The sequence below is a fragment of the Peromyscus californicus genome, unplaced genomic scaffold (assembly GCF_007827085.1).
Source record: "Peromyscus californicus insignis strain IS unplaced genomic scaffold, ASM782708v3 Scaffold_3__1_contigs__length_106647218, whole genome shotgun sequence".
NCBI classification, from domain to species: domain Eukaryota; kingdom Metazoa; phylum Chordata; class Mammalia; order Rodentia; family Cricetidae; genus Peromyscus; species Peromyscus californicus.
The window spans coordinates 71,034,391-71,607,750 of NW_026294551.1; the positions used below are offsets into that span (position 1 = coordinate 71,034,391).

The window sequence follows — 573,360 nt, forward strand, 5'->3', positions numbered from 1 at the left end:
CCCTTTTTAATCTTTACTTTTCCTTTCCCTTTGGAGACAGGGGTTTGCTCTGTAGCCTATAACTGTCCTGGACGTCTTATATAACCCAGACTAGCCTTAAACTCAAGACCTTCCTGCGTTCGACTCCTCTGCAACTGGAGTCAGAGACCTGTGTCACTATGCCGGACCAGAATCCAGCTCTTGATCTCCAAGAGGCAAAGACACAGCCACCAGAGGACGAGAGACCCAGGGATTAACCCGAGGGCCTGGGATGTCTTGAGCATCTTCAGTGCAGAGGCCCATGGGAGCCCTAAAGGGAAAAAGGACCCTGCAGACCTGCAAAGGTGGGAGGCTTTGGGGATTAGGAAAGATCATCAATGGTCTTAAAAACACACAGACCTCTCCAACACCGTAGAGATGCCAACCAACAAGCTGAAATGCTACCCCGGTGTTCCAGGAGCTTGAAAACCATGCTGGACCTTTGTGCAACGGCTGCGTCCTCTGGTGGAAAGCACGTGTTAGTCACAACAATGTGCATGGGTCCTATTTACACTCAGAAAAGGCACAGATGAAAGGTCCACTGGAGTCAGTGAGGTGGTCCAGCCTGTAAAGATGCTTGCTCCCTGTGCCTGGTGATTGGAATTCAACCCTAGAGACCCAAAAGGTAGGAAGAGAAAGAACCAGCTCCACAGAGTTGTCCTCTGACCTCTGAGTGTGTCATAGTACACACACACACACACACACACACACACACACACACAATAATAATAATAATAATAATAATAATAATAATAATAACAACAACAATGAGTTCAATTCCTAGAACCCAGATGGTGGAAGGAAAGAACCGACTTCTGCAGTTTGTGCACAGGTCTCCACGTTCGAACACTAGCACCTGGCTCACATTAAATAAATAAACAAACAAATAAGTAAATAAATGTAATAACAATTTTAAACAAAAAACAAGGAAGCAAACTAACAAACAAAAGCCACAGGAGCCACGGAGATGGCTCAGTGGATGGAAGTGCTTACCACGCACTCTCGGTGACCTGAGTTTAAATCCTCGGAACGCATGTAAAAAAGATAGGGTGGCACACATCTTTAAACCCAGCACTCAGGAGGCAGAGGCAGGCGGATCTCTGTGAGTTCGAGGCCAGCCTGGTCTACAGAGTAAATTCCAGGACAGCCAGAGCTACATAGAGAAACCCTGCTTTGAACACCACTTCCCCCGCCCCCCACCTCGCAAAAAACCCTCCAAGGCTAGCCACCCTGGAGTACAGTACAAAACCAGAAATGGCAGATTCTGCCTCAAAAATAAAGTGGAATGAGAAAACCAACCAACGAAAAATTGTCCTATGGCCTCATAGCATGGCAGCCCTCCTGATAAAAACACTGAAAGAATAGTGATCTAGGGTGGTATGCTGGTGGTGTGTTTCATGACAACTTGACACAAGCTAGATTTATCTGCAAGGAGGGAGCCTCAATTGAGAAAATGCCTCCATAAGATCCTACTATAATTAATTAGTGATTGACAGGGGAGGGCCCAGCCCACTGTGGGTGGGGCCATCCCTGGGCTGGAGCTCTTAGAGTTTTATCACAAATCAGGCTGAACAAGCCATAAAGAGCAAGCCAGTAAGCAGCCTCCTTCCATGGCCTCTGCATCAGCTCCGTCTCGAGGATCCTGCCCTGCTTAGTTCCTATCCTGACTTCCTTCAACGATGAACTATGATATGGAAATGTGAGCCAAATAAACCTTTTTTCTCTCCAACTTGCTTCGGTCATGGTGTTTAATAGAGGCCCTGACTAGGACTGGTGGAAATCTGGTAGAGTTGCTACAGTGCTTGCCCAAGCATGAAGTCCTGAGTTCACTCCCAGCACCATATACATGTGGTAGAGATTTGTAACTCCAGTATTCAGAAAAGTGGGAGCTGAAGGTCATTCTTGGGTACCTAGAAAGGAGAGAGAGAGAGGGAGAGAGAGAGAGAGAGAGAGAGAGAGAGAGAGAGAGAGAGAGAGAGAGAGAGAAAAAGAATAAAGATCTTAAGGAGGAGTGATGGTTCACACCTACCATCGCAGCCTTTGGGAGGCTGAAGTAGGAGGGATTTATAGTAAGTTACAAGGCAGTGTGGGTTAGATAGGAGCATACTGTCCACACCAAACAGACAGACAGACTGACAAATAGCTAATGATGCTTTTTGCCTTATGAGACATTCAGGAGGCCTGGGAAGCCCAAACCAGTGTCCATATGGTGTCTCTCTTGAAGTTACAGGCACACCTCCTTTTTGTTTTTGTTTTTGTTTTTCAAGTTAGGGTTTCTCTGTGTAGCCTTGGCTATTCTGGAACTCCCTCTGTAGACTAGGCTGGCCTTGAACTCACAGAGCTCTGTCTGCCTCTGCCTCCCAAGTGTTGGGATCAAAGGCGTGCACTACCACCACTTGGCACCCCCTTCTTTTTTTCTTTTTTTTTTTCTTCTGGAGCTGAGGACCGAACCCAGGGCCTTGCGCTTGCTAGGCAAACACTCTACCACTGAGCTAAATCCCCAACCCTAGCACCCCCTTCTTATAATGCTTCTTGACTTTCAGCTCTAGGCTCATGTCTGTGGACCCCTCACTGCATCCCCGAAACCATGTAAGGGATACCTGCAGTTTCTGGATAATTCCGGGCCCAGAGAACACACAGGAATTACTTGGATTTGCTCCACAAGCCCCTGGTAGATTGGGGATCCTGGCACAGGCCTGGGCCTATCCAGTATTAGGGTGACCAGTGCACATGGCAAACACCCCAGGCTTACCTTGGAGCTTCTGACCTAGACCATTTCTTCTGGTGAGTGAATTCCAAGCCCATTTATTAGGAATTCAGTATGGGATTTGGCCTGTGGGAAACAGTGGTAACAGGCCCTCTGTGGTACTGATTTCTCTCTTTCTTTTTTCTTTTTTTGGTTTTTTCAAGACAGGGTTTCTCTGTGTAGTTTTGGTGCCTGTCCTGGCTCTTGCTCTGTAGACCAGGCTGGCCTCGAACTCACAGAAATCCACCTGCCTCTGCCTTGAGAGTGCTGGGATTAAAGGCATGCACCACTACCACCAGGCACAGTCAGTGCTTTTAACCAGCCCTCATATTTTAAAAAACGTGTGTGTGTGTGTGTGTGTGTGTGTGTGTGTGTGTGTGTGTGTGTGTGTGTGTATAGGCCAGAGGACAATCTCAGAGGTCATTCCCAGGAGCTGTTAACCTCCAGACAGGATATCTCATGGATCTGGAGCTCACCAATTAAACTACGATGGCTGACGAGGAATCCTCAGCTTATGTGGTGCTGCGGACTAAAGCCAGAGCTTGAGCCATGCTTGGCAAGCACTCTACCAACCCAGCTACATCCCAGGCCTCATCCTTCTTTATGAAGGAAAAAATGACTCCCTATCACTTCCTGCTCCATTTCTAGGCAGCTGCCTTGCGCCACTGTATCATTGCTGATGTGTGGCCATACAATCCCCCTTTACACACACACCCTCACACACACATACCCTTACACACACACCCTTACATACACATCCCTTCTTACACACCCTGACACACACACACATTCCCCCTTAACACACACATCCCCCCTTACACACCGAAAGAGACTACCTAGCGTCCAGAGAGTTTCTAGGAACAGACCACAGTTTGCCTCAGGGACTGTGTGTCCAGCTCTGGCCCGAGAGAAGTTTGCCCATGGGGAACGGTCCTACCCGGAGCCTGCAACCACTCTGCAGGCGGCTCCTGGCAAGTCCCAACAGGTTGGCAAGTGGGCTGGCAGGCAGGAAGAGGGCTGCCCTCTGCTTGCTCCAGAGTCTCTCCCTGCTCTAATTTACTCAATCCGTCTGGGGCTCCTTTGAGCCATTTTCTGGAAATGCCGCATTTCAAGGATCTCCCTGTTAGGAAAGGTCAGAGAGTTCATGAGGGCCTTTCATGTTAAAGGAACTTGAAAGGAAAGGAGAGGAAATGTGTATTTTCAGCCTTAGCTATGATTAAGTGGGCTCAGGCCATGAGAACAGTCAGATGATTTACATGGCATTACATGAAGAGCCAATTAGCCTAACAACTTCCGAAAAATATCTAGCTCACAAGCACCCATTTATTAGAGCCCTGGAATGTGCCAGGCTTTGTGCGGAACTCTTTACTAGGAGACAGTGATTCACCCAGCCTCACACTAGCATGAAGGAGAGGCAGGCCTAGATCAACACCCAGGTCCCCCGGGGTAGAAACTCCAGGGGGGTCCTTTGACTCCTGCCTCTGAGGCCCATCAAATTCACCTGGTTCATTTACATAACGATGAAGTCTGTTTGGTTCTTACCACTTGTGGCTTGGCCACAGAAAATTTGGATCTCCCCCACAGCTAGACTGGTCCTCCAACTCTCTGGGAACTTCCACGGGAGTAGCCACCAAAGGGCTTGGCCGCTGAGACACATTTTGAGAGAAGATCCCCTTACCCCTTTGAGACAGGGTCCTATGTAGTGGGTCCAGGATGACCATGAACTTCTGACCTCCCTACATATGTCTACTGAGTTCTAGAATTGTAAGCATGAGCCACCACCCTCAGTCTATGTGGGATCAAACCCAGTGCTTCCCCCATGCTAGGCAAGCATTCTACCAACAAAGCCACACCCCTAGCCTCTAGTCCTCTCCATAGCCTTTCCATGAAATAAGAATCATCCTCAAAATCAGGATCTTCTATTAGCCATTCCTGGTTCCTCAGCATTTTGTTTGCCAATGCTACACAACCAATAAGAAGTTCCTTCCCAGCACTCCGATGGCAGAGGCAGGCAGATCTCTGTGAGTTGGAGGCCAGCCTGGTCTCCAAAAGATGTTCTAGGACAGCCAGAGCTACCCAGAGAAACCCTGTCTTGAGAAACCCTTTCTCTGAGACCTGACTGGGATCTAAGTGTGGCAGTCAGTTAGGTTCTGGACTCTGACCACCAGGAGCTGGAAGCTCAGCTCAGCACCCTCATTTGGAAGCTGTGACACCTTGGGTGACTCACACAACCTCTCTGAGCTTGAGTTTCCTCATTAGTAAAATGGGGACAATTGTCCCTGTGTTGCAGGGTTCAGTAATGATTAAATGAGATGATATGTGTGCAGCTAGCTCCTAAGGATGCTGGCAAACTGTAATCACTGGTATATGAAGCCATCTGTCAGGTGATAGTCAAGGAATTCGCTCTGTCTGGGCAAGGGGCTCCTGCGGGGGATACCTGCCCATCTATTTATTTATTTGTTTGTTTGTTTGTTCATTCGTTCATTCATTCATTTTCTTCAGACAGCACTTCACTGTGTAGCCCAGGCTGGGTTAGCTCTCCGGGTTAGCTCTCCAAACCCTGGGACTTTCCACACCCTGATGAATTCCACCACCCCCACCTCACCCACCCCCCCAGCCATCCTGACTGCTCCAGGTCCTCGGATCCCACTGTGCCTGTTCTCCTGCCCACCATCTTGTCTGAGTGCACAGTAGCGGCTCCTCAGCAAGCCTCTAGACTGAGCTCAGATGTGGATGTGAGCTCAGCCCTTCTACCCCAGGCCTCCCCCTCCTCAAGCTCCTGGTCTCCCTCACTCCTCCTAGTCACTGCTCATCAGGATGGGGTGAGGCTGGGAGCCAGGATCCCTCAGGGCAGTGGTTCCCAGGCTTGGGGGATTTCACAGCTCTATAAGTCGTCCAAAGACACTTGAGGGTGAGAGGGCGAAGAAATCAGGAAAAAGTATATTTTCTTTTGCCAAATAAGGGCATATAAAAAATTCCCTTTTCACCACCATTTCAGGACAGGCTATTGCACCAATAAAGTGGAAGCGCCTTGCTTGCTCTTTGATAAAAGGGCAATACCAAGCTAGGGGAAAAAAAAAATTATCGGGGGGGGGCGGGGATCACACGACCCCGTCCCTGACTTTTCTTCGTGGATAGAGAGAAATTTGACCCCCCAATGGCCTGTGTCAGTTGGGACATCATGGTCTGCCAACCAGCACGGAAGTGACTTTGCCAGAACTGGAGTCTCCCATAAACACAGGAGGATCCACAGTGCCTGGGTTTAAGATAATCTCAATTCCTGTGCAACTTTCTCAGAGAGGAGCTCACCCCAAAACCATCGCCGACAGCCTCGAAGCTGAGGTCGGGGAGGCCTCGCCGCCGTTCCTCTCCTGTAGCTTTCCACTGGAGCCCCTGCCCTCCCTCAATCTAGAGAGGATAGGGTCAAAATCAGCTGCAAGCTGGCACCTGCGGGAAGACTCGAGAGGCGCCAAGGGCGGGGTCTGCACCGCATCTCTATTGCCAAGCTGAGCACTAATGGCCAAGTCCCCCAGCTCTGGGGAAGGGGGAAATGGGCAACCCGGGCGGGAGCTGGAGGACCCAGAAGCCCCGCTGGCAGGGCGCTGATAGGATCTGAGCGCCGAGAAGCAAGGCTCTGTCTCTTTGATCCTTGGCCAGGCAGGCTGGGCCTGGACCGGGAGGGGCGGTGCGGCTGTCTTCCGGCCGGTTTGCGCCGCTGCCAGGGGTCCTGTGGGGCCCGGAGCCGGAGAGGCGGCTAGTGTCCTCCTCCACAAATTGCCCTCTGTTCCAACTGCTCTAGCAAGAGGTGGAAGGGTCCACACGGACTCCCAAACCGAGACGTGCTTGGGGCGGAGGTGTGTGCGCCTTCAGTTTACTGCATCGCTTTCCGAAGGGCCTAGTGTCTTGCAGAAGCAGTGGCCGGCCAAGGCCACCCGTGTCCTGGAGGTCCGCGTGGATACGGCCCTGGGTGCCAAGGAGATGCCACTGAAGACGCGGCCCTAACTAGCCTTAGGGTCAATGGGCTCCGGGATGCAACTTCTCGGATTGAGTTGCTGCCTGAAGAGCCCAAGACCGAATCGCGTGGCCCACGTGGCCGCCGGAAATCTTAGTTCCTGAGCAGCAGGTTCTAGGCTTCGAACTTAAGTTGGGAAAGTCTTGGCGGGCTGGTGAGTGCCTGGAGAACTCGCGTGCGTGGCCACGGTCCTTCCTCGTCCTCTGCGTCTCGGAGCCGCCACTTGTCATATATTTTCAGTGTTTGAGTTGCGCGTGCAACAGGCGCTCAATAAGCGTGAGGCGCGAATGCTTGTGCCTATGTTGGTGGGAGGTCTGGAATAAGGTCCCTGGTCGGAGCAGTGAAAGAGGCAGGGATGTGTGTGTGTGTGTGTGTGTGCGCGTGCGTGCGTGTGTGTGTGTGTGTGTGTGTGTGTGTGTGTGTGTGTGTGTGTGTGTCTGGGTCCAACCTGCAGCAGCCTGGACCCCTAGGAAGCCTCCAGATCAAGCACAGGACGCTGTTCACACCAGGGTTCCAAGCCACCTACATATCCCATGGGTCTTAAAAAAAAAAGTATTCTCCGCAGCTGGAGGAGAAACTCGGGCGCAAGTTGTGACTATCTTGTAGGTAAGGAAGCGGAGTCCTACAGTTACGCGATGGATTTCAGGCTGGGAATAGCTCGAGGAGAGCGAGCCCTTTAAGTCTATGCCCAGTAGGCCTGTCCGGGTCTCTCCAGGGAGAGGAGGGGCGGGGCCTGGCGCGCTAGCCCCTCCCACCTGGGCCCCGCCCCGGCGCCCGTCCCGCCCCCGGCTCTCTGCCCGCGGCGCCTTTGATGTTCCGACCCGCCAGCTCCCGAAGCCGCTGTGCCCCGCGCCCACTGGCCGCTCAGGCGGAGTCAGCGCGCGCTCCGCCCGCCGCGCTCCGGGCTCGGAGCTCCGCACCCTGGGCTCGCCGCCTCCCGGGCCGCCTCCGCGCCCCGCACCCGGCGCCCCGGCGGGCGCAGCGCACCATGCCGCAGCTGGACTCGGGCGGGGGCGGTGCGGGTGCAGGCGACGACCTCGGCGCGCCCGACGAGCTGCTGGCCTTCCAAGACGAAGGCGAGGAACAGGACGACAAGAGCCGCGACAGCGCCGCGGGCCCCGAGCGGGACCTGGCCGAGCTCAAGTCCTCACTGGTGAATGAGTCCGAGGGCGCGGCCGCGAGCGCCGGGGTCCCGGGTTCCGGAGTCCGGGTGCATGGAGAGGCCGAGGGAGCGCCCGAGGTGAGCCCGGCCCGCTCCTCCCCGGAGGGCCTCGTCCCGGGTTGGGATCGTGCGGACCCGCCCCCCCCCCCCCGCGCCCGCCGCCCTCGTGGGTTCCATCCCGGGATCCCCTTGTGTCTCCTCCGCCCCTCACGACCCGTCTCCTTCGCTCTGCAGGCCCTCGGACGAGAGCACACTTCGCAGAGACTTTTCCCGGACAAACTTCCCGAGTCCCTAGAGGACGGTGAGTTCTGCGCGGCTCGGCAAGGCGCTAGAACCCGGGGTGGGGGAGTGGGGGGCGGGTTTCCCGGGCGCCGCTGAGCTAGAGTCACTTCCGGTGCCCTGACCTTTATAGGAGTAAACAGACCCCCGCCATCTCCGCCTCCCCTCCAGCCCAGGTGACTGACTAATCCTTTGCCTTGGGGAGCAAGCCTTGGCTAAGGTTCCCAGGCGGAGGGCGGGGTGAGGAGTCAAGTCCCGGCCGCTAAGTGGAGGCCTGGACTCTGGGTCTTTCCCCCAAAACTTGGCATTGCGGATATTCTCACCCGTTCGCCGGTCAAGTCACGAACCTGAAGGGGACCCCTTGGCAGTTTTTTTGTGTTTCTCTTGATCAGACAGCTTTCAGCCCTTAGGAGCAGCTGGCTGGGCTGGTGTCTGACCCAGCTGTGGTTTTTCCAGGCCTGAAGGCCCCGGAGTGTGCCAGCGGCATGTACAAAGAGACCGTCTACTCTGCCTTCAATCTGCTCATGCACTATCCACCGGCCTCGGGAGCAGGGCAGCACCCCCAGTCTCAACCCCCGCTGGTAAGTGACCCCAGAAGTCAGGCACTGTAATGGACTGGCTACCTCCTTGCCTATGCAGATGAAGCTTGGACAAAAAGGGACTTCTGCCCGGATGAGAATTCCTAGATGCGCTTTTCCAGTTCACACTCAGTGGAGTCTGACCCAAAAGGAGAACTCTGACGTGCTTGCTCTCCGCTCTTTCTCCCCTGTGGTGGGCCTGTCTTTCTTCCCAGCTTGCTCAAGCAGGTGCCTGTGTTGGACCATGCTGGGGTTGGGGGTCGGGGTCTTCTGAAACCTGTTTGGAGTTGATATGCTTCCCTATCGTGATGTGCGTGCTTTGAATAAGAGCTTTGCGGTTAGCCTTCTCCAGAGAAGCAAGGTTAGCTTTCTCCAGGGAAGCAAGGGAGCTCGGGTGAGAAGAATGGGTCGACCTAATCTTTTCCGTTTCCTAGCTGTGCCTCAGGAGTTACCTTCACCGGTCCACTGTCCTTACTGGCCATACATAGGCCCTTGCTAGGGACCCTTGCCACACGGTGTGGGTTTTGAGCAGCCTGGCCTGGCCTCACACACACCAGGAAGAGTTTGCTAAAAGTGCTACAACTCACGAGTGTTGGTTAGGGGTCAGGCTTTGTGACGTGGTCGTGCTCATCGTGAGCCAGACCTTTGGCCCTTTGCTGCAGGTAAAGTGTGGCGAGCTGGTTCTGAGCTGGGTAGCAGCAAAACGCTGTTTTTGAAAAGTGCTGGTTTTCCGGACTGTCCTCAGTTGGGGATTAGGGTGTATGGAAAGCATGGAGGTCTGTTGGGTATAGCCACAAGCCCAGTGCAGGTTCCCCAGGCTAGAGGCTCTGATGGCTAGTCGCAGGGTCCATGGAGAAGACAGAATAACTACAAGAAGGGTCGTTCTAAAAAGCAGCTCCCTAGTGAGGCTGGTGGGAGGCGAGAAGATGGATGCAGGCTATTCTCCAGAAACAAGCTTTGCCTAAGGTTCCCTGCTAGGAGGGTGAGGTGGGGAGTCTGGGCCACTTAGCAGAGGAGAACCTGGTACCCTCTAGAGATGGACTCCCGTTCTTCACCTGTAAGCTGTGCGTGCCGGCTGTGCGGTCTGTCCGCCTGCCTTTCTGCTCTGGGGTGGCTTGGTGTCTGAAGTGCTTCTCTTGTATACGAAGAGGTGGCTGGCTCCGGACACTGTCACTTGCTCCAGAGACTTGTGCCTTGTACAAGCAATGCTTAACAAAGACAACCTTTTAAAATCCCCTAGTGGGTGTAAAGCCATTGAGCTGGGGGCCAGCTGGCATAACCTACCAGTTTGAAATCACTGGCAAGCATTATTTGGGCTGGGCCTAGGCTCACTGTGGTAACCATGAGTAGACAAAAGGCAGAGCCCCCCAGGATCTGCCTGGCAGGGCGGTCTTTCAGGACTGCACAGCAACACAGGGAGAGGGCAGTGTGATTTGGGGGTTCACTCATAGATTGAGCCAGAGACAGGAGATGCCTAGAGCTGCCAGTGGTGGGTGGGAGGGCTATTCAGCCTGCGGGTAAGGGTGATGGGACTGGGGAGGACCGTGAGCAGGGGAACGGTGGTGGGTCCCCACAGTCAGGACCAGTAGCACTCACCTAGCTTAGGGCTATGCGGACTTTTGTTTTGGAGTCCTTCTCGAGGTGCAGCAGATGGACAGCTGTGTGTCACTGTCCCCTGCCTGCCTTGTCAGCCACTGTCTTCTGGTAACACAGGAGGTGGAGGACAGGCTGTGGTACTGATTTTCTTGACCATGGCAAAAGCTCCTGAGCAGGGCTAGAAAGACAGAGGCAGGGGCTTGTATTGGAGGGGTGCTGGGTTAGGGGGATAGATGTACATGAGTGTAGAGAGACTGTCTTTTAGTGTGTGTGTGTGTGTGTGTGTGTGTGTGATGCATATGAGGGCATGCACACTCTGAGGATAACTCTGTGAAGTCTGTTCTCTCCATTCTGACATGGGTTCTGAGGATCTAACTCAGATCATCAGGGTTACACAGGGTTTTTAGCTGCTAAGCCATCTTCCTGGCTCGAGAGAGTCTCTTAAGCAAATCTGACAGAACACAGAGCAAATATAAGTTTAAAAAAAGTAAGAGTAGCTTGCAACCTGTGAAGTGTGGGTGTTTCAAGTAGAGTTTGGGTTTACAAAGCAAAGTTGGTCACCCCATGTTTTGGGAGCACATTGGTCACCTGACTTCAAGGCTCACTTGTGTGGTGCTGGGAAAGACGCCCTCATTCTCCTAACAGGTAAGGAGTGCCTTGCAAGGGCCCTGGGGCAGGGAGTCATTTGCCAAAGCTGATTCTTTCCCACACCCCTCTGTAGGAATACAGACAGTAAGCCACTCATGCCCTGCCGACTGGCCTTGGACACAGGCCTCCTCTCTCTTTACCCGGCCTTTCCTGAGGGCATACAGGAGATCAGTGGTTATGCTGAGATGCTGAAGACCAATGGGTAGACCTCCCTAGATATTAGGGAAAGCCTGCTCCAGGGAGCTTCTCTGCCCACGTGGCTACCACATTGGAGACATCTAAACAGGCCAGCTTGAGCCTTGCCCAGAGCAGTGAGCCAAATTCTGAGTCACAGCCAACTGCCGTGGAACACAGACTCTCACCTCTTGCCCAAGTAGCTTTTTTGGTGTTTTGGCGTCTTTTACACCTTCTCCAGGAATGGGAAATTGATCAAAGTTGACTCCTTCATCAGTGTTGGTGAGGCATCTCCTGTTGGCTTGTAGACAGTGGTCTGGACCAATAGCCGGGGATTGTGTGGGTTTTTGTTTCTACACACGCATGCATGCTGCTGCGTGTGTGTCGGCTCAGAGAACTTGGGGGAGCTGTTTTTCTCCTTCATGTGTGTCCCAGGGATCAAACTCAGGCTCTGGTGCCGGGCTGGGCAGCAGGCCTCCGCCTCTGTTTTGTCTTGTTTCCTCTGATTTCAGACTCAGAACAGGGTTGGGGTAGGGAGAGTGGGGAGTGAGCTGATGCACTAGGCTGGGCTCTGGGGGTGGGTGCTGGGCTGAGTAAGGTGTCATTCCTTAGGGAACCTCAGGCAAAGGGCTTTGCATGATGGTGCTATCCTGAACAGGACAGAGGCAGCATGAATCTTTGGCCCCTTCTGTGGGCTCTCTTGGTTGTTTTTTGTTGTTGTTTCGTTTTGTTTTTTGTTTTTCGAGACAGGGTTTCTCTGTGTAACTTTGGAGCCTGTCCTGGATCTCGCTCTGTAGACCAGGCTGGCCTCGAACTCACAGAGATCCACCTGGCTCTGCCTCCCTAGTGCTGGGATTAAAGGCGTGCGCCACCACCGCCCGGCTTTTATGGGCTCTTGTTGGAGCCTATGAGCTGGAATCACAAATAATTGAAATGGTTGAGAATAAGGGGGCTGATCGCTAGTGGCTGTGGGGTTCCTTTTGGGGTGACGAAGATGTCAGAATGGGCTTGTGGTGACTGGTGCACAGCCTTCCATAGCTACTAAAAGCCACAGAATTGGACGCTTTAAAGTGGTGCGTTTTATGGTACGTGACTTATGTCTCAAATTTTTTTTTTGTTTTGTTTTTTAAAGCTGAGGCTTTTGTCCATGGCAGAGGTCACATTCCGTGTTCCTAGTCCCCGCAGGTCTCTGGTACTTGTATAGGTGCTCATCTGGTGGGCCTAACTGCCCTTCCCGTTTGGAGGCTGAAGGGGGAGACAGGACGCATCCTTGGGCCCCTGGACTCCCTCTGTGCTCCTGAGTTGAGGTCCAGGCTGAAAGCCGTGCAGTGAACCCTTGGTGGAGCAGGACTCCTGGGAGCCCAGGAAGGAGGTACCGTTGCCTTGTGTGCTCCCGTCGGAGCTAGGTGAGGAGAAGTCCCTACCATCCAGCCGCCCCACAGAGAGGGTTTCCTGCAAGCCTTAGCGGTAGTACCAGTCTAGGTCACAGTGAAGCTTGTTGGGGGAGTTAGGTGGAGTGTGGCATCAGGGTGCCACATGACCATAAGCAGGGTTGGCCCCAGGAATGCCCAGCTCTGACTGTGAGGGACTCCAGTGAGCAGTATTGTAAGCCACTGGGTGTTCAACAGAAGAGGACAAGGAAGGGCCCAGCATGCACTGGGGCCTCCCTCCAGAAAGCTATGTGGATCAGGGATGTGTCTCCAGAGACATCTCAGACCCCCCTATTCTGGACTTTGTCATGCCACCCGCCCAATGCCCACCCTGTTGCTGTCTTCTGGATGGCAGCAGATGCCTCCTCCAGGGTCCCCTTGCCTTGCTCTCCGTCCCTGACCCATACCTTAACCAACAGTCACATACTAGTGAAAGGGTGCCTTAGGGACCTGGGTCAGATCTCGTCTCTTGCCTCATTGGACCACTTAGGACTTCCACTGCTCATGGAGGAAGTCTAAACTGCCTACCACAGCTTGAGTGCTGAGGCTCCCCATCTTCCCCCTCCCCCACAGCAGCTGGCTCCATGTCCTTGTGGGGCCCACACCTAGAGGGTCCCCCGCCCACTCCCCCCGCCCCCCGTGCCTGCCTCCGACTTTCGCACTCATGCCCTCATCTTGCTGTCTCTTCCTCAGCTCTTCGTGTGGGCACCACCTCTTTCCTTGTTCGGCATTACTTCAGGAACCTCTGACCAGTCATGCTCAGGGCCTTGGCTACCTGGCAGCTCGTTAGACCAAGGCAGTGGGCGCTGTTCTCTAGGGCACTTGCTGTGTCCTTCTGTTAATGTCTCCTGGCTTCCCTTCTGGACAGTGGACTAGGAAGCACCCTTCTAGAAGTAGAGTGAGGGTGTGCAACTTTGCCAGAGAGGGGCCAGGGCACTTGGGGGCAGCCATTGGCCATGGTTGATCGTGGCTCTCCTGGGCCCAGGAGTGGCTCATCGGCCTTCACATGGCTTCCCATCTAGAGGGCTGTGCTTCCTCTTTGGGCCAGAGAGTTCTGGTTGTCTGAACCCTGAAGGTATAGGGCTCAGGCTGCCAGGCTCCTACCTGGCACCTGCCCCGCCTCAGGGGGTTCTTGGGTGGGATGCAGTATTCCTGAAAGCCCCTCTCCCTCCCCCACCAAGGTTTAGTCCATACAAAGCTGTCGTTGAGAATGTGAGGGAATCAGGTTTTGTAAGGAAAGGGGAGAAGAGATCTCCGTCTTTGGCTGCTGAACCACTGGCAGGCTTTTTCCTGGCCCTGCACACACAGGCTCCTGGTTTGTGGAGCTCTGTGGAGGTGTCGCCCCCAGGCGCCGCCCATGCATCTGCTTACAGTTCTTTACCTCAGCGTCCATTTGGATGATGCTCCCAGAGCACACATCCAGAGTCATTCTGGGACCAGGAAACAGTGCAGCCCCAGGTCATTCACTGTAGGTTTTGAGTCTGCGATTGTCCCCAGCGGGTACAAAGCCTGAGTGCCCCTGGGCTGAAGTGACATTTTGTCTTTGTTGCTTTGCACTCAGTGGGTGGGCAGTGGGACTTGAAGTTCCCAGGAACTGCATTTCTTTGAAGCCTGGGAGGGCTGTGAAGGATTGGGGTAGCATTTGGGCTATTTGCTGCCTCTCCTCTGTCCCTAAGCTGGAAATTTCTGAGGGTGCCTTGCATCTTACTGCTGTTATCGGGGGCAGGAAGCCTGCCATGCAAACTCCCACTTAGAGCTGGGCTATCCTGCCCTGGGCAGGGATAGCTACAACTCAGGGCTGCTTCTGACTCCTCTGGGAGGGCAGGAGGAGCTAGCTCACCAGGGCAGAGAGACTGTATCCTCAGGCTCAGAGGCCAACACAAAGCCCTGATGGGGTGGTTGCCAGGACCAGTAGGACCCAGTTTTCTGCTCCATCTCTGCCTGGATCTGTGGTTGTATCTGAGCCGTGGGTTGGGGTGCAGTTACAGGAGGGTGCGGTGGAGGGTGTACTCTATAGAGACCACAGAGCTCCCCTGTCCCTGAAAGCAGCAAGAGTGAGTTGAACTGTTAAGCATTCTGGGGGTGCCAGTTTAAAGTCCTATAACTGCTGGGGTTAGATTAGGTTGCCGAGGAGGGCGGGGAGCCACAGTCCCTTTGAGCCTCCTCAGGTCTGCTGTGGTCCCAGAACCATAGAGTCACACCCCCTCACACCTTGTGACTGGGGTTTCCTGCCACTGTGTACAAACAAGGCTCCGTTGGAGGAAACAGGTGTTTTATCAGGTCACAGGAACATCACCATCCCCCAACTGTACAGTCCTCAGATTCCTGAGCAACACCCTCCTGCAGGTGGGGACAGGGAAGCCAGATGGGAAGGAGTTTAGCACAAAGAGGAAAACCATTTAGTCTGGAAGGTCCATCCTCTGCTACTGGTGGGTATGGCACTCCCCAGCTGGATGGCCCTGGGAAAGTTACCTGCCACCCTCTGAAAGCAAGGATGTGAGGGCTCTGTTCTCTTTGGGGAATGAGACATGACATGTGAAGTCCACATTGAGTGGGCCATGGCAGCTTGTGGCCTCCTATCCTTCAGGCTGGGCTGGGGTCCCCCAAGCAGCCAGCATCTCCTAATAGTAGTGCCTGTTAGAGCCTTGGGTCCACACTCTAGTGTTGAGCCACGTGGATGGGAAGTTACCACTGCCCACAGAGCTCAGTCCTTGGCGAGACAAAGAGCTGCTGCCCCAGAGCCCCAGCTCAGCTGAGGTTCTGCTTTGCTGAATAGAAGGCACAGGAGTGGAGGAGGCTGCAGGGGCAGCTGTGGAGGCAGCTGTGGAGGCTTCCGGAGAGAAGCCTCTGCAGCGGAGAGTGGGAGGGCGCCCTGGGTGGGGCACAGCAGAGCAGAGGAGAGAGGCCTAGATGGGCTTGTTTCCATCACCTGGACAGACCCAACCCCAGGGTCCTTGAGGAGTGTGAGGTGAGGCTGGGGAAGGCTGCCAGTAAGGATCTTGCTTGTGACCCTGGGGCCCAGGCCTCACTGGTTCCAGAGCCTGGGGAGTGGGGGTGGGCACATGCCGTGGGTTGGCAGCCTCGGCAGGGCAGGGCGGTGCCCACCACAGATGGTTTGGGTTGGACATGGAGGCGGAGGGCCGTGGCAGGCAGAGCTGGCAGCTGGGGCAGGGTGGACACTGGGAGTGGCGGGGTGATTGGAGGAATGTGAGCAGACCACAGGAGGGGTGAGCTCTGGGCTAGGGAGACCCAAGGATGCTGGCCAGTGTAAGGCTCGAGAGTCTCCCAGATGGGCGCTCTTGTCGTTCAGCCCATTGGTGATCCAGTCAAGGTGGAGGAGGGCCTCTAATCAGGAATTCATCTAGCAAGGCTCTGAGGTCCCGGACTTGAGGAGGTTCCTAGAACCCAGAACAGTCTCTGCTGCCTCCTTTAGGCAGTTTGTAGCCTCCCATCACACACAGACTCTAGTGGTGCACGCCTTTAATCCCAGCGCTTGGGGGGCAGAGGCAGGTGGACTGATGTGAGTGCAGGGCCAGCCTGGGCTACATAGCGAGTTCCAGGACAGCTGGAACAACAATAACAACAACAACAACAAAACCAAAATGAAAACCAAAAACCCACAACAGCAAACCGCGTAAAAACTAACACACAAAAAAAGCAGACTTTAAAAAGATGTAGCCGGGCTGGAGCTGGAGCTCAGTTGGTAGAGTGCCTGCCTAGCATGCACAAAGCCCTGGGGTTAATCCCAGAGTTCAAGGCCAGCCTGGGCTACATGAGACCCTGTCTGAAGAAAAACAAAGGAGCATGGCTTCAGTCGGTGGCCTCAGACTGGAAAGCTCTTTTCAGCCTGGGTGGGCTCATCATCCACTTTCCTGGGTTTTTGTTTGTTTGTTTTTGGTGGTACTGGGGGTTTAAACAAAACCTCTCCACCACTGAGCTATATTCCCAGGTACCCCTCTTCTCTCCCACCCACTTGGTGTAGCCCTGGTTAACTTGGAACTGGCTGTGTATGTAGCCCGGGCTGACATGGAATTTGTAAAGATCCTCCTTTCCTCTACTCCCGAGTACTGGACTCAGTAGTTAGGAGCCGCCATACCGCCATACCGGTCCGTGCTCTGTGAGATAAGGTCTCACTGCGTCTCCTCAGCTGGCCGTGCATCCGCTCCGGGACACTTGCAGCTCTTGGGCTGCTCCTGTTTCAGCCTCCTAGGTCATTGAGGTTACAGGCTCGGGTCACCAAAACTCAGTAGGGTTTGCTCTCGTCAGAGATTTTGTACCCATCTGCTGCTGCGGGTCCTTTTGGTACACGGGGCTTCTTTTGGTGAAGGCCCTCGGGATGGAGGATCTGTCTGTCACTTGCTGGGGACCTTTGCCTCAGCAGAGCTGGGAAGGGTGTGAGTTTGGTTTTCTCCTGCCAGGAGGCTGCTCTCGTGGCCTGTCCCACCCATGGAGACTGCCTCCCTGGACTGCACCCAGATTCTGCCGTAGAGCCAGAGCCAAGCGGGTGACACAGCCTTCCCTCGAGGCCCCGACTCTACAGCCAGAACTCCCTGGAGATCAGAGGAAGTAGACACGCTGTCAAATAAATACGCTTCCTTCACAACCCCTCATCCCCCATTAAAACAGCCACCTCCCTCTCCAAGGCCAGGGGAGCTGTCTGGGCCCCACACTGTCTGCTTCCAGATGACGTGTGTATAGCAGAGACTCCAGGCCCGGGTGGGCAGGTCTGGGCCCCAGGGAATAATGGGTGTGGGCTCAGGATGTGCATGGTTAGTGCTACCCAAACCCCATTAAGTCTGAGCAGGCCTGGGGTCAGTGGTGGTGGAGCACTCCCTTCAGGCTGGTTTTCCTGTGAGGGCAGGGGGTTGTGGTGGCCTGTTGTCTTCTCTGGGACTCAGTGTCCCCAGTTGGGTCGGAATTCTGGCCCCAGCAGGATTCTTGAGGTTCAGATAGGTATAAACTGGAAAGGCCTGATGAGGTGGGCCTCAGGTGGGATTTGAAGGCTATTGCAAGACCAGCCTCACCACTAGGTAGTAGGAGCCATGGGAAGGGACGGACAGGGGATGGGAACCCAGAACGGAGACGCTGAGTAACTCTGACTTGTCTCTGGTGTCAGGGGCCCAGCCTCCTGGCCTGCTGGGCCGCCATCTGAAACGCATTACTGATGCTTTGTAAACTCCCATCATTCAGCCACATGAAAGCCTCAGACCTAAAAATAGCTGCTCCCAGAGGACGCCCCGCACTGGTGGGGCTCAGCTGACCTCTGCACACCAACCCTCCTCCATGCCACCTCCCTTGCCCAAGAGCCCCGAATGGCAGGGCTGCACATACCCACCCACCCAGTTGTGGGCAGCCACTGCCTGAGGCTGCTCTATGTAGACATGTCTCTTACTCGGCTGGCCAAGGCTTCAGGCCCGAGGCCTTACCTGGGGCGGACTGTCTGGAACAGGAGAAAGGCCGCTGGAGGGTGTGTTGTGGACCCTTCCCTAGGCTTGTCCTTTCCTGGAATCCTGTGGGAGGCTCCATGTGCAGCAAGTGGAACCATCAAGGGCACCAAGGCCCATCCCAACATTGACCTGTCAAGTGTGGGACAGGAGGGTCACTGGCTGAGGTGCTGGGAAGGGAAGGCTGGGCCTGTCTGATGATGGGTGGCGTGGAAAAGCAGCGGCAGGAGGCCTCCCAGCTGCTGGCACTGACTCCTTGCCCTGCTTTCTGTGGGCTCCCTCTCCCTATGGTCTCTGACCAACTGCAAACCACTCTTTTCTCTAAAAATAAACACGCTTATGGAATTGGGGGAAGCTTTGTAGCTATCAAAGGAAATAATAGGGTGTTTAAGAAAATTACATTGCGTTTTAAATAACCAGCATGAAAGTCATTAAGTTTGAAGTTTCACTCAGATCAGATGGCTCTGTGGCCGCCTGGTGGCCAGGCAGGCAGAGGGTGGGTGGGCCTCTGATGCTTAGAGGCAGCCTGTGGGGAGCAGTGGGGTCTTTGCCAGGCATGGCTGGACACTTGGGGTGTGCCGGTTGTGGCAGCCACCCCAGAGCGTGATGGTGGGCTTTGAAGCAGTGCGCGGCCCCAGGAGCTGCCCTGCTGTGGTGGGTAGCCCTGTGGGTGGGGGTGTAGGGAACAAATGAAACAGGGAGGTCCAAGGCCAAGAGGTCGGTTGCTATGTCAAGTGAAACACGCGGAGATGCTAGCTTTGATCAGCAACGGCTGGAAAGGATAGAGGGTCCAGGCTGCATCTGTTCCTTTTAATACTAGATTCTCAGTGCCCACTCAGGGACTGGCACTTGGCACTCACTAGGTGCTCAGAGAACAGTTAAACATTTCAAGCCGGGCGGAAGGCAGAGCCAGGTGGATCTCTGTGAGTTCAAGGCCAGCCTGGTCTACAGAGCGAGATCTAGGACAGACTCCAAAGCTACACAGAGAAACCCTGTCTCAAAAATCCAAAAAGAAAAAAGAAAAACAAGACAAAGCAAAAAACATTTCATGTATCATGATATATCTTCCTTTATGCCAGAACTAAAACAATATAGGTTCCAAGTACTGCCTGGCACACTGGAAGCCCTCCCTAGGTTCAGTCTCTAGCACTGCATAAACTGGGTATAGTGGTCGACCCCTATGATCCTAGGATCAGACAGACCTTCAGGGTCATCCTCAACTATGTATCGCAGTCAAGGCCAAGGCTACACAAGGCCCTGTTTGGTTTGGTTTATTTAGCGGGGGGCTCATTTGGTAGCGTGGTTGTTGTATAAGCAGAAAGACCTGAGTTTTAGCTCCCCAGCACCCATGAAAAGTTGGGTGGTAGTGTATATTTGCAACCCCAGTACCAGGGTGCAGGCATAACTGACCCTGGAGCTTTCTAGCCAGCCAGCCTAGCTGGTGAGCTCTGGATTTCGTGAGAGAGACCCTGTCTCAGAAAATAGAAAACGAGGAGGAAATCTTTGACCTCTGGCTGCCATATACACACACTTATACACATGTTCTACATGTGCACAAACACAGATACGTAAACACACACACAGTGAGTGTGTTATTGCCATCATCTGGGCTCATGGAAGTACTTGGTGGTCAGGATGTGGATGTGGCCCTTACCATGCTGTCCATACTTGTTGCTGCTTGTCTCCATCTGTTCTAGAATATGAGAGGTGGGAACAGTGCAGGTGTGGAGCTCCATGTTTTCCTCTGGCCCCAAGAAGAGACTTGGGCTCCCCCTGCCCTTCCTAGCTAGCTCTGGGCCTGGGCCTGGGCCGGGCTGGCCTGTCCTTGGACACCTGGCAAGGTCAGTCCTCCCAGAGTGAAGAGGTCTGCATTTCTTGGTTGGGAGACAAGGCTCCAGGACTTTCCCTTCTCCAAGAAAATGTCACACAAAACAGTTTGTAAATGACCTGTAAGGTTGAGCCAGCTTTGGTGTGTGGCAGACGATGGTTAGAAATCATCCGTTGTGGAATTTTCCTTACCAGCTAGTCCTCACTTAGCCCACAGCCTGTTGCTAGGCTTCCTGGGACAAAGTAACCCCTTCTGGGATGTCTAGGGTCAGACTGAAGAGTTTCCTAGGCCCCGAGTCCTTGGAACTACCTGGGCTAAGGAGTTGAGGGTACCCCAAAGGCCTGGGTATGACACCTGTGGACATGCTTCTTGGGAGCCAGAACCTTCTGCCAGCCTCATGGGGGCATTTTGAGGACAGCGTTTTTGAACTGTCCCTGTGGTCACTGCAGGCCAGAGAGGAGCTCAGAAACCTGGTCTGGTGACCAGGCAGTGGTTCAAAGGACATTGAGGGCCGGCAGTCCCAATTTGGCATGGAGCTGGCTTTCCTGAAAAGCCTTTATCTAGGGACAGGGCTTGCTTTTGTCTTTTCTTTTTCCTTTTGATCTTAAGTACAAAAAGGATATTAGCAAATGCAATTAAGAACTCACCTAGGCCTCAGTACAGTCCCCTAGCTCATGGACATTTTATAGGTCAGAAAGTGTGGACACCAAGAGTGCAAATGTTGGAGGAGGGATTTGAGCCCAGCTCCTCCACAATGCCCTGTTGCTCTGTAGGCAGCATGCACGGCACAGGCAGCTGGGTGCTTTTGGCTCTCCTGTGCATCTGCCTCCTTGCCCATGGGAGGTTGGTGTTCCCTGCCCTGCATAGGAACACACTGTTCCTACAGGCATGTAGCAGTGTCTTTATAGTGTGATTTTACATGAGCCCCAACTCCGCTTCCTTAGGGGCTTCATCTCAGGGCCCTGTGTCGATTGGACTAGCCCCGCCCTATCCCAGCTTACACTGGGTGTAGAGGTTGTGGAGAGCACTCTAGGGCAGGGAGCCTTTAACAGCTTCTTTCTGTACGTTGTCTCGTGACCTTGTGGATGCCTGGCTGGACTGGGTCTGTACAGAGCTCCTGGGCCTTAACCCAGAGTCGCGTGGAGGGTCAGTCTAGAATGAGCATCCTGATGTGGCCTCCAAGCAAAACTGTCTTCTTGAGGCAGTCTAGGCAGTCCAGGTGACTTGGAGGGCCCTGTGCTGTCCTTCATGGATTGAATTGGGGCAAAATGCAGGCTGTCAGCATGAGGTCTCTTAAGTTTCTTCTCTTCCACACCCTTCCCCTCAGCTTCACCTTTCAGGGCTTGTCTGGGATCTCTCAGGCCAGCCTGAGCTACAGAGTTGAGACCCTTTCTTAAAACCAACCAACCCTGATTTCTTTGGCAGAGAACCGCCAGCGTAAGTACTGCCCATGAGGTCTGGCGGGGTGGTCGAGCAGCTGACCAAGAACACAGAGGGCTGGCCTCAGATCCAGACTGGTCACTGCTTGCTGTGAGACTGGAGTGGCCCCTCATCTGTAGACTCTTCATGCACAGCACAGTGGCTGTGGGAAACTGGTCGGAGTCTGGCACAAGGTGGGACTCTGTGGACTGCTGGGCGCTGAGGAGCCCATTACTGGACTGGCAGGGACCACCAGCTCTAAGTCTGCCCTTCTTTGCTATTCTTGGCCGTCCATCTCTAGAAGCCTCCAGCTGGGCCCCCAGGGGCACAAAGCTTCTAGCTTGCTTCTGTGCCTCCCTCTCCCTATTGCTAAGGCCAGACAGGGTTGAGGCCACGTCCACGGGAGGCCTGACGTTGGATACTTAGGAGGAGCAGGGTGACTACCTGCACTTGGAGCATGGCCAGCCCTCGGCTGCTTGCAGAATCCCCAGACAGGGTGTTCGTGGTGTTAACTAGCAGCTGAGCTGCAGCAGTGCCCGGAAGCTTCTATTTTCCTCTAAAAACATCCTGTCCTGAGGGGCGTTTACCTCAAAGAGGAGGAAGGAAAACACAAGCAGACAAATGAATAGAAACCACGAGAGGCCATGGGCAAGGCCACTCAGCTTGTGGGGTTCAGCTCACTCTAGGCTGGGCTGGGTGGAGAAGCCTGTGGTTTGCCAAGGCTGCGTGCAGGGACTCTGGTCCTCACCTCCAGTGAGGCAGGTCCCGTTATCTGATGTCAGGGCCAGGAGGTTAGTGGACTAGCCACATGCACTTGGCAGGGCTCTGCAACCATGGCAACAGCCTTGTTGCTGGCAGGTGGATCTAAGGCCTCCTGGACTAGGGTGGGGCCCAGCCATCTCCAGGCCCTTTCAGCCCTGCTCCCCCAAGGCCGTGGCCCTGGTTCTGTGGTAGACATCTGGCATAGGACACTGGTGAGAGCTTCTAGGTTGCTGTTCCCTGGAGAGCACGGTGTGGTGGGTAGTAGGAGCTGTGGCCAGAGCTGGGGACGAAAGGACCAAGGGCTCTTCTAGTCTCTTCCTCTCAGCAGCCAGTCTTGAGCGTGTCTGCAGAAGAGGGCCTGGGTAAACTGCATCCTGGGAAGCTCATTCTCATGGGCCCAGGCACTAGGGAGTACCCTGGTTCAGCTCCTAAGTGCCCTTGGTGCTGGACAGTGGTACTGTTGTGCTCCACATGGGGAACTGGTCACCTGTCTGTCTGAAGACAAGTGAGAATTGGAGGGGACTTTTTCAGTGGCCACCACTGGATTGTTTAGGGGAGCTAAGCTGAGGATGAAGCCAGCCTGCACAGTGTTCCCCAAGACAGAGGCTTGGGTGTCTGTGCCTGGGTGTACCTTTGCTAATTAATTCGAGCAAAGATACCCTATGAACTCGTGGCAGGTCTAACTGTGACTTTCTGGTCATTCTTATTCTGAGTCCCTCAGGGGGATAGAGGTGTGGAAAGCAAGGGGGCTCGGATGCCAGACGGACTATCCCCTGACCCTCAAGTGGCCCCAGTTCCCTCCCGTATGCTGCTGTAGCCCTACATCCAGTCCCAGGCTTCCCCCATGCTCCAAGGCTTCTCTTTGAACGTGGGCTTATCTGCACCCGCTACTAGAGAACCAGCCTGGATGCCAGCTTTAGTTCAATGACAGAAATTAAAGGCATAATCCCAGAACACAGGGATGAGAGAAGACAGGTAAGGAGCCACGTGTGGAGGGCTGGAGAGGCCGCCAGAGGAAGTTTCTTTTCTATGAGACGGGGAAAGAGCACTCCAGTCTTCTGTGGCTGGTGCTGAGTGAGAAAAGGAAAGTTCAGAGGGGTGTGACTATCTGGCATCCTTGGTGACCCCAAGAATCCTTGAAGGGGCCCAGCAGGCTGTGTGCTGTGGATGACATCCTCTCCGCAGAGCCCCACTCCATGCCTGGCTGAGATGAGCCGCCTCCTCTGTGTATACTACTCAGTTCCACTGCAGTGCTCGGCAAACACAGTGGGCCACCGTGGCAGTAGCCCACCTTTGCGCTGCCGTCTGCCCTGGAGCACAGAGCCTAAAGAGTGAGTGGATCTGCCTCTCCTCTAGATGTTCCCTAGAGGCCACTCTCCAGCTCTGCACGATGAGCGGGAGGCAGCCTCTTGCCCCAGGGACTTGAAGTTGCAGTTACAATGACAAGTGTGGGTGGGATGTGCAGAAATTTGGGGCACCAGGAATTCACCAGGCCTTTGTTCTAAGTCTTCAGGGAATGACTGGAGTGCAAAGCCCAGAGAGCCGGAGATAACTAGTTCTCTAGGATGCTCAGGTAGTTGCTTGCCAAGCTGGCAGACCCCTAGCCAGGTTAGAGGTGACCTAGGTCGTGGAGGAGCCAGTGTGGCAAGGAGCAGAGGAAGTATGAAGTCTCCTAGGAGTGGGAAGAGGCATTGATAGAGAGAGCTGGGTGTCTAGGTAGCACAGGGGCAGGCCAGTGGTGGGCAGGGAGATATGGCTAGGGCCTCGGGTGTGTACGGCCTTCACTGTCAGGTAGGCTTTGGACGACTGTTTAGAGTCAGGAGCATGGACTCATCAAAGTGTAAGCTGGTCCAGCCGAAGGGAAAGACGGATAGAGCCTCCTCTGCACTCCAGCCTCCTGCTCTAGCGATACGAATCCCAGGTCTTTGCACTGTAGCAGTTGGCAGCAGAGCTCTAGCTGTGACCTTATGCTTTGGTCTCCTTACCTGCCAGTGGTGACAGTCACTGTGCCTGCAAATGGTAGGTCTGTTCAAGGAGGGGTGTCTGCCCAGAACTGTGCCTGTCCCGAGGCCAGCACCAGGTCATTAGCAGATGCTGTTCTCAGCCTCAGACATTCTTTGGTCTGGCACATGCTAGGAGCTCAGGAACACATCCTGATACTTGTTCAAGCTCATGGGTCCTGGCTGTTCAGGGAGGCTTCTTTTGGCTCAGACCCTGCCACAGGGCTTTCTTGAGAGGACCTGTTCTTCCACCCCCATTGAGCTTGAGGCCAGAGGAAATGGCAACTTTCTTCGCTGGGAAAGTGTTGTGAGGCTTAAGCACTTGGGGGTTTTTAGAGTCAACCGTCAGAGGCGAGGGAGTTTCTCTGCTGGCGGTGACAGGGGCTCTCGGTGAGCTCACAGCCCTGTGAACAGACCGCTGCGGTCTGCAGGGAAAATGCCGACTGTGTTTATTTTTTACTTGAACCTACAGGAAGTGGCGGGCCAGGGGCAGCCTAGCTAGGCCCAAGCTCAACTCTTGAGCAGAGAGCTCAGGGGTCCCCCATCTCTACCTTGTGCTGCCTTGCCCTAAGGAAGTAGCCAGGCTAGGGCACTGGAGTTGGGACTTCGCAGAAGATGCCTTTGGACCGTAGCTGAGGGTGGGTGTGGGAGCATCTTTGAACAGCAAGAACATGCCAGTAGCAGGGAGGGAAGGGCCACCTCTGTTGGGAGGGAGCTGGTCATCTGGTGGGTAGCAGGCTAGATAACTCCTGGCAGGAATAGCAGGGTAGCTGTGGGCACCCCTGGGGCCCGAGTCTTGGACCTGTCCTGGAGTGCCACAGGCTGGTGGGAGGAGCTGCCCACACTCAGGCCAAGGCAAGGAGTTGGGATGTGGGGAAAAGAACCAAGTGCAGTTGAGTCTCTGACCCATGCTTGCATGTTTATGTCCCATTATGCTCTGACACTCACTGTGTCCTTTCCTAAGGAGATGAGGGACTATGCTGTTGAGGTGCTCAGTGTCTGGTGGGGACAGTCAACCCAACCTGCCTGCTTCTCTTGGAGGCTAGGGACAGTCACCCTCAAGCAGAAGAAGGAGGTGGATCTCAAGTCCCTGGACTTCCCAGGCACACGCCAAGCCCTAGGTGACCCCACCCTGTTGGGGTGTCTGGCGCTGAGACAGCCCTGTGCTGAAGCCCTGGAGTGGGACGTTCTCCCGGCTGAAGGGGGTAGGGAACTTTGTGCCAGACAATACCCCCTGGCTAGCACCATGAAGCATGGAAGGGGCTGAGGAGTTGGAGGTAGAGGCAGACTGCACAAGCATGGGAAGGACTGGCCAGGCCCACAGTGCCTTCCCTGGAGCCCTGGCCTCGAGGGCCTCTGGCGGCTGCTGGGTTCTTTGCCCCCAACCTGCCCACCCAGTGCTTCTGTGGTTTGGCTGCAGACTTCTAATTAATGAGGCTTTCCCCAAATACCAGGAAACACTAGTAGACAGGACAGGCCCACCATTCCCAGGACTCCCAACCCTAACCACACACACACACACACACACACACACACACAGTACCATTCCCAGGACTCCCAACCCTAACCACACACACACACACACACACACACACACACACACACACACACACACACACAGTAGGAGTTACAGGCCAAGCTGGATCTCTGAGGTTTCTTAGGCCCAGTCAGAGCTGCACTGCACCCTGGGGCTCAGGAAGCAAATCTAGGCCTTAGGCAGTGAATCAGTGTGGTGCCTTATGCCAGAGTCTAATACTCACGAAGGAGTCGAGTTACCATCGAGTTACCACGAGGCTGCTGGCTGGCTGGCACTGTCTTGCAATCTATGAGGATAAAAAAGGGCCTTAAAGATTATCAGGAGGCTTCCTATTGTAAAGGGTCTCAGCAAGATTTCTTTCTTTATGACTGATGAGGTGGGCAGGACTGATTGTCATTCCTGTTTAGGAGCGGAGAGGTCCAGATCAGGGTCCTGGAGTGACAGGATCAGGAAATGGTTAGCAAGCCTAGAGCTTCCAAACTTCCTTCACATCATGGTGTACCTCAAAACTTAACCCTGGGTAAGAGTGTTGTGGGGTTCCTTGGCACTGTAAGCAGGCATAGTGAACTGTTAGGGAGCTGGGGGTGACCACAGAGTTGTCACCAGGTAAGGAGATAGTCAGGTAGAGTGACATGCTCTGTGTGCTGGAGCCTGGCTAAGGGGCAGAGAGGATCACTGGTCCAGGTGAGAAAGTGATGGCTTAGACTGGTTGGGAAGGAGGCAGGAAGTGGTTAGGGTCTAGATTTTGAAGGTAGAACATTAGAATCTGCTGAGAAATTGGACACAGGGGTCAGTGTCAAGAATGACAAGGTTGTCTGTTCTGAGTAGTCCTCAGTTAATGGAAGAAGGATGGAGCTTCTAGTAACCCAGTTAGTCCATAGCATACAGGCAGAGTCAAAGGTTCTTTTTTGAGGGCTGAGGATGTAGCTCAGTAACAGAGTACTTGCATAAGTATGGAGTTTGGGACATTTTAGGACTAGAGTTGAGGTACTTACAAACGTATACACTGCCTAACATGTGTCCACACATCTCAGAGCTACCCCGGTTCACTCCTCACCTCCCTTAATGGACACAATATGTGCTCTGGCTGTGGCTGGCTGGAAACTATGCAGACCAGGCTGGTCCTGAACTCATCCACTTGCCTCTGCCTCCTGAGTTCTGGGATTATAAGGGAGCACCAACATACTTCGCTTCAGACGTCAACTCTTGTTTGTCTAAGACAGAGGGAAGCCTGGGTAGCCCAAGACTTGGGAAAGGTGTATATTACAAGCTAAAGGCAGGATGCAGAGAACAAACGAACGATGGCAGACCAGGACTTCGGTAGAGATCTACCGGAGCTGTGCCCAGTTAGAGGCCTCGTGCCCAGCTTTCCCTCTGGGTTCACCCTAGAGCTGCAGTGCCAAGTATCAAGCAAGGGACCTGTGCTAGGCCTCATTCACTTCCAGGAGAAGACACACAAGATCTGAGGGCTGTTCTGCCGAAATGCCCACAGCGGCCTTTACCTGCTTTTCCCAGGCGTTCTATCCATTGTCTTGCTCCAAGATGTCTCGTTTCTTCCTTTGGTGCCATAGTGAGTAGTCACTCCTATGTGCTTTCAGCCAGGAACATCCCCACAGACAGGTTTGTCTGGGTGGGAGCTGAGCCTCAGTTGTAGATGCCCCCAAGACTCTGCCCTGCAAGAGTTCTGAAGACCCAAGGCCTGGCAGCGACTCCCTGTGGCTGGGCCTGTGCTCTCTCGGCCTGCTGAGTCATCTCTTGACACAACTATTTGACTGTGAAAAGAGTCCTGCAGCTGAGGAAACACAAGAGCTGTGTGTGAACAGGCTGTCCCTTGGGGGAGCCAGCTACCACCTGACCTCACCAAAGTTAGGGGCTAAAGGAGGTCCCTGCCCTGTGCCAACACACGCAGTTAGAACTGAGGTGGGACAGTCTGGACACTGCAGGAGGAAAAGGCTGCAGACAGCCATTGGGGGTCTCTGGGACCAGGAGGCCAAGAAGGACTTCCTGAGAGGAGAAAGGCTTGAGTGTCCCAGAAGAGGCTTACTAGGAGGTGGGACGGCACAGGCAGTCCTGCAGGGTTGGGACGCAGGAAAGCTGTCACAAGGACGCAAGGTGTGTAGAATGCCCTCTTCCCATAAGCTTGTGATTTTGACTGCTGGGCTGACCACAGCTCAATCCCCTCTGCCCTCTGTCACAGAACACCCCATGTTTACCAGCCTCCTGGTTGTTTTTCAGCATAACAAGGCTGGCCAGCCTCCACATGGTGTCCCCCAACTTTCTCCACTCTACGAACATTTCAGCAGTCCACACCCGACCCCTGCACCTTCGGACATCAGCCAGAAGCAAGGTATGGGATGGGGATGGGAGAAGGCCATTGAGGTAGGAACTTGTGGCCCAAGTTCCTTCTGAGGCCGCATAGGCTGGCCAACATTTTATAACCGTAGAAGCTGGGATTTTGCAAACCCAGGGCCCAAAGAAAATGTCAGAAAGGAACCAGGTGTGGTGGTACATACCATACCTATAATGCAACTAGTTTGGAAGGCACAGGCAGGGGGATTGAAAGTTTGAGGCCAGCCTGGGCTACACAGTGAGTTCCGGACAAGCCTGGGCTACAAAAACAAGATCCTGCCTCAGGGGGGCATTTAAAGAACAAAACCAAACAGAAACGGACTGAGAGTCTGAGAGCACTGTGCACAGAGTATGGGGAGGTGGACCAGATCAGAACGAGGCTTCTGACCCCCATGCCAGGGCGAGAGTGGCATCTGTGCAGTGCCGCAGCTGTGAACTCAGGGCCTTTCTCCAACCCCGGTGAGAAAATGGAAAGTGGTGGTTGTGACGGCTGACTCACCTCAGCCTCGGCCAAAGTCATTCTGAAATCCACCACTGTCAGCTGTGGGAAACCTGCTGACTCAACCTGGGCTGGGTGGAGCCCTGGCTCTTCAGGTCAGGTTCCTTTAGACTAGGGGGCTGCCTTCTACCCAAAGAGCCAGGCCAGTGTCCTAAGCAAGACAGAGCAGCAGTGCCCCAGGAATTGGTGAGGTCTGACCTCATTCCTGAGTGACTCCAAGCTTTGCCTCTGTCCAGCCAGTGTTCTCAGGCAGGTCCCTCAGCACCTCTCTCTGTCCCTGGTCCCTTTTGCTCTGTCAGAAGGCCGTTGTTATTACCCTAGGACAGTTCTAAACAAATCAGCTGATACGTGGACCCCTGGCAAAAGGAAGCGGGATCTTAGAGGCCCCTGTAGGAGGCTCCAAGGTATAGTAACTGCTGAATGTCCCAACCTCCCAGGTGAGGGTGGCCTACTCACTTGGCCCCTTTCCACTACAGGAGTTCACAGGCCGCTGCAGACCCCTGATCTCTCTGGATTTTACTCTCTGACCTCAGGCAGCATGGGACAGCTCCCCCACACTGTGAGCTGGTAAGTGTGGGCCCAGAGAAAAAGGGGCACTGAGTCTGCCCTCCCATGCTTCTCCTTTACCCACCTTGTTGAGACCCGAGCTGCCAGCTCTGTAGCCGGCAGCTTTAGCCTACCCTGGCTCTGAGCTAGCAATTCTTGTGACTGTGAGCATCCTGCAGGTAGCTTGACGTACTTCCTCTATGGAGGTAGGAAAGCTGGCTGCTGGTCTCAGCCCTCCCCAGCTAAATTCTCCAGAAGGTGAGAAAGAAAAGTTGAACATGTGCAAGGAGGCACATAAACCCCCACCAGGAGAAGCTTACTGCCTCTGAGCAGCCTGGTAAGCAGACAGGTAGTTTCCTGGTGGCCTCAGTGTCTGCTGCTGGCCTGACCCTTGTTTGGCAGAGCAATATGAGGAACATTTAGGTCTTCCTGGTCTCTGATGTTTATTTGAGCCACACTCCTGACCAGCCTACTGGGAGGGTCTGTTAAGGCTGGACCAGGCCTGACTGTGGACCAGAGTCTGTTCTCAGCTGGAATTGGATCTCAGTAGGCCACTTGGCCGACCTTTTACTCATTAACCAGTGTGACCTGAACAGGTCTCTAACCAGTAGCAGGAAAGGCTGTCTCCCCAAGAAGGCAGTGAAGGCCAGACCTTCAACCTGGGCCTACCGGTCCTGTTCCACTGGCCCATTATCCATGATCAGCACACTCCTCCATTTCCAGATTGTTTTGGACAGAGTTCCATTCTACCCTGTGATTACCCCCAGGACCAAGGTGGGGCTCAGTGCTCAGCCTGATGGTGCCAGGCCAATGTTCTGAACAGGCTCCTAATAAGTCCCTTAGGCCTGAAGCTCCAAAGACCAGGAAATCTGAGCCTTAAGAGGATATTTATCAACTGAACCTCCAGAGAAGGGTATAGGCCCAGAGAAGGGAAGCTCTGTGTTCTTAGCTGCTGCCGGGTGAGCCATGGGTCATTTTCATCCTCTGCACTGAGTCATCCGTGTGCTGGGAAGGGATCTGAGTGCCAGAGAAACACCGGTGGAGCTAACGACCTTAGGCCCCTGCCCTTTCAGAACAAAGTCTGTCTAGTGGACAGCTAGGCAAGAAGCCAACAGTTACGGGCCACTGGTAACACTGTCTTGACTTTTGGGAGGGACTAAAGGAGCCCAGAGAGACACCTCATTCACCTTGGGACCCCTGGGCTTTTGAGTGGAAGCAGGGCTGAAGAGACGGCTAAGCAGTTAAGAGCATTAGCTATTCTTTCAGAGGACCCAGTTTGGTTCCTAGCACCCATATGGTAGATCCAGGAAATCCAATCCCATCTTCGGACCTCCTAGAGCACCAGGCATGCATATGGTGCACAGACATACTTGCAGGCAAAACACTCATACACATTAAAAAAATAAAGAGTTGAAGCAGGCAGATTGGGACAGAAGAGCAGTCCAGACAGTATCAGTAGAGGGGCTATAGATACCAGTTTCTGGGAGAAGGCTGCCATTTCTAACCTTTAAACATCGGTGAAAGCCGGCAGGTATATGCAGCACTATATGAGTCCCACCACACAAGGTACAGAAGTCCTTCCCCATGTCTGGCTAGCAGTCAGCCGGCTAACAGCTGTCTCTCCCAACCACAGGCCCAGCCCTCCTCTCTACCCCCTGTCCCCTTCCTGCGGATATAGACAGCACTTCCCTGCCCCCACTGCAGCCCCTGGCGCCCCCTATCCCAGGTGAGTCCCCTATCCCTGCAGCCAGGCTCCTGCTTCCTGTTGCCCAGGCTTCAGTGCCCACACAGGGCTATGTTCAGGCCAGTGCTTACCCTGTGTTAGTTGTTTGTCTGTCTGTCTGTCACCTTGGAGTCCCATGCTGCTCTGTTCCTGAAGATAACATTAGAAGTAGGAGTCTCAGCCCAAGCCACCCTGGACAGAGCACCCCATGCAGCCAGGACAGCAGTGCAGATGTGGTTAACAGCAGCTCTGTTGCTCAGCCCTGCTGGGGCATCCTCTGAGCTCTGCCCAAGCCAGGGACTACAGTAGCCTCTGGACTCCAGAGCCTGCCTGCTCGGGGTTCTTACACCTGGCAAGCAGCACAGGGCAGAGGAGTCTCCACACAACGGCAGGAAAGAGGTGTGTGAGGGAGTGGGTGTACATAATGCCCCCTTTCATTTAGCTCATTCTAGTGACACACCTAGTGCCAGGCATGCCGTGGGCAAGGCGTTCAGCAGCCCATGGTAGGAGGTAAAGATACAGCACCAACAGCTGAATGGGCCAGCTGGGCTGAAGACAAGCCCCAAGAAGACCCCAACCAAGCATGAGGTCAGGGAGGCTTATGGGAAGGTAATTCCTCAGCAAAGTGGACGGAGAAGCTGGAGCTGGCTGGGGGATGGGGCAATGGTGACAGGAAAGCAGGAAGATGGGATGAGAGATGCAGTGTGGGTGCTTGTAGGGTTTTAAAGGCCCCAAGCAGGAGCTTGAGTTTTATTCTGTTATGTATCAGAGAAACTTGAGCTGGAGTGGGCTAGCAAGCGTTCTTTTTAAGTCAGTCTCTTGTGTGGAGAGGAGTCTGGAGGAGCGAAGTGGGAGAGCATGTGGATAGGGGCAGGATTGAAAACCACCTGAATAGCACACACGTGGGTCTTCTGCAGTGTCCGTGCATACATATCTGTGTACCGTGTCCAGGCCAGTGGATATAAGGTATCTATCTGTCTGTCAATTGTGTCCTCTGTGCAGGGACCGCTCGCTGTATGTGTTCAAAGGCTACCCAAATCTCTGGTTTAGTGTTACCTTTCCTCCTACCTCCAGGTTCACCCACCCGTCCTTGATGCTGGGATCCGGTGTACCTGGACACCCAGCAGCCATCCCTCACCCAGCCATTGTACCCTCCTCAGGGAAGCAGGAGCTGCAGCCATATGACCGAAGCCTGTGAGTTAAAACACAGGCTGGGAGGAGGGAACAAGGTGTGAGCCAGGCAGGTGAGCCGAGTGGTTTGGTCAGCCAGGATATACATGCCTCCTACCAGGTTCAAGGTCCTCTTCCTGGCATCTTAAAGGACTGCCTGGAGGGCCCTGCCAAGCTGTCCTGTGGCTCTGGTACTGACCATTGCTGTGCTTTGTAATCTTCAAAAGCATGAGTAGGTGGAGAGCACTGGCCACTCTTCCAGAGGACTCAAATTCAATTCCCAGCAACCACATGACAGCTCACAACTGTCTGCAACTCCAGTTCCACCTTCACATTGACATACATGCAGGCAAGGCACATGAAATGAATGAATGAATGAATGAATGGATAATAAATAAATAAATGAGGGAGGGAGGAAGGAAGGAAGGGGATGAGTCTCTCTCTGCTTTCCCACTTGGCTCTGGTATTCTTGAAAGGAACAGTTACTTCATTCCCTGCTCATTAATGTGGGGCAGTTAGAAAATTCTGCTTACAAACCACTACACAAAGAGTGGTGGAGCCAGGCAGGGGTCGCGCACTCCTTTAATCCCAGCATGCAGGAGGCAGAGGCAGACGGATCTCTGGGTTCGATGCCAGCCTGGTCTACAGAGTGAATTCCAGGATGGTCAGGGCTACACAGAGACCCTGTCTCAAAAAAAAAAAAAAAAAGGGTGGGGGAGGGAGGAATGGTGGCATTAGGTAATGATCACTGCGGGGCAGGGGCGGGGGTGCTTTCCAAGTAATGTAATCTGCTTGTGCACCCTAGGAAAACACAGGCAGAACCCAAGGCAGAAAAGGAGGCTAAGAAGCCAACCATCAAAAAACCCCTCAATGCCTTCATGCTTTACATGAAGGAGATGAGAGCCAAGGTCATTGCAGAGTGTACCCTCAAGGAAAGTGCTGCCATCAACCAGATCCTGGGTCGCAGGGTAAGGCCATGGGCAAGTGGGCTGGCAGGGATTGCCCCCAAACCTTTTCACCCTGGTACAGCTTCCTAACTCCCTGATGCATCCCATCTACCCCGCTTCCCTGTTGCAGTGGCACGCACTATCTCGAGAAGAGCAGGCCAAGTACTATGAACTGGCCCGCAAGGAAAGGCAGCTGCACATGCAGCTGTACCCAGGCTGGTCAGCGCGGGATAACTACGTGAGTGGCCATTGATACACCACAGGGAAGGGCGCGGGAACCTTTGAGATACCATACCCAAGACAACCCCCTCAACATGGGAAGGGCAATTTTTGTCTTGACAGTACAGGCAAGGTAACACATAGAGAGCCCAAGACCTCCCCTGACTGTTTCAGAAGAGGAAAGCTTAAGTAACTTTCCTTAAAACGGCAGTTCTCCACTCCAGAATACATTCACTTGTGGGACTGTTGCCTGGTATTTGGTTTGGCATGAGAGAGGGGGAATGAAGAAGGGGTCTACAAATCCCTCCCTGTACTCAAGGGGACATCAGATTGACAAAGGGAGAGACTCCTAAATATATCCTATCTACAGTAGCCTTCTAAGTACTACAGCCAAGAAAGAGGAGCCCCAAAGTAGGTGAGGCCTACTGACCTAGAATCTCAAAGGCAGAGACTGCAGATATCCCAGTGTCTGCCTCCTAGAACCAACCTTCTCTCTTATTCGTGCAGGGAAAGAAGAAGAGACGGTCAAGGGAAAAGCATCAAGAATCGACCACAGGTGAGGCCTTGCTTCAGTAGTAATAGAAGTTCCTCTCTTCATGCTCCCATTTCAAGAGCAGCCCTCCTCTGGGCCAAAGGGTGGGGTGGAACACTCGGCCCGGAACCTTTAGGGCCTGAGTCCCCTGGAAACAATCTGCATTTCTGGAGTCTGATTCCATGCACTAAGAGTTGAACTGTATTCTAGGGACAGACCAGCAGCAGTCAGCTCTCTAGTGACCCCCGTGCTACCTTTGCCAGCCCTGCTCCCAGCTAGGTTCCCCAGAGAAGTTAATGAACTGGTTATATGGTTCCATGTCTAAAGCAAAAATGTCGGCCAGGACCCAATAGTAGTCACACAGCCTACTGACAGGTGCCTGGTGATTTCTCCGTCACTAGTTCCCATTTCTCCTGGCAGTGTACAGTGCTACAGAGCACCCATCCTGCTGCATGTCTCCTTCTTGTCCCCAGCTTTGACTTAGATGAAAATCCATGACATTCTCAGCTGTGTTGCCCCAAACAGGAAAGCTGAAGCCTAGGACTGGGACAGGACAGGAAAAAGTCTCATAGCCCTTTCTCTCAGGATAGGAGCAGGTCCTTCTTTCCAGCTCTTAAGTGTAGAACATGAGGTATAGTTATGCTGTACCTTTAGTCTTTTTAGGAATGTGGGCCAGAAAGAGATGGGGCATTGACAGGAATGAGGAGAAACCACATTAAAACTTGCAGTAGTTAGGGGAAGGGAACAGTCAGCCCAGGAAGAAAATGCAGAAGCCCTAAAAGATCCCTGTGCAGTTCTAGAACCCCCACACCAGGATGATCAGCCAAGGGAGGGTAGCATGAGGACTTTCTCCACACTCCATCATTCTTCCCACTGACTCTTGCCCAACTGGGTGACTGCCTTTTCTCATACCTTGCTCTGGGTCCTAAGGCTTCCCCTGGGGCCCGCTATGCCATGGAGAAGTCCATTCTGCCTGTGGGGGCTATGGGGTGTCTGTAACTGGCTAACACTGATGTTACCTCTTCTTTCTGGGCCCTGTTCTGCCCTGCTGCCTGCCTGCTCGCCCTCTGCCCTGTTCTGCCCCTCTGGCATGGCTGTGAGCAGACCCTGGCTCGCCTAAGAAATGTCGTGCTCGCTTTGGCCTCAACCAGCAGACGGATTGGTGTGGTCCGTGCAGGTGGGTTGTCCCCACCGTCATTCTCCCTGTGCTTCAAGCTGCTTCCCTTATTGCACATGTTCCGCCGGGTCTGCAGCCTCTCTTTTGGTCCCTCAGTCCCCTAGTGAGCCCTGTAGAAAAGGGAACCCATGCCTCCTAAAAATCTGTGTGAACACTGAGTACAGATTGTGGAGATGACTAGATGGGACAAGTAGAGAGGGAAAGACAGTGTTTTAGAAGGAAAGAAAGGCATACACAAGTGGGTGGGCTTTGGTACCAGCCAGATTTACCAGGTCCTCAGGAAACAAATCTGTCACACTTAGATGGCCTGAGCCCCTACTCCTAGCCTCAGAGTGATTAAGGTCCACAAACTCCCCTTTTTCCTTAAAATTAAATTCCTGCTTAAGAAAGGCAAAATGATGGTATCAGAGACTTCTAGAAATAGTCTGATCACCAGGAAGCTGTGTGTGACTTGCCATCTTGTTACCTGTTAACACCAAAAAGGTTACAGAGGCTGGAGGAGAGAAGCATTCAAGAGAAAAGAGGAAAGAATTGTGTGTGGTGTGCTCACAATAGGAAATGGAGATTCCATCCCTAGAAGAGGTCTTATCCCATCCATTTGTGCTGCTCAAGACAAAGGTGTACACCTGTCACCCCAGCATTCAGAGGGCTGAGGCAGGCCAGGCAGCACTGTATTAGGAGACCCTGTCCAAAACAAGGATGCCCAGAGGGCTGGAGTTATTAGTAGGCAACAGTCACCATGCACTTCTTCCACTAGCCTGGTTGTGAGAACCAAGATTATCACAAGCATCATGGTCCGTTGACCTAATGCCGATCTAATCCCTGCAAGTATACATGGAGCAGTAGCTCAAGGATCCAGACCTAAGAGATAGTTCCCCTGGAAAACAGAAGGAAGCTACCCACAAAAGGTTCCTCTTGCCATCTTGTGGCTGTTCTGTGTAATTACACCCATCCTAGGTCTGGGCCAAGTGGTGGGGCTGAAGGAATGGGCAGTTTCCAGTCCACAGACAGGACAAAGTGGTTAGCCAGGCCAGTTCAAGGACAGCCATTTTCTGGTTGTGGTGTGTGACTGTGGATTCACCCTCTGTTTACAGATAACTCTCTTCACTATTCCTAGGAGGAAAAAGAAATGCATTCGGTACTTACCCGGAGAAGGCCGCTGCCCCAGCCCCGTTCCTTCCGATGACAGTGCTCTAGGCTGTCCCCGGTCCCCAGCTCCCCAGGACTCACCCTCGTATCTTCTGCTGCCCCACTTCCCCACAGAACTGCTTGCTAGCCCGGTGGAGCCAGCACCAACATTCTCAGGTCGCTCTGCAACTCTCACTCTTCCTGCCCCTGAGTCCCCAAAGACCCTCCACAGCACCCTCCAGAATACACAAGTACAGCAACAGGAACCTCAGAGACAGGCAGCCTAGCATGCACAGGACACCTGGCTTGCTCCAGGGGCCCACCCCTAACTCAAGAGGAGGCAACAAGACCAGATCACTCGGAACCAGCTAGGGGTCCTCTCTAAGGTGCTGAAGATTTCAAAGCCGCTTAACTACTCCCTGAACTGGAGGCCATCAATTCAATGGGTAGGGATAAGATCTGTGGAGCTGTCTCACAAAGGGCATCCCAGTGCCTGTGGCAGCCACACCTCTTCTTTTTATCATGTCTTGCTAGCTGGATGCCCCTACTGGTTTTGTTTTTTTTTTTCTTTTTCCTTTTGCTGCAGGTCAGATGAGCTGGACTGACTGAGTCCAGCTGCCTTCTTCTCTCCAGATGCTTCTCTTGCCCTCTGCCATACTTTCCCCATGCCAGTACTTCTTGGACCAAGAATACCTGGTTTACCACACAAGATGACTTCGTGGTTGGTCACCAGCCACAAAAGTCTAAATAATAACGCTTCTCTCTTAAGGAGCTAAGAAGTTCTGTTTACAAGTAACAGCTGCTGTTCCTAAGCTGGGCCAGAGGAAGCTTCTTATGTGTTCTCAGGAGCTTGCTCCTCCTCAGGAGGAGGAAATGGGATAGGTGAAGTTTAAGAATTTTCACCCTAGGCACCAACCCTCCCCACTGGTGGACAGTACTCAGCTTTAATTAGAATGACTGGGACGTCTTTCCTGAGAAACTCACCAGCCCTAGAAACTAGTCAATAAATTGAAGTTGGCCTAAACACAGTGTGCACCCTTCCCAGTTCCATTTCCAGCTCATCTATGTCAGCTGAATCACAGCTCGTGGGCAGCTGTGAAAGGGCAAATCCCAAATCCCCCAACAGCCAGAGCCCATCTCGGCATTTAGAACTGGCCAGCCAGCTTCACTTTATGGGGCTGCAGGAAGAGATCTGTTACAACCAAAGCAAGGAGTCCATAAGACCTCTTGTGGTGGACATGGTTCTTTGCCACATTCTAGAAATCCTTTTTGAGCCAAACTTAACCTTGAGCCTTGAAAAACAAGTTTTGGTTTTTTTTTAAACTGTTTTGTTTTGTTTTTCATTAACTGTATATAGCTTGAATCCAAAGAAAAGGGGTTATTCATGTATTCTACACACCTTAAAAAAAAAGCCTTTAGTTCCTACTTTTAGCCACTTGTTTCTCAATCCAAAGATCATGTTTCTAGTGTAGTGTTACAAGTGCTGAAAAGACTGGCAGAGTGTGGTGGTGCACACCTATAATCCCAGTATTTGGGAGGTAAAGGCAGGTGGATCTCTCTTGAGTTCCAGGACAGCCAGGGTTGTATAGAGACCTTGTCTCAAAAAGGAGGGGGGAAAAAAAACTGACGTAGTATCCAAAATATTTTTGTATTAATGCATTATCATAGAAAAACTTTTTTAAATGAGAATAAAGATACTTTTTACTGGGTTTGTTTTTCAAAGACTGAGTAGTAAGCTATTTGAATTAACAGTGCCTACCTAATGTTCCTTTCCTTCTTAGCTGTCACAAAACGTGGAGTGTATTCCCTAGTGTGTACAAAGATCCCAAGACTGCCAAGCTGCAAAATCCAAAAATTACTCTCAGCATCTCCTTCAGGGGCCTGGTCCTGACCACTCTCAGCATCTCCTCCAGGGGCCTGGTCCTAACCACGTCTGAGCTCACTTTCCAAGCTCTACTCTTACTCCTTGACACTCAAGCAAGGCAGGCCAGCCCACTCCCCAGCACCCTTGTGCACCAATGAGTTGGCAGTTGCCATCCCAGCCACTGGACAGTCCAACCTGAAATGTATTCAGGATCTGCTTTCCTCTAAGGGCAGAAAGAAAAGAGAATCCATGCTTATTTCAAGAAAAATAAGCAATTCAGTCTTCAAATTTGATATCACAAAAGCCCTACACAGACTTTTTTTTTTCTTCTTCAAGAATTTATTTAGATGGTTGTGAGCTGCCATGTGGTTGCTGGGAATTGAACTCAGGACCTCTGGAAGAGTAACCAGTGCTCTTAACTGCTGAGCCATCTCCCTAGCTCCCTACACAAAGACTTAACAATACTCTATTCTTACAAGGACTGCCTGTTAAGGCACTTTCTCCCAGTTTCATATAAGACCTGTGAAGTCTGAATGATAACTACTTTTTTACATGCAGGTCCCACCATGGGAAAGTATACTGTGCTGCTAACTTCTTTGGATCTACATTCCAAAGTTTTTATGTAGACCACTGGAACTTGCAATCCTGGACTTTTTCCTCTTTTTGGGAAGATGCTAAAGATCACACCTGTCTCATTTTAAAGAATTGTGCTGTGGCTGTGGACCTAGTTTTTTTTTAAAAAAAAAACAAAAACAAAAAACTACATTCTTACCAGGTGCAAGTCGGGTTCATCTTTTTTTTTTTTTTTTTCTTTCTATCTGGTGTGTCTTTTAGAGTACACTGGGTACATGAACAATACACTCTTTGTAGGGTGCAGGGCTGGTGTGTGTGGTGGGGAGGACACATTGGCAACTTTGTTAGGATCAGAATAACTCTTTAGAAAACAGATTCCAAAAACAAAATGTGAATCCTCCCAAATCACAACACAACACTACAGTCCTAAGACCTGAGGATGTTTTAAAGAACTTGAGAATGCAAACCTAATTCAACTTCAAATATACCAATCTCTTCACACAGCCAGCCAAGAACCAACCCAACTTGCAGAGACGTTAGAAAACAGGATATCCCCAGTCTTTCTGATCCATGACAGCTGGCATACTTAAGACTTGCCTGCAGTACATTCTTAGTGCTCTCCTCTGCTGCAGCTGCTTCCTATCCTAGGCTGAATGGATACATTGAGAGTGGAGTCCAGCCCACTGTCAGGGCCTGCAAGTGTCTCCCAGTTTGAAGGCAGTAGTTTCCTCTTTTCCAAGCTCAGTGACTGGACTCTTGTGAGCTACACCTATATCAAAATTCCCTTTTGGCTCTGAAGTCCTCCTCCCTATCTCTGTCCAGGAAACGAGCAGTGATAGGAAGGCCTAGCCTAAATAAAAGAAATGGGATGGCTCTTTACCTTGTTCTTTCCTGTTATCTGTTCCTAGGAAAAGATAGAAAGGGCAAGAATTGCAAAGCTATATCAAATCCTACTTGCCAGGCCAATGTGTCAAGAATCTAAGATGCCAAATTAATTACATAAAGCTGAGCGGGCTATTCTCTGTAGTTAGGAAGGCTATGTTAAGTTTTGAGTCTCTTCAGAGCTTTCCTAAAGTTCCCCAGGGATTCTGGTCCTGTAATCCCAGTACTTGGGAGGTAAACACAGAAGAAAACGATGATACACGCTGAGTTGGAAGCTAGCCTTGGCTACATGAGGGAGGTGCAGACAAGATGAGGGGAAGCTCTCCAGACTTTCGGAATTTAACAAGTTTGTAATACCAGCGAGTAAAGAATGTTGCCAAGAGTGATTTGAGCTTGATTTGGTCAGAAGTGATTCTCCCGAGTTGTTGTCCGACCTTCATATGAGCTCCTTAATGTCCGTGTTTGCACACACACACAGTTGTTATAGGTAACATAAACTAAAGGCTGACAGACCAACAACTGTCACGGAGTTTGCAGCATTAAAGAGCACTCACTATAGGTGGCAGCTGTGTACTTTGTATGGGTACAGACATAATCTGACATTCTTCAGTCCTAGCTGGCAATCACCAATCTGCCAAACACCTTCCTCTTTGGTGACAAAAGGCAGTTTCCTAATTAAGCCTGAAGGTTGATCAAGAACCTTGATGTTCTTGGTTCTGGGGATGTAGTTCTGTTGGTAGAGTGCTTGTCTGACATTTACAAAACCCTGGGTTCAAATACCAAGGCTATGAGCAGTTTCCCCTCATTGTCATTCTGTGCCTAACTCATCTGCTTCATGGTGTTTCTCACTTCTGATCCTGAATGCATGAACAGTGCTGCGAAATTAAGGTAAGCCTTGCCATCAGTGGCCTCCAAATCCTGGATCACCTATCATTAAAAAAAAAAAAAAAAAGGATGGAAAGGCTAAAATCATAGCAGATACTGTATTTCAACTTGTTCAGTGTCATACAGAGCAGTGGAGGCAAGACTCCAGCCTCAAGTACCACTTCAAGCTAATGTTCAAAAAAAAAAAAAAAAAGTGGGGGGGGGGGAAGTGGGGCAGTTGTGGCACACGCCTTTAATCTCAGCACTCAGGAAGCAGAGGCAGGAAGACCTTTTTGAGTTCAGCAGGGTCTATCTACAGAGCAAGTTCCAGGACAGCCAGGGCTACCCAGAAAACAACAAAAACAGAGTAGGGACCATGTTGAGACTATTGAGCTCCTTGGGAGATGGAAGTTTGATACAAGCCAATATAACAATATATAGTGAGACTCATATCTAAGACGGGCAGCAAGAAAGACTAGGTTATAGCTTTCAAGGTCAAGGAAAAAAAAAAACTCTCATCCTCTGCCCATCTTTGGAATAGACAGTGGTGTCCCTGTTCGTGCCATTCTCACAATTCCTGAGCTTACTAATTCACAAAGTAACAATGACACCAGGTGATGTAAAGCCCTCACCCCCATTCCAGCCACTGGAGATGCTGGGGTAAGAGTGCTATGTCTGTGAGTTGAGATCAGCCTGGGCCACACAGCAAGACCTGGCACTTGCGCCTCCTCGTCTCAAAAAAGGATCATAGGCTCTTTTTCCTAGAAGTTGACACTTGCTTTATAAACATGGTATACATATCAGCAATCCTAGAGCTTTAGCGAAGACTTGGGTTTTTCCTGACACAAACAGGGTTGCTGGGTAAATGTGTTTATTATAGTAGTAACTGGCAAGTGAAACACTCCGGCTAACACTAAACTGTTGTTACCTTCCTTCCTCACTGAACCAACACAGTGGGGAAAACGGTATTTCTTGAGAATAACCACAGGGGACAATGGTCTTTCTAAAAGAACTCCAGATAATAAATATACCTTTTGGCCTGTTTCATTTTCACATATATTTTTAAGTATGTGTGTGTGCATGTTTTTGTGTCATGCATGCGAGTGGCAGAGTACCTGCAGGGGTTGGTTCTCTCCTTCCATCTTAGGAGTTCCTGGGATCAAACTCAGGTCATCAGGCTTGTCAGCAAGTGCTTTTATCTACTCAGACACCTCATAGACACTATATTTTAATTTTTTTATTTTTGGTTTTTTGAGGCAGGGTTTCTGTGTAATAGTCCTTGCTGTCCTGGAACTCACTTTGTAGACCAGACTGGCCTCAAACTCAGAGATCCGCCTGCCTCTGCCTTTTATCACCATGGCCCAGCTATATTTTTACATTTTAATAAAGGTTTCAATTACACTCAAGACAGAACCAGTCTGAAACAAGATGACATATGTTACAGTTTTCTCTCTCTGTGCAGAAAATAAATGAGAATGTAGCTCAGATGCAGAACACTTAGCATGTACAAGGTCCTAGGTTCAATCCTCAGTATTACAAAAAAAAGTAAACCTTTCTACCATAAAGGGGAAGCTAGAAATAGTGGCTGAACAGGTCTATGTCTTAGGAACTAAGTAATGCTTAAGAAGGTGGGAGAGGGGGAGTAGGCCAACAAGATGGCTCAGTAAGTAAAGGTGCCTGCTACCTAGTCTGACACCCCGAGCTTGATCCCTGGGCTACACAGGTGGCAAGTGAGAACTGACTCCCACACGTCACCAATACAAGTGTGCCACGGTGTGTACACCAAGCGTGCATGTACACACACAAACTAAAAATTAAAATGTAATTGAAGTATTTTAATGTAAAAAGGAAAAAAGGACTATGCATTGGCTTCAAGTAACCACATAAATGTTAATAGCCTCTAGTGAGAGCAAATTGCCTAAGAATCTCTTCAATTAAAAAATAACCAAACTTAATTCATCTGTTAAGTGAAGAGACACAGTTACATCCACAAAAGCAACTGTTTACTACCTATTGTATTACTTTTTATTGAAAAGCATCTTGCACTTAGGATGGCTGTTTTCTGAGTTTTGCCATACACTTTAATGTTAAAGATTAAATTACTTTTTACATGCAAGTAGTGTCTTTCCCCACATGGGAACAATGATGATAAAAAGATGACATACCACATGAAGTAAGTGTCTTTTTTAATTGAAAAGCTAACAAACTGTCTAGTTACAGCCTCCCTCCAAACCAAACTAGGTAGTAAACTGAACATATTCAAAGGTGAGAAGATTAAAAATTAAAGGAGAAAAAAAAAGACAAAACAAGTCCTCAGATCCAATTGAGAGAGCCCGCTGCATACAAGCTTACCAGCAGCAGGAGGCTGGAAGACACCCTAACCTAACCACCTGACTCGCAACATTAACTTCAAGTTGCCTTGTTCCAGTTTCGGACTCATGAACAAAGATCATGTTTTGTTAATTCTAGTTCAGAATACTTCTCTTAAGTTGTTTTATTTACAATGCCAACTTTGAAAGGCTCACTGAAGTTAAATGGACAATGGATTAGGCAGAAATCATTTTACAGAAAGAGGGAAAGCCCAAAATGCCACTTTCCACAGAGAACCCAAAGTTCAGTTTTATTCAGAGTAATGGGAAAAAAAAAAAAAAAAGAAACTTCTGCTCATAGAAGAAACTCAGCCATAGGTCAGATCTGTACTGGAACTACACATGCAGTGAGGACAAGGCTGCGTTTTTCTACTGTTCTCTAATATTAACAATTATAAACAGAGCAGTGCAACTAGCATTTGGAACAACCCTTCTAGTGTTACAGTGTCAGGCACAGCACTTCACTTCTCTTCACACCACTGGTTCTCTTTGCGTACCTAGAAGAGACAGACAAGGAAGTACCTTGAGTGGTCTTTTCTGAGATGGCTAAGCACCACCTATACTATACCATCAGTAGCCTCTGTGATGTGAGAAGGGCAGATGGAAAGCTGGGAAAATACCAGGTTAAGTAAGAGTAGACTTGGGCTCCCATTATAAATCATCAAACAGCAAATACAACTGGGAGCTCTAGTCCCACTTCCTAAGCTGGCAAGCAAACTAAACTCATCCATTCTTGTATTATCAGGCTCCACTTTCTAAAGCCAGCTATTTATGGCCTATACAAATGTCCCAGGTAAAAATCTACAATCTGGTAATGAAGAACCCCCTTAGTTCAAAATCCATTTTTCTTTTTCTTTTCTTTTCTTTTTTTTTAAAGATTTATTTATTATGTATACAGCATGTATGACAGCAGTCCAGAAGAGGGCACCAGATCTCATTACAGATGGTTGTGAGCCACCATGTGGTTGCTGGGAATTGAACTCAGGACCTCTGGAAGAGCAGTCAGTGTTTTTAAGCTCTGAGCCATCTCTCCAGCCCATTTTTTTTTTTTTTTCAAAATCCATTTTTCTTATGCTTATAAAATAATAGTATCAGGCTGGGGGACTGGAGAGAGGGCTCAGTGGTTAAGAGCACTGACTGCTCTTCCAGAGATCCTTAGTTTAATTCCCAGCACCCACATGGTGGCTTACAACCATCTGTAATAGGATCAGATTCCTTTCTTCTGGTGTGCATGAAGACAGAGTACTCACATACATTAAATACATGAATAAATAAATCTTAAAAAAAGAAGTATCAGGCTAGACATGACTCAGAGGTTAAGAATGCTGTTAATTCCTACCCCACAACCACCTGTAACTCCAACTCCAGGGAATCCAATGCTCTCTTCTGGCCACTATCCTCACATACATGAATAAAAATTAAAAACTCTTCAAGAACAGTATCATCTAAGTACTTAGATTCAGAGACAGACCAGAATGTGAGACTCAGAGGTGCACATTACCCCTCTGTATCAAGACTTGTTCTTATTGGGTTTTCTTTGTTTTCTCAGACAGGGTTTCTCTGTATAGCCCTGGATGTCCTGGAACTTAACTCACAGTCTGCCTCAGCCTCCTAAGTGCTGGGATCAAATGCATTTGCCACCACACCCGGTTGGTATCAAGGCATTTTACAAGGCATCCTAGGTAAGTTCACTAATAAGCTGTAGCCCTAGCCCAAGAATTCATGACAGGCATCTCCTCCCCCCTCTCCGCACCCCCCACCCCACAAGACAGGGTTTCTCCATGTAGTTTTGGTGCCTGTCCTGGATCTCACTCTGTAGACCAGGCTGGCCTTGAACTCACAGAGATCTGCCTGACTCTGCTGGGACTAAAGGTGACCACTGATGCCGGTATAGGCATCCATTCTTGTTACTGGGTTCCAGTTTCTTTTTAAAAAGTAATCAAAAATAGGCTGTGTTCTACCTACCTGGGCCTCTTCCTCTTCAGTAAAGTCGTTTTTGATATTGAAGGTTTTACGAATCTCCTCAGGAGTTTTCCCCTTAATCATATTGGCCACAGTCTTGCATGTGACATCGAGCAAACCTTTAATGTCCAAGTAGTTTGCAGCCTGTAAATGACAGCTGGTTTTTAGTCATGTGTACTGAATGTTTGAGTGATAAACAATCTACATCAAATTGAGCTTAAAATGATACCCCTTTTAATGAACTCTATGAAATTCTCTTCCCTTTAATACTAATTACTTTCAATTTAACTTCACTTTTCACTAACTTTTCTCTTATATACTACTTTACCTTTATCCTAGATTTTCATTGTTTTATCTCAATTCAGTTACGAATACTAATTTAAAATTTTTCTTTGGGTTTTTTTTTTTTTTTTTTGGTTTTTCAAGACAGGGTTTCTCTGTGCACCTTTTCCTGGAACTCACTTGGTAGCCCAGGCTGGCCTCGAACTCACAGAGATCCGCCTGCCTCTGCCTCCCGAGTGCTGGGATTAAAGGCGTGCGCCACCACCGCCCGGCTTTCTTTGGTTTTTAATAACTAGAAAATTATTCAATTTTCAAATAGTTGCAAATTTTTTCCAGATTTTATTTTGAGACAAAGTCTCACTATGTAGCCCTGAATGTCCTAATACTTGTTATGTAGAAGACCAGGCTGGCCTCAAACTCAGAGCTCAACCTGCTTCTGCTGCCTATATTCTGGGATTAAAGGTGTACACTACCACACCCAGCTTTAGACATTTTTTATGCTTCTATCATTGAGGTCAAAGAACATACTTTGTATAACTTGAATACTTTTAAATCTGAGACTTTTATGGCTGAGAACTTGGTCTATCTTGATAAGAATTTATATGGCTGTTATTAAATGTAACATCCTATATGCCAAATAAGACAAGCTGTTCAGTAGTGTTCCTGAACTGTTTTTCTGTCCACTTGTGATAATCACTGAGACCCAATATTGGAATTGGTATGACCGCACCACTGTGTATTGACCTTTGTATTTCACTACTTTTTTCACTTTCTGAAGTTCTGCTTCTAGGTAGGTATTTATAACTTTATTAATCAGTCAATCCCCTTATCATTATGAAACAGCCCTCTTCAGCTCAAAACTATAACCATTCCAACTTTCTATTTGTGTTAGCATACTCTTTTCCACCTTTAATTCTAATTGTGCCTCTTAAAGTAAGTTTCACACAGACAGCAAAAGAGACTTTTACTTTATCTAACCTGACATTTCTACCTCTCAAAAGTTCTTGGACCATTTACATTTAATGTAATTTCTAATGTATAGCACTGCCTGAGTCCAGGGAATATCCATAGTTGAGGATCAATGCACCTAGCAAATTCAATCTTTTAAGTGGTAAAGGCTCTGCAACAGAATGACCTTATACATTCACATACCAGAATAAGTTCAAAAAGTGTTCCTTGGTCAACTTTCAGGAATTCTTGGTCCCAAACAGGAATATCATCTGTCCGCTTTTCTTTGTTCTCATCATCTTCAGGAGGAGGGGGGTCATCCTTGTGATGGGTGCACCACTGAATGACCTACAACAACAAATTCTTCTGGCATTCTGTTACAAGACTTTCAGTTTAATGCTGGGGGCATCAATTCTACACTGGGATAAGAACTAGCCAAAAGTTGAGCTAACAAGAAGTTAGAGTCAATTTTTAAAAATAAAGTTTATTTACTGCACACCCACAGGAAGGTTGGACAACTGGGCAGGAGTTGGGTCGTTCCTCCCACCACATGGATTCATGGATCAAATCAGATCATCAAGCTTGGCGGTTAAGAGGCATCACCCACTAAGCTATCTTGCTGGCCTAAACTTGCTAGTTGCTGCTGATTACCTTGTATTCCTGATCCTCCTGCTACCACCCCACACTCCCAAGGCTAGGATTACAGGCACATCCTCTAACAGCCAAGCTCAAAAGACAAAATACAGCTTGAATAATCTTTTTAACTTCCAAGGATGAAACATCTTATTAGATGTAACCAAATCATTCATAGCAATACACTTGACTCTGTTAAAAACAAACAAAAAACTGGAAAAGGAACCAGCAGTTGGAAGAATAAAGCAGGGGGAGTCTGAGTCCAGGCCAGCCTGAGAGATACAGCAAGATCTGTCTCAAAAACACAAAACAATAAACTTCCCAGAAACCAAGCCACTGGACAGATGACTCAAGAGATTGAAAGCATTTGCTGCTCTTATAGGAGACCTGGGTTCAGTCCCCAGCACCCAATGGGCAGCTTACAACTGCCTGTATTTTCTGTCGCCCAGCCTCTGCAGACACTGAATGCAGACGGTATACTTACAAAACACTTGTACACACATATATAATAATAAAAAAAAATCAGAGGGGCTGGAGAGAGAGCTCAGTAGTTAAGAACACCTTGCTGCTACTCCAGGACATGGGTTCAATTCCCAGCACTCACATGATAGCCCACAACCATCTGTAACTCCAATTCCAAGAGATCTGATGCCCTCTTCTGGCCTCTTCAGGCACCAGGCACACACATACAGGAAGGCAAGACATCTATATTCATATATATTAAAGACAAAATGTAGGGCTGGGCTGGGGGGATAGTTCAGTCAGTAAGATTGCTTGCTGAACAAGCATAAGGACCTGATTTTGAATCCCCAGCATCAACATAAAAAAGTTGAGACAGCATGCACTTGTACCCCTAGTGCTTGTGGTGTGTGGGGTTGGGTGGGGAGCTTGTTGGTTACCAGTCTAGCTCTAGATTCAGGAAACAGAGAAAGTAATATATCAGGACACCTGATGTCCTCCTCAGGCTCCAGGGAGACATCCAAAACACATGTGTGCACATACTACATACAAACAAAACCAAATTACTCATTTACACAAAGAAACAATGGAAAGACTAAAAGCTAAGTTCATTAAAGGTATGGTGGCACATGCCTGCAATTCTAGCACCCACAAGGCAGCAGTAGGAGTGCTTTCTAGTTCAAGGCCAGTCTGAGGTATCAAACAAGAGCCCATCTTTAAAAAAACAAACCAAGCCTGGCAGTGGTGTCAGAAGCCTTTAATCCCAGTACTCAAGAAGCAGAGGCACGCAGATCTCTGAGTTTGAGGCTAGCCTGGTCTACAAAGCAAATTCCAGGACACGCAGGGCTACACACACAGAGAAACCCAGTCTCAAAAACAACAATAAAACAAAACAAACGCAAACCAAAGAAATAAAACAACAAAATCTACCCCCCAAAAAGATCTTACCTGGGCTGAGGGTGTAGCTCAGTATCAGAACATACATTATGTTTGAGACCCTAAATTCAATCCCCAACGGAAAAATAAGAAAAACAAGAATGAAATAATAACTTACCTTTTTTAGAATTGCTGCATTAACATTTGGTAAAGGAACAGGATCATCATCTCCCTCATCATCCATTCCTAAATCTAAGAAAACCAGGAGAGAGAAGCCATTATTTCTCAACTCTGTAACAACATGCTTAGGGTTTCTACTGTAATAAAACAATAAAAGCAAGTTGGAGAGAAAAGAATTTATTTCATCTTATACTTTTAGGCTCAAGACAGGAACTGAAGCAGAAGTCGGTGCTTACCAGCTTACTCCTCTGCCTTGCTCAGCCAGCTTTCTCCCCCACCTCCCTTTTTTTGTTTTTTTTTCAAGACATGGTTTCCCTGTGTGTAACAGCCCAGAGTGTCCTGGAACTCACTCTATAGATCAGACTGGCCTCCAACTCACAGAGATCCACCTTCTGAGTGCTGGCTCAGTCAGCTTTCATATACAACTTAGAACCACCTTTCTGGAGGTGAGACAAATTCCCAACGGGCTGGGCCCTCCTACATCAATCACTAATCAAGAAACTGACCTCCCCGCCATAGGTCAATCTGGTGGGAGCATTTTCTCAATTGAGGTTCCTTTTTGACTCTAGCTTGTGTCAAGCTGACATAAAACTATCTAGTGTGGATGGGCAAGGGGGCACATACCTGTCGGTGATTCAATGAAGTATGGATAACTAAGAAACAATCTGGAAAAGCTGAATCCTATTCTCTCTTTTTTTAAATGAGTCAAATTTGTTTATTTCTTATATTTGAAGTACTCTTTGGGGATATCCTTAGCCTGAGATTCTTAGCCATAGTCCTTAGCCACTACACAACTGCAATCAACAACTTTACAGGGTTTCCCCTCTCCATCAATTTACACAACAGTCTGTAACTACAGTTCGAGGAGAATCTGATGTTCTCTCCTGGCCTCCGTAGGGACTGCATGCACAGAGTGTACATAAATACACGCAGGCAAAACACTTATACATAAAAAAACATATATCCTAGAAGTCAAACAAGAAGTAAAAGGTCAACCCTCAGATACTGCAAATCTAGATGAGAACCAAAACAGACACTGCACTTGAGCACGAGGCACTCACTAAGGTCCTTTACAAGAAGTTGAAGTTTCAGCAGAGTGGTAAAGAGTTGATCATCTCCTCTTTCCTAGTAACTCCAATACTTATCCTAGACCCCTTCCCACCTTAGAGTAAACAAAGATAAAAACAAAACAAAAAGCAAAGCCTCATGTTTCATATATAAGCTCCACCCTACTCCCCTACCCCCCAAAAAAGTACTGTTAAGAGAATCTATACTGTAAAATTTTTCTTTGGGTAACAGATATTGATATTGTAAGAAAACATTTAAAAATACTACTGTTGTTTAAATACAAAGCTATTTGGAAGAAGCTTAAGTAATAAAAGGTCCTGATAGCTACAAAGAATTGCTTCTCTAGTATTTAGATGAGCAGTGGTGTTTTTTTTCTTTAGGACCATATATGAAAGTAGCAAAATACATTCCTTTAAGCTATTTAGTTCAGGGACTTCTAGAAGATGGACACCTGTATCTGATACCACATTTTAGACTTGAACAAATAAGCCAATCCACATGTATACATATCAAGATTTTTTACTTCGGATTACCCTGAGTTTAAGAGTTTCATTTTGTTTTAAAGTCACACGAAACTACCCAGAAACAATGTAGATACAAAACAAAACCATTAAGAAAGAAGCCAAATTCAAGAACTCCAGACTTCAAGAGGCTAGAATCCTAAAAGCTACAGGTACTTCAGATGAAACTATGCAGCTTTGAGCCCACAAAGGATACAGAGGGAAAGACTCCTTTAACTACTGCTATGTAACAGTCTACTTACTTCTGAGATCAAAGCTGGTCTGTACATGTTTCTAGATAACTAATACTCTTAAATTGGCAAATGCTTCTTTGAATCACCACAAGACAGATCAACACATCAAACAACCGCTAAGATGGAAGTAAGTACTTCCATTGCCAAAACAAGTATTCAGGGAGCAAATTTGCTGTCGGTTATTTACTTACCTTTACAGAGACACTTGGATCACTTTCTCTTTATTGTGACCATTCCATACTCCTTCATTTAACAGGTACTTGATAAACCATGACTAGGGGTTTACAGGCTTGTAATAGAAGGGATCTACAGTGTTCGTTACCAAAATATAGGACTTCAGGTGCCACATGACACGTATTAATTACCAAAGAGAGGTTGTCCACAGCTTTTATTTTAAAAAGTCATTCACAAAAACGACATATCCCCTACAATAAGCACTACAAGTCCTCTACCTCAGGTGAAGCACTTGTCTAATTATGCACAAGCCTTGGGTTTAGTCCCTAGTGCTGCAAGGGGGAGAAAAAGCCCCCTACCTCTATTAGTTATGCAATCCAGCAAGCACTCCAGCCACCTAGAAATGTTCCCTCTTCCCTTGAAGGAATCTCCAACACAATTCAAGTTCAAAGTCATTTTCATCTCTAGTCCTCTCAAATTCATTTACATTTTTACCAATTACATTATTACACTCCTATACCATCTAGACAGCTACTAAAAACTGTATGTAGGCTGGGTGGTGGTAGCTCATGTCTTTAATTAATCTCAGCCCTTGGGAGACAGAGGCAGGCAGATCTCTGAGTTCGAGGCCTGGTCTACAAAGCAAGTTCCAGGATAGCCAGAGCTGTTACACAGAGAAACTTTGTCTCAAAAACCAAAAACAACAAAAAACTGCATTTATTTATTTTATGTGGATGGGTGTTTGTCTGAATATGTCTCTGCACCACCTGCACATCTGGTGCCTGTGGAGGGCGGAAAGGGTGCTGGATGACCTGGAATAACAGTTACAGGTAGCTATGAGCTGCTGTGTGGGTGCTGGGACTTGAATATGGGTCCTCTGGAGAAGCATCCAGCGCTCTTAACCACTGAAGCATCTCTCTAGCCCCCTCAATTCTTTCTTTTTTTAAATTATTTTATTTTTAGTTATGTGGGGGTGGGGAGGTTGTGCTTGTGTAAGTGCTGTGCCTACACAGGCCAGAAAAGGGGGTCAGATCCCTGGAACTGGAATTACAGGCAGCTATAAGCTGTCTGATGTGGATGCTGAAAACCAAACTCTGGCCTTTTGCAGGAGCAGCAAGTACTCTCAGCCACTGAGAAGTCTCTCCAGCCTCTCAATTCTCCTTTTTTGAGAGGACAGGTCTCATGTAGGTCAGGCTGGCCTTAAACTTTCTATGTAGCAGAAGCTGACTTTGATCTTCTGTATGCTGTAATTACTGGAATGCACGACCACAACTAGCTTAATTTTCCTTACTAATCCGTTTTACCTCAGTGTAACTTCCCCAAATCACGGGATATAAAATGTAATACATCACTAGTACCACACACTGTAGTCTTTCTAAAACATGGAATACCACCAGTCAAGATGCTCCTGCAGCATCACGTGGCATACAGCTTTACTAACACACTAAGTGTACTGAGTGACAGTTTGTTCTGTGTGGTATCTGGCACCCTTTCGAATTTGTAAAGCAAATTAGAGCAAAGATCATGTTTCACCTTTTTAGCAGCTTATAGCTAGTGTTTATATATAACTCCCACACCCATTCCAAGGTCTTGCCTCAACCTCCAAAGTGCTAACATTATAGACATGGGCCACTACACCTAGATTTCTCTGTTTCCTTCAACTATTTAAAAGCTTCTGACCTTTCCTATACAAAATCCCAGGACTTATAAGTAATGGAGAATATTCTTACTAAGTTATTTCTCCCATCAATTTTAAATACTGTTGTGTAGGTTTTATACACACACACACACACACACACACACACACACACACACACACACACACTCTTATTACTATTAACTAGTAAGCTTTCAAAGTTTCAGGACCCATTGTCTTTCCCACCTTTGTTCAATCGCACAAATGTATTGCAGCGGTTTCATCAGGATGACAAGTAGACAAAAAAGCAAGCTTGTTTGAAAAATAAAGACACCTTAGGTAAAAAGTGCTTGCCATGCAAGCCTGACTACCTGATTCAATGATCCCAGAATTCACAACAGAGGGAGAGAACCAGCTCCCCAAAGTTGTCCTGTTGTGTCCATACACACACAACACAGAGATACAAAATAAAACTTGCAGGGGCTGGGGAGATAGCTCAGTGGTTATGAGCACTTATTACTTTTGCAGAGGACCTGGGTTTGCTTGGTTTCCAGCTCCCACATCTAGCAGCTCCAGTTCCAGGGGATCCCATGTCCCCTTCTGACCTCTGCATGAACATAGTACACCACATATGCAGGCAAAACAGTCATACACAGAAAATAAAAATAATTTTTAAAAAATTAAATAGATTCTTCAGGTGTAGACTTTTTAAAAAGCCTTCAACAGAATCCAATCCACAAAATAGCAGTTCTATTTAGCTGCCATACAGCAACATAACCCCTTTCCAAGTGCTTTGATTTTTATCATTAGGAAAAAAAACAAAGATTTTTGTAAATCAAATTTATTTGAAACAGAAATGGACTATTGTAGCCAGACATGGTAGTTTGTGCCTTTAATCCTAGCACTCAGAAGTCAGAGGCCAAGTGATCTAAGTTCGAGGCCAGCCTGGTCTATAGAGCTAGTTCCAGGACTACACAGAGAAGCCTGTCTCAAAAAACTAATTAAAAAAACAAAAAACCCAAGAAGAAGAAATAAAGAAAAGAAAAAAGGAACAGACCATTGTCTCATACTTAAAGTCACATTAGGACCAGCAAGATGGTTGAGTGAGTAGAAGTACTTGCTATTCAAGAAGAGCTGAGTTTGAGCCTCACAATCACTTAAGAAGCTGAATGTCGAGGCTTGTATATGTAATCTCAGCACTCTTTGTGGTAAGGACGTGTATTGCAGTGGCACAAAGGGTGTGGGAGGTAGGGTTTAGTGGTCAAGAGAATGACTGCTCTTACAGCAGACCCAGCTCAGTTCCTGGCACCACACTGGGCAGCTCACAAGCACCGTTAACTCCAGCTCCAGCAGAATCCAATGCCTCTGGCCTTCACAGGTACTTGCAAGCATGTGCATAATCTAAACGCACACAAAATTAACAATAAAACCTTAAAAAACAGCAACATAGCCAGGTATAATAGTGCACACCTTTAATTCCAGCACATGGGAGGCAGAGACAGGTAGATATCCCTGAATTTGAGGCCAACCTGGAGAGATTTCCAGGACAGTCAGGGCTATATACACAGACCCTGTCTTAAGACAAAAAGCAAAAACACAACAAACCCCAACAAGGTGGAGCAGGGGAGGTGAAAGAAGAAAACTGACTCCTGGAATACATTATCTGGCATAACATGGCATGCCTGCACACACAATAAAATTTTGCTTGTTTGTGAGACAGGATCTCACTATGTCGCCTTAGCTGACCTGAAACTCAAGAGATTCCCCCTCCCCCGCTTCTACTAAGTGCTTGAATTAAAGGTATAAGCCACCATGCCTAACAAATCTTAAAAACAAAAACAAAAAAACCCCAACACTTTAATAGTTTATGGTTTTCTCTCTCTCTGTCTTGTTTTCTTTTTTTTCTTTTTTTTTTTTTTAAGATTTATTTATTTATTATGTATACAGCATGTATGACTGCAAGCCAGAAGAGGGCATCAGATCTCATTACAGATGGTTGTGAGCCACCATGTGGTTGCTGGGAATTGAACTCAGGACCTCTGGAAGAGCAGTCAGTGCTCTTAACCTCTGAGCCATCTCTCCAGCCCCCAATAGTTTATGGTTTTATTCATACAATGCAGGAAGGAAACTACCCTTTCGCTCTCAAGCTTGTAACAGACTGGCTCAAGTGAACCTAATACTTGCAGGTTACATGCCACCACCCTAAGTTACACGCCCCCCCTTTTCACACCAAGGTTTCATAAAAGTTACCTTCCAGCATGGTCTTGATGGTCACAGATTGTTTGGCAATTTCTACATCAACTTCAAATATCTCTCCATCAGAACTCTGCAACTTTATCGAAGGCATCTAAAAAGGATACATTGAATAAGAAATGTGAGAGCTATTAATTCCACAAGATATTTCATTAACTAGTCTATCAGGAAGCTGTAACTTAAGAGTTACTATACAGTTCTAAGTTCTTCACAAATCAGCCTATAATTGTTTGTATAAAAACAAAATTCTCAACTACAGCTCCTTTAAACATCAGCCTTAAAGGTCCACTTAAAGGCAGTACTGAATTTACAACTGGTATTAAGAGCTATCTGTATTTGACATTTACTTCAGAATGTGTGTGGGTGTGCATGTACCTCAGCACACATGCGGAGGTCAGAGAACAACTGGCAGGAGGCAGTTCTCTCTTTCCACTATGTGGGTTCCAGGGATCAGGCTTAAGTCATCAGGCTTGGCAGCTGAGCAAACCCTCAAAAATTTTAAGATATATGCTTTTTATGCTCTTTTATGCTCCCACAGAGTAATAACTACTCAATATGAAAAATTAACTGCCACAATTAACTACCTACAAACCTGAGTGAAGTCAATCCAAAATAAACAAGGCTATCAAACAAAAGCAAATTTCTTAACAGTGAAATCTACCAGTGAAAAACAAGTAAACTACTCCAAAGAGCAGACTAGGATATGCTCACTTATAAACAAATGCAAGAGTACACACAAGAAAGAGAAGACATATAAGCAGATGTCAATACAATCCCTAAAGCCCACAAGGAGCTTAAATTTAGAAGAGTCCTTTTTAATTTTTCATTACCTACTAGTCAGGTGTCCAAGTTTGAGATACTCTGGCTAATGCCCTACAATAAAAAAAAGTCTGCTTCAAAGTACTACCCACCCCCACCCACCCCCCGTTTTTCGAGACAGGGTTTCTCTGTATAGCTCTGCGCCTTTCCTGGAACTCACTTGGTAGCCCAGGCTGGCCTCGAACTCACAGAGATCCGCCTGGCTCTGCCTCCCAAGTGCTGGGATTAAAGGTGTGCGCCACCACCACCCGGCTCAAAATACATTTTAAGCCTGGCATGCCTTTAATTTCTAACTCGGTAGGCAGAGGCAGATAGATCTCTGTAAATCCAAAGCCAGCCCCGGTCTAAATAGTGAGTTCCAGGACAGCCAGGGTTACATAGAAAGACCTTGTCTCAAAAAAGCAAAACAAAACAGGAAAACAACAAAATGCATTTAAGTCATGGTGGCACATGCCTATAAATCCAGTACTTGAGAGGCAGGAATTCAGACCCCAAGTAAATAGCCAAGTTCAAGTTCACCCTAGGCAACATGAGAACCTGTCTCCAAAACAAAACAAAAATAAAGAAATTTATATTTAAATTTATTAAAAATAAGTGGCGGGCAGTGGCAGTGTTTGCCTTTAATCCCAGCACTCAGGAGGCAGAGACAGGCAAGATCTCTGCAAGTTCAAAGCCAGCCTGGTCTACAGAGTGAGTTCCAGGATAGCCAGGAATACATAGAGAAACCAGTCCTGTAATGCCCAATTTTTGGAAGGTTGAGGACAGGAGCATCATAAATTCAAGGAGTGCCCAGGTTACATAATGAGTTCAAGCCAGCCTGGGAGAACTCAGTGAGTGCCTGCTTCAAAATAAAATACCAAAGAGCTCAGTAGTATAATGATTGCCTAACACTGTCCTCTCCCACTGCCCAAAAGGTGAGCCAATGCATAAGCACACATCATAATCCCAGCATTTAGGCATGCAGAAGGATCACGAGTTCAAGGCCATCTTCTTGACACATAGGAAAGCAGTATGAGGCTAGCCTGGGTTTTGTGAGACCCTGTCTCAAAAACTAAACTCAACAGCCAAAAACTCCAAAAACCTCATCAACTCAGATAAAATGAGTCATTAAGAAAAATATAATTTCATATATAAAAAAATTGCCGGGCGGTGGTGGCGCACGCCTTTAATCCCAGCACTCAGGAGGCAGAGCCAGGCGGATCTCTGTGAGTTCGAGGCCAGCCTGGGCTACCAAGTGAGTTCCAGGACAGGCGCAAAGCTACACAGAGAAACCCTGTCTCGAAAAACCAAAAAAAAAAAAAGAAAAAGAAAAAAAAAATTAAGCAAACTAAAATTCCTAACATGACTTAAATTTGAGGGAAAGCCAAACCAAACCAATCTAAAACTAAAAGCTCTAACTAAGCCCGCAATTTATTATCATCTTCAGAGTTCTCCCTCATTCCTCCAAAAGAGGATTAATTCAAGACCTCTTTAAGACTCACATGCAACTCTTTTTGTTTTGTTTTGTTTTTTTTGGTTGTTTTTTGTTTTTTGAGATGGGGTTCCTCTGTGTAGCCCTGGCTGCCCTGGAACTTGCTCTGTAGCCAGGGCTAGTCTTGAACTCAGAGATCCGCCTGTCTCTGCCTCTAGTGCAGAGACTAAAGGCAACTCTTAAGGTCTGATTCTGAGGTAGACACAACCCTTCAATGTCACCATGTACTAACTTAAGGTACCTCTGAAGCTTTCTGATCTGGGTTGTACTAAGAAATTATATGAATTTTCACAAAAGTATAGGATTTGGCATTTAAAATAATTATTGCACCCATTTTAGGGTCAAACACTTTAAGACTCAACACTTCTCTTAAAATACTCATTCAGCTTTCCTCAGACACTTGTCCCCATCCCTCAAGCAAACAAGCTGGGAGGTGGGGTGAGGGGCAGAATCGCGTTTTACAATCTCCACTGAAATACCGAGCTCTCACTCATCCACGGTTTGAGAAAATCAGATTTCGCTTTTCAACTCACAAACATGTCTGCTTCTCCAAGTTACTCAGTGCTTGCCAATAATGCAGAACAGAGAAGCCCAGAGCAGCAGACCCTATGATAAGGCAACAATAAAGTTAACAATAAAGGGAGGCTAGTTTTTAATAGCAAAACATTGTTCCTTTCATAGTCCCCAGTACTGTAATGAACACTCCGGAACAAGTCTAACTACATAGTTGATAAAATTACTTTAAAAGTAACACCATTCCACATTTCCTTGAAACAATCCACAATAAATAAAGATGTGCTTAGTCATAGTCAAATTCAGGTATTAGGTTGCTTGTACGGGAGCCAGGATCTTATTAAATGACAGGGAGGTAATCGGTTAATCTGTAATTCAATGCACTCTGTAATCCTAGACTTAACTTTCGGTGTTGTGTTGGAATTAAGTACAAAATTTTTAAGTAATAATGCATGAGACTTCGATTTGACATGCTTTCAAAAAAAAAACAAAACAAAAACCCTTCTTCAGTTCTCCGAGCTCCCGGACTTGGAAATTAAACACCTTAGAGAATTCTAGGACACCAGACTTTTAAAAACAAACCTGTTTTAGGTGACTGGAAATTCTGACACTTGTTATTAGACTGCAGGATGGAAGGGACTGCATTGTTCTATGCCACAGACACATTCTACAGTGACATTCTGAAGAGAAACTGCAAGTCCCCAAACCTGCGGACTCCATTAAAAGTGAACCAAAGGGCAGGTGTTACATACACTATCCCTTAAGAAACCCAGGCACCTCAAGTTTCAGAGTCAAGGGCTCCTAAAAGTCACACACCTCAGACGACAGGGTCTGCTATTCCAGTAGTTAAGTTCAGAGACTGCAGGACACGACACAACGCCAAGAAAGATCGAGTCTGTACCTACAGTTTCGATGGTAGAACAGGCAAGACCAATGGGGATCTAGTGGCGCCAATACAGGAGAAAGAGAGGGAGCCAAAGATCGAGCCGTCTAACAACGACCGCCACCACCTGAGCGGCCAGGAACCCCCCACTCCAAGCCTGGAGCGCGGGGCGGCAAGCCTGTCGCTGAGGCAGGCCCGGGCCGAAGCCTGGGCCTTGCAGCCGCGTTCGGGCCCGACTGACGCCGCCCTCAGAGGAGCAGGCTCCTCCACAGGGCTCGGCTCACACTCCTCGGGCGAGCGCCGGGAGGACGCGCGGCCCTAGGAGGCCTGATTCCGCCGCCTCGCGCCTCCCGCGGTCGGCAACGGGCCCCACGGCGCCTCAGGCTACGCCAGGCCGAGGCGCCGCCGCCTCGTGCAGGCCACAGCCACCTCGGGGCTCCAACCCCACCCGCCCTGCAGGGGCCACGTCCCGGTCCGGCTCGCGGGCGGTTACTCACGGTGCTCGGTCTCAAGACCGCGGGCCCGAGGCAGACGGGCGGCGTTCAGAGAAGAAGAGAAACACCGAGGACAAGGCCACTACAGCAACGCCGCGCGGCGTCGGCTTTTATAGGAGCGGGAAGCGGGCGCCGAGGACCCCGGGCTCGTGACGTCACACTGCCGGCCGGGCTGGCCGTTGAGATCGCCTGACGGCAGGCGGACAGCGGCTTGGCAGACCCTGAGCGCCGAAGAGGTCTCCGGGAGAGACGCTGAGGAGTATCGGGTGGAGGGGCGGCTAGGCAGGAGAGGGGCTTCCACCTTCCTCCGCCGCCCTCAAGAGCGCCATGCTCTCCTTCTAGGCGGACGCCGGCACCGGCTGGGGTACCCACGCGACCCGAAGGGTCTTTCAGGCAGGGACTGTCTTAAACTGCATTGAAAGCCCCCGGTCCTGAAAAGCCTGGCAACAACAAACCGCAGAACCGGTTGTGGGGGGGGTGTGTTTCACTTAAAGGATTCACCTTACCCTGACCTTCGTCACTCCCCTAATAACCCAAAGAAGGGAGGTTGTGTTTGCCGACCAGGGATTCGGGACTTGAACCTTACTCCACTGATGCTGAATTTTTAAAAAAATCTTACGGCTTGTTGAGACAAGGGGTCACTTCAAGCCTAAGAACTCAGGATACTCCTGATTTAGTACACCCTGTTGGTTTGATTTTAAAAGCTTTATATTCGTTGTTTTTTTGTTTTGGTTTTTTTGGGTTTTGTTGTTTGTTTGTTTTGAGACAGGGTCTCGTGTAGCACAGGGTGGCCACAAATTCTCTGTGTAGACCAGATTGGTCTAAAAACACGTGATCTTCTACCTCCTGCTCTGGGATTACAAGCCTGATAACTCATTCTGTTTTGTTTTGAGACCGGTTTCACTATATAGACCAGACTGGCTTGGAACTCACTATTTAGACAAGGCTGGATGTGAACTTGAATCTGCCTGACTCCTGAGTGCCGGCGCTGGGATTAGAGGCATGCACTACCTTGTTGGATATTTTTAACCTTTATTTCCTATCTTCGACCTCTGAAGAGGCTTCCAGACCTCAGATAGCCATTGTTGCCGTGAAGCTCCAAGCCTAGAAAGAGAAAACATCGACACAGCAGTGAGGATAGATACATTTTTTGGGTAACCATGGCCTCCCTCGGCCCCTGTAGGTGAGGCCAGTGCTGGGACTCCAGTAGTGAACCAGGACAGTCAAGCCCAACCTGAACAGAATGTACTGTGTGGACAGCTCACAAAAGGCTGTGATAAGGTCGCTAGGCTGAAACAGCTTTGAAGTAAAGGGAAAGGCCTGAGAGCACCCATCTGGCCTCACCCCAGTCAGGAGTGCAATTGCCTGCCCTGCCCTGCCCTGCCCTCCTGTGTCTAGGGAGCATCACTGTCCCCACCAAGGCGCCCAGCTCATCTAGCCAACGAGCACGTGATGGTATTCCAGACACCACAAAGACAAAAGACACTTCCACACAGGGCCTCCTGAAGAAACCAGAAACTACAGTTTCTCCAGGACAGGACCGGGCAGAGAGGCCAAGCAATGGCTTGAATTACCAGGTCTTTGTCTGCGGGCTGTGGTATCCAGTGTCTGCCAGGTGCCACTGCTGATGACAGAAGATGAAAGGCCCACAGTTCTCAGGCTTTTCCTCTGCAGCCCTGCCTGCCCTTCACAGCTCCTGCTTCGGGCCTCCTAGGCAAGGCACACTGGAAAGCCTTTCCTCCATGCAGTGGGCATCTTAAACAGTACTAGGCAGTGCTGGGTCATACAGCTAGCCTAAGAAGCCAGCACAGGGCTTGGCACAAAATAGGTATATGTTTTTCTGAATGTATGAGAGCCTCTGATATTAGAATTACCAAGAGATGCTTGGAGGAGAAAATGGAGATCTTGGTGCTGGGGCAAAGCTTACCATGCCCAGGCCCTGGGTTTAATCCTTGCCACATCTAGACTATTTAAGATACAAATTATGTCACAAAAGATGCACAAGAAGTTGTTTGCCTAAAAGAAATGGAACTAAGCAGCTGGGGCAAAAGTTGGGTGACTTTTATACTTTTTTCTGCTATTTGCCTATGGATTCACAGGAATGTATCACATACTAATTTTCCCCCTCCAATGAATTAGACACAGCACTTCAGCTCATCCACCACAGTCTATTGAAAGTCTATTCTCTGGGTCTAGAGATGTGATTCAACGGGTGATGTGTTTGCCCAGCATGCACAAAGCCCTGGGTTTGATTCCCAACACCCTCATAAACTGTCATCCCAGCACTGGGGCAGAGACAGGAGAACCAGAAGTTCAAGGTCATCCTCTGCACTTACTGAGTTCAACGGTAGCCTGGTCTACATAATTTTGGGTCAGCCAGGGCTATATAGCAAGAACCTGAATTTTTTTTAAAAATGTTTTTAAGTGAATAAGACAATAGTTGGCCTACTGTAAGGAAAAGCAGCTGAGTCCATTTTCAGTGTAATTAATCTAACCTAGGAGCAGGTTTTCTGCCTTTTAAACTACCCAAAGTGCTTCATAAGCTTAGGATAAGAGGATAAACTTCTGTAGTAGGGCCTCAGTGAGAATGCATTGCCAGTAAGAAGCCATTGTATTTATCAGAAAAGATTGGATCAGTGCCACACTTTTGGAATCAACCCTACCTTCCCTGGAAACCTCCGCTCGAGAGCCAGATGTCTGCAGGATTGCAGGGTATAGGCTCGAAAGATGCCTCTTCCCCCAGTTTATTAGTACATCAGAAAGAACTGGCTCCACGGAGTCTGCATGTGTGTGTGTGTTCCAAAGATAGCCCTGAGGAGGCTGAGGTGTCATCCTTCATTCTCCCCATATACGAGTAATCAAAACTCCTTGTTTGGCCAGGCCTGATGATACACACATGGAACCCTAGCACTCAGGAAGAGAGGCAGGAGAATCAGCAGTTTGGGGCCAAATCTGGATTACATAATGAGTTGTAGAGCAACCTGAGTACACTCAAAGACCCTGCCTTGAAAATAACAAACCTTTTTGCTAGAGAGGAAGGAAACAAAGCCGGAGAGGAGGTACTTTCTCAGCAGCAACTGAAAAGCAGAGCCATGGCTCCAATGACAGCCCAGAGCACAGCCCCACCCCTCAAGTGCAAGGGACAAGTTCTAGCACACACCTGTTTCTCTGGGATACAACCTCCAGGCAAAATGAGAGCCTGGGGGTAGGGCAGGGCACTTGGGAAATGTAGTTGTTTTTGACACATTGTTTCTGGAGACGATCTGTCTTAGTGAGAGACTCTCCCCTGCTGTCAAGGGTCCACAGAAAGATTCCTGTGAGGACCAGCCTTCTCAGTGGGTTTTAAAAGGGATTTGGGGTCTGGAGAGATGCCAGCACTTAAGAGTACTTGCTGCTGTGTCAAGCGGTCGTGGCGCACGCCTTTAATCCCAGCACTCGGGAGTCAGAGGCAGGTGGATCTCTGTGAGTTCCAGGATAGCCAGAACGGTTACACAGAGAGAAACCCTGTCTCCATAAACCACAACACACACACGAGCACTTGGTGCTCTTGCAGTGGTCGAGTTTAGTTCCCAGCACCTGAGTGGCTCACAACTGCCTGTAACTCCAGCTTCAGGGGATTTGGTGGCCTCTCTGGCCTCTGCAGGTGGTACTATACTTACATCTATGGAGGCAAACACTCTGTGCTGGCTAGTTTTATGTCAGCTTGACACAAGCTAGAGTTATCAGAGAAGAGAGAGCCTCACTTGAAAAAATGCTTCCATGAGCTCCAGCTGTAAGGCATTTTTTAAATTAGCGATCAATGGGGAAGGGCCCAGCCCATTGTGGGCAGTGCCACCCCTTGGCTGGTGGTCCTGGGTTCTGTAAGAAAGTCAGCAATGAAGAGCAAGCCAGTAAGCAGCACCCTTCCATGGCCTCTGCATCAGCTCCTGCCTCAAGGTTCCTGCCCTCACTGCTTTTGATGATGAACTACTATACTATACAAGACTGAGAGCCAAATAAACCTTTTCCCTCCCAACTTACTTTTGGTCATGGTATTTCGTCACAACAGTAGTAAGCCTAACTAAGACACACACACATACACACACACAATTTAAAACAAAACAACCACCACAACAAAATCACACCAGGACTTTGGGGTTAGGACTGGCCCAACTGGTAGAGTGCTCGTCAACAGACACAAAGCCCTGGAACTCAGTCTCCAGCACTATACAAACTAGAAACAGTGGTGCGCATCTTTGATCCCAGCACTTGAGAGGTAAAGACAGAAATTCAAGGTTACTCTCAGCAAGCTGGAGGCTACCCTGAGATGCATGAGACCCTGTCTCAATCAGCCAACCAACCAATAAATCAATCAAAACTACTTTGCAGCTCAGAACTCAGTTTATGTTCCCTTTCTTAGGCTTCCACCCAAAAGGCAGACGATATGTAGATGCTTGGTGTGTTCTAGGCCAGAGGCTAGCACCTCAGCTAAGCAGTGGTTGGGTACCAATGTCCTCAGAGATAAAAACATTCCTTCTTGGAGGGACACTCCTGATGACCCACGATATTCTAAAAGAAGTGGTTCTCAACCTTCCTAATGCTGTGACCCCCAACCATAAAATTATCTTCATTACTACTTCATAACTGTAATCTTGCTACTGTCATAACAATTGTAATATAAATGTCTGACATGCAGGATAGTCTTAGGTGACCCCTGTGAAAGGGTCATTCAACCCCCAGGTTGAGAACTGGTCTAGAGGCTGGCCGTCTACGTGATTCGAGATCCTGTCCAGTTGTCATTAACCAGCACACTCTGGGTTCAATCTCCCGTACTGTGGGGTAGCAGCAGTAAAATAAGAGCAGTGCCATTTCTACATCCCCAAGTCCGAGCAGTCCCAAGTTCATACAATCACAGGTGCACAGGAATCACAAAGGCCGGTTGCTGCATACTTGCTTCAAACTTCTCATGTGATGTGGGATAGTGTTTCCCCTGCGTGTCAATCTTATCTATAAGTCAGACCTTCATAACAATAACATGTCATGGTTTTTGTGAAATTATGTCACTGGAATGGCTAAACTTAAAAGAATGACAGTATTAGTGTTGGCAAGGACATGGAACAGCTGACACTCTCGAAAACACTGTTGGTGGAAGTACAAATTGGTGGGCCCCACTAATTGGCAGTATCTACTAAAGATGAACATAAATGAATCCAGTGGTTAGGCAACTCCAGTTCTGAATATATATGCAGTAGAAATAAGTGCTCGTATTCACCACAGGTTATGTTTAATATTCCTAACAACTGTATCAGGGGCCAATTGCTTAGGATGATTCTGCTTAAGGACAGACACTTTCTGTGGAGAACTAATTCATTCTGCAAGAACAGCATTAACCCTGTTCAAGGGTAGTGCCCCAGGTACCTCACATTAGGTACTTTAAGGACTAAGGAGTCACTAAAAGCTTCTGCCTCCTCCGTATCACCACATTGAGGACCGAGCTTCCAGGATGGGATCCTCAGTGGTTATGATCAGACCACACCTGAGCCATGACAGCAGCTTTATTTATGAATCAAAAATTAGAAATAACAAATCCATCTGTTGTACAAATAGCCTGTAGGATATTCATGCCATAGAATTTTAAACTGAAAGAGAAACCGATAGGACATAGATGAACCTCAATGTTAAATGAAAGCGCTGGGTGCAAGGTGACTAACTTACTGTGTGAATCCATTTCAACAAAGACCACAAAGGACAGTGGGGGAAGCCAAGGATGGCACTGAGCAGGTGATAGGTGTTGAGGGAGGTCTCTGGGACATCAGGTTCTTTCTGTCTTGATCCAGATGGTGGTTTCATGTGTGGATACAGGAAAAAGTTATTGGACATAAGTCAAAAGCAGAGAACGTGTGGGTTGGTGAGATGGCTCAGTGCCACCAAGTCTGTCAGCCCAAGTTCAAACCCAGGTACCACATGTTGTAAGGAGAGAGCTGACCCCCAAATGCTGTCCTCTGAACTCCACAAGCATACATGGCATGCACACACACCATGAACACAAAAGAAAATTTAAAAATTTTTTTTTTTGGTTTTTCGAGACAGGGTTTCTCTGTGTAGCTTTGCGCCTTTTCCTGGAACTCGCTTTGGAGACCAGGCTGGCCTCGAACTCACAGAGATCCGCCTGGCTCTGCCTCCCGAGTGCTGGGATTAAAGGCGTGCGCCACCACCGCGCGGCTAAAATTTAAAAATTTTAATGTTTTAGGGCCAGCAAGATGGCTTAGCAGCCTTCTGACCTTCACATGTATGCCATGACAGATAGGGATACGCACGCACGCGCACACACACACACACACACACACACACACACACACACACACACAGAGCATAAAATTTTTGTTTTTGGTTTTTTTTTTTTTTTTTTTTTTGTTTTTTTGGTTTTTTCGAGACAGGGTTTCTCTGTGTAGCTTTGCACCTTTCCTGGAACTCACTTGGTAGTCCAGGCTGGCCTCGAACTCACAGAGATCCGCCTGGCTCTGCCTCCCGAGTGCTGGGATTAAAGGCGTGCGCCACCACCGCCCGGCTGTTTTTGGTTTTTTAAGACAAGGTTTCCCTGTGTAGCTTTGGAGCTTGTCCTGGAATTCACTCTGTAGACCAAGTTGGCCTCGAACTCACAGAGATCTACTTGCCTCTGCCTCCCGAGTGCTGGGATTAAAGGCATGTGCCACCACCGCTGGTGTAAAATTTTTATAAAATAAGTGCTAAAAATTTTAATCTATGTATTTGTTTTATATTTATTTATGTGTGTGTACCTGCAGGTATGCATGTGTACCATATGTATGCAGGTGCTCCCAGAGGCCAGAGGAGGGTGCTGGATCCTTTGGAACCAGAGTTGCAGGTGGTTGTGGTCATAGTCGTGAGCTGCCTTATATGGTTGCTGGGAACCAAACCTGTATCCTCTGGAATAGCACAAGTAGTCTTAGCAGTTGAACATGATTCTAGGCCCTAAAAGATTATTTAGGACATGCCAATGTGATAATACATGCTGTGCTCTTGAATTGGTGTCAGTGTTCATTCCTGAGGGACTTAGGCGCTTCTGTGTCCTCTCATTCATGAATGGCTGCCCAGTCATTTTCTGCCAAAGCTGGAGGAGCAACGAGAGGTGTACAAAGCTTCGGAAAGGTCCATCAGATAGCTTTCATGCAGCTATTTGGGCCACCCAATGCAGTGCCTCCTGATGGATGACATACATAACCTCAGGATTCTGCTTTGGAAGCTCAAAGCAGGAGTGGTGTCTACCCCTACGTAACAGAGGAGAAAGTTGGCTGACACCATTTGTACTCCATGCCACCAAAGGCTCAGGTTGGCTCAGGAGGTCTTGTCAAAGCAGGCCTCCCTACGATGCAGGAACTGAGAAGTGCATTGTTGAAACTACTGTGCCAGTGAGCTCAACTCTATAACACTAGGAGAGTTTGCAAAGCTGCCTCTGACTGCATAAGCTGTGCCAGAATGCACATCAGAAAAGTAAGGAGACATGTTGCAGAATAGTTATTTAACTGTGCAAAAAAGTGTTGCATTTGTTTAACTATGTAGAGATGTGCTGCATTTGTTTAATTATGTAAAGATGTGTTTCTGTTCTACCTTGACTGCCTAAGGCACCTGATTGCTCTAATAAAAAGCTGAACAGCCAAGAGCAAGGGAGGAGGTATAAGTGGGACTTCTGGCAAGGAGAGTAGATAGGAGGAGGAATTTAGGCTCAGGGAAGGAAGAAAAAGAGACACCAGGAGCCAGACAGACATGGAGGAAGCAGGGAAGTAGGACAAAAGAATGAAAGAAAGGTTAAAAAAAAAAAAGTCCTGAGGCAAAATGTAGATGAATGGAAAAGATTAAATTAAGTTAAAAGAGCTAGTGGGACAAGCCTAACCTAAGCTAAGGCCAAGCATTCATAATTAATAAGTCTCCATGTCTTTATTGAGATCTGGTTGGTGACCCAAAGAAAATTCCAACTACAAATGGCACCTGCTATGGGCCACAGGAATATATCATAAGAACTCAGCTGATTATGGCAAAGCCACTACCTGAAGGGCAAGGAATTCCTTCAGAGGAAGCCAAATCTCAAGGAGTATTTGGTGCTATTTGGCATGTTATAAATCAGCTGTCTTCTGTTATGAATATCATGTGTCCCTTCATAGCTTTTCCAATTGATTTTTCCCTAAGAATTGCTAACAGTGTGGACTGATCACTCTTTGGACATATACATTCAAGGTATTTGGAAAACAGCTTCAGGAAAGGCTTCCTTCCCTCAGGCCCATCTGTTTCTCCCCATTCAGCACTAAAATCATATATCTCCCTTAGCCACATTCAAGAACTAACAGAAATAACAGTCCAGACCACTACATGCTAGTCCCCTGAATTAAGGTAAATTCCACAAGGAGACACCACCTAGGCCAGGTGGACCTGAAGTAATAGCTTCGCACAATTTAACTCAGATCCTCCTTTCTTAACATTATAGACTCCTAACTTATTACCTAACCACTTCTAGGAATGTAGACTGAGCACATAAATTCCCTTTTTGCTATACTAACCAATCATTAGCTCTCAATTGACTTCCTCCTTTACCACTCCATTTCAGGTCATAAAAGAAAGCCTGACAGTCACTGCCTGAGAAAAATTCTTACTTGCCTTTATGACCCTGCAGGAATTCAGGCCTGAGGGGGAGGATTGCTATGGCTTGGTTTGATAACTGCAAATCGGGGAGACAGGAGAGGAGGAATAAACCAATGGAATAAGAACTCGTTGTGCTGAGATTCTTTTTCCCCAAAATAGTTCTTGCCATTTGTAGTTTCTCTCCTGAGCCCTCGGGAAGTGTATTATTAAGACTGGCCCTTTAATAATATACAAGAGGCACCCAACATGGAGACCAAATTTCCACATAGGACCTGGGAAAGCTGGAAAAAACAAACAAACAAAAGAATGGATGCAGCTCCTTTAAGAGGCACTGCTGTGCAGCAGAGCACTTGAGCAGCCAACATGCTAAGTAGAAACAGAAAGCTAAGTAAAAATTCCTGCTACAATGCAGGCACCATCTTCCTAGAGCTGGGGCAGTTAAATGCAGCTTTCAATTAAACACAGTTCTCAGGCAGGCTGATGGGCTTAAGGCTCACTTCTCACATACTTGAGGAGGGAGTCTGGTGCCAACCACCAGAGCCGCATGGCAGAGGGCCTAGCTGCCACTTAGCAGTTTAAAGTTTGGCTGAGAATGCTACAGGTGCATAGTAAAACAGGTTCAGACTGAAAAAAAATTTTAAACAGGTTACAGTGTGTGTAGGTGGTTAAGAAAGAAAAGAAAATAGGTATAGACAGTCATAGGAAAATAAATAGTTTAAAAATTATTAATAATAATTAATAAATAGTTTTAAAAATAATTAGTAAAGTTTTTAAAGAAAGAGTAAAGTAATATAAAAAAGTAAGTCATGTAAAGATGGGAAATACACAGGGAGACTGGATCCTGTATGGTGCTTTGTTGACTTTGAATTTTTTGAATGCCGATGAGCAAATGATAGCTGCTGAGAAACATGGGATTATAAAAGGAATTGCTGAATTAAACTAGCCTAGATACTTTAGGGATTTCTTAACTTTAAAATGGAATTCAGAAAATGTATTGTGTTTGGAGAGAGGTTATGCTTTTGTTTCCACAGGAAATGAAAGGCTGTGGATTCCTTCAAAATTAATAGAGACCAGACTTGATTGGGGGAGAACCAATGAAAATCTTGGCCACAGATATAAAGAAATAAACCTAGAAAAACTACAAGACAGGTGACATATATGCTGATCCCTTGGCATGGGAACAGCTCTAAAACTGGATGAGACATGATAAATCTTGTTGGTTACAGAGTCCTCATGACTTATTACATGCCATCCTTTCATATGTCATGGATAGAGGTTTGATTACACAATCCCAACAAACATAAAGTTGACAGATGTCTTTTACCTGCTCAAACATAAAACAAAAAAAAATCAAATTTGTTTGGTTTGCATACAATACACAGTTCATACTTGTGTTAATGCAGATATGTATGTTATCTTTGAAAGTTTGTGTGTTTTTAGAGCAAAGTGACTAGATTCCAATGAAAATGGATGACCTAGGTGATTCAGCCTTTCAGAGTGTTTCTGTTGCAGCTTCCTCAGAGTTCTGTGTTCAGAACAACTTCAAGGCTGCTAGCTGAGACGTTCCAGCCTCACAGATTATTCTAGACAGGACTTCAGATAAGCCTTGCACTTTCCCATTGCACAGAGACTGGACAACAAATGCTATAGCTGGTTTTCTTAGGACTTGAACATTATCTCAATTTTCTCAGGGTCCCCTGGGGATGCTGTTGCCCCCAGACAACAGGAAGCAGTCTAGCGAATACAATGCCCATATTCCCAAGAATGTGGGAATGAGTGGTTTTTGGTCATTTGGTGGGTTATGTTGGGGAATATAGGAATATAGGATAAAAAGCAACTATTAATCTCAAATATTTTACATTGGTATGGGTTTTTGTATATTGATACAAATTTAAGGTTATTTTTGTTATAGTGTATACATGTTCTATTTTTGTTTAAGGTATTGTACCTATACAGTTCATTTAAAAATGTAATATAAAGTTCTAGTACTTGAAAGCTATTATTACAAACTGTTTAGGATAATTAAGAAATACAGGTTAGTAGTTAGTCATCTATAATAATCAAACTTGTAGTCATGTTAGGTATGTTTTCAAGATCAAACAGAGATATAGATAGATAGGTGATCTTCAAATGCTTCAGAGACCTATAGAATATGGCTTTAAAATGTTTAATGACCTAAAGCTTTTCACGACAGTGAGACATGTCTGCTCCTGGCAGCACCAATCTACTTCATAAAAGGATGATGGGCATCAAAGAACCTCCATATGGAGTTCACTTCATTGTGGCAAAATTAGCCATTTGGGAAGAAACTACCTTTGCCTTGACTGTTAATAGTATACTGTACAAACTGGACAAGCAGGACACAAAGGAAAAAGACTGCCAAACTTTACCAAGACAAAGTGAGACAGTCCTTCAAAACTCCTACTTCACAGAAAAGTCTGTCAGATATTCTAGGCCTGTAGGCTGAAGATGGATGCCCCAATGGTGCAGAGGAACCTTGCGTGACTGTCCAGGCAGTCAGCTGTTTCTATCATTTCTGTAGTTTTGGAAGTTGCTTGCTATGCACTTCCTGTTTACTCAGGTAATATATCCTTCCCGGGTCTCTGATGGAGTTGAAGACAAGATAGTTATAATTACAGTTTTCCTTGTTACCAAATTCAGAAAAGAAACTTACATAAGGGGCTGGAGAGATGGCTCAGAGGTTAAGAGCACTGACTGCTCTTCTAGAGGTCCTGAGTTCAATTCCCAGCAACCACATGGCGGCTCACAACCATCTGTAATGAGATCTGGTGCCCTCTTCTGGCCTGCAGGGATACATGCAGGCAGAACACTGTATATACAATAAATAAATCTTAAAAAAAAAAAAAAAGAAACTTACATAAAAAGATGTAAAGTTTATAAGGTTGGGAAACATAAAAGCTTAAATTTTTTTATCTAAGAAAATATTTTGAGGTCTAAAAAGATAATTTTGGGTTAGTAATATAAGGTAGGAAAGAAAGTAAATTAAATACACAAGCCAGGCAGTGGCACTTGGGAGGCAGAAGCAGGCAGATCTCTGTGAGTTGGAGGCCAGCCTGATCTACAGAGAGAGATCCAGGACAGGCACCAAAACTATACAGAGAAATCTTGTCTTGAAAAAAAAACAAAAACAAAAACAAAACAAACAAACAAAATTAGGTATACAACTTTGGACTCACCAAGATAGGAGAGATAATGGAGTATTTTCTCTGAATTTACCAAATGCAAATGGACTGGATATTGTAAATGTAATTCTTACTTGATAATTTTTCTTATTGTATATAGTCTTACTATGTTAAGGCTAAAACCTTTCTTTTTATTTAGACAAAAAGGGGGAAATGTTGTGGAATATTGGTTTAACTATGCAAGGATGTGTTGCATTTTTTTAATTATGTAAAGATGTGTTGCTATTTTACCTTGCCCACCTAAGGCACCTGATTGGTCTAATAAGAAGCTGAATGGCCAATAGTGAGAGAGGAGGGATAGGCAGAACTTCTGGGCAGGGGGAGTAAGTAGGAGGAAGAATTTAGGCTGGAGGAAGAAAGAAAAGGAGACACCAGGGAGATGCCAGTGGCCAGCCAGTCAGACATGGAGGAAGCAAGAAGCTAGGACATACAGAATGAAAGAAAGGTAAAAAAAGCTCGGAGGCAAAATGTAGATGAATAGAAACAGGTTAAATTAAGTTAAAAGAGTTAGTGGGTCAAGCCTAAGCTGAGGCTGAGCTTTCATAATTAACAATAAGTCTCCATGTCTTTATTTGGGATCTGGTTGGTGGCCCAAAGAAAATTCCAACTACAGAGACAGGCAAGCCAGTAAGCAGCATTCCTCCATGGTGTCTGCTTTAGTTCCTGCCTCTAATTCCCCCTCTGACTTCTCTTCATGATGATAAAATAAACCCAGAGACCAACTATAAGCAACCTGGCGCCATAAGGCCTCAGAACATGGAGGACAGCTAAAGCTCTGCCCCAGGACCCTTGCCCAGTGCAGGCAAAGATCAACCTTGAGCCACAGGCACCAGGCAGTCAGGCACCAGTATGGTGAGAGAGAATATGGTGGGGAAACAGAAGAAAGTGGGAGGCAGAAAGGTTCACATGTCAAGGAGAAAGGCATATCTGAAGTCAAGAGCACTGAGGGACCGGTTGACATGGGTGCCTGCTTGCCATCGGGGCCATGGTGATGTCTGGGCCTGGGTCATGTCAGGGTCTGTGGCCTTGGTGCAGCTCTGGCAGTCTGTGTTGATGTCCATGGCTCCTCTTACCACTGAGGGCCTTGCAGATGCCTGGAGGCTGGGCCACCACCTATGACCATGTCCAGGACCAAGGGATGTGCCCCAACAGGGACCATGCCATTCAAAGAGGCCTGTGTTGCCACCTAGGTCCATGGTGACATCCTGGCCAGACTGCTGTCTTGGTTTGTGGCCCTGCTGCAGCCGGGCTCTGTGTTGATGCCACAGAGGACTGGAGAGAAGTTTGTGGTCTGGGCTGACACCTGGGGTCATGTTGGTGTTTGAGGGTTATGCAGTCGTCAGGGCCATATAGATCTGGGTGGCCTGTGCTCCTACTTGCGGCCATGGTGATATCCGGACCCAAACTGCAGCTGAGGACTATGTCTGGGTCCATGGCTCTACCACAGCCAGTGTCTGCATTGATGTCTGTGGCTACTGTTACATTAAAGGCCGAGCAAATGCCTGGGGGCGGGGCTGCCACCTTGGGACATATTGGTGCTTGAGTGCCACATGGCCACTGGGGCCATGCCAATCTGGGGGACCTGCAATGCCAGCTAGGACCATGATGACATGTGGGTCCAGGCTGTTACCAGGGACCATGTCTGAGTCCATGGTCCTACTGCAGCCTGGGTCTGTGTTGATGATGTCCCTGGCCCATGTTGTCACCAAAGGCCACATGGATCTGGGCTGCCACCTGTGGCAGGGTTGGTATCTGAGGGATGTGTTGTTGACAGGGCCATATAGACCTGAGTGACACATGTTGCCAACTGGGGCCAGGACATTTTATGGGTCAAGCTGCATCTGGGGCCACGGCAGGACCCAGCCATACCCAGGGTCTGTGTTGATGTCCAAGGCTCCTGTTCCCATTGAGGGCTGTGCGGATGCCTGGGATCTGGGTTGCCACCTGTGACCATGTAGGTGTTCAAGGGCCACACAGCCACTGGGTTCATCCCAATCTGAGTGACCTGCATTGCCAACCAGGGCCATGGTAACATCCTGGCCAGGCTACTGACAAGGACCATGTCTGGGTCTGTGGCACAACAGCAGTTGGGGTCTGTGTTGATATCCTGGTCCATGTTGCCACCAAGAGCCATGCATATGAGTGGGGTCTGAGCCATCACCTAGGGCCATGCTGCTGCCTGGGACCATAATGTGGTCTGGGCCAAGGGCCGTATCTGTGGCGTCTGTTCCCACCAAAGACAGAGAGGATAGGGCTGCACAGAGTCGGCCCCACCCCCCACTGGCCCTCCCCCCACTGCCCCATCCCCATTAACTGCAGCACTCAGGAGAGCGGGTCCTCTACCTTGCTTGCCTGAGCAGCACAGTGGAGCCGACCCTGTTGGTCGGGGTGCAGGTGAGCCGGCCCTGAAGGCGTGAGAGTGGGTGAGCTGACCCTGCCCCTCACTGGCTGCAGCATTCAGGAAAGTGGGCCTGCACCTCACCTGGGCAGCACGATAGAGCTCACCTTGTTGATGGGGGTGCAGGAGATCTGGTCCCACCCTTTATCTGCCATACGGTGGAGCGGGTAAGGGAGAGATGCCCTCCTCCATCCCCTGACCCTCGCCACCTGTGGCGGGTGGGCGAGCTGGTCCTGCCCCTCACCGGTTGCAGCACTTGGGAGAATGGGTCCTGCACCTTGCCCAGACAAGCCAGAGCTGACCCTGTTGGTGGGGATCAACAGGTGAGCCGGCCCTGAGGGTGTGAGAGGAGAGCTGACCCCGCCCCCTACATCTGCCATGTAGTGGCATGGGTGAGGGAAAGATGCCCCCCCCACCACCACCACCTGAGGGAGGCAGGAGAGCCGGCGTCAGAGTACGAGAGTGCACAGGAGTGGGAGAGTGGGCCGTTCACCTTGCCTGGGCAAAACAGTGGAGCTGGCCCTGGTGGTGTGGGTCAGAGCAGGAGAACCGGCCCACTCCTTACCGCCTGCTGCAGTGGGTGAGCTAGCCAGGGCAAAGCTGGAGAACTTTCCCTGCTGGTGATGATGAGGGAGAGCTGGCAGGCTGGCCAGGTCAGCTACCATCCAGGCCCAGAACCAGGCCTAAGAGTCGGCCCACCCCAACAGCCACCTCATCTATGAACTGCAGGAACATGTGAAGGGGCTGGACCTGAGTATCTAAAGCTGCCGAATCTCCATGACACACGGCAACAACAGGATATCCAAGAGGTGTCCCAGTCTCAAGGGTGCAGCAGAAGCCAGAGGCCTCGAACCAGACCAATGACTCATTGCAATGAACTTACAAATGGGTTTACTGTGCGACTCACTGGGCCACACTACGGCTTCCATGCCGAGACTCGTGTGTGTGTGTGTGTGTGTGTGTGTGTGTGTGTGTGTGTGTGTGTGTTAGTTTGGTTGTTCTGTTTTTCTTTTGAATTTTGTTTTTTTTGCAGGGGAGGCTGCAAGGGCAGAGAGTGGATATGAAGGAACGGGGAGTTGGATGGGATCAGGGTGCATGATGTGAAACCCACACAAAAAAAATCAATTAAAAAAAAGTGAGGAGACAGGCTTTGAACCTGGGTGTGGCTGTCTCACCACGGTCAGGGCTTCTCAGAAGAGAGTGGCCTTTACTCTGCTCCACCCTGCCCCAGAGTGGAGAATCTGTCAGGACAGACGATGGATACCCCGCAAGTGCTCGCTCACAGTAGGCAGAGACAGGGACTGTAGCTGAGCAGCCTTATCCTAGCTAATGCCCCAGGACCACCAGCACTCACTGGTCTGCCCAGCAGAGGGTGCCAGAGGGCTACTTGGCTGTCCCAGAATAGCTCCCTGCACCCCATCTAGATCTCAGGAGAGTCCTGTCCAGAGTCTGATCAGCAGGGGCCGAGTAACCAGTGCGGTGTGGTTCCGTCCTCCATGCTGGACCAATGTCCCTCTGGGAAACAAGTTCACATTAGGTGGGGCAGCAGGGGCAGATGGGCTCCCGCCCCCCCCCAAGACAGGGCTTTTCTGTGTAGTTTTGGAGTCTGTCCTGGATCCCATCTGTAGACTAGGCTGGCCTTGAACCTGTGAGTTCAGATCTGCCTAGCTCTGCCTCTGCTGGGATTAAAGGCATGCGCCACCACTGCCCAGCTGCAGGTGGGCTTTTTGAGGAGGCTTGAGCTAGGGTGGGTGAATGATGAGGAGAAAGATGGCTTGTAAGTCCTGCTATTGGTCTACTGTGGAGAGGGAGAGAGGCAGATGTCAAGGGTAGCTGTGTGAAGGGCGAAGGAAATGCCAAGAGTTTGGGGAGGAGGTAAAGAACTCATTTTCTATTTATTTATTTATTTAAGAAGGTCCGAAGACAACTTGTGAGAATCCATCCTTGCTTTCCACGCTATGGATTCAGGGGCTTAAACTCAAGTTATCAGGCTTGGCAGCAAGCACCTTTACCCAGTGAACCAGCTGACAGGTCCCAGGAACTCATTTTGAGATGCTGGCCAGATGAGGCACAACAAGTGGGTAGTTGGTGATGTAGCTCGGGAGCTCAGGGGAGAAGCTGGTCTGAGGCTACAACCTGGGATGCTTCAACCATCTCTTGGAGAGAGTAGAGGAAGAGCCTGGGGTAGGAGCAGTGATGGTCCAGTGGTTAAGAATACTTACTGGCTGTTATTCCAGAGGACCCGAGATTTGATTTCCTGCACCCACCTGGTGACTCACAATTGTCAGCAACTCCAGTTCCAGGGAATCTGATGCCTTTTTCTGGCCTCCCTGGGCAACGTGCACACATGCACACATACACAGATCTACATCGTAGATAAACACGAATTAAAAAGTAAAAATAAATTCACAGGTGATGCTGGCTCAGGCCTTTAATCCCACACTCAGGAGGCAGAGGCATGAGGAGCTCTGAGTTCAAGGCCAGTCTGGTGTACAGATCGAGTTCCAGGACAGCCAGGGCCACACAGAGAAACCCTGTCTCGGAAAATACAAAAACAAAAACAACAAAAAAGGTAAAGAATCTAAAAGAACAAACAGATGACAACAAGGTGGTACGAAATTTGCTTTTCACAGAGCTGGGGATGGCACCAAGCCTCGCATGCACTAGGCAGGCACTTGGCCACCAAGCTACAGCCCCAGCCCACAAGAAGTTCCTTTAAGTTTTGCTTAGAGGAGCACAGAAAGGGACAGGTGTTTAAGGAGTTTGTTTCCAGGAACAGAGAGAGCCCTGTTTGCACACTGGTAGGATGGTCCAATGCAGGTCAAGGTTAGAGGTACAGCTGCTGGAGACTGGTAGCTCTGATGGAAGGATGGAGAAAGGCATTTGAGACTGTGCTTTGCAATATTAATCAGTGACAAGTGGACAGAATGGCCTCAAAGTGAAGAGTACACACTGCTCTTATAGAGGGCCAGCACTTAAATGGGGCAACTCACAACAGTCAGTAACTCCAGTTCCAGGGAATCTGATGCCCTCTTCTAGATTCCTCAGGCACCTGCACCTCATGTGCAGTATGTACATGTATTGTGTGTGTATGCACACACAAATTTCCATTAAGATAGGGGCTGGAGAGATGGGTCAGTGGTTATGAGCACTTGCTGCCCTTGCAGAGGACGAGACCGGTTTCCAGAACTCTCAGCAGGTGTCTCCAGGGAATCCAAAACTCCCTAGCAGCAGGCCCTTCAATGTACCGAACTGTGTGGAGACACCTCAACTGAAGCACGCCACACAGAATGTCTGGTACACGGAAAGCTCAGAGCTCCGCAGTCTTCACTCTCGGCTGCCATTTCAGGACGAAACATGCAGGACCACCGCTCTTCTGGCTATTCTGCATTCAATCCTCTTCGGGGATTCTTCCTCCGGCACGGAGTACTGATGTGAGCTGGTTCATTATACCAGCTGCGCCTTCAGGATCTGCAGCGTCAAAGTGATGTATTGGTAGAAGCCGCAAATCCCTTAGGCTGCACTTCTGAAGCAGTGAATGGTGCAGGGCCATCTGCTACTCAGGCTGAAGACAGAAATGTTCCAGTTTCTAGGTAGCTTAAGCAAATAATCTCATTTTGAAAAACCCACATACCCCCAGCCCTATTTTTAAAGTGCTGGCTCCTGATTTCTAGCCTAGTACTCCAAGTACCTCCTACCCCCAGGATCTGAGATGAACTTGGAAACTCAAAAGACCTACAAGACAACCCTTAAGATTCTATTTTAAGGAAACCTATGAGAGGGGCTGGAGAGATAGCTCTTGCTCCCAAGTTCATTTCCCAGAACCCATGCCTGGGGCTCACAACTACCTGTAACCCTAGCTCCCAGGGGACCCAACGCCCTCTTCTAGCCTCTATGGATACTGGCTTTCAGGAATACGACATTCCCCTCAAAAAATAAATAAGTAAAATAAAATAAAATAAGATAAAAGGAAAAGAAAGGCCTCTTGTGGTGGTGCATGCCTTTAATTCCAGCAATTGGGAGGCAAAAGCAGATCTCTGTGAGTCAAGGCCAGCCTGTACTGCATATCAATTTCCAGGCCAGCCAAGGCTACACATTGAGACCAACACTGTTGTATCACACACACACACACACACACACACACACACACACACACACACACACACACACACACACACACATCTGTATGTCAATATATGTGAGAGGCCAGTTGTAGTGGTGTGCATCATAATCTCAGTTTGTTGGAGGTAGAGGCAGGATTGGGAATTCAAAGACTATCTATCTCTGCCACATGGTGAGTCTGAGGACAGCTGGGGAGACCATCTTTTTAAAAAAAAACACAGATGGGGCTTCCAAGCAACCTTCCAGGTTCTGACAGCTCAGAGCTGAGACTGAGAACAGCTACTTCTCGAGGCTGGTGATGGAGAGGCACACATTCATGACTGTGCACGAGAAGAGACCCAGAGACTCTAGCTGTCTTAGGAAGGGTGAGAAAAGCGCATCAGCTGAGCCCACAGAGCCCCAGGAAAGAGGGAGACAGTGGGGAGAAGGGAGCAGACACAGGTGTGGCCAGCCTCAGCAGTCTTCAGCCTGGCTACGCTGGGAGCTGTGAAGTGGAGACAGCTGTTCTGTGTCAAAGTATGGTGTGGTGATGAGGATGGTGAGGTCCATTCAAGCTTGTTGCAAAGGGGTAGAACAGCCACCCCGTACTCCATGCAGTGTCATAGAAAACGACAGGGGTGGGGCTGCAGAGATGGCTTGGTACTTAAAGAGTGCTTGCTGCTCTTGCAGAGGACCTGAATGAGGCTCCCAGCACCCACATGGCTGCTCACCATCCACTTTTTAATTCCAGCTTTTGCAGAAACAACACCCACTTCTGGCCTCTGTGGTCACAGCACTCCTGTGAACAAACCTATGTACCCACACAAACAGGTAATTTAAAACCCACCTACAGTTGTGGGTGGTGGAAAGGTACTCTGGCACCCGGGGTCCTTTACGCCCCTCTTCCACTTTGTATCTCTGAAGGCACCTGAGAGTCACCTGACTCCCACCGAGGGACCTTCAGTTCTGAAACCGGGACACTATGAAGTATTCCAGGCAGCCCTGGTCCCACCACTTTGCACAGATCAAATGATGACAGTAATGGGGTGAATACCCCCCAGCCTTTACTCCTGCCAGCAGCCAGAAAACAAGGAAGGATTGTCAGGACAAGATTAGCGGAAGTGAGGTCATCCTTGCTTGTCCACCACAGTAGGGGCAGTGTGTGACACACACAGAATACCAGGAGGTGGTGCATGTGTTTATAAAGTTTATTGAGTACAGTGTAGGAGGGTTGTGGGCTGGACTGCAACTGGAGTACCAGCTGCAGCAGAGGGCCTAGACAGCGTTTTCTGAGAATTACATACTTGAGTACAACACATTGTGATCTACCCCTTCCTGCCTGGCTGTTTCAGCTCTCACTCTATTCTTTTCCCTTTGAATATTCCAACTTTTGACCATCTTATTCCCACCCCCATCATTCCTGTTGTGGTTGGTGGTATCGTGGTGGCTGTTCTTCACTTCACCTGCCTGCTTTTGTCCTCATCGGCATCCAAACACTTCTGGTATGCTAGGCAGCAGCTCTGCCATTAGCTGAATTCTCAGACCTCACCTTGCTCTACACAGCACCCACCCAGTATGGACAGATCATGCCTCAATAGGCGGTTCTGGGGTGTTCTGGGGGGCTGTGAAAGACCTGGCAGGCAGAGTGAGTCACAGGGGCAGGCCTTCGAGGCGTCTACCTTCTCTGCTTCCTGTCTGCTGCCATGGATACAGCAGCCCTAACCACTGTCCTTTCCCACCATGACAGACTATCCCTGAGACTAGATCAGAATAGCTCTCTCCTAGGTATTTGTTCAGTTATGCACTACTCCACTCCAATGTCAAGTATTTTATTTTAAAGACTAGGGGACATAAAACCCCAAGCCAATGACTCAATCCAAGTGGGAACAGCTAGGAAGTAGGAAGGGGCTCAAGGCTGGACATCCACCCTACAGCAAGAGCAGGGAGAAACAAACAGTAAGACAGGATACCACCTATCTGTGCAGACCACTGGGCAGGCTGCCTGCACATCCCTCCACACCATATATTGTTCACAAGATCAGGAGGAATCTCAGGAGTAAGCCGGCAGACATCACTGTCTTAACCTAGCTGCCTGATCTACCAAGGCACCAACCTGGGAACAGAGAAGCACCACTACAGTATACAATGTGTCAGAATACACATCACCCGAGCAGTGAAGGGGAACCTAGGCACAAAATAAAGTTCTACTCCAGATATTTAGCTAGAGGAAATTCAGGAAAAGGAATTTTCAAGAGAGTCTATCAAAAAAGACTTATTAAGCCGGGCGGTGGTGGAGCACGCCTTTAATCCCAGCACTCGGGAGGCAGAGCCAGGCGGATCTCTGTGAGTTCGAGGCCAGCCTGGGCTACCAAATGAGTTCCAGGACAGGCGCAAAGCTACACAGAGAAACCCTGTCTCGAATAAAACCAAAAAAAAAAAAAAAAAAAAAAAAAAGACTTATTAAAAACAAAAGATTGAAGCACTTGAGAGGCAGTTAGGAAAATGAATACAGAGGCCAACCTGGGCTATACTGAGACTATGTCTCAAAAATAAAGCAGAATTAAACAGAGAGGAAGCTGAATATACTAGATTAGGTAGAGTCAGACTTCGAGGCTTGAAGGTAAGGTTGGTGAGAAAGCCTACAGACATTAAGAAAAGAGAGGACGATGAAGAGCTCATGCTAGATCACACACACACAACCAAAAAAAAAAAAAAAACAAACAAAAAAACCCCAAAAACAACAACAAAAACCCTACGCTAGGCAGTGGTGGTGCATGCCTTTAATTGCAGCATTCAGGAGGCACAGCCAGGCTGATCTCTGTGAGTTCAAGGCCAGCCTGGGCTACAGAGATCCAAGACTCTGTAGCACCAAAGCACCAAAACTACATAGAGAAACCCTTGGATCTACAGAGATCCAAGACTCTGTAGCATCCAAGGCACCAAAACTATGTAGAGAAACCCTGTCTCAAAAAACAAACAAACAAACAAAAAAACCCAAAACCAAACCAAACCAACGTCAGGCAGTGCACATGCCTTTAATTGCAGCACTCGGGAGGCAGAGACAGGAAGGTCTCTGTTCCAGTTCAAGGCCAGCCTGTCTACAGATGAGTTCCAGGACAGCTAGGGCCACACAGAGAGACCATGTCTTGAAAAAACGAGAAACCAAACCAAAGCAAAACCCTACACAGGACTGACACAAAAGATGCCAAGAAACATACCAAAGACAGAACTCATGAACCAGGGTAGAAAACCCTCTCCTGGGGAGATGCAGACGCCCATGTGTAGGAGGCATTTAGAACTTCATACACCTGCAGGAAAGACCCTCCCCATCCACTACACTTAATGAAGGCTGACAAATCTGAACAGATCTCAACACTCTGCATTTCAAGCTGTCAAAAAAATAACAGGCAACCTAGATCACTACAGCCAGCAGGTATCCTTCAGCCAACTGAGAAACAGACTAAGATAAATGCGTTGGAATTTGACAACCAAAGCAACAGTGCCTAAGACAAAGGAATCCTCCGCACAGAAGCAGCAGCCCACAACAAGCCTGCAGCCCAGACAGACAAGCACATGAGAACTAGATGAAACTGGACTATTTCACAAACAGCACGATACGGGTTAGTACAGACCTTCCCACTAGAACCCCAACAGCAACAGTCCAATGAGAAGACAGAGTGGCTGGGGCTGTATAGTTCAGCAGAACAACATTATCTAGTCCTGTGAGACCTTGGGTTGAATCTTCAGTACCAAAACCCAAAATAAATCAGACTGGATGAATGGATGAAAAACAAAAGTAGCCCAGCAGTGATGGAGCACTCAAGTGGCACAGGTAAGTGGATCTGAGTTTGAGGCCAGCCTGATCTACAGAGTTCCCGCACAGAAAAACTGTCTCAACAAAATCCCCCCCCCCCCAAAAAAAAAAAACAAGCCGGGTGGTGGTGGCGCACGCCTTTAATCCCAGCACTCGGGAGGCAGAGCCAGGCGGATCTCTGTGAGTTCGAGGCCAGCCTGGACTACCAAGTGAGTTCCAGGAAAGGTGCAAAGCTACACAGAGAAACCCTGTCTCGAAAAACCAAAAAACAAAAAAAACAAAAAAAAAAAAAACAAAAACAAAAAGAAAAAGGAGGACCCAGGTTCAAGTCCCATCACCCATATATTGGCTTCAACCATCTGTAACTCCATTTTCAGGAAACCCCATACCCTCTTCTGGCCTTCACAAGCACTAGACAGGCATGTGATGCACAGACATCTATGCAGGAAAAACACCTATACACATAAAATGAAAATAAAAATCTCATAGGTGGTTCTCATCTCTTAAAAAGGATAAAGGTGCTTGCCCCAATGGCCTAACAAACCAATTCCTCAGGAGACTCTCCAAGTTGTCTTCTTAACTCCACATGCATACGCATACACGTACAAGAACGTGGACACACATACATATAAATACGAAGATAAATAAATGTAAAAAAGGATCCCAGGATCATCAACACAAAATGAACTCAACAGTGTTTTTGTAGGCTTTATGTATGGCTCATTTTGTTCTGTTGGGTTATTTTCTGTCTTATTGGTGTTTTATTTTGGTTTCTGATTTTGTGGATTTTTTAAAGAGAGAGGGCATGGTGTTGGGCAGATAGGGAGATGGGAAAGATATGGGAGGGGTTGAGGGAGGGGAAAAGTGTACTCAGAGCACACTGTATGAAAAAAATTTTTTTTCAAGGAAAAGATTCTAAGTAACTGGAATCCAGAAACGAGTTAAAATAGCTAAACTCAGTCTAACAAAGCAGACTTAAAGGCATAATTAGAAAAAATAAAGATCATCATCATATATTGGTAAGGGGAACAATACATCAAGATATGTAACAAACAAACAATAAAACACAACAATCCACCCACCCCAACCCCCATCCCCTGAAAAAACAAAACTTCTCTGCTTAGTGTGGTCGTTCAGCCTTTAATCCCAGCATTCAGGAGCCAGAGGTGTGCAGGTCTCTCTAAGTTCAAGGCCAGCCTGGTCTACATAATGAGTTCCAGGACAGCCAGGACTAAACAGACACTATCTAGGGACTGGAGAGATGGCTGCTATGTATCAGCGGTTAAGAGCACTGACTGCTCTTCCAGAGGTTCTGAGTTCAATTCCCAGCACCCACACGGTGGCCCACAACCATCTATAATAAGATCTGATGCCCTCTTCTGGTGTGCAGGTATACATGCAAAGCACTCATACATAAAATATAAATAAAATAAAACAAAAACAAACAAACAAAAAAACAGACACTATCTAAAGAAAGAAATAAATGAGGAGCTGGCAAGATGTCTCTGGCGGTAAAAGCACCGGCGGCCAAGCCTATCACCCCAAGTTTGATGCCAGGTCCTGCCACTTGTCCTTTGACCTCCACATACACCCCATGGCAAGTGTCCTCCAAGCTGTACTATAAATAGGTAAATAATCACATGTAGTACAAACCTTAAAAGGGATGGGGCTGGAGAGATGGCTCAGTGGTTAATGGTACTTACTGAGGTGCTTTTGCTGAGGACCCCGGTTCAGTTCCCAGGAAATCCCATGTTTCTTTTTAGCCTCTGTGGGCACCAGGCATGCATGTGGTGCATTCACACACATAATGGCAGAATATGCATACACAAAAGTACTGACCATAAAGTGAGACACACTGGTGGGTAACTTCTTCAAACTATCCCATAACATACTGAGACTTGCCTCCAAAGTTATTCTATGAAGGATTATGCTGGTTCCAAACTCACCAAAGGACACAACCAAAAAAAAAGAAACCAATATCCTCAAAACACTCGCAGACTGAATTCAATATTAAAAAGGTAATTCACTACCAAGCTGGTTTAATCCCAGGAATACAAAGATGCCTCATTTTTTTTTTTTAAATCAGTAAATATAATACAGAAATCAAAGACCTGTAATTCTAGGACTTGGGAGCCCAAGGCAAGAAGGTTAGGTCAGGCTCAAGGCCATCTGCAGCTACATACCAAGTGTGAGAACTCCAGCTACATACAACCCTGTCTCAAAAGAGAAAAAACAAAAAAAGACCAAGAGCCTGGCACGGTAAGGCACACCTTTAATCATCCCAGCATTTGGCAGGCAGAGGCAGGTGTCTACATTTCAGGACAGCCTAATTTACACAGTGAATTCCAGGTCAGGCCAGGTCAGCAGGATTGCAGTGAGACCAGCTAAATAAATAAATTAACAAATAATAAATAAATGTGTTTTTTCCAATTTGCAGAGCATATGGTCCTATACTTCAAAAGACCCTGAAGACTAAGAACTTTTAGAACTAATAAATTCAGCCAAGCAAGATTTACAAAACCAACATTTAAAAACCAGTAGCCCGGAACCAGCAAGACCTTTCTATAAGTAAGCCTGAGGTCCACCCTAGATCCACATAAAACTGGAAGCCGAGAATGGACTTCATCAAGTTGTCCTCTGACCAACACATGTGCATGGGGTGCCTATACCTGAAAATATATCTTGCATGCTAGTGATAAAATCTTTTTACTAAAAAATGAGTTTTTCATATACTAATATAACCTATATGAATCAGGAAAATAATCTCATTCACAAGTCTCAAAAAAAAATCTATCCACAAACCTAACCAAGGAGAAAGACCCTACAACATAAACCATATAACACTGAACAAACAAAACACTGCATTCCTGGGTCAGCAGAATACTGTTAAAATGGCCCTATTAGGCCTGGTGTAGAGGCCCACGTCTTTAATCCCAATACTTGAGGAAGCAGAGGCAGGTGGATCTGAGTCCCAGGTCAGCCAGGGTTAAATAATAAGACCTTGTCTCAAAATAAAAACAAACAAAAACAACAAAAGTCGTATTACCGAAAACAATATACACAATCAAGATATAGAATGGAAACGAGAATGGAGAGCAAATCAAAGTACACCACACACATATGAAAATGTCACAATGAAATAGTATCTTTACAGTTCTAACACAGAAAGACAGACTGACAAGAGGCATGGTCATCACTAGTCATGTCCAAAAACATTTACAACCTTGACAAAGGTTGTTTTTTATTTTAGTTTTTAATCAAGACAGGGTTTGTCTTTGTAACAGTCCTGGCTGTCCTGGATCTCGCTTTGTAGACCAGGTTGGCCTCAAACTCAAGAGATTTGCCTGCCTCTGCCTCCGAGTGCTGGGATTAAAGGCGTGCGCCACCATGCTCAGCTGACAAAGGTTATTTTTAACATAGGCACAACTGTGGAAAAAAAAAAAAAACAACAAACCAAAATATTAAAGTTTATAAAGTCAACCATGAGAGTAAGAGGTTACTAAAAAAAAAAAAAAGTTTAGATCAAGAGAACAGAATCCACTTCAAAACCAAGCCTATTGTTAAATTATTGGCTGTTTCTAGGAACACATTAGGAAAGCCAGTTACCCCAAAAGACACCACCATCACCATAAAAATCCAGGTGTAGTTGGGAAACAAGCAATGGTTCTTTATTTTTAAGACAGGTTCATGCTAGACATGGTAATACACATCTTTACTTCCAGCAGTTGGGAAGCAGAAGCCAATGGATCAAGGCCACTCTGGTCTACATTGGGCTTCAGGGTAGCTAGAGCTACACAGTAAGACTGTTTCACTATGTAGCCCTGAATTCAGAGATCCACAGACCTGCCTCTGCCTCTGCCTCCAAAGTGAGATCACCATGGTGATATCACCATGCCAGGCTAAGCAGAGGTTCTTAACCCTACATGTACTTATGCCCAGGCTCTCCTCCAAATCATTTAAAATCTCTACGAACATCAAGATTGAAACCCACAGAAATAACTATTGTTTTCAATGAAGCTAGGTCATTCTGAAAAAGAACAGAATACAGACATTACACTTTCATTCAAAACACGCCCACTAAAACCAAGTATTTAACATGTAGCCAGGAGGGAAGAAGAGATGGCTCAGAGGTGAAGAGTACTTGCTGTTCCCCCAGGTCAAATTTGGTTTTCAGCACCCATACCAGCAGCTCACAACTCTGAAGCCCCAGAGGATCTAATGTTGTCTTCTGGCATCTGTGGGCACCACACACATAAATAAATCAACATAAATAAATTAATCAGCCAAGAGAAGGGAAAGCCTTTTGCATGGGTAAGGAAGAAAGGTAAAATGTCTTCCAATGGCCACTGATGGTTGAACCGTATCAAGAGGCTCTGATGTCCCAGTACACAGGGCAGGCAGCAACCACAACACTATACTATACATTCATTCAAAAAGCTATAAGGATCATAACGATAAATGCTTGAGGCATACTTAGTTTGACTTAAACATTACAGTGTAAAAAAGTCTCAAAATATTACCTGGTGCCCTTTTAATGACATTGTTTTTATGTATGTTTTAAAATAAAAACATAATGCGTATTTTCTTAAAATATTCAAACCCAACAATGAGCTTTATAAATTCATTCAGTCTCAAACTTTTTATTAAAAAATGTATTTATCTTAAAAATTATGCATGTGTATGTATGTGATATGAATGATGTCCATGGTGACCAGAGGCACTGGATCCCCTAAACTGGAGTTATGGGCAACTGTGACGCTTCAGATGTGGGTGTGGGTCCTCTTCAAAAGCAGTACCAGCTCTTAACCATAGATCCATCTCTAGCCCACAATTTTTTTTTTAAACATCTGTGTATGTGGGTATATACATCACTGTTGTTTGTGCACGGAGGTCAGAGGACAACTTGCAGGAGCTGGTTCTTTTCTTCCACTATGGGGTCCCACAGACTGAAGTTTCAGTCTTCAAGTTTGGTGGTAAGAGCGTGCCTTTACTGTCTCACCAGCTCCGGGAAACTTCTGTTTGGAGTTCTCATATTCTTAAGCACAGACATCCATCATCTGCCTCCAAAAGGCTGGGGTCAGACGTGTGCCATCCATCACACATGACTTTTAGAGATGGAACCCAGGGCACAGTACATGCTAGACAATTGCAACGAGCTATAGCTGTAGCCATTAACACTTCTGAAAAAGAGATTCATTTTTATTTTATGAATACAAGTGTTTTGTCTGCAGGTATGTACACCATGTGTGTGCCTGATGCTGTGGAGGTCGGAAGAGGAATCAAGAGTTCCTGACACTAAAGCTACAGGCGGTTGAGAACTAACTGATTAACTGCTAAGCACCTCTCCAAACTCCTCTGTAACACTCAGTTGACAATTCTCTGCTCCTAATCAAGAAGCTAAAAAAAATTATGGCAATCTCAGTATGGTACCCATTAAGAAATTCTTACTTTAGTGATTCCCATCGACTCTAATTAGATTCTTAGAAGAATTTACGAAGCTCACACATTTTACTAATTTTACAATCAGGTTAGAGTATTATTAACATCTTCAAGTTTAGATGGGAAGCCTAGGAATTTGCTCCAACTTGGGGAATGATTTGAAAATCAACCAATCTTTGCCATAAGCCCCATTCTGAGACTCTGTATGTAGACAACCCATGTCAACTACAGGACACTGACTCCATTAGAGCCTACTCTGTCATTATCTGGATCCTCAAAGCAGCTGATGGGTGTCCAGGTCACTTGAGTATTGGATCAGAAATGCTGCTGTACATTAAGTTGGGCATGGCGGCATGTGGAGGCAGGATGAGTTCCAGGACAGCTTGGCCGACACAAGTTCCAAGTCACTTATGACCACACAGTAAGACCCTGGCCCCCTGCCCTCCCCACACTCTTTTTTAAGAGAAAGTGCTGTACATAGACACCATTTGTTTGGCCAAGAAGAAAAGAAGTAGCAAAAATAACAGGCTGGAGAATTGTGTTTCTTCTCACTGAGAAAAGAAAATACCTAGAAAAACCTTTTGATTTGGACAATGAACTCATAAACCAGTTTGTTTTTATACAGGGCAATGTTGTAACTTCACTGTTAGTTCCAAATTCAACACAGTACAAAACAAGGAAACATTTATTTACTACACTCACACAGTAATGATTAAGCATCCTGATGTTTGCCCAGGTAGCTTAAAACAGCAAATCTTCAGTCCCCACAGAAGAAGTGTCTTCATTTTTAAGCCAAGTCAAAGAAGAAGGGAAAACCCATCACTCGCTGAGCATGGCACTTGGGTACCACTCTCGGATCTGGGACAAGACACGAACCCAAACATCATCGGTCTCTACTCGGCTTCACTGATTTACCACTTAAGGAACTTAACACAGGCTCAGGTTCTAACAGCTTATCTGAGACAAATTTAACTCTAAGATCACATGACTTGACAAGAAATGTACAAATGTTAAGAACTTACCATTCTGTCAATCATTTTAAAGAGTCATGAAATATACATAGCAATATATTTATAATCAGAAACTACACTAAGTAGACACATCATTAGTTTGTTAAGTTCTATCTGAAAACATGCCATTTGAAGTAAAATCCTAAAGACAAACTCTCCAGTTCTAGGGTTTAACAATCATCCTACCGAAGCAGCAGCCTCCTTTCACAAGCGCAGGCCAGCAACAAGACAAACTGCAATACGTCAGACAAACAAGTCCCCAAGTTCTTCTGAAGAACGCCAACGAGTTGCCAGAGGGGTTACACAGTGGCCTTGATCTTTATTTTCCTTGACCTGGAATTCTACAGATTCCACAATGGATCAACTGATTGACCTTGTTTCATGAACAGCACCAGTCGTGCCCCCTGATACAATTCAAACCTGACTCTCTCAGTTCTCAAGTTTATTATGAAAACACTGCGGTGACTTGGGCAGTGACACCATCTTACAGGAGGAAACAGTTCTGTTCAAAACAACTCACCAGGTTTTCTGACAGTAACAAAGAACAACGTGGGGCTGAGATTGGAGAAGGGGATAAACTGAGTGCAGACAAATCATACAGTTAAATTAAATGGTATCCCTGAAAAGAAACAAAACAAGAGGGGAGGCCTTGGTACTTATTTAGAAATGTTCATTAAGCTCCAATGATTGTTTGCTATCCTCATCTAGTCATGCCGAGTAAGCTACAGCTAAGTGGAAGGCGACTGGACTCCCAGGTGTTAATGTTTACATCCTATTTCTGCAGTCTCTCGAGAAAGCAAAAATAACTACAAATAGCGCTAGGCCAGAAACTGGATTCTTGACCAACAATGTCGCGTCAGCATGCAATGAACTGGTTCATTCTAAAGTGGTCACGGCTGTTGATGACAAGAGGCTTTGTATTTTTATATGGCACATCTTTTTGGTCCGTGTGAAAACAAGTTTTTTGAATGTTAACTATTTTCTGACACTTTGGAGTTACTGTTGCTCTTCCCATTTCCATTAGGTCAATATACGGTTCATGGCAATACTGTACAAGTTTAAATTTTCATTACAGGAAGTAGTCTGGGGTACGACGAGTGACATGTGGCTCGCCTCTACGAGGCGCTGGATCAAACTGCAAGCTGAAAAACAAAATAAGATTTACTGTTTCTCTTCTAAGAATACACTCATGTATTTATCAAAATTAAGACCTTCAATTTTTCAAATGTTATGGTTTATTTCCTATCCAATTCCAGCATATTTTAACAGACTAGAACCCAACTTTAGAGCCAGGTATACTGGGGAACAGCTGTAACATCAGCACTTGGGAAGCCGAGGCAAGAGGATCACACTTCTAGACCAGCTTGGGCTATAAATACAAAAAATGAAGCCACCTTTAATTCCAGCACTTGGGAGGCAGAGGTCAGTGAATTGAATTCTGGCTAGCCAAAGCTACACAGCACTTCAAGTTGGTTTATTTTTAGGGTTAGGGCGCTGATCATGCATAGTTTTAACTGTCAACCTGGTACAAGAGAGTCATCACCTGGGGACAGTTTTAATTGAGGACTTGTCTAATTCAGGCTGGCCTGTGGAAGATTGTCTTCATAACTGATGTAGGGACACCAAGCTCATTGGGGCCAATACCATTCCTTAGACAGAGGGCCCCGAGCTGTTTAAGAATGAAGAAAGCTGCTGGGCGGTGGTGGCGCACGCCTTTAATCCCAGCACTCGGGAGGCAGAGCCAGGCGGATCTCTATGAGTTCGAGGCCAGCCTGGGCTACCAAGTGAGTTCCAGGAAAAGGCGCAAAGCTACACAGAGAAACCCTGTCTCGAAAAAACCAAAAGAATGAAGAAAGCTGGGCTGGAGAGATGGCTTAGAGGTTAAGAGCACTGACTGCTCTTCCAAAGGTCCTGAGTTCAATTCCCAGCAACCACATGGTGGCTTACAACCACTTGTAATGAGATCTGGATACATGCAGGCAGAATACTGTATACATAATAAATAAATAAATCTTAAAAAAAAGAATGAAGAAAGCTGACTGAGCATAGGCAAGGACCCACACATTTATCTCTACTTTTTTTGTTTTGTTTGAGTCAGGGTTTCTGGATATAGCCCTGGCTGCCCTGGACTCTATGTAGACCAGGTTGGCCTCAAATTCCCAGAGATCCTCCCACCTCTGGTGGAATTAAAGGCATGTGTCACTACACCCAGCTCTGCTCTTGCCTGTGGTTCTTGATTCAACTTCCCCTCAATGATGGACTATAACTTGGAACTATAGGCTAAACAACTGTTCCCCTTAATCTCATGTTGCTTTTGGTCAGTGTATTTTATCACAGTAACAGAAAAAGTAGTCAAGGATGTCCCTAACCTCTTAATCCTCCTGCCTCAGTCTCATGAGTACTAAGATTAGACCTGTGTTCTTCACAGACTTGGAAAGAACAATACTCAACTTCATATGGAAAAACAAAAAACCCAGGATAGTTAAAAGAATCCTGTACAATAAAGCAACCTCTGGAGGCATCACCATCCCTGACTTCAAGCTCTACTATAGAGTTACAGTAAAAACAGCGTGGTACTGGCACAAAAACCGACACATGGACCAATGGAATCGAATTGAAGACCCTGACATTGATCCACACAAATAAGAACACCTGATTTTTTTTTTTTTTTTTTTTTTTGGTTTTTCGAGACAGGGTTTCTCTGTGTAGCTTTGCGCCTTTCCTGGAACTCACTTGGTAGCCCAGGCTGGCCTCGAACTCACAGAGATCCACCTGGCTCTGCCTCCCGAGTGCTGGGATTAAAGGCGTGCGCCACCACCGCCCGGCAGAACACCTGATTTTTGACCAAGAAGCCTAAACTATACAATGGAAAAGAGAAAGTATCTTCAACAAATGGTGCTGGCACAACTGGATGTCAACATGTAAGAGATTGCAAATAGTGTGTGTCACCATGCACAAACTCAAGTCCAAATGGATCAAAGACCTCAACATAAATCCAGTTACACTGAACCTGATAGAAGAGAAAGTAGGAAGTATTCTTGAAGGCATTAGCACAGGAGATTACTTCCTAAATATAACACTAGTAGCACAGACACTGAGAGCAACAATTAATAAATGGGACCTCTTGAAAGCGAGAAGCTTTTGTAGGGCAAAAGACATGGTCAGTAAGACAAAAAGACAGCCTACAGAATAGGAAAAGATTTTCACCAACCCCATATCTGACAGAGGACTGATCTCCAAAGTATATAAAGAACTCAAGAAACTAGACATCAAAATACTAAATAATCCAATTAAAAAATGGGCTATAGAGCTAAAAAATACTAAACAATCCAATTAAAAAATGGGCTATAGAGCTAAACAAATTTTCCAAAAGAAGAATCTCAAATGGCTGAAAGGCATTTAAGGAAATGCTCAACATCATTAGTCATCAGAGAAATACAAATCAAAGCGACTCCGAGATACCACCTTACACCTGTCAGAATGGCTATGATCAAAAACACTAATGACAGTCAATGTTGGAGAAGATGCAGAGCAAAGGCAACACTCCTCCACTGTTGGTGGGAGTGTAAACTTGTACAACCACTGTGGAAATCAGTATGGTGGTTTCTCAGAAAACTGGGAATCGGATCTACCTCATGACCCAGCCATGTCACTCTTGGGCATATACCCAAGGAATGCTCAATCATACCACAAAGATACATGTTCAACTATGTTCATAGCAGCATTATTCGTAATAGCCAGAACCTGGAAACAACCTAGATGCCTGTCAACTGAAGAATGGATTAAGAAAATGTGGTACATATACACAATGGAGTACTACTCAGTGGAGAAAAACAATGACATCATGAAATTTGCAGTCAAATGGATGGAACTAGAAAATATTATCCTGAGTGAGGTAACCCAGACTCAGAAGGACAAACATGGTATGTACTCACTCACAAGTGGATACCAGATATAAAGCAAAGGACAACCAGACTACAACCCACAGATCCAGGGAGGCTACCTAGCAGGGGGGACCCTAGGATGACTATGGCTTAAAATAAGTTTTGGTTTTGCCCAATCACCGGGCAAGTTTTAGTGAAACATTTTACTATTAAGGTAAGAATTTGTACTGTATCAAGAAAATGCTGGCCATACTTTCAGGAGGGGAGGCAAAAATCTTTTTAGATTATGGATTAGCCTATAGAAAAATGTCTGCCATAAATCAAACAGTGAAGAGGAAGATGACTAGAAAGCTCACTTACACAACTTAAGTAAAACATAGCGCTCTGAGTGATTAGAGCTGTGAACCTGTGTTGTAACTGTACTTCAAGAACAATCAACTTCAGTCCTAGAGGCTACATTTTTATATAATGGAGCCCCTTCAGTACAATCAGAACTACACAATCACACCCTGTTCTAAATAATAACAAGAAATTGAAGACCTAGTAATTCACTCTGGGCTCCAAATAAGAGAAGCTGTTATTATTCCTGATACATGTAGGTCCATTCCCATGAAAACTTAAAAAGTCACCCTGTAATCTGGTTTACCAAGAGCTGGAGAACATGCAGCTTTAGTTCAGGGTAGATACTTACAAAGAATACTTAAGAGTGTCATCAAGTTCCATGATTGCAGCTTGGTTACCACAGCGATAGCAATAGTTTGGAGCACTGAAAATTGTTACTACATTCCGGTCATGGCACCAGTTATATCCCTGTAAAAGAAGCAGGAAAAAAGTTACTTGCCTACCTACACAGGTAAGTATGACTCTACTAAGATAGAAAAATGACAGTTGCTCTCCAAGAAGGTCAATTCTTTGTATTTCATACAACCTATAAAATGTACATGAATATATTCGTCATTGCTAAAATGAAATTTTTTTTAAAGCATTTAAAACAAGTCAAATATGGTGGCATACACTTTTTTTTTTTCCCCACCCTGGAGACAGGGTTTCTTTGTGTAGCTTTGGAGCCTGTCCTGGAACTCACTCTGTAGCCCAGGCTGGCCTCGAACTCACAGAGATCCGCCTGGCTCTGCCTCCCAAGTGCTGGGATTAAAGGCGTGCGCCACCACCGCCCGGCGGTAGCATACACTTTTAATCCCAGGAGGCAGAGGCAGATGGATCTCTGAATTCGAGGCCAGCCTTATCTACATTGAGAGTACCAGGACAGCCAGAGATATGTAGTAGAGAGACTATATTTCAAGAAACCAAATAAATTAATTAAACAAACAAACAAATCCAACTTAAATATTATCTATCCCCAATTAATAAACTGCTTCTTATATAGTAGGTTTCTATAAATCTGTCTTTTACTTACATGACCTTAAACATGATTTTAAAATGAACTTTTTTTTCTGAGACAGGGTGTCACTGTGTATCCCAGGCTGGTTTGGATCACAAGGCAATCCTGCTTCAGCCTAATAGGGTTGCAAGAGTGTGCCGCCATACTAGGCCGAGGATCAGTCCTGACAACACCTTACAGAAAAAATTGTGGTCGCCCATGTTTCAAGGTAAGAATCCACTAGAGGAGATTTCTTTCAAATCACCTACAGTACAGGTATCCAAAGGACTACATAAATGCTATGATGTTCCCTCCCTTTCCTAAACACAGACACACTAAACATGTGTAAACAAACAACTACACTCTATTATACCCTTCTCTATCTCTACATCTTAACCCTTCCACCATTAAATCCCAAGTCCCTCCAAGTCATTAGGAATCTGAAGATACATTAAACATATATGCATCACTACCACCACCAACTTGACTTTCATTTGATGCGCATCTACTGCAAAGGGTTAAACTCGAGGGGCAGACTCAGGAATAAAGGAATGTCTCACTATGTCAAACTCCTTTCCTTCAGTTATTACTGAAAAGTTAATCTGGCAGGTTTCAAAGAAAAGAACATACATACCTCCATCACCAGCTGGTGAGCTCTGGACACCAATGTGAGGCCATTGGCATGATTAAATGTCTCAGAAATATCTTGGCCAAAGGTATAACCAGCTCCTCGAGGAGATATCCCCCAGCCACCACGGTCATCTGGATCTGACCACAGCAAGTCACACATTGGACCCTAAAATGCAGGTAAAGGTTACAAACTGACTTTTACCAAAGTGGAAAATCTTGATTTAATAATTGACCAGAAGCAGAACTCTACAAAATCATTTTTGGGGCAGTATCTGCTGAACAAAGTTAAGGTCGCTCCGAAATGAGAAGCGATGCTAACTAACAAGGCACAGTGCACATCAATAGGAGCATTCCGTCAGTAACTTATCCCACCTGCCTGTGCAGCCAAGCTTCACTAGCAGACAGTATGGGCTAATGGGGACGACCAGAAAGCTTCGAAACTTCTGAGCAATAGTAAGAGGGCTCACATGTCATTTCATTTCGAAACTGTGAGTGAACATACAATGAATTAAGCCACAGCTAACAAGTTCCCCTTTTCCAGAGAGTGTCTAGGGGGATTTATCAGAGAGAAGTCCTACCTCATGAGGAACTTCTTGGAGGCGGTCAAGTGCTCGGATGTGATCCAGTGTGTCTATGGATGGCGACAGACCACCATGTAGACAGAAGATCTAAAGAGATGGATTACAAATGGTAACTACACCTAAGAGAACTAAAGTATTTGGGGGACACTTTAGGCAGGAGCCTCCACCATTTGGCCACTGTTCTGGCCTACTCCCAACCACTGAGTACCCACTCTTCTTCCCTGAGGCCCCTCAAGAAAGTGCTTCTCTAACCTTACCCACAGCCCCACAACAGACTGGCAATTATCTTCATACTCAGAATTTTCTTCCAAGTTAGTGTGTACACATCTACCAAGACTAGCACAGCCTCTTATCTCTCTCAGACTACTCAACAAACAGTCCCAAAGCTGAATGAGTTACATTTTCCATGATCCCATTCTGTACAGGTCAGCACCTGATATATAGAAAAAAACTTAAAACACCTATCAATATTTACCAAAAAGTATCCCAAAGGGATGTGAGCTATAAGGGTGGAAAGCCAGCGGCTCCTAAATACTAAGAAAGCAGATTATTGGCAAAAGGAAAACCAGCAGTGAGTTTTAAGGTGCACATACCTGCCCATCCACCAAGGCAGTGAGAGGAAGATAGTCAAAAAGGTCTGTGAAGTATTTCCAAACGTTTGCATTTCCGTATTTTCTTAAACACTCATCGTAGAAACCATAAACTTGTGTGATCTGTCTGCTCTCATGATTCCCTCGGAGTATGGTGATACGCTCACGGTAACGAACCTAAAGCAAAATGGACAACAGACAGCTAGATCTTTCCAAAAAAACAACCAGCAGTTCATACAATTTTCTATAGGGAAACCCAGAGTTCCAACTTTGAAGGAAAAAACAAACACACATTTCTACACTTCAATGAACTGAAATCATAGATTATAAATTTTTTTGTTTTCCCGAGACACGGTTTTTGTGTAGCTCTGGCTGTCCTGGAACTCGCTCAGGCTAGCCTAGAGCTCAGAGATCCACCTGCCTTTACCTCCCAAATTCGGGGATTAGAAGTGTGCACTACCACATTTGGCGATTATAAACATCTTAAAAATAAAATGTTTATCAATATCACCTCAATTAAAATCAAACTCCCTGTACCATCTTGTGTGAAATAAAATCATACAGTTTTTTCTATCACTTTTACTAAATTTATAGTTAAGTGACAATCCTCCTCCTCCTCCTCAGTTTTAGCACCTTGGATTACTTACAAAGCTCCCTCATACTTATCTGCAATCCCTCCCGCTACTCCCACTATCCCAGCTCCTGACAACCACCGATTTACTTTCCTCTCTTGAGAATGGCTTTTTTAGACATTTAATATTAGTGAAAAATTACACAACATAGCCTCTCGTGCTACAGACTCCTTGGAGCACTATCGTGAAGTCACCATGCTGGAGCGTAGATGAGGGTGCACACCTTTCACAGGTGTACACTAGCTCCCAGGATAGCCACATGCCATGGCTTCTGTATTTGCTCCATTAGTTACTGAGCTCATTTGCTCACATGCTTCCATTCCTCTTCAACATGTTCCTAGAGTGCAGCTATTGGGCTACAAGATTGGTTTAGATGCAACTTTATTAAAATTCTTCAAAGTGGTCAGACGTTTCCCATTCTTGAGAGGAATGGATGAGGATTCTAATTTCCTGGCATACTCATCTATGGTATTGACTATAACCACTGTATTAGGAAAAGACATGAAGCCGTTGGTATCTGTGACTTTAATTTCCTAATGACTAACGATGTTAACTAACCACATTCTTACTAACCATCTATCTTCTAGGATGAAATAACTATTTAATCTATCTAAGGTTAGGCATAGTGGTCCATGCAGAAGGATGAAGAGTTTGAGGCTTGTTCAAGTTACAGTATGATCCTGTCTCAAGCAATCTGTCTTAGCTGAGTGGTGGTGGCACATATCTGTAATCCCAGCCTTCAGGAGGCAGAGGCAGGCAAAGCTCTATGAGTTCGAGGCCAGCCTGGTCTATAAAGCAAGTTCCAGGAGAGCCAGAGCTGTTACACAGAGAAACCCTATCTCAAAAAACCAAAACATCATAAATAATTAAAAAAAATCTATCTTGACATGGCTTCATATGTGTATAATCCCAACACTAAGAAGACTGCAACCAACTGGAGGACAGCCTTGGCTAGATACCCTGTAGAAAAAAACAACAAAACAAAAAACTCAAACAAGCCCCTCCAAACAACAAAAACCCTACCTTATTACTAAGAGGCTTTAAAAAAAAAGGTATGTGCAGGCGAGTGAGATGGCTGAGGGTAAAGGTGCCTGCTATGGAGCCTAATTTGGAAATTACATTTCATTTATGTTAAGTGCATGTGTATGTGTCATTTCATTCTGCCCACGTGGGTTCCAGGGATCAAATTCAGGACATCAGGTTTAGTGGCAACTGCCTTTACTCAGCCACCTCACTGGCCTAAGATAGCCTACGTCACAAGACAAGCTATGGCTACATTTCATCTGTTAGCTACCAGTTTGCTCTCTAGGACCCACAGGGTGGAAGGAGAACTGACTTCTATACATGCTTGATGGCATACATGTATGTACCTCCCCTGCCCCCCCAGTTACACAAAACCACAGGTAACTGTAAAAATGTTTTAAATCTGAAGTGGTGAACCTGTGCTGGCATGCCAGAGGCTGAATTCAACCAGAAGCACCAAGAAAAGAACAATTTAAACGAATGCCGTGTTCTTTGCAGTATCTTAGAACCGCTTCTCCTGTCTCCATTTCCTGAATGCTAGAATTACATGCGTATTTTATCATGCACCTAGAATGTGCTGGGGGTCAAGTGTAGGGCTTCCTGCATGCTAATCAAGCACTCTAGAAACTTGGCTGCATCCCCAGCCCTGGATTATCGTTCTATGAACACAGCTGAGAAATCTGAGCCTAATCAAGTGTGCAGATATTTTTTCCTTCTTAAATTTACAGCCTTTGCTATTAATTTAGGCCAACAATCTGTTTGATGCATTTGTTCAGACACCATTTGAGAAAGGGCCACCTTCCCCACAGTGTTCATTTGCTAAGGGCTGCCATGAGTTTCAGAGTGGGTCCACACACTACAGAGGTGCCTTTCCTCAAGGTGTCAGCAGAGCTGGGGTCTTCTAAAGGCTTCTCTTGATTTACAGGCAGCTGTTTTCTCAATGTGGTCTCTCATCTTCTTCCCTATGTTCATGTGCACCTGGAGGCCAGAGGATACCTTGAGTGTCATCCTCAGAAATGGCCATCTACCTCCTTGGAGACAGCATCTCATTGACCTAGAGCTCACCAGGCTAGGCTAGCTGGCCAGTGAGTCTCAGAGACTCTCTCAGCTCTACTTCCTCAGGGCTAGGACTATGGGTGCATGCCTCCACGCTTGGCATTTTAAAAAATGGGTTCTGGGAATTGAACTCAGGTCTTCCAATTTCCCTAGGCCCCGAATCTCTTTTATAGAGGAACTAACTCATACTAGAACAAGACCCACTCACATGACCTCATTTTATTTAACTATCCATGTAAAGGGCTAGCAGCAAGCACAGCCACACTCTGAGGTACAGGAAATTAGGATTTGGGCCTATGACATTTAGGTGGACACAATGCAGTTTAGCCCTTGGTACATAAAATTTTTTGTTGCTGTTTTGAGACAGGGTCTCACCATGGAGCCTTGGCTGGTGGGAGCTTTGTGTTAGATGAGGCTACCCTCGAACTCAAGAGATCAGTTTGCCTCTGCCTCTGGAGTACTGGGATCAGAGCAGTGCCAAGCAGGCCCACTGGCACATGGATTCTTATAGGCAGCCCACTCCTTCTTCCACGGGAACCTGGGCCACCAGCTTCTTGCAGAATATCCGGAGTCACTGCACCCAGTGCCGACCATCTCCTCTAAAGCCTCCACTCAGTATTCTAAGCAGTGCAGATGCTAATCACCAGTCAGCTCTGACTGACACTCTCCCCACTTCTCTAATGTTAGAAAAATCAGTGACAGACAATTTCTTGTTCAGAATATTCTGTAATAACAAGAGAGTCTGTTGCCTAGGGAGAGCAGTAAAGTTCCCCCTCCAAAGTCAGAGGCAGCACTCCACTCTAACATCAATGCCACCGTGTTTCAGTGGTGACTCTTCATCTCTACATTTCAGAGCTACAAATGACAAGTCAGGAGTCTAAAATTTCCTTCTTTTATGATTTTTGTAAAAGAAAAGGTCTTATGGGTTAAGCCAGGCTGGCCTCACCAGAGTCGGGATTACAGACTTCAGTTCGCATGTTTAATTGTTATTACTCCACGGGAATAAACTATTGTTTAGATATTTGCTCACTCTTGTACATTTAGATCAAATTCCTTTTCTATTATTAAAAACAACAAAATCTTCACTTTATAATCTGATCTTTTTCTCTCAATTCTTCCTGTGAAATTTTCATAAGACTGTCAAATGATGTAAATAATCCAACACAGATGTTCAAACGCTCCTAATACCTAATGCAGTTATATTATTTCCATAGCCAATGTTCTGAACTAAACTTCTACTTGATCAGTTTGCCAATCACAGCACTTGGAAGACAGAGGCAGACTATGAACTCTTTGGGTTTGAGGTATACAGATTTTGATCTCAATACAGGTATTGAGATCCTGTTTCAAAAAAAACACACCAAACCTGAGGTATCCCATGACACTATGTTCTGAACCATCTTCTGGCTCCAAATGCCAGACATGATGATTAACTTTGACATTTGCATGATTATTTGCATTCCTAAATGTGCAAGTTTTTTCTAAAATTTAACATTCAGATGAAGATAACAAATCATCATAGGAAAAGAACATTCCAGAGGGCTCTCACCCAGTTCAAAAGGCCCAAACAAAAAGTAAAATTACCTTAAGAGCTACAAGCAGTGTAACTGTTTCAACTGAGTAATATCCTCTGTCCACATAGTCTCCCATAAACAAGTAATTTGTGTCTGGTGATTTACCACCAATTCTAAAGAGTTCCATGAGGTCATGAAATTGCCCATGCACATCTCCACACACAGTGACTGGACATCGAACCTCTTGCACATTGGATTCTTTCGTCAGGATTTCTTTAGCCTACAGATAAAGAAAGAAAAAAAAAAGCAATACATTCAGCATTAAATGGTGCCAAAAAGATGCTTTTGATCATATTAATGCAAAGGGCAGACCTGATAAATATGAAACCACAGACATTTTCAACCCAAAATAAACATTAACATTTTTAATTTTAAAATTTACATTTTGTGCCGGTTGGTGGAGGTACACGCCTTTTATCCCAGCACTCAGGAGGCAAGTCAGGACTGTTAAACAGAAAGAAACCCTATCTTGAGACCTGCCCCCCCAATCCCCACCCCCCGGAAATCTTACATTTTATGTATTTTGTGTGCAAGTTCTCATTCCACCCATGTGTGTTCTAGTGATCAAATCCAGGTCCTCAGGTTTACTGGCAAGAGACTTAGTTACCTTACTAGCCCACTGGCTATATTTATAAGACAAGATATGGTTACAGTCTATTCATTGGCTACTTTATGGGGGATGTCTAGAGAGCATGTACCAAGATGACATTCAATCACTACTCTAGTTTGTAAAGGTGATCAAATTTCCACCTCACTAGAATACTGAAGACATCAGTGACACCCACACAAAATCAATGAAAATCAGGATGTGGACTGGAGAGATGATTCAGTTGTTAAGAGCATTGGCTGCTCGTACAGAGGATTCAGGTTCAATTCCCAGCACCTACATGGTAGCTCACACCCATTTGCAACTCCAGTTCCAGGTAATCCAACACCTCTTCTGGCCTCTGAGGGCACTGTACAGAAGTGGTACAGACATACATGTAGGCAAATAAATAAATTTGAAAGAAAAAGAGTGCTTAATGTTGCCTCCTCAGGCTTTGAAGCTTCTTGGTCTTGACTTTTTGGAGGTTAAGACATTTAAATTTTTCTCTCATTTTGTTCTATTTCTTCATAACAATATAAAGTTCTTGTTTTATAATTAGAATATTTAATACAGCATACATACTTTCTAGGCTGCTTTTAGAAACCATTATTCAGCCAGACCTCTACATATACTAAAAAAGCACACTGGAAAATATGATCTCCTAAACCACCTGAATGACTCTGCCCTGTGCCAACCACCAGACACTGGTGTACAAAACAGGCCATTTCCATGGCAAAGGAGAAGGGAGGAAAGAGAACAGATGGACTGAATAAAGCAGACTACCCTAAGTATTACAAAGGAAAGGGAGACCACTTCAAATCATACACAACCAATTACCCATACTGAAATTTTGCTACCCTGCAATCCCAGCCCTCAGGGCCAAAGGCAGAAGGCTTGCCACAAGTTCAAGGCCAGCCTGGGAACACCCCCCCCCCAATAGAGAACAATGCTGCTAACGAGCCAACGGGTGACAACCGACATCACCACAGTTTAAGGCCACACATCTGAAACACAGCTCTCTGTTTCTTCCCCAAAGTCCTAATCTGTGAAAATAGAATCCAAGTCAGTAACATTTAAAGCTAAGTCCCTGCCCACACCTACCAATGCAGTCCTAACAAGTACAACCACGTTAAAAAAAAAAAAAAATCACAATTTTCTATTCTCCAAAGACTTTTTCCAGACACCTACCAAGTTTAGAATATTTTCAGGCCGGGCGGTGGTGGCGCAGGCCTTTAATCCCAGCACTCGGGAGGCAGAGGCAGGTGGATCTCTGTGAGTTTGAGGCCAGCCTGGTCTACAGAGCGAGATCCAGGAAAGGCGCAAAGCTACACAGAGAAACCCTGTCTCGAGAAAAAAAAAATATATTTTCAGTAGATATTTCCCAGAAATACTGGGATTAAAGGTCTATGCCAGGCGGGATATACTCTTATATTAAATATAAATAAAAATAAAACCAACCAAACAAACCTACACACATAAAAGTAAACATCCCCATAAACCATAATCCTGCATGTCTTAGGTGAAATAATCATTAGTGGCATTCTGTTGTGTTCTTTCAAACTTTAAATATTTCACAATATTGCCCACAGAAATGAACAGCTTTCATTTGCATTTTAAAACTACATTCTCCAGCACCTACTTTTCTAACAATGCCTCTCTTGGTTCTTAATGCAAAGACACAGACCTGATTCCTAACTACAGTCAAAGGTGGTGGACACATGAGAACACAGCAATGTGTCTCCTAGGATTTGCTCCTCTACACCCAGTAATACATTCCATTATTCCCAGGAGCAGATACTACACATGAACTTACTCATATTGTCCAGTAAATTGCATATTTCAATATTGGCACTATCAAAATGAAAATGAAAAGTATGAAGTGAAAATTTTTAACTTCTAAATCTGGGGACATTAGGCCAGCAAGATGGCTCAGTAGATAAAGGTGCTTGCCACCAACACCAACTATCTGAGTTTGATCTCTGGACTCCACATGATGGAAGGAAAAAACAATTCCAACAAGTTGTCCTGACTTCCACCTACATACCCAAACCCAATACATTTACATTTTTTTTTTTTTTTTTTTTTTTTTTTTTTTTTTTTTTTTTTTTTGGTTTTTCAAGATAGGGTTTCTCTGTGTAGCTTTGCGCCTTTCCTGGTACTCGCTTTGGAGACCAGGCTGGCCTCGAACTCACAGAGATCCGCCTGCCTCTGCCTCCCGAGTGCTGGGATTAAAGGCGTGCGCCACCACCGCCCGGCCCCGGCAATTTTTTTAATAAGCAAACCTGACAAAGCTAATCTGCTTTCTCTTTCTGCCCTACTGACCAAATTTCACAAAACAGTAATGATTTAATATGGGAAAAAGTTTTATGTATCAGATGCAATATTAAAAATGTTTTAACAGGGGCTGTAGGGCTGGCTCAGCAGGAAAGGCACTTTGCTACCAAGCCTGATGGTGAGTTCCATATCTGCACCTCATATGGTGGAAGGAGAATCTTGTCCTCTGACCAGTACACACACACACACACACACACACACACACACACACACACACACACACACACACACACACGGGCAAAATGTTTTCATAATATAAGGCTTTTTGAAAAAGGATTTTTATTTGTGTATTATTATGTGTTTGTATGCCATATAGTATGGGTATCCAGAGAAGCCAGAAGAGGGCATCAAATCTCCTGGAATTGGAGGTATAGGTGGCTGTGAGCCACTAGACATAGATGCTGGGAGCCAAATCAGGTCCTTTGGAAGAGCACCAAGTGCTCTTAATCGGTGAGCCATCTCTCAGTCCCAGTTACATACAAACAACAAAAATGCAAACTTACAAAGAACTGGTTTCTTTTATGTATTTTTTTTATTTTTGTCTCAAGTTTATCAACACTAAGAGAATGACTACAGAAAAGTAAATTCTTTGAAATGCCAAGATAATAAAGACTACAGATATGTGTTGAAGATTATTGTGCAACCAGGAAAACTGGGAGAGACATGTAAGAAGGCCAGCCTGGAGAGTCGACATGCCCTTCTAATTTTTACTGTTATTTATTCATTCATTCATTTAATGTATGAGTGCTCGTCTACATGTACCCCTTTATGCCAGGAGAGGGCATCAGATTCCACTAGAGATGGTTGTAAGCCACCATGTTGTTGCTGGGGATTTAACTCAGGACCTCTGGAGGAGCAGCCAGTGCTCTTAACTGCTGAGCCATCTCTCCAGCTCCTTGTTATTTATTTTTAAGTCAAGGTCTTGTTATGTATGAATACCAGGCTGGCCTCCAACTCAAGAGACCCTTCTGCCTTTGCCCAGTGCTGGGATTAAAAGCAAGCACTACCATGCCCAGCCTCTATGGCCTTTAATGGCACCCTCCAGAGACATAGGCCTTCATCAATCTGTTTTCAAAGGGGGACTACTACCACTCTTTAATATGGTAGAGCTTTCCAAAGTAATTTGATTCATGTTAGAACATTGGAGTGTTTAAAATAATCATTTTCAGGCTGGCATTTTTACTCTTGTAGGCAAAGCAAAAGAAAATATTTAAAAAGTTATTATATTTATTTAGTGAAGCAGAGGGAAGCCACACCTGTGAGCCATGGTTTCTCTTCCCATCACGTGGGGCCTGGGGAATCAAGCTCAGGCAGGCAGACTTGACAGTTGACATCTTTCCCTCTGAGCCATCTTGCGGATCCACTTTTTGCTTCCACCAAAGCATTTTCCCAAGGCTGGGTGTGGTGGTGCAGAACTTTAATCCCAGCTCTGGGGAAGGGGAGTCAGATGCCAGAGCTATATAATAGAGACCTTGTCTCCAAAACCAAAAACACACAGCCAGCCTTCAAATTTCTCAGCTGACGAAACACAAAAAATTAAAGTCTTGCTGGCTGTGGCGACACATGTCTTTAATCCCAGCACTTGGGAGGCAGGGGAGATGGATCTGAGTTCGAGGCCGGCCTGGTCTACAGAGTTCCAGGACTACACAGAGAAACCCTGTCTCAAAAAACAAAAACAAAACAAATAAAAGAATTAGTTATAGGGCTGAAGAGATGGCTCAGAGGTTAAGAGCACTGGCTCCTCTTCCAGAGGACCTGGGTTCAACTCCCAGCACCCACGTGGCAGTTCACAACTGTCTATAATCTCTGTTCCAGGGGATTCGACACCCGCACACAGACATATATGTAGGTAAACATCAAAGTACATAAAATACAAATAAATTATTTTTAAAAAAGAATTAGTTATAGCATAGATTGGAACAATCAAATCTGATAGAAACGTCCTAAAATAAGGTTAAAACTAGAAACAGGCTATTTATTAAACAAGACCTTATGGTCAGGAAATGTGGAAGTTAAAATGCAATCCAAACAACGTAGAAATTCTGGAAAGGATGTCATCTTTGGGGGTCTTTATCTTGCTACCAACAACATTCTTTCAGAATGTTTGGACTCAGGTATCTCACAACTTCACTGTCAGCCTGCTTGCTCTAAGTGACCTAGAGACTAGACCTTCTTTCTTTTGGTTTTTCGAGACAAGGTTTCACTAGGCTGTCCTGGAACTCAGAGATCCACCTGCCTCTGCCTCCTTAGTGCTGGGATAAAAGGTGTGTGTCATCACGCTTAAATAAGATGAAATGAAAGTAGGCTTATGTAAATTAAACTTTGTAACTCATCCATGGCAGAATTGTTCAAGGAAGATAATTATAGGAAAAAAATCAAGCCAGGCAGTGGTGGCACACACCTTTAATCCTAGCACTCAGGAGGGAGAGGCAGGTGGGAAGGAAGGGAGGGAGGAAGAAAAAAAAAATCCAAATCACTTATCATTTCCTTGAGGGGTAAACAGTGGTTCTCAACCATCTTCCTAATGCTGAGATCCTTTAACACAATTTCTCATGTTGTGACCCCTCCAACCACAAAAATCATTTCATTGCTACTTTGTAACCATAATTTTGCTACTGTTAATCAACTGTAATATAAATATCTGATGAGACCCCCCCCAAAGGCGTTGACTCACAGGTTGAGAACCATTGACTAGAAGATCCCAACTGTGTCAAAATCCTTGTATGCACTTACGTATCAAGCTATTTATCAAACGACACAGAAATCACACAAGTTATTCCTGCCACCTCTAAAGCCAATCCATGGCTTTGAAAACTAAAAAGGCAGTGCTGAGACATCCATGACCATGCCTGTCATTCACCTTCCCCTACCTTCCAGCAGTCCAAGAAACCACAGTTCAGCCAGGCAGATCTCTGTGAGTTTGAGGCCAGCCTGGTCTACAAAGCGAAACCACAGTTCAGCCAGGCAGATCTCTGTGAGTTTGAGGCCAGCCTGGTCTACAAAGCGAGATCCAAGACAGGCACCAAAACTACACAGAAAAACCCTGTCTTGAGGAAAAAAAAAAAAAGAAGCCACAGTTCTATAGGCAGTCAAACACTGTCAGAATACTCCCACAGAAGAAGTAAGCTTGTCCAGTAGACCATCATCAAGCTCTCCTTAACCAAGAATCAGCCAAGACAGAAGACAACACACTTGTACTAACTGTGGATGTCAAGGCCCAAATAAACAAGCACCAGATCCAAAAGACTCCCAAGGAAGCAAACCCCACATAGCCTCCTGACCATGATATGATACTCAGGTGTTTATACTGGGATCATCTCAGTTGGCTAAGTTTAAACAGACATTGTTCTTCCCACCATTAAAAAAGAAAGAAAGAGGGCAGTGGTGGCACACGCCTGGTCTACAGAGCAAGATCCAGGAAAGGCGCAAAGCTACACAGAGAAACTGTCTCAAACAAAACAAAACAAAACAAAACAACCAAAACAAACAAACAAACAAAAAACAAAACAAAACAAAACACTTGTTGGGGGTTGGGGATTTAGCTCAGTGGTAGAGTGCTTGCCTAGCAAGCGCAAGGCCCTGGGTTTGGTCCTCAGCTCCAGAAAAAAAAAAAAAAAGAAAGAAAAAGAAGACAGAAGCTCTATATGGTTGCAAATGCCTGGCATTTTGGAAACAGAGGCAGGAGGATGGGGAGTTAAAGGCTGTCCTTGGCTACTAATTTACTTAAACCCATGAGACATTGTTCCAAAAAGTTCAAGTCCTGGACAACATACTAAGATGGTTTCAAGCCAGGCCTTTAATCCTAGCAGTTGGGAGGAAGAGGCAGGTGGATCTGAATTCCAGGACAGCCAGGACTACACACAGAAACGCTGTCTCAAAAAACAAAAAGCAAAACAAGACGCAAGCAAGCAAGCAAGCAAACAAACAAACAAAAAACCTGTCTCAGAAACAAAAAAACCAACCATTGAATCACATAGCAGGAATCATGATACTTCAGTGTGCCAAAACAAAACAAACCCCTTGTTTCCAATACTGGCTCAGTCATCTAATGCTCATTGTTTGTTCTATTTAAATAAATCATGATGAAAGTAGAAACCTTCTTTCCTTCTAAGTCAAGGGTTCTGCCCCATCCCTTGACTTTGTTTTTGGAGACAGGAACCCCCTGACTCAAACACAGGGCTTCCCTAACAGTGCATGCAGACCTTCACTTCATTATATGATCCAGGCTGGCCTATAACTTAGCCTCACATAGCTCAGATGCCCCTCCTCCTTTTCTTAAGACTAAGTATTTATATAACCCTGAGGTGGGGAGAGCCTCTAACTTAAAGACCCTTAAAGCCTACCATGTTAGAATTAGAGATACATTTTTTTAAAGTTTTTGTTTTGTTTTTTACAATTAAAAAAATTTTATGTGCATTTTCTGTTTTTTGCCTTCATGCACATCTGGAACTGGAGTTATAGACAGTTATAGTTGCCATGTGGATGTCAGGAATTGAACCTAGGTCCTCTGGAACAGCAGCCAGTGCTCTTAACTGCTGAGCCATCATCTCTCCAGCTCCTAGAGGCACTTTCTTAAAGGTGGATATTTATAGTGTTTTTCTTTAAAACAATAATATACTCCTGGGAGGGTGTGGGGGAAACATGCCTGTAAATCCAGCACTCAGGAGGCCAACACAGCAAGATCCTGAACTGTAGGACAGTCTGGGCCATACAGTGAGACCACCTTCTAATGCCCCCATACAATAAATAAAAATAAAAAAATTAAAAGGTGCTCCAAGCAATTCCTATAATAGACCAAAAGTAGACTCTTAAGGGCTTTACTAAGGAAAATGTGATGCAGCTCACTGGATATTAATGATGTTTTACTACAGAAATAATTCTGTGTTTCACAAATTCTGCCCTGAGTAGTCTCTAGAAGGAGACACTAGCCATCAATCATTTTATGTTGGTTTTCATTTTTCTTTTTTTGGTTTTTCGAGGCAGGGTTTCTCTGTGTAGCCTTGGCTGTCCTGTTACTTGCTCTGTAGACCAGGCTGGCCTCAAAGGCATGCACCACCATTTTGCCCTGCTAAAACTTTGCTATTAATTAGAGAAGGGGGCAAAAAAAATCAAACTAAATCTGAGCAGAGATATGCCATCTAGACAAAGTTCAGCAGTGAAGGCCTAATAAGGACTGGCCAACTGAATCCAAAGCAGAAGCACAGACCTCAACAGCACAACCAACTCTGCAGGGTCTGTGGACTCAACTCCACAACTGTGCAGGTGAACGATGGATGGGGCAGTCTAGAACTGAAGTCTGAAGCCTTCTGCTCTGTCCCAACACAAGTGTTAGAATTATCATCTGTGAGATAAACAGTAACCTGGAAAAAAAAAAGTACTTAAATGTCATCTATACTAAAATTGACTGAAACAGGAGGGAGAGGGAATGGAGGAGCAACCAACCAGCTGGTCATGCAGTTACAAATTACCCAGGACTCAGAAACATGCCCTCTCTGTGTTCATCCGTTCCAATACACAACCCCAATTTATAAATATGTAAAAGCACTGTACTGTGAAGAAATGAAGCAGTTAATCGCAGGCTGTTCAAGTCACCTCTCATTCCCAAACTGGCAGCTAGAGAGTCTCCCCCCCCCAACTTCTTATTAAGCCTACCCTACTCCTATGAAGAAAGCAAGCTATTTAAAATACTGACACCACCAACAAAATATTTCCCCTCCTAAAGCCAGTCCAACTCAGTTACAACTCAGGAATGAGAGAGCTTTTCCAAAGATGAAAAAAAATTTTTTTATTTTTAAAGAAAAAAAAAAAAGGAAATAAAAGAAATAGTCACAGTAGGAGCAAAGTGCTGTCCCTTTAGTGCCCTTAGAAGACTCAACTCAAAATTCATGTTTATTTTCTACACACTAAAAAGGATACTTCATAGCTAACTATGACAACAACTTACAATGAAAAAGGGAAAATGCTGGTTACCACAGACTGAACACAGAAATGAATCTGTCCCATTCATTCCTACAGGGTGGCAACAAATAAAGCCTCTTTCTGTGACTGGGCTTTGTCATGACAGGCAGGTGCTGGATGGCTGAACTACATCCCTAGCTTGCTCTTCATTTATTTTCAGACAGGCTCTCAAAACTAAGTGGTTGCTTTTGAACATGAAATCCTCCTGCCTCAACCTCTGAATAGCTGAGACTCTCTGCACTACCAGGTCTGGTTTCCAGGCTCATCATTCTTGATACTACATGAGATTCATCTTTATAGGCAGTATTTGAAGACAGAATTCTGGGCCCCTGGCAGGGGACAGGGGGGACAGAGGAATCCAGATGTGAGCATAACCGTGGTCTCTCAATTCAGTTATAAAACCCAAGCTGCAGCACATCCTATGCTGCTAACGCATGGAGCAAACCCTCACAGGTGTGTGTGGGATTCGGAGATGAAAAGAACTTCATTTTGAGTGCCAATTGCAACAGAGGCCATCTTACAATTTAGTCTCTCCTCATGAGATTTATATTATGCGACAAAAAATGGCCTACAGTTTTCATCTTACCAATCTTATTTATTTATTCATTCATTCATTTATTCGGGACAGGGTTTCTCTGTGTAGCTTCAGAGCCTTTCCTGGAACTTACTCTGTAGCCCAGGCTGGCCTCGAACTCACAGAGATCCGCCTGCCTCTGCCTCCCCAAGTGCTGGGGTTAAAGGCGTGCACCACCACCGCCCAGCTTCATTTTACCAATCTTATTTGAGGGACAAATGAAGTTAGCCAAATGCAAATGGAATAATTACTGTTTCCAAGAGAGGTGGGACAACACTATCTGATGAATGGAGCTTTGCAGCAAAGGGAACACAATGCTCAGTTCACAGAATCACTGAGCCCACAATTCAGGCTGGCCCAATCTACATACACCTTCACTATTAACACGTCAACAAGGGCCTGGAAGCAAGATGGGAAAACTGGGATTAGAAGTCATGATCCACACAACTTTTCTCCAGCCTCCCTCACCAGCCTCTTTACCTTTCTGAGCCTTGGCTTTATAACTACAACTAACAGCGACCACACCAAAGTATAATGAAAACATTCTAACATGCCTCTCCCACCTGTTCGTTCTTAATACTTTAACTAGTGCTATGGAGACAGCCAAACAGCCTTTTAAATTAAACCCAGAAATATATTACTTCATCTAAGACTTTAATCTTGGGGACTAGAGATGGCTCAGCGGTTTAGAGCACTTGTTGCTCTTGCAAAGGACCTGGGTTTGAGTCCCAGAACCCACTTAATGGCTTACAACTAGCCATAATTCTGACCTCCAGGAGCACCAGGTATGCACATGGTGCACATACATATACACAGGCAAAACACCCAACATAAATCTTAAAGAAAAAGGAAAGACTGCAATATTGGTTAAAAAATTCAGCCTATCGCCGGGCAGTGGTGGCGCACGCCTTTAATCCCAGCACTCGGGAGGCAGAGCCAGGCGGATCTCTGTGAGTTCGAGGCCAGCCTGGACTACCAAGTGAGTTCCAGGAAAAGGCGCAAAGCTACACAGAGAAACCCTGTCTCGAAAAAACCAAATTCAGCCTATCAAATAAATTAGGAAAGAAGCAGTTTCCTTTTCCCATACGCATGTAGCAAATGTTAAACTAAATGACACCATAACAACTATTTCATTTATAATGTTTGCAAAGAAATGGATAACTGCATGACTAGATCAAGAACTCCTTTGGGGGAAAAAACTAAGAACATTTATTCTTTATGTATTTGGAAGGCCTGAAAGTACAAAGCCAAACTGGCATCCAACTCAAGATACATATAATAAAAGACCATTTTATTGTATTAGTCCAAAAGCAAACTGATACTTTATTTATTTGAGTCAGGATGATCTCTCAAACATAGCTCTGAGTTGGGTGGTGGTGGTGCAAGCCTTTAATCTCAGCACTTGAGGCAGAGGAGGCAGATCTCTGTGAGTTCAAGGCCAGCCTGGTCTACAGAGTGAGATCCAGGACAGGCACCAAAACTACACAGAGATACCATGTGTTGTGTGTGTGTGTGTGTGTGCGTGTGTGTGTATGGACCAGAAAAACATAGTTCTGGCTATTCTCAAACTCAAGAGATCCACTTGCCTGTTTCCTAGTGCTGGGACTAAAGGTGTGGGCCACTACGGGCTTATTATTTTCGAGGCAGGGTCTCACTATATATATAGTCTTGGCTGACTTCAAAGTCACCTGCCTCTGCCTCTTGGCCATCCTTTGGCATTGGCTTCCAGAGGGGATTACAGGCATGCATGACCACATTCAGCAAGGTGATAGTATTTACTTTTTTCAATCTGTTGATGGAACTGTGTCTAAGATGAAACTGCACATGCTCACCCCAAACATAGCAAGGTATGGACTTGTACACACAGTAAGCTTAGCTTGGGTAGGAACCGGAAGCCCATCTTTCTTTTTAATGAGTCAGCAACACAAAAACCATGCTCACCACCGTTATGATACATATTTGTAGCAGCAACACTGCTATTGTGGACAAGGTACCAGAACAGTTTTCAAGCTGTTCAATCAGAGTGAGCACTAGGGTTTACTTCTTCCTTTACACAAGGGAGGACTATCATCCCTTCTTATAATGAGAGCATCAGTAGTTATTTTTGATGGGCAGTAGTTCTTTAACAAGCACTATTAGACTGATGGAAAATTTAGCTTATTATTTTCACATTTTCCAGGAAAGCTGTACACGGTGGCACATGTATCTGTAATATATGCCTACAATTCCAACACTTGGGAGAATGAAGCAGGAAGATGGTGAGTCTGAGGTTGGCCTTAGGCACACAAACACAGCTGTCTCAAAATAAAATAAGACAATAAACGAACAAATAATATTTAGAGGGCAAATACACCAAAAACAAACATAGTTTTTACCTAAAGACAGAATTGGAAATAAAACATTATCTGTTCTGTCTTACTAGGACTTGTACAAGGTATACCAAGGCCTGCATCTCCCAGCCTAAAACATCTTAATATTGTTTAAAAGGTGTACACAGTTACTAAAGTTGTAATACAATTAAGAACCAAAGAGGTTAGTTAACAACATTCATCAAAAGAATCTATTTCAAGGAAACTTTAAAATAAATTCATTAACTATTATTTTCATTTACTTTTAAAGGTAACCCCACCCCCCACCCCAGTAATTCTGGCTGGCCTCTGCTGGGATTAAAGGCACGCACCAATCAAGTTTTTTTTTTGTTGCTGTTTTTTCGTTTGTCAAGACAGGGTTTCTCTGCATAACAGCCCTGGTAACAGCCCTGGCTGTCGTGGAACTCCCAGAGATCCCTCCTGAGGTGCCGGGATTAAAGGCCTGTGCCACCACCACCAGGCTCAAGAATTATTTGTTGGGGGAGTTCCTGCAGAGCTGCAGCTGGTTTGATTCTGAAGCATTAGCACCTAGCTTTAATCTGCCTTTTGTGATTGCTACCTTCTGTCTCCGGGTATGCTGTGAGATGGTCTGTATGTCAAATGTGTTGCTGATTGGTCAATGAATAAATCACTGATTGGCAGTGGCCAGGCAGGAAGTATAGGCGGGACTAACAGAGAAGAGAATTGAGAGAACAGGAAGCTGGGTGGGGGAGACACTGCCAGCCGCCATCAGGACAAGGAAGATGTAAAGTACCGGTAAGCCACAAGCCACGTGGCAAGGTATAGATTAATAGAAATGGATCAATTTAAGCTGTAAGAACAGTTAGCAAGAAGCCTGCCACGGCCATACAGTTTGAAACCAATATAAGTGTCTGCGTTTACTTGATCGGGTCTGAGTGGCTGTGGGACTGGCAGGTGAGAGAGATTTGTCCTGACTGTGGGCCAGGCAGGAAAACTCTAGCAACACGGGTACCTCCTTCTATGTGTCTTGTCCAAGAGTTTTCTAAAGGTGCAAAGCCTATGCAAACTTGGTTGAGGAACAACCCGGAAAACGCAGGCATTCCTTAACTGAGAATCTGCATTTGGCATTGTCCCTTTGGGGAGCTTAGATAAGAGGTATTGGGATACAGAAATTAACTCGCTAAAGGTGTAAATTGGAGAATAAAAAAGCCCTTTGCTAAGACTGAAGAGTCAGTCTGGAGAGACTGATCCCCCGGCAGCTGGAAAAGGCTGTGTGCTCTGGGTCTTCTTTCCACAAACTTGCGTGAACCTACATTTATACAACAACAACAGCTATTATTATTATTATTTTTGGTCTTTTCGAGACAGGGTTTCTGTGTAGCCTTTGCTGTCCTTGAACTTGTTCTGTAGACCCTCTCCCAAGTGCTGGGATTACAGGGACACACCACCACGCCTGGTTTGGAGAGAGGTTGGTTGGGTCCCAGTCCCAGTCCATCACAGCAGTGAAGTCACAGTGGCAGGAGCCTGAGGAAGGTCTCAAACCATAATCAGAAACACAGAGCAATGAATGCATGCTCACACTTTTAAAATTACATTTATTTGTGTGTACAGGTCAGAGGACATCTTGAAGAGTAAGTTGTTTCTACCACGTAGGTCCTAAGGGGTCAAACTCAGGTCATTGAGGACCTCAACCATAGAGAGCCTCCTCTATGCTTACACAATTGAGGACCCCCCCCCCTGCAATCTAGGGAATGGTGCCACCTGTAGTGGGTGTGTCTTCCCATCTCAACATAAAAAAAGGCACTCTTAAAACATGCTCACAGGTCAACCTAATTTAGACAATTCCTGAAACTCCCTTTCCTGGTGACTCTAGAGCAGCAGTTCTCAACTTGTGGGTCATGACTCTTCCACAGGGATTATACACATATCAGACATCCTGCATATCAGACATGTACATTATGATTTATAACACCAGCAAACAGTTATGAAGTAGCAACAAAAATAATCTTATGGTTGGGGTCACCACAACATGAGGAACTGCATTTAAGGGTTGTAGCATTAGGAAGGTTGAGAACCAATGATTGGAACAGGTCATGTTGACAATACCATTCTAGTCTTCCCAACTAGATTAAATGTTTCTTGAGAGGGCTGGAGAGATGGCTCAGAGGTTAGGAGCACTGGCTGCTCTTCCAAAGGCCGGGAGTCCAATTCCCAGCAACCACATGGTGGCTCAACTATCTATAATGAGATCTGGTGCCCTCTTCTGGCCTGCAGACATACATGCAGGGAGAACACTATACATAATAAATCTTTTTAAAAAATTTCTTGAGAACTTATTCTTCACTGTCTTCTGATTCCCTTCATAACAGCATGCCATCTTGGATACTCAGAAACACAAGTGCTAGTTTAGGACACAATCCTATCAGATTAGAGGTGACCTCAGAACACAGTTTAACTATTCTATAGTAAATGGTCATCTGAAAACCAGTTACAGTCAGTTAGGAAACGAAAAGTAGTGATGTCTCGTCTAACAGCCCAATGAGTGGTCTTACTCTTTCCATACAGATGACCAGCCATCTAGCTGACTAAAAATGTTCACAGTCAGCACCTAGAAACTAAGGCCTGGCAATATATATTAAGTTTGTTTTGTTTTTTGAGTATAGTAAGTAGTTCTTAAAAAGCTTATTCCTCCTAGCCAGGCAGTGGTGGTGCCTGCCTTTAATCCCAACACTGGGAGGCAGAGGCAGGCTGATCTCCATGAGTTCAAGACCAGCCTGGTCTCAAGTTCAGATAGGTAGGGCTACACAAATAAACCCTGTCTCAAAAAACAAACAAACAAAACTTACTTTTAAATTTTAAAAACAGCAACCTCATTTGATGTGAGATCAAAATACTGGAGATTCAAGTGGGGTGTGGTGTAGCACACAAATGTAATCCCAGCACTTGGGAAGATGAGATGTAGGGACTGCCACAAGTTCAAAGGTACCCTGCTACAGAACCAGTACCAGGGCAGCCAAGGATACCTGGAAGGGCAGGAAACCTTGTTGAGATAAATAAATGCACACTCCAATTGTTTTCAGCAGTTTCTGAAAAACTGTGTCGTCAGAAAATATTCATCAAACACAAAAACCTCCTTTTTACACTAAACCACAAAGGAGTGAGCATACAGTGCTCCGAAAATTCTTCCCAACAAATTACTAACATAATCCTTAATTTTGCACTAAAATTAATTTTTGTTTGTTTGTTTTGTTCAGGTTTCTTTTTTGTTTGTTTGTTTTGTTTTTCAAGACAGGGTTTCTCTGTGTAGTTTTGGTGCCTGTCCTGATTCTCACTCTGTAGACCAGGCTGGCCTTCAACTCACAGAGACCCGCCTGCCTCTGCCTCCTGAGTGCTGGGATCAAAGGCGTTGCGCCACCACAGTTCGGCAAAATTAATTATTAAAATTAACTGTGAAAAGCGAATCCAAAATGGAGTGGAGATGAACACTCTATATTAGAAAATTGCATTAATAACACTTCAAAAAATACAACACAACCAAAAGCTTAACCTGTTCTCCCAATTCTTGGGGAAAACCAATGGAACGAGATAATCTGAGATACAAATCGTAGTTATCACTTTGCTGAGTAGACCCAGCACCATGTCTGAAATACAGAAAGAGGTCAACTCGGGTGATTACTAACACTACTTGTAGCCACAAAAATACAGAGGCAACTCGGGTGATTACTAACACTACTTGTAGCCCCAAAAATACAATCAAGAAACTTTTTCAACCAAGAAAGGACACAAAATTTGACTCTCTTCCAGTTTGTGTTGCTCATTCTAAACATAAATGGCACCATGCCAAAGTACGTTACACAGAGAAGGATTTCACACTACCCAATTTGAGTCAGCATATACATCATAAATTAAAATGACACTGGATTTCCAATCCCAAAGCTCTTCGTGTAGTATGACTCACCAAATCCTCCATTTCTTCCAACTAAGAAAACTTTATACTCCTCCCTTGAAACCCACTATGACCTTCGTAGAAATTGGGTTAGTGACTTTTTTCAGAATCGTTAAACGCATTTTAAACGGGGCTCCGAGGAAGACAGCTTATGAAAGCCAACACGAACGCGATGTGACCTTTCCACAGGCGCTGGGGTCTGGCCTAAAAGCCCGCCTGTGGGGGACCCTGTGCGCAGCGCCGGCTCCAAGAAGCAAGCCCGGGTGCAAGCGCAATGCCTTTTCTCCACAACGCTGCAGCTCCGGGTCCCGTTCTTGGGCCCAAAGCAGAGCCAGTCCCCGGCCGGACCACGCAGGGTCCCGGCCGCCCTGCTCCCCAGCGTCGGGCCGGGCCGGGCGGCTGGGAAGCCCGGAGTCCGGCGCGCGGCGCCATCTTAGGCCGCGGCGGCGGCGCCATCCAATCAGCGCACGGGAGGCGGGGGGCGCCGGGTCGCTCGCGAGTCGCCGCGGGCAGCGCCGGGCGCCGGTGTACGAGGTTCGAGGGGCCCGGCCTCCGTGCCGCCATGTTGCACCGTCCCCGCGGCCTCCTGATCGGAGGGCCCGGGCAGCGGCCGCACCTGGGGCCGAGAATAGCTCACCTTCTCGCAGAGGCTCTTGACCTGGGACTCGGAGAGCTGCTTGCACTCGTTCAGCTGCTCGATCCACTGGTCCAGCTCCTTGGTGAACAACTTCTCGTCCATGATGACGCCCGCCCGAACCGGCTGCCGCTCCGCGCTGCTCCCGCGCCGCCGCCCGCACCCGGGCCACACGCACACGCCGCCGCCGCTCCCCGGGGTGCTTCCTGCGGCCCCTGGCGGCTGCTAGGCGCTGGCGCCGGCCCGCTGGCTCGCTCCGCGGTGCTGGGCCGCCGGCCGCTGTGCCTCCTCCTCCGCTCGCCCTAGCTCGGGACTCGGCTTTCTGTAATGGCGGCCGCCCGGCGTGGTGACGTCACGCCGGCGTCGGGGGGCCGCGGGGAGGGCGTCGGAGCGGGGCCCGGACCCAAAGCGGCGCACCGTGGGGCCCAGGCGCAGGCGCAGCGGAGCTGGATGCCGAAGGAAGTGCCTTCGATTTCGGGGCGTGGTCCTCCCGCGGGGAGGGCGGCGGGGGAAGGGAAGAACGGAGTTGGAGCAAGCGCAGTGCTCCTCGAAGCGGCGAACCCGGTTAATCCCGGAGCTCTAGGCTCCGAAAGACGCCTGCGCGGACTCCGCGCATGAGCAGTCCCGGTAGGCGAGGGCCGGCTATCCGTGACCTGGTCTCTCTGGAAGGCTGCCGGATGACACCTCTCAGATGTGGTCTTGGGCCTGGCAGCCTGATCACTGAAACAACAGTCACAACACTAAGGCGCGTAGTCCGGCAGCCCTGGGAACCGCATGAGAGTCCCACATCTTTGAGGACAAGAACTGACGCCTAGTGGCAGGCTGCCTGGAGTGACCTTCCCCACCTCTGGGCGTTGCAGGCTGCTGTAATTAGGTCGTTCGTGGGTGGAGGAAGGTGTACCTGCTTGAGGTGTGTCACTCGCTCAGCTGACATCCCCAGCAGACACCTGTCCCAGCGCGATGGCGAGGCCGAGGCCAGGCCATCGATCCTGGCCTCGTCCCGAGCCTAGCTTCCTCTCCTGGGGCCTTTGCTCCGGTGTGCACTTTTCTCCAAGTCCCGCGCCCCCTGGAAATGATCCTGGCCTACTTTCTAGAGGACAAGCCGGTAGAACGTGAACATATCGGTCTTGGCTGTGTTCTGGTGCTGGGAGAAGGAGCTACAGGAAAGGAAGCTGATACTCAAGGATCGGCCCTTGACCTGGTTATTGAATCTCTTTGGGGTTTGCGAAACGTTTTCACATTGTACTGTCCCTGCACTTACAGAGATACTTGGCTCCACAGAGCGCCAACTATTTACCAGATCCCATGCCTAGAGGATAGAGGGGTCATGCAGACAAACAAGGGCTGCTGCCCTAGGGGAGCTTGAGTTTTCCCAACAGTACCAGCGAAAATGGATGGAATGGACACAAGTTATACACTGCTCTCCCCAGAGCTTGAGAGATACAGAAGTCAAAGGATGGTTTACCATGAAGGGGAAGGCAAGAGCTGATCTTCTAAGCTCTACTGTGAAGAGCAGTCAAACCTGATCATGCTGGGCAAGATGCAGCTCAGAGGGCATCACCCTGACCCACAAGCTAAGAGAGGGCCTCAGTGGCCCCATCCACAAACGGCAGGGCTGAAAATCCTCCTTTATCAAGGACAACCTGCTTGGCCAGGTGAACTGGCTTGACCAATTCTGCTTTTCCTAGGTACCTCCCTCTAGAGTGCCCAAAGAAAGTGCCTGAGATCTACTCTTCTAGAAGCTTTCTTACACACTTGTTCTGCCAGAGTGGGGAAAGGTCATTTCAGCTCAAATTCTGACTGGTTTGCAGTGAACAACCCCGAATAGCAGACGGAGGTAGAGGAGTTAAGACTGTGTGAGATGAACAGAGAAATGATGGTTGGTGCCCATAGTTACAGAGCTATGTTCACTGCGTTGCTTGTCTTACTCTTCACCTTTGCCCTGGACCCCTGTGAGAACTGGGCCTGTCTTGAAGAGTAGGAAGCAGGCAAGAACACACAAAACAGAAGGGATTTCTCCAAGGTAATGGTCAGGCTTGAGAACTTCATACTGCCAAGGTCTCAGCCATAGTCATACAGATCCTGAAATACAGAAGAGGATCAGCAGGCATCCCTCTGCCTGCATTTTTTTCACCTGTAGACAGTGATGATGTTAGTTTGGCAGATTGAAAAGTACTAAACGCCCACTATCTATGCTAAGGTTATATAATGAGGGTTCTTCCAAAGTACTAGCGAGGCACTCCTTGCTGGTAGCGCTGATGTGTTATTATTTTCTCTTGATGCAGGTTACTTGGCTCACCACCCTCACAAAATGGAGGGAAGATATAATTATATGTACTTAAAACATCCTGCCAAATAATTAGATGCTGTGACTTAACTTCTTGAGGAATGACTTCTAGGAAGCTCTCATTAGTATTCAGGCAGTGGAATAAGGCATACCAGATCATAAACAATACAGGACCATGCGAATCGGGATGCCTTTTCTCTCAGCAGAAATAGAATGCTTTCATACTCTGTAGAACCTCAAAATAATCAAGGGAGCTGAAAGTTGGGTTTGATTAATCTGGTCTCAACTAATTTGACCCAAATGACTCAATCTGAGAGCTGATGAATACTTGGAACAAAACATTTAAAACAGCTGGGAGTGATTTCTCATGCTTGTAATATCAGCACTAAGGAGGATGAGGCAGGAGGATTTCCTTCATTTCAAGGACAGCCTGGGCTATACAATGAATCCAAGGCAAGTAGGGTTGCAGTGTAAGACCCTGTCTTGAAAGCCAAAAGATAATGTAAAAAGAAAAAGAATTATCTTTTTAACTTCTGGACAAAACAAAAACAAAACAAAAATATCATGAAGACGACTTTGATCATAGATTAGATGACAAATCCAGTGTACAGTGAGTCTGTGTTGCCCAGGATGTTTGAACATAGCTAGAAATAAAAATCATCTGACGATGGGGGCGGGGTAGGAGGCAGACAATCTTGAGCAAATAGCTATATAATAGACACTCTTAGCCAAGATATTAAACTGACATTAAGCGTGGAGAAGGAATGAGATATACTTCACCAGCATTATCCAGCTACATTTTAGTTTCTTTCTCCCGCTCCCCCCCCCCCCCCCCCCCGAGCTGAGGACCAAACCCAGGGCCTTGCGCTTGCTAGGCAAGCGCTCTACCACTGAGTTAAATCCCCAACCCCCATTTTAGTTTGTTGTTGTTGCTTCTTCCCCAACTTAACCCACTGACATGGAAAGCGGAGGAATGGAAGGATCAGCTCTAGGGTCGATGGAACTGGGTTCAAATCCCTGTTTTGCAGATGCCAAGTCAGGGGGGGCATCCTCCCTCCCCCTTTCTCTCCCTACCTTCCTTCCTTTTCTCTTTTTCTTGCTTTCTTTCATCAGGAACTCACTGTGTAGACCAGGCTGGCCTAGAACTCACAGAGCTCTGCCTGCCTCTGCCTCCAAGGGCTGGGATTAGAGGCACAGCCACTGCATCCAGTGTCATCTAGAGAGTCTAAGTCCTGGCTTCCTTAGCTGTAAAGTAAGGATAACTGTAATAGCCAAGTAAGTCTATTCTGAGGGTTAAACGAGATTATAAAGGTATAGCACTGAGCAGCACAGAATACATAGCTACTAAGTGTTTTATATCATTTCTATTGTAAATCCAATTTTAAACATGCCCATTACCCATTAGAATCCCTCAGGTATATAAAAAAAACACCATGTATAATCAAATCATAGCAGGAAGTGGAGGTGGGAGAGGAAATTCAAGCAAGGAAAGAGGTAGAAATAGAACAATTCCCTCGTCACCAGGAGACCTGTTGTATAGAGACAGTTACTTAGAAATAAATCCAAGAATTAATACATTTGTCAGGCTCATGTTCTTCTTAGCTCCAAATCCTGTGTCTAAAAAGATCACCAGACCTAAAAAGGAGAACATGTTCTTTGCACCTACGTCTCCTAGGCCTCAGAAGTCCCAGCCAGCATCTTACTGGTCCTGCTCAGGGAAGAAGGCCTAGGATGCTCTGGCCAACTGGGCCTGCCTACCCACCATCCTTCTGCACTCCACATACCCAAGGCTACCGGAGATATCTATCTATTCCTTTTTGAAGTCTTCAGAAAAAAAAAATATGCCTTTTCACCTACACTGAGTTTTATAGATGTGGCCAAAGTTTTGTGGAACTTTGTCACAGAAACACTACTGACCTTCCTCCCAACTCCTGTCACTTGACTAAAGGCAGAGAGAGGATCACGTCGCTGCCTGATGCCCATGACGTCCAGGCAGTTCTCAGTTACACAAGGAAACAGCACAGGAAAAGAAAGGCAAAGTTCACCGTCCAGAAGGCAGGCCAAGCCTCAGGAACACTGCCACTAGCCCTGCAGTTCCCAGGAGTCCTGTCACAAGTCTATTTATTGACACAGGTGACTATTTATAGTGTAAAAAGTACCTAAGGAAACAATAGGTATATCTGGATGTGGTGGGACATACCTGTACACCAAGCACTCAGGAGGCTGAGGCAGTGGGATCCTGAGCTTGAGACCAACCTGGGCTGTACAATGGGACCCTGACTCAAAGCCAACAGACAAAAAAACGACAGCCATTTGTATGAAGCATCTTTTCCAAATACAGGAGGTTGGTAATAGTTGAGTGGGATTTTTTTTTAACCTGTGCTTACTTGATTCTTCTGTAATGAGTACATATTACCTCTATGACAGTGAAAAGAAAACACCCAGGATATCTGAGTAGACAGGGCATATCTTCAGAGAGTCACAGGTTCAAAGAACTCATAGCTAGGGGCCAGAGAGATGGCTCAGTGAGTGAAGTAAGGTACTTGCTACCAAGCCTGATGACCTGAGTTTGATCCTGGGATCCACAGGGTGAAAAGAGAGCACTGATTTCCTGAGGGCTGTCCTCTGAGCACATGTGCTGTGGAATGTGCAAATACACACATAGATGAAAAGTAAAATATAAAGGAAGATGTAAAACCTCATAGCCAGGAGGCCAGCTAACTATTGCACTGTGCCATTATTTACGGCCCCCACTTCCTGATGGAAAGGAATCCCAGCTCTCTTATGGCCTTCTCATTTGCCTCCTCACCAGGCATCCCAAGATTCCAATTTGTTGCTGGGCGGTCGTGGCACACGCCATTAGTCCCAGCACTTGGGAGGCAGAGGCAGGTAGATCTACATGAGCTCGAGGACAGTCTGGTCTACAAAGTAAGCTCCAGGACAGTCAGGGCTACACAGAGAAACCCTGTCTTGAAAAACCAAAGGGGAGGGAGGGAGGGAGGGAAGGAGGGAGAGAGAATTCCAACTTGTCTTTCCTCCTGCCTTCCCTCTTGCAGGCTGTCCCCACTTCTTGGGCTCCTTACCCCCAACCCCAGCCCCCACCACCCAAGCTGTTCTTGCCCACCATGCTCCCCCTCTCAGCCTTTGCTCTAGAATGCTCCCTGTGTCTATGTGAGGCCTAGCTGTCCACAGTCAGTTTGAACTTCTTGCTGACTCTCGGTCTCTCTTCCTCATTTTTGTTTTCCTTATGCCCCTTTTCTCCTCTTCTCCTCACTTTATCCTCCCCTCCACCCTTTCTCTCTCTCGTATGCTTTTTTCTTCCTTTCTGTGGTGCCGGGCATCAAACCCAGTGCCTCTCCCACGACAGGCAAATGCTCTATCACTCACAGGTCCATATAGCTACCTGAAGTTGACAGGGGAGCCAGCAGGCAAGATGGCCCCTTGATTACTACATATTCATTATTTAAATTTAAATTGTTGGCGTTAGTGAAATGGCAACTTGCAGGAGTTGGTTCTCTCATTCCACCATGAGAAACCCTGGGGTGGAATTCAGGTCCAGGCCCAATGGCCTTTATCCACTGAGTCACTGGTCTTTCTGTGTTCATCCCCAAATTCTGATTCTGGGGGATGACAATGGAGTTGAGTCCCAAAACAAAAGAAGGAACAGATAATGTGTGCAGGCAAAAGTGACGGGTGACTTGGTGTCTACAAGCTGATGGTCAGTTCTCAGAGGAAGCATGCTAAATATCTGCCTCATCTTTGGGGGAACAGACAAAAGGCCACCAGCCTCTGTCCATCACTAACACTAAGAAGAGACAGCATTTATTTTTGTTTGTTTGTTTGTGGTTTTTGGTTTTTAGACAGGGTTTCTCTGTATAGTTTTGGTGCCTGTCCTGGATCTCGCTCTGTAGACCAGGCTGGCCTTGAACTCACAGAGATCCGCCTGACTCTGCCTCCCGAGTGATGGGATTAAAGGCATGCACAACCGCCACCCGGCAAATTCTCAGTTCTTTAATTCATATAGAGATAGTCTCTCCACCCCCAGGGGTTGTTTGCAATTTAGTCTTCTTTTCCTTTATTTCTTTTCTTTCTTTCTTTCCTTGGAGTCTCATGCAGCCCAAACTGGCCCTGAACTCATTATGTAGCCAAGAAAGGACTTGAACTCCTGATCCTCTTGTCTTAACCTCCCAAGAGTTGGGATTACAGGCATGCAACACTACACCTGGTTGAATTTTGTTGGTGATGTTTTTTGTTTGTTTTGGTTGGGTTTGGTTTTTGGTTTTTCAAGACAGAGTTTCAATGTGTAGCCTTGGCTGTCCTGAAACATGCTCTGTAGACCAGGCTGGCCTGAACGCATAGAAATCCACCTACCTACCTCTGCGTCCTGAGTGCTGGGATTAAAGGTGTGCACCACCACTGCCTGGCTTGTTGTTGTTTAATAGACATTTTTGTTGAGAGATTTTAATGATTTATCTATCTATCTATCTATCTATCTATCTATCTATCTATCTATTTATTTATTTTACGTGCATTGGTGTTTTGTCTGCATGTATGTTTGTGTGAGGGCATCAGATCCCCCTGGAACTGGAGCTACAGATAGTTATGAGTTGCCATGTGGGTGCTGGGAATTGAACTTGGATCCTCTGGAAGAGCAGCCAGTGCTCTTAACTGCTGAGCCATCTCTCCAGCCCTGAGAAATTTTAGATTTACATGCAGCTGTTAAAAATAACATGAAGAGATCACCATCTCCCAGCACCAACATCTTGCAGTGTTATAATACAATGCTACAACTTGGATACTGTCATCAACTCAGCCAGCGTGTGTGACTCACACTTGCCCAGTTTTAGATACACATTTGTGTGCTAGTCTCTATATAGTGTTCTCCCAGCTGGCATTTTCTTTTGCATCGACATTTTTTTTCTTTCTGTAAAAAGGACCTTCATCTTCACAATTATGATTCTCTCAAGTACCTGATTTCCAAAAGGAATCTGGTTCCTAGCTCTGGGGATTCTAGAAGACGAAGATCCCCAAACCTCTACAGCTCTCAGTTCCAAAAATCAGCCCAGACCATTTTGAGACAATGTCCCATTATGTTTGCCCAGACTAGCCTCAGACTTGCTCTATAGCCCAGGCTGGACTCAAACTTGTGATTGCTGTCTTTCAGCCTCCTGAATCCTGGGACTACAGGTGTGTGCCACCATGACAGGCACAGGAATACAGTGGGTGAAAGGTGATAGGAATAGGGGGAGAGGAAGGAAAATTCAAAGGCCTATCACAGCTTGAATTAAAAATGTCCCTCACAGGCTCTTGTTTAAGTACTCCTTTCCTGGCTGGGGTGCTGTTTTGGCAGGTGGTGGGACCTTTAAGAGGTGGGTCCGGCTGGTAGAAGTAACTTACTAGAGACAGGCCTTTGAAGATTCTAACCCAGAATCTGCTTCCAACCTTCTCTGCTTCCTAGCCCACCGCTGTGGTGGTCTAAATGAGAAATATCCCCCATAGGCTCATGGCTTTGAACACTTCATCCCAGATGGCATCCCTGGGGCAGGGACAACTCAGCCTTAGGAGCTCATGTGATGCCACCACATCGCCATGAAGCCGCAGGACTTGCTTGCTGGCTCACTTTGGGTCTTGATTTGCTACGGCACAGTGCTGCATTCCTGTCCTTCCCTCTGGGGCTGGGAATGTCACTCTGTGCCACTGTGTGTTGGAAGTACTTACTTTTGTATTCTGCGAGGTCTCACAGGTGAGAGATAGCCTTGAGTCTCAGAAGAAACTTGGGATTTCTGAACAGTGGTGGGACATTACACTATGTGGAATATTCGGGTTGAACTAAAGGCACCTGGCATCAAGAGATGGCCATAACCCTTTGTGGGGCTGTGGCAGAACGCTATGGTTTAAGTCTGAGATGTGCCCCACAGGCTCTTGAGATTGTTGTGTTGTTTCCCAAAGAGCTGGGATAGTAGGCATGTGCCACCATGCCCAGTCAATCTCAGTGCTTGTTCCCTAGCTCTTGGCACTATTTGGGGAGACTTTAGGACCCTTAGGAGGTAAGCCAGACTAGTATAGCTCTCAAGGGGCAGGCCTTAGGCAGTAACAGCCCAGATCTTGGTTTCAGCTGCTGCTGCCCAGCCACATGCCTTCCCTACCTTAGAGACGTACCCCTCTGAACCCATGAGCCCAGATGAGTCTTTCCTCCCTTGGACTGCTTCTATCAGGTATTTTATCACAGTGCTAAGACACAGAACTACCACACAGTCCACTGAGCACAGTGCTAAGACGTGGAACTACCACACGGTCCACTGAGCACAGTGCTAAGACACGGAACTACCCACAGTCCACTGAGCACAGTGCTAAGACACGGAACTCCTACACAGTCCACTGGGCTTGGGTCCCAGCAGGGAGGCAGGCAGTCCAACAAGCAGACAGATCATTTATTAATCATGTCCCCAAAAGACAGGACATTGCTTGGTGACATTGGGAAAGTCCTTCTGCAGAAGCTGATGCATGAGCTCCATCTTGAAGAAGAGCCTGGAATTCTCTAGCTGAGAAGAGAAGAACTGTTGAAAACCATTCCTTTTAAATCATATCTAGTCTATTCTCAGTGCTTGGAGAGAACACAGGAAACCATGTCTACGTTTGTTTACAATGTTAAGGTGTCAAATTCTTCAACCCCTGTGTGCAAGTGCCGAGGCCAAGAGATTTGTTCCCCCTTGAGTCTGTTTTCCACTGTCTTGTCCAGATTGGACACCAGATCCTGCCTGCTTAGTTTGAGAAAGGCATTTTATCTCTAGGGCTTTGATCACATCAGAGCTTATATTTAAAGCATGAGAGATGAGAAAAGACCGCGGCCATGCCCTTGACTCTGTCTCATGGTGGCTCCACCCTCCTCCTCTCTACTGAAGACTCTGGAAGCCAATCCTTCAACGGTTGGAGTCAGCTGGTCAAGCCATGAATAAGACATCTTAGCCCTCTAATGACTGAGTTGGCCCTTTCGTCAAGGGTTCATCAGAACCTCCCAGAGGGATGGGGGTCCTGACCCCTCATGTCTGTTCTCCCTGTGTTTGCCGGTTAGCTCCCTCCCGTGTACGCTGGCTCAGACACCCCATGGATTTCTGTGTGGGCTTCAGGTTCCCCATAAGGCTGCTCAGTTCTCAGCTGTTTTCACAGAGACCACACACTCTGCTGCAGACTGACTCCTAGCAGACCCATACTCTCAACAGCCCCTGGAAGCCATGTTCAAGGCATCTTTTTTTTTTTTTTATGATCTCTGGTGTGTGTGTGTGTGTGTGTGTGTGTGTGTGTGTGTGTTTTCCCGAGACAGAGTTTCTCTGTGTAATTTTGGTGCATATCTTGGATCTTGCTCTGTAGACCAGGCTGGCCTCGAACTCACAGAGATCGCCTGGCTCTGCCTCCCAAGTGCTGGGATTAAAGGCAAGTGCTACTACCATCCAGCTCTACAGCTTATTTATTTCCCAAACCTCAGCACTTCCTCTGCAGCACCATCCTCATAGGGTTAGTTTACTCTTTAAATAGACGGCCTGACTGGGCATGATGATGCACGCCTTTAATCCAACCACTGGGGAGGCAGAGGCAAGCAGATCTCTGTGAGTTCGAAGCCAGCCTGGTCTACATAGTGAGTCCCAGGACAGCCAAAGTTGCATAGTGAGACTTTGTCCCAAACAAACAAACAAATGAATAAACAAATAGCCTAAGCTGGAGAGGTGGCTCAGTGGTTAAAAGCATGCACTACTTTTTCAGAAGACTCAAGTTTAATTTCCAGCACCCACACCAGACAGCTTACAATTGCCTGTAACTCCAGCTCCTAAAGATCTGGACACTGAGGGCACTTGCACATATCCACACACAGAAACACATATACATACAATAAAACAAAAATTTTTAAAAAGCCCATGTGAAGCTCTTAGCCTGTAGCTTGCATGTCATCTATCTGAGCTGTTCTTAACATTATTCTGAGACAGAGTCTCCAAAAAACACATCATCCACATCACACACATTCACACCACACACATCCACATCACACACATTCACACCACACACATCCACATCACACACATTCACACCACACACATCCACATCACACACATTCACACCACACACATCCACAACCCACACATTGACACCACACACATCCACATCACACACATTCATACCACACACATCCACATACAGTTGTGTCTTTCTGGGTTTTTGGGGTTTTGTTTGTTTTAAGGTGGGGTCTTTCTATATAGACCAGGCTGGTCTCAAACTGGTAATTATCCTATCTCAGCCTCTCAAATGCTGGGATGACAGGTATGAGCCACTGTGCCTACCTTCCCAGCTTGTGTGTGTCTATATACTCAAAGGAATTGAAAGCTGAGTTGGTACTGTGTAACCTGCTTTATTCATTTATGGATCACGAGCACTGCCTCATGTACTTAGTTAGTTACCATGTGAAAATCACATTTTCAGTTACTATCTGGTTTTCTTTTTCTCTTTTTTTCTTTTTCTTTTTTTTTTTTTTTTTTTTTTTTTTTTGGTTTTTCGAGACAGGGTTTCTCTATATCTTTGGAGCCTCTCCTGGATCTTGCTCTGTAGACCAGACTGGCTTTGAACTCACAGAGATCCACCTGGCTCTGCCTCCCGAGTGCTGGGAATAAGGGTGTGTGCCTCCACCGTCTGGTTACTATCTGGTTTTCTAATATGTTGATATTCATACAATTCATAATGCATGATCTTGGCCCTTAAATTGCTTCCTATTTTCATTTCTGTATACAGTGCTGTGGTAAATGTCCTTGCTCATAAGCTTGTGTCTCTGGTTCTAGTTCTTCAAGACAGATGCCCAGGAGTGGCCCGTCTCTACTCTGCTGTTGCTTTGCTAATATTAGGTATGCAGAATTGCATCATAATTCCTGGCTCATGACACATTCTCATAGTTGACCAGCGGATGGTCCGATCTTATTGGTTTAGGCAACAAATTTATTAATTTAATAATGTAATCAGTAACCAGTATCTAACCACAGCCTGCCATCTCCCTCTCCTCCCCACCCAAGGGCACCATCTTGATCTATGTTCATTTCCTTGCTTTCTTTTTATGTTGTTTCATTGTTTCTATATGTATTCCTAAAGTATATATTTTTTACAAATAGGGTATCATGTTGTATGTAATTGTTTAGGACTTTTTCTGTGTTTAATATTAACTGACTAACATCCAACTATATCACTGCACATTGCTGTGGGTTATTCACGCTGATGGATACAGAGGCATAAATGTCCCATGGCTCATCATCTTCTCACTCTCCCATGGATGACAAACACCATCTCCAAGGCTTTGCTCTTCCACACAGCACATCTGTGATGTCATCAACATCTCCTTCACTTGCACCAGCCACAGACCAGACCCTCTGGATACTCATTCTCGGTGTTCATACTTCTATGGCCTGAGAGTCACGCTGTCAGGCCACTCTCCAGACGGAGAGAGCAGTTTGCTCCTCCTCCAGGAACAGAACGTGCACCTTCCCACACTCTTCCTAATGACAGGATCATTTAAGCCACTTTGACCATTTCACGGACAAAAGGTGACCTCTCCTGGCTCTGTGGCCAGGTCCTGAGCCTCTTGAAGCTGGGAACAGGTTTTTGGTTCTGAGAATTGTCTCCAGTCTGATAACGGCAGTGATTTCTGGGACGCAGTTCCCACTGGCTAAGCTGCTTCCCCATGTGCTGAGAGGAGTGACGACGGTGTTGGAAGGAGGCTGTGAGGGGAGCCAGGGTGGGAAACGTGCCCAGCTCACCACAGTGGAAGATTGTCTCCTGGTCCCAGCCCCTGCCAGTGTCAGATCACTCCTAATGAAACAGGCATTCTCTCTCCCTACTCACTATCCTAGGAAAGCCAGCATAATGCTACCCTTTGTTCTTGAATTGATAAATTTAAACCTGCTGCTATGCTCTGCAGTAAAAGAACTTTCTATTTTGGGCTTGGTGACATAGCCAAAACCGAGCAAGAACTGCAGGCTGCAGCGTGAGTTAATAGCTTTCTTTAGGGGAGAGAGGATCCACCAGCAAAAGAACCTTCCAAAGCGCGGCTTCTGCATAGCAACACGCAGCCCATCTGTCTATCTTTCTGCTGACAGATGTATTTCAAGACTGAAAACTAAACACTACTTAACATTCAAAAGAAACTGGGGGACGAACCCTGAACTGACAGCTATCCCTCCTTCCGGAAAGTATCTCCTGTAGCTAAGGCTGGCCTTGAATTCCTGATCCTCCTGCCTCTACCACCCCAGGCCTGGGATTTACAGGCAGAAGCCACCATGCTCAGTTTGGATTTCTTAGTCAAATGCAAGAATTTGCTGATGTCCCCTGTGTCCTTGGCACTCAGAAGGCACTGTCAAGGAAGACAGCTCAGTCCCCAGGAGATTCCTAGTCACCAAAACCACGATGCTAAGTTGAGGAGTGTCGGAGCACTACCCAAGAACAAGTTATTCTCTACTAGTCTGCTTCTGTGTGAGAAACCCGCCATACTTGGGTAGGGGTCTCCAGAAGACTCAGGTACCCAGAAAGGGCATGCTCAGATCTATCTAAGCCTGGCACCAGTTAGCACAAACCCAGGTCTGGAAGAAACAAAGTGTGAGTCCTCTCGCTCGCTCTTGTTAACGTTCTCTTAGGAGAAGTTTCAAGTGTGTCCAGAAGTACAGATGACAATGAGAGCAACTCTATTAGCTACTGTCTGGTTTCAGTGACTATCAACATCTGTCAGTCTCATTCCATCCATACCCAACCACTCCCCCCACATTTCCATTTTAAAGCAAATAGAGTCCTTGTCACCTTTATACACTTTATATGTACCTGTAGGAAACACAGACTTTTTTCAACAATTACTGTATTGAGGTTGAAAAAACAGTGATGTATTAGTGTCATCTAGGGTTAGAGGTCAAACTCATCTGGTGTTTCTTGTTCTTCACTGACTTCCTGCAATAGTGTGGTCTGACTCAGAGCAAAGCAATGCCTTTTGAGCAGCTGGAGTGGGGTAGATCTGTAACTTGTAACTACAGCACTTTGCAAATAGAGGTAGGAAGATTAGGGAGTTTAAGGGCATTCATCCTCTGTTATACACAACAAATCCCAGACCAGATTGGGTTACTTGAGACCTTGTCTCAAACAAATGCAAATAAAACAAAAACAAAACTAAAAAAAAAAAAAAAAAAGAACAGGCCCACAAGATGGCTTAGCTTGGGGACACTTGCTGCGAAGCCCAGGGACTTACTCGATGGAAGGAGACCCCTGACCTCACCTCGCAACACTAACTAACTAAAGTGAAAACATACTAATACCTCTTGCATTTGTGGATGGAGCTCATTGCTAAGGCCAAGCAGAGAGCAGGATCCAGTCTTTGTTTATAGTTTTAGCTACTTTTAGTTTGTAATTTTTGGGGGGTTTTGTTTTTGTTTCTTTTGAGACAGGGTTTCTTTGTGTGACAGCCCTGGCTGTCCTAGAACTCACAGAGATCCACCTGCCTCTGCCTCCCAAGTACTAGGATTAAAGGTGTGTGTCACCACTGCCCAACTAGTCTATAATTTTCAAAGTTTTAATTTGTTTTTTTTTTTGTGTGTTTTTTTTTTTTTTGTTTTTTTTTTTTGTTTTTCGAGACAGGGTTTCTCTGTGTAGCTTTGCGCCTTTCCTGGGACTCGCTTGGTAGCCCAGGCTGGCCTTGAACTCACAGAGATCCACCTGGCTCTGCCTCCCGAGTGCTGGGATTAAAGGCGTGCGCCACCACCGCCCAGCCAAAGTTTTAATTTGTAATAGCATCCTCCACCCTTGCCTTTACTTATTTGTATTTTGTTTGTTTTTTCCTTTTTGAAATTGTCTTACTCTGTAGGCCAAGCTGGCCCCAAACTCATGAATGAACTTCTTGCCTCAGCCTCCTGAGTCCTGGGGTCCCAGGTATGAGCCACTGTGCTTGGCTAGTTGCTCTTTCTTATCGTCCACTTTCTGGTAGGACTGAAGACAACAGGTCTTTCACTTGGGTGAGTAGTTAGCAGATTACTCCAGTCAAGCACTATAAAGTAACCACCAGTTATCGCACACACTGGAGTCTATGGGCAGGAATTCAAAGGCGGCACTGTGGGGGTGGCTTCTCTCTGTTCCATGCTTATTTGGGGCCTCCTCTGGGAAGATTTGGAATCTGCAATGATGTCACAGCTGAGATCTAGCAACACCTGAAGGTCTGATGACCCTCGAACAAGGGCTGCAGCCAGAGCCCTGACACGGCCATTCTTTATGGCTTAGTTTTCTGACAGCGGGGTGGATTCAAGAGAGTCAGACTTTTTGTTTTGTTTTGTCATATTTTATGGGGATCAAAGTATTCCAGCCAACAAGCCAGAGGCTGTATCGTTCTCTGCAACCACATCTCAGAGCTTAGTGTCAGTCTTGCTGTGCTCTGGCGGGTAAAAGTCCCGAGCCCTCTCCAGTGGGACGGGTCAGACTCTACCTTTAGAGTAGTAAGACCCCAGCAGAGGGTGGGGGATGATCAAGTGGAAGGTCAGGATGGCCAGTTGAAGTTGCCTCTCTTGCACCAACCAGGAAAGATGTTGTAAACGGAAGAACCCTGGGGGAGGAGAGAAGAGGAAGTCAGGCATATCCCACAGCTGTGCACACTGCACCCTGGACAACTGAGGGGGCTGACTGAGCTGAAACTCAGTACCAACTGTGTCCCCATCTCCAGGAGGAACAAGGGTACTCCCCACTTCATGTTAGACACCACAGGATGGCAGGTTCCCAATGGACTGCAGCCGTTAGAGGCATGTGTCTTCCTGACACTGGGCAACTATGGAACATGGGTTGTGATGGAGCATATTAGGTCTTTTGTGCCTTAAGCTAGACCCGCTAGTTAACCATAAAACTTGAAGTAGTAGTACTTCAATATTGTTTTAAATTATATGTGTGTGCTTGTGCATGAGTGTGTGTGCCCAGAAACCAGAAGAGACCATCAAATCCTTGAGAACTAAAGTTACAGGAGGTTCTAAGCTATCCAGTGTGGGTGCTGAGAACTGAACCCAGGCCCTCCACAAGAGCAACAAGTGCTTTTAGCCTCTGAGCTATCTCTCCATCCCTCAAATATTGTTTTTAAATGGTATACACTTCTAGCTTATAGGTCTCACACTTGTTATTGCTGTATTGGTCCTGCATGCTATAGTACTGTCTCAAAAGTTGAGACAACATGTCCTAATGTCCAGGGACCCAGACCTGCCCCATCTGCTGTCAGGCTTAGCTGGACACAAAATACGGACATAGAATTTCTAGGAAACCAAGCCAAACATAATTGAGGATTTTCTTTCCTTTCCCTTACTAATTTTTCTCAGGCCTCATAGCTTTTGTATTTGGGATAAATACAAGAGTAAGTACTTACAATCTTCTGGGGGTCAGGAAGCTAATAGAAGGTAATCTCCTAGGAGCTGAGAGATGGCTTAATAGTTAAGCCATAATGGCTGCTCTGCCAGAGGACCTGGGTCGGATTTTCAGCACCACATGGTGGCTCACAACTATCTATAATTTTAGTCCCAGGGTATCCATCTGGCCTCTGCAGGCACCAGGCATGCGTGTGGTACACAGACATACATGTAGACAAAATACCTATACACATAAATAAGTTACATAATTTAAAAAATAAATTTCCATGCATTAAAAAGATGCATTTTTAATTATGTGAATGTGGGGGGCAGGCTGTGCATGTGTGAATGTAGGTCCCTCAGAGTCCAGAAGAAGGCAAGGTATCAGATCATCTGAAGCTAGAGTTCTAGGCTGCTGTGAACTGCCCAGCTCAGGTCCTCTGCAAGAGCAGTACATGCTCTTAACCACTAAGATGTCTCTGCAGCCCAATTTCTAAGCATTTGATAGAGCAGAATAGCATCATACACCTCACACCTGACAAGGGCAGGCAAGTACCAAAACACTCCCACAGAAGCTAAAATTCTCTCAATGAAGCCTGCAGTGGTGGTGCACGCCTTGAATCCCAACACTCAGGAGGCAGAGGCAGGTGGATCTCTGTGAGTTCGAGGCTAGTCTGGTCTACAGAGTGAGTTCCAGGACAGCCAGGGCTGCACAGAGAAACCCTGTCTTGAAAAACAAAACAAAACACAAATTTCTGTCAGTGAGATTATCAAAACACTATGATGACACCGATAAAGACAGGAGTAAACATCCAGGTGAGGAAAGCCTCAAAGGGCACGGTCTGGGCACTTCAGTTTTATTTTCTTTTTTGAGTTTTTTCTTTTAATTTATTAATTAATTATTAATTATTAATTAAATATAAATTATTAATTAATTTATTTCTTTTAATGAGTTTTTCGAAGTCATTAAACCTCAGCTAGAGAGCATTCATCACATTGTATCAGTTCATAGCACATTATACTGTAATCAGTCCATGCAAGGCTCCTCTCGTTTTGTGTGTTAGTATGTCTGCATGCATGCACACATTACATTAGTATGTGTGGATGCATGAATCTGTGTATGTATGTAGTAGTATGTGCATATGCATGCATTTACATATACACAAATGGGGCATGCATGTATTTGCCCCATTCTTTTCTCTGGCCTTCTCTTTCAAGTAATCATTCTAATACACTTGATGTTTCCTGGCTTATACGTGTCCACGTCAGGTGTGTGCTATGGTTGGCATGTATTTTCATTTATATGAACAATACTAAGTTACATATCTCATTCGGTCTTCTTTTTTGTTTCCACCCCTCAATATGTTTTCTAGACCTGCCCATGTTTCTATTTGTACGTTTCATATATCAGCCCAACTGCTGAACAGCCCTCTGTAGTGTACACCCATGGTATTTGTCATCTCTGCTTCCCGAGTCATGGGTACTCTAGTGCCTCCAACTTCTCTTCTCAAACCAATGCTGCCAGGAGTGTATCAGACCCATATCAGACTCACATGGGAATCTCTCTCTCTCTCTCTCTCTTTGGTTTTTCGAGACAGGGTTTCTCTGTGTAGCTTTAGAGCCTGTCATGGAACTCACTCTGTAGACCAGACTGGCCTCGAACTCACAGAGATCCACCTGCCTCTGCCTCCCAAGTGCTGGGATTAAAGGCTTGTGCCACTACCACCCGGCTCCCTCTTTTTTTTTTTTGTTACATTTTTTCTAACTTATCATTATTATCATGTGTGCATGTGTGTATAGATGGTGTGCATATGTGTGTGTGTGCGTATGTGCATGTGTGTGTGTGTGTGTGCGTATGTGCATGTGTGTGTGTGCTCACATGTGTGGGCATTCCGACAGTGCACATGGAAGTCAAAGGACAGCTTTCAGGAGTTGGCTGTGTCCTTCTACTTGGCTGAGGCAGGGTCCATACTCAGGAGGCTACAGGTGAAGGCTTCTCCTTATTGGCCCCTTGCTCAAGATACCCTGGGCTGGCCGGGCGGTGGTGGCGCACGCCTTTAATCCCAGCACTCGGGAGGCAGAGCCAGGCGGATCTCTGTGAGTTCGAGGCCAGCCTGGTCTCCAAAGCGAGTTCCGGGAAAGGCGCAAAGCTACACAGAGAAACCCTGTCTCGAAAAACCAAAAAAAAAAAAAAAAAAAAAGATACCCTGGGCTGAGGCAAAGGGCTTAGGGCCAGCACTGCCTCATGTTGTCTTGAAGACGGTGGAGAAACATGGCCCCCCTACCACTGCTGCACTCTCTTGTGTGGACACAGGCAACACGGGAACCACATCTACTGAGCAGCAGCTCTAAGTGGCTTTGCCACATGTGGAGACCTGGCCCCGAGCCACTCAGGTTTGCCCCTTGCTAAAATCTTGTGACAGAAACAAATAAGAGTGGTTTCCACCCAAGGACACCAAAGGACAGGCTTGGCTTCAGCCATCTGGTGAGCTTTGAAAACGAGTCAGGATTGAGATCCAGCAGAAATTCTTATTGACTGTACAGACACATTTAAGCCCTCTTAAAGTGACTGTGTGTGGAGGAGATGAAATATCTAGGCATAAAGAAAGCTGCTGTTACTTATTTGATATTTGTATTGATTTATTTTGGTTTTTTGAGATAAGATTTTACTATGTAGCCCTGGCTGGCCTGGAACTCAGGGTCCCAGTTCTCAGCATATCCAGTGCTAGTATTACAAGTGCCATTTATCCTTTCTAAGGGGGTGGCTGTAGCATAGCTTGGTCCCCTTCTTGCAGTGGACCTGAATTTTGTTCCTAGGACCCACATCAGGCAAATCACAGCAGCCTATGACTTCAGCTCCAGGGAATCAATGCCTCCCTCTAGACTACATGGGCACCTGCACTCACACTGAGAAGTCCCATACAGAGTCTCTAAACCAACGTGCTGGAGAACAGAACACCAGAGAGGACACCTGACGTCCCTACAGTTCCATGAGCTCCTCAGAGTGAACAGATGAGTGTCCACACAGCACCAGCAGGTCCCCTCCCTGGGGTCAAGCCCTTGGATGAGAAAGTTTTCTGCTGTTGCCTTGCCAACAGCCAGGGACTCCCAGCTCCACATACCAGGCTTCTGAGGTCTTGATGAGTCAGGTCTGTTTCCTCCTCTACTTCCTTACCACCAGCATAGCTCAGTTTCAGCCTGGGACCAGGCAGGGCAGACAGTATCACTCACTCCCCACAGTGATTCATTTGGTTGATTCAACAGCTTGCTTGAAAGACAAATTACCTCCAAAACACTATTTGGAAGCCCAAACTAGAGATCATAATTCTCAAAATTTGCCATTCTAGAAAGCAATCACTTGATCCCCCACAGCCTCTAAGAAAGGCCCCAAGGTTGAGGTTGGCTGTGGTCCTGTACTGTGGAGGAGACCTGGCATGACCTCAAGTCAAGTCCCCGTCCGCTGAAGGACTTTGGATCATGTTTAAGATAATGCTATGACATTAGCTATAGTATTTTCTATAACTTTATGACAAAAGAGGACAAAGAACTGTAGGAATAACTGAATCACCTCTTGCTCCTTTTTCCTCCACCCAAGACCAGACTATCCCACCCCTCTTTGGCTTTTGGACACAGCCTTGTGTAGCCCAGCCTGGCCTCGAACTTACTATGAGGCCTTGAACTTCTGGTCCTCCTGCCTCTGCCTCCCCAGTGTTGGGATGACAGTGTTTGCCCCCATGCCTATCTATGCTAGCTAGTTTTATGTCAACTTGACACAAACTAGAGTGATTTGGGAAGAGGGCGTTTTAATTGAGAAAATGCCCATATCAGACTGGCCTGTAGGCAAGCCTGTGGGGCATTTTTTAATTAACAAGTTTCATGAACAAAGTAAGGCTAAGGTATGGAAATCTCCCAAGGATATAGATAAGAGGTAGATTATTGAATCTACTCTAAAAAATATAGAAATGATAGGATAAAAGGTTAGATTATTGAATCTACTCTGAAGGGAAAAAAAGAGGACATAGATACAACATAAAAAGGTAGATTATTGAATCTACTTTTAAAAGGCAACTACTAGTTTTAAATAATTTACATTGGATTGGATTTGTGTATACTGTATGCAAATTATGTATAGATACAAATTTGAGATTGATTTTGTTAGAAAATACTGTACATATATTTCTAATCTTGTTCAAGGTATTGTACCGATACAGTTCATTTAACAATGTAATGCAAATTGCTAGTCCTTAAAAGTTATTATTACCAACTAACTTGGATATAAGAAATGCAAGTTAATAGTCATTACAATCAAACTTGTAGTCATATTAGGTATGTTTTCAAGGTCAAACAGAAATACATTTTAGATAAACAGTTCATCTTCAAACACTTCAGAGATCTACCGAATATGGCATTTAAGATGTTTTAATAACATAGATTCTTTTTTTAATGACAATGAGACATGTCTGTTCCTAGCAGCACCAATATACTTCAGAGAAGATGATGGGCATCGGAAAAAAAACTCCATATGGAGTTTACTTTCTTTGTGGCAAGTTGGCCACTGGGCAAGAAAATGCCCTTGTCTGGACTGCTGACAGTATGCTGTCCAAAGTAGACAAGCAGGACACAAAAGAAAGAACTGCCTAACTTTGCCAAGACAAGGTAGGAAGGCCGTTTAGAAAATCCTGCTTCACAGATGAGACTCTCCGATATACTAGGCCTGTAGGACAAAGATGGATGCCCCAACATTGCAGAGGAACCTTAGGTGACTGTCCAGGTAGCCAACTGTTTCAGTCATTTCTCACAATTTTTTGGAAGTTGCTTGTTAGCACTTGCTGCTTACTTAGGTAATATTATTTCCTTCTCGGGTCTCTGAGGGAGTTGAAGATTAGGTAGTTATAGTTTTCCTTGTTAACAAATTCAGAAAATAAACTCACTAAAGATGTGTAAAGTATAAGATAAAGATAGTTTTGGGTTGGTAATACAAGTTAGGACAGAGAGTGAATTAGGTACAACACTTTGGACTCACCAAAATAGGATAAATAATGGAGTATTTTCTCTGAATTTGTCAAATGTTTATGGACTGCACATTGTTAATGTAACTCTTGATTGTATATATTATATATACTTATTGTACTTATTGTATATAGTTTTTCTTATATTAGTTGTAACCTTCTTTTATTATTTTAGACAAAAAAAGGGAAATGTAGTGATATATTGTGTACCCTAATAAACTTGCCTGGGGATCGGGGGACAGAGCCAGCCACTAGATTAGACATAGAGACCAGACAGTGGTGGCACAGACCCTTAATCCTATCATACGTGAGGCAGAAATCTGTCTGGATCTCTGAGTTCAAGGCCACACTGGAAACAGAGACAGGCAGTGGTGGCACACACCTTTAATCCCAGTACTGGGAAGCCTTTAATCCCTGAAGTGACGGCAGGGCAGAGAAAGATATAGAAGGCATGAGGAAACAGGAACTAAAGCAGTTCAGCTGAGACCCTTTCTGGTGAGAACTCAGAGGCTTTCAGTCTGAGGAAACAGGATCGGCTGAGGAGTTGGCGAGGTGAGGTTGGTTGTGGCTTGCTCTGTTTCTCTGATCTTTCAGTTTTTACCCCAGTATCTGGCTCTGGGTTTTTTATTATAAGACCACCTAAGATTTGAACAACAGTAATTAATGTGGGAGGGCCCAGCCCATTGTGGGTGGAGTCACCCCTGGGCTGGTGGTCCTGGGGGTATAAAAAGGCAGGCCAAGCAAGGTGTGCGGAGTAAGCCAGTAAGCAGCACTCTTCCGTGACCTCTGCAATCAGTTCCTGCTTCCATGGTTCTGCCTTGAGTTCCTGCCCTGACTTTCCTGGAAGATGGACAAGTTGCAGGATGAAATGAACCCTTTCCCCCAATTTGCTTTTGGTCCTGGTGTTTATCATGGCGATAGAAACCCCAACTAAGACACTGTCTTTAGATTATTTCTATTTAGCATGAATTAAACATGCTGTGATCCCCTAGTTTCAGAGAGGAGTGCTGTCAGTGTCGGAATAAGCTCAGAGATTTTGGACACTGAACCCAGCACCAGATAATCACCATTTTGAGAATATTCGCTTATACTCTTTGATGTCTTGTCTTATCCTTAATATATCATTTTCTAATCCTCAAGACACTATGATATTCAGTCAGGGTCATAGGCCGAGTGCTGATTAGGTAGAAAGCCCTGTAAAGAACAAGAGAAGCCGAAGTTGAAGCGCTCTGAGCAGACAGTGGAAGGTGAGGAGAAATGCACACATAACTAGACACTGCTCGGCCCAGGCTTGACTGAGATGGCTGATGGGCGAAGAGAATGCCACACACGAAGCTGAGCTGTTACTGGGCACATGAGTCTCTGGAAACAATCGCCAGTAGTTCTTTTTCTCACAGCACTGCTGTGAGCTCCAAACACAACTAATCCTGCCCTCTACCTAAAGAGTGATCACTGAAAAATTATGTGTATTTTCAAACATGCATAATATGTATATATGCATATATAATTAAACAAATGTAACATGTATAATTTCAAACACCTATAAAGGTCATAATTACTCACTAATTTATGTAATATAGTGAATAGTATAATGACTCCATTTCCCCAGGCAAGGCCCCATTATCTGGCTCCATAATCATCAAACTCAAAGCCATTATTACTTTTCTGCATCCTCTGTGACACTCATCCTGGGATATTCTGAAGTAAATCCCATGCATTAGAATCTCATTTGTAAATATTTACTATATGTCACTAAAACATAAAATTTTGCCAAGCATTGGTGGCACATGCCTTTAATCTCAGCCCTTGGGAGGCAGAGACAGGCAAATCTCCGAGTTTGAGGCCAGCCTGGTCTACAGAGTGAGGTCCAGGACAGCCAGGGCTACACAGAGAAACCCTGTCTCAAAAAACAAAACAAAAACAACAACTCCCCCCATCAAAACAAACAAACAAAGGATAAAATATAAAATTTCAATCTGGTCACTTCTATACTTAAATTAATAGCTGCATCATATCCAGCTGTTTTAATTTTAGGCAGCAAACAAAACACTGAAGAAGGGACAGCTGTAAGGTGCAGGCCAGAGAGCCCGTCTCCCTGTGGACGAAACCTGACTGCTTCAGACTGCAGGGCTTTTCAAAATCTGCATAGACTTTTCAGGTTCATCATCCCCATCTAAAACCCACAAATGCCCCAATTTTGCACTTTGGGATGAGGGGTGCTCAACTCTGCCCAAATCCCCATAGGCATTCATTTAAATGAAGGGCATGTCAGATCTGTTGCTCGGACCCCAGGCTGGGTTATGAGATTTCAGGAAGTCCAGTGTGTGTTACCGTCTACACTGGGTTGGGAAGTCATGGGGACACACTCACCACAAAAATATTAGAGTGTCTGTCTCTTCGTGAGCAATCCCCTTTGTGACACCATGCCATGGTGACACACATTACCTCAGAGTGACACACACAGCCCAGGAATGTGAGCAGCACAGAGGGCAAGGGCGTCACATGTGCATCCAGAACACAGGTAAGAAGCAGCAGTCTGTGAGAGCTTTGCACTGTCCAATTTTGTTGGTTTCTGTCTCCTTGGAACTAGGAACATGCACTTATTTGGCATGTAATAACAGTGCCATTCATGAGGAATAGAAGACAATCATGCACATAAAGGGTTTTAGTTGTGATACAGTTCCCATACTCCTTGCAAGGATTGGTAAGTGAGCCCTAAATAAGTCTGTTCATGAAGCACCTGAAGATCCATGTGCAAAAATTTCTCTAGAACAAATTCCCATTTCTTCTGTTTGTTTTGAGACATGGTCTCACTAATCTAGGCTTCTCTGGAATTTATTACATAACTCAGGCTGGTCTTGAACTCATGACAATCCTCCTGAGTGCTGGGATTGCAGGAATGGGCCACAACACCTGTCCAAATTCTAGGTTTAAAGTTGTAGAGTGGAGCAGCTAACTGGTTTTCATGCTTCCTATCCTGCCCTTCATACCAAGTTGTCTTCCTAATGCACATATCTGGTCCTGCCACTTCATTAATAGGCATCTAATGCTTCCACTGCCTTCTAAGATTCTCTCACTTCCTTAACACGGCACCCAAAGTTCTCTGTGATCCACCCCGGACTTACAGAAGAGCCCACTGCTCTCTGCCCGCCGCACACTCTAGCCTCCTGCCAAGCAAAGCTTTCACATCAGAGCCATGTTTTCCCACTGAAGTAAACCACTGAATTCATTCCTAGAACAAAGAACAGGATAGCGCAGTATTTAAAAGCTACCCTTCGTGTCAGACTGGATTGAATCCTGCCTGCGTCATTCATCAACTGTGTGTCTCTGAGAAAAAAATCACTTCATCTGACACAAATCTCTCCAGCTCTAACCTGGGATAATGATAAACGATAACACACATCTCAGTGAGTTGAGGAGGGTTCAGTTGGATCAGGTAGGTACATGCTTAGCCTAACATCCCCACACATCCAGCCTACAATAACTCATTACCTGTGTTAAATCCACCTGCTGCCCAAGCTTCAGCTCAGCTGACTCGCTATGGAGCCTTTCCAGCACCCACAGCCCCCAGAATCTCATGGCTCTTTCACACCTTTCTCAGCCTACTTCCTGCCTCCTTATAAGTATTTATAGACACAACTGCTGTGGAACAATCTCTGCACACTGTAAATATGCATTATTCTCACTGGTTAATAAAGAGCTGACTGGTCTATAGGTGGGCAGGTAGAAAGCTAGACTAGGAGGATGCCGGGAAGAAGGGTGGAGTCTCAGGAGCTGCTAGCTGGACTCGGAAGCAGCAGCATGCAAAGTACATAGATGAGGTAAATGAGCCACGGGGCAGCACATAGGTTAACAGAAAGAGGTTAATTTAAGTTATCAGAGCTAGCTAAAAACAAGCCCAAGCTATCTGCCGAGCTTTCCTAATTAATAAGAAGTCTCCATGTGATTATTTGGAGTGGCTGGTGGAACAGAGCCGACCGACAATTCCGACAAAAACTCCGCCTACACACTACTGAATCCCTGCCCTTTGTTACATGCTATAAGAAAAAAGTTGAGGAAACTTTGATCCTTAACTATAGAAGATCTAATTAGCAGACAGACACCAGGACTTGGGCACAATTCACCGGTTTGCTGAATGAGGCGGTGACTCACTGTCGTCTCTGTGACGTTTAGTTGTCCTGAGATTCTCTTCATGACACAATCTCAGTCAGAGCTACATTTCAAATAGGGACTGTTTCTCCTCCTATCAGGCAGAGTTTATTTCCCCCAAAACAGTGACTTACAGTTGACCAAAGAAAAGCTCCGTGAACTGTCAAGGGAAAGCATCATAGTGGTGTCAGGTTCACAGGATACCATCAACTCTGACCTTCCCATTCTCAAAGCTTTCACCAAAGAAAGACACAAAGTGTTGGAGTTACAACACAGCAGAGGGCTAAAATCACCACCAGCCTCCCTTGACTGATGATACAGTTGTAATGTGTTCTCTTGGTGTATACATGACACTGAGAACAGGCGGTGTCGTCTACACAGCTATGCTGCACCTCACACCCCCATATCCTGTCTACAGACAGTCAAAGTTATGAGGTAAAGGGCTGCGTTGGGCTTCAGCTACAGCATGCCAGTAATCCTACCTGCTGCGGGAGTCCTATACCTTACATTAAATGATGCCCTGTCACTACCGGGTGCTCAGTGTCATCAAGACTTCAAGCAAGGTTGTTCAAGCTCCGCCTCACCCAAATACCATAAGATGACACCCACAACGCCTACCACAAGAGGAAGCGATGCACCTGGACAGCATATTTTGACCGTGTGACTTGAGTGCATGTCATCAAAGTGACATCTCATGAAGTGACTTCCCTGGGCTGGCAGAGAAGAAGTAGCTTGCCTGCTGGGCACAGCTGCCCACTCTTTTCCTGCTGCTGCCTCCATGCCAGGCTGGTTGGCCACTGTGGCCTGGGGAGGGTCTGCCTGGTTGCCTCACTCCATCTCCAGATTTCTAGCTCTGCCAGGAACTATGGGAGAGGAGGCTTTAGCTAATTATGGCCAGTTCTGTTTCTGAACATAGTCTGTTTCTAAAACATGGAAGTCAAACAATGAGCTCTTGTAAGGACGGGTCATTCTCAGAAAGCTAGACTCACTGGGGAGCACCACACATCTCACATTCCAACCACAGTATCAAACAATGACCAGCTTTCCTTCATTCCCTCCCTCCCTCCTTCCCTCCTTCCTTCCTTCCCTCCCCTCTCCCTCCTTCCCTCTCTCCTCTCCTCTTCTCTGCTTATCCTCCTCCTCTCTCCTCTCCCTGTCTCCCCCCACCCCCCACTTTCTCTCAAGTAGCACAGTCTGGCCTAGAACTAAGTACCGAAGGGTGACTTTGATTCTCCTGCCCAGGACTAGGATTACAGGTGCGGTCACCATGCCCAATTTATTGGGTGCTGCAAGTCAATTCCAGGGTCTCATGCATGCTAGTCAAGCACTCTACCAACTGAGCCACATCTACAGCCTCAAACAATGTGTTTTCCATGGTTTTAGATTGCTTTCATTTTATTATACTTAGCAGTGGAATATGTAAAGAATGGCATGTGACCAAGAATTCAGCTGAGACTCCAGGTGCCTTGCTGTGAACAGTATGACGTTGCCGTGGACACCGCTTCTAGCTGTACCTGTAGCGGCCTTGTCTCTTCCTGTTCATTTCTGTTTTTTTCAAACAAGAGAAAAAAAAAAATCAAACTGCCACAAAACACCACAGTGCTTACAGTGGGATCAAATTAGCAAGATTGTATCATGGCCTGGCAGAGGATGCCTCATTGCAACAGCCAGATGGTAGGTGAGAACCTGAACAGCCCCCTGATGGGTCAACAGAGGGAAGTCTCCTTACAGTTACCAAATTTAAACGGCTGAGAGATGAGGCTGCCTGTTCTGTTAAAACACCTCCGCGCAGCACTCATTCACTTTCAGCGCGTTATCTCATTTGCTCAATACCTCAGTCTTCTCAGCCCACACCCTTCTTAGTTTTGTGGAAGAGCAAGAATGGTAAGCCTGTGCAAATCAGTATTTGTTTAGCGTACTGTTTGTCTTACTTGATACAGTAACTACGGAGACATCTGATGAGCTGGGAATGAGACAAGACATTAAAGGGGCCTTTTTACAGAACCAAAGCAGGAAAACCAAACCACAGTATCTGACATGCATCGCATCAGAGATGTACAAAGCAGGCATCTGTGGAAATGGCTGTTGGCTCTCACACGCCATGTGAAGTGTGGAATCACAACCTACCCCATGGGATGAACCAGCTACTTTGTGCTTACAGTGACATCTTCAGCCTCAGATATGTTCACTGGAACCTCACTCAGGGCTTCACGGGACTGCCCATGACCAACTTAAAAAGACTAAAAGGCACTGGATTCCAACAGAATGTCAAACATGACACATGAGAAACTTGGAAACTTAAATGCTGACTAGAGTTTTGATGGTTTAAAACAATTTGTAGTTGTGATAAGCAATTACATGTTTTTTTTTTTTTTTTTTTCTTCGAGACAGGGTTTCTCTGTGTAGCTTTGCGCCTTTCCTGGTACTCGCTTTGGAGACCAGGCTGGCCTCAAACTCACAGAGATCCGCCTGGCTCTGCCTCCCGAGTGCTGGGATTAAAGGCATGCGCCACCACCGCCCGGCGCAATTACATGTTTTTAAAGACACACTTAACTTTTAGAGATACATTTCAAAATATTTAGTGAAGAACTATATGATACCTAGGATGTGTCTCAAAATAATACAGAGAGAAGGAAATGCCTAAGAGAGTAAAGGGGACAAAAACTGACCGTGTGTGGACAATTGTTAAGGCTACATGGTGAAGGAGTGGGCTCCTCCCTGATGTATTGGTCAGGAGGGCCCCTGAGATTCCCCCAAAGCAATACAGACGTTTGCTTCTGCTGTTGACTGACCCTCAGAACTAGATGATAAGACCCTACAAGCTTTGGTCACAGAACTTAAGAGAAACTAAACTGAAATGGGCTGGAAGCTTCCTCTTTGCTGGCTAGAGTGCCAGAAGGCGCTATACACACCGCTGGGGACCCTGTGTGTAAAGCTACTAAGGAGCCTGGCAAGGTGAGCTCACGGTGCGACAGTGGTAAGTCTGTTACGGGATCACCAAGTGCTTTTTGACTGGACTTGAGGCCCACTCCACAGGAGTAATTCACATCTGGTATTGTAAATCCAGTCAAGATCCCATAGCTGGGGAGGTCTTCGGCCCCAGTGGGGAAGTGCCGATAGTTGTTTTTTCTAAGTGGACATGATATGTCTTCTACGTAGCTATGTTTATGCCCGCAGGATAATGCTCCTGTCAGCTTTGGGCAGAGAAGCTTTTTTCTTTCCCTGTAGTCAGCAGTGTCTGCAGAGGCTCATAACTGGTCCAAAGCATGGAGAATAAATGAAGATTGAGTGGTAAGCCATACATGGGACATCGATATCACCCCTTCCAAAGCTAAGGAGACATTGCGGAAGGAGGGGTGGGAACAATGTAAGAAAGGCACTTTGCGGCCTGCCATGGCTGCTGCACTCTGGAGCTCACAGTAGGTGAGACCTGCCTGCACAAGAGCTACACACGACTGGACCTGTCAGCACCTGTCAGGGGAGGGGCAAGGGTTCACAGGGCCCTACCCTTCTGCTTCCTGAGGATGTTCCGTGCCATTAATGGTGGATGGGGAAAGAAACATTTCCTCAGTGGTGTGCCCGCTAGTAAGGTGCACGTGCTCCTATAAACAACCCTAACAAAATTCACCAGATCACACACGCACACACAAAGACATGGAAATAGAAGGGGGTCTAGTTGGGAAGAGGGAGGCAATTATCAGGCATGGGTAATAGGGGTGACTATGATAGAAACACATTATGTATACATATGAGAATGTTACAGTGAAATCCATTATTACATGGAATGAACAGAGGTAAGTAAAACATTCTTAAAAGCTTTGTGGTAAGTACATGGGATGGGTCATTATGAGATTCTATTTTCTTCAGCATGTATGATTTACCCACAGTAAAAAGTTTTTAAAATCTTGGAGGATTGGATGCATAAATTAAAACTGGATACAAACAATCTTGTCATATTCCATCACACACACACACACACACACACACACACACACACACACACACAAACACACACACACACACAAACACACACACACACAAACACACAAAGGGAGAGGGAGAGAGAGAGAGAGAGAAGTTGCAAATGTACCACATTATACCATTATTAAAATGCCAGCCTGGTCTAAAGAACAAGTTCCAGGACAGCCAGGTCTACACAGAGAAACCCTGTCTTGAAAAAAACAAAAACAAAAAAGCTACACACAGCTTGGTGCTTAAAAGCACCGCTCTTCTTGCACAGGACCTGGTTTCAGTTCGAAGTCCCACACCGGGTGCCTCACAACCACCTGTAACAGCAGTTCCAGGGGATCTAACGCCCTCTTCTGTCTACCCTGAGCATCCCCGTGCACATACACAGATACACACAATTAAAAATAAAATGACAACACATATGCCAAACAACACAACCTACGTAAGTTTTTGCAGGCACGTGCACATACAGGCAATCTTAGACCCAAACACAGGGATGCTGCCCAGTCCCAGTTCCAGCCAGTCAGGGCTTCACAGTGAGACCCTGGTTCAACAAAATTTAGTTAAAATGCATTTAACTTAGACACATGACATCGTAATATGACTTGCTTTTGTTTTTGATTTATTTTTACTTTAAAACCTTTATCGCGTTTTATTTATTGTGTGTGTGTGTGCACATGCCACAGTCCACATATGAAGGCCAGAGGACAACTTAGAGTCAGTTCTTGCCTCCCATATGGGCCCCAGAGATTGAACTAAGGTTGTCAGGGTTGGTGGCAAATACCATGTTGCTGCCCCAGAGCATATCATTAAATTTTTATGTATGTGAGTGTTTCCTTGAATGTGTGTCTGTGCACCACGTGCGCACCTGCTACCCGTGGAGGTTCGAGGAGGGTGCTGGGTCCCCCGGGGCTTTCTAGGGATACTTTTTCTTTTTAATAAAATAGTGTGTGTGTGTGTGTGTGTGAGAGAGAGAGAGAGACAGAGACAGAGACAGAGAGAAACAGAGACACAGACAGAGAGAGGAGACACACACAGAGGAGAGAGAGAGACTGAGACAGAGAGAAAGAGAGAGAGAGAGAGCTCATGTGGGCACTAGGAATCCAACCTGGTCCTTTGAAAAAACAGCTGTCACCTGCTGAGCCAACTCTCCAGTTCACTAAATTTTTTTTTTTTTTTTTTTGAGACAGTGTATCTCCGTGTAGCCCCTGGAACTCACAGACATCTTCCTGCCTTTGCCTCTTAAGTGCTGGGATTAAAGATGTGCGCCACCACTGCCTGGCTCCCCTAGATTAAATATTTTACACTGATTTATACAAGCCCATTTCTTTGCAAGTATAATACATTTTTGATGAGATACTCTGCTATCCTCAACTTTGACATAGCTCCCCTTTCTCATAACTATATTTTTATGAAAAATGTAAGCTCTATTCATGTGCATAGCTGTAATTGCAGTTGATTTTCACTGTGTAGAAATAACCATTCATTAATATATTTGTTGATGAACTGTTGCAACGTTTACAGATGTTGCTATAATAAACACTGCTGGGAACATCATCACACTCTTTGGGAGCCGGTGCGCAAGGCTTTCTTTAAGGTGGACCAGGCTTCAGCATTCGATGCCAGGTTGTTTTCCAGAGAGGAGGGTTCACACGCCACTCCCACCAGCAGCACACTGTTTCCAGCTGCCCTGTCTCATCCTTCACTGGCACCATGTGCCAATGACTAGTCCTTGCCAAGTGGGTGAGAATGAAAAGCGGAATCCACAATTTTCATATCTACTTTTCTGCTTTCTAATAGAGTCCTTTCTTGATATTGGCCACTCACCTTTCTTTCATTATTGGAGGTGTTTTGTTTTTAAAGAAAGGATCTCCTGTGTAGCCCTTGACTGACCTTGCTGTGCAGTCCAGGCTGGCATGGACCTTGGAGATCTGCCTGCCTCTGCCCCTGAGTACGGTGATGGTCACCGTGCCCAGCCCATCGACTCCCCTTTTAGTACTTCACTGTACTCTAAAGATTAATGTGTTAATTCTAAGTTTCAAGTAGTGACTTTTCCATTCTTTCTATGGATCTGCAATGAAGAAGAACCACACACTTAAAGTTTTTGGAGTTTTTTTTTTAAGTGTAGGTGTGTTTGGTTGGCATTGTTTATCTGTGAACCACTTTCCTGCGGTGCTGAACAGTCCAGGAGTGAGCGCTGGATCCTCTGGGACTGGAGGGAGACATTTGTGAGCTACCATTCAGATGCAGGGAATTGAACCCCAGTCCTCTGCAAGAACAACCAGTGTTTCTAACCGCTGGGCCCATAAATAACCATAAAATTTTTTTTTGTTTGGTTGATTTTGGGGGTTTTTTTGAGACAGGTTTTTTTGTTTGTTTGGTTCTGAGTTTTTTGTTGTTTGTTTTTCTGGTTTTTTAAAATTTAATTTTCGAGACAGGGTTCCTCTGTGTAGCCCTGGCTGTCCTGGAACTTGCTTTGTAGACCAAACTGAACTTGAACCCCAGAGATCTGCCTGCTTCTGCCTCCACCTCCTGAGTGCTGGGATTAAAGGTGTGCTCCACCACTATCAGCAGATGACTATAAAATTTAACAGTTCAATTTGCCCATCATTTCCCCCTTCTCTTTTAAGAAATATGTATCTACTTCAAAGCATTCAATGTATTTTAAGACCAGTTAAATGACTCAGCAGGTAAAGTCATTCCCTAAGCAAGCCTGATTGACTGCTTGAGTTTGATCTGGAGCCCATCATGGAAGGACACTCTTGAAAGTTCTCCCTCTGACCTACACACACACACACACACACACACACACACACACACACACACACGCGCGCGCGCGCACACACGCACACGCACACGCACACGCACGCTCTCTCCTCTCTCTCTCACACATACATACATACACACACACACAAATGCACACTCTCTCACACAAAGATTCTCTCTCTTTCTCACATACATACATACACACACACATACACACGTGGTCTAGATTTTCATTTTAAAGTTTTCAGGTTTCTCCATTCACAATTCTTAATACATACTTGGTGTTTCTAAGGAAGAAAAAGCCCAGTTTCTCTGTCCTTTTACTATAGTCCAGTCCCACTTTTAAGGGTGTGGCATCTTCCCGGTGATTGGGATTATCAATGGCTAAGTTTCTGAGCATGAATGGGCCTGTTCTCTCTTCATCAGTTACACTGGCTTATTTTCCACCCTTTCATCACTTCAGCAATGTCTTAATTACAACTTCAAAACTGTCTTCAGTCTAGTTAGACAAGTTCTTCTACTCTGGTTTTTATGATGTGCTGGCAGCTCTCAGTCCTTGGCTGTTCTGTATGAGTTCTAAAATAGTCCAGATCCCCACACAAACTGCTAGGTTTTATTAACACGCCCTGTGAGATGCTGACACCTTTTTGACATTGAGTTCCTGTTGAAGAAGGAAGGAGGATGCTCAGGGAACCCTTCTCTTCTTGCTGATCCCTTGATATATGTCCGGTATTTCAGTGGGTTTCAGTGTAGATCCCTTTTGAGATTCATGAGCTTTTCTTCCATTTCTATTGAAGTGGTTTTTTTCTTTTAACCAGAAACAGATATTGAACTACTTTTTCCTGCAGTGATTAATATAAATGTGCCTTTCCTTCCCTCCTTCCCCTCTTCTTCCCTCCCTTCCTTCATTTCTTAAGATAGGGTCTTTTGTAGCCCAGGCTGGCCTGGAAGTGGCCAAGGATAACCTTGAACTTCTGATCCTCCTGCCTCTACCTCCTGAGTGCTCAGGTTATGGTGTATACCCCGGGCTTATTGAGTGTTGGGCATCCAAACGCCAAGGCCTCATGCATGTCAGGCAAGCATTCCACTGAGTCATACCCCTAGTCCTGGATTTCTCTTCAGTCTTTCCTTAATAGTCATGGCCTTCTCAGGAGGCAGAGCCAGGCGGATCTCTGTGAGTTTGAGGCCAGCCTGGGTTACAGAGTGAGTTCCAGGAAAGGCGCCAAAGCTACACAGAGAAACGCTGTCTCGAAAAAACAAAAAACAAAACAAAGCAAAACAAAAAAATAGTCCTGGCCTTGATCTTTCGAGTGTTATAGGCCACCATCATCACCCCTGATACTCTCTCGTATTTAGAGTCAAGTCACTTACTTTTTGGCAGGAACACCAGGGAAATAATGCTATAATGCTGCTCTCCTTGCTGCACATTGTCCAATGTTATATCATGTTTTATTTTTATTTACATGCATGTCTGTTGTGCTCACATGCATGATGGTGCCCTCAGACTCCAGAAGAGGGGGTCACAGGTACACTCAGGTCCTCTGCAAGAAGGGAGCGTTCTTAACCAATGGGCATCTCTTTAGCCCTTAGTTTACCCTATATTAAGCATGCTCACTTTGATAAAGTTACAGATGCCTTCTAACATTGTCTCTGCACAAATCACCCATTTGTGAATGGATTCATAGATACTCACTGTTATGCGGGAGCGAGTCTACTCCAATCTTGTAACTGTGATTATTTTAGTACCCCATATTTGGCTATTGGGAGCTCCTTCTGGTTGGCTTCTGTGTCCTTTTGATATGCCTGCATAATTTATTTAGTTACTCATGCTTTCTGGCACAAAACATTTCCACTCTATCTAATAAAAACATGACTTCATTCCATAATACATTTGCCCAACCCTTTCCTAGAACATACATGTAATTTCAGAACTAACACATATGGATGTGGAACAAATTTACAAACCAGAGTGCAACAGTAACACATATTCTTTTCTTCTTTAGCCTTACAGTATCTAGGCAAAATGTTCTTTCCCAAACTCACTTAGATTAGTCTCTTTTGGGCCAGCTAAATAGCATGGTGGGTTAAGGCGCTGCCAAGCCTGACAACCGTGTTCCATCCCCAGGACCCATATTGTGGAAGGAGAGCACTGGCTCCTGCCACTGGTCCTCTGACCTCCAAATCAATGTTGTGACATGGGCATGTGCACAACACATATACATGTGCACACTTGAAGTAAGATAAAATGTTGTCCTCTGATCTCATGTGCAGGAGCATGCACACACACACACACACACACACACACACACACATACACACACACACACAAAATAGATTAGAGTATAATAAATGAAAAAGATTGGCCTTTTTCTTCTCAGCATGACCATGTCAGTCAATAATTTGGTTAATTTGTTAGTACTGGTCTTCTGTGTAGAGTCCTTTCCTACCACACATATACACACACACCTGGTGCAAATCAGTTCAGCAGGAGAACAGTCTGTGTGTTGTGTGTGCTGTTCACATGTGTGTGCATGTACACACACAGACTGGGTGTTTCCCTCAATCACTTTCCACTGTATTCTCCTGAGATATGCTTTCCCTGGGGCCACAGATCCACATTTTTTTTAAAAAATGAAGGTTAAAATAAAGATATGTAAGTGGTCACCAAGGTATGGTACCTGCACAACATCGATGATTGTTAGGAAGATGAACACATTTCAAAACCACAGTGAGAGCCCTCACCCATTCACAACAACCACCATCAGAAGAGCAAACCACAGTGAGAGCCCTCACTCATTCACAACAACCACCATCAGAGGAGCAAACCACAGTGAGAGCCCTCACCCATTCACAACAACCACCATCAGAGGAGCAAACCACAGTGAGAGCCCTCACCCATTCACAACAACTACCATCAGAGGAGCAAACCACAGTGAGAGCCCTCACCCATTCACAACAACCACCATCAGAGGAGCAAACCATAGCCAGTGCTGGTGAGGAAGCGGGGACACAGACATAAAGTTGTTTCAGAAAAACATAACTTGAATGGATTTGTTATCAGAGTAAGGAGAGGAATCGGTGAAGACGTTCTAAGCCATTTCACTGTGCCTGAAGAGTAGAAATGCAAATTATATTAAGCCTTGATAATCAAAGACACACATGAAGAGGGGCAGTTCCACAAGGAGAGAAGACAAATCTCAATTTCATGCACCTAATACGAAAGCCTTAATGAAGCTTGAAAAGAAACAGGGATGGCAAGATGGATCAGTGGAGAAAGGTGCTTGCCACCAAGCCTAATGGCCCGAGTTCAATCCCCAGGACCCACATGGTGGAAGCAGAGAACCAACTCCCACAAGCTGTCCTCTGATCTCCATATGCACACAGACCCAACATAAAAATTAAAGATGTAAAAAAAAGTTTTAAAATAAACAGATAAGCCCACAATCATACTTGGAATTTTTAACACACAGCCCCGAAAACTGTTAGAGTAAGCACATGTCAAATGATCAAAAGTGACATAAAGCCCGGAAGAAGGCAATTCCACTCTTGTCAAATGGGTACTGCACTCAGAATACATGAGTTTTTCAAGTTTAAGTTTAAGCACTCACTGTATATTGGTATTTAAACCAAATAAAATACATTTCAAAGAATAAAAATACTCCAGAGCAGAGTCTCTGACCATGCTCTAATTATAAATATCAGCTTCAAATGTTCCTATGTGCCTGAAAACTGGGAAATGAATCTCCAAATAACACATGATTCAGAGAAGTTACTGAGGCGGAAACTAGGAAATATTTTCACTGAGTAATAATGAAAATAACATATATTAAACCTTGTCGCTGGGCGGTGGTGGCGCATGCCTTTGATCCCAGCACTCGGGAGGCAGAGGCAGGTGGATATCTATGAGTTAAAGGCCAGCCTGGTGCACAGAATGAGATCCAGGACAGGCACCAAAACTACACATAGAAACCCTGTCTTGAAACACCAAACCAAAACAAAAACCTTGTCTGATGAAGTTAAAGGTGTTCCTAGGGGCAAATTCATGGCATCAATGTGTTTCTTATTAACAGAACTGAGCAGCAGCTGTTAGTCAATGAAATCAGTCAGGTGTGATGGTGCATACCTTTGGTTTCAGTGCTTAGAAGGACAACAGTGTAAGGCCAACCCGGGCTACACACTGAATTTAAGGTCAGTCTAGGCTATAAGAGTAAGACAGAGGGGGCGGGGAATCAAAATAGAGCAGGAGAAAATAATAAAGCAGAGCAGACACCAAGGTGTAGAAAACAAGCACAATAGAGACAATCACTACTCAAAAAGTGATGAAGAACTTAGAAAACTCACAAATTACAATATTCTGGGCATTTGTGTGTTTTGTTCTTGAGACTGGGTTTTTCTGTGTAGCCTTGACTGTCCTAGAACTCAATCTGTAGACCAGGTTGGCCTCGAACTCAGAGATCCACCAGCCTCTGCCTCCTGAGTGCTAGGATTAAAGGTGCGAGCCACCGCCGCCGCCCAGCATATTATGAATAATTTTATGCTGATAATTTTTCTTTATTTTATATGTATGGGTGTTTTACTTGCATGTATGTATGTGTACCACATGTGTACCTGGTGTCCATGGAGACCAGAAGACTGCATCAAATCCCTTGGAACTGTAATTAGGGATGGTTGTGAACCACCATGTGGGTGCTGGGAATCAAACTGGAGTCCTCTAGAAGACCATGGAGTGCATACACTTAACCACTGAGCCATTTATTTTAGATCACAGCACAGGACTACTAGTCTATGTCACATAGCTGTAGCCTCAGACCAGGCCAGTGTTAATACTGGCTTTCATCTGAGCTTGAGCTTCTCACACATGGAGGCTCGTCCTCTCCAATTCAGCTCATCCATGTGACCACACAGTTTTCTGCTCTCTTCTCTACTTGATACTCCCCTGGATGCTCCGACACACCAGCACAGCTGTGCTAGCAGTGGGACTATTGACACCCAAGTATTACATAGCATCACTGAATTCTAGAAGTTTGTGTAGGATTAGCACATAGACTTATGAGGGGAGGAGAGGGAAGGGGATAGTGGAGAGGGGAAGGGGATGGTGGAGAGGGAAGGGGATGGTGGAGAGGGAAGGAGAGGGAAGGGGATGGTGGAGAGGGAAGGAGAGGGAAGGGGATGGTGGAGAGGGAAGGAGAGGGAAGGGGATGGTGGAGAGGGAAGGGGATGGTGGAGAGGGAAGGAGAGGGAAGGGGATGGTGGAGAGGGAAGGGGATGGTGGAGAGGGAAGGAGAGGGAAGGGGGTGGTGGAGAGGGAAGGGGATGGTGGAGAGGGAAGGAGAGGGAAGGGGATGGTGGAGAGGGAAGGGGATGGTGGAGAGGGAAGGGGATGGTGGAGAGGGAAGGAGAGGGAAGGGGATGGTGGACAGGGAAGGAGAGGGAAGGGGATGGTGGAGAGGGAAGGAGAGAGAAAGAGATGGGGAAGAAAGAATGGAGAGACAAGGGGAGAAGAGGGAGGGAGGGAGGGAGCTTTCACCAAGAGAACTTCATTTAATTGATGGGTTTTTTATCATGGAAATAAGAGATGTAACCAAAGTTACACAAAATTTTCAGATAATTGTTTTTAAAAGATTTATTTTTACTTTTGATTATGTGTCTGTGTGTATACATGCACACACAGGTGCCCTTGGAGGCCAGAGGAGCACAAGCCTCCAGGTGTGGGTGCTGGCAAACAGTCTTGTCCTCTGCAGGAGCACTATGTGCTCTGACGAGCTGAGCCGCTTCTCCTCTCCACATCCCCAGGGACTGAGTTACGTATTTGGATTTTCAAGACAGGATTTCTCTGTATAACAGCCCTGGCTGTCCTCTGTAGACCAGGCTGGCCTCGAACTCACAGAGATATGCCTGCCTCTGAGTGCTGAGATTAAAGGCTCTTACCACCATTGCCCGTCAATTTTTTTCTTTTTTAAGAAAAGGACACTTCATTTAGTAGTGGGAACTGAACCTTGGACTCTGACATGTTAGCCAAGCACTCTCCCACTGAGATATACTCCCAACCCTAAGGGATATTTTCAGTATCAGTTGAACTTTGCAACTGGGTGTGATAGCACATGCCTATACTGTTAGCACTTGGGAGGCTGAGGCAGGAAGATCCTAAGTTCCAGGCCAGCCTGGGATACATGATGAGACCTTGTCTCAATAAATCTTATCAGTAATTTGGCTATTTTGTGTTGTCAAATAACCCTCAAGTTGCAGGAACTCAAGATGAGAGAGAGTCCTGTTTTCTCATGTCAGCTGGGAATCTGCTGCGGCTCTTCTCTGGGCTGAGGGCAACTATGGCTTTCGGCCCTGTGGTTTCTTTGTTCAGGATCCAAGCTGAAGGAGCAACCTCAGTCTAGGACTTGCTGTTCTCAGGTTCCACTATCAAGGATAAAGAGTTGGCAAAAGACGCCATGACCTTCACAGTTGCTGCTCAGATGAGAAACTTGTCACATCCATCCACCTCCCACTGGCCAAGCAAGTCATTGGGCCAAATCTCAGCCTGCTGGAACAGGGGTATTTCTTCTTCCAGTAAGTAGCATCTCTGCTAATCACATGATGGAAGGCAGGCATATGCAATCTTTTTGGGGGAAGGAGTGAATACTTGTGACTAACCATACACAGTCCACTACTCAGCTAGCCTTGGTAAATCAGCACAACCTTGATATGAAGCTGTTAAGATTGCTTGACAAGAAAAGAAACTTGGGCTCCAGGCCCTCTGGTCAGCTAGATGTAGATGCTCTCACATGGGGTCAAATTCATACTGGCAATTTAAAAAAAGATGTAGGAATGATATCTAGAAACTTTGTGGGGAGGGGAGGGTCTCTATGTAGCCCTGGCTGGCCTACAACTCATATGTAGACCAGAGATCTGCTTGCCTCTGCCTCCCAAGTGATCAGGTTAAAGGCATGCACCACCAAGCTTGGCCTAAGAAACATTTTTTTTTTTTGCAGGGGCGGGGGGAAGGGAGCTTTTCAAGAAGGGTTTCTCCGTGTAACAGTTCTGGCTGTCCTGGAACTGTAGACCAGGCTGGCCTTGAATTCACAGAGATCCACCTGCCTCTGTCTCCTGAGTGCTGGGATTAAAGAAGTGTGACACCACAGTCTGGATCTAAGAAATATATTTTTTTAAAGATTTATTTATTTATTTGTTTGTTTATTTATTATGTATACAGTATTCTGCCTGCATGAGTCCCTGCAGGCCAGAAGAGGGCACCAGATCTCATTACAAGTGGTTGTGAGCCACCATGTGGGTGCTGGGAATTGAACTCAGCACCTCTGGAAGAGCAGTCGGTGCTCTTAACCATTGAGCCATCTCTCCAGCCCCCTAAGAAACATTTTTAAGGCATTTATTTTTAGTTATTAGTGTGTGTGTGTGTGTGTGTGTGTGTGTGTGTTCAGGCACGCCACAGCACACAAGTGGAGATCGGAAGATAACCTGCAGGGGTCAGTTCTCTCCTTCCACTATGTGGGCTCTGGGGACTGAAGGCAGGCCATCTGGCTTAGTGGCACGTAAGTGCCTCTGCTCCCAGAGCGGCCCCACTGGCCTGAGGGAGAGCTTTTTAAAATCTTTAGAGCAGACCAAGGCTTCCCTGGATTTTCTGAATCTTCTGTCAGTGTTGTTTTTCCAAGGAATCTGTTCCCTTCTGGGGTCAAATTTATTGGCACAAAGTTTACTAGACACCTTTATGGTTTTTGTTTTTTTGGCTTTTGTTTTTTGTTTTTCCAGACATGGCTTCTCTGTGTAGTTTTGGAGCCTGTCCTGGAACTTGCTCTGTAGACCAGGCTGGCCTCGAACTCAACAGAGATCTGCCTACCCCTGCCTCCCGGGTGCTGGGATTAAAAGCGTGCGCCACCACTGCCTGGTGACCTTTATGTTTTTAACACCATGCTTTGTGGACAGCATTCTGCCTGCATTGTGTCTGCACCACATGAGTGCCTGGTCACCCTCAAGTCCTCATGTCTGTGGAATCTGCAGTTACATCCCGTCATTCCACATACTGCTGAATCTCTCCTCTCCCCGAACCCCCTTTTTTTTTCTTTCAGAGCTGAGGACCGAACCTAGGGCCTTGCGCTTGTTAGGCAAGCACTCTACCACTGAGCTAAAACCCCAACCCCTTCTTTTTCTTCTTTTAGTATTTTTTTTATTTCATTTTTATGTGTATGGATGCATTGCTTGCACGTATATCTGTGCACCACATGTGTGCCTGAGGCTCACAGAATCCAGAAGAGGGCGTTGGATTTCCTGGACCTGAACTTATGGAGGGCTGTAAACTGCCGTGTGGGAGCTGGGTATGGAAACTGGATCCTCTAGAAGAGCACCCAGTGTTCTTAAACAGTGAAACATCTTTATGCACCCCCCATTTTCTTTTTTAAATGACATTTATTTATTTTGTACGTGTATGGTTATGTGCTCAGATGTGTTCTAGGATAACCCATCATGTGGGTCCCGGGGATTGAACTCAGATTGTTAGGATGGCCACAAGGGCCTTCACCTGCTGAGCCATCTGGCTGGCTTTCTCCCATCCACTTTACTTCATTAATTCCTTTAAAAGCAGTTGTATGGTAGCAATCCTTAGAAATGTACTGAGATTTGCTTTATGTTTCCATACAGGATTGTCTCAGTTCAGGGTTTCTGTTGCTGTGATAAAACACTATGCCCAAAAGCAACCTAAGGAGCAAAGGTTTATTTCGTTTCCACTTCCAGGCAACAGTCCATTACTGAGGGAAGTCAGGGCAGGAACCTGGAGACAGGAGCCGACACAGAGACCATGGAGAAGTGCTGCTTACTGCCTTGTTCTTCCTGGCTTGCTCAGCCTGCTTTCTTAGCCTGCCTTCCAGAGGTTCCCCCGTGCACAGTGGGCTTAGCCCTACCACATCAACCACCAATCAAGAAATGTCCCACAGGCCAGTCAGGTGGGGCATTCCTCAATTGAGCTTCCCTCTTCCAAAATGACTCCAGCTGTATCGAGTTGGCACAAACTAGCCAGCACAGTGGTCCATGTGGTAAAGGTTCTATTTGCACTTTTAAAAGTGTAGTTCTTGGGGCTGGAGAGATGCCTCCGTGATTAAGCGCACTGGCTATTCCTGTAGAAGACTGGGATTTTATTCCCAGCACCCACATTAGGTGGCTCACAATCACCTGTTAGTCCAATTCCAAGGGATCTGATGCCCTCTCCCAGCTACTGTGGCACTTCCAGGCAAATATACATGTACATAGACACATAAAGCGCATATAAATAAAAATAAGAATTTTTTAATGTGTATTTCAGCTGTCTGGGTGTAGTATGTATTCTAGAAGCACCTGCTATTCAAACTGGCTGGTTTGTTCAGATCACTTGGGTCCCCACTAACTTTTCTATCACTTGTTTGAAAGGGCGCTGAAGGGGGTGTGGCCTGTAATCCTAGCTACCTGGGAGGCTGAGGCAGGAGCATGAGATCAAAGCCTGTCTAGGCATGAGTTCAAGGGCAGCCTTGGCACTTAATGAGATTCTATTTCTTTCTTTCTTTCTTTCTTTCTTTTTTTTTTTTTTTTTGGTTTTTTCAAGACAGGGTTTCTCTGTGTAGCTTTGGTGCCTGTCCTGGAACTCACTTGGTAGCCCAGGCTGGCCTCGAACTCACAGAGATCCACCTGGCTCTGCCTCCCGAGTTCTGGGATTAAAGGTGTGTGCCACTCCCACCCGGCTGGAGATTCTATTTCAAAAGAAAAGGTTGTCACTGCCGGTAGAGCACTTCTCCAGCATGTGTGAGGCCATGGCTTCAGTGGTCCAAACACAAAGGATTGAACTACGTTATGTTTATGAACTCGGCTGCCAGCATCACTCTGTGCATCTTCAAGCTCTCTTCACAGTGCATCTGCATTTGAAATAGTTGCATGTTAAGAATGGATTGTTTATCATTGGCAAATCTCTATCGCTGCGTTCTTTGTCCAGGACTAGACTCAGTCAGATAAGACACTTCAGTTCTCCAATGACTGCTGTCAGCATGCTTTCCCCTGCCTTTCCCTTTATAATGCATCTTCACACCGAAGCATGTTTCTCGTAGTCTAACTACTAGTGAATCGTACTCTTTTTCAACTGGATAATTCTCGGTTTTGTTGCCGGAGTATTTGAACCATTTATGTATTTAAAATTTTTTTTTCTTTTTTTCAAGACAGGGTTTCTCTGTGTAGCTTTGCGCCTTTCCTGGAACTCACTTGGTAGACCAGGCTGGCCTCGAACTCACAGAGATCCACCTGCCTCTGCCTCCCGAGTGCTGGGATTAAAGGCGTGCGCCACCACCGCCCGGCTGTATTTAAAATTTTTGCATACTGTTTTGATCATATTCTTTTCCTTCCTGAACCATTTATATCTACTGTAACCATTTACATGGTTGGAACATCAGTTTCCACACACATCGCATTTATATTGAGCCAAAAACAACTGCTAACCTGTATTCTGCCCTGCTACATTTCCCTAAACTGGACACCTCACATGAACAGAGTTGTAATAATAAGTAAGTAGCTCTTGTAACTTTCTTTTCTCCCTTCCTTCCTTTCTTTTTTTTTTCCTTTTTTTTTTTCGGTTTTCTGAGACAAGGCATCACTCTGCAGCCTTGCCTGCCCCCGGACTCACTCTGTAGACCAATCTGGCCTCGAACTCAGACATCCACCTGCTTCTGCCTCCTGAGTGATGGGATTAAAAATGTGCACCACCAAACCTGGCTCTCTTTCACTTTTTTTTTGAGGTTATTCCATATTGTAGCATGCATCAGTAAGTTCCTTAAAATGCTATTATTATTGTGTGTGTGTGTGAACACACGTGTGATGTGGAGGGGTGGTACATGTATCACGGTATGCATTTGGGGATCAGAAGACAATTATGAAGTTGATTCTCTCCCTCTGGGGATCACACTCAGGTCACCAGGCTTGGACAGCAAGCATCTTACCTGCTGAGCCATCCTGCAGCCTCTTTACTCTTTTTAGGAGCAAATGTTACTCTATTGCATGGGTTGTTTGACACAGTTTAGCTCCTGTTTCTTTGTAGACGCATACTTTCACTTCTTACTGGACACATACAGGAGTAGAACTTCTCTGCAAGCAGTTGAGGACTGACCAGACTTTTTTCCAAAACACTCGAATCACTCTATAACCCATCTGCAGGGTGTATGAAGATTCCAGTTTCTCCAGGTTCTGACCAGTGTTTGTCATTAACTGACCTTCTAATTCTGTCTAGCCTAGGGGATGGTAGAGTTGTACCCAATTTGAGGCTTGATGTGTGTTTCTCTGAGAACTAAAAATATTGAGCTTACTGAAGATACTGCCCACCTGTACATCTTTCTCAGAGAAAGGTCTATTCAGGTCCTGTCTAAATGAGTGTGGGTTTCCATAACCCACACTCATACACAGAATCATTCAAGGTGTAGATTAACAACAGAACACGACTGAGCATGCTCTGAGGAAGGGCCATGTGAGTACACCGTGAACAGTGAACACCTGCTAACCAGGAGAGCCCTTACCAGTCCCTTTCCAGGCTGACACTGATCATGGGTCCCCCAGCCTCCAGAATTACGAGAAAATAAACGTCCATTAAGTGAGCAAAGGAATTTGCATGGGCTGAGCTGTAACCCACCCGTCCCCACTCTTGTCAGATGTGGACCGGTTTTGCAGACAGGGTTTTTGCTGAAGTAATTAAGGCTAACTGAAGTTGTAAGGATAGGGCCCTAGTCTGATAGGGTCGGTGTCCTTTGCTCATTTTTAAAATCAGATAAGTTGTCTGAGTTTGCTTTCTGAGCTGTGACAAACACTATAAGAAAAAACAAAAACAAACAAACATACAAAAGCCACCTTGGGAAAGAAAGGGTCAATTTCAGCTAATCCTTTTTGAAAACAGCCTATCACTGGGGGAAGTCAGAGCAGGAGCCCCAGGCAGGGACCTGGTACAGGAGTCACAGAAGAAGGCAGCTTACTGGCTGGCTTAGGGGTGGTGCCACCCATTATGGGTTAGGTCTGCTCATGTCAATCATCAGTCAAGACCAATGTGATCCAGGAAACTCCTCACTGAGGGTCCCTCTTCAAAATAAAAACCAACTAACACAGTACTTATGTTGAGTTGTAGATTTCTTCATATATTCTATGAAGATGTCAGTCTCTTATCAGATATATGATTTGAAGATAGATGTTTTCATTTTGGAAGCTGTTTTCCACCACTTTAGATGTTCTCCACAGCCTCTCAATAGACTATATTTTCTGTATTTCTGATGTTTGACACGACAGTCTTCCTTATCCTCAAGGGACTATTGCTCGACTCCTGTCCCAGCTTGAGGCAATTCCTAGAGAGAGTGCAGGCCTCACTTGAAACTGTGCCATTCAGGGCAAACAACTCCCCCACAGCCTATGCTCAGACACCTTTTCTCCAACCTCTTACACTCAGAGCATTCTCTACCACTGTAACCACACCCACCAGCCAGGAGACAACGCAAGAGAGCCGCATCACCCCAAATCCACCAAAATGACTCAAACCAGCCAATTCTAGCCAAGGAAATTGCACACATCTGTATTCCCAGCACTCAGGAGGCTGACACAGGAGGCTCACGAGTTCAAGGCCAACCTGGGCTGTGTATCAAGTACCAAGTCAGCCACAGCAAGACCCTGTCTTAAGACAAACCGCCATCCTAAAATATCTCACCCCATCTCTCCTGTTACTTCCCAAGACGCCATAGTAAACAGTCTGGCCTGGTTTCCCTTCATGCACCAGACCTCCTGGTCAGCCCTGGTGTTTCACCACACACCTCCTGTGGCGTGGCATATCCCCTTCATCCATCCAAGTATCCTCGAGGGCCAACACCACACAGCTTCTGAAATCAGTCACATTCAAAGTGACATGGTCATAGATGAGTGCCTCCATATCTTGTGATTTGTGCTCATTTTAATACTCTTAATTCTTAGCAGTTTAAATCTCTCCAGATAGACAGATGGACAGTTTTTCTCACATTTGGAAACATTTCAGCCATCATTTTTTCTGCCCTTTCTCTTCTTTCTGCAATTCAAGAGAATGTTACCTAAATATTGTCCCAACTTCACTCCCCGTCCAGTTTTGTTATTTTATTTTGTTTCATTTCATTTCAATCTTTATTACTTAATTTGGACGCTTTCTACCGCAGTCTTAGGAGATACATTCTTTCTTCTTTTGTATTAAGCTATTACATTTTTAACTCTAGAAAGTTCTGTTTGGATCTGGGGTGTTGGAGGATATCAGCTCAGGGTCTCATGCATACAAGGCAAGCATAGTCTTTGATTCTTTGGTTGGCTTTGTAAATTCCACCCTTGGCAGAGTTTGTCAGCTTGAGTGTACAAAAAGCCATATGGCAAGAAGAGGACTTGACCTAAGACATTTGTCAAAGGAACTGCAGTAAGACAGTGGGAAAGGAGCCAGGGGCGGCCGGAAGGGTACGGCTGCAATGCAGAGCCAACCCTTGTGGAAGGCAGGCAGGCCAAGTGGAAGACATAGTCAGAGATGAACACAGGCAGTGTGGCCTCGGAGAAAATGTAGTGATGAGCCGCAGAGTGCAGCAGCCGAGGCCATCAGGCAACAATGTTCTCCCCCAGAATCCAAGAGGTACATTTTGGAGGCCTCCAAATACCCACCACAATGCATCTACTCCAGATGTGGAGAGGGGCATGTCCATGGTTCCCATTACCCTATTCGTGAGGGGAACTCAGGAAAGTGACATCCCATCTCAGGCCAGCAGCTAGTTCCTCAGCCTTCTCATGACCCATGGAACTGACTCAGCTGTGTCCTTAGTAGCTTTCAGGGCAAATGTGATGGTACGGAAACCTCCATTTCTAGGTGGTCCGACTCTCTTGGCAAGTGTATCTTCTCAGTTGGAGGCTGCTACAAGTGTTCATTGGTAGTTACCGGAAGTGTGCAGTAATAGCAAGAGGCACGGACACGGTGACTTTGGGTTCAGCACACACACCACTCTGTCTTGTCTGTGTCACAGCTGATCACCTCATCTGGCTGACCACAGCAACATGCTCTCTCTCCATCAGAACGGTGACTTTCTTCCTGTCTGCCGGTCCCTACACAAGGAACGCCGTGGCAGCTGTAACTTTAAATGGGACTCTTGCTGACCTGACAGCAGTGTGCCTTCTGGAGATAAGGAATTCCAAGTCTCCAAAGCCCAAGATTACAGGTATGGGAGCACAAAGCCCTCTAAATTGGGGGTGTCAACCCCAATGTTGGGAGTGATGGTCAGTGGAACTACTTCTGGTTCCATTCCGAGATTCCCAGACTCAAGTATCCTGCCTGCTGGGGACCCAGCACTCTAAAAGGTCTCTGACTTAATGCACAGCCCACAGAATAGCCCAGCATTCTTGTCATAGATTTGCTCTGGCGTATAAAGGCTGGCCCAGCATTCCACAAGGCTGGATGCCTTAGGTGGGACTCCATGTGACAGCACCAGTGAACACCATGATCAAGAGCACTCCCTACCTCCTTCACTGTGAAGAGGTCCAGTGCTGGGTTGTGTGGGATTCCATATCCAGGGATTAATTATTCTACGAACCCCAGGTAAGAATCCACATGCAGTCAAGACACAGCTACACACAGGCTCTATACTGTCCCCATGAGTATGAAATCCAAGTTCTCCCAGGACAGAGGAGGCTGACATGAAGGACTTGGTTGGTCTTCTCTGGGAAAGCATCAGTGTCTGTTGCTATGGTTTTCAGCATTCAAGGCTTGCACTGCTGTGTGGCGGGACTTCCTTAATGGCCTCGGTGAGTGGGTGCTGCCTTCTGTAGCCTCATGTGGAACAGTTCTCTGTTTGGGCATCTGGCTTTACACAGTACATGTATTCTAGCATGCCTACTCAACTCCCTCCACCATTTATAAACGCCAATTCAGGCCTTTCCATTCCCCCGAGTGCCGAGATCTTTTCCCAAGCTTCTTAGAGTCACCTCAGTGGTGGATCTGCCTTATGACCTACATTCTGGGAAAATGTGTCAAAGTCAATGAATTGTCTTTATTTAGGGGTACATTCTCATCTCTGATTAAACACCCTAAAAAATTAATTCCAAGCGTTCTTGTTCCCCTGGCTCCTGCCACATGCAAGCAACTTAATTCTTCTGTTGTCTCTTTCTTTCCTCATCAGGCCCAGGATGGTTTCAATGGAGCTACATCACAATTCAACCTAAGTCACTGACATCGCAGTATGAATCAGGGCAGCAACTGAAGCAGATCTGCAGCACCCAGCAAGGTGGAGGAGCTAGTTCTTACAAAGGAAAGCTGTGCCACCTCCACAAGCCCACAGGAACCAAGGGCCGCTGCACCAGCGCCAGCATCCTTATGCACATCCACCCAGATGTTCCCATTCTGTGTTTCTCCTCCTCCTTTTTTTTTTTTTTTTTTTTTTTTTTTTTTTTTTTTTTTGGTGGTGGAGTGGGACACAGTGGTTTCTCTGTATAACAGTCTTAGCTGCCCTGGAACTCAATTTATAGACCAGGCCAGCCTGGAACTCTCAGAGATCCACTTGCCTCTGCCTCTCCGAGTGCTGGGATTAAAGGCATGCACCACTACACTTGGCTTCCCATTCTGTTTCTGCATTCTGGGCTTTACCTCTACTGGTGTGCTGGGCATTCAGAGCCCCTGAAGGCCTGCAACCATAACAATTACACATACCCCCCTCCTGCACAGCTGAATCCATCCTTCTGTTCAGACTTCCTAAGACATCAAGGCCACTGGCTTTGACATCCAGCCCCAACTCCTTAAGGACTCTGAGTCTGGGGCTGGGAAGATGACTTGGCACTTAAGGACACTTGCTACTCTTTGCAGGGGACCCGAGTTCAGTTTCTAGCACCCATGCTGGGCAGCTCAAAACCACCTGTAACTCCAGATCCAGGGGGTCTGACACAGTCTTCTGGCTTCCGTGGACCCGTGCATGCATGAGCCCACACAGATAAATAAATCTTCAAAAGAGCTTTCAGCCTGTGCCCCTGTGCTAGGGTCAGCACAGCTCAGTGAGCCGTCAACTCTTTCCCTGTAGTGGTCTTCCTTTCCCGTCTGTCTTTCTCAGGCCTTCCTCATCGCATCCGACAGAGAATTCCTAACAGAACACCCTTCAGGTCATCAACTATGAAATACTTGGTTGTGGAGCTCCAGTTTGTGCCAGGATCTATTTATGGTGCATGTGACAAATCAAAATGTTGTCCTTTCTGCCCAACCCAAGGTGTGCCAGCTAGTCTCAGATCCTAGCTTAACATTTTTTTGTTCTTGGCATCACTGTGTTGGCCCACACAGTCTGAGGAATAGATTGAAAGAGAGAATTAGGAATTCGGGAGATCTGCCAGGGGAGATACCTGTAAGAAAACTGGGAAGGGAGCCATGGTGCCGGGTAGAGGAACCACACTACAGAACATGTTTGGCTGAGAGAGAGAAACGTGGAGGGGCAGAGACCTGGACTGCAGGGCAATTTTAAGGAAGATTGGTGATGCTGAGGAGGAAGCTTCCAGTCAAGATTCTGCAGGACTGCCACAAACAGACCTGCCGGAGCTTCCCTTTATTTCCCACAGGGTTCTCCCTTTGTTAGTGCTCTGTCTCCGCAATTCAAGCTACCTCAGCCTCTCCAAGCTTCCTTCTATCCACACTTCACCTCAGCAAACTCCAGGCTTTCTTTGGGTCACTGTTGTGGTTCAACAGCTGCCTCTAGGTAGAAGCCCTTTGTGAGTGTAAGGCTCACCTCTGCTCCTGAGGCTGGCCTCAGGCTGACTCTCCACTCAGACACTCCTCAGGCCAATTTGTCACCAAGCAAGACGAAGTATCAGACAGTTGCCCCCTCATGACAGAAACAAAGCTCCTTAGTGTTCTTGGGGAAATATGTGTTTTCTTCATTTAGGAACATTTTTATCTTGTTTTCTTCGTTTAGTTTTAGTTTACTGTTTTTGTTTTCTGTTTTTTTCGAGACAGAGTTTCTCTGTGTAGGTTTGGTGCCTTTCCTGGATCTTGCTCTGTAGACCAGGCTAGCCTTGAACTCACAGAGATCTGCCTGGCTCTGGCTCCTGAGTGCTGGGATGAAAGGTGTACGCCACCACCGGCCGGCTAGTTTACTGTTTTTGACTGGCTTCTTAAAGTACAAACCTAGGTCCCTGGTTGGTTGCTTTGGATTCAGGAAGCACCTCCAAAGGCCTAGATGCTTAAAGGCTTGGTCTTCACCTATTGTGCTGGAGGTGAGTGAGTGGGTGTGGATTCCCACTAGGTAGGACCTGATGAAATTAACTGATGGGGGTGCCTTTGAAAAGGATCCTGGGACACTGGTTCCCCACACACCATTTCCTGGCTGCCAAGAGGTAAGCTTGTGCATGGCAGGCAAATGTTCCAAGAAATCTCAAAGTGCATCTCCATCCCATCTTCATCAACTGAGTTGCAAGCACTTCCTAATTTCTACTCTTTGAACATGTGTGTTTTTTTGTTTTGTTTTGGTTTTTTGGTTTTTCGAGACAGGGTTTCTCTGTGTAGTTTTGGTGCCTTTCCTGGATCTCACTCTGTAGACCAGGCTGGCCTCCAACTCACAGAGATCTGCCTGGCTTTGCTTCCTGAGTGCTGGGATTAAAGGCGTGTGCCACCACCGCCCAGCCTAACGTGAATTTTTTTTAAGTGCACTAAATCACTTTTTTTTTTTCCTTTGGTTTTTCGAGACAGGGTTTCTCTGTGTAGCTTTGCGCCTCTCCTGGAACTCACTTGGTAGCCCAGGCTGGCCTCGAACTCACAGAGATCCGCCTGGCTCTGCCTCCCGCCCGAGTGCTGGGATTAAAGGCGTGCGCCACCACCGCCCGGCCTAAATCACTTTTTATAGTTATTATTAATTTCGATCTTAATCCAGTGTGGCCAGATGACATATTCTCAATATTTCAAGACTTCGGTGAAGTTGGCTTAATTGTCAGTTTGGATAAACTCCCCACATTCAGTTAAAAGTGTCAAATACAGTTCGAATCTTGTGTGCAGCGCTCTGCTGTGTCGGCAGGGGCTGCTCACCTATTTCTGCCTTGCATGTCGTTACTGATGCCTGTGTGCCTGTTTTATACGTATCTGGGAGAAGCGTGCTGACTGTTATTACTGCGGACTGGTCCATCGTCTCCTTCCAGTTCTATTTCTGCATTTTGTGTTCTGAAACCACGCTAGTCACTGAACACTAACAGGATTTAAATCCATATATTCTTCTGACAGGTGCCTTCTCTGTGGTGAGAATACATCCCTCGTGTCTCACTGAACACTAACAGGACTTAAATCCATATATTCTTCTGACAGGTGCCTTCTCTGTGGTGAGAACACATCCCTTGTGTCTCATTGAACACTAACAGGATTTAAATCCATATACTCTTCTGACAGGTGCCTTCTCTGTGGTGAGAACACATCCCTCGTGTCTCACTCTTGCCTTGAGATCTACTTGGTCTACGTCGGATACTAGATTTCCTCTGCCTTTCATTTCTAACATGCCAGTGTCTTTTATGTAAAGATTTTCAGAAGCAGCATAGGGGTGGATATTTTTATCTATCTTGATAATTTACGATCCTGGTATTTACTTGGAGTATTTGATCCATTTCATATGGTTACTAATATAGTTGTGCTTATTCCTGTTGCCTTTGTCTGGGTTTAGTATAAATATGCTCACTCTGAAAGCTTAGAGCACATTAGCTATATTTACCCGTTCCTCATGGTCTTCCTGTGGTCAAGCATTGTAATTGTGCTTTTATTTTTATATTCCTGCAGTGCTGGAGCCTGGATCCAGGGGCTCATGCACATCGGACAGACGTTCTACCACTCAGCTATACTCCCACATCTCCACACATTTTTTAAACCCTCAAAACCCTGTTATTCATACATAATATTTACCCACACTTTCCCCCTTTGTTCCTTATTCTTCCCCAAATTTCCTATTCCCATTTGGGACTATTTTTCTTTGATCTAAAGAATTCCCTTAAAGGGAATGGCAAGATGGCTCAGCAGGCAAAGGAGCTTGCCACCAAGCCTTACAGCATGAGTTTGATCCACAGAATCCACTGAGTGGAAGGAGAGAACCAACTCCTGCAGCTGTCCCTCTGAAGTTCAAAGGAGTGCACATACACACACACACACACACACACACACACACACACACACACACACACACACATACACACACAAATGTAAAATTAGTGGGAGTGGAGAGATGGCTCAGTGGTTAAAAGTCCCCAGAACCCGCACTGGGAAACAATCAGCTACCTAACTCCAGTTCCAGAGGACCTGATGCCTTCTTCTGGCCTTCATGGGCACCCCCAGCATGTGGCATATATTCACACAGACATACAATGCCTCTGAAATAATCCCCTCAAACTATCATTCACCATCACCTTTTTGTCTGGGTTCTGATCCAAGGCAGGGTCTCACATACCCCACGTTGGTCACAAACATGCTGTACAGCATTGAGGACGACCTTGAACTTGATGCCGCTTCTGCCTCCCAAGTGCTGAGGTTACGGCACGGGCCACCATGCCCAGCTTACCTTTCAACAGCAGCTCCTTCGGCCCAGCGGCTTGTTAGTCCTGTTTTAAGCCACCAAAGTCCTCCCAGGAGCACAGGTCTCCTGTCCTGTGGCGAGATTCGACTTTCTTTCTTTTTTCTCTTTTAAATATTTCTTTTATATACATTGATGTTTTGCCTGCAAGTATGTATGCCAGAATCAGATCCCCTGGAACTAGAGTTACAGACAGCTGTGAGCTGTCATGTGGGTGCTGGGAATTGAACCTGGGTCCTCTTGAAGAGCAGCCAGTGCTCTTTACCACTGAGCCATCTCTCCAGCCCCAAGATTCTACTTTCATTAATGTCCTTTTTTTGTTTCCTGATTTTCATTATTATTTATTTCTTGACACATTTAGAAAATATATTTAAAATTTCCTATGTATGGGTTATTTTTCATTTCTGGATAAACAATTTTCCTACATGTCCATTATAGCAAAGTTAAACACTGCATTACTCAAATCCACAATCACATTTTTGTTTGGTTTGTTGTTTCATTTTAATGTTTGCTCTGGCAAAGGCAGAGGCAGATCTCTGTGTTTGAGGTCAGCCTGGGCTACATAATGAGTTCCAGGACAGCCAGAGCTATGTAAAGAGACCCTCAAACCAAACAAACAAAAAGGAATCTCATGATTCGATAACAGACTTCAAAAGTTCTCCTTGGGCTCACTAAATTTGCCTTTTACATATTCTGAAAATAAGCTGATAGATTCAAGACCTTTTTGGGTGGTGTTGGACACGCAACCAAGGCCTGATGCATGCTGGGTATGTGCTCTGCCACTGAGCTACAACTGCAGATGGTTGGTGCGAACCTTTTTAGCATTTAATCACATAGTGCCCATCTTATGTACACTCAGTTTTTTCTTTATAATTTTCATGCTTATTTATTCAGTGTGTGTGTGTGTGTGTGTGTGTGTGTGTGTGTGTGTGTGTGTGTGTGTTTTGTGTGTGGAGTCAGGGGACAGCTGGCAGCAGTCTGTTCTCTTTCCACCATCGGTTCATACGCAGTTAGCAAGCTTGGTAGCAAGCGCCTTTACCTACTGAATCCAGAGGGTGTTTCTTTCCGGCCTCATTTTTTTTTCTGATATTAACAGAGTTACAAAACCACTACTTTCCTCAATATTTGCCCTGTATCTTTTAACAAATGTTTTCTCTCTCTTCCTTTTGTTTTGTTTGTTTGTTTTTTCGAGACAGGATTTCTCTGTGTAGCCCTGGCTACCCTGAAACTCACTCTGTAGACCAAGCTAGACTCAAACTCAGAGCTCTGCCTCCCTCTGCCTCCCCAGTGCTGGGATTAAAGGTGTGTGCCACCACCGCTGGCTGTTTTCTCTATTTTTGTGTCCTAATAATTTATGAATTGTGGCAGTAGCTATCTATTAATACCTGACATTTTATATTTACACTTTAGCTAGTTGCACATTTTTTCTCATCTCTCTCTCTCTCTCTCTCTCTCTCCCTCTCTCTCTCTCTCTCCCTCTCTCTCTCTCTCTCTCTGCGTGTGCACACATGTCTGCCCCAGGATGTATGTGGAGGTCAGCAGCAGCCAACTGTGGGAGTCCACTCTCTCCTCTCACCATGTGGCTCCCAGGAATCAAACTCAGGGTGTCAGGCTTGGCAGCAAGTGCTTGGCACCTGACACATCTCACCAGCCCGAGATAATTTCTTAAAATTACTGACATACTGAACTAGTCATGCTGCTGTTTTGAGTTTCTATATCATTTCTTTGTCATTTTATCCTTTCTTTGGGAAATGCTGATGGCTAGTATGCTGTCAATCTGACTTGATAGAGTGAGGTCTAGAAGGCTGAGAAAGCAGAGCTGAGGTGAAGTTCTTTCTAGAGGTTTTGGTGTGCAGGATGGTGACGTGAGAAGTCTGACCATGAACACGGGGGATCTCCAACAGGCAGGCGTCAGATGGAGCAAACACCGGCAGGAATGGGGAGCTGGTAAGTGCATGCTCCACCCTCCTAGAGTGAACGTGGTTTTGTCGTTACTGTCTCCTGTGGACATTAGATTCTTCAGCCTCTAAGTACAGACTTGCACCAGAGGCTCCTCGGGACTTTCGGGCCTCAGACTAGGGCTACATCATGTCTCATGTGCTGAGGCTTCCAGCTTCCTGGACCGAGAGCCACCAGCTTTCCCTGGCTTTCCAATGTGCAGATGGCCCCGTGCAACTGATCAGCCTCTGATGACGTAAGTCAATCTAATAACCCTCCTCTTGTTATCATAGTCTACTAGGCCATTGTTCTGCTTCTCTGGAGATCTCTAACACAAAAACTAAGCATAATAATGTAATGTTTATCTCACACAGACAAATTTTAAAAGTAGGCAATTTAAGGCTGGTTTGGTTGAGGACAAACATAAATTAAGAGGTAACTCATGTCACAAAACAGGATGTGAATCAGTTAAAAAAACAATTTTAAGAAAGTGAGAATCTAGAGGAAAAAGAGATGACTCTGTGTGTGTGTGTGTGTGTGTGTGTGTGTGTGTGTGTGTGTGTGTGTGTGTGTATGCACAAGTGTGGAACACTTTATAATTTGGAAGAGCCAAAATGTGACAGCAAGAATAAATTAAGTAAGCCTTGTGCCTAAATTACTTTCAGACATACAGAGACTGAAAAGTGTCAAGTTGATGCCAAGTTCCAGGCTAGGGAGAACCATGGGACTGAGACACAAGTCAGCTCCCATGGGAAGGGAAGGGCAGGACCCACAATGGACCCTAGTCAAGCAGTTTGGAAACAAAAAAGATGGTCACCACTCATAACCATTCCCCTGACTGGAGGAGTAACAAATGATCACCTCTCTGGTTGACCCAAGGGAGCATGCAGAGGGTATATAGACTCCTCACAGGTGCAGCCCCTGATCCAAAGATCAACCACAAAAAACCAATCTTAAAAAAGATAGCCTAAGTCTCCACCCATTTCCGACCACACAACAGAATACCACTAGGCAGGTCCATAGCTGTACCCCTCCTGGACCTCCCCACATTTGTTCTCTCCTTTTCCTTAATAACTCTATGTTCCCTCTGCTCACTTCTTGTTCATGTTTCTTGTTATTCTTGGGTATAAGACAAAACAAAACAAGGAAAAACAGAAGCTGGGGGCAGCTTTGGTGTCCAGATCCAAGTTCCCCGAGTTAGGCTGACCAAGAGCTAAGACAGGTCCCTTCACACTCAAGGAATTCATGTCAGTTCCACTTTTAAAACAAGAAAAGCTAGACAGAAACCCTGGTTTGTGGATAAATCAATCCTGTTTGGAACTGTGGGGACCTCAAGATGATGAAGTGGACATGCTAGCAAGCTTACAGCCAGAGCTAGGGCTTCAAAGAGACGTCAGTGTGAGAACTACAAGGTTCTGCTCTCGGTACCTGGGAAGTGGCGACTGAGCTGAGCTCTCAGGAAAATGGGAGGAACAAAGAACTGAAGACCTGCGCTCCAGAACATGCTGACCGGGAAACAGGTGGGAAGATGAGATTATCAGAAGAGCAGAAAAGCACTGGAGGTGAGAAGAAAGTGATGACATGTGACAAGAAAGAGGAGGACGCTTCCAGAAAGGGAAGATGATTCATGGGTCAAAGTTGACACAGAGGTCGGGGGGCCACGTGAAGAAAGCCACTGAACTGAATGATTTAGGAGGTCACTGGAGCCCAAAGTGAGGTTTCCTGATGGGCTAAACAGGAGCCAGCCCTCTTATTTAGTGGGCCAAATCTTATTCTTTGAGGTGTTAGTGCAGCGGGGCACGCCCTCTCCTCTCCACTACACCCTCTGTTTCTTTCTAAAAGGAAGTGGGTACCACACAGCAATACCCACTGAGCCACCAGCTGTCACCCTTTCTGCTGTGACAACTGAGGGCAAAGGATGGTAGCCAGGACTTCTGCCCTTATCCTATGAATGCCTACCCCACAGCTTTCAAAAGCCAAGCCCCCAATTACTGGCTCAGCTGCACTGCACAGCGGGCTTGCAGGGATGAGGTGGCGGTCAGAGACTCAAGTGGAGGCAATCCTGTCAGCGGAGGCCAGCCTGCTGAGAGACCATGTGACCCATCACCGGCCCACACTTCTTCCAGGGCCACAGAAGCAGCACAGTAATTTTGCATTTCAAGTATGAAATTCTCCTTTAAAAGCCTTAACCTCTGTAAAGCCTGGAGACGCCTAAATTAAGAGGCAATCCACTAACCATAGCCCTGTTTGTAATACCACCTTAAGAACTCCATGAGCGGGGCCGTGGCATACACCTTTAACCCAGTGCTCTGGAGGCCCAGGCAGGTGGAGTCTGTGAGTTCCAGGCCACTTTAGTCTACAAAGTGAGGTCCAGGCCAGCCAGGGTGAGACCCTGTAAAACAAGCAAACAAGGTAACAGCAATGAACTCCATGAATGCACAAAAATTCTGGAGGAAAAACAAAGCAAAACAATGTAAACTCAAAAAAAGAATAACTATGATCTGTGATCTTGACTAACTACAGCACTAACATCTCCTCTGTGGTAGGAGGCACAACACTGAAGAGCCATTGTGTCTTCACACTAACTTTCTTCCCAAGAACACTAGGAGGTGTGCATGTGCATCTTTGGATTGTTGTATTATTTATGCACACAGGTGTTTTACCTGTGTACCACTTGCATGCCTGGTGCTGGCAAAGGACAGGAGAGCGTGTTGGATTCCCTGAAACTGGAGTTACAGATGGTTGTGAGCCACCATGTGGGTTCTGGGAATTGATCACAGGACCTCTGGAAGAACCACCAGTGCTCTTAACCTCTGAGCCACCTCTCCAGCTCTGTCTTTTTAAATTCTAAAGTTATGGTAGCTCAAACCTGTGCTCTCAAACACACGAGAAGGTAAGGTAGGAGATTGTGAGTTAGAGGCCAGCCTGGGCTACACAGGGAGCTTGAAGTCTGTCTGGGTTACATAATAAGACTCTGAAAACAAAATTAACCAATCAACCAACCAACCAACCAAACAACCCCCCTCTGAATATAGTGTTTCTTCTTCTATTTAATGAAACATCGTATGCACACAGAGCAGACAGTGGGTATGTTATCACTTATTTTTTTTTTTTTTTTTTTTAAAGATTTATTTATTATGTATACAGTGTTCTGTCTGCACGTATCCCTGCAGGCCAGAAGAGGGCACCAGATCTCACCACAGATGGTTGTGAGCCACCATGTGGTTGCTAGGAATTGAACTCAGGACCTTTGGAAGAACAAGCAGTGCTCTTAACCTCTGAGCCATCTCTCCAGCCCGTATGTTATCACTTATGCCAGCTTCATGTCTAAAGCAAATGAAACTACTCAGACAATATGCCACAGAGCAGAGGGTACTTCTGGATTGAATTTATTCCTAAAGTAGAGAACTCAGGATGTACTCTGACACTTAGACATCAGAACAAAACCAAAATAAACTAAAGACCACAGCTCCATCTTCTCGAAGGAAATTCTGCAGGCCCTACAAGTAACTGACTCTGGTCGGTGCTAACCTACTGTGCCTTATGTCCATCAAGCATATCTCAAGAATCCTCACAATAGCTCCAAGAAATAGGGCTCAACTGGTAAGAGCACTGGCTGTTTTTCCGTAGGATCCAGGTTCAGTTCTCAGCACTCACATAGCAGCTCACAACTGCCTGTATCTCAGGTCCCAGGGGATCTGAGGCCCTTTCTGGCTTCTGCATGAGCCAGCACATGGTGCACATATTTACATGCAGGTAAAACACTCATATATACTAAAAAACCAACAACATAATATCTCTAGGAAAAAATCTATTCTTTTTATATTAATTTACTTAGTGTGTGTGTGTGTGTGTGTGTGTGTGTGTATGTAAATAAACTACTGTCCCCTTTTCCAACTGGAAAATCTGAGGCAACACAACAATACACACACACACACACACACACACACACACACACACACACACACACACACACACACACATCCCTCAGTGAAGAACTGGTATAGGGGCTGGAGAGATGGCTCAGCAGTTAAAAGCACTGGCTGCTCTTCCTGAGGATCTGGGGTTCAATTCACAACACCCACATGGTGGCTGATGACTCCAGTTCTAGGGGATCAGATGCCTTCTTCTAGCTTTGTGGGCACTGAGCATACACATGGTACACAAACATACATGAGGCCAAACACCTACACACATAAAATGTAAAGAAATGGTAAAGGTGCTGAGCACTGGCTATTCAGCTTTTCACTGTCATTCTGGACTCTGATAGTTACACTCTTTATGGCTTTTAATAAAAATGGAGTATTTGTTCAATAAGAGTTTTCTTTTTTTTTTTTGTTTTTCGAGACAGGGTTTCCCTGTGTAGCTTTGCGCCTTTCCTGGGACTCACTTGGTAGCTCAGGCTGGCCTCGAACTCACAGAGATCTGCCTGGCTCTGCCTCTCGAGTGCTGGGATTAAAGGCGTGCGCAATGAAAGGATCTGCAGAATTGTATAGGTATAGTTTCAATGAATATTCTGATCTTGCTAGATGGTCTCTTTGCAGAAGAGAGACAGATGAAAGGAAATGATTTTCCAAACTGGACAACAATCCAAGGACTATTGATGGCAAAACTATTCCATAATAAAACTTGTTTTTCTTGAGGCATCAGATGCTTTTAATGTGGTAATAACACATTTCAATGTAATAATTAGTAACCACGAAGAAATTCCCGAAAGGAGCCACCCAAGTGTAAACATAGCCTGAACCACATGTACGTTGTTCTAGGGCTTGATTTGATTAGAAATCCTTCACCTGAAGAAACCAATCCCAAAGCGTGCCTTTTATTACATCCTCATCTACAGGATTTTGAGCAAAAAGCACTGATACATCTCCATAGCCTCATTCAGCCCAACAGGGACCAGGAGTCCTGAAAAGGCTAGACCTGGGGCTCCCTCTGGAGGAGACTATCTTCAGGGAGGGAAGCCTCTGCAGTCCACCTGCCAGCTACTGTAAGGACCTACTATATCTATATTCTGAGATGCAGAAAATGAAGTTAATACTACCACATGGCATCCAGGCTCAGTAGCATGTACTTGTAGTCCAAGCTACACAAGAAAGTGAAGGATCTCTTGAGTCCAGGAATTCAGGACCAATCTGTGCTACACAGTGAGACACTGTCCAAACAAACCACAGAAGGACATGGTGGCATGCTACTTTTGCTTTCTCAAGGACTTAGCATGTGTGGTGCTTACACTGGTTCACCGCAAAGCAAGTGTCATTGAATGCCAATGTCTTCTAAGCACTACTCAAAGTGTGGGGACACAACAGTGAATAAAACAGTAATCCATGCCTTCCCGAAGGAAGATTTCAGTGGTTAGGTAAACAACATGAACAGCTTATCAGACTGAAAATGCTATATAAAAAAATCAAACAGGAAATGGGAGTGGGGATGGAGCTGGAAGCTGCAGGGTGTCTCATACCTGAAGTACAGATGGGTGAGGAGACTCTGCGGTCACACCATCAGGGCGGGGTTTCGAAGCAGAGAAACCCACAGGCACAAAGGCACTGGACAGCTGCCTTTCGTAGGTTAGGGTAGACTGGAGGAAAGCAGCAAACAGGACCCAAAGCAACAGAGGCTGACAGTCACCTAACTTCTGTGGGTTTACTCTAAGTAAAGGAAGTTTTGACAAAGCAACACATTTGACGAGGTTTTTTAGGAACATTCTGGCTGTGAACTGGGATGAAACTCAAGGTTGAACAAGGATAAAAGCACGAAGACCTCTTGGGGGATTTCTACCAAGCCTGGGCAAGAGATGTCATGAAAAACAATAGACGGCTAGGTGGTCAGACCCTGGAAATACTTCAAAAAAAGACCTGAAAGGATGGAGGTAGGTAGGAGGAGAGGAGGAGATTCTACTGCATAGTTTTTCTCCTGAGCAACAAAAAGAATGGAGTTGATGTCAACTGAGATGTGGAAATCACTGATGGAATGAGGAATGTGATCAGAGACCTCTGCCTCTTACATGTTTCAATGGCACTGTCATACAGCTGAAAATCTGAACATGGAGTCTGGGGACCATCTAGGCTAGAGAGAAATAAATTTGTTCTTTTGCGATCTAAGCCTATTTTTTTTCTTTTGTTTTGTTTTTCAAGATAGGGTTTCTCTGTGTCCTGGCTGTCCTGGAACTCACTATGTAGACCAGGCTGGCTTGAACTTACAATGATCTGCTTGCCTCTGCCTCCCAAGTATTAGAATAAAAAGTGTGCACCACCGCCACCACCACCGCTCTTGAACTAACACATTTTTTTTTTTTATATTTACTTATTTATTTATTATGTATACAGTGTTCTGCCTGCACGCCAGAAGAGGGCACCAGATCTCATTACAGATGGTTGTAAGCCACCATGTGGTTGCTGGGAATTGAACTCAGGACCTTTGGAAGAACAAGCAGTGCTCTTAACCTCTGAGCCATCTCTCCAGCCCGAACTAACACATTTTTAAGAACAGTGATATGCTAGTTTGCCCCCGGAGAGGTTGCCCACGTAAGAAATTAAAACTATAGGCATACATGAGAGTCTGTCTCGAAAACAAAACAAAATAAAGACAATGACAACAGCAATACACACACACATACACACAGAGAGAAAAATTGAAAACTAATCTACAGCAACTTTCTAAAATTCTAAAATAAACACTAACGTATTGGACAAGCCTAAGCGTAGCCTGAAGAGCTTGTTGACTGGTTTTCTCGTCAGCATGGTCTGAGTGTCACCTGTCACGGATGCACACTCCTGGTTATCTGACCTCAGAATTCCTTTCTCAGAAAAGAACATCTGCTGTGGGCCTGTCTCCACGGTCAGTTTATCAGCTCTCCTACCTCTGCAGGAAAAGAAAGCTGGGTAGTCAGGAGACTGGTAACAGAGAATATTTTCTTTCTGTGCTTTGCCTTCCAATAAACCAGAGTGCTTTCTTGAAATCACACAGCACAGCGTTAATGTGTTTGTGTTTTAGTCTGTTTTTAAAAATTAATTTTATTCTTGAAATTTTTAAAGATTTTCTAATTTTTAATCATCTTGAACCACAATTCCCATGTCACCTAAGATTTCCTGATTATTTTCCTGTACAGTTCTGTGACTGTTTTAGTAACATGGCCCAATTTCCATTTAGGGCCCTTTAATTTGCACTTCCAACAGTGTGGTTCTGAATTTGGGCAGATTTCCTTCTCTTTATGGTCCTACACACTGGTGTAGTGTGCTCCTATGTCCATGTACTGATGCAGTGTGCTCCTATGTCCCTGCACTGATGCAGTGTGCTCCTATGTCCCTGCACTGAAGTAGTGTGCTTCTATGTCCCTGCACTGATGTAGTGTGCTCCCATGTCCCTGCACTGATGCAGTGAGCTCCTATGACCCTGCACTGATGCAGTGTGCTCCCATGTCCCTGCACTGATGCAGTGTGCTCCTATGTCCCTGTACTGATGTAGCGTGCTCCTATGTCCCTGCACTGATAAAGTGTGTTCCTATGTCCATGTACTGATGCAGTGTGCTCCTATGTCCGGTGCACTGATAAAGTGTGCTCCTATGTCCATACACTGACTCAGTGTGCTCATATATCCGTGCACTGATGTAGGCCAGAATGGGGGTCAGATCTCCTGGAACTGTAGTTACAGGCAGTTGTGAGCCACTGTGTGTGGGGGTGCTAGGAACTAAACGGAGATCTTCTGCAAGAACCACAAATGCTCTTAATCACTGGGCCATCTTCCGGACCTCAAAATGCTTTTTGGGGGGTGAGGGTGTGTGTGTGTGTGTGTGTGTGTGTGTGTGTGTGTGTGTGTGTGTGTGTGTATGTGTATGTGTGTTATCGTGGCTGGAGAGACAACCATGGATGCTGGGAACCAAACTCATGTTTTTGGTTGTGAGCCTCACCTTTAACGGCTGAGCCATCTCTCCAGTCTGCAAGGTGTGTTTTTTTTAGATAGGGCCTCATGTGTGCCACATGGACCCAGGGTTTCATGTATGCTAGGCAAGCACTCAGTCAACTACGCAACATCTCCAGTCCTGAATCAAAACTTTTCTAAGACTCCCAAACCATACAGGCTATTGTCATTGTTCTTGGTTGCACACTAGAACTTAATGGTAAGCCCCTATTTTGCTAAAGACATCACACACTTGTCCCAGGCCATGGAAAAATCAAGTTGGTACTTTACAAGGAAGTTTCCTCCCAGCTGACTAGTTATCATAGTACCAGAAGGCATTATGTAGGCTGCTGAGGGAAAAAGTCATCAGCAGTCTCACCTGGCTATGGACCTGGTGCACTGCAGTGATGACTGCCATGGCAAGAGATGCTAATGAGTACACCAGCGGCATGTTGTCATGGGGCTCAACAGCTGCTTTCTGACTGCACATCAGGCCTGCACAGGAGGAAATGCATACCTGGTACTGTACATCTAGCTAAGAATCCACAACTGGGAGCTCATAGATCCCAGGGATGGTCCTCCTATTAATCTCCTAAATGGACATAGTATCAAACTGCCCTCTAAATTTGTGTCTCTATAACCATAGATTGGTGTGGCTCTCATGTCACAGAAACTCACAACTGGTCAGAGTTCAGAAAATAAGTGTTAGCGGAGTGCTCATCTACACATGGAACATCTATGTCACTCGGCTCTCACAAGGCCCAGAGAGCATCCTGGGAGAAGGGGTAGAAGACTATAGGAGTCAGAGGTCAGGGAGGACTGGAGTGAAACGCTATCTTTTAGACATGTCAGAATCCCTCTCTCAAGACCTCATGGCAGCTGTGGACGCCTGCACCGGATCAAGCCAGTCACTCTAGCATGGAAGGAAAGGCGGCTCCCAAGACCTTACCCCTAACTGTGTAGCTCTGGATGACTGATGGCTTCTGGGGGAAGGGGCGTCAGTTTTCTTTAAGGGTGTGGTCCCTGGGAGGTTGCTCACACTCCAGTGGATGACCCCACAGCCAGGAATATATAGGCAGCACAAATTGAACTTGATAGGTAATTAAAAATAAAAAGAAGTATATGACATGAAATTGGGAGTGGGATAGGAAGGTAGGGATGGACCTGGGAGGAGTTAGGGACAAGATTAGGAAGTGAATATGATCAAAATACATGAAATTCTCAAGGAATCAATAAAATATATTAAAAAGAATTTCCTGGTGGGCAGTGGTGGTATATGCCTGATCCCAGAACTTGGGAAGCAGAGGCAGGTGGGTCTCTGTGAGTTCAAGGCCAGCCTGGTTTACAGAGAGAGTTTGAGGCCAACTAGGGCTACACAGAGAAACCCTGTCTGAAAAATCTAAATAAATATTTTCCTAAATTAAAAACAGCACAGTGTTATACTAAATAAATTGTGTTTTCTTGCTGGGTTTGGCGGTGCACGCCTTTAATCCCAACACTCAGGAGGCATCCGCAGGTGGATCTCTGAGTTTGAGGCCAGCCTGGTCTACAGAGTGAGTTCCAGGACAGCCAGGGCTACAAAGAGAAACTCTCTCAAAAAACAAACAAAAAATGTGTTTTCTTTTCTTTTTCATATTTATTAGTAACTAGAAAACTAGATTAGAAGCTTGGCTAAACACCAAGTAAGACAATTTTATAATTTTTACAGGGTGAAAAAAATCTAGAATTTTGGTAGTACTTTGGTTTAAATATATCCTTCAAAAGTCCATGTGTGGAACATGGCTATACTCTGAGAATTCAGTAGACTAAGGCAGGAGGATTACTCCAAGTCTGAGGCTAGTCTGGATTACATATAGAGTACTAGGTCAGCTAAAGCTGTATCTAATAAGAAACTGTCTTAAAACAAAACAACAAGAGGTCCATATTCTAGCTCAGAGGTAGAGAGCTTGCCCTGCACCTGTGCATCCTGAATTCATTTCTCAGCATCCTCAGAGGAAAACAAAGTTAATGTGTTATAAACGTAACGCCCAAGCTAATACATCAATGGCCTTAGGCAGCTGGGGCCTTCAGAAGGTAATTCAGAATGGATGAGGCCATGAAGTGGCACCTCCATGTATTAGTGGCTTGCTCTGCCTCTCCACGTGATGATCTCCGCCATTCTTGGCTGTAACAAGGTCCTCCCAGATGCCAAAAGATGCCAGTCTGTGCCAGTGGACTTCTAGCCTCCAGAACTATGAGCTAAATAATTTCTATTTTTTTATGTTCTACCCAGTCTGTATTATTCAGCAACAGAAAACAGCCCAGGAGAGAAGGTAAACCTTTCCCAGGTTGTGCATAGTTTCTTTAGGGAAAATTTTCCAGCTAAATGGAAGGCACTATCAGCCTAGGGGACTGGGAGAATGCAGGCAATGATTCGTTTCCAGGAATTTAACACTGGAACATCATATCACTGTTAAATGTTATGTAACTTATATTATAAATGCTTCACTGCTGACCAACAGAATGTCTTTCATCATGTGATGGCAATGAACAGTTACTTAGACAACAGACAAGAAGGTTCACGGAGCATTCACTTGAAGGGGCCAGTGCTTTCCAGGAGTCAAGTGGCTGTAGAGGTCTGACTCTCAGCAGGCTGAGAGCAGTGTGAGCAGTGTGAGCAGTGTGAGCAGTGTGAGCAGGGCACATCCTGTGACCTGTGCTACCCACTCAGTAATCATGGCAAGGAAGGAAGCAGGTAGAAGTAAGGTGACTTTATAATTCCAAATCACAGCATTAAAATAACACAGTTTTTAGAGGAAAGAGAAAAATGGTTAAAATTCTGCTAACAAAACCAAAAAAGCAGACGATGCTGATGCAGACAGGATGAATGGCTATCTTAACAGCAGCCTATGTTACCTTCTATTGTGTGTAAATAACAAAGAAAGAGTTGTCAAGCTTGGATTTTTAAGATTACTTAAAAGACAAAACACTATCGGGAAAAAAAAAATCTGTTCCTCTTCAAATTCTTCCCCTCACAATCGCCATCTCCACCCTAAAATTAAAAACCAAGCCAGTAAGAACCAGGGATAAGAAATGTGAACATCTGCTGTCAAAGCCACGACTGTACTAATGCTACACTACAGGCGGTCTACTGAATGGTAAGAGCTACTCAGTTTAAGTCCCATCCTTTCAATCAAACTACGGGACAGGACTCAGTGTCTGGCCAGCATGTTCAGTGTGGAACCCAACACCGGCTCATGCTTAGGAATCTTTGGCTCCTAGAAATTGGGACTCTGCCTCACATATTTACATTGGGACTTTCTGTATCATATATTTACATTGGGACTCTCTGTATTACATATTTACATTGGGACTCTATGACATATTTACATTGGGACTCTCTGTGTTATACATTTACATTGGGACTCTATTATATATTTACATTGGGACTCTCTATATTACATATTTATATTAGGACTCTCTGTATTACATATTTACTTACAGTGGGACTCTCTGTATCATATATTTACAGTGGGACTCTCTGTGTTATATATTTACAATGGGACTCTCTGTATTACATATTTACACTGGGACTCTCTGTATTACATATTTACATTAGGGCTCTCTATATTACATATTAACAATGGGACTCTCTGTATTACATATTTACAGTGGAACTCTGTATTACATATTTACAGTGGAACCCTCTGTATTGCATATTTACAGTGGAACCCTCTATATTACATATTTACAGTGGAACCCTCTGTATTACATATTTACAGTGGAACTCTGTATTACATATTTACAGTGGAACCCTCTGTATTACATATTTACAGTGGAACTCTGTATTACATATTTACAGTGGAACCCTCTGTATTACATATTTACAGTGGAACCCTCTGTATTACATATTTACAGTGGAACCCTCTGTATTACATATTTACAGTGGAACCCTCTGTATTACAGATTTTTTTTTTTTTTTTTGGTTTTTCGAGACAGGGTTTCTCTGTCTAGCTTTGCGCCTCTCCTGGAACTCACTCTGTAGCCCAGGCTGGCCTCGAACTCACAGATATCCGCCTGGCTCTGCCTCCCGAGTGCTGGGATTAAAGGCGTGCGCCACCACCGCCCGGCTCTGTATTACAGATTTACAGTGGAACTCTGTATTACATATTTACAGTGGAACCCTCTGTATTACATATTTACAGTGGAACTCTGTATTACGGATTTACAGTGGAACTCTGTATTACATATTTACAGTGGAACCCTCTGTATTACATATTTACAGTGGAACTCTGTATTGCATATTTACAGTGGAACTCTGTATTACATATTTACAGTGGAACTCTGTATTACATATTTACAGTGAAACTCTGTATTACATATTTACAGTGGAACTCTGTATTACATATTTACAGTGAAACTCTGTATTACATATTTACAGTGGAACCCTCTGTATTACATATTTACAGTGGAACTCTGTATTACATATTTACAGTGGAACTCTCTGTATTACATATTTACAGTGGAACCCTCTGTATTACATATTTACATTGGGACTCTGTGAATTACATATTTACATTGGGACTCTGTGTGTTACATATTTACATTGGGACTGTGTGTTACATATTTACATCGGGACTGTGTGTTACATATTTACACTGGGACTCTGTGTTACATATTTACATTGGGACTCTATATATTACATATTTACATTGGGACTCTCTGTATTACATATTGCATTGGACTCTATGTTATATATTTAGTAACTTTCCCCTTATATACCTATAAAGTTCTCAACCAAACCTAGGAACGAGCACTAATCAACATGCCAGAAATAATAGATGATTAAATAAAATCACATGACTTGATGTGAGACATAGTTCTATTAACAGGCATTTGTGAGCTTAATGTTCAAATTAAGAAAACAGGAACAATATTATAAATTTAAAAGCAAAAATACTACACCCAGCTATCCAGGCTTCACTGCTAGTCAGCACTTCTGTGCCTGACACATTAACAAAAAGGGTTGTTTTAACCACACATGAGTCTGGGATTCCCTGAATTTTCATCGGCTGTATTTTCTATTCTACAGCTAACAGGTTACTCTTCTTTCGCTGGTGCATTTCTTGTTTTCTAAAAACAAACAGGAAGTGGTGAGTCACTGGCTAAGGGAACTCAAGCTGAGACAAAATACCTGTACTCTGTGCTACAGACTGCTTCAAAAGGATCTAGGGAGACTGGTGGCAAAAGACTAACTCCTCCTCATCAAACAGGGCTCTTTTCTCTCTTGCCCATGCTACCCACTCACAGTCATGTCGGGTCCTTCTGGTCAGAGTACCTTCAGTGTGAACCTACATTATGTCAATGGATTGCTAAGTCTCCTGAAAGGGTTTACTACACGTCTAGGAAGTGCTTGGATCTGATGAAGTAATTAAAAATCCAAGCCAATGGAAGAGTCAAGACTAGAACACATGAGTTGCTACTCCCTGTCTTCTGGGCTTTGTTTGTTTGGGGTGCTGTAGACCAAGCCCATGCTGGATGAGCACCAGCAGCTATACTCCTAGCTGCTACCCCATGTTTCGATATTCTCTCAAACTATAAAACAAACTACAGACTGAAAATTTAGAAGAAAGATTTTGAGATAGGGTCTCACTACAAAGCTCTGGCTGGCCTGGAACTCACTATGTAGACCAGGCTGTCCTTGGAACTCACAGTGACCCACCTGCCTCTGCCTCTCAAGTGTTCTCTGCCTCTCAAATATGGAGATTAAGGGCATGTAAAACCATGCACGGCTAAGGAAAGTATTTTAATTTTACATACATTTATTCTGTGTGTGCATGAATGTGTGTCATGATGTTCATGTCAGGGTCAGGGGCTGACTTGTGGGGCCTGGTTCTTTTTCTATGATGTCACTTCTGGGGCTGGACCTCAGGTCTTCGGGCTTGGTAGCGTCTTTACTCACTGAATCATTTCACCGGCTCAGAAACCTTCTTAATTCTGACATTAACTCACTAAACTGTGCTCGGACTAGTATTACCTGAATCTCAGTTGCAAACTCAAGCTGTGTCTGTATCTCTGCAGATAAGCTCTGAGCAGTGCTGACAGCTCCTGGTGTTTCTAATAACTGCAACTGGTTTCGGTTACTCTTTTTTCAAGGCTGCCTTTTCAGGAATTCTACACCATGTAAACACCTGAGAGCACTGTTTTGATTCATCTTTCCCTGCATGTATATGTGGTTTTGGTCTCTGGGTCTCTCATGGAATAGCAGGTGCAACATCACAACTCTCTTCAAACCCAGGAGCCCTAATTCACCTGATTAGTTAGCCTATCTGCAAACAGTACGCTATGCAGGCTTCCAGGACATGAATACATCCTTCAATGCACAAGCTTAAAGGATCTTGTGACTTATAACAAACTAAAAGATGGTCACTATTGGCTTTCCTCTTCGATAACAGAGCTGGTTCTGCAAAGTAGATTGTGACTACATAAGAAGTCCTGGGACTGTCAAACAAAGCTATACCTCAAATGTCACAATGAAAATGCCTCCTTATAGGGTTTCAGAAAAAAATAAGCATATATGGCTCCTTTGTTTGTTTTTCTGAGATGAAGTCTCAAAGTCACTGAAGATGACCTCGAACTTCTGACCCTTCTGCCTCTACCTCCCAAGTGCTGGGGAGAGATCTATACTGCCACACTTGGTTTATGTGGAGCCAGGGCCTTGTCAATGCTAGGCCAGCACACTACCAACTGAGCTACAGTCCCTCCCCAGCCCTCCATAGTTTTAATTCACTCAATTTTCTTTAATAAAGCAGGAATATCTTTATCATGAATTAAAATGTAGTCACTTTCATTTGTAATGGGGATAATAAAATTGATAAATTATGCATGGAGATGACCTCACTAGGGAATCCAAGGCCACACGTATGCTGAGACTCAGTGATTGTCAGTTCAGTCTCCTTCCCTTCAGAGAAAGCATTCAGATGGATGCTGATAACTACAAGATTCCAAATAAAATCCAGCAATCGCTGTGGTGAGGGGGCGTTGGAGCCGACAGCAGGTATTTGTGAAAGCAGGACAAGATTCAGGGAACAAAGACTGTAAACATGAAGAAAACAGAAGGGAAGAAGCCAAAGGCAAACACAGCTAGGGCAGCAGCCAGCCACAACCTGTCCCATGGCACGGGTCACCTGAACAAGGTTGGATGAGGACTATAACACAGCTACCATCTGTCCTGGATGCTGTCTGCGTATTCTAATCAGGAACAGTTCAAACAAGGGCTGCTGCTTACTACTTCAAAAACTAACACTTAGAACATAACTAATTGGGTCTGGGGTTACAAGCCTTTAATCGCAGCACTGGGGAAGCAGAGGCAGGCAGATTTCTGTGAGTTTGAGGCCAGCCTGCTCTACATAAGTGAGTTCCAGTCAGCCAGAGCTACATAGTGAGACCCTGCCTCAAAAAGCCAAAAAACATGCAAATAAAAGAAAATAAAAACAGACCTGTTCTAGAGTTTCAAGATTATAAAGGTTTTAATTTTTACAAAACTTTCCAATAGCAAAAGCAACTAAATCCAAGCACTGAGTACAACATTCTATAAATAGTATAAAATGTTTACCTCTTGTTTTTCTTGATTTGGGTCCACAGTAAGTAAAGTTGGTATTTTAGGTGAATCTGTTTTCTTTGACTCTCTCTTCAGCACTTTAATCTGTTTAACTTTTTGCAAAATAAAAAAAAAGGAGAGAGAGAGAAGAAAAAGAAGAAGAAAACAACGTAATTTGTTGGCCCTGCCGGCCCACCTAGAAACTATCCTTTTAAGATAGGTACCCCAGCAGCCAGTCATCCCACGTTTGGAGTCAGTTGCAAAGGAACTGAGTAGCTGTGAGCTGGAAAATATGGGATGCTTTGTTTTTGATCTCACAAAGGCATGTCTGCTCTTTGTACTGAGTGGCCTCACAGGGCACCCGCTCTACACCTCGCTACTGTGCCACATTTCACCAGGTCTCTGTCCTCCCAGGAAAGGAAAGGATATTTGCTCACATCAACACATTTCATTTTAAGGTAAGTATCTGTTTAATTTGTATTACATTCTATTTATTTATTCATTTGATTTTTTTGGGTGGAGCCAGTCCTCTCCTTCTACAATGTGATTCCCATGATCAAACTCAGGTCCCAAGGCTTAGCATCAAATGCCTTTACCTGCTAAGCCATCAGCCCTTAAATTAAATCTTAAGGTTACAATGAATTTTAAATTTATAAAATCGACCAAATCCCAGCATGCCCAAAGCATCTATAACAATTTTGGGCAAACAACCAGGGAAGGTACTTTACCACAGGCTATACACTGAACCAAATTCACCTTTTTCAAATTCTGCCCCAGCATCTCAAGCTAGTAAAACATTTACCCTTTGGAGGTGTCTTTACCTTTCTTTAAAATTATCTCTATTAAGTCAGGCAGTGGTGCACCCTTAGTCCCAGCACTCTAGAGGCAGAGGCAGGGGGATCTCTGTGAGTTTGAGACCAGCCTACTTTACATAGTGAGTTCCAGGACAGCAGAGACACATAGTGAGACCCTGTCTAAAACAAAACAAACGTCTGACCCTTAATTATAAAAGAAAAAAATCTCATAATGGAATTTGCTTTTTCAAAGCAATTTACTACTTTGTAAAAGGTCACATGTAAGCTACCTTACATCCCACCCCTTACCTATGTCATCTGCAGAGCTTTGTGGAGCTGTGCACCACCAGGTACCCACCTTCCGTTCCTTTCCAGGTACCCACCTTCCGTTCCTTTCCAGGTACCCACCTTCCGTTCCTTTCCAGGTACCCACCTTCCGTTCCTTTCCAGGTACCCACCTTCCGTTCCTTTCATCTCCTTTGCCTGTATTGTGAATGGCAGTTCAGGGAAATGGAATTCCTTCCGGTCGCATCTGGAAAAATTCAGCTTTCTTTTGTTTCCACTTGCCATTTGGTCACTCTGACTTGTTCGATCATTAAATACGCCTTTCTCCACTTGGCTCTAGACAAACACGTACCAGTTAGCATGAAGAACCATGAGAAGGGGCTGGAGAGATGGCTCAGGGGTTAGGAGCACTGGCTGCTCTTCCAAAGAACCCGGGTTCAATTACCAGTACCCACATGGCAGCTCAAAACTGTCTGTAACTCCTCTTTCAGGAGATCTGACACCTTCACACCAATGCACATAAAATAAAGTTAAAATATTTTTTAAAAAATCATGTGAAACTAACTGTAGAATCACAAACTGGCGATTATCTTAATAATTAAGAAGTAGAACAGAACCAAGTTTTGGTAGATATGCTTGTAGTCCCAGCACTTGGGAGACAGGCAGAAGGATCACTAGTTCAAGACCAGCCTAAGATACATAGTGAAAGCCTGTTTCAAAGAAAACAAGCAAAAACAAACACACAAACCAAAAGAACAGGGCACTACTCCATCCATACAAGAAGACCAGATTCCCAGGGAAGTTTCCCAAGCAAGGTTTTTAGTCTTGATTTTGAGAACCAGTGAGTGAGTGAGTGAGTGAGTGAGTGAGTGAGTGTGTGTGTGTGTGTGTGTGTGTGTGTGTGTGTGTGTGTGTGTGTGTGTTTCAAGACAGGTTTCTTTGTGTAGCCTTGGCTGTTCTGGAACTTGCTCTGGAGACCAGGCTGGTCTTGAACTCAGTGATCTGCCTGACTAAACGTGTGCTCCACCACCACCCGGCTTTTTTATTTTGTTTCGTTTTTTCAAGACAGGGTTTCTCTGTGTAGCCCTGGCTGTCTTGGAACTCAATCTGTAGACCAGGCTGGCCTCAAACTCACAGAGCTCTGCCTGCCTCTGCCTCCCAAGTGCTAGGATTAAAGGTGTGCACCACCACCGCCTATGGTGATATTTTATTTGTATTAAAATGTTATTTGTATGTTAATAAATAAAGTTGTCCGGGGTCAGAGCTATTAGCAAGCCATAGGAAAGCAGGGCAGTGGTGGCGTACGATTGTAATCCCAGCACTTGGTAGGCAGAGCTGGGTAAGTCTCTGTGTGTTCAGGGATACAGCCATTATTGGATACACATGCCTGTAATCTTACCAATCATGGAAAACCTGGAGGTCTATACAGACAGGCCGTGACGAGGCGGTCACGTAGTTGGGTTTACAACCAATGAGAAGGCAGAACAGAAATTCTATGTAAGGACTTTAACACAGAAAGTAGCTCTGGTTGGGAGAGGTAGGACCACCGCAGGAGGAAGGGTAAGGTTTTAGCTCTTAGCTCTGACCTCTTGGCTTTCTTCTTTGCATTGGTTCTGTGTTTCTTATTTAATAAAAAGGTTGGTTACATCTACAACCGCCTGACCTCTTTTTTCTTTTTTTTTTTTTGAGTTAAGGTCTCCTGTAGCCCATGATGGCCTCAAACTTACAATGCAGTCAAGGCTTGACCTCCTGATTCTTCTAACGCCACCTGACGTTACAGATGTGCACCACCACACCTGGCTCAGGTAGAGCTAGGGATGAAGCTCAGGACCCTGCCAGCAGAGCTACCTTCAGAGCTCTCTAAAATCTCCGTAGTGGTAAACTGGCTCAGTGGGTACAGAAGCTTGTCATCAAACCTGGTGATTTGGGCTCCATCCCTGGGAGCCACAGAGTAGAAGAGCAGCTGACTCCTACAGAGTGTTCTCTGGCCTCCCCATGAATGTCCCCCCCCCTGCAAATAAATGAATGCAATAAAAAACTTCTCTAAAACAGGGAACACTTTCCACTGTAACATGCAGCACCACATCATGCAAATGCACTCTAGTGTACTTCAGAAACTATCAGCTCTTACACAGGTTTGTGTTTTCTATATTTTATTTTTTTAAATTTATTTATCATGTATAGTGTTCTGCCTGCATGTGTCCTTGTAGGCCAGAAGAGGGCACCAGATCCCATTACAGGTGGTTGTGAGCCACCATGTGGTTGCTGGGAATTGAACCCAGATCCTCTGGAAGAGCAGTCAGTGCTCTTAACTGCTGAACCATCTCTCCAGTCCCTATATTTTATTTATTTATATTGAGCCAGGGTCTCACTATGTAACCCTGGCCATCCTGGAACTTGATCTGTAGACCAGGTTGGCCTTGAACTCAAGAGATCATCTTGCCTCTGCCTTCTGAGTGCTGGGATTAAAGGCATGCACCACCACACTCGGATGTTTTCAATTTTATATTATTATAAATAATGTTGTGCCTCGAATGTAATAAACTGATTATACTATTAAAGAAATGATAAGCAAAAAAAGAAAGACATGGTTAGCATTTCTAGGGCAAGGAAACTTCATCTATTTGGCAAGTGTTTTTAATCCATAAAGATATTTTTGGAAGAAAAAAACACAAGTCTTGTGATTTGGAAAGGTCAAAGTCACATGTTAGTAAACGAGGCTGGGGAGGAGGGTCCGTGGTAAAGAGCAGTTGTTGCTCTTGCAGAGGACCTGAGCTCAGTTCTCAGCACCCAAATGTGGCTCACAGCCATGCATAACTCTAGTTCCAGGGAACCAATGCCCTCTTCTGGTCTCCACGGGCACCAGTAGGCATTCACATATAAAATAAAATAAATAAATCTTAAAGAAATTTTTGAAAAAAGATAGTGAGACAAACCCAAATCATGAAGCCTGAGGAGAAGCACGAGGGAAATCATGGTCTACTTTCAGGGAGAAAAGAGGGACTGGGGAAGCGATTCTCAGTGGGCACTCATTCAGTGCATGCAAAGCCTTGGACTTGTCCCAGCACAGGAAAAGGAAGGAGAAAAATGGAGAGAGAAGGGGTAGGCTGGAAGGAAGATTTTTAATGTGAGAATTTAAGAGAAAAAAGGTAGATAATGTTTAAAGAGGTCATGTTTATTAATCCATTTATTCATTCCCTATATGTGTGTACATGTTCATATGTGTGTATGTGTGTGAGGGTATATTTACATATCTTTCTGGGTAGCTCTTCACCTTATTTTTGAAGACAGTGTTTCTCGTTACACCTGTAGCTCACTAATTTGGCTAGACTGGGATGCCAGAAAAGGCCGAAGGTTCCTCCTCTCTGACTCCCAGGGTTAGGGTTACAGGCCTGTACTACTGTGCCCAGCTTTGTACAAGGATGCTATGGACCCAACTCTGATCCTCAGGCTTGCTCACCTAGCACTTTACTGACTGAGACATCTCCCCAGCCCCAAGAGTCCATATTTTAATGACTAGCATCTTGCCTTACTTGCGTGGGACCTGTGTCCTCTTGTCTGCTATTAGACAAAGTTTGTCCAATGACTTGTGAAGAAGTGCGTCTCTTTTTTGCTCTTTCAGTTAACCTATGAATTAAAAATAAAGAAGTTACTAGAAGCCCCAGAATTGCCCTTGCTTTAGCTTTAAGAACAAGTAAGTTATAATAGACGGACCTGGCTGCAAACACGTATAACCCTGACATTTAAGTGGCTGGTGCAGGGTTGTTAACTTAAGGACAGCCTGTGCAACATAACCAGACTGTAGCTTGTGAAAAAGAAAAGGGCTTATACTATGGTGCTGTTAGAACACTGAGTGCCCAAAAGCAACCGTCAGTTCTTAAGTTCTCAGAACTCCAGAGACAGAACAGCTAACGCATGGCTAACTGCCGGTGAAAACATGTCCTGAAGCTACTCTTGCGGCCCATCTGCTCCCTTGGATCTGCTCTAAAATTCATTTAACCTCTGAAGTTCTCAGCTGCTGCCTGAGACTGGCTTACAACCATGCTTACTGTAGTGTGGCTCAGGGGTCACCTCAAGAACACCTTGGTTACTGCAGTCTATGGCCTGATGGACCCCTGGACTACACAGACGTGTGCACTGGTCTACACCTACAGACCACTCAGCCTCACAACCTGTAGACTGAATGAGTCTGTGAGAATCTAGTTGAGTTAATGCCCTCACGGTGTGAGTTTGCAAAGAGACCCAGTGTCTTCACTGTCCATCCCCAGTCCCCAGATGAAGCAGGTTCACTATCAGTCTCTCCATCTGCAACAGGAGCTAATCTAAAACTGGCCTGATAGAGCATTTTCCTACCCAAACACTTCATACTGAAAGGCGATTTGCTGTGAAGGACTAATTTTGGAGCATCCTTTTTCCATTGAGAGAATCTTCTGTGAGGCAGAAATAAAGCTTACCCTGCAGTACTGAGTGCTACAGTTAATATGCTTTGTCCTCCAGTGGTCCACATACTGGAAGCTTGGTCCCAGTGGGCAGGGTTGAGAGGAGTGGAGCCTGTAAGTGGTGAGGACTCTCACAAAGGAGGTGACTAAATCTCAAGAGGGATTGATGATTTTTCTCCTCAGGAGGCATTCCTGCACTTGAAGGCTGCTCCACAAAAGAGGGTCTTTATAAAGCGTCCTGGCATCTCCCTGCCCTCTCTCCCTCGTCTGCACACACGTCATTCCTACATGGGGTCAGTTTCCTGCCTCCCTCTCTGCTATGCTGTGACACAGCCAAGGAGCCCTTGCCAGAGCGGTGACACCATGCTGCTGGACTCTCCAGCCACCATTACCCCGAGCCAAGCAAGCCTCTCTTCTTTATAAAGTATCCTATGTCTCAGTTCTTGTCATAGCAATACTAAGTGCAATAACAGAGCAAGGCACATGGGTACCAACACGTAAGTCAAATCACCCCTTTCCTCTTCAAATAGAAGGGTTTTTTTTTGTTTTTTTTTTTTTTTGTTTTTTTTTTTTTTGGTTTTTCGAGACAGGGTTTCTCTGTGTAGCTTTGCGCCTCTCCTGGAACTCACTTGGTAGCCCAGGCTGGCCTCGAACTCACAGAGATCCACCTGCCTCTGCCTCCCGAGTGCTGGGATTAAAGGCGTGCGCCACCACCTCCCGGCCTGGTATTTTTCTTTTAAAAAGATATTCCAGGGCTAGAGAAATGGCTCAGCAGTTGAGAACACTAGCTACTCTTCCAGAGGACCAGGGTTCAATTCCCAACACCCACATGGTAGCTCACAGCTGTCTGTAATTCCAGTTCCAGGTGACCTGATGCCCTCATACACACATACAAGCAGGCAAAACACCAATGCACATAAAATAAAAATAAATTAAATCATTTTAAAAAAAGATATTCCAGGCTCAGCAGTTAAGAGTGAGTATTATCCATGCAGAGGACCTGCGATCAGTTCCCAGTACCTACATTGGTGGCTCAGAACTGCCTATAACTCCAGCTCCAGGGGATCTGATGCCCTGTGGCCTCCACAGACCCTGAATGAATGTGGTACACATAAATATACACAGGGACACATACAAACATAAAATAAATATTTTAAAGCGATGCCAAAGATACCAGTGAACAATTAGACATCTAAATTGGTTGTGGCGGTACACATCTGCAATCCAGTCACTGAAGAGACTGAGACTGGCAGACCATGTGGAGGAGGCCAGCTTGGGTTACAAAGCCAAGTTCTAGGCTAGTTGGGCTCTGTGGCAATTTGTCTCAAAAAAAAATTAAATTCCTATATAGCTAAGAAAAAACTTCTCATATGGCATTCTCCAAAACTACTCAGTGAATGCCCTGCTACATGATGGTAATTTCAACAGATTTTTTTCAAATTCGGTCTCCACTGACATCACAGAAGTAACTCTGAAATGCCATCAGACAGGAAGCTGTTTTACTTGGGCCTCTCTCTTCTCTGCTCCAGCTCACCGTGAACTGGGGTGGGAGAGGTTGGAATTGAGATTTGCAGCCATCAGATTACTGCTTGTCAGGTTGATGGGTGGCATTATCATACAGCCTCCAGCATGTGGGTCTTCTTTGACACCATCAGAGTTCGTGCCGGGGTTGACAGGGTTTGGCACTTCGGCGACGGCAGGCTTTCTGTCCTGAGACGAGCTGTGCGTGTCATCGGCTGGGCCCTGCTGCCGGTGGTCCCCTTCACACTCTATCTTTTTCAGGTCTGGGACATCTCCTTTCCCTCCCTTGACTTTAATAACTCGGACTTTGATCTCCTTGGGCCTTTTGTCTTTGTCCATTTCCTGAAATAGGTACGTTGAGAGTCTGAGTCATGAGAGACCTAACTAGGACATAACTACACAGGCTGAAACAAAAAGCTAGGCACAACTCACCTTTCCATAAAGTGATGAGTTTCCATAAAGCAGCGTGTTGGTAAAAACTGGTTTCCCCTCATCTCTGACAGGTTCATTTTCTTTAAAATTCTCTCTTGGCTTTATGAAGGAATTAACCTTTGCTTCTTGTAATAATTTAGCTCTCAGCTCTGGTATGAATCTGATGAATCAAGCGATATTTACCCATCATCTTTTAACTTACATGGTTTATCTTACTAGAAGCATTTTTCAAGTATAAACAATGCTTTATAATAACTGACACCAAGAGATGGCACTCTTTGATTTGTTTTGTGACAGGATATCACTGTATAGCCCAAGTTGGTGCCACGTATAAAATCCTTCTGCCTCAGCTTCCTGGGTGCTAAGATGACAGGCATCACCATACCATAGTTGCCCAAGATGGTGTAAATATTTATCTAACAATAATTGTGGACATTTTGCTAAGGCAATTTACCACATAAAACTTACAAAACAGGCCATGTGGTGGTGGCACACGCCTTTAATCCCAGCACTTAGAGGCAGATACAGACACATCTCCAAGTTGGAGGCCAGTCTGGTCTCCAAACAGAGTTCCAGGACAGCCAGGGCTACACAGAAATCTTGTCTCAAAAAACAAAACAACAAAAAACAACAACCCATGGCAGGTGGATCTCTGTGAGGTCCAGGCCAGCCTGATCTACAAAGCTAGTTCCAGGACAGCCAGTACTACATAAAGAAACCATCTCGAAAAAGAAAACCAAAACAAACTTACAGAACAGACTTACATTAGATTCCCTTTGAGATGTGAATTTAATAAAATGTCAATTTGGGTTGTGATACAGAAGCTGTTTGTATCTCTGGACTTACATAAAGCTTGTTTTCCAACACTCAGGCAGCTCACAACTGCCTGTAACTCCACCTCCAGGGGATCTACTGTTCTTCGAACTTCCATAGGCACCCACACACATGTGCACATACACATACATAAAAAGAAAACACACCCTTAATTCTTGTATTAAATATGACCTCTGATCTGAGATGAGGCTGCAATTGTAGAATGGGATCTTGGTACACTGCCTACAATCCCATGTCCCTGTAATGAATGCTAGCTGCAATTACTTGCATTAAATCTCTCACCCATGTCACCTGCCAGACTACCATGTACCTGATCAATACCTGGTGCAGTAACCGTTAACTTTCTGTCAAGCTGAATATTTGTGGTTTGCAACATTATTCTATCTAGCGATTCCCCTTCTAGAAAGAGCACACATGCTTACTTCTCAATAAATCCATCTCTAGTAAAGTAATCATGATGCAAAAGATCAGTAGATGATGTCCTCTCTGCAGGGTCAATTTGTAAACAAGCCTAGAAAAGAAAAAGGTTTAATACAAGATGAGCTTTGGGCTCTGCTCTAAAATTAAGTCTTTAACAGGTAAAAAACTGATTTGACACATGACAAAGTCATTATTCAGTGCTAACAGAATAGGCAAGTTTCTTTTCCTTTCCTTGCCTTTCTTTCTTTCTTTTTTTGTTGTTGTTTTATGGAGACAGGGTTTCTCTGTGTAACAGCCCTAGCTGTCCTGAAACTCACTTTGTAGACCAGGCTAGCCTCGAATTCACAGAGATCTGCCTGAAATATACAGATTTCTAACAGTTAAGTTCTGACAATCTATTTACCTAAGAAATTTACTCTCACGAAACTTATTTTAAAAGTTACATTTTATATGTGCATGCCACAGGCACATGGGGAGGCCAGAGAACAACTCTGTTATTGGTTCTCTCCTGAGACCTTGTAGGATCTGGGGATTAAATTCAGGTCAATAGGCCTGCATTAAAGTGCCTCTACCAGCTGCCATCTAACCAGCCGGTGAAACTTTTATTACAGGTTAAAAGTTATACGATCCTAGCCAAAATAAAATCAGCCTGCTCATGCTATAATTAACAGAAATTAGGAACTGGGGGTATAGTTTAGAGGTAGTGTACTAGCCCACCACACACAAGGCTCTGGGTTCAATTCCCAGCATCTCTCTTACACACAAGCAGTAATAAAATCATGAAGTTGCATTAGGTTAACAGAGATAATTTAGCTTTGCTCTTCTGTCAGCCCTGTGTGGGGGAGAAGTTCATAGGGAATAATTTATATTGTCCAGATCTAGAAGCATGATCAGTGATTGGTCAAATGGGGATTTGAACCTGTATCAGCTGGCTCCTAATGCTGCACCCTTTGTGGCCTAAGGAAGCTCAGTGAATACTGCAACTCTCAGTCCTCCGAAAGCCCAGCGTTAATGCAGCTCTTCTGGAGCTGGAGAGATGGCTCAGCAGTTCAGAGCACTCTCCAGGAGCTGGGTTCAATTCCCAGCACTCAAATGGCAGCTCACAACCATCTCTAACTCCAGTCCCGGGGGCTCCACCCCTCTCTCTGGCCTCTGCAGGCACTACACACACACACACACACACACACACACACACATATACAGGCAAAACACAAACATACATAAAATAAAGTTTTTTTTTTTAATCAATGAATGGCTCTTCTGTGTCTCTCTGCCCTGGGAATGTCTCAGCTGAGGAGACAACCAAAACCCAAAGGCAACTCATGGGACAAGTTGTGAAAAGGAAGCTGTACACAATGATCCATAGGTCACTAAACACTCAGACTGTCATTACAGAGAACCACTCTTTAAAACAGTGACCATAGGATTTGAATGAAAGGCATATGCTTTATAAAATGCATTCTCTGTCTGCGAAAAGGTCCTTTCCCGGCACTTCTCCACAGTCCACACCACAGCACTGCTGTCCTGTGAACACTCAAGGAGACCAAGCCCTGTAGATGTGAAATCTTTTCATTTCATTTATTGTTGGGGAGGAGGCATGCCATAGCACATGTGTGGAAGTCAGAGGACAACACTGTGGAGTTGGCTTTGTCTTTCCACCTTTATGTGGGTTCCGGGAAGAAACTTGGGTAAGCAGGCTCGCACAACAAGCAAATACTCCACAGCATATACGAATGTAACACATCTTAAACTACTATTCCACACCAATGGTCATACAACCCTCATCTAAAATAAGCACCTTCACTCCTCCTGGTATAGCAAACCAGCTGGTTAGAGAAATAAAATAAGATTTGCTATTCATAATAAATCCACCTTATATTATTTGAATTTTGTACTGTGTTCATATGCTACTTAGTTTAAATAAAATTTAAAACTTAAAATAAGAAAAAAGGGCTAGGGAGATGGCTCAGCTGGTAAACTGCCATGTAAACTTAAGGACCCGAGTTTAGATGCTATGGCTGCATGGATCTGCAACCCAGCACCAGTGAGGAGGAGGCACTCGGATTATGTTCATTGGCCAGCAGCTCTAGGTTCACTGAAATGGATATCTCCCTCTCTCCTTCCTGTCTCCCTCCCTCTACCCGGCATGCCTGAACTCAGGACCTTGTGAATGTGAGTTAAGTACTGTATCCCTGAGCTATACCGTAGAAAGAGATTCTATCTAAACAACAACAAAGCATGGAGAGCTTCAAGGAAAGACACCTACATTAAGTTCTGACTTCTGGAGATATATGCATACAAGATGCCCGTGTGCACACACACTCACACTCTCAAGTATGTACACTACACACGCACAGCACAGCTCTTAAAATGTTTTTGTTTTCTCTGATTTGTGAATTTGGGTGGTGTATGCTCAGCAACATTCAAATGATAGCAGCCAACAGATGCCTCTGTAGAAAGTTAGGACAGCGCAGGACACACAGCAGCCCTAGCCTGGTGGACCAGATGCTGACGGTGGTGGGAAACATGGCAAGTCCTTTAAGTGTTCCCAATTTACCCCTCGGTATCTTAAATGTTAATTTCTCTCTATTAATTTCTACGTAGTATGTAACATGTTAAGATCACTTTAGGAGTCTTTCTGGAATCTCTTTCAAGTAACATTTTAAAACTGTATTATTGCTGGGAGGGTGGCTCAGGGGTAGAATGCTCGTCCAGCTGTGTGCTCCATTTCTAACACCAAAGAGAAGACAAGACTCCATGTTATTATGATTTCTGCAAATTCTTAGTCGTTCTTAATGTCTTAACATACATGAACTATCTCTGCCAGCAATCCGTTGAGCTTTGGGTATTTCTTTCTTGCATTCTTTGGGTGTTGAACTTGAGGAAGAACCACCCCGGCAAAGATGGGACTCTTGGAAAAGATATTGTGCAGGTGCGGCGTCAGGTTGCCTGAAACGATAACCAAGTGTCTGAGTCAGGAAACTGCTCTCGTGGAGATCACACACCATTCGCTCTCAGTGGAGATCGCAAGTTCATTTGCTCTCAGTGGAGATCGCACACCATTCGCTCTCATTCGCTCTCAGTGGAGATCGCAAGTTCATTCACTCTCAGTGGGGATCGCACACCATTCGCTCTCAGTCATGAATGTGGAGAAGAGGAAGAGCACCAAGTTTACAGTCGAGAAAATATCTAAATGTGTTATGAAAACAGAGGCTCTAGGTTAGGGACAGAGCTCTGCAGTGGAGTGCTTGTCTAACAAGTGTAAGCCCTAGGTTCAGTTTCCAACTCTGTTTAAAAAAAAAAATTAACTTTTAAAAATTGAAGTTTCCAGGGAGTGGGAGGAGGGGATGGATCTGTGGTTGTTACATAAATAGAAAAAATTTTAATAAAAAAAAGAAAATCTATGTCACCCAAATAAATAAATAAGTTGAAGTTTCCTCCAGTAAGCTGCTGACAGGCAGCAAAATACATAAAACCATATGGCTCTTTTACCCCCAAACTTTAAGGCATAATAAATAATTACCATCAAAAGAACTTTAAAATTGGACATGTTTCTCTACTTGATCTTAATGGTTTAACTGTCAAGTGTTCATCCTTACAGACTGAAACCTTACTCATAACAGCTAAAACAATAGAGTCAGGTGGTGGCAGTGTACAACTTCTTTTTTTAAAGATTTATTTATTTATTTATTTGTTTGTTTATCTATTTATTTATTTATTTATTATGTATACAGCACATCCGCCTGCAGGCCAGAAGAGAGCACCAGATCTCATTACAGATGGTTGTGAGCCACCATGTAGTTGCTGGGAATTGAACTCAGGGCCTCTGGAAGAACAGCTAGTGCTCTTAACCTCTGAGCCATCTCTCCAGCCTAGTAGCACACAACTTTTAATCCTAGCACTCAGGAGGCAGAGGCAGGTAGATATTTGAGTTCAAGGCCAGCCTGGTCTACAGAGCAAACAAAAACTACACAAACAAAAAAACACAGTAAAGAGCTAGAGAGATGGTTTAGTGGTTAAGAGCACTGGCCACATGTCCAGAGGTCCTGAGTTCAATTCCCAGCACCCACATGGTGGCTCACAACCATCTATAGTAGAATCTGATGCCCTCTTCTGGCATGAAGTTGCACATGCAGGTAGAGCACTCATATTCATAAAATAAATAAGTCTTTAGCCGGGCGGTGGTGGCGCACGCCTTTAATCCCAGCATTCAGGAGGCAGAGGCAGGTGGATTTCTGTGAGTTTGAGGCCAGCCTGGGCTACAGAGTGAGTTCCAGGAAAGGTGCCAAAGCTACACAGAGAAACCCTGTCTTGAAAAACCAAAAAACACAGTAAAGTAATTCAGAAACCAAAGTATTGTATAGAACAGTGGTTCTCAACCTGTAGGCTGTGATCCCTTGGTGTTGTTGAACAACCAAAGAGTCACCTAAGAATATCAGGAAGTACAGATGTTTACATTACAATTCATCACAGCAGCAAAAGTACACTTAGGAAGGAGCAATGGAAATAATGTTATGGTGGGGGTCACCACAACATTGGGAACTGTATCAAAGGGTCGCAGCATTATGAAGTTGAGAAGCACTGATGTAGAAGGAAGAAGACCAGCCGCAGCTGCAGAGTGCAAAGAACTGTGAACACTCATGGAGACTAGGCTCTGGTACCTTTCACCACCACTAATAATGTGCCATGGAGCAAATCTCTTCATCATTTATGGCTTGGTTCCCTCTGTAAGATGACAGGGTTAATGTCATCACCTCCAAGCTCTCTTCTAACACAGTCTCAGAATAGGGCTTTAAAAAGGAACATAAAGTGGATGCTTCAAGGCTCGATCTGACTTTTATTAATCTTAGATCATCCTCAATCAATGTTAATCCAGGTTTTACTGCTTTAATGACTGTTCACACTACCTTCTTCCTCATAATCCTGCAATTATGTGTTTATGAAGAGTTTCCCCCACACACTTGGGGCTCCTCAAGCTCCTCCTTCAGATTGAAATACCAGGCGTAAAGCTAACTACCAAAATGTCTAGGTAGTTACGGTGATCAGTGTAAATTGTCAACCTGGAAGCCTCTGGGGACGCCCTGGGGAATTATCTTGATTACATTAATTGACCTCCTACTGTGGATGACTCCCTGGCTGGGTCCAGGATTGTAGAAATGGAGAAAGGGAGCCAAGCAATATGAATGTATTTATTACTGTCTGTTCCTGATTGTGGGTGTGATGTAACCAGGTCCTCAAGCTCCTGCTGTGACTTCGGCTCCATGATGGACTAGAACCTGGGGCTGTGAGCCAAAATAAATCTGATCGCCCTAAAGTTGCTTTATCAGATATTTTATCAGAGCAACAAGAAAAGCATCTAAGACAGTAGTTAAAACAGATTGTAAGATAATTAAACTCTTATCAAGTATACTTTCAAATTTTACTTTTCATCAGCTATATTACTGAACACATTATTTAGCGACATGGTTTTCTACTGTGGGGTTGTGGTGGTTGTTGATAAAGAGGATGATTTAAGGGGACTGGAAGAGATGGCTCAGGGGTTAAGGGCACTCTGCAGTTCCATAGGACCCAAGTTTGGTTCCCAGAACCCACCTCTGGTGGCTTACAGTTGACTGCTGTAGCTCCAGCTCCAGGGGATCCAACACCTCTGGTCTCTGGGCACCAGCACTTAAATGCACATACCCACACACAGATGCATACACATACACACAATTAAAACAAAGTAGATCTTATTAAAAAGAAAATAATTTACTAGCAAATAATTGCTTTTCTATCTCCAATACTTTTAAAAAGCATCTGACTCAACTTTATTATTAAAAGCCCTTGTCTAGAAGAGCAAGTATTTGCAGAGGCCAACTTTGAGTTCCAGAACAGCACAACTTTTAGAAAACTTGCAGTAGTGGGTGGGGTTGGAGACTTAACTCAGTGAAGTAGACTACTACTCTACTACTTTTCTTAGCAGCAATGATTAACATGGGGCTTTGAGTTCCTGCAAAGAAAACATTATTTGTCAAAACAATTTTCTGCCTTCTTTACCAGCATGGAACCCATCTGCCATCACCTGTCTCACAAGGCGCTTCCTCAGTATTCACTCCCTAAACATGGGCACCAAGGATAACTGATGCAGTTACTTAGACACATAGCAGAGTATTTCAGTAATACCTACCTACTTTTAAAACAATCTTGTGGAGCAAATCCAAATCTGAACTGCTAGGAAGGTAGGGATTACCAGTGGCCATCTCAATGATCATACAGCCCAAAGCCCAGATGTCCACTGGTCTGAAAAAACGAAACAAACAAACAAACAAAAGAGTAAATTACTTTGTGAGGCACCAATATGTGTGATAACTAAACACATTTTATATCAGATCAAAGCTAAAGGGGAGGAGGAGGGAAACTAAGGCAGATGAACATGGTTAAACTGTATGTGCAAGAAAATGTCCTGATATATGCCATTATGTTATCTGATGAATACAGTCCCAAAGGGGGACAGCCACGAGTGATGGTGCATGTCTCAATCTCAGTGCTCGGGAGGCACAAACAGGCCGATATCTGGTTTTGAGGCCAGCTTGGTCTATATATTGAGTTCCAGGCCTGCCAAGGCTACACAGTGAGGCCCTGTCTCAAAACCAGTGGGGGGTGGGGAGATAATGTTTAAGTGGTGTTATTTACAAGTTTTCACTGTAGAATATTCACTAATGGTGAGACTGTGCTCCTTTTTGAGCCATCTAGAACACAGTTTTTAAAAAAACATTACTTTCAGTCTTTATAAGGAAGACATCACTTTTTCCATCAAACAGGAATTTCCATCAAACACAGAATTACGCTAAATGATTGGAGAGTCTTTGGACAGGCTGTCAAGATGGCTCAGCAGGCAAAGGTACCGGCCACTGGGTCTGAAACCTGAGCTGGATCCCAGGGACCCACATAGTTGGGAGGAACTGATCCTGCAAGTTGTCCTCTGACCCCCACATGCATGCCATGGGCCCTAGCCCATAAATAAATGAAATATAAATCATTTAACCGTTGCAGAACATCAACAGAGGAGACAGCCCTGCAGAGGTGTGGCACAGACTACTGGAGCAAGCCTGGACACAGTGTGAGGACATGTGCACAGGCCTCCAGCAGTTGCTGCAGCCATTAAACCCTCTAGCGTCAGCACGGTGCCCACAGCGTCTTCCGGGTACCTTCAAAGGTGTCCCTGTTCCTTGACCAAAGCCAGACACAGATGGCGGAGTGTCAGGAGTAGAGGAAAAATGACACACCCAGAAGAAGCCAGGCAGGTCCCCAAAGTATACATACTTTCCATAAGAGGTGTCTTTTAACACCAGTTCTGGAGCTCTGTACCAGCGTGTGGCCACATAGTCTGTGTACACATCCCCAGGAGCCGCTAGTGTCCTTGCAAACCCAAAATCACAGAGTTTAGTAATTCCTGACTGGGAGACTAAAATATTTTCAGGCTTTATATCTCGATGGATAATCTAAAAACAAACAGAAAATGTAATATATTAAAACAGGGTTTCCTTTTATACAGAATCAAAAACTATTCAGAGAAAAGTCTAACTCACAGCTAAGACAGAGAAGACATTTCCTAATCACAGGTAAAATGTTACATATTCTCCATCCATCACTTCCACATGGAATGAAGCCAAAACAGACACTGAAAGGTAAATCTGTTGTGGAATATTACTTTAACTATGTAAAGATGTGCTACATTTTTTAATGCTGTATTTATTTAATTATGTAAAGATGTGTTGCTGTTTTACCTTGCCTGCCTAAGGCACCTGACTGGTCTAATAAAAAGCTGAATGGCCAATAGCTAGGCAGTAGAGGGATAGGTGGAGCTGGAGGGCAGAGATAGTAAGTAGGAGGAGGAACCTAGGCTCGTGAAGGAAAAGGAGAAAACAAGAGAGAAAAGGGAGGGAGCCACCTAGCGCCAGCCAGCCAGCCACAGAAAAAGCAGGAAAAGCAGGACATACAGAATGAGAAAAAGGTAAAAAGCCCTGAGGCAAAATGTAGGTGAAGAGAAACAGGTTAAATTAAGTTATAAGAGTTAGTGGGACAAGTCTAAGCTAAGGCCGGGCATTCATAATTAATAGTAAGTCTCTGTGTCATGATCTGGGGGCTGGCAGTCCAAGAAAGCCTGCTACATAAGTCACACTCTAAGATCAAAGGGACCTAGTGAAAAAAAGTTCAACTTTCCTTTGACCCAGTTCGTATCCACTGTCTTCACAGCCAATGCTCTGCAAGAATACTGTATACTAACCCATCCTCTGCTTCCCATGCTGTGTTCAACTGCCCTGGACAAAGTCATCAATGCTATTGGCACATTGATGGACACCTCTCAGTCCTTTACCTCACTGATTTCTTAGTATAAGGATGTTACCAAATACTCCTCTATTCTGCAGTCCTGGGACCAAAAAGTCTTTTCTTGGCCTAGAAGTTCCTTTCTCTGTCCCTTAAATGTAGGACTGTCTCCCACTTTCCTTTCTCAAACACCATGCTCTTCTCTCTCTCCCTCCTTCTGCCCTCCACCCTGATTTTCTGTTGTTTTGTTTTAAAGCAGGGTCTCATGGAGTCCAGTCTATCCTTCAACTCACTATGTAGGCAAGTATTAACTTTTCACTCCTGGTCTTCCAGGATCACAGGCACACGATCATCCTCAGCTCTCTCTGTCTCTACCCGTGGACCGTTTTCATCACTTGGTTCTGGAGATCACAAACCCATGTGTTTCTTCCCACCTACTGACTGATCCATTTCAGTTCCAGCACTTTCTAGTAATTTTTAGTAATTTTTTTAAAGAATAAGAAAATGCTTTAACTGACATAGATATATATTAATTGCATACATTTTATTAAATCTTTTTATTAAAATATACCAACAAAGCTGGGCATGGTGGCACATGCCTTTAATCCTAGCACTTGGGAGGTTGAGACAGGAGGATCATTGTGAGTTAGGGGCCATCCTGGTCTACATAGTGAGTTCCAGGATAGTCAAAACTAAAAGAGAGATACTTTGTCTCAAAAAAAAAAAGAGCAAAAACCAAAAAATCCACCAAGGAATAACTAAATTAGACTGACTAACCTCTTACCTCTTGTCATTTTTGCAAAAAGAACCTTAAAGTCTACTCTCAGCAATTTTAATAACACAATAGCCACTAACTATAGTTACCATGTTGTAAAAAAAAAAAAAACCTCTTGAACTTACCCCTATCTGAAACTTGGTAACCTTGACAGAAATCTTTCTCTTAGCCTCCTTTTTTAGATTTTACATGTAACATAATATCCTCAACTTACCCACGTAAGTGTTGTGCCCTATCACCAAGTCTCAGTACTCTATGTACATCAAATTTTCTTTGCTGTATTTTCTGGGCCCATTCATCTATGCTTGGACACTTAGACTAATGGCAACACTCTCTGCCTACTGTGAATGATGCTCTGGGAATGCAGACTTGCAGCTATCTCAGACAAACTCGTTTTGTTTGCATACATGCCCAGTAGTGAGACCACTGGCTTACCCACAGTTCTAGCTTAAATTACTGAGGACCCTGCAGACCGTTCCCCATAATGTCCAAGTAATGTATACTACCACCTTCATATACCTGTCTACCTTCATATACCTGTCCACCTTCATATACCTGTCCACCTTCATATACCTGTCCACCTTCACATACCTGTCCACCTTCCCATACCTGTCCACCTTCATATACCTGTCCACCTTCATATACCTGTCTACCTTCATATACCTGTCCACCTTCCCATACCTGCAGTCTGCAGAGGTTTCCTTCCCTCCACATTCTAATTTCTGCCTTTGAAATCACCATTCGGGCAGTGACTTCCATCGTTTTAATCTACATTTCTTTGATAATGACAGATTTTGAACATTTCTTCATATTCCTACCTTCATATACCTGTCTACCTTCATATTCCTGTCCACCTTCATATTCCTGTCCACCTTCATATACCTGTCCACCTTCATATACCTGTCTACCTTCATATACCTGTCCACCTTCATATACCTGTCCACCTTCATATACCTGTCCACCTTCACATACCTGTCCACCTTCCCATACCTGTCCACCTTCATATACCTGTCCACCTTCATATACCTGTCTACCTTCATATACCTGTCCACCTTCCCATACCTGTCTACCTTCATATACCTGTCCACCTTCATATACCTGTCCACCTTCATATACCTGTCCACCTTCATATACCTGTCCACCTTCATATACCTGTCTACCTTCATATACCTGTCCACCTTCATATACCTGTCCACCTTCATATACCTGTCCACCTTCATATACCTGTCTACCTCCATATACCTGGTCTACTTCAAAATGCGGCTTTCCTTTGCTCATTTTTAATCATTCTGTTTACTTACACTGAGTTATTTGAGTTCTTTATTGTTTCCATTTTTCTCCCATTCTGGAAGCTGTTTCTTCATGCCATACATTTTTCCCTTGGCTACAAACAAGCTTTTCAGCTTGGTCTCATCTTCTTTCATTGTCTATTTTTGCTTTTACTACATGTGCTTTGAGTTTATCTCACAAAGAAAGAAAGAAGTGGGGAGGAAAGAGAGGAAGTGAGGGGAAAGGGAGAGGAGGAAAGAAGAAAAGGGAGAGGAGAGGGAGGAAGGGAGGGAGGCAGAGAGAGAGAGAGAGAGAGAGAGAGAGAGAGAGAGAGAGAGAGAGAGAGAGAAAGAGAGAAAGAAAGAGAGAGAGAGAGAGAGAATCTTTGCCCCATAGCGTCACAGAACTGTTTCAGCATTAGCCTCACCTTTAAGTCTTCAGTCTATCTTGAGTTGACTTTGAATGTGGTTCATGGACTTTAGAAACTTTGGTCTGTCATTGTCACATTGACAGTCCTTTAAAAATTGTCTCTTTCCGTTTGGTTAGACTATCTTTAGTATTTCTCTACAATGTTTACTTTTCTTTTTTCTTTTTGAACATAAAAACAGGTTATAATTCAAAAGTCCAGGGTTATTTTAAACAGTAAAATATTTTCTCTGTAGAAAATAGTGAAAATGGTAACATTTCCCAATAAGCCCTTTTAAGCCAAATGATAGCTGAATTATACATATAAATATTGATTAGATTCTTGGATACAGAAGAAACCTATCTTCACCTGTTCAGAGAGTTATGTTTTACTTAAGTTGTATAAGTGAGATTCCTATTCATCTTCCCCTTCACTGTTTGATTTACGGCAGACATTTTTCTATAGGCTAATCCCAAGGTTTACTTTTCAATGTACAGATCTCACACATCTTTTGTCGAGTGTTTCTTAGGTTATAAAATATTTTGATGTTATAAATGGCATTTTATTTTATTTCAGGCAGGGTATTCCATCCACTATGCAGTCAAGGTTACGTTGAATTTCTGATTCTCCAGTCTCCACCTCCCAAGTGCTGGGATTTCAGGAGTGTGCCACCACACTCAGTTTTATATGGTGTTGGGGGGGAATCAAACCAAGCACATGCAAGCACTCCATCAATTAATTGACATTACCAGGCCATAATCGTACCCTAAAAATTCTGATTATTTGTTGCTAATGTATAGAAAAACAGCCAGGCAGTGGTGGCACATACCTTTAATCCCAGTACCTGGGAGGCAGAGGCAGCAGAGTCTCTGAGTTTGAGGCCAGCCTGGTCTACAGAGCAAGTTCCAAGACAGCCAGGGCTACACAGAGAAATCAAGTCTTGGAAAAAAAAAAAAAAAGGAAGGAAGGGAAGGAGAGGGGAGGGAAGGGGAGGGGAGAGAGGAGGAAGTAAAACAACGGATTTAGGAATATAGGAATGTTCATCTTGTATCCTACAATCCAGAAAATTTTGTTTTGGGAATATTCTATGTAAATGAACATGTTATCTGTGAATAAAGACAGTATACTTTGCCATTGTAGCTACTACACTAGCTACAATAAAAGTGACGATCACAGGGCTGGGGACAGTCCCCGCTCAGCATGCACAGGACTGTGGGCCAGAGCTCCAGCACCAAAACCCAAACGATAGATACCGCCACTTTGGAAAACAGCTGGGCAGTTTCCTTCTTTCTTTCCTTTTCTTCTCCCCCTCAAGACAGAGTTTCTTTAGAATTCTTTGTAGACCAGGCTGGCCTCAAACTCACAGAGATCTGCCTACCTCTGTCTCCTGAGCGCTGAGTGTTGGTGGTATGACATGCGCCAACACCGCCCAGTGGCAGTTTCTTTAAAACAACCACCACCACCAACGTAAATAAAACAAAGCTGCTGACGGCAATATTATTCAGAAAGCCTGAGCTGGAAACAAGCTAAAAGACCACCAGCTGGTGTATGCTGTATCCACACGGCAGAGTAGCACTCAGCATCTAAACAGAACAAAGCACCAATATACATCCCAACAAAGATGACTCTGGACTCTGGACTAAGGTGAAGGAAGACATGTGCAAGACTGCTCACTGTGTGGTTTTATTTATAAGAAATTTTCAACAAAAGCCTATCTATAAGCACAAAACTGGTTATCAGCTTCCTGGAGCTGAGAGTAGACATTGGGACTAAGTAAAAGGAAGCAAGCTAACTTAAAAACCCCGTCCACTCATTAGCTGACCACTGAACTGAGTAGACATGATGAAGACTGCAGACTCAGGACTTTAAAGTGGGGTCTGGAGAGATGGCTCAGAGGTTAAGAGTGCTGGTGCTCCTCCAGAGGACCTGGGTTCAATTCCCAGCACCCACATGGTGCTTCACAACCATCTGTAATAGGATCTGATGTCCCCTTCCGGCATAAAGGTATACATGCAGGACACTCATACCTAAAATATAAATAAAAATTTTTTAAAAAGAACTTTAAAGTGCAGGAAAATTAACCTGAAAAAAACCCAGGCAGAGTGGGTCTGGTGACTCACACCTTCCTATCATGCCAGCACTTGGAAACACAGAGGCAGGAGAATCTCAGCAAATGAGAGGCCACCTGATCATCATAATGAGTTCCAGACCAGCCACACCTACTTAAGCAGGGATGTGTGTAGGGTGGGGGATTAAGCCCAGAGAGGGATGGAAAACTCTGGTTTCTGTAATTGCCACATTATTTTAAATATCCTGTTTTCAACAAAAACTTAGGGGCATGCAAAAAAAAAAATCAGGAAACAGCACACAGTAACTCAGTAGATGTATTTCCAAGATGCCAACACTGTACTTGAACAGCCTTTAAATCAGCTTACTCATTTATTCCTTTTTTGTGAGCATATAGCACTTGTATGAAATAGTGGGTCTCATTATGACATTCTTTTGTTTTCTGAGACAGGGTCTCACGTGAAGTGCTGGCTGTCCTGAAACTAGCTATACAGACCAGGCTGAGGTCCGCCTGCCTCTGCCTCCAGAGCACTGGGATTAAAGGAGAGCACCATGACACTCCTTTTTCAGTGAGTCTGTGTGTGGAAGGGTGCCTGTGTGCCAGTGTGTGAGAGGACATCAGGAGTTGTGTGTCAGCCTTGGCAGCAAGTGCTGCTACCCACTGGGCCATCTTCACTGTTCCTTGTGACTTTGAAAATGTTTATTTCATTTGTTTTGTATGCACGTGTGTGTGCTCTGGAGCAAACCCTGTCCAGGGAAACTGTGCAATCCTGTCTCCTCCTCCCTGATTTATCGGCACTCGAGTCTTAAGTCCCCTGCTCAGGTCGACTTCCATCGTTCAGTAGCAACCTGTGCACACTTCTCTAATGAATTCCTAGCTACATTTCAATCCAACTTACTTTACCTCATCCTCAAACTTCTACTGTTTGTTTGTCTCACACTTCCTGGAGACACCATGCATTACACTTTCAGTTTGCCTGGAGTGTGTTGTGAAGGGGGGTGCGCACATTCTAGCTACAGCCTATTTTGTTGTTTTTATTTATTTATTTATTTATTTATTTATTTATTTATTTATTTATTTATTTATTTATTTATTTTGGGTTTTTCAAGACAAGGTTTTCTCTGTGTAGTCCTGGCTGTCCTGGAACTTACTCTGTAGACCAGGCTGGCCTTGAACTCAGAGATCCACCTGCCTCTGCCTCCTGAGTGCTGGGATTAAAGGCACGCACAAGCACCACCTGGCTGGTTATTTGGTATTTTAAAGTCAGTGAGGTAAAGTCATGTACTTTACAAACAGGAAAGGGAAGCTTAAAAGGTTAAGTCTTGACAAGTGTGCTGGTGTTGGCCTTCAGTCCCAGCACTTAGGAAGCAGAGGCTGGCAGATCTGTGAGTTCAAGGCCAGCCTGGTCTGCAGAGTGAGTTCTAGGACAGTCAGAACTATGTGAGAGACATTTTCTCAAAACAAACAAGTGGAACAAAGAACATTAAATCTCCAGGGTATGGAATCATGAAGCTGTCAGCTCTGGTTCCACAAATCACGTAGGTTTTCAGAGATAACGTGTGGTGAAAACATTGGTTAGTGTGATTTAAGACTGTATATGCTGTTTCATGAGACAAGGTCTTGTCACAGAGTCTGCTGGCCTGCACTTGCAGTGATCCTCCTGCCTTGGCCAGCTGAGTGCAAGTGTGCACCACATGCCCAGCTCTATATGATCCTGATGACCTCATAACTGCCTCCTCTCAGATCTAGCTAGCAAGGACATCACCATGTGAACTCCAATTGCTATCACAATTTTTTTAAAGCCATGAAATATGCAGCATTATTAGCAAATTGAAGCAGTAGAAACCATCCGAGAAATCAGCTATACCAGTATCAACTACGTAACAAAATGATCTCTGAAATGCAAACCAGCAGCTTGCACTATGATCCCTGTATGCTAAAGTCTAAGGCAGAAAGACCTAGAACTTAGGGCTAGGCTGGAATACATAGTGAGTTTGGCATTAGCTTGGACTACCCACTGAGAACCTTGTTTCAAAAAACAAAAAAAAACTATTTTTTGAGGATTTTATGATTTTTTCCTGGACATTTAATTTATTGCTATTTCCTGACTATATGTACTTTCCAGAAAGTACAGCCATCTGAAAAAAAAAAAAAAAAGTGCCACAAAATACTGCTGAGCTAGGCTGAGCTTTGGTGGCATATGTCTTTGATCCCAGCATTCAGGAGGCGGAGGCAGGAGGATCTCTCTGAGTTCAAGGCCAGCCTGGTCTACACAGCAGGTTTCAGGACAGGCAGGACTACATAGAAGTTGTGTCTCAAAAAAACTGATGTGCTACATTACTACTTAAATACTACTGAAGTCAGTACTAAAATAGTAATCAGAAGAGTTGGGGTTTTTTTCTATGTCTATATCTATATCTATCTATCTATCTATCTATCTATCTATCTATCTATCTATCTATCTATCTATCTATATTTACAGACTGAGTGATGGACACTTTGCTCTGCCTTCTTCTCCTAAAGGCATCCACCCACTGACTTGCCATTCTCTTTCCTAGTATCCACCCAGACCCCAAACCTCCCTTCATTGAAAGGACTCTTCCATGAAAGCACAGCTCTGACTTTCAACATTCTGAGGCATTTCTCAAGTTCTTCATTGACGCTGCTTTTAGCATCTGCCACTGACTGGATGTGAAGTGTCCCCTTCGAAAAGGCTCATGGGAGGGTATATCCCCGCTGCTGCTGCTGTTGGTGGTGGCTCGGGAAACTTCAGGAGGGTGTCTAGCTAGAAGTGGGTCACCAGGGCATGACCTTGAGGGAATATACCTTGTCTGGGACCCTTTCTCTTTCTGTTCCTTGTCTACCACGAGACAAGCACAGTCTCATGCCCCTGCAGCCATGATACTCAAAGAGAATTATGAGCTGAAACCTCTGAAATCATGAGGCCAAACAGTAAGTCCTCCCTTTAAGTTGGCCTCGCAGTAGTTTTGGTCACAGCTTATGGAAAACTGACAGTACCTCAGACTCAGTCTACCTTGTCATTACAATCACTAAGTACTAAATAAAAGCTTTGGGGTTCTGCAAATAAACTGAAAGGCAATCTCCCCCTTCACATTTTCAGAAAGTCTACTAGTATTATAGAGAAAAATCTTAACAAGCTTCATAAAAATAGAACTATTCAAATGGCACTTGTGAGTCACACCCGTCCCAGCTGGGCTCTGTCTCTGAAGCACTTACATTATTATTGTGAAGATACTCAATTGCTCGAAGAATCTGGAACAAGTACTTTCTCAGTCGCTTACTCTCTAGTCCGTGACAGTAATGCTGTAACTCATCTAAGACTGTGTGGTCAATAAATTCAAATACCAAATGAATTTTCTTTTTTTGTCTAAAAACTTCAATCAGATTGACCAGGTTTTCATGCCGAAATTGCTATTAACAAAAGAAACAGAGTTTTAAATAAAACTGTTTCAAACAGTAATTCATTCAAACACCTATATAATTTGAAGGAAGTTTCAACTTCTTTTCTTTCAACAGAAATGTCTCAAGTGGTCTGTCACATTCTTAATGTGTACTAATTACTGTAAGTGATTTCCTGCTCTCTGTAAAGATGAGACATGTTGATATGATTGTTTATTAAAATAATTTAGAACTAATATACCACAATGCAATAAGAAATATTTTTGCTATCTTTTAATTTGGTTTGTACTTAACAATTTAAGAGGACTTCATGGGCCAGGCATGGTGGTATGAGCCTTTAATCCCAGTACCTGGAAGGCAGAGGCAGGCCAATCCCTGAGTTCAATGTCTACATAGGGAGTTCCAGGCTAGGCAGAGTCTCAAAACAAAACAAAGAAAAATCAATCAATAAAATAAAATGAACCTTAATTCATGCTTGTTATTTTTGTAGCTGTTGTTCTTACTTCGATTTTCAGAGACAAAGGCTTGCTATAGTATCCCAGGCTAGACCAGAACTCACAACCTTTCTGTCTCAGTTTCTGGAGTACTGGGTGCTGAGATTAAAGATATAAGCCACCATATTCAATTTGCACTTTGTTTTGTTTTCTGGAAACTGAACTTGAGATCTTCTTACAGGCTGAGCTGAAGATATCTAGCCCCTAAGGTCCTCATGTTTTCAAATGAGCATGAATTTTCACATTTTTTAAAAATGTATGTATGAGTGTTGGTCTACATGTATATATGTGCACCATGTGCATGCCTTGCACCCAGAGGTCAGAAGAGGATGATGTCAGATCCCCTGGAACTGGAGTTAAGGATGGCTGTGAACCACCATGTGAGTGCTAGGAAGCAAACCTGGGTTTTCTGTAAGAACAATTGCTCTTAACCATTGAGCCATCTCTCCAGCCCAAGCATATATTTCAAACATCATTTTTTTTTTGGTTTTTCGAGACAGGGTTTCTCTGTGTAGCTTTGCGCCTTTCCTGGAACTCACTTGGTAGCCCAGGCTGGCCTCGAACTCACAGAGATCCGCCTGGCTCTGCCTCCCGAGTGCTGTCAAACATCATTTTAAGCATGTGCTATACATTTACACAACGTACTCTCTAATTTTGGTCTTAAACTCTAGCGAATAAACCATAAGTTCTAGGGGTCATTTATTAATTCAAAAGAATCAAAATGTTTTTAAAAACTTCAAATATGTGAAATAATTTATAACCACGGAAATGACATAAATATGCAAATATTTATGGTATTTTTATTCATTGTCTATTCTACAATTCTACTAAACCACAAAACATCCTTTGTCTCAGCTACTTGGGAGGCTGAGACAGGAAGATAAATCTGAGGCCAGCCTGGGCAACACAGTGAGCTCTTTATTTCATCCAAACAAAAATTAGGTAAGTCATTTAAGAAAGAAAACGAAAATCCTTTTTGTACTCCTATCAACAACCATGGTCAAAAACAGTTCTAAGGAGCTGGGAAGATGGCCGAGTTCAATCCCCAGAACCACAGATAAGCCAGACACAGCAGTGAGTGCCTGTAACTAGCACTGAATGAGGTGAAGATGGCTGGATGGAGGGGCAGCTCACTGCTTGGCCATTCCTAGCTCAATTGTTGGCTTCACATTCAATGACAGATTCTGTTTCAGAAAATGAGGTAGAGAGTGGTAAGAGGCGGACACCCAACATGGACCTCTGACATCCAGGTACACGTGCACTTCACACAAACACATACACAAAACAAATGCTTTTAAATAATTACCATGTATCAGTGTAGGACACAAATGAAGCTTAACATTTTATGCACAATAAGCTACTATTGTCCTTACTACAATCAACTCTGAAATATTGAACTGCTTTTTTAAATTAACAAAAATATTTCTAAATTTGGATAAAAATGAGTGCATTTTCATTATTAGATTCACTAGCAAACTGTAACTTTTTTTTAAATGCTTTTATTCTAGTGGTATAATGTCAGGTTTTCCACTTTCCTGTGACTAACAGAAACTAAAATCCTTGAAACATGACTGGTAGAAATTTTTGCCAAAAGGCAATGCCAGGTTCCTTTCCTCTGTTTGCTCTCAACTTCCCTGATCCGCAGTTGCCCTGGTGCAGTGCTGCAGCAACAGAACACTGGCAGCCGCAAAGGGACAGTGAAGGGTGAGTGCTTTCGGACACCAAAAGATCGTCCCAGCTAGGGAACATGACTGGCTTTGTCTGGTCTTCATTTTATAGTTTTGATAGGTTTGTTTATGTGTACAGGTGTCTGATCTGCATGCCTGTCTGTACACATGTGTGTGCCTGGTGCTCATCCCTGGAACTGGAGTCACAGAGCCATCTGTGAAAGAAGTGCTCTTAACAGCTGAGCCATCTCTCCAGACCTTAGTCTTTAGGAGGCAGTAAGGAGCCAACAAAAACAGCAGGAACTTCTTTTTTAATGTATTTAATTATATTTTTCTCCATTACTAGACAATCTTTCCACAGATAATCTAACTGCTCTGTTGGTAATCAGAGTCTACCATGAAAATTTAGTTAAAAATGAATTATCATTTTAGGTTAAGAATATTAACAAATGCAAGAAATCTCCTATTAGATTATGTTAAGTTGAAAAGTGGTATGTGGTGGCATGTGCCTGTAACCCCAGGACTCCAGAGGCTGAAGCAGAATGAGGAGGAGTTTGAGGCCAGCCTGAGGTATACAATGAGATGAAATAGCAATTAATAGAACTGGCTGATCTTCCAGAGGACTCTAGTTCTTTTAGATTTATTTTACTATTTTATGTATGAGTGTACCTGCATGTAATGTCTATACACAGATGCATGCAGGTGCCCAGGGAGGTCAGAAGAGAAAATCAAATCCCACCATGTGGGCTCTAGGAATTGAACCCAGGTCCTCTGGAAGAGCAACAAGTACCCTTAACTGCTAAGTCAACTCTCCAGCCCCTAGGGCTCTGGTCCTGAACCCTCAGGCTCACAGCTCTGTAACTCCAGTTCCAGGTAGTATGACACCCTCTTCTGTCCCCTGTGGGCACTGCACCAACACAGCACAAACACACAGACAAAACACCCATAGACATGAAATGAAAATCTTTAAGTCTAAAAACCATTGTAGCTGGGCACAGTGATGGTGTGCAGTGGTGGGCATGCCTTTAATTCCAGCACTGGGAAGGCAGAGGCAGGGGGATCTCTGTGAGTTCTAAGTCAGCCTGGTCTACAGAGCGAGATCCAGGACAGTAAGGGATGTTATACAGTGAAACCCTGTCATGAAAGCCCGCTCCCTGCCCCCAACAAAAATGTTTTAAAGGAAGAAAGGCAGGGAGAGAGGGAAAGCAGCTGGGACATCCCAACTAAGTCGGTGAGAGTAAAGTGTCTTAGTAATGGTGTCACAGGTCTTTAATTCCAACACTCATGAGGCAGAAGTAGGCAGATCTCTCTCCGTAAGTTAGAGGTTAGTCTGTTCTACATAGGAAGTTTCAGGGCAGCTAGGACTATACAGTGAGACCCTGTCTTAAAAGACAAACAACAGCTGGGCAGTGGTGGTGCATGCCTGTAATCCCAGCACCAGGGAGGCAGAGGTAGGTGGATCTCTGTGAGTTTGAGGCTGGCCTGTTCTACAGAGTGAGATTCAGGACAGCCAAGGCTACACAGAGAAACCCTGTTTCAAACACCAAAAAGAAAGAAAATGCTTCTTCTATACCAGATAAAGATGGGCAAGAATAGTTCAAGTATTCTTCATCACATATAAAACATCTGAACTCCACTGTCAAGGAGAGAACCCTTACAGCACCTAGATTCCAGTAAAATAGAACATCTGTATTAGGAGGCAATGTTTGCAGGCTCCAGTTTTGGACCCAAGGAATGTTCACCTCCCTTTCACCTCCTCAGTTCTTTGTCTACCACACCTGCAGTGCCCTGGTCTCTCCTGATACTGTCGCTGTTTTCAGAAGCCTAACAGTCTCTAGTTAAATATTCCCATCATCTCCAAGACAACATCCCAAAACTGAACTAGTTCTCAATTGCTCTTCCAACTTACACCAACTTTCTCGGAACTTCAAAGGCGTCTGACTCCTTTCTATATACCATTTATACTGCTGAATTCTAAAAGAGGACTCGTGATATCATAGCAGGACTCCTGAATTAAATTCTCATCAGACCCTTTTAGATTTCAGTCTTCTGATACATTCTACAGAGCACTGGAGATTAATACTTAACAGGGATTCTTTACAATGAACTCGACCTTCACTTTCCAGCTCTTAAAAAATCAGATGCTACAGGATGTCTTTTTGTATGCTGTGAATATGTGTTGCTCTGATGGTTGATAAATAAAGCTCTATTGGCCTATGGCAGGGCAGGACAAGGTTAGGCGGTACACTCAAACTGAAGACAAGATGAAGAAGGGCGGAGTCAGAGGAGACGCCAGCTCGCTGCCCAAGGAGCAACAAGATGCCCACAGACTGGTAATGCCATGGCCACGTGGCAACATATAGACTAAAAGAAATGGGTTGAGTTAAGTTATAGGAGCTAGCTAGCAAGGAGCCTGACCCATAGACCATACAGTTTGTAAGTAATATAAGCCTCTGTGTGTTTACTTGGGACCAAGTAGCTGAGGGATGCAAGTGGGAGAGATTCGTCCGATCGAAGGGCCAGGCAGGACCGGAAAAACCTCTCTCTACAATCAGGTTTGTGCTTTTGAGACAAGCTGTCATGTATCCCAAGCTGGCTTGGAACTCAATACAGGGCAGAGGATGGCGACAGGATTGCATACACTCAGTTTTATGTGGTTCTGGGGATCAAACCCAGGGCTTCATGCATGCTTAACCAGCACTTTACCAACTGAACCACAACAAATCAAGCCCCCAAACCAAGTTTTGACTTCTTAACCTAAAACGCTTTAAAAATCTACTTCAAATTTACTGCATTAATCACACCTCTTTCTAATTCTATACAAGAAATTCATAGGCAATATCTGTTCTTTTCCTTTCCACTCTTGCTCTGTTTTAGTCTTTGTGAGCTAATGCTGTTCCACTAACCTGGAACTCAGCAGGAGTTCCACTTTACCCAAATTCTACACATCCTTCAAGGACAAGAACGTACCATACTTTCTGCAAAAAACCTACCCTGCCAAACAGAAATTTGTGGAATTTAATATTAATCATTTAAAAAAACAACTGTGTGGGTATGTGGTTATGCACACAAACTTGCAGGTGTCCCTGGAGGCCAGAAGTGGGTGTAGGACCCCTGAGAGCTGGAATTACAGGCAGTTGTGAACCTCCCACTGCGTGTCCTGGGAACGGACTCCAGCCCTCTACAAGAGCAGTAAGCGCTCTTAACCACAGAGCCATCTCTCTGGCCCAGCGTGAGTCACTCTTATTCAGGATTATTTTTATATGCCCTCCTGCCTAGTCATTAAGGAACAAATTTTTACTTCTTTCTACTCTTACCTTCTTCCACAATCCCCTGTACAAAGTGGACCTCTTTAGTTATTATAACTTGAGTAGTTTTGAGTGACTTCACAATATTATCATAATTCTGTTATACACAAGCACACAGATCTTTTATCACTAAAAAAATTAGGAACTGTTGACAATGAGGATTTCTCTACGCAGGTCTTAGTATATCTGTTAATGGAAATGTCCTTTCATACATTTTGTTTCTATTCTTCTATAACAATTTCTCTCTTGACTTACACAATCAGGGCAAAAGAAGCCCAGGGTTGTAATGTAGCCTGTAATCTCAGCACTGGAAAAAAATAAGTGTTCCAGGCCAGCCTGGGCTTCATAGTGGAGTACCAGTGGAAAAAAAAAATTAAAAATTAAAAATATAAATATATATAATAAAAGGCAAAAGAAACAAACCTTTAGAAACTTTATTTCTCTCGTTGCAATTTTGTTGACAGATTTTTCTGGTTTCTCATAGAATATCTTAATGGCCACTATCCGCCCAGTATCCTTGTGTTTGCATTTCATGACCGTTCCGTAACTTCCCTCTCCCACTTTTCCAAGAGTTTCATACATCTCCATTTTCAAGCCTGGCTTCTGCTTCACAGAAAGAAAGAAAATGTTAAAAGTTCATACTTTAAATTTTTCAAGCTAGATAATGTATAGAGTCTATAACCCCTACTTTCAGATATAAGAACAGAAACTAGGAGAGCTGGCTATAGCACAGCCTGTTTGCGGGAACTCTTGGGTTGTCGGAGAAGCTTTCACAGGGGGACAGTGTCCCGCATTAATCAGGCATTTGGAGACTGAGGAATTAAAGGGAGATTTGATTCGCGCCTAATTCAGGAATCCTTTTAGAATACGGGATTTAGAATACGAGGTCCCCTTTCAGAGAACAGCAACTACAACGAAAGCCAGGTTTAAAAAGTCCCACCAACGCCAGGCGGTGGTGACACACGCCTTCAATCCCAGCACTTGGGAGGCAGAATCAGGTGGATCTCTGTGAGTTCTAGGACAGCCAGGACTGTTACACAGAGAAACCCTGTCTTGAAAAACCAAAAAACTAACAAACACTACGGGTCCCTTGTTACAGGCTCCGGTCCACCAAGCGTGGGAACCCCCATCTGGGTACTGCTGTCGCCCACGCATCCCTCCCTCTCCTCAAACCCCCAGTCTCAGCAACCCCGACCCGAGTCGCGCCTCTCGCTGTCAACCTCGTCCTGAGAGCCGCTGCCGCCTCAGCCCATCCTGTAGTCCCGGCGGCTCGGCTCCACGAAGTCCCAGCCGGCCACGGGACACCACGCCTCCTCTCCTGGCCGACCTTGCCGGCTCTGGGCCGCCCGATGCCCTGGCAACGGGGCAGGGGCGGGGCCGGGGCCGTTCGAACCGCGGTACGCAAGACTGGAAATCGCTGGGGTCCCGACCCGGAAGGGAAAGTGACACGAAGCGGAAGCTAGATGTAAGTGGGGCGGGGCGAGGGAGGGGGGACGTGCCGGAGTCCCCCGTGCTTGCAGAGTGTGGGGCGGGGGCGCTTTCTGTCGCAGATTGAACGCCCTCGAGGGCTCCTTCTGCGCAGTGGGAAAGAAGAGCGTTTAGTCGCCAGGGTGACTGCTAGTCACCTGCTTGTGCCCGGTCCTAAAGAGGTTGTCAGTAGAGACAACTGATCCAAAGAAGCCCCGTGTGACTACAGTTTGCCAACGCTACATTAATATTCCATACACCTGATTTCGACCTCAAAGTCGACATTGATCCGTAAACAGGGACAAGATGGTTCTTAGGCAGAGGGCATAGCTCAGTGGTAAGCCACAAACTCAGCATAGTCCCCTGACTGGCCAAGAGTTCATCTGCCTGCTTTGAGGCATGTGCCACCGTGCCCCCAGCCCTAGCAGTCCTTAAAATTTTTTTTTCTCAATACATGTGAAACGCAACACTTTTTAGGAAAGCAAATAATTCACTGGATTGAGTGATATACAAGGGCACTTCGGAATGTACATTTAAATAACCCGAAGAGATTTTTAAATGGCTCCACTTCTAGAGATCCGATTTAACCGTGATAGTAGTAACTAGGTCAACAAGATAGCTCAGTAGGAAAAGGCTATAAAGCCTGACGACTTGAGACCAATCCCTTGGGTCTGCTTGGTGGAAAGAGAACCAACTCCTCCAACTTGTCCTCTGACCCACACACAAAAATAAATGAATGTGCACAAAGAAGTGTGCTGAGTAGTGTATGTAAAAACGAGAAACTAGTTTGCTTTTTTAAAAAACAGTTTAGATGCATCTCATTTTACTACTATCCTGTCTATCCTGTTAGAGCTTGGATTTTGGAGCATGAGAGTAAGGAGGAGTGGGTACCTGGTTTGGGTTTGTTTTGTGTCCCTGTCATTGTCCTCAGGTCCGTCCCTTCCTGGTCTCCCCCCCCCCAAAAAAAAAGTCAGCCAGGTGGTGGCAGTGCATACCTTTAGTACCAGCACTCAGGAGGCAGGCAAGAGGATCTCTGAGATCAATGCCAGCCTGGTTTGCAGAGTAAGTTCAAGGACAGCCAGGGCAGTTACATAGAGAAACACTGTCTTGAAAAACGAAATGCCATAATCAAGTCTTACAATACTATGCTCTGTTTATTTACTATTTGTTATGAACTAAATATTTGCAAGGAGCAAAGCATGAACCAGACTGAGTTCCTGGCATCTCTTAACTCACAAAGCTACAAAGTCACTGATGCCCATTTTAATCCCAGTACTTTGGAAAGAGGCAGACAGAGCTCTTTGAGATTGAGGCCAGCCTGGTCTACATTGCAAGTTCCAGGGCAGCCTGAGCTACACATACCCTGTTTAAAAAAAAAAAAAAATTAAGTTCTAAGACTATGGTTGTAGGTTTCCAGCGAGCCTCCTAATCAAGAAATGATGTAGACTTTGTTAACATTCTGCCCTCTAATGCTTTAAGAAGTACATGGAGTATGTCAAAACATTTCATTTTGGAAAAATCAAACTATCCCATCCAGTTCTAAGTTATAAATTACTAGATAAGCAACAGAGTGAGATTTAAACACACACACACACACACACACACACACACACACACACACACACAGTCTCTTTAGCATTTCACTGCATATAACCCCACGTTTGCCTTCCTTCTTAACCATGTGGAAGATTAGGACTGGTATGGCTGGATGGCAAATTTTTAAAAAGGCAAGACACTTGTTACCTATGCCAGCTACTCAGAGGGAGTTAAGGCCAGCCTGGGGAACTTAAGGAGTCTGTCTGTCTCACTGTTTTTCCCGAGACAGTATCTCTCCGTGTAGCTCAAGGTGGCGTGGAATCTGCGATCCTGCTGTCACCGCCTGTTTGGTGCTGAGGTTGCTTGTGTACTATCCATCCCGCTCAATACAAATTTAAAGGCCCTGGGGTTCTATGGCATACCTCAACAAGGAGGGAAAAAACTCAAAGGTGAGAATATTTAACTTTTCTTCAATATTTATTTAGTTTTTTCTTTATTTTTATTTTATGTACATTGGTGTATTGCCTGCATGTATGTATGAGGTTGTCAGATCCCCTAGAACTAGAGTTTACAGACAGCTGTGAGCTGCCATGCGGGTGCTGGGATTTGAACCTGGGCCCTCTGGAAGAACAGCCTGTGCTCTAACCACTGAGCCATCTCTCCAGCCACTATTTAACTTTTAACTTAGTCGCATTGTGAGTGCACAGCAACAGCTAGGGAGTTAGACTTACCTAACAATCCTCAAGGTTACTTTTTTTCCAGGGGGGTAGGAGGGTTAAGGGGGTGGGGGTGGGGGGGTGGAAGGATGAGACTGCCTCAGGCTGCCCAGGATGGCCACCATTTCACCGTCATCAAGGCTTCTCTTGAACTCCTGATCCTTTCCACTACCTGAATGGCGGGATTAGCAGAATGCACCAAGACGTCGGGTTCTCGAGGTTACTTTTTTTTTTTTTTTTAAGATTTATTTATTTACTATGTATACAGTGTTCTGCTTGCATGTCTGCCTGCCCGCCTGAAGAGGGCATCGGATCTCATTACAGATGGTTGTGAGCCACCATGTGGTTGCTGGGAATTTAACTCAGAACCTCTAGAAGAGCAGCCGGTGCTCTTAACCTCTGAGCCATCTCTCCAGCCCCTCGAGGTTACTTTTTTTTTTTTTTTTTTTTTGGTTTTTCGAGACAGGGTTTCTCTGTGTAGCTTTGCGCCTTTCCTGGAACTCGCTTTGGAGACCAGGCTGGCCTCAAACTCACAGAGATCCGCCTGGCTCTGCCTCCCAAGTGCTGGGATTAAAGGCGTGCGCCACCACCGCCCGGCCTCGAGGTTACTTTTTAAATCAAGAGAATTCAGAGTTTGAAGAAGGATGGATAAGGACAGTGGGAAACGTAAACCCTTCCTGGTTTCAAGGAAATATGTATGGGCAGGAGTGGAGAGGTGGATTCCTATTCCCTTCCTCCTTCTAGAGCTAAGAATTCCGCGTCTACTAAAATGTTCGGTACCCCAGACTAACAAATCCTCACAACTGAAGATAGAAGCTGAGGGCGAGTATTCTGTGCCTCGGAAAAGGAGGAGCCTGCAGGGTCTAGGCTTCTGGACCTGCTGCACATCACCACCCAACGACCAGGCACTTCCGGTCCTTTTGCACCATCCTTGCCACTATCCAAAACCTATCGAGAGTTATCTCAGACTCAAGAAATACCTCCCACTCATGTCTGCACGGTCTCTCCCCCATCTGAATCATTTTGTAGGTTTCTTTGACAACCAGCAGCCCATTGATATGCTCTAAAATCACACCCCCACATTTCTTTAGAAATGCAATTATGCCTCAAATGCAGGCAAATTCAGGTTTCAATTTCCTTAGTTCTGTGCAGTCTTTAAGGCTTGGACAATTTATTCCACTCTCATTTCCGTATGGACTCTAAGTATAGAAATCCCACCAGCAGGAACAGGCTGCTGGTCCCAATGCCCGCGAGCCCACCTCATTGGCGCCGGCCTTAGCATTCAACGCTGTTTATTATCGTTATAAGTCTACGCGACCTTTTCAGTACCTGCCCCACGTCCCAGAGTTGCTAAGTCCCTTGAAACAGGGAATTAAATCCAGATTTCTTTTTCTGTTCCGTTTTAAAGACTTAGAACGCAAGCGGCTCCTTCCACAACGTCTCCTTAGGCTAAATCCCTGTACTTGGGACCAAAAGGACAAGGTATGACTCGAGGTGTCAAGCCCTTAAACTCAACGACCTGCCTCGTGAGACCCAAAACCGAGAGCCAGGCGGCGCCGTGTCACGTGACCTGCTCTACTGGCGTCACAGGGACACGTGGTTCTAGAGGCTTCGCTCCCTCCCCCGTCAGGGGGTGGATTGTTGACACCGCCGCTGGCGGTCACGTGACCTGACGTCATCTTTCCCCCCCCACACACACCTCCTTTCCCTGAAATCTCAGGCTTCGGATGCGCCCGTCTCTCCCCGTCCGGCCGAATCTGAAACTAGCGACGGGCGTGGGGGGCGGGGAGGGGGGGGGGAGAGGCAAGGTAGAGCGGGGCCTGCGGCGGCCTGGGGCCTGCCGCGTCGGGCGTGAGCGGGCAGCGGCCCGTCCGCGACGCCCCGCAGGAAACCGGCCCGGAAGCCGGCCCCCTTGCGCGGGCCGGGGCCGCGCGCGCGCGCCCGCTCGCCCCGCCCCTTCCCCCCTCCTCCCGCGGTGGTACTGGCGGAGGGCGGAGGGATCCGGAGGCGGCGGAGGGAGACGTCATTGCAGGGTTGTTTGTGCAGTCTCGGCGGCGGCGGCGGCGGCGGCGGCGGCGGCGGCGACCCACAGTGATTCGGCCGCTGTGCCGGGGGGTGGGGGGGCCGAACGGGACTCTTTTCTTTCAGACTGACCGCGGGGCAGCTGCGGAGCATGTCGACCCCGGCCCGTAGGAGGCTCATGCGGGATTTCAAGCGGTAAGGGCCCTCGCCTTGGTCCAATATGACGGCCCCTTCCCGAATCCGCGGGACTGCAGGGAGGGAGGGGCATCCGGGACATCTTCCCCCTGGTGACCCTGAGGAGGCGGACTGTGGGCCTGCGGCATCCGCGGCAGCCCCGGCTCACCGGCGGCGCCCACTCCCTTGCCTGGTACCTCCCATTGAGTAAAGATGGTCGGTCGTACTGCCTCCTGCCCTCCCCCCACACCAAAAGTAGGAAGGTGGCCATCGCTGGGCCTAGGTGTCCCTAGGCCAGCTGCCGACGCCGCCTCTCCCGCCTCTGCACCCTGCGGCGTCCCCTCCCCAGCCGGTGCGAGGGGAGCTCCGCCTGAGGCTCGGGCCTCGCTGGGCCGAGCCGTCCAGCTTTGTTACAGCGCCCCGCCGCCTCCGCTTTGGAGCCGGGTGAGGGTGAACACTGTCCCACGTCCCTTGCCTTTCTGCAGCGATGAGGGTGGGGTCTGCTGCGCGAGGTCCGGAGGTAGTTAGCCCATCCCCCCGAAACCCGACTCTGCCCCCGCCCACCTGGAAGGACCTTGAGAACTGGCTCGGGAAACCTGGACCGGGAGATGGCCACCGTGCTGCCAGTGCCTTCTGGAACTGTGATCTGGCCGCGGAATAAAGGCCTATCTATAGCCTCCCCAGCCTGGAAAAATGCCTTCCCTCAGCCGGGAGCTAATCTGATACTCCACCTGGGCCTCCTTTTGGAAAATACGGGTTTGTTAGGAAGTACGGGGCTTGGAGGAAGAAAATGACCTCTCCCCTCCTCTTCCAGTTCTTCATTTCCTTGGAAACGTACAAGTGCAGGCACAGTACCTGAAGTCCAGCGTTGAGATATTCTTAAGTTTTCTTTTCTGGGGCAGACCTACCGTGATTGAGACAAATCTGTATTAGAAAAACTTAGACTTGCCGCTCAGGAAGTAACCTCTTAACTTGGCCATGATAGAGCCCTGTGTGAGGCCTTTGGAAGCCATTGTCTTGCGCCCTGGACAACTTCATCGTTTAATTCATTCGTTGCGGCTTTTAGCCACTAAAAAGTGGGGGGACAAGCAGTAAGTAGTTCCTGTCAGCCCTGTCAGTGGCCTAATCTGCTTGATGTTGACCAAACAGTACACTTCTTATGTGGACTGATTGCCAAATGCCCTACCACCTGGAAATAACATATTTCTGTCTGTTAAATGGAGAGGTTTTTTGTTGTTGTTTTAATCTGACAGGCAAGGATGCCCTTTTTTGGTGCAAAAGTCACCCAAGGCCTGAAGTCACTATATTTGATTAGCTCTGAGACTGAAATGCACATAAATCTTCCCAGTTACATCCATTGTTACCGCTTGTTCGGTTTGGCAATTCCTGTACTTGCTTCTGAGTTGAAGACACAATGCCTTTAGTGGGTTTCCAAGGGTCTTCAGGTTACAAAGCTTTGTCTAAAGTCTCCTGGTCTGAGAGGTAGATCTAGCCTTCGAATGGCTTTTAAAATAGAGGCTGCCCGAAAAGCTAGCTGGAGCTTCTGGCCACTTTGGAAAGCCACTGTCTGAAGCACAGAGCATAAAGTAAAACTTGCTTTCTGATTAAATTGAATGTGAGTTTTAGTCGTTTACAGTATACAGAGATTTACTACGTTTTTGTATTGTGCATTGTCTGTGGTTAGGACTGGTGAGCCTTGCATGATTAAGGTAGAAAGGTTGGAGGTTCTCTCTTTCGTTATGTTTTTGTTTTTCAAGATGGTTTCTCTGTGTAGCCTTGCCTGTCCTGGAATTCACTCTGTAGACCAGGCTGGCCTCCAACTCACAAGATGTCCACCTGCCTCTGCCTCCCAAGCACTGGGTTTAAAGGCCTGTGCTACCACTGCCCAAGAGAAGTTGCTGGTTCTCTAGCAGTTGTTTTTACTGATGAGATTGTAAACCTTTAATGGGTTAAGGGTGCAGTCTGAAAACATGAGTTCTTCAAGAGACGGTATCTTCAATTTTGCTGTTTGAAGAGAGATGATCTCTCAGCCCTTTGGACTTAGAGATCACTTGTAGTATTACTGTGTTAACCTGGTTGATTGATTTAATGTGGTTCATTCCAGCTCCAACAATAACAAGACAGTCCATCTAGTCATTCTCTCAGAATAGTAGAATTTGACCTCACTAACCTTTATGTTCAACTCTGAAGATGACCACTCTGCATTTCTAGATTGCAGGAGGACCCACCTGTGGGGGTCAGTGGTGCACCGTCTGAAAACAACATCATGCAGTGGAACGCAGTTATATTTGGGTGAGTTGAAATAGTTACCGGGTGATAGGTGTGTGGGGACTCCAGAAAAGTAAGTATATAAGCACTGAGGAAAGAGGTGGAGGTAGAATCTGAAGCTCCCTGGATGGGGCGGTGAAGCTTTTGAGAAGCTGAGGATTGAACCCAGGGCCCTATGTGTGCTTGCTCACTGGTGCTCCACCACTAAGCTGCACACCCAACCCCTGACACATTTTATTGAGTCTAGGACAGTTATATAAAATTGATTTGCTCCTTGCTGTTACATATAGTTTTATTTGGTTTTCTTTCACTTGAGCCAGGATGTTGAAATGTTGCCCAGGGTGATTTTGAACTGGGCTGCAGGGATCCTCCTGTTTTAGGCTCTCCAGTACTTGGGATTGTGGGAGTAGGACTATGGTTTTCCAGCCACTCCAGGTAATTGATAAAAACTCGAGCTCAGAGGCTTTGACTGAAGCTGATTGGTAGAATGCTTGCCTACCATGCATATGACCCTGGGTTTGATCCCCAGCACTAAAAAATAAGTAAATATTTTAAGTTAAATAAAGAAGATGAAATAAATTATCTCATGTAAAATGTGCCATGCAAGTAAGTTCTTGTGTACATGCTGTCAGAGCTGTAAAAAGGCTTGGGACCAGAATAATGAGAACTTTGCTGTGACAAGAATTTCAGCTAAAAATCGTCTGTGTACTGAACGGAAGTAGTTTATTTGGGGTGATGGTGGGATGGAGCCGGAGCTTGTTCCACATTGCAGGCAGGTGTTCCATCGCCAAGCCACACTCAGCCCCTTTAAAATTTTATTTTGAGGTGGACTGTTGACAAGGGTTGGGGTGCAACCCTTTGATTAAGCACTTGGAGAATAAGGTCCAGGCTGCCTAATGGGGCCCTGTCTCACAAAAACAAAACAAAAATGCAAAAAGATCTCCGTGAATTTCCCAAATTGTCCTCAAACTTCGGATCCTCTTGCTTCAAGCTCCCCAGTGCTGGAATCACAGGCAAGGATCACCATACTTAATACTTTCTTAAATTCTTGTTTATTATTGTTTCTTTGTGTGAGGGTGTATGTGACTGTGCGTGTGACTGTGAGTGAGTGTAGGTGCCTGTAACCTCCAGTACTCAGTGTAAAGGGAAGATGGCAACCGTAAGTCGCTTCTCCCGTCCATCATGGGTGCCAGGGAGAGTGTGGCAAGCACTTATGCTTGCTGGACCATCTTGCTAGACCTGCATATCCTTTTTTATTTAAAACTTAAAAATTTGTTTTTGATTATGTGTGTCTGTTGATATATGAGATTGTGGGAATTTGCCACTACAGCTGGCTGTGGTATTTACAGTCAGTCTAGGGAATTGATTAATAACTAGGGTTTGGGCGCGGCGGTGGTGGCTCATGTCTTTAAACCCTGCACTCAGGAGGTAGAGTCAGGCAGATTTCTGTGAGTTCAAGGCCAGCCAGGGCTACACAGAGAAACCCTGTCTCAAAAAAACCAAAACCAAAACCTTCGGGTTAGAAGGGGGTGCTGTTGAATACAGGCAGATGGAGGAGTTAGCTCTGAAGCCGTAGTTAAAGTTGTGCGCTGCCTGATGAGGGTGCTGGGAATGCCTGTAAGAGTTTCAATCACTGAGCCAGCTTAGAAGAGTCTACTTTTTGCTTTTTCAAGACAGGGTTTCTCCATGTAGTTTTGGTGCCTGTCCTGGATCTCGCTCTGTAGACCAGGCTGACCTCGAACTCACAGATATCCGCCTGGCTCTGCCTCCCGAGTGCTGGGATTAAAGGTGTGCGCCGCCGCCACCTGGCAGAAGAGTCTACATTTAAAGCCTCCTGGCAGACTGGGAACTTAGCTCAGTTGGTGGAGTGTTTGCCTAGCATTCTTGAGGCCTTGGTTCGGTCATCTGTAATCATACACCTTGGAAGGATGAGGCAGAAGGATCACAAAAGCCAACCTAGGCTATTTAGCACGACCTTCTCTCAAGAAAATCAAAAATAGTTAGGTGTACTAGTTCATACTTATTAATCCTAGCACTCAGGAGTCTGAGGCAGGGGGGTTGCTGCAGGGTCAAGCCAGCCTGGGCTGTGACACCCAGTTTTGTTTTGTTTTTTTTTTTTCTGTGTATGTTATACCATCCCTTTTTTAAATTCTAGTTTGAGACAGGGTCTTGCCAAGTTGCTCAGGCTGGGCTCATACTCACTATTCATGTATGCCAGGCAGGCCTCAAACTTGACATCCTCCTCCTTCAGTCTCCTGGTATCTGGGATTACAAGTGTGTGGCACAATGTCCACTTGTATACTGTTGTTTTGGGTGTTGTTGTTGTTTTTAGTTTTTGGTTCTGGTTTTTTGAAACGGTTTCTTTGTATTGTCCTGGAATTCATTCTGTAGACCAGGCTGACCTTGAACTCAGAGACCTAACTGCACTGTATTATTCTTTTCGGAGCAAAATCATAGACAGTTTTGTTGAGTAATATTATCCTTGGCGGGGTGGGGGTGGATGGACGGACTTGAACATTGGAAGTCATTTCTGCTCTATTACTGAAAAGCTAAGACTGTACTTTGGCCTAAGTGACAGTTTGTACAGCTTTCCAGGTAACCGGATGACTGCAGCCTTTTCTAGTTTCCCAGTTTATCCTTCCCTCCTTGAAGACAGAAAAGGCAGAGTAAAAAAAATTGTTTTAATCGGAAATCTTCTTGTTTTCAGACCAGAAGGGACACCCTTTGAAGATGGTGAGTAATTCTTAATTATTTTCTATATGATATTAAAAGGTGCTTTTAAGTCAGATTCAAACACCAGCACACCTATTTGAAGTCAGGTTTTACTCTTAATAAACTCCATGGACACTAAGCAAGTGAATGAAAATTTGTAGTTGACAAGGATCCGTTTTTGCAGATCAGCTTGAACACCTCTGTCACCAGTTTCCTGTCTAGCATGATTTGCCCGTAGGAGTGAGTGGGTCTGTGTTAGGAGTAGTTTATGTTTGGGCAGCCTAGCAGAAGGTGTTCTTGAGGTAATACCAAGAGGATAATTGTAGTTTTCTACTTATTATCTACATGATAATGGTCTTGGATTAAAGTTTTTCTTTTTGTCTTTTTTCCCCAGTGCTAGGAATCAGACCCAGAGCTTTGTGTGTTCTAAAGAAGCTCTCCCTGAGTCCTGAGTCCATAGCTCCAGTAGCTTCCCTACTTAGCATGTAACACCCAAAGCATTCTGCACAGTTGTTTGTATCTCAGATTGGGTCTGTCTAACAGGAGCCAGGGAAATGGGAGAATAGTTCTAATCTGTAATCACAATTAAGTTTATTAAATTGGTTTTAAGCAGGTGCTGCAAGATTTTTCCTAATTACAGTGGATTTTAAAAAAGTAAACAGCTTTGCTGTAATTATCACGTGACTTCTATTTATCTATTAACATATTTGACAAGAATAACCACTGTGGACTGTGTCAAGGGAGAACCTGAGAGCCTAATGATCAAGAGGCACTGTACTTGGAAATATTACCTGTGGAGTAATGAGGCCGATCTGGGCATAAGTCTTAGACAGAAATCCTGTAGAATAATCCAGATCTGTGTTTGAGGTGGATCTCCTTCTGTTGGCCTGGATCACAGAAAATCCTGCTTCTGCCTTCTAAATGCTGGGATTATCCTCTTTTTTACTAAACAGGTATGCATGTGTTAGAGACACATGCCACACTGTCGTCACACTCATTTCTAGATAGGTATAAGGAGTCCAAGGGAGGTACTGAATGACGATAGCAGACTTTTTTTTAGCTATCTCAGGACTTCTCAGTTGTGTTCGATCCACAAATCCTTCAGGCTGTCTGAGTCCCCTTTCAGGAGACCATGTGACTGTCTTGATAACAGTGCTTGTTGACCTTCGCAGGTATAGAAGTAATCTAAGCTAGGTCTCTACCTAAGTAATCGAGCATCTAAGAACAAGTTGAGACTTTGACCCACACTATACTATACTAACAGTCGCTGTGTTCTCTGCGTGTTAAAATGTCTTGACGACAGTTGGAATTGCTAGTGTCCTTCAATTTGGACTCTCAGTCTGCTCCTTGGTGTTGTGTGTGACGAAGGGACATGACAAACGCACTTGTGCACTTGGGAGTCGGTTACAGCGTGGGCTGCTGTTTGTCATGGAGATCTTTACTTGGAAGAATGACTGACAGGCCCGGGAAAGAGCTGGGTGGTGGAGTGTGCGCCTGGCATGGCCCTGGGTCTAGTCTAGCATTGTCAGAGAAGGACAAAAGCAAAACAACTGTATCCAGAGTACAGCGGGGTTGGATATAACTGAGCACAGAACGTTTATTGATAAGATTGTAGATGCTCCATTGCAACAAACCTTTAATTAAACAGATCTTGTGCAATAGCAAACCAGTCCAGTTATCCAAAAGGGCTATGAAAATTTTCAGTTACATATTGTGTGAGGCCAGATTTTCTTCATGTACTATACTTCAGTCAAACAACAGATTGCAACAGATTGTGTGTAGATAAGAGAACCCAGCTGTCTTCTTTAAACTAAGCCTTAAAGAGAATTGTAAAATGAAGAATAATGAGGTACCTATCACTAGCATGTCTTTAAGTAGGTTATTTAGCACATCTCTTAAGTATATTATAATTTAGGTTAATATATAGTAAGGCTCAGTCACTTTTTTATGAATTCTAGGGTTTTCTCAGTTACTCTGTTTCGATAGCTGGAGTATGACCCCAAGTGTGTCAGGCTAGCTCTTCACCGAGCTGACATTGCTCCAACCCCTTTCTACTCTGAGACAAGGTGCTGCAGAGTTGCTCACACTGGCCTAGAACTTGAGATCCTCTTGTCTCAGCTGCCTGAATAGCTGGGGTTAAAATTCCCATGCACCCCACCCCAGGCCTTGTACCCACTCACTAGGCAAGTGTTCTACCACTGACTATGTCCCCAGCTGTCACCTGACAATTTCTAGTACAAGTAGATAGCACCAGTGTCTTATTGGAGGCAGTATATACAGAAACACAAGGGCCAGTTGAAATCTCAGAGAGTTTTGCAGCCACTATTTTAATTAAATGCTTCATTTAAAAACAACATTTTAGCTGGACGGTGGTGGCATATGCCTTCAATCCCAGCACTCAGGAGGCAGAGGCAGGTGGATCTCTGTGAGTTCAAGGCCGACATGGTCTGCATTACAGAGTGAGTTCCAGGACAGACAGGGCTATTACACAGAGAAGCCCTGTCTCGAAAAACCAACATTGTAGAAATCAGAAAGTGGTAATAATTGAACCACAAAGTTATTTTCTAATTGTTCTGCCACTCGATACTATCTGGCTCTTGGAGTTCTTGTGTTTGTTGCCATGGTGAGTTATCATAGTGTATGGTGTTCTCTACACCTCAGTTTCATGAATCCACTTCTTGCCCATAGTGGGATTAATACTGCTAAGTGGTCCTGAGACCAAAAAGTTTAAGATTAACCATCCCATACTTTCGCTTGAAATTGTATTTGGTCCAGCTATTTTTATAATTGCAAAAGTGAAAATGTAAACTTGAAATATGTAAGGGTTTGAGGTGTACATCAGCAAAGAGTGTATGCTTGAGATACATGTGAGGCCCCTTGGTTTAATCCTCAGGATAGTAGTTAAGGCTAATTTCATCAACTGTCTGAGTTACCTCTATTATATGTGCACATAGGAAATAGAACTTAGGTTTGTTTGGCTTATATCTTTAGCCAAATTTCCCACTCAAATTTCCAACCAACAGCAACAACAAAAAGTAAAGAAATGGAGATTGTGTTCCAAATCTATGATGAGTAAAGATATAAACTATGCAATTTGTTTTTAGCATGTTCAAATGAAGGAGACAGAACTACTTTCCCATCAGCACCCAGGCCTAAGCTGCCCTTTGTCAGGTGGTAGTCAGCTCTTTAAGAATCCTTTGGCATCCTCCATTTAAGCCGTAAAAAACTTTCTAGTTCCTTAAGTGTGAATTTTTAAAATTTTAGTAGTTAGGGTCCAGTTACCTTTCAAAAATAATGACAGTTGGGACTGGTGAGATGGCTCAGAGGGTAAAGGAGCTTGCCCCACAAACTCTGACAGCCTGAGTGACTCCCAGACTTTGGTAAAGATGGGAGGAAGGAACTACAGAACGAAGTTGACCTCTGACCTCCACACACACACCCTGGTGCGATACAAATCTACACACCCCCAGTCAGTCAGCTAGCTAGATGGGACCGTTAGCACTTCCACACTTGTGTAGTAGCCCATGAAAGTGCTTGTCCTCCAAGTGCTTGCCACCATCGCTTGTCCACAGTCTACACAGAGTGTGTTAGATGTTTTACACGCTACACCGGAGTTCTCTCGGCTACTTAGCAGCTTCAGAGTCAGTTTTGATATAGTCACAGACACAGTAAAACCATCAAAATGGCCAATTTCCCTTTCTCTTGTGAGATAACAACAGTCTGGATATTTTGTGTTAATGGGTTCTTTACTGACTTTTCTGCCTAACGTGCAAAATCCGATATGGAATTAAGAATTATTTGATGAAGATGTTTAAAAGTAATGTTTGTCCTTACTGTAATTTGGTTTGTTTTCTACCTAGGTACTTTTAAACTAGTCATAGAATTTTCTGAAGAATATCCAAATAAACCACCAACCGTTAGGTTTTTATCCAAAATGTTTCATCCAAATGGTAAGTAGCAGCTTCTTAGATTTTTGTCAGTGATGGGATGAGGGTGTGGGAGGGTTTGTCCCTCCCCTTGGGTAGAGCTTATTCTTACAGTTAGGGCCTGTCTTCAGATACCACTTCCGTACCCGTGTTAGCCACAGTTTTGTTGTTAGAGTCCCAACAAGGTTCCATGTGTGAGGTAAAGTAATTTTAATAACATCTGAATTAAAAGTAATAGACATCTATTTGCTTAAAGAACAAAAATTTCACCTGAAATTTGACTTTTAAAAACCACACATGCAAGCCAGAGGATGGGCAATAAGGAGTTCAGGGTCATCCTCGGCTACTTAGCAGCTTCAAAGTCAGTTTTGATATAGTCACAGACACAGTAAAACCATCAGAATGGCCAATTTCCCTTTCTCTTGTGAGATAACAACAGTCTGGATATTTTGTGTTAATGGGTTCTTTACTGACTTTTCTGCCTATATAAACCTTTTTGTTTGTCTGTTGTGGTTGAACTACATACCCAGCCTTATAACTGTACTTTGTCTCCGTTGCTTGAATAATGATTTACTATGTAGATATATTCTGTTTACTTGTTGACCAAAGGATGGACATTTGGATTCAAGTTTCCTTTTGGCATCTCAAAAAATCAAAACTAGTTTAAAACTTTAAAATTATCAAATGCTTCTTTGGGAGGGGGAGGCTTGGGGGTGTGTGACATTTGATTATGCAGGACAGATGAGAAGTGGCTGACTTATACTTTCAGGCCAAAAGATCTGGACTGAGGTTAACCGTTAGTAATACTGAGCACATCGAGAACAAGGTGAGGCCAAAAGGGTAGATACAATTGCCAGGAGATGAACAATGGGGATGGAAAGAAGAGAAACCCTAGGATGAAGCCCTGAGGAAAGGCACACACTCCTTAACCCTGTTGCTATGGAGAATATCATGGTTCTGGGGTTTTTCGGTTTGACAATATTGCCAGGAGTAATGGAGCATGCTTATAATTCCAGCACTTGGGTGGTAGAGAGAGGCAGGAGGCTCAGAAGCTCAGTGCTGTCCTAGGCTCCATAGCAGGCCTGGGCTACGTGAGACTTTCTTCTAAAAGAATGAAGTCCCGTACATTGGCAGTACCTGTAACCTTGACCTCAGAGGTAGAAGGTGTGTCCTAGGTGGTTAATTTCTATCTTTTTCTTCCACTTGTGTGTGGCCAGAGGTTGGGGGATGAGGTAAAAGTCAGCTGACAGTCTTAACTGCTAATATTTTGACATAATTTTACAAATATTTGTTACTTCATTTACTCAAAGTAAGGGTATTTATATACTTTTTTAAAAAACAAAATACAGAATTACTAGGTATAATTTTTAGACTTTTTCAGGCAGAGGCAGGCCAGTCTCTATGAGTTCCAGGCCAGCCAGGGCTACTTAGTGAGATCCTGTCTACAAACAAAACCTCTTGTTTTCATGACAAACACAGCAGATAGATGCCATTTATGATGTTTACACTAGTAGTGTTCCTTGAATGTGTCATCATCTACTATTCTTAGGATGCTGGGAACCTAACCCAGGACTTTGTCCATGAGTGTAAATGCTCCACCTCCAGGCAGGATTGTGCTGGTGTTTTAGCCAGACACTTTTTTTTGGACCATAAGGGAGTTTACTGTTCCTACAAATAAATCTATTATGTATTCTTAATAATCTCCTGAGAATAATCTCTAAGAGTAGGGTTTTGAAGAGTTCTGTTGGAGACTTAAGCGTGGCGTAGTTTTGTGTGGGTGCTGGGGAGTCATTCTCCCACTGAGCTACAACCTTGGACTTGAAGTGGAGTGATTAATATATGTTGTGCTTTGAAAAAGTCTCTCCCTCGGCCTTCTGAAGTGAGACAGACATGACTTTTAAGAACAAGTCTCCCCATAAGACAGACGGAAGGAAAGAGATTAGAATGTGTGACTTGGTCAGGTAGTGAATGTGAGTTGGTGGTATAACTAATTCAGCGTTGTCTTTGCAGTGTATGCTGATGGTAGCATATGTTTAGATATCCTGCAGAATCGATGGAGTCCCACATACGATGTCTCTTCCATCTTAACTTCAATTCAGGTACGAGTGTCTTCAGAAGATTCACAACTTCTCTGTATTCTGTGGGACATAACCAGTTACTTAGAGCCATCTGGTGACCAAGGAAACAAACCACCAGCCAGCATCCAGGAGCTAGTGCAGCACTCAGACAAGAACCCTGGACTCGTCTGCACTTTGTTAGTTGACATCTGAGGTCTAATCCACAACCTGTTTCCTCTGGAGGTCAGGGTGGTATCTCTTGTTGCCTAGGCTGACCCATGGATGACTTATAACCTCTGGTCCTCAGGCCTCTTTCCCGAGTGCTGCAGGTACAGGCCTGTGTGCTCCCACGCCTAGTCAGTCACAACTGTTCCCTAATCATGTGCTACACATTCTCACAGGTCAGACTTACTCATGTTCACATGGTATCTGTGGAGAAGTAAAGGTGATTGCTTAGAAAACCATAGGCACCTTTAGGAACTGCCGAGTCAAAGAACCATGGCCTCTTTTGTCCCATCCAGGAAAGTGTGTGTATAAAAGAGGGGCAGGAACTGTTTGCCAGTGAGTCTGCCAGGGAGACTGTTGTAGTAGCTGTGCTGATTTGAGAATAGCACAAAATGTTTCAATTTATGTCCATCTTTGTGAGTCTTTTACTCTACTGTTAGTTCTGCTCATCTCTAGAGAACGTCATTATGATGTTTCATACTGTGTTATTGACCCTTACTCATACCTGCTTCCCCACTACCTGTCTGTCCTGCTCACTGTGTCCATCTGTCCCACCCATCCCTGTATGTTGTGTCCTCCTCCCCCCCATAGCCCTCTGCCGTAATCCACTTCCTGTTCCCATGTTCCATGTATTTAAAGGTCTAGTCCCCACAGAAGAGCAGCTGGTCCCTTAGTTACTCGTTACTCTCTGCTCTTCCCTTCCCACTCCGATCACCTTTACTATTTCATTCCCTCCCTGCTGAACATACGTGTTTTATTTATTTATTTTTTTATTTTTTAAAGATTTATTTATTTGTTATGTATACAGAAGAGGGTGCCAGATCTCATTACAGATGGTTGTGAGCCACCATGTGGTTGCTGGGAATTGAACTCAGGACCTCTGGAAGAGCTATCGGTGCTCTTAACCTCTGAGCCATCTCTCCAGCCCACGTGTTTTATTTATCAAAGGAGCAAGCCTGCCTACAGATTGGCTGAGTAACCTAACCCGTAATGTTTAGGTCTGGGGTGTGGTTAGGAGTAAATTACTCACCTAGCATGCTGGAGACCTGAGCACCACCAAAAAAATGTTAGGAGCAGTAAAAAAAATATATGAAAATAACAATTACTAAGGTATTTACAGGCATTATAGTTTAACCAAATGAAGCTGTTTATTTCCTGGTAAGGAAGTTCTTATTTGCTAATGAACATTGTTCTTGGCTGATTTCCTTGAAATGGGAGGTCTCAAGGCAGCTTGGAATTGTTTTGGAAGCTGGAGTTCTTTAGCAGCAGAAACCTGTTCATGCCATTTCTGAAGGTTTTGAGACCTAAAAGATGACATAGGAACTTCGAGATAATTCTGTTGTTTTGAGAAATTTTTTTGTCCTCATCTGAACCCTAATAGTATAACATATAACTGAAAAGCATTTTCTTCTCTGTTCTAGTCTCTGTTGGATGAACCGAATCCAAACAGTCCAGCGAATAGCCAAGCAGCACAGCTTTATCAGGAAAACAAACGGGAATATGAGAAGAGAGTTTCGGCCATTGTTGAGCAAAGCTGGAATGATTCCTAATAGACACCTGGTCTGTTCATCTTTTCATCGTTGTTGTGTATAATTTACCTCCCAGTAGAAAGGCTAGCAAGTTTTAAGTGCCACGGGTTTTAAGGATTCTGCAGAGAAAAAAGAAAAAGTCCTTCAGTTTAGAACCTACAAAAGCTTGTGTATCTTGATTAATGTACTTTTTATTGCATGGTGTGAACTAAGTTATTGCTGCATAAATTTGTAATATATCCTGTTTGTATTTTTTTCCAAGTGTATAATGTTGGTGTGGAGTTTTCATGACAGAATATACACATTTTGTAAATCTGTACTTTTTTCAAATATTGAATGCCTTATTTTTGAATTCTTTAGATTTTTAAATTGGAGAAAAGCACTTAAAGTTTTTTATATATGAATATTACATGTAAAGCTGTTAAAATACATAACTTCAGTGCAAGAGACTTTGTCACTTATTTCCTTATCTGTGCAGGAGGGACTGAGAAGTCTCTAGCTCTCCGCCAGGTGAGAGCTTCATTTCCAACTGCAGAAGAGCATACTTCTAGTTTATCAAGAAAGTCTGCAAATTTGAATCTAAACCAATTCTGATCTCCGGCTTTATTTTGAATGTACTTATGTTAGTTCAGTTGAGTAATTATACACTTACTGGTCTGATTCTGTCCAGCTCTGTATTTGGGCCACTTGTTAACGTGCGTTTCTCATGTTAAACTGTACCTATTGTGACTTCACAATTGGCACCTCGACCACGAGCAGAGCTGATTTACTCTGCTGCGTGGCAGCACCTTCACAGGCTTTTGATTAAGAAGAAAGTAAAACCATCATCATTTACTAAATACCGTGCCACAGTGTTAGCAAAGGCCGGTTGCGTTGGTTTGAGCAAGGCAGATATTTGGAAGGAATCTTGGTGTGACTTGAATATTTGCAAACTACCTTTTAATGCAGCTGCGCGCTACCTGTTTATTCTGGAACTGTTGAGCACCAGGGCCTGCCGAGTTGCTTCTCACCTCCTCAGTTGTATACCAGTTGTACTGCATCTTAGTTTACTGGATAGATTTAAAACACAGTATTGTAGAAAGCTACTACAAAGCTATCCTATGCCTTCAAATAGTATAGAAAATGGAAAATATACCAGTAAATTCTGTTGAACCACTTGTGTAGTCTCTCTGGTAGTTGGAACAGCTCCTGCAGTGAGCCTGAGTCTCTTGTCATCCATACCAGCCTTCGAGAGACATGCTCTGGAGCCTCGCTGTTGGAAAGTTGGGTGGCAGAATGACCATGGCTTCTGCTTACGATCCAAGTTTAAAGCTGGGATGGATAAGAACTGGTACTTCCCTTTAGAAGTTACACTCCGAGGGGCTGAAGAGATGGTTCAGTGGTTAACAGCGTGTACTGTTTTTGCAAGAACCCGAGCTTGTCTCCCTGCACCCACTTCAGACAGTTGCAGCTGCCTGTAGCTCCCGCTCTGGGAGGATCCAAAGCTTCCGGCCTCCTCAGAAACTAGCACTCATATCCACAGATGCACACCTAATGAAATTACTACAAAAAAGTTAAAGCTATTCAGCAAAGCATGGTGGCACATATCCTCAGGAGGCTGGGGAGGATCATGGGTTTGAGCCTGGTCTACATAGTGAGTTCCAGGCCACTCAGGGCTACATAGTGAGACCCATGTGTGATACTTCTGTTTAGCTCTAAAACAAATTCTTTCCCTCCAGTGACCTGGACAGTAAATAAGCAATACCTGTGAGGCACTCTCCTATTTAGCTAAAGACTCTCCTGGATACTGTGTCAGCACCAGATTTATTCTCTTTCGGTTTTTGGTTTTTCTGAGACAGGGTTTCTCTGTGTAGCATTGGAGCCTGTCCTGGAACCTACTCTGTAGACCAGGCTGGCCTCAAACTCACAGAGATGCACCTGCCTCTACCTCCCGAGTCCTGGGATCAAAGGCATGTGCTGCCATGGCCTGGCTGATAAGTTTTTACCATACAAAAATGTTCATTTGGGGGCTGGAGAGATGGGTTAAGAGCACTGACTGCTCTTCCAGAGGACCTGGGTTCAATTCCCAGCACCCACATGGCAGCTCACAACTGTCTGTAACTCCAAGATCTGACACAGACATACATACATGCAGGCAAAACACCAATGCACATAAAATAAAAATTTTTTAAAATGTTTGTTTTTACTCTCTACATTTGTATTGCAAGAAGCTAGAAGTAATTGAGGTAGATTTACTTTGGGGTTTAGACGTGCTTGTGATGTAGTTCCTCAGTGATGGCTGGCAGAGAGCTACCCACACGGCACTGTTGCCAGTACTTCGTTTCTGTACAGATCAGGCAACTAAGTACACACAAACGAGGTGTCTCACTCGGGTCAACCAGTTGGAAATTAGCTGGCCTTGGAGTAGTTTGACCCTGGGACCATTAAGTAATATTCAGGGGAATTTCACTTGTGGAGAAATACTTTGCCTGATAGAGAGCTACACAGGGACTATCCAGTGGGCAAGTTCTCTTTGTCCTCGTTTCCCACCTTCACACACATACCCCATGTTAAAAAGTCTGGATATAGAAACTTCCCTGGTCTCTATATAAAGGACCAGTTTCTCAATAAACCATTTCCCAGTTTCTCAATAAACCATTTCCCTCCTCCAGGAAATACCCCTGAGTTGAGCTCCTGAAGCCTAGCCCTTCACAACAAAATGGTTCCATTAGTGTAAGTAACTCCAGTGGCTGAGATGACTCAGCAGGTGAAGGTACTTGACACCTGACGGCCAGAGTCCGATCTCAGGGACCCCATGAGTTGTCCTCTGACCTCTAACCGTACATGGTAAGTGCTTTCATACACACAAACACAAAAATCAGTGTAATTTAAGGTCTTTGAGGACTGATTTTAAACTGGAAAGTGATGAAGAAAGCTAAGAGTGATGCTCTGATTACTAATGGTCTGTTTTGTGCTCAGTAAACAGAGTACCTACCTACTCAGTGTATTGTTTTCTGGTGGAACTGAGGATTGAACTAAGGTCATTGTGAGTGCCAGATAAGCACTAATACTGATGAGCTGCACACCCAGTTCCTATTGGCTAGTCGTGGAAATAACACTGGAGGCTGGAGAGATGGCCAGTGTTAAGATCACACACTGCTCTTGCAGGGGACCTGAAGCTTCTGACCCGTGGGCACCAGCACTCATGGACACATACACACGTGAAGATTTTAAAAGAATGTGGGTATAATACATGTGTGGTATGGTTCATGTCTATAGCTCAGTATTTGGGAGGCCAAAGCAGGAGCATTACCATGAATTTGAGGCTATAGCCAGACTACACATAATGGCCTCAGGCACACTAGGCAAGTGTTCTGTCAGCTGGATTGTCTAGCCCCAGGATGGTTTGATGTTTCAATTTTCCTAGTTTTGGGAGTAGACTGTGGATCACAGTTCTTCCTATTGTGTCCAGCCATGGGATGTGCCGTATGGGTTAAATGTGTAAACAGAAATCTAGTAGTTCAAGCTGTTGAAGTGCAAAATTGTCAGGAGAGAGACTTGTGCCAGGGTTATGCTTAGTTCCCATCTAGTTAGGGAGGAAAGGAGCTGTTACCCAATAGAGATTATTTTCTGTCCCAGTATATGACAAAGCAAAGATACCAGAAGTCCTTTGACTGAAAGGACTGGCCTTTCCTCTATCGTTTGAGGAAAGAAGAGATGATTGAATACATGTGCCATTTTTAGTAAATCCTTCACATCATTATGATAACTTAGAATAATCTTAGTAAAGTCTTAGAAAAATAATCTTAGTAAAGTCTTGAGGTTTTAATGTTTCTTCTGCTCATACGAAGGCTAGGGAATTTTTTAGTTGGGTCAAAAAGATGAATGGCCTGATTCCTTTACAAATGGGTATGTCAGCAGTCCACACACAGCTCATCATTAAATGCTCCAGCAGTCCACACACAGCTCATCATTAGCTCCAGGCGTCCTCTTTGGTATCTAGAAGGTTCAGACCTGGTTGAGGAACTTGCCTGTGGAGGACTTAACTGCCATTTATTACATAGCTAACACTCTGGCCACATGGCACTTATCTGACAGTGACTTGCCAAGAGCAGATAGCCAAGCTTACCAGAGAAAGAATTTACAGAGTGAGGGTTACAAACCAACACTGTGGGCTGGGTGTGTGGGTCGGCGGTAGAGCAGCACCCGCTGTAGCTAGTCTAAGGATCTGGGTTTGGTCCCCAGCAGCCTACACACACTACGCTGCTTAGCTCAGATGGAAGTCAAGCCCTAAAATGTGGTTGGGCTGGAAACGTAAAGCAGACCGGAGTGTCTGTGAAGTCGTTAGCCACCATCCGTAGAACCTGAGAAGGACTTCACCATGTCTTGAAAGCTGCTGGGATAGGCATTGCTCTTTCAGCAGAACTCTTCAGAGCAAGGGCTTCCCTACAGCTGCTGCCTTTCTGAAGCCCAGAGGAGAAAGTTGCCCCTTTACAAGCAAGATCCTTTGCCAAGAATACCACTGCCCACCAGCTGAATTGGCACAGTGGCACTTCTAAAGAGTGTCAAATAAAGAGGCTTGAAGCTCTAGCTGGTCCACACAAAGACATTTTTAGAAAACAGAATTTGGAATTTTCTAACATAAATGTCTCTAATTTGGTTCAGAGAAAACCAGAAACAGGAAAGCCCTCACCTACCTACCACCTCATTCCAAGCCTGAGAGTTACTCTCCCTTTCTGTAGAAAAAGATGCGTTTTGCTTGACCTGATAACTTACACACCACCAGAGACAATGGAGGCCTCTGGAGAGGCTAGCCGATCACCAGCTTCAGCTACATGCTTGTATCAAGAAAAGCTGTCATTTCGGGAGGCAGAGGCAGGCAGAGCTCTGTGAGTTCGAGGCCAGTCTGGTTTGCAGAGCAAGTTCCAGGACAGCCAGAGCTACACAAAGAAACCCTATCTCCAAAACTAAAAACTTAGAAAAGAAAAAAAATAAAAGAAAGAAAAGAAAAACTGTCATCCTACTGTGCTGTGGCAGGCCTTCGTTCTGGAAATGCCCCCTTGTATACACACAAAGATGAGGTGTCAGGCAGAATGGGAACTGAAAGGTTTCCTTTAGTGGGAGGCCTCTTCCCTGGGGTCCTCTGCAAGGCAGCAGCACCTGCAAGGTCAACACTGATGCTCACTCCTGGCTTTGTCATCACACATTTATTTGGGTGTGTGTGCTAGAAACAGTCTCCTACAGTCCAGGCAAACCTAGAACTCTGTAGTCCAGGATAGCCTCAGACTTAGAATCCTCCTGCCTCAAACTTCCAAGTGCCATCATGATGAGCTACATGGCTGTTTTTACATGTATGGGTATTTTGCCTGCATAGATGTCTTTGTAATACTTGCGTGCCTGATGCCTACAGAAGCCAAAAGAGGGCATTATCAGAGCCCCTTCAACTGGAGTTACAGACAGTTGTTAACCACCATGTGAGTGCTGGGAATTGAACTCAGGACCTCTGGAAGAGCAGCCAGTGCTCTTAACCACTGAGCCATCCCTCCGGCTCCACTTTTTGTTGTTTTTTGAGATAGTCTTAGCCCAGACTGGCCTTGAACTTGGTATACAGTCAAGGATGACCTTAAATGCCTGATCCTGGGGCTGGAGAGATGGCTCAGCGGTTAAGAGCATCTGGCTGATCTTCCAATGGTCCTAAGTTCAATTCTCAGCAACCACATGGTGGCTCACAACCATCTGTAATGAGATCTGGTGCCCTCTTCTGGTGTGCAGGCAGACGTGCTGTATACATAATAAACACTGCATGCATAATAAATAAAATCTTAAAAAAATAAAAATGCCTGATCCTCTTGCCTCCCTCTCCTAAGTGCTAGTATTGTAGGTGTGCACCACCACACCTGGCTTACCCACTGCTGGGGATGAACTCAGGGCAACTTGAAAAGTAGCCACCATCAGCATCAAGGATCTGGTATACCAAAGGAAAATGAGGATCGATTGCTTTGCAGCTGGCCTCTGCAGGCACAGACTTGGCTGGACAGGAAGCCTAGAAGACGACAGAGGATCTTTGGGGTCCAAGGTGCACACTTAATTCCAGCACTCAGGAGGCAGAGGCAGACAGATCTCTATGAGGCCAGCCTGGTCTACATAGTGGGGCTCTATCTCAATACAACATCAACAGAATTTAACAAGTTATAAAGATAAATAAAGTAGATGGTACACAAATCACCGACTTAGCACCTGAGATGCTGAAAAACTATGGTTTAAGCAGAAGTAGGGTCAGCCCAGAACTCTAGCCAGGTGTAGCACGAATCCTAATTAGTCTTAATAAAAATCCGGAGCCAGGTATCGGGGTAAATGCTGAAAGAACAATAAAAGAGCCAGCCACTAGAGAGACTTCTCACCTCACCAACTCCTCAGCCGAAAGGACTGAGTTCCTGTCTCCTCCCACCTTACATTCCTTTCTCCGCCCAGCCATATCACTTCCTATCTCAACCTCCCTAGTGCTGGGATTAAAGGCATGTGCCTCCCAAGTACTGGGAGCTGGAGAGATGGCTCAGCCATTAAAGGTCAGGCTCACAACCAAAAATATAGGAGTTTGGTTCCCAGCACCCATGGCTGTCGCTCCAGCCACCATAAGAGAGAGAGAGAGAGAGAGAGAGAGAGAGAGAGAGAGAGAGAGAGAGAGAGAGAGAGAAGAGAGAGGAGAGAGAGAGGAGGAGAGAGGAGAGAGGAGAGAGGAGAGAGGAGAGAGGAGAGAGGAGAGAGGAGAGAGGAGAGAGAGGAGAGAGGAGAGAGGAGAGAGAGAGAGAGAGAGATCCCAAGTGCTGGGATTAAAGGTGTGTGCCACCACTGCCTGGCCTCTGTGGTGAACTACTGGCCAGCCTTGCCCTCTGATCTTCAGGCAAGTCTTATTTGTTACAGCAGGAACGACATATCACCCCAAAGGGAAATCTGGTGTTTTGCAGGACTGTGTGGGACAGCCCTCCTGTCACAGGCTGTGCACACAGCGCAGGGCAGGAGCATGCTGACACACCACAGGAGCTCTAGCTCCTAGACCCAGAGCTATCAGGTCCCAGGACACCCAGGGTTTGGAGCTGGGGACCAGTACTTTAGCTAAGACCTGCCACTTTGGAGGGTTTGTATTTGGTGGTTGGCCTGTTGCTCAGTACCTCCCACCATCTGTCAGCCTCAAGTGTCTGAGGCTGGTCTACTCCCACTCCAGAGAAAAGTCCTTCCTCTTGTAGCCCTTCGGTGGGGGTGGGAGAGCAGGGCTCCTGTGGAAACTTGTTTTTCTTTTGTGCGAGCCCAAGTTTGTCAAAAGCTTTGGTTCCAACATGTTGCAGCTTGGCCTCCATGGAAACCTAGGACAGGACAGAAGCAGAGATACACTCATGCCAGGCCTGTGCGGACACTGGTTTCCCCAGAACCCTCTACTAAGGGGAGTCCTACTTGGCAGATGCCTCCACCAAGGGTACTGCCAATGGGAAGTGTCTACAGTCACACTCACTGTGGACAGCTGAACGAACCTCTGATGAATCCCATGTGTCACCCTAACCACGTGGGAGGCTGAGGCAGGTGGAGCACCAGGCCAGCCAGGGCTATAGAGCAAAGACTCAAACAAAAATGGTCAGAGTGAAGAGGACACAGCCCAAGATTAATACATTGGATGTCAATTTGAACAGCAAAGCTGCTAAGTCACCAACCCCACATAGTGCAAGGGTGACCTCTAATTACTCCTTTATTAAACCAAGGCTGGCTCAGTGTTTAAGAGCACTGGCTGCTCTTCCAGAGGACCTGGGTTCAATTCCCAGCACCCACATGGCGGCTAACACCTGTCTGTAACTCCAGTTCCAGGAGATTGGATCCAAGGATCCAACACCCTCTTCTGACCTCCAAGAGCATCAGGCATGCAAGTGGTACACAGACATACATACAGACAAAATATCCATACACACAAAATTAAAAAAAAAATTAAGCCAGGCAGTAGTGGCACATGCCTTTAATCCCAGCACCTGGGAAGCAGAGGCAGGCAGATCTCTGTGAATTGGAGGCCAGCCTGGTCTACATAGTGAGTTCCAGGCCAGCCAGGTCTACATGGAGAAACCCTGTCTCGAAAGACAAATAATAATAATAATAATTTTAAACCTGAAATGGGTCTTAAACCCCTAACAGTGGCAACAGTGACCTCCCTCCAGGCAAATGAGATTGGAAGGCCACAGTGAAGGATTTTTTTAAGCCTTAGCCTACCAAGGCTGGGATAGCAGAAGAGCTGATGGGGTTGTATTTAGAGGCATCCCTGTCTGGCTCGCATGCTCATTTCTAGGACAAAGGAGCACAAATCCACAGGAGCAGCAGACTCCTCATTAGTTTCTAGTCTGTGGTTCTGCCTGACTCTGAATCTGATCAGATGACGCAGTGGAGGTCCCCTCCATCACTGACGAGCACATGCCACAGACTGCCCAGCTGCTGGCAGCCACCTTGCCTCCACCTGGCCCAAGAGTATGATCGTTCAGAAAGGAAGAATGAACTTGGAAGTTCATTTCTCACACGCACACATACACACAAGGAAGAGGGTCCTTTTTTAACTGAGCACTCAGCATTTGTTGAGGGAAGCAATTTCTCTATGACTTGAGTCTGGTTTGTAAGTTCTGAAATCGTCGTTTCTCAAGATCCCTGTGTACTCTCCCAAAGTAACTGGCATCACTAAACATGTCAAGAGCAAGAGCCATGCCTGGGTTTCATGAAGCACACAAGCCTCAGACAGCAGGCTGAATCTCCATGATTGGTGCCACCATGACTAATGTCCAGACGATCCTTCAGAGCTCAAGTGGGCAGCGCGGGAGTGTAGCTTCAGCTAGGGCAACATTTTACTACACATTGCAAAGAATTCGCTGGTAGGCAGTTATTTCTGCCATTGCTCAGACAGGTGCGCCAGTAGTCCACATGGATCCTAGAAAAGCTCAGAGGGAATCCTTACCTTTAACAACATCATCAGGTAGACTCTTTTTTTTTTTTTTAAGACAAGGTCACATGTAGCCCAGGCTAGCCTTGAACTCAGTATCAGCTGAGAATGGCCTGCACTGGTGCCAAGACTACAGGGATGCACCGCCATATCCAGTTTATGAGGTGTTAGGGCTCACACCCAGGGCTTCCACTACTGAGCCACACGTCCAGCCTGCGCTGCGCCCCAGGCTTCTCTGGCATATTGGAGAGAGCAGCTTCCTGGGTGCAGCATGACCAACCTGAACACCTCTCAAGCTTTGGTGCTCACTTCCCATGGCCTGATACATACTCTCAGGGAAAGTCCTCTCCTGGGCATGCTCTGTACGAGCTCACACATTCTCACTTCAAGTTTGGGAAGAAATACATAAAGAATAAAATACTGGTTAATTTTATAGGTGAGTCAGCCAATGGGTGGTAAAAATAAAGCAGAAGGCAGGCAGCCTAACTGAGAAAATGGAGAAAACTCACTATAATCAGAAAACTTAACCTGGGGGGCCTGGGGATTTAGCTCAATGATGGAGCCCTTGCCTTGCATGTAGAGGCTCTAGGTTTGATCATCAGCACCAAAAACAAAGAAAAGAAAAAAAGAGAAGGCTGGAGGGAGGAACAGAGAATGCAAGGTGACAGAATTGTGCTATGCTGGCCCCCAACTTCATGCCTGCAAGCCAGCTCCACTTCCCAGATCCTGGCTGTCCACCTACCTACATGTAAGTCAGGAAACTGAAGGGGCACAGGACGAAATCATACAACTCAAGCTTCATTTAAGGAAAAGCTGTTTTATTGGGGGTTGTACACAGAAAATAAATCACCAAGCTACGGGAAGTGCATTTTAAAGTGAACCATCACAATTGTTCATTTTGTTTTAAGCCTCACAAATCTGACAAATGATTAGAATGGAAGAGGGCAAGGATGCACTTGAGGAGGAGACAAAGCTAAGTCTCAGTGAGTACAGAGCTCAGCTCTATCAGTCACTACCTTGCCAAGGCCTCTGTAACTGGCGACCTGACCTCCATTGCCTGGGGGAGTTTGTCCAAGGTTGCAGATCAATGATCTTGACTCCTGATCTATCCTGGTCACTGGGGACTGGAGTTAGGAACTACACAAAGATGTGGCCTTCATCTCAAGCCACCAAGAATGTTGTCCCACTGCTCTGACACCAGATACCACTGGCCCCAGCTTCTGGGTGTCTAATTTCCTGTATCCAGAAGATAAAGCCAAAGCAGACCCCACTGTCTTACTGACCATAATGGGCCTGCCATTGATAAGTCCTGCTGTGGTACTGTTCCACTGCTGCCCACAGTTTGGGCATTTACCTGTCGGAGAGACTAAGTAGAAGGAACTGGAAGGGGGTTCAGAACAGACGGATCAGCTGTCAGGTGGAAGGAATATCAATACATCTCAGAGCAAAGCAAGACTGCACTACAATCTAGAGGCGATGTGCAAGGTAGTTCAAGTCTGAAAGCTTTCTAGAAACAAAGAGAATGCAAGCATGTGAGCAGCCTAGGAGACCTAGAGTCTAGAAATCAGCTAGCCGGCTGAACAAAGCTGTATAAACTTCCAGGCATTTGTCATCTGACTAGCTAGCTCTCTCTCTGCAATACTGGGGACCAAGCCCAGGATCTCAAGATACTAAGCAAGCACTCTCCCACTGAGCTACATCTCTGGCCCTCAGTGAACTGTACAATGAGGCCAGATGATTTCGTGTGAGCTTCCTCCTTCCTATGAGCTAGCTCGGCTACTTCAGGCCTGTAGCATGACTCCCATTTCCTACACAAAGATCTGAGTGTCCAGCAGTGAGGGTGCTCTGGTGACGCAGTTGGTTAGCGCACAGGGCATCGGCAGTGAGGTACAAGTATAGAGTGGGTTCAGATAGAAATAAGGAGAATCTGGTTTACCTCAGGGCAAAAATGGGTGGGGGTAGGGCAAAAACCAGAATTACATTTAAAGGTACTCTGCTAAAAAAATCAAATTATAAAAGTCATCACCTGTCATTATTATAACAACATAAAAGGCATTTCAAACAAAGTCTTGGCTTGGACGAAGCTGATGAAATTTCGGAGAGTTCGCCATTTATAAATACATAAATATGCATATGTATTTTTACAGCAACAGCTTCTGGAAGAACCAAGATGTCTTTGGAGCCCTTGTGGTCACATCCCTTTCCATTCCAGCTGCTTCTATGATGCAAACACCAGGAATTCAAGAGCTGCCACGGTTCAGTCACCTCCACCCCGGCCTCCTTTCTAAGCCTGTCCCTAGGGGTGGCAATGTGACCTTAGCTCTGATGCTGGGGAAAAGAGAGAAGAAGAAGTTACACAGCCATCGAGTCCCATGAATCAAGTTTATTTTCACACATTCAAATAAAGCAGTAATGGAATATTTATGTTCGACCCAGATGGCAAGTCTACTCAGAAATTATTAATATTTTACTACATAAGAATATGCAGCTAAACACTGACCGCATGATCCATTTGGAAACCAGAACCTCACTTCCCTGACTTGTGGCTTGCCGTCTATAAGTGTTCATGATTTAAAGTGATAACGGAAATACTTAAAGTGCTACTCCTTTCACTGGCCTCTGCTCTCGGACACTCACTGTTCTAAAGCCAACACGGCCGGATTCAGGTGGGTGATTTGCAGCGCTCCACACTGAGTCAGGGCACTTAGGAGATGTGAAGGTTATATATTTCTGGAGTTCACATGATTAGAAACTGTAAAAGTGAGTCTGCAAACTGGTGACCTGGAGCCCAGATTCCTTCCGGGTGCTCTCTAACACTCGTGGTAAATTTAAACTTAGCTTCAGAAAACTTTCAAGGAGCGTGTGGCTAAATCACTGACTGTCACCCTGTGTTTGAATGGATTCCCTTAACACTGAGCAGCGTGAGGGAAGCAACAAAGTCTTTTTAGTAATCAGAGATTTCAAGGTATGACCTATTTTCTAGCTAAGCCAAAAATCCTCAGCAAAGATAAAACACCAGTCTTTCTCTTCTCAGGAGAACGCAGTATGACCAAAGAAACGACCTGCAGTCCAGGGGAGACTCACTGAGCCATCTCACTCAGGCTTTCTTTTTAAACATTATGTATTTCATGGATATAGGTGTTGCCTATCTGTGCACCATGTGTATGCCTGAGGAGGTGCCAGGAGAGGGAGTTAGATACCCTGGGATTAGGGTTACAAAAGATTGTGAGCCACCATGTGGGTGCTGGGAATTGAACCCAGGTCCTCTGGAAGAGCAACCAGTGCTCTTAACCACTGAGCCATCTCTCCAGCCCCTCGATCAGATTTTCAAGTGGACAGACCCAGGCTACTGTTTTTCCACACAGTGCTGTCAGGTGATCCACCTGTCCTGGACTCAGGACAAGATCGGCCCACAGGGTCGGATCTAGTTCTTCTTCCTTCTCCCTCTCCCTTAACAGGATCTACACAGCCCAGGCTTGTCTCCAGCTGGCTTTGTAGTCAGCGATGACTGTGAGCCCCTGACCTTCTCACCTCTAACTCTGGAGTGCTGGGGTTAAAGGTGTTGACCCTCATGTCTGGTTATGGCTTTCATGAAAACACGGCCTCAGAGCTGGCCAGGACTGCACAGAACCCAGAAGAACCTCGTGACATGATTTTCCCATTGTTACCTATGGTCACTTTCACACTGCTGTCTTTCCTCATGGGATACAGATGTTCTCAGGAGAAGAACCACATTGTGATGCTAACAACTTCTGCTGTGAACCAACAATGACGGCTTCTTTGTCCATCATTCTTGGTTTGGTTTTACTTCTTTTGAGACAGGGTCTATGTAGCCCTAGCTGACCTGGAACTAGATATATAGACCAACCCCACGTCAAACTCACAGAGATCTACCTGCCTCTGCCTTCAGAGTGCTGGGACTTAAGGCGTGGCTACCACACCTGACACCTCAGTGACAGGGGCTGCAGGCTGCAGGTGAATCCTGGGATGGTATTTAGATGGCCAAGGCATTTGCTCACTATACTTGTACCAAATGCCCCTCTTTCAGAAAACAGCACACTCCAACTGCTGAGCAAATCCTGTCTGTCACACTCATTCCTCAGACTAAAGAAAGAGAGTTGGACAGACAGACATACACCTGCCCAAAAGCTGCAGGAGGGCAAAATGTATTTGTAAAACTTTACTCCAGAGAGCTTATGTCTAAGTCATGATCTTGTCTGGCCCCAAGGTGCCAACGATGCTGTGTGACTCAATTCTACATGCCAGCTAACTCTAAAAGCCAGCTACCTCTAATTTTAGAGCTAAGGATCGATTCTGGCTGACAATGATGGGGCTTTTGGATCTCTGGCCTACTACTCCTCAGCTTCCTCTGACATGAACTGAAGGACACACTACTTGGAAGACCCCGGGTTCTCTGCAGAGGACTCTCAGGGACGGCTTTAATAGTATGCAAACCAGTCAGTGTACAGATGACTTGTCTCAGGAGGGCCTTATCTACACAAGTTTTTGTTTTGTTGGGGTTACTAGAGAGTACCAAACCTAGGCAAGCACTCTACCACTGAGCCACATCCCCAGCCTCCTAGAAGAATCTCTTGTTTAGTTTACACTGTTATTATTTGTTTCCAAGTGTGTGCTCATGTATGTGTACAGGCCACAGCACATGCGTGGAGGTTAGCAGACAACTTTCAGGAGTCAGTTCTCTCCTTCCACCATGTGGGTTCTGGGTATTGAACTCAGGTCATCAAGCTTGCCAGCAAACACCTTTATCTGCTGAACCATCTCACAGGCCTAAGACTGACAAAATTCCACACACTGTCTCCTTCAAAGCCCTGGAGTCCAAGTGTCAAGTGTGTTTGTACAAACATGGCTTTCACATGTGAGCATGAGTCCACCCTTTCCACATTACCCGTATCCACAAGATGCTGACTTGCTGTTCTGTGTTGGGGCTTCCAGGCTCCAGACAGATACTTGAGATGCCTCTGGGAAGCCCCAGGACACAGTGGCCTGGGTTCACACTGGCTAGGTCATCATGTCCCTCTGCACTAAGTTAAGAACAAGGAACATGTGGTGGGAGCACTGCATAAGATCAAGGTCAAGTTCACTAGCTGCCAGAAAACCTGTACCCCACCAAGTGGGGCTTTACCAAGTTCAATGCAAGGAACTCTGAAGACCTGGTGGCTGAAGAGCAGGTCAGCAGCCACATACATCTGTGGCATTGTGGCAGGTCCTGAACTCTTGGTTCCTAGATGGCTACACTATCTCCTGAATCATGCTCGGCAGTCAATCTTATACTCTACCCAAATAAATAATTTGAAATGTTATATAAAAGGCCTGGATAGATACCAAAGGGACTTTAGGAAACAAGGCAGCAATCTACTGCCTGAAGAGTCCAAAGCAGATGTGAGAAAAACGAATGTCCTGGGGTACTTAACTGGGATAGACAGCCCCATCCTCCAAAGTTCCTTCTGCCTCTCCCTGGCCCCAGGGATCCATGATCCAGACATAAGACTCTAGGGCAAAGCTCACTGTGTACAAGGCCACAGCCATAAGACTAAGCCCTGAAGAGGAGAGCATAGCTGTGGTGTCTGGACATCACATTACCCCATCACATTCCTTATCAGCAAGTCAGACCGTCCACACTAGTCTGGTCCAGCCCTGACCTGCTGAAGCAGAGATACTCTGTATGAATTAGTCTAAAACGAAGGACTTCTAACTTTAGCACTCTAAGCAAGATTAAAAATAATAAAAAAAAAAGCTGGGCGGTGGTGGTGCACGCCTTTAATCCCAGCACTCGGGAGGCAGAGGCAGGCGGATCTCTGTGAGTTCGAGGCCAGCCTCGTCTCCAAAGCGAGTTCCAGGAAAGGCACAAAGCTACACAGAGAAACCCTGTCTCAAAAAACCAAAAAAAATAAACAAATAAATAAAATAAATAAATATAAAATAAAAAAAAGCAAAATAAGCCAAATCTGGGGGCTTATTCCTATAATCCCAGAACTAGGTAGGCCGAGGCAGGAGGATCATACCAAGTTTGAGAACAGCCTGGTGTACACATTGGGTTCCAGGCCAGCCAGGGCTGTGGAGCAAGATCCAGTCTCAAAAAACCAAAACCAAAACAAAAAGAACTGAATGAATGAATAAATAATGAATACGCCAGCTAGCTGTTCCTGGCGGCCAGGCCACGAGGGAGGCAGAGGCAGGAGGATTGAAGCTCCAGGCCTGCCTGGCTAAAGGGCAAGGTCAGCCTGGACAGACCCTGTGTGAGAAAGTCAAAAGAAAAGCTGTCTGTACAGCTCAGGGGTGGAGCACCTGCCTCGCACACACACAAAGCTCTAGGTTCAATTCTCATTAACACGAAAGTAATAGATGCACTTAAACCTACATTTTACCTCTGAGGGAAAACATCATGCTTGTCTTTCTGAATTCTAGCTTATTTTGCTCAACATAAAATGATCTCCATTTCTATCCATGAACATCCAATTTCATCTTTCTTCACAGCTGCACAGAACTTCACTGTGTGTATCCACTCGTCTAGTGATGGACACTGAGGCTGGTTACTGTGAACAGCAAAGCAATAAACCCGGATGTGTAAAGTCTGCTACGTTCCCTCAGTCTGTCAGGAGCAGTACAGCTGGAAAGTGCCTATCGTTTTTTGAGGATCCTCCTAACTGAGTCCCAGTTTATCTAGATAAAGGACCTGAGTCCAATCCCTGACACCAAGAGAAATGTGTTCTAGACAAACCAGAGGCTGAGCCTGTGTGTTACTCCACTGACAATGCATAATTTATCACGCTGAGTTGTTATCTAGTTATGAAAAGGTTTATACCAACTGTGAGGCAATAATGAAAAAGGCTTAAGGCTGTGGAGCAGGAAACAAGAATGCTCAAAAACAACATGATCCAGTGTCAAAGGGGGCTGTCATCTCTCCTCATTACCTTTTTCATTAATTCACTTCTGGTTGTAAACTGTGGCAGGTCTTCCACTTCAATCCCATCAGCCATTTCCATCACCTTGTCCAGAAGGTCTTTATTGTAACTGCACAATAAAAAGCAGTAAGGTAAAACCCTGGGAAGACACACTGTCATGGGTTAATAAGAAAGTGTCAAGGCAATTCCTAAACTACAGACCTGTTTGATCATTGTGAGGTCACACTATGCCATCTGAGGTGTAAGCAAGGCTCCCCCATTAGCCTTCTTAGTAGCTGGGACTACAGACACACACCACTATCAAGTTCTGCAAGTTACTGCTTTGCTAAGGCAGGGGAACCTACCATGTTGGGCACAGGGTTAACAAGTGGCTCCCCCTGCCTGTGGGTGCAGAACGAAGCTTGAAGAACGCCAAGCAGATGTATAGCAGATGTTTGAAGAATTATGAAAACAGGGACTGGAGAGATGGCTCAGCAGCTAGGAGCGCTTGAGGCTCTTGCAGAGGACCTGGGTTCAATTCCTACATAGCTATATTTCGGTTCTCAGAGATCTGATGCCCTTTTCTAGAGTCTGAGGATACTGGGTACATATCTGTTATATACCCATACATACAAAATAAAAAGTTGGTTTTTTTTTTTTTAATTACAAAAACAGGAGCAGTTAAGAGCACTTACTGCTTTTCCAGAGGATTCAGTTTCGATTCCTAGCATTTACATGGTGGCTCACAATCATATGCAACTCCAGTCCCAGGGAGTCCAATGCCCTCTTCTGGCATCCACCATCATCAGGTACTCATGTGGTACAGACGTACGTATAGACAAAACACCCATACATATAAAATTTTAAATAGCTGTAAATAAATAAATAAAATTAGGGCTGGAGAGATGGCTCAGAGGTTAAGAGCACTGACTGCTCTTCCAGAGGTCCTGAGTTCAATTCCCAGCAACCACATGGTGGCTCACAACCATCTATAATGAGATCTGGTGCCTCTTCTGACCTGCAGACACACACATGCAGGCAGAACACTGTATACATAGTAAATAAATCTTAAAAAAAATTACAAAACAGGAGCACCATACATCTGGTAGTGCATATTCATGGACAAGATTTGAGGGCCAAAAATTTGGTTATTTTTAAAACACACAGAATATTGGTCTAATGAAAACAACATCATTTATTCCTTTGTTCAGTTCTGTTATTTGTCTGAACTTGGCTCCTGTACACTAGGATTTTAGAGGGCACCTAGAAGGCAGAAGGGAGGATGGGCATATGTGCATGATGGGTGTGTCTGGCAGAGTTTCCCCACATCTTGTCCTAACAAATATCCCAAGATCTGAAACCAAGTACCCTCAGGGCTGGAAGTAGCTCAGTGGTAGAGTACTTATTTGATATCTGCAAGGGCCTGGGCTTCATCCCTAGCACAAAATCCCAAAAGCAAACCAAGGAGTTTGTCCTGGAGGGGCCATGTGACCAGCTAGAGGATACAAAAATCAGGTTATCCTATCTTAACACAACTTCAAGAAACTCTAGAAGCCTATAGGAGCTTGGAGATGCATGCATAATCTCAGTATATGGAGTTCCAGCATTACCTTGGCTACATAAAAACTGGAGGCCAGCCTCAGTTATAAAGGACGATTGCCTTAAAAGTTAAAAAATAAAAAATGAAAATGAAATAAAAAACCATAAGGGAATGTAAAAACCCTGGTGCTTTTCCCCGGTGGAGTAAAGGGAATGCCTTGCCAGGAATCTCAGGGCCAGGCTCTTGCCCTCCTGGTGTGATCGAAAAGGTTTAGGGGGCTTTGGGACAGGAACAAGAAGAAATCGTTACTTTCTTAAGAGGGAAAGCAAAGAGGAAAATGAGGAGGAAAAGATTACATCCTGCCTTAGCGGTGAAATCCACCAACCAACGGTGCGATATATCACATCCTCTTGCTAGGTGTCTTCACCTAGAGGGGGAGGGGAAAGTCTCAGTTTCTGTCTGCACTTTAGCCACGTGGGTGACAGGAACTAATGACTTCAAACACACTCTGCAAAGGCAATCTTCTGGGCTAATAAACAGGAATAAAAAAATGACCACAGCAACACATCCTCCTCCGAGCCCACCTACACTGCACTCTGCATCATTTAACTGCGGCAGTCATCACAACCACTCCTTCACCAGAGGAAAGCGGGGTTCAGAGAAGAGATCCATCTTCCCCGAGGGAATGGAAAGGGGGATCAGCCAAGGCAGTAGGAGGCTGGGTCGCGTTCAGCGTGGGGCAGGGTATGGCCAAACTGAAGGTCGGCAGATGGGGACAGGGTCAGCTGCCTGGCGGGGGGTCCGCACCTGCAACCCAGGAAGAGGTGGTTGGCCCAGACCATGGATAGGGACAGCAGCTGGTCCAGGCGGCCGCCGCCGTCGGGTGGGTCTCGGTAGTCAGGCAGGTGGCGCAGGATGAACTCCATGCGCGCTTTCCATTGCTTCTCGCTCTCCGAGTAGGAGCGGAACTGCTCGGCGAAGTCGGCCGCCTGCCGCACCCCGGAAACGAGCTCCTCCACTGAGGCGGCGGCCTCGCCACCCACCATAGCTCCCGCCGCCGCCGCCACCAAAGGTGGCACTAGCCCGCCGCCTTCCCGACACGCCCCGCGCCGCCACCGCGCGGCTAGAGCGGCCGCGGCCGAACGCGACTGCTCCGGAGGACTGACTTGGAGCGCCCTCGAGGGGCACGGAGGCCTAAGTGTGACCCAGGGCTGCAAGGGCCGATCCTGGGTCCACCGTGTGGACAACTGCTGGGGAAACTGAGGCCCACAAGTACCGAGTCGGCAGCTGGGTGCCCGCTGGGGCTCTGCGGTACCCCTTTTGCCCTGGGGTGTTCCCAAGGCACCTCTCTATCCTCAGCCACAGCTGAGGCTTGCCCTGAGTTTTGTGGATCTCCCTGGAGAGTGATGTCCTCTCTTTTATAGATCTGCTGTGGTATCAGTTCATGCCCTGCCTTCCTGCAGAGTCATCCATCCAATGAGTACCTACCTACCAAGCACTTTGATGCTCAGCGTGCCTCGCTCTAAAGAATGTTCGTGAAAGAACTGCCCAAGTAAATGGGACTTTGGCAAATCATAAAAGAAGTCAGATTGCCATAGCCTGAAGAAGCAAGGGACTGACTGCTCCAGTCTTGGAGGTATGGAAGTGGTGGTTGGAGAACTGAAGAGTGCCTGAATTTAATCTCTGGAACCCACATGATGGAAGGAGAAAACCAACTCCTGAAAATTGTCCTTTGACCTCCATATGCAAGCTGTGGTACGTGGGTGTCCACACACACACACACACACACACACACACACACACACACACGGGGGAGGGGGAGGGAGAGAATAAACAAACAAACAAATAAATGTGAATATATAAAATATAAAGTTGGGTAGAGAGGAAAGCCTAGAATCCAGGATCTCAAGCTCCAATGAAGGTCTTAAGTGGTGAATGGGCCCCAGGGTAAGAATTCATTATATAATGTTTGTTATTGCAGATGTCCCCCTTCCCCCAGGATCTTACACTACACAGCACAGGCTGGCCTACAACTGCTTTTCCTACAGCTTCTATTTCACTGTTAGGACCCCAGCAGGTAGAAATGCCATGTAGTTCACAATGACAGAGTAGTGACAGACCAGCACCATGCTGGGTGACATACATCCATTTCATCTCAGGAAGGCATGGTATTCACACTCTGGCAGGGAGCATCTGAACTAAACATGAGAACCCAAAGACAGAAGCAACTTCTCCCCAGCAATCAGGGACCTAAGGATAACAGTAACCAGAGCTGAGTTCCCAAAGTGCAGGTGACATGCCCTGACAAGCTTATTGCAGTGGCAGACTCCCACGTAAACCCTTGGACATTCAGGGTCAAGGTTCTAGGTAATTCTGATTCTAAATTCAGCGGACCAGACTTTGAAAACATTCACTGTGCCAGGCACAATGGCAGACACCTTTTGTCCCAGCTACTCCGTATGTCGAGGCAGGAGAAATACTTGAGTCTGAAAGTTTGCAGTCGTCCTTATCACAGAAAGACCGTCTCTTAAAAACATTGTTTGGGGTTCACTGAGCTACATTCTTGGTTCCTTGATTGTATACTGCAGTGGTTGGTCCAGAAATTAGAACACAGGGCCTGGAGAGATGGTTCAGCCATTAAGAACACAGGCTGCTCTTCTAGAGGACCTGGGTTTGGTTCCCAGCCCCTGAATGGCGGCTCACAACCATCCACAACTACAGTCAGTTGTTGTTGTTTCTTTTTTAATAACAGAAGGCACAACCTTAAGATCCTTCTGCCTCAGCCTCCTCAGCGCTGCTATTTTAAGTGTGCTCCTTCGTGATATTGACTTTTGATATAAATTTTAGCATCTCTTTGTTGACTTCTAGAAAAACAGACTGTTGATATTTCTTGGGGGATTATGTTAAATATATAGATCAATTTGAGGAGAATTAAAATTTTATCATATTGAATCTTCTAGTTTACAAACATGATAATGATATATCTCTCCATTTATTTAGGCTGTGTGTGTATATAGTTTTCTTTGCTGTTGTTTTATTCACTTGGTTTTTGAGATGGCGGTCTCTTTCTGCAGCCCAGAGTGTCCTTGAAATCTCAGCCTTCCTGCCTTAACTTTCTAAATGCTGTGTAACTATTGTGGTGTGTGTGTGTGTGTGTGTGTGTGTGTGTGTGTGTGTGTGTGCACTCAAGCACTTTTTAAAAGTAGGGTCTTATGTAGCCCAGGGTGGCCTTGAACTCCTCTTGTAACTGAGACTGGCTTTGAAATACTGATCCTTCTACCTCCACGTACCAAGTGCTAGGATTGCAGGCATGAACCACTACGTCTGGCTTTATGGTTGGTTGTTTGGTTTTGAATGTAAGAGTTATTAGCAAACATGATTGGCAGAATGTGGAACTCCGCACAATGGTAGCCCTCAGGAGTGCAGGGCCACCACTTGTCCAGGGGGTCACAAATGGGGATGCATTTGACCCCACAGACATCAGGGATGAGCCGATTCTCAGCAACCAGGTCTTCACATTTACATGCATTAAACTGGGTGAAGCCCTGCTTCTTGAGATGTGGATCTCCTGGTGGCCAGGGAACTTGAACCTGACCTTTTCCAGAGCCTCAAACACATGTTCCCTATTCTGCAGCTTGAAGCAGATGGACATGATGACCTGGCTTGTGTGAAACTGGCCACTGGGTCAGGTCTGGAGCATAGAGTAGGGACAGCATGAGCTTAGAGACATGCATTTCCACCAGAAAACTCTATCTCAAAGGCCCACTGGGGCAATCCAAACAAGGTTCAGGTTGCACACTCCCAAGGAGGCTGCACACTCCCGAGGAGGCTGCTGCCTGCAACACTGCACACAGGCCCCATGAGGAGAAGAACCTGCCTGCCTGAGTTGGCTACAGAGGTAGTGTATTTTGATAGTCTCATGAGCCATTAGACTGACACACCCATTCCCACTTTGTTCGTTATTCCTTACTTATTTTTTACACCATCTGGTTCGTTGTCTTTTTTTTTTTTTATTCAAAACATCTATTTACTCACTGGAAATGATCAAAGTAGGAAAAGCAGTAATGTATCTTTTTTTCTAACACGATCTTCTTAAGTTCCATTACATTAACGAACAAAGTACGCTTAACATGTCACTTAAGATAGCATTATCAGTTTCGAAAGAAGAATCCTTAGTAACAAATCAAAAATACGGAAGACTTCACAAATTTGCATGTCACCCTTGCACAGGGGCATGCTAATCATCTCTGTATCCATTCTAATTTTAGCAAGTATGCTGCCCAAGCAAACACAGCTTCATCTTCAACTTTTTAGGGTTTCTTTGTGTAGCCTTAGCTATCCTAGAACTAGCTCTGTAGACCAGGCTGGCCTCAAACTCACAGAGATCCACCTGCCTCTTGAGTCCTGGGATTAAAGGCATGCGCCACCCCCACCCCCCAAGCTGGTTTTATCTTCTTTATACTTGAAAATTTAATATTCAAATATCCTTTTAATCACAACACTCAGGAGATAGAGGCAGATGGATCTCTGTGAGTTCAAGACCAGCCTGATCTACATATGGTGTTCTATGCCAGAAAGAGGTTTTTAAGTGAGATCCTGTCTCAAAAACAAAATTTTAAAAAAATTCTTACTTCCTTTACTTATTTAAATTTAATTTTTATTTTTTATTTATTTATTTATTTATTTATTTTTTGGTTTTTCGAGACAGGGTTTCTCTGTGTAGCTTTGCGCCTTTTCCTGGATCTTGCTCTGTAGACCAGGCTGGCCTCGAACTCACAGAGATCCACCTGCCTCTGCCTCCCGTGTGCTGGGATTAAAGGTGTGCGCCACCACCGCCCGGCTAATTTTTATTTTAAGACAGGGTCTTATGTAGCCCAGGCTAGCCCCTAACTCACTGTATAGTAAAAGCTGACCTTGGACTTTTGGTCTTGCTGCTTCTACTTCCCAGAGCTGGGGATTCAGATACATTCCGCCACACTTGGTATGTGGTGTTCCCCTGAACTTCAGGCTTCACCAGCCTCGGGGGTTTTCTTTGTTTTATTTTTGTCCCCCTTTCCCTTTCCCTTTTCCTACTCCTTCTCTGTTTTGTCTTTCTCTTTCTCCCAAGTTTATCTTCTGGAATATTCTCACCAGTTCTTTGGACTGCAGACCTGAAAACCCAGAGCTGGCTCTAGGAGACAGATTAGAAGCTGATCTTGCTCTCTCGGTCACACTGTTTATTGCTGTTTTTGACATTTGGTGGCATTTCACACACAGGCTTCTTCAGAATACAAAGTTTTGGACTTCAGGGTTTTTTTTAATTTTTAAAAATCTTGTTGTGTATGTGTGTTTGCTTAAGGCAGAAGACAATGTCAGATCCCCTGAAACTGGAGTTGGAGGCAGTTTTGCGCTGTTATGTGGGTACTGGGAATTGAACCTGGGTTCTCCATAAGAACAAGTGCTCTTAACTGCTGAGCCACCTTTCCAGACCTTACTTCAATTTTTTTTTAAAGATTCATTGCTGAATGTGGTGGGTGTCAAACACTATTAGTCCCAGTACTTGGGAGGCAGAGGCAGCCAGATCTCTGTGAGTTCTAGGCCAGCCTGGTCTACAGAGTGAGTTAGTTACATGACAGCCAGAGCTACATAGTGAGACCCTGTCTCAAAATAAAATAAAATAAACCAAAAAATAAAAATAAAAACTATTTGTTCTATCCCAGGTCTCTGGGTCATCCAGCTTTTGGGTCCTGGTGCTCCAGGCAGTGTCAGGGGTGGTCTCACTCTTGTGGCATGGGTCTCAGGCTGGACCATTAATTAGCTGGCCACTTCCACAATCTCTGTGCCACCCTTAACCCAGCACATCTCATAGGCAGGACAGACAGGTCGAAGGTTGTATGACCGGGTTGGTGTCCCAATCCTTCCAGTGGAAGTCATGCCTGGTCACAGGAGATGTACAGTACAGGCTACATATTCAAGGTTGCTAGGAGTCTTAGCTGGGGTCAGCCTTGTAGATTCCTGGGAGTTTCCCTTGCACCAGGTTTCAATCTTGACCCCGAAATGCAGCCCCTTTTCCTTTGTCTTTCTCTTCTCTGGGGCTGTGGACTGTAGCATGGTTATCCATTACTTTACAGCTAATATTCACTTATAAGTGAGTCCATACCATGTCTGTCTTTCTGGGTGTGGGTTACATCACTCAGGATGGTTTTTTTTCTAATTCCATCCATTTGCTTGTGAATTTCATGATGTCATTGTTTTTAACAGGTGAGTAATACTCCATTGTGTAAATGTACCACATTTTCTTTATCCATTTTTTGGTTGAGGGACATCTAGGTTGTTTCCAAGTTCTGACTATTATGAATAAAGCTGCTATGAACATAGTTGAGCAAGCATCCTTGTGGTATGATTGAACATCCCTTGGGTATATGCCCAAGAGTGTTATAGCTGGGTCTTGAGGTAGATTGATTCCCAAATTTTTTGAGAAACTGCCATATTGATTTCCAAAGTGGCTGTACACGTTTGCATTCCCACCAGTAATGAAGGAATGTTCCCCTTGTTCCACATCCTCTCCAGCATGAGCTGTCACTTGTATTTTGAACTAAACAAAACTGGAGAAAAAATGTCAATGTAAAGATACGTAACGATATTCTGCTATACTAATAGATTGGTGTCTAGCCCAATTGTCATCAGAGAGGCACCATCTAGCAACTGATGGAGGCAGATGCAGAGACTCACAGACAAACATTAGGCTGAGCTTGGGGAATCCTGCTGGAGAGAGCGAGGAAGAATTTAAGAGTCAGAGAGATCAAGTACTTCACAAGAAAACCCACAGAAACAACTAACCTGTGTTTTTTTTTGTTTTGTTTTTTGTTTGTTTCTTTGTTTTAAAGATTTATTTATTTATTATGTATACAGAAGAGGGTGCCAGATCTCCTTACAGATGGTTGTGAGCCACCATGTGGTTGCTGGGACTTGAACTCAGGACCTCTGGAGGAGCAGTCGGTGCTCTTAACCTCTGAGCCATCTCTCCAGCCCCCTGTTTTGTTTTGTTTTTTTACTCTTTGCTCTTTGGGGGCCCACCACCCACCTCCCAAATAAATACATGGAGGCTTACTCTTACTTATGAATGCCCGGACTTAGCTTGGCTTGTTTCTAGCCAGCTTTTCTTAAATTATCCCATGTATCTTTTGCCTCTTAGATTTTACCTTTCTCTATTCTGTTTACCTTTCTTTCCTTCTTACTCCGGGCTGGCCGTGTGGCTAGGTAGCTGGTCCCTGAAGTCCTCCTCTCCTTCTCCTTTTCTCTTCTCTCTTTGATTTATTCTCTCTGCCTGGCAGCCCTGCCTATCCCTCTCCTGCAAAACTATTGGCCATTGAGCTCTTTATTAGACCAATCAGGTGTTTTAGGCAGGCACAGTAACACAGCTTTACAGAGTTAAACAAATGCACCATAAAAGAAGGTAACACATCTTTGCATCATTAAACAAATATTCCACAGCATAAATGAGTATAACACGTCGTAAAATAATATTCTACAACAAACCTAGGCTCATAGGAGCTCACAGAGACTAAGCCAACAACTGACCTAGGCCCTCTGCACATATGTGACAGTTATGTAGCTTTGTCTTTTTGTGGGACTCCTAATAGTGGGAACAGGGGCTGTCTCTGACTCTTTTGATGGCTTTTGGGACCCTACTCTTCATACTGGATTGCCCTGTCCAGCCTTAACACAAGGGGAGATGTTTAGTCTCACTGCAGCTTAATATGCCATGTTTTGTTGAGAGATCTGCCATTTTCTGAATAGAAATGAAGGAGTGAATGGGAGGTGGGCAGAGGGAAGGTGCGGGGAGGGGCTGGAAAGAGAGGAGAGAGGAGAAACCAGTTGGGATGTAAACTAAATAAATATTTTTTAAATCTTTATTTTTATGTGTATGAGTGTTGCTTCTGCACACACGTATGTGTGCTACCTGCTGTGCCTAATGCCTGTGGATGCCGTCAGAGGGCACTGGGTCCCTGGAATGGGTCACAGGCAGTGCTGAGACACCATGTTGGCGATGGAAGCTGAACCTGGGTCCTTGGCAAGAGCAGCCAATGCCGAGCTGTCTTTCCACAGCTCCTGTTGTTTTGTTTTGGAGAAAGGGTCTGAGCTGGAACTTGCTGTGTAGACCAGGCTAGCCTTGAACTTACTTCAGTCTTACTGTCTCTGCCTCCCAGGTCAGGGGTCACAGGTAGGAGACACCATGCCTTGCCCCTTTTGTTGTTGCCACTGCCATGGTTTGAGACGGAATCTTCTGGAACCCAAGCTGGTCTCAAACCTGCTGTGTAGCTGATGACCTTGGGGAGGGAAAAAAAAACAGAATTTTTTTTTTTAAGTTTTGTTTTGTTTCAGAAATAAACAAAACAAACTTAAACCATCTGTAAGTCCACTTTCAGGGGATCTGACGCCCTCTTCTGACCTCCACAGGTATCTGCACTCACATGGCACACACACACCCCACACACAGCACAATATGTGTAAACACACACACCCATATGCACATAAATAAATTCTCTCTCTCTTTTTTTTTTTTGGTTTTTCGAGACAGGGTTTCTCTGTGTAGTTTTGTGCCTTTCCTGGAACTCGCTTTGGAGAACAGGCTGGCCTCAAACTCACTGAGATCCGCCTGCCTCTGCCTCCCAAGTGCTGGGACTAAAGGCATGCGCCACCACCGCCCGGCATAAATAAATTCTTTCAAGGTGGAAGACACAGCGATGGCTCAGGGGTTAAGGGCACTTCCTGTTCTTTCAGAAGACCCAGATTCAGTTCCCAGCAGCCAGGTCGGTGCACTTGCAACCACCTTTAACTTCAGTTCCAGGTTATCTGGTGCTCTCTTCTGGTTTCTGAGAATACCTGAACATACATGGTACAAACACACACATACACACAAACATGCATGTAAATATATATTTCATTTGTTTAAAGTTAAAAAGTAATAAGCAAGCAGGGTGTGGTGATGCATGCCTTTAATCCCATGAGGCAGAGCAGATGGATCTCTATGAGTTCAAGGCCAGTGTGGTCTACATAGTTAGTTCCAGGACAGCCAGAAACAGAAACAAAACAAAACAAAACAAAAAGTAAACAATTTAAAGAGAGAGAGAGAGAGAGAAGGGGCTGGAGAGATGGCTCAGGGGTTAATAGCATTGAGTGCTCTTCCAGAGGACCCAGGTTCAATTCCCAGCACCCACATGGCATCTAAAAATTGTCTTTAACTCCAAGATCCAACACCCTCACACAGACATACAGACAGGCAAAACACCAATGCACATAAAATAAAAATAAATAAATTATTAAAAAAAAGAGAGAGTTCTTTTTTTTAATGGGCCTAATGTTGCAACACCAGGGGGCAGCACAGAAGGGGATCTCTTGGCCCACTCAAAAGTATACTGAACAACCTGCTCACACCGCCAGAAGGGGGTGGGCAAGTGTTTGCAGTGAGGCACAATCTTTCATGCAAATGAAAGACTGTATTTGCACCAATCACGGCACAGTCCGTTCAGATGAAAGACCATGATTATACCAATCACAAGCCTTCTTCTATGCCTACAGGAAGCATTGACCCTCTAGCCTGGGTACAAACAACTGAGAATTCACCAAGGCTTGCTGTGGCGAAGAATCTGGCGCAAGCTGTCTGAAGCAGAAGTATCTGGAGCAGTGCCTTTTGGAGCTGGAGCTGTACTTTGGCAGCAAGCAGCTGTGGTCGCAGTGTAGCTTTCTCAAGACATCCGTGAAGTGTTCAAAGCAGCCTGCTGGCGTGAGGGCTGTCCAGCTGGCTGCCAAATAGGGGCTGCTTGGCTAGCAAGCCTGGGCCCAAGGCAGCCTGGGCAGAAGGGAAGCTTCTAACAACTGTCAATTAGAGAGTCAAATTGCCCTGGCCACAAGCATCTTAGTGAAAGAGAGAGAGAGAAAGGGAGGGAGAGGAAGAGGGAGGGAGAGAGAGAGGCATTCAAAAGAGAGCTAACAATGAAGGCCTATCATTACCATTAACAGTGCCTATTTAACTGTATGCAGCAGTCCTAGCAAGGCCCAACTCCTGCTCTGATGCCCCAGGGAGAGATGGGTCCCTCTGATCTGCAAGAGTCAGGAAGGACCACCCTTTGTTGTCCGTAAAGGGACTTTTTATAGATTTATTTTCTTGTCCTTATTTTCAAAATACTGATCAGAACCAACTTGGGAAGAATGGTTTATTTTGGCTCATGGTTCCATAGGGCCACAGATCGTCCATTATGTCAGGGACAGCCAAGCATAACACATGGGTTCTTGGTGGTAGTAGCTTGTAGTGGTAATAGCTTTTTATATCTTGACCAATTAAGAAGCAGAAAACTCAGTGCAAAACTAGAAACTAACAAAACCTTCAAAGGTCTACCTCTAGAGACCTGCTTCCTTCAATAAGACTCCATCTTTTAAATAGTGCCAGCAGCTGGAAACAGTGAAGCATAAGCTAGGCCCTATGCCCAGCCCCTAGTACTGCAGAAAACAAATAATGATAATAATGATGATGATAACAGGAATAATGGGGATCACCACCACCACCATCATCATGACCACCATCATCACCATCACCATGACCACCATCATCACCATCACCATGGCCATCATCATCACCACCATCATCACCATCACCATGACCACCATCATCACCATCACCATGGCCATCATCATTGCCATCATCAACACCATCACCATGACCATTACCATGATTATCATCATCACCATCACCATGACCATCATCATCGCCATCATTAACACCATTATCAAGACCTCTGTGATTCATAGTTTCAACTACATTTCTATGGATACCTACTGAGTATTTTCCTCCTGATAAATTTGATTTGGTTTCTCTCTGATTTAAGAGAGGGTATACACTTTCAAAGCTTTTACTATGTTTTGACAAATCCCACTTTAAAAAGCTGATGCCAGTGTTTCCATAGCTATGGACTGTGGCTTTCCCTTTAAAGCTGGTGAATAGTTACAACAGTCACTGGTCTCATGTTCTTGACCATCCAGGGCCATTCAGCCTATCTTCTCTTTTGTGGCCCAGAGGCTCTAACACTGAAACATGAGGCTAGCTTGCTTTTATCTATCCCCAGTACTTTCAACTCTTCTCTGTTTTCTGCTCATTTGTTTGATTGTTTTTACTTGGTTGTCTGCTCCTTACAGCACAGGTCTGAGGTTAAATTTGAGGACCCTCTGCCAGCAACATCCTGTAAAGCATTGTTTACTTTCTAATAAGATGTTATTTTTCAGGGGCTGGAGAAATGGCTCAGAGGTTAAGAGCACTGGCTGCTCTTTCAGAGGACCTAGGCTCAATTCCCAGCACCCACAAGGCAGCTCAGAACTGTCAGTAACTCCAGTTCCAGTGGATCCAACACCCTCACACAGACATACGTGCAGGCAAAACACCAATGCGCATGAAATAAAATTTTTTTCTAAATAAAGATGCCATTTTCAGTATCAAATTGGTCGGACATTTGGTTCAACCTTTGCAAATGCAAGCTTAAGTGTCTTTCTGTTGCATTACACAAGTCTCTCTCCACCAGAACCCCACAAGGGTGTTCTTAGAAGATCGAGCTGGTGGCTGCTACTGCTTCCTCATTCATCCTGGTGATCAGAGGGAGTGAAGCTGCCTTACTGTTTTGCTTGCCTCGGGCCGTACCAGGGGAACTTCAGACTGAGTGCCTTATTTTAAGCACAGCACTGATGAACTGAAGTACTCAGAGGAGGGGAAACGGAGCTGGCTTACAATCGGGCAGAGGACCTAATGAGAGGAGCTTTGAAGAGCTGTCCGTTCTCCATCACTCCTCAAGACAAGCATAGGGCCAGCGCATGCTCTGTGAAGCCAGATCTTGTCTCTTCCTTTCTTCTTCCCTCCCTTCCTCCCTTTCTCCTTTCCTTCCTGGTCATGGTGTGGAAATCAAAGTCAAGGACTTCTGCATACTAAGTAGATGATCTGCCACCCCCCACCATCCCCACTTCCTGAGTAGCCTATATCTTTATAATTTATTTATTGTTTTGAGGCTGTTTGGTTTTTTTTGTTTGGTTGGTTTGGTTTGGTTTTTAGAGACAAGGCTTCCTCTGTAGACCAGACTAGCCTCGAACTCACAGAGGTACACCTGCCTCTGCCTCCTGAATGCTGGTGTATGCCACCTTGTCTGGCTTTTGTTCTATTTTGTGGCAAAGTCCCATGTAGCCCTGGCGGGCCTTGAACTCATTGTTATTAGAAATGAGTCTGAAACCAGAGAAAAGAACTATACTATCCAAACTATTTCAGCAAGACAGTGTGTTCCTTCTTGAGGAGCCTGCAGGGCTATACTTCAACAAGCAAGCACACCCTGACAGCAAGCAACCAGGGGAGGGTCCCACTGGGTTTTATTCCTATAACGAAGAGCTCCTGAGCCTCACTGACGGGTCAGAGCCCTGCCCCATCCTCTTCATGGTTGGCCAAAGACAGGACATTCCATTCTACATTCCCCATGCTTTGTAACCAGGGTTGGCCTTGAACTAGAGGGTATGCCCTGCTTCAGTCTCTGTAAGCAGTGGGATCGCAGGAGAGCACCAACCCACATACCCACCAATATAAAGAGACTTAAACAACTATAAACAATTAGAACTGTCCAAAAATACAAAATGACACCTACATTGAATTTACCCCTACTCCCCACTACACATACCCCTCACCCTCAATCCCCACTTCCCCACCCCCCTACTGCCCCATTACTGGGAAGATTCAAATAGTGTTAACCTGCAGTTCTGAAATAAATGCATCCTAGAAGTAGATCTAGGGGCTGGAGAGAGGTGGCTGCTCTTCCAGAAGACCTGAGTTTAGTTCCCAGCACCCACATGGCAGCTCACAACTGTCTGTAACTCCAGTTCCAGGAGATCTGACTCCCTATTTGGCCTTCATGTCATGAACATACATACATATAGGCAGACATACAATTTTAAAAAATTAATTTAATAAACACTAAAGATGCTTCACAGTTGTGCTCTTCTGCCTGTTTGTTTTCGTTGCTTTGTGTGCTTTGAGACAAAGTCTCACGTGTGTGTATATGTGTGTGATGTGTGGGGAGGCATACATGCCAAGGAGTGCAAGTGTCGGAGGACACCTGTGTGGGTCCGTTCTCACCCTTCATTCTCATGTGAACTCAGGTCTTGAGCTTACATCATAGGACAGCAAATGCCTTTTCCCACTGAACCATCTTGTTGATCCAACTTCGAACTTCTGATCCTCCTGCCTCCACCACCTAAGTGCAGGGATTACACCCGTGTGCTACGATGTTCAGTATGAGTGGTTCTGGTATCGAACCCAGGGTTTCATGTATGTAGAAAAGCACACTGGAAGCTGAGCTACAACCTCAGCCCTCTTCTGTGTTTTAAAATATCAAGCCGGGCGGTGGTGGTGCACGCCTTTAATCCCAGCACTCGGGAGGCAGAGGCAAGCAGATCTCTGTGAGTTCAAGGCCATCCTGGGCTACAGAGTGAGATCCAGGACAGCCAGGGATACACAGAGAAAGGCTGTTTTGAAAGACAAAAACAAACAAAAAAATTGAATATTAAAACAGAATAGATAAGTGAATATTCCCATCTCCTATAATGAAAAGAAAATTGTCAATGCTTCTTAAGCTATCGGTCCAACAAAATAGCAGTATAAAAGCAGAGTTTTAAGGGCAGGCATGTCAGCACACACATTTAATCCCAGCACTCAGGAGGCAGAGGCAGGCAGATCTCTGTGAGTTCGAAGCTAGCCTGGTCTACAAGTCAAGTTCTAGGACAGCCAGGACTATTACACAGAGAAACACTGCCTTGAAAAAACAAAAACAAAATCTAGATTGTAGCTGCTTCTCTGACTGCATCTACGTTTGCATCTATGTATTTCCAAGGCACGTATTTACATATTTTAGAGATGGTTTTGTTACCCAGATCTCACTCTGTGCCCTCATCATTCTGGTCCAGATTTCCATCCAAATAATTCAGACAGCTAGGCATGGTAATGTATTCCTTTAATCCCAGCACTCTTCAGGCAGATGGATCTTTCATTCAAGGTTAGCCTGGTCTACAAAGTAAATTTCAGGCTAGCCAAGGCTACATAGTGAGATCTGGAAAAAAGAAAGCTGGAGAGAAGGCTCAGAGGTTGAGAGCACTGGCTGCTCTTCCAGAGGACCAGGGTTCAATTCCCAGTACCCACATGGCAGCTCACAACTGTCTATAAGTTTTGGACACCCTCAAACAGATAGACATGAAGGCACATAAAATAAAACATCAAGGCACATAAAATAAAAATAAATGCATTATTTTTAAAAAAGGGAGGTTAAGGAGAAAAAAATCCCGGTGAGATACACAGTATAGAAGACAGATTCTCAGGGTGAGGGTGGGCAATGGGTAAGTCATTGTACCAACTCTATTCAGGTAGGCTTTACATTTTTGTTAAAGTTGCTAGAATCGACAACTTTCCTAGGAAACATTCTCTTCTCCAGGAGATTGACAGTCCCATTTGCCTTAACTCTCTTAAATTAAGTGTGTGTGTGTGTGTGTGTGTGTGTGTGTGTGTGTGTGTGTGTGTGTGTATGTGTGTACAGGGTGCAAACTCCACATTGTGCACATTTGCCTTAACTCTTAAGGGAGGAGACAAGGTATGCCTCCTGCTAGGTTCAGATCTCCAATCTTTTGGACTGTTCAGAACGTCGCATCTCCACCCAGAACCTGAGATACAATTCACACGCCCCTGTTTTGTCCAGCAATCAAGTCCTGCTGTTTTAGAGCCCCGGGTTGGTTAGTCACTGATTGCAAGGAAGGGCCCATCCTAAGGACCTTCAAGTTGCTGACGTCTGACTAGCCATCTGGCTTCACATATTCAGAGGTATGTCTGTCTCCCCAGACTTTCACCCCCAGGATGCTGGAGACTGGATCCAGCCCCTTACACAATGTCAGACAAGTGCTCCAGCACTGGCCCCCATGCCCAACTCCGATGTTTTGTTGATGGGAAGTCAGCAGTGGCTCTTGTGGTAGGAGCTAACATTCCGGCCACAATCCCAAATCACCATCAACTCGTGACCAGGAAGTGTGGTCAGTTTCTGTCCACATCTCTCACATTGTGAGTATTTACTAGAGTGAAACTTTGCAGTTTATTGTTGTCTTTTTGGTCACAGTTCTAACCTGTGGGGCTAGTGAAGGCGTTCCCTACATTTATAGCCCCTGATGTAGCCAGTGTGACTACAGGATGGGCTGTAGGGACGTCACTCAGTAACAGATTTCTCTTAGTGTTGGTTTCCATCACTAACACCACCCCCTGCCCCTCCCCAAAGAAAACCACTTCAGTTTCTTTTCTTCTTCTTTTTTTCCTTTTAGGGACAGGATCTCTGTCCCTAAATGTGTTGGATCTCATTACATAAATCAGTCTGGCCTCAAACTCACAGAAATCCACCTGCCTCTGTCTCCTTAGTACTGGGATTAAAGGCGTGCGCCACCATGCTTGGCTCAGTTAATTTAAATTTAATTTAATTTGACTTTTTTTGAAACAGAGTCTCATGGTGTAGGTCTGGCTGTCCTGGAACTCACTATGCAGACCAGGCTGGTTTCTCTACCTCACAGAGATCCTCCTGCCTCTGCCTCCCAAGTGCTGGGATTAAAGGCATGTGTCAGCATGCTTGGCTCAGTTAACCTAAAATATGGAACACTTCATAAATTTCTCTGTATCATTTCAACTGAAGTCTGCATGCTGCTGAAGCACAGTTAAACTTGAATTTCAGATAAGCAGTGATAATTTTTTTAGTGTAAGTAATATCCCAAGTGTATTTTATCTGGCAACGTTACCTCATTTTCCAGTCAAGATTTAGTCTTTGAAAGAAAGAAAATAAACAGAGACAGGGATGTTGACGTAAAACAGTTCTCACCCCCAAAGGATTTCACTCTGGGCCAAAACTGAGTGACTGTGGCCCTGAATGAGGACCCCGGTTTCTCTAAATAACACGGGCCGCCACAGAAGCAGTCACAAGAACTTTTAGGTCACAAAACAAAAGAAAATCACGTATTGAGGCATTGATCAAATATGTTGGTAGGGACCTGGTGCAGGTCACAGCAGAGCAGGGAAGTCTCTCCTGTAGGTTGCAGATGCTACATTTTTGTGTTGTTTTGTCTTCTTGAGGCAGGGTCTCACTTTGTAGCCCAGGCTGGCCCCCAACCAACTATCCTGCCTCAGCCTCTCAAGTCCTGGAGCTGCAGGCGTAAGACACCATTGCTGGCTACAGACACTATCTTGAAGCTCGGTTTGGTAAGAAGACATTCCAAACGTTTTCACTTGATAATCAAAAGGATGTTAGGTTAGATGCAGATCTGGGCAATAAACAGCTATTAGGAAGACTTCAGATGGCCCAAGATAGTGTTGGCTCTCCATGTGGAACATTCCAGCTCTCCTCAGTCACACAAATTCTAATCCATCCATCAGCCTGAGAGAGCCCTAAAGCAGACAGACAAGGTCAGCAGCAGAACACCAAACTAGAGATAATTAACTCACAACACTCTCTTTAGGCCCCCCTTTTTTTTTCTAAGAAAATTAATTAGGGTGAGGGGGCGGGAGATGAGGATTAACCCCAGGGCTTTGTGTACATTAGGCAACTATTCAATTAATTTTTATTTTAAAACTGACATTTTGGGCTACCTCTGTGGCAGAGTGTTTACTTAGTGTACCCAAGGCTGGGTTTAATCTTTACCACTGTGTGGTAGGGGGAGAAAAAGTAAAAAAATCATTTATGAAAACATTGAATAGTTGTACAAGAGAGAAAGAGAGAGAGAGAGAGAGAGAGAGAGAGAGAGAGCACCGAACGTCAGTCACTAAAAGCACACAGTAGGACAGTAGTTTCCTGTCCCACCAACTTGGCACTACCTCTGATCCCCAGAGATGCCCAAGTCAGTACTCAACCATTTCAACTATTTCCCTCAGTTTTAGCTTTCCTCTCTTTTCTAAATATGGTGCTTTTCTTTTCTTTTTGGTTTATTGAGACAGGATTTCTCTGTGTATCCCTAGCTGTCCTCGAACTCTCTCTGTAGACCAGGATGGCCTCACACTCAGAGATCTGCCTGGCTCTGCCTCCCCGGGATTAAAGACCTGCCCAACCACTACCTGGCTGTACTTTTCTTTTCTTTAGAACAGGGATCTCACTTTGTAGCCCTGACTGGTCTATAGACCAGGCTGGCCTCAGATTTCCAAAGATCCACCTGCCTCTGCCTCAGAGTGCTGGGATCAAACGTGTGCACCCACATGCCTGACCTTAAAACTTCACTTTTATACTACTATTTTGTCAGACTGACAGCTTAAGAAACATTGATCATTTTCTTTTCATTATAGGAGATGGGACTATTTACCTATTTATTCTGTTTTAATTTTTTTTTTTTTTTTTTTTTTTGGTTTTTCGAGACAGGGTTTCTCTGTGTAGCTTTGCGCCTTTCCTGGATCTCGCGCTGTAGACCAGGCTGGCCTCGAACTCACAGAGATCCGCCTGCCTCTGCCTCCCGAGTGCTGGGATTAAAGGCGTGCGCCACCACCGCCCGGCCTGTTTTAATATTTTATTTATTTGTTTGTTTGTTTGTTTGTTTGTTTGTTTGTTTGTTTGTTTATTTATTTATTTATTTATTTATTTATTTATTTATTTATTTTGTATACGTTTGCCTGTATGTCTGCTTACAGGCCAGAAGAGGGCACCAGATCTCATTACGTATGGTTGTGAGCCACCATGTGGTTGCTGGGAATTGAATTTAGGACCTCTGGAAGAGCAGCCAGTGCTCTTAACCACTGAGCCATCTCTCCAGTCCCTGTTTTAATATTTTAATAATTAAATTTTGTTTGTTTGTTTTTGTTTTTCCAAACAGGGTTTCTCTGTGTAGCCTCCGGAGTGCTGGATTAAAGGCGTGTGCCACCACTGCCTGGCCTACTTATTCTGTTTTAAAGAACTTATTTTTATGTTGGGTATTGAATCCAAGGACTGTGTCTGCCCAATTACTGAGCTACAGTCCCAGCCCCAGTCTGTGAGAATCCGTTTCCTTTCGCTGCCCTCCCAACGTTGTCCACTGCCGTCTTCGGTGAAGTCGATGTCACCGGCCATGCTGTGGATCGAGCCCAGGGCCTTGTGCATGCCAGTGGAGCATTAGACCCCTAAGCTATGTCACCAGCAAAATCAGTTCTCTGTTTCCTTGATCATGGTTGTGGTTTTTCCGTATTTTTACACTGCATGTATTTTCCTCTAGACTGTAGGTGTGTTGGTGTTACTGGTAGGTAGCGATGGCCTCACTTTTGGTTTTGCTTTTTGCGTCTTTTGAGACAGAGTCTTGGTTTATAGCCCTGACCTTGAACTCTTTGTCATCCTCCTGTCTCAGCTTCTCGAGTGCTGGGATTACAGGAATGTGCCACCAGGGCCAGCTCTTCTTTCCTTCCTTTTTAAAAAATTATTTATTTATTTATCTTTTCTTTTTAGGTGTGTGTGTGTTGGGGGTTGTGTGAGGTTGTGTACCCCCCATGCATTGAGGGATCCTGTGGAGCAGACGAGGGCATCAAATTCTCTGGAATTGGGGTTACAGAGGGCTGTGAACTGTCCTGTGAGTGCCGGGAATTGAACCCAAGTCCTCTGGAAGAGCAGCCAGTGCTCTTAACCACTGAGCCATCCCTCCAGACACCCTCCCCCTTCATTTTTTTTCCTTCTGTGCCTGCTTTCCTTCTTCCCTTGAATTTGGGGGGCAGGCATGTGAGCCCCAAAGCTCACGTTCAGTCAGAGGATAGCTTCATACGCTGGTCCTCACCACAGCTTGTCTGACAGAATCTCTTCTCCACTGCTGTGTACACCAGGATGAGCTTCCAGAAGATTCTGTTTCCCATCTTGCCAAAGTTCTGGGATCACAGAGATGCACTACTGTGTGTCTGTCTTCATGTGGATTCTGGGGGCCTCAGCACATCACCCACCAGTGTTCTTTCCTCTCCCTTCTCTTAGGTCTTTCCTGTTTTGAGGTAGGGCCTCCCTGTGTAGGCCTGGCTGTCCTGGAACTCGCAATGAAAATCAGGTCTTTTTTTTTTATCCCTGCTGTTTTGATAATGAACCTTGAGATGTCCTATTGTCTCTCTGAGGATTTTATACCACTTTGAAGTTTTCTTCCAGAAGTTATGAGTTCCTCCTCTGTTCCCTCCATTGTTCACACACAGGCACACCCCTGGCTCTCAGGCATTCCTGAAATGTCTGGAGATTCCGGCCCTGGCCACATTGTAGGACTGTGTGGTGAACGACTGGATGGCTAGTCTCCTGGGGGGAGCTTGTCTGATGGGGCCTTCTGGCCAAGGGCAGTGATCTTCAGTTTGCTCTTCCATTGGGGACGTCACGAGCCTCCTTGGTTTTACAGAAAAGGGCTCTTCGGTCCTGCAGCCCGGAGGAGGCACGAACGGGGATGCAGGGTGAGCTTTCAGTGCCTCCATTGCTCTCAACCACCCCTGCCCCGTCACGGGGCAGCACCTGATGTACAGATCCAAGTTCCCTAGGGAGCAGCCCCCTGCCGTTCTCACTGGGCCTTCCCAACCTCTACCAGCCCTCTGTTTACAGCCCTGCTCCCCCTTTCCCCAGCAGCTTGGCCTGAGTCCCCCACAAACCCCTCTGCAGACCACAGGCCTCTGCTCCCTCCTGGATGCTGTGCTTGTCACTACGGTGTCCCCTTCCGACATCTAAAACTGGATTGCCATCTTTCCACCAGCTCTTTTTCTATTTTCAAAGGTCATGTTTAGTTCTCTTTTGATTCCTCTAGGATTGTTTTTTTAGTATGGTTTGGGGACAGAACAGTCAGATTCACAGGGCACACTTCTGCTATATTTAATTGAAAGTTCCTTTCTTTTTTTGAAACTGAATGAAAAAAGAAAAAAGGGGGGGATCCCCCCATCTGCCAAAAAAAGAAAGAAAAGGACTTGACTGGTCCCATGTTTTCAGCAACAGATGAATGAGAAAAAAAGGAAGGAAGGAAGGAAGGAAGGAAGGAAGGAAGGAAGGAAGGAAGGAAGGAAGGAAGGAAGAGGAAAAGGAGCCTGACTGTTCCCAGGTATGGTGGAAGAGAGTTTATCACAGATATGTAGGCGAGTATAGCCAGAGGCAGGGACATCTGACAGAGTCCAGAGTGGACATGGCCAGACTGAGCTGGGCCATATGGGGGAGGGAAACCAGGTGTAGCAGCCAGAAAGCCCAAAAGAGAGCAGACGGAAAAAAAAAAAAAAAGGACCAGGTAATCAAAATGACTGGTTATATAGAGAAGGGCAGTCCAGGCCCAGAGCTGGAGAATTCAGGGTAGGGAGCAGGATGTTCCAGCCAGGAGGGCCCTGGAACAGGTAGGGGGACTGAGGGATGCTGGGGGAACCTGGCGGCCAGCATCTGCTTTGATATGTTAAATAGGCACTTCAGCCATTTGTCCCAGGTTTGAAACCTAACTGAAACAGGTTTTTGGTTTTTTTTTTTTTTTATAGCTCAGGATGATCTCAAACTCTCCTACGTAGCCAAGGACAACCTTGAAATCCTTATCGTGCTGCGTCCACCTGCAGAGTGTTAGGAGGATAGAGCTGTACCACTACACCTGGTTTCTGAGGTGCTGGGGAGGGAACCTGGGCTTCATGCCTGCGAGGACTCCATCAGCTCATCCACAGTCTTGGCCTCTTATCCGGAAGTTCTTTAGGGTCAGTTTGCACTCATTTCACAGAGATCATTTCCAGGACCTGCTGCTGTGCAGCAACTCTGGCTTTCAGTCAGCAAGGCTTTTCTCTTTTCTTTTTCTTTCTTTCTTTCTTTCTTTCTTTCTTTCTTTCTTTCTTTCTTTCTTTCTTTCTTTCTTTCTTTCTTTCTTTCTTCCTTCCTTCCTTCCTTCCTTCCTTCCTTCCTTCCTTCCTTTCTTTCTTTCTTTCTTTTTTCTTTTTTTCATGTTGAAACAGGGTCTCAGTATGTGCATACCCCAGGCTGTCCTTATACTCACAGAGATCTGCCCGTTTCTGCCTCCTAAGCGCTGGACGTAAATGCCAACATGCCAAGTCTGTAGCAAAGTTTCTCTTTCATTCTTCTGGGTAGATGTCTGGTAATGGTGCCAGTTACTAATGGTATTAGAAAATCACATGACATTTTGGACAACAGCAACAAAACCCAACAGCGGCTTTCACCTGAGAAGAGGAGGAGCATGGATCTTGAGAAGGGCTTTGAAGTAGGAGTGTGGAGAAGGCCCAGGTACTGTGGAGTCCTTTCCACACACCCCCTCTCCTGTGTTCATTCCTGCTCTCATGCCTTGTCTGCCTGGGGAGTCCCTTTGATCACGTGACTCTAGACTAAGGAAGAACTTTTTTTTTTCTGTTTTTGACAGGGTCTTGCTATACAGCTAGCCTGACCTTGAACTCCCTGTACATGTCAGCCAAACTGGCCTCAGCCTCCCCAGGGATGACATCATAGGCTTACATGCAGTGCTCAGCACAAGGGTATTTGTGCAGTGGTTCCTTACTCTTTGTACCAAGGGCTCAGAGTTTTAGAAGGGAACACCGTGTTCCACTGTACGCCACCTGTGCAGTGCAGCCTGGAGCCTAGACAAGTTGGGAAGGGAGAGGAGAGCCATGTGCTCTTACAGGGAAAGGATGCTGGCATGCAGAACCCAGCTGGAGAGACTTGGAGGAGAGAGTGAAGGGCCTGGAATGCCACGCCAATGGCTTCGGTTTACCTTCGGGCGGCAGGGAGCTACCCAAGCCATTTGACAAGACAGCCTGTTCTTCAAGAAAGTTCTACTGGACCAGAGGGTTCCGAATGGGAAAGCCTGGGCTTAGAAGGGCAATTAGATAAAGGGGTTTCCTGACTAGACAGCTCACAGGGCCTTTTAAAGATCCAGACCCTGGAGCTGAGGAGATACCTCGGCTGGCAAACTGCTTGCCAAGCAAGCATGGGGAATTTGAGCTCTAGTACCCAGGTGTGGTGGTGGACGCTTCTAAAGTGCGGGGAAGGTGGAGGCAGGAGGATCCCTGGGACTCCTGGCCAACAAACCTAGCCACATCAGTGAACCCAGTGAGAGCATCTGCCTCAAAAACACAATGTGGGTGTTTCCTGAGAACGACACACCTCCATGAACACAGGTACACACATGAATGTGCACCTGTACGCACTAGTGCATCCCCTACACCAACACAAGTGTACACACACAAAGAGAGAGACACACAGACACAAGGATCTGGATCCTAGTTTCTACCCTTTGAGATTTTCTTACACACACACACACACACACACACACACACACACACACACACACACACACACACTTTTTTTTTTAATACAGGGTCTCACAATGTTACCTTGGCTGACAGGTACTTACTTTGTGGACCAGAATGGCCTCTCTCTCATGTAGACCAGGCTGACTTCTAACTCATAGAGATCCACCTCCCTCTGCCTCATGAGTGCTGGGATTAAAGGTGTGCGCCACCACACCTGCCTGGCGCTGTTTTGAGATCATCTTGCAAGTGGTCTGGAGGAGACTAGGAATCTGCAATCTGGAAACATCTCACCTCAAACATGGGGTGTGACTCTGGATAGGAAGACTGGAGCCTCTCCTGCATGTAAAGACAGAACAAAATCAAATTTGGGAGAAAATGATGATGTGGGACATTAAGGATGCCGAGGTGGACTGGATGAATCTGTGAGCATCTCATTCCCACTTGCAGTCATGAGTGTGTAAAACTCTCTGGGGTCCCTCACAGATGGACACACACAATCCTCTTCCCCAGGAGGTAGAGAGGATGGCAGCTCAGAGCTCAGGCTCTACAGCTGGATTGCAATGTTGTCTGTGAGTGAATGAGTCACCTGTACGAACAGCAGATTCTTCCCTGCACAACGCAAAGTCTACAAGCTGTTAGCTTCATCCAGCTTTTGTGATGATTTCCTGAGATGCCGAATTAGATGCTGGGCATGATGCCTGACCCATAGGGAGTACCCTGCACGGTAGTGCTAGGAAGGATTCTGAGAAATGTCATGCCTCGGCAGAAGCCAGAGTCATGTCTCTGTCGTTCAGCACTAGGAGAGAAGTCCCCAGGAAAGCATAAACCCTTCCATTTGTTCCTCTCTGTCTGTGTGGCTTTTTCTAGGTGTAAGTTTGGTGACTCCTCTGCCTTTGATTTCCAGGATTTGGAGAGAAATGACAGTCCCTTGCTGCTGCATTTAATTGGTGAGGAGCACACAGACCTGAGATTGTAATTATGACGTTTTTAAATGTCAAGCTCTTCAAAAGTCTGCTGTTGCCCTTGCTGTCACCCTGAACCCAAACCCTGCCTCCCAAACCTAGAGCGTGCCCCGAGTCTCCCAGGCAAGCTTCACCTGGGAAATCTGAGTGACAGGTGACGTGCAGGCAGCTGGAAGACGCACAGTAAATGGAGCCTACAATGAGCTCAGAAGAGGTGAGTTGATGATCTGCTATTTATAGCCCCACTAAGAGGCTCTGGCCGCCAGCTCCATGTGAGGCTGGGTGGAAATGATGCCTTTGCAGGCTGAGAGCACAAAATGAAATTGGTGATTCATGGGCAGCCGCCAGCTGAAATCCAAACACACTCCGGCTTCTCCAACCCCGCAGGCCTTTCACACCCGCTGGGAGAAGGCCTGAGAAGAACACGGCCACAACCTAGGCTATCTGTGCCGATTCTGTGCAGTTCTGGGGTGGCTCTGGGGACCTCAGCTCATCTCCTCCAGACACTGGGGCTAGAACCTGGGTCTAAATTGAGAGGTCATCCCAGAGGAACAGGGCAGGGGAGATAGAGAGAAAGGGCTCCTGGTTTTTGTCCCCTCGGGTGACACAGGTTACAGAGCATCCTGTAGAGCCCTGTAAAGACTGAACACACAAACATGTACCAAACCGTTTTCCAGTTCCACAGCCCCAAACTGTAGGTAGAGTTTTCCTGCCTGGCCCACAGTCAGGACAAATCTCTATCACCCATCAGTCCCACAGCCGCTCAGACCCGACCAAGTAAACACAGAGACTTATATTGCTTACAAACTGTATGGCCGTGGCAGGCTTCTTGCTAACTGTTCTTATAGCTTAAATTAATCCATTTCCATTAATCTATACCTTGCCACATGGCTCGTGGCTTACCGGCATCTTCACATGCTGTTTGTCATCATGGCGGCTGGCAGTGTCTCTCTGACTCAGCCTTCCACTTCCCAGCTTTATTCTCCTCCTTGTCCCGCCTACACTTCCTGCCTAGCCAATGGCCAATCAGTATTTTATTTATTGACTAATCAGCAACACACTTGACATACAGACCATCCCACAGCACCGAACCTGTCACCCGAACTGGCTTGTTTACTGTCCTCGGTCACCTCTCCCTCCCAGGTCAGTGTCTTCCTGGAGGCCCCCCTCCCCTCCCACTCTTCCCACCCAACATGAGGTTACACTGGAGGACTCTCCCTTCCCTGCAGCCAAGACGATGTTCAGAGGGCCAAAGAAAGATAAGGAATCACAAACCAAACTCAGAAACCAGAGCGAGGTGCGGAGCTGGACTCCTGGAACTCAGCTCTCTGCAGGTAGAAGCCAGAGCAGTGCCATGCTTTCCAGCACAGCCTGAGCTACAATGGGGCCATGTTTCAAAGAAAAGCTGGGGTTGGAGAGATGGCTCAGCAGTTAAGAGCACTTGTTACTCTTCCAGAGGCTCTGAGTTCAATTCCTAGCACCCACATGGCAGCCTACAACCATCCACAGCTCCAGTTCCAGGTCACCTGACACTGTCTTCTTTTTTTTTTTTTTGGTTTTTCGAGACAGGGTTTCTCTGTGTAGCTTTGGAGCCTGTCCTGGATCTCACACTGTAGCCCAGGCTGGCCTCGAACTCACAGAGATCCGCCTGCCTCTGCCTCCCGAGCGCTGGGATTAAAGCCGTGCGCCACCACCGCCCGGCCTGACACTGTCTTCTGTCCTCTACAGGCACCAGGTACTCACAGGCACACACGTGTACACATGCAGGCAAAACACTCATACACATAAAATAAATAAATAGATAAATCTGAAGATCATTAAGAAAAACCGAGTCAAGCCGGGCACAGTGGCAGCGGGCCACCATGCCAGCACTCAGGAGGCAGAGGCAGGTGGATCTCTGTGAGTTTGAGGACGGTCTGGTCAGTGAGACCCTCAAAAAAAAAAAAAAAAGAAAGAGGCCGGGCGGTGGTGGCGCACGCCTTTAATCCCAGCACTCGGGAGGCAGAGCCAGGTGGATCTCTGTGAGTTCGAGGCCAGTCTGGGCTACCAAGTGAGTTCCAGCAGAGGCGCAAAGCTACACAGAGAAACCCTGTCTTGAAAAACCAAAAAAAAAAAAAAAAAAAAAAAAAAAAAAAAAGAAAAAGAAAAAGAAAGAAAAAATAGATTCAAACAGCTATGCTTTTATCTATTTCTGTTTTTGTTGATTATATATATAAAATTTATTGTTTATTTACTTATTTGCTTGCTTATTTATTTTGGTTTTTTGAGACAGGGTTTCCCTGTGTAGCCCTGGCTGTCCTGGAACTTGCTCTGCAGACCAGGCTGGCCTTGAGCTCAGAGATCCACCTGCCTCTTCCTCCTGAGTGCTGGGACTAAAGGCGTGCACCACCAATGCCGAACCTTAACTTTTCTTTAGGAAAAAAAAAATCCATTCTACTCAGGAAGCTGAGGCAGGGGAATCACAAGTTCAAGGCCAGACTGAACAAATTAGCATGATGCTGTCGGTTTCCTCCTCACTGGCACAATGGGAACAGTTCCAAACCTGCCGTACGGGGTTGTGGTAAAGAGAAAAGAGCAGGCAGGTGGTGTGGGATGGTGGCCCAGTGGGTAGAGCACTGGCCACACAGGCATGAGGACCTAGGCCTGAGTCCCCAGAACCCAGATGAAAAACTAGGGGTGACTGCATGTGCCTGTAACCCCAGTGCTATGAGGCCTGAGAGAGAGATTTATGGGGCTTGCTGGCCGCAGTGTAGCTGAAAAACTGCAACCTCCAGTTCAGGGAGACAACAAGTCTCAAGGGGATAAGCCAGAGGACGATTGAGCAAGGACCTAGTGCTGTCCTTTGGCTTCTGTGCATTCAAGCACACACACACAGACTCACAGACACATACACACACACACACACTAAATATATATACACATACACACAGGCACACACATACACATACACAATACACACACACACATGCACAATAAATATATATACACATACACAGACACACATGTACACATAGCACACATGCACACACATACACATACAAAATACACACACACACACACACACACACACATGTGCATGCATTCGTGAGCTGGAAGTGTATAGCACAGGATCAGGCTTGATGATGGGGCCTCAGCAGAGACTTGACCTTTACACCCATGTCAGGCTGCCTGACACACTTGGTCTATCCTTGGCTTTGTAGAGAAACCAAGTGCCTGTCCCCTCAGGTCTGTGTTTTGTCTGGGGTTTACAACCCACTCTTCTGCTCCCCTAGGTCCTGGGGCAGCTTCTACTGTTCACCCGAGGGTTCCAGGTGCTCCCTGAGTTCTGTAGGCAACACAAAGTCAGCCAGCAGAGGATCTAGAGACGGGCAGGAGGAGCCCACCCCACCTCTAGCTGGGTACACAGCATGAACTGCTGATTCATGGACACTGGTGAGGCTTGGGCTGCTCATACATCCTCTCATCTCCAGCTGTCGGCCAAAGCGTAATTGTAGCTGTCACTTTGGCAGCAAGATGCTGTGATGTGTCCTAAAACAACTGCCTCTGCTCTGCAGCAGAGCTCTTGGGAGGTGGGAGGGATCTGCAGCTGCTCCCTTGGAGAGAGCCATTCTGGAAATCAATCTGCATGAGATTTGTCCAGGTGCAGTCCCAGGGCAGTGTGAGCCCCAGGGAGGGGCCCTGTGCTGGAACCAGCTGGGTGCTGCCTACGTCAGCATCTTCCGGAACGCCGTCCTGATGGCATCCATTAATGAGAGACAGGCTGCCGTTGGAGGGAGGCATTGCTGGCAGCTCTGAGGAGTTGGAAAGCAGCCTTTAGACAATGCACGAGTTGGACTCCAGGGTGAATGGATAGTTAGATAGTGGCGGAGGGAGGTAGTGCCCGAAACAAAGCTGGGACCAAACTGAGAAAGAAGCGAGGACGCTGAGGGCCGGACCTGCAGCTTGGACTGCATCCTGGAAGCAACTGAGAGTCTCTGGAAGCCTTAGAGGAGACGGTGAAGTGGTCAGATGATGGGGGTGGCGGGGTGGAGGTGGGGGGGTAGGGTGGTCTGGGCTCCAGTACCCTTGAGGAGTGTTTAAGTTTAAGACTCTCCCTCGCCACACATTTTGCACCATTCCCTGGGCTAGGAAGTGATGGAGGCTCTGTACTCAGTGGATCATTGCATCGGGGAACCTCATCATGCCAGCAGAGAGCAGAGGCCAGCAAGGGTAAGTCCTGGGCCCATACATTCTTGCTTTTTCTGTCTGCTTTGACCAAGAGGACTTCATAATTGAAGTACCTATAACCACAGATGCCGAATGTGGGTAGGGCAGCAACACACAGAGGTGGAGAGAGGCTTCTTGGGGGGGGGGGGGTCTCGCTGCTGTGAGTAGAGCTAACGTCTCAAGTTGCTACCCACAAAGAAAACAGCAGAGGGGCTAGGGATGTGGCTCAGCTGATAGAGGTCTTGGCTGGCACGTACGAAGCCCTGCACAAACTGGACATGGACATCAAGAAGCAGGGAAATCAGAGGTTCAAGGTCACCCTTAGCTATATAGAGAGTTGGAGGCCAGCTAGGCTACATGAGACCTTCTCTCTCTCTCTCTCTCCCTCTCTCTCTCTCTCTCTCTCTCTCTCTCTCTCTCTCTCTCTCTCTCTCTCACACACACACACACACACACACACACACACACAAGGGATGTGGTCTAGCAGTTAAGAATGTTTGCTGCCTTTCAGAGGACCTGAGTTTGGTTCTCAGCACCCACATTAGGCAGCTCACAACTGCCCATGACTCCATCTCCAGAGGATCCAACTTCCTTTCTGGACTCCTTGGGTAGCTGCACACAGTACACAGAACCAGGTACAGACACAAATGCACACATGTAATTAAAAACAAAATGGAAATCCCTTTTAAAAATTACATTTAAAAGCAAAACAAGGGGCTGGAGAGATGCCTCAGTGGCCAGGAGTACCCGGATTGAACGTCCATCACCCACATGGACGTTCGTTCACAACAGCCTGTAACTCCAGTTCCAGGGCATCTGACACCCTCTTCTGACGTCCTTTGGCACTGGGCCTGCAAGTGGCATACAAACATACATACAGGCAAAACACATAAAAATAAAAACAAATTAAATCTTAAAAAACAAAAATATATATAAACAAGCCAGAGCAAGCATACAATCAAATAATGGCAGAGACAAAGAGCATGTCAGCTTGTCTGATGAAGAAATTCCTGGAAAGAGGGAAGGTGTTCTTTTTTTTGAGACAAGGTCTCCCTATCTCCCTATGTAGACCAGGCTGGCCTAGAACTCACAGAGATCCACCTGCCTCAGCCTCCCAAGTGCTGGGATTAACGACGGCAGCACCACGAGTGACTCAGTGAGTCTCCATTCTTAGAAACTAAAATAAATACTGTCTTGTAGGTTGCTTAGGAAGACCGAGGACTAGGAAGTGTTTGGAGCCGTTCCCAGGCGCTGACCCACCCCCGAGCACGGGTGCCAGCACATATCTGGACCATCGTGTAAGTCGGGAGGAAGACACAACTCAGTCAACAAATATTTGGTGTACCTCCTCGGAAGTGAGCTGTTGCGCAAGCAGCGGTTTGGCAGTGATTCTCCTGTTCAGCTGCAAGCTGCGCAGGGCAGGATGCCTTTCAGGAGGAGGAGGGGCAGGTGGAATCGTCTTCCCACTCCTGTGTGATCCTCTGTGGGATGTTCCCTGCTCTGGGCTGCCAGCCGCTAGGCCAGTACTGAGCAGTGAGGAAATCCTGCCACCACAGTAGCTCATTCAGTAGGGTTACTGTCGGTGGGCAGGGCCTGAGCCTCTCTCCAGAATTCAGGCAGCATGTCACAACATGTAGTAGGCCCCTGTGACTGCCATGGCCAATTTGGAGCAACATATCAAGATGTAGTTTTGCCTATTTGGTACATTTTTCCCTTTAAAAAAAAAAAAAAAGAATCACAAGATTTTAGAATTGGATGCAGTGTCTTGAGACAGGGTCTCCCAGAATCTGTCTCTGTTTTTTGTTTGTTTTTGTTTTACGGGACAGGGTTTCACTGTGTAGCCCTGGCTGTCCTGAAATGCACTCTGCAGACCAGGCTGGCCTCGAACTCACCTGCCTCTGCCTCCTGAGTGCTGGGATTAGGGGTGTGAGCCACCACCGCCTGGTTTATCTCTGCTTTTCAGTGCAGCCATGACCAGCTTTCTTCGTGAATGCTGAGGATTCAAACCCAAGTCCTCATGCTTTCTCTTACCCACGGGACTGTCTCCATAGTCTCTTGTTGGGCTTTGAGACAAGGTCTCATGGATGGCCTGGAACTCACTATAATATCAGAAGATGACCTTGAACCTCTGATCCTTCTGCCTCACAAGTGTTGAGATTACGGGCATACTCTACCATGCCTGGTTTTATCCAGTGTTAGGGAATGGAACCCAGGGCTTTGTGCATGCTAGGCAAGCACTCTACCAACTGAACTACATCCTCAGGTGTTTTGGAGACAGGGTCTCACAATATAGTTGAGACTGGCCTCCAGCTCATCATTCTCCTGCTTCAGCCTCCTAAGCACTAGAATTGCAGCTGCAAATACATTAAAAAAAAAAAAAAAAAAAAAAAAAAAAACTAAACAGGCCTTCATCTTAGAAACACTGAGGCTTCCACGTACTATGGACAGAAGGATGGACAGAAGAATGGCTGAGACAGCCCGTCAAGGGTACTTGCAGGTGTGAACTCTTAGAAGTTTACACCCCATATAAATAGGAAAAGAGTGACAGAAACACAAATCAATGTCTGTGAAGACAGAGGAGTTTACTTCTCACTAAAAACCGGGGTGTGGTGGCAAGGGTGGGGGGTAGAGATGGCTTGCCACCAAGTCTGATGACCTGTATTTGATCTCTGGGACCCACATGGTAGATGGAGAGAAGAACTGATTTCTTAAAGTTGTAGTCTGACCTCTAGACATGTGCTGTGAGTGGCATGTGTGTAGGGACATGCATGAGCACACATGCACAAAATAAGTAAATAAATATATGTAATTAAAAAAAAAAAAAAAAAACCTGCCGGGCGGTGGTGGCGCACGCCTTTAATCCCAGCACTCGGGAGGCAGAGGCAGGCGGATCTCTGTGAGTTCGAGGCCAGCCTGGTCTACAGCGCGAGATCCAGGAAAGGCGCAAAGCTACACAGAGAAACCCTGTCTCGAAAAACCAAAAAAAAAAAAAAAAAAACCTGCTGGAGAGAGGGTTCAGTGTGTCAGACACTTGCTGTGCAAACGTGAGGACCGGAAGTCAGGTTCTGGGAATCTGCATACTGCCAGAAGCAGTAGCATGAACACATGACCTCAGCGCTCCTCCCAGTGCTCCTATAGCAAGCTGTGAGGTTGTCCCCAGAACCTCACAGACCGGCTAGGCTGAGTGTGCAGAGGAGAACAGAAAACCCTCCTGTCTCAACCAAGGGGGAAGGCAAGGACTGACTGACACCCAAGATTGTGCTCTCACCTCCACTTGAGTGCCACGGCATGCACGTGCCCAAATTCACACACACATGCATGCACACACATCATATGCAAACACACACACACACACACACACACACACACACACACACACACACACACACAGTAGTAGCCCATGTTCATATTCCCAGAACTTGGGAGGTAGAGTCAGAAGGATCAGGAACTCAAGGTCATTCTCAGTTACGAAGTGAGCTCCAGGCCAGCCTGGGCTACAGGAGGTCCTGTCTCAAAACCAAACGCCTCTGGTGTGGGCTTGGGTGTGGTTTGGTAGCAGAGCATTTGCCTAACATGCACCGACTCTGCTTCCATCCCAGCCTGCAAAAGAAAAGAGCGCTTCAGTGGCTCCAAATAAGACCAAACATCACTGACCTCACACTTCCTGTGGATCAGGATTCGGAAGTGACTTAGGCACGTGTGTGTGTATGTGTGTGTGTGTGTGTGTGTGTGTGTGTGTGTGTGTGTGTGAAGAAGCTTCAGTCAGAATGGGGACTGTGGTCATTTGAAGGCTTGAGTGGGGCTACAACATGCTGAGAAGTTGGTCTTTGCTGTTGGCAGGAGCCTGGGTCCCCTGTGACCTTCATCCACGCAGTCACTTGAGTGAACCTAAAGCATGGCCTCTGGCCTTTGCTGGCCTAGGGCAAACAATCCGAGAAAAAGCAAACCACAATTAATGTTTTTTATGATACTGTTACAGAAGTGACATGCTCTACTTCCTATGGCTATCTTTCTGTGATAGCTCAGGTTATTGGTTAAACAGGCCAGTCCTACTGAATGGAGAGGAGAACGGAATAAGAAAGAATATCAGGAACCGAGGGTCACCGGGAGTCATCTTAGAAACTGCCAACCATATTTGCTGTCCTCAAAAAGAAGCTTCTGCGTAGAGTTCCAAGATGGCTGCTCTAATTCCAGCTGTCAGTCATAGACAATGCTTTGCAATTAAGGTGAACAAGGAAGAAGGAAGGCAGGACATGTTTTTTTTTTTTTCTCTTAAGGATGCTTTCTAGATGTTGGACACAACGTTCTACATGTATCTTATTAATCAGAATTTGTTCACATAGCTGCAAAGGAGGCTGGCAAATTTAGTATTTATTCTGGGAGAGTCTGTGTTTGGCTAGTCTGTACACTGGAGGACAAGTGCAGCCTCTGCCACACTGGCACTGTCCCAGAGTACATTACAAAGGTTAGGGGGTAGGGGACAGAAAGAACATCACAGACCTTGGGTTTCTGACCTGGATAAGAACTTATGAGCTTTCTTGGCTGGTGTGTGTGTGTGTGTGTGTGTGTGTGTGTGTGTGTGTGTGTGTGTGTGTGTGTTAGAGAAGTACGTATTAGTAATTCATGAATCTCAATGTAAAGAGAAAGCTCAGGAGACAAATGGGCATGAAAAACAAACTCAGGGGAGGGCAAGATGACTCAGAGGACAAAGGTAATTCTGACAATCCTGAGGACCTGATTTTAATCCTTGGGACCCTCATGGTGAAAGGAGAGAACTGACTTCTACCAGTTGTCCTTACACTTCCAAATGGGTGTTATGGCATGTACACACACACACACACACACACACACACACACACACACTAAATGAAAACAAAGTAGACCCAGTTCTTGAAGCCCAGCCCAGGGTGGTCCTAAAAATGCAGCAGATCCCCAAATGAAAGCCCATCACGGGAGGCCTGGTGAGAGCAGCTTCCTTGTGTACGCACAACTGCAGGTTTAAATAAATTCCAGGCTGCCGAGTAACGGATCCAAATGCAGAAGCACAGATGGGCAGTTCCACCAGCTGTGTTTTGAAAAAGATCATATGATTCCTGATCAATGAACCAAAGAGACCAAATGCAGGCAAGCTCAGAGTTGAGCAGCAGTGTTGCCCTGAGACCTCCTGGAGGCCACAGCCAGGACCCTAGCAGCCTGACTCCACCAGGAAGTGTGTGAGACACCAAAGCCTGGCCACACAGAGGATGAGCTCTCTATTTCTCTGACAGCTGGAGGATGACCAGGTTCTGGCTTCACTGACTGGCCAATGACAGCAACCCCCTGGCTTAGAAAAAAAGCAAAATCTGCAAACAGAAAACTTAGTTTTGGCACCCAAAGTACAGCAGGGTCTCTGATGAGGCCATTCTGGTGGATCTGCTGGTTGTCCTGCTATGGGCAACATGGACATTGGGAACCTAACTGAAGATGGGGGTGAAGACATTGGACTGAGTGAGGACTCTGTGATACTCATTGTATGGAAGGTAGTGTAGGGTATTCTACCTACCTGACTGTGCCCACGCTCCTTGTCCATGATTGAGGGAGGTGGCCCAAGCTAGATGAGGTCCTGGGTCCTGTATTCCCAACTGGCTATCTATGTCAGGTCCTGTGTTCCCCTGCTTGCTTGGGTCAAACTTACACTTCCCAACACACTGGGCTGTCAATCACCACAGCAAACATTCTTCTAACCTCTTCCTCCTCTGTCTTGCTCAGTGTCCCATGTTCACCAACAAGGTTTGGAGGACCTCTGTGGACTTCTCATTAGATTGCCCTTTCAAGAGAGATCGCTATGGAGGGTGGAGCTGAAGCTAAGTTGGAAGAGGGCTTGCCTGCCTCAATTGCACTAAGTCCTGGGTTCTATCCTGAGCTCCACATGAATGGGGTGTATGCCTGTAATCCCAGCACTCAGGAGTATCAGAAAGCCAAGGTATCCTTGGCTACATAGCAAGCTTGAGACCAACCTGAGCTGTATGACACTGAGAGAGAGAGAGACAGAGACAGAGAGAGAGACAGAGACAGAGAGAGAGATGCAGTCAATGGCTGAGTCCAGTCTCCAACCTTGTGGAGAAGGAAAACAGAAGGTTGTAGGGTGACTGGACTGGCAGGGTGTCGCGGTTGAGCTATGGGGAAGGAGAGCAAAGTGAAGAGCCCAGACTGGCCTTTGCTAGCTACAGCTCTGTTGCACCAATGTTTATCCAGCACCTGCTCAATCATAAAGACAATAGCCACATCCCATATCCTGGGGACCCAGAATAGAGGAAGACTCTATGACATCATCACCACAGACACATAAACAAAGGAAAACAGTAGAGAATGTAACATGTAGAGATGGGTTAAGAGCAAGGCCCCCCAAAAGATGGATCTGTACTGGGGAAGCTGCGAGGGAAGGAAGCCCAGAGGACCTGACACCTGCAGGAAGGACCAGGCATCTAAGGAAGGGTGCATCCCTGCACCTGCAAACTCCCCAGGGCAGAGGTTAGGGGAATCCCAGACCTGCTGTGTTCCTTGCTCTCTGAAGTCTCTGGTTCCCTGGGGGTAAGTGTGGCCTTGATCTTTTGCCATGGAGCAACCCAGCAGGGTCAAGGGAGGGGCAAAGCTGAAAATGGTCTGCCATTATCTGCTGGGCTCCTTGTTGTCTTTGGATCTTTGGTATCTGACCGTGATGGTGGAGGAACCTGTAAATTGAAAAGGTTGTGGGATGAATCTGTCCTTGGAGAATTTTCCTGAGTTCTAGTCCTTCTCCATAGAAGTCACCCAAGGGACCTAGGCAGACTCTCAGGCCCAACTGCACAGCCACCTCTAGTGGTACAGGAGACAAAGCTTGAAGGTGTATTAGATGAGCCACTGTGGCCTATTTCTTGTCATCAGATCCAGTCCCCAAGATCTCTGGGTCCTTTAAGAAGCCATGCAAACCCCCTCATCACCTAAACACCCACCTGGCCCCTGCAGCCAGTTCTACAGTACAAAAAGGACCACATTCATGCTCTAGCCTTATATGCTGTGCAAGCTTGCTTTCCTTCTAAGACCCAGGAATGTGAGATGCTAGTAAGCGATCAGATGGCTTCAACCTGAAGGGCTTCTCAGAAATCATTCTAGAGAATTAAGGAAGCATGGGCTCCATCAGGTCCAGAGGGCCCCAGGTCCTCTGAGAGTCAAGGTGGGCAGGTGAGACCAGAGCTACCCTTGGACATCTAGAAAACCTCTTTTGGCTGTTGTTCTTCTCGCTGGGACGTGCAATCAGTTTCTTGGCAGCCCTGGGCAGGTTCTATCCCCCTGGATCAGGAACAAATTGAAGGCCTTACCTGCTGTCCTATGAACCTCACCAGTACCCCATATTCTCTTTCTGCAGCCCAGTGTGTGCCCATCGTGGTGTGTGTGTGTGTGTGTGTGTGTGTGTGTGTGTGTGTGTGTGTGTGTGCATGAGTGTGTGCACAAATGCATATGGAGAACAGAGGTCAACCACGAGTAGCTTCTTCAGTCACTCTCCACCCTTTTCCTTGTTTTTTGAGATAGTGTCTCTCATTTTTATCTGGAATTTCCAATTCCATTAGGCTGACTGGCCACCAGCTTTAGATATCCACCTATCTCTGCCTTCCCACTTCTGGGATTACAAGTGCACACAACCACTCCTGGTTTGTTATGTGCACTCCAGGGCTGGACTCTGAGCTTGTGTTGACTGAGCCAGGCATTAACTTTTGTTTGTTTGTTTATTGTCCTCCCCCACACACACAAGATCTCCCATATTCACCCAGAGCCCTGGATTTCTCTTTTGTCACATCCAATTGCACTCTTGTTACTGTTGGCATCAATTGTCCCACCTGACCAGGCCCAGCTTCAGCGCTGTCTCACCTACCAAGTTTTTCTTGTCATCCTCTGTCCTCTGAACCCATGACCTAAGGGCTGGAGCTTTTATTGGATTTGCATCTTTAATTACAGGAGCCATACATGCTTGTAAAAACATTCCCACATTACAGATGCGTGCTCAGTAAAACAAGTGTGTCATCCTGACCTCCTTTTCCCTAGGGCTCACTGCAGTTAGCTGGAAATACACATGGGGACTGGTGGTCTCTTGGGGACCTTCCCTAACTACTTGATGTGGGATGACAGAGTAGGTGGAAGTGATCAGTCAGTGGAAGCTTCCAGAGTGTGGTGATATGGGTTGACTTAGAAAACCCTCAAGGTCAGTCTGTGGGACCTCTTGATTCCTTTTACAAGACAGTTCAAAGCGCAGAGCCCCAGGGAGGTATTCCTAGCTCATGTGGGAATAAGCATTCTAATTCACCCAAGAGCCAGAAACTCAAGTTCAAAAAGCACACAGGTCTCCAGAGAATGCCCTTGGCCTAGTGTAGCCAGCCAGAACAAGCCTAGGCAGAACTGACTCTAAGTTTGGCCACTTTCTCATTGTGGTCACTTGGTGAGATGGAGAAGGGCAGGTTGTGAAGCCCTGCCTTTCTTAGGAGAGGTTGTAAGAACCATAGCTGTGCTGGCATGTCCTTCTCCAGGGAGAAGGGATTGAACTATATTAATACCATATTAGGTCACTCTACCCCAGCTTAAAGATGGCCTGGAAGGCTCAACCAAGGTGTTAGCATATCAACTAGAACTTAAAAGAGAAGTAAGCAGAGTGGCCAAGAAGAGGGGAGGATGATCTGGTGGTGGTGGTGGTGCACGCCTTTAATCCCAGCACTCAGGAGACAGAGGCAGGGGGATCTCTGTGAGTTTGAGGCCAGCCTGGTCTACAGAGTGAGTTCCAGAATAGCCAGAGCTACACAGAGAAACACAACAAAAACAACAACAATGAGAGAGAGACAGAGAGAGAGACAGAGAGACATAGAGAGAGACAGAGACAGACAGAGACAGAGACAGAGACAGAGACAGAGACAGAGAAGGGCAGCATCTCCTCCAAGAGAGGCCACAGACATTGTAAAAACTGAAAATTCAGGATGTGATTAAGTGGAGTTAACTATTGGGGTATGTAGACCTTCTCTGCCAAGCCAAGAGGTCAAACCTTTGTCCCAATGATCAAGATGCATTAAGAAAAGCTTGACAAGTTTAGGTAAATGATAGTGGTGGCCAAGACCAGGGTCCCAGCTTAGAATTCAATATAGCATGCAAGGGAAGGGGGAAAATGAAGAGGATTCAGGCTTTATGGATGAGGGTGTAGATCCTAGACCCACAGAAGCATTAAGCAAATATTTCTATGAATAGTTCTATGTTTAATGTATCATATCATAATTGCATTTTGACCAATTTTATTTCTCAAATGGACAATCATACTTGTGTAATAATGTTAAAACAACCTTCTTTTGTAATATACTGCCAGTATATGTGTATGATCCATGGTTTGATGATAAGTGATTGAAGAAATGAAGAAAGCTTTAAGCAGGTAAAATCATGTTGCTGGATTAGTTATAGCAGGAATTGCAGCTCTTGTTACTATGCTTGCTACTATTACTGTTGCTTCAGTGGCTTTGTCTCAATTCATTCAGACAGCAGGGTTTGTTAATCAATTGTCTATGAATGTTTCTAGGACATTAGAGATTCAAGAAGATATAGATGTAAAAATGGAACATAAATTGAATGTTTTGTATGATGTGGTACAATTTCTGGGAGATGAACTCCAAAGCCTGAAAACTAGAGTACATTTGACATGTAATGCTAATTATGAATGGATTTGTGTTAGTCTTCTTCGTATAATGAAAGTGCTATTGGGTGGGAAAGAGTCAAGGCACATCTTAAAGGAATTTGGCATGATTTTAATGAATCCTTAAATTTGGATTATAATCCAATATATAACATCAAGAGATTATAGAAATGAAAAAAGGCTAAATTGGATTTTGATGCAGTTAAAACAGCTGAAGATATTCCAGAACAAGTCAAAAGGGCGATCCCATCATGGTCATCATTTACTTCGCTCTTAAGTAGTGCTGTAGTTGGTGGAGCATGTGTCTTAGTAGGCATAATCTGTTTGCCTATGATTCTCAAGCTGATTTTGAACTTGTTATGGAGAATGGGTTCAGAATTCCATTCAATAAAACTCCACACAGTCCTCTGACTTGACACCAGAGGCTGGTAGCCAAAGACGGGTAAGTTTTCTTTGCCTCCTTTCAACCTAAGACAGGACATGAATGATGGAATTCATGCTCCCAAGACAGGTAAGATTCAAGTGTGGTAAGGAAAGAACCTAAGACAGGCACTAAGAGAGACTCAGTGGAATCTTAAATAAAAAGAGAGGAATTGTGGGAGCCCACAACTGACTCAGTTTCCCAATCTGATTCTGAAGTCTATTCTGAGTCAATAGAGTTCAAGCTTGTTTACTCTAGGGCTGGGAAAATGTCCTGATTAGCCCACAGAGTCTCCTTGAAGGGCTGTGAGAAAGTCCTGATTAGCACACAGGAAGGACCATACTATCTAGCTACATGTAGGCTGCTGATGCCGACCAGAGGTACATCAAGATAGAAAATGAAACTGCCTGCTCCTTGATGCAAGGCAGGATAGATAGTGGTTGAATGCCTGTGCTGTGCATTGTTCTACCTCTGTCCTTCAAAACTGTATATAAGCTGGCTATGAAATAAACTCGGGGTGTCCAGCATTGACTGGCAGACCTCTCAACTCTTTTCTGTCTTCTCTACAATCCACATGCCTCTACCCAACTACTCAGCTGACTGGTCGGCAGGCTCCAACAGATGCTGTCTGAAAATTGGGGCATTGGGCTGTGAGTATGGTGAGGTATATGCACTGGAACCAAAAGTCTCCAAGTCTCTAGTGCCCTGAGTGACTTTGACATGGCTTTCCTCTCCAGGCCTCTACCTCCAGCCCCAAGACCTTTGCTCACACTCTCGACTCATTGTCTTTCTCTTCTTTGTCTACAGGGTACCTGCTTATCCTTACCTTTTGTGCTTTTCCAAGAAAGAGCTCACTGGCTTCCTAGGTCAGAGTCTATGAGTCAAGAGTCCCACATTCTATTACTTCCTCCCATTCACCACAGGGGTCCACTGGCTTGCTACCTCCCCAAACAGCCTGCAACCTACTCACCTCTGTATCCCCAGCACCTGATAAGGGGGGGGGGTCTGTCCCTAGTGAAGACATTGAATAGCTGAGTAAATAGGTAAACCAAAGGGCAGATTGCATTTGAGAAAATAAAAAGGCTTGGGCCAACAACAAGCTGGCTCAGCAGGTAAAGGCACTTGCTGCCAAGCCTGAAGACCTGAATTCAATCCTTGGAATCCACAGGATGGAAGGAGAGAACTGAGAAGTGGTCCTCTGACCTCCTCGTGTTTGCTGTGGTGCATGTGTACATACAACCCCCCGAAAAAAGAATCCAAAAATGTAAAAAAAAAAAAAAAAAGAAGAAGAAGAAGAAGAAGAAAGAAAGAAAGAAAGAAAAATTAAAGAAATATTAAATTAAAAAAAAAAAGAAGACACTGCACTCACAAACTCACAGAAGTTGTGACTGTGTAAAACCTGTACAAGGTTAAGCCGGGGAAGAAGGGGATCATAAGTCCCCACCCCTAACCATGGAGAAACAGGTGATGGCTTCTGAGGGAGGGAGTGATCGTTTTCTTTAAGGATGTAGCCCCCAATAGGTCCAGCACACTCCGGTGGATACCCCACACTGGGGAGGGTATGGGCAGTACAACGGGATTCAATGGATTATTGAAAATAGAGGATACAGAGTTGGGGATGGGATGGGGAAGTGGGAGTGGGTCTGGAGGGAGGGTAACTATGATAAAAATACACTGTGTGAAATTCTCAAAGGATTAATTAAAATATGTTAAAAAGAGGAAGAGGAGGAGAAGGAGGCTGGGTGTGGTGTGCACTCTAATCTCAGCACTGAAGAGGCAGAGGCAGAGGCAGATGGATCTCTGTGAGTCTACATAGTGAATTCCAGGCCAGCCAGCACTACACAGAGAGACTCTGCCTCAATTTTTTAAAAAAAAGTGGGGGGAAAGAAAGGAAGAAAAGAAGAAGAAAGACGAAAGGGAAACAGCTCAACTGGACACATTTTTCCCCCCAACTGAGAATTTTCTAGATCTGCATTGTGTAGCAGGCTTTCTTTTGGGCTACAACCAGCTTCCAAATCATTACATGGAGACTTATTATTAATTATGAATGCTTAGTCTTATTTTATGCTTGTCTCATTAGCTCTTATAACTTAAATCATCTACATTTTGCTTTGGGGCTTTTTACCTTTCTTTCATTCTGTATTTCCTACTCTGTATCTGCCTGGCTGGCCAGCGCTGGGCATCTCCTTTTCTTTCTCTCTCGTTCTCTCTTCTCTCTCATTCTCTCCTCCTATTTATTCTCTCTACCTGCCAGTCTCACCTATCCTTTCCTTGCCTAGCTATTGACTGTTCAGCTTTTTATTAGACCAATCAGGTGCCTTAGGCAAGCAAAGCAACACAGCTTTACACCATTAAACAAATGCAGCATAAACAAATGTAACACATCTCTGACCAGTTAAACAAATATCTCATAACATAAGCAAATATAACACATCTTTACATAGCTAAAGTAATATTCCACAACACCATTGGTTCATTCTGAAATGGGGAGAATGCTTGCGGCTCTACTTCTGTGTCTAAAATAGCTAGAACTCTGATCTTTACACATCCTGGGCAAGTACTCTGAAACTGAGCTACACCCTCAGTCTCATGGCGTAGGTCACGGACCTCCGCCTCTTAAGTGTGTGGCTGTGATGCAACTTTTCTGAAGCTGAGCCAGAGGTCTAGCTTAGGGCCTGGTGAGTCATCTCCCAAGAGTATAGGGTGTACAAGGCCACCTGTGGCAACCTTTGCTTTCACTACCGCAGGTAAACCTCACCTAATGAGATCCTACAAGACACCCCAGGGGCTGGGGGTGTAGAGCTCCATGGTAGTAAATGTCTAGCAAATGTGAGGTCCAGTTGCATTCCTGGCATGAAAACACACACACACACACACACACACACACACACACACACACACACACACACACACACACACCATGATGCTATTACTTGTCTGATTCTTCAGCAAGTGATTCTTCCTGGCTCACTCTGTCAGGGTTAGGAGCTGATACTGCTCTCTCTCTCTCTCTCTCTCTCTCTCTCTCTCTCTCTCTCTCTCTCTCTCTCTCTCTGTGTGTGTGTGTGTGTGTGTGTGTGTGTGTGTGTGTGTGTGTGTCTTCATCCTGTGCTGGAGATGGAATCCAGGACCTCTTACAGGTAGATCAAGTTTTCTCTCATCAAGGTACACACCAGTCTCCTCCATTATCTTGAGGAGCCATACAAGGCAGCTGGCTGACTACAAGAATGGCCTAAAGGTTAGAGGTATCACAGAATGTCCATCCACTTCAAACACACTGCTAGGGTCCCTGTTGTAATTTGAGTGTGAAGGGTTGCCCACAGGCTCACACAGTTGAACACTTGGTCCCGCTAGTAGTCCTGGCTTTGGAGGTGATGAGACTTCTGGAGAAGAAGGTCTGGTTGGTGGAGGTGGATCTCTAAGGGTGAGACTTTGAGGGTTATGATCTGTGGTGGTTTGAAAAGACATGGCTCCTAAAGGGAGCAGTACTATTAGGAGGTGTGGTTTTGTTGGGGTGGATGTGACCTTGTTGGAGGAAGTGTGCCACTGTGGGGGTGAGCTTTGAGGTCTCATATATGCTCAAGCCACACCCAGTGTCTCAGTTTACTTCCTGTTGCCTGCAAGATGTAGAACTCTCAGCTCCTTCTCCAGCACCATGTCTGCCTGCATGCTGCTATGTCCTGCCCGGATGATAATTGACTGAACTACTGAACTGTAAGCAAGCCCCAATTAAATGTTTTCCTTTGTAAGAGTTGCTGTAGACATGGTGTCTCTTCACAACAATAGAAACCCTAGCTAAGATGTGACCCAACCTATCCCCAGCTCAAATATTCTGATTCCTGATCCATCAACATGTGAGAGATCTAAGTCACACACTCTTGCTGTCAAGAACTCTACCATGCCTTCCCTGCCATAGTGGACTATGCCCTCTAAAACCATGAATGCAAATTAAGCCTCCCTTGGAGCTGCTCCTGTCAGGTATTCGCTCACAGTTCTGAGGAAAGTGCTCTTGAGAGCCTAGACAGGAAGCTCTCGTTCCAGCAGACCAACAAGAGATACAAAGAGCTGCAGAAATGGATAAAGGGAGAAAAGTGGTAAGCACACAGTGTTCATTATACTGATGACAATCTGCTGGCCATCTCCCACCCCTAAGCCCCTTTCTGATGGAGGAAGTCTTGCAAACCCCAGAGGTTTGGGTATCCTAAAGGACAGTCCTCTGCTATCACACCTTGATGTGCCAAGGCTGAACCTTCCGCATCTGCTCAGACCACAATTCATCCTCATTTCTCTCATGTTTCACTCAGTACCTTGGAGTACTTTAGCTAGTCCAGGCCCTCCTTAAAATTGCATAGGTGAGTAATATCGCTGTCAAAGCATTGTCAAAACCCCAAAAGCAAACTGGGCATGGTGGTGCACTGGAGGGGCAGAGGCAGGTAGGATCAAGAGTTCAAGACCCACCTAGGAAACATGAGACTCTGTTTTAACAACAAAAACAAACACCAAAAAGCTCAAGTTTTCAGAAATGTATAATTCCATCTTAAAATTTGGGACTGGAGAGATGGCTCAGTGGTTAAGAGCACTGGCTGCTCTTGACGAGGACACTTGGGTTCCCTGAACCCACGTGGTGGATCACAACCAACTGTACCTCTAGTCCCAAGGCATCTGATGCCCTCTTCCAGCCCCCACAGGTGCCAGTCATGCACATGGTGCACAAACATGCAGGCAAAACACATATATACATAAAATAAACATTTAAAACAAATTCTAAATCCACATAACATTTCAAGAGACCCTATTTAGTTTCTGCCCTCTGACTTCAAGCAAGCTTTATTTGTCCGAACACAATCAAAATATCACACAATATTTCCCCCTTTTTGTCTAAATAAAAAGTGAAAGTTTTAACTAACATAAAAAACTATATACAATAAGTACAATAACTATATACAAACATATGCAGGCAAGAATTACATTAACAATGTCTAGTCCATTTGCATTTGACAAAACAAACAAAAAAAGAATATTTACAGTCTTATATTAAAAAATATAGTTGGGGGGGCTGGAGAGATGGCTTAGAGGTTAAGAGCACCGACCGCTCTTCCAGAGGTCCTGAGTTAAATTCCCAGCAACCACATGGTGGCTCACAACCATCTGTAATGAGATCTGGCGCCCTCTTCTGTATACATAATAAATAAAGAAAATCTTTTTTTTTTTTTTTTTTTTTTTTTGGTTTTTCGAGACAGGGTTTCTCTGTGTAGCTTTGCGCCTTTCCTGGAACTCACTTGGTAGTCCAGGCTGGCCTCGAACTCACAGAGATCCGCCTGGCTCTGCCTTCCGAGTGCTGGGATTAAAGGCGTGCGCCACCACCGCCCGGCTAAGAAAATCTTAAAAAAATATATATATATATAGTTGGGGGCTGGAAAGATGGCTCAGAGGTTAAGAGCACCGACTGCTCTTCCAGAGGTCCTGAGTTCAATTCCCAGCAACCACATGGCAGCTCACAACCATCTGTAATGAGATCTGGCGCCCTCTTCTGTATACATAATAAATAAATAAATCTTTAATATATATATATATATATATATATATATATATATATATATATATATATATATATATATAGTTGGGCAGTGGTGGTGCATGTCTTTAATCCCAGCACTCAGGAGACAGAGGCAGGCAGATCTCTGTGAGTTTGAGGCCAGCTTGAGCTACAGAGTGAGTTCCAGGATAGGCTCCAACGCTACACAGGGAAACCCTGCTTTGAAAAACCAAAACCAAAAAAATGTATATAGTTTTAGCTGGCAGTGGTGGTGCATGTCTTTAATCCCAGCACTCAGGAGTCAGAGCCAGGCAGATCTCTGTGAGTTCGAGGCCAACCTGGTCTACAGAGCAAGATCCACGACAGGTACCAAAACTATATGGAGAAATCCTGTCTCAAAAAACCAAAAAAAAAAAGAAAAAAGAAAAAAAAGAAATAGAATAATAAGAAATATAATAAACCATGTAAAGATGGAAAATATACACTCTAGATACTGTACGTCTTTAAATTTCTTGACTACTAAAGAACAAATGATAACTGCTAAGAGACATTTGATTATGAAAGTTGCTAGATTAAACCAACCTATATTTTTAAAAAATATCTTGACTTCAAAATTTAAGTCAAAAGATATGTTGCTTTGGGAAAGAGGTTCTGCTTTTATTTCCACAGAAAATGAGGGGCTCTGGATTCGTTCTGGGTTAATGTTTGATTGAGGAAGATCCCCTGCATACTCTCCAATGGTAATGGATGGCCCAGAATATTCAATGTTTCAGAGCCCCTCTGTTGCAGTTTCCTCTGAATTCTATATCCAGAACAACTTCAAAGCTGCTGGCTGAGATGATCCAGCCTCACAGAATATTCCACTCAGGACTTGACTATAATCCTAAATTGTCTCAGGGTCCCCCAAAGAATACCAGCACCCCCATTCAACAGAACGTAGTCTAGAGAACTACACCCATGTTCCCAAAAATAAATTATGAATGTTTGTCATCATTTAGGGGGTTGGTTACAAGTTGTTATGGATAATGGCCAGGAAAAAAGCTAAACAAAGGAGATTAGATTCAGGGATATTGTTCTGAAAAGAAAAAAAGGGATATAGAAATGATAGGATAAAAGAGCAGATTACTTTAATTCAAAAAACAACTATTAATTTACATATTTTACATTAGTATGGATTTTGGTTTATTGATTCAAATTCAAAGTTAATTTTGTTATACTGTATGTATATTTCTACTCTAGTTCAGGGTATTACGTTTATTCAGCTCAATTAATATATAATTAAGAAATACAGATTAATAGTCATCTATAATGGCAATCTTATAGTCATGTTAAGTTTTCTAGGTATACAGAGATATATTTCAGATAGATAGGCAATCTTCAAACACTTCAAAGATCTACAGAATATGGCATTTAAAATGTTTTAAGAACTTAGACTTTTCTTGACAGTGAGACACATCTGCTCCTAGCAACACCAATTACTTCAAAGAGGACGATGGGCACTGAAGAAACTCCATATGGAGTTTGTTTTCTTTATGGTAAAAGCTAGTCATGTGGGCAAAGAAACTGCCCTTATCTCAATTGCTGACAGTTACTGTCCAAACTGGACCAGCAGGATGCAAGAAAGGTGACTGCCAGACTTTGTCAAGACAAGGTGGTAACAAGTCTTTCAAAATTCCCTGCTTCACAAGAATGTCTGTCAGATATGCTAGGCCTATACACCAGAGCTGGATGCCCCAGTGTTACAGAGGAACTTTGGGTGACTGTCCAGGTAGCCTGATGTCCCTGTCATTAGGTAACATTTCATTCTTCTGGGGTCTTTGATGGAGTTGAAGACTAAATAGTTATAATTACAGTTATTCTTAGGCATAATAGAAAGTAAAATTAGATACAAAACTTTAGACTCACCAAGATAAGATAGATAATTAGAAATTTTCTCTAATTTTGCCTAATGCAAATGGATTGGATATTGTTACTGTACTTCTTATCTAATAACTGTTTTTGTTGTATATAGTTTTACTACAGTAAGGTTCCTTTTTAATTAGACATAAAGGGGGAAATGCTGTGGAACAATCCTCTTTTACACTATGAATATGTATTATTCTCACTGGTTAATAAAAAGCTGACAGGCTGTTAGCTGGGCAGGAAGTTAGGCAAGAAAGTCAAACTGAGAATGATGAGAAGAAGGAGGGTGGAGTCAGGAGAGACACCAGCCAGCCACCCAGGAAGCAAGACATACTAGAGGACAGGTAAAGCCATGAGCCATGTGGTAATACATAGATTAATAGAAATGGGTTAATTTAAATGTAACAGTTAGCTAGTAACACGCCTGAGCTATTGACTGAGCATTTATAAGTAATATTAAGCCTCTGAGTGGTTATTTGGGACTGGGTGGTCCAGAGAGGAAACATCCTTTTACAATGAAGCAAGATCGTGAGCAGTTATTAGTGCTGTAGCTCCTATGAAGTTTCGAGGGGCTTGGATTAGACAGCTGCAATGATTGGTGCTATGTGGTTTACTAAAGAGCAAGCAGTTAGTGCTTTGAGAACTGTCTGCTGTGAGCAGCAGGAACTAGTTGTACCTATACCTCAAAGTGACAGGAGAATGAAAGGGAGGCTAGAAGTTTGGTTAGGGGATCCAAATCTCATTATTCCATAACCCCCTAATTTTAATAAGATAACTGCTAGAGGTATAGAGCCACTATGTAGACCAGGCTAGCCTTGAACTAACAGAGATCTGCCTGCCTCTGATCTAGGAGGTTTACTTCTAAAGATCATTATGGACATATGAGATGTCTGGCAGAAAGCTGTCCAGCACAATGGAGGACACACAGTAAGTTGTAGGTAGGGATTTCCTGTCCCACAGCTACTCTCAAATAATCACTCAGAGGCTTAATATTAACTATGAATGATCAGCCAATAGCTCAGGCTTGTTACTAACTAGCTCTTACAACTTAATCCATTTCTACTAATCTATGTGCTGCCTCAAGGCTCATGGCTTTCACCTCTATCCCATTTTGTGTGTCCAAATCCTTCTCTGTCTGGCTGGTGACTCCTCTGATTCCACCCTTCCTCATCCCGTCATTCTCAGTTTGGCTTTCCCATCTAACTTTATCCTGTTCAGCTATTGGCCAGTCAGCTTGTTATTAGCAAATGAGAGTAATACATATTCATAGTGTAGAAGGATTGTTTCACAGCATTAAGTACTCAGTAGTTACTATGTTTATGTGTCTCCTTCCTTTCACATCAGCCTGGGGTGCCTCCACGGTCTCATCTACCCTTATCCCTTGAGCTGCAGCTGTGACCTTCCCCTACCACAAAATATTCTTGTACATTACAGGTCCTGCTGACCTACCCCAATGGAGCATCAGAAAATTTAAGAAAGACTTGAAGGACTGAGTATGTAGCCAGTTGGTAGAGTGCTTGCCTACTGTGTACAAGGTCCTGGGTTCCACCCCCAGCTCACATAACCTGATCATGGTGGCACAGCCTGTAATTCCAGCACTAAGCAGGTGGAGACAGGAGGATCAAGGTCAAGGCCATTCTTTGCTATGTTGAGAGTTTGAGGCCTGACTGGGCTACATAAAGTATGGTAGAAAGAGAGAGAGAGAGAAAGAGAGAGAGAGAGAGAGAGAGAGAGAGAGAGAGAGAGAGAGAGAGAGAGAGAGAAGAGAGAGAAAGAGAGAGAGAGAGAGAGAGAGAGAGAGAGAGAGAGAGAGAGAGAGAGAGAGCTTGGGCATGGACTTTTGAAACCTCAAGGCCTACCCCCAGTGACACACTTCCTCCAACAAATCCACACCTCCTAATCTTTCTAATCCTTCTTAAACAGTTCCACTCCCTGGTGACTAAGCATTCAAATATATGAGCCTATGGGGGCCATTCTCATTTAAACCACCACATATATCATGCCTACACGTATATATTCATATATAAAGCTTTTTAAAACTAGCAACATGAGGGGCTGGGGTGAGTGTGATTGCTGCACACACATGAGGACCTGGGCTTGGATCCCCAGCACCTATATAGAAAGCTGAGCTTGGCTGCATGTGCCCTGGGTAGAAAGGAATGCAGAGACTGGAGATGACTGGGGCTTACGGGCTGCCAGCTCCAAGTTTGGTGAGAGATCCTGTCTCAAGGAAACAAGGTGGAGAGTCACAGGGGGGGACACGAAATGTTCTCTGGTCTCGGCACACACAGCGCTCAGGCTGAGGCAGGAGGATCATGAATTCATGTCCAGCCAGAGATACAGAGTGAGACTCTGTCTCATAAAATCTCCTGCTTATTCATTCTTCTATCCACATACAAATACCCCCTTCCCCTACCCACAAGTATGACAATGACAGGTGCTGGGGGTGGGGTCAGCGGAGGACCTCAGAACCCTGGGAAAGTTGATGCATCTGAACCTTCTTGCTTATTTATTTATTTATTATTTGTTTGTTTGTTTATTTATTTATTTATTTATTTATTTATTTATTTATTTATTTATTTATTTATTTATACAGGGTTCCACTATGTAGCCCTGGCTGGCCTGGAACTTACTACGTAGACCAGGCTATCCTTGAACTCGCAGAGATCAGTCTGCCTCTGGGATTAAAGGTGTTCCCTGCCACACTAAGTCTGTCCTCCTCATCTTAAAAGATGAGTGACACTCCAGAGGGAAGATGGGGGCATCCCAGGGAAGACGCTAAGGATAGGCAGAGATGACTCAGAGGTAAGAGCGTTTGCCTGGTAAGCCTAAGTGACTGAGTTTGAGACCCAGGTCCCAGGGTGGAAGGAGAGAATAGACTCTCACAGCTGTCCTCCATACACTCAAGGTGTCAAGATGGCACACGTGAACCTGTTGTCTCTCTCTCCCCTCACAATAATAATAATAATGGTAAATGAAATGAAAATTTTAGTGTTTAAAACATTTATTTTTCTTAGTCTTTCCTCAGAAAATGCAATTATTTTGTTTTTCTAACAAGGGTCTCACTGTATAGCCCTGGCTGTCCTGGAACTCATAGAGATCCTCCTGCCTCCACTTCCCAAATGCTTGAATTGCAGGCATGTGCCACCACACCTGGCTGCAATTTCTTTTTTCAAGACAAGATCTCACTATGTAGTTCCTGGAACTCACTATGTAGACTAGGCTGGCCTCCAAATCATGGAGATCCACCTGCCTCTGCCTCCTGAGTGCTGGGATCAAAGGCTTGCAATTTTTTGTTTGTTTGTTTGTTTTTTGAGACAAGGTTTCTCTGCGTAGCTTTACACCTTTCCTGGAACTCACTCTGTAGCCCAGGTTGGCCTCGACCTCACAGAGATCCGCCTGTCTCTGCCTCCCGAGTGCTGGGATTAAAGGCATTCGCCACCACCGCCCGGCCGGAGTTGTTTTTTTTTTTTTTTTTTTTTTTTTTTTTGATGTGTGGAAGCCATTTAAAGAAGAAGGAGGAGGAGGAGCAACACTAAGGGAGACGGGTAGGAGCGGGCAGCCAGTGCAGAGGCTGCTGGAGTCCAGAGATGGGGAGCTCGGTGGAAATGTAAACAGATCCGGAGCTGTGTGGGAAGGGTGAGACCAGATTGGCCATGGCCGACGTCCTTGCTCGACAGGGATCTTGGATGCAAGGGGGTGAGGGTGATGCCACTCCTCACATGGGTCAGAAAGACTCCAGGGTCTGAAGAGTTGGGTCACTTCCCCGCCTTCCGCATCTCCACATGGCTGCCTATTATTGTCAGAAAGCTTTCTGAAGGCTTGGGTTGGGGCTCAGCCGGTACAGCGCTTGTCCTGCTCACACGAAGTCCTGGATTTGATCTATCCCAGCATAAACTAAACATAGTGGTACACACCTGTGATTCCAGAACTCGGGGGTGGAGACAGAAGAATCAGAGGTTCAAGGTCATCCTTGGCTACATAGGGATTTTGAGGCCAGCCTGTGCTACATGAGACTATCTTAAACAAACAAAAAACAAAAACAACAGAAAAGAAAGAAAGAAAGAAAGAAAGAAAGAAAGAAAGAAAGAAAGAAAGAAAGAAAGAAAGAAAAAAAGAAAGAAAGAAAACTCTATGAGAATCTCCAGCTGTAATTTGAGCTCTGCTGCACTCCGCCTTGTCTGCCCAGTGCTGAGGAAACCACGGGATAAAAGATGGGCTGGGGCCAAGGGCCTGAATGGCAGGCATGCCTCTTGCATGACCACTATCAAGCGAGCCAACCCCGGGTGCCCAGCAGACTCAGACCCAGACAGCCTGTGCCAGGGTGCGTGGGCTGGAGAAGTCAGCAGAGAAGCTTCGTGCCCTAGGCACTTCAGGTCTGCACAGGCCCTTCATCCCACCTCTGGAGACTGCTCCTACATCAGAAGCCTCCCCGAGGTCCCCACAATAGGCTCAATAGGCTCTTCCTCTGATTCTTTCAGAGGTGGGAGGCAGAAAGCAGATCTTCCTCTGATCCTCATGCCAGACACAAACTCTGGGAAATTACTCGCTTCGGGGCAAAGTTTCAGAAATCCTGGCAAGGGACCCAAGCCCCAGGGACAGTAAGAATGGCTAGTCAGCAGGGGCTACGGTGCTGGGGGTGAGGATAGGTCAGCAGGGACTATGGTGCTGGGGGTGGGGGTGGGGACTTCTAAACTTGGGTTATCCTAGACTTCCTCTTCCCAAACTGTAAGTAGGAACTAGAGGTTGACCCATGGGCTGAACCACACTTGACAAGGAACTTGCTTCAGGACTCTCGAAGCTCTCAATCTTACCAAAATGACCTCTGTCTCCTCCTCCTTCTTCTTTTGACAGGGTCCTGTGTATCCCAGGCTGGCCTCAAAATGGCTATGAAGCCAAGGATGGCCTTGAACTTCCTCCTGCTTCCACTTCCTGAATGCTAGGACAACAGGGATGTGCCCCCATGTTCAGTTTATGAGGTACTGAAGATGGAACCCAGGGCTCCATACATGCTAACAGTCCCTCTACCAAGTAAACCACATCTTTAAGCCCCAAGACTGACTCTACACGTACCTGGGGGGTCTCATTACTGGCTTCCTGATTTCTGGTCCCCATTCTGCCCCTTTGGAAAACGCCAGTCGGTATTGTGTTGACCCCGGTTCGAATGTGTTCTCTTCAACACCCCTTAGGAAATTTCCCAGCCTTAGATTATTATCAGAGCCTATGTCCCCAGGAAGCAGGATCTCATGACTAGCCTGCTCAAGTTCCCTTCTCCACTTTCTTCAAAAAGACAGAAACCTCTCTGTGCCTTGCTCACTCAGCTTTCCTGGGCCTGGCTCACAGCCACGTGTGGTACAGTCACTGTCTGCCAGAGAGTCAACGGAATCAGGTGGCCTAGGTTCCAGCTGCTGGGCAGAGGGAGGCCAGAAGAAAGGTGGCCCACAGAGCGGAGGAGGTTCTCAGAAAACAAGAGATCTTCAGGAAGCAGTTTCCAGAACCTGCCACCATTGGGTGACATGTTGTGTTCCTTGAAGCCTGAGAGACCCCGTTCTCACCATAAAGCCTGGTTTTTGCTGAGCTCTGCAGGGTCAGGTTAGCCGGGGCCTGGGAAAACCTCTCACACACTGAGAAGAAGCCCCAGGGACTGAGACCTTGGGTCTCGGTCTCCCCTTGGCTCCTTGCCAAAGCTGTGTGAGTTCCCACTCCTTCCATAACCTTAGTTGACACCTCTGTAGAAATGGTGTCATGATTCCAAGAGTGTTAAGAAGCCGGTTTTATTCCCAAATATTTCTGTTCTCTACCTGTCATTCATTCCCAAACTCCCCTTCTTTTCTCGCTCGGCAACTCCCATCTGTCACTCAGAAGGTAGCTAAGGATCTGGAGCTGGAGAGACGGCTCAGCAGGAAAGAGCACTGGCTGCTCTTGTAGAGGACCCGGGTTTAGTTCCCTGGATCCACATGACATCTCACAACCATCTCTGTGATGCCTTCTTCTGACGTCACAGGCCTTCATGTAGTGTATCCACATACACGTAGGTAAAACACTCATACATGAAAAATAAAGTAAGTAAATCTAAAAAAAAAAAAATTCACATATTCTAGTAGCCATAAGTGGTAGGGCCTGCCCATCTCTCAAGGAAGATTCAACAGAGCCTCCAGATCTTTCTATAGGGGGCCTTACAAACAGAGATCACCAGGCAGCTTCTTTACTGTGTTGTTCCCCGTGCTATTTCCAGATGGTTCCATTTCACTGGACCCCAAAGACATCAGCACAAATGTCCCTTTGCTAACAGGAGACTGAGCTGTCACTGGTCCATGCAGGGACACTGCCACTCAGCCATGCCATTTCATGTGACACCTGTTTTCTCTTCCTGCACACCAGACCTGTTGATTGGCTTGGAGGAAGGGAGTAGGCAGAAAGGAAGGTTGGCGGGTTAGCCATGTGGAATACCACCAAGGATGTCACTGGCCAGTGGCATTTATACAGAAATGGTCTTGAGGCTCAACTCCAGCAAACTTCTCAAAGAGGGAACCCCATTCCAGGTCCAAGGAAGATCCAGAAAGTTTAGACAGGTCTCTAGGCCTTAGAGAGATGGAGACAGGCTGATCAGAGGCTGAAGGCCTCTCACATTTAAGGGAAAACAGGCTGTTGGATTTCCTATCAGACTTAGAAGCCAGGAGCTGGTAATAAATCAAGAACAGAAAAGTGATGTTAGTGCTTCAGATGAAATTTCCAAGCCCAGGAAACAATTGAGCATTAAAATCCATTGGAGGGGAAAAAAAAATCTATTAAAACTTCAAGAGAAATGCTTTGCTATAAATTAGGTTTCTCTGCCAACTGGGATAATTCAATAATTTCCCCTTGACATTCTCAAGATTGCTCTTCGGGGGGAATTATGATTCGCTGAAGTCAGGAGCGATTTGTTTCCAGAGAAAGACAAAGGTGGTGTGTGCCTGTAATCCCAGCACTAGGGAGCTGACAGGAGGAGCTGGGCTGCAGCTCGGCTGGTGAACTCTTCCCTAGCATGCGCAGAACCTTGGGTTTGGTCCGCAGCACACACCAGGTGCGTGCCTGAAATCCTAGCACTGAGGAGATGGAGGTGAGACTATCAGAAGAACAAGGTCATTCTCATCCATTAGTGAGTTTGAGGCCAGGCTGAGGTACATGAAACTCTGTGCAAAATAATAGCAACAACCATAATGATAGATGGATGGATAGACAGACAGACAGACTCAACTAGGACTAGGAGTGACTGTGACAAGGCTTCTAACTTAGACTCCCATGAGTGGATCAGTCCAACGAACTGAGCTTCTACAATGGAGAGATGTGTGTCCCCTCCGTGAAGAGCTCGCCAAGGCCACATTTTGACAGCAGAGCAAGTGAGGGGCTTGGAGAAGTCCTTGGGGTCCCCCAGACTCTTCTAACACTTAGGGCAGTCTGTTTCCCAACTCTCAAACCTTTTGGAACCAGATCCAGGCCCAGGTCACAGTGTGCCTGAAATACCTTCTTAACTTTAGGGGGTGGGGGCTCTGGGCCCTCCCAATTTGCTTTTGCTATGCAAAGTTCCCCCCCCCCCCGCCCGCCCCACAACACCTTCTCAAGCCTCCATTCCAGCACTTAGAGATTCCCGTCTCTGTACAAGGTCCAACAGAGTTGTGATGCCAGCCTGTTGGCTTACAGTCACTCTGGCCAATCAGGTCGGCTGAAAGAGAGAGAAGGAAGGTGTCCAGGAAAGGCAGGGATCTTTAAGAACTGGACACAAAGAGCCCAACCATCTGTCACTAACTTCCAAGGCAACTGAGAAGGGAAGGCATGTAGAGCCTGGAGGCTGAACCAGGATCTTCATAGAACAGGGCTCCAGAGACATCCGATGTGTGTGGAAAGCCCAAGGGCCATGCCCTGCACTCAGAGGGGGATTTATTAGTGACCTGAGCCCTTCCCGCTACCGGAAACCCATCCCACGATCCCTGTCCAGTTTCCTTCTCTCTTCTGTCCTCTTCCTGGTCTTGGGAACTGGCTTCCTCCAAAAATAACTGGAAACGATACGGTTTGCCCACGAAGCTAGGCCAACTGAAGGGCACCAGCCCTCATCATGCTTGGTCACAAGAGTCACTCAGTCCTGCAATGGACATCCTTTCCAGTAAGGATGTTTGGCATTTGAAGTCTCTGGTTTTGCAGAGGCCCTGGAAGGCTAAATGATTTTTTTTTTTTTTTTTTTTTTTTTGCACAAGGTCATGCTTTTCTGAGAAGTCCCTTGAACCTGGACTGGAGACCAGGTCAGACCAACGCGACCACAGAGTAGGGGCCCATCTCAAGGGTTCCCCTTCCCTGCCCTCCTCAGATTTTCCCATGAGTCAGAGCCTCCCAGATCTGCAAATACACGTCACTGAGAAAAGAAACACACTGAGGCAGGGATGTGCGGCAGAGACATGCAGTGTGCTCTCTTTCCGGCTATCCTGTGAGTTTCCAGAAGTGCAGATCACAGGGCTCAGCAGAAAAAGGTCAAAGGGGAAGGAAGCGGGAGAGCCTGGGAAAGTTTCCATCCGCGCAGCTGTCAGAGCCAGGCTTCACGCAGACACCGAGGGCTGGGGGCTGAGGGGTCATCTCATCCCTGCCCCTTTGAGTCACTTCTTCCACGGCTGCTGTCCACTCCCTCACACCTCCCATTAGTGTTTCTGTTTAGTTTGTTGTTGTTTTTTGAGACACGATGTCTTAGTTGGGGTTTTTATTGCTGTGAAGAGGCATCACGACCATGGCAACTCTTATAAAGAAAACATTTAATTGGGGTGACTTGTTTCAGAGGTTCAGTCCATTGTCATCATGATGGGGAGCATGGTGGCATGCAGGCAGACATGGTGCTGGAGCTGAGAGTGCTACATCTTGCAGGCAACAGGAAGTCAACTAACACAGTGGGCAGTATCCTGAGCATAGGAAACTTCAAAGCCGGACCCCAGAGTGATGCACTTCCTCCAATAAGGCCATACCCACTCCTACAAAGTCACACTTCCTAACAGTGCCATTCCCTATGAGATTATGGGGGCCAATTACATTCAAACTACCATATAGAGTCTTACTATGTAGCTTTGGCTGACCTAGAGTTCTCTGTGTAGACCAGGCTAGCCTTGGTCATAGAGATCTGACTGCCTCAGCCTCCCAAGTGTTGGAATTAAAGGTGTGTGCCACCATACCCTTCTACACCATTGTTTTTTTGCTTCTTGACATTTTGGAATTCAGTCTCTCTCTCTCTCTCTCTCTCTCTCTCTCTCTCTCTCTCTCTCTCTCTCTCTCTCTCTCTCTCTCTCTCAACTCATTATGTAGACCAGGTTAGCCCCAAACTCACAGAGATCCACCTACTTCCGCCTACCAAGTGCTGGGATGAAAGGCCTGGACTAGCACTCCTGACCACACTGTCTTTCTGTGGCACTGCCCTGGTCTTGACCCCACACCTGTAAGAGACAGGTCTCAAAGGTGAATCTGTGAGCCACACAGAGCTGGGCACCCAGGTGGTCATTTCGCACAGGAGATCCAACTTAGCACCCAGGAGTTTTCTTTAGAGAGAGGAAACTCAAGGCTAGGGCACTTTTACCACCAGGCCAGACTGTCAGCAAATGCTTAGGAATGTCACTGGACTTGGGAAATGTGTGTGTGTGTGTGTGTGTGTGTGTGTGTGTGTGTGTGTGTGTGTGTGTGTTGTTTTGGGTTTGTTTTTGTTTTCTCTGTGTAGCCCTGGTTGTTCTGGAACTAAATCTGTAGACCAGACTGGCCTGGAACTCAGAGGTCTGCTTGCCTCTGCCTCCTGAAAGCTGGGATCAAAGTCGTGGGCCACCACACTGGCACAGTTAGCCTCCAGGCCCGGGGGGGTCTCTAGGTTCCTGGTTTGCCTATCACATAGCTGAGTGTGACTTGGGACACACAAAGTTGAGGAGGGGGTTGCTTGCTTGGAAGCTGCAGTCCAGCCACGCAGTACCTTGGGCTTTCTGTGCTGCTGTTCCCTTATCTCTAAAGGAAGGTAACATCACAGAGTGCTGTAGGCCAGTGCCAATCTTTGTCAGTAACTTAACACAGAAGGGAAACTCTTGGGATTTGCAGGCTCCTCTGAGAAGCTGGGCGTGGTGGGCCGGCCTTCCCGGAGCGGCGGGGAAGGGGGGGAAGAGGGGGCGGGGGCTGGGCGTCCAGTTGCCCCCTCCCCCATCCCCCGACGCAGAGCTTCCTTACTGTTGGCGGCAGCTGAGTCACCGTGCGGGCTCGCCTGGTATCCTCATCTCTGGACTTCGTAGTCCTGGAAATCCGGAGTCTATCCTCCAGGCTACATCCAACTTGCGCCAGGTGTCTCCAGGAATTCTGGAAATGCTCCTGGGGGCCCACGGGTTTGGGGTGTGGAGGAAGCAGAAAGCCTCATTCTGGGCTGTCTGGCGAATTCCAGGAAGCCCTTGGGAATCTCCCTGGCACCGCTGGGCACCGAGCCTATCTTTGCACCTCTCTTATCTCAGCTTCCCTCGGGGGCAAGCGCTCTCTCTCCAGAACCCCCTTGAAATGCACCTGCCCCAGGGTGGAAGTGCCACTCCAGGCTTAGAGAAAGACGCCAGAATAAAGGATGCTGGAGGCAGATGACTATCCGAGCCTGGATGGCGAGGCGGGCGGCTTGAGCTCCCGCTGGCCCCGCCTGTCCCCTCCCAGCCCCCAGGACTCCAGGGGAAGTGGTGGATGGGGGAGGGGAACCAGGCTGACAGATTCTGTAAACAGAGCCGGTTTGGGCCTCAGCCAAGGACTGGGTGTCCTGGCCCAGCCTGGGTGTGAGGTCCATCCACGGCTCTCCAGGACACCCCGCCCTGCCCAGCTGCCCTGGGGTGCCCGGCCCACAGCCAGCTCCAGCCAGGATGTGTCTGAGTTTTGGGAAACAGCCAGGCCCCTTCTGAGTGTGTGTGTGTGTGTGTGTGTGTGTGTGTGTGTGTGTGTGTGTGTGTGCCCTGACTGAGCACCGCGGGAGGTGAGAGAGGGTTTCTCCCTAAGAACAGTCATTCAGCTTTCATTTACATAGAATGGAATTCAGGGACCTAAGCAGACTCGGTTCCCCGCTCTCCCAAGACGCGGGTGCTGCGTCGTCTCCCCACCCCGGTCCCCACCTCAGTCCCTCCCGTCGGAGGCAGAGTCCTAGGTAGAGAAGCTGACCAGTGGGTTTCGGGTTCTGAGAGATCCCTTCAAGAAACGGTCCCGCCCCCATAGGTTCTTGCCAAATGTGGTCTGCGGTGCCCATGACCTCAGAGAGGCAACTCAGAAGGCAGAGAAAGCCCTGGAGAGGGAGTCTGGGAGAAAGGCAAGCTTTCGAGGTGACTCAAGCTACAGTGTGAGGAGAAGGAGGGGAGGAGGTCTCCGGTGGTTATTTAAACATCTCCGTACCCCAGCAGGTGGAGGCTTGCAGAGGGAAGGGTATTGTGTGTGTGTCCACCACCCACCGCACCCCCACCCCACCCCGGCTGGGAGGAGAGGAGAAGGTGGCCAAGGACCCCAAGGCTAGGTGTAAGACTTTACTGTGGGGATAGCTACCAGGGGATCCTGCAGCCAAAAGAGCTTGGGAAACAGTTCTGCAGATGTAGAACTGGGGATGTACCTCAGCTGATAAGATGCTTACCGCAGGAGAATGCGGGTTCAATCCCAGCACTGCATAAACTAGGCACAGTGACACAAACCAGCAATCTTAGTTAGCATCACCAAGGAAGAGTGTGGGGGTCAGAAGTTCAAAGCCATCCCTGAACTACATCAGGCTAGGTGAGGAGTCTGAGGCCAGCACCGGCTATGGAGTCTGTCTCAAAAAACAAGTCAGGGACTGGCATGGGACACAGAGGCAGATGGGTCTCTGGGAGTTCAAGGACAGCCTGGACTACATAGAGAGTTCTAGACCAGCCAGGGCTACACAGTGAGACTCTCTTAAAATTAATTAATTCATTAAGTGAAGCAAAATGAATAACCCACACCAACAGACCATTCGCTATGGGCTTTCTCAGAGCCTTCCTTTCAGTCATTAAATGACATCTTTGCTCTCCAGGAGAGATTGAATGCAGAAGGGCCTTGTACTAGGCAGTTTTGTCTCCTTAACACAACCTAGACTTATGTGGGAAAAGGGAATCTCAGTTGAGGGACTGCCTCCATCAGAGCGGCCTGTGGACATGTCTGTGGAGCGTTTTTGTGATTACCAATTGATGTTGAAGGGTCCCAGCCCACTGTGGGCGGTGTCATCCCTTGGCAGGTGGGCCTGTGTTGTATAAGAAAAGTGGTTGAGCAAGTCAAGTGGGAAGCAAGCTAGTAAGCAGTGGTCCTCCATGGCCTCTGCTTCTGTTCCTGCCTTGACTCCCTTGGATGATGGACTGTAAAGTGTAAGATGAAATGAACCCAGGCCAGGCGGTGGGGGCGCACGCCTTTAATCCCAGCACTCGGGAGGCAGAGGCAGGTGAATCTCTGTGAGTTCGAAGCCAGCCTGGGCTACAGAGTGAGTTCCAGGAAAGGCTCCAAAGCTGCACAGAGAAACCCTGTCTCAAAAAAACTTAAAAAAAAAAAAAAAGATGAAATGAACTCTTTCCTCCACAAGTTTCTTTTATCACAGCAACAGAAAAGCGAGCTGGAACAGCCTCCTTCCACCTCAATCCTTTAGAACTTGTTTGAGCCCCAATTTGTAAACATTTCTTACTTGCTGGCTCTGGCCAGATGAAATGAGTGGGTATATATATATGGAGGCACCTAGAAAGCCAAATTCAACGGCAACCTCCTCCAAGGTGGGTCAGCCTATGCAAAGCCAATGGCTCTGATAGAATGCTAAGAGAATGGGTTGGTAGATGGATATGGTGATATATGGCTGTGATTCTAGCACATAGGAAGTAAGGCAGGAGGATCAGGAGTTGAAGGCCAGCTTTGGCTACCTAGAGAATTTGAAGCCAACTTGGGCTACATGAGTCCCTGTCTATAAAAAAAGGAGTTTGGCAAACTCAGAAAAGTTCTAGGTGCTAGACCCCAGTCAGTTTCCTTCCCAGATCCAGTCTCCAATTCAGCACCCGAGCCTCTCAGTGTCCTGGTTGTTGGGGAACTGGTGGCCTGTACAGAGTACATACTAATTAGAGGTTGTGGATTATGGCAGGGGCTGTGGCTTGAGACTGAATTCAGAGTTGGCTCTACCAAAGACGTAGTTTAGGCTAGGCCCTACCAGGCTACACATCTAAATCCATAAGAAGCATGGGCCAAAGCTGACCTCTGGTGATGGGTTCTCTTCACCACTTCAATAAAGCAGCCTGGGCTACACTGCCAGGGACCCCTTTGGTGACGTGGAGTAACACTGGTAGGCCCTGCATCTCTGCTGGGGGTGGAGGGTGTAGAGGAGCTGCAGGGAAAAGGGAGTGGAGACTTGAGTCTCCCCAAAGCATCCCTGGGGGCTCCCAGTAATCCCCAAGAGCATTAGGCAAGGGTCTGCAAAATGGACACTTTAGCAGGTAGTGAGTAAGTGTGTGTTTTAGGGGTGGGGGCAGTGGTCATTCTTCACTGTCAACTTGACTGGATTTGGAATCACCTAAGAGATATACTCCTGGGTAGAACTAGAAGTTTCCAGAAGGTTTAACTGATGAGAAAAGCCCTACTGAGGTAGTTTGATTGAGAATGGCCCTCATAGATTTGAATGCTTGTCTCCCCCAGCAACAGCAGTTGGTTAAACTGTTTGGGAAGGATTGGGGGTGTGGCCTTGTTGGAAGAGGTGTGTTACTGGGAGTGGGCTTAGAGGTTTCAAAAGCCCACGCCATTCCCAGTAGGCCTCTCGCTCTGAATAGGATGGAAGCTCTCAGCTACTGCTCCAGCACTATGTCTGCCTGTCTGCTGCCATGCTCCACACCACGCTGGTCTTGACCTCTGAACCTCTGGAACTGTGAGCATTTTTTTTTATTATTTTATGTGCATTGGTACTTTACCTACATATATGCCTGTGTGAAGATGTTGAATCCCCTGGAACTGGAGTTACAGACAGTTGTGAGCTGCCATGTGGGTGCTGGGAATCAAACCCGGGTCCTCTGGGAGAGCAGCCAGTGCCCTTAATCACTGAGCCATCTCTCCAGCCCTAAATGCTTTCTTCTAGAAGTTGCCTTAGTTGTGTTGTTTTGTCCTGTCAATAGAAGAAGAACTGGACAGCCTCCTACACTGAAGGTGGGCAGCACTCTCTCCTGGGCTGAATAAATAGTGAAGATGGAGAAGGTGAAGGAGGCACTGGGCACGCATCTCTTTCTGCCTTCTGACAGTGGATGCAACGTGATCAGCTGCTGTCGTCCTCCATCATGGACTACATCCCCTCAAACCGTGAGCTGCTGGAGGAAACCCTGCCTTCCTTGGGTTGCTTTTGCTAGTTATTTTACCATAGCAACCAGAGGAAAGTAGGTTTGGGACACGAGGCAAACGGGCTGGGTTCCCGCGGGGTCCCCTTCCCCTCGCCGGCTTCAGGAGCAGGGAGAGCTCCCTTCACCTCTGCCAAACTTGCAAGTTGCTCTTGGAATCCGTGGACTTCAATCTGGCCAGGCTACCTCGCATGGAGAAGAAGTGGTCAGTGGGAGTGGACGTCAGAGGGGAGGTGTCCAAAGGCAAGCTGGATGTGGTTTTTCCAGGTGGCTATGTTTCAGTGGCAGGTGACTGGCCTGGCCTGTCTGATCAGTGTCCGGGAAAAGAGCTGGTGAAATCGGCTGCGGAATGCCACAGTGTCTCTTATGGCAGAATAAACAACCCTACTTTTATCCATACCCGTTTGTTGCCTTTGTGGCCAGCACAGCCACCAGAGCTGTCTCTATGTCTTCCTTGCTTGTCTGCCCGCCACTTCCCACCAGCCCAGTGTAGCTTTGACTGAGGTCACAAGAGGCCTGACTCAACTGCCTTGTTGTGGTTTCTGGTGTCATGAGACAGGATATCACTAGGTTGCTCTGGTTGGCCTCGAACTCACTATATAGACTAACCTAGCCTGAGACTTGCAAGGAGTCTCTTGTCTCTGCCTCAAGTACTAGGACCTCACCTGGCACAGTTGCATTTTAAAATAACAGCTTAGAGTGCTGGGCAGATGGCTCAGTGGTGGAGAACACACAGGAGGCACACAACCAGGATTGTGGATCCTCTGGAACTGGAGTCACAGGTGACTGTGAGCCACCATGTGGGGGCTGGGAACCCAACCCAAGTCCTCTGGAAAAACCACAAGTGCTTTCAACCACTGAGCCATCTCTCCAACACCAAAATAAATAAATTTTTTAAAAATAAAGAAGTGGGCCCAGTGGTGGTGGCGCACACCTTTAATCCCAGCACTCGGGAGGCAGAGACAGGCGGATCTCTGTGATTTCTAGGCCAGCCTGGGCTACAGAGTGAGTTCCAGGAAAGGCGCAAAGCTACACAGAGAAACCCTGTCTCAAAAAACCAAAAAAAAAAAAAAAAGAAAAGAAAAGAAAAGAAAAAAAGAAAAATAGTCATCCCTTTTCATGGCCAAATTATATTTATATCTATTATGTAGATAGACTACATTTTCTTTCTCCGTTCATCAGCTCTTGGATATTTGGAATTTTTTATACACTTTGGACATTATCGATACTGCTGCGGTGGACACTCGTGGGTGATTGTTGGGTGGACATGTTTTCACTTCCCTTTAACATGTGTCTGGGAGTAGAATTGCAGGATCATACAGGAAACAGCATTAACTGTTTGTGGTTAACCTCTGTTAATTGCTTTCCAGTGCCGCTGGACCACTTTCCATTCCCGCAGCCGTGAACGAGGGTTCTAATTTCTCCACATCCTTGCCAACACTTGTTACTGTCTGTCCTTTCGAGTACAGCACCGTCCTGTATGAAGTCATAGCTCATTAGGGTTTGTGTTTTCCTGATGATGAATGATATTTGTGAGTGCACTATCAACGTGTGCTGGGAGCTGAATCCAGACCTCCCGTATTGCTGACTGAGAGCACTACCCCTAAGCTATATCCCCAAAACCTCATTAGCTATTTCTGTATCTTCTTTGGAGAAACGTCAGCATCTCTCTTTAGCCCAGGCTGGCCTCTAAGTTGAGGACATCCTCCTGCCTCAGCCTCCCAAGTGCTGGGAATTGAACATGAACAACCACTACAGCCTTAGATATGACTCTCTTACCACACATACACTTTGTAAGCATTTTCTGGTTGTCTTATATCTTCATTTTTACTTTAAAAATTATTATTTTGAGTGTATGAGTGTTTGCGTGCATATGTCTGTGCACCATGTGTGTTCCAGGTACCCCCAGAGGCCAGCAGGAGGTGTCAGATCCCCTGGAACTTGAGTTACAGATGGTTGTGAGCTGCCATGTGGGCGCTGGGAATTGAAGCCAGGTCTTCTCTGGAAGAGCAGGAAATGCTCTTAACCACTGAGCCTTCTTGCCAGCTCCAACTTCCTTTCTTCTTGTTTGATTTTTGGTTCAGTGTGTGTGTGTGTGTGTGTGTGTGTGTGTGTGTGTGTGTGTGTGTGTGTGTGAGAGAGAGAGAGAGAGAGAGAGAGAGAGGTCTTTGAGTTTCTATTGCTGTGAAGAGACACCATGACCATGGTAACTCTTATAAAGGGAAACATTTAATTGGGACTGGCTTACAATTCAGAGGATTAGTCCGTTATCGTCATGGCAAGAAGCATGGTGGTGTGCAAGCAGACATGGTGCTGGAGAAGGAGGTGAGAGTTCTACATCTTCATCTGCAGGCAGCAGGGAAAAAAGGACTATAAGCCACTAGGCCTGTTCTTGAGCCTCTGACTCCTCAAAGCCCACCCACTAGTGGTGCTCTTCCTCCAACAAGGCCACACCTCCTCCAACAAGGCCACACCTCCTCCAACAAGGCCACACCTCCTCCAACAAGGCCACACCTCCTCCAACAAGGCCATAGTTCCTAATAGTACCACTCCCTTTGAGCCCATGGGGGCCATTTTCTTTCTAACCACTGCAGTGTAACATGTGTATTTTCATGTATATAGGTACACATGCGTGTGTAAGTTCATATGGAACACAGATCTAAAAGTTCAAAGTCTCTTAACTGTGGGCTCCTATAGAATAAAACAACAGATTTCATACTTCTTATTCCGAAAAGGAAGAGTTAGATCACAAGGGATCAAGTCTATTATGATTAATCTTGACTGTCAAGTTGATTGGACCTGGAATCAGCTAAGAGACACACCTCTGGGTGGGTCTGTGAGGGTACTTCCGGAAGTTTTACCTGAAGGGAAAGACCCTCCTGAGAGCAGGCAGCTTCAGCTGGCAGCACCCCAGGTAGACAGAGGTCTGAGGAAAAGCGGTGCTGCTGTGGCCTGCCCACTTTTCCTCTTTGCTGGTGAGTGCATCTTCGCTGTTGCTGCCGCTGCTCTCCTTCTCTAACCTCAGAACCCACCTTCTTCACCCGCCAACACGAACTGAAGGCCAATTGCTCTCCAGGAATCCAACAGGCTTTCAGCACCAAATCGAGACTGCTGAGACCTCCAGGCTTGTATCCTGTGCAGCTGACATGCAGGCAGCCATGCACTACAAAGCCAGGGCTGCGTAAGCCAACTGCTGTGCATGACTACCCTTGAGCTGAGAAACCTCCATCTTGTGAGTTCCACTGTGAAAGGATTACCTTAACTGGGCTAGTTGACCGTCTACACAATTCCTTGTTGAGGGCTAGAGAGGGTCACAAGACTCACCTGAGTGACTAACACTCCCTGCCATGTGTTGCATGGATTTTACTTTAACTGCATGTGGCCTCAGTGAGGGGCTAGAGCATATAGGCAGAGAAGGCTAGGGAGTAGACTCCATCTATGTGGCTATGAGGAAGCCCTCATCCCTGCTGGGTAAAGGCTTTCCAGGTACAGCCTGTTCCCACATCCCTGGAAGTAACCCCTTGGTTACTTGGGAGGGAAGCACAATAAATTCATTGGTTCCGCAGAGTAAACTTTGATGGACTCAGGTCTCAGTTTGTCACTGGGATCTGTCTCAGTAACTTTTCATTGCTGTGATAAGATAACTTGATCAGGGCAACTATAGAGGAGTTTATTGGGGACTTAGAGTTTCAGAGGGTGAGTCCATGACCATCATGGTGAGGAGCATGGCAGCAGGCAGGCAGGCAGGCATGGCGCTGGAGCAGTAGCTGAGAGCTCACATCTGACCCAATGGTTGCAGAGAGAGAGGCCGGCAGACAATTGGGACAAACTTGGATTTTTGAAACCTCAAAGCCCACCCCACCCCTCACCTGGTGACACGCCTCTTCTAACAAGGTCACATCTCTTAATCTTCCCCAAAGGGTTCCACTAACTGAGGATCAAGTATTCAAATGTATGACCTATGGGGGCCACTCTCATTCAAACCACCATAGGACCTTAGGAGGAGGGGTAAATATTGTTCTCATTCCCCCGGGGAAGGTTTTAAACAACGCCTATACATCCCCCTTGTTCTAATACTCATCCGTCAATTCTGTTCCTTTAGAGAATTATGATCCAACATTGTCAAGAAACTGATGAGGGCCCTTTCTGGAGTCTCACCTCATTTTTCTGCATGTCTAAGCCTCATGCCAGGAGCTCACAGGCCTGATGGTTGTAGCTTTGAGTCAGTTTTGAAAATGAAAAGCATGAGTCGTAGATTTTTTTTTTCCACATCATTCTGACAATCTACATGCGCTATCACCGCTCGGCATATTTCATGAGATTTTAAAGTTATGATATATGTACCTATTTCCTCGCACGGTGAATTAAAATAATAGCCGAGGTTTATATGCACAACTTGGGATCACATGATGGTTTCCCGATGGTTATGGGGTATTTCATTAAACATAATGTCATGTTTTACTGTATATCTACTTCACCTAAATTTTATTATTATTATATATTATGCTTTAATGACTATCCTTTCCATTGTTTCTTAGTAGTGACTCATTATTTCCCGAGAATCATTTCCTTAAGATTGATTCTTAGAAGTGAGTGATTAGGTCAAAGGGGAGACATCAGCATTGGCAAGCTTCTTCAAGGGCTGATGAAGTGGTTCCGAGGGAAAAGCTTGCAACATGAACTTGAGGACCTGAGCCTGGGCCCCTAGGACCCATGTAAAGGCCATATGTGGTCCTCCGCATGGCTCTGTGAGCCTGTAGCCACAGAGCTGGGGTTGGGGTGTCCCGGCGGAATCCACAACGATGGGACTGCGGGGTTTGCTGACTGCCAGCCTAGCGCAAAGAGAGAGCTCCAGACTCAGTAAGAGACTGTCTCCTAAGGGAACAAGATAAAGAGTGACAGAGGACACCCAATGTCCCGCTCTGGCCTCTGCACACATGCATCCCCACACTCTCAGACCCCTACATGCGCACATTCAAAAAACAACGCGCGCGCGCGCGCACACACACACACACACACACACACACACACACACACACACCTTCTTCAAGTATGCTTCCAATTTCCTCCCACAGCTTCAGCAACACTGTGAATAATTATGTTGAAAAACAATTCTTGTTGGGACAGGCACACCCAAAAAAGCAGTGGTTGAGCTGGGTCGCGGCGGTGGCGGCAGCGCACGCCTTTAATCCCAGCACTCAGGAGGCAGAGGCAGGAGGATCTCTGAGTTCCAGGCCAGCCTGGGCTACAGAGTGAGTTTGAGGATAGCCAGGACTATGCAGAGAAACCCTGTCTCAAAAAACAAAAACAAACCAAAAAAAGGTCAAGTTTTTGGAAAATACTATAGAAGGGCTGGTTGTGTGCCTAGGTGGAGGAGTGCTTGTCTAGGACACAAGAGCATGAGGCCCTGGACTGAATCCCCAGCATCACCAAAACAGAAGAGAGGTACAGTAAACTAAACGTGTGTCACACACACACACACACACACACACACACACACACACACTCAAATCTATCTGTCTCTGTGTGTGTGTGTGTGTGTGTGTGTGTGTGTGTGTGTGTGTAGGCAAGGTTAAGAGTGCTGGCCTACTGTGTCAGGGACCCTCATTTGGAACCTATAGATTAAAAAGTAAAAAATAATACACAAATTAAGCTATAGTAAAATTAAGGACTGGAGTGTCAGCTCGGTGGGAGAGCACTGGCCCTGAATTTGGTCCTAAACACTGAAAAATAAATTAACATGTTCTGCTCATCAAAGTGTCATTAAAACATCAATACAAAAAGCATAAAAACGCCTTTAATCCCAGCACTCGGGAGGCAGAGCCAGGCGGATCTCTGTGAGTTCGAGGCCAGCCTGGGCTACCAAGCGAGTCCCAGGAAAGGCGCAAAGCTACACAGAGAAACCCTGTCTCGAAAAACCAAAAAAAAAAAAAAAAAAAAAAAAAAAAAAAAAAGCATAAAAAAAAAATCAACATAAAGCCAAGTAAAGTGGTGTGCACTTGCATTCCCAGAGAAGGCAGGATGATGGGGAGCTCAAGGTCATCCTCAGACACATGAGTTTCAGGCTAGCCTGGGCTACATGAGAGCCTGTCTTCTTAAAAGAAGAAGAAGAAGAAGAAGAAGAAGAAGAAGAAGAAGAAGAAGAAGAAGAAGAAGAAGAAGAAGAAGAAGAGGGGCTGGAGAGATGGCTCAGTGGTTAAGAGCACTGACTGTTCTTCTAGAGGACCTGGGTTCAATTTCCAGCAACCACATGGCAGCTCACAACTGTCTGTAACTCCAGTGTTAGGGTACTAATCCACCAATGTACATAAAATAAAGAAATTATATTTTTAAAAAAAGAAGGAGGAGGAGGAGAAGAAGAAGAAGGATATTGAGAAGAAATATCTACAACACATAATTAGTAAAGAACTTGTATTGCTCTATCAGATGACTAAATAACAGTAAATCTTACAAATAAAAGTGTGTGCCCACTTGGGAGGCAGAGCCAGGCAGATCTCTGTGAGTTCGAGGCCAGCCTGGTCTACAGAGCGAGATCCAGGGCAGGCTCCAACGCTACACAGAGAAACTCTGTCTCGAAAAACAAAACAAAACAAAAAAAAGTGTGTGCCAGGTATGATGTCATATACATACAATACTAACACTCTGGAAGTTGAGGCTGGAGGATTGCTGCAAGTTTAAGGCCAGCCTGGGCTTCATGGAGAATAACAAGTCAGCCAGGATTGTATAAGATTCTATCTCAACAGCTCCCCATAAACAAACAAACAAACAAACATCGGGGAATAGAGCTAAGGTAAAACTGAAAGAAAATCTGCAGCATTACGTGCATATTTAACATTGCTGAGAAGTGAAGGGAGTTTTACTCAAACTAGAATACTGAAAAAATCAATGTGAGATGAATGGGTTTTGTTGTTGCTGTTGTTTTGAGACAGAGCCTCACACAGCTCACATAGCTCAGGCTGGCCTTGAACTTGCTAAATAGTCAAGAATGACTTTGAACTTCTGATCGTCCTAGTTCCACAGGGAGAGTGCTGGGACTGGAGGTGTGCACCACTGCACCCAGTTTATGCAGTGCTGGGGATCGAACCCCAGGCTTTGCGCATTGGAGGCAGGCCCTCTGATAACCGACCTCTAGTTCCAGCCTTCTTATTTTGGAGGCAGAGTCTGTTGTAGCCCAGGCTACTCTCACACTTGCTACGCGGCCAAGCATGACTCTGAACTCCTGATCTTCTTGTTTCTACCTCTCAAGTGCTGTAAATACAGGCATGAGCCACTACGTCTGACTGCAGAGGAGAAAAACAAAATTAAATAAAAGCCAAGCATACAGTAGAGAGAATTTTTTATTACTATACTTTGTTCTTTGATTTAAAAAAAAAATACTGCTAAGAGCTGAACCTACAACCTTGGGCTTACTAAAAACGGTGTGCTCTTACACTGGATGTGATGGCTCATGACTATAACCCCAGCATGGGAGACCAAGGCAGGAGAATTGTCATGAGTTTGAGACCAACCTGCACTACAGAGTGAGACTTGGTTTCAAGAAAACAAAACTGCTGGACCACAGAATTTACACTCAGGAAGGCTTTAGATTGAAAAAACTCTGATGAGACTATTAATTAAAAACAAATCACTATGAGGAATGAAGAAGGGGTCATTTCAAGAACTCCCACATACATAAAGATACTGAGAGCGGGGCTGGAGAGCTCTGTGGGTAAAGTGCTCACTGAGTAAGCACTGGGCTCAGAGTACCAGCACCCATGTGATGGCTGGGCCAGCAGGCACTGGGTTTAACGAGAGAGCCTGTCTTGGAAGATAAAGTGTAGGATGAAACGAAGACACCCATTGTCCACCTCTGGCCCCCACATGCATTTGTACACACGTGCACTCTTATAAATACATGCACATGCAAACATGCACACACACATACCACACAGTGTAAGTAAAAATAAAGTCAAGATACCAAGAGGATATTATGAGTAGCTTAATGCTAACAGTGAAAGGCTTAGATGAGACAGAAAATTCCTAGAAATAATGAATTATCAAGTGACTCATAGAAGACATGCAAAACCACAATATCCTATAAATCCTGTAGGTTCAAACAGCAATTATGAACCTGTAGTTGGGTCTGGTGGCACACATGTGGGAACGTGGGAGATGAGCTTTGGAGGATCAAAGACTCAAGGTCAGAGCCTGCAAGATGTCTCAGTGGGCAAGGTGCTTGCCTCCAAGCCGGGATTTGATCCCTGAGCCCCACATGGTAGAAAGAGGGAATAGACTCTCCCACAGATTGTCGTCTGCCCTCCACATGCATGCTCTGGCATGTGCACTGTGGTATACACGTGTGCACATACACTAAACAATTACTTTTTTTTTAATATTCAAGGTCAGTCTTAGCTACATAGCAAGTCTGAGACCAGCCTGGACTACATGAGAGTTTGTCTGAGAAAGAAAGAAGGGAGGGAGGGAGGAGGGGAGGGAAGAGAGAGAGAGAGAAAGAGAGACAGGAGAGAGGAAGTGTTGGAGATGGATCTAAGTTGGTAGAATGCTTACCTAGCATGTAAGGGGCCCTGGGTTCGATCCCCAGCATAAAACAGGTATGGTGGCAGTGTATGCAAACCCAGCCTCTGGAGCTGAAAGTTGGAGGATCAGAAGTTCAAGGTTATCATTGGCTACACGGCATGTTTTAAGCCAGCTTGGCTGTGTGAGACCCATTTTAAAATAAAAAGTCTTCCCAGGAAGAAAACTACAAATTCAGATAGCTTTGCCTTTGGATTAGGTTGAACATTCAAGGGGAAGATATCCCACGATTGCATTTCTTCTGTAAGTTGAGGCATTTCCACCTAAGGAACAGAAATTATCCTTAACTCACCTTATGGCGTCAACATTGACCCTGACCTCCAAATCTGAAGATCAATAAGGGAAAAGTAAAGGCCAGTCTGGTTTATGAACACAGCTATGAAATGCCTAAAGAAGTTTAACGGACAGAATTACCAGACATGGAAGGGAGAAGAGGAGTGACCACCAAGTTATATGCAAATCCAGGAATGTAAAGTTTGGTTAAAGTTCAAAAAGCAGTCTGCGTAATGGATCAGGACAGACTTCAAAAGGAGAGAGCAGGGCCAGTTATCTCAATGGAGGCAGAAAAAGCACCAGCTACATACAATCCAGCACTGATTGGATTAAATGCGGGAGTAATTGGAAAAAGGCTTTTGCCAAACCAGAACTGGAAAGAAACTTCCTTAGTCTTATAAAGACTGTTTTGGGGGGCTGGAGAGATGGCTCAGAAGTGGGGAGAGAGAGAGAGAGAGAGAGAGAGAGAGAGAGAGAGAGAGAGAGAGAGAGAGAGAGATCAGTAATTCTAGACCGCTATAACAGTTTTTGAATCTTAACATTTTAAAAAAATATTTATTTATCCATTATTGGTTCTATTTGGTTGGGTTTTTTTGTTTGTTTTGTTTTGAGACAGATTCTCTCTACATAGCCCTGGCTGTCCTTGAACTCACTATGTAGATCAGGGTGGCTTTGAATTCACAGAGATCTGCCTACCTATGCCTTCTGAGTGCAAGGATCAAAGGCATGTGTCACCATGCCCAGCCCTTTTTATCCATTTTTTTATGTATATGTTTGTGCCTGAGTGCACCATATGCATGTCTGGTACCCAGGGAGGTTAGAAAAGGACATCTGAGCCCCTGGATAATTCTTAAAATGTTTACATTTATTTACTTTCAGGGCAGGGGGTAGATGGGTGACGTGGACGCATGTACCACACCCTGAATGTGGAGGTCAGAGGACAACTTGGAGGATTTGGTTTTCTCCTTCCACTATGTGTGACCTGGGGATCAAACCCAGGTCACCAGGTTTGATGCAAAGTGTCTTGACCCTCTGAGTCATTGTATGAGCCCAGTTAATTTTTTTTGTTTGTTTTTTTAAGACAGGGTTTCTCTGTGTAACAATCCTGGTACTAACTCTGTAGACCAGGCAGGACTCAAACTCACAGAGATCAGCCTGTCTCTGCCTTCCAAGTACTGGGATTAATGGCCTGAGCCATCATCCCCAGCTTCAGTTTTAATTTTGATGCAATTTAATCTACCAATTTTTTTTTCAAGACAGAGTTTCTCTGTGTAACAATCCTGGCTGTCCTGAAACTCACTCTGCAGACCAGGCTGGCCTTGAACTCACAGAGATCCGCCTGCTTCTGCCTCCCAAGTGCTGGGATTAAAGGCGTGTGCCACCACTGCCCAGCTAATCTATCAATTTTTATAGTTTGTGTCCTTAGAATTTTGTTTAAGAAGATTGATAGTTTCAGTTCATAAATGGGAAGCTCATGTGGTAGAAGACGTGGGTCCATTCCTCTCCCAGAGCTGAGAAACTTCCCCAGCATCATTTGTTGGCAAGGCTAATCCATGGTTTAGCAGCTTCTGCTGAAAGTCAATGGGCTGCTTATGCGTGGCTCTTCACAATAGTGCCAGGTTTTTATTTATATGTACGAGGGTTTCGCCTGCATGTGCGTATGTACACCACGTGCATGCCTGATGCTCACAGAAGCCAGAAGAAGGCACCAGATCCCCTGGAGCTGGAAGTTGAAACCTGTTGTGAGCCACTGGATGTGGACACTAGGAAGTGAACACTGTTCCTCTGTAAGAGCAAGCACTCTTAACGCCAGGCCATCTCTCCAGCCCCTGATTTTGATTTTGAGACAGCCTCAAATAACCCAGGCTGACCTCAAACTTACTATGTGGTTAAGGATGACCTTGAACTCCTGATTCTCCTGGTTCTACCTCCTGAGTGCTGGGATTACAGGTGTGCACCACACCTGGTTTTAGATGGTGATGAGAACCAACCAGGACTTTGTGCATGCAGGTCAAGGGTTCTGCCAACTGAGCTGCATCCCCAACTGAACACTAGCTTTTTAATCCACCTGCACAAGGTTGAAAACCTAATTTTTTTTTTTGCCCCAATCAGTTAACCAATTTTATCCCCTCAGCCCAAATTATACTCTCTCTCTCTCTCTCTCTCTCTCTCTCTCTCTCTCTCTCTCTCTCTCTCTCTCGCTCTCGCTCTCGCTCTCGCTCTCGCTCTCTCTCTGTTGTTGTCCGATTGTTTATTTGTTTGTTTGTTTGTTTTCAAAGATAGAGTTTTTCTGTATACCCCTGACTGTCCTGGAACTCACTATATAAACCAGTGGAGAGAGTAAGTGGTATGGCACAGAGAGGAATATAAGGCTGGCAGAGACAGGAGCCCTGCCTTTTTCTGTCTGAGGAGTTGTGGAGGTAAGAGGTGACTGTGGTGCTCCTTTATGTCTCTGATTTTTCAGCTTTTACCCTGATATCTGACTCTAGGTTTTTAATATTATTAAGAATTTGCACTACAGACCAGACTGGCCTCAAACTCACAGAGATCTGTCTGCCTCTGCTTCCCAAGTGCTGGGATTAAAGGCGTGTGCCACCACTGCCAGACTGCCACATTTTAGGAAGATCTTTCTCAGACCCCACACCACCATCAAGAGTCGTGAAGAACTCTCTCTCCTCTCTGCCAGGCGCCCATCCTGTACCTCTGTCCCTCTCATCTTGTCCTGGTCATATCCATCCTCACAAGAGAACTATCTTCAGAAAGCTGTCCTCTGACCTCCATACCTACGCAGTGGCATGTGAGCACCTGCACACATACACATACACAATTAATTAAAAAATAGTAATGTCCGGGGCAGGGGCTATAAAATGGCTCATTCGTAAATGATAAAGAGGTTGACTCATATGCAAAAAGCCCTGAGTTTGGTCCCCAGCAAAGTGAGAAAGATCAATGGTTGAATGCCACCGGTGGTTGAATACAATGGGTCTCTTGTAGCCCAGGCTACCCTGAAATTTACTCTGTACCTGAGTCTAGCCTTAAAGTCTTGATCTTCCTGCTCCCCCTCCCCACCTCCCAGGGCTGGGATTACAGGTGTGTGAGACTGCACTGGGGTAGATTTTTACTGTAGTTTTTGAAACAGGGTCTTAATGTTAGTCCTGGCTGGCCTAGAACTCACTATATAGATCAAACTTGTTTGTAATTCACAGAGATCCGCCTGCCTCTGCCTCCTGAGTGCTGGGATTAAAGGTATGTGGCACCACTACCCGGCCAGAGTAATTTTTGATTCCAGTATTGAAGTACATAAACAGTTCTCTCTCTCTCTGTCTCTCTCTCTGTCTGTCTCTCTCTGTGTCTCTCTGTCTCTCTCTCTGTCTCTCTCTCTGTCTCTGTCTGTCTCTCTCTGTCTCTGTCTGTCTCTCTCTCTCTCTCTCTCTCTCTCTCTCCCCTTTGTCTCCTCTTCATTCTTCTACAACAGCCCAGCCTTCCCTCCTACACCCAGGCTTCCAAGGAGCGGTTATCTGTCAGTGAGATCCTTCCACTTCTCAACTTCATGAATCCCATCCTCCCATAGACACTGCCTTCTCTGCAGCCTACCGTCCATCACTCCATCCCGAATTCCACTGATTTGTTCCACCTCACTCCTGCCCGACCCTGGAGGCTCTGTCCTAACATTACCTATTCTTCTTACAGCACGGTCATCTGGCAAAGCCACACAGCCCTAGTAAATTCAGCCCTTTATCCCCGCTTGGGTCCCACAGGCAACCAGAACTGAAGATGAACCTCTAACTCACCGACCAGCCTCCACTCGTTCATTATATAGTTCTTTTTCCGAGCTGGAGGAGTCAAGGCCTCATGCCTGCTCCTCACAGCCGAGCTGCAGGCTCAGCCCCCAGGCCCCTTCCAAGGACCACAAGTGCCCAGCCACTACACGCCATCCCTGAAGTCGATTCACACCCGCTCTCCTAGACGACTGCTTCACACCTCCTCCCCCACCTCACTCTCAGCTGACAACCTCTTCCGATTTTGCTAAGAAAATAGAAGCCCTTGGCAGAGAAGTTGTGCCAGCTCCGCTGCTCCCCACCCACCTGCATCTGTACCCATCCGCTCTGCCTTTCCTCCCACTGAGGCGGCGCCCGCCCTTGGCCCACGGCAGGGCAGCCCCGTTTCTTGTTTCCTTTCTCTTTTCTTTGTTGTTTTTAGACAGAGTCTTACGAAGCCCAGGCTAGCCTTGAGGTTGCTGTGAAGCCAAGGTTAACCGTGATCTCCTGATGCTCCTCCTGCCTCCACCTCCCGAGTTCTGAGATTACAGGCATGTGCCACTCCACCCGGCTAGGCACCAGATGCCAACCCCACCTGCCTCTCCAGGGCTCTGTGCCAACGCTCACCCTCTCCTCACCCATACTTCCTGTCTCTGTGATTATTTCCACCAACACACAAAAAGCCTCTGAGTTTTCTTTCTGAAAGGAAAAAAAAATCCCTCCTGACCTTGTGCTCTCAAATAGCTTCCTTCTTTCTTGCACCCCGCCCCCTCACCCATGACGTGACTCCTGAAAGGAGTGGACCCTTTGGACCTCCTTCAAGCCCTCCCCTTCTCTCTACCTGTATGGTCCTCACTCCCATCAGACCCCCGCAACCCCTCGCTAGCCCAAAGGTGTCATCAAAGTGTTCTCTCTCCATACCGTTAAGTTCAGTGGTCAGTCATTGGACCTCCCCTTCCTTCTGTCTCTTCAGCACACAAGAATTCATCTTGGAGCCCAGAGGTGGTGGTGCACACCTTTAATCCCAGCAGGCAGAGCTCTATGAGTTCAAGACCAGCCTGGTCTACAGAGAGAGAGTTCCAGGATAGCTAAGGCTACACCGAGACCCTGTCTGAGGGGAAGAAAAGAGCTCATCTTGTGCCAACAAGGTGGCACACTGGGTAACGGTGCTTTCAGCCAAGCCTGATGATCTGAGTTCAATCCCTGGAACCCACGTAGTGGATGGAGAGAACCAACCCCACAAGTTCTTCTTTGACCTTCACATGCATACCCCAACCTACCCACAGTACACAAATAAGTAAATAAATGCTTTCTAAAAAGAGAAAAGTACATCTTCCATCCAGGCACCCAAGAGGATCTTGAGTTCAAGGGCATTCTGACCTAACAGTGAGTTCCATGCCTGCCTGTACCGCAGAGTGAGACTCTGTCTCAATAAGAGAGAAAAGGAGGGCGCATCTCCCCACACTGGCATCGAGCAGTGACCCGCCTTCTCCATCCCTTTTGCCCACATCTGCTCATCTCCAAGGCCCATGGACGCCTTGCCTCCACCTACTGTCTCCACCCTGATAACCTCCTCCAGAGTCCTGGCTTTAAACGTCATTTAGCTGCTGGTAACTTCCAAATATATACCGCAGCCGAACCTTTTTCGAATTCCATTGCTATTGTCTCCTAAGGCTGACTCACAGCCACCCCTAACAATCAGGCTCAGCCTGCCAATTCTCCCAGTCCATAGCTGGCCCACTTTCCTGCAGACATTCCGGTTTTGACTCTCAAGCTCTCCGTCCCGCATCCGGAGTGCATGCATCCAGAGCGCATCAGTGGCATCCCCAACATGGCTGCCAGTGGGCCCTCTCCTCCCTGAGCAGCCCCGGCAGGCTCAGCACGCATGCGCATGCGTGGCACTCCAGGACCAGGGGGCTACAGTGGCTGAAGGCTCAAGTCCTGAAGACATTGCCATTCCATTGTGTGGCTTCCATGGCATGCTAATAGGAACTCTCCTCTGGGTCTGATTGTTTTTAAGACTCATGAAAGTCCTGGTGGTGACCTCTATAAAAGGCATCCTGGCTCCTGACCTACATGGCTTTCATTTGTTTGTCTGGTTGGCTTGTTTCATTTTTTATTTTTTAATACATTTATTTAATGTATTCATTTGAGACAGGGCCTCACTATGTAGCTCTGGCTTCCTTGGAACTCTCTACATAGACCAGGCTGATCCACCTGTCTCTATCACTGGAGCGCTAGAATTGAAGGCATATGCCACCACCCCCAGCATTTTTTTTTAAGACAAGGACTCATGTATCCCAGGCTAACCCCAGATTTCATATATAGCCAAGGATAACCTTGAACTCCTGATCTTCTTGCCTCTACCTCCCAAGTACTGAGACTACAGGTATGTACACCCCCATTTTATGAAGTGTTAGGGTTCGAACCCAGAGCTGTGTGCACACTAGACAAACATTCTAAGTGAACCACATCCCCAGATCCATAGCCTGGCTTTCAAGGTGGATTGGGACCCCCTGGCCCAGGAATTGGGAATGGGAGGTGTCTGTCCTTAAGATCACTCCTGAGGGGGCTTTCTCAGCAGCAAATGGCAACACCAGGCTGACTTCCCCTTCCAACACTACTCACAGCTACAATTTACAAACCAAGAATTAACGTCTGGAACACTCCATGCCGCGGTCTCCCAGAGTGGGAGGGAGGATCCTGCAGCAGGCTCTGCTGCCCTTGGAAGCCAGGCACATTGGCAGCCGCTCCCCGGGTGAAGAAGCATTCTCCGGGTCATGCTAATCTGCTGTTTCCTCCTCTTCAGAGTGTCTGGCTGAGGCTAAATTGAATTATTTATCTAGTCCTGTGGGCCCGTGTCACTTATCCAGACAACCAGTTTATTCATGACTCTACACTATCAATTTCAACATGCAATTTGCAATGAAATCTGACTGATCAGCAATGCCATAATTAGTTGCAAATGTCTGTGCCTGTGTTTGTTTGGTGTAGGGTCTGTTTCATTAAAGTGACGGAGGCCGGTAAACGCCGTGTCTTTGCCTGGGACTTAGGATGAGGCACAGCTGTGTCACAGGGCAGGGCCAGGCCTGGGGTCGGGCTGTAAGAGAAATGAAAAGGATTCCGAGCTGCGGCACCAGAGCTGCGCTTTTTGCCTCCTGGGTTTCTGTAGTTGCTGTATTTGTATATATGTTTATTTAAGTTTTGTTACGCTTATTTGTTTACTTCTTGTGTGCACAAGTATGCACATGTGTGGGCCACAGCACATGTGTAGAGATCAAAGGACAACTTGAAGAAGTAGGTTCTCTCTCTACCATGTGGGTGCCATGGATTGAACGCTGGTCATCATGCTTCAAATCAGACGCCTTTGCCCACTGAGCTGGCCTGTTTGTTTGTTTTAGATGCAAAGCTCCTGTAGCCCAGGCTGGCCTCAGACTTACCATGTAGCTGAGGTTGACTTGGACCTCTGATCTGCCTACTAAAGCCTCCTCAGTGCTGGGATTACAGGTGTGCATCACCACACCCTGCATTTGGTTTCCATCCTAAACTGCTTGTTGATGTCACCCCAGTGCCTGGGGTTGAACAGATGATGCCACGTGTAATCCACAAGGGAGAAGTGGAGCCACCCTGAAGGCCTCTTCTGCTCCCAGATCTGCTTGAACACCTCCAGGGACAGAGGCTTCCAGCCTGAAGTGGCTCTGCTTTCGAGAACGTTCTTTTCCTCGTCTCAACTCAGAAAATGTCGTATTGCGTGGGCTCAGAGGCAGCCGACAAAGGGGGACTACTCAGCCATCCTTCCTGGGGATTGTAATAGTCAGTGCTCCTAGGTTCAGGGAACCTGACCCAGGGCCTGGAGAACGCTAGGCAAGTGCTCTGTGCCTCTGACCTCTGAGTCCTGAAAAATGACTATTAATTAAGTGGACTGACGTTGGGTCAAGCATGAATATAGTAAAAACACTCACGTCACTCGGAGATTCTCTGGGCAAAGCTGACATTGGCCCAGATGGCCCTGCAGATCAGGCTCTGTCAGACACTTGATGTCACTGTTGTCTCTGCGGCCACCATCCACCAGACACACCGTAGGCTCTGCCCTCACCCGGGGCTGCAAACGTCTCCATTGTCCTGGGCGGGTCACGGCCACCCAAGACGCCTTCCATGGAGACCTTTCTGTAGTCCTGGCTTTTCTGGACCGCCGGCCCATGGGTTTGACCGGGAGAGCCTGTGTCTTGGGCCCGGGGCAACTTCCCATCACAGGAAGAAGGCTTCAGTTCTGAACAGCCAAAAAGAAAACTTAAGAATCAAACCAAACATCAATAGTCTCCATTCCCCCTCTTCTGGTAATAGCAAACCAATTTTCTAAAAAAGATTTGTTTGTATTACTTTTTAATTGTGTGTGTGTGTGTGTGTGTGTGTGTGTGTGAGAGAGAGAGAGAGAGAGAGAGAGAAAGAGAGAGAGAGAGAGCGCACACACACACACACACACACAGGCAGGTACCCATCAAGGCCAAAAGCATCAGATACCCCTAGATCTGGAGTTACAGGTGGTTGTGAGCCGCTAGATTCATTCATGTGCTGGGAACGGAACTCAGGTCCTCTGCAAGAGCAGTTCATGCTCTTAGTGCTGAGCTGTCTCTCCAGTCGGTCCCCAGCATCCCAATTCCTTACCTGGGCAACTATTACTCTCATCACTTCCAGCCTGAGTGCTTCAGATGGGGTTAACTCCCTGGCATGAGAGTCACACATGAGCCATGCCTCACCCAGGAGAGCTATAGAGCATCTTACCTGTCGTGCTGAGCGGCAGAGGGCCCTGTGTACAGTGCCGAGATGCAGAGAGCCTTACCCACATACAGAGCTGTGTAGCATCTCATTCATCGTCCAAAAGATCAGATCATCCAAATCTGCCTTGTGCATAGCCTTCTGGATGGAGCAGAGTGCATTATGTTCAATCAGGACTCCAGGATGTCTTATGGACCATGCAGAGCTGCATAGTGGCTGGTTTGGACCAAACCCTGTGGTCTGACTGTGAGATACTTAGAGAGCCAGGAAGGCATGCTCTTCATTCACCCGGGCTTGAAGGTGTGAGAGTGTCATCCTGGAGCTGCTGACAGGTGTGCCGCCACCACAGCATCTGGGGGAGGGGAGTCGGTTCAGCAAGTCAAAGCGCCAGCCACGCCAGACCATCGACCACCTGAGCTTGACCCAGTGGAGGGTCACTGCAAAGCTAAGGCTGGCTTGATCTGGCCAAACTCTGTCTAAAACAAACAAACAAACAAACAAACAAACAAACCCAACAACAACAAATAACCACTCAGGGTTGGGGAGATGGCTCAGTTGGTAAAGGGCTCGCCAGCACGAGGCCCTGATTTCAGATCCCTAACGTCCATATGAAAGCTGGGTAAGGCAGGACCCATTGGTGCCTCCAGCACCGAGGTGGGGACAGGTAGACCCTGGAGCTCACGGGTCAGCCAGTCTAGCTGAATCAATGAGCTCCAGGTTCAGTGAAAAAACTACTGTCTCGCCGGGCGGTGGTGGCGCACGCCTTTAATCCCAGCACTCGGGAGGCAGAGCCAGGTGGATCTCTGTGAGTTCGAGGCCAGCCTGGGCTACCAAGTGAGTCCCAGGAAAGGCGCAAAGCTACACAGAGAAACCCTGTCTCGAAAAACCAAAAAAAAAAAAAAAACAAAAACAAAAAAAAAAAAACTACTGTCTCAAAAACTAAGGTGGAGGGCTGGTGTGGTGGCTGAGTGGACCTACTGTCAAGCTTGATGGCTGGGGTTGGATTCCCAGAACCCTTGTGAAGGTGATAGAGTGGACCAGCTCTACAGAGCTGTCCCCCGACCTCCACATGCACTCCACAGCACACTCTCCTACACACACTAGTGGAAAATGAAAATGAATTAAATAAAACGAGGTGGAAAGTGAGGAAGATAATTGATGTCCACCACTGGCCTCCATGTGCACATATGTAAACGTGGACACATGAGCTCATATGCACCACACGCACAAAACAAATAAACTAATGAAAAATTATACCTACTCATCTGTCGTGTGTGTAAACATGTGTGTACAGAGGTCAGAAGACAGCAGGGGTTTCAGGATCAAACTCAGGTTGTCAGCTTTGATGGCATGTGCCTTTACACTGCCCGTGGGTGCGTGTGTGTGTGTGTGTGCATGTGTGTGTGTGTGTGTGTGCATGTGTGTGTGCGTGCGTGCGTGCGTGTGTGTGTGTGCGCGTGTGTGTGCGCGCGTGTGTGTGCGCGCGTGCGTGTGTGTGTGCGTGCGTGCGTATGTGTGCGCGTGCGTGCGTGCGTGCGTACGTGTGTGTGTGTGTGTGTGTGTGTGTGTGTGTGTAATAGGATTTTCAGCCATGCTATCCCTATAGAGTTGAGAAAACTAACCTAGGTCTATTTTAATGTCTATTAGAAAATCCTTCCTGGCATCTGGAATCGGATCACACCTATAATCTTAGCTCTTAAGTGGCTGAGGCAGGATGATTGGGGACAACCTAAGCTATACAGTGAGATCCTGAGATTCTGTCTGAGAAGGGCGAGAGGAGAAGGCAAAGGAAGGGGAGGAGGAGGAAGAGGAGAGGAGGGAAAAAAGCCCAGGGCTAGGCCGAAAAGAGATCTCTCAGTGGTAAAGGTGTCTCCTGCCTAGACTGATGACTTGAGATGACGAAGTTCGATCTCCAGGACCCACAGTGTGGAAAGAGGGAACCAATCCCACAAGTTGTCCTCTGACCTTTATACACACCACACATGCACCCCCCCACACTCAAAATGAATAAATGTAATGAATAAATTTTAAAGGGGGTGGGCTGAGAGTGTAACTCAGTGGTGGAGGAATTGCTTAGCATGTATAAGTCCCTGGATTCAGTTCCCGGGAGATTGAACACACACACACACACACACACACACACACACACACACACACACACTCCTGGCATCATGGTAATACTCAAACTGAGGTCCCTGGCTATTCTTGGCCCGCATCTCTCCTAGGTCTGGCTGCATGCAGTGGATACAGGCAGCAGGCAGTAATAATCCCAGCAGCTCCACAGGCTAGGATAGAAGGCTCACTTCAGTCCAGGAAGTAGAAGCCAGAGGTTCAGCACATCAGTCTGCAAAGAGACCAGCAAACAAACAAAAGTAAACAAAGAAAAAGGTAAAAAGACAGTCTCCTTGGGGCTGGAGAGATGACTCATTGATCAAGAGCAACGGCTCTTCTTCCCGAGGACCAGGGGTTCAGTTCCAAACACTCACATGGAGACTCACAGCTGTCTGTAACTCTAGTCCCAGGGGACCTGTTGTCCTTTTCTGGCCTCCACAGGCACTAAGCATACACGCGATGCATTGGCATGAATAATTGACATACATACAGACAAAACACTCATACACATAAAATTAGTACATTGATTAACTGAAAAGAAACTCAGTTAGTTTCTAGAGAGACCAGCCCCTCTCACCAATGATCCAGAACCCCAAGAGGCCGAGGCAACTGTCTGGCCTTTGTCACGGTCCCCAGAACAATGAGCTAACCATGGTGCCAGGCTTCAAATCCAGCCCCTCACACCAAGGGACAACTCTGCTGAGACCCTGAGAGAATCCTTTCCCAAGCAAAATTCCTGAGACCCTTGCTGGGCGTAGTGGTGCTCTCCTTTAGTCCTGGCACTCGGGAGGCAGAGGCAGGCTGATCTCTGTGAGTTTGGGGTCAACCTGGTCTACAGAGTGAGTTCCAGGACAGCCAGAGCTACATAGTAAGACTCTGTCTCAAAAACAAAAACAAGGGGGCTGGAGAGATGGCTCAGAGGTTAAGAACACTGGCTGTTCTTCCAGAGGTCCTGAGTTCAATTCCCAGCACCCATATGGTGGCTCACAACCATTTGTAATGAGATCTGGCGCCCTCTTCTGGCCTGCAGGGATACATGCAAACAGAATACTATATACATAATAAATAAATAAATCTTAAAAAAAAAAAACCAACTGAACAAAAAGATTCCTGAGGTCCACTCTCCTATAGGCAGACAGACAGAAGGACAGGCCCCAGTGTTGTGAAAACCTGCTTGTAGTGTTGACAATGGCAAAGAAATTGGGGTTCCCTGAGTTGGAAGAGAAACGGGCACACAGAAGAAGTACCTGCTTACAGGCCAAGCCCTGGCTTAAGGCCCCAAGGCAAACATGAAAGCCCAGCACCTCTGCTGCATTCTGTCTTGGTTAAAGCCATGTGAGAAGTAATCCTGAACCTTCCTTTGAGTCATCCTGAATTCCACAAAGATAAGCACACAACTCCGAGGACACTCAGAGCCCCCACCCCACCCCTAGATGAGGACAATGATCCATGAAGCATAAGGCTGCTCTCTCTGCAGCTGGTGAATTAACCACCACACTTAGTGGACCACCTTGCAAGGCACACTTGAGCTGTGACGGTGATGGGCAATGATGGGCAGGGCCACACTTGACCAGGACTGCTTAGTTATAAATACCTCTTGCTCTCTATGTAAGCCCAAAAGGATGGACTTGGAGTCCCTGGACCCCTTAATCTACTCTTTCCACTGTAACCACATTGAACAAATCCCTTTTCTCTGCCTTCCATCACTACTTATCTCTTTAAGTGGCATACAGGGAACAAGGGACCGAGCCCAGCTTGTTGGGAGTGCCAGAGCCCTAGGCTTTGATCCTTTATAAAAACTGGTGACTAAAGCCAGCTCAGAAAGGGACCAGATGAAGACCTTCTCCTCCTGGCTCTAGAAACCACCTACCAACCCCACCCCTAGCCCTTAGCTATTATACATCAGTCCCTCAGGGCAACAGCCTTGGAATAGGTAGAAAACCTGAAAATGAAACCCCTCTTTTCCTGACAGCATTATATGACAACATTGGGGTGCCTGACCCTACATGTTTTTTTTTTGTTTGTTTGTTTTGTTTTGTTTTGTTTTGTTTTTCGAGACAGGGTTTCTCTGTGTAGCTTTGCGCCTTTCCTGGAACTCACTCTGTAGCCCAGGCTGGCCTCGAACTCACAGAGATCCGCCTGCCTCTGCCTCCCGAGTGCTGGGATTAAAGGTGTGCGCCGCCGCCGCCGCCACCGCCACCACCACCACCGCCTGGCTGACCCTACATGTTCTTATCCACAGTCAGAAAACTATGCTTCCCGGGAAGTCTAACCTCAATGTTCTGACCTGGGTTGGGCCTCCGTGTCGCCTGAGTGGGCTCAGTGGCCTCCAGGGATGAGGGCCTGCCAGTATGTGTTTTCTGCAGGTTCCTGGCACCCAGTTGGCCTGATCTCTAGAGTTTATTAGCCCGCTCTCATCCCATAGAACATCATCTTGGAGTCCTGTTTGGGGATTGGCACACACCGATTTTCCCTTAGGCACACATGACTATCCCTTACCATCACAGAGCACAGATACCTTTGACCCTGCAGTCATGGCAACAGAAAAATACAGGTAACTGCTATTTCTGGTCCCCAGTAGGAGAGGGGGATTCTTCCCACCAACTCTTCTGCTCCTTGGCTGCTCCTGGTCTTGGGGAGGTGCTAGAGTATATAAGGAGTAGAAAGTTCACTGAAGACAGATGCAGCTTTGAAGTCATTGCTCACGCTGGGATTGGATGTTCTTGTGGCTGTTTTTGAACGGCCCATGCTCCTATGACCCCTCACCCATTGGTTCACCAAGTTGGGCTTGGGTGGACTGGCTTGTTTGGTTTGTTTGTGGTGCCCTATCTAGGGTGAAAAGACAGCGGTTCACATCTTCAGAAGAAAAGACACATGTCACTTTGGCAGGTATTTGCCAGAAATGAAAGTTTGAAAAGGGTCTGTGGAGGGCTGGTCATGGTGGTCCCTTAGAAGGCAGAGGCAGGTGGATCTCTGTGAGTTCCAGGCCAGCCTGGTCTACCAAGTGAGTTCCAGGACAGCCAGAGCCACATAGTGAGACTCTGTTCCAATAATAAATAAATAAATGAATGAATGAATGAATAAATAAATAAATAAATAAATAAATAAATAAATAAGGGTCTGTGGTTGTGGTTGCCTGGTGTGCACATGGTCCTGGGATTGATCCCCAGCACCGAATAAACTGGGTATAGTGACAATAAGAAGATGGAGGCAGGAGAATCAGGAGTTCAAGGTCATCGTCAGCTATACAGCAAATTCAGGACCAACAAACCTTGTCTTTAAAGGAGGAAGGAAAGGAGAAATAGTTGAGAAGTTGCCTCTCTGATAATATAAACAAGTCTGATGATATCACCTGAAGTGCCAGCCTGTCATAAAAGCAAAGAGCCCCCTGTGGAAAACCAGTCAAAAATGTTCAGCACTCACCTTCCAACATTAAATACGGGTAGCCCCTCTTCCCCAACAGTTCATTCCTAACTACATGTGTCTGGCAAAGAGGCGCACAGCTGTAACCCAAAAAACACATGCAACGGTAATAGCCTAAGGTAGGAGCAACTCAGACTCCCGTCAGGAGTGGAGTGAGTAAATAAACAATGATACAGCCATAAAACACAATATAGCAAGAGACTGGGCAAAGGATTCTATCCTCCACAGCACGAGTGAGTAGAAGCCAGACATAAAAATAGCCCACACTATAAGATTCCATTGACAAAGTTCAAAAATAGATGAAACCCATCTGTGGTGGGAGAGGCCGAAACAGCGGTTGCCCTTGGGATGTGACGGGGACAGAGCACAGGGGAGATGGCAGTTCTGGAGCATTTGTACACTTCTGTATGAATTTGTACTTCAATAAAAAGTTTATTCAAGAGGCCTGGAGAGACGGCACAGAGGTTAAGAGCATTTGTGCTTGCAGAGAACCTGAGTTCAATTCCCAACACCTACATAGTGCTCACAACCATCCATTACTCCAGTTCCAGGGACTCCAACACCCTTTTCTGACCTCTGAGGGCACCAGGCACATATATGGTGCACGAGAACAAAATATCATACACATAAAAAATAATTCTTTTTGTTTGTTTTTATGAGATAGGGTTTCACTATGTAGCTCTGACTGTCCTGGAACACACTATGTAGACCAGGCTGGCCTCAAACTCACAAAGATCTGCCTGTCTCTGCCTCCCCAGTGTTGAGACTAAAGGTGTGTGCCACTATGGCCAGTTGAGCAAATAATGTTTCTTATTTTGTTTGTTTATCTATTGGCTTTCGAGACTAGTTCTGTAGACCAGGCTGGCCTTGAACTCAGAGAGATCCAACTGCTTCTGCCTCCCAAGTGCTGAAATTAAAGGCATGTGCCACCACTGCTTGGCTTTTTTAAGTTTATTTAAGCTGGGGTGAGAGTACACACACGTAGTACCCACATGAGACCCTGTCTTAAAACATATACACACTATATTTATTTATCTGTTAGGAGCACTGGTTGTTCTTCCAGATAACCTGGGTTTGATTTCCAGCACCTACATGGCAGTTCACAACCACCTATAAATCTAACCCCAGGGGATTCAATGCCTTCTTCTGCCCTCCTCTGGCACACAGACATACAGGTAGTACACAGCCATGTGTGCAGGCAAAATACACATATACACAAAATAAATAACACACACACACACACACACACACACACACACACACACACACACACACCACACACACACAGAGTCCGTGTGGCCCAAGCCACTCCACGCAGGAATGCCAGGGACAGCCCAGAAACAGTGGGGTGCATCTCATCGTGTTTCAGCCTCTGCTGATCCCTGGTTCTCCAAAGCATTCAAATCTGAGGTCAGCAAGCCGAGTTCTGGGGATATAGGAAAAGAGAGAGGTGACCTACTGGGGCGACATCCCTAGGAGGATACTGAAGGTATCAGAGGCTCCCTAGGCAGCCAGAAGAGGGCTTGCCCTGGCCTTGTCTGAGCAAACTATGTGGGTCACTGTGGAGGCTCAGCAGAGGTTGGCTCCCCACAGGACTTTCGAGATAGACCTATTCCTTAGCTCTCTGGAAAAGCATTTCGGAGGCCGAAGGAGCATGTGTTCAAAGTTATACCAGACTATTTAGTGAATTCCCGGGCAGCTTGGGCTGCATAGTAAGACTGTCTAAAGAAAAAAGGAGAAAAAGGAGGGGGGGGGGAAGGGTGTGGAGAATAAAGAGAGAGCGCACCTGTGGTCGAGTGAAGGCAGGATGGGTGGAGGGGTTGTCTTGGCCCTGAGCCCAGCTGCTCTCTTGGCTGTTTGAACTCTCAGCGCTTGTCTACTTCCTGCTGGCTCAGCTCAGCTTGCAGGCACTCAGGGCAGGCGGCCTAGGCACCTGACAGGTTTCCAGTGATGGGGAGGAGGTGCTGGACGACGGCCCATCTGCACCTGCTTTCAGGGTGAATAGCTCCCATCCCCATGACTGGATGCAACAGAAAGAGGTACCCTTGGAACCTTCCAATGGCAAGAGGCAGTAAGAGTGTCAAATGTGCCATGGGCTCTTTGTGATGCCTGTGGGAAGTCTGAATAGGATGAAGCTTCTGCTTTCAAGCCATATAGGCATGCACCCAATGGGTTGAAGAGAGCTCAGCTTGGGTCCTGATTGGGCACACAGCAGTCTTTGTAGGTGGATGGCTTATTGAAGAGGAGAGGCGTATTGGCCTAGAAGTCTAGACCATGAGACCAGAGAGAAGGATGGCTTCCTACTGGTCTCCCTTCACCCCATTGTACAGACAGGCAAACTAAGTCACAGAGGGAACTGTTGTCTCGTCCTTGCCTTATGGCTCATCTGCTGACCTTGGCTTTGCTTGGTGCCAGCATGCTCTACCCTAACGGCTCTCCTGCCTGACCTTGGCGTTTCTTTACTGTTACCATTGCTTCTTCTCATGCACACCCTTCTGCCCTGTTCTAGAATCAGGTAGGCCTGGTTCACAGGAAGGGTCAGCTGGGGAGTCTCCCTGGGTCATGCGTCCCTAAGGTTGGCTTTCAGGGACTGAGCTCCACTCATGTGGGGGGAAGCAGCAGAGACCATATGCAAATGACTAGCGTGGCTAGGTCCTTTATTCCCGTGCGCTGAAATCTGAAATTTGAATTTCATGTAACGAAAAAAAAAAATACTTATTTTTATGTGTATGAGTGTTCTGCCTGCATATATGTCTGTGTACCACACACATGCCTGGTGCCTGAGGAGGCCAAAAGATGGCACTGAATCACATGGAACTGTAGTTACAGATGGTTGTGAGCTGCCATGTGTGTGCTGGGAACCGAACCTGGGTCTTCTACAAGAGCAGACAGCACTCTTTCTGATTTTGTTTTGAGACAGATTCTTACTAGGTAGTCCTAGCTGACTTGGAACTTGCTTGGTAGACTGGGTTAGCCTCAGACTCACCACAAAGATCTGCCTGCTTCTGCCTCCCCTTGCTGGAATTAAAAGTGAGTGCCACCACACCCAGCAACAGTAAGCATTCTTTTTTTTTTTTTTTTGGTTTTTCGAGACAGGGTTTCTCTGTGTAGCTTTGTGCCTTTGCTGGGACTCACTTGGTAGCCCAGGCTGGCCTCGAACTCACAGAGATCCGCCTGTCTCTGCCTCCCGAGTGCTGGGATTAAAGGTGTGCGCCACCGTAAAAAAAAAAAAAAAAAAAAAAAAAAAAAAAGGCGTGTGCCACCACCGCCCGGCAGCATTCTTATTTTTATTTTTGTTGTTTTGTTTGTTTGGTTTTTGAGACAGGGTTTCTCTGTGTATCCCTGACAGTCCTGGAACTAGCTGTGTAGACCAGGCTGGCCTCAAACTCACAGAGATCTGACTGCCTCTGCCTCCCAAGGAAGGCAGGATTAAAGATGTACACTGCCACTGCCCGGCCTTATTTTTATTTTTATTTTTTTGTGTGTGTATGGCTGTTTTGCCTACATGCATAGTCTGTGTACTTCGTGTGTGCATGTTACCACTGGACAGCAGAATAGACCATCAGATCCGCCGGGACTGGAGTTACAGGTGGTTAAGAGCCACCATGTGGGTGCTGGGAACCAAACCAGGTACCTTTGGAAGAGCAGCCAGTGCTCTTAACAACTGAGCCCTCTCTCGGGCTCTAGCAGTAAGAACTCTTCAATGCTGAGCGATCTTTCCAGCCCCTCATGTAACTTTTACATGCTAGATATTATTTTCAAGTTTGTTTCCAGTTATTTAAAAAATGTAAACTCTGGAGCCGGTAGCCCCGATGGCAGAGTTCTTGCCCAGCACACTCACAGTGCTGGGTTGACTCCCAGCACCGCACAAACCCGGCCTACACACCTGCAACCCCAGCACGTGGGAGGCAGAGGTAGTGTCCCAGCTTATTTCTCTATTGTTGTGATAAAAACACTGACCAAAAGCAGCTCCAGGAGGAAAGGGTCTGTTTCATCTTAAGGGTGTATTTCAGTCCATCAAACAGGGAAGCCAAGGCAGAGACTAAAGCAGACCCCGTGGAGAAACACTACTTACTGGCTTGCTCTCCATGGCGTACTCAACCTGCTTTCTCCTACAATCCAGCGACATGCCCACAGGCCAATCTGATGGAGGCAATTCTTCAGCTGAGGTTCCTTCTTCCCAAGGTGACTCTGGTTTGTGTCAAGTTGACAAAAACTGACCAGCATGGGTAGGAAGACCAAGGTCATCTGGGCTATATAATGAGTTCCAAATCAGCTTGGGTTGTGTGAGATCTGGTCTTAAAAACAAAACAGAAAAGTAAAAACTGTTCTTAGCTTATAGACTATAAAAATATGTACATACATACATACGCCGGCAGTGGGTCCAATGTGGCCTTTGGGACATAGTGTATCAGCTCTCTATTCTACAGTGTTCTGCCCGGAGGCTCAGAGTGCCAGTCACCACAGCCATAAGTCATGGGTGGTAATACAGTGGCCAGCAGCTGCGGTTGGCCTCGGGCTGATGATTTCCTCGGATCTGGGATTTTAGGTGTTAAAGCCAGGGCAGTCCCGGGCAAAGCAGAACAGCTGGTCACCCTATTTGGCAACTGTTAACCCAGAGGGACCAGGCTTCGGGAGATAAGACAGCCAAGGCTCTAGTATGACCCTCTGGGGTCTGCCCCCCATCTCCCGCCCTGCCGGGTCCGTGGTCCTTGAAGTGTATGGTGGGGCCCTGTCCCATCGCAGCTGGTCTTCTGCAGGGAGCTGCCCGGCTCTTCCCAGCAAGGAAACCTCTGTGGTCAGGGCTCTCTCAATAGGCAGGAAGTTGAATCATCAGCTCCGGTAAGGTTTCTGTGGCGTGTGGGTCGGCCCCAGAGTCCAGGCTTCGGGCCCAGTGGCTGGCTCCAAACTTTGTTTTCTGCTTTCTCCGGAGAGGAAAGCTCCAGAGCGAGAGAGTCTAACGAAATGAGAGCCACTGTGTCAGGCACGTGAGAAGAGCGGGTTGAAGCGGGCTTCGTCCCCAGCTATGTGGCCTTTAACGACTCCCTCGTCCTTCTGCTCCTTAGCTTTCGTTTCTAGCACAGGATTCTGATTCTTGACATTTTGTCAAGACCAAAGTGAGAGGGCACCGGGTTCCAGGAGACTCCTAGGTTTAGCAGCGACAAATGATGCTTCAGTATACATCCTTATCACCAGCTTGCTTGGGGACAGAAGCTGTCATGCACCACAGTGCAGACTGAGGAGGCTCGGGAAAGATTTTTGTCAGGAGGTGGGGGTGTGTGGAGCATGGAGGGAACAGCCAGGGCAAGCTAGCTTAAGGTACTTCTTCTCAGTAACAACAATAATCATAGCACCTATTGTTTTTATTGTCTTATTAGCTCATTTATTTATTTTATGCACACATGTGGAGATCAGAGGACAACTTGCAGGAGTCAGTTTTCTCCTTCACCACGTGGATCCCAGGAATCAAACACAGGTCTTCAGGCTTGGCTGCAAGCACCTTTTCTGACTGTGCCATCTCACAGGCCCAACCTGTTGTTCATTAAGCGTTCTCTGTGGGCTGAGGATAGGGGGTGTGTATAGCATGGGTAAGGCCCTGAACTCCATGCCCTGCACTGTGTGTGCAGGGGGTGGGGCACCTGCAATATTCCCAGCCCTGGGTTATCTCCTTTGATCCTCACAATGACTTTTAAGATAAGAGTGATCATTGTTTACATTGTGCAAGTAATGCAAAGGAGGCCGGGAGAGTTAGAGACCTGCACAGGGTCACTGACGCAGCTACCCAGGTGGGGCGGCATTAACTCAGTGTTAGAATGACATTTTAGGGCAGGATTAAGTGACGCCGTAAGTTTTTGAGGGAATTCAAGCATAGAAACGTGGAGGAGTGTTCTCTTCCTGATACTGCTCAAGAACATTGGAAAACATTAAGAAGTTGAGAAAGGGAGCTCACAGGTGCGACAGAGAGTTGGCTCAGTGTGTAAGAGCACTTGCTGCTCCTGTAGAGGACCCAGGTTCAGTTCCCAGCACCCACAACCCTCTCTAATTCTAGTTCCAGGGAATCTGACGCCCTCTTCTGGCCTCAGGGAATCCTACATGAAGGTGGTGCCCACAGACACATACACATACGTTAATTATAAATCAATCAATCAATTCAAAAAGTGGTTTAGGGATTTGAGGCTGTAGCTTAGTGGGTAGAGAGAGCATTTACTACATAAGTGCAAGGACCTGAGTTCAGGTCCCCAGAACCTGAATAAAGCCGGAGGTGGTAAGCCCAAATGTGTAATTGTGGCACTCCTCCAGTGAGGTGGGAGGCTGTCACATGTAACAATCCTCGGAGCCTAGCAACTGCCGTCTTGGGGAGTTCACCTGTGCCACCTTGCAAAAGAGCACTCCAGCGGGGCTTGTTGACTGTTGACATTTGCTCATGGAGGGGTGGGGAGGGTCAGGAGATGCTCACTTGAGTATCCAGCAGCTCCCAGCCACCTGTTGTATGCAAATCTGCCCTAAGCACAAGTGGCCAAGGAGAGGGCTAGAGTACACAGTTCTTGGAATCACAGGGGAGGGGGACTCGTCCCTGCTGGACAAAAGCTTTTCAGGTGATACCTGTTGCAGGAAGAGTATCCGCACCCCTGTAAGTGACCTCTCACCTCTGCTCTCAATAAGGAAGCCCCAAAACTCACCGGTTCCACGGAGTGAACTCTGGCTGGCTGTCATTGGAACCTTACGGGGAGGGGTAGACCTTGTTGACATCTTCCCAAGGGAAGGAATTGTAACAACAGAGTCAGACACACAGAGACAGGAGAGTCCCTGGAAGTGGGTAGACCAGATAGCCCAGGAGGACTGTCACCCACAATTGTCCTCTGAAACACACACACACACACACACACACACACACACACACACACACACACACCACAGCATGGCACATGCATACCTGCACTCAACACACATCAACATGCACACACATTACACACACAAGGGATAAAAATAAGTGAATAAAAAACGGTTCAATGTCTGGGAGACTGGGGATTATAGATCAGTTGGTAGACTGTTTGGTTGGGTTCAGTCCATAAACCATGGTGATGCACCCCTGTAACCCCAGCACTCAAGATGTGGAATTCAAGGTCATCCTCAGCTATATAATGAGTTAAGAAGAGGTTGTATTGGCTGGGCTGGGGTAATGTACCCCTAGATAAGCAGCCTATTAAGTAGATTGTCCCCATGGTCTCTGATGAGACCATGATGAGGACTTGGCACACAGCAAGATCTTACTGCATGCAAGGCAATTTGAACGATGCCAAGTAAGCTGTTCCTGCTCTTCCAAGGGTGGTGCCTTGGGTGTCCCTGTTTGTCTCACCCGTCTTAGCATGGATGCCATACTCAAGGTGGACCACAAACTCCAGGCTTAGAGGGGGAGGAGACAGCGAAGGGCACAGCAGGGTTTACAGGGTTTAGCAGTCCTTTAGTAGAGGACCAAGGCCATGAAAGGCTAGTATGTCCACTCCATGCCCCATTGGGGACATGCAAACCCAGCTGAGATTGATACTGAGAGGCTGAACTCAAGGCCTCAGAATCTACGCCTGTCAAAAGGCCAGGAGAAGGATGCAAGAAACAGGTCAAAAGATGTCTCTCTGGGAATTGTGTGATAGAGTAAAAGGCCCTAAACCAGAGTGCTTCCTGGGAGAAGGGCACGGTGAATGGTTCTGAAGAAGACAACCCAACTGTCTCAGCCTGACCTCCTTCACAGGCTCGCGCCAGCTGCAGAGATGGCTTCTCCCCTGCACCGTAGGTTCAAAGCCCTGGGAACTCCTTCTCTCCTAGGCACCATGAAGTCTCCCATGAAGCCACTCACCTAAGAAGCATGTTGCTTGTGGTAGCTGTGTGATTGCTGTCTAGGAGCTGTGAGGGCCAGAGTTCCAGAAGTATCAGTAGCCTCGGGACACCTAGGGGTCAGAACAAGCCATGCCTTAGAGTGGAGAAGGGGAAGAAGTGGGGAGCAGGAACTGAGGTTAACCTCCGACACCCCACTTGGGACTGTATAGGACAACAAGAGCCTCAGGACTCTAACCATTCCTGCAGACACCGGCTTCCATTAACTGGCTATTTTTGGCCAGCCCCAGACTAGACTAGCGGTTCAGAAACCTGAAATAGTTCTGTATTAGATGTGGCTGGCTCACCCTCCTAAATGAGTCTTTGGGCCCCTGGGGGGTCTGGTGGTGAGCACACCTCACTGTGTTCCACTCCAGGGATACAGGAGTAGCCAGGGCCTCTACCCGGAGGCCAAACTCCATAGCACCACACACATGGGCTGAGGGCAAGTGGCCACATGGTGCCTGCAGCCAGGTCTGTCCTATACTCTACCCAGACCTCTTCCAGGTCCAGCTCTGAACTCCACCTCTCATCAAGAGAAGGCAGAACAGGACTGGCTGGTGGAGGGCCCTGGGAGACTGCCCTGCGGGTGCTACAGAGTGACAGTTCTGAGCCTCTCCCTGATTGCTGCGAGTGCCAGCCTGGCATGGGGCCCCAGAAGCGCTACTTCCCCAGTCCAAAGGCCACTAACAGCCAGAGGCCGGGAGTGCATGAGGGCTGTGCCCTAGCCAGGATGGTGCAGATGAGGAAAGCGGGCTGGAGGGAGGGGAAGCCCCAGAGCTTCAGGCATACACAAGGAGGCCTGAGACCTCTCCAGCTGTCAACCAGGGCTGCCCAGCTTCCCTCACCTCATAGCCAGCTGACTCTGGACAAAGCCTGGCAGACTAGCCCATCCCAAGCGTGGGTGACAATTCTCCTGGAGGATCTGAACCTGCTGTGCATAGCCTGTCGGGCTCCTAAAGGGAAGATGCCCAGTTACTCCCAGGGCACAAGCCTTCGTGGGGGTAACCCTGACAGGCAGGTAAGGGAGATGGTTGGGTCAGGGGTCCTTCATCTGGGTTGTAATCCACTGCAGGCCTGGCCTAGGTGGGGCCATGGGGACTCTGTGGGGGCTCTGAGTGGCAGGAAGGAGATCCTAGAAGGGATACAGTGGGATCTAGAACAAGAAAACCCACCCAACAGTCAGGAGCTTAGCCTCCGTGTGATAAAGACATCAAGCCCAGGTAGGAAGTCTAGTGGGGACAGGGAGAGATGATTGGGATCTGGCTAAGGGACCAGATTCAAGGCTTCTGAGGCCAAGCTTGACCTGGGGCTCAGAGGTGGCTGCAAGGACTAGAAAGATGCCCACCGGAGCACTGTGCCGTAGACCAAGTAGACTACACCAGAGGCGGGCGCCCACACAGCAACGTCAACGGCAGAGGTGTTCCCTGAAGAGACAGGTTGCCAATTGAGAAAGGAACTCTGCCAAGCCAGATACGATGGTGAGTGCCAGGACTAAGGCTGAGGCAGGAGGATGGTGAGTGTGAGGCCAGCCTGGGACACATGTGTTTTTTAAGTTGTGGAGGAATAGAAAATAGCCAGCCATCTGGCCCTGAGCTCTCTCCTTCCAAGCCTTTGCTCACTGCTTTTGCTCAAGTGTGTTCCGGTGTCCCAGCCTGCAAGAAGATGTACTGAAGTCTAACCACGGGTACCTGCAAGGTGACCTTATGTGGAGCAGGGTCTTGGCCAATTTAATGCAGTTGAATTAGATCACTAGAGAAGTGAGTCCCTATCTAGTATGACTGGAACCTTTATAAAAACAGGGAAATTTGAAGCTGGCTCTAGTGGGACAGTACACCTGTTATCCCAGCACTCAGAAGTCTGAGGCCGGAGGATTGTGAGTTTAAGGGCAACCTGGGCTATACAGTATATGTAGTAAGTTCAAGGCTAGCTTGAGTTACAGAGTGAAGTCCAGTCTACTGAAAAACAAAAACAAAAACAAGAAAACAAAAAGCAGATGAGGAGGGAGAGAGAAGAAGGGGAGGGGAAGAGGAGGCAAAGAGGCCATGAGGTGGGAGAAGAGGAAGAGGGAAGGAGGAGGGAGAAAGATGGAAGAGATGAGGAGGATTTAGGTATACACACAAGAAGAAGAGGAAAAGGCATGTAAAGACACAGAGGCACACAAGCAAACATGGAGGAAAGACAGCCATGTGATGATGAAGGCAGAAACCACAGAGATGTGGCCACAAGCCAAAGAATGCTTGAAGCAACCAGAAGCGGGGAGAGGCAGAAGCATCCTCCCCTGAGTCAGGCATTTGAAGGAAGAGGTCTTGTCAACACTGATTTCTGGCTTCCAGACTCCAGAGCAGGAGAATAAATTTCTGTGACTAACTCATCCTTTCCGTGGTACTTTGTTACATCATCCTTAAGAAGGTAATGCACCCCAGCTGGCTCGCCTTTCTGCAGAGCACCGCTACCCCGCCTCTTTAGCAGGTCCTCTTGCTGCCCATCATCACCTGCCCCACAACCGCGCCCATGCCTCCCAACTCTGAGCCCTTCCGTCCTCAGTAAAGCTGTAGACTTGGTAGGTCAGTAGCTCTCCTTGTACAGATTGCAGGCTCTCGGACTGTAGGATCTGACCTACGGTAAGTCATGTGATGCCCAGCACACAGTAGGTGGTTAAATGGATAGTGAGCCCTGTGAGACCACTGGAAGCGCCATCTACACCTGCATTGCCTGCTTAAGCTTGGGTTAGGGACACAACAGTCCTCAGAGAGCTTCTTGCATTGTCCACATGAGGACTGGAGGCATGGCAGTCCTCAGCTTCCAGCATCATCTACACAAGCCATCCTCAGCTATTCCACTCTCCGGCTTCCTCCTGGACCTGTGTGATTCTGAGGAACTTGGGGAAATTCCTAACCTCCCCTTTCAACCGAGCCCTTGGCTCTTGGAGTTAGCCACAACATAACTACTCAGGTCCCTCCAACAAGGGGACTGTGTCTGTGGCCGATGACTCATGCTCACTGCTCCATCCCGCAACCTTGGGCGGGACTTGGGCTGGGGAGGATGCCAGCCGGCTCAGGCTAGGAGCTTGCATCCTGTTGCCCCAACCCAGTCCTTCAGAACAGAGTGTACTCAAAGCTCCAGGACAAAAATCTGGAAGCAGAGAGCCAGCTCGCATTTGGACTGAGACTGAGTGATGAAAAGAGCAGACAGAGGAAAGAGCAAGTTCAAAGTTCCTGAGGTAGGAATGCACTTGGCAGGATCAGGAACTGAAGCGAACACAGGGAGGCAGGAGCGGGGCTGCAAAAGAGGTCAGGATAGGCATGGGACTAGAAGGGACTTCACCTGGACAATCCAGAGTAACCAACCATGGCAAGCTCCCTATTCTTGTTTGTTTGTTTGTTTGTTTGTTTGTTTGTTTGTTTTTGAGACAGGGTTTCTCCATGTAGCCCTGGCTGTCCTAGATCTCACTCTGTAGACCAGGCTGGCCTCAGACTCACAGAGATCCACCTGCCTCTGCCTCCTGAGTGCTGGGATTAAAGGTATGTACTACCACTGCCCAGACTAAACTCCTTAATTTTTAACAGTTATATTTCATTTTTACTTATGTGTACGTGTGTGGATACACAAGTGTGTGTGGTGCCCGCAGAAGCCAGAAGAGGGCGCCAGATACCTGGGAGCTGGAGTTACAGATAGTTGTGAGACACCCAACATGGGTGCTGGGAACTGAACTTGAGTCCTCTGCAACAGTGGCAATGGTCTTAACTGTGGAGCCATGTCCTTAATTTAAGGATCTCTGCAGGGTCTCTTTTGCCCCATAAATAAGGAAACATGCTTCACAGTTTCTGGGAAGTCCATTGAAGACAATGGGGTGGGCATTGTGTTTCTCCCACCCTCTTTATCTATTCCCTATCTATTTAGATGTAACCATAATCTAACAACTCACCACCAGGCCACAACTGATGTCTTCCTTCCCTTTATCACATATCCACAGTGGATCACACCCTCTGATCTTTCTCTTAATCTGACACTTATATCCTTACCCTTCAGTCATCCAATAAGCAGACTTTTAAAAAGTCAGCTGAGGGGCTGGAAATATGGCTCAGGAGTTAAGAGCACTAGCTGCTCTTGCAGAAGACCTGAATTCAGCTCCCAGCACCCACATGGTGGCTCACACTCATTCATAACTCCAGTTCAGCGGATCCAATTTCATCTTCTAGCCTCCTTGAGCATCAGGCACACATGTGGTACATGTACAATCAGAACACTCATGCATGCCAAGTAAAAATTAAATCTTTAAAAAAGGTGCCTTTTCCAAAGGACACTGTCAATAGGACAAACGGCAACCTATAGAAAGGAAAAAAGATCTTCACCAACCCTACATCTGACAGAGGGCTGATCTCCAAAATATATAAAGAACTAAAGAAACTAGATATCAACAAATCAAATAATCTTATTAAAAAATGGATACAGATAAGCAAAGAATTCTCAACAGAAGAATCTCAAATGGCCGAGAAACACTTAAGGAGATGTTCAACATCCTTAGCCATCAGGGAAGTGTAAGTCAAAACAACTCTGAAATTCTACCTTACACCTGTCAGAATGGCTCAGATCAAAAACACAAGTGACAGCTTATGTTGGAGAGGATGTGGAGCAAGGGGAACACTCCTCCACTGCTGGTGGGAGTGCAGACTTATACAGCCACTTTGGAAGTCAGTGTGGCAGTTTCTCAGAAAACTGTGAATCAATCTACCACAAGACCCAACTATACCACTCTTGGGCATATACCCAAAGGATGCTCAATCCTACCACAAGGACACTTGCTTGACTATGGTCATAGCAGCATTATTTGTAATAGCCAGAACCTGGAAACAACCTAGATGTCCTGAGCTCAACCAAGGAATGGATAAAGAAAATGTGGTACATATGCACAATGGAGTATTACTCAGCTGTTAAAAAACAAGGACATCAGAAAAGTTGCAGGCAAATGGATGGAGCTAGAAAAAAAATGATGCTGAGTGAGGTAACCCAGACCCAGAAAGACAAACATGGTATGTACTCACTCATAAGTGGATATTAGCTGTAAAATAAAGGATAATTATGCTATAATCCACAGACTCAGAGAGACTAGGTAACAAGGAGAGTTCATGGGGGGATACCCAGATCTCCCTGAAAATGGGGAATAGAAGAGATTTCATGAGTGGACTGAGGGCAGGTGGGGATGGGACTATGAGCAATCAGGTTGGGGGTGGCGTGGAAGAGGAGAGTGCTGAGGGGGACTCCTGGGGGGGCATTTCGGGTCGGGTGGAAGCCTGGCACAGGGGAATCTCCCAGGGGTCTACGGGGAGGAGCCCAGCTTAGACTCCTAGCAATAGTGGATAAGTAGCCTGAACTGGCCTGGCCACCTCCTGTGACCAGATTGGTGCCTGGTCCAACTGTCATCAGAGAGGCACCATCCAGCAACTGATGGAGGCAGATGCAGAGACCCGCAGCCAAACAGTGGGCGGAGTTCAGGAATCCTGAGGAGGAGGAGAAAGGAGTGTTGGATCCAGAAGCGTCAAGGACACCATGGGAAGGCTCACACAATCAACTAACCTGGACTCATAGGGGCTCACAGACAACCAGGGAGCCTGCATGGGACTGACCTAGGCACTCTGCATATACGTTACAGTTATGTAGCTTGGTCCTCTTGTGGGACTCCTAACAGTGGGAACAGGGGCTGTCTCTGACTCTTCCTGGCTTTTGGGACCCTACTCCTCATACTGGATCACCTTGCCCAGCCTTAACACACGGAGAGGTGCTTAGTCTCGTGGCAACTTGATATGCCATGTTTTGTTGATGCTCATGGGAGACCTGCCCTTTTCTGGATGGAGACAGAAGAGGAGGAGATTAGGGGTGGGAGTGGGGGGAGGCAATGGGGAGAGGGCCTGGGAGGGGAGGATGTGGGGGAGGCTGTGGCCAGGATGTAAAATAAATAGATGAATTTTTTTTTAAAGTGCCTTTTCCTCCTGAACCTTTTGCTGACCCCAGGGCCCTCTTTCATACCGTCATCATCAACCCATGCACGCTTTCTCATCTTCATAAGGACCGTTCTTTCCTTCTTTTTTGACACAGGGGACTTGCTATGTAAGCCATGCTGACCTCAGACTCACAGCAACCATCCTGCCTCAACCTCCCAAGCACTAGGATTACAGAGATGCCCCCCACCAACCCTGGCAGGACCATTCTTCTATAGACTTACTCCAGGCTGCTCTGGGCTGCCATTTGCCCACTATGCATAAATAATGCAGACTCACTTGAACTGGATGTTGATCTTAGATTAAAATGTGGGTAGAAAAGTGTATAATGCTAGGCAAGCATCCTGTGCATCAAATCCGAAGCTAGACGGAAATTATTTTTAGGTTGTCTGGAGAAATAGCACAAAAGATGGGGACTCCAGAGACGTGGCCGTAGGTTCGTGTGGGCATGTGCAGATGACGGGCAGACACAAATGCATACGTACGAGTACCCTTTTCCTTCCTTCAGCCCCCACAGCGCATCTCCTCTCAGGCTTCCTTTCTCTTCCCCTCCCCTCCCTGCCCCTCGCACAAACCGAGCAGACATGTGTGAGCAGCAACTTATGTCCTACTTCATCTTGTATCCTGTTTCTCTCTCACTTTCTCTCTTTTAAATATGAGGGGGCGGGGGACGCCATATACACTCGCCAAGACATTCATGTGGAGGTCAGAAGACAACTTGAGTGAACTAGTTCTGTCCTACCACACAGCTCTCTCCTTCACATCCCTTGCCACCAGCCTAAGGATCTTTTTTTTTTAATCTTACTTTATTTTTTTAAGACAGTGTCTCACATAGCCTAGGCTGGACTTGAACTTGCTCTGTGGCCCAGGACAACCTTGAACTCAGGATGGATTTGAACTCAGGTCACTGGGCTTGGCAGAGAGTTCCTCTAACTGCTCAGCCATCCCTCGGGCCTCTAGTGCCTGCTTCCCTTAAGGAATGCCTGTCCATCAGGGACTGCACACAAATATCTCCTGGACTTTGTTTAAGCTCTAAGAGCAGTTGGGGATCAGGGACACAAGGAAGGGAGTGTCTAGGGACAGACTCTATCCAGGGCAGTCTGCACTGCCCATGCAGCTCCCTGTCTCACCTGCAATGTGCTTTTCCTGCCCAGTCTGGATGTCAAAGTACTTTGTAGAACTTGCCCAGGAACTGGGGTAGGCAGATAATCTGCCTACAGCTAGCCTAGATATCTGTGTACCACTTGTGCATCTGGTGCCCAGGCAGGTGAGAAAAAGACATTCCAATTCCCTGAAACTGGAGTAAGAGATGGTTGTGAGCCTCCATGTGGGTGCTGGGTCCTCTGTGAGAGCAGCCAGTGCTCTTAATCACTGAGCCACCTCTCCAGCCTCACTTATCACAATTTTAGGTCTTTCTCCACACCAGAAGTACATAAGGCCGCTCCTTTCCTTGGCACCTTGTTCAGTTGGCACTGAGTTCTGTTTGGTTCGCCCTCCTAGAGAGGCCTCCTGCGCTCCTGTCAGGGGGTCTCCCCGGAAGAGACTGCCGGGAGTCAGATTGCATATTCTCACCTCCACCTCCCCAGTTGAAGACCCACTGCTCCCAACTTCAGGCCAGAAGGCTCCTGATATATTTTCCTGAATGAAGGGCACTCCCCTCCTCAGGAGAACCCGCTAAGATTATTCTGCCCGATGCCCCACTGCTCTGCAGTGTCCCAGGCAGACACCACCGGCCTCTCCAGAACATCTTTCCCCTCCCTATCCCATCTGATGCGACATCTGCTACGGTTTACAAGTGGCACATCCCCCAAGGATTCATGGGTCCGAAGCTCCGTCCCCCAGCATGCTGATGTGGGAGGTGACAGAACCTGCAAGAGATTGGGCCCTGGCGGGAGGTGTGTGGCCCACTGGGGAGCCTGTCCTCCGAAGCCACCCTGGCCTCCCACAGCAAGTTCTCCAAACAGTGTGTTGCCATATAGCCCTGAGCTTGCCCTGAATTCCTTCCCTATTTCTAGACATGTGATCGCTCCCCTTTCACAGAATTCCTGTCCCTATGATGCCATCAGACACGAGGTTCCCACCAGTGCCACACTGAGGCTGGCACCATGGCCTTGAGCCTCCAAAGCTATAACTATGTGAACTTTTTTTTTTTTTGCAGTGTTGGGGCTAACACCTAGGGCCTTGTGTGCACCAAGCAAACAATCCACCAACTGAGCGTCCCCAAGCCAGGCGAACTTTGTTACAGAAATGAAAAATGAAAGAATACTCCATCTGTACGATCTCAAGAAACTCTCTCGGGCTGGGTGTGGTGGCACACACCTTCTGGTCCCCACACCCGGAAGGCAGAAACTAAGGATCTCTGTGAGTTCAAGGCTAGACTGGTCTTCACAGTGAATTCCAGGACAGCAAGTCTCACAGAGTGAGAACTGCCTCAAAAAAAAAAAAAAAGAAAAAAAAAAGAAAAGAAATTCTTTTGATCATTTAAACCCGAGTTTTCCAAGACAACTTTTTTACCATTTTTGTTTGTTAGTTTGTTTGTTTGTTTGAGACAGGGTCTCAACCTTGAACTCACTATGTAGGTGAGGATGACTTTGAACTCCTCAAGCCTCTGCATCCCAAGTGCTGAGATTGTAGGTGCTCATCACCAGGCCTGGTTAATGTGTTGCTAGGGTTCAAAGTCAGGGCTTTGTACATGCTATGTAACTACTGTACCCACCAGCTGCACCCTGAGCCTGTGAGTGGACCTAAAGGTGAGCTTTTGCTAAGAGGGCCAGCCACTGCCCTGTGACTGAGCATGGGAGAGTCTGGAAGTCCAGCAATGGGAGGGGTTTACTTCACTTTACTCGGGTTCCTGGTGGCTCTTGGGTGAGGCTGATCCCCTCAGCTCAGAGTGGGGCATCTCACACTTGGACTCTGGTTGGGCAGGCGCTGATTTGACAGGAGTTCCTGGCTGCTGCCAGGTTCTGGAGAGGCATCTGGAAGCCCCAGGGATCTCCACTGCCCTCTGCCATCTGTGGCCAATGGGCTAGGTCTGAGAAGATGAGAAGGGACAGGTGGCCCGGCTGGCACATTATCCAGACATCTCCTGGGACTGGTCAGAACCATGTCTGAACTGACTGACCGTAGCCGCAGAGGGGGCACCTCTCCCAGCCATGCCCTGTCGCACACCCAGGCAAAGCCAAGTTCAGCTCTTGCCAAGGTAGCAGAATCTTCAGCCACAAGCAGCCCTGAGTGGCTTTTCACTCTGTTCCAAGCCCCAGATGGACTTTCTTTGTAGCATCCACGAGGCTTTTGACTTGGTCATCTTCTGAAGATCTGTTTGACACACAGTAGGTACTCAGCAGACAGTCATTGAATGAGCAATGAACTGCATGATAATCATCCTTCAGATAAAGCCACCTCACAGGACTGACGCTAGGTAGAGGAGAATGAGGGAATTCTAGAAATGTTGATAAAAGGAAATATGAAGACAGGGACTGTTGCTCAGTTGCCAGAGCACCTGCTGCCATGCACAGGGCTCTGGGTTTGATCCCCAGCACATTAAACCTCACACAGTGTCACACACCTACAGTTCCAGCACTTGGGAACTGGGGAAGTAGAAGCAGGAGGATCAGAAGTTCAAAGTCATCCACAACTACACCAAGAGTTCAGGGCCAGGCTAGGCTACATGATATCCTGTCTCAAGGGGAAAAAAAAAAAAAGCCAGAAGTGATGGACTGTGCCTTTAATTCCAGGAGTTGGGAAGCAGGGGGAGGCCATATCTGACTTTGAGGCCAGACAGGGCTACATAGTGAGGCTGTCTTTAAAAAAGACAGAAAGAAAGAAAGAAAGAAAGAAAGAAAGAAAGAAAGAAAGAAAGAAAGAAAGAGAGAGAGAGAGAGAGAGAGAAAGAAAGAAAAAGAAAGAAAGAAAGAAAGAAAGAAAGGAGGGAGGGAGGGAGGGAGGGAGGGAGGAAGGAAAGAAAGAAAGAAAGAAAGAAAGAAAGAAAGAAAGAAAGAAAGAAAGAAAGAAAGAAAGAAGAGCAAAGCTTATTTGTATCTGTATAACAAGCACCTTCACAGATTCACTCTCCACAGGACTCCCACAAATGCTTCAGGAGCCCTAAGGAAAGAGCAGGGTTCTGACTTGGCTTTCTGACCTCTACGCCCATTCAATTTCAAGGGCGACCTGCGCTGCTGCTGCTGCTGCTGGAGGCTGATGAGAACCACAGACTCTCAAGCCTTCCCCCAAGCTTCGTGAATCAGACCCTTCCCTTGAAGAAGCTCCTGGTCATCCGTGCCCTTTTTATCTTTGAACAGACACTGCCCCGAGCACCAAATGAGTGACTGTCAGCCTGGAGCCCACGAAGGACTTCTCACCCCACCCCATCCTCTGGAGGCAGGCTGCTGGCAACTGTGGCTGGCGCATCTGCTGCTCTTTCTGCCTACCTTGATGACTCAGACAAATGACTGAGTCAGAGAGTTTGTCTCTCCAGCCCTTGAATGTTGCCTGGAACATAGCAGGCACTCAATAAATATTCAGTGCATGAACGCTGAACAAATCTTACGCTATTCTTTTCAATTAAAGCACTTAGGGTACAGGGGACCTCTGCTTCTGGACATAAATTGCAAATTATTTTAGAGGATTTTTGTGTTCTCAGTAAAGACTCCTGGAAGAACATCTATTGTCTAATGAGCAATTACTGAGTGCCAAGCCAGTGTGTGGCATCATGTGCACAAACTCCGGGCTTCATAAAGGATGGTTCACAGGCAAGAGCATCAAGAATGACCAGGTAGGAAAGCTGGAGAGATGGATCAGTGGTTAAGAACACCCACTGTTCATGCAGAGGACCTGGGTTCAGTTCCCAATACCCACATGGTGGTTTACAACCAGCTGAAACTCTGGTTCCAAGGGAGTTGAAACCCTCTTCTGGCTTCAGTGGGCATCAGACATGCACATGGTATACATAAATACATACATAAACATGAAATAAGTGAATTCTGGGGGAAAAAAAAAGAACCACCAGGTAAGGGTGGGGAATGGGGTGGGGGTAGAAGTGGGGGATGTAGCTCAGTTGCTAGGGTGTTTACCTAGCATGTATGCTACTCTGGGTTCAATTCCCAGCCCTGTGTGGTGGCCCATATCTATAATCCTAGGCACTCCAAAGGTAGAGGCAGGAGAATCAGAAGTTGAAGGTCAAGTTATATAAAAAATTGTTTTAAAAAATGATAAATAAATATAAAGTTCAGGGTCATCCTCAGCTACACAGCAAGTTCAAGGCCATCATGGGCCACTCAAGATCCAGTATCAATAATAATAACAATAACAACAATAATAATAATTAATAAAGAGAAAAAAGAAAATAATGATCAAGTAAGGTAAGTGTGGTGACTCAAGTCTATAATCATTGCAAGTGAGAGACTGAGGCAGGAGGATCACTGCAAGTTCAAGGATATCTTGTGCTACATAGTAATTCTAGGCCAATCTGGGCCACAGTGTATGACTCTAGCTCAAAACACCAGAAAGAACAACTAAGTGATCCTTGAGAATACAGAGCTATAGATCTCTGCGCCCTGCTTTAGACCTGCCTATTGAAAACCCACGAGTATCGGGCCAGAAATATACACCATATGTGTATGCCAGAAAGCAAGCCCAGGCTGTTGAAATCTGCACCTTTATGTGTGTGTGTGTGTGTGTGTGTGTGTGTGTGTGTGTGTGTGAGAGAGAGAGAGAGAGAGAGAGAGAGAGAGAGAGAGAGAGAGAGAGAGAGAGAGACTCATTTAACCCAGGTTAGCCTTGAACACTCTATATAACTGAGGTTGACCTTGAACTTCTGACCCACTTGCTTCTTATTGAGCAGTGCCCCTAGCCCCTGGCCACTCTTGACAACCCAGTCAAGTTTTTTCTTGCTTCACTTTACTGTTGTCAAGATCACCAGTGACCTCCATGGTTCTGAACCTTAAGATTTTTATGTTCTGTTTTTGTTTGTTTGTTTGTTTTTTGAGATATGGTTTCTCTGTGTAGCCCTGGCTGTCCTGGAACTCTGTGTAGATCAGGCTGGCCTTAAACTCAGAGATCTGCCTGCCTCTGCCTCTCCAGTGCTGGGATTAAGGGCATGCACAATCATTCCTGGCTTTTTTTTTTTTTTTTTTTTTTTTTTTTTAAGACAGTCTCCTGGGTTGGGAATTTAGCTCAGTGGTAGAGCGCAAGGCCCTGGGTTCGGTCCTCAGCTCCAGAAAAAAAAAAAAGAAAGAAAGAAAGGAAGGAAGGAAGGAAGGAAGGAAGGAAGGAAGGAAGGAAGGAAGAAAGAAAGAAAGAAAGAAAGAAAGAAAGAAAGAAAGAAAGAAAGAAAGAAAAGAAAGAAAGAAAAAGCTAGTTTCTTTTTTTTAAAAAAAAGACAGTCTCCGTAAGTAACCCAAGCTGGCCTGGAACTCCCTATGTAGACCAGGCTGGCCTCAGACATGTAGAGAGTTGCTGGAATTAAAGGCCTGCATCACCATGCCCAGCTTCACAATCAAATGTTATCTGATCCTTCAGCACCTTGGTGCACTGAGCTTTCACAACTTTCCTCCCATTTCTCTGGATGCTTCTTAAACTGTTTTGTTTCTAGATTTATTTTATTTATGAGTCAGGGTCTCATGTAGGCCAGGCTGGCCTCAAACTCAGTATACAGCTGAAGATTACCCAGAACTTAGGATTCTCCACCTCCACCTCTCAAGTACTAGTATTACAGACACTCACCACCACATTGGTGTATATGAGGCTAGAGATCGAACCCAGGGCTTTGTGTGTGCCAGGCAAGCACTCTACAAGTGAGCTACATCCTCAGTCCCTTCTGTCTCACTTTCTCTTTTTTTTTTTTTTTTTTTCCGAGACAGGGTTTCTCTGTGTAGCTTTGCGCCTTTCCTGGAACTCGCTTTGGAGACCAGGCTGGCCTCGAACTCACAGAGATCCACCTGCCTCTGCCTCCCGAGTGCTGGGATTAAAGGCGTGCGCCACCACTGCCTGGCTCTGTCTCACTTTCTTAAGGATACCTTTGTGGAGTCCTCTTCTTCTAGATCTCTTAGCCTTGCAGTGCCCAAGTGCATCATCCTTATGCTCCCCTTTCCACACTTCTTGGATGATCTCAGGGAGACCTACAGTTTTAAATAGCACCCATCAGCCCCCACTTTGCCCAAGCTGAAACTGCCATGTCTGCTGCCTATGAGCAGCCTAAAGCTGGATGTTCAACAGGCACCTCAGGCTTTATATGTCCAAAAAGGAGCCCCCTTTCCTCCTCCAACCTCCTCCTTCCATTTCCTCCATCCTAGGAAACAGCAACTTCATCCTCCCATTGGCTTAAGACAAAATTCTTGTAGTTGTTCCTTTATTTAAAACAAAATTTAAATTATATTATCATTTATTTGTACGAATATGGGTGTGGGGTGGGTATGCATGAGCATGCACAAGCCACAGCAGGTGTGTGGAAGTCAGAGGGGACAACATGCAGGAGTTGATTTTCTCCCTCCACCGAGTACATTCAGGAAATTGAATTTGGATATCGAGCGTTGGCTGAAAGTGCCTCTCTCCACTAAGCCTCCTCACCAGCCCTTCTGATGTTCTAAACTTTCTCATTTCATCAGCAAATTCTGTTAAAATACATACAGAACCCTCTCATCTCAAGAATTATCACTGCTACAGCTCTGGCCCAAGGTAGCATCCGCCATCCCAAACGCTCTTCCTGCTTCAGCCTTGAGCTTGCATTCTGCTCCCCACGCGATGCCAAGTGACCTGTAAAATCTAGTGTCAGATTGTGACATTCCTCTGCTCAAAACCCTCCATGTCACTCCAGCAGAGGCCAAATCCCTGACAAGGTTGCACAAGGCCCTATAAAATCTAATCCTTTACAGGCAGCACACTCTTGTCCAAGGGCATCTACATGCTAGAGCCCCAGCCTTGTCTGTGCCATGGATCAAGTGCTCTGAGACCCATGGATTCCTCTTAAGTTTAAGGCCTTATTGTTTTTGTAATAATGAGAGTTGAATCCAGGACCTTAGGTAGCTGAGGGTGACCTCAAATTTACTGTGTAGTCAAGGATGACCTTGAACTCCTGATCCTTCTCCATCAGCCCCCTAGGTAGTAGGACAGTAGGTGAGAGCCACCATCCTGCAGCCCTTGAAATAAGTTACATGAATTATGAAGAAACCTGATCATATTGAAATATAACTCTCAAGATACTTTCAAAATGTATAACATACCAGTATGTGTGCTTTATTAAATTACAAGAGCAGCATAATTTGAAGTAGTGATGTGTAATGGTATTTTAGGGTATTAGTAACAACTATAATGGAGTATGAAAATACCTGTGATTTTCACCAGCAACAATGTCACAGGTGCAGCTAATAGTGAAGATTTAGAATTGAAGAACACGCTCTTTATTGATGGAAATGAAGATGTGACCTTTTTTCCCATCAAAATTCAGGCCTCCTGAATTCTACTCACAGACCTATGGAAGGGAGTGTCCCTAAACTCCAGAACGCTCCCCCAGCACACACACACACACACACACACACACACACACACACACACACACACACAACCTACAGCTCACTCTTCACCAGTCATCTTCTCAGACCATCCAATTTAAAATGGTACCCCTAGATTTGATGCCTCCTTCTTGCCTCTGCAGGCAATCCATCCAATTTAAAATGGTACCCCTAGATCTGATGCCTCCTTCTTGCCTCTGCAGGCAATGCACACACATGAAACACACACATACATGCAGGTAAGACATCCATACACATAAAAATAAATCTCAAAAAAATTACAATTGTACCCCTATGCTGTTTTGCTTTCCAATTCAATTTTTCACTGTAGCAATTACCTACGAACGTCTCACCACACACCTGCAATCCAAGCATTTGGGAGTCTGAGATGTAAGGATTTCAGAGAATTTGAGACCAGCCTCGGCTCACTTGATTATTCAGTGAGATCCTACCTTAAACTTTTTATTTATTTATTCCCAGGGCTGGAGAGATGACTCAGAAATTAAGATATCATATTGCTGAGTTCGAGGCCAGCCTAGTCTACAGAGTGAGATCCAGGACAGGCTCCAAAGCTATACAGAGAAACCCTGTCTCAAAAAAAAAAAAAAAAAAAAAAGAAAGAAAGAAAAGAATAGAAAGAAAGAAAGAAAGAAAGAAAGAAAGAAAGAAAGAAAGGAAAGAAAAAAAAAGGTATCATATTGCTCTTGCAGAGGACCGGAGTTTTGTTCCTAGAAGTCAAGTCCAAGTTAGAAAGCCTGTAACTCCAGCTCTAGGCTATCTTGCACCCTCTTCTGGTCTCCACAAGCACCTGCACTCACATAGGCACACACAGATGCATAGTAAAAACTAGAATGTAACTTAAAAAGAAATTCCTTTTCTTCCTTTTCCATGTTTTTGGGTGAGGGCTACTTTGTGGCCCACTCACTGTTGTCTCATTTTGCTGTGTTGGCTGGCTTGAATTTGCTGTGTAGCCCAGGCTAGCTAGCTTTTAACTCTTGGCAATCTTCCCGCCTCAGCTTTTCAAGGGCTGAGATTACAGATGTGAGCCATGATGCCTGGCTAAACAAACTTCCTATTTGTTTAATTAAGCTGTGTGTCTCTGTCTCCCAGAAAGTAGGTACCAAGAGACTGGGCATTTCTGATCCTTTCTCTTGAGCCTATGTTCGCAGTACCTAGCAAACAAACAAAAGATGCTGTCTCCACAAGCCATTTCTCATCACTTTTTCCAAAAGAGTTATTGAGTGACTTGTGAGACTTTCACTGAAGATTATGGAATTAAAATTAGCTTCGCTGTTATCATTCTGTTAACACTTCCAAGGTTCATCTTGGACAATAGCATAGAGCTGTGGGAAAGCCAAAAACTAGAGGGGATCTTGGTCCTAAACCAGCGGTGTTTCCTAAGGACTCTTTAGGGGGGCCTGATCCGGCCCCAAGTTAGAGAGCTACGTCAAAGACTAAATAGAGGAGGTGTTCTTGCTAAGATCAACCATAGGCTATATAACAATGCTACTTTTTATTTCTGGTATGCGGCAAAGGGCAGCCACACTGGTGTCAAGGTCATCCAGACTTGGGTGTCCATTCACCACTGCTGGCTATGGGATTACTGCTGAGTTACTAACGTCTTTCTGAACAGGGTAGATGGGCTTTTGTGAGGATGGAATGGAATAGCTTCCATACAGGGCACAGTAGGAAGCAAATGCTCATGAAACGCTCATTCCTTCCCTCTACCATCTCTCTGGATCATTTTATAGTTCCTTGCCAAGACATTTTCCCATTTCAGTTCATGGGCTCCCAACAGCCAGGAGAAGCAACCTGTCCTGTCCTGCATAGAATCCCAAGGAACTGACCAAACCCGTGCGTGGGTCCCTTTAGACTCTGTCTCTATACACTGTGCCTCTCCCTACATCCAGGACTGATGGCTGGCACTGTTGTCAGGACCTTGACCACACAGCCCATTATTTCCTGGTTTCTTTTTCTAGTCCTCTTTATGCCCACACTGGGAGTTCTTGTGTGTATCCTCAGAGGAAAGACAGACAGCATTGTCCTCTTGTTCTCACCTAGAACGGGCAAAGCCCTGGGCTCAATCATTAGCAGCAACAGCAAGTCCAAAAGCTGGGGCTGGAGAGGTGGCTCAGTGGTCAGGAGCACTTGCTGCTCCTCCAAAGGACCTGAGTTCAGGTCTCAGCACTCACATCACGTGGCTCACAACCATCTGTAACTGCAGCTACAGGGCATCCCGTGCCTCTGGCCTGCCTCACCTTGCATTCTCGTGCACCTGCCCATGTGCTGACACATAACTAAAAGTAGGTGCACATACACCTACACATAATTAAAAATAATTTTAAAAACAAAGATTATAAAAAAGAAAACACTCGCAAGGCACTCAGGTACACTGTGCACTCTTCACCAGGTCCAGCTTTACTCATCCAGGATGTAAATTTATGTATTTATATACATGTGTATGTGCACATGTGGTCTCTGGAACCTTCAGCTTACCAAGGTGAAAAACAGATCCAGAGAGATGTATTTATTGGCCTGTGTCACACAGCCTTCTGAAAGGGAATTAGCAGCCATTAACTGTGCTGTTAGACACTCCCAGCCTGCAACACCTGTTAGCAGACATTGACCTTGGCCTGGGAAAATCTTCTCCGGTGGACCATGGAGAACCAGAGCCTAGCCAGGGCTAACTGTGAGGTGATAACGAGCCCCACCCCTTGCCAAACTCTTCAAACTTTGTGAATGAAGGCCAAACGAGAAATTCTGCTGGCCCCCTCTGAGTTCCTATTTCTCTCTTGTTGCAGAAAACGCTTATTTCAGCATCCATCATGTCCCTCTTTGTTGCACAGACAACCTCCCCGTCAGAGGATTCGAGCTGTTATGAGTTTGTTTATTATTAGATTTATTTCTCCTATAAGCAAATGTGTTCACAACATTCCATCGGGGAATCTTCTTAATTGTCACATAAATGTCATCTTATGTAAATTGAATATTTATCTTTCCATGCAAGGGGGGGGGGTTGGAGGGAAAGGAAAAATAAACAACCTTCAGTCTTGGAGAGGGAAAGGGATTTAAAACTCATCCACCTGCCTTCAAAAACAAAGGTGAGTTGGGAAGAAAAAAAAAATCATTGTATTATCTCGGAGGGGGCAAAAAACGTTGGTAAGGAAGAGATGGTTTGGGGATGCTGGGCCAGGCTTCCCCAAACCTCAGCCCAAAGCCAGCCAACCTCCCCAGCTGGAGCATTCCCAGGAGGCAGAAGGTTGCCCCCCACGTGCCTACCCATCCAGGAGGCCTTCCCTTTTCCTTCCTAGAGAGAAGGTGAGCTCCCGGGGCGCAGCGGGTTGGGTGGGTGTGGCCCGCAGCTGAGGGAACCGACCCAAGGCTCCGCCACTGCGGGCTAGCCGCCCGACAGCCCGCCCGCCTGGCGAGCGCAGGCTCTTCTTCCAGAAACTGCGAGGATTGGAGAGCACTGTTTGTGCACCACAAGGTCAAGTCGGGAAGTGGAGTCGGAGGAGGAGGGGCAAGGAGGAGAGGGTGGGGAGAGGGGCGCCCCGCTTCTCCGCCAAGTACCAGCCCTGGGAAGTTGCCCCTCGGTTTTTAACCCTTTGCAGTTAATAGAAGAGGCACGAGGCAGAAGGAAGGGGGTTCCCGGGGGCAAACTCCGCCTGGGGCTAGGACGTGCTGCCACCCTGCTAGCCACCCACCCATCACAGCGCGCCTCAACCCCCCCCCCGGAAATGCAGGGCAGCACTGGGCGCCAGGAGGCACCCGCGAGGGGGAGGGGGCAACGAGCCCAAGAAGGGACCCCCCCACACACGGCAGCCCCTCTCTTCCGGAGGTCGCCCACAATTTCAAGTTTCCCTGCCTGGGATGCTAGTTTGCATTTGGTGTGGGTGGGGGAGGAGGACCGCGCCCCCTCCCCCAGCCCCATGCGCGCCCCTCCCCTGCACTCCGGCCAGCACTTTCTGCTCACTTCTGGCGCTGCAAAAAACGCCACGCGATTTATTCGATTCCGATTTTAAAACCAGTGATTCCGAAACCGGGCGGAGGGCGAGGGTCTTCCAGCACCGGAGTCTGGGGGGGTTGGGCGGGCGGGGTACTCCGTGCAAGCCTCGTTTCCTCCGCGAGTGTCGCCTCCAGGCTGTTATTTGCAAAGAAACGTCTTTTTGACGCAGGGAGAAATGGCAAATTTTAAGTACGTCATTAATATGGCGCCAAAAGATTTTTTTAAGTATAAGCTTGCTTTTTTTTTTTTTTTAAAGGTTGCGGGGGGCTCCGCCTGGGTCTGGGGCGCGAAGGGGGCGGGGTGTGAGCAGAAAGTGTGAGTGAGCGAGTGGAGGGGCGGGGTATGTGTGTGAGTGTGTGAAGTGTGAGCCGACCTGATGGGACTTGCACGGGCTCAGCCGGCGCTCGGGCCCGGCCCTGGGGACAGGGCGGGCTGGGGGCGCCCCAGAGTCCACGAGGAGTCCGGGCCCGCGTGCAAGCGGGCGGGGGACCGTGCAGTGCACCCCCCCCGGGGGGGGCCCGCAACGCTACCTGGGACTGTCGCCGGAGCCAAACAACTGGGCGGGGAGGGGGGGGACACGGCGGGGGGGGTGCCGGGAGCGGAGATCCGAGTGAATTAGAAAAAAGTGGCTACTCCCCCTCCCTCTCCTGCCCGCCCCCACCCCACCCCCACCCCAACACATTTTTTTTTCTCCTCTAAAGAGATCACAAGGAAGTCTTGGTTTAAAAAGAAACAGAAACATACACAGGGGGTTGGTGAATGGTGCCGACCGCGGCCATCGCAGTTGGAGGCTATTTTTTGGGGGGGTGAGTAGCGTCCATGGAGTTACTTTGCGCCCACTCCTAGAGGCACCAGCTCTGGGATGGAGGGCTGACCGTCTTCTCAGCAGGGGTGCGGGGCTTGGGGACGCCGCGGCCCGGTCGCCTCCCTCGCCACGACCCCGGATGGATGCGCGCCCCCCGCCCTCCCGCGCCGGCCCCAGGAGCTCCTGGCTTCGGGAGCATCCTTCCCGCGCCGGCCCCCGCCGCGGCGCGTAGCCGAGGGCAGCGCCCCTCGGGAGGGCACCGCGAAGCAAGGTAAGAGCCAGCCCCCGGCGGATGGGCCCTGCGCATCTCCACGGCATTATTTTGTGGGCTTTTTTTTTTTTTTTTTTTTTGCAACAGATCTGCCAGTGCTCCTCGCTCCCTCTCTCTCTCTCTCTTGCTCACTCGCTCCCTCTCTCTCTTGCTGGCTGCCTGTTCTAGGAAGCCAGCGCGGGGGGTGGGGGGACGCACAGCACTGGGGAGAGAGATTGCGCATGTTGGTCAGCCGTGTTTTAAAGAGTACAGTGCGGGGAGGCTGAGAGGGGCGCATGCAACAACTTTTGGAAGGGTGAGCCTGGCGACCTTCTTTATTAATGACTGCGGCAAAGAGCCCCTGGGCCGGCGAGGGGGCGCGTGCGGGTGGGGGGGGGGTGCTGGGGCTGCAACTTGCCTCGCGGGCTCCGGCTGGCCCGAGGGGCTGCGGCGCGACCGGGGTGTGCGGGGTGGGGAGGCCGAGCGGCGGGGCACTGGGGCACGGGAAACCCGGAGCTATCTGCCCTTCTGGCTCCCCGAGTTTCATTTTGTTGATACGCAGCACGTCCGGGTGCCGAACCGGGCTGAGCCGATGCACATGACCCCGCGCTGGGCTCACGTGCAGCCGGTCCAGTCCTAGACACCTTCCGGGGGCCACCGCCTCCGCCCTGCGCCCCCTTTCCAGGCTGGGTGCACGCGGGCGCTGCACGCGGGGGCAGCATGCTCGGTTCCTGGGCTCAGAGGCATTGCACAAATTAGTTGGTTTTTTTTTTTTTTTTCTTTTTGAGGGGCGGGGGACAACCTTCCCAGGTGAGTGCAGGATGCGCAGCCCAGGTAGCCAGGGTGCGTACTGGGGTAGGGAACAGCAGCTGTTTGGGGCTGCGCTGCGCGGGAGTCCGGCGGGGGAGAGGCGCTGCTAGAGTGGAAATGTACCGGCGACGGCCGGAGCGGCGGGTGCGCGCTCGCGGGGCGACGGCAGGGGGCGTGGCCCTTGTTTACCTTCTCCCAACTCTACCGGTTCGCGTCCCGCTTTGGGGACTACTCTGCAGCTCCCTGCCCTCCGCCTTTACACTCTGGGTGGGATCTAGGAGCAATGGGCAAGTGACGGGCCCTGCCTGGAACACACGCACCTGACCCCAAAATGAGTGACATTGCAGCCCCCGCCCCCACCAAGCACTGCTGCAGTCCCTCCGCCGGATCCCCGGCCCCGCCCCGCCCCCGGCAGTGGCATCTTCCCGGCTCACCTCCTTCCTCCCTCTCCCTCCCTCCTTCCCACCCACTTGCCTGCGCCTGCGGAGCGGCTCTCAGCACGCCCACTCCCCGCCTGGGAGCAGACTTGTGGCTCCCCACGGTCCCTTCCCGCCCATCCCTGGGACCTGAGACACCCCCCTTCTCCGTGCAAGAGCTGATCCTGGGTCAGCTTGGCGACTCGTAGCTGTTCTGCCGGAGGGTGAGGACGTCTGCAAAACCGGCTTGGAGGCTTCCCTCTACCTTACAGAGAGGCCCAGCCAGCCCTGCCCGATCCCCCTACAGCACACCTCTGCCCCGCTCAGCACCCCCGCCCCCACCCGGGGCTCAGTTGCCCTTCCCCGAGTCCCCTAGACCCCTCCCCCGCCGCGGGCGCCAAGCCCACCCACCTCCTGGCACCGCCCCCGGCCCGAACCTCCTGTTGCCCTTCCTACGCCTGGGCCGGAGCCCCCCGCAGCCACCTCCGGCTCCTCCTCCCGGCTCCCGCGGTCGGAATCACGCCGGCGCGCCTCCTGCCTGCTTGCCCATCGTCGGCCGCCAGGGGCAGGCTGGAGGCGCTCAACCTTCTTCTAATCCCCTTAGCCACTGCAGCCGGCCTGGGCACTTTTTTTTTTTTTTTTTTAAACCAGCTTGGCCTCAGACCTCCTGCTGGGGGGCGGGGGAGGGGCGCCCGGTTTCTTTATGCCCAACGGTACATTGCACTCGCCATCCCGAGTCTCTGAAGATTTCCAAACCTCACCCTTGCCCCTAGCACCCCCCCCTTCCATCTGCAGGATTCCGAGGTACAAAGTTTTACCCAGAGGTAGTTTGCAAGAGGTCAATGGGAGGGATTATGGTTGTCTTCAGAGAAGTGCCAGAGGGGTTAGGGAGGGGCGGGGCCCCCAATTTGAAATGAAGAGTTTTGAGCCTGGAAGAACAGTTAGGATGCACCCTTAAACATGGATATTTGCAAACAGACCCGAGCTTGGGAGGTGGGTTCTCCCCCTAAAGTGCCACTGTCCTGTCCTCTCACTGGTAAAATTCCCAGTAGGACATTTGGCAGAAAGGCCAGGCAGAGGCCTGCCAACCAGGCCTGGCCCTGTTTCCTGGGTTCTCAGGGTACTGACTTCTTTTTCCCCTCGCCTGATTTCTTTCTTTCCCGTTAGGGCCCCAAGCGAACACACCAACCCTCCGGGTCCTCTTGTCCTGTCTTCCTTGGGCGGGTTGGGACTCGCAGAGCGATCCACTAAAGCAGAGGAGGAAAATAACAGAATAAACTGTAAGGGGGGGGAGGAATGAGTAATAAAACTGACCCAGTCAAGGAGGAAGGCTTTCATGTGTAGGCTATGCTATTTGCTTTTTAGGTCACAGGCTGCAAAAACAGGCTTTGATCCGAAGCGGGCGAATAATTTATTGAGAAAGTTTGCATGGTGGTGGTGGTGGGGGAGAGGATGTTTGTTTGATCTGGAGCCCTCTCCTCTGTAGTTCCAAGTGCTGTTGGCTGTTGTTTTGAGTGGAAAAGCATTTGGTTCCACAGCAAATGCCTTGTAGAGGGAAGTCCTCACCCTTCGCAGCAGGACTTAACAGTGAATGTTGGTTTTGAAACTGCTTGGCCAAGGGTCTCCCCGGCACTCTAACAGATGAAGTGTTTAAGGGCAGGGTTATTTGGCCTCTGGATACAGCAAATGTTTCCCTGTCCAACATGCTTTTCCTTCCCCCAAATTGCCTGGCTAAATGGCCAGTGACTCTTAGCCAAGAGGCTGTCAAGATCTCAGCCATCTAGCTCTCATTGACAGTGTGGGCGTGTGGTTCCCCGGGTCCCCATTGTACCTTAATATCTAAGTTAAGCCTTTGACACTGACTCCTCTGTCTCTGAGGTGGTGGGCAGGGTGTTCTGGTTATTTATAACCAGTGTTTCTATCAGTAGAAGGTGGTTGGTTGTCTGAAGCACCCATCAGATACTTCACTGAATGTACCACAGGCTGTCTGGAGAGCTCACGGATGTTTAGGTCGGATGAGGCGAGGCTGGGGCTGGGGTTGGGGGATAACTTTGACTTGTTAGGTCCCCCCATGGCACCTAGATCATGTGGCTTAAACACTTGAATGGCAGGTCTTAGCTCAAAGCTTAGGCACTAAGGGAAGTTGGCTCTGGGGCCTTCGGCAGTCAGTCCTCTTAGCTTCTACTCAGAAATCCCCCTGGAGTTTGGAATACTCCCATATCCATCCTAGGAACTGAAAGCCTACCCGCAGACTTGAGCCAGCTAGCCTAGGTTTGAGTGTAGTTTCCAGCTATGGCAAAGGCACTGTAGATCCCAGTTTATTTATCAGCCAGTGGTCCTGAAAATAATTCCTCTCTCTAGGTGAGCATAGGAAATGACGGTGTAAAGACTAAACCTGAGCCTGAGGGTGTAGTTGATGGCTGAGCACTTGCTTAGCAAGAGCAAGGCCCTGGTGGTAGCACCCACACCGTTCTTACCAGCCAGTTCTTATCTTACTTTTAATGAACTGAGGCCATCTAGTTCATTATATGCACCGTGACCTTTGCCGTCAGCTCCAGGCTAGGCCAGAAAGCCAGCTCTCTTCTCTGAAGAAGAGATGAGAAGCATCCAACAGGTGCCCAATGGGCAGCTAGATTTTAGAACAGTCCACTGAGTTTTGCCCTGTGTGTGGGGGGGGTGGGGGGGGTGGGGGGCGTTGAGGAAGTATCAAATGATAAATTAGACAGAACCCATCACATTCTTGTAATCTCCTTGGTTGGGTCCCTAGAGCTAGCCTGCACAGTGCATGTAGGCACTGGACGCTGGATCCTGGTTGGGACACTTAGAAGAGCAGATAGGCAATGATGTGGTAGGAGAGGGTTCAGGTTCCCCCGGGGTTTGGAGAAGGAGAGTTGACGGTCACAGACAGCAGCCCTCTGCCCTGTGTGCACAAAATCACTTTTTGTATCTGCAGTTGTTGTCCCTGAGAAGGCATTAAAGTTAATGAGAGATGGGAAAGAGTGGGTCTGTGACCCCCGTTTGAAGCAGTTTAAGAGTGTGCGAGCTCTTGTTTTCTGAATGTCTGGCCTTCCCTGCACAAGGAGGCTCTGAGGACAGGTTTTCCAGCCGAAATATCATTAAATTGTATTAGCATCTTATTACACACACGCCTTCGCGGTCTGCCTCAGACAGGGAGAGTTTTTGTTTCTCTCTGAGAGATTGTGTCTGGAATGGTAAATTGCGTGCTTGAAGGTCCCCCCCACCCCAACCCCCACCTCGTTTTTAAGGAGGACGGAATCCTGCTGTGTGTGTGAGGGCAGGCCTAGTGGCCCCTGGAGAGGAGAGACCGGAGGCCAGGTTGGGGTGTTTTAACTGCCCCAGGGAGTGGCTGCAGTAGCTGGCCTGAAAGACCCACTGTTCCCAGGGTCAGCTGGGAGGGCGTTAATGGAGGCCCAGGGTGTTTATTTGAATTTATTTGCAGAGACATCTTTAAAAGAGACTGGCATTGGGCAGTGGTGTTCCAGGGCCAGAACTTTAGTGGGGACTAAGGCCGATGGCCTGTGCTGCCAAGAAAACATCTGCCACCAAATTGCTGCCCTATTACTGAGTTGACATTGGTCATTAGCCAAGAGCCCAACCAAATAAAGCTGCCTGGAAAATGTGTAGGGTCAAGACTGGGAAGGAGGACTGTGAAAACAGGAGGGAATCTTGGACTGGGGTGTTGGTGTCTGCCAGCAGCAGGCCGGCCAGCTGGGCTGTGTGGTCCTGACACCCCAGGAGGAGGGCCCGGAGTGTGTTCAGTGCTCCCCATTGTACTGGGGGCCGTGTGAGAGAGTTCCTGGCGTCCGCACAAGGATCTAGCCAGACATGCTCTTTCCTCATTCCCAAGAAGGACGGTTGGCAAGGAGCTCAACGCACTGATGGATGCTCTGAAGGCGTAGAGAAACAGGGCAGCTAATTTCCCTAAATAGGGTAATGGACAAAACCTGACCCAGGCAGCCGACCCAGCTTGTGCCCGGGTCTGGAAGTATGGAGAGCCTTTGACTTGGAAGAGAAAACAAAAAGAGGCCAAGGTAGAGTTCTACCCTTTTGTGAATGAGGTCCTGGGTTCAATCCCCACTACTGAAAAAGGGAGGTCACTGCACTGGGATGTAGTGAGGAAGAGGTGGTCACTGTGAACCTGAGGTTGGCGGGGTCCGGATTGGTGTAGGCTCTTGTGAGGAGATGGATTTGGCCTTGGATCAGCTGGAAGCCTGTGAAAGTGTTTTTTTTTTTTTTTTTTTTTTTTGGTGGGGAGAGGGACGGGTTGGGCGCAGTGTGACAGGATTTAAGCTTTACAGATCTCTTTGGTTGCTGTGTGGAGTTCGGAGTCTGACAGCAAGGGGATGAAGGTAGATGGTCCAGGTGAGAGGTGAGATGGACTTGAGCCAGTGGGATGATGATAGCGGAGTTGGAAAGCGTAGGCATATTCAGGACTTGCCAGAGGTTGACTGTGGTGCAGAGGAGGCACAGAGGCCTTGGGCTACTGCTCCGTTGGGCACTCTGGTCACCCACCGTCCAGAGGATAGCTCCCCATGTGTGTTTTCATCCTGGGGCGGTATGGGAGGTGCAGCGGACCCAGGGGGTTGGCAAGAAAAGACCTTTCTTGCCTAGACTCTTCCTTTACAGATAGGATTTCAGGACTAACTACTTCCTTCAAAAGCACGTGCCATGGGTCACTGAAGTCATCGGTGGGAGCAGACCTTTCCTGGGGAGAGCTGGGAGGGGTTCATGAGAGAGGGAAAACCAGAGGCCAGGCTGACTGAGCAGCTCCATCACCCACACCTGATGACTGATTTAGCAGTGTCTGTCTCCTTTCTTGCCAGTGGGCCAGGTGATGTGTGAAACGCAAGGCCGCCTCATTGAGGGCGCTGGGTGTAGGACTGTAAGCCGATAGGTCACCTGTTGGTCTCTGGGCGAAGAACCCGTACCATGAGAAGGGTGTGTGCAGCCCCGTGGTCACTGCCTGTTCTTTCCAAAGGGCTGGCCCTGGTAGGGCACTCGCTCCATTCTGGCTCAAGGCCGCCGGGTTTACTAGCTAGCACCTGTGTGGCGCTCCAGCCATCATCCTCAGAGTTCTTCACGCTCATTCTGGCCAGCTGATACTAGCCAACAAATGTGTTTCATTTGGCCCTTTCAGGGTGTTCTTCAAATTCTGACTCAGTTGCCAGCATTTTAAATTCAGATGTATGGGGAAATCGGATCCAGTTCACCTCCTCGGGGGAAGTATGTCTTTGCCAAGACCTCTGGCCTTGGGAGTGGTGGGGGTACGGTTTGAACCCAACACTCCTAAATCCACAGCTCCTGCTCCTCTTCCTCCCGGACTGGAGGTCGCACCCGGGGACTTGTGCGTGCTATAAGCACACGGCTGAGGACTACTGAGCGCTGCCCTCGGCCACCAGCCCGCTGTTAGTGCTACGGGGGATCCTGGTTTGGAAGTATTGTCGCACTCCTTGATAAAGATGAGAGAATTCCCGGAGGGGTGAATTTATTGCCCCACCATTGACAGGGCTAGGTGGGGCCATGTGTGGGCTAAGGCCAGAGTTCTTTAGAAAGCCAGTCTTCCTCAGATCCTGCATGTCACAGGGGTGATGGCTATGGTTCTGAGTTCCCTATGCTGCACAGAGGCCATGAAGTCTCATGGTCAGGAATTGGGTCTTTTAAGTCTGGTACAAACATTGTCACCTTGGGTAACCCCGAGCCTCATTTTCCTCATCTTTTAGACTCTTAAGAGATAGAGCAAGAGCCGGGCAGTGGTGGCGCACGCCTTTAATCCCAGCACTCGGGAGGCAGAGCCAGGTGGATCTCTGTGAGTTCGAGGCCAGCCTGGGCTACCAAGTGAGTTCCAGGAAAGGCACAAAGCTACACAGAGAAACCCTGTCTCGAAAAACCAAAAAAAAAAAAAAAAAAGAGATAGAGCAAGACGGTTGCCATGTCCACCCATAACCAAGGGCTGTTCTGAAAGCCCCATGGGGTCCGTGTGTGCTAGGTCTTTTTGTTTCTGCCTCTTGGGTTGCTTGCTCTGCCAGGTGTCTCTCAGTCTCTTACCCTTTAGGAAACACTGAGCAGCCAACAAGCAGCCCCATCGGGCTCCTCCCATTCTGTTGAGAGACCATGAGTAAGAGAGGCTCCTCCTAACTGAGGTCAAGGGTAAAGCAGGAAGGTCTTCGTGGTTGGCTCAGAGATCCAAGTAATCATCCTCCCCACTTAGTGAGTGGATATTCCAGGGTCTCTGTGGCACCCCATAGTTTGACAAGAACTGGCTAGAGATAAAGGACAGTGGGTGTGGAGGGGGCACACAGTGAGGAGCAGGTGAGCTAGACTGTGGTGCCGTCCCCCTAAGATCAAGTACTCCCTCCATGTCCTTGGCTGTGGTGAGGCCATTCTGGGACTGAGCAGGATCGTGGAAGCACCCTGACCTGAGCCAGTATTAAATCACTCCAGGTGTCCTCCAAGCAGGCACAAAAAGAGCTCAGGGTAACCTTGGGGATCAGACCTCAGACCTTGGGGTTCAGTGCTCATCTCCATTCATGCATTTAGCAGTGGAACGAGGCAAGCTTCTTCTGTAAATGGGCCTGTATCTTACAGCTCACCAAGCTGTCAGTAACTCAGCACTGTGGATGAGGTTGTGGGGGCCATGTGAGGGAGCCACCCTTAGAGTCTTGAAAGTTAGATGGTGCAGTTGAGATAAAGTAGGATTGAATTTTATCTGAGAAAGGACCTGCTACCCCATTTCCACACCCCAGTAGCCACTATGCTCAGGATTTGGGCTTCAGTGACGGTTTGTGCCTTACCTGGAGAGCATGGTCCTGGAAGAATCATTATTTCCCAGTAGCCACTATGCTCAGGATTTGGGCTTCAGTGAGGGTTTGTGCCTTACCTGGAGAGCATGGTCCTGGAAGAATCATTATTTCTCTCCTCCCTCCTGCCTGCAGGGGGCGCTCAGGAGGTACTTGCAGTGGGTTGCATTTTCTGATCTGCTCGGTTCATTGAATGGGAACCAGGACTTGAGTGGTCGTTGTCACCTTTCCGTGTGTGCCCGCTGGTCTCCCTGCAGTCCTTTTCACACCACTGGGCAGACTGCTGCTTGCCTGAGCTCCCTGGGGCCACCTTTGACAAACACTGGCCCTGTGGGTGGGTAGGGTAAGGATGAGCCCGGAAGAAGAGGCATGCCCTTGTCCCTTCTCGGTGTGGATTGAGGACATAGACTGAGGTGTCTGTGAAGACAATGACCCTTCTTGCCTTTTGTTGCAGATGGAAGAGAAGAGGCGAAAGTGCTCCGTCAGCAGCGACAACTCCGATACCACTGACAGTAAGGCTTTCCTTCCTACCTGGGGCTCTACGGCAACAGCGTTTAAATAACACTGGCAGGCCCAAAGGAGGCTGACCCTCCGTTCAGCTCAGGCCAGGGCCACCACATGATTGAGACCAATTCAAGTCAGGTTCCTCTGCCTCTGAGATAGTCAGTCCCTGCCCTTACCAGAGCCTCACCGTGTTCTTTATTCTACCAGCCTACCCTCTAGGTAGGCCTTCCTCTGATTGGAATAGACCAGCTTCCCTCTGGGCATTTGCTGCTGGCTGATGGAAAAAAAAAACAAACATGAATCCTTTGGCTTCCTGTTGAGTGGGGACACTTTTAAAAGTCTCTACAAAACAAGATGTGAAGCCTGTAGCCCTTTATTATAGTTAGTTAATTATTATAAGCAACTTCCTAACCAGTGGCAGACTCTGGTCAGAGGATTCCTGTCGTGTTCACTGCTCCGTTAGCTACTACAATCTGGCACATGGTAGGTGTTTTATAAATGTTGGCTGAAGACGTTAATGAGGAAGCCCAGCTTTCTTGGGATCTTGGCAATAGATTCTCAGAGGTAGATTAGATACGGGGGTGGGTGTGTCGGTTGGATGTCTAGAAGTGGGGGAAAGGCCACATTGTCAAGGAGCAAATGACATTTTGGAAGCAGAGAAAGGGGTTTGTGTATGGTGAGATCTTTCCTCCTGGATGGTGGGTGACATAAGATAGCCTTCTCCAATGGCCCAGGAAGCCAGGCCTTCCTGAGCCTGATGGATTAAGGAGTTCTGTCTTCATGGAAGATCCCACGTTGCAGTGACGACTTGGGTTGAGGCCCTCTGAGGAGGAGGACACACTCCTGGGGAGGCTGAGCCTGGAGCATGCACCTCTAGACCTGGTGAACTAATGGCGTCTGCAAGGCCCCTGCTAGTTCCAAACCATAGCCTCCCTGGCAGCCAGAGGATTCATATGCCCAGCCCTGTCCTGCCTCCTCCAGGCCTCATTCACTGTCGTGTGGGTTTAGCTCTAGCCCACCCCCACTTCAATCCCCTTGCAGCAGAAGCAGGGCTCACAGCATCTAGAGTTCTGTGGCCGGAGTGTGCTGTACGTCGCCTGGCTTAGTTAAAACCAGGAATTGCACCCTCTCCTCCTGACTTTAGAGCAGGAGACGGGAAGACATCTGCAAAGTCACAGGGCCTCTGGGCATCTGAACCCTGGAGTAGCAGCAGGCTGGACCTGAACTTGGAGTGACTTCCTCTCCATCGGCTCCCACCACGGTGCCCACCCATGACTGCTAACTCTTATGTTCATCAAAAACCTTGCATCTTGAGCTGGGAAGCTGAGGCAGGTGGATTCATGAGGGGAGGTCCAGGCCAGCCTGGTCTCCATAGCAAGTTCCAGGTCAGCTAGGGCTGTTTAGTGAGACTCTGTCTAAAACAAAAATAGAAAGCCCCTTGGGTCTTCCTGGTCCTTCTCGCTGAGGCCCATTGCCCTGTAGTCTAGCAAAGGCCTCGGACCCTATAGTTAAGGCCAGTTGAGAAATCCCTATGCACCAGCCTCAGGCTGTAGATGTGATATCCTTTGATCAGCCTTTAGAGGACAGTTCATCCAGTATCTCCTGTTAATCCTCTCATCAAATATGTAAAATCCTTAACTTATGAAAGGGAAGGTTTACTTAGCTCACAGTTCGGAGACTTTCAGTGCATGAGTAATTGGCTTCAGTGACAATTCCTGTGAGGTTCCAGGTCCCAAAAAGCCACGCCACCTCTCACCTTAGTCAGAGGACTAAGTAAGTCTTTGACACCTGGACCTTTGAGGGTCTCCTCTAAATCATCGCACTCATCCGAGAGGAGCGAACAGATACCTAATCCCTGCACTGAGGAGGTTGATGAAGGAGAAGCATGAGTTCAAGGCCAGCCTGTGTTAGTTTCTTTTCCTGATGCTGGGATAAACCCCCCCCACCACCACCCCCACCCCCCCACCCCCCCGGTGAGAACAGCTTAAGGAAGGGTTGTTTTGTCTCACAGTTCAGGGTCCAGTCCATCGAGGCAGGAAGGGCCAGGTGACTAGAGCCTGGAGAGCAGGGTCACAAGTTGTTGCTGCAGTTGAGAAGGAGAGAAAGGGAGCAGAGAGAGGGGGGAATGCTGGTGTTCAGCTCGCTCTCTGCTTTTTATACAGTCTAGGACCCGAGCTTTGGGTGTGTGTGTCAGGGGTTGGGGGTGCTGGTCACTTAGTGTGGATCTTCCTTCTTAACCCAGAATAGTCAAAATAGTCCCTTGGGGGCTTGGCCAGAGGTTAACCAATTCCTCGAAGGTATGCTGGAGGCTTACCTACCTCCTGGTGATTCTAGAGCCTGTCACCATGGCAGTGAATGCTGACCATCACCCCTCCACCCCTGCCAGGCTTACCGGGATCAAATCATTTGCCTGTGGTGATCAAGAAGTAGGAGTCTAACTTGGGTCTAGCCTGGTAGACTCTGGGTCTGTTCAGATTCATACTTCCTATGCCCTACCCTGCCTCTATAACCTGTTAGGGCCTGCAGGAATGCCAGGATGCACCTAATGTGGGGCAGACGGGAGACAGGGCATGGAATGTTCCCGCATTCCTTGACCAAGTAGGAAGCAGAATCTCAAAGAGGGCCAGGGGCTTTTTTTGGAGCCGCAGAACCAGCTGATTACTGCCTTTGATTTCCTAAGCCCCTTTTCAGTGATGAGTGAAGGAGGCTTCATATTTCCATTGGTCTGTGGAAAGGCTGGGGCCCAGAGCAGGGAGGATGCCTCGCACCTCCTGATCTTACAAGCCAGGACTCTCCTTGAGACTTGCCATCCTTTGATGTGGTTGGGTGCTGTTTCTGACCCTCCAGGACCCTTCATGGCCTGTGTGCTCTCTGCAGGTCACGTGACATCCACATCCGCATCAAGATGTTCCAAACTGCCCAGCAGTACCAAGCCGGGCTGGCCTCGGCAGAACGAAAAGAAGCCCTCCGAGGTAGGGAGTGGTGGTGGTAAGGTTCCGGGAAGGATGAGGCTGGGGTGGGGGTGGAGGGATGACTGGAGCAGACACCTGTGGGGAATGAGAGAACAGGCTGAGCAGATGTATGAAGGCCACCCAAGGTGGCCAGTGTAACAGGATGGAATGATTGGGGCACCGATGCATCTAAGCCGTTCTTCTTAACCTGAGAGAAGCCTTTGAAAGCTCATAAACGAGCCGTGATATAATCTGATGTGTTTATTGTTGTGAGAGAGTGTCTCTCTGTGTTGCCCTGGCTGGCCTGGAACATGCTCTGTAGACCAGGCTGGCCTCACAGAGATCCACCTGCCTCTGCCTCCCAAGTGCACTGGACTGAAGGCTAAAGGTGTGTGCCACCGCATCAGGCATACTCTGATCTCTTAATAAAAGGTCCCACTGGCTGCCGTGGGAGGGAGCTGGTAGTTTAGAGCTGGTGGCAGTAGAGTTAAAAACAAGGGGGTTTGGGAGGCTTCCCTCCAGAGCCAAGGGGGACGAGGTTTGCTGGTGCTGGCCGGAAGGGTCGGAGTGTTCAGAACCCTCTGGTTAGCTGTATGCTTCTGACGATACTTCTTGTGTACCTGCATTTTAAGCCTCCTTGCTTTGACCCAGGGTAACAATGCCTTCACCTCCTGATCTGCAAGTAGAGGGGTGTTTATGGCTTCTGTGGAGGGAGTCCTTGGGGTTCATGAACTGACATTAAGACCTTGCTTCCTGTGACCCGTGAGAAATTGCATGCAGGGGTCTTACTGTTCCTCCTTAGGACTTCACTGGCAATGCCCCCGGGCAGAGAAGAGGCCCTTGGTATAAAAGTGGCTGCTATAGCCAGCCAGACGTGGTGGCGCACGCCTTTAATGCCAGCATTCTAGAGGCAGAGGCAGGTGGATCTCTGTGAGTTCGAGACCAGATTGGTTTATAAATCGAGTTCCAGGATAGCTAAGGCTGTTACACAGAGAAACCTTGTCTCAAAAAGCCACAGATAAATAAATAAACAAATAAATAAAGTGGCTGCGAGAACTTTGAGGACTGTTCTTTTCCACCCTGGTCCTCACACGTACAACTGCTTTGCAATTGTTGTGGGGTCAAGGACTGGGTCTTTATCCAAGCCTCACCCACCTTTTCTCCTTGTTGCTCTCCACCAGGACCATCTGGTATCCAGTTTTACCAGCCCCTGGATGTGTATTTGGGGTGGTCGTCCTATATGGTCTTAGGTGGTCTTCCCCAGAGCTTTGTGCTTAAAAAATGACTCCTTGCTTCCCAGGATGCCCTGCTCTAGGACCCTTCCCTTAGGAGGTGGGATTGAGACCCTATGAGAGTGATCTCCCATCTTCCTTTTAAGTTACAGTGATTTGTTCTGTGTGTGTGTGTGTGTGTGTGTGTGTGTGTGTGTGTGTGTGTGTGTGTAACACATAGGTACACGTGAATGCATGCGGATGTCATGGCATGCATGTGGAGGGCAGGGAACAACTTGAAGGAGTTGGATCTTTCTGCCATTTGGGTCCCAAGGATCAAACTCAGACCCTTAGGCTTGGCAAGAAGCCCCGTTACTTGCTGGACCATCTCACCAGCCCGGATTCCTTCCAAACCTGAGTTTGGTGGAAAGTGGGGTGGAGGTGTCTGGAGTTGTAATGAAGGAGGGAATTGGATGCTGGGGCTGAGGGCTAAGGACATTCTGTGGCTCTTCTATACCCTTCTCCTTAGCTATCTACTTGGGAGGACACAGTGTCCCAAATAGGGTTTGGGAAGAAAAAAAACAAAAAACGGGTGGATTCATGGAAGGCTCTGCCGCTTCATGGAATGAATAACATTGTAGTCACCCTGGTCTTGGTTCTTATAGGACTCTGAGAACCCCTCTTGTCTCCAGCTTCCCTGTGGTTCTGGGTATTGGTATGAAACGGGAAACTCCTAAGGGAGCCATCCCTTCCCCTGCCCCGCCCCCTCCAAGTTTGTGGGGGATGGGACGCCTTCTATACAGGCTGGGATCAGCCTTCGGAGGAAACAGGTGTCAGCAAGGCTGAGACGAAAGAACAATTTGCATGGGGACAGAAAATTCCCCTGCCTTTTGGGTTTTCCAGCCCAGAGGCTTTGTACCCAAAAATAGACTTGAACCTCTGTAAAGGCGCCTTCTGGGGACTAGCTGTGCACGGCCTGGGCCCAGACCAGGAGCCCCTGCAGGTGGCTGTGACATCCACCCAGGAGGGATGAAGAGTCTTCCCTGCCTTGAACTGCAGCCAAGCCTTTCCTCCCACAGCAGGCTGGAGAGCAGCCTGAGAGGTTTTCCTCATCCTCTCTGAGTGAGAGGGTTGAGCCGTGGCCGGTGTAAATTCTGAGTTATGGTGGGGCAGAGGAGAAAGCATCAATGAATGCTTCCAAATGCTTTGGCTCGTGAGAGGGCGGAGAGAAAAGCTGGGACTTGACTGCAAAAGTGTGAGCATGCTCTGGTGAATGAACTGGAAGCAGAGGGCCTTGCTAGTGAGCCTGGCTTAGGAGGCAAAGGTTCCAGGCACCCTAACGAAAGAGGTTCTTGGGAGCCCCATCTGCCCGGTGCCTTGTGGGATAACTGCCAAGCTGATCACACTCTGTGCTCTCACTGTGGCAGAGGGGTGCAGAAACCACCCCCCACCCCCCGTCTCTGGTGGCTGTAGAGCTGAGGAAGCTGTGGTTCCTTCCCTGTTTTTATTCCTGTGTGTCCTGTAGTGAATGAAGTAGAGAGCTTGAGGAACCGCAGTGCTTAGCATCGAACTAGCAGTGGAAATGTAGTGAACTGTAAATTGGCTGAGGGGTAGGTTTAGAGAAAACAGATACCCTGCCTTGCCTGTCTGTGGGGGTGCTCTTTACACCAACACGGTCCAGGGCCAGAGAGCACTGGCCAAGAGTCAGGACCCTGGACAGGGCTGACGCGAGCTTTCCCTTAAGGCGTTTTACCGGGCCTTTCCCCTGAGTTGAAGGGAGAGGGGAGTTCCAGGCTGAGTTGGAGTCTGCCTTTTAGGCCATGGAAGGAAAGATGAGGACTGAAGCAAGGTCTCAGCCTTCTTCTCATTGGCCTGTCTCTGGGATGCCCACAAAGCTGAAATCAGTCCCTTGGACCTTAAATTCAGAGAGAGGGGAACCCCGGGCTGAGGGACCGGTACTGTGTAAATTCTGCTGCGGTCTGAAGAGTTCTGGCTTTTGCTGTCCTGCCCGATAATGTTGACATCTTACTGCTTCTTCCTTTGTGGGTCTCAGTTTCACGGAGTCTGATGTAAGTTGCAGCCCAAGGTCATCTTTGACATTCTAACACCAGCAATCTGTCCCTAGGTAGAGGCTAGTACTTAGGTAAGTAAGAGCCTCTCAGGTAGCTAAGAGCCTTCCTGTGGGGGAACAAGCTGAGAGCTTGGCCTTAATTTTCCCCAAGATCAGGAGTCCAGGCTTCTTGCTCCTAGCAAACTTCTTAAGTGGCAGACAGCATCTAATTGAGGGCCAGTAAAGGGGCCTTCCTACACTTTCCCCCCTGGCCAGTGTCCTGTTGTCTACATGCCCCCCCCCACACACACACATACGTGCAATGGACAGGGGCCTACCTGGGTGCTAAGGATGGTTCTGGGAGAGACCTGGAGGCCTGCCCTGTGGTTGGTGTCCTCCTCATGCCTGGGGCTGAAGGGCAGGCCAAGCAGTGGGGATTTCCCCTGGCGGTGGGGAGCTACTGTACTTCAGGAAGCCACACCTGCACAAGTCAGTCAGTGAGCCTCTGCTGATCAGCAAGCACGGAGGGTATCTGGGGGCGTGGCTAGATGTGGCTCCTTCAGGGAATGTGTCTACTGCTTTGCCCCAAAGAGCTCTAGAACCCTTGGCAAGTAACTCCTTTCTCTGAGCCTCAAGATCAATGTCTGGAGACCCCTGCCTGGACCCTTTTCTGGGGATACGGCTGTCTTTTCCTGATACTCGTGGACCTCATGGGATGGTGTTTTAGTTACTCTTCTGCTGTGAAGAGACATTATGACCTAGGCAATTTATAATAGGAAGCTTTTTTTTTTTTTGAGACGGTTTCTCTGTGTAGCTTTGGAGCCTTTCCTGGAACTCACTCTGTAGCCCAGGCTGGCCTCGAACTCACAGAGATCCGCCTGGCTCTGCCTCCTGAGTGCTGGAATTTGAGGCGTGCGCCGCCACCACCCGGCTTTACAATAGGAAGCATTTTAATTGGGGGCCTACTTACAGTTTCCGAGGGTTAGTCCATGACCGTCGTGGTGTAGGAAGCCTGGTGGCAGGCAGCACAGTAGTAGCTGAGGGCCCTCATCTACAAATGTGGCCGAGAGACTGAGCCTTGTGTGGGCTTTTGTAACCTCCAGGCCCACCCCTAGTGACTCGCCTCCTCCATCAAGGCCGCACCTCCTGATCCTTTCTAAACAGTCCACCACCTAAGAACCAGACGTTCAAATAGACGAGCCTATGGGGGTCATTTTCGTTCAAACCCTCACAGAGAAGAAGGTTCCAGAAAAGAGAGGGATGGCTGAATGTTAGGAGAAGTTAGCCACTTTGGTCCCAGAACAGGGAAGGTAGGAGTTGGGGGTCCTACAGTCCACTCCTCTGTAGGTTCTGCTGAGGAGTGAATGTCCCTAGGGGAGCGAACGGGGCCTTTGCACAGTCCCGCTCCGTGTCCACAGAGGGTCTGGCCAAGAAAGTAAAAACACCCTCTGCAGTCAGCAGTAGGATGTCCCCAGATGTGTCCTAAAAAGCTGTGTGAGGACACCCCTTGACCCAGCCTTGCAGCTTTGCTGAGAACCACATAAAAGATCAGCTCTACCCTAAGAAAAGGTGATACGGCCAATTCGTTGGGTCAGAACCAGAAAATAATCCTGGAGGTGCAGAGATGACGCCCAGGTGTTTGGAATAAGATAGTCTGTATCGAAACAGCGGTGAGGGCTGGGGATGCAGCTCAGTTGGTAGAGCGTCTCTCTGGCACGCATGAGGTCCTGAGTTTGACCTCCAGCACCTCATATGTGTTACAATGGCAGGTAGTTTAGAAGTTCAAGCTCATGAGGCCATCAGTATTGGCTTAGCAGGTAGAAGTGGCTGCCAAAGTAAACCTGACCACCTGAGTCACAGTGGAAGGAGAGAAGCAAGACCAGAATGTTCCCTGGCCTCCGCAGAGGTGCCAGAGCACGCTGAGACCCCTTCCACACATGACATATACATAAATAAAGGAGAAATTCAAAGTCATCCTTGCCCATACACAAGTTCCAAGCTAGCCTGGGCTACGTGAGACTCTGTCTAAAGACAAGCAAACAAACCAGTGATGGCCTGGGAGTATAGTTAATCCCCAGCACTGGGCTTAGTGGTGCATTCAGGAAGTGGAGGCAGGAGGATCAAGGTCATCCTCCACTGCATAAAGACTTAGAGGCCAGCCTGGTCCTGGTCTGGAGACCCTGACTCAAAACAGACAAAGAAAACCAGCTCAGTGTCATGTGCCCAAACACTTAAATAAAACAAGAGAACCCCAAAGACGTCCCCTGCTTGTCCCTATTAGATCCAGATTTCCAGCCAGGCAGGTGGGGGTGGGGTACAGATGCTCTTCCTTCAGGCCCAGGGACTTGCTCTCTGAGACTTCACTGGGGGGCCGGGGTGGTTAGGGCCAGATCCACTTCTCGTAGAGGCAAGAATGGAGCTCTTCTCGCCAGCTGGAAAAGCCTCCTGGCCTCTGAGACTTGTCTTGCAAAGGAAATATGTGTCATAAATTCTCTTTAAGCACAGGAAGCGCTGTTATCCTCCTGAAAATAAGAGAAGGAGATGTTGAGTGGGTTTTCAATGATTTTGAGCACCTGACCGGCTTGGCTCCGTGGTAGCGCCGAGCTAGAGCTGGGTGGAGGTGACTATTCCCTGAACTCCTGTCTGGGATTACACACCTAATAAGCAATGTAAATTTGCTCTTGGCTGAGAAACTGTATCAGGTTCCAGCCCAGAAAAGATTACTTAAAACATGAACTAAGTATGTGACTAGCTGGGAGCTGGGGGGTGGTAAGTACTGGTGTGGCTCAAGATAGACCTGAAACAAGTGTTTTATTAACTCCTGGGTCTTCGCCTCCACAATTGTGAAATGGGGGAGCAGACGTGGGGGCGGACTATGTAGGGAAAGTGTTTGGCCCATGAACTGTGCCTTAGCATTACAGAATGTTATTTCTGACAAGATAGGACACTCAGGAGACACTCATTAAAATGAGGTTCCTGGGGTTGGTGAGATGGCTCAGCAAATAGGTGCACTGGCTACTCTTCCTGAGTTTGGTTCCTAGCTCACGGCCCCCTGGAACTCCAGTTCCAGCGCATCTAACACTCTCTTCTGGCTTCCATGGCCCCCTGCTCACAAAGGGCATACACTCAGACACACACATACACATGTATACATATATATCTCTATATATATCTATATGTATATATATTTTAAAAATGAGTTTCAGAGAATGCCAGTATAAATCAGTTGGTAGAATGCTTACCTAGCATGCATGAGCCCTGGGTTCGATTTCTAACACCCCATAAAAATGTGTTGCATACACATTAATTCCAGGACCCAAGGGGTAGAGGCAAGAGGATGGACAGTTCATAATTTTCCTCAGCTGCATAGAAAGTTTGAGGCCAACCTAGGCCACCTAAGACCCTAGCTTTAAAAAAAAAAAAAAAAGGCCGGGCGGTGGTGGCGCACGCCTTTAATCCCAGCACTCGGGAGGCAGAGCCAGGCGGATCTCTGTGAGTTCGAGGCCAGCCTGGACTACCAAGTGAGTTCCAGGAAAGGCGCAAAGCTACACAGAGAAACCCTGTCTCGAAAAAACAAAAAAAAAAAACAAAAAAAAAAAAAAAAAAGGGTAAATAAAATGAGGCTCAGGAGAGAGGCTCAAAACTTCCTTGGACAGGAAGCGTAGAAGTAGGGAGAAGTCAGTCCTGGCCAAAGCCGTTCTGGGACAGTGCTCAGGACCCATTTCTGGGTTCTCACCCTAACCCCACCCTACACACAGACAAATAGTCTCTGCCTAATAGGAACTTTCCCACAGCCATACTTCAGGGAAATCTTGGGGGTTTTGCTGATGTTGTTTTTTTTGCTTTTTATTTATTTACCCATTCTTCCACAAGCATTTCCTCAGGAGTTATTAGATATGGAGGATGGGTGCTACAGAATAGACACAGGAAAGACTGGACATACAGGGTACATGCGTGCAGTACCTGTCTTACGTGGCTTATCACACATGAGATTGACATTAAGTCCGTGTGTGTGTGTGTGTGTGTGTGTGTGTGTGTGTGTATAGTTTAATTTACTTCAGTTTATTGAAACAGGCTCTCCTGTAGAGGATGGCCTCAAACTCACTATATAGCCAAAGACAGTCTTGAACTTAGGATGTTTATGCCTCTACTTCTCAAATGCTGGGGATACAGGCATGTACTACTATACCCAGTCTGTGTAGTGCTGGGGGTCAAACCCAGGGCTTCCTGCATGCTAATAAGCAAGAGCTCCAGCTCCATCCACTGAGCTATACCTCCAGCTCCTTTGTAACTATGTTCCATGCTAAGTTTTTCTTAAGTAACCATACTTCCTCAGTCATCCAGCCCCAAAGTAAAGGAAGCGAAGAACTGAGTTTCCAGAGTGAAATGTTTCCAGCCGCAGAGCACACATCATGCTAGAAAATTCTCTGTGCTTCCTAACCTGGTGTCGGTGTACTTTGAAGGTTGCCCATTGTCATTATTGGTTTTTGGACGTCACTCCAACTGCTTAGGTACTCCCTTGCAACCTGTTTTCAACCTTTCCTGGACAGCAGGTACAGAAAATAAGTAGCCTATGATCTCATGAAAAGGAACTGTGGGGCAGGATCATGTCACGAGCTCCAGGTTGACACCCTTGTATGTGGGAAGAGCAAGGTCTTTGGTTCCCTCTAGGGTGGCCTTTGAACCCCTGGCCATGGGGTTGGTTGATAGTCTGAAGCCTTTGAGCATCCTTTATATGGTTAGAGAAAGCCACACTCAGTGTCCCCCAGCAGCTCAGCAGAACTTGGTTGCTAGGCAGCAGAGCTTTAAAGACAACCAAAGGAGAAAAGTAGTAAACATTCATATTCTAAGGAAATTGCTTGTTTTCCAGCCCCTCAACTTTCTTGCCACAGCAAGACTTCTGTTCATCGGTGTCTGTTTTATTCTATATTTAGTTTTCATAAATTATTCAAAGGAGTTTTAGGAAAATCATTAAGCTTTTTCCAAGCCTAACCTCTGGTAGTTCAAACAGAAAAATATGTAGGTTAGGAAGCAGGCCACGTATTGGGAGTCAGATGTCACCTCACTCGGGAAGGCCACCAAGCACCCAGCTGTAGCCTGCAACTGAAACTGAGGTGTTGACATGTTCAGACATCTGGAGTCAGCACCTAGCATGTGCCAGGGCTTGTGTGCACCACTGACCAGCATCTTTTGGTCCAGCCAGACCTCACTGAGCTCATCTGGCAGGGAAGATGTGCCAGAATACCAGGCATTTCCAACAACAGGGGCTTTAGCGGTGTAGGCAAAGCCCAAGACCCAGACTGGTTTTAAGCAAAGCTTCCTAGAACCTCTGAGGGCCAGGCGGGGGGTGGGGGTGGTTATGACATATGCTGGCCTTATTTTAATAAGGGAGATGTCAAAGGGTAAAAAAAGTGCTTGGGTTGGACTGGAGAAATGGCTCAGTGGTTAAGAGCACTAACAGCTCTTTGGGAGGACCCAGGTTCAATTCCCAGCACCCACATGGCAGCTCACAACTGTTCCAGAGGACCTGATACCCATGGCAAAACACCAATGCACATAAAATTTAAGGGGGAAAAAAAGTGCTTGGATGACCACAAGGCCAGTCATGCAGCCACAGGGTCTGGGAAGCTTTGTCAGTCACCCCACCTGCTGCTGTACCCTGACAAAGCAACTGAAGGGAGAGACAATTCAGTTGTGGTGAGGAAGTCGTGGCCACAGGAGCTTGAAGTGGCTGGTCACCGTGCACCTGTAGTGAGGAAGCAAAGCTTAGCTCACATTCAACTTCTTTTCTTCCCCAAGACAGGCTTTCTCTGTTTAGCTCTGGCTGTTCTGGATCTCGCTCTGTAGACCAGGCTGGCCTTGAACTCACAGATCCACCTGCCTCTGCCTCCTGAGTGCTGGGGTTAAAAGTGTGTCACCACGCCTGACTCACTTTGAACTCTTTCATTCGGTCTGGGACCCCAGCCTGTGGAATTGTGGCCCCCAGAATTAACATGGGTTCTGCCGATTCAATTAACCTAATGCAGAGAAGTCCTCACAAGCGTCACCAGTGTGTTCTAGGTGACTGCAGATCCTGTGAGGTTGGCGGTAGTCACACAGAGGCCCTCCTGTGGGAAACCACTGCATGACTTGGCACTTGTAAAGGCCTCCATCAGATTTGCATATTCTTCGTTGGGAATCCACCTGATTTGGCTTCAAGCTAATTCAGAAGCACTGAGCAGTCACCTGCATCCCAAGGGGATGGATGGGGAGGTGGTAGTAGAGGAGGAGGTGGTGGCGGAGCCGCCACCTACCTCGTGGATTTCGTGTAATAATATAAGAACAGCTCTTTCTGAGTCTGATGGTGCACAACCACACATCAGGAATTTGGGAGGCTAACGGAGGAGGATTTTGAAGCCGAAACCAATTTTAGCTATGTAAGGAGATTCTGTCTCAAAACCCTCCATGGGGTCTCAGGATGACCTTGAACTGTGCGTGTTCGTGCGTGTTCGTGTGTGTGTGTGTGTGTGTGTGTGTGTGTGTGTGTGTGTGTGTGTGTGTTTGTACACGTACACACACCAGGCCCACACGAGCCACCTCATGCACGTAGAGGTCAGAGGATAACTTCTGTCAGTCACTTCTCTCCTTCCACTGTGGCTCTGGGAATTGAAGGCAGGTCATCAGGCCTGTGTGGAAAATTGCTTTTGCTTTCTGGGCCACCTTTCTTGCCCGACCTTGAACTTCTAATCTTCCTGCCTCCACCGCTGGAGTGCTTAGATTACAGGTGTGCACCGTCACTACGCTCGGGTTTGGTCCTGGAAAGTCAACCCAAGCCTGTAGGATGCACCCAATACCAGGTGCATACTCTTACCTACTGAGCTACATCCCTGCTGAAAAATACTTTTTTTTATTAATTTTATTTTATGTGCATTGGTGTTTTGCCTGCATGTATGTCTGTGAGGGTGTCAAGTCCCCTGGAACTGGAATTACAGACAGTTATGAGCTGCCATGTGGGTACTGAGAATTGAACCGTTGTCCTCTGGAAGATCAGCCAGTGAGTGCTCTTAACCCCTGAGCCATCTCTCCAGCCCCCTGAAAAATATTTTTTAAGCACAACTGTTAGGCTGTCACTGTACCTACTGTGAGGTGACTGATCGGATCGGAGCAGTGTTATTTTTGGAGTTTCCCCGAGTCCTACCTAAAAGGGCCACTAATGTCCTGTCACCTGTTCCCTAGTGACAGGAAGAAAACTTAGACTTGTCTTAGAACTTGGCCTATGGCGCCAAAGGACCCCAAGTTGAGTCCCAGATCCCTTCCTGTTCTGAGGACTCTAGAGTCTGAAGTCAGGGCTGTCTCTCTGGGTATGACCTGCTACTCTGGTCACCCAAATGCTGCACAGGGTCACTGGCCCTGAGACATCAGGCCCTGGAGGAAGCTTCATGTGGGTCTGTGTGGTTGAGGGTCTCGGCCTCTGCGGTCTCTCCAGTTTGCATCTCGCTCCTATTTGTCGGTGTTCACAGCCCTTGTAAAGTCCCTGTGTTCAGGCCCTCAGAACACCGACAGCAGGCCAGTGTGGCAGGACAGAGGACAGGAAACGTCACACAGGTGAAGCACTCAGCTTCTGCGTGTAAATAATTAGAAAGTGACTGGGGCTGGTTGGAAGAGTGTCCTGCAGTCCCGGAGTTGATGGTGAGTAAAGGTCCCTGAGGAGGTGGCCGTTAGGTAGGGGCCAGGATGAGCAAATGGCAGGGTACTTTTATTTTTGAGTCAAGGTCTCCGGTAGTCCATCCTGGCCTTGACCCTGTAGAGGAGGGTGGCCTTGAACTGACTCTTCGGCCTCCATCCTCACCCTGCAGTGCTGGAACAGAAGCATGTCCCACCCCACCCATTTCTGTGTGGTGCTGGAGATCAAGACCCAGGGCTTCGTGCATATTAGGCAAGCAACTTAGCCACATCCCCAGCCCTTTATTGATGCTGAGGATGTCTCCCTGTGTGCTTCTGGCTGGCCTGGAACTCTGGAAACTGGCAGTCCTTCTGCCTCGGCCTCCCGAGTCCTGGGACCTCAGCCATGTCCCAGCAGGATATTTCTAACCACATTGCCCCCCCCCCCCCCCAACTAAGGACCGAACCCAGGGCCTTGCGCCTAGGCAAGCGCTCTACCACCGAGCTAAATCCTCCACCCCCCACATTGCCTCTTTAGAGGTTGATTTCTGGATAGGGCAGTTCTGTGGGTCCCTGTGGCATCAGAGCTGCAGGGTCTGGGATGTCCCACAGCTGAGAAGTTTTCTCGAGTTCTGTATCAGTCCAGAGCCTGGTTGTACTAGATCCTGTGTTGAAACCCCTAGGGAAATAACCCAATCACAGCACTGCTTTGCCACGGAGCCTCCAGAAGCCCCAGCGGGGAAAACCTCTCACCAGCGGAAAGCAGGCCTCTCCAAAGTGCCAGTGCCCGGCCTGCACTCTTGTCTTAACTCTCTTGCTGCTTGCTAATAAGATATGCAAATTACCAGGGCTGTGAAATCCTAGACCCGTTCCATCTTCTGTTTAATTAGCATTTAATCTAATCTGGTTTTAATTTTTTCACACTGGCACCCTAATTAAATGTTAGGGTGTTAGTCTTAACAATTAAATTATATTGGCAAATAGAGTCTTCAAGAAACTTGACCTTTTTTCAAGTCAGCGCCCTCTCCAGCTAGATGCAGATATTAATTAGATTCTGCGAGATGCGGCTTCTAGGTCCATTGATGAACCCATTCAGCTGTTTTCCTGTGGTTATGGTCCTCGATGCCATGAGGCACACACAGCCAGTGAGCTGGCCCCAGCAGGCAGTGGGTTCCAGCTGAACAGGTTTGTCAAAAGCCTCCTGAGGGCCAAGTGAACTGAGCTTACACTTCAGCAGTGGGTGTTGACTTGGCAGGAGGGCTGGGGTGGGAGGCGGGGCTGAGGCCTGGAGGCCTGGAGCGACCTTGAAGTGGTTTTCCCCTCTCATTGATAGGAGCTGGTCCTTAACTTGTGATTCTCAAGTGATGACCGCTGGGAATGTTGGGACTTGAGTAAGTCACATGGTGTCTGGAGATATCACTGTATTCCATAGCAGTACTTCGGGGATGGAGTGCAGAGGCGGGAGGCTTTGCCACTCCCAGCTGAGAAAGGGTTCAGAGGTTATTCTGGAGTAGAGATTGGGAGGCAACAGATAGAACAATTTGAAGAATAGTTTTCCTAGTGAGGGAGCAGATGAGTGGCAGAATAAACCCCAAGACATGGCTTGGTGGGAATTCAAGACAGGCTTAAGGATGATGGAAGACAAGGTCTTCTCCCCCACCACATACCAGTGCAGGGTGCCGCTAGAGCCATGCTGCCATGGGAAGGCGCAGTTCATGGCAGCTTCTCACTGAGCTACCCCAAGCCCCCGCCTCTTGCTTTACCCTTCAGAGAAGGCCCAGGTCCTCTGGTGTCTCATATTATTACACATATGCTTGTGCCTCTGGGTACAGATCTGTAGCGCAGTTTTAAACCTCCAGAGGAAAGTCCCGGAACATTCACATAGCAGTAGTGTTGTGTTCACAGGTGGCCTTTCTACTCTTGGAGTTTCTGTTTGTGTGTGTGGCTGGCTGGCTACAGGAGCCAGGAGGTCAGGTTAAGACCGTCGGGACTGGGGATGCAGGGGCAGCTGCGTTTTGGTGAGGGACCTACCAGTCCTGGATTTCTTTCTCTAGTCTCTTTCTCTATTGCCTGTCTCTATTCTGTAAGGCAGAGGACAATTTGCAGGCATCTTTCCTTTTACCTGTGGGTCCCCGATACTGAACTCGGGCCCGTGACCTGCCTGGCCATTTCTCTGGCCCTGCTCTTTGTACAGGCTTATTTGCGTGCTCGCCTGGTCTATGAAGCCTGCCTCTCTGGGGCAACATGAAGACCAGTAAGTAACCCTCTCACCTCTGCCAGGTTTTCCGGACAGACTTGATCACAGCCATGAAGATCCCGGATTCGTACCAGCTCAGCCCGGATGACTACTACATCTTGGCGGACCCATGGCGACAAGAATGGGAGAAAGGTGTGCAGGTACCTGCTGGAGCGGAGGCCATTCCAGAGCCTGTGGTGAGGTGAGCCAGGTGGCCAGGCTAGGACCATTGGGGAAGCGCATGAAGGGGAGGCTGGTTTTGGTGAGAGATCTGCTAGTTCTGGGATTCCTTCCGAGCCTGTCTCTACTAGTGGTTAATTCTCTTGCCAGATAAAAACAACAACACCACCACACACACACACATTGGTCCAGAAATACTGGTAGGGATAGAGACCTAGGAGGCTTTGGGCTTGAACTCAGCTCTGAAGCCAAATTACCTTGGTCCAAATTGCCTTTTGCCTTCAATAGGACCTTGAACCAGAAATGTAATCTTTCTGGGTCTCGTTTTTCTTGTTTCTGAAGTAAGGGAGATGACTGTTTTCCTTGTGGTTGGAGAAGGTGAAGTGAATATTGCATGCCCGAAGACTCAGGGTGGGACCTGCATACAACAGAGGTTACAGAAACGGCTAGGGTTGGAATGTTGCCATTCTACACATCGGGCAGAGCGGGCCAGGGAAGTCTGCAGACTTTTGACTATCCCTTATAATGGGAATAAGCCATGTTCTGAAGTTCTTTTAAACTACCCTTTAAAGAAGTTCTTAGAGGATTCTGGTGCCCCCCACCCACTAGGGGCCTAAGAAGCACTCACTGGTGTCACCCAATGAGAAGTCTGTCCAGTAGGGCTGGGTCAGAGTAGAATCCTCAAGGGCTTCATAACCTGCTGGTCTTATGGGCAGAGACTCTTGCTGGGATGTAACCACATACGGTCTTGCCTTAAACTACAGACTGTACTCAAGTATTTCATTCTGAACCTGAGGGGACCGGTGGCCTAGCCTGCCTGTCCCGCCAACTCACCTGAGTTGGGCAGTTTGTGTTAATACCCCTTCCTGGGCTTGGCAGCTTCGTGGCTTTTACTTTTTTTTTTTTTTTTTTTTGGTTTTTCGAGACAGGGTTTCTCTGTGTAGCTTTGCGCCTTTCCTGGAACTCACTTGGTAGTCCAGGCTGGCCTCGAACTCACAGAGATCCGCCTGACTCTGCCTCCCGAGTGCTGGGATTAAAGGCGTGCGCCACCACCGCCCGGCAAATATGTATTTACTTTTTTTTTTTTTTTTTTTTTTTGGTTTTTTGAGACAGGGTTTCTCTGTGTAGTTTTGCGCCTTTCCTGGAACTTGCTTTGTAGACCAGGCTGGCCTCGAACTCACAGAGATCCGCCAGCCTCTGCCTCCCAAGTGCTGGGATTAAAGGCGTGCGCCACCACCGCCCGGCTGGCTTTTACTTTTGAGGCCAAGTAGATGAAGGTAGCAAAGGTCACAGCTGTCCCCTCCTCTGACATTGGTACATTGCTTCCTGGCAACCACATCTGTGAAGAGCCTGCTTCATCCAAGCCCTGTGCTAGGATTGCAGACAAGGGAGACTCAGACCAACTCAGGTACTCTGAGGGACTGGGTGTGGGAAGGCCTTTCCTCCAGTGACATTAGCATCTGGGGGCTCTGAGAATGAGGAAGCTTAGGCCCATCCGGAATGCCTGGGAATATACATGGATGGGTAGGTGGTTTGGATGGGTGGGTGGATGGGTGGATGGAGATGGGTGGGTGGGTGGGTGGGCGGATGGATGGATGCGTGAGTGGATGGGGGCTGGGGGGTTGGGGGGTGGATCGATCCATTCTTAGTGTCCACATCCCTTCTAGGGCCTGTAACATGGTCCAAGATCGTAGTGAGTTTAGTGTCCTGACCTTGTCAGTCAGGAGAACCTTGACCTGACTTCTCTCCAAGGCAGTCTGCACCTCTATGAAACAGGGATGATATTAATATGAGTGACCACCTGATGATGTGGGCATCAGGATTAAATGAGAATCCTCATGCCAAGCTATCACCATATGTGCCAAGGCCGGGGGATGAAGAGGGACAGGCTAGCTACTAAACAAAGAAGCAAGTCCTGATTGGAGTCACCCAGAGTGTGACCTCTCTACTTGATGGCAATGTCAGGTGCTTCTGGAAACATCTACCGGCATGAATGACAGTTTATTGCTGTTGCTTCTACCCCCTGGAGACGTGGCTCCATTCAGTCTCTAGGGTATTTTATCTGATGACATGGAGAGGGGCCATGCTGGCCTGGCCTCCTGATGGACAGTCCTAGCAACCTTCATCTGATTTAGTGGTTTGATTGTTGTAGCCCAGCTGGGTTTTTTGTGTGTTTGTTTGTTTTTTGTTTTTTGTTGACACGGGCTCTCATGTGTCCCAGACCAGTCTTGAACTTACTATATATCCAAGGACTATATATATCCAGCTAGTAGTGTGTGTGTGTGTATTACATCCACAAAGTTCTTTTTTTTTTTTTTTTTTTTTTTTTGGTTTTTCGAGACAGGGTTTCTCTGTGTAGCTTTGCGCCTTTCCTGGATCTCACTCTGTAGACCAGGCTGGCCTCGAACTCACAGAGATCCGCCTGCCTCTGCCTCCCGAGTGCTGGGATTAAAGGCGTGCGCCACCACCGCCCGGCCAGTTCTTTTTTTTTTAAGAGAGCTTTATTTATTTTATTTTATTTTATTTTATGTATATGGGTGTTTTGCCTGTGTGGACCCAAAGAGGCCAGAAGAGGGTTTGGATCCTCTTGGAGTTAAGAGTTATAGATGGTGGTGGGCCACCATGTGGGTGCTGGAAACTGAACCCGGGTCCCTTGGAGGAGCAGTCAGTGCTCTTAACCCCTGAGCCACCTCTCCAGCCCGTCCACAGCAGTCTTGCTGATGTGCATGACTGCCCTAAGTTAAAGGTATTCAGAGTCTCCCTACACTCAGGGAAGATGTACTGAGGTCGGCAAATGTGTCCTTTGGGTTCACCACACCCCACCTTCCCAGTCTCCCCAAGACCAGTGCTGCCACCTGCCTGGGTACTACAGCCTCCTGGAAGCCTTTGTGGCTGCTACCTTGGGGGACACTGGGAGCCTCCCAAGTCAAGCCTCTTGCCATCATTCAGTGATCACACTTGCAGGGTACATAGTACTGTCCCCATTTTACAGATGAGGAAGTTGGGAAACTCGGGGGAATTTCCTATGGGGCCTAATGGGCCGCTGGGCCAGGAAATGACAGACCACAGTAACAAACCCTGGGCTGTCCCTGTGAGGCCTAGAGTGAGAGCATTAGGCATACTCTGACCCCTCTCCCCCAGGTACTGTCCCAGCCTGACTCCTGCCCCACCCTGGCCTTTGCTGCCCACCTCATGGTCCAAACTCTGCCCCCGAGGGTTTGCACTGTCCGTTTAGACTTGGTCCTGGGCAGACCCGGCCTCTGGTGTTGTCTGCTCTGGAATACAGGCTCTGCTCTCCCCTGCAGGTCTTAAAGCTTTCCTTCCCCCCCCCCGTTCAGCCGCCAGCTGTGTCTGAGGGTGAGGCCTTGGCTCAGGGTCAGGTCAGTCCACGCCTGGTGGGAGAGGCTCTTTCTCGAGCGTGTCCCTCAGCCCTGGCTCCCCAGAGGGCTGCCAGGTGGCACCAGTGAAGCAAGCAGGTGTGACTGGTGTTAACGCAGTAGGTCGCTGTTCAGATAGGGATGCTCAAACGCTCTACTAAGCATGTGCTTGGGGCACACACAAAGCTGGACTGTGACAAAATTATAGGCTGTGCTTTTAAGAGATGTTCATTTGGAGTGACAGTTTCTTGGGAAAGGCAGCATTTGGTTGGACCGAGGGCAAAGCGTTGGCTTCTATCTGGAATTATCTACTTGGCGTGGGAGGAGAGGCCTGCCATCATTGTCGCCTAAGACTCCGATGAGGGCTTCTCACGTGGGGTGGTGCTGCTGACCCTTAACCTTTGACCCCTTCCCTGTCTCCTGTCTGAGTGACCTCCAAGCCTACAGGCTTTTCTCCCTGCTTGCACCCCTGCCTCCCTGTGCCCAGCATCCTTCCTGTCCCCTTGCTGACACCAAGGCATTTCCTGAAGCCTGGGGCCCTTCCTGAAGCTCAGCCCTGTCCCTGTGCCATCTTGAACCCTCCCCTTCCCTTCCCAGCCCACGCTGAGTCACAGCCCTTGGCAAGCCCTACCTCCGACCCCAGGAGGCCTCCTGGGCAAGTGTGGGGCCTCTCAGGCCTGGCAGGGCTGGCCAGATGGAGGCCAGGCTCCAGACAATAACCATGGCAACCAGTGGGGTATGGGAAGGGCTGGCATTTTGAACTGGCCTCAAAATCTGATGGGTAACACACAGATGTGTGAAGAGGACCCCACCCATCTTAGGCAAAATGCCCCTTATTTCCCATTTCAGGAGGAGAAAGGTGGTTGACATCTAGAGATCTTATACACACACACACACACACACACACACACACACACACACACACACAAACACAAACCCCCTCAACACCCCTCCAATCCCCGATTCCTAGCACTTTGTGAAGAGCTTTCTTTGTGTTAATCCTGGCCATCTTCTCACCAAGTGCCTAAGATAGGTTGTATTATTGTATTAGTGGTGTTCTGTTTGAGGAGTGGGAACCCGAGGGAACAGACAGTCAGATGGAGCTTTGGTGCCTGCAGCAGGTCCCTGGGGCCTGAGACGGTTTCAGAGTTTTGGGGAGGCAAGCAGAAGCAGTAAGAAACAGGATGCCTATGTGGTCCATGGTGTGTGGCCAACATGTCACTGTGGCAGGAGACCTTTCGTCCAGAAAGCCCTCTCCTGAGTTGTACAGTGGAAACCTGTAGAGCTCAAACTCCTCAGAAAAGCAGACAGACTCAACTTCCGCTCGAGACCATGACACCTCCAGGTGGTTGATGGTAAGGGACTAGGATTATGAAGCCATGTAGACAGTCTTTGGTCCTAGCCTGGAGAGGTATGACAAAGGGTCTAGAGTCCAGCTGGCTCCATCTCACTTGTCCCCAAGGAGCTGGCACAGGGCATTGCCCAGGATGGCACTCGGGACACCTCCTGCAGACCAGGTTGAGAATAGCCCTGGCTGGGCAAGGCAGATGTTACTATGGTAGGCCAGGACTACGTCATTCCCACGTGGTTCTCACTCTGCCTGCCTTACAGCCCTTCGGGTCTACTAGTCCTGTGGATCCATAGTTAATGGAGTCTGTAAGGCAGGCTGGCAACAAGGCAAGAAATGGAAAGAGGAGATGGATACGAGGGATGGGCCCTGTGGGGCGTCGGCATCTCATGTCCTACCCTGGGCCACCAGTTCCTCAGCCAGGCTGACTGAGAACCAGTTAAGGCCCCTTCCTTTACCACTCCGTTCTTGGTTTCACAGGCTCCTCCCACCACTGAAAGGCCCCCCTACACAGGTGTCCCCAGATAGCCCCACACTTGGTGAGGGTGCCCACCCTGACTGGCCAGGAGGCAGCCGCTATGACCTGGATGAGATCGATGCCTATTGGTTGGAACTCCTCAACTCAGAACTCAAGGAGATGGGTAGGTAACCCTTCTGGGCCAGGTGTGTGTTGCAGCTGGCGGTAACCATCTTCTTCCGGACCCCTGATAGTGTCTACGCCTCCAGAAAGGCAGTGGCTGTGACTGGGGGACATCCCTACAGCTTTACTGTCAGGTGTGGCTTTCATTGTCTCTGCTTCCCAAGTATCTACAGTTGTCAGGGGGAGGTAAAAATAGCAAGTAATTCACAGGGCTCAATGACATGTGGAGAGAGCATGAAGGTAGAACTGGGTGTCGGTGGGCATGAGCCTCCTGGATGAAGCCTACTGATATATCCCAGGAAAGATCAGCCCGGTCATTATCTGAGTGTACACAGATAACGTACACACAGTGAAAGCAGATTTCTGGAGCCAGCTGCATCCCAGAGACACCTGTGTTGCATGCATACATGTGAGGGAGTGGTGGAGGGCAGGCTGTAGACAGTGAGGCAGCCATGATGAGCGGGAACCTTTGGGACTGGATGGTTCCTTTGTCCTTGATGGAGCTGAGGTCCAGGTCACACTGTAGATGGATGGATGGAGCCTTCCCCATGGCATTGCTGCAAAGTCTGCTGAACTCCTAATGGTGTCCTCTGCCGTCCTGCCCACAGAGAGGCCCGAGCTGGATGAGCTAACGTTAGAGCGTGTTCTAGAAGAGCTAGAGACGTTGTGCCACCAGAACATGGCACAGGCCATTGAGACACAGGAGGGGCTGGGCATCGAGTACGATGAGGACGTGGTCTGTGACGTGTGCCGCTCCCCTGAAGGCGAGGATGGCAACGAGATGGTCTTCTGTGACAAGTGCAACGTCTGTGTGCACCAGGTGGGTGGACCCTGTCACTCTCTTCCACACCGTATGACATGTGCTGCCTGAGCCCTGATGAGGCTGGTTGAGTTGGTTATAGGAGCATGGGCACTGTAGACCAAGATCCCTGAGAAGGACTAGAGGCAGAGACGTTAGCGACATTAGTGCCTTGCAGTACCTGGGACATCCAGCGTCTCCTTGGCTCAGGCCTGCTAGCCAGACCTAAGCAAGTATCCTTTGGGGAGTCTATCTTCTCTATATCTTTTTCAGGTCTTCCCCTCCAAACTGCCCCAGCTCCTCACATCCTGACCTTAAAGGGACAGCAGCAGCAGGTAGTGATGGAGAGCTGGCTGCCTAGTTTCAAAGCATGGTTCTGCCTTTCACAATTTGAGACTTAGGGCAAAGTTCCTAGCTTCTCTGGAGGCTCTGTTCTGTAAACTATAAATGAGTGAGCCGTCGGAGCAGAGACGTAAGAATGACTGCTGTGTGGTAGCGTGCTTGCCTGACATTCAGGAGGCCTTGGATTCAATCCCCAGCGTTACCCTCAACCCCCCAGAAGCGAATTGTTGATGATAAATTATTTGCTTAGTGAAAGATAGTAGGGCTGAGCCTGTGAGATGGCCCCGTGAGTAAAGGCACCTGCTTGAAAAAGCATGGTGACCTGAGTTCAATACCTGTATAGAGATGGACGGAGAGAACCGAATCACAGAATTGTCCTCAAACTTTCACATGTTTCACAGGCCCATGGCCTGCTATATTTTGTCCCTGGTAAATTAACTTAAGAAATACATACAGTATGACTATGCTAGAGTATTTTTTTTTCCCCTTTATTTTTTGGTTTTTCGAGACAGGGTTTCTCTGTGTAGTTTTGGTGCCTGTCCTGGATCTTGCTCTGTAGACCAGGCTGGCCTCGAACTCGCAGAGATCTGCCTGGCTCTGCCTCCCGAGTGCTGGGATTAAAGGCCCGGCCACTAGAGTATTTCTTACTGTTGTTACTGTAACAGAGCAAGCCAGGGTCCCTTTCTTTTCTTTATAAGATTTATTCTTTTTTTTTTTTTTTTAAGTGTGTGTGGGAGTGGGTAATTATGCACGTATAAGTGGCTGCCTGCGGAGGCCAGAAGCAGCCAATCCCTCAGGAGCTAGAGTTAGAGGTGGTTGTGAAAGTGCCTGATGTGGGTGCTGGGAACTGAACTCAGTCCTCTGAAAGAGCAGCAAATGCTCTTAACTGCTGAACCATCTCTCCTGTCCAGTTACTCTTTGTTTATTTTTTAAAAATCGTTTTATTATTTTTTGTGTAGAGGGGCGTTTTGCCTCATGTATGTAAATGAATTAGGTGTGTGCCTGATTCCCAGGGAGGCCAGAGGAGGACATTGGATCCCCTGGAATTGGCGTGAGAGATGGTTGTCAGCCATCATGTGGGTGCTGGGAACTGAAGCTTGGCTCCTCTGCAGAGCAGCAAACGCTCTTAACTGCTGAGCCATCTCGCCAGCCCGTAGATCCCCTTTCTTGATCTTGGGTCTTGGGGCTCTGGGTCCCTTGTATCTGTGGCCTTGTGGTCCATACCTGACTTGGAGCCAGGGGACTCACTCTGGCTCCCAACTTTGAGGCATATGTACCCACTACAGCCGAACTAGACAGATCCTGGGAAGCTGAGGAGCAGGGACTTGAGCTAGCTACCCAGCAGCTCTTGGGTCCATGTGTGTCTCCTCCACCATGGCATGACAGGAGAAGTTGGGGTGGTCACTGTTTTCACAGACTCCTGTAGAAAAAAGGACGAAAGCTTAGACCTTGGTCTTGGGAGGTTTAGAACCACTTTTGTATTCAATTCAGGAAGCAGTTGAGGTTCTCCCTAAAGCCCATGCTGGTTAGGAACTTTTGGCTAACACAGGTCTTCCAGCAGAGAGCAGCCCCCACCTCTTTACCAGAGGATGGGAATGTACACCCTCAGGAACTCTCTGCCACCCAGTATTGGGGACAGAGCTGGCACCACTGCCAAGTCTCTGACCAGACATAGCCAATTTGCCGATGGCCCTGATCCATGACCACCTGCTCTGTTCCCAGGCATGCTACGGGATCCTCAAGGTACCTACGGGCAGCTGGCTGTGCCGGACATGTGCCCTGGGAGTCCAGCCCAAGTGCCTGCTCTGCCCCAAGCGAGGAGGAGCCTTGAAGCCTACCAGAAGTGGGACCAAGTGGGTACACGTCAGTTGTGCCCTGTGGATTCCTGAGGTGTGTAGGCATGGGAGGCAGAAGATTTCACTGAGTAGAACGTGGGGAAGGGATGTGTGGCGAGCTTAGGTTGGGCCTGGCAGAATTCAGGTGAGAGTACAGGAAGGAAGGGGCTGTTGGGCTCCCATGAAGACTCAGGGAGTCAAGTCTAGGAATAACTGGGAACATAGTCTGTGGACCTGGTCGTAGGTCAGGTGCAGTTTCCGTTGTGAAGTGGAGTATCGAGCCACTGGGACATTCAGGAGGAGGGATGATTTGAGGTCCAGACTTCAGCCCAGCGGGGGGACTCAGATTATGTGATCCATTGAAACAAGGCTTTGGTTAAAATCAGAACAAAACCAGCCTTGGTACTGCAAATCCAGCCCTTGGAGGATGGAGGTAGAAGGTAAAGGGTTCAAAGTCTTCACCAGCTACATCTTGAGTTCAGTGCTAGCCTGGGCTGTATGATATCCTTCTCAAAACCAAGCAGGACACAGATAATCCCCTAGTCTGGAGGGTAACAGCAGGAAGTTGGTTTGTGGGCCTGCCCTATAGCTGGGATTGGGATGCAGAGGTAGCCTGTGGCTGGGGTCACGTGGGAGGGCCATGGACAGCAGGCTGGGCCCACAGTGGCCATCCATTTGTATTTTTTTTTTTTAATGTGCACATTTGTGTGTGTGAGGGTGTCAGGTCTCCTGGAACTGGAGTTACAGACAGTTGTGAGCGGCCATGTGGGTGCTGGAAATTGAACCCGGGTCCTCTGGAAGAGCAGCCAGTGCTCTTAACCACTGAGCCATCTCTCTAGCCCCAGAAAATACAAATTCCTGGACTGTTTGCTAGTTGTTTTTGTTTTTAGTTTTTGCGGTTTTTTGTTTTGTTTTGTTTTGTTTTTTTGAGACAGGGTTTCTCCATGTAGTTTTGGTACCTGTCCTGGATCTTGCTCTGTAGACCAGGCTGGCCTCGAACTCACAGAGATCCGCCTGGCTCTGCCTCCCGAGTGCTGGGGTTAAAGGTGTGTGCCACCACCGCCCGGCCCATTTTCTTTTAAATGTGAGATGCTACAATTCACCAGGGTTGCTCAGTTCTTCTGTATTGAAACACCGGTCCCTTGCTGTTGGTGCCTAGAAACAAGCTAGGAGAGAGACCCCGTCAGCATGTGACCCTTCCCCTTCTGATTCTCAGTCCAGAGGTTCCCACTGGGGTCCACCTTACCCTTCTTGGGGTCGTGGTTATTTGTGTGTCAAATCTGCATCTTGAACACTAGGACTGCCTCTCGGTGCCCTCTCTCCTGGTTACAACAGAGGCAGACTGACCTATTAAGGACCCCATCCTTGGGGGCTGTCGAGACGGCTCAGCAGGTAAAAGGCGCTTGCTGCCAAGCTTGACAACCTGAGTTCAATCCCCAGGACCTACGTGATAGAAGGAGAGGACTGAATCCTGCAAGTTGTCCTCTGACCTCCACACCTGAGCTGTGACATACATGAACATACGTGCACACATGCACCTCTGTCTCAGAGCCTACACTCCCAGGCACACGCTTCTCTTAGCCAGCTACGTTCTTACACACTCTGGGGCTAGATCCAAGTGAACAGATACTTGATTGGCCCAGGCCGGGGAACTCAGACCCCAAGCTCAGGGAGGACTTGGGATTTGTGAGTTCAGCCACGGCTCTGTCTGCTCACTACCTGGTTACAGCAGACAGCTTCCCATGTGGGCACTGATGCAGCTCCCTGTATTCTGCCCAGGTCAGCATCGGCTGTCCAGAGAAGATGGAGCCCATTACCAAGATCTCACATATTCCAACCAGCCGCTGGGCCCTGTCCTGCAGCCTCTGCAAAGAGTGTACGGGCACCTGCATCCAGGTAGGTGGCCTGCTTCTTCCTGCTGCCCTGAGCCTGCTTCTTACCAGACATGCACATGGGCTACCTAAAACACCACTAGTTAACCACCATCCCCTGTGGCTGCACCTCTGATGGGCCTGAGAGGCTCAGAACCGGAGTCATGCTTGGAGCATACACCCATCAGGAAGGTACATTTCATTTATCCCCAGGCCTCCAACGCATAGGGACAGACCCCACCCATGGAGTGCTAAGAACTTTGCTTGCCCCACAAGAGCAGGTGTCTCTGGGCTTGAAGAATGATACATTGGCCCTTGAGACTGCAGCCCTGATATGTGAGAGGATGGAGATCTAAGTTCCTCTCCAGCTCAGCAAATGGGCCTTCCTGACACAAGACGGACTTAACGGGTCTACCTGTGATGATGACTCCCATCTTGGTGATCGTTAGACAAGCCCCATGGTTCTGATCCCGATTTGGAGGGAGCTGTGGATTTGCTTTTCCCACAAAGCAGGGGTTGCGGTGCTTCTGGTCTATGCTGTGGGGGTGGAAGACCACCTTTGTCCCTCTCATCTCCCCCAGGAGCACGGGTGACCTTGCAAATAGGCCTCCACCCCATTTATCAGCCCTCCAGAAGGGCTCTGGATGCTCTGGCAGTGGTACCTAGGTTGGGTATACTGTTGACAAACTGGTTCCTGCAGTCCAGTCCCCAGCCAAGGTTGGGAGGGTTGGTCCACTTGTAAGCTGTTCGGACAAGAGAAGGCAGGGATTTAGCTGCTCCCAGAGAGCAGAACCTGGGCAGGCTCCTGGCTTTGATGACAACGTAATAAAGAAGGCTGTGACCCTCGTCAGCCCCCCCCCCCCAATCCCAAAGTCATATAGCCCACAGGACAGTGCATCTTGTCCCCAGGAGAGTCACCACCTGGTGGTTGTCTCCCTCAGGGTGTCTGGGGTTTGTTCTGTTACCTTTCCAGCTGCCCCGGGGCTCCTGTTTGTCCTGCCAAAGCTCCTTTAGCGCCGTGGGCTGTTGGAGGGTCTCCCCAGCCTTGTGTGCTTCCCCCGTGCCCTCGATGAACCCCTCCGTGGTTCCCGGGGCTCCCTTAGTGCCTGACACTGTCCTTCTCCTCTCCCCAGTGTTCCATGCCTTCCTGCATCACAGCATTCCACGTCACATGCGCCTTCGACCGCGGTCTGGAAATGCGGACTATATTAGCCGACAACGATGAGGTCAAGTTCAAGTCACTCTGCCAGGAGCACAGTGAAGGGGGCCCTCGGCACGAGCCTGCTTCCGAGCCTGCGGAGCCCAGCCAGGCCATCGAGGACCTGGAGAAGGTGACCCTACGCAAGCAGCGGCTGCAGCAGCTAGAAGAAAACTTCTATGAGCTGGTGGAGCCGGCCGAGGTGGCCGAACGGCTGGACCTGGCGGAAGCACTGGTCGACTTCATCTACCAGTACTGGAAGCTGAAGAGGAGGGCCAATGCTAACCAGCCGCTGCTGACGCCCAAGACCGATGAGGTGGACAACCTGGCCCAGCAGGAGCAGGATGTCCTCTATCGCCGCCTGAAGCTTTTCACCCACCTGCGGCAGGACCTGGAGAGGGTAAGTGGCCCTGGTGGGTAAGAGGCCTTGCTTCTTACTCCATGTGCCCTGCCTAGGGGCAGCCAGGACTCAGGGGCATGAAGGCTGCCAGTTAGAAGACACTATAGGATGACAGATGCTTCACAGACAGACCCTGCCAACTCTTGGTCTTTGAGTCTCAGCCCCTCCCCCCCTCCCTCCCTCCCTCCCTCCCTCCCTCCCTCCCTCCCTCCGTCTCTCGTCTTCCTCCTCCTCTTCTTCTTCTCTGTCTCTCTCTCAGAGGGGATGCTTTTTGAGACAGGGTTTCTCTGTGTAGCCCTGGCTGTTCTGGAACTTGTTCTATAGACCAGGCTGGCCTCGAACTCACAGAGATCCACCTGCCTCTGCCTCCCGAGTGCTGGGATTAAAGACATGTGCCATCACACACCTTTTGAATCTCTCTTGTTCCAGCTCTTTCTCAGGCCTTGGGTGAAGGTGGCCTATAGGGACAGGAGGGAAGGATACTGGCAGCCATTGCCTTCAGCCCCCCTTCTGACCTCTGAGAACGATGACCGGGACTGCAGGAGCCAGTGTTACCCAGGATGCCTCTGTCCTGAGGTATTGAGAGCAGGAATTGTCCAGTTACCAAGCAAGCTTGTGCTGGCCAGAACTGGGCAGGCAGGAGTGAGTGGTGGATGTGACGCCCATGGACTTTCAGGCAGAGAACAAGAAACGAGGAATAGATGACACATGACATCACACATCCCGCAAAGAGTTAGTCCAGGCCTGGCCTGGGTGAATGAGCCACGCACACCTCCATCTTTGTTCTGGGAGACAGGATAGAGGTGTGGCTTGGTGTCCCAGGTGGTGGTACATATGGGGCTGAGGGAGGTGACATGTCTGGATCTGAAAACCATTCCTCTGAACCCAGGAGCTGCTCTGGCGTCTCCTTTCTGAACATAAAATTCTAGGGTCCAGAGAACTGTAGAATTATGTCACGGTGTCCTTCATGAATCCAGGTAACATGTGGCCTCTTCCTGGGCTGTGTTAGGAAGCAGTCCTCATTGGAAGCCTCAGGGGAACTTCATGGTTGGCTGCTTTTCTTATCTGTGCCTCAGTGAGCCCGTCTGTCAAATGGGTGGGACACCCAAGCAAGTGATGTGCTGTGGCGGGTGGCAGTGACTGAATTCAGCTTCCCTGTTCTCCACACATCTGCCCTGGGGCCTGGGTAAGAGAGAAATGACCCTGGTGGCCCAAGAGGGAACTTACTGCCTGACAGCCACTAAGTCCGTCACCAGGTCAGAAGGCTGTGTGTGGCAAGAATCACATGTCCCCGGTCCAGCCAGGGCAGAGGGGAAAGCGGGTTGCATTGCAGCCACCGTGGCCTGGACAGTTCAGCCTCCTGTCACAAGGAGACCGCAGCTCCTTCCAGGGTTGTCCTGGGGCCTCCAAGTCCACACCCCCAGGTCTCCAGTGCAGAATGCTTTTCCTCTTGTTGCTTCCCAAAGGACCTAGCAGATGTTGCATCATGGTCTGTGCTGGCCAGCCCCATGGTGGCCCCCACCTGACCTAGCTTCCCGAGGAAGAGCTTCCCTGCCCTGGAGGCAGGCGCAGCCCATGGGGCTCAGGAGGAGGAACGGGTAGGAAGCCTTCCTGTCCTTGGGCTGGAGCTTGCCTTTGGAATTCGAGGGTGGTGGTGAGGGTCAGAAAAAGCAATATTGGCTGTTGGCAGTTCTGTAGCTTTTCCTAAGCAAATGTTTCCTCTTACCCCTCCATCCTCCACCCCGGGTGTCAGCTGGTCCAGGGGCTGCTATCTGAGGCTGGCTGGTGAGGGCTGGCATGCCAGCAAGCTAGTCAGCCAGGCTCCAAAGGCTCAGGGCAGATAGAGCTGCCACAGACCCCTCCAAGGGCAGGTGACACCTATCTAAGCGTCTAGAAACAAGTGTGAGAGCCTACTTGGAACTCTGTGAAGTCTCTTGGGGACTTTCGACGGGAGCCCCTGTCTAAACTGCTTCCCAGAAGCCTCAGGGCTGAAGAAGCAAACTGTCAGGTACCATTGGCACCCAGCCCAGGCCCTCCCAGGACAGGACCACATGTTGGTGACAAACCTATGAATATCTGGGGGAGGTTCTCTGCAAAGCCGCCTGGTGGCAGTGGCCTGGCTAGTAGGCCCCGTCTCTGACCATGGCCTAGAGCCAATAGCTGAGAGAGTACCCAGCCTTTGACTGGGCACCAGGCCAGCTTGGACCTGCTTCTGAGTGAAGGTGCAGGATGATGTTGGAGTTAGAGGTCCTGGGTGGTCTGGCCGTTTACTGATTCTAGTGCCCCCCCCCCCCCAACTCCCGCCCCCAGTTCTGTAACTGTTTCTGTTTCCTTTTCCAAGAAATGGAAGTAAGGATCCAACTGGCCTTGGGGTCACATAAGGACAGTGATCTCCATTGTCGGTTGTTTTATTTTGTTTGAGGTTAAGACTCACCCTGTAGCCCAGGCTAGCCTCAGACTCGCGGCAGTCCTTCTGCCTCACCCTCTCAAGTACTGGGATACAGGAATATGAGCCCCCTTACTCCAGCCCACTGCAGGTTGATGTTGCTGCTGTTGGCTCCATAAGCAGTTCAGCTCTTAGCAGAGGGTGAAGCCTGAGTCCCAAGAGTGGGCTCCAGAGAGCAGCAAGGCCTGGTGCTTCAGCCCGGGCCTCTTCTCTGATGGTTCAGGAGCGGGGCTGCCACCGGCATGAAATTGATTTTATGGCCAGCCCAGACGATGTGCTTTCCTACAAATTTCAGCCGCAGGTCTGGACCTTGGCAGGCAGTGTGGATGGGCACAGCCACTGCAGCCTCCAGAGTTATTCACGGCTGACAGAAAAATTGCAGTAGTGGACATCAGCCCTGCAAATGCCAGCTCATGTCCCCTAGCAACCACGCTGGCTGTCAACCACTGTCCCTGCAGGGAAGTGGCTGTGGTTCTTGCTACGTGAGTTATTCCAGAGACTGAACGGACCTTGTGTGGGAGCCAAGAGGGTGGCAGGGGCTCTCAGTCACCCGGCCGCCCTGAGATGAGTCTGTGGGAGCCCCACCCCGGCTGCCGCTCCGAAGGACAGAAGAGGACCAGTGGGAAGTGGACCCTGTCCCTTGCGGACGGCGCCACTTGCCTCCTTCTCAGTCCCTAGATTGGGGGTCTCTTCTCAGTCCCTAGATTGGGGGTCTCTTGCCAAAATCCTTAACAGCACTTGGCTGGTGGCCAGTCACTCTGTTCTCCACCTCTGCCACCACCCCGTTCTCCAGCCCTTTGTTTTCATTCAGCCCTGTGTAAGGACACCAGTCAATTGGAGAAAGGACCCACTCTAACTCAGGATGACTTCATCTTGGCTAATTTTATCTTCTGAGACCTTATGTCTCATTCTGAGGTTCCCAGCAGGAAATCTTGGGGAATTGAACCCATATAGAGGCCCTGGAAGGTGTAAGTCCGCCAGGAAGTGGTCTGATTTGCATTTCAAGAGCATTGCTGAGCGATGGTTTTACTGTCCCTGTGAAAGGCTGGGGGATGGACAGAACTGGGCTGTGAAGGGAGTTGGTGTCAGTCACAAGGAAAGACTGCTGTAAATGTACTTACTGATGGGTCAGTTGTGGGTGGAGGCTCCGGGCAGCCGCCACAACTCTCCTTGGCGCAATAGGACCACCCCCCCCACCGCACCCACCCCCCCCTGCTGCCTGGCTTTGCCTCCCCTTGCTCCATTACATTGTCCCCACAGGGCCTAGCTAGGCCTCCTGCTGGGCTTAGCTGTCCCTTTATCCAGGAAGCCTGGCAATCCTCTAGTCTTGGGTCAGGGCCACCTGGTCAGGATCTCTGCCTTGCTGGGTGGCAGGCTCTGTAAAGAAAGAGACCCTGACCGGAATTGCTTGCCTACAGATTCCTCTGAGCCAAGCTGGTGTGCAGGTAGGGTTGTGGAGAGGAGGTTGGTTGGAAGGTGGGCCATGGTAAGAGGGTCCCAGGCTGGTACCAAGTGGTCAAAATCCAGGGCTATCCCTTGAGGAAGGGGCTGGACGTGGGAATTGGTAAAGCTGGGGTCAGTGATGTGTGGACCGTGGTGGCCTGGTGTTCACAGCTCAGGTGGGGAGTATACACATGGAATGTCCCAGGAGAGTCCATACTGAATCCATCCTGCTGATGCTTGTAGGCTGGACTGGATCTTCTAGAATCCTCTTCACAACTAGTCTCAGGAAAGGAGGAAGGCCATACCCGACAGAGATCTGGTTATACTCCCTTGAGCTAGAAGGAGGGGTTCTGAATTAAAGGCCACTCCAGGCAGCTTAAGGACAGAGAGACTTAGCTAAGACCCAAAGACCAACTGGGGACTAGGTGAAGAAAGACCTTGGTGGGAATAGGATTCAAGCTGAACAGCTGCGGTCAGGAACAGCTGTCCCTGTTTCTGGAAAGCTCCATCGGAGCCCAAAGGAAATGCCAGACCAAGGGAGTTGTCTCAAGGGCTGAAGCCTGGCCTCGGCCCCAGAAGTGTGTGAGAACAGTAGTCAGTGGGGGGGTGGCACCCTGCACAGGCACCGACAGGTCCACCTCAGATGCTTCCAGACAGCCTGAAGAATGTGCACCTGTCCTGTAGACTAAGCCAGATGGCTTCAGAGCCTACTGTAGGGACTCTGCCTGGCTGGCCTGAGGGACTCAGAGGCTGCTGTCCTTTATAAAGTACGGCATTGTGTCGATGTGGGTACAGGAGCGTTGGTGGGAGTGGCAGAGGCCTGCCTCAGGTCCTGGTGCAGTAGGTAGACTTGGGAAAGCTATTCTGCCAGATTGTGCTCATTTGAAAGTACAGGGCCGCTCGCTGGTGCCTTGGGGCGGGTGCTGGGTTTTACCCTGATGCTTGTATCTGAAGAGTCGCTTTGCTGGGAAAGGCAGGTGTTGGACAGGAACGAGAGGGTTGCCAAGATGAGACCAGAGACCGCCGCGGTGGCCCATGTTCAAAACCCCACTTTCTCTAGCAACAAGGCTCCTGGAGATGGCGGGTCTGGGATGGGTGGCAAGGAGTAAGGTGAGCAATCTCTCTTACGTCTCTGCAGGTTAGGAACCTGTGCTACATGGTGACAAGGCGTGAGAGAACGAAGCATTCCATCTGTAAGCTCCAGGAGCAGATCTTCCACCTGCAGATGAAACTTATGGAGCAAGATCTGTGTCGAGGTAGGCACAGCACCTCCTGCTGGGAAGGCGTGTCTGTGGGGCCTGGAAGGGCCTGGGCCATCCTCCCGACCCTTCTCACCACCATTGCAGTCATCAGGTCCATATGAGACCCCGTCAAGGCCCTGATTGTGTTAGTAGTAGACTCGGAGCCAGAGTCTGGACTGTGGTCAAGCCTGCCCTCACGGGCACCACTGGTTCCCTGGCATAGCCCAGTTCCATCAACAGTGGCTTAGCTTGCACAAGGACAGGTGCAGATCCAGAGTTTTCCTGGGTCTGCTGGGCTCGAGACAGGCAGGAGTGGGCTGGAGAGATGGCTCAGAGGTTTAGAGCGCCGGCTGCTCTTCCAGAGGTCAAGAGTTCAATTCCCAGCAATGACATGGTGGCTCACTACTACCTGTAATGAGATCTGGTGCCCTCTTTTGGCATGCAGGCATACATGCAGGCAGAACACTGAACCTGAACCCCGAACCCTGGTGTGCCTGGGGTTCAGTCCTCAGGAAGGCAGCTGCGTAGAGATGGTCTCATGTGATGAGATTAAGGCTGGGATCAGCTGTGTTTTCTTGTTCTCTTTCTTTCTCTGGGTATAACATGTATTTAGCAGACCTAGAAACCAGGGGCAAAGGCCTTGATATGGATTGCATTGGTTAGCCATGGAGTCTGGAAGACATGCTTAGCACCCCCATACACACGCCATCACGCTCAAATATTGAGCATGTGCAGCAGAAACGCCTAGGTAGAGAGAGCTGTGGTGATGGGGGCTGCCGCTGCCAATTCTGCCTGGGGGGTCACTCTGGGCCGTGAATGATGAAGGAGGGGGCACGGCACCATTAGAGGGAATGACTGCCCCCTTCTCTGCAGCTGAGCTGCTCCCTCTACCCTTTGAGGTTACTAACATTCATGGAAGCCAGGTGTGGTGGAGCATACCCGTGAACCCAGTGCCTAAGAGGTTGAAGCCAGAGAATTTCGAGTTCAAGGTCAGCCTGTGCTACATAGTGAGTTCCTGTCAAAGAGGAGGGGAGGGACGGAGGAAGGAAGGAAGGAAGGAAGGAAGGAAGGAAGGAAGGAAGGAAGGAAGGAAGGAAGGAAGGAAGGAAGGAAGGAAGGAAGGAAATTTAAATTAAAAAAAAAAAGAGGAAGGGGAATTGGAGAGATGGCTCATGGGTTAAGAGCACTGGCTGTTCTTCCAGAGGATCTGGATTCAATTGCTGGCACCCACATGGTGGCTCACAACTGTCTGTAACTCCAGTTCCAGAGGATCCAGCGCCCTCTTCTGGCCCCTTAGGGGCTGGTAATAGAGTTTACTTGATAGAATGTTCACGTAACACGCATGGAGCCCTGGTTTGATACACAGCACTGCATAGAACCAGGTGTTCTGGTGCACATTGTAATCCTAGACCTTGGGAGGTAGAGGTAGAAGGATCAGGAGTTTCAGGTCATCCACAGCCACATAAGTTTGAGACCACCCCCCACTATATAAGAACCATTTTCTTTTTTTGTTGTTGCTTTTTGTTTTTTGAGACGGGATTTCTCTGTGTAGCCCTGGCTGTCCTGGAACTTGCTCTGTAGGCCAGGCTGGCGCTGAACTTGAAGATCCACCTGCCTCTGCCTCCTGAGTGCTGGGATTAAAGGCTGCCTTGGCTAAGAACCATTTTCTTATCTATGTTTGTTATGTGTGTGAATGTTTTGTCTGCATATCTGTGCATGCACTGCGTGTGTCCCTGGTGCCTGTGGAGGTTAAAAGGGGCATCAGATCTTCTGGAACTGGAGTTAAAGATGGTCATGAGCCACCATATGGGTGCTGGGAATTTAACCCAGCATAATCAAAGGCAAAAAGAAAAGAAATCACTATTGCGAACTACAGAGGTCAGACAGGGCATGGCCTTGTGGAATTGGTAGCTCTGTAGCCTCCAGAGTACCTTTCCTGCCCACGTACAGTTTGCTCTCTGGAGCGAGAAAGTAAAGTAGTATCCCAGGATGTGCGGGCAGTGGCGGTACAGGGCCAGAGGTATTGAGAAGGACACAGTGGCACTTGGAGGAGGCCACACACACGTGTCTTCCTAAAAACCCCAAAGTCCACACAAAGTCCTTGTGTTCAAGGATGCTGAGGGTATTGAGGCAGGAGTAGCACTTTTGGGCACAGTATCCTATACACCAGAGGGCCTACACCCTGTAGGGTCTGGAGACTCTGCAGCTCCTTGTCCTGGGGAGGAGAAAGCACCGTTGTGCGGGGCAGTACATCTTTGAAGAAGACTGCTTTAACCCTGCTTGAAGTGGACACGTCTGAGGGAGGGAAGTGCTTAGAGGAGGCTGCAGGGTAACCAAGATGGGACATGGGATGCCTTGGGGCCTTAGGATGTTGGACTTGGGGTCCATGTTACAGGCAAGGAGACTGAGGTCCAGCTAAAGACTCTAGGGACTGAGAACAGCTCAGGGTATGCCTTCCATCTTTTTTTTAAACATTGTTCAGGGAGCCCTCCTATCTCTGCTGAGGAGCTGGGGACCCTTCTTTTCTGGACGAAGGGACATGAGAACCAGATAGGAAACTGGAACCTCCCGTCTCCTGCCTCGCTGCACAAGCAGGCCAGGAGGAGCTTGGCTGTGGCGTCAGGCCCCAAACCTAAGCCGCTTACCCCCAGATGATGCTTTTCTGCCCTGTGTCTAGCTCCTTGTCCTGTCTCTATAATATCCAGTCCCCGTTTCCACCCACCAGGACTCTCCAAGGACTGTCAGTTTCATAGGCCACACTAAAGTCCAAGTCACAAGGACTGCCTGTGCCTACCCGAAGATCCTTCGTAGAGCTGTGGGCGGTTACCTTCTGTTCTACCCCAGCTCCCCCTGTGTCTGGCACACTGACTGTGACCTTGGTGCCATGGAGAACAGACACAGTTGATGGAGGACCCCTGGGCTGCCCCTCAAGTTTAACCCTCTCCTTCTCGAACACAGAGCCTTCTGGGAGGAGAGCAAAGGGCAGGAAGAATGACTCGAAGAGGAAAGGCCGAGAGGGCCCCAAGGGTAGCAGCCCTGAGAAGAAAGAGAAAATAAAGGCCGTGCCAGAGTCTGTCCTGGGGCAGCTGGGTAAGTGAAGGGGCCACTGCAGCCTGGTAGACACCAACCTCCCTTTCAGCTTCATGCCATAGGGAGCCAGTAGCATAAAGCAGAGTTGGCCTTCTCAGAGGAGAGACACTTAGGCCCTTCCTCTTCCAGGTGCCTCCTGTCACCTGAGATCCCAAGACAGTCTAGCTGGATGGAGACTGAGTTCTGCCAGCTCAGAAGCTGTCCTGGCCAGAGTGCTGGGTCCTCCCAGAGGTCCCTAGAAATCAGCGCCATGCTGGGAGGAGAAGACTGCAAGAAGTCTTTGCTCCTGTTCTACCCTATCAAACAGACAGACGGACGGACAGACAGAGAGGATTGCTGGGAGGGGAAGACTGCAAGAAGTCTTTGCTCCTGTTCTACCCTATCAGACAGACAGACAGACTGACCGACTGCTGGGAGGGGAAGACTGCAAGAAGTCTTTGCTCCTGTTCTACCCTATCAGACAGACAGACACACACACACACACACACACACACACACACACACACACACACACACACACACACACACCCCCGCCCCCGTGGGCTGTTTACTCAACCCCAGCTGACCTTTCTTGAGCCACCCAGAGACCAAGAGGAGTGACAGCAGGCCCACTAGTCACTGTCACAGTAGCCTTCAGTAAAAGAGGGTCCAAAGCTGAAGCTGGTCCTGGCCACCCTGTTTCAGGGAGACATCTCTGTCATATGCTTTCCTTCAAGCTGCTGAGGGGACTGCCGGTAAAGATGCAGCGCCCCCTGGTGGCCTCTCTGTTCTTACGGCTTTTGAAAGTCTTCGTGTTTGAACCAGGGAACTCACTGCTTCCTTTCCACTCCACTCCACCACCATTTGCAAAGCCAGTCCTGGGGTCGGTCACCCTGGTGAGCAGGGACAGTATCTGGCCCTGCTCTTTGGTGGCCTTGTGGGAGGGGTGGACAGAACAAGATGGCTTGCCTGGGTGGGTGGGTTGTCTTGGGCTACCTGAAAGGGTGGTACACGTGCCTCACACACCCGCCTTCTCTCCCACGGGTCAGGTCTGTCCACCTCGTTCCCCATCGACGGCACTTTCTTCAATAGCTGGCTGGCCCAGTCAGTGCAGATCACAGCAGAGGACATGGCCATGAGTGAGTGGTCTTTGAACAGTGGGCACCGGGAGGATCCTGCTTCGGGTCTGCTGTCAGAGGAGTTGCTACAGGATGAGGAGACGCTACTCAGCTTCATGAGGGACCCCTCGTTGCGGCCCGGTGACCCTGCCAGGAAGGCCCGAGGCCGCACTCGCCTGCCTGCCAAAAAGAAACCACCCCCACTTCAGGATGGGCCCAGTGCACGGACCACTCCAGACAAGCCACCCAAGAAGCCCTGGGCCCAGGATGCTGGCAGTGGCAAGGGCATGCACGGACCACCCACCAGGAAGCCACCACGGAGGACGTCTTCTCATTTGCCGTCCAGCCCCGCGGCCGGGGACTGTCCTGTCCCAGCAGCACTGGAAAGCCCCCCACCGCTGGCCTCCGAGACCCCGGATGAGACAGCCCTCATGGCTTCCGACTTGAATGTCCAAGTGCCTGGCCCTACGGTGAGCCCCAAGCCCTTGGGCAGGCTCCGGCCACCCCGAGAGATCAAGGTCAGTCGGAAATCTCCGGGTGCTAGGTCTGATGCTGGGACAGGACTGCCGTCTACTGTGGCCGAGAGGCCAAAGGTCAGCCTGCACTTTGACACCGAGGCCGATGGCTACTTCTCTGATGAGGAGATGAGCGACTCTGACGTAGAAGCAGAGGACAGCGGGGTACAACGGGCTTCCAGGGAGGCAGGGGCAGAGGAGGTAGTTCGCATGGGGGTACTGGCCTCCTAACTCACCGGGGCCCTGCCCTGGTCTCCCACAGGGCCTCAGCCCAATCACAACTGCCATTTCCAACTGCTGAGTGTCCCAGACCCACCACTCTGTCGTGGTTTTATTTTTAATATAGAGAGAGTTGTGAATTCCACTCCGTTGTCTTTCCTCTGTGCTGGCCTAGGACGTTAGGATTCCTCCCGTGGCCCTGGCCAGGGACTGCGCCAGGTTCCATGTGCCACCCTGTCCCAGCCCACACAACATCGCCGGGCTTCTGGCTTGATGTAGACAAGGTGAGGGAGAGCTCAGGGCTCCTGCCCGCTGCCACTGGGTGACACAGACTGTCGTTTGGGCATTATTTCATGGCAGATGGGCCATCCCAGGGCCTGCCCCGCCTTGTCCCCCCAGATTGTACTGGGGTCCGTTTTGGGTGGGGGGGTGTCCTGCTGCACTCCACTGATTCCCTAAGGAAGTATAAGGAGTGATACCCAGCCAGTCTATTCACTGTCACAAGCACAAAGAGTTTCTATGAGAAAGCACTGAGGGGGTGCAGGGGGCCCGCTGGCTCCCCAATAGCCCGCAACATCTGAGGCCCGCCCGCCCACCCGCAACCCCCCTCCCTTGCTGCTCTGTCCCTGCCAGTGCCCAGCCCGAGCAGCTCTGGGAAGTGGTTCCCAGAATCTTTCCTGAGCTGTGCTATTTACTCAGGGGACTCCTTAAACAGCCAACCACCTATCCAGGTGGAAGGCTCCAAGGGAGGGCCAGCGCCCAGCCCGGGGCTTGGGGCTCAGATCAGCCCACTGCAGAGAACCACTCCGGGGCTTCAACTTCCTTTTCTTCCTTTGGGGCTAGTCTCGGCCACAGTTGGCCCTCTCCATGTGGAGCTGGCCAGACCAGACCGTTTGCCTTTTGAAGTTTCCTAGTCCTGCTAAGAGATGAGCTTCCTCATTGGTTTCCTTCTGGAAACATCCTTCCAACAAGTGTCGTGGGATCCCGGGGCCCAGGGCAGGCCAGTGTTGGCCTGCTGGGGCTGGTTGAAGTCTTGCTGGATTGTCCTGTGTTCCTCTGTCCCTTGGCGCCTTAACCCCCTTCCCCTCCCTGCTGTACCCCCTTTCCTCTCCCTCTCCAGTCCCCCCCCCCCCCACCTCCAAGTCCCCAGGTCGGTCTGAAGAGTTTTGATGGAGTGGCCCCAGGGTGATAGCTCAGGGAACAAAGGAATTCCGTGAAAAGGTTTTTTTGGTTTTTTTTTTCTTTTACGAATTACTCTTGGGTCACTTCCACCACTGGTAAAGCCAGAACTTCTCCAACCAGAACCTTGCAAAAGTCCAGTGAACCAGTCGAATCATCCTGAGAATGCCAAAGAATATTTTGACCATAATACACAGCCCAGCTCAGACCTGACAACTGTCAACATGAACTTCCTTTTCAAAGGAGTTGGCTAGCACCAGAGTTCCGAGACTCCGTTATTGCACACATCTACAGAGAAGGGCCCAAGGCCGAGGAGGAGGAGGAGGAGGAGGAGGAGGAGGAGGCCGAGGCCGCCGCCACCGCCGCCGCTGCTGCTGTTGGTTTATGGTCCCTGGGCTGGGCCGCTGTGAGTGTGGTCCTAAACTTTGAGTACTCCCCCCACTTTGGGGGGGAAGAATCCTGACTGTGAATCCAGCGTGGTTCCCCCATTGCCACCACACAGATACATAAAGAGCAAATACACAGGACCTTCACCCACCTCGACTCCAAAACTTTCAAGGTACGACAGTGAGTTTGAGCAGAATCAGAAGCAAAGATAATGACTTCAGTTTGGTGGATTGGACAAACACGTCTAATTCAAATGGACTCCGAGGGCGTGGGGTGGACTCCAAGGATCCTGGGCATCGGGATGGCATCGGCTACCACATAGACTTAGTCTGCCTGCTGGTCTTGGTAGTGGTGACAGCGCAGTCAGTGTGAGCATCCCCCGCCCAGTCTCTTGTTTACTGCCTTTGAACAGACCTTCCTTACCCCTGTGCTTTGGGTCACTTCGGGTCGCAACCTCGTCTGCTGGATTGCCTGGTGGTCTGACCTGTGGGACGCAAAGGGCATGGGGGCTTAAAGAACAACCAAACACTGAGGGCTGAGGGAGGAGATGGCCCTGACCACTCTGTTCCACCCTGGGCCAGGGGCTGGGCTCTGTGAGTCGACGTTAGTGATGAGTGCAGTGAATCCAACCCCTTTTTCTGGGCTGCTGGCACTCTCCCCTCGGGACCTGGACTGGGCAGGCATGTGAGGCGCTTTAGGGAGCCTCTGCTTATTTTGGCCTTGGTTCTGGGCGTCTTGGAAGTTGGTGCCTGCTTTGGACTCTATCCACTAGATCCTGCCTGCCATGAAACTCAGCCGTCTGTTACTATGGCTGGTTAGTAGGCCCCTTCACTAGGCCGAGCCCTATGGCAGTCTTCATCAGGCAGCTGTCTCCACTTCTAAGATGTCCGTCAGGCTGCAGGAGGATGAGGACATCCCGTTAGCCTCTCCCCTTAGTTCCTCCCAGACCACTATCCATGGTATAGATGGCTTTGCCACACTCTGACCAAGGCACCTTCTCCAGGCCAGAGGCGGTTCTCTTGCCCACATCTACTACCCCTCTTAGGGAGGCAGAAAGGACTCCTTTCTCATTCTGGCTATTGTACCCTTCCCATCAACCCTGGCTGCCTTCCACCTCATTCCCTCTCATCACAGGACACAGGCTAATGTGCAAGGAAAGTATTTTTGTGTATCATTAAGTGTATTTTGAAACAAGTAAAGAAAAAAGATAGAATGCTCGTTTACTTTATCAAATGGGCTCTGTAAATGGTATGAGAGTCTTTGCCATGTAAGGGCCACAGGTTTGTTGGAGAAACCAGCCACACCCAGGTTCCTGGGCATCAGTGTTGGACTCTGTGTGGTGTGTGTGTGTGTGTGTGTGTGTGTGTGTGTGTGTGTGTGTGTGTGTGAACAGAGCCGCTGTGCACATATGTGTGCATGCACAGACACCCTATGGGACTTGCTAGGGATTCTAGAGAGTCAACTGCCTGATTCTACAGGAACGTGGGCAGCAGGTTAGACTTGGGGTTTCTTCGCCAGTGCCACATATGGTCAACCTGTGCCCGTGCCGGAAGCTCTGCGGAACAATATGTGATCTCTGTAGTAAGGTCCTTGAGGCTACTCTGCCGTGCCCTTGGCCTAGCTGGCCACATTGGCCGAAGAGCCAGAGGTATTGGAGTCGGGGACATTTGGTTGTTCTTTAAGGCCTTTCCTGCCGCCTTCCCTCGCGGATGCACACTTGTGCTCCATCCGAATCACTTGGGGGTGGCGGTGGGGAGGGTGATATGAATGTCACAGGAGGAGACACCTTCTGTCTTTGTTTCAAAGAAAGTGATGTGCCATTTGTTAATATACAAGAGAAATATTGAAAATATATTGAAAAGAGCAATTTTAAATTATTTTTGGCTTATGTTGCAATATTTATTTTCTTGTATTAGAGAAGATTCCTTTGTAGAGAAAAATGTATTTTTCATTACTGCAAAGACCTATTTCTCCTTTTTGTACATTGTCCTTGTTCGCAACCCTTAACGAGCAATAGAATGTCCGGTCACTCCCGCGTGGCCAGTGCCCACTGTGCCCTGCATGATTGTGTTGCTGCTGCTGCTGCTGCTGCTGCATAGTTTCCTGCCCTGTCCTGTCCTGCTCACTCACTGGGACTTCTGGGTTGCAGCCCCCGCCAGGGTCTACATCTAAGGAGCCCACTGCACTCCTCTTGTGTTGGCAATTCAGTTAATAAAGCGATGTTTTCTGTGCTGGCTGCTGTGCGGTTCTGTTGCCCTGGGTGGGTCGGAGACCTAGGAGTCCTGTTGCATGCCTACAACACGATGCTCAGCAAGAGTCCTGAGTTCCAGTGGCGCTTGCAGATGTTCAGCACACCATGGACAGTGCCTTAAGGGAGCCTTTTTGATCTTCAGTGTTAGCCCCTGGCATCCAGGGTCAAGGATGAAGGGGTAACCCAAAATCACAACTCTGGTAAGAGGTAAAGTACCACATCAAAGGCAGGGTTCCCGTGCTCCGACACTACCTCCAGCCGCCTACTGAAAAGTGTGGGAGGGTCTTTTCCAGAATCAGTAGAGAATTCTGCGTAGGCTTATGTTTCATTGTTGGCCAGCCCCTACTCCTTGCCGTGTCTAGGAAACGGTTTCTGGTGCTGGCTGAGGACTTCCGGTCCAGTGGAGACAGACACAGAACACGGAGGGTGCCTCTGAGGAAGTGGCATCATTCCTTCCCTTCATAGTTGGTATGTTGACCACATACTGCTAAGGTGCTGTGCCCACCTAGCCTCCCAGTGGAGACCCAAAGAACCAATAGAAATTGGTGTGGCATGTGCCTGTGACCCCAGCACTTAGGTGGAGGTGGGAGAATGGGAAGTTCAAGGTCATCCTAATACATAGCAAGTTTGGGAGGGATGCTGGCGAGATGTCTGTCATCTGAGATTTTAAAAAGATGGACCTGGTGTGCTTGTAATCCGAGTACAGTTGTCCACTGACCTCCACATGCACTGTTGGGCACACAACTTTTGAAAATTAAAGATCCAGCCAGGAGGTGGTGGCTGTAATCTCAGTACTCGGGAGGCAGAGGCAGGCATCTCTCTGAGTTCGAGACTACCCTGGTCTACAGAGTGAGTTCCAGGACAGCCAGAGCTATTAAACAGAGAAAATCTGTTTTGAAAAACCAAAAAGAAAAAATAAAACCTGGACTACTGTTTACTAAAAAACAGCATCAATTTGATGATTCCACCTTTTTTTTTTTTTGAGACTGGTTCTTACTATTGAACTACCTGATTGTCCTGGTGATAGAAAAAAAAGTGTAGGGGGGGGAGAAAATTAAAAATCTAAAATTACTGTATTATAGCCATCAGTCTCCTTGAGATGATGTGAGCTAATACAATAGTGAGATGAAGTGAATTGTTTATTTCTAAGATTTCCCATCCAGTATTTTTGGATAATGTTGAACCACAGGTAACATACAGATAGTGGAGCTACTGTGGACTGGACCCCATAGCTCTGGGCAGAGTGTGTGCAAGATCCTAACTGGACCCCATAGCTCTGGGCAGATCCTAGCACTGCCTTTATGTTGTGGGATATAGGGAGACACAATAGATTGAAACTGTGGCATCGTATAAGTGGTACCATGCAAATGTCTGTGTCTGGCTCCTCATCACTTAGCGTAGTGCCCTTGAGGCTCATCATGTGTTAGGATTCCCTTTGTAACTCTTTCTCTCCCTCTGAGACGGGGGTCTCCTGTAGCCCAGCTGATCGGGAGCTCTTTACAGCTGAAGATGACTTTGAACCCAACCCCCCTGCTTCCACCCCCTCAATGCTGGGATTACAGTGTGACCGCAACACCTAATCCCTGCCATGCTGACTCGTTGCCATCATGTGGCCCTACTGAGAGGTGGTCGGCCTAGGGGAAGAAAATTGGAAGAGAGCATTGAGACCTCAGCTCTTTCTATTTTTCTCTGCTTCCCTGGTCATAACCTGAGGCTTTGCTATGCACTCCCATGATGCCCTGCTTCTTCACAGGCCCAAGAGCAACAGAGCCCTCTGGCCACAGACTGAAACTTCCATGAGGCAAGTAAGTTGTCCATCTCAGGTGTGTCCTCACAGTGAGGGAAGGCTGAATGACATATGATGCACACAATCTTTTCCTCTTTTGAGACAAGGTCTAGCTTGTATCTGGGGATACAGGCGAGAGCTGCTGTATCCGGATCATATGAAGGACTTAGAATAGTCAAAATTATAGAGACAGAAGCAGGATGGTGGTTGCCAGGGACTGGGAGAAGAAAGCAAGGACATATTTGGTGGGTGTAGTGGTAGGAAGTAGGTGGGTTCCGGAAGCTGATGCCCATCAACGTGTATTATTATATTGTACTGCACTTGGAAATCCTCGAGCTTCTTTTCTATTATTTTACACATGTTGTTAGAAGACCAAGAAGTGATTGTTTTATATTATTTGTCTCCCAGTTTTGTAAAAACTAATACAATGTAAGGGGCTGGAGAGATGGCTCAGCAGTTACAGAGCACGGACTCTTCTTCCAGAGAACCCTGGCTGATGACCGGCACCCACCTGGGTTCTCACAACCTTCCATAACTTCAGTCCCAGGGGATCCTACGCCCTCTTCTGGCCTGGGTGGGTCCTGCATGCAAATGCTATACAGACCCATGGAGAGACAACACCCATACACATAAAATAAAAATGCAAAAATAATAGTAGTAATAATGGGGCTTGAGAGATGACTCAGCAGGAGCACTGGCTGCTCTTCCAGAGGACCCGGGTTCAATTCCCAGCACCCACATGACAGTTCACAACTGTCTGTAGCTCCAGTTTCAGGGGATTTGACACCTTCACATAGACGGATGTACAAGCAAAATACAAACGCACATGAAAATGACATTATCCAGAAGAAGCACTCTGCTCCGAACAATGCCACACAACTGCCTCGCTGCAATGACAGATACATGTTAAACAAAGAAAAACATCCTGAAACATGAAAGGGGTTCAAGCTGGAGACCGAAGTGTAGCTAAAAGGTAGAGGAATCACCTAGCCTGAGGCCCCGGTTCCCCTCCCAGCACCTCAAAGGAATGGGGGAAGGCAATGGGAATACTCAATGGGTTAAGGCCCCTGCTTCCACCCTGACACGTGGTGGAAGAAGAGCGCTAACTTCTGCAAGTAAGCTGTCCTTTCACCTCCACACAGGTGCCTTGGTGCACACACAGCATGCATGCACACACTAATAAAAAAACATAATACAAATATTTGAAAGGAAACCTGATGACTGGGCTGGAGAGATGGCTCCTCAGTTAAGGGTGTTTGCTGTGCTTGCAGAGGCCCCAAGATCAGTCCCCAGAACCCACGTCAGACAGCTCACAACCGTCAGTAACTTCGACTTCAAGGGATAGGACACTCTTCCTCCTCTGGCCTTCACAGGCATGCACACACAGACACACAAATAAAAATATCTCTCTCTGTCTCTCTCTCTCTGTTTGGAGACAGTCTCTCTCCATATAGCCCTAGCTGTCTAAAACTCACTACATAGACCAGGATGGCCTCAAACTGATTGCCTCTGTCTCTCAAGTCCTGGGATTAAAGGTTTGAGCCACCATGCCCAGCCAAAAAGAAATCTTAAAATCAATCAATAAATAGGGCCTTCCCTAGCATATTGGCAACTCCCTTAAAAGTCTCCCAACACTTCAGCTCAAGGCTCCCTTTTCATTACTAACCCCTGGCTTTTCTGCACAGTGGTTTACGAAAATCCTTCTGACCCAGGAGTGAAAAACTCTCCAAATTCCAACCCCTGAGGCAGAGCTCATGCTCAGGGAGACCAGGTGTCTTTGTTACTGTTCTATTGTTGTGAAAAGACACCATGACTATGGCAACTTATAAAAGGAAGCATTTAATCTGTGGCTTGTTTACAGTTTCAAAGGGTCAGTCCATCCATAGTCATCACTAATTGGACACCAAGCATCCAAATGCATGAACCTATGGGGGCCATTCTCATTCAAACCACCATACCAGGTGAGAGCTTTCTAGGTTTGTTTTTAGGGGTGTGTGTGTGTGTGTGTGTGTGTGTGTGTGTGTGTGTGTGTGTGTGTGAATGTTTTGCCTGCGTGTAAATATGTGCATATCCCTGGTGCCCACAGAAGCCAGAAGAGGGAGTCAGAGCTCCTGGAACTGGAATTATGGAAGGTTGTGAGCCACCATGTTCTTGAGAGAACAAGTGCTCTTCTAACCTCTGAGTCAACTCTCCAGGCCTTCTAGAAGGATTTTTAACCTGAGGCCAGCTGAGTGAGGTGGCTGGCTGACAAATGGAGCTAGATGAACCTCCAAACTAGACTTGGGCAGAAAAAAAGACGAGAAAATGTTAATCCATGCAGCCTGGGTCTCTGCCCAATCAGAACACTACACGGATCCTGACTCCATCTGTTGCTAGGTGAAAAGGCCATTGAAAGCATAGGATTAGTTGGGGGAGTGATTATGTAGTGAAATGCTTGCCCGGTCTGGGGTCTTGCCATGTAAATAAATTAGTCTTAGAGCACTTGCCTAGCATGCATGAGACCCTAGGTTCCATCCTTAACATCGCTGGGGGTGAGGATGGGAGGAGATGAAGGGAAGTGAAGCCATCTGAGTGGTTGGGGCTATGACTTAGCTGGTATAGTATAGAAAGACCTGGGTTCCAGCCCCAGCACTGGGGTGGGAGTCGGGGAGTGGAGGCAGGAGGATCACAAAAGTTCAAGGTCATCCTCTACTATATGTTGAATTTGAGGCCAGCCTGGACTGCATGCTATTGTTATAATAATAATAATAATAATAATAAAGCCATGTGTGGTTGTCTGGGGGATGAGGAAAAGCAGGGAACAGGGCCCAGGGATGCTGGAAGGCTGACATCCATGAGGCCTGGGCTGCTCAGGCAGGTTTTGAGACGTGTTCTGAGTGGCATCCATTCCAAGGTAGACTGGAGCTGGGTCCACACATTTGTATTTGGTAGTTAGCCTCACTCATGTTTCCCTCCCTCCTTAGCTCCCATCAAACAGTATGTAGCCATCTGAGCATAGAACATGTGTTTGAACGCACTGTGAAAGAAGAATGTAAATTTCTAGTGTGAATGCACTAGAAATAGATTCGTGTGGGCCCCGAGCTCCTGGAGAAACACAGCCTGCATTCTGGCCCTTCTGAGCTCTTCTTCGTTTGCTAAATGCCTGCCTGGGCCATTTCCGCAGGGTGGTCAAGAGGCCACCCAGATGTGGATTTAAGGACACTGAGATGGACTGTTGGGGGGTCCAAGTTTATTGGAAGAGGTAGTTAATGCCATAGACAGACAGCATGATGGGGCCTCTGAAGACAGGAATCAGGGTCTGCATAGGGGAAGTGGGGTTGAGGGTGGGGGTCTCTTCTCTCATTGTTTTGAGGGTGGGAGCGGTTTTATCGAAAGACTCTCAGGTTCCCATTCAGGAGGCAGGGAAGGGTTGGAGAGCAGGATGTGTGGTCAACAACATCCCCTTTAGGTAAACTCACTTCACCAGGTGGGAAATCCGGGTCCCTGGAAGTCTGTTAGCTAGAGGTGGTATCTGGTGGGGGGAGGGGGGATGGCTGCTGCAGGAATGTGACCTGGGCTGCGTTCTAACATCAGATTCTTTTTTAAAAATACATATTTGTTTCGTTTTTAACCATAATGTATGTATCTGTGTGGGTATGCACACATATACTCTGGGTTCCCAGGGTTTTAGACCATCTGGAGCTGGCGTTACAAGCAGTTGTAAACTGCCCAAAGTGGATGCTGGGAACCGTCTTGTTTTCCGCAAGAGCAGGGCATGTCCTTAACTGCTGAGCCATCTTTCCAGCCCCTTTCATAGTACATTCTTACAAAGTAGACGAAAGGATGATGTTCCAAAGGTATTGAGGGAGAGATGAGTGCTGGCAGCTGGGCCACTGCCCAGAGGCGAGGTGGCCAGCTGGGTTTGTTTACTGACTTGCACTTCCTGGAATCCGAGCTGGTAACCAGCCCTGTTAGTTTCTCATGGGCCTCCATAAGCCCGCCGGGGCAACTGTGGTCTGGGGTCGGGGCAGGTACTAACTTGGTGCAGTTCCCTGACAAGGACTTGTTGACAACAGCTGGTGGGGACCAGAGACAAAGTACAAGGGGTGACAGTCAGCTGCTTGAGCCAAAGAGACACAGCTGTCAGCATTCTGAGTCTCAGGCTCTCCTCAGCTGTGATCACCCAGCACACCTGAAACCTTGTAACCCGAGAGCACCGTGGGCCGAGGAATCTGGACCTCCTCCTTCTCCCTCCCCCAAGGAATGTTCCATTGCTGTGGATTGAGTGTTGTGATCAACATGAGACTCAGAAGGTCAGCCAGAGATGCGCAAGGAAAAGCAAGAGGGAAAGCAGCTTGGCAAAGGCCTCCCTGCGTCCATAGGCATAGGCTCTGCCTGATGCTGTTCCCAGGATCCGAGAAGCTAGCTGGTTCTGTTATCAGTTGTTTGGGATTTTGGACTGCAAAGACTTCTCCTGCCTCCACCCGCTCCTAGCCAAAGAAGCATCTTCCTGTCTCCTGGAAGGTCTTGGATACTGCTGTACGGGCATATCCAAGACGAACTGCCATCATCTTCAGACATGCAGATGGGTCTCCTTGCGAAAGATCAGTAAACAAAAAAGGAAAGGAAGGAAGGAAGGGAGAGAGAAAGAAAGAAAGGAAGGAAGGAAGAAAGAAAGAAAGAAAGAAAGAAAAAGAAAGAAAGGAAGGAAGGAAGGAAGGAAGGAAGGAAGGAAGGAAGAAAGGAAGGAAGGAAGGAAGGAAGAGTCTATGCAAAAAAAAAAAAAAATCATCCCAGCTGGGTTTGTTGACTCTTGAGTTCCCCATAGAAGGGAGTGGGGAGGGTCATGGGACCCTCACCGAGGACTATCCAGATACTCTTTTTAGCCAATCATATTGCATTATTTTCTAACTGCATGAGGCCTCGGGGGGCTTGGAAGGTCTGAAAGAAGGGGGCTCCTTCTATGCAACCACAGAAGCCATCGTCCATTCTGGGTACTCACCTTGTAGTGCCGCTGCTAGGGATCACCCACAGTCCTTTGCGACCCCTCACCCTTACTCTGTAAGTAACCTTAGTAAACCCATCAGCTCCCTAGGGTGAACTTTGGTGGAATCAAACTTTGGCTTGTCTATGGGACCGAATGAGGAGCAGGGTAGAGTATTCCTAGTCCCCGCCCCCAACCCCCTGGTGAAAATTCTCTCATAGATATGATACAGGGCACTGAGACAGAGATTGTTTGTGGAGGCCAAAAGAGTTACCTAATGCCATAGACAGACATGGATCTGAAGAGAGGAAATCGGAGCCCACGTGACCAAAGTGGAGGCTCTTATATAGCTTTCTTCCTTTTTTTTTTTTTAAGTCAGGGTTTCTCTGTGTATCCTTGACTGTCCTGGAACTTTCTCTGTAGACCAGCCTGGCCTTAGATCAGGTTGGCCTCGAACTCAGAGATCTGCCTGCCACCTCTAGCCTCCTGAGTGCTGGGATTAAAGGCACGCACTACCACACCTGCCTTTCTTTTTGGGTTTTTTTGTTTGTTGGTTTTTTGTTTTTTTTTTGTTTTTTTTTTTTTGAGACAGGGTTTCTCTGTGTAGTTTTGGTGCCTGTCTTGGATCTCACTCTGTAGCCCAGGCTGGCCTCAAACTCAGAGATCCACCTGGCTCTGCCTCCCGAGTGCTGGGATTAAAGGTGCGTGCCACCATGCCTGGCTTTCTTACAACTTTCTGAGGAGGGTGGTTACACAACGCAATCCAGGCTCTCAAATCCTCGGGCAAGAGGACGGGAAAGGGGGAGGGGGAGGGGGAGGGTGCGTGGCCACAGGAATGCATCCTTTTGAGTTAAATTCACCTCCCCAGGTGAGAGACTGTTCGTCCTAACTGGGGACTCAGAGTGTCCTTAGCTGGACACCTGTCAGGATCCGTGAGAGGGCTAGGTATGCGTTGTGGCCTGAGCAGCAGCTGGGTTTTTAAACAAGTATTATTTTTATTTTACGTGTATTGCGTGATTTGCCTGCATAAATGTATGCACTCCTGTACATGCTTGGTGTTAGGTTATTTAAGGCTGCTGTAGAGAGATTGAAGCGGGAAAGAAAGGCCTGGTCCGACCTTAAGACCTTAAGTGGAACCATGTTTATGCACGGCGAGGAGGCACTTTTGTCACCCACCTGTATGGGCGGCAAAATACCCACAAAAGATGGAATGCGGCCCCTTATAGGGCGGGAACTAGCACATCGCAGTCCCTCCCTTCCGGAACTGCCTGATCTGGCCGCAAGGGAAGCTGGGAAGTGTAGTCTTTTTTAGCAGAAACTCTCACTTGGTGCTCATCCTGAGACCCGAAGAGGGTGTTGGATTTCCTGGTATTGGAGTTACAGTTGTTTATGAGCCCGCCTGGGGTTGCTGGGAACCGAACCTAGGTCCTCCGCAAGAGCAGCAAGTGCTCTTAAGCACTGAGCCTTCTCTCCAGATCCAGCAGCTGAATCATAACATTACATTCTGAAACCCATCCTCCCTTCCGGATAAGGTCTCACTCAGGCTAGTCTTGAACTTGTGGCTGTCGACTCTACTTCCGCGGCCAGGAGTGCTGGGATTGTGACTAAAGCTGTTCTGATCAAAGCCTGGCTTTGCCGGGGCTAACCACACAGACTCTGCCATTCCTCCACAATACGGCAATTACCCAGACAATAGTGAAAGCAGAGAAAGGAGATTTAGTCAGTGTGGCCACTTTGGGGAGGGGAACAGATAAAGAGCTTCAGTGACACCCCCCTTCCCGCACTCCAAACCCATCTTCAGGGTCCTGACATGAGGTTTAGGTTTAAACAAGGCAAGAGGCATGCCATCTTGGTCAAGGCGTGGTCCACCCGTCACTGAGCGTCACTGTCTGTCCTCTAAGGTGGGCTGACTGTTGTCAGAATTAAATCTCTCTCCAGGAGACGAGTCCCTCCTTTAGCTGGCACCAGGACTTCAGCCTCTTCCTTCTGGGGAATTTCAGGTTTCTTGGGGACCCCTGTTTCAATAGGTCAAATGGAGGGGCAGATGCATCTCTGGACCGACCTCAGTCCTGTAAGGACTGTTACGGGTTACAAGTGTGAGCTGCCAACTTCCCAAATACATCCTGTTTATGGTCCTCTGGGGCCCTCACATTGCAGACATCTGATCTAGTTCAATTTTACTATATGGTCACTGAGCAATTTTCTAGCTGTCAAGGTTTGTTGGCACTGGACTTTCCAAATGCAGTATTTTCTAGGGTGTCCCCTCCTCTGACTCCACTATACCCTGCTCAATGGATGGACTCCACCACCTTGTTCAGGCAAAGCCAGTCCCAGGCCAGAGGTCAGATATGGCCTCAGCTGTCTCAAGGGTCTGCCCCTAGGACTCAGCCAGGTGCTTTGTGGGTGAACAGTACTTACTATTTCAGTAACTTCAGCTTGTGTGGTGTTTTTAGTTTTTGTACTGCTGGACCTTATGCATGCTCTCATCCTGCAGCCCAGTGTGTGTTCTAGTTTTACTTTAGACCAGAATCTTCTACAGTGCCTCCACATGTCAGTGTACAAGCTATGGCCAGTGTGCCATTTTAAGGACACATCTCAGGATAATCCTGACTTCAAACAATCTTTCTTGATCCAATGGCCCATGTGCCCATGAGCCCAGGGAGCAATGGCTCTAAGCTTAGAAAACAAGCACACGCCTTTAGTCCCAGTCCTCGGGAGGCAGAGGCAGGTGGATCTCTGTGAGTTCAAGGCCAGCCTGGGCTACAGAGCGAGATCCAGGACAGGCACCAAAACTACACAAAGGAAACCCTGTCTCGAAAAAGCAAAAAAAAAATAAACCAAAAAAAACAAAATAAATAAATGAATAAATAAATAAAAATTAAAAAAAAGAAAGAAAACAGGTCATGTGTCATACAATGTTGGTGTTGGAATCAGCATTGGGCCTAAAGAACTTACCATAGCAGTTACAAAATGGGCTGGGGCTGGTGGCTCCGTGGGTAAAGGCACACCTGGTGGCCTGAGTTTGACCCCAAAATTCACAAGGGGAAAGGAGAAAACTAACCCCCCCCCAAAGCTGTCCTCTGCTGGCCACATGTATGCAGCAGCACATGTGTGTACATGCATATGCACATGCACACGCACACATATTCACACACTGTCTTAGTTAGATTTGTATTCCTCAGAAGAGACCACACCATGACCACAGCAACTTTTATAAATGAAAACATTTAATTGAGGGGGCTCTCTTACAGTTTCAGAGGTTCAGTCTATTATCATCATGGTGAGGAGCATGGTGGCATGCAGGTAGATGTGGTGGTACTGAAGCTGAGGGTCCTACATCTTGACTCGGAAGCAACAGGAAGTTGACTGACTCACACTGAGGGAAGCTTGAGCAAAAGAGACCTCAAAGCCCACCCCCACAGTGACACACTTCCTCCAACAAGGCCACACTTCCTAATAGTGCCATCCCTTTGGGGGGCATTTTCTTTTAAACCACCACACACAGGCATGAACACTTCAATAGTAAAATACTATAAATGGGTTGAAGGCTCGGAAAGGCCCACCCTAGACTCCTGTCTCCTCCTCTCAACAGGCTAACTTTAAAGGCTAACTTTAAATCCTTGATCCTCCTGCCTCCATCTCTGGGTACTGAGATTATGAGTATCCATCCATTAAGATTTATTTACTTTTTTTTTCTTTTTCTTTTGGTTTTTCGAGACAGGGTTTCTCTGTAGTTTTGGAGCCTGTCCTGGATCTCGTGCTATAAACCAGGCTGGCCTCAAACTCACAGAAAGCCACCTGCCTCTGCCTCCCAAGTTTTAAATGAGGATTCACTATATAGCCCAAGCTGGTCTCAAACTGATGGCAGTCCTCCTACCTCAGTCTCTTGAATGTTGGGATGACAGGCCTATGCCAGCACGGTAGCCCCCAGCTGGCGGGCTGTAGGAAATGCCTGCTGAATGACTAACAGGAAAAGAGAAAGAAACGGAGCCCTAGAGCCTAAGCTGGACTCTGGCGCTTCCACACACACTTAGTTAAATACCTGGAAACAATTACAGTTTGCCTCCATGTAAGTGTTTGAGAAAGAGAGACTCTGACCGACAGCCCTCCAGTGAGGAGATGCCCTGTCCTCATTTTGTCCAGGGCAATACTGAAGGATGATTACATAAAAGGCTGCCCCGCCCCCGGTAATCAAGACTGACAGCTGGCGAATCCAAGGGGGCCTCCATGGCTACCTGACTGCCAGACGATGCATGGGGCCTGTTGATTCTCTGCCTGGCCCCAAATAGAAGCTGGGGTAGGGAGAAACTCCAAGACCGTTCTCTAAATAGCTCCGCGCCCTGCCATCTGCTGCCAGGCGGTCGGGGAAGGAAAGCAGCCCCGGCTGGCTTCCCCAGGAGCTGTTGAGCGTTTGAGCGTGGTCCTGGAGTCACAGGGTTTTGTCTGCAGGGGAGAGCACTTAGATTCTCTACAGCCAGAGTGGGTTAAAGCTCTCCCGCCTTGACTTACTGAGGGTCCCCCCCCCCCTTCTCAGTATTGAAGGCCCTAAGCGGAGGGAAGTCAGGGTGCTTTTCTCTAGACTGCGACCAACCTTGTCTGGCTTCCTAACCAGGGACTAGAAACCAACTCAAGCTTAAGGTCTGGTTGGGGGCAGTGAAAACCTGAGATCTAGATGAGACCTGGAAGGTGGTGCCAATTCTTGGTCGTGTTTATATCCTCTCAGCTTTCCGCAACGTGGCCTGTGCCAGATGAAATAGGACTGCAGTCCCACTGAATTGCATATTAAACTTTCTTTGTGTTTTTTCCTTTTTTTTTTCCCTTCTGTTTTTCTGTGTAGCCCTGGCTGTCTTGGAACTCACTCTGTAGACCAGACTGGCCTGAACTCGTAGAGATCCATCTGCCTCTACCTCCCCAGGCCTGGGATTAAAGATGTGTGCCACCACTGCCCAGCACATGCAAACTTTTTAAGTCACTTTTTCTTAACATTTTATTTATTATTTTTATGTGTATGGGTGTATGTCTGTGCTTCACATGCATACAATGCCTGTGGAGGCCAGAAGAGGGCGTCAGATCACACTGGGACTGGAGACAGTTGTGAGCTGCCATGTGGGTGCTGGGAATTGAACCTTCCTCCGGAAGAGCAGCCAGGTGCTCTAAACTGCTGAGCCATTTCTCATGCAAATTCTTTTTTTTTTTTTTAAAGATTTATTTATTTATTATATATACAGTGAGTGTTTGGCCTGAGGGCCAGAAGAGGGCACCAGATCTCATTATAGATGGTTGTGAGCCACCATGTGGTTGCTGGGAATTGAACTCAGGACTTCTGGAAGAACAGCCAATACTCTTAACCTCTGAGCCATCTCTCCAGCCCCATGCAAATTCTTTTGAGTAGAGGAAGTCTGTTCTCCATTAACCCAAACCCCAGGAGCCAGTAAGGAAGAAAATTTCATTTTATTTTTTCACAGTTATCTGCCTGTTTGTCATGCCCAGTGGTCATCACTGACACCATTGTGACATTTTTTTTTTTAAATCTTATTGTATGTGTCTAGGTGTTTTATCTGTATGTATGTGTATCACATGTGTGTTTGGTGCCCAGGGAGGTCAGAAGAGGACATCAGATGGTTGTGTACGGCCACGTGGGTGCTGAGAACTGAACAGGGGTCCTCTGAAAGAGCAGCCACTGCTCTTAACCACTGACCATCTCTCTAGTCCTGCCATAGCAACATTGGGGGAGGGGGGGAGGGGAGGGTAACAGAGATACAGTGATAGTTTTAAAATTTAAAATTTCCCCAGGAAATTCTGTACATGCTGGAGAACCTCTGTGTAGGTAAAACCATGGGCGGCTAAGGAAATGGGTCGGTTGGTGAACTGGTGAAGTGCTAGCTATTCAAGCAGGAGGACCTGAGTTTGAACCTCAGAGCCCACTTAGAAACCTAAGTGTGGCCAGGTGGTGCATGCCTTTAATCCCAGCACTCGGGAGGCAGAGCCAGGGGGATCTCTGTGAGTTCAAGGCCAGCCTGGTCTACAGAGCAAGATCCAGGACAGGCACCAAAACTACACAGAGAAACCCTGTCTCGGGGGGAAAAAAAAATCTAAGTGTGATGGCCTGTGCTTTTAAACCAGGTGGACACAGCTCACTAGCCAGGCAGCTAGCCTAATCAGTGAACTTCAGAACGGTGAAAGACATTGATTTAAAAAACAAGATGGAAGCCAGACAGTGGTGTAGCTGAAGTTTTCCTGGTCCAATCCTCCCCCCACCATCCCACAGCCACTCAGACCCAAATGAACACACAGAGGCTTATATTAATTACGAACTGTATGGCCTAATGGCTCAGTGCCGTGGGATAGTCTGTATGTCAAATGTGTTGCTGATTGGTCAATAAATAAAACACTGATTGGCCATTGGCTAGGCAGGAAGTGTAGGCGGGACAAGGAGGAGAATAAAGCTGGGAAGTGGAAGGCTGAGTCAGAGAGACACTGCCAGCCGCCATGATGACAAACAGCATGTGAAGATGCCGGTAAGCCATGAACCATGTGGCAAGGTATAGATTAATGGAAATGGATTAATTTAAGCTGTAAGAACAGTTAGCAAGAAGCCTGCCACAGCCATACAGTTTGTAACCAATATAAGTCTCTGTGTTTACTTGGTCGGGTCTGAGAGCCTGTGGAACTGGCGGGTGAGAGAGATTTGTCCTGACTGTGGGCCAGGCAGGAAAACTCTAGCTACAGCTCAGGCTTCTGGCTAGCTAGCTCTTACATCTTAAATTACCCCATTTCTATAAATCTATACTTTGCCACGTGGCTTGTGGCTTACCAGTATCTTTACATCTTGCTTCTCCTGGCAGTGGCTAGCAGCAGCTCCTTGCTCTCTTTTCTTCTCTCCTATCTCTCCAGTTAGAATGTCCCACCTAACTTATTCTGCCTCACCACTGGCCAAACAGCTTTATTTATCAACCAATCAGAGCAACGCATTTTTATAGCATACAGAATGACATCACCCATCACGGTGGTGGCGCACGCTTTAATTCAGCACTGAGGAGGCAGAGGCAGATGGATCTCTGTGCGTTCGAGGCCAGTCTACAGAGTGAGTTCCAGGATAGCCAGGGCTGTTACACAGAGAAACCCTGTCTCAAAAAGCAAAATAAAAAAAATAATAAAATAGTAAAACGTGATCAATTTAACACAAGAACGTGTAACAGCTAGCTCTTCTTTATAACTATACAAAGGCAAACAGAAATGTCTTGAGTCATGCTGGATGCTCTGGACACACTGTCCTTAGAATCCACACTGACTTCAGCTCTACAGCACTGAGAGTTCAAATGAGTGTAACACCGAGCCATTTCCCAGCAACTTACCAATGTGCTCTGCGTTCAGCTACACACTTGCTTCATTAAAAAGTACCCTGGCTCCATTCCCCAAGTGCTGTGGACTCCAATGGCAGCCGACTGATCACTAGGCCATGAGGAGCAGGGAATGTGGAAACCCGTATGAGGTTGGCCATTTGGACAGGAATCTTTTCTGTTTGATATTTGGTAATGAATTTGGTTCTGAAATCTCAACAGGAACTATAAAATTGCCATCCTCGTTTACTCCTGAAACTCCCAAAATAATTCAACTAAAATGTAAACATAACATCCCGTTTTAAAGACTCGCTGGACTGTGCCCGCACTTCCATGTGGCTTCTCCAAAAAGTCACTGTTGGTATCGATTTCCCCCAGGGTGGGGCACACTGAAACCAAGCTTGCTCTGGAGTACACTGCTTCATCTGATATCTTTGTGTTGTGTAAGAAAGTGTCACCAAAGTCCTGAGCAATCATGGAGGGTCAGTGTTCTTGATGGTTCAGAAAGGTACCTTCAGCAAACTGTGGACTCCTCCTGTACTGGAGACCTTTTAAATCCCGGCTAGCCTACAATGTCAAGGGAGGACATTGACTGGACTCTGGACTGAGAAGGTCTTAACAGAATCCAAGGACTTCCTCATGGAGGAGCTATCACACTTTCTATAGTTGAGCCTAAGGCCGGTAGCAGTAACACTTTCACACGGGCTTGCTGGTTTTGTTTTGTTTTGTTTTTGTTGTTGTTGTTGATAAAATGTAAAAACCTGATCATGCTTGGAAATGCATGTCTTTAATGCCACAATTCCTGAGGCAGAGGTGTGAAGATCTCTGTGAGATCAAAGCCACCCTGGAGTACCAGGCTATCCAGGGCTATACAGACACTGTCTGAAATAGACAAAAAGCATTAAGTTGAAATTTAGATTAACAATAACAGATGAGAAGCTTCAATGTGTAGTTTTGATAATTTCGCTCTTGATCAGAACATAACTATTTTTCTTAACTCAGTGTAGAACATTTTTTAAGAGAGGGTCCAGTTCTGTTGTCCACTCTGGCCTTGAACTTTGTGACTCTCCTACCTAATTATAGGAGAACACTACCACGTTTATTTTTGCTTTTGTGGGAGTGGGGTTTATCAACCAGACAGAGCCTTATGCTGTACCTCAGGCTGGGCTCAAATGTTTGGAACAGTTTCTGCCCCAGCTACCCAGAAGCTGGGATTACAGGTATGAGCTACTATACCCAGTTAGATGGGTATAGAACCTTTTTTATATTAATATAAGTAACCATTTATTTTCTATTTATTTTGTATTAAGGGCTTTATATCTCTTTTGTTTGTTTTGGGTTTTTTGTTTTGTTTTGTTTGTTTTCCGAGACAGGGTTTCTCTGTGTAACAGTCCTGGCTGTCCTGGAATTCACTTGGTAGACCAGGCTGGCCTCGAACTCACAGAGATCCACCTGCCTCTGCCTCTGCCTCCTGAGTACTGAGATTATAGGCATGCGCCACCACTGCCCAGCTCTGCTTTATATCTCTTAATCTCTATTTTTTGTCATGCTTTCTTGAATTTTTGAAACATCACCAATTTTTTTATATGTTTAAACAATACAATACAAACAATACTAAATTTGTTTTTTTTTTTTTTGTGCCAGGGATTGAACTCATAGCTTGTACATGCTAGACAAGCACTCTACCACTGAGCTCCATGCTCCATCCACACACCTCCTTTTTTTAAGATTTACTTTTATTTTACGGATTCGAGTGTCTTGCCTGTGTGTGTGTGTGTGTGTGTGTGTGTGTGTGTGTGTGTGTGTGTGTGTAAAGTGCACCATGTGCATGCCTCTGGCAGAAGGGTTGCTGCCAGATGCAGCAGCTCCCTTTCTAGACAGGTTAGGAGCATCCTCTATCATCATCTTTGTTTCTTTGATCCCAGTGTCAGAGTAGGAAAGGAGGTTTGAGAGCAAGCCACCTTAGAGTAGGAAGCATTTCCCCCTCCGGAGAACTCTTTGGCTGGGGCATAGAGTGGAGTCTGAGGAGCTCGGAAGTTTTTTGGAACTGTACCACCCCCCCAAGATGAGTGGCTTGGTGGCGCTCCATTACTAGTTGGCTTTCAAGAGCTATTAGAAGTACAGACCTTAGTTGGGCAGTGGTGGCACACACCTTTAATCCCAGCACGTGGGAGGCAGAGACAGGTGGATCTCTGTGAGTTCGAGGCCAGCCTGGTCTACAGAGTGAGTTCCAGGACAGGCTCCAAAGCTACAGAGAAACCCTGTCTTAAAAAAATAAAAATAAAAATAAAAATACAGACCTTCCTTTTGTCTGGCGACATCCAGCAGACCTTTTCATCTTGTTTGGCATCCTCTCGCTTGGCCCGGTCAGTCTCCTCCAAAGTATAGTCTGGGCATTAAAGCAGGTCAACCGAAACCTAGAGGGGACCGACTGGTTCTAGGGACACCTCCCAGGCAGCCAAGTCTGCTCTCCTGTTACCATGTGTTTGAGGGTCTCCCTTTTGCTGTCCCTTGCAATGCACAATGGGTACTTCCTTGGGTAGCCAGATGGCTTCTAAGAGTGTCAAGATCTCCTCTTTGTTCTTGATCTTCTGGATGGAGGTGAGGATCCCTCTTTCTCGGTACAGGGCCCCATGTATGTGGGCTGTGGTAAAGGTGGACTGGCTATCAGTATATATAGTGACAGACTTGTCTGTTCCCCAACAGAGTGCCTGAGTAAGTGCTAGGAGCTTGGCTCACTGAGCTGAGGACCCTTGGTTAAGTAATTGCAACCAAACAGTCCCATCCTGGGTTTCCACTGCAGCCCCGTTGTACCTGATTCCATTCTGGACAAAACTGCTCCCCTCAGTATACAGTACCTCATCCACCTTCTGCAACAGGGCATTGGTCAGTTCAGGCCTGACAGCTTGACTCAGGTCCATTACCTCAGGGCAGTCACGCAGAGGTTCTGCAGGGACGTCATCTGGTAACAGGCTAGCAGCAGGGTTGAGGGCTGATGTTTTACAGAATCTGGTATGGGGCTGGTCCAGGAGCAGTGCTTGGTAATGAGTCACCAATGTGTTTGACATCATCTTTCCAGAGTGCCCAATAGGATGGCATCAACCAATTGTGGGGCAGCCAGGAACACTGCCTGTTCTAGTCAGCTTTCTTAGCCTCCTTCACCGAAAAAGCTACTGCCGGAATACACACTGGCCACCCAACCGAGATTGGGTCAAACCTCTTGGATAGATAGGCCATCAGCAGCTTCCAAAGCCCCAAGAATTGAATAAGAATTTGCTTTGGCCGGGCGGTGGTGGCGCACGCTTTTGGTCCCAGCACTCGGGAGGCAGAGCCAGGCGGATCTTTGTGAGTTCGAGGCCAGCCTGGTCTACAGAGCGAGATCCAGGAAAGGCGCAAAGCTACACAGAGAAACCCTGTCTCGAAAAACCAAAAAAAAAAAAAAAAAAAAAAAGAATTTGCTTTGCGGTTCCCGGCCCTCATCTACATAGAGCTGGAAGGGTTCATTGATGTCCAGGACCCAGGGCCGGGGCGGACACCAGGGTTTTCTATAGGACTTTAAAAGCCTATGTCCTCTGTCTTGATTATTGTAGACTTTTGGAACTATTTTTAACAGCTGGGACCTAGTCATATCCTAAAGTCCCCCCCCCCTTTTTTTTTTAATATCTGGGGCCAAATGCAGAACAAAAGCAATCTTTTTTTTTTTTTTTTTTTAGCAGCCTGGAGAAGCCTGTCACATCTTCTTGGTCAGTGTCAGAAGGTAAAATCCGTCATATCTAGGCTGCACTGTCTGGCATTGATCCTTTGGCCCAGCCTGGGGACGGCTTTTCTACTCTTTTTAGAGAAGAGTAGGTTTTGATTTTTCCAATTATACACATCATTGGTTGAAAAGGTAACATAAACTTGTGGAAATGAAAAACGACTATACTCGATTATCATGATTGCTTCCGATCTGGAGAAATATAAATAATATGGATTTACAGACAGAAAAAAAAAATAAACAAAATCAGGGAGACCTAAGGCAGAGCAACTGGTCCCCATTTTTTTTTTTTAGGCACCATCTAAGATGAGCATGCCAGCCTGCTCTCCTCCGCATGAACAAAGGCTGACTCAAAAACAAAAATATTGGCACTTTTCATTTTTGTTAATGATGGGAGTAGTTTCAGGCATTAAGAGCTTTTTGGGGAATTAAAACGCTTTAAACAACTAACCATAGCTGTAGTCGTGAACAGAGCAGTAACATGTGAACACTCACAGTAGTTATCACATGCAGAAGCCAGGGCTTTGTGCTATGGGAGCTGAGTGCCAGCGAGATAAAGACGGCCCCAAACAAGCTTTCATCTTCCTCCTCTCGGGAAAGCACGCATGCCCAGTGCAGAGGAGCCGCAGGATGGGAGCAGAGCCCCACCTTAGAGCCATGGCTTCCCCTGGGCAACGCAGGTCTCTAAGCTAGGCTGCTCCCTTTGGGAGCCCTGGGAGTGACTCTCAATGTGGACAGCCGGGTCATCTGTCACTAGTCTTGACAAGGAATCACTAAATTCCGAGAGTTGCTAGTGTGGGGTGAAGAGCCTGCAGGACAGGATAGGCCACAGACAGCGGCCGTGGTAGCAATGGCCGGTGGAATGACTGGTAAGGAAAATGGAGGATTCGGAACCCTGGAGTCAGGCACTGGACTCCAACTGCTGTGTGCTAAGGGCAAGGGCTTCAGCACCATTCTGACATCTGAAGGAACCTCCGTGCCCATCAGCCACCCTCTCCTATGTGTGATATTAAACCCTCACATTTTCAGAGCACACTAGCCACATATGATACACCCAAATGAAACAGTTGTGCAACAAAGAGCCAAATGTTGGAGTTTGTTTTATTGCATGACGTTTGCATAAGAAAAAGTTGTCTTGAAAACGGTAAGGCATCATGCAATCACTGATAAGCAGATTTTAACTGTACATAAGATAGGCAGACAATCTAAAATTGAAAAACTATTTCCAAAAAGTACATAAAAGTTTCACATGATGAGCTTTTAAATATGGTTTATATTTGTAGTTTCACATCGTTAAAAAGTGCTTCAAATGTACTGCTGGGAAGCTGATCTTTATAAACGGTGATGGGGTTGATGTGGGGCTGTAAACTGTAAAAACTATCTGTATGGAATTAGAAAGCTAACATTGTGATATTCAAACTTGAATCAGTTTGCAATTTCCACTCAGGTAGATATATTAATAATCTAAAAAACACCTATTCTGAAACCAACAAAAGTCTATTGAATTCAAGTTATGCATGTTGGGGGATGATCTCAGAGGCCCGGATGTGAGCGGGCAGGGTGGCTGCTAATCGATGTACTGGGCCATCCAGCGGAAGCCTTCTCCATAGCCTTGCCTTTTCAGCACACTGCACATGAACACTTCCAGAGGCCTGGCGTTCAGCTCCTTCAGCGACACACTGCCCTGGAAGAGAAGAGAGCTGTTGGGTTGGGGTTTCACGGAATAAAAGTTCTACTCGCAGCATATTGCAGATTCTCCTTCAGAACAAAGGACATCAATGATAAAGCCATGGTTGCTTAGAATCCAAGTCCCCTTACACATGAACTTCTTCTTACTCTACTGTGACAATGTGGCCAATGAGTGGGAAAGCCATGAGCTTGGGAGGTACACAGAAATAAAACAGCCATCTGAGCATGGAGGCACGCCTGTTTTTCTAGCACTCAGGAACCTGAGGCTGGAGGATCTCAAGCTCCAGGCCAGCCCAGGCTAGAAAGTAAGACCCTATCTCAAAAATCAAAAAAGAGGGCTGGAGAGATGGCTCAGAGGTTAAGAGCACTTGGTTGCTCTTCCAGAGGTCCTGAGTTCAATTCCCAGCAACCACATGGTGGCTCACAACCATCTACAATGAGATCTGGTGCCCTCTTCTGGCCTGCAGGCTGAACACTTGCTGTATACACAATAAATAAATAAACCTTTAAAAAAAAAAAAAAAAAGTCCAAATCTTCTTGGCTGACATTTAAGATAACATTCTGCAAGGTGGTGGCATATCCCTGTAATCCCAGCACTCAAGAAGATCTAAGTTCAAGGACAGCCTTGGCTACAGTGAGACCATTGCTTAAAACTGGTGGGGAACAGATCATTACGAAGAAGGCACAGAGGGCTAGGATGAGCATAGAGCGCTGAGTCCCGTCCTCTGCTGCAGTATTTCTTTGCCCTGAAAGAGCATGTGTGAACTGAGGAGGTTCTGTTTATAAACCATGAAGTTCACTACATGGCTTATCTGGGAATACTTCTTTTCTTTCTTTCTCCTTTTGGTTTTGTTGAGACAGTGTCACTATGCAGCACCCAGGGTAGTCTTAAACTTGTCATCCTCCTGCCTCAGCTTCCCAAGTACTGGGATGTTAGACATGCAGCACCATGTCCTGTGGCTTTCTGGAACTTTTCGGTACTAACATGCCCCACCCCATGCCTCAACAAATCCACTATAAATAAAAATAGCTCTAGCTAGGCCATGGTGGTGCACGCCTTTGGTCCCAGCACTTGGGAGGCAGAGGCAGAAGGATATCTGTGAATTTGAGGCCAGCCTAGTCTACAGAGTGAGTTCCAGGACAGCCAGGACTGTTACACAGAGAAACCCTGTCTAGAAAAAAAAAAAAAAAAAAAGAAATAAAGAAAGGAAGGAGCTTTGGTGGAGTGATTGGTTGGTGTGGCTATTTATATTAACAAAAGAATAGTGTGTCCTGGCTGGAGCTGGAGAGACAGCCCAGTGCTTAATAGCAATTGCTGCTGCTCTTCGAGAGGACTTAGGTTGGATTCTTGGCACCCAAGTGGCAGCTCACAACAGTCTGTAACTCCAGTTCCAGGGGGTGCTCTCTTGTGGCCTCCTAGTACACCAGGCATGTATGTAGTACAGAGACAGACATGCAGGCAACACACACACAGTAAGTCAAAATGGTAAAAAGGAGAAGGAGGGGCTGGAGAGATGACTCAGTGGTTAAGAACACTAACTGCCCTTCCAGAGGACCCGGGTTCAATTCCCAGCACCCACATGGCAGCTCATACCTGTCTGTAACTCAGTTCCAGGGAATCTGACACCCTCACACCAGTGCACATAAAATTAAATAAATTATTTTAAAAAATAAAAAAGAGGGGTTGGGGATTTAGCTCAGTGGCCCTGGGTTCGATCCTCAGCTCCAAAAAATAAAAATAAAAACAAATTAAAGAAGGGGTACTGGAGAGATGCACAGTGGTTAAGAGCATGTGTTCTTGTACAGGAACTGGGTTCAATTCACAAATCAAATTCCAGGTTAGCTAGGATTATTCTACAGAGAAACCCTGTCTTGAAAAACAAAACAAACAAACAAACAAAAATTACTATAAATCATTATAAAATGTAGGTTCAGAACCAGAACCTAATATAGGCTAAGAATCTGGCTTAATGGTAGAATATAGGTAGGGTTCTAGGTTAATTTCTGGTAACAACACACTGGAAGTACTTAAAAGAACAAATAAAAGATGCAGGCGTGGTAGCACACACCTTTAATCTCAGCACACAGGAAGCAGAGGCAGCAGCCTGGTCTATAGAAGTGAGTTCCCAGCCAGTCAGGACTTTAAAACGGGAGCTGAGGGCTCATCTATATATAGTCCATCTGGTCTGCATAGTGAGTTCCAAGACAGCTCGAGCTACATGGTGACATCCTGTCTCAAAAAGAAAGAAATGTATGATAGTTGAAGGGTTACCTTTCCTGTTGTCTGCCCGTACAGGCCGAACATCTCTCGTAACCTCTCTTCACTGATGGCTTCGGGCCTGTCGATCTTGTTCCCAAGAATCAGTATAGGCACATTGGCAATGGTTTCGTCCGTCATCAGTGACTGAAACAAAGCAAACAACAGGAAAGACAAGCTGATTTAAAGCTCATTTGAGAAGAAGCCAAACAGCCAAGGGCTCACTCTTCACTATATCGTGACACCTTGGCCTGCTTACTCACACTTCCCTCACGTTTGAAAGTGAGCACTAAGAAACCCTGGGCTAGACTCTCCTATCCCCCTATAGCTCTCTCTGGAGATGCACACGATGCAGATCACTAAGTGAGCGTGGACACCTGGGAGGTGGGGCAATCTGGTTTCCCTTCTGGTTCTAAGGCTAGGTTCCTACCTTGGGCAATTAGCTTGAGAGGGATCAGCAGCAACTACTTAGGGCTGACCTGAGTGCTGAGTGAAGCACTGTAGAGGACCAAACACAAGGAAGAGTCAGCAACTAACTGACCCTGTTCCAGGACCACAGAACCTTTCTGATAAAGGAATGGCTGGGGCGAGCCTTCCGTCAGATCATGGACCTCCTTACTCTGTGGTCTCAGATTTAGTTCTGCCTTGCTGGAAACTGCTGAGCCTCTTTACCAAGTATCTGACCTAGAGGGTGCAGAGGGTGTGAACATGCCGGACAATTGGCTGAGAGTTGTTGAAGGAATGGACTTCTGAGATGACACGACTCTGGATAACTGGCTTCAGGAATGAGCAGGCATGCACACACATGCAGGGCACACTCTGGAGAGGATGAACTCAGTCTTCAGAAGGGTGTCAGCACTTCTTCACTAAGAAGAGCTAATGCAGTTTACTCCCTCTTTGTTCTAAACAGAGTCATCCCCAGTGAAAACCAGGGCTGAGCCCAACAGAACTAGGAGTTTGCTCAGACCCTGCAGGAAAGCTCCTCCGACAGCTCAATCTGCACCTATTCCTTCAGGCTGCCCAGAGGGAGTTCACTGTGTTTAGTTAGAATTGTTCAACTTACATCAAGTTCTTCTTTTGATTCTAACAGCCTTTCATGGTCTGCACAATCCACAAGAAATACGATGCCATTGATAGCAGGAAGGTAGTTTTTCCATACTCTTCGGGCTAACAAAAACAATCAGGAGTTAGGATTTATGTGTTGGTCAAGCCTATCCGACAGCTGATGGAGACGCCAGCCAGGTTTCCAGAGTTCGGAGGCGTGCCTTTGGCTGCTTCACTGTACAACCAACTGCCTGTTTTGTCGAAGATTTTGGTACTAAATGTTTCCCAGAACACCAAAACAAATTTCAGACTTTCCGTGATTGTGGGCATGTCAAATCCTCCCAATAAGAAATAAAATTAGGGGCTGGGGATGTGGCTCAGCGGTAGAGCACATACTTTGCATGTGAAAGGTCCCGGGTTCAATCCCCATTACCCTCCAGAAAAAGGAGGCTGTTACACACAGAAACCCTGTCTTGGAAATAAAAATAAATAAATAAATAAAAGCCCATACTTTAGCTAGGCGGTGGTGCACCCCTTTAATCCCAGCATTGGCAAGGAAGAGGCAGGTGGATCTCTGTGAGTTCGAGGCTAGCCTAGTCTACAGAGCGAGAGCCAGGACAGGATCCAAAGCTACAGAGAAACCTCGTCTCAAAAAAACAAGAAGAAAAAAAAAGAAAGAAAAGAAACAGAAGCAGGAGGGGAAGAGATGGCTCAGTGCTTCAGAGTGTTTCCTGTTCTCCCAGAGGACCCCAGTTTGGTTCCCCAAACCCATCAGGTAGCTCACAAGCACTACTAGCAACTCCAGTTACGGGGACCCCACACCTTCTGCTTCCACAAGCACCTGCACACACGTGGTGTACCTTCAGACACAGTGACTCTCATTAAGTTCACTAGAGAACCACTGTGAACTCCCATCAACCAAATGTAAGCAGTAAAAACCACATATGTGTGTGTGTGTGCACTATTAATATTTGACATTTCTAGTTTTTTAGGTTTTAGCTAATGATAAATATGAAGCCAACAACAAAAGGACTTTAGTACCAGGTATAGACTTGGCTAAGTTACAAACTGTTGTATTCAAAACAGAACAAAAGTTAACTAATGAAAAATTTCAAAATAGTGCCACCATCCGGGGCCGGAATGTTCAAAGTATAACCCTGTAAGGATATTTCATAGTCAACTATAAGAACATTTTTATGGGGGCTAGAGAGATTGCTCAGTGGGTAAGATGGATGCTTTTCCAGAGGACCAAGGTTCAATTCCCAGCACCCACAAGGTGGTTCATAACCATCTGTAACTCCAGTTCCAGGGAATCTGATGCCCTCTTTGGACCCCTAAGGGCACCAGGCATGCATGTGGTGCACAAACATGCATGCAAGACACTCAAAATAAGTAAATCTAGAGAAAAGCTTTTCTTTTGGTATTTGAAAAATATTTCTCCACTGTGTTCATGTTTACCTTGTTTCTGATGATAAGTGTGCTGTTTATCTTCTTCCATTTATTATTTGGGTTACTCATCTTTTCTCCTCTAGGATTATATTGCTTTTGAATGTCTCATTATAAAAACTGCTGGCTAAGTTGCTGACTTCAGTTCCATGTAAGAAGGGGGGAATCATTAAATAACTCTAGCTTGGGATTAGGACAGAATTCCCAATGGTTTCTAAGATGGCCCTGAACATACTTTGCCATTCTGCACTATGCCTTTATGCAAAGCAGCACTCTTGACACTGACGACTATCAATCAAAGCATGAAGGCTGGAGAGATGGCTCGGTGGTTAAGAGCACTTGTTACTCTTGCAGTGGACCTGAGTTTGATTCCCAGCACCCACATAGTGCTTCCTAACCATCTGCAACTCCAGTTCCCGGGAATCTGACCTAGGCACCAGGCACACATGTAGTACACAGACATATATGCAGGTAAAATACTCACACACATAAAAATAAATAAATCTTATAAAGAGTTTGAAAAATGCTAAAGATTCTCTGTCTCACAGTATAAAATATTTCTATTTAGGATTCTAGATTTCTATCTAGGATTTAACTCTTTATGTAAAAATAAGCAAGTACAGCCATCTCACTAGTATTCAAATTTGCCTTCACCTTTAATAAGTAGTAACATTATATACATTATCAAAGAATTTTTACAAATAAATTTCTTTAAAATTTATTATTTAAAAAATTAATTAACTATGGGCTGGAGAGATGGCTCAGAGGTTAAGAGCATTGACTGCTCTTCCAGAGGTCCTGAGTTCAATTCCCAGCAACCACATGGTGGCTCACAACCATCTGTAATGAGATCTGGTGCCCTCTTCTGGACTGCAGTCATACATGCTATATACATAATAAATAAATAAATCTTAAAAAAATAAATTAATTTAAAAAATTAATTAATTAAAGTATAGGAAACCTTGAGGATAATTTTTCCCATTAAAGGTTTTCAAAAGGAAAAAACAAATTTTATTTATTTATTTATATTTATTTATCTATTTAGGTGTTTAGGTTTTTCAAGACAGAGTTTCTCTGTGAATACCTGGCTGTCCTGGAACTTGCTCTGTAGCCCAAGCTGGCCTCAAACTCACAGAGATCCACCTGGTTCTGCCTCCCGAGTGCTGGGATTAAAGGCGTGCACCACCACCGCCCAGCTCTTACTGTTTTTATTTTATGTGTATGAGTGTATTGTCTGCATGTATGTATGTATGTGTACAGAGTGTGCCTGGTTCCTGTGAAGGCCAGAAGAGGGCACCAGATCCCTGGAACTGGAGTTAAGGACAGTTGTCAGCAGCCTTGTGGGTGCTGGGAACCAAACCTCGGTCCTCTACAAGAACAGCCGTGAGAAGGCAACTTTTAGAGTGCCCACGAGAAACCACTCTCTTCTCTGACTTGAGCTTTATAGTCCATCTGGAAAGCACTATAGAAATGAAATTTCAGGGCTGGAGAGATGGCTCAGAGGTTGGGAGCACCGACTGCTCTTCCAGAGGTCCTGAGTTCAATTTCCAGCAACCACATGGTGGCTCACAACCATCTGTAATGAGATCTGGTGCCCTCTTCTGGCCTGCAGGCATACATGCAGACAGAACACTGTATACATAATAAATAAATAAATCTTAAAAAAAAAAAAAATGAAATTTCAGGCAAACTCCATTTGATTCTGTTTTATTTTATTTATTATTATTATTATTATTATTTATGATGTGTCTGTGAGTACAAGTATGTGTGCAAGAGCAAGCTTGTGGAGTTTAGAGAATAACCTCTGGAGTCTGTTCTATCCTCTCACTGTGGATTCTGGGAATTGAATTCAGGTTTCCAGACTTGCAAGGGAAGCACTGTTACCCACTGGCCATCTCCCCAGCTCTGTATTCTAATTCTCTAATCTTCATACCCTAGAGATTAACAAATGTGTGTCTCAAATGTGCTTTCACTAGCCACGGCCACTGAAAAGCTTTTTCAAATATATGTTGCATCATTTTTTAAAAAACTATTTTACTATTATTATTTTTATGGTGCTGAGAAGGAAGTGCATGGGAGGTGGTAAGCTCTCCCACAGAGCATCAGCACTATAGAGCTGGCACCCCAGCCCTAACCCGAGGCTTCCAGAAGAGCACTAGCTCTAACAGCAGGCTTAGGGGCCTCTAGGTCTGGAGCGTTCACTAGCTGTGCTATACCATGTGCCCCACATGCTAAGAGCGATTGGGATACAAAAAAACGGACAGGGCCGGGCAGTGGTGGCGCACGCCTTTAATCCCAGCACTCGGGAGGCAGAGCCAGGTGGATCTCTGTGAGTCTGAGGCCAGCCTGGTCTACAGAGTGAGTTCCAGGACAGGCACCAAAACTACACACAAAAACCCTGTCTTGAAAAACAAAAAACAAAAACCAAAAAACCACCGGACAGGATGCTAGTCCACAGAAGTTCATCTTAGGGTTCAGGTCCTGCACAAATGTACACAGAGGCATTAAGTCCCACCGATGTACAGCTGGAGCACTCCTCCAGGGAGGCTCCAGGGTGGCTTCTCCAGGGAGGGAGTCACATCTCAGAGATGGGGATTTGTGAGCAAGAGCAGAGGGGAGAACAAGAGGTCAGTTTTAGTGGGAGACATGGGAAGAGAGAAAGGACCACAGAGAACGCTGGGACAATGACAAGCCTGTGTTCTAAGAAACGGTTAGTCGCTGCGGGCTTTGGGGGCTGTACCATCGGCTCATAATAGGATTTGGACAACAGGTGAGAGGAGCCTGATGCAAAGAGAAAATGGAAGCTGAATTTGCTTCATACCTCATCAGCACAAGCAGTTCAGACAGTTCAGACTCCAGTGAGTCAGAACGATCATGAAAACCCTCTTGGCTCTTAAGGCACGCGCACATCTGCTGATGACCCTTGACCTTACTCTGCCTTACTTGAAGAGCATGCAGTTCCAAGCTCTGGACCATAGCTGCCATATTTACTAAGTTAAGATAAAACAGAGACTAAGAGAAATAGAATCTTACCTTGGATGTGCCCACCCAGATCAAAAGTCGTAAAAGTCATGCCAGCAATAGTGAGTTCTTCTGAAGCTGAACAAAAACAAGATATTTTTACAATACAATCAGGAATCTGCCAGACACAGGGGCCATGACTGTAATCCCACACTAGGGAGGTAGAGGTAGGAAGAACACAAGTTTAAGGCTATCCTTGGCTACAGAGCAAGTTCAGAGCTAGCCTGGACTATAAAGACATGTTTATTATCTTTCATTTATCTCCTCATTGAGTACAGGTTTTCCTTTAAATCCTTGGCCACAGGATCTCTTTACATTTAAAAGAAAGAAAGAAAAAAGGGCCAGCGAGATGGCTCAACAGGTAGAGGTGCTTGCCGCTGAGCCCAGTGACCTAAATTTGATCCCCAGAACCCCCAGGGCGGGATGAGCGAACTGACCCCACAACTGTCGGTTGGCCTCCACTGGCAGCATGGCACACACCCTGCTCCCGACTAAGTAAGTGTAATAAAAGAAACAGAGAAGAGCCTTTCAAACTTAATGTCTTCAGTCGGGTCGCATGCAACCTAGCTGGCCTTAACTTGCTATGGAGCAGATTACCTGCATGATCCACCATGCTTAATTCATGCAGATTATGCACAGCTTCACGCAGGCGAGGCAGATTCCACCAACTGAGCCCCATCCGCAGCCCACCGAGCTGTCTCTCCCTGTGTGGTAATCCTACCATTTCGTCACTTCTGGGTCCATTTCTTCGGACAGATTTTTCTCCTGGTTATGGGTCACACTTACTTACTTTGTGCATGTCTTACTAATTCTACATTATAAAATTGTAATACATGCTAAATTTTACTGTATTCTTGAACTTCACTCTAGTGGAATTGTTCTTTCTCCAGATGTGGTCCATTGGGTTCTACTCCACGACTGCACAGATAGGTATTGTCCATGCTAACTTCTGGAGTAATTTCCTCCAGTGCTGTGCCTGGCAAGTTCTACCCTCCCAGTTCTGGTCTCTGTCTCCTCAACTGACTGGGTCATTTGGGCTTCCTCTTACACCTGGGTCTGAAAACTGGAATACGAAGAGTTCATTTTCCTTCTCTTAGGAACTTCAGTCCTGCCCCGGCTATTGCCCAGGGCTTGAAAACAGCTGTGTACACATACTTCTGTCTAGTTTCCTAGTTTGTAGCGGGAAAGACTTCCAGACTCTATTATCTTCCTTCATGGCCTAAGGAGAAGTCTTCCATAATCACAATGAAAATTTCGGCACCAGAGCATTTATTTTGTTAAGCATTTATTTTGTGAGCTGGCTGGGGTAGCACACACCCATAGCACACACACACCTCCAGCAATTGGGAAGGTAGGGAAGTTGAAGGATAGTGAGTTTGAAGTTAGCCTGGGCTATAAAGCATGACACTATCTCAAAAACTAAAGGGAGGGAATTATACATACTGTTTCAAGTAAATTAAATATTTAACTGGGTCTGTATTTAAAGTTACCACCAAAAGAAAAGGGCAATGCTTGAATATAGCTGGCTACCCATTGGCACGGTTACACCCCTGTGCACACTTTACTCTAGAAAAGAAATGCCTATGTAATTAACTATGGTACAGGAAGGAGACTGTCAACATCTCAGACTGTCCCCTCTCCCTTCCCTGTCAGCCTCCACCTAGACCTCAAGTCTATCACCATGGATTATCCTAGCTAATTCTCAAATTCCATGTGATGGTGTCACACAGCAGGGAACTTCTTGTGACCAGCTTCTCTCATGGAGTCTTATTTCTCCTGGCTGGTCTGGAACTCTGTGTAGACCAAGCTCCAGTTTGTGACTTCCAGCCTCTGCCTCTCAAGCACTAGAACCACAGGTGGCACACCCAGCTTTTATTCCTCTTTCTTGGAGAATATATCCTGCTGCTTTCTTTCTCTTTTCTGTACAAGGCTTTTGGTGAATACATATTCTCACTTTTCCAGATAAATACCTAGTAGTAGAACTGCCAGATCAGAGGACACAGGGCTGTTACTTTTTCCATGGATGCTTTAAATGGAAAAATACAAGTTGGGATGAATGTGAGATGCAAGAAAAGCTGAGAGATCACCGGCTCTGTGCCCTGCAGTTTCCTGTGTCTCGACCCAGGTGTGGCATACAGTAGGTGCTCAAGAACTATTCCTGGGGTAAGCGAAGGGAACAGTACCAGCAGGCAAAAGAGAAGAAAAAATAGTCAGCTATTTGTTCTAATTCTGCACACACATCCTTGTCTTTAAGAATTAAGCCCTTTCAAAATGTCATTTATTTTTATTTTATGTATGTATGAGTGCAGGTATGTGTGTGCCACAGGTACATGTGCAGACCAGAAGGCAACTCTTTTCATTGTTATTTTTTGTGACAAGGTCTCACTATGAACCCTGGTTGACCTAGAATTTACTATGATGTCCAAGCTGACCTCGAACTCACAGATCCACCTGCCTCTTCTTCCAAGTGCTGGGGTTAAAGGTGTGCGCCATCACACACATCCTTCAATTAACTTGTTTTTAAACTGTATCTGCCTGGTTTATAATCTTCTCACTGTGACAGTTACAGATATAAATTAGCCCACTGTTTCTTTCTGCTGCTGGCTCTGTAGGGTCTTATTCTATAACCTAGCCTGGGCTCATGGTGAAGTCAAGTACTTCTAGATCTTAATTTGTGCTCTGGGAACCAGGTCAGTTACTATTTACCCAGCTATTTCAGGAACAGGTTGAATAATCTCATACTTTATCCACCAAAAATCCCAAATCAAAAAAGCTTTTGGGCAGGGCCTGCGACTCGGCCTTACTCACACGGAAGCGAACACTTACTGGGGTGCAGTGTTGGGACGTGCTGGCCAAGCCTGTCATCTTTCAGCATGTGCAGCAACGTTGTTTTCCCCGCATTATCCAACCCAAGGAATACCAGTTTACCGGTTTTTTTATACAATCCTGCAGAATAAGAGTTCCGATCAGTCAGAGTGACATCAATCATGGATCATGAAAATGACTTTATATTTGACATGAAAGTTACTGTTATTGTTGTACTCCATTATTGTTAAGACACCTGAATGCAATTCTCGAGAAGTCTAGAACTCTTGGGTGTGCCATGTCCTTCTCCTAAGTGCCTCTCGCTGTCTGTGCTTCAATTAATATTAAACCCCTAATAAACTGCAACTTCACCACACCTGCAATCCCAACAGTTGGAAAATAAAGGCAAGAGAATCTGAATTCAAGGCAATTCTTAGCTATATAGCAAGCTTGAAGTCAGCCTGGACTACATGAGACCCTGTCTCAAAAAAAAAAAAAAAAAAAAAAACAGGCCAAGTTTGGTAGCACATGATTGCCTTTAATCCCAGCACGTAGGAGGCAGAGGAAGGTGTATCATGCCTAGTTTACATAGTTCCAGGACAGCCAGGGCTATGTAGAGAGACTGTTTTAAAAAACAAACGGCCGAGTCGGGCATGGTGGTGCACACCTTTAATCCCAGCACTTGGGAGGCAGAGGCAGATGGATCTCTGTGAGTTCAAGGCCAGTCTGGTCTACAAAGAGAGTTTCAGGACAGCCAGGAATGTTACACAGAGAAACTCTGTCTTAAAAAACCAAAAGGAAAAAAAAAAGGCCAGGCAGTGGTGCTGCATGCCTTTAATCCCAACATTTGGGAGGCAGACGTAGGCAGATCTCTGTGAGTTTGAGGCCAGTCTGGTCTACAAAGTGAGTTCCAGGACAACCAGGGCTACACAGAGAGACTCTGTCTGGAAAAAACCAACTAACCAACCAAACCAAACAAACAGTAATCAACTCTAACTGCCTCAGCATAAATAAATACATTGAGCATAAGTAAGCTTGGCTTCCTAAGCGTATCTTCAGGCTTTCTGTTCTTGTTTCTGTTTGAGGGTGGCAGTGCCACCCTCAGGTCAGTCCAGGCAAGTGCTTCCTGTCACTGAGCTGTACCCTCCTCCTCCTTTTACTTTTTAGTGTGACATAGGAGCTTACCAAATTGCCCAACTTGGCTCTGAATTCATTCTGCTGCTCAGGCTAACTTTTAATTTTTGATTCTCCTGCCTCAGTCTCCTGAGTAGCTGGGGTCAGATGTCTGTACCACCAAATAAGGCCTAGCTCTTATTTTCAGGTTTTATTATTTTATACCTGTATGTAGTGTCTGAAGAGGCCACAAGAGGGGTCCCCTGAGACTAGAATTATGGACAGTTACATGAGCTGCCATGTGGGTGCTGGGAATTGAGCCCAGGTCCTCTGGAAGGGCAGGCAGCCAGTACTCTTAACTGCTGAGCCATCTCCTCCATCCCTCATTTTCAGTTTTAAAAGAGCAATTTAAAAATCTACACATTATCCAAGCATAGCCAAACTTATCTGTAATTCCAACATTCACTGGTGAAGTGGAGGCAGGGGGATCATGCTAGTTCCAGGCCAGCTGGGCTACATAGCTATCTCTGTAATCTTTTTCCTTTCCTTTCCTTTTTCCATTTTCCTTTCCTTTTTCCGTTTTCCTTTCCTTTTTCCCCTTTCCTTTCCTTTTTCCTCTTTTTTGTTTTTTGAGATAGTGTTTCTCTATGTAAGAGTCCTGGCTGTCCTGGAACTCACTTTGCAGACCAGGCTAGCCTTAAACTCAGAGATTGGCCTGCCTCTGCCTCCTGTGTGCTGTGGCAGCCAGCACCTTAGTCCACTGAGCTCTCTAGGTGTTTTGCTGCATGTATGTTTGTATACCGTGTGTACAGCTGGTGCTGGAGGAGGGCAGGAGAGGAAGTTATATCCTGTGGAACTGGTTATAGATGGTTGTTGGCTACCATGTTGGTGCTGGGAATTGACTTAGGTCCTCTGGAAGAACAATCAGGGCTCTGTTTGTTTATTTGTTTGAGACAGGGTCTCACCGTGTAGCTCTTGTGGCCTGGAACTCACCGAGATCCACCTGCCTTTGCCTCCGAGTGCTGGGATTAAAGGTGTGCGCCATCACCGCCAGCACAGCTAAACCGTTTCTCCAGCCAGTCCTATCCTACCCCCACCAGCAGTTTTGTGCTTTTAATTAATTAACTAATTAATTAATTAATTTTTGGTTTTTTTGAGGCAAGGTTTCTCTGTATAGCTTTCGCTATTCTGGAACTTGCTCTGTAGACCAGGCTGGCCATGAACTCACAGAGATCCACCTGCCTCTGCCTCCCCAGTGCTGGGATCAAAGGCGTGCGCCACCACTCCCAGCCTCTATTTTTATTTTTGTGGGTGCTGGGATCGAGCTCAGGTCCTCCTGCTTAAACAAGCACTTTACTGACTGAGCTGTCTCCCCCGCCCCAGACACAGACGTTTATAATGAGCCGCAGCCGGGCGGTGGTGGCGCACGCCTTTAATCCCAGCACTCGGGAGGCAGAGCCAGGCGGATCTCTGTGAGTTCGAGGCCAGCCTGGGCTACCAAGTGAGTTCCAGGAAAGGCGCAAAGCTACACAGAGAAACCCTGTCTCGAAAAAAAAAAAATAATAATAATAATAATGAGCTGCATACTCGACAGGACTAGGGATGTATCAACTGATACAGCAACAGCCTAACATGCAAGAGGCCATGGGTCAGAGTCGCTACCAAAAGAAACCAAAGGCAAAGGTAACACATTGGATTCCATTCACAGTAGAGTCAATGAGATAAAGAATTAAAAGATGCAGATAAACTCACCAAGAAGCAATATATATTTCTGTTAGAACTATTACTGACAATAATTATAAGAGGTAGAAGCCAGACATGGTGACCTTTAATTTCAGCACTAGGGGCTTGGGGCAGAGGCTGGCAAATCTCCTTGAGTTCCAGGCCAGCCAAGGGTTCATAGTAAAACCCTGTCTCTAAATAAATAAATATAATTCTAGGAGTAGGCTCATTGGAGCCAAGGCTGGGGATACAGTTCAGTGCTAGAACACATGCCCAACATGTGTGAGGTTCAATCTCCAGTACATTAAAAAAAAAATAGCCATTTTATAGATAAGAAACTTGGGGTAAAGCAGAAAATAAATTATCCAAGAGTACATAATTTTTTTAAAATTCAAGCTCATTCTGAAGAGCAGGCTGGCCTGGAACCTGCTGCAATCCTCTAGTCTCAGCCTCCTGAGTGCTGGGACACAGGTGCGCTCTCCCACACCTGACCTAAGATTTCGTGGTTTCAAGGCAGTGAGTCACTGGATGTATTTCATAATTTCAAAGCTCACTTTCTTAAGCGCAGGCTTACATAAAGGAGCTCTGTCCAAACAAGTGCATTCACATAAACAGGGTCAAACAGGGTAGCTACAAAGAGCAAAGCGGAGTTACCTAGGAACTGCAGCACACTGCTGAACCCACTGTAAATCCAGTCAAATATGAAGGACATGTCCAGATCTTACCGGTCTGAAAAACAAGGTTTAGATTTAGCAGTCAGCATCGCCAACGTACACAACATACTGACAGATGTTAAACAAGCCTGAGTGACCCGCCAACATCACACAAGTGTTAGGAACTGTAATACAGAGCTGGGGGAGGCTCAGGACAGACGGGCACTGCCGCCAGGCCTGATACCCTCACTTCAGTTCCTGGGACCCTCACAGCAGGGAGAGAATCAACCCCACAAGTTGCCCTCTGACCTCTACACACACATTGTGGTGCACATGAACTTGTGCATGTGTGCACACACATAAACACAAACAGGCTGTTATCCAGGCTGACATCTGTGCTGATGCATAAATCTCAAAATGCCATTAAACTATCGGGCCTCTAGAGACCATTCTTTGTCCATGGAAGGCACAAAAATGAATTATAACAACCAGGACTAGGGAAAAAATAAAAGCCAGGTATAGTGGCCAACAACTCTAATCTCAGCACTCAGGACCGAGGCAGGAGGATCACTGCAAGTTTGAGGCTAGACTGGTCTATACAGCTGTTCTAGGCCATCCATAGCTATATGGTGAGACCTTGTCTCTTTTTTTTTTTTAAGGAAATAAATTAGGGAGCAGTATAAACTGGCATAAAACCTTTCCAAAACTAAGTGAGAGCCAAGCATGGTGGCATACACTTGTAACGCTAGCCATTGGGAAGCTGAGGCAGGAGGATGGTGAACTCAAGGCCAGCTTAGACTATCGGGTGAACTGTAAGACTCTGTCTCAAAAAAAGAAAAATTGGGGGGCTGGAGAGATGACTTAGTGGTTAAGAGCACTTCCTGCTCTTCCGAGACCCTGAGTTCAATTCCCAGCACTCATGTCTGGTGGCTCACAACTGCCTGTGACTCTAGCCAACTCCAGGATTTCCAAAGCTCTCTTCTGCCTCTGAGGGCACTGGCACACTTGTTATACACACATACACACACACTAAAATCCTTAAAAAATTTAAAAGACAAATTTTGGAAACTATCTGTGTTTATCAAATATTCGTTGTGAGAGTTGGGGGTTGGGGAGAAAAAACAGAAGAGAAAGAAGACGATGACAAGTTTCCATGCCTGACATCTGAAGAGGGAAGAAGCGGGAGGGTCAAGGGTTTAAGGACATCCTTGGCTGCATAGCTAGTTCAAGGCCAGCCTAGGCTACACTGAACTATTTCAACAACAACAATAGTAGTAATAATTAGTAAGACCAAATGTGGTGGCACAAGCCTTTAATTCCAGCATTCTATAGAAGGCGGGCAGATCTCTGAGTTTGAGGCCAGCGTGGTCTATTTTCTGAGTTTTATAATAATAATTGGTAAGAGTTTACAAGCTGGACTTGGTGGTTCCAGTCTTTGATTCCAGTTACTGAGGAGGTTGAGAAAGGATGGTCACCAAGTTCAAGTGTTGCCTGGGCTACCTTGAGCATAGGCTCAAGACCAAGAGTTTGCCATCCTCAGTGAGATGATGCCCCAGAAATCCATAAATAAAAAGCCGGGGTCAGATGCGACGGCACCTAGATTGTAGAGGCAGGAGGAAACAGTTCAAGGCCAGACTCAGCTAGATAGCCTGGGCTATCGGAGACCATCTCAAAAGAACAAAAACAAATAAACAAGCCCACCCCATTCTCTCATGCACCTCCCCACCCCTGCATAGAGCAAAAATGAAAAAGCTCAGTGGGAGTAAAAATGAAAAAGCTCAGTGTATGGGCTGGTGAGATGGCTTGACGGGTAAAGACACTTGCTGCCAAGCCTGATGATGGTCTGAGTTCAGTCCCTGGGAAACCGCCCTGCACACTGTCTTCTGACCTCCACAAGGACACATGGGATGTGTGTGTGCTCCTCCCCAATAAATAAAATGTAAGTTTTAAAAAAAAAAAAGGCTTAGTGTGGAGAGCCTGTCTAACATGTCAGGCCCTAGGTTCAGTCCCCACTAACACACACAGAGTGAGAGAGAATCCGCTGTGAAGTACAACCTCTCTTTCTCTCTGGTTTTTGAGATAGGGTCTCATGTAGCTTAGGCTGACTTCTGTGTAGCCAAGGAGGGCCTTAAATTTCCAGTCGTCCAGTTTCCAGCTCCTGAGTGCTAACAGCACTGCATGTACCTCCACACCTAGCTCCTCTTCTCATGGCTATTGGTTCTAGGTGATAAATTTGTGGCGTTTTATCTTTCTGAATTTTTCAACATTTAATTATTACCACACGTTAAACAAATCTTTTAAGTCACAGTAGAAAACAGAGTACAATTCAGTGTTTACTTAAGATAGCCTGGCAAACTAATGGGGTAACAGGAAAAACAAGTCAGAAAGTTTCTTGAAAGAAGATCATAGACACAGAAATGTACTTTCACAAGTCAACAAAGTTCACTTTCTAGATGTGAACAAATAACTCTGGCCTGAAACTCAGGCCAAGTCCAACCCCTGGGAAGACTATGGTATCTTTGTCATTCTTTAGACATGTCCTGCCTGCTTTTATCAACTCTGCAGTAGGCTGTCAAACTTGACAGGAATGACTCCAGAGGGTAAGCAGCTAAGCGACCCTGTACCCACACCCCTTAGAGTGAGAAAAGGGAGCGAAGTCACCTGCAGCTTGTATGAGCCCGGCGCGTTTTCCCGAGATACTCTAAGTCCTGTCAATGGACTCTCCCTTTTCTTCTCACCCTTCTTTAAACTAGTTGGAGATGGGTGGCCGGTGGGTGTCAAACCAGGGTCTTAAGAGTGCTGGGCAAGCTCTCACCCACTGAGCTTCATCCCTAACCCTTTAATTTCTTTAATTTGGGTCTCACTAAATTCCTCAAGCTGGCAAACAACTCACAATCCTTCTGCCTCAGCCTCCTGAATATTAGGAATTTTTGAGATATACCTCCACACCTAACTCAAATTCTGTTTTTATAGCCCACGAATCCCAGTTTGAGATCAAATATTCAACAACTATGAGTGTGCCAGTAACACAAGAATGAGAAATATGAGCAAATGCTTACACATGAATTCTAGCACTTGGCTGGGATGGGGCAGGATTTTGAGTTCAAGGACAATCTGGGCTGCACATCCAGTTCCAGGCCAGCCTGGACTACACAGTGAGACCCTGCTCAAAAATTTCCCTTCCCCCAAGTTACATCTTCTGCTACCATTATGGTCTGGGCGACACAGAAATTGAAATGTGTAGTAGGGGCTGAAGGTGTGGGCAATGGTATGCCCAGGCTCTGGGTTCAGTCTCCAAAAGAGAATTTAGAAACACACTGGAACTTAGAGAGTGTGTGAAAAGTTTCTTTCCAAAGCAACAGAGTATGTTGTTGTTTTAATTCATAGTTTGTGAGTTTACACTAGGTCCAAGGACCTGAGCCAAACACTGCTAAGAATACAAAGAGGGATGATTCATGCGGCTCTTCTCCTCAGGAAGGCTGTGGAGTGATAAACTAGCCACACAAATCAATTGAACCCAAACTGCTGGAACCCTATAGTACACAGCAGGCTGTGGTGGCTTCCCTGTAATCCCAGCACTAAAGCTGAGGAGGGGCTGGGGAGATGGGTCAGCAGTTAAGAGTACTGTTGCTCTTGCAGAGGACCTGGGGTCAGTTCCCAACACTCACAGGGCAGCTTACAACACCCAGACAGTTCTAGGGCATGACACCTTATTCTGATCTCTGAGGGCACCAGGCACATATGTGATACACATACATACACGCAGGCAAAACACTCATACACCTAAGATGTAAGAGTGTGCTTACTAGTCTTCCAGAAGACCCAAGTTTGGTTTATAGTGTCCCTACATCAGGTGGCTCACAACCTCATGTAACTCCAGCTCTAGGGCATCTGACGCCCTCTTCTGGACTCCAAGAGCAACTGCACCTATGTTCATGAATCAATCAATCTCTCTCTCTCTCTCTCTCTCTCACACACACACACACACACACACACACACACACACACACACCTTAAAACGGGGTGATAGCACATGGCTTTAATCGCAGCACTCAGAAGGCAGAGGCAGGCAGATCTGAGTTCCAGGTCAGCTTGGGCTACACAGAGAAACCCTGTCTCGAAACAAAACAACAACAAAACTCTGGGTCTGGTGTAGTAACCCTAGGACTTGGGAGGTGGAGCAGGATGAGGATGACCAGGAAGTGAAGATCACCTGCAATTTCATAGCAAGTTTTCAGAAACAAGATGAGATCCATCAATGGATGCTAACTAGTAAGTCAGATACTAGACAGGCATCACACTTCTGTTCCCCACCTACAATAAAGACGAAGAGCGGCGCTGAGTCACTCATTCAGTTTTGTTTATTTTGGCTGCAAGTGGGATGGGTGTTGAGACACAGGGTCTTGTTACATGTTCTAGGCTAGCCCCAAACTTTCAAATCCTGTTTCGGCCTCCTGAATGAATGTTGGGATCATAAGCACAGGCCACCTCAACTCTCTACAGTCATTCAGGGAAAAAAAAAAAAAAAACAGGCCGGGCAGTGGTGGTGTACACCTTTAATCCCAGCACTCGGGAGGCAGAGCCAGGCGGATCTCTGGGAGTTTGAGGCCAGCCTGGTCTACAGAGTGAGTTCCAGGACAGGCTCCAAAGCTACACAGAGAAACCCTGCCTTGAAAAACCAAAAAAAGAAAGCAAACAAAACAGCTACCATTCATTGAATCTCTAAGAATATTATGGTCTAGCTCAGTGGTTCTCAACCTTCCTAATGCTGTGACCCTTTAATGCAGTTCCTCATGCTGTGGTGACCCCAACCACAAGATTTTTTCATTGTTACTTCATAACTGTAATTTTGTTACTGTTATGAATTGTTATTAAACCTTTTTGGAGACAGAGGTTTGCCAAAGGGGTCTTTACCCACAGGTTGAGAACCAATGGTCTAGAGGTTAAGACCAGGAACTCTGAAGCCAGAACCTGCCCACTTCCTGTCTACCTTAGGCAACTGGCTGTACCTTCCTCACCTGTAAAATGAGGTACCAGCAGCTACCTGAGCTGGTGCTGTGAGGATGAAGTGAGTTAGTGGACCAAATGCAGCCTGGGACGAAGCCCTCAGTCACGCCCCTGCGGGTCTCATTTCTTCTATGGCACAGCCTACAGTAGTTGGCAATGATCTGTTTATGTATCTCTAGCTCACTATTAAATACCCCAAATCCTTCAGATATACCGGTGTTCCCATTTTATAGGAGAGACTGGCTGTGTTGACTAAAAACTTCAACTATCAGTGATTAGTGCAGCTAAGCTTCAAATCTGTACCTTTCTGACGTCCACACCCATACCTTACCCTCTTCTCACACTAAGGTGGCTCTAAAGCTTTATATCAAGTCTGGGTATGGTGGTGCACACCTGTCGTCCCAATACTGGGGTGGGGGGGGGCATGGCAGGAGGAATCTGAATTCGAGGCCAGCTTGGGCTACTTACCCACTCCTAGGCCATCATCTGGTACATAAAGATACCCTGTCTCAAAAAAAAACACAAAACAAACAAATAAAACAACAACAACAACAAAAGTGCTAGGTCAGGGGTACAAGCCTGTATTCCTAGTCACTTGAGAGGTTGAGGCAGAGGATCAAGTTCAGGGTCCGACTAAGCTACTAGGTGTGTAGTTTAAGACCAGCTTGGGAAATTTAGCGAGACCAGTCTCAAAACAGCAAAAGGAGAGCTCTGGATATAGCTTAGTGGTAGAGAGCTTCACTAGCATTTGGGAGGGTCCTAAGCATAGTTCCCAGTAAAAATAAATAAATAAATACATACATACATACATACATACATACATACCATGTTTACATCATTCCCCTTTATCCCTGCAATGCTTAGGATCAAACCCACAGCCTTTGACGGGCGAGGCAAGCACTCCACCACTGAGCCATATCAGGGTTTATTGTTTGTTTCAGATGTTTGACTCCTCCCTCTCCTCACCTCTCACATTCAGTTGAGCCACAGTCCTATCCACAGCTTACCATATAGACTCTGGTCCCCACAGAAGCCTCCTGGGTAAGAAATTTGTGTTGCTCAGCACAGTGATAGATGCCTGTAGTCTCCAAATAAAAAGTCACATCTTCAGACTACAAACTCTCATTTTAAAACCTGTCCCCACTACACGCTGCCCCCAGAGTAGTTCCGCCAAAACGCCATCTTGGAAGTGACTGCTGCACAGCCAGGGTGACCACTGGGGACAGTCAGCTTTCACCTGTCACTGCAGTATGACAATTTAGGTGACAAGTTATCTGTCCATTCTTTTTTTTTTTTTTTTTTTTTTTTTTTTTTTTTTTTTTTTTTTTTTTTTTGGTTTTTCGAGACAGGGTTTCTCTGTGTAGCTTTGCGCCTTTCCTGGGACTCACTTGGTAGCCCAGGCTGGCCTCGAACTCACAGAGATCCGCCTGGCTCTGCCTCCCGAGTGCTGGGATTAAAGGCGTGCGCCACCACCGCCCGGCTATCTGTCCATTCTATACACCCTTCATGATGAAGAGTTCCACAAGTTTTTGACTCTGATACTCACCAAAATGCTATGAATAAGTCATGCTTGACATGATCTTTTAGGGACAAACGGCGGGGTGGGGCGGGGGGGGGGGGGGGGGGGGGGGGGGACGACGACAGGATACACGACTATGGAATGCAGGAAGACCAGGAGAGTCAGAAGAGTCAGCAGCAAAAGTGGAAGAAGTTAGTGAGGTCAAAGGCAGCTGCAGGGAAGCCATAGCTGCCTTCAGTTACAGAGACAGATTTAAGTGCCTGAGAGGCCTTCAGTAGAGCTGTTGAAGGAGGCCCACGGCCAGGCTTAAAGCAGAGCAGATCCTACTTCTGATTCATAAGCTATGACTTTGAATGAGTTACAAGTTTCTTCTGAAATATCTGCTGGCATGCAGTAAAGATCAGATGCACAAAAAAGCCAGAAGAAGGCTCAACAGGTAAAAGAGGCAGCCACACAAGCCTCACAGTTCAAGTGTGGTCCCCCAAACCCATGTCAAAAGCTAGATGCGGTGGCACACATCGGTAATCACAGTACTCCTGTGGCAAGATGGGAGACAGAGACAGGAAAATTACTACAAGTCTGGGGGGAGGGGGCAGCTAGCCTGGAGTGGAGTACAGAGCACAGCTGTAGAAACAAGAGAGACCCTGTTCAACAGGGTAGACAGTGAGACCTGACTCTCCAAATGTATTCTCTGACATCCATGCAAACCATGCCTGTCTGCACACACACACACACACACACACACACACACATATGCATACACACACCACACAAAATGTACAAAGTTAAGCTGGCTGCTATCATTATTAAGACATGAATGAAAAACAGAGGCTAACAATGAGGAGATCCTCTTCCTCTTTCCAAAAGTTCTAACTGTGGGCTAGAGTGGGCTCAATGGTTAAGAGCATGTACTGTTCTTGCAGGGGACCTAGGTTCAATTCTCAGCACCTACCTGGTGGCTTACAGTCATCTGTAACCCCAGTCCCAGGGGACCTGACACCCTCTTCTTACATCTATAGGCATATGGTCCACATAACATAAATGCAGGCAAACACATAAAATAATAAATCTAAAAGTTAAAAAGTAAAATAGATTTTTTTTTAAGTTTGAAATGGATGTGGTAGTACACATCTATAATCCCAGCACTGAGGAGTCTGAGGCAAGAGGTCCCAGGCCAGCCTGAGCTAGACCGCAGAAGTCTAAATATATAAATAAACTTAAAGTGGAATGAAAGAAATAAGATTTTCTTCTCCAGGAAGGGTGAGGCTTGGGTATAATGATAACTGAAAGGAAAAAACTTCTGGAAGATCTGGGCGTGGTATTGCACACTTTTAGTCCCAGCATTAGGGAGGCAGAGGCAGTGGATCTGTGTTCAAGGCCAACCTGGTCTACAGAGTGAGTCCAGGACAGAAAGCTACATAATAGAGAAAAAGAGGGGAGAAATTAACCAAGAGAAGGCGCAAAGGCTGACATGGAGCTTAACTGAGAGTGCCCTCCTCTGTGGGTAGAAGGGAGACCCGGGAAATCTGTGGAGTTGGCAGGACTCTGACTCCAGACATGAGGAGGGTAGGGCCTGGTGGCCTAAACTGTAATCCCAGAATTGAGGAAGCTGAGTCAGAAGACTGACTTTAGGCCAGCCTGGGCTACATGAATAGTGAAACCCTGTCTCAAAACAGTGGCAGAGGAGAGTTGAGGAAATTCTGGGACACACACACACACAACAGGTACTGCAGTGATAGGTCAGGCTAATGATTGCTCAAAAGGGTGGGGCGTAGCTCCATGGTAGCACACTTGCCTAGAACATGAAAGGACCACCACTGGAGCCCTAACACTGAGTTGATGTATTTATTAATTTTGTTTTTTGAGATAGTTTTCTCTTGTGTAGCCCTGGCTGTCTTGGAACTTGCTCTGTAGACCAGGCTGGCCTTGAACTCATAATCTACCTGCTTCTGCCTCCAGAGAGCTGGGATCAAAGGCCTGCGCCACCACACCCAGCCAGCACTCAGTTTAAGGAAAAAAAAAAAAACAAAAACCTGTTGGAGATCTAACAAACACTCACAGCACTGCCAATCAGTGCTGATTTTTTTTTTTTTTTTTTACCCTCAACACCTCCACCTTACACTCCAGCCTCAGTGATGTTGGGCTTTAAAAATTCAAACTTCCAGGATGAAAAGGGACAATGGGAGAGGGTCCTGGGCCTGACCCTGATGCTAAGGGGAGAGAAGAAGACCACGAGGAACGGCACTTGGAGGGCACCATGGGCAGCACCGGGGTGAGTAGACCACAGGATAAGGGCAAGAGAAGAGAGGTGAGTGGTGACCAAAGGCAGGCTTCCACACAACAGAACCAAGGCAGTAGAGGGAGTCTGGGGACCGAAGATAAGTGTGGCATAGCAAAGGGGAAGGGGTGAAGTGGACCAGGGTGTGTGGTAACGGGGAAGAGCGAAGTTCAAAGAAGTTCAGGTCTGGGTGGTGGCAGCTCCAAGGTCCGACACCAGCATGGAAAGATAAAGAGACATTGGGGTGAAAGGTACAGGAAGCCAGGCTAGAAGGTGCACTGTCCACAGTGACAGGCTGTAGAGTCACCTAAAAGAGTAGAGGGCACTGATACCCAGGGAGTGAACCAAGAGCAAAGTCTTCAAAGCTGGGATAGCACAGGACGTGGTGGAGGGTGGATCAGCGTAAGCCTGGAAGGGGAAGGATTTGTCTGCATGAGGGTGGTACCAACCTGCTACTATAAAATTTATCCTCATATTAGCTAATTACACAGAAAAACTCTACTTGAGAAAACAGATACAACATTCCTATAAAACCACAGCTTATAAAACCCTCAAAACAAGCCAGGAATTACTAAAACAGAATTAGCTATTTGTTTTTGTTTTTTCAAATAGAAGTAAAAATAAAAACACCCAACTAAGAATAAAGTCATTTAGCTGCAAACAGACACCTGAGCCCCGAGAACGGGTTACACAACCCAGGGACACATCATAGGGACATGTGAAGAGCAAAGGTCGCTGACAAGGAAGCACAGCACGTCAGCAGGTTTATTTATTACATGAACACCAAACAGGAAAGAGCTCTGCAGATTAAAAGGCAACCTACTCAGGTAACATGAAAATCAGCGCAATGACCGGAACTCAGGTTACAAATCACTGCTTAAAACTCTGTCCCATTAAACGTCTACGGCTAACTCTCTGTGAAATGTCTACCACAGGCAGAGCTGGAGAGCAAGCAGATTAGTGCTGTCAGGAGGGGGAGGGGAGCCAGGGTGACTGCTAATGGGGGCTGGGTTCTTTCAGAGGTGAGGAAAAATGTTCTGGAATTAGTGGTGAAGGTTGTGTAAGACTGTGACTATATTGAGAACACTCTGGACACTGCTAAAGTTAATATTACTGTATGTCAAGTCTAGTTCAACAAAGCTGTTACTCACAATAAAAGCAAATTTAAAAACTTCATATGAACATTTTATGTTTATGACTCATTTATGAGGAAACACAAGCCTTATGCTTGAGTCTTTGTTTTCTTTTTCCTTAGGACAAGTTACCATGTAGCTCAGGCTGGCTCCTCCTTCATCTCCCAAGTGCTGGGGTTATAAGCATCCATGCCCAATTTAATATTATTAACTTTTAATATAAAAAAGATTGATAACATTCTCAATTTAAAATCTATTGACTTATTTTTTTAAGATTTATTTATTTACTATGTATACAGTGTTCTGTCTGTATGTATCCCTGTAGACCAGAAGAGGCACCAGATCTCATTATAGATGGTTGTGAGCTACCATGTGGTTGCTGGGAATTGAACTCAGGACCTCTGGAAGAGCAGCCAGTGCTCTTAACCTTTGAGCCATCTCTCCAGACCAAAATCTATTGACTTATTTGTGTGTGTGTGTGTGTGTGTGTGTGTGTGTGTGTGTGTGTGTGTGTGTGTATACACATGTGTGGGGGGAGGGGCAGGGGTTGTGTACCATGGCACCTATGTGGAGGTCAGGGGACAACTTTAGAGATTCTGGGGCTTGAACTCAGGTTGCTAGACTTGTGCAGCAGCACTTTTACCTGAGGAGCCAACTCGCCAGCCCTATTTTCACATTACATATGAATACACTGTCACTGACTGCCGTCAGAAAAAGTACTAGGATAGTGTCCTGTAAACACAAGTACAGAAATTTCTCTACAAACCAACCAGTGTGGCACACACCTGCTCACAACTCTAGGCTAAGGCAGAAGGATTCCTGGTTTGAGATCAGCATAGACTACATCATGATTCTTTTTATATTTTATTGAGACAGGGTCTTATTGAGTAGCCCTGGTTGGCCTGGAACTTACTACGTAGACCAGGTTGGCTTTGAACTCACAAAGATCTGCCTGCTTCTGCCTCCACAATACTAGGGTTAAATGTGTGTGTCAGCACTTGGATGAGAGGAGGGGATGGTGTATTTGCCTGTAATTTGTAACTCCAGCATTTGTGACGTGACAGGAACATCTTAGTGAGTTAAAGCCAGCTTGGACTAATGAGATTCTGTCTCCAACAGATGATGACATTGGTGACCAAAACCAGTACAACAAACAGGAGCAAGGTACAATGATAAACAACTATGAAAATGTCCAAATGGGGGCTGGAGAGACAGCTCAGTGGTGAAGACTTCTTGTTCTTGATGCTCCAGGCTCAGTTCCCAGCATCTACATGGTGGCTCACAACATCTCTAACTCCAATTCCAGGGAATCTGATGCCCTCTTCTGGTCCACAGACTTCAGGCATGCACGCAGTACATATGCATACATGCAGGCAAATCACCCATACACATAAAATAAAGCTTTTAAAAAGTCACAATAAACCCATTATTTTAGGCCGGGCAGTGGTGGCGCACACCTTTAATCCCAGCACTCAGGAGGCAGAGACAGGTGGATCTCTGTGATTTGAGGCCAGCATGGTCTACAGAGTGAGTTCCAGGACAGATTCCAAAGCTACACTGAGAAACCCTGTCTCGAAAAACCAAAAAGAAAAATAACAACAACTATAACATTATTTTGTATGGTAACTTTAAAAAACTAATTTAAAACAAAACAGTAGAGAAGGGCCAGCAAGATGGCTGAGTGAGTAAGCAGCTGCTGACAGACATGCAGACCAGAGTTTGATCCGTAGGACCCACATAGTCAAAGGAGAGAACTAACCTCACAGGTTGTACTCTGATCTCTATAGGCACAACACGGCACACAGAAGCCCTACCCCAACACACCAGACAAATGGAATGCTATCTATAATCTGATTCACCACTAGAAATACAAAGGCCAGGCTGGAGCTGGAGCTCAGTAGAGTGCTTGCCTCGATTGGGTGGTTCGATCCTGACAGCATGTAAACCAGGCGTGGGATAGCACTCGGGAGGTAGACAGGAGATCCAAAGTTCAAGGTCATCCCCAGTTTCATATCAAGTTCAAGGCCAGCCTGTGATACCAGGTAATACCATGCTTGACCCTGGTTTTTGATGTTGTTTGTTTTGTTTCGAGACAGGGTCTTACTATGTAGCTGGCCTGGAACTTTCTATGTAGCCCAGGCTGGCCTGCAACTCACAGAGATCAGCCTGCTTCTGCCTATGATTAAAGGAGTGCAGGACTACACCTGGCTTGACTATGTTTTGTATACTAAAAGTTTCAAAACAGTTCGGCTTCACACATTTTCATCCTAAAAACAGCTTATTGGACAATAATGTATCCCTTACCCCAATCCCTAATACAAAGCAATTATGTGAACAAAACCTTTTAATTCATATAGTTGGTTTTTTTTTTTGATTTTTCAATCATATAGTTTTTTAAATGTCCATAATTGCTTGCTCTAGACAAAAAAGGTGACACCCAATTGAAAGAAGGTTAAAATCACAAGAAATATGACTTTAAGAGTGAAAAACAGAGAGGAAAAAACCCTCTGTCAAAAGGTTAACAGAAAAAGGAAAGAAGGAAGGGGGAGGGGAGAGAGAGGAAAGAGAACCTTGGGAGGCTGATGGGGAGGCTCTGGAAGAGGCCAGCCTGTGAGACACCAAAAAGAGTGAAACTGAGGACTGAACTGGGATTCGCCACGGTGGACTAAGAAAATTCAAACTGGTCTATGTGATAACAAACTGCATCCTCAAAACACCAACAGAGGGCTGGCAAGGTGGCCAGGAGGTAAAGGAGCTTGTCACCAAGCCTGAGGACCTGAGTCTAACTTCAGAACCCACATGGTGGAAGGCAAGAGCCAGCTCCCACAAATTGGCCTCTGACCTCTACCCGTAATTCCTGGTGTGACCTTTAACACAGACACATTCATAAGAATAATTATATATAATAAAATATTTTAAAACAATCGAAGTTGCTCTAAAAACTACATGCAATGGAGAAACTTTCTGACACTGATTTAACTATTATTTCCTTCATCATATTTTGCAAAAAAGTAATTTAAATGAGTTTCAGCCGACTGCATACTTAAGAGAGGGAGTGAAGACGTGGTGAATCACTGCTATAGCACTCTAGTCTGTAAGCTTCGAATGAGGTGGCAGTGATTTCCATTTCTGAACGACTACTCCTGCGTGTCAAGTCACACTTGCATTTCTACTCCAGCACAACAGTCCAAGGCAAAGGAAGGTCAAAACATACTTCATTTTAAACTACAAATTTTCAAAATCACAATACTTTCCTAACATTTTGACAATGAGGCCACTTCCCTTTTTCTATAAACTCACAAATGCCCAGGGAGCACTTAACACTTGGGAAAAAATTTTTACTTCTTGAGATAGGATCTTGGGTATGTTGCCCAGGCAGTCTTGGCTCAAATGATGCCCCTGCCCTCTTGAGTAGGTGGAATTATAGGGTCAGGGTGGCCTGCCTACATTCATAAAAAATTTTAAAGGTCAACATATTTTGGCCACAAACACAAATCTACTGAAAGGTGCAGTGGTAGCCACACGTTTCTCTGCTTTACTGACAGTACTCAAGACTGGCAAATTGTAGCGCCTCCCTTATTGGCCATCTGTAAAACAGAGCCAGGGAGCTGTCTTACTAGACTAGTGTTATACAGGTGGCACATTCCTCTCTCATTTCAGTGCAACTACTTTGGCCAACATTTTAACAAGGGACACAGACCTTCAAGGTATTATACCCACCCATATATGTCCAAATTCGCGACAGTAGGTTCGATTTTCTTCACCCCAACACCTTAAACTCCTGACGACTTTGATTCCTTCAGCTAACAAAGTCAGACTTGGATGTTTCAAAAACAAATTTTTATCTTGTCGGGAAATTGTGATCCCCGCCCCCATTTGTATCTTTTCCCTCCACTCAACTAGGCTTGAGCTAGGGCAAAACGATAACTACTAAAAGTGAGGAGGCTCCGTTGGTCCCCACACTAATTGGGACAACATAGAGCGTCCCAGCCTCTCCTGCTGTCAAGGACCCCTGCTTCCTTCTTCACCTTATCCAGTGGGGAAACTGAGGCCCAGGGGAAGGAAAGAGGCTCGCGCGCCGTCCTGCCACTCTTTCCTGAAATAATTGCGTGTGACAACCACTGTCCTACCCCGAGGGCCACCAGAGCGGTCCCCGCGGGCACGGACGGGACTTGTAGTCCATCGCACCGCAGTCGGGGGAAAACAACAACAGAAAACCAGGCTCCCCATTCGCGAAGGGCCAGGGATCAGAGCTCTGGGCGCGTGTACAGCCTAAGCAATGCGCCTTGCGGAGGGCCACAGCTGTCGCCCCAGCTCCTTCCCGACGAGGGCACTGCCACTCACCTGCCACTCCGAGAACGCGACTCCCCGCTCCGCGTCCGCACTACACGCTCCGAGCCGGCTCTGCAAAGCGGTATGGCTGCCGCGGCCCCAGCTCTCTTCAGCTCCTTCCGGGTCGGCGGGCGCCTTGGCAGTGACAGTCCGCGGGACTCTAGCGCCGCTCGCCCTCAGTTCCGCCTCCTGGCGGGCCCGCCACCAATCCTTGCGGGCCAGCTCCGGGCCACTGCACACCCCCACCCCAAGAGGCATGTGAGAAAATTGTCTTTGGCATTCGTTTTTTTCTCCTTTTCCCTCTTGGTACTAGGGGCTGCAGTCGACCACCAAGCAGCATCCTCCACTCTTTGATTTATTTTTATTTACAGACAGGATCTCACCAAGTTGCTCAGGCAGGCTGTGAATTTATCATCCTCTTGCCCTCGCTTCTTGAGAAAGTGGGATTATAACCCTGCAGCACCAGGTCCAAACTGGCATCTGTTACCTAAGAATACATCCTTTGAGTGACCCCTTGGGCTTACACTGGGGTATGTTTTACTTCCTGCAACTCTTTGAGAAACTCATACCCCTGCTCTTGGATGTGTCTTGTTTTCCCTCTGAGCACCCATCTTTCCCTTAACCCTCATGCTTAAACCTATATTAAAATGTCTTTATTAACCTCCACCCAGATACATCTTTTAGGGGGCTGGCTAGAAATATGACTCAATGGTGGAGAGACTACCTGGCTTACAAAATGCCCTGAGTTCAGTCTCAAGTATTGTACAAAAAAAAAAAAAAAAAAAAAAAAAAAAAAAAAAAAAAAAAAAAAAGAGGGTCCTATCTATTTTGTTTGAGACTGGCTTCTCTACATAGCCTTGGCTATCTTGGAACTCACTATGTAGCCCAGGCTGGCCTCAAATCTACAGAGAACCGGATGCTTCTACCTGCTGAGTGCTGGGATTAAAGGGTGCCCACCATGCTTGCGTCTATCTGTCTTTATATGTGTGAGGTTGCACACATGTGCAGGCTCCAAGTTAACTGTCAGAAACTATCCTGGGTTGCTCTTCTACCCTACTCTTCGAAGCACCTTTGAACTAACCTGGAGCTTGCTGATATAACTAGTTTCCCTGCGGATCCTGTCTCTAATTCCTGAGACTCCACGCCCACACAACATTTATATTCTTTCTAGTGATCCAGATTCAGATTCTCTTCTCTCTCTCTCTCTCTTTCTCTCTCTCTCTCTCTCTCTCTCTCTCTCTCTCTCTCTCTCTCTCTCTCTCTTGGTTTTTCAAGACAGGGTTTCCCTGTGTAGCACTGGCTGTCCTGGAACTCACTCACTCTCACTCTGTAGATCAGGCTGGCCTCAAACTCACAGAGATCCACTTGCTTCTGCCTCCCTAGTGTTCGGATTAAAGGCATGAGCCACCACCACCTGGCTGAGGTCCCTCTTTTTAAAAGCAGTAAACACACACACACACACACACACACACACACACACACACACACACTGTATGCTTGAGCATATCTATGTGCACTATGTGCATATAGGAGCTGAAGAGGTCTGAAGAGGTGTTGGATCCCCTGGAATTGGAGTTACAGAAGATTGTTCACCACCATGTGGGTGCTGGAGATTGAACTCAATCCTCTACAAAAGCAGTAAGAGCTCTTGACCTATGAGCCATTCCCTCCAGGCCCCAGGTTCTGGTCCTCTTGCTTGTGCAAGCAAGCACTTTAACTGTCGAGCCAGCTCCCCAGCCTCCCCACCTTATTGTTTGAGGCCGAGTCTCTCACTGTCTTAGGGTTTCTATTGCTGTGATAAAACACCGTACCCACAGGCAGCATGGGGAGGGAAGGATTTGTTTCAACTTACATGTCCAGATCACAGCTCATCACGGAGGGAAGTCAGGGTGGGAACCTGGCCGCAAGAGCTGATGCAGATGCCATGGAGGACGTGGAGGAGTGTTGCTTGCTGGCTTGCTCAACCTGATTTTTTTTTTATATCCCAGGACCACCTGCCCAGGAATGGTACCCCCCACAATGAGCTGGGCCTTCCCACACCATCAATCAAGAAAATGCACAACAGATCAGTCTGGTGGGGGGACTTTTCTCAATTGAGGTTTCCTTTTCTTTCTTCCCCCTTGGTTTGTCTTTCTTTCTTTCTTTCTTTCTTTCTTTCTTTCTTTCTTTCTTTCTTTCTTTCTTTCTTTCTTTCTTTCTTTCTTTTTCTTTTTGAGACAGGGTTTCTCTGTGAAGCTGTCCTGGCTGACCTGGAATTCACTCTGTAGACCAGGCTGGCCTTGAACTCAGAGATCTGCCTGTGAGGTTCCCTTGTCTAAAAGACCTCTAGCTGGTGTCAGGTCGACATAAAACTAGCCAGCACAGTCACTGACCTGAGTTCATGGATTAACTAGACTCTTTGACTGACCAGCTCCAGGGATCCTGCTGTGTCCTTTTCTCCAGCCAGCAACGAAATTACAGACATGGACTGCCGTGCTGCGAGTATTTTTACATGGGTTTTGTGGATCAATCTCAGGTCCTCATCTTTCAGAGCAAGCACTTTACTGACTGAACCATATCCCCAGCCCCAAATCCCCCAATCTTTTCCATGCTAAAGTTTGGAATAGTGTCAGTGAAATGGCTCAGCAGGTAAAGGCATCTGCCTTCAAGGTTGAACTACTAGAGTTACATCCCCGGAACCCCAAGATCGAATAAGGAAATTTGTCATCTGACCCCCACAAGTGCACCGCGGCTTGCTTGCCCTTCTTCCACACAGAAAGAAGGAAGGAATTTTAAGGTTTGGAAGATCAGAAAAATAGAAATAAAGAGCATTCTCAAACCTCTATGTTACCAATTTGTACATCGTTGATAGTGCTGTAAAACACAACGCTTGGTCTGTCCACTCGTGAGTTTCAAGGTTACTAGTCACTTTGGCTTTCAGTTCCTGCTTCTGTAAAGTTGGCACTAATATCCAGACATGCACAGTATTATGAAGAAACAATAACAATCGCCAAGCATGCTGGTGCACCAGATGGAAGACGGAGACAGGTGGATCTGGAGTTCAAAGATGGCCTCACTTGAATACATAGCAAGTCTGAGGCAAGCCAGGACCATAGGAGACCCTGTCTAAAACCAGACAGAAAAATACACAGAAGGGAGTAAATATGGGGACAGCATTAGGAAGCATTACTGTTTAACTAGGTAAAACTAGCCTGAGGCACAGAGGACCTTAACTCTCAAACTCGTAAAGAGGTTTTAGCCAGGCTTTGTGGCATATGCCTTTAGTGACCCAGCACTTGGGAGTCAGAGGCAGGTGGATCTCTGTGAGTTGGAGGCCAGCCTGGTCTACACAGCAAGTTCCAAAAACAGCCACGACTATATAGAGAGACTCTGTCTCAAAAATCCAAAAACTATACAGAGAGACCCTGTCTCAAAAATCCAAAAACCTCTGAGAGGTTTTGACCCAAACAGGAAAAGCATAGTTAGAAACTGTGTGGGGGGAGGTTTTTGTGGTAACAGTACACGGATTATACTGAACAAGTCAAAACTGAAAGCTGAGATCATTTTGGCAACGAGGCAGCTGTAGTCAGGCAGGTGAGAGGTAACCAGAGCCTGGGCTGGGTCAATAGGAAGAGAGAAACAGGGAGTCATGTATGAGAAAAAAAAATATGTTGTAAGGTTTCATGTGATTACCAGGGATAAAGAGATAGCAAAGTCCAAAGTTTTAACAGGGATTAACAAATACACGTCCATTTCTGTTCCACACAATGTGCTGTAAGCCACTGTCCTCGGTGGCCCCCAGTTAAAACAACTCTAGTCTTTCCCTTCCCATCAATTATTCTCACAGCAGCTGGATTTTTTTTTAAATGATTCATCTTAGTTAAGTGGTTCTCAACCTCTGGGTCATGACGCCTTTTCACAGGGGTCACCTAAGACCATCAGAAAACACAGGTATTTGCAGTAGCAAAATTACAGTTATGAAGTAGCAGTGAAAATAATTTTGTGGTTGGGGGTCACCACAACATGAGGAACTGTATTAAAGGGTCTCGGGGGTTAGGAAAGTTGAGAACCACTGACTTAGCTGGATGTGAGGGCAGAGAGGTAGCAAAGCTGGGTCATGAGGGGCTTGAAAGGCTGTGGGTAGGACTTCTGATTTTATTCAGCAGGAGGTAAGACAAACCTTTGAGAGGATTTTTAAGTTGACTGAGCAAGCTGGAGTGCCCAAAGGTAAAGCAGCATCTATAACTGGAGCTTGTAGTATGAACCAGGGAGAAAGAATCCAGAAAAAACATTCCGGTAGTTTAAGTCCAGGGTACTGTAGACTCAACATGGTGGTTAATGAGAATGCTGTGTCATAAGGGAGTCTTCCAAGAGCTAGGAAGCTCTTTGGCTTGCTGTGAGATGACTGTACTTGGGATGTGCTTCACAACAGTTGATGTCACATACAAGCAGGTGTCCTGGTACAGGCAAATGAGGGCAAAGGAACTGTCCCTAAAATGGAGCAGCAAGCAAGTTTCAGAGAATGAAACTGTTGTTCATACAAACGTCTATAACCGAGATTGTTCTGTCTGAACCAGAAACAGAATGACTTTTTTTTTTCTCCTTGAGACAAGGTCTGTCTACATAACTCAGGCTGTCCTGGAACTGACTATGTAGATCAGGCTGGCCTCAAACTCAGAGATCCTCCTCTGCCTGCTGAGGGCTAGGATTAAAGGTCAACATGTCTGGTAATTTGCCCTTTTAAAAAATATACCACCCCCTCAACCTCTGAGGCAGGAGGGACAACTGGCCCTGAGGTCGTAAGACCGGGAGAGCTGCCCCTGTCCCCCACCAACTGCAACACCTAAGGCAGGTGGGAGAGCAGGCCCTGCACCTTGCCGGGGCAGCAAAATAGAGCCAATTCTGTTGGTGGAGGTGTGGGTGAGTCAGCCCTGAAGTTGTGAGCATGGGAGAGCTGTCCCCATTACTCATCTGTCATGTGGTGGCATGGGCAGAGAGAAATCCTACCCACCATCAACGTCCTAGGCAGGTGAGAGAGCTGGCCCTGAGATCATAAGAATGGGAGAGCTGTCCCAGCCCCGCATCAACTGCAGCGCTCGGGAGAGTGGGCCCTACACCACACCTGGGCAACACAGTAGAGCTGGCCCTGAAGGTGTAGGTGTAGAACCAACCCTGAGGACATGGAAGCAGGAGAACTGGCCCCGCCCCTTGCTCATCCCTAGCCAAGGCAATTCAGGAGAGCTCACCCTGGTGGTAACGACAAGGGAGAGCTGGCGGGCTGACCAACCCTGCAACTACCCAGGCCCAGAATCAGAGTTATGAGTTGGCCCACCCCAACATCCACCCCATCTGTGATCTGCTGGAGCACGTGAAGGGACCGGTCCTGCAGACCCAAAGCTGCAGGATCTCCACGACACAGGGCAACAACAGGAAAACCAGGAGGAGCCCCAGTGAGGGCCCAGCACTGATAGTGTAGCAGAAACCAGAGTCCTCTAACCAGACCAACGACTCTGCAGTGAACACTTGTAAGTAAAGCTATATGAATAAAGGGGTTTACTGTGGGACTCACTGTGTCACACTACAGCTTCCACGACGAGACTGATTTTTCTTTTCTTTCTTTCTCTTAAATTTTATTTTATTTTATTTTGTGGGGAGGTTGTAAGGGCAGAGTGTGCATACAAAGGGACAGGGAAATTAATGGGATAGACATGCATGATGTGAAAGACACAAAGAATAAATTATAAAAAAGCATTAAAATATATTTTTTTTCTTGTGTGTGTGTGCACACATGTGTGCCTATGGGTTCTTGGAGGTCAGAGGATAACTTGTAGGGAGTTATTTCTTTTCACCATGAGAGTTCCTGGGATCGTACTTACGTCATGAGGTTTGGCAGTAAGCACCTTTTCCTACAAAGCCGTCTCTCCACTATTCCCCTTCCTGAAAGTATTGATTTTATCAGCTGATAATCTAACAATCCTGAGTACATGGGCAAAGGAGCCTATTGTGAGCTTCAGTCTACTTATGAGTATCAGCACATTTCTTTCTTTTGTTTTTTCAAGACAGGGTTTCTTTGTGTGGCCCTGGCTGTCCTGGAACTCATTATGTAGATCAGGTTGGCCTTGAACTCACAGAGATCCACTTGCCTCTACCTCCTGAGTGCTGGGATTATAGGTGTATGCCCCCATGCCTGGCCTCTCCTCAGTATCTTTTCTGTTTGTTTGTTTTTTGTTTTTCCAGACAGGGTTTTTCCGTGCAGCCCTGGCTGTCCTAGAACTAGCTCTATAGACTAGGCTGGCCTGGAACTCACAGAGATCCACCTGCCTCTGCCTCCCAAGTGCTGGGATTAAAGGTATGTGCCACCACTGCCTGGTTCCTGGCTTCTCCTCAGTATCTTTAAGTTGGTTAGTTGAAAACATAAAAAAATTCAGAGATTTAACCATAGTTTGGGGTTAATAATAGCAACAGAGAAACTTAGGGGTGGAACAAATTGTTTACTTATTAGCAAACTATTTATAGCTATTTAACTGATTTAACCAGTGAGGTTATGTACTTTTTAAGGTTTGAACACACGGATATTGCTTAAACAGGACAAAGTTCAAAGAAGGATTGATTTAACCAAATCAAACCACTATGCCAAAGTCAACAAATCAAGATTATTCCAAAGGAGTTGAATATAAAGAGAAGACTAAATCAACAGAAGTTAGAAACCATAGTATTTACCTCTTTGAAGAGTGACCATTTTTTTCTGACCTCAGGAAGCTTCAGTTTCTCCCTGAGTTCTAGTTTCTCTTTAAAGCAAGACTCTGTTCTTGTTCTGTTTCGTGTTTGCTTTATTGTTCTTAGATATAGGACTTGGGATTTTGTCATAGGTGCTCTTAGGTGAAAGTTTGAGTTAAAGTATCTTCATCCTAAAGAAGCCTACCTAGCTGAGCGGTGGTGGCACCTTTAATCCCAGCACTGGGGAGGCAGAGCCAGGCAGATCTCTGTGAGTTCGAGGCCAGCCTGGACTACAGAGTGAGTTCTAGGACAGGCTCCAAAACTACACAGAGAAACCCTTTCTCAAAACAAACAAACAATCAAAAAAGAAGCCTACCTAGATCTTGTAATAAAGGGGTGGGGGAGGGAGAGGGGGAGGGGACTCAGCAGTAAAGAGCATTGCCTGTTCTTACACAGAGGACCAGGGTTCCTTTTCCATCACCCGGATCAAGGAGCTCACAATTGCTTGTCAACTCCAGCAACAGGGAATGCAACGCCCTCTTCTGGCCTCTGTGGGCACTGCATCCACATGGTGTAAACTTCCCTGTGGGCACTCATACATACAGAAAATAAACTTTAAAACCATCTTTTTAAAAAGTAGTTGAATTCCACTCACAGGAAGTATATTTTAGAATGGTTCTGAGGCAAATGATAACAAAATCAAGGTGAGGATAATTTTTTTTACGTTTTTGTTGATTTTGAGACAGGGTTTCTCTGTGCAGCCAAGGCTGTCCTGGAATTCATTCTGTAAGCCAGGTTGGAGGATACATTTTTATTTATTTATTTATTTATTTATTTTTTGTGAGACAGGGTTTCTCTGTATAACAGCCCTGGCTACCCTAGAACTCCCTCTGTAGACAGGCTGTCCTCAGACTCATGGAGATCTGCCTGCCTCTGCCTCCTGAGTGCTGGGATTAAAGACATGTGCTACCACTGCCTGGGGAGGATAAATTTTTATGTGTAGTTACTGCCTGCTTCTTGGGTCTGACAGTAGCTTTAGATTGTGCTCTTTTTCTATGTAATACTTCACAGAAGGCATTAGAAGTTTAGTGAAATAGGTAAGGTGTACTTTCCCCTGACATTGTGAAACTCATGGCATGACATGACATTTTAATCAGCAGTACACATCTGTGAAGGACTTTGTCATCTGCTTGGAGCAGGAAAAACCAAAGTAGAATGAAGGTAGCTAAGATCACTATTGATATCATTAATTATGTTGTGTAACCAACCAGTTTCTACTTCTCGTTGGCCTTAAAAGTCAAAAAGTCCATTTGGGGCTAAAAAATAAATAAAAAAATAAAAGAAGCCCACATACTACTTGCCCAGAAAGGAAGTTTGAATTATTCACTTTAAGTAAACACTCAGAAGAGGAATTAAAACTGCCTTTAAATTTTTGAACTCAGGTTTTTCTACAAGGTTAAGCAAACTCTCTACCAGTAACCTACATTCCTAACCCCTTTTTTGGGAAACTGAGTCCTGCTAAATTGCCCTGGCTGGTCTTGGATTCAAAATCTTCCTGTCTCATTTGCCAGTATCCAGAACTACAGGAGTACACCACCACCTCTGGTTTAAAATTACTATTTCAATATGTTATAAGGCCCTGAGCCTCAGTATTAATACTTACTGTTAGAAGCTGTGTCGCTCAGTGGTAAAACGAATGCTACCCTAGGACCTTGGATTCCATTGTCAACACTGGGAGAGGAAGAGTGGGGAGTGCTAATCCATGTGTAGGGAACGTACTTCGGAGTGACTAAGCTATGAATAAGCTAACTTCAAAATTAAAAGGACCTCTGAATCTTCCAGTTAGAAAGGAAAGGCTTCCTCCTTAACGTCGTCACACCTTTTTACCTTGACCTAGGGTCTTTACTCCAGCCCTGGCAGATCTGGTTGGCGGCTTTCAAACTTAGAGCAATACTCCTGCCTCGGCCTCTCAGTTGCTACCACGTTCGGCCCACGACACTTTGACAAACACACGTATTTTAGCATCTCTTTTTAAAATTCTCTTGCGCTCTACACCCGGCAATAGCACCGTCTGAGTCACCAGCGGTGGCTGGGTCTCGACAGCAGACATTGACATCTGTCTCAGGTAATCCTCAGAGAACACGGGGAGAGGAGCCCGGGTCTGTCCTACCCCCACCAGAGCGACTCTAAAAGTCCGCACCGCCCTCAGATCCCCGATCTGTCAGGGAGGTGACGTTCTCCACGCCGGGGATTTTCGTAGTGGCGACACATGCCACTTCCGGTGGGCGGCGGGAGTCAGTGACGTGGCAGGCGAGTCCGTGCACGGTCCTCCGGGCCGGGACACGGGACTGTCAGGTGGCCTGGGGCAGCTCCACCGGGACTGAGAGCCGCCAGCCGGAACCGGAAGTGCCACGTGTCCCCACTGTGCCTGCGCGGCCGGCAGCTCCGCCCAGGACCGCCCTCCTCTCCGGGTTCGGCTGGCGCCTCCGAGCCCGGCGTTCGCGGCCCCGCCGGCCTGACTCCCCGAGCCTCTCCGCGCCCAAGCCGGATCGTGGCCGCCGGCGGGCTGAGGCCACCGAGACGCCATGCCTCGGCTTTGACGTGCCGCCTTCGCGTGGTCCGCTTCTCCGGCGTTCAGCTCCCTTCCCGCGGCTTTCCTCTTGGAGCTCTTGGCTCGGCGCTGCGGTCGACCCCGACGACTCCGTCCTACCCTGAGAACCCCGGGCGCCATGGCCCAGCCCGGGATCCCGGCCGCCCGCGGCGCCGCAGCCGGCCTCCAGGCCCAGAACGGGGCCGCCTCGGCCGCGGGGTCCCCCTACACCAACGGTGAGTGCCGCATGGGGGCGGGGAGGACGGCCCGGCCAGGGCCCCGGAGAGGAGTGGCAGGCAGATCGTGACCAGGGGCCGTGCACCTGCAGACCCGCGCTGGTGAGACAGTTTCACGTGTATTTATACATCCAGCCAGCAAACAGTAAGCACCTGCGGTATGCAGCGTCCGAGAGAAACAAGAGGTGAAAAGGAATCGCAGACGAAATCAGTTCCTCAGAACTGCCTTACGGAGGTCATAGTGTCTGGGTGTCATCACCCTCCGCGCCACCTCAGTCCGGTGCCCTGGAGGGCAGGGTTCATCTCGGGTCTGTGAGCTCGCAGCGCGGTGGGGTGCGGGTCGTGTTTATTAGTCCGAGTTTGCGGAGATGAATGAATGCCTTCGCCTTTGGCAGACCCCTTTAGGACTTACTCATCCCTCCAGGTATCTTTCTCCAAGGACCTCCCCACAGCTGTCCCTGGGCCGCCTGTGCAGTTTTTCGGTTGTGGAAGAACCAAATAGATGGAAGGCTAGGGTTCGTTTCTAGAGGCCTCTTCCTCATTTGGAACGTAGTTAGACCCAACTCTCTGAACCCGACCAGAGTGTACATCTGGCACTATAATTTATCATTTGGCATGAGAAAAATCTTATAATTTGATACCTCTTCTAGGATTTCTGAAGTTTTCCTACAGCGTGAATTGCTAAGCCTATTTTAATTGATATGATAAAGACACATTTTCTGCCTACTTGCCAATTAGCCTACAAATCTTTGCTTTGTGGAAAGAAGACAGGGAGAATAATACTAAAGTACTTACTGTGCCCATTGAAGTTGGAGAAAAGAGCCAGTGACTAAAATTGCTGGTTACAATGCATTTAAAGAAGACTACTGTTTTCTTTACAAAGAGGGCTCTTTATAAGACTTAAAAATGTCAGTGGGTAGGCAGCTATGTGGGCAGGGCAAGAGAAGGGAGAAGCATTGACAAGTTAACTTGAATTGGTCCTTAAGTTTATAGTAACAGATTATGTAAACTACATTTTCTTCTGTGACAGTAACACTTGCACAGGAGATGAAGTCATTCCCTTTAAGGTGAAAACAATTAAGCAAGATGTCTCTGGTCTGGGTTTTTCTTAAAACTTGCACTTAAGTGGCAAATTCTGCACATGTGCCCATGAGTGAGTGATGTGCAAGTGTAATTGTCAGGGTTTTGCAATGTTGCAGGAATTAAATCAGTGTGATAGGCTGTGCTGGAGATATTTCATTGATTTTAGTTAGTTTTTTGAGACAGTGTCTCACTCTGTATCTCCAGTTGGCCTGAAACTTGTGGCAATCCTCCTGTTCATTTGGTCAAAGCTAAACATACACTTGTTGCCCGTCCATATTCTGACCTTGGGCGTAAGAGAGAATAAGAGAGCACTCATGTGTGGGTTGTTTAAAGCTAGTAAGTAGTAGAAACCCAGGCAGTGGTGCACACCTTTAATCCCGGCACTCGGAAGCAGAGGCAGGCAGATCTCTCTGTGAGTTCTAGGCCAGCCTGGTCTACAGATCGAGATCCAGAACAGGCTCCAAAGCTACACAAATATACTCTGTCTTGGGGAAAAAAGAAAGTAAGTAGTAGACTCATGCCTGCAAATATAAAACTCATGAGCTATCACTTCAGTCTTTTTTTTTTTTTTTGCCCTTGGTTATAGGGGTGGTTTTTGTTGTTGTTGTTTGTTTTTTGTTTTTTTGAGATTGTTGTATAATTACATCATTTCTCCCTCTCCTTTCCTCCTCAGTCTTTTATAATCTTTTTTTGTGGGTGGTGGGATTTTTTGTTTGTTTGTTTGTTTCTTTCTTTCTTTCTTTCTTTCTTTCTTTCTTTGAGACAGGGTTTCTCTGTGTAGCCCTGGCCATCCTTGAACTCGCTCTGTAGACCAGGCTGGCCTCAAACTCAGAGATTTGCCTGCCTCTGCCTCCGAGTGCCAGGATTAAAGGCATGCACTGCTACCACCTGGCTATAATAGCCATTTTTTTTTTTTTTTTTTGGTTTTTTGAGACAGGGTTTCTCTGTGTAGCTTTGCGCCTTTCCTGGAACTCACTTGGTAGCCCAGGCTGGCCTCGAACTCACAGAGATCCGCCTGGCTCTGCCTCCCGAGTGCTGGGATTAAAGGCGTGCGCCACCACCGCCCGGCTCTATAATAGCCATTTTTAGCATTTTGTTTTGAGTCAGGGTCTTACTTTGTAACCCTGGCTGGCCTGGAATTCACTAAATAGACCAGGCTGGCCTCAAACTCACAGAGGTCCACCTGCCTCTGTCTACTGAGTGCTGGGATTAAAGGTGAAATTTCTTTTCTTTTTTTTTTTTTTTTTTTTTTTTGGTTTTTCGAGACAGGGTTTCTCTGTGCAGCTTTGCGCCTTTCCTGGGACTCACTTGGTAGCCCAGGCTGGCCTCGAACTCACAGAGATCCGCCTGGCTCTGCCTCCCGAGTGCTGGGATTAAAGGCGTGCGCCACCACCGCCCGGCTCTTTTCTTTTTTTAAAAGATTTATTTATTTACTATGTATACAGTGTTCTGCCTGCTTGTTTGCCTGCATGCCAGAAGAAGGCACCTGCTCTCATTACAGATGGTTGTGAGCCACCATGTGGTTGCTGGAAACTGAACTCAGGACCTCTGGAAGAGCAGTCAGTGGTCTTAACCTCTGAGCCATCTCTCCAGTCCCTAAAGGTGAAATTTCTTAAAGTGTTGGTTTAATGTGCTTGTGTAAGTTAACATGTTACAGTACAGTTAGATCTTAGGATATCATTTAGCTTGAACCAAGACTTAATAGGAGAGGCTATTTTCATTTTCTGTAAATTGCTTTCTTGCTATATTCCTTACACCAAACCTTTTTGCTCTGTGATATGTTGTTATGTTGCATTACAACCTAAAGATTGTCTAGAAAGGTTTCCTTCAGGTTTTTTCTTTTTTTCAGAGCTGAGGACCGAACCCAGGGCCTTGCGCTTGCTAGGCAAGCACTCTACCACCGAGCTAAATCCCCAACCCCTCCCTCAGGTTTTTAATACTGACTTGTGTACTTATTTTCCCTTGCAAAACACTGGTAATGAGGCTGCAGGACAACTGAGCCTGGCATCTTGTCCTGATGGTCATAGTAAGGCTAAAGGGAAGGAAGCGCTCCTGTCGTTCTGTGCCTCCTTTGCTGGCCCTTTGAACCGACTTGCCAAGGCAGTTAGGAGACTGCAGTTTTATTAACTTCATTTCCATGGGCTGTTTACATAATAGTTCCCTTTACATATAGAACGGGAGCTGAGAGGGGCAGTCTCCTTTCTCCTTCCCCTGGTAGGCTGTAATTTTCTAAAAGAATATCTAACTTCCCTCAACCTGTAAGCCCTATGACTTCAGAGCCCACATAGTGTCTAGCACATTTAAGAATTACTAGTTGGGGAGGCTAAAGAGAGGGCTCAGTGGTCAAGAGCACCTACTGCTCTTGCAGAGGACCAGGGTTCAAGTCCCAGCACCTATGAAGTACCTCACTTGTAACTTCAGTTCCAGGATAGGTATCTGTCACCTTCTTCTGGCCTCTCTGGGCACCAGGCAGGTATGTGGTGCAGAGATACACAAAAAATACCTATACATGTTTTAAAATAAGTTCCTGCCAGGTGGTGGCTCATGCCTTTAATCTCAGGAGGCAGAGGCAAGCAGATCTCTGAGTTCAAGGCCAGCCTGGTCTACAGACCGAGTTCCGGAAACCCTGTCTCAAAAAACCAAAAAAAAAAAAGTTCCCAATTTTGTTTTGGTCTTTTGAGACAGGGTATCTCTATGTAACAGCTCTGGCTGGCCTTGAACTCACAGAGATCTGCCTGCCTCTGGAGTGATGGGTGCCCGGCTTTTATTTATTTTAAATCGTGTGTGTGTGTGTGTGTGTGTGTGTGTGTGTGTGTGTGTGTGTGTGCCATCAGAGGCCAGAAGAGGGTGTCTAATCCCCTGGAGTTACATGTAGTTGGGAGCCACATGGTATGGTGCTGGGAACTCACCTCCAGTCATCTAAAGGAGCGGTCAATGCCTTCAGCCCCTTTTGTTTGTGTTTTTGAGACTGGGTCTCATGTAGCCCAGACTGACCTCAGGCTAACTGTGTAACAAAGATTTCCTTAAGTTTCTGATCCTCAGGTCTCCACCTCACAAACACTGTGTTTATAGGTAAATGCCACCACAACTGGCTTTTCTTTCCTTTTCTTTTCATTGACAAATTCTTCAGGTGAAGAATGTATTTTGATTAATGACATGAGATGAGATACTAAGTTAGATCCCCTGGGTTCTCAGATTCCCTGGGAGTGGATTGACAGGTTTGAGTTGCCATGTGGTGCTGGAATTGAACCCAAATCCTCTGTAAGACTAGCCAGTGCTTTTAACCACGGAGCCAGCTCTCCAGCCCCCTGAGTTAATTTTAAATCAGTCATTCTTTTAGGTTTGTGTGTAATAGTTGGCAAATATAAACTACCAACTAAATAGTGGTTCAGTGTATAATGTACTAGTGAGTGAGTGGCTGAAGAATAAAAACGTCCTCAGTCTTTATCCTACTTAGAATTTTAAGGAGAACCATTAGGGACGTATCTGTTTCCTTTACATTTTGTGTATTTCTTTATTATATGATACTGAGGATTAAACCTGGGGCTTCATGTGTACTTAGTGAGCAGTGTCCCTACCCCTTTTTGTATTTTTAAATTTTTGAGACAGTCTCAGTGAGTTGCTCAGGCTGGCCTGGAGCTCATTCTGTAGCTTGGGTAGGCTTTAAACATGTGATCCTCCCTACCTCAACCTCCCAAGTTATAGGCCTGAACTGCCAGGACTAGCCTTTTCTTCTACATGGACTTTTTTGTGAAAGAGGTAGTTAATTCAGTGTGTTTGTAACTGCTTAGCAGACTTACTAAGACAGGGTTTTCTGAGACAGGGTTTCTCTGTGTAGCTGTGGAGCCTGTCCTGGAACTCACTCTGTAGACCAGGCTGGCCTCGAACTGACAGAGACCCACCTGCCTCTGCCTCCTGAGTGCTGGGATTAAAGGTGTGTGCCACCACCACCACCACCACCACCACCACCACCACCACCACCACCACCACCACCACCACCTGGCTATAAATCATAATTTTTGTATTAATTGGTGTGATACTGTCAGGAAGATTCTTTTAATTTTGTTTGATTTATGAAGAATAATAAAGACATCAATTATTTTAAAAGTTGTATCAGTGAGTTTTTTGTTTGTTTTGAGGTTGCTAGGGATTGAGTACATGGTCTCTCACATAGCTAACAAGCATGCTGTCATAGAACTAACATATCCAGGCATTCTTCCCCGCTCCTCCCGCTCCCCCTCCCCTATTTTTTTGGGGGGGCATGTTCAAGATAAGGTTTTTCTGTGTAGTTTTGGAGCCTGTCCTGAAACTCACTCTGTAGACCAGACTGGCCTCAAACTCACAGAGCTCCACCTGGCTCTGCCTCCCGAGTGCTGGGATTAAACATGTGCGCCACCAGCACCCGGCTCCTCCCCCCTTTTTAAAACTTTATTTTGAGACAGTGTTTTGTTTTGTTAAGTTACCAAAGCTGGCCTGAACGTCTGTGTGTATGTGTTTATATATATCCCCCTCGCTGCTGCCGCAGCCATTTTTTCTCAGTACAGAATCTTACTGTGGAGCCGTGGTTGGCCTACAGCACTCCCTGTAGAACAGCCTGGCCTTAAACTTGATGGGATCCATGCTCGTTTCGGCAGCACATATACTAAAACTGGAACGATACAGAGAAGATTAGCATGGCCCCTGCGCAGGGATGACACGCAAATTCGTGAAGCGTTCCATATTTTTGCTGCATGAACTGCACTTGGTGCGTGCCCAAAGACAAGGCCGTTAAGAAGTTCGTCATTTGGAACATTGTAGAGGCCGCTGCTGTCGGGGACATATCCAAAGCAAGTGTCTTCGACGCTTGTGTGCTTCCCAAACTCCGTCACACTGCATTATTGCGTGAGCTGTGCTGTTCATAGCAAGGTAGTCAGGAATCGATCCCGTGAAGCCCGCAAGGACCGAACACCCCCACCACGATTTAGACCTGCTGGTGCTGTACCATGACCTCCACCAAAGCCCATGTAAAGAGGTGGCTTCATAAAGACAGGAGAAAAAACACCTTGGAAAAATAAAATGGGACTTACACACAAAAACAAAAACTTGATGGGATCCTCCTGTCTCTGCCTCCAAATTGTTAGAATTACAGATGTATGCTATAACGTCCAGTTTAAATCAGTAGTTTCTAAAGTCCATTCCAAAATGTATGTGACTCTCAGTAGAGGCATACACTCTTCCAGGTGCTAGGATTCTGTTATTTATTTCTGGCCGGTTGAGGGGAGTGAAACAGTGTCTTCTCCGAGAGCTCAGGCAGGCCTCCAACTCACAGTATCTAGTATCTGCTTCCCAAGTACTGGGATTACAAATGGGAGTTACTATCTTCGTTAGGGTTTCTTTGGCTGTGAAGAGACACCGTGACCACAGCAACTCTTTTTTTTTTTTTTTTTTTTTTTTCTGAGACAGGATTTCTTTGTGTAGCCCTAGCTGTCCTGGAACTAGCTCTGTAGACCAGGCTGGCCCCTGAACTCGCAGAGATCTGCCTGCCTCTACCTGGACTAAAGGCATGCGCCACCACTGCCAGCTTTTTTTTTTTTTTTAAGAATTTATTTATTTTTGTTTTATGTGCATTGGTGTTTTGACTGCATGTTTGTCTGTGTGAAGGTGTCAGATCTTGGAGTTACAGACAGGTATGAGCTACCATGTGGGTGCTGGGGTTTGAACCTGGGTCCTCTGGAAGAGCAGTTGGTGCTCTTAACCACTGAGCCATCTCTCCAGCCCCCTGGCCACAGCAGCTCTTGTAAGGAAAGCATTTAATAGGGTGGCTTACAGTTTCAGAGGTTTAGTCTATTATCATCATGGTGGGACATGGTATGTGCAGGCAGACGTGGTGTTGGAGCTGAGAGTCCTACATCTTGATCACCAGGAAACAGGAAGTGATCTGAACCACTGGGTGTGGCTTCAGCATGTATGAGACTGTAGCTAGAGTTTTCCTGCCTGGCCCACAGTCAGGACAAATCTCTCTCACCTGCCAGTCCCACAGCGCTCAGACCCGACCAAGTAAACACAGAGACTTATATTGGTTACAAACTGTATGGCCGTGGCAGGCTTGTTGCTAACTGTTCTTACAGCTTAAATTAATCCATTTCCATTAATCTATACCTTGCCACGTGGTTCGTGGCTTACCGGCATCTTCACATGCTGTTTGTCATCGTGCGGCTGGCAGTGTCTCTGACTCAGCATTCCACTTCCCAGCTTTATTCTCCTCCTTGTCCCGCCTATACTTCCTCCTGCCTGACTACTGGCCAATCAGTGTTTTATTTACTAACCAATCAGAGCAACACATTTGCCATACAGAACATCCCACAGCATGAGACCTCAAAGCCTGCCTCCACAGTGACACAAGGCCATATCCTCTAATAAGCCCATACCTATTCCAACAAAGCCACACCTCCTATTAGTGCCACTCCCCATGAGCTTGTGGGGGCCAATTACATTCAAGCTACCATAGTCACCATGCTTGACTTCCATGAGTCTCATAGAATGGAAATTTACTAAGGTTAGACCTGGGGTCTCAATTTGTATCCTTGTTGTAGGTTTCTCTTTGATTCTGAAGCTGCTGTTGGCATGAATGTGAAGCACCTTTCTGTACTAAATTGACCCGCTTTTGATTTGTTACTTCTTTGTCTAATTTGGGCTCTGTGGTGCTTTGAATGAAAATGGTCTCCATAGGCTCATAGGGAGAGGCACTATTAGATGTGGCCTTGTTGGAGGAAGTGTGTCACAGGGGTGGGCTTTGAGATTTGAGATGCTCAAGCCGGGCCCATTGTGTCTTTCTCTTCCTGCTGCCTGCGGATCCAGATGTAGAACTCTTGGCTCCTTCTCCAGCCTGTGCTGCTACCATGTTTCCTGCCATAATGATAATGGACTTAACCTCTGAACTTGTAAGCCAGCTCCAATGAAATGTTTTCCTTTATAAGAGTAGCTGCAGCCAGGCACACCTTTAATCCCAGCACTTGGGAGGCAGAGGCAGGCAGATCTCTGGGACCTCAAGGTCCAGGCCAGCCTGGTCTACAGAATGAGATCCAGGACAGCCAAGGCTACACACAGAGAAACCCAGTCTTGAAAGAAAAAGAGTAGTTGTGGTCATGGTATCTCTTCACAGCAGTTGAAACCCTAACTAAGACAACCTCTGTTCCCACATGTTCCCCATACTGTCCTTAATAGAGCCACAGATGACTGCCTGGTTAATAAAGTAAAAATGTTTGCTGGCTATATGACATATGCTTTCAGTCCCAGCTCTTGGCAGGTAAAGGCAGAGGATCAAGAAGTTCAAGGCTAGCCTTTTCTACATGACGGATTCAAGACCAGCTAGGGCATATGAGATGCTCTCTTAAAGAGAACAAGAAGAAGCCGGGCGGTGGTGGCGCACACCTTTAATCCCAGCACTTGGGAGGCAGAGGCAGGCGGATCTTTGTGAGTTCGAGGCCAGCCTGGTCTCCAAAGCGAGTTCCAGGAAAGGCGCAAAGCTACACAGAGAAACCCTGTCTCGAAAAACCAAAAAAAAAAAAAAAAAAAAAGAGAACAAGAAGCTGGCACGGTGGTGCACGCCTTTAATCCCAGCAGAGCCAGATGGATCTCTGTGAGTTCAAGGCCAGCCTGGTCAACAGAGCAAGATCCAGGACAGGCACCAAAACTATATAGAGAAACCCTGTCTTGAAACCCCCCCCCCAAAAAAAAAAAGAACAAGAAAACCAAACAACATGGAGCCAGAGAGGTAGCTCAAGTAGTTAACTTCCTGCTCCTCTAGAGGATCCAAGTTCCATTCCTAGTACCCACATCAGGTAGCTCACAACTACCGTAACTCAAGCCCTAGGGGATCCAACACCTCTTGCCTCTGTGGGCACCCACATACAGACACATACACATAATTTAAAGTAGTAAAAGAAATCTTTTTTTTTTTAATACAAAAACTGGAAAAAAGTATTTAGGGTATTTATTTTTTGATAGGTTTGGTTTGGTTTTTGAGACAGTCTCACTATGTAGCTCTGGCTGTCCTTGAACTCACTATGTAGACCAGGCAGGCCTCAAACTCGAGATCCGCCTGCCTTTGCCTCCCTCGTACTGGAATGCCCAGCTACTTATTTAGGGTTTTTAATGCAATCTTACTAGGGAAATGTGAAGTAGACAAACAGTTAGGAGAAACAAATACCTTGAGAAACAGTTGTCCCTTCCCTACTTGCTTTAAGATAATGGAGTGCAAAACACAGAGTGAGAAATAAATTGCCCAGTAATTGCTATGAAGGGAATGGTATGTGAACGGAATGTTACTGCAGGTGTTTCCAAGCACCTGTGAGGTCTATTGGGAGGGGGGGGGCATGCCTCCTGGAGGACACTTAACAACGGTGCTATGAAGAGGTCAGTAGTAAAGGAACAAACGCGTCTGTGCTTGCTTCATACAACACAGAGTCCTCCTGTGACCACGCTGGGGTGTGGGCACACGCAGTTCTTCAGGGGACACCAAGTGCAACAACCAAGTGCAAAACCTGTCCTGTTCAGTTGTGACCTCATCTCCCTGGAGATAGCACCAGGTTCTTCAGGTCAGAGAAGGATTCAGCCCCACAAGTTGCTTCAGATGCCAGTACCAAGCCCAGGGTTCGGACCTGTGCTTCTGATTGGTTATATCAGTGAATCCCATGACCTTCCTGCTTGGATGCAGTAATTTGGTAGACAGTTAACAGACCATGAGAAAACATTTGTAATGGTTCATATGAGCAGCCAGATCCATAAGAGCAAGCAGGGCATGGGGAAGAGCAACCCTCTTAGACCATCTGTGTCTTCAGCAACCTCGAAGGTCATCATATCTACAGGATGGGATAGTTTTATGACAATGGTATGTAGTATGGAAGCCCTCCCCCAACAGGATGTCTGTTGCCTAGGCTGGCCTCATACTCTGAGGTCACAGAGATCTTCCTGCCTCAGCCTCTGGAGTACTGAGATTATGGGCATGAGCTAGCATGAGCTACCATACCTGGCATTGGTATGCAGACTTAAAGAAAACAACACTTTATTTTAGTGTGTGTGCGTGTGTGTGTGTGTGTGTGTGTGTGTGTGTGTGTGATGGGGTATACACATGCCATGGTGCACACATGTGGAGGGCAGAGGACATCTTTGATGAGTTGGTTCTCTTCTGCTGTTATGACTTCAAGTTGTCAGCTTACATGACAAAATGCCTTTACCCAATGAGCCATCTCAGTATCTCAGCCCACATTTCAGAATGTTACTACCACCAAAGACAAGCAAAACCCTTAGCCATTATTCTAGTGCCCGGACCATGAATTGGCTTTTGTGTCTGGGTTTTCCTATTCTGGGCATTGTATGTAGGTTAATTATACAATGCATGTCTAATTACATCCTCCTGTGTCTGGCTTCTTTCAATTAAAAGATTATGTGTGTGTGGTGGTGGGAAGTGTACTCAGGGCCTCATACATAGCAGCAGAAGGTGTTCTGCTGAGTAAGAACTACAGGCCCAACACGCTGTGATATTTTTAAGATTTATTCATTTATAGCATGTTAGCAGTGCTTTATTTTTATGACCAAATCATATTTCACTGTAAAGATATATCCCACAGGGTTATCCTTTTGTTGATGGTGGTAGTTTTCTCCATTTGGGGGATATTATCTTAGTCATTGTTATAGTGCTGTGTAGAGACACCATGACCAAGGAAACTCTTAAAAAAGGAAACATTTAATTGGGGCAGCTGGCTTACAGTTTCAGAGACGTAGTCCATTATTATCATGGCAGGAAACATGGTGGCAATCACGGCACAGAAGCAGTAACTGAGAGCTGCATCCTCCTCTGCCGGCCACAGGAAGAGAGAGAACTGGGCTTGGCCTGGGCTTTTGAAACCTCAGGGCCCACTCCCAGTGACATACTTCTTCCAACAAGGCCGCACCTCCTAGTTCTTCTCAAATAGTGCCATTCCCTGATGAGTAAGCATTCAAATATTGAGCATATGGGGCCATTCTTATTCAAACCACCACATTCTACTCCCTGGCTTCCATAAACTTGTACCATATTGTAATGCAAAGTGCATTAAGTCCAACTTCAGAAGTCCCCATATTCTTTCAGTCTCAACACTGCTTAAAAGTCCAAAATTCGGCCGGGGGTTGGGTTTTTTTTTTAAATAAATTATTTATTTTTATTTTATGTGCATTGGTGTTCTGCCTGTATGCATGTCTGTGTGAGGGTGGTCAGATCTTGTAGTTACAGATAGTTGTTAGCTGCCATGTGGGTGCTGAGAATTGAACTCATGACCTGTGGAAGAGCAGTCAGTGTTCTTAACCACTGAACCATCCTGAGTATTGGTTTTAATGCCTTTAATCCCAACACTCGGGAGGCAGAGACAGGCAGATCTCTGAGTTCAAGGCCAGTCTGACCTATAGAGTGAATTCCAGGACAGTCACAGCTACACAAAGAAACTCTGTTTCAAAAAACAAAACAAAACAAAAAATTCAAGTCTCTTCTGAGACTCATAGGATTCCCTTAACAGTAAGCCCTTGTGATATCAAAATAAAAAAGCAGATCATATACTTCCAACTTGCAATGGCACGGAATATACATTACCATTTCAAAGGGGAGAAAGGGAGCATAGTGAGGAAATATTGAGCCAAAGCAAGACCTAAAACCAGCAGGGCAAACTCCAGATTCTGCATCTCCATGTCTGATGTCAAAGCGCTCTTCAGATCTCCAGCTCCTTTCAACTTTGTTGATGCTGGTTCCACCCCTGATCTGCAGCTATCTTTGGCAGGTATCCTACAAATCTGGCATCTCCATCATCTGGAAGTCTTCGGTAAAATCCAGGCTTCACCTTCACAGCTTCACACAGTGGTATCTCTAGGCCTCCATGCAGGGATGCCCCCCCACACCCCCACACACACACATTGCCTCAGCATCTTTCCTTAGCCTTGGAGGGAGATTCTATAACCCTTTTCTTGTGTCCTTGACTCTAAAACCAGAATCACATGGCCAAAGCTGCCAAGTTCTGCTGCTTGATGGGGCTGGAACTTGGCTCCCTTCTTCAATTATATCTGCACCAGCTTTCTGTTGTACATGGTTTCCTTACTCCCTAGACTTTTCCTTAATTCCTTTCACAATTGGAAACCTAACTGGGTGGGATCTTGCCCTGAGGTCACCACTCTCTTTATTCCATTTAGCTTCAGGCTTTTCTTTAAACTTTTTCTCTCCTGAAGCCTGGACTTGCTCTATTACATTTCCTGGTGTTCCTTTATCCTCAAACTGTAAATTTTTGTATTCCTTCTTGCCTCACTTGCTCCTTTTCACTGTAGATCAGACAGATGTTTAGGAGGAGGACAAGAAGCAGCCACATTCTTTGCCAGAATGTCAGAACAGTGCTCTCCAGGCTACTTCTGTTCTTCCCCTCTGAAATTTCTTGAGCTGGCCCCACAGTTCAAATTGCTCTCAGTACTGTCTTCCATGCTCCTACTGGGATGGCCCATTAAGCCTGGCTTAAAGTGTCCAACTGCTTTTCTAGTCTGAATCCTCAAATCTTCCAGATTCCTCCAACAAACAGCACAGTCAGGCCTGTCACACAATAAATACCCCAGTCTCTGGTACCAACTTCTGTCTTAGTCACTGTTCTACTGCTATGAAGAGACACCATGACCAAAGTAACTTTTTAAAAAAATTATTTATTTATGAGTACTCTGTCTGTATGTCAGAAGGGATTGCACGACCATACAGTAACTGTTTACAGTGTTGAGAGCAGGGATGGGAGCTGCATGAGTTTATATCCCACTAGCATACTGACTTATTACTTCTTTTTATAACCACCTGGTTTGTCTGAATGGTTCTCTTATTTCATTTTCATTTGCAGTTCTCCAACTATTATGTTGAATGATTGTCTGGTTTTAGATTATTTTATTTATTTATGTGTATGTATGTGTCTGTGTGTGTCTGTGCATGTGTGTGTAGGACCAGAAGAAGGCCTAAGATCCCTCGGAGCTGGAGTCAGGTGTTTGTGGGATACCTGGCTTGTTCTCTGAGTGCTGGACACTAGTCTTCCTGACAACACATCAAGTTCTCTTACCTACTGAGCCATCTCTGCAGCCCCAAGTTAATGTCTTTGCACATAATTATTAAACATGCGTGTTTTGTTTCCTTTTCTCCACCCATGACCTTGAATTTACAGAGATTCACCTGTCTCTGCCTCTGCTTCCCAAGTGATGGAATTAAAGTAGTGATTCTCAACCTTCCTAATGCTGTCTCCCTTGAATACAGTTCCCCATGTTGAGATGACCTCCAACCATAAGATTATTTTTGTTGCTACTTTATAACTATAATTTTGCTACTGTTATGAATCATAATGTAAATAGCTGTGTTTTCTGGTGGTCTTAGGCTACCACTGTGAAGGATCATGAAACTCCCAAAGGGGTTGAGACCCACAGGTGGAGAATTGCTGTATGTTTTCTTAATCTGCTTGCTGGGCGGTGGTGGCTCACGCCTTTAATCCCAGCACTGGGTGGCAGAGACAGGTGGATCTCTGTAAATTCGAGGCCAGTCTGGTCTACAGAGTGAGCTCCAAGACAGCTAAGGCTGCACAGAGAGACCCTGTTTTGAAAACAAGCAAACAAGCAGAAAAAAACTGCTCATTTTTAAATTGAGTTGTTTCTACTATTGAACATAACATTTTAAGGAGAAATTTAATAAGACCTCTCTAATTTTAAATTATTTATCTTTATATGTATGGGCATTTTGCTTGCATGTATATCATATCTGGTGCCCTTGGAGGCCAGGAGAAGGCATTGGATTCTCTGAGACTGAGTTAAAGATGGTTTTGAGCTATCATGTTGGTGCTGGGAATTGAACCCTTCTCCTCAGCAAAAGCAGCCAGTGCTCTTAACCATTGAGTCATTTCTCTAGCCCCTGAGTGTAATATATTTACTATTTTGTTGGTTTTGTGTGTAAGTGTATGTTTTGTTTTAAGACAGGTTCTCACTGTCCTTGGCTGGCTTGGAACTCCCTATGTAAATCAGGCTAGCCTTGAACTTCCAGAAATCTACCTACCTTTGCCTACCAAAGCCGGTGCATGCCTTTAATTCTAGCACTTGGGAGGCAGAGGCAGGCGGATCTTTGAGTTTCATGCCTCTCTGGTCTACAGAGTGAGTTCTAGGACAACCAAGGCTACAGAGTGAAACCTTGTCTCAAAAAAAACAACAGGGGAAAAAAAAAAAAAGCATATACTACCATTCCCAGTTTAGTCCTGGTTGGCTTGGAACTCACCATGTAGACCAGACTGGCCTCAAACTCACAGGCCTACCTGCCCCTGCCTCCCAAGTGCTGGGATTAAAGGCATGCATCACCATGCTCAACGTATAGTAAATGTTCCTCACTGCTGAGCCAATTCTCCTTAGGCCCTTGTTTTGATTTTTTGATACAGAGTCTCATTGTAGCCCAGGCTATCTTGGCATTTACAATCCTCCTGCATCAGTCTTCTGAGTGCTATACTTATTGTTCCCTGCTCCTGGGTATTGAAATCAGGATCTTTTGTGTGAGCCACACTCTTAGCCCCTATTGTATTTTTTAAAGCACTGCTACATTTGTTTGCAAGACTAATTTTTCTCCTGTCTTATTTGAAGGTCCTGTCCAGAATACACTGATGTCATCACAAGTGTCATCAAGCCAAGGATATGATTCCCAACTTCCAGGATCCTACCCTCGTCCAATGCCAGCAAAGACTTTGAATCCATTCTCTGCACAGTCGAACTATGGTGGTTCTCAGGGATCTGGGCAGACTCTTAATAGACCACTTGTGGCTTCCAGTCCAGTACCACCTTCACTTCACAGTGGTCCTGTTCCTCGAATGCCACTACCCACTTCTCAGAACCCAGCTGCTACACCAATGCCTTCTGGTAGCTTTCTTCCTGGAGCCAACCCACCGCCACCTTTGAATTGGCAATATAACTATCCATCTACAGGACCACAGACTAATCATTTTCCTCATGTAGCTCAACCAACTCTATCTGGGAATACAAATTTGACAGCAGATCGTCAGTATGTTTCTTCTGGAGACCCTGCACTTCAAACCAGCCTCATAAAGCCAGGTACTCATGAGGAGTGTTTGAAATGGAGAGAAACTTGCTCTATTAGATTTGCACTGAATACTTGAAGCCTTAAGCCTTAGAGAAAGATGGTTTTTAAAATCAGTCAATTTTTAAATAAGTTTGTTTCTTCTCACATCTTTAAGTTAGCTTAATAGATTGCTTACATTCCTGAACTCTTACTGCTTTTGCTTTGTAGGTATTTTTTCTTTTTCTTTTTCTTTTTTTCTTTTCTTTTCTTTTTTTTTTTTTTTATGTTTGTTTTTCGAGACAGGGTTTCTCTGTGTAGCTTTGGTGCCTGTCCTGGATCTCGCTCTGTAGACAGGCTGGCCTCAAACTCACGGGGATCTGCCTGGCTCTGCCTCCTGAGTGCTGGGATTAAAGGCCTGCGCCACCACCGCCCGGCTTTTTCTTCTTCTTCTTCTTCTTCTTCTTCTTCTTCTTCTTCTTCTTCTCCTCCTCCTCCTCCTCCTCCTCCTCCTCCTCCTCCTCCTCCTCCTTCTCCTCCTCCTCCTCCTTCTCCTCCTTCTTTTCTTTTCTTTTTTTTTCTTTTCTCTTTAAGGAGACAAGGTCTTATTATGCTGTATATGCTGAATTGCAACTCCTGCACTCAAGCCTCCCAAACATCTGGTTCTCAAAGCTATTTTTCTTTCAGTCTCTCCAAAGAGTTCCAGGGACTTACGTTTTTGTGCCGTCACTTCCATAGGCCTGAAAGAGGACAGGTGTGGTGGCATATGCCTTTCTAAACCCGAGCATTGGGGATAGACACATGCAAAAAGGGTTTGGAGGTGTCGTAGAAAATAATAAATATTTCATGGAAGTTACTCCTCCTCCTATTAGTGGAAATGAATTTCAAGTAAGTGCTCTGGCAGGACAGTAGTCACAGTGAGAGCGAACCAAGGGCCTGGGCTCCCAGCCTTGGGCTCAGACTTGCTTTTCTCTTTCTTCTTTCAGCCTTTTCTACGGGGAAACAGGATGTTCTTTAGTTTGGGCCAGCTTTGTCCTTGAGTTTACTGTGCAGCTAAAGATGACCTTGAACAGCTCTCCTGCCTGTGTGTGGGACTCCTGCCTAGTGCAGGGCCTGCAGGCATACACTGCTAAGCCCAGGGACATGGGTGTGTGGTTAAATTGCAGATGTGTGCTTAGCAAGTGCTGGGACCTGCAACCAGTCTTGAGTCCTGCCTGTTCCACCCCATAAGATCACTTCCAGCAGCTAACAAGCTATATGCTTGATGGAAAGTATTTGTATATAGTTAAGGGAATATAAATAAAAGAAGATAGCTATTGGTGTTAGCCATTTCATTTGGAAGTTTTTGCTGGTTCATTTCCTCAGAGTATGTGCTAGGAATAAACCTGAAGCTCTCAGGTTGATAACATGGCTCAGTGGGTCAGAGTGCTTATGCAAGCTTAATGCTCTGAGTTCAGTTGCTAGACCATGCAATGGTGGAAAGAGAGCCAACTCCAGAAAGTTGTCCTCTGACCTCCACGCAGTTATGGCATTTATGCCTTGTGCCCCCTCACGTTATTCACACACATGCACACAATAATAATAAAATGTGCTGGGTATGGTAGCACATGGCTGTAATCCCAGCACATGGGAAACGAAGGCTTGTCTGGGCTACACAGTGATTGAAAGTGCATATTGAGGCTATGCGTGGTGGTGCACACCTTTTAATGCCAGCACTCTGACGGAGGCAGGTGCATCTCTGTGAGTCTGAGGCCAGCCTGGTCCACAGAGTAAGTTCTGGGACAGCCAGTACTGTTACACAGAGAAACCCTGTCTCAAAAAAGAAAAAAGAAAGTGCATATTGCTCTTAGAGGACCTGAGATCAGTTCCCAGCACCATGTAGGGCTGCTTCAGAGGATCTGATGCCCTCTTCTGGACTCCACAAGCATCACACGTGCACAAACCCACACACAGATGCACACAGACACACACATGCATTAAAAAAAAAAACCTTCAAAAAACTACACAAAAAACAAAAAGGCCACATTAGCCAGGCCCCCCCCAATGTGATACCAGTTTCCTACCAAACTAATCTATACATTGTCTTATTGAGTCCTCACCTAAGAGCAGAGTTGAATATGATGGTACATATCTATAGGTTCTCTTTTGGGGAGCTGAGACAGGAGAATCATGAATTCCAGCCAGAGTGAACTCTATAGATCGTGTCTCAAAAAAAAAAAAAGTTTTTATAATAATCTCTTTGACAGCTAAGAAATGTGAAGCTTGAATAATTTACTCAGTGCACGATAAAATAGTTTGGGGAAACGTATTATGTAAAGACTATTCTAGAGACTGGAAAGACGGCTCAGCTGTTAGAATTCTTGCTGTGCCATCATGAGGACAGGCATAGATCTCAGTACTTATGTAATAAGCCAAGCAACCTGGAAACACCTGTAACGACAGCTCTAAGGGTCCAACGCCCTCTTTAGGCACTGGGCACCTGCACACACATGTATACATACACAAACACAAATAATAATAAAAATAGGTCTAAAAGAAAATGAGAAACTATTTCATCTATCTTCCTAGTTGCTCAAAAGGCTTAGGCAGGAAGGTTACTTAAGTCTAGAATTTTGGGAGCCTTCCTGGGCAACATCTCAAAAACCAATCAACCACAGCACTCAGGAGGCAAAGGCAGTTGGATCTCTATGAGTTGTTGAAGCCTAGCCTGATCTATATAATGAGTTCCAGGCCAGTCAGGGCTACAAAGTGAGACCCTGTCTCTAATATAAATGAATGAATGAATGAGTGAGTGAGTGAGTGAGTGAAAGTACAACCTTGGTGAAAAGGGTACTTGATCAATAACCTCTAATTTCCTTGGCCTTAACCAAGGCCCTAAAGGTAGAACACTTTGACTCTAGCATTGATGTGGCTAGAAAACCATAAATAAGTGCTTAAACTTTGAACATTCCCACATAAAAAGCAAGGGGCTGGGAGTACAGTAGCATAGGCCTATAATCCCAGCACTTGGTAGGCTGAGGCAGGAAAATCACAGTTCAAGGCCAGCCTGCTAAGGTTGTATCTTTAAAGAGATAGAGAGAATGAGAATGTGGGAAGACTGTATAAACTATTGAAATGAAAGTAAAATAAATGTATGGCTCTCTAAACAATCTTAGTTTTAATATCTGTTTTCTCAGCCTGTGCTTGATAGTCTGAAACCAAAAACTCCAGTATCAAGCTGGGCTTGGCAGTTCAAACCTGTAATACTGGTAACTTGGAAGTAAGCCAGGAGATCACCATGAGTTTAAAGCCAACCTAGGGTATAGAATAAGATCTTGTCTCAAAAAACAAAAACAACAAAAATGATATATGTGGATGTATGTATGTATGTATGTACATACATACACACACGCACATGCGCTGCAGGGATGAGATGATTCAGTAGGTTAAGAAGCACCATCTACCAACACTGGTGATTTAAGTTTCTTCTGTTCCCAGTGCACTGCTCACTTGAGAGAAAGATAGGACTGACTTCCACAAGTTGTCCTCTGACCACCACATGTGACATACACAGGAAATAACTCATTAAAAATTAAAAATGGGCTGGAAAGATCGATGATCTTCCTGAGGACCCAGGTTCAATTCCCAGCACCGACATGGCAGCTCACAACTGTCTGTAACTCCAAAGATCTGGCATCCTCACATAGACATGCATGCAGGCAAAGACCAATGCACATAAAATAAAATTAAATAAGTAGTAATTTTAAAAAAACCTAATCCTTCTTTGATATAGGACCTTGAAGGAAGGAGGGAAGAAAGAAAGAAGAAACTAATCTAAGTTGTAAGAAAGAAAGAGGCCTGGAGAGATAGCTCAGAGGTTAAGAGCACTAGCTGCTTTTCCAGAGGTCCTGAGTTCAATTCCCAGCAACCACATGGTGGCTCACAACCATCTATAGTGAGATTTGGTGCCCTGTTCTGGCATATAAGCATACATGCCAGAACACTGTATACATAATAAATAAAAAAAAATCTTAAAAAAATTTTTTTTAAAAATAAGAGGCCGGGCGGTGGTGGCGCACGCCTTTAACCCCAGCACTTGGGAGGCAGAGCCAGGCGGATCTCTGTGAGTTCGAGGCCAGTCTGGGCTACCAAGTGAGTTCCAGGAGAGGCGCAAAGCTACACAGAGAAACCCTGTCTCGAAAAAACCAAAAAAAAAAAAAAAAAAAAAAAATAAGAAAGAAAGAAGAAACTAATCTAAGTTATACCTGTTTCTAGTTCTCACATTCTGCTTTCTGTTTTTTTCCTACCTTTTTTATGGCCTGGCATGGAGGCACACACCTTTAATCCCAACACTTGGGAGGTCTGAGTTCAAGACCACTGTGGTCTATAGAATGAATTCCAAGACATCCAAGGCTGCATAGAGAAACCCTATCTTGAAATACTTAAAAAAAAAAAAAAACTTTTATGAAATATAGCATATTCTCAATTCAAAAATGTTCTAAAAGACATGAAAAACACGTGTAAGCTAACTTATGTTTTGTTAAACATTAAGTCATTGCAGCTTTGTGGTTAGACATCTTTTGGTGTTGTAGATTCTTATTAATGCTGAGTTGGGAGTGCACCTTGCCCTTTGTTCTTTAAGTTGTGCATATGGTCATAGATGAGTGGGTGCTTTCTTGATAAGGGAGTCGCATAACAGCAATCTTTATCTTTCCTTTCCCAGTGAACACTGATTAATTCTTGCTAAGATCAATAAGGTTTATTAATAACAAAAGTTTTTCTATTTGGTCCTGGAGAATTTACAGTATAAGATGGCTTTTTAAAATTTTTCATATTTGGCTACCTTTGTTCCTTTTGTTTTATAAAATGCATGTTTACTACAGGTAAAATGTATTAACTATGTCACTAACAAGTATAAAAACAGTGAGTTTCTTCATTTTGTTTTGTTTTCTTTTTTTAAGTCTTGGAACCAGGTGTAGGGGATACATGCCTATAATCCCAGCACACGAAGAGCTAGAGAGATGACTCAGTGGTTAAGAGCACTGACTGCTCTTGCAGAGGAACTAGGTTTGACTCCCAGTACCTACTATAGTTAGCTCACAAGAATCATTCTAGCTTCAGGAGATTTGATGTCCTTTTCTGATCTCTGTAGGTATGTGATCACAGACACACATACAGGCAAAACACCCATACACATAAAATAAAAGTCAATAAATCTTAAAAAAAAAAAAATCCAGCACTGATCCAGGCTGAGGTAGGAGCATCATGAGTTCAAGGCTATATAATGTGGCTCTGTCTCACAAACTGGAGAAGGGCTGAGAGTAGAGCCCTGTTGGTAGTGTTTGCCCAGCTGAAGCTCTGAGTTTGTAGCTCCAGTTCCCCAGAACCTCATAAATCAGGCATGGCAGCATGTACTCAGGAGGTAGAGGCAGGAGGATCAGAGTTCAAGGTCATCTTCAGCCACATGACTTGGAGGCTCATCTGTGCTGTATGAGGCCCTGTCTCACATAGGTAGGTAGGTAGGTAGGTAGGTAGGTAGGTAGGTAGGTAGATAGACAGAGTAGGTAGATCGAGATAGATAGATAGATAGATAGATAGATAGATAGATAGATAGATAGATAGGTAGGTAGGTAGGTAGATAGACAGAGTAGGTAGATCGAGATAGATAGATAGATAGATAGATAGATAGATAGATAGACAGACAGACAGACAGACAGACAGTAGATGGATGGTTGGATGGACGACGGACGGACAGACAGACAGACCAACAGACCAACCAAAGGGCTGGAGAGGGGACTCTGATTAAGAGTGTGTACTAATCTTACAAAGGACTTGAGTTCAAGTCCCAGCTCCCACGTAGCACTGTATACTGCCTGTAACTAGCTTCAGGGGACCTAGTGTTCTCTTCTGGCCTCCAGCAGCCCTTCATGCATATGGTGAACATACATACACTCAAGCCCACACACAGTCACATAAATTAAATAATCTTCTTTCAAACGTTACATTTTTGTGTAAGAGTGTTTTGCCTGCATCTGTGTTTATGTTTTGTTTTTCGAGAAAAAGTTCCTTTGTGTTAACAGCCTGGATCTTGCTCTGTAGCCCAGACTGGACTCAAACTCACAAGAGATCCACCTGCCTCTGCCTCCTGAATGCTGGGGTTAAAGATGTGCACCACTGCACCCAGCTGCCTGCATCTGTGTAAGTGCACTACATGCATGCCTCATGCCATGCCAGAGGTCGGAAGAGGGCATCGGCTTCCCTGGAACAGGAGTTATAGACAGTTGTAAACCCAATGTAGGTTCTGGGAATCAAAACCAGATCATCTGCAAGAGCCTCTTTATGTGGTTAGTGTGAGTGTATGTATGAATGCCAGGGTGCAGAAGAGGTTAGAAGACAACTTGTAGTAACAGCCCTGGCTGTCCTGGAACTTGCTTTGTAGAACCAGGCTGGCCTCAAACTCACAGAGATCCACTACTTTGCCTCTCAAATGCTGGGATTAAAGGTGTGCGCCACCACTTTCTGGCATAGTATCTCCTGTTTGTTTGTTTGTTTGTTTTTTGAGACAGGGTTTCTTTGTGTAGGCCTGGCTGTTGTGGAACTCACTCTGCAGACCAGGCTGGCCTCGAACTCAAAGGGATCAGCCTGCTTCTGCCTGCCTACTGGGATTAAAGGCGTGTGCCACTATGCCTGGCCATAATCTCATTTTTAAGCAGAATGAATGTGGATTTATTAAGGAAAATGAGAAGGAACTCCCCATAATGACATTTGGGAGCCACCAAAGCAGGAATGCTCTATAATTTTATGTTTAACAAGTTATACCATAATAAAAACAAACAAAACGAAATAAAAATTGGAGAATTAGTTCAATGCTCTACTTTTAGCAAGCAAACAAAAGGAATAAAATGTGCCAGACATGTTCACACACCCTGGTAATCCCAGTATATGAGAAGCTAAGGCAAGAGGATTAGAATCGTGTTTGAGGCCGCCCTGTATTATATAGTGAGACCCTGTATTAAAAAAATTGCTGCTGCCACAGAGGCAGAGATTCCAGGACAGACACGGCTACGCAGAGAAACCCTGTCTCGAACCACCGCCCCCACAAAAAAATTTTCCCAAATTTTATTCATTTTAATTTATTCTTGGGATAGTTCATATGGCTTCTTAAGGTTTTTATGATCAGTTAGTGAAAAAGATAATCAGAATATTTTATTTACCCTAGGAGTGATTTGTACTAATGTATGTAGGTACTTTCTGTGGGGATGAGGTCTTCCTTGCAGCCCAGCTTGGACTGACTTCCAGCTTGCTGACCTGTTGTCTCAGCTTCCTGAGTGCTGAGATTATGGGCTACTGGTTTATTTATATTGCGTTAAGAACTGACAGATAAGAAGCGTGGTAAGACAGAGTTAGAAAATATAGACTACTCATAGAGTTACAAATTCGGGAAGTTAGTGTATTTCTGTTAATGGATTTTTTATTGATTTTTGTTAAAATTTCAGTTTAGATGTCTGCTTGGTTTTAGTAAAGATTGTTTGAAACCTTTGTCTTAAGTTCGTACATGACGTGAAAAACCCATGTTTCCATAGGTTCTGCACTTCCCTTACAGAATCCACCTCTGCCTACCACTTTTCAGCCAGGAGCTCCTCCTGGGCCCCCTCCAGCTGGAGGCCCACCTCCCCAGAAAACACCTCCGAGGGCTGCAGTCCCACCATTTAATTCAACTGTCACCCAAGAAGGTAAGTAAGTAGAAGGCAGAGCCTCTGCTCAGGACTGAAAGGAGAATGTGAATACATCCTGTGCTTTAGAAGCCTGTTTCTGGAATACATTAGAATAGATATTGTAGGATTCTTTCTCAATCAACAGGAAAACAAGATTCCAAGACTGATGTTTCTTTTCCATAAAGCTGCATCTAAGTTACTTGAAACATTTGTGTATTTGGTAGCACACACTTGTAATCCCAGCACCTAGGAGTCTAATTTGGAGGCTTATGTGTGCTATGCAATCATTCAGCCACTAAGATATATTCCTGTCCTTTCTCCTGCCAGTATCTAAATTTTTATTTTCACATTTGATCTTTTTAAAAATTACTACTTAAGGTACATATTTAGAGGGTGGAGTGTGATGGTTTGATAAATGTATAATATGTGATGATCCATCTAGTCAAAATAATTAGGATATCTGCTATCTCAAGTATTTGTCATTCCTTAATTGGTGAACACTTACAATCATCTCTTCTAAGCCAAACATGGTAGAGCGTGCCTGTCAGCATTGGTAGCTGAAGCAGGAGGATCTTGAATTTGAAGCCAGCTTGAGCTGTATAGTAAGATCTTGTCTCAAAATAAACAAAAGCCCTCTAGATATTTTTGAAACATAGTAAATTATTTTTAACTTAGTCACCATTGTGTTCTATAGAACTCTAGAAATTGGCTGGGCAGTGGTGGTGCACACCTTTAGTCCCAGCACTTAGGAGGCAGAGGCAGGTGGATCTCTGTGCGTTGGAGGCCAGCCTGGTCTACAGAATGAGTTCCAGGACAGCCAGGGCTACACAGAGAAACCCTTCTTGAAAAAGCAAACAAACAAACAACAGCAAAAAGAACTCTGGGAATTGTTCTGACACTATTCTGTACCCGTTAACCAGCTTCTTCTTTCCTCCTGTCATGTGGTTACAGTTCTCCTCATTGTTTGAGATCAACTCTTTTAGTCCCTCTAGATGAATGAGAATGGACAGTAGTTGTTTTTCTGTGCCTGGCCTATTTCATTTAACATGGTATTCTTTCTTCCTTTTTATGACTAATATTTCATTGTGTAGATCCACCTCAGTTTCTTCATCCATTTGGTCACTTTTGGACAATTAAGTTCATTCCATATCTTGGCTGTTGTGTGGAGTGTTCAATAAATGGGAATGCAGGCATCTCTTTGATATACTAATTTTAGTTTTTTGAAGCACTTGGATACTTTTCTGCAATGGCTACACTGTTTTACATTCCCAATAGTGGTATGGAAGAGTTCTGCTTTCCCACATCCTTGTCAGCATTTGCTTGTTTGGGAGTTTTGTTTGCTTATGTCTGTCTGTCAGTCTCTCTGTCTCCCTGTCTCTCTCTCTCTCTCTCTCTTTTTTTTTTTTTTTTTTTTTTTTTTTTGGCTTTTTGAGACAGGGTTTCTCTGTTTAACAGCTCTGGCTGTCCTGGAACTCATTTTGTACATAGGCTGGCCTCGAACTCACAGAGATCTACTTGCCTCTGCCTCCCAAGTGCTGGGATCAAAGGTGTGCCCCACCACCACTCGGCAACCTTAAACACTTGATCCTCCTGTCTCCACCTCCTAAGGGTTAGGATTAGATGTGTTCAACTTTATTCATTCATTCATTCATTCATTTATTTTTCAAGACAGGGTTTCTCTGTATAACAGTGCCCTGACTAGCCTAGAACTCACTTTGTAACCAGGCTGACCTCGAACTCATAGAGCTCTACCTGCCTATGTCTTTTGAGTGCTGGGATTAAGGGCGTGCACCACTATGCCTGGCTGTTTTTTTAATTTTAAAGTATATTTTTGGTGTGTGTGTGTGTGTGTGTGTGTGTGTGTGTGTGTGTGTGTGTGTACATGCACACATGCAAGTGTCAGAGTACAGTTTATAGACGTGTTGGTCCACTCCTTCCAGCATATGGATCCATTCCTTGACATCTTCCTGACGATCGACTCAGTTCATCCAGACTCGATGGCAGACGCCTTTAAAGATTTATTGTTATAAATCTTTTGAAACCCTGTCTTGAAAAACAAACAAACAAAAAAGATTATTATTTCTCAGTATGTGTCTGTGTATGGGTGTGTGCACATGTGTGCGGTACCCTCAGACACAAGAACCAGATCCCTGTGGAGTTGGAGTTACAGATGTTTGTGAGCTACCTGAGTAGGTTCTGGGAACCTACCTTAGGTCCTCTAGAAGAGCAGTGAGTGCTCTTAACCACTGAACCGTCTGTCTAACCAGATTTTTGTGGTGGTTTTGTTGTTGAGATAGGGGTTTGCGATGTAGCTTGGCATGGAATTCACCATGTAAACCAGGCTGGCCTCAAACTCAGAGAGGTCTGCCTGCTTCTGCCTTCCTAGTGCTAGGATTAAAGGCATGTGCCACAATGCCTGGCAACATTTGACATTTTTTTTTTTGGTTTTTCGAGACAGGGTTTCTCTGTGTAGCTTTGCGCCTTTCCTGGGACTCACTTGGTAGCCCAGGCTGGCCTCGAACTCACAGAGATCCGCCTGGCTCTGCCTCCCGAGTGCTGGGATTAAAGGCGTGCGCCACCACCGCCCGGCCAACATTTGACATTTTTGATAGGCTATGACTTAATTATTTTTTTAAGGGTTTTCTAAATTTTTAGGTATTAGTTCATTTCTTGAAGAAACTATAGCAGTCATTCTTATTTAAGTCTTGTTGATGAATTTGCTTTTTAGGTATTCCATCACATGCCAATAATGGATCTATGGTGGCTCATAGTACTTACGATGAAATTGAAGGAGGTGGCTTCTTGGGTGAGATGCTTATATGAATGTTTTTCTTTTTTCTCTGATTATAGAAGTAATATGTGTTCATTGTAGGGAACTAAGAGAAAAAAGTTTGTTGTGTACATGTACCCACTGTTAATATTTTTTTTACTTCCAGGCTTACAAGTTTCTTCATCATGTTAGAATTGGAGCTTTGGGCTTTATGTGCCACGTTTTAATCAATTATACATGTTTATATTCATGTACCTAAGTCCCTAAATTGCATTTAGGATGTATTCATTAGAGTTTTTTTTAAATGAAATTTAGTCTGAATATGAAATTTATTATATGATATGGATGTAAATTAACTATGCTAAACTTATTTCTGTGTGTTTATGGCTGTAGTCTATATTAACTAGATTTTTGATTTTGCCATTACTTGTTACTTACGATTGGTTCTCTTTAAGCCGATAAATGAAACTATAATTCAAAAAATTGATGTTATAATTTTCATAATTTAATGGATCATTTAGGTGTTTTAAGTATTCTGGAACATAAAATAGAACTTAAAAGTTACCTTGTTTCTAGCAACACCACAGCTTATTAATCAGAACCCCAAAACGAGCCGAAGTGTGGGATATGCATACCCCTCCCTACCACCTGGCTACCAGAACACAGCGCCACCTAGTGCGGCTGGAATGCCACCCTCCTCCCTGAATTACCCAAGTGGCCCCCAGGCCTTTGCTCAGGTAAACTTTTTTTTTAATATTTTTTTTTAACCTTTAAAAAGGTACATTGAGCCGGGCGGTGGTGGCGCACGCCTTTAATCCCAGCACTCGGGAGGCAGAGCCAGGCGGATCTCTGTGAGTTCGAGGCCAGCCTGGTCTCCAAAGCGAGTTCCAGGAAAGGCGCAAAGCTACACAGAGAAACCCTGTCACGAAAAAAACCAAAAAAAAAAAAAGGGTACATTGAACATTTTATAGCCATTTAGACTGAAAATGAATATTTCATAAGACTTTTTTAAAAGGTTTTATTTATTATGTATACAGTGTTCTGCCTGCATGATAGAAGAGGGCACCAGATCTCATTACAGATGGTTGTGAGCCACCATGTGGGTGCTGGGGATTGAACTTAGGACCTCTGGAAGAAGAGCAGCCAGTGCTCCCAACCTCTGAGCCATCTTTCTAGCCCCCTTCATAAGGCTCTTGTACTTGCTTATTTCTCTAGACCCTCAACATGGCCAGGAGTTTAGATGATGCTCTTCTAAGCAATCCCTGTCTATCCACCTACAAAGGTTACTCACTGTGAAACTGTCTGTAGACTCCCTTAGGTGCTAATCATTTAACTGCAAGCATGAGTGGATTAAGTCTACATCCAGAGGGTCTAAGAGTTGTCAATCTTCTTCAAGAAAGGAACATGCTTCCTTCGACACCTTTGCAGCCTCCGGTTCCAAATTTGCATGAAGACATCCAGAAACTCAACTGTAACCCAGAGTAAGGCTTCAATAGCATTTCTTACGACAATGTCCATGTTCTCAAGTTTTCTGGTATGCTTTTTAGGTGTTATGAATAAGCTGTACAGGTAGACTGTATATCTTAAGATAGGACTGTTATGTTCTTTATGAGTAGTAGGTCTTTGACTTAATTTTTTGTTTTAGTTTCTTGAGACATGGTCTCACTGTGACCCAGGCTGGCTTCAAACACGTAATCCTAGTGCCTCAGCTTCCTGAGTGCTGAATTCACAGTTTTGCATGGCACACATGGCAATTTAAATATTTTAACAGTATAAAATTTAAGATCGGGATTGGGGATTTAGCTCAGTGGTAAAGAGCTTGCCTAGCAAGCACAAGGCCCTGGGTTCAGTCCTCAGCTGGGGGTGGGGTGGGGGGGTATTTAAGATCTATGGTTCATTGTAATCTGACCTAAGATTAAGATATGCACTTTTTTTTTGTCCTAAAATAATGATAGCAGCAATTGACATGTGCATTTTCTTCCCCAACAGGTTATTTCGATGCACGCTGACTAGCATCCCTCAGACTCAGGCCTTACTGAATAAAGCCAAGCTTCCTTTGGGTCTGCTGCTCCACCCTTTCAAAGACCTAGTGGTATGCTTCTTTAGAGAAAGTAAATGTCTTGGGGAAATTGCCTAAGTGGTGAAGTATTTCTGCGACAGTGTAAGAATGAATATAAAGTCTGTTATGTGACAGAGTTATTTTCTTTTTTAATTTCTAATTCAACCAACAATTTTATTACAATTTAAGAACAAGGTAAGAGAAGTATTATTGAAAAACCCATGGGATGCTATATATATAGATGGGCATAACAACAACCAAAAAATGGGCCCAGGCTTGGTGGTGCACACTTGCAGTTCCAACACTCAGGGAACTAAGTCAGGAGGATTTTGAGTTTAAGGCAAGACTGGGCTACATATTGAGACACTTTTTTTTTTTTTTTAATAAATGTGCATTGATGTTTCGCCTGCATGTATGTGTATGTGAGGGTGTCACATCTTGGAGTAACAGACAACTGTGAGCTGCCATGTGGGTGCTAGGAATTGAACCCGAGTCCTCTGGAGCAGTCAGTGCTCTTAACTGCTGAGCCATCTCTCCAGTCCCTGGGACACTTCTTTAAAAACAAACAAAAACCCTGAACTTTTCTATTTAACTAAGTTATAAATGACTTATAAATATCTTCCCCTCTGCTGCTCTTGGAGTGAAGTCAATTGCGCTAAGAAGTTGCTGCCTGTGCATAAATAAAATAAAATAAAATAAAAGTTGTTCAAAGTCTAAAAACCTGTAGCTCACTTTTGTCCTAATTCTCTGGAGCCAAACGTGTTCACAAGCTCTTGAGAACCAGCATGTGGTTGTTAGGATTTTGTTGTTTGATTGGGTGATTGATTTGGGTTGTACTGGGGATGATAATGAAGGCCTCAGTGAACACTAGACAGATGCTGCACAGCGTTAGACGATGCAACCCCTCATTGTTTTTTGTTTGTTTGTGTAAAGACACTGTTTTGCTAAGTAATAGCTCTGGCTGGCCTTGTGCTTGTTACGTAGCTCACACTGGCCTTGAACTGATAAGAATCCTCCTGTCTTAGCCTCTGAATGCCAGAATTACAGGTATAAGCCATGAGGCTCAGCTTCCCTTACTGAGTTGAGGTTTTTAGTTGTTTTGTTTTATATGAAGACTAAGAAGTTTTATTTTTTGTTATTGTGTATGTATGATGTAGATACGTGAGTTTGAATGCTTGAGGTGGAGATCAGAAAACCATTTTTGAGAGTCAGTTCTCACCTCCCAACCTTATTGAGACAATCTGTCTTGTTTCTGCTGTGCTGTGAACTCTCTGGGCTAGCTGGCCTAAGGATTTCTGAGTGGTTCTCCTGTCTCCACCTCCCACCCCACCGTAGACTTGTTGGGATTACAGATGCTTGCCACACCATCCACTCTTTGACGTGGGCTCTGGGGATCAAACTCAGGCTGTCAGCCTACACTGCAAAGTGCTTTTACCCACTGAGCCGGCCACTGGTCCCCTAACTCTTAGTATAGATGATAAACTTTGAATACTGTTTAACTTTTAATAGTTATGGAAAATTAAGGCCTCTTAATATAAAATCAAGACTATATATCAGTTTCATTCCTCTTTATTTTAGAATGTATTTTCTCCTCTGAGAGCTGAGACAGAAGGATTTCTTGAGACCAGGAATTTGAAACTAGTCTGGGCAACATGGTGAGACCTGTCTAATCGACAGGGAATGTTGTTCCTATGTCCTTTGTCATTTGTCCCTGAAAACACATTGTATAGGACACTGCCTTGGTCTGCAGTGTGAATGCTTAGTGAAAAGATGAGCACTTTTCTAAGTGATACATTTTATTGTGGATGCCACTCCCATGTGGTATTTTGAGATTAGCTCTTGCTCTGCTGCCCAGGCTGGCCTCAGACTTGCTGCTGCCCATTTCCTCTTCCCTACACCCAGGCCCCAGGTGTGAGCCTGTGCCAACACTTTTTGCCCTAGGTTTCCCTCCAAAGTTAAAATGTCTTGCTAGTTATTTGGAAGGGATAGATTAATGTCTGCTTGTTCAACTTAACAATCATTGCCTTTAACAACTTTGCTCTGATTTTTTTTTTCCTAGCAATTGCCTGTGGTCACCTCCAGTACAATTGTGAGATGCCGTTCATGCAGGACTTACATCAACCCTTTTGTCAACTTTCTTGATCAAAGAAGGTGGAAATGTAACTTATGTTATCGAGTTAATGATGGTATGCATTTTTGAAACATCATCTTAAAAAAACATATTTATGTCAGGTGGTGGTGGTGTTCACCTCTTTAATCTCAGTACTCATAAGGTAGAAGCAAGTAGATCTTGAGTGAAAGACCAGCCTGGTGTACATAGAGAAAGAGACCCTGTCTTGAGAGACCAGCCTGGTGTACATATAGAGACATGGAGACAACACAGGGCTCTAATTCTAACCACTGGGGAGTCTGAGCAGGATGGTAGTAATGGTGAAAGCCTATCTCCAAAGAAAAACAGCCTTTTACTTACTTGATATACAGATAGTCTTTTAGTTCAGAGAGCTGCTGTTGACTTTTTTATACCTTTAGACTTAAAAATAAGTCCATACTTTTAGGCAGACGTGAGATGATCATTTTGAGACAATATTTTACAAGTATATTGAGCATATAAGTGGAATGGTTCACAGTATTGTTTAAGATTTGTTTGTAACCCTGAGTGCTGGGATTATAGGTACATGCTACCATACCCAGTTTATGTAGTGCTGGAGATTGAACCCAGGGATTCTTTCATGTTAGGCAAGCACTCTGCCAGCCAAAAATAATTTAGTTTGAAATTAATTTGTGTAATTTTCCCCCTAGGGTAAAAGAAATTAAGTTCATAGAATACCAGCTGTCTCATTCCCTCACTGCTTTTGAACAGGGTGGGGCGGTACTAGGTTAGTTGAATGCAATGTGATCAGTAACTGAAGAAGTGTGCTCTCTCAGTAACTACTTTATAATTTATATTTGAAGAATATCATATAACCAACAGCATTGTATTGGAATTCTTAGCACTTGGGAGGCAGAGGCAGGAGGTCATCCCTGGACTATACAGAAGAGTCCAGAGCCATCCTGGGCAGACTATGTGAACCCTTGACTCAAAGAGAAGGGGGAAAAAATAGCTTTTTGGAAGATTTTTAATCAAGAGTTGAGACTACAGCTGAGTGGTGTCACATACCTGTAATCTGAGCCCTTGAAGAGGCTAAGGCTGGCCTGGCTACAGAACAAAACCAAGTATATTCTCTACTTTATAAAAATTCAGGAAAGAAAATAGTGTTTAGTTCACCTAATCTTTTTATTGTTGTTGTTTTGAGATAGAATTTCTCTTGTGTGTCCCTGGCTATCCTGGAACTCACTCTGTAGATCAGGCTGCCCTCAAACTTACAGAGATCCACCTGCCTCTGCCTTCCAAGTGCTGGGATTAAAGGCCTGTGCCACCACCACTGGGCTTCACCTTTAAAACCTTGAGTGTATGTTCAGTAATACACAAATGATGTTGTGATAAAAGTTGTAACCTCCTTCATATCCATTGAGCTATTTAATAAACTCTAGTTTTTCCTTTGAGTACATAAAGATTTTAGGTTGGTGGTAGCGGTTGTGATTTATTTCCGTTTTTTTTTCATCACATTTATTTACTGTGTGTTGGAGGTTGGGCAGTGAGGGGCACAAGCCACAGTTCGCACAGGAGATAAGAGGACAACTTGGCTGGGATCAGTTCTCTCCATCCACAGTGCAGGTCTCAGGGATCAAACTCGGGTTGTTGACTTGGCTGCAAGCACCCTGACCAGCTGAGCCATCTTGCTGGCCCTTTGTTTGATTTTTGAGGCGGGGACTCACATTATACCCCATGTTGGCTTGGTATTTATTTGCTATATAGCCTAGGCTGACACCTAACTTGGTGATGATCCCCTTGGCCTCAGTTTCTCACATGCTGGGATTATAGACATGCAGCACCTCACCCAGGCTAAGGATTTTAATCTTTTTTTGTTTGTTTGTTTTTGTTTTTTTTGTTTTTCTTTCTTTCGAGACAGGGTTTCTCTGTGTGGCCTTGGCTGTCCTAGAATTTACTCTGTAGACCAGGCTGGCCTCGAATTCACAGAGATCCGCCTGCCTCTGCCTCCCCAGTGCTGGGATTAAAGGCGTGCAACACCACCGCTCGACCAAAGATTTTAATCTTTAAACAATTACTGAGAGGCTAATTTTAATGACAGCTAGTTCCTAGTTGAGGAGGCACTTGGTGTTGTATAAAGGCAATTGACATTCATGAAACTTGCTGACTCCTCCCGGCTTCCACCCCGAAACACTTGCAGTTTCATTTTCTGGGAACAGCCAGTCTGTATATCTTCTGTGTCAAAGGTGTACAAATGTGTACAAATGTCTTTGTACAATTGTGAGATATAGGAAAACAACTAGCATTTAATGTGAGTACGAGGCTAACCTGCTCTACAAATCGAGTTCCAGGACAGCCAGTGCTAATTCACAGAGAAACCCTGTCTCCAAAAAACAACAAAGAGAATTTAGACAGGATGTCAGGTGCTGGGGAAAGTCACAGTGATTACAGTTGTCAGCAAAGCCTCTTCTTGCCATCTATTGTGAAGGAGTTTAAATGGAGCCCTTTGTTTGTTTGTTTGTTTGTTTGCTGTTTTTCGGAGACAGGGTTTCTCTGTGTAGTTTTGGTGCCTGTCCTGGACCTCGCTCTGTAGACCAGGCTGGCCTCGAACTCACAGAGATCCGCCTGCCTCTGCCTCCCGAGGACTGGGATTAAAGGCATCCGTCACCACCACCCAGCGAATGGAGCCGTTTTTAAAAGCCAATTTGTTTCATTATTTTTTTAGCTTGGAACAAGTTACTTACAACACCCTAAATTAAGAAACTATCCAAATACAAGGTATTGAACTAATTCTTTTATCAATATATTGTTTGTGTTGCATAGTTCCTGAAGAATTCATGTACAACCCTTTAACCAGAGTTTATGGAGAACCTCACAGAAGACCTGAGGTTCAGAATGCTACTATTGAGTTCATGGCTCCTTCAGAATACATGGTAAGATTTCTTTTTCTTTTCTTTTGTTGAGGAGGAGGGTATGGTTTGTTGTTGTTGTTGTTGTTTTGTTTTGTTTTGAAACAGGATCTTGCATTTGTTCAACAAGGCCAAGGGCTTGCTGTGCGAACCTGGTGATCTGAGGCCCTCCCCAGAACCCACATATGTACATGCATGCTCACACACACGTAGTTAGATTCAGATATTCAGAGAGTAAAGGTGTGTGGCGTTCCACTTCAGTGTCTTGTCTGTGTCAAGCAAATTGCAATATAATATTGGGATCATATTTATATTTCATATATTTCAGTCAAATCAGATTTCGGTGTTTTACAAATAATGCTATGTAATCCAAGCACTTAAGAAGTAGAGGCAGGAGGATTAGGAGCTCAAGCCTGCGTTATATGTGAGTTAGGCCACTGGGGTCTATATAAAATCATCTCAAAACAAACAAACCAAAACCAGGGGCTGGAGATACGGTTTAGGAGTAAGAACTCTGACTGCTCTTATACAGGACCCAAGTTGTAACTCTGGTTTCAGGGGATTTGAAGCCCTCTTCTGGTCTCTGTGTGCACTGCATGTAAGCAGCACACATATGTACATGCTGGCATTCACACGTAGACATAAAATAAAGTAAATAAATAAAACAAAAGGCCCAGGCCTCTTAGTTTAGGTCCTCTTTCACTAAGCCTTGATTTCATCTAAGAAGGAGGACTGTGAAAATGACACTAGCATCTAACACCAGCCTTGACTACTAACTTATTAGTGTGCACGCATGCTGTGCACACTAATGTGTGAGATCTGTAAGCCAGACAGCAGCAGCCTCTAATGTCACTCCTCAGGTGCCATTCATAATGATTTTTGCTCCTTTTTTGTTTGAACCAGGGTCTCATTATGTAGCCCTGACTGTCCTGTAACACTTGAGACCAGACTGGCCTTGAACTCATAGAGATCCACCTGCCTCTGCACTTTCTCTGTCAAAGAGCCCATGCATCTACTCTTCCAGCCAGGTGTGGTGGTGCACTTCTTTAATCTCAGCACTTAGGCAGTAGAGGCAGGCGGATCTCTGTGAGTTCGAGGCCAGCCTGGTCTACAGAGTGAGATCCAGGACAGGCTCCAAAACTACACAGAGAAATCCTTTCAAAAACAAAAACAAAAATAGAGAATGATAAAGAAATATGTTCAATAGACAAGTCAATCAAACATAAATGTATAAGTTATCAAATAATTTTGAAGTAAACCACCTTTGTTAGCACTGTCTCAATCAATATCTTTTTTTTTAAGATTTATTTATTTATTATGTATACAGTATTCTGCCTATACACCAGAAGAGGGCACCAGATCAAATTACAGATGGTTGTGAGCCACCATGTGGTTGCTGGGAATTGAACTCAGAATCTCGGGAAGAGTGGCCAGTGCTCTTAACCTCTGAGCCATCTCTCCAGCCCTCGATCAATATCTTAACATTAGGTGTTGCATAGACGTCTCAGGAGTTAAAAGCACTGGTAAACTTCCAGAGGACTCAGATTTGATTCTCAGAACCTACATGAGAGCTGATACCCATCTGTAACTCCAGTTCCCGGGAATCCAACATTCCCTTCTGACTTCCAGGGTGTATGCACATGGTGCACATACATGCAGGCAAAACACCTTACACACACACACACACACACACACACACACACACACACACACACACACAATGATCAGAGCATTGCCAATGTTGCCAGAGCCTTGTGATGGCGTGTATTCTTTCCTGCCTGAAGAGATCTCTTCTGAACTATGAAGACACATTTCCCCTCCCTTACATTTGAAATGGGTAGTGTCTTCAAAACGAACAATCAGTTTTTTTCAAAGGTACATAATCATGTTTTAAAGGACCACTTAAATGTGTTAGCTTAGGCCTTGCTCAGAGTAAATGGAAAGAGGAATCCATAAACAAGGAAGAGGTTCAGCGCTGTCTGCACTTAGCCCGTAATAGTGTTTGTGTTGTAGTTTTGCTGTATGTGACCCCAGCACATAAGGTCAGATGTAATGCTGGTGGATATATTTAATTGAATTCTTTTTCCTCTAGTTACGACCGCCACAACCTCCAGTGTACCTCTTTGTGTTTGACGTATCTCACAACGCAATAGAAACTGGATACTTGAATTCTGTTTGCCAGAGTTTGTTAGACAATCTGGATCTGTAAGTGTCTTAATTCAGCCTAATTTGAAATGGATGTCTTCAAAATGAACAGTTGGGTTTTTTGTTGTTGTTGGGGTTTTTGTTTTGTTTTGTTTTTTTGGTTTTTTGAGACAGGGTTTCTCTGTGTAGCTTTGCACCTTTCCTGGAACTCACTCTGTAGCCCAGGCTGGCCTCGAACTCACAGAGATTCGCCCGGCTCAGTTGGTTTGTTTTAAAGGTACATAATTATGTTCTAAAGGACTGCTTAAATGGGTTAGCTTAGGCCTTGCTTGAAGTAAATGGGAAGGGGAATCTGAGGACCCCCCTCCCGTCACCTTCAACATGCTGCTGTTTCTGCTTCACGTAGTCCTCTGTCACACACCTTTTCTATCGTTTTACCTTCAAATACTTCAAGGCTCTTTAAGGAGAAGATCTTACTCTGTAGTCAAGGCAGGCCTCAAACTCACTGTGTAGCTCAGGCTGGCCTCACATTTTCACCAGTCTTTCTGCCTCAGCCTCTTGAGTGCTGGCATTACAGACATGAGCCACTGTGCTTAGTCATGATATGATTTTTAATTAATTTATTTGTTTATATATGTTTTTTGTTTGTTTGTTTGTTTTTATATCTAGACCCCACAGTTTCCCCTCCCTCCCGTTCATTCCTCCTCCATTTCTCTTCAGAAAAGGGCAACCCCCATGGATATGAACCAGCCATGACATATCAAGTTGCAGTGAGACTAGGCACCTCCTCTTCTATTAAAGCTGAACGAGGCAACCGGGTAGAAGGGAAGGGTCCCAAAAGCACTCAACAAAGTCACTGACAGTCCTGCTCCCAGTGTTAGGAATCCCAGAAAAAGACCAAGCTACACAACTGTACCATATATGCAGAGGGCCTAGGTCAGTCCCATGCAGACTCCCTGGTTGTTGGTTCAGGCTCTGTGAGCCCCTGTGAGTCCATGTTAGTTGATTGTGTGGGTTTTCTTGTGGTGTTCTTGACCCCTCCGGCTCCTACAATCCTTCCTCCTCCTCTTCCATAGGATTTCCCTGAGCTCTGCCTAATGTTTGGCTGTGGGTCTCTCTATCTGTTTCCATCAATGGAAACAAAACTTGCTGGGTGAAGTCTCTCTGATGACAGTTGGGCAGGCACCCATCTATGAGTATAGCCAAAGTATCATTGGGAATCATTTCATTGACTTTCAGTGCGGAGAGGGGCTTCAAGACAGGGTTTCTCTGTTTAACAGTCCTGGCTGTCCTGGAACTCCCTCTGTAGACCAGACTGGCCTTCACCTCACAGAGATCTGCCTGCCTCTGCCTCCCAACTGCTAGAATTAAAGGCATGCACCACCATGCCTGGCTAAAAGAGCTATGTTTTTAATGTTATATACACATGATAGAACTTATAAAAATTAGTGTGAACTTTTAATATAAGAAATGCATAGGTCAGATTTCATCACAGACTGAGTAACTCCTTCACATTGGCCAAAAAGGCATTTTTGTTCTTGTCTGTATTTGTATCTCATGTTCTAGGCTGTATATGGGGATTGTGTGTGGCTGAGAAGGGTCCATTAAGTCACCCAAGCATAGAAAAGGCTGGAAGCTAGTTCCTTTGCCACTAAGAAATTTTGTTCCATATATTGGGTCCTTTAAAACAGATACTTTTGCTCCTCTTTGTTCTTAAAGGCATTAAACAATATAAAAGTTTTATGTAATTGATTTAAATAGATGCAGTAGCTAAATTTACATTGCATTTTAGTTTCTTTTTTTTAAGATTTGTTTTTTTATGTGTGGATGAGTGTTTTGCCTGCATGTATTTATGTGCACTATATGTGTGCCTGGTGCCAGAGGAGGTCAGAAGAGAACATTCAATCCTTCAGTACTGGAGTTACAGACAGCTGTGAGCTGCCATGTGGGTGCTGGGAATTGAACTCAGCACCTCTGCAAGAGTAGTTGGTGCTCTTAACCACTGAGCCATCTCTCCAGCTCCTACAATGCATTTTAAAATGCTATATCATAATTTTTTAAAGCATTCTTTTTCCTGTGGTGCTGGAGACTGAACCAAGGACCTTACACCTATCTGCCACATTCTCCACCACTGAGCTAAATCCCCAGCCCCTGAAGTATTTATTCTTTTGAAAATAACTTGAAATCGGGCCCAGTTTTGTACATATTTTTCAGGTTTTTAAAAAGCTCACATATGCCAAGAAATTATTTATAACTTTATATAGAAGCAGTTGATTGTAAACTGCTGAGAATGTTTTCATGGCAGGTAAACATTGGCTGTTTATGCTGGGCCACTTTCAATACTATTACATTGGATGCTTACATATGACACTTAGCAGAGAAAGAGAGAGAGAAAGAGTGTGTGTGTGTGTGTGTGTGTGTGTGTCTGTCTGTCTGTCTGCCTGTCTGTCTGTCTATCTGTGAACACTGATTAAAACTTCCTTGTGAATTTCTTTCTAGGCTTCCTGGCAACACTAGGACAAAAATCGGCTTCCTAACATTTGATAGCACTATCCATTTCTACAGTCTTCAGGAAGGTCTCTCCCAGCCTCAGATGCTAATAGTTTCAGATATTGACGGTATGTGTTATACACTTAAACTCACTGAGCTGCCTGGAGAATTTTCCTGAGTGTTTGGTGACTCAGGAATGTGTGGTATGACTCTAGTATAATGGAGGAAAATCTTGATTTTTCAGAGCTCAAACCCACTGAATACCTCAGGCTGGCCTTAAACTTGTGTGCCACCATGCCAGGCTGAGGGGAACACTTAAGTAGAAAAATACTAGATTGATGGAGTTTTCAGAATCTTTAAGTCCAATCTCTTATTTTATCAGAGAGCAAAAGGGTTATGGGGGAGAAATGATTTCTGAGCAAGACAAGTTGGTGTCAGAACCTGAGAGATGGAGCCGTGGGGAAAAGTGCCTGAGGGCTCCTCCCTGTGCCACACAGACGACAAATCAGAGGAACTTGAATATAGACTGGGAAGAAAACTAGATATTGAAGCTCAAAAATAGACCCTAGGGAAAGAGTTAATTTTCGATTCCAAGGCTATTCAGTGAGGGAAAGCTAGACACACAAAAGAGACTATGCTGTTTAGAAAATGAAAGTAAGCCAAATGTAGTCCCAGCACTTGGAAGAAGGAAACAGGAGAATTACTACAGTCGAGGGTCAACCTAGTCTACATTCTGAGTGCCAGGGCAACTGAGGATAAATAGTGAGACCCTGTCTCAAAAACAACAACAACCAACCAAAAAAAAAAAAAAAAACTGGAAAGAAGTAAACTTGAGGGCTGGAGAGGTGGCTCAGAGGTTAAGAGCACTGCTTACTCTTCCAAAGGTCCTGAGTTCAGTTCCCAGCAACCACATGGTGGCTCACAACCATCTGTAATGAGATCTGGTGCCCTCTTCTGGCTTGCAGGGATATGTGCAGACAAAACACTGTATACATAATAAATAAATCTTTAAAAAAAAAAAAAAAAGGCCGGGCGGTGGTGGCGCACGCCTTTAACCCCAGCACTTGGGAGGCAGAGCCAGGCGGATCTCTGTGAGTTCGAGGCCAGCCTGGGCTACCAAGTGAGTTTCAGGAGAGGCACAAAGCTACACAGAGAAACCCTGTCTCGAAAAACAAAACAAAAAAAGAAGTAAACTTGAGTTAAAAATATATTTTTTTAAAAAGGCTGTGTGTGGTGGAGCACACCTTTAATTCCAGCACCCAGAGGCAGAGGCAGGTGGACCACTGAGTTCCATGCTAGCCTGGTCTACATAGTGAGTTTCAGGACATCCAGGGCTATGTAGAGAAGCATTATCTTTAAAAAAAAAAAAAAAAAAAAAAGGATAAGAATTAAAAATATAAAACCTGGGGAAAATCTTCTCAAGATTGGATTGACCATGGCTTCTTATAAATAACACCCAAACACAGGCAGTAAGAGGGAAAAACAAAATACATAATTAATCCCAGCACTGACCACTCAGAAGCAACTCAGCATTTGGAAGGCAGAGACAGCTGGATCACTGTGAGTTCAAGGCCAGTTCAGCCTGGTCTACATTACCAAATTCCAGGCCAGCTGGGGCTACACAGTGAAGCCCTGTCTCCAAAAAAAAAAAAAAGAAAAGAAAAGGGCAGGAGTCCAAGTTCAAATTCATCCTCAGCTACATAGTGAATTCAACAGCAGCCTGGAATATGTGAGACCTTGTCTCAAAAACAAAAACAAATTTTTGGTGTGTATGGTAGCATATGCCTGTAATACCAGCCTTTGGGAGGTATTACAGAAATTTGAGACCAGCTTGAAGTATTATATAGTAAAGCCCTATCTTCATGGATATTTGTGGCTGGGGATGTAACTGAGTAGTACGAGTGCTCACTTCACATATACAAGGCACAGTTCATCAGAGAATACTCTGTGGCGTATAGAAAACAGCCCACGGTGGAGAGAAAATATTGGTAATTATATACCTGATAATGAATTTTTAAAAATGTATTTATTGCTGGGTGGTGGTGGCACACGCCTTTAATCCCAGCACTGGGAGTCAGAGGCAGGCGGATCTTTGTAAGTTCGAGGCCAGCCTGATCTACGGAGCGAGATCCAGGAAAGGCGCAAAGCTGCACAAAGGAACCCTGTCTTGAAAAACCAAAAAAAAAAAAAATGTATTTATTTTATCTATGTGTATGTGTCCCTGTGTCTGCTGATGTCTGCAGGGGCTAGAAGAGGGCATTGAATCCCCTGAAGCTGGAGTTACAGATAGTTGTGAGCTCCTGACATGGGTGCTGGGATTTGAACTAGTTTCCTCTGGAAGAGCAACAACCACTGAGCCTTATATCCAACCCTAATAATGAATTCGAAGTGGAGAATACATTCAAAATTTATTTTTCTTAGGAATTAAATTCCTTTTCTTAGATGGAATCAAACTAGGAAGAAAACATAGGTGCACGGAAAATTATAAAAAAAATCAGTTTCGCTTTTTGCCAAGATGGCACCGAAAGCGAAGAAGGAAGCTCCTGCCCCTCCCAAAGCCGAAGCCAAAGCGAAGGCCTTGAAAGCCAAGAAGGCAGTGCTGAAAGGCGTCCACAGCCACAAAAAGAAGATCCGCACGTCACCCACGTTCCGGCGGCCCAAGACCCTGCGGCTCAGGAGGCAGCCTAAATATCCTCGAAAGAGCGCGCCCAGGAGAAACAAGCTTGACCACTATGCCATCATCCAATTCCCCCTGACCACTGAGTCAGCCATGAAGAAGATAGAAGACAACAACACACTTGTGCTCATTGTGGATGTCAAGGCCAACAAGCACCAGATCAAACAGGCTGTGAAGAAACTCTATGACATTGATGTGGCCAAAGTCAACACCCTCATAAGGCCTGATGGAGAGAAGAAGGCATATGTTCGGTTGGCTCCTGACTATGATGCTCTGGATGTTGCCAACAAAATTGGGATCATCTAAACTGAGTCCAGCTGGCTAATTCTAAATATACTTTTTCACCATAAAAAAAAAAATCAGTTTCTATATTTACTTATCAAAAAGTAAGGATTTTAATGCAGGTTCTAAAAGTAATAATGGAGTAAAAGACTTTTGTTTTTAGACAAGGTCTCATGCGCCCTAGGCTGGCCTTGAGCAGGAGTTTTTCTTTTAACAGGGTTTCATAAGCTAGACATGGTAGTGCGCACCTGTGATCTCAGCATTAGAGAGTCAGAAGCAAAAAGGTGATCCAAGTCAGTTTGCGCTACATAGTCAGACCCTGTCTCCAAACCCAGTGAGGGCCTAAGGAGAGCTCTCCCAGTAAAGTGCTAGTCTTGAAAGCCCATGGACCTGAGTTCCACCTCCAGAGCCAACTTAAAAATGTCAGACGTGTGGTGTGCTTGAAAGACACTCAGACCAGATCCCTGGGCCTCGCTGACCCCTGAGTCTAGCCTACCTGGTGAGCTCCAGACCAATGAAAGATCTTGTCTCAAAGGAAGTGGATGGTATTTCTGAAGATGCTACTCAAGGTTGTCTTCTGGCTCCCCTATGCCCTGGCATATACAGCATATGCACATTAAAAATGAAAAACAAGCCGGGCGGTGGTGGCGCACGCCTTTAATCCCAGCACTCGGGAGGCAGAGCCAGGCGGATCTCTGTGAGTTCGAGGCCAGCCTGGGCTACCAAGTGAGTCCCAGGAAAGGCGCAAAGCTACACAGAGAAACCCTGTCTCAAAAAACCAAAAAAAAAAGAAAAAAAAAAAAAGAAAAACAAAACAACAGAGCCAGCCCAGCAAATGAGTAAATGAAAGAATAAATATTCCAAGGCTCACCTAGAGTGATGAGAGCACCTTCTGGTTCACCTGCGTTTGTAGTCCCATTAGTAAGGCACTGGTTTGGAATTCCTTTATCAAGAAGCATCAGCCTTCCGAGTGAATGTATTAGTAAACTATTATTTCATATAAAAACAAAGCATTCTTGCTGGGTGTAGTGGTGCACGCCTTTAATCCCAGCACTCAGGAAGCAGAGGCAGGTGGATCTCTGTGAGTTTAAGGCCAGCCTGGTCTACAGAGTGAGTTCCAGGATAGCCAGAGCTACATCGTGAGACCTTGTCTCGAGAAAAAAAACAAAAAACAAAGCATACTTGTATGTTCTGTTAACTAGTGTCTGCAGAGGTCAGAAGGTAGTATTGGATCCTCTGGAACTGGAATTACAGATGATTGTGAGCCATATGGGTGCTGGGAACTAAACCTGGGTCCTCTAGAAGAGTGGCTAGTGGTCTTAACCACTGAGCCATCTCTCCAATCCCATAGCTGTCTTTCTAATATTAAAAAAGTGTCTTTAACAAGTGTAGTAACCACACACCATTAATCCTAGCACTTGGGAGGCAGAGGCAGGTAGATCTCTTGTGAGTTCCTGGTCAAACCGGTCTACATTAAAAGTTTCAGAGCAGCCAGGGCTACACAGTGTAATCCTATCTCAAAAAACAATAACAGGCCGGGCGGTGGTGGCGCACGCCTTTAATCCCAGCACTCGGGAGGCAGAGCTAGGCGGATCTCTGTGAGTTCGAGGCCAGCCTGGGCTACCAAGTGAGTTCCAGGAAAGGCGCAAAGCTACACAGAGAAACCCTGTCTCGAAAAACCAAAAAAATAAATAAATAAATAAAAAATAAAAAAAGATAAATAAATAATAAAATGAATGCTTCTTTATTCTTTCAGATGTTTTTATACCCATGCCAGAGAACTTGCTAGTAAACTTAAATGAAAGTAAAGAGGTAAGGCCTTCCCTTCCTGCTATATTGAATTGAACACTGAATGCATATTTCTGAAATGAACTTTAAATTTAGCTTTTCTTTGATGTCTTTAAGCTATGTAGCATTTTGTATCTACTCTTAGTTTAAGTTCATTAGATGGACAGTTCTTGAGATCAGTCTTGTACTGATCGTTTCTTAGTCTAAGGCAGCAGATTCTCGGTAGTGGAGCGGAAGACAAGCCTCTTCCAGAAGGAAGAGCACCGAGGAGGCCTGGCCTGCAGGCCGTATGGGCAGAGGGAGGGATGCTGAAAGAAGACTGCTGGGCACTGCACGGAAGCACATAGCCAGGCTGCTCTCAGTGCTTTTGCTTTTCTGATTCACAGAGTGTCATTGGGTCAGTTCAGAAGAATCTCTTATTACCTGCCTGGAAATTGCCATGACATAATACAGTGAGAGGTGAACAGAATGTGTCTGAAGGGGGGATGTTGTCTACCCTGTACCTGCATATATGGCGTAGGATAACATTCACCTAGCAAGTCTGTGCTCCCCACTCTTGTCAGTGGGGGCGGTGCTGTAGCACAAAGTATTTTTTCCCCATTAATTCTCTTTTATCTGTACAACCTAACTTAACTAGGCAGTTGGTTTTGACTTTGTTTTTCTTTTGTAGTAATACTACTAGTTGGCATTGTTACTGGATATCTTAGATTTTGCAACAGGGAAGAGTTAAACTCACTTAAGAGAATAAAGTATGTAAAGGTGATGGAGAAAGCCATGTTTCATGGCATTAAAATAGATAAATTTCTAAATTGTGATGGTTCTTTTGCATATATTCTGGACTTACAGTCTTGCTGGACTATTGCATGTGCAAGAACTGTAAGGCCCCAGTTTGGATGTCTTGCTTGCCAATTTATAATGTTTACTTAAAATGGCTTTCTTGTCATTGACCGACTTCATTGTTTCTTGTAGTGTCCATAGATTCTCTGACCATCATCATGATTCAGTGTCCTGTCTGTTGTATTAGATAATGATTTATTGTGAAAAAAATTTAATTGTAACATTTTTTAGTTTTCTTGCTTTATTTCACAAGCTTGTCCAAGATTTACTGAAAAGTTTGCCACAGATGTTTACTAAGACGCTGGAGACCCAGAGTGCCTTGGGTCCTGCACTTCAGGCTGCATTTAAGCTGATGTCACCAACTGGCGGTCGAATGTCTGTTTTCCAAACACAACTCCCAACTCTTGGCGTGGGAGCCCTGAAACCAAGAGAAGAACCCAACCAAAGGTCATCTGCTAAGGTTAGACCACTAGGGGTATAGCCTGGTCTGTGCTGGTGCTGTTTCTTTGACCTAAGAGCTTGTTTTCCATTGGTTTGTTTTATTAATTGCTTGACTGTGAGGAGGAGGGACTGTAGGTAATGAATAAAGGGTTTCACTGTTACGTCCATATAACTATTTTATTATTTTCTCTACCTGCCTTATGCATCTGTGCTTTATTATCTTTAACATCTTAGGCTTTTAGAAATCCAACCTGGTTTTGATGAGAAAGTCTGGAAGACTAAGAGAATACATTTGCTAGGGACAAAGTGGAACCAAAATGACCATTAGAAGTGGTCATAATAGCTCGGAGATGGTGGTGCACACCTTTAGTCCCAGCACTCAGGAGGCAGAGGCAGGTGGATCTCTGAGTTTGAGGCCAGCCTGGTCTACAGAGTGAGTTCCAGGACAGCCAGAGCTCTACAGTGAAACCCTGTCTTGAAAAACCAAAAAAGAAAGAAAGAAATGGTCATAATCTGGTAGACTAAGAGCCAGGGATTGCTTTTGAGCTCTGTGTGTGTGTGTTAGGAATTTGCATTTCCCAAAAGATAAGAGAAAAGCAGGTCTACCACATAGTTCCCATGTCATTCCTGGCCAGACAGCCTACATTCTGCTGCCTGTTAGAGGTTAGACCTCAGTAACTGATTCATTACATCCTTCTGTTCTTTGTGTATGAAGAGAAGATGCTAATGCTCACCTCATAGGGTAGCGGAAAGGACTAAATACATGCCATGTATGAATTGTTAGCATGTCCCCGGCATATGGAACATTTAGTAGGCTAAAGTTAAAATAGTAATTACTTTTGTCTATTAGAAAATTAATGTACTAGAGGTTTTTCTTTTCTTTTTTTCTTTTTTTTTTTAATATTTTTAATAGTAAACAATAAATATAAGCCCTCAGAAAGTGCTTTAACACTGTGGTATACCTAAGTATATATTTACATTTTTTTTATGAATTTAAAATTTTCTCTTTCTATTCTACAATTAATAGGAAATACATCTGACACCATCCACTGACTTCTATAAGAAATTAGCCTTGGACTGTTCTGGCCAGCAGGCAGCTGTTGACTTATTCCTTCTCAGTGGACAGTATTCTGATTTGGCTTCTCTAGGTATGTTCTTGCATTTCTTTTTTTTTTTGAAACCAGGTCTCAGGTAGCCCAGGATGACCTTGAACTTCCTCTGGGTCCGAGGATGACCTTGAGCTCCGGATTGTCCTGCCATCTCCCAAGCACTGGAATGACAGACTTGTTCTGTCACACCCAGCAGCAAGTTCTTTTTTAATGATTTTTCTAAAAGAACATAAAAATGATGTCGTTATAATGTTCTGTTTTTGAAATGGGGTCTTGCTGTGTTACTCCAAATTTTTTGTTTTTGTTTTTCTGAGACAGCATTTCTCAGTGTAGCCTTGGCTGTCCTGGAACCCACTCTGTATACAGATCAGGCTGGTCTGGAACTCAGATCCACCTGCCTCTGTCTCCTGAGTGCTGGGATTAAGGGTGTGTGCTACTGTGCCTGGCAAGTAGTCTCTGCTCTTCCGGCTCAGTAATTATTCCCCACTCCTACCCTAACACACTCCAACCAACCTCTTGGGTAGCTGGAACCATAGACATGTGCCACCATGCCTGGCCACCCTGGTTATCAGTCAGTTTAATTTGTTAAAATTTGATACTCGTGCTCGCTTCGGCAGCACATATACTAAAATTTGATACTCTTTTTTTGTTTTTTTGGAGACAGGGTCTCTCTACAGAGCCCTGACTGTCCTGGAGCTCACTATGTGTAGACCTGGCCAGCCCCAAACTCACAGAGATCTACTTGCCTCTGCCTCCCAAGTACTGGGAGTAAAATCATACACCATTACAACTGGCATTCTACTCTTAACTTAGTGTAAGGGAAATAGAGAAATTGCTTGCTATACCACTATTATAAGGGAGTAGAATATTCTTTTTGACGGTACCTTGAGAAGTCAGAGAAAAATGTGTGCAGTTACTTTGATATGAAGTATTAGTAGTTACTATTTTAAGGAGTGTATTAAGAGGCTAAGGTGTGTGTGTGTGTGTGTGTGTGTGTGTGTGTGTGTGTGTGTGTGTGTGTGTGTGTAGAGAGAGAGAGAGAGAGAGAGAGATCTATAACATAACTCAAGTTATGTTACCAGCACCACATTGTGGCTCACAACTACCTATAACTCCAGCTCCAGAGAATTTGATGTCTCTGGCCTCTGTAGGTACCTGTACCCACATGTACAAATCTGACACATACTTGCACATAGTTTAATAATAACAATGTCTTTAAAAATTTGTAATAGGGGCTGGAGAGATGTCTCAGAGGTTAAGAGCACTTACTGCTCTTCTAGAGGTCCTGAGTTCAATTCCCAGTACCCACATGGCGGCTCACAACCATCTATAATGAAATTTGGTGCCCTCTTCTGACATGCATGCAGAACACTGTATACATAATAAATAAATAAATAAAATAAAATAAAATAAGAAACTTGTAATATATGTATATAGATATCTATAATATATTGCACACGCGCACACACACACACACACACACACACAGAGACACGTGAATGACAGGGTGAGTAAAAAGAGCTGTGTTCTCTTCCAGGTTGTATTTCTCGGTACTCAGCAGGCAGTGTTTATTACTATCCCTCTTACCATCATCAGCACAATCCAGTCCAAGTGCAGAAATTCCAGAAGGAGCTACAGAGATACCTCACTCGGAAGATTGGATTTGAGGCAGTCATGAGGATCCGGTGCACCAAAGGTGGGAACATTTTTCTTTCTCTCAGGAGGCTTCGTGTTGTTTTTAATACAGTAAAAATAGGTATCATGGGCTGGAGAGATGGCTCAGGAGTTAGGAACACTGGCTGTTCCTCCAGAGGACCTGAGTTCAGTTCCCAGCATTCACATGGCAACTCACAACTGTCTGTAACTCCAGTTCCAAGAGATCTGACACCTTCACACCAGTGTACATAAAATAAAGTTAAATTATTTAAAAAAAAAAAAAAAAGTAGCCTGAACTCAGCATCAGTTTAAAATAAAGTTAAAAAAAATATGTATCACACTGGATTTACTCTACACAGATACATTGCTGAGTTTTAGGATGTGAAATTGTACAATATGCAATTAACGGGAAAAAACTATTATAAACAGGGAATATTGGGGCTAGAGAAATGGCTCAGCAGTCATGTGTACAAACCCACACATAGACACACACGTGCACATGATTTAAAATGATAACAATGAATCTTTAAAAAATAGGGAATATTGTGAATGTATTTAAAACTACTGGGCTGTGTGCATTAAAATGGTAAATTTTATGTTATGTGTGTTATTTCAGTTTTGTTTTGTTTTGTTTTAAAGAGGCCACATCTCCAAAGAAAATTCATGAAGTAAAAGTAAAAGAATGCATAAAGAAAAAGTAAACACATAGCAGTCATGGTGATCATTTCTCATTTCTAGGTCTTTCCATTCACACTTTCCATGGGAACTTCTTCGTCCGCTCTACAGACTTACTGTCTCTTCCCAATGTCAACCCAGATGCTGGGTATGCTGTGCAGATGTCAGTGGAAGAGAACCTCGCTGACACTCAGCTAGTCTCTTTCCAGTCAGCCCTCTTATATACGTCAAGTAAAGGTATGCTTTTGTTTGCATTTATCCTCACAGAAATATGACTGCCCTTGTTTTTGAGACAAGGTCTTACTCTATAGCCCCCCTGGGTTCGGTCCTCAGCTCCGAGAAAAAAAAAAAAAATTCTCTCTAGGCTGGAGAGATAGCTCAGTGGTTAACAATGCTTCCTGCTCTTCCAGAGGCCCCAAATTTCAGTTCCCAGTCCCTATGGCAGTTAACAACTGCCTATCGCTCCAGGGGATCTTACACCTTCTTCTGGCTTCTGTGGGCACCCACAGACATGTAACATACACACACACACACACACACACACACACACACACAAAAATAAAAATAACAGTAAATCTTTAAAAATCCCAGAGACAGGCAGATGTGGGGCCTTCTCGACCAGCCACTCTAAATTGTGAGATCTGGACTAAATACTCAGTACCAAAAATAACAACACCGATCTGACATTGGTGGTGTGGGTAATTACTAAAGGAAAGGTGCTCAGGTGCTGTGGTCTTAAAATGAGAGATTATCTTTTTTTTTTTTTTTTTTTGGTTTTTCGAGACAGGGTTTCTCTATGTAGTTTTGGTGCCTGTCCTCAATCTCGCTCTGTAGCCCAGGCTGGCCTCGAACTCACAGAGATCACCTGCCTCTGCCTCCCGAGTGCTGGGATTAAAGGCATGTGCCACCACCGCCCAGTGAGAGAGTATCTTAATACATAAGGTGAAGAGTGATTGAGGAAGGGCATCTGATGTCAATCTCTGCCTACACATGTGCATGCATGGTACATATGGATATACCAATACACACATACATTCATGGGCACACAAAAATCTTTTTAGAGCTGAGCCTGGTGGTACATGCCTTTAATCCCAGTGCATGGGAGGCAGAGGTAGGCAGATCCCTGTGTGTTCAAGGCTACCCAGGGCTATACAGAACCCTGTCTAAAAGAAAAAAAAAAAAATTCCCTTTATTATGCTGGGGATGTAGCCCTGTTTGCCCAAGCGTACACAAAGTCCAGCTCTATCCCCAGTGCAGCATAAAACAGACATGGTGGGGCATACTGCAATCCCAGCACTTGGGAGTGGAGGCAGGACAATCAGAGTCATCCTTGGCTATGTATGAGACTGTGCCTAAAATACATAATTGATTAATGAGGCTAGAGTTATAACTTGTGGTGGAACATGTACTTAGCGTGTGAGAGGCTATGGTCACAATGCTCAGCACTAAAAATAACCACAGATCTGGCATTTGGTATTACCCAGAGGTTTTCCTAGTGGTCTTTTTATTAATTGATTGCTGTTGTGATTACCAAAGAAAAGGTACTACTGTGATACTCATTTTTAAATTTTTTTTTCCCCCGTGATTGAAAAATTATGCTGGTCATGGTGACACACACCTTTAATTCCACCACTTGGGAGGCAGAGGCAGGTGGATCTCTATGAGTTTCAGGCCAGCCTGGTATAATTTTTGTTTTGTTTTGTTTTTCAAGACAGGGTTTCTCTGTGTCGTTTTGGTGCCTTTCCTGGATCTCATTGTGTAGACCAGGCTGGCCTCAAACTCACAGAGATCCACCTGGCTCTGCCTCCCAAGTGCTGGGATTAATGGCATGGGTCACCACCGCCCAGCTCAGCCTGATCTAAGTAGTGAATTCCAGAACAGCCAGAGCTCCATAGTGAGACCCTGTCTCAAAAAACAAACCAAACAAATATATATAAACCTGGGACTGGAGAGATGGCTCAGCAGTTTAGAGAGCTTGTTGCTCTTGCAGAGGCCCTGGGTTTGATGCCCAGCACCCACATGGTGGCTCACAACCACCCAAAACTCCATTTCCAGAAGATCTAATACCCTCTCTGATCTGAGGGCACCAGGTATGTACATGGTATACATATATACATGCAGGTAAAATATTTATACACAAAAAATAAATAACTCTAAAAAATATTTTTTAATATTTATAAAATTGCTGCTGGAAAGGTGGCTCATTGACTGAGCCAGCGGTGGTGGCGCTCGCCTTTAATCCCAGCACTCAGGAGGCAGAGGCAGGAGGATCTCTGAGAGTCTACAGAGTGAGGTCCAGGACAACCAGGCTACACAGTGAAGCCCTGTCTCTGAAACAAAAAACAAAACAAAAAACAAACAAACAAACAAACAAAAAGCATTGATTGTTCTTCCAGAAGGCCCAGGTTCAGTTTCCAGTACCCACATGACAGCTCATAAGCATCTGTAACTCTAGTTCCAAGGGATCCTATGTCCTCTCCTGGCACCAAGCACAGATATGGTACCCTGACATACATGCAGGAGAAACACTCATAAAATACAAATAAATAAAACCAAGCCGGGCGGTGGTGGTGCATGCCTTTAATCCCAGCACTTGGGAGGCAGAGCCAGGCGGATCTCTGTGAGTTCAAGGCCAGCCTGGTCTACAGCGTGAGGTCCAGAACCACACAGAGAAACCCTGTCTCGAAGAAAAAAAAAAAAAAGAAAAGAAAGAAAAAGAAACATGAGGAAATAAATAAAACTTTTAGAAGGCAGGGAATTTGTTAGGCATAGTTGTGTGCCTCTCTAATCTTAGCAGTCAGGAAGCTGACACAGTAGGCTTATGAGTTGGAGGCCTGCCTGGGCTGTGTCTTGATCCTATTCAGGAAGGAACGAGAGAGAAAGCTAGCATATTATCAGCGTTCAACTACAATTTCTGCTGTCTATTTAGTAATAACTTAGAGGAGTTTTATCATTACCGTATAAAACCTGAAAATATTTTCTGATATTTTGTGGTGCTATCCCTGCTTTCTATGTGACCTTCTTGGTCATAAGTGCAAAAAGAAATGATTTTAGGGGCTGGCAGGGTGGCTCAGCAGGTAAAGGTGCCTGTCACCAAACCTGATGACATAAATTTGATCCCTGATGCCCATGGGGAGAGAGCCAACTCGCAGATGTTATCCTCTGACTTATCTGATAAATATTTTTTAATGGGAAAAAGAAGTGACTTTAACATAACCTTTTAAAAAAGAAAATAGCTATTGTGTTTTTCCCTAAAGGTGAAAGAAGAATTCGTGTCCATACTTTGTGTTTGCCAGTAGTTTCCACTCTGAATGAAGTCTTTCTTGGAGCTGATGTTCAAGCAATTTCAGGATTATTGGCCAATATGGGTAAGAATTGTTATCTGTTTAAATATTTTACATCATACCATTAAATACATACATATGTTTTAGTTTTTTTTTTTTTTTTTTAAGATTTATTATTTATTTATTATGTATACAGTATTCTGCTTGCATGTATCCCTTCAGGCCAGAAGAGGGAGCCAGACCTCATTACAGATGGTTGTGAGCCACCATGTGGTTGCTGGGAATTGAACTCAGGTCCTCTGGAAGAACAGCCAGTGCTCTTAACCTCTGAGCCATCTCTCCAGCCCATGTTTTAGTTTTACTTAAAGTTGTTACCTTAGACGTTTCGATGTTTGAGTGTATGTCTTTTTCAATGAAAAGGTCCGCTGGGCGGCGGTGGTGCACGCCTTTAATCCCAGCACTCGGGAGGCAGAACCAGGTAGATCTCTGTGAGTTCGAGGCCAACCTGGGCTACAGAGTAAGTTCCAGGAAAGGTGCAAAGCTACACAGAGAAACCCTGTCTCAAAAAACCAAACATACAAACAAAAAATAAAAAACAAAATAAAATTCTATATTTTCTTCTGAACCTTTATTTTTTAAAGATTTTTTTTTTTTTTTTTTTTTTTTTGGTTTTTTGAGACAGGGTTTCTCTGTGTAGCTTTGCGCCTTTCCTGGAACTCGCTTTGGAGACCAGGCTGGCCTCGAACTCACAGAGATCCGCCTGGCTCTGCCTCCCGAGTGCTGGGATTAAAGGCGTGCGCCACCACCGCCCGGCCAATTTTTTAAAGATTTTTAAATTATTTTTATTTTTACTTTATGTGTATGGGTATTTTTCCGGCATGTATGTCTGTGAATACTTGTGTGCCTGGTATCTGAGGAGGCCAGAAAAGGACATTGGAGCTCCTAGAACTACAGTTAAGGATGGTTATAAGCTGGCATGTAAAAGTGCTGGGAACTGAACCTAGGTCATTTGCAAAAGTAGTAAGTGCTTCTAAGTGCAGAGCCACCTCTGCAGCCCCTTAAACAGCATTTCTTATATAAGTGTTTAGTATGAAGACTTGTTGGAACTGTTGCTGATAGTGCTTTATTAGCCCTGCCTTGGATCACAGATGGCAATGAACTGTGAAGCAGAGCTTCTTAAACATCTGCACCCTTAACAGCTGACTCCTTGCACTCAAGAATATTTTATGCAGCCCCAGGTGTACAGTGTAGGATAGGGATATACATATACAGATCACATTTTTATTGATGATGAATCATAAAGAAACCTTAAAATAATTTTTGGTATATGTATACTTTCTCCATTTACTAAATACAAAAGCAAAATTGCATATCAATGAAATGGATGTGCTTGTCTATTTTTTCATGAATTAAACCTTGGATATCTAGGATGTGGAGTATTTTCAGCATTTCTTGGAGTTGATCTGTATTTTGGTTTTATTATCATCAATGCTTAGAGAACTGCCTCATATATAAATACATAACACAAAATAGCCAAAATATATTTAGGGCCATTATTCTGTCCTAATCTCAAGATTAACTTATTTGGCCAGGCAGTGGTGGCACATGCCTTTAATCCCAGCACTCAGGAGGCAGAGCCAGGCAGATCTCTGTGAGTTCGAGGCCAGCCTGGTCTACAGAGCGAGATCCAGAACAGGAACCAAAACTGCACAGAGAAACCCTGTCTCGAGGGGAAAAAAAAAAGATTAACTCATTTAACAACTTTTTATGAAACTCAACTCAGCAACTCAAACAACAGTTTTCAAAAATGAAACATTCTAATGTAATACAATCCAAAGCTACTTAAATGTTGAGGCAGGACAGAAAAGTATTGAATGTGCATTCTTCCTAATTAAACCATTGTGTCTTAGAAGAGCAGAAAACCGTGTTTGTACAACACTGCCATCCATTACACACAGGACCTGGATCTGAGCCCAGAGGTCTCAGGTCTCAGTAGTTCAGCTGTGTGTTCAGAGTAGAGGCTACAGCAGCAAATTTCACACAGTGCAACATGGCTGAACGTTCCCAGAAACACCTTGAGTTTGTTGTGTGTGTGTTTGTATTAACTTCTGTTTGCTCCAACTTCAAAAACCTTTTGCTAGTGCCAGATTTTTTTTTTTTTTAATCCCCAACATTCAGTTACATGACCCCATCTGGGGTTTCAAGGCATTTGGCTATAAAGAGAGTTGGAATCAAATTTGACATTAAAAAAACTAAACATATGTTACTTTCAAACATATGTTCATGACCTTGCTTAAATCTGCTATGAAAAAATTCATTGGGCCATTATGCGTGGTGGTGCATACATTTAATCCCAATACCTGGGAGAGAGAGGCAGGCAGATCTCTGAGTTCAAGGCCTGCCTGATCTACAAATGGAGTTCCAAGACAACCAGCAGGACTGTTGCACAGAGAAACCCTGACTGGGGGGGGCGGGGCGGAATTCTTTGGGCTAGCATGATGTCTTGACAGGTAAAGGTATTTGCCTACCAGCCTGACTACCTGAGTTCAGTCCCTGAACTCACATGATGGAAAGAGAATGCACACACATGATGGAAAGAGAACTGACTCCTGCAAACCAGTGTGTGTGTGTGTGTGTGTGTGTGTGTGAGAGAGAGAGAGAGAGAGAGAGAGAGAGAGAGAGAGAGAGAGAGAGAGAGAGAGATCTGTTCTGTTTTGTTACTTTGTCCTTTCCAGTAGAATCACCGACTTCCTGTCCTGTGTCTGTCTTGTCCCTACTCTCCCTCACTAGCCGTTGACAGGTCAGTGACTGCCAGCCTGAGTGATGCCCGGGATGCTTTGGTGAACGCTGTCATCGACTCTCTCTCAGCTTACCGCTCTTCAGTCCTGAGTGGCCAGCAGCCAGGCCTCATGGTTCCTTTCTCTTTGAGGCTCTTCCCACTTTTCGTGTTGGCTCTCCTTAAACAGGTGAGAAGACAGACTAGCACAGTAAGAATGTTAAAAAGCTGTTTATGCCTTGAAATCCTAAATGTTGTGTAAGTAGCTTTAAACCAGTTAAATTTTCTGAGGATGGGAACCCTATCATTTATTGGAGCATTGAAGGGATTTATAGCCAGAGAAATTTATGGGTAATTTAATGCAAGTGTCTCACATGTAAGAGATAACTCACTTGTCAAGGATTCAGTGTTGTGACCACAAATTCAAATGATAACTAGCTTTCCAAAGAAAGAACTGGAAATTGTGCTGTTGGTATAAGAAACCACATGTGTACTGCTTGTTCTCACTCATACCAGAAGCTCAGAAACAGCACACGGACTCAAAGAGCAGAATGACAGTTGGTAGAGACCGAGGAGTGGAAAGAATGGAGATACTGGTCGGGGGATGGGGGGGTGGGGACAGTGTTATTAGTGAGACAGGAGAGTCCTAAGTGTGCACAGTATGAGTGAAGTGCCTGGGCATGCCCAGCATGCATGTAGTTCTGGAAGTCCCAGAAGTCTTTACAACCAGGCTCTTCTCTCGAAAGCCTTTTTCTGTACTGTCACTTGATTCCACGCCAGCTCGCCAGCTCACCTGTGTGACGTGCAGCTCTGTCAGCCCCTCCCATCTCACAGCACGTGACTCCCCTCATTCCTCACCCCTCCGTGATTTTTCTATGCCCTTATCACTGACTGCATAGTTTGCTTATTCATTGGTTTTCCTTTTTTTGTTGTTGAGACAGGGTGTCACTATGTAGCCCTCAATGTCCTAGAGCTCGCTTTGTAGACCAGGCTGGCCTTGAACTCACAGAGGTCCACCTGCCTCTGCATCCCAAGATGTTACACCCGATTTTATTTCTCCTTTTATAGGAAGTAAACCAATGAACACTATTTAGTCCCAGCACCTAGTATGTAATAGACACTAAATAAATGAAAAAGATTTTAGTGAATCATTTCACCTGTAACTATATATGCAGTGATTATTTATTTTAACTTTGTTTTAAATTTGTTTTATTTTATATGCCTGGGTGTTTTGCTTGCATGTGTACCTGGTGCCTATGGAGGTCAGAAGAAGATTACAGATCTTCTGGACCAGTTATGGATAGTTGTGAGCTGTCATATGTGTGCTGGGAACCTAATGTGGGTCTTTTGCAAGACCAGCCAGTGCTCTTAACCACTGAGCTATCTCTCAGGTTCCTATTACTTTATATTTACAGATGAAGTAACTCACTAAACTCTTTCTCACGCTGTACCAGCAAAGCCTCTATTACAATTACCTAGGCCACCAGCTTTCAACACGTGCTGATTAATGGGCAGCCCCACAAGTGCAGTTGTCCTGGGCATAAAAGCTGGCCTGGGTTCTTTGGGACAGTGAGCACAGACGAACACCAAGCACACACTCCTCAATGAGTGACGTGTGACAGTCTGAGTTAGGTGCAGTGAGGGGAAAGCCGCGGCTGTCAGTGTTTTTCCTGAGTGTGCCAGCAGATGCCTGCTCACCTGAGCCTGCCTTGAGAGGCTTTCTGCTCACATTTGGCTCATTGTTCCCTGCCTGTACTCTTTTCCACCAATTGGAACACTTTAGTACATGACTTCTTTTTTTTTTTTTTTTTTGGTTTTTCAAGACAGGGTTTCTCTGTGTAGCTTTGCGCCTTTTCCTGGAATTCACTTGGTAGTCCAAGTACATGACTTCTTAAAAGATATTTTCAAGGGATAATATGAAATTTATTTATGATAAATTTGCTAATTCTGTCTGAAGATCTTTGAGCAACTGACATTTATAAAATCCTGTCTTTTTTTAATATTGGGGGGTATGGTTTTTGTTTTATTACAGAAGTCTTTCCAGACTGGGACGAATGCACGCCTAGATGAACGAATTTTTGCCATGTGTCAAGTGAAAAACCAGCCCTTGGTTCACCTTATGCTCACAACACACCCCGGTTTGTATAGAGTTGACAACCTCTCAGATGAGGTAAGATCAACTCCTCGTTCTGTGGCTTCTTCTGAAAGTTGTTAAGCCTAATTATATTCAGTATGGAAGTGAGAGTTTGCTACTTAATTCTTTGTTTTTTTCAAGGTAAATATACAGAAACTTTGATTTTTAGGGAAGTTCCTGAAAATGGTGATTTTAAGTTTTCTAAGACAATTCTCTCTTTCTCTAGTTTTAGATTTAAAGATAAGTTACAGATATGCTATAGAAGGTGTCTCAGTTTCTGTTGCTGTGCTAAAACACAATGACCAAAGGCAACTTGACAAGGAAAAGGTTTATTTCAGCTAGTAGTTGGTAGTTCATCATGCAGAGAAGTTAGAGCAGGAACTCAAGGCACGAACTGATGGGAAGGCCAGGGAGGGGTGCTGCTTCCTGGCTTGCTCCTGGTGTTTGCTCAGCCTGCTTTCTTACACACCCCAAGACCACTGCCCACAACTGGGCTACTCTCACATCACTCACTAATTGAGAAAAGTGTCCCACAAGCCAATCTGGTGGGGCATTTTCTCAGTTAAGTAGGTTCCCTCTTCTCGAATGACTAGGCTGTGCCAAGTTGACATAAGATAGCCAGCACAGAAGATTCTTACATACCCTAGCCAATCTCCCCTAATGTTTAATTTTCTAGTTAGCTGGGTGGTAGCCATATATATATATGTATGTATGTATATATATATACACACGTGTGTGTGTGTGTGTGTGTGTGTCTGATGTCTCTAGTTCAATGACTTTGGGAGACTGAAGCAGGAGGACCACTTGAGCACATGAATTTGAAACAGCCTGGAAACAGACCCTGTCTCAGAAAACAAAATCCAAAACATTTTAAAATAAATACAAAACTATATTACATTTGTAAAATTCAAGAAAACAAAACTGTTGGGAGTAGTAGTGCATACTTTAATCTCAACACTCAAGAGGCAGAAGCATGCAGTCTCTATGAGTTCAAAGCCAGTCTGGTCTATGTGACATGATCCAGGACAGACCAGGCTTCATAGAGAGACCTTCTCTCAAAAAGAAAGAACAGAGAAAATTAATTAGTATATTATTAGTAACCGAATTCTAGATTTGGTTTGTATTCATTACTGTCACTTATCTGTTCACTATGTATCATTTCATTGAATTTATTTCTTTTAATAATAGTTAAAAAGCCAAGCTTGGTGGTACATATCTAATCCTAGCACTTGCATGGTGGATCAGGAGTTGAAGACTAACCCGAACTATAAAGGGAGTTCCAGACCTGCCTGGCTCTCTCAAAACCAAAAACTTGGAGCTGAGGATGTACTCAGTTGGTAGAATGCTTGCCCAGCATGCATGAAGCCTAGGTTCCCTATTGAGCCCTACATAAACCCATCGCGATGGCTCATACCTGCCGTCCCAGCACTTGGGATATGGAGGCAGGAGGATCAGAAAAGAAGTCCAAGTTTACCTAATGATCTGGTCAAAAAACAAAAAAGGGGCTGGAGAGATGGCTCAGCAACTTAAGAGTTGCTCTTCTGGCTGCTCTTCCAGAGGACCCAGGTTCAATTCCCAGCTCCCACATGGCAGCTCACAACTGCCTGTAACTCCAGTTCTAGTACTTCTGACACCCTCACACAGACATGCATGCAGGCAAAACACCAATGCACATAAAAAAATAAATAAACAAACTATAAAAACAGCAACAAAAGGTGGGACTAGACTGGAGAGATGATTTGCTGGGAATGTGCTTGCTGCACAAGGGTGAGGACCTGAGGTAGTCCCCAGCACTGGTATGAAAGCAGAGGAGAACAGCATGGGTCTGTAACCCCAGCACTGGTGTGAAAGCAGAGGAGGACAGCATGGGTCTGTAACCCCAGCACTGGGAAACAGAGGCAGGAGGATCCCTGGAAAGTGCTGGCCAGCCAGCTAACTGAGTCAACATTGGGTTGACTCTGGGTTCATTGAGAGCTGGTCTCAAAGAATAAGATGGAGAGTAATGGAAAAGACACCTGCCAGTAACTTCTGGCTACACACACAAGAAATAAATAGGATCAGAATTTGATTTCAGTTATTAGAGTCACAGTGGCTTTGTTTAATATACATATTACTCCATCTTTGCCATGGATAATTGATTCATCTAATTAAAGTCTAAGCTCTGAGAAGTCAAATTCATTTAATTATACTTGTCATTTAACTATAGCTCTAAAGAGCTGGGCATGGAATCACATGCCAGTAATTTCAAAATTTAAGAAGAGGAGGCAGGACAATCAGAAGTTCAAGATCATCCTCAGCTATATAAGAAGTTTGAGGCCAGCCTGGGCTATATCAGACCCTTTTTCCAAAAAGCACTGAAGCTGAGGGTTTGGCTCAAAGGTTAAAATGCTTATTGTGGAAGCATGAGGACCAGATTTCAGAACCCACATGAAAAGCAGGGCATGCATAAAAAACAAGAAGCAGGCATGTCAGCCAGCTATAATTCCATCACTCTGAAGACAGGCAGCAGATCCTTGGAACAAGGATTCCAGATAACTTACAGCTAGCTAGTTATCTGGAATTGGTGAGCTCCAGGTTAAGCAAAAGACTGCCTTAATAAAGTAAAAGGCATCCAACACCAATTGTGAGCTTGTACACAGGCGCACACATGTGAACACATGCCATATACATGTACATATGCAAATATATATATTGTGTCTGTGTGTTATCTGTATCTATAAACCTCACTCTTTGCTTCCTTCTTCAGGGAGCTCTCAATATCAATGACAGAACCATACCTCAACCCCCCATTCTTCAGCTCTCGGTGGAGAAGTTGAGCAGAGATGGAGCTTTCCTCATGGATGCAGGCTCGGTGAGTGGATTTACTCAGCCTGATGAGCTCAATGTGCTGCTGAGCCGCCTTAGCACTTGGCTTCAGCTGCCTTTAATCTGTATGTTAGCATTGGCCATTCTCCCTTCGGCCTCCAGTTTCACGATGTAGAGTAGTTCGCTGTCCATCTCGCTAGCATGCTTATCCTTTAGACTTTTTAAACATAACCAGTGGTAAAGGTGCCAGACTCACTATTAGGCTGCCTCTCAAAACAGCATATTCTTGTTTGCAGGTACTGATGCTTTGGGTTGGAAAAAATTGTGCACAGAATTTTCTCAGCCAAGTTCTGGGAGTTCAAAACTATGCATCAATTCCACAGATGATGGTAAGCTTTTTATGTTGGTAATCATAGGAAATTTAAAGCATATTTTAAATATGGCAAAAACATGAACCCCATTTTCAAGTCAGAAATTAATACTCCAAGTTGCTCCCAGAGTTACTATCCTCACAGATGGTATCTCGACTGTAAGTGCTCATTTTATGGTTTGGTTTGGGTGCGTTTCTAGGCAGGATCTTGCTGTATTGCTCAGGGTTATCTGTGATCCTAGGACTCAGATGGATCCTCTTGTCTCTTTTTTTTTTTTTGGTTGGGTTTGGGTTTTGGTTTCTTGTTTTTTTTAGACAGGGTCTCACTGTGTGGCCTCACTACAGAACTCACTGTGTAGACCAGTTGGCCTGAAACGCAGAGAACCACTTGCCTCTTGCCACCTGACTCATCTTGTCTTCTAATAGTATTTTGTTTAGCCTCAGGATTGTTTTTATTTTATGTGTATGAATGTTTTGTTTGCATGTAAATGTGTGTACCACATGAATGCCTGGTGCCTGTGGAGGTTAGAACAGGATGTTGGATCCCCTGGAACTGGACTTAGAGATGGTTGCGCGCACCATGTGAATGATGGATTTGAACCCGGGTCCTCCGCAATAGCAATACGTGGTCTTTAAACAGCCATCTCTAGCCTCTCCCCTGAGTGTTTTGACAGGACCTGCTGTGTACAGCCCGCGCTAACCTGGCATACAAGTTCATCCTACCTCTCCTTCTGAGAATGGAATAGCATGGGTGGGTGGGTGCATGTGTGTTTTATTTGGTTGGTTTTGTTTTTGAGATAGTTCTTGTGGCTGGGTGTGGTGGCATACACCTTTAATCACAGCATTCAGGAAGCAGAGGCCAGTGGATCTCTGTGAGTCCAGGCCAACCTGGTCTGCATAGGGAGTTCCAGGACAGCCAAGGCTACATTGTGAGACTATCTCAAAACAAAAAACCCACCAAACTTAAGATGCTTTTCAGCCAGGGTCTTACTACATAGCCCTGGCTCACCTGGAACTCACGATGTAGACCAGGCTAGACTCAGTCTTTCAGTACTTTTCCTACCTCAGCCTCCAAAGTGCTGAAATTGCAAGCATGCACCACCACCAGCTGTCTGTCATTTCTTAAGTGTTTAAATGGTAATTCTCAGCCGGGCGTGGTGGCACTCAGGAGGCAAAGTCAGGAGAAATCTCTGTGTTCTCGGCCAGCCACAGTGAGATGCTATGACCTGATCTGATCCCCAGAACCCATGTAAGGTGAATGGGAGAACCAGCTCCATAAAGTTGTCCTCTGACCTCCACATGTCCACTGTAGCATTTTCCCCATGTGTATACATCATGCACATATACATACAATAATCAAATCTGTAATGTAGTTTGTGTGTGTGTGTGTATGTGTGTGTATGGTTGTTTTGCCTGCATGTGTGTCTATGTACCTTGTGTATGCCTGGTGCCCAAAGGGGCCAGAAGAGGGTATCAGTCTCTTGAAACTGGAGTTACACATAGTTGTTAACTACCAGGTAGGTGCTGGAAATCAAATCTTGACTCTCTGGAAGAATAGCCAGTGCTCTTAACTACTGAGCCCAATAATAACTTTTTTAATCATTTTTTTATTTGCATTGGTATTTTGCTTGCATGTGTGTCTGTGTGAGGGTGTCAGATCTCAGAGTTAGACAGTTGTGAGCTGCCATGTGGGTCCTGGGAGTTGAACCTGGGTCCTTTGGAAGAGCAGTCAGTGTTCTTACCCACTGAGCCATCTCTCCAGCCCCCCAATAATAAATTTTTTAAGAGTTAAAAAAAAGTATTATCTTTCGAGGAGAAGACATAGAATTTAATGACCCCCCCCAATGTTGTGGTTGCTGCACATGACATTAGTGTCTGTGTGTCTGTCTCTGAGTCTCTCTTCCTCTACTAACCCTCCTATTTTAGCAAGGATTATTGAATCCAGAACCTTGTACATACTAGGCAAGCATCAGATCTACCAGTGAGCTTATGTACCAGCTTTTTGGTTTTTTTTGTGCTTTGGGCAAGTGATTTCTTGATCTTTGACAGGGTTCTTTTAAAGTTGCTGTGTTGGCGGTAGATGTGGTGGTCTCCAGCTTTAATCTCAGCAGAGGCAAGCAGATCTCTGAGTTTGAGGCTGCATGAGCTACAAAGTAAAACCCTGTCTCAAAACACAACACAACACTGCACAGGAATGAAAACGAAGTGTATGGCCACACTATTTTATATAACAAATAACATGTGGTCAGTTTCAGTTGGATTACTATTGATTATTGAAATGTCCTTATAAAGGAGTTAACACGAACACTTACAAAGTTCTAGCATTTAAATTGTGAAGTTAAAATTGTCTTATTTTTTCAGTACCTACTGCTAAGTCTGTACTGAACTTTGGAATAAATGTTTATTTAATTACTTTACATACTAGTAGGTTTCATACAGATGGGTTCTGTGCTGCAGTCATGGCAGTAATTAAAGAAGCCATGTATTTATTTTTTTAATTTTTATCTATTTCTTCATTGGAGTTGAGGGTATACACGTCAAGGCTCAAGTGTGCAATCAGAGGACAATTTTGGGAGGTTGGTTCTTTCTGTCTACCAAGTGGAGTCAGAGGGCAATTTTGGGGGATTGGTTCTGTCTACCAAGTAGGTCCCAGATTTCAAACTCAGGTCATCAGGCTTGGCAGCAAGTGCCTTTACCCACTGCGTCATCTCTCAGGCCTCAGGATTCATATATTTAGGAAGACTTAGATGTCAAGATTATAGCTAGGGGGTGCTGGGGAGATGGCTCAGAGGTTAAGACCACTGGCTGCTCTTCCAGAGGTCCTGAGTTCAGTTCCTGGCAACCACTTGGTTGCTCACAACCATTTATAATGAGATCTGGTGCCCTCTTCTGGTGGGCAGGGACACATACAAACAGAATACTGTATACATTATAAATAAATAATCTTTTAAAAGAAGATTATAGCTAGGATTTTAGCTTTTAGTTCTTGAGCAAAACTACTGGACTGGATGAAAAGGCATTTTAAGTAATGAAGTAAGAAAATGGTCATATTAGTAATAACTACCCAGATGAGTCAGTTGATTCCAAATTTTATTATGAAGTAAAGAGCTGGGAGGTTTTCCTAGATCAAGACTGTACAAACTGGGCCCAAGAGCCTGCCACTTGTTTTGTAATTAGGACTTTATTGCAACACAACACAACATATCCATTCACTTACTTCAGTACAGCAATGGCAAAGTGGTGTATTTGCAACAGAGACAAAATTACTTCAAAGCCTAAAATAGTCACTTGGTTATTCAACAAAATCAGTTGATTATTAAATTTAAAATCTGAAGAATGCTTCAGACTACACAGTCGATAATAACACTAACTGGAGTTTTGTTTAACAGACCGACCTTCCAGAACTTGATACACCAGAATCTGCCAGAACAATAGCTTTCATCTCGTGGCTTAGAGAACAGAGGCCATTTTTCCCAGTACTCTATGTAATCAGGTAAGTCAGATTTTTAATGTGTCATTTAATGTCTGGCCTTACAAGGACATGTTTAGTATGTGTATGACCTAATTTGTAAGTAAACCTTTTAAAAGAACATAGGAGGGTCGGGGATGTAGCTTAGTTGGTAGAATCTTATGTAGCATCTCAGGGTTCAGTCCCCAGCACAATATAAAATAGTGCATGGTGACACATGCTTGTGAGGCCAGCACTCGAAAGGTGGAGACAGGAGCATCAGTTTAAGTTCATCCTCAGTTAGAATGAGTCCAAAGCCAGCCTGGACTACATGAGATATTCACACACACACACACTCACTCTCTCTCTCTCTCTTTTTGAGACCAGGTATCTGTGTAACAGCCCTGGCTGTCCTGGAACTTGCTCTGTAAACTAGGCTGGTCTCAAACTCACAGAGATCTACCTGCCTCTGCCTTGGGAATGTTGGTCTACAGAGCGAGTTCCAGGTCAGCCTGGGCTACACAGAGAAACCCTATCTTGGAGAACCAAAATAAATAAATAATAAAATGAAATAAAAATAATATGGAAGAATAAAATTTAATTCTTTTCAATAAATAGTCATCAACTATTCATGATAACCAATTATTAGAATTACTAAACTTTCACTGGGCATGGTGGTACATGCCTTTAATCTTAGCACTCAGGAGGCAGAGACAGGCCAATATTTGAGTTTGAGGCCAGCCTAGTCTAAAAAAAACAAGTTCCAGGATAGGTGTGTACCAGACTTTTTCTTTTGGTCTGCCACCCAGCCATCTTCCAAATCATGACATGGAGACTTACTATTAGTGTTGAATGCTCCACCTAGCTTATGCTTGTTTCTGGCTATCTCATTTAACTTAAATTAACCTTTTTCTCTTTATCTACCTTTTGCCTCAGGGCTTTTTACCTTTTCTTACTTTCTTGCTATCTCTGTGTCTGGCTTACTGACAGGTGCTTGCCTGGCTTCTTGCCCCGGGGCATGTCTCTCTCTTTCTCTCTCTGTTTATTCTCTCTGCCTGGCAGCCCTGCCTATCCTCTCCTGCCTAGCTATTGGCTGTTCCGCTTTTTATTAGACCAATCAGGTACCTTAGGCAGGCAAGATGAAACAGATGCAACACATATTTACATAGTTAAACAAATGCAGCATAAACAAATGTAACATATCTTTGCCTAGTTAAAATAACACTCCACAGCATAGGTGTTTTGCCTATATGTGTGTATGTGTACCATGTGCATACCTGGTACCCTTGGAAGTCAGAAGAGGGCATTGGCTTCTCTAGAACTGGACTTAGAGGCAGTTGTGATCCACCACATAGGTGCTAGAAACCAAATGAGCCCAGCTCTTCTGTAAGAACAGCAAGTGCTCTAAACCACTGAACCTTCTCTCCAGCCCCTAGGCACAGCTATTTATGCAGTCAAAATTATTTTAATTACCACAGTAAATCAACAGCCTATGAAAAAAATTCCACGGTTTATCTTCTGTATCTAACGTACATGAACATTCTTGCCTTTTATTTCTAAGGGAGGAGAGTCCGATGAAAGGAGCCTTCCTTCAGAACCTGGTAGAAGACAGAACGGAATCCGCACTGTCTTATTATGAATTCCTCCTGCACATACAGCAGCAAGTGAACAAGTGAAGAGACCCGGGGCTGCTGAGGAATCAGTGCAGAGTTCCTGAGAACACAGTACCTTCTCTCCTCCTTCAGATTGTGAACAAATGTGATGATTAAGATGTTTCACTGTGATTTCAACAACTATAGCAAATAAAGGACCACAGCAGAGAGTCAGATGTGCAGCTCCAAAATACTGTATTTTCAAATCAAACTAGATTGGAAGCCTTTTTTTTCCTTTGCTGTCAACTATGTTTGAGTTGTTACAGATTGAGATGAGACAGTACTGCAGAGGCAAAGTACATTTTATAAAATAAAGACTTCCGTGTTCTGCATTTCTAGTTCTCATTTTTTTATTTTTCTGAATTTTTGGCTGCTACATTTAAAAACCTCACAAAACTAAGTGTTGCAGGGAAGTTTCAAATCTATCAATAATGATCTTTTTTAAATTGGAAAATCTGAAAGTCAATAGACTGTAGAAAAGCTAGAATCCATTCTCTTTACATGTTTCTTGCCCCGCCCCCACCCTTCTTTTTAAGGAAAGAAAGGGATCATGTAAACAAAGACTGGAGTAAACCAGCTCTGGCCTTGCTTGGGAAGAGTGTAAAGGAACTGTCAAGCTTTAAAGTCATCAGTATTCTCTCTACTTGAACAAAGTCACTTTAATTTGAGGTGAAAACTGTAATTAGGTGATTTTCTGCTGTTTTATTCTGCCATGATAGAATTAGAGCTGTCTTCATAAATATATCGGGACTGGCAATGATAACAGCGGGAAATTTGGGTTATCTGGATTCCGAGTGGGTTTTTGTTTGGGACATTTCTGCTGTGGCTGATAAAAAGTTAAAGTATTTTGGAAAAATTAGAGTGAAAGAAGTTAAAGGTTCTATAAATGCTATCTCAGAGTGCATCAATATTTCTCTAAGGAGTTTAATAATCAAATTGGAGCCACTCATATTCTGGGATGTTAAAACCTGCTAATGTATGAATGCTGCTGTTTGAGTTGGTGGATATTAAGATTGTACAAATTCATCATATTAAAGTTATAAAAGAAACGATTTCTGAACATGCTCTAAAGACTGCTTGTTTTGATTCAGTTAGAGGATTATTACAGTCAAACTATCAGATGGCTTCTGTTTACAAATAGGTAAATTATCCATGTGTATTTAAAGTGCTGTGATGTGTTTTTAAAAGAGTTTGGCTTAGTTTTCACAGGTTCACCTTGTCTTGTATGAACTTCTTCAATGATGTTTGTGTGTAATACTTAATGAAGAGATTTTTTTCTGTTTTTTGTTTTCATAGGTTAGAAATGTGTTTACAATCCTGGTCTCACCTGATCACCAACAAAATACTTACTTTCAGGTTTACACCCACATGGGCTGACTTGAACTCCTGGGAAGGGAAGCAGCAGGTCCCTGGAGTATACAACTACTGTTTGCCAGCTGCTTCCAAATAACTGTGCTTCATGAGAATAACAGTGTTAAGGTTCTTTTTAAATTACAAGCCAGACATGATGGTACATGCCCCTAACCTGGTACTTGAGAGGCCAAGGCCAGAGAATTGCTAGCCTGGACTACATATAGCAAGTGCCAGACCAGCCAGACTTTGTCTCAAAAAAGATGATTAAAAATATTAGTACACTGAACCAAATTTCTCTTGAAAGCTGCTTCATTTATTGAGAAGCACTCTTCAAACTATAACCAATTAAATTTATATAATTTCCCCCTCTTTTTAAGAAACAGCCATTATGTACTGATGTTCCTTTAAATGAACTAAAGTTCTCTTTTTAATGTGATTTTTAAATGTTGGTATTTGTAGGTTCTTTCTTTGTAGTAAGGAATCTTCCAGAGGGAAATGTTGCACTCCTAGGGAAACCTTCCTTGTGCCTCAGTCCTTCCCTGAGTGAGTGAGTCTGACCCTTATTAGCTAGCACCTGCTTGGTTAGTTATTTCACAAATTTACTTTAAATTTTATTTTAGATATCATGTAATGTGCAATCCAGAGTAATTTTATAACAGTTATAAAAACATAACTATTTAGGGTTCATGATTTTCATTCTCTAGATAAGAGAATGAACCTTTGTGGAATATTGATATAATTATTTTTTGCGATATTGAATGTGTTTTTTAGTTTGTTTTGTTTTGGCAGTAAGACACTACCCATCCTATCATCCTGTATTACTTTCTGATGTAAAGCAACTAATATTTACACTATGCCATATTTTTTTTATTGTAGTTGTAAATTATGAAAGATCCTTGAATTTTCTACAGATCTACAACTACTAAAGTAACAGACAAGGGTAATCTTGATATATAAATCTGAGCATGGCAGTTCGACCATAAAAAGTCTCTATTTTTCTAATTTCTAGAATTTTTAAATAATGTTTCTCTAAGTCTGACATACTAATATTCACTCAAGCAGTACCATTTATTTTAGCTTGCATATATTTTAATTTAATGTAATGTAATGAGTCTAATAGACTGTTTTGCAATAATTAGAATAAAAGATTTAAACTTCTAATCAGAGATGCATAACAGCTGTTATCTAGGGGACCACCAAATGTGATTTCACAGTTTTAACTATTAGAAACACAATCCTTACATAGAAAATTTAATTTTGTAAAGTAGTGTATAATATTGTAACATTAAGTCCTTTGTCTCGAATCAAAAATAAGTATTGATCTTCAATGTGTTGTGTTCAGTCTCTTCTCTGAAATGTTAAGAAACAAGATTTTTCTTCCTTTTTACAGATTGTAATTTTCACTGTTTTATTCCTGTTTTTAAAAAAAGTCATTTGTAACCCATGCAAACAATCGTTTGATCTGTGCTAACTTATGAATTTGGCTATTCAATAAAGTTAATTAAAAGAGCTTATAAACAGTGGCTGGTTATTTATAGTCCAGATTGGTGGCCTTGCCTCCACAAGGTTTTATTTTGGGGGATAGGCTCTTATAAAGCCTAGGCTCGCCTCTAACTCACTATGTAGCCAAGTATAAAACCTTTAACTTCTGATCCTCTTGCCTCTACCTCCTAAGTACTAGAATTATAATAAGAGTATGCCACCATGCCTGGGTTTATGTTGTACTGGGGAGTCAGGGGGCCTTCATTTGAGCTGGGCAAACACCACCAACTAAGCCATATCCCCAGCCTTAAATTGAGTTGATGCTCTGCAAGGGTAGCTAGGTTTGAAATTCTTTTTTTTTTTCAAAGATTTATTTATTAATTATGTATACAATGTTCTGCCTGCGTGTAGGTCTGCAAGCCAGAAGAGGGCACCAGATCTCATTACAGATGGTTGTGAGCCACCATGTGGTTGCTAGGAATTGAACTCAGGACCTCTGGAAGAACAGCCAGTGCTCTTAACCTCTGAGCCATCTCTCCAGCCCCTTGAAATTCTGACTGTTGGGATTAAAAGTATAAGCAGTCATAACCAGCACTGTTTTCCTTAATTCTTGTCTATGCCTAAACTGGAGTTTATTATTGATTTTATATTTGTATGGCTATATTTTTTATTTCCAAGATTGACTTTAATGGCCTTGTGTTTTTAATTCACTTTTTATTTTACTCAACAGGTTTTTGTTGTTGAAGTTTTTAGAGACAGGACTTTTCTCTGTGTAGCCCTAGATGTACTTTAACTCACTCTGTAGACCAGGCTGGCCTTGAACTTAACAGAGATCTGCCTGCCTCTTCCTCCTGAGTGCTGGGATCAAAGGACCACTGCCCAGCTCAATAATGTGGGTTTTGTTTTGTTTGGTTTTGTTTTGTTTTGTTTTTTTTAACAGTTCCATTCATTTATTTAATACATGTCAGGCACAAATTATAAGCTACCTTAAGACATTCAAAAAATTTTAGTGAACACACAAATGACTCATCTTCTTTACCTGCACATGGCACTGGAATGTGACAGCAGATAGAGGGAACAATCCAGAAGTTAACATGTCACATGTGTTTGCGTTTGGAAACTACATGCTTCTTCATGTGCACATGAGACACCGAGGCTGTAGCCCTGCTAACCTCTGGAGAGGAAGTACACAGTCAGTCTGATTTGTGACAATTTCTCAGATGACAGTGGTATGTGGATGAGTGGGGGAAGCTACAGTTACAAACTGAGCAGGTATAGGGCTTCTCTCATGAAATCCTCATGAGCCTGAAAATTGGCTTTATTGCTGAAAGACCTTCCACATGTACTACATTGGAAAGGCTTATTTCACTTGTGTAAGGCCTCATGACTCTCAGGTCTAAGTGCCTATAGAAGCCTTTATGACACCTGGTACAAAAAAAAAAAAATCTCTCCTTGTATATCCTCAGGTTGGCTCAAAGTCTACAGGGATATATGAAGATTCAATAATGTGTTTTTAATGCATATAATCCACTTATTTCTGAGCATCTCAACAACTTATTGTAAAACTTTTGGTAAGATTCTCAAGTTAAGCATAATGATTTTTTTTTTTTTTTTTTTGGTTTTTGTTTTTGTTTTGGTTTTTCGAGACAGGGTTTCTCCATGTAGCTTTGCGCCTTTCCTGGAACTCACTTGGTAGCACAGGCTGGCCTCGAACTCACAGAGATCCGCCTGGCTCTGCCTCCCGAGTGCTGGGATTAAAGGCATGCGCCACCACCGCCCGGCGATGATAAGTTTAAAGACAGTCAGGGCTACACAGGGAGATTGTCTCAAAATCCAAGGTGAACAGTAACAAAGGGTGACACCTGACTTCAACTTCTGGCCTCCATACCAAAAGTGCTCTGAAAAATGAACATAGACACATAAGTCTGCACATACAGAGATAAAGGTTTCTGAATCGGAGGTAAAAACAGTAGTCAGGTTCACTAATACAAGCTTGTGAGCAGCTTGCTCAAAGCTGAAATATTCATCCTTATATGGCTCAAATGATACCTGAAGCCAATTGGTGATAGGCACACACCCTTAATCTGAGCACTCCGGGGACAGAGGCAGGCCGACCTCTTGAGTTTGAAGCCAGCCTGGTCTACATAGGCCGTTATGAGAGAGCCAGGGCTACAAAGAGAAACCTTGTTTCCAAAAATCAAAAACAAGCAAAAAACAAGTGATACTTGAAGCCTTGTAGAAGGCACTTTAACTCACATTTTCCTAACTTCTATCCCTATCAAGGTGACCACAATGACTTTTTTGTGCCTTCAAGTTTGAAGGGGTTTGAAATAGGTACATAAGCACTCTGCTTACACAGAAGTGCGCAGGTATTTGAAAGAAAGTAAAGGAGACGTGAGAAGTTTGGTTGATGTTGTTTTTCTAATAAAGGCAACAACCAATATTCCATATATCTCCCCCACTTGGTAAACTTTTTTTTAAAAAACAAACCACGCCGGGCGGTGGTGGCGCATGCCTTTAATCCCAGCACTCGGGAGGCAGAGGCAGGCGGATCTCTGTGAGTTCGAGGCCAGCCTGGTCTCCAAAGCGAGTTCCAGGAAAGGCGCAAAGCTACACAGAGAAACCCTGTCTCGAAAAAAAAAAAAAAAAAAAAAAAAAAAACACACACACATCTTTTCCCCTCCAGAGTTTCCTGCTGCCTGGAGCACAGACAAGACCCCTTTACGTTTTTCCCTTGGTTAGTCTTTCAAAACTAACCAATCTCGAACGTCAGACCCCAGCCAATGGGGAAAAGACATAGTCATCACCTGTTAAAATAAAAACCAGTGAACCTCCTGCCTTAGTTTGGATCCTGACACACCTTCTTTAAAACCCGAAAGCCCAGTCTGGCGGTGGTGGTGGTGGTGGCCGCAGCAGCGGCGGCGCATGCCTTTAATCCCAGCACTCAGGAGGCAGAGGCAGTCGGATCTCTGAGTTCGAAGCCAGCCTGGTCTATAAAGTGAGTTCCAGAACTGAGAAACCCTGTCTTGAAAGAACAAAAAGCAAAGCAAACAAACAAAAACCACGAAAGCCCCCGAGAGCTACTCTGTTCTTTTGTAGGGCACCAAGATTACTGTTTTCAGCAAATACAAAAATAAAAGCAGAGACGCCAAACTTCACCTTTGTCACCCTAGGGCCCCAAGAGAGAAGTCAATGCTTTTTAGCAAAAGCAGCTTCTGAGTGTCTGTTTAGGGGATAAAGGGATACAGAATGCCGTCACCAGTAAAGTCATTTGTAGTAAGTACATAAGGAAAAACTGTGAAGAAACCAGGCATACACTTGAAAAAGCAGAGTGCGAGATGAGAATCAACACCAAACCAACCCCAGCTGAATTGCTCCCTAAACCATCCTCCTCCTATTACGCATTTCCGCCCACGAATAAGGCCCGCAGACTGGACACCGGCGCCTGGCGCTACAACCTCCATTTTGCTTTCTGGCACCGATGTCGTCTCAAACTACGCCTCACTTGGCATGTTTCTTCCACCTCTCACGCCACGTGCCGGTTCGCTACACCTCCGAGTGAACATCAGTGACAACAGCGGCAAGTATTCATGCGGTGAAGGCAAGGCAGAGCTGTAAGAGCCCGACAAGGTCCGCCAACACCCGACGTCCTACCATGCCCAGACCCAAAATGGCGGCCAAATCCCAACGCGCGGCACATGGGCGCATGCCCAGTCGTCCGAGCCGCCTTGATCCAAGATGGCGGCCAGAGTCAGGCCGGGGGGGGAAACCGTGCACTTGGCGCTTTCGCGAGCATGCGCAGTCTCCCGTCCCTCTCGGTGTCAAGATGGCAGCCGGGGCGGGCCGTCCAGGCGCTCCTTGATAGGCGCGAACGTGTACGCATGCTCAGTCGGCCGCCTTCCCGCTCCGATGGGCGGAGCGAGCCTGTGAGGGGACGTTAAGGTTGGGTCATGGGCGCTGGACCCCTTCCCCACCGTCACCGGCACCACCACTCCTGAACTAGAGGAAGTCGGCTTCTGTGAGGTATTGGCAGTCGTCAGAGCCCCACACTGGGCGGCGCGGCGCTCGCCTGTGATCCCAGCGCTTAGGCGCCCGGGAGGGTCGCCCCGAGTCCTAAGCCAGTCTGTGGGACAGCACGACCCTGTAGCAAAACGCCAAGTCCAGAGCTGGAGAGGGGAAGAAGGGGGGGTGTGCAGGGGGAGGCCGGGAAGACACAGTTTGACCACTTCAGTGGGTGTGTGCTTCGTTTTCCTTAGGATGGGGTGTGGCTCAGTGGTGGAGCTCTTGCCGAGCGAGCACCGAGGCTTTGGATCTGGTCCCCAGCCCCGGAAATAAAGTTTAAAAAAAAAAAAAAATTAAGAGGGGCATAGTGGATAATCCCAGCACTGGAAAGGGGGAGGCAGAAGGGTGAGAAATTCAAAGCCATCTTCTGACAGTTAGAGGCCAGTCTGGACTACGTAACACCTTTAAATTTTTTTTTAAAAGGTAGATAATAAAATCAAATGGCAAATGTACGTGTTTACTTAATGGATGAGAATCCCATTGGTAGGCCGGGCGGTGGTGGCGCACGCCTTTAATCCCAGCACTCGGGAGGCAGAGCCAGGCAGATCTCTGTGAGTTCGAGGCCAGCCTGGACTACCAAGTGAGTCCCAGGAAAGGCGCAAAGCTACACAGAGAAACCCTGTCTCGAAAAACCAAAAAAAAAAAAAAAAAGAATCCCATTGGTCATTTTGATATGTCGTAACTTAGGCCAGTACCACTCTGTCATTACTTCCGCAATTGTGTGGTTAAGTTCAGAAATAAGTTAGATGGCTATTTGAAAGAAGCCACATCGAGTCTGTAGGTCTGTAGGAGTATTGCCATCTTTAATCCATAAACATGGATGATATTCCACTCAATGTTTTTTAAAATTATCATCCCTTGACAAGTTCCTTTGACATGTGTATAATGTACTTTTCACACCCTCTCACCCCACTCCCATTGAACCCTTCTTCCCGCATAAGTTCCTCTTTTTATTTCCATGTTTTTACATTTTTAAAATTACTATTATTGTGTTTGTATACGATACATTAGTGTGAGTGCCTGTAGATGTGTGGCGGTCAGAGGACAACTTTATGGAGTCAGTTCTGTCCTTGAGTCTTCTATTTCTCTTTTCTTTTTGGAGACAAGTTCTGTCTATGTAGCCTTAGTGGTCCTGGAACTTGTTTTGTGGACAAATGAGGCTCAAACTCAAGGGATCCTCTTGCCTCTGCCTCCTGAGCTCAGGGATTAAGAACATGTGCTACCAAGCCAAACCTGGCTCCTCCTTCCACCTTTATGTGAGTTCTGGAATTGAACTTGGGTCACCGTGCATACATGACAAGTACCTTTACACACTGGCCTCGTGTGTGTGTGTGTGTGTGTGTGTGTGTGTGTGTGTGTGTGTGTGTGTGTGTGTGTGTTGACACACAGAAAGAGAGACCCACAGAGTCTAAAGTCTAATTAGGGTCATTTGCATATACATAGGTAGGAGGTTATTTACTGGAACATAGACAAATTAACAGTGGCTATACCATTGAAGAAAAAGACTCCCCTGCCGTGATTTACTTATAACTTTTTTTTATTTTTTATTTTTTGGAGCTGAGGATCGAACCCAGGGCCTTGCGCTTGCTAGGCAAGCGCTCTACTACTGAGCTAAATCCCCAACCCCGCTTATACCTTTTCAAGAATGGTCAGATTCTTTAATTCTTCAGGGATTTTCTTTGGAAACCTAGGCCCTCTGCAAGAGCAGCCAGTGCTCTTGGCCGGAAAATATTTTCTTAAGTGATTGTCCCTTCTCCATCACTCCTGGATTAGTTGCTAGTCTAGAGAAATCCAGCTGTTGTTTCTGTCTTGATCTTGTTTCCTGTAACCTTACTGAACCTTCCTGTAAGTGGTTCCATAGGGCATTTTATGTATATGATATCAACTTCAGACAGTTTTGACTTTATAGTGTGAATGCTTTTTATTTCTTTCCATTAGCTTTATTTCCCTGGCTGACATCTCCAGTACAGTGCTGAACAGAAGTGGCAGAGAGAGGCACTCTCCCCGAGTTCCTAAACTTTATCTTAGCCCGAAAGGCAGAGGCCTGATCTTGCCTTGTTTCTGATTTTAAGAAGAAAGCTTCGAGGCCAGCCTGGTCTACAAAGCGAGTTCCATCCAAGAAAGGCGCAAAGCTACACAGAGAAACCCTGTCTCAAAAAAAAAAAAAAAAAAAACAAAAAGGAGAAGAAGAAGAAAGCTTTTAGCTTGTAGTTTTTTGGTTTTGTTTTGTTTTTAGAGACAGCACCTCAGACTCTAGCCCTGGCTTGCTGAAACTCACTGGGTAGCCCCGGTGGCCTCAAATTCCTGACAGTCTTTCTGCCCCAGTCTCTACAGTGCTGGGATTTCAGGTGTGAGCTACCATGGCCCTGCAGTCTGTGACCATTAATTGTAAACTTACTTTTGGATTTTGTTTTTTTGAGACAGAGTTTCACTGTATAGCCCTGGCTATCATGGATCTTACTCTGTAGACCAGGCTGGCCTCGAACTCACAGAGATCTACCTGCCTCTTGTTCCTGAGTGTTGGGATTAAAGGCGTGTACCACCACCGCCTGGCTATTTTTCTGTTTTTAATCAATGAAAGATGGTAGGTTTTTGTCAAATTTATTTTCTGAACCTATTGAAATGATCTAGATGATGAGCAGCTTTCCTTTTGTTTCATAAAAAGTACAAAAACCCAAAGATAAAGGAAATGCATATGCAGATTTAGTGTATGCTAGAGGTATATTAAATCGTTGGGGGAAGGGTGAAATTTTAATAAAGGTAGCTAGGTGTGGTGGCTAATGCCTGTAATACCTGCACTTAGGAGGCTAAGGTAGGATTGAGATTTCAAGGCTAACATGGCCTATCTCAAAAACAAAAATAAAAATAAAATAAAATAAAATTTTTCATGTATTGACCGGGTGTTTCTGTTGCCAGCATCTCACTACAGGAGCTGTACATTTACAGAAGACGATGTCTGGAAGCTTCTACTTTGTAATTGTCGGCCACCATGATAATCCAGTTTTTGAAATGGAGTTTTTGCCAGCTGGGAAAGCAGAACCCAAAGATGAACACCGACACCTGAACCAGTTCATAGCTCACGCCGCCCTGGACCTGGTTGATGAAAACGTGTGGCTGTCCAACAGCATGTACTTGAAAACCGTGGACAAATTCAATGAGTGGTTTGTGTCAGCTTTCGTCACTGCTGGGCACATGAGATTCATCATGCTTCACGACATGAGGCAAGAAGATGGCATCAAGAACTTCTTCACCGATGTCTATGATCTGTACATCAAGTTTGCCATGAATCCCTTCTATGAGCCCAATTCTCCTATTCGGTCAAGTGCATTTGAAAGAAAAGTTCAGTTTCTTGGAAAGAAACATCTTTTAAGCTAAACGCAGAAAACTTCAGAATCACAGTGGGGTCTGCTCAGGAGTGTATGCATAGGAAGTAACTTGAGAAAACAGCCTGGCAAAACTTTACATGTCTCAACTTATCTTTATATCATAAAATTTCCTTTATATGTAACAAATCTCTTTTTTTCATGTTAGTTATCAACGTTAGCATTTGCTTGTAAATAAAGAATAAACCTCTATCTTTACTGATTGAGATAATTAAAAAAAACTTAAGCCGGGCGGTGGTGGCGCGCGCCTTTAATCCCAGCACTCGGGAGGCAGAGGCAGGCGGATCTCTGAGTTCTGAGTTCTAGGCCAGGCTGATCTATATAATGAGTTCCAGGATAATCAGAGGTATGTACAAAGACCCTGTCTCCAAAAAAGAAAAGAAAAAAAAAAAAAGAAAAGAAGTAAGCCAGGCTTGGTGGTACACAACTTTAATCCCAGCCCCTGAGAGGCAGAAGCCAGTGGATCTCAGCTTGACTACTTCGTGAGTTCCAGATCTCCAAAAAAAAGGGCAGGGGTGGCTCAGAATTAAGAGCACTTGCTACTATATAAGAGGACACCGCCGGGCGGTGGTGGCACACGCCTTTAATCCCAGCACTCGGGAGGCAGAGCCAGGCAAATCTCTGTGAGTTCGAGGCCAGCCTGGACTACCAAGTGAGTTTCAGGAAAGGTGCAAAGCTACACAGAGAAACCCTGTCTCGACAAACAAAAACAAAAAAGAGGACACCTGGGTTTGAGTTCCAACACCTACATGATGGTTCTTTACCATCTATAACTTCAGTTCCAGATCTGGGACCCTCTTCAGGACTCCTTGGCTATCTAAGCCACAGATAAGCCTTAAGATGCCCCATAACTGAGCCGGGCGGTGGTGGCACACGCCTTTAATCCCAGCACTCGGGAGGCAGAGGCAGGAGGATCTCTGTGAGTTCGAGGCCAGCCTGGTCTACAAAGTGAGTTCCAGGAAAGGCGCAAAGCTACACAGAGAAACCCTGTCTCGAAAAACCAAAAAAAAAAGATGCCCCATAACTGTACCGAGTGGAAACTCTAGAAACCAGAGTTTCTACCCGCCATCCCCTCCCTGTCCCCCCCCCAGTACAAAAAGAAAGAAAAATAGAGTGTACTTGAGTGAGCCACAGCCCATCAGAACTCTGAGGTTCGAGGACCTCTACAAGGATTTGGTGTCTTGGTGGAGAGTTTCTGCTGCTAAGCCGACAAGACCCTGGACTGGACGAAGTCTTCACGGCCTGGAGGGAGAGGTGGACACACCACTTGCGGGCCTAGGTTTAGCCCCGTGCTTGCCTGCTGTCATCTTAACCGCTGCGAGGCATGATGTGTGTGGAGCATCCCAAGGGTGGCCTGAGGGCTGCCAGGACACTCCAGGCAGATGCTTACAATCTTGTTCCCAGAAGCAAAGCTGAGGTTCGGTGATGGACAGGCCCCAAGCAAGAAAAAGACTGAGCAGATTCCATCGCCACTCTGTCTCTCCTAGTGGAAAGCTATGGGCAGCTTGGCCTATGTAAAGACACCCCAAAAATCCACCAGGAAGAAAAACAAGATCCAGAGTCAGGCTGTCCTGAGCACCCACCATGGCCCTTCCTGACTCACTGAGTCACCTGTCACACCACTGAACTGGTCTCGGCTCTTCAGGCACAGCCTGGAATCATACCTGCCTAGCAAGATGACCACAGCAGTTAAAGTAGGTATCCAGTTAACCTAACACCTCGGCTGCCTGGAACTGTGTTCTCCAGGCCCGCACACAGCCACTCTTGGTCAAGTTGAGGCAGCTTCTTTCCATATCTGATAGTACCGTCATCACATCTTGAGACCTATCCTGTCATTACTGTCATGTAATGCAGTCAGGACGCTCACTGGCTGAGACAACTGGGGAAGATGAAAGGGCGGGGTTCTGGGGCTAACCTGGCTCTGCTTAGCTGTGGAAAACACAACCTGGAACTGGGGAGTCATGGGCTCTGTGAACACAGATACTGCCTCCTAGAGAACACAGATACTCTCCTCCTGTGGGGAGATGGGACTCAAGGGTAGAACACAAAATACAGGCAAAAGCAAAACCTGAGAGGCAGGAGATGTGGACATCCAGTGTTTGCTGTTAGAGAAATTGCCATTGGCAATAAAATTACATGCTGACTATTGTTTTCCTGCAGGGGGTGCTGTCTGCTCAGTAACCCACAACAGACTTACTGGGGGCTGGCAAGTTGTCACAACCAAATGCTGACATGTTCTTTGCTGTGTGTCTACTTATTAAATTGTTGGTTTGGCCATAAGTCGTCCCAGACAGATTAAGGAAAGAACACTGTTCTTTAAAATCATGAAAGTGCATGTTTCCTACAGCATGCCTATAATCACTCGAGAAATTCACCACCCCAGCATGTCTACCACAGGGCTTCGAAGCAAAGCTCTGGCTTTCCAGGTTGTTCTCTGCGCTTTAGAAAATGTGCTGCTGGGACCTGGAGCTCTCACCTGTGGTAGAGAGCTTGCCTGGAAGGCACAAGGTTCTGGGTTAGATTCCCAGCACCGTGAGGAAAACAAAAGTAATGGATTCAAAGGTATATTATCTACCTCCCCTTGTCTGTGGGGACTGTGTTCGAACTCCTGCTCCTAGTGGATTCCATCTTAATTCCCCACTGAGTTTGTGTATGCATGGTCATGTGTGTGTGGAGACCAGAGGGTTCCTCAGGCACCACCCACCTTTTTGGAAATTTACATTTATTTATGTTGTGTATGTACCACCAGTAAACATGGAGGTCAGGAACCAACGTGCAGGAGTTGGTTCTCGCCTCCGACTCTGTGGGTCCCTGGGATCAAACTCAGGTTGTCGTCAGATGATAGCAGCAGCCACCTTTACTCAACAAGCCATCGTGCTTTGGCCTTACAAAGGGTTCTTGCTTTATAACCCCCTGTTCAGTGCTGGGGTGTCAGTCACGAACATGCTCAGCTTCCCCAGCGGGTTCCTGAAAACACTGACAGTACTTAATAGTACCAAGTGACACACAGACCTTTTTTTTTTTCTTTTATCCTGTCCATATATAGCTGGGATAATGTAACTTATAAATTAGACACACCAAGAGGTTAACAACAGGGCAAGAGAGTATAGTTCAATTGGAAGAGTGCTTACCTAGCATTCATCAAAGCCTGGGATTCCTATCCAATAGACTAGGTGTGGGAGCACCAGCCTGTAATCCTAGCACTTGGGAAATGAAAGCTGGGGAGGTATCAAAAGTTCAAGGCCGGCCGGGCGGTGGTGGCGCACGCCTTTAATCCCAGCACTCGGGAGGCAGAGCCAGGCTGATCTCTGTGAGTTCGAGGCCAGCCTGGGCTACCAAGTGAGTTCCAGGAAAAAGGCGCAAAGCTACACAGAGAAACCCTGTCTCGGGGAAAAAAAAAAAAAAAAAAAAAAAAAGTTCAAGGCCACCAGGCGGTGGTGGCGCACACCTTTAATCCCAGCACTCAGGAGGCAGAGGCAGGTGGATCTCTGTGAGTTCGAGGCCAGCCTGGTCTCCAAAGCGAGTACCAGGAAAGGCACAAAGCTACACAGAGAAACCCTGTCTTGAAAAAACCAAAAAATAAAAAAATATATTAAAAAAAAAAGTTCAAGGCCATCCTCAACTACATAGAGAGTGTAAGGACAACCTGGTATACATGAAACCCTATCTCAAATGGGGGGCCAGGTTGGAGTGGAATGGGGAGGTGCCAATGGTAACTGATAAAAGAATAGGCAATTATAACAATATGGCCTCTAACTTCTTTGAAGAAGAATTCCAGAACAGGATTGTTGAGTTCTAACAAAAAGGTCTCTGGTTCCTAGCTGAAGGGGGCTCAAGGCCTGGACTCTAACTGGGCCCTGGGGCCAGAAGTCTAACATCCATTTCCCTCTAGAGGGGGAAGAGGTGTATCAAATGACCTCTAGGAACTGATGCTCCTGTGATACCCTGAGCTGAGCTCTAAGGGAAATGGGAGCAGGTGCAGAACCTGGAGCTAGGTGGCCCTGGAGCTGTGTGAAAGTCTGTCAAGATGCAGAAGGAAGGAAGGAGAAACCCTTCACTCACCTTTTCAGAGGCCTTCAACCTTTTCCCTTGTTTCTGTGTTGAATTTTTGTATTGAACTGGGCCTCCTACATGTCAGGCAAGCCTTTTGCCAGCCAGTACATTTCATTTGTTTTCTAGGTGATCTGGCCTGGAACTTAAAATTCTCCTGCCTCATCTTGTACCAGGATTACAGGTGTGTGCCACCACACCCAGCCTGATATGATGTAGACATTTTTTTCTTTCTTCGTTTTAATTTCTTTCACTATTATTATTTTCAGTAGTAATTTAATTTTTTTGGAGATTTTGTTTAATTTTATTTACATGAGTGTTTTGCCTGAATGTGTCTATGGACTGTCTGTGTGCAGTGCCCTTGGAGGCAATCAACTGTAACTGGAATTACAGCTGTTCTCTCTTTCCATCATGTGGGTCCAGGGATGGAACTCATGATGTCAGGCCTAGCAGCGAGCACCTGAAACCCAGTGAACCATCCCACCAGCCCAATTTTAACAGATTTGAACAGAACCCAGTTCCACAGGAGAGATGGGTCCACTGTTTCTGTCTCATTGTGTCCCCAGACCCTTCTCTCACCATTTCCCAGCTACCAGGAGATGAATACTTTGTTTTCCCAGAACTCCCCACCTTCATGTTCCATATCACCACAGGTCCAAAGCAACAGAACCACACACCACAGAGCGAAGCCTCAGAAACCAGGACCCGGAATAAACCTCTCCTCCCTCTAAGTTGATTCTCTCGGGTATTTGGTCATAGGAACAGGAAACTGACTAACCCATGGGTAGAGAAATCAGTGCGGCCAGCTGCTGCAGAGCCAGGGATACGTCCAGGAGCTATCCAGTTACCCCTGACCCAGGAGAGGAGGGTGAGAAGAGTGAAATATGAGAAAGTGATGGAGGGGAGCTATCACCTGAATGAGAAAGGTCTATCTAGGGAATCTGAGTCCAACCAGTTAAAAACCCATCCCCACCTTTAATCTCAGGAGGCAGAGGCAGAAGGATCTCTGTAGTTCAAGGCCAGCTTCATCTATATAGTGAGTTCCAGGATAGCCAAGGCTATACAGAAAGACCTTGTCTCAAAAACAAAACAAATGAAAAACCCACAGGGGCAGCTTTAAGGTGGCCAGCTCAGAGCTGGGCATTGGGCTGACTGACGATGGCTGGTGGACAGGGAAGAGAGCTACCTGGGATGGACCAACCTGGGAGCGGCCAGACACCGGGAAAGTGCTGCAGTTGTTCAAACAGACAAGGGTAGGGCAAAAGAAGGAGACGTAGGGGGCGGCTTCAGTTGTCAGGTATCTTTAAAGGCATGGTGATGTGTGATTGGAGCAACAGCTGAGAGCTCACGTCTTGATCCACGAGAGAGAGACAGAGAGAGAGAGAGAGAGGAGAGAGAGAAAGAGAGAGAGAGAGAGAGAGAGAGAGAGAGAGAGAGAGAGAGAGAGAGGCACAATGGGAATGGCAAGACTCTCTTGAAATGTCAAAGCTTGTCCCCAGCCTCCCTCCACAGGGCCATACCTTCTAATCCTTCCCAAACAGTTCCACCAGTTGAGGAACAAGTATTTTAAAATATGGACCTACTGTGGCCATTCTTAGTCAAACTACCACACCAGGCAAAATGCAGAACTGCCAGGTTTGTTTTGGTTTTTGTTTGAGGTTTGCATGTGAAACATTCCCCACAGGTTCATGTTTGAACACTTGGGCCCTAGCTGGGGGTCACTGTTTTGAGGGCTCGGTTTGGGGAGCCTTTAGGAGATAGAGCCTGACTGAGGGAAATGGAAGGGAAGGAAGCTTAAAGATTTTTGTTGTTGTTGTTTTTCCGAGACAGGGTTTCTCTGTGTTGTTTTGGTGCCTGTCCTGGATCTCGCTCTGTACACCAGGCTGGCCTCAAACTCACAAGATCCACCTGGCTCTGCCCTCTGGGCGGAAGCTTAAAGATTTATAGCCCAACTTTGCTGTATCCCCAATCTCTCTACTTCCTTGCCCAGCTCCATGCAATGGACAGAGTCCCAGTCTCATGCTTCCCCATCCTGCACACCATGCTTTCCGTGCAATGGCCTGTTCCCTCTCAAACCATGAATCCTGATACATTCCTTCTCCTTCGTTTTTTTTTTGGTTTTTTTTTTAAAGATTTATTTATTATATACACAGAAGAGGGCGCCAGATCTCATTACAGATGGTTGTGAGCCACCATGTGGGTGATGGGAATTGAACTCAGGACCTCTGGAAGAGCAGTCGGTGCTCTTAATCTCTGAGCCATCTCTCCAGCCCCATGCTGTTTCTTATTAGATATTTGGTCACAGCAATAAGAAAAGTACCCATGGCTGGGCGCATGCCTGTAATCCTAGCGGAGTGAGGCAGAGGCGGGCAAATCTTTAAGTTCAAGACCAGCCTGGTCAACAGAGCAAGTTCCAACATAGGCAGGGCAACACAGAGAAACTCCATCTGAAAAACAAACAAACAAAAACTGTACAAAGGATGGGGTCCTGCTGTGATGAGCCTGACTGTGTGTGGTTCTTAGGTCTTCGGCGCTGGTTTGAGGGAGGAATGTAGAACACTTCAGATCTGCAGGCTGGAGAACCTAGAACACATAAGGCAGAGCTTCATGGACTCTTCTTGGAACAGAACGCTTCTAGGAACTTGGGCAGACAAGATTATACTCATGAGGTTTCAGAGGGTAACAAGGATTCTACCCAGAACTAGACTAAAGGTCATTTATGTTCCATTCTGGCAAAGACTCTGACTCTGTCCTGCCTGTCTCCTAAAAACTTCAATGAAGCTGATTTCAAGAGTAATGGACTATGGGGCTGGAGAGATGGCTCAGCGGTTAAGAGCATCGACTGCTCTTCTAGAGGACCCGGGTTCAATTCCCAGCACCCACATGCAGCTAATAACTGTCTGTAACTCCAAGTCTGACACCCTCACACAGACATAGATGCAGGCAAAACACCAATGCAAATAAAATAAAAAATAAATTATTTAAAAGAATGCTTCCTGCTTAAGCATGAGGACTGGAGGTTCGATCTCAGTACTCACATATCAAGCCGTAGATAGTCCCATATATGCCTAACTCCAGCACTTGGCAAGCCCAACTCCAACACTTAGCAAGGGGAATAGAAAAGGATCCTTGGGCCTCACTGGCTGCCAGCCTAGTCAAGAAATATGAGCTCCAGAGTGCCAGAGAGACCCTACCTCAAAAAGATAAACCTAAGAGAGGTAGAGGAGGACACCCACACTCTCCTCCTCCTGCCTCCACACATGCACAGGCAGGCATCTACACACGTGTGTTCATACACAGCATACACAAACATTACACATACACACACAGTAATGGACTAATTCGCTTGGCAAAGGAAATTTCAACACAGCATAACATTCTGGTTGTGATATAGTTACTGCTCATTGTGTTTAGTGATAGTTTATAATGAGAATTCAGAGAGAAGAGCAGAAAGATGTGAAAATGTACTTGGGTAAGGAAAGGAGAATGTTAAAGCTGGAGACAGGGTGGACAAGATGGGTGCTGTAGTTATTAAAAAATTAGCACAATTAAGGAGAAGCCTCAAATTTGCATTTGAGCTAAAAGCTAAAGGTGCCTTGAGGGCAGGGCCTCACCCATGGACAGCTCTAGAATGTAACAGTGAAGAGTCATTTGAAAAGAGAGCGTTATCATAGAGAGCCTCCAAGGCATCCTGCTCAAGCAGAGGGACCAGGCTACACACTGAGCAGCAGAACATGGTGTTATTCATATGGTTCTTGTTTGCAGGAATGCGTGATGCCAAACAGGGACTTCACTGAATGTGGTGGTGCACAACTTTAATCATAACACTGGGGAAGCAGAGGTAAGTGGATCTCAAGTGTAGCCTTCTAGTTTATATATATAGAGATATCTATATCGATCTCTCTCTCTCTCTCTCTCTCTCTATATATATATATATGCCGAGTTCTAGGCCTTCCGGGGGCTACACAGTGAGATCTCTGAGACTACACAGGGAAACCCTGTCTCAAGAAAAATACAGAAGAAAGAAATCTTTAAAAGAATTATAAAAAGACAATATACAACTTGTTGTCCTGCTCTTTTCATCTCTGAGACATGGTCTCATGTAGTCCAGGCTAGCCTTGAACTCCTGATCCTCTATAACCACCCTGGCTGTCCTAGAATTCATTCTGTAGACCAGGCTGGCCCCAAACTCACATAGATTCACCTGTCTCTGCCTCCCAAGTGCTGGGATTAAAGGCGTGCCGTGCGCCACCACACCCAGCTGTTATTTAAGTTTTTATTTTTTATTTGTGTGTGTGTGTGCACGCTTACTTGAGTTCCTGTACACCATAATATGCAGGATCCCACTGATATCCAAAGAGGGTGTTGGATGCACTGGGACTGGAATTACAGGTGGTTGTTAGCTGCTATTTGAGTGCCAGGGACTGAACCTCGTGTCCTCTGGAAGAGCAGCCAATGCTCTCATCCAATGAGCCACCTCTCCTGCCCCTGTAACTCCAGTCCCAGGGGATCCTCTGCCTTCTCCTGGCCTCTGCAGACACCACACACGTGTGGGTACACAGACACTCATGCAGACAAAACACCCAAACACATACAATGGAAAATAATGGAAAAATAAAACTCAAAAAGAATTAATAAGATGTCCACATGTAATACTTGGTGGAAAAGGTTTTTGTTGTTGTTGTTGTTTTCATAGGTTAGAAATGTGTTTACAATCCTGGTCTCACCCGATCACCAACAAAATACTTACTTTCAGGTTTACACCCACATGGGCTGACTCGAACCCCTGGGAAGGGAAGCAGCAGGTCCCTGGAGTATACAACTACTGTTTGCCAGCTGCTTCCGAATAACTGTGCTTCATGAGAATAACAGTGTTAAGGTTCTTCTTTTTAAATTCCAAGCAGACATGATGGTACATGCCCCTAACCTCTGTGCTTGGGAGGCCAAGGCCGGTGATGACAAAGCTGGGCTGCCAAAGAGAAGAGAAGGGCGGGCAAAGAGCGGGGCAAGGAAGGCTGAAGATGTGACCACAGTGGTCCAGTGGTGGAGTGTTTGCCTAGCGCGCATGAAGCCCTAGGTTCAATTCCAGCACTACACAAAACTGGGCATGGTGGCACAACCTTACGATTTCAGGACTTGGGAGTCTGAAGCCAGAGATTCAGATGTTCAAGGTCGTTCTCAGCTGCATATCAAATTTGAGGCCAGCCTGAGAGACAAAGAGAGAGATGGGGCTGGAGAGATGGCTCAGGGGTTAGAAGCACTGACTGCTCTTCCAGAGGACCCAGGTTCAATTCCTACACCCACATGGCAGCTAACAACTGTCTGTAACTCCAGTTCCAGGGGATCTGGCACCTTCACACCATTGCACATAAAATAAAGTTAAAGGCCAGGCGGTGGTGGCGCACGCCTTTAATCCCAGCACTGGGAGGCAGAGGCAGGCGGATCTCTGTGAGTCCAAGGCCAGCCTGGGCTACCAAGTGAGTCCCAGGAAAGGCGCAAAGCTACACAGAGAAACCCTGTCTCGAAAAACCAAAAAAAAAAAAAAAAAAAAAAAAGAAAAAGAAAGAAAGAAAAAGAAAAAAGAACTGAGAGAGAGAGAGATCCTGAGACAGGTGCCGGGGAAGCATTTGTCAACTGAAGAGAATTGACGAAGAGGCCAAGTTCACTTTTGGTGGTTTCGCTTGGCTGCAGACAAAACTGGGCTAAACTACCCCACACCCCCCTGACTGTGGAAGCCCGCAGTCCAGGAGTGTAAGAGAACTGAATAACAGCCCTTCTTCCCCTTCCCTGGTGGTGATGACGGCGCTGAGTCATTCAGGCAGCCTGGCCTACAGCAAGCCCCTGAGCATGAATTAAGATCATCTGTCTGTTAAGCCCGCAGAAGCCAGGAGAAAGCAACAGAACGTTTTCTTTGGAGTCAGGCCTAGTGGAGAAAACTTACTCACTCTGTAGACCAGGCTGGCCTCAGGCTCGGAGATCTGTCTGCCTCTGCCTCGCAAGTGCTGGGATTAAGGGCATGTGCCACCACTGCCCGGCTAGTGGAGAATACTTTTAATGTGAGCAGAGGCAGCAGGGTGGAAAGTTAAAGGCCAGCCTGGGTAAGAGCTTGCCTCAAAAAGAAAAGTTAAAAAAGAGGGCTGGCCATCTATGTGGTTCAGAACTGTAATTCCACTACCCACAAGTCAGGAGCAAGAGGATGGTCGCAGGTTTGGGGCCAGCCTGGCCTACACAGAAAGTTCCAGGTCAAACAGGGCTACATAGCAATGCCTTATCTAAATATCTAAAAAAAAAAGCTAGGGGGCAGGGGGGGGGGCGGGGGGGTCCTGGGAAGATGGCTCAGTTGGTAACAGTCCTGTAAAATAAGTGAATACATAAATAAATATAAGACAATGGGCAGTCAGGTATAGCCATTCCTCCCTGGGAGGCCTTCCCATTCTGGGAAGTTATTTCTCATTTTTGTTTCATAAATCTACACGTGCTCTGCTAAGAAAGAGAAGGACAAAGAAGCCAAGCATGGTGGTAGGTAGGGGTGAGGGGTAAGCCCCCATTGCCATTGGAAAGCTCCAGGCTTAGTGAGAGACCCTGTCTCAAAGAATAAGGCAGAGATTGATTGAGGGGGTCACCAATAGTCACCTCTGCCTTCTTCATGGGCATACATCTGAGTGTGAGCACACACATTCACACACACACACACACACACACACACACACACACACACACACACACATATTTAGTTTTTTAAAAGAGAAGGCACAGCAGAGAGATTGCTCAATGGTTAGAGCACCACTGCTCTTGCAGAGGGCCCGGGTTTGGTATCCAGCACTCACATCATGGCTCACAATGATCTGTAACTCCAGTTCCGGGAGAGCCAACATCCTCCTCTGGCCTCTGAGGGCACCAGGTGTGCCCTGGTACAGAGACGGGAAGACAAAACATGCACTAATGAATCTAGTTAAGAGCAAGTGAGCGAGCAAGCTGGGGATACTTAGTGTCACAGCTTGCCCAGCATGCGTGAAAAAGAGAAAAAAAGTAAAGACTATTACCTTTCACTCCATTTCAAATTATCTCTACAAATAATTTTGCATAGCACCTTTTATTTCCTTTTTGGAGATAATTTCTTACCTCATAGCCCACGTTGGCAAGAAGTCTGGATCCTCCTGTTTCTACCTCCTGAGTGATGGGGACATAAGCTTGTACCGCCACAACCAGCTCACAGGCTAAGGAGACAACTGATAAAGTACCACGGTGAAGTATGAAGACTGGAGTTTGGATACCTAGCACTTACATTAAAAAGCCAGTTGTGGGGCTGGAGGGATGGCTCAGCGGTTAAGAGCTTGTACTGCTCTGCAAAGGACCAGAATTTGTTTCCTAGCACCCACATCTGGCAACTCACAGCCATTAATTCCAGCTCCAGGAAATCTAATGTCCTCTTCTGGACTCTTCCAGCATCTGCACACACAAATGCATGCATCCTCACACAAACACAGGCATATACACATAATTTTTTTTTTTTAAAGCCAAGAATGGTCGGGCGGTGGTGGTGCATGCCTTTAATCCCAGCACTTGGGAGAAAGAGGCAGGTAGATCTCTGAGTTTGAGGTTAGCCTGGTCTATAGAGCGAGTTCTAGGCCATCTGGGGCTAAATAGTGAAACTTTGTGTCAAAAATAAATAACATGGCAGGCGGCGGGCGGTGGTACACACCTTTAATCCTAGCACTCAGGAGGCAGAGGCAGGCAGTTCCCTGAGTTCCAGGCCAGTCTGGTCTACAGAGCAAATTCCAGAACAGCCAGGGCTGCACAGAGAGAAACCCTCTCTCGAAAAACCATAACCCAAACCAAACCAAACCAACTCACCAAAAAAACTGACTCTCCATAAGTCTGCTGACCTCCACATGTACATCAATGGTGCCCACAAGTGAGTACACACACACACACACACACACACACACACACACACACACACACACGCACGAGTTTTATTTAAAGTCATAAAACAAATCAGAGAAGAAGAAAAGCCATGGAAGCTGGCGGTGGGAAACAACTCTTGAAGATGCCAGGATTTGCTGTAGAAGGTCCCAGCCCACCGTTCTACAGTCCACCCAGTGAGGCCACAGTGAGCTTTGCCCAGTGAGATCCCCAGATCTGAGTCCCGGCAAACTGACTTCCTGCTGGGTTCTGTAAACCAGAGGCACTTGAGAGGGGTGGGGGGGAGCTGAAGGAGGGAAGGTAGTCCTTCCTGTCCCTGCTTCCGGCAGCCTTTACTTCCCACCCCTGGCTTCTGTCAACACTGCCCTATGAGGAAAAGCCACAGCTGATTGGGCCTCCTACCGACCATCTGTAGCTGGGGTCCTCCTCCGAGTCCTCCATCCTGTTAGCCCTACTTCCTGAACCCTTTCATCCTCCCAGGCTTAGGGGTGGTAGCCGCCCACTATAATTACTAATATCTGGGGAATCTCAGCTTCCTTCTTGACTCTTTCAGCTTTACGGCATGAGTAAACAACCCACCTTGAATATCTTACCACACTGGCCTGAGAAAAACTAGTGTGGTTAGAATTTTCCTGTGGACTCTGAAAATGATACAGGGGTCTTCAGAGGAGACACAGTGTCACGGACTGAATGACTGCTGCCAGCTCCTTGTTAGCAATGACCATGCACACAGCTTAGATCTGCAAAACCTGACCCCACCCTGCTCCAACCAGGCTTAGGATAATGATATGTGAGGCTAAGTGATGTCTGCCGCCAGAAGCTTCCAGAACTGCCAACGGATTTTGCCACTGCTCGCTCTCTCCACCAGGAGCCTGGTGTGTCACCAGCTGCCCCACAAAGGAAGACACCAACCTTTGTTGTTCAAGCCAAGGAGATTGTGGAGATGCTTAATGAGCCACATAAAACCTCCCTGGCTCTGAAAGAGACGAGATGGCTCAGGGGTCAAGAGGGCTTGTCATTCCTGCAGAGGACCAAGGTTGGGTTCCCAGCACCCAAACTGGGTAGCTTACAACTGCCTGTAACTCCAGCACCAGGGAATCCAGTGAGTGCCCTCTTCTGGGCTCCATCGACACCTGAACACACACACACACACACACACACACACACACACACACACACACACACACACCACGACTGATTCATAGAATTGCACTGTGTCTAACGCCTCACAGCAAAAATGGGAGCCAGCAAACAGCCGAGCACAGCTTCAGTGTGCTGAGATGATTACTATCAGTCTGGAATTGTGTACTCAGAAAATCTGCATCTAGATGCTAAAACCCAGACACCCAAAATGACAAGAAGATGCCACGTAGGAGATCCTCATATGTTCAAGAAAATTCTAAAGAGAGAGAAAAGGAAAACCACTAAGGTGAATCATGGATGTGGGAGGGAATGAAGAACAGCAATAGGTGTGTGAGTCACCTTTGCTGAAGATGGACTTCCAAAAGAAAAACTGTATTTGTGGAGTAGAGAGTGGAGGATGGACGGTCCACACCTATCGTAATCCCAAATGCCCCGAGGCTGCAGCAAGGAAGAGTTCTAGACCAGCCTCAGGAACTTAAACTACCTCAAAAACAAGCCAACAAAACATTAGCATGGAAACCAGAAGAGAGGGTGGGTGAAGATGTCTCTACAGTTCTGCTAAGGGATAAAGGCACTGATTAACTTCAGACATTAAGTGAGACTCTGTCAAAAATAACATGGTAGTGCACACTTTAATCCCAGCACTCAGGAGACATAGGCAGGTAGATCTCTGAGATCAAGGCCAGCCTGGTCTATAGAGCAAGTTCCAGGACAGCCAGGACTACACAGAGAAACCCTGTCTTGAAAAAACGAAAAAAAAAAAAAAATGGGCAGAGGATGTAGCTCAGCTGATAGAGTGCCAAGTGCTAGGTTTGATCCCCTAATGTGGTATTGAACACTCACAATCCCAGCACCTAAGAGATGAAGGCAAACTGGGTGGTAGTGGTGAGCAACTTTACTCCCAGCACTCGGGAGGCAGAAGCAGGAGGATCTCTGTGAGTTCTGAGGCCAGCCTGGTCTACAGATCGAGTTCCAGGACAGCCGGGACTACACAGAGAAACCCTGTATTGAAAAAACAAACAGAAAGAGATGGAGGCAGGAGGACTAGGAATTCAAGGTCAGTCTGTGAGTTCAAGGCCAGCTTGGGCTGTACAAGACTCTGCCTTGCTGGGAAGTGGTGGTTTTAATTCCAGCACTTGGGAGACAGAGCCAGGTGGATCTCTGTGAGTTCGAGGCCAGCCTAGGCTACAGAGTGAGTTCCAGGAAAGGTGCAAAGCTACACAGAGAAACCCTGTCTCAAAAAAACAAAACAAAGCCGGGCGGTGGTGGCGCACGCCTTTAATCCCAGCACTCGGGAGGCAGAGCCAGGTGGATCTCTGTGAGTTCGAGGCCAACCTGGACTACCAAGTGAGTTCCAGTAAAGGCGCAAAGCTACACAGAGAAACCCTGTCTCGAAAAACCAAAAAAAAAAAAAACAAAACAAAACAAAAAAAGACTCTGCCTCAAAAATATATACATAAAACACACACACACACACACACACACACACACACACACACACACACACACACACACACTACAGCACCATTGCATAATTCCAGGCATTCAATTCCCTGGGATGGCATGGCATTTCTAAACAGTTTTTAATGTGGCCTCAAAATATCAAATGAGGGACATTTTCTGTCAGCTTTGAAGCTAAAATGGTTGGAAGCACTGCTTCCCAATAAGCTTCATGATGCTAAATGTCCTCTGGAAAAAGAGACCCGAGTTAACGACCCATGAAGACAGCAGGTGCAAAGGTCCTGGGGTGGGTTGTGGTGAGTAATGAGATCAGCTCCCGCTGGAGTCCACCCTTGGCTGACAAGAGGGAAACCACAGAAATCAACCAGAAGGCCCTAAGCAGAGAAGAAAGCTTAACTAGGTTCAAGTTTCGTTTGTTTATTTTGTTACCTTTAATTATGTGTGGGGGGGGAGGTGGATTACATGACCACAAATGCCCACAGTGGCCAGAGGTGTCAGATGCCCTTGGAACTGGAGTTACCTGTGGTTGTGAAGCTCATGGAGGTGCTGGGAATTGAACTCAGGACCTCTGGCAGAGCAATATGTGATCTTAACCACTGAGCCATCTCTCCATCCCTTTATATCCTATTATTTTTTATTCATTGAAAATTTTTTTTGAGACAAGCTCTTTCTATGTAGCCCTGGATGGCCTAGAACTCACAGGCCAGAATGGCCTTAAACTCACAGAGATCTGCCTACCTCTGTCTCTCAAGTACTGGTGTTGAAGTTATGTACCACCGGCCTGGCCTATTATCATTATTTTTAATAATTTTGGTTTTTCAAGACAGGGTTTCTCTTCATAGCCCTGGCTGTCCTGGAACTTGCTCTGTAGAGCAGGCTGGCCTCCATGAGTTCGAGGCCAGCCTGGTCTACAGAATGTAAGCACAGGCACCTGAGCGGGTCCGAGGCATCTGATCCCTCTGGAGCTGGAGTTACAGGTGGTTTAGCCTGAGGTGTGTTCTAGGAACCCTAGGAACTGGACTTGGTGCTCTGGAGGAGAAGTAAGTGCTCTTAACTGCTGAGCCATCGCTTCAGCCCTGTTTGCTTCCGAGATAAAGGCTCAGGATGTAGCCCAGACTGGCCTTAAAGTCTCCATTCTCCTGTCTCCCTGAAAGGAACCTTGAAGTCAGCACAAGACACTCTGAGACCAAGTTCTTAGCACAAAGCAAATTTATTTGCCCCAGAGGGACTAGGGCTGGGAATAGGAGACAAAAACGGGAGACAGAGGATGAGCGGGAAGGGAAGGGAACAGGGAGAGGGAAGGGGTATGTGTCCCAGAGGGACAAAGGACGGCCTCTGGATAGAGGAGACAGAAGTGGCCAATAGGCAAATGTCAGTTTTTAAGAGTAAAGGGGGCCGGGTGGTGGTGGCGCACGCCTTTAATCCCAGCACTTGGGAGGCAGAGACAAGTGGATCTCTGTGAGTTCGAGGCCAGCCTGGTCTCCAAAGCAGGTTCCAGGAAAGGCACCAAAAACTACACAGAGAAACACTGTCTCGAAAAACCAAAAAAAAAAAAAAGAGTAAAGGGGAAACCCATGTTTGGATGGGTTGGTTAGTTTTGGTCAGACATGTTAATTAGGTGAGCCAAAGGGGGCTTCTGATTGCTGGACTTCAATGCTTTGATAGCTGGACCTTGGTACTCAGTCTCAGGAGGAGGAAGTGGCCAAATAATGGAACAGACCTTGGTGGCTAGCTTTAGGAATGTAACCTAACTGTTTTTAGCAAGGAAGAGGGAATTGGGTGAGGGCAAGGCCTGCCAGAGCCATGTCTGCCATGCTCCGGCCCGCTGGAGTCCCTTCAAGTCCCCTATGCCCAGTTCCCCTTTCCTCTCTCTGCTCCCTCCCTTTCTTGGAGACAGGGTCTCACATCTAGCACCAGCTAGACTTGCTATGTGGAGCAGGCCCATTCCATACAGAGAATGGTCCGCCATTCTGTACTGTTGGATTTGAACGTGTTTGTTAAGCTCGTAGCAAACCAAGTTAGAAGAGCAAAGGCAAGCAGCAGACAGAAGCAGAAGAGAGACAGCAGACACCATCAAGTCAGGGTTTATGTGACAGAGACTCAGCAAGCAAGCGGAGGAGACGACACCAAATCAGGACCGAAGACACCCAGCGGAAGTGACTAAGGAAGCCGGGACGACATGATTTTGCTCGGATTTCATGATTGAGAGACAGAGCGTTTTCTCCATGGATTGGTGTCTGGCTTCTCATTCCTCCTTTAGCTTTTTTTTTTTTAAAGGTTATTTATTTATTATGTATACAGTGTTCTGTCTGCATATACACTTGCAGGCCAGAAGAGGGCACCAGATCTCATTTCAGATGGTTGTGAGCCACCATGTGGTTGCTGGGAATTGAACTCAGGACCTTTGGAAGAACAGCCAGTGTTCTTAACCATTGAGCCATCTCTCCAGCCCTCCTTTAGCTATTTTTATACCACGAGATAAACAATAACCTCTGTTGAAATGGCTTTTCTCTCCAGCTCTTCTTTTTTTTTTTTTTTTTTTTTTTTTGGTTTTTCGAGACAGGGTTTCTCTGTGTAGCTTTGCGTCTTTCCTGGAACTCGCTTTGGAGACCAGGCTGGCCTCGAACTCACAGAGATCCGCCTGGCTCTGCCTCCCGAGTGCTGGGATTAAAGGCGTGTGCCACCACCGCCCGGCTCCAGCTCTTCTTATGGCCACACTGTTTCAAGTTTTGATTTTATTTTTTTGTGTGTATGGATGTTTTGCTTGTGTGCCTGTGCCCAAGGAGGCCAGGAGAGGGTGTCAGATTTCCTAGAACTGGAGTTACAGAGGGTTGTGAGCTGCCATGGTGCTAGAAATTGGAACTTGGCTCTGTAACAGCAGCCTGTGTTAATGCTGAGCCTCAGCCCCAAGTCACCATGTTGGTTTATTTGAATTTTACACGCACACGCCATGTTTTTTGTTTGTTTGTTTGGTTTGGTTCTGTGTGTGGTTTTGGTGCCTGTCCTGGATCTCGTTCTGTAGACCAGGCTGGCCTTGAACTCACAGAGATCCTCCTGCCTTTGCCTCCCAAGTGCTGGGGTTAAAGGTGTGTGTCACCACTGCCCAGCCCATCACCATTTTTTTAAAAATACAAGTAGTTGTTCATTGATTTTCTTTCACCCTGTTACAGGGTAAAGGGGCCAGCCTGTACCCAGAACAGGGAGCTCTGGAAGAGACTTGAAATAAGATGTGAGTCTGCTCCCAGTAAGAACACAGACAGGGTGTCACAATACCAACAGTGTCTGACAGCTGGTCTCTGAACTTCAGAGTGATTCTGCTTCTCTCATACTGGGATTACAGCTTGTGGTGCCATGTCCAGGCCTATGGGCTTTTATATTTAAACTAAGTTTTAAAAAAATTCAAGGCCAGCAAAATGGCCCAAGGTAAAGGCCGGTGATTCTCAGGACCTACAGGTCAGGAGAGGGCCACTCCCACAAATGTCCTTTGATCTCCATATGCATGTCAGTCAGAGACACACACACACACACACGAATACATGTCACAATTTTTTTAGTTTTATTTGTTTGTTTTTTGAGACAGGGTTTCTTTGTGTAACCCAGGCTGTCTTGGGACTCACAGAGATCCTCTAAGACTAAGAGAATACATTTGCTAGGGACAAAGTGGAACCAAAATGACCATTAAAATGGTCATAATAGCTGGGCAGTGGTGGCGCATGCCTTTAGTCCCAGCACTCAGGAAGGAGAGGCAGGGGGAACTTTGAGGCTAGCCTAGTCTACAGAGGGCCTTCTAGGACAATCAAGGCTACACAGAGAAACTGTCTTGAAAAACAACAACAACAAAAAAACAACCTAAAATTAAAAAGATAGTTTTTATTATTTTATTTTGGTTGTGAGCCTAGCCTTCAATACCATCTCTCCAGCCCTTATTATTTTAAAACTATGTGCATGTGTCTGTGTGTGTGGCTATACACATATGAGTTCCGGTGTTCTGGAGGCCTTGGAACTGGAGTTATGAGTGGTTGTGAACCACTTGATGCAAGGGCTAGGAATTGAACTTGGGGCCTCTGCAAGGATGGTTTGTGTCCAAAGGAATAAGGCAGAATGTAACAGAGCAGGACGCCTGATGTCCACTGGCCCTACACATGTGCACAAAGGCCACACACACAAGCACCACATACACACTCACATGCACACAAAAGCTGTGTTCTGGAAGGCCACGGCCCCACCACCAAGCAGCTTCCATTCTTATGTCTTATGTCTGCCAGGCACACAGCAACTGATGTAACTTGGTGGGACAAAGTGATGTACTCCTTCAAGACAGGGCCTGCTGCCCAGCTGCAGAGGTAGCTGACAATGTCCAGCTGTTGGCACCTGCAGGCTCCCACCTTGGCTTTCAGCACTTTCCAGTAGCTAGTGGCTCAACGAGGGGATGGTATAGGTTTTTTCCCTCTCAATGGAGCCCCTCTGGCAGCTGACCCATGACCCTGAGATTAAGAGTCTCATGCTCTACTGACTGAGCTCCGGGGCCTTGTATTAGGCAGTAGTCAAGTTTGCATCCTTCAACACATTTGTGTGAAGGCTCTGCCATGCAAGAGGGCTGGGCACAGGTAAGCAGCAGCTCTCAGGCCTGCCTTCCCTAACCTCTCTACACCACAGTCCTGTGACCATCAGCCTGCCAAGGGCATCATCACAAAAGCCATGCCTTGAGAACTTCCTAAGGAACTGTGTGGTGGGCTCTGGGCAGAGGCAGCGTGGGGAAAGCTGCTGTTCTGGTAAACTTGGAGAGCGGGCCGGGCAGGAATACGGCATTGCCGGGCAGGAGTATGGCAGCGCGGGGCAGTCGTATGGCAGTGCGTGGCAGCGCGGGGCAGGCGAGGGTGTGTGCAGCTGTCTGGCTCTCTTGGGTGGGGTCTTGTGAATGTTTGGGGATAGGCAGTGGCTGTCACATGGTCTGGCTGCAGGTTTGGGAAGGAAGCCAGGAGCTGGGCCATGTGCCAGACACTGGGTTAGGGAAGCAGAACAGAACTGGGCTCTAGACAAACTTCTGCCTAGTACCAGATGTACGGGAGAGAAAGTGGTGCTTGGAAGACTTTTAAGGACTGTGGTACTCGGCGGAGAAAGGAGCCCAAGAGCATGGAGGGCTGGGCTGTCAGACTGCCCGTGGATGTGTGAAAGGAGGGAGAGGTATATGGGCTACATGACTGAGACCCTGACACCACAACTCTACAGGTCAAGCCTGAAGTTCCCCTATCCCCATGTTTTTTTTTTTTTTTTTCCAAGACAGGGTTTCTCTGTGTAGCTTTGGAGCCTGCCCTGGAACTCTCTCTGTAGACCAGGCTGGACTCACAGAGATCCGCCTGGCTCTGCCTCCTGAGTGCTGGGATTAAAGGCGTGTGCTACCACCGCCTGGCCCCACAGGGGTAGAATGTCTTTGGGGGCTGAGGCAGAGCTCCACATCTTAGCCATCGTCCCCATACATCCTCAAAGGCCTTTTTCCCCCCCTGGCTTTCCTCTGAGGGAATTTACAGGGGAGATCTTCCTGTGTCTGTCACCAGTGGTCAAAGGCGGGAGGGCAAAGCAGAGAGAATGCCTGACTGCTGAGGTTCCGCCTACAGACGCTGCCCACTGGCAGCCCACAGCCTTGCTTTTTCACGCCTGTGAAGTCATACGGAAAAACAAATGCAGGACAAATGCAGGGCTGCACTGTAGCCTGGTAGTAGAAAGCTTGCTTTTGTCAGGCGTGGTGATGCTCGACTTTAATCCCAGCACTCAGAAGACAGAGGCAGGTGATCTCTGTGAATTTACGGCCAGTCAGGTCTACAGTGAGACCTTGTCTCAAAAAAAAAAAAAAGACCAAGCAAGCATATTGAGTATATGTAAAGCCCTGAGCTCAATACCCACCAAGCTCCCAAATAAAAGCATAATTAGTACAACCTAAAATGCCTTCCCTAAGATGTTTACAGATGAAGCTGGGTGGTGGTGGCACACGTCTTTAATCCCAGCACTCGGGAGGCAGAGGCAGGTGGATCTCTGTGGTCTTGAGGCCAGCCTGGGCTACAGAGTGAGATCCACGACAGCCAGCTCTACACAGAGAAACCCTGTCTCAAAACAGTTAACAAACCAACCAACCAAACAAACAGATGTTTATAGATGAAATGCTATTTATTATCTGGAATTGGTTTTGAAATAACCCAGGAGGGTTGAGGGTGTAACTAGGGTACAGCCTGTTACAGGGGTTTAGAAGATGTGAGGCTTTGGCTTCAATTCTTAGGAAAAAAGGTTAAATAAACAGGAGTACCCGCCTATACTCCCAGCCCCTTGGGGTACTGAGGTAGGAGGGTTTGGACCTATGAGTACTAGCTGAAGGTCATCATCAACTTAGAACATAATTGAATGTTTTGTTTTTGTTTTTTGAGACACAATATCATGTAGTCCAGGCTGGCCTGAAACTCACTAGTAGTCAGGAACAATACCTAAGCATCCAAGCTCGCTTTATTGAGCTGATTTTTTCCTTTCCTTTTAAAACATCGTGGGAAAATAAACCTCATATACAAAGTGCCACCTCAGCCTCAGGAGGTAGGGGAGAGTGTGCTGATGCTGCCTTACAGGCCAGACCCCCAGCCCAGGTCCCAAACCCTCAAGAGCCTGGAGCACAGGCCTCCACAGCACTGGAACAAAGTGCTGTGACCACTTAGCCTGGCAGCTCCTCCTGGACTGGCTGGTCCAGGTCTCCCTGTGGCCCAGGGGTGGGCCAGCTGGGCGGCCTGGACTTCTGGGGGCGGGTCTCATACTGGCTGGCTCCTGTAGGTCTGAGCTGCCTGCCCTAGGGCAGGCACCTGAGCAAGTCCTGGCAGGTCTCAGCTTCCACCCACAGCCTGCTGGGGGATGCCCAGGTCACCGGGTCACCGAGAGAGGACGGACTGCAGAAGAAGAGCCGAGCAAAGGCTCCTTCCAGCTCTGACGGCTTAGGGAGGGCAGAGTCCTCCAAATCCACTTGGTATCCGTCGGCCTGCCCTTTACAAGGGGTGAGGTCCTTAGTGGCCACCAACACAGCCCAAAGCTTCTGTCGGGCTGCGGCTGGCTCAGCTCCAAGGGGACAGGGGAGAAGAGGAGGGAGGGTGAGGAGTGTAGGGTGGGGGCCTCAGGGCTGTCAAGTCCCTGTATATCGCGCCAGCTCGTGCACCTGAGTGAACTTAATCTAGTGATTTGTCCTGTTTCACAAAGCCAAGAATCCGGGACTCAGAAAGATCACCAGCCAGTTCCAAAGCCAGGGTCCAGGGCAATACCCACCTTTCTTCATTCTCTTCCTGGTTAGAAGAGCCGTGAAGTTCCTTTGGGGGCAGATGGTGTGTGGAGAGGAGCACGGCCAGCCGTGAGGCCCCGGAGGAGACCGCAGTGAGAGCAGATGGCTTCTCTCTGCCCTCCTAAGTTCTTGGTCGGTCCACCAATTAAACTGTCATTAGACAGATTAAGAGGAGGAAAACTGGGGCTGGAGCGATTAAGCACCTCCTGAGTTACAGAGGACCCAAGTTCGACTCCTAGCACCCACACCAGGCAGTATAAAAATGCCTCGAATTCTAGCTCCTGGGGAATCCATCGTCCTCTTCTGGCCTACTTGGGCACATGAGGCACATACAATCAGGCACACATACACATAAATAAATTTTTTTTAAAGGAGAAACTGGAGGTGTAGCTCAGTTAGTAGAGTGCTTGCCTAGCATATACGAGGCCCTGGGTTCAACCCCAGCACTTGAGAGGCAGAGGTGGGTGGATCTCTTGAGTGTGAGGTCTTCTGGCCACATAGCATGTTCAAGTCCAGCCTGGGGTGCATGAGACCTCCACTTGGAAAAAAAAAAAAAGAAAGAAAAGAAAAACTGCCAGGTGTGGTGGTGCTTACACGTAATCCCAGCACTTGGGAGAGAGAGGCAGGTGGATCTCTGTGAGGTCGAGGTCAGTCTATTCTATATAGTGAGTTCTAGGACAGCCAAGGCTATGCAGAGAGACCCTGCCTCAAACAAACAAACAGACAGACAAACAAAAGGAGAAAAACTGTATATCCTTACAAACAGTTGGTGCTACAGAAAAGATACCGGCTCTCGGCTCCTGGGATGGAAGGATGGGTATGGACAAATTCAGGAAGATGAATGGAGGAGCTTCGTGGTGAATCAAGGTTGTCTTGTTAGATACAGAAGCCGGACATGGAGGCTCACACCTGTACTCACAGCACTACAGAGGCAGGCAGGGTTGTGAGTTCCAGGTCAACCTGGGCTAGATAACGAGACCCCGTGTCAGAAATTAGAAACAGGGCTGTCCAGCTTGTTCACGGAGTCAGGAGGGTCCCCTCTTGCTGTTCCCAGGCCTCAGTTCAAAGAAGCCCGCACAGTCACTGTAATATGTTGGGATGGTGTTTCCCAAGCCCCTCCAAGACCTTGGGGGACTCTGGACTGGGCACCAGTCCCTACGTGTTCAGGGTTTGCTATTTTCTGGGCGTGACAAGACAGGTCACGTGACCCAGAGATGCTGGCACTCGGTAAAAGGGCAACTGGGAAAAGGAAAAGGCCGAGAGTGGAGGCGGTGTGATCAATTACTTGTTGAGGGTGGGCAGAGAGACCTTGAAGATAGTGGGTGACCCCCAAACCAGCCAATTACAGCGGAGGAGACCGAGGCGGGTCCCAGGACATGGGTGATGGCAGTCATGCTAGGGTCTCAGTCTGAAGGAGTGGCAGGACCGATCCGGAGGCTGAGAGTCTACCTCTCGGGCTTCGGAGAACTGGAGACCAATGTGTGGGCTAGAAGGTTCCTCTGGGGCAGAGTGAAGAGGAGCCCAGGAGGGCTGTCGCAACCGTGGAGAAGAAAGGTGACGGGGCCAGAGGTGGCGGCTGGAGACGGGGTAAACTCCCACTCCCCATGGGTAGCCCTAGGACCCTACTGTCTTGGGCACTTGCAGGTTGCAGATAACTGAAGGAAGTTAAATTGTCCAAGGCTAGCGAATCCAGGAAATAGGTACACCCAGGGAATTTGGTTTCACTTCAGCCCTGGCCTGGTGCCCGGAGTGCCTCACTCCTTTGAACAGCGTGGCTTGCATGCCAAATCCAAAGGTCTGTCAAATGTGAGGACAGAGACTCATGTATATGTGTCTACATGATGAACCCAAGAGGCGGACAGAGTTCAGTGGGTACACCCCCCTCCCCAGGGCCAACTCCTTACGTGAGTCTAGTCTCTTTCGATGTGAGGCAAAATTGGGGTGAGAGGAAAGCGGCCTGGTCTACTGATGGCCTCTGATCCCCCCCACCTCTGTCCAGCCCACCTTCTCTCTAAGACCTCAGAAAGGCAGACCCTTTGGGGCCCTTTGGGGGAGGCAGATCATGTCCCCCGCTCTGTACCCCAAGTGTTCCATCAGAGAGGGCTGAACCGAGGACATCCAAGAGTTCAATGACATGTCCTAGGCCTTAGCCTTGCAAACACACGGAGGACAGGGTCAGGGTGCTAGGGGAAGAGAAGGTACTGGCTTATGACTGAGCCTACTTCCCTACAGGGTCAGCTGGTCCTGTCTGCCTTGCCATTCCCCATCAAGGTTACCAGGGTAACAACACGCTCAAAGCTAGGCAGTATCTGTCAGGCCAGCTCTCTAGAGGCAGGAGGGTGGTCTTAGCAGTCTGGAGTCTCTACCCAGTGCAGAAGGTGGAGACAAGTAGTCTGCCCCTGACCTTCCCTTGCTTCCCCAAAGGACACCTCTCTTCAAGCTGTCCTCTGCCTCTGCTCTAGCCCCTCAGCTCCACAGCCCAGCCACGATCCTCACCTGAGGCCAGCTCTGAGTGTTCTGTTCAGCCAGGAGCCTCCACCCTCTCTCCTGTGTTCATTCTTGACATATCTGGGCTCCAGAGGGGAGGGGCCTATGATCTAGTCCTTCCTCCTGGGATGCCTGAGACACAACCACCTTCCCTCTCCACTGCAAGCCCTGTATAGGGGAAGAACACTGGGGAGGGCGGGAAGAAACCAGAGGAACGTGGATAAGTTACTGCATTTGTAAAGAAGAAAGGGATCCAGGAAGGGGAGAGGTGGGCTTGGATCCCACTGAACCCGAGTCACCCTCAACACTTACAGGTAGGGCAGGAGAGGGGGCTCAAGGGGCAAAGCCCTTGCTGAACCTGATTGATTGACTGAACCTGAGTTCAATCCCCAGAACTAATGTAAAGGGACAGAGAGAGAAACTGACTTCACAAGGTTGTCCTCTGACCTCCCCCTACATGCAAATGCATACACATCACACAACAACAATAACAATTAGTAAGTATTTAAAGAGCTAGGGCACACACAATCCCAGTTTTTTTTTTTTTTTTTTTTTTTTTTTTTTTGGTTTTTCGAGACAGGGTTTCTCTGTGTAGCTTTGCGCCTTTCCTGGGACTCACTTGGTAGCCCAGGCTGGCCTCGAACTCACAGAGATCCGCCTGGCTCTGCCTCCCGAGTGCTGGGATTAAAGGCGTGCGCCACCACCGCCCGGCACAATCCCAGTATTTATAACGTGGAAAACTGAGGATCAGGAGTTCAAATCCATCTTCTGCTACAAAATGAGTTCAAGGGCAGCCTGCCCTACAGGAGACCATTTCTCAAACAAAAAAGAATTCAGAGTTTAGCTTGACCTCTTCTCTCCTCAAGAATGTTCTTGAGCCGGGGTGGTGGTGATGCATGTCTTTAATCCTAGCACTCGGGAGGCAGAGGCAGGTGGATCTCTGTGAGTTCGAGGCCAGCTTGGTCTACAGAGCGAGTTCCAGGAAAGGCTCCAAAGCTACACAGAGAAACCCTGTCTGGAAAAAACCAAAACCAAAACCAAACAAAACAACAAGTTCACCACTACCGCCTGGCTTGTTTTGTTGTTTAAATGAAGTAAGTTTTGCATGATACATTACCATTTGAATTTGGGGTACTGGGAATTGAACTCAGGGCCTCAGGTGCACTCTGAGTGCTTGCTCTACCATTGAGCCACACCCAGCCCTCTGAGACATTTCAAAAAGAATGGCAGAAAGTGCTTCAACCCCTGCCTGACACCAAGATGAAACCCCACAACTAGTATGGAATCACCCTCACTTCTCCTTCCTTGCAGCACAAATCTGCAGTGTGTACATAAGGGTTTACCTAATTCACATGTGTGAAATCACTCCATACGTGGCCTTTTGTGGGTGAGTTCGTGGATTTGGCATCGCTTTTTAGAGTTTTATCTGAGTTGTAGCACAGGATGGCACTTATCCCTTTTCTGTGGTAAATAATATTCCGCTGTACGGGTGGACCACACTATCCCTTATCGATGGAGAGGTTGATCTGTTTCCTCCTTTTGACTACTGTGCACAGTATTGTCATGAATCTCTGAGTACAAGTACCTGTTGACATACCTGATTTCAGTTTCTTTGGCCATACACCCAGGAATGGAAGTGCTAGGTAATATCCCAAAATCCGTTTAACTTACTTTTAAAAATGAAACGAGGCCAGGCGGTGGCGTGTGCCTTTAATCCCAGCACTCGGGCGGCAGAGGCAAGCGGATCTCTGAGTTAGAGGCCAGCCTGGGCTACAGAGCGAGTTTCTAGACAGCCAGGGCTACACAGAGAAACCCTGTCTCGAAGTGGAAGTGCACATACACGTGTATGTGTGTGCCTGCGTGAGTAAATGTGCACCACGTGAGTGCAATGCCCCCAGAGGCCAGGGCATTGGATCCCAGGGAAATGGAGTTGCAGAGGGTTGTGAGCCGCCACGTGGGTGCTGGGAACCAAACCCGGATCCTCTGTTGCTCTTAACCAGAGTCATGTCCCCACACACACATCCTCACCCATCTGTAATTAACTTTTTAAGGGAGAAAGGGCGTTCTAACTTCCTGAACTTGAACGTGTTTGGGTGTCCAGCCTTCTGTTTCCGTCCCGCTACAGCCTTACCCGGCCCATGTGACTCATTTACATTATCGGTCTGGCCCCTGAAGGCATCTGAACCTGCCGCCCCTAGAAGGCATCGGAGGCAAACTAACCTCCCTCCAAAATAAAAGCCCTGCTCCCGATCCAGCTGCCAACGACTGGAGACGCAACGACTACACCTCTTCGGCTCTCAGAGCGGAGGAAAGTGGTGCTCACCTGGGAAAGGGGCGGCGAGGAGCAGAGACGTGACCGCCCCACCCCAGCGCGCCAGTTTGGAAGCTGGTTCTGGAAGGAAACCGGGAGAGGCGGGCGAGGCCCGGAGCTGGAGGAAGGAGGAGCAGCCGGGAGGCGCGCGCTCTGGAGCCTCGGCCGGGTCCCGGTCTGCGGTGCAGCTGCACGCGAGCGAGCGCGGCACCGGGGGATCGCCCCGCTGCACCCCCGAGCCGGGGCGGGGCTCAGGTCGCTCGGGGGCGGCGTCGGTGTCCGCCTCCCACATCCGGGGGCCGGGCCGGGCTCTGGGGCTCGCGCCGCGCGGGTGAGTCAGGCCGGGTTTTCCCTCCGCCTCTGGGGCCAGGAGAAGAGTGTCGCCCAGCGCGTCCTCTGCCCGCCGATCCGGCTCCCGCGCCTGCCCGAAGAGCCTGCGAGGAGAAAGGTTCGAGACCGAGCTGGGGACTGCAGCGCGCCCTGAGATCCTCGGCGCCAGCATGGTAAGTGGGCAGGGCGGGTCGCCGAGGTCGTTGTCGGACCCCGGCGGGGGATGGCAGGATGCGGTGCGAGCCCCGGTGTCCTCCGCTCCCGCGCACGAGGCTGACCTGTACGTGAGCGTTCCGTGGAGCATCGCCCGAGACCCCTGCGCCGCAGCTAGGAGGGGCTGGCGCCCTTGGCGCAGGAGTCTGACCTCGGCCTCCGCCCCCTGCAGCAGCTCCAGGCAGGCCCGGCAGACGGCGGGCGGGATGTGTGCACCCCACCCCGCCCCCCTGGGTAGCTCTGGGGCCTCCCGCAGTTCTGGGATCTCTCGCTTTCCTACTGCCTGCCCGGGCGTAGTTCCATCGGGATGGCCAACCTGTCTTCTCTGCCGCCTTCCCGGGGACACCGCTCACCTGCCCTCGCCCTCAAGGTATCCTCTTCCTGCTCCAGCCCCCTACCCTGTCTAGTCCTCAGCCAGCGACCTGCGGATAGGGGATGTCCCGAGGTCCGGGACTCTGTTCCAGTCCTGACCTCAGCCTTTGACAAAAGTGAGGACCGGGACCTTGTCTCTATTCAGATGGGGACCTGGGACGTCCCCACCCCAGAAGTGCATATTGGTCATGACTGTCCTTGGGAGGGAGCAGAGGCGGGAGGCCCTCCTGGACCTGGTGATCAGCCTCCTCCCAGGCTCTCCCAAGCAGGGCTCCTCTGCCGACTGGCTGCGTGTGGGTGTGTATGTGCGAGACTGTGAATGAAAGCGACCAGCCAGCTCCCAACACCGCCTCTAGCAGTTTCCAGAGCTTCGAGTCTCTAAGCCATCGCCACTTCCACTATCTCTTCCTACCTTCTTCCCCCAGGGCGGGCTAGGAGAGATCCTGGGAGGGGGTGAAGTTCCATCCCACCCAGCCTATCCGTAGATGCCCTTGAGAGAAACAAGCATGGGGGCTGGGAAGGCTACACAGACAGCAGTGTATGCGGGTGGAAGGTGACCCCTAGCTGGGACAGCTGGGTGTAGTATAGAGGGCTTTACTGGGGGAATCCAGATTGGCCCTCGGAGTGGGATCTTAGACGAGTCGTGCTTCCTTTTAAGCCTCAGTTTCCTATCTGTAGATAAGGATCCTTACTGCCCTGTCTGTCTCCACCGACTACTGTGGAGAGAGGATGTGACATTATGAAATAGAAGAGCTGAGAAACACTGAAAAAGCCCTGTGCATTGAGCGAGTCGGAATAATTCTGCCGAGGGGGCAGGGTATGCCAGCCACCCCCACCACCTCTCAGGCTGTCCCCATTTTTGGAGTTGGGACATTCCAGTCTCATTCCTCTGGGGCAGCTGCAGACACACCCCTCAGAAGGGCTGATCCCCCCCAGCAGGTGGTGTGACCCTCCCCTGGGTCTAATGGCAGGGGATGGGACTAATGGCAGTTCAGCCAGACAGTACTCCTACCACACGGAGGCCGAGGTGCCCCAACTCAAAGGAAATGCAAGGAAAGCTGCGTCTTTGAAGCCAGGACACTTCCTCCCGTGCAGCTGAACATGACCTTGGTCACGCATGTCATTTCCCTCTTGGTCTCCTTGTTTCCTCCAGTGAAGCAAAAAGTAAGCGTATTCACAGGTGTGTTTTGAAGAGGTACCCAGGGTCTGGTGCTGGGGTGCCCCACTATATGTCACTGAGCACCTCTATTTAGGGATTTCTGCTCTTCTGGCATTACGTGGGGGCAGAGGCAGATGGGAATGAAGGGGTTCTGCTGTGGCCAGCTGGGTAATGGTGTGTATTCAGCCCCTTACAGAGCCCCAGGCATTAAGATAGGCGCCCTACTGTGGCAGCACAGCCCAGGCACTTGGTGGAAACCCCCGCTTTCTGCTCTGCTCTGGTCCCCCAGAGGTTCTGAGGCACTTGCCAGCTCTCTCTCCTCCACCCCCATCAAATCACAGGCCATAGAGCCTGCACAGCTGCCCTGGTCTGAGCAGGCAATCCCAAGGCTTCTAAGCAACGGGCAAGAAGGAATGTGCGTATTGGGGGAGGGGCAGAGGTAGGGTGGATTTTTCAGGAGGAGGGTTTGTCTCCAGACTAAGACCTGGGTGGCCTGGGGCCTCAGCCCCGCAGATGGAGCAGGCAGTGAGTGCAATGTGAGATGGGTGGATGGTGGATGACCTTGCACAAACTGTGTTGTCCGCTGCTGGATACGACTGTCCTCGAACACACGTTTCTCTGTGGACCCATACTCTGACACTGTGTTCTGTATAGAGCTATTTACATAGTGGGCGCCATAGGATGTCAGTTTTTTCTCTTGAGACTGGAAGTGAGTATCTGCACAGAGGAAGGTGAGGGTGTGTGTGTTTGGGGTGAAGTGGGCATGTTTGGCAGTGCCCCCAAGCCCTGGGCACACAGGACTTAACAGTTCACAAAGCCCTTTCATCCCTGTTACCTCTCTGTCAATCATCCTGATGGAAGTTAAGAGAGGCAAGGCAAGATGCAGGGACAGGCATTTAGGGTCCCCTGGGAGGGAGAGAGAAAGAACATTTCGAATGCAGTGATGTCTCACAGGGTGGGCTTGTCAGGGCGAGGCAATGTTGAATTCCGAGGCAAGGTGACCCTGTTCTAGTTCTTTTGGTTGTGGGTGCCATCCTGAGTCCTGTCAGACACTTGGCAGCCCTGGTGTTGGGATCCCATGCGTTCTTATACTGCCCAGCTCTGTGCGTCTCCAAGAGCTTGCCTTTAAAAAGAGGGGTACTGGGGCCATAGCCCCCTGGAGACTCCTACAAAGTGCCATGTTACTATGGTAGTCCCAGAACCTGGTTGAATCTCTTGAATTTACGTGACTTGTGATATCCCTAGAAGGGTATGACTCTGTTCACACGGGACTGGGCAGAGTGTCCAAGCTCAGACTTGCACCCCACTTTGAGTGGTGTAAGACAGTTATTCAGAAGAGGACCACAACGTTGTTTTTTTTTTTTTTTCTTTTCTGCCGAGGGTGCAATCGAGGGCTGTAGAGTGGGGTAGGGACAAGGCCTGCCCTCCCTCTACCAGAGAGAGCTTTGTCTTCCCAAACACAAAGCCTGGAAATGGTTGAGGATGGAGCCTCCTAAACCATTGTTTGGGGTGGGAGTGGGTGTCCCGGAAGCATATTGGGTGGGTGGTGGTGGGTACTTCCAGTTGCAGCCTGCCTGCCAGGCATCTGCCTGGCATCGGGAGCAGCTGTGTGTGGGGGTGGGAGGCAGAAAAGGTGCCACTCAGCGCCGGTTGTTTGCACTAACCGTATGCCAGGCAATGGGTGTGGCACAGGCACCAGTCTCCAGAGTGTTGGGCCCCAGAACACATGAGAGAGTCCATAAGCCTGGTCCCTTGGTGTGGAGTTGGAGTGTGTGACTAACTTAGCCTTGGGTGTTCAGTGTTGACCGTGGCTTCAGGCCAGGCCTGGACTAGGTGCCTGGCCCACATTATCTCACACCTTTTTTTTCAGCATCCCTAAGTGATAAACGCTGTCTGCCACTGACTTTCTCTGCTCCCGGGGAAGACAAGGCTCACAGAGGTTAGGCCTGGCTAAGGTCCTGGGGACATGGCTGGTGATGGCTAACGGCAGAACTCAGTGGCATCACAGAGCACCACCAACCGCTTCTTCCCTCTGCCTCCCATCGTTGCCTGGATCTGAACACCTGTTCCGGAAACAGGAGCCATTGTTCCTCCCCTTAGGCCCTTCCTGTGTGGTCACCATCCTTCCTCCCTGTGGGCCTTTCCTGTTAGTATATCCCTCCCACTGTACCCTCCCCCAGCCCCACCCACTCCAGATGTTTCCTTGGGGAGACCTCTGACCCTCTGAGGGAAGAGGGGCTTCCCACCTCGAGAAGACAGAGGAACAGATCTCCAGTCCTGGTTCAGTGTGCTTGCTCTGCATGCCACAGATTTGGTGGAGAACCTGTCAGAAGTAAGCAGGGTCATGGGGCAGACTGCCTGAGTCCACCCTCTGCCCTGTGCTGGCCCAGTTCTAGGAGGAGGGCCCTGTCGTACTGCTTGAGGGTCTCCCTTTCCTGCCTTGCCTCTACACTGCACACCAGACCCCCATCTGAAACTGTTCCTTTCGGTGTCCCAGTGGAAGCCCCGTGGTTTTTTTTTTTAGACTTAGTGTGACACAGTGTTCAGTGTACCCTTTCCCTTGCCATTCTGTGAATCCTATCCTGTTCACGCATATCTGCCTCTGATGGGCCTGGGCAAATTGGGGACTAACAGATGGCACGTGTCTGGCTTTAGAGCATCTGGGGACTTGGGTACTGAGTGCCCATCTGCCACTAATGGAGCCTTCTGATTCTCAGAGTCAGCTGCCTGTGCCCTGTTGAACCTTCATGGCCACAGCCTCCGGCCCTGCTGGCATTGCCATGGGCAGCGTGGGCAGCCTGTTGGAACGGCAGGACTTTTCCCCCGAAGAACTTCGGGCTGCACTGGCTGGGTCCCGGGGCTCCCGGCAGGCTGATGGGCTCCTCCGGAAAGGCTTGGGCCAGCGTGAGCTCTTCAGCTACCTGCATCTCCCCAAGAAGGACGGCAAGAGCAGTAAGCGAGTGCCTCGGAATGAGCCGGACTATGCCACCCTCTACTACCGCGAGCATCCTCGGGCTGGTGACTTCAGCAAGACTTCCCTGCCTGAGCGGGGTCGCTTTGACAAGGTGCACCGACCTCTATTGTGGGGGTTTGGGCCCAACTTGGAGACCATGACGCTTGGGTGGTCAGCTGGGAGGCCCTGACGATAGGCTAGGGCAGGCTGGAAGTGTGAGGAGTCTGCTCCATAGGGGCCAGCCTGAAGTTTGACCACTGCTTCCCTGTGACATGTACCCTGTATTCTCAGAGGGGATCCTGAGGACCTTCAGAAACCTCAGGTAGGCAGGAAAAAGTGGCCAACCCTACTCATGCCTGTGTTCTTTTCCTGGCAGTGCCGAATTCGTCCGTCGGTGTTCAAGCCTCCTGTGGGCACTGGGAAAGGCTTCCTGTCCATGCAGAGCCTGGCGGCCCACAAGGGCCAGAAGTTGTGGCGAAGCAATGGCAGTCTGCACACGCTGGCCTGCCACCCACCCCTGAGCCCCGGGCCTCGGGCCAGTCAGGCCCGTGCACAGTTGCTTCACGCCCTCAGCCTAGATGAAGGTGGCCCTGAGCCCAGTCTTTCGGACTCTTCCAGCGGGGGTAGTTTTGGCCGGAGTCCAGGCACTGGCCCCGGCCCCTTCAGCTCCTCTTTGGGCCACATTAATCACCTTGGGGGTTCACTGGACCGTGCTTCAAGGAGCCCCAAGGAGTCTGGACCTCTGGCTGTACTGAGCTGCCTGCCTGAGCCACCTCCCCCCTACGAGTTCTCCTGCCCCGCTGGTGAGGAGGTAGCCATGTTGCCTGAGACCTGCGAGGAACTCAAGAGGGACCTCAGTGACCAGGATGTCTCTAACCCCTTTACCCAGGTGAGGGAGTCCTGCCCTGGAGTAGTTTGTCCCTTGGCATTGAGATATAGGCCAGATTAATTTCTGATGGCTGGTACAGTTGGGGGTGGGGACAAACCATGACCAAGTCCTAAACACAGTATGATATCGAGGGGCAGCTGTACGATAGAGGCAGCGGAGGGTGGGACCAGAGCAGTGAGATGGACGTTTATGCCCCTGATGGTGTCCTTTCTCCCATTGGTCTTAAAGGAAGACAGAGAAGACACCTGTAGGCCGGGACTATAGCTCAGGGGTAGTGTGCTTGCCTTGCATGTGTGAGGCCCGAAGTTCCAGTCTCAGCCCTGAAAAGAAAGAGAATTCTAACCTTAGCTATCCCTCAACTACGTATCAGAGATGCCCTGTCACTCTGGTTCTGTCTGGGAATTGTGTAGGAAGGAGGGAGACAGTCTCTGTGAAGACCATGTGTTAGTAACGCTCTCTGTGGAGAGCCTCTTTGGGTGTGAAGCACATGTGGCCAGGACGCTGGGCCCTGTGGCCTGGGTG

The 573,360-nt window shown here is 46.6% G+C and overlaps 13 protein-coding genes, 4 long non-coding RNA genes, 2 other non-coding genes and 1 pseudogene across 47 annotated transcripts in view; 11 read left to right on the plus strand and 9 right to left on the minus strand.

The window, feature by feature from the left end:
* Positions 1–7,218: 7,218 nt before the first annotated feature.
* On the plus strand, positions 7,219–42,782 carry Tcf7 (transcription factor 7). Its single transcript, XM_052757888.1, is given in 12 exon segments — positions 7,219–8,016; positions 8,173–8,239; positions 8,674–8,798; positions 27,869–27,980; positions 28,958–29,048; positions 31,825–31,944; positions 32,726–32,888; positions 32,998–33,105; positions 33,594–33,642; positions 34,723–34,795; positions 35,913–36,081; positions 36,083–42,782. Coding segments are annotated over 12 exon segments (1,719 nt in total). The 5' UTR covers positions 7,219–7,587; the 3' UTR covers positions 36,296–42,782.
* Skp1 (S-phase kinase associated protein 1) lies at positions 42,276–58,017 on the minus strand. Of its 3 annotated transcripts, none has more exons than XM_052757890.1 (6): positions 57,884–58,017; positions 53,698–53,794; positions 47,814–47,887; positions 45,872–46,015; positions 44,441–44,581; positions 42,276–42,972 (listed from the first exon to the last, which is right to left on the minus strand). In XM_052757890.1, exons 2-6 carry the CDS (start codon positions 53,792–53,794, stop codon positions 42,937–42,939), a joined length of 492 nt encoding a protein of 163 aa, XP_052613850.1. In that variant the 5' UTR covers positions 57,884–58,017; the 3' UTR covers positions 42,276–42,936. The 3 variants fall into 3 exon arrangements, with proteins under 3 accessions (XP_052613850.1, XP_052613851.1, XP_052613852.1); XM_052757891.1 differs by lacking the exon at positions 57,884–58,017 and adding an exon at positions 57,320–57,338; XM_052757892.1 differs by lacking the exon at positions 57,884–58,017 and adding an exon at positions 54,531–54,549.
* Positions 58,018–86,133: 28,116 nt separating this feature from the next.
* Ppp2ca (protein phosphatase 2 catalytic subunit alpha) lies at positions 86,134–114,524 on the minus strand. The gene is made up of 7 exons (XM_052757899.1): positions 114,190–114,524; positions 97,835–98,044; positions 93,543–93,716; positions 92,947–93,036; positions 92,373–92,534; positions 91,052–91,170; positions 86,134–87,618 (listed from the first exon to the last, which is right to left on the minus strand). Exons 1-7 carry the CDS (start codon positions 114,289–114,291, stop codon positions 87,546–87,548), a joined length of 930 nt encoding a protein of 309 aa, XP_052613859.1. The 5' UTR covers positions 114,292–114,524; the 3' UTR covers positions 86,134–87,545.
* A 13,775-nt stretch (positions 114,525–128,299) lies between these two features.
* On the minus strand, positions 128,300–214,564 carry Cdkl3 (cyclin dependent kinase like 3). Of its 15 annotated transcripts, none has more exons than XM_052757907.1 (13): positions 214,374–214,487; positions 213,577–213,756; positions 207,502–207,696; positions 198,742–198,920; positions 197,606–197,718; positions 194,249–194,388; positions 191,442–191,530; positions 190,186–190,345; positions 189,767–190,095; positions 187,327–187,420; positions 183,967–184,129; positions 182,730–182,827; positions 128,300–129,074 (listed from the first exon to the last, which is right to left on the minus strand). In XM_052757907.1, exons 2-13 carry the CDS (start codon positions 213,739–213,741, stop codon positions 129,009–129,011), a joined length of 1,791 nt encoding a protein of 596 aa, XP_052613867.1. In that variant the 5' UTR covers positions 213,742–213,756; positions 214,374–214,487; the 3' UTR covers positions 128,300–129,008. The 15 variants fall into 15 exon arrangements, with proteins under 15 accessions (XP_052613867.1, XP_052613866.1, XP_052613865.1 ...); XM_052757906.1 differs by lacking the exon at positions 128,300–129,074 and adding an exon at positions 147,449–147,551; XM_052757905.1 differs by lacking the exon at positions 128,300–129,074 and adding an exon at positions 155,368–155,632.
* Positions 213,818–218,353, plus strand: LOC128122603 (uncharacterized). The gene is made up of 4 exons (XM_052758240.1): positions 213,818–213,826; positions 214,253–214,618; positions 216,461–216,605; positions 217,617–218,353. Exons 1-4 carry the CDS (start codon positions 213,818–213,820, stop codon positions 217,937–217,939), a joined length of 843 nt encoding a protein of 280 aa, XP_052614200.1. The 3' UTR covers positions 217,940–218,353.
* A 580-nt stretch (positions 218,354–218,933) lies between these two features.
* On the plus strand, positions 218,934–232,940 carry Ube2b (ubiquitin conjugating enzyme E2 B). Its single transcript, XM_052757916.1, has 6 exons — positions 218,934–219,089; positions 221,280–221,360; positions 224,044–224,069; positions 227,909–227,998; positions 229,985–230,073; positions 231,678–232,940. The coding sequence occupies exons 1-6, from the start codon at positions 219,046–219,048 to the stop codon at positions 231,804–231,806; spliced, it is 459 nt and encodes a 152-aa protein (XP_052613876.1). The 5' UTR covers positions 218,934–219,045; the 3' UTR covers positions 231,807–232,940.
* An 8,583-nt stretch (positions 232,941–241,523) lies between these two features.
* Cdkn2aipnl (CDKN2A interacting protein N-terminal like) lies at positions 241,524–250,281 on the minus strand. The gene is made up of 3 exons (XM_052757917.1): positions 249,976–250,281; positions 247,659–247,758; positions 241,524–243,054 (listed from the first exon to the last, which is right to left on the minus strand). The coding sequence occupies exons 1-3, from the start codon at positions 250,212–250,214 to the stop codon at positions 243,043–243,045; spliced, it is 351 nt and encodes a 116-aa protein (XP_052613877.1). The 5' UTR covers positions 250,215–250,281; the 3' UTR covers positions 241,524–243,042.
* Positions 250,282–250,356: 75 nt separating this feature from the next.
* LOC128122384 (uncharacterized) lies at positions 250,357–262,158 on the plus strand. Its single transcript, XR_008222418.1, has 2 exons — positions 250,357–250,923; positions 258,730–262,158. It is a non-coding gene; the product is annotated as an uncharacterized LOC128122384 (long non-coding RNA).
* Positions 252,916–253,064, minus strand: LOC128123543 (uncharacterized; annotated as a pseudogene).
* LOC128123506 (U6 spliceosomal RNA) lies at positions 253,354–253,456 on the minus strand. The gene has a single exon (XR_008222688.1). It is a non-coding gene; the product is annotated as a U6 spliceosomal RNA (small nuclear RNA).
* On the minus strand, positions 255,943–321,421 carry LOC128122382 (uncharacterized). 3 transcript variants are annotated; one of them, XR_008222415.1, is made up of 3 exons: positions 273,292–273,338; positions 271,528–271,762; positions 255,943–257,477 (listed from the first exon to the last, which is right to left on the minus strand). It is a non-coding gene; the product is annotated as an uncharacterized LOC128122382 (long non-coding RNA). The 3 variants fall into 3 exon arrangements; XR_008222416.1 differs by lacking the exon at positions 273,292–273,338 and adding an exon at positions 272,013–272,298; XR_008222414.1 differs by lacking the exon at positions 273,292–273,338 and adding an exon at positions 321,131–321,421 and having other exon boundaries at positions 255,944–257,477.
* Positions 275,258–287,947, plus strand: LOC128122383 (uncharacterized). The gene is made up of 3 exons (XR_008222417.1): positions 275,258–276,391; positions 276,517–276,597; positions 277,795–287,947. It is a non-coding gene; the product is annotated as an uncharacterized LOC128122383 (long non-coding RNA).
* Positions 321,422–325,589: 4,168 nt separating the features above from the next.
* On the minus strand, positions 325,590–360,679 carry LOC128122387 (uncharacterized). Its single transcript, XR_008222419.1, has 4 exons — positions 360,479–360,679; positions 339,261–339,351; positions 335,484–335,706; positions 325,590–326,225 (listed from the first exon to the last, which is right to left on the minus strand). It is a non-coding gene; the product is annotated as an uncharacterized LOC128122387 (long non-coding RNA).
* On the plus strand, positions 356,788–409,316 carry Jade2 (jade family PHD finger 2). Of its 6 annotated transcripts, XM_052757924.1 has the most exons (13): positions 358,556–358,862; positions 361,235–361,318; positions 367,336–367,397; positions 370,267–370,361; positions 383,523–383,680; positions 388,864–389,024; positions 389,632–389,843; positions 391,887–392,054; positions 393,779–393,895; positions 395,004–395,468; positions 400,496–400,613; positions 403,557–403,688; positions 404,717–409,316. In XM_052757924.1, exons 1-13 carry the CDS (start codon positions 358,735–358,737, stop codon positions 405,529–405,531), a joined length of 2,715 nt encoding a protein of 904 aa, XP_052613884.1. In that variant the 5' UTR covers positions 358,556–358,734; the 3' UTR covers positions 405,532–409,316. The 6 variants fall into 6 exon arrangements, with proteins under 6 accessions (XP_052613883.1, XP_052613881.1, XP_052613884.1 ...); XM_052757923.1 differs by lacking the exons at positions 358,556–358,862; positions 361,235–361,318 and adding an exon at positions 356,788–357,098 and having other exon boundaries at positions 367,340–367,397; XM_052757921.1 differs by lacking the exons at positions 358,556–358,862; positions 361,235–361,318 and adding an exon at positions 357,148–357,267 and having other exon boundaries at positions 367,340–367,397.
* An 18,949-nt stretch (positions 409,317–428,265) lies between these two features.
* Positions 428,266–457,345, minus strand: Sar1b (secretion associated Ras related GTPase 1B). The gene is made up of 7 exons (XM_052757939.1): positions 457,214–457,345; positions 442,934–443,008; positions 439,466–439,585; positions 436,652–436,717; positions 432,192–432,295; positions 431,144–431,275; positions 428,266–428,866 (listed from the first exon to the last, which is right to left on the minus strand). The coding sequence occupies exons 2-7, from the start codon at positions 442,989–442,991 to the stop codon at positions 428,750–428,752; spliced, it is 597 nt and encodes a 198-aa protein (XP_052613899.1). The 5' UTR covers positions 442,992–443,008; positions 457,214–457,345; the 3' UTR covers positions 428,266–428,749.
* Positions 457,346–465,912: 8,567 nt separating this feature from the next.
* Sec24a (SEC24 homolog A, COPII coat complex component) lies at positions 465,913–532,832 on the plus strand. The gene is made up of 23 exons (XM_052757941.1): positions 465,913–466,723; positions 481,442–481,906; positions 489,434–489,583; positions 492,294–492,371; positions 492,912–493,072; positions 493,644–493,816; positions 494,325–494,427; positions 496,454–496,580; positions 499,307–499,416; positions 501,485–501,597; positions 504,037–504,155; positions 508,743–508,798; positions 509,865–510,071; positions 511,080–511,200; positions 512,699–512,857; positions 513,556–513,729; positions 516,750–516,860; positions 519,567–519,742; positions 521,585–521,722; positions 524,433–524,537; positions 524,788–524,880; positions 528,251–528,354; positions 529,871–532,832. Exons 1-23 carry the CDS (start codon positions 466,627–466,629, stop codon positions 529,983–529,985), a joined length of 3,255 nt encoding a protein of 1,084 aa, XP_052613901.1. The 5' UTR covers positions 465,913–466,626; the 3' UTR covers positions 529,986–532,832.
* On the plus strand, positions 472,425–472,531 carry LOC128123621 (U6 spliceosomal RNA). The gene has a single exon (XR_008222779.1). It is a non-coding gene; the product is annotated as a U6 spliceosomal RNA (small nuclear RNA).
* Positions 506,528–507,081, plus strand: LOC128122400 (60S ribosomal protein L23a-like). Its single transcript, XM_052757942.1, has one exon. The coding sequence runs from the start codon at positions 506,543–506,545 to the stop codon at positions 507,008–507,010; it is 468 nt and encodes a 155-aa protein (XP_052613902.1). The 5' UTR covers positions 506,528–506,542; the 3' UTR covers positions 507,011–507,081.
* A 3,824-nt stretch (positions 532,833–536,656) lies between the features above and the next one.
* LOC128122653 (trafficking protein particle complex subunit 2) lies at positions 536,657–540,433 on the plus strand. Its single transcript, XM_052758278.1, has 2 exons — positions 536,657–536,819; positions 539,775–540,433. The coding sequence occupies exon 2, from the start codon at positions 539,811–539,813 to the stop codon at positions 540,231–540,233; it is 423 nt and encodes a 140-aa protein (XP_052614238.1). The 5' UTR covers positions 536,657–536,819; positions 539,775–539,810; the 3' UTR covers positions 540,234–540,433.
* A 26,562-nt stretch (positions 540,434–566,995) lies between these two features.
* Positions 566,996–573,360, plus strand: part of N4bp3 (NEDD4 binding protein 3) — an 8,692-nt gene continuing 2,327 nt past the window's right edge. The window contains exons 1-4 of one of the 6 annotated variants that reach the window (XM_052757944.1): positions 566,996–567,425; positions 570,867–571,328; positions 571,714–572,061; positions 572,326–572,838. In XM_052757944.1, the coding sequence (XP_052613904.1) occupies positions 571,744–572,061; positions 572,326–572,838 (831 nt within the window). In that variant the 5' untranslated portion in view covers positions 566,996–567,425; positions 570,867–571,328; positions 571,714–571,743. Of the gene's footprint in view, positions 567,426–567,637; positions 567,836–570,866; positions 571,329–571,713; positions 572,062–572,325; positions 572,839–573,360 lie in introns of those variants that run through there. The other 5 variants (XM_052757946.1, XM_052757945.1, XM_052757949.1 and 2 more) reach the window with 5 other exon arrangements.

Coding starts and splice junctions, on each gene's coding strand:
- Skp1 (XM_052757890.1), bottom strand. CDS start 53,794: ATGCCTTCGATAAAGTTGCAGAGTTCTGATGGAGAGATATTTGAAGTT. Junction 46,016..47,813: donor ATGCAGCAATTCTAAAAAAG/GTAAGTTATTAT, acceptor TTGTTGTTGTAG/GTCATTCAGTGGTGCACCCA. Junction 42,973..44,440: donor CTGAAGAGGAAGAGGCCCAG/GTAGGTAGAACA, acceptor TGTCTCTTCTAG/GTACGCAAAGAGAACCAGTG.
- Sar1b (XM_052757939.1), bottom strand. CDS start 442,991: ATGTCCTTCATATTTGACTGGATTTACAGTGGGTTCAGCAGTGTGCTG. Junction 432,296..436,651: donor TCTGGGTGGGCACATCCAAG/GTAAGATTCTAT, acceptor TGTTTTTGTTAG/CCCGAAGAGTATGGAAAAAC. Junction 428,867..431,143: donor ACGGGCAGACAACAGGAAAG/GTAACCCTTCAA, acceptor CTTCTCTTCCAG/GGCAGTGTGTCGCTGAAGGA.
- Sec24a (XM_052757941.1), top strand. CDS start 466,627: ATGGCCCAGCCCGGGATCCCGGCCGCCCGCGGCGCCGCAGCCGGCCTC. Junction 492,372..492,911: donor TGAAGGAGGTGGCTTCTTGG/GTGAGATGCTTA, acceptor CCTTGTTTCTAG/CAACACCACAGCTTATTAAT. Junction 519,743..521,584: donor TGTTGGCTCTCCTTAAACAG/GTGAGAAGACAG, acceptor GTTTTATTACAG/AAGTCTTTCCAGACTGGGAC.
- LOC128122603 (XM_052758240.1), top strand. Junction 214,619..216,460: donor ACACGAAGCGGAAGCTAGAT/GTAAGTGGGGCG, acceptor CTCTCCGTGTAG/CTCAAGGTGGCGTGGAATCT. Junction 216,606..217,616: donor AGGAGGGAAAAAACTCAAAG/GTGAGAATATTT, acceptor TCCTCCTTCTAG/AGCTAAGAATTCCGCGTCTA.
- LOC128122653 (XM_052758278.1), top strand. CDS start 539,811: ATGTCTGGAAGCTTCTACTTTGTAATTGTCGGCCACCATGATAATCCA.
- Cdkl3 (XM_052757904.1), bottom strand. CDS start 213,741: ATGGAGATGTATGAAACTCTTGGAAAAGTGGGAGAGGGAAGTTACGGA. Junction 198,921..207,501: donor AGTATCTTCACAATAATAAT/GTAAGTGCTTCA, acceptor GTTTGTTTTTAG/ATTATCCATCGAGATATAAA. Junction 197,719..198,741: donor AAAGACACCTCTTATGGAAA/GTATGTATACTT, acceptor TCGTTTTTTCAG/ACCAGTGGACATCTGGGCTT.
- LOC128122400 (XM_052757942.1), top strand. CDS start 506,543: ATGGCACCGAAAGCGAAGAAGGAAGCTCCTGCCCCTCCCAAAGCCGAA.
- Jade2 (XM_052757924.1), top strand. CDS start 358,735: ATGCGCGCCCCCCGCCCTCCCGCGCCGGCCCCAGGAGCTCCTGGCTTC. Junction 358,863..361,234: donor GGAGGGCACCGCGAAGCAAG/GTAAGAGCCAGC, acceptor CTTTCCCGTTAG/GGCCCCAAGCGAACACACCA. Junction 367,398..370,266: donor CAACTCCGATACCACTGACA/GTAAGGCTTTCC, acceptor TGCTCTCTGCAG/GTCACGTGACATCCACATCC.
- Cdkn2aipnl (XM_052757917.1), bottom strand. CDS start 250,214: ATGGTGGGTGGCGAGGCCGCCGCCTCAGTGGAGGAGCTCGTTTCCGGG. Junction 247,759..249,975: donor CACCTCTTCCTGGGTTGCAG/GTGCGGACCCCC, acceptor TTTATTGTGCAG/TTACAATAAAGACCTTCTGG.
- Ppp2ca (XM_052757899.1), bottom strand. CDS start 114,291: ATGGACGAGAAGTTGTTCACCAAGGAGCTGGACCAGTGGATCGAGCAG. Junction 98,045..114,189: donor TCAAGAGCCTCTGCGAGAAG/GTGAGCTATTCT, acceptor CTTTATCTGTAG/GCTAAAGAAATCCTGACGAA. Junction 93,717..97,834: donor CACTGCTTGTAGCTCTTAAG/GTAATTTTACTT, acceptor ATTTTGCTTTAG/GTTCGTTACCGTGAGCGTAT.
- Ube2b (XM_052757916.1), top strand. CDS start 219,046: ATGTCGACCCCGGCCCGTAGGAGGCTCATGCGGGATTTCAAGCG. Junction 221,361..224,043: donor TGGAACGCAGTTATATTTGG/GTGAGTTGAAAT, acceptor TCTTGTTTTCAG/ACCAGAAGGGACACCCTTTG. Junction 224,070..227,908: donor AGGGACACCCTTTGAAGATG/GTGAGTAATTCT, acceptor TTTTCTACCTAG/GTACTTTTAAACTAGTCATA.